The following is a 554488-nucleotide window of genomic DNA, read 5'->3' on the forward strand; positions in this document are numbered from 1 at the left end:
TCTTTTTGCTTCTCTCAGTCTCTGTCTCCCCGCCCCCTCCCCACCGGGTCTCTCGCTGTTTTCGACTCAGGATCTCCTTCCTCTCCTTTCTTTGCCTCATTCGCCCCCGCCCCACGCCGCATCCGGCCCATTTCACGATTCCGGAGGAATCTCCCCGCAGCTGCTTGGCCCCGCCCCAGACCCCGCCCCTCCCGGCGACTTTCTCCCATTGGCCTCTTCGTACGTCGCCGGCTCTGCCATTGGCTGAGCCTACGTCCTCCGCCCGCCCCCGCCGTCGGCCCCTCGTCGGGCCTTTCCGCGCGGGCGGGGACGGAGCGGGGAGGAGCCGCGGGGCGGGGCGATGGGGGCGGGGCCGAGCTCCCCGCCCCGCCCCGCCCGTCCAGTCCCTTCTCAGTCCTCCCGCGCGAGTCCCGCGGCCGCCGCAACGGCCCCTCGGGAGCGGCCTTACGGAGCCTCGACGGTCGGACCGACGGACAGGACCCGGAGAGTAGGTGAGCGAGCGATGCCGCGGCGCTCCGCACCTCGGGGGCCGTCTGGACGTCCTGTCTGTGTCGCCCCCATGCCCCTGCTCCTCCTGTCTGTATTCCTGCCTCTGTTTCTTCCTTTCCTTCGGTGTCCCTGTCACTCTGACTGTGTGGGGTGTAGGGGGAGGCAGACTGGGTGAACTGCGCTCCCTACCGTGGGGCTGTGCTCTGAGTCCAGCGTCCCCTCACCCGCATGGGGACTCTGATGGACTCTGCCCCTTTCACAGTGCAGGGTGCCAGGCGCTAGGGCCAGATTCCAGAGTCGGGAGGGCATTCCAGTGGTGGACAGCCTGGCCAAAGGTGTGACGATGGGCATGCGTGCGGCTTCTGACTGGTCCAGGCAGCTGGAAGAGTCATGGCCAGGCCCACCCAGACTGGCCACCTGGGAGCTCCTCAGTGCCCTGAAGCTTTGGCCTCAGTTTTGTCAGCTGTGAATTGGGACTGTAGCTGCCAAGGTAATTGGCGGGTGACCTGACCCATATCCGCACGCATCACCGCCTCCTCTATCCTGGGGGCGTTCTCCTGGAGGAGGGACAGTCGCAGCTGTAAACAGGGCTCCGAGGTTGCTTCCTGAGCATACCTGAGCCCAGCTTGGGGAGCTGAATGCCCGGGAGGGGGGGCACAGTGGGGTGAGGGCAGTTCAGCCTAGTGGTCGTAGGGTCTAGACCTTGGAATCAGAGGGATAGGTTCCCGCTCTGCCACTCACCTTTGTATCAGAAACCAGTGATTGGATTCTCTGAGCCTCAGTTTCCTGTCTGTAAAGTGGGAAGGACCACAGTTCCCTGGGGGAGAGGGCTGCTTCCAGGATTAAATGCAGGAATGTGTCTCCTCCTGGCCCTCCCTCTCTCCCCTTCACTCATTCGCTCTGCTCCAGCCTGACCAACCTCCACGTTCCTCCAACACGCCAGACGGGGCCCTGCCCCGGGGTCTCTGCCCGGGCTGTTCCTTCACGGCTGTGCCGGGTCCGTGGGCACCAATTTTAAAACATAACAAGTTGCCTAGATGGGCTGGGCCAGGGGACTGCCAGGCAAGGGCTAGGCAGCTGGGAGGAGCCTAGAGGGGCCCGCCCAGGGACGCCGTACCTATGGAAACCGGAACAAAGCCCCAGCCACACAAACACCTGGGCTGTGCTTTTCCCACTCGACAGGCCTGGTGGTCTGGGATGCTGGTGGTGGGTGAGTGCCCACGCCCCTGGGGTGGGGGGGGGGGAGTGCTCGAGGGGGGGCTTGAACCCTGCTCTGATGAAGGCGGGAGGTCCTTAAGCCAGTAGATGAGTCAGACAGGTGCAGATTGGAGGCCCCGTGATGTCCCCTCTGGCTGTGTGGCCTTGGGCAGGTCAGACGCCCCTCTGAACCTGTTTCCTCATCTGAGGCCTGGGGAGGAGAGGGGCCTTTCGTTGCTTGGTGATCCCATGTGGTGGGGTTTCAGAGGCTTCAGTGCCCCTGTCTGTCCCATGGGGCCAGGAGGGGGTGCCTGAGGACACAGCTCCAGCTGCCGTGGCGGAAAGGTCCCCGCCCAGAGGCAGATGCTGAATAATGACTGGAGGTTGTCCGGGTGCCGCCCCAGGGGTTAGAGACCTAGAGGTGGGGTCCTAGAGATGGACAGGCCAGGACCAGGCACCGGGGCGCCTCCCCTGGGCCCCCCACCACGAGATAACTCCCTGGGATCCCCCGCCTGAGCTTTCCTGGGAGCTCCTCTGGCTGAGCCCTTGGGATCTCCTAAGGCCCCATTCTCCGGGCCTCGATTTCCACTGCTAGCCAGTGGGGTAGTGGAATTTGAGGAGCATTTACCTGGGGGAGCCCCCCTCTAGAGGGGCTCGTGCTGTGCTGCTATGGGACCTTGGGCTGCCTCTGTCTCTCTCTGTGGGCCTTAGTTTCCCTGGCTGGACAGTGAGGACCTCATATGAGCTCCTGGACTTTACCCCTCCCTGGTGCTGGGAGGTCATTTATTCATTCGACAGGTTCTGAACACCTGCTGTGAGCCACAGCCTGGTGCAGGGCGCCGAGGACCCAGCACCGACCAAGGCCGAGCCAGTGCCCTCCCTCGCTTGGCTCTCAGATCAGACTTGGGGGATATGGGTGTTCATCCATCCAGAAATATCCTCATGCTTAATTGTAACTGCATGAAGATGACAGAGAGACAGACGGGCGGGATGTGGAAGTCAGTTTAGGTGGGGGATGCGGGAGGGACTCCTGACGAGGTGACGTGTGAGCTGAGGCCTGAACGGCAAGAAAGAAACAGGCACGTGGAGGCCTGGTGGGAAGGGCATTCCAGTCAGAGGACGCAACCCATGCAAAGGCCCTGGGGCAGGGCCAGGCCTGGAGTTCTGGAGGAATAGTGAGGAGGCCCAGGAGCACAGTGAGTGAGGGGAGGAGGGAGGAGGGGAGGGCAGCGAGGGGATGGAGTTGGAGGCAGGTCCCGAGCGGTCTTGTGGGCAAAGGGGACAACTTGGACTTTTACCCTGGCAGAAGACTGGGTCCTGACTCAGGTGCTCACGGGCGCCCCCCGGTGGCTGCTGCAGGGACGCCTGATGGGGAGTTGTGAGAGCAGGATCCCGGGGAGGGGGGGCCCTGGGCCCAGGGGCCCAGCTCAGGCTGTGAAGAGGGGAGGCGGGGCTGCGTCCACATTCCTGCCACAGGACCCTGAAGCCTCCTCCACTTGCTGCTAAACACCTGCTTGGCCCGGGCCCCAGCCCGGCCTGGCCTTTCCTGCAGAGGGTGGGCCGTGGTCTCCCGACGCTCTTGCTTGGCCCCCAAGCTCTGCTTCAGCGGAAATCGGGCTCCCGCTGCCGCCAGCAGGTGGCCAAACCCCGCCCGTCCTTGGGGAGGCCACTCGAGGGCTCTGGAGAACCCACTTTGAAAACCGTGGGTGCCCCCAGGCCCCTCAGACCAGAGATTCCTTTCTTCCTCTTGCCTTACTTAAAACGGGCACGGAGTGTGAGGTCCGAGCGATGGTTGGTCAGAGCCCGACGCACTGGGTGCCCTCGTGTTGGCAGCGGGTATCGTGCGGGAACAGGGACGGCGGGGGCATTTGCTGCTGTGGACAGAGGCCTGGGGCCCCCGAGGCCACCGTGGGCCACCGCAGCCAGGGCTCGGAGACGCGGGGTGGAGTGGCGGCCTGGCCCTGCTGAGCTGGCTCATGAATTATTAACACCCTTTGTGTGGGACATAAAGAATTCATGTGGTGGGGCCAGGGTGCCCGTGGACCAGGGGCCTGCGGCAGCTGGCTCGTCCCAGCCCGCGGGAGTCACTTGCCACCCGGTCAGGAATTTCACGGTCGGGTTGTTAAACACAGCCCTTATGAAAGACGACAGACTGTGACCCTACAGTTCAATACATTATGTTTTAATAATGTTTATTCTAACGGAGGTGTAGAATATTATTTGGCCATAAAAAGGAGCGAGGCGCCCACCCCCGCCCCCCCGCGGACGGGCCCCGAACACATGACGCTCAGGGAGGGAACCGGTCACGAGAGGCCACACGGGGCGTGAGTCCGCGTGTGTGAAACGTCCAGAACAGGCTCCTCCACGGACAGGAAGGGGTTTCGTGGGGGCCAGGGATGGGGGGGTGACTGCTGATGGGGATGGGGCTTCTATTTAGGGTGATGGAATGTTCTGGAATTAGTGGTGATGGTTCCACAACTCTATGAAGGTATCAAAGCCGCTGAGTTTTACACTTTATTTTTTTTTTAAGTTAATTTATTTATTTTGAGAGAGAGAAAACAAGCAGGGGGTGGGGCGGGGAGGCGTCTGGGTGGCTCAGTCGGTTGAGCGTCCGACTTCGGCTCAGGTCATGATCTCACAGTTCGTGGGTTCAAGCCCCGCGTCGGGCTCTGTGCTGACAGCTCGGAGCCTGGAGCCTGCTTCGGATGCTGTGTCTCCCTCTCTGCCCCTCTCCCGCTGGCTCTCTCTCTCTCTCTCTCTCTCTCTCTCAAAAATAAATGTAAAAAAAATGAAAAAGAAAACAAGCAGGGGAGGGGCAGAGAGAGGGAGAGACAGAGAATCCCAAGCAGGCTCCACACTGTCATTGCAGAGCCCGACGTGGGGCTCGATCCCACGAACTGTGAGATCGCCACCTGAGCCGAAATCAAGAGGTGGTAGCTTCCCTTACTGAACCACCCGGGTGCCCCTCACTTGTACACTCTAACAGGGCGAAGTTTGGGGCCCCTGGCTGGTTCAGTCCGCAGAGCGCGTGACTCTTGATCTTGGGGTCGTGAGTCTGAGCCCCATGTTGGGTGTAGAGATTACTAAAAAAAATAAATAAACCTCAAAAACTAAAGGGCGGATTTTATGGGATGTGAATCGTATGTTGATAAAACTTACAAAAAGCAAAGTCATAAATAGTCATAAATCGTAACTTTCTAATTATTCTCCCGTCTCTTACTATAATCTGCGCTCTTGCAGCCACGTTTATCTGCCGTATGTGTTTGGGGGAAATGGTGAGCCCCCACATTCGCTCACGTCCAGTCGGAAGCTTGAAATTGGCCACGGTGGGGAAATTTACACCGCGGAAATTGGCAACTACCACAGATCGGGGTGTGATTTATTGTTCTGTCGGTCGTCTAGACCCGGGGTTGGCAAACTTTTTCCACGAAGGGCCCAGTAGTAAGTGTTTTCTGCTTCTTACGCTGCTGGGTCGCGTCCCGTGTATTCGCGGCTGCCGTTAGAGCGTGAAGACAGCCATAGGGAGCAGGGGAGCCCGTGGCTGCAGCCCTGTGCCAATAAAACTTTATTGATACAAACAGGCGGTGGTTTGCCTTGGTTTGCCGCCTCCCGGTCTGACTCGAGAAAGCGGCACCGAACAAACCGTCGATGAGGAAAATTAAACTTAAGAGAGTGTCCCATCTGCGGCTGTGTCCTTGTGGGTAGCACCAAAGCCCCGAGCAGGCAGTCTCCTCCCCCTGTCGGAAAACGACCCGTCGGATTCGGCCTGGAACTTGCTCTCCCTGCTGATGGATGCGCGGAGCCCTCGTCCTCCCTGTTTCACGTTCGTCTGGCTTGTTCACCCGTGCCGGCCCCGCACGTGTTTGCCAAGCACGCCCCTGGTTTCGCTGCCGAAACCAGTTGGGCAAAACCCATCGGGAGCATTTGGTGAGACTCGATCGGCTCCGCCGAGCCGGTAGAGTTTACTGTGTTTGCAAATCGTGGGGCGCATGTCCTTCATGTGGGGAGAAACATATGGGGGCACGTTTGTTTCTTCTGGAAAGCTGCTAACGGTTACGAAGCTTTCAGCGCGCGGCGAATGGGATGTCGCCTTCGCGGGGCACCTGTGGGGCAGTGAGGACTCCGGAAAGTTGGATCTCCTGCCCTGGGGCATCCCTGTCCCCCCCGCCCCCCACCTCCACATCCCTGTCGTCCCCCCGCCCAGGGTGTCCAACCAGAAACGTGTGGGGGCTGAGGGGCCCCCCCGCAGTGGGACTGTGCCCTGGGCATGTGTGGGTGGGTTGTAGCAAGCCCAGGTTGGACGGGGGACACCAGGGGTGAATGGTTTGCCACGTCAGGGAGAGCCTCTCGGAGCGGGGGGGGGGGGGGGGTTCTCGAGGCTGAGAAGGCCCCCTACCCCCAACCCCGGAGGCGCCGCACACGCAGGGGCGGCGAGGGCATGGGCGAGGCTGAACCGACTGAGCCCCGGGGAGACTGGTGGACGGGGTCGTGGCCCGAGCGAGGGGGAGGTTGGCCCGGCTCCTGAGTCTGGGAACCGAGGGGGTCAGACAGAACAGGGGCCACTGGGGGGGACGGGTGTGTGCCCAGCACCTGCCCAGGGAGGCTCAGGTACAGTCCTGCCTCCGACCTTTGCGTCTGCAGGTTCAAGGTCGGCGTCGGTGGCCAGAGTGCAGGGCGTTTGGAGTGTCCATACTGGGGACGAGGGCAAAGCTTGGAGTCCAGAAGACAAAGTGGGGTTGGCAGAGGACTGGGCTCTAGAGTGCCGGGGCAGGGCAAGAGTGAACAGAGCCGAGGACTCTGTACCTGGACACCCATTTCATAGATAGGAAAGCTGCCCCCAAGGGCATGGGGCCTGTGTGGAGTCCCAGTGGGGAGGGGTCGGGGCTGTGGGAGGACCTGGACGGTGGCCTTCACTCTCCTCGCTGCTCCTCTAACACACCAGGCACAGTCCTGCCCCAGGGCCTTTGCACTAGCTATGTCCTCTGCCTGGCTCACCTTTCCCCCAGACCTTGTCCTTCCAGGTCCCAGTTCCAGCAGCTCCACCTCTAGAGAGGCTTTCCTGACTACCCTGGCCAAGGTCACCTGCTGTCCCTGGCTGTTACCACCCCCCTTGGCCCCTCTCTCTCTCTGAAATTACCCTGTTTGTTTTGTGTTCACTGGGTTCTGGTGTCTCTGCCTTCTGGCAAAGGAGATGCCTCTTGGGGGCCTTTTTGGAAATTTGGAGGGCTTTCTTTTTGCTTGTGATGATAACAGGATGTTCTGGCACTGGGGGGGGGGGGCAGGGACCAGAGACACGAGGCAGCCAGCCACGTGCCTGGAGCAGCCCCCGGGCCCCCACTTCCTAACGTTCTACCAAAACCATAAACCACTGAGTGAGGTTTTGCACGGTTTTATTTTATTTTTTAACTTAAAAAATTTTTTTTAAGTTTATTTATTTTGAGAGAGAGAGAGAGAGAGAGGACGACTGGGGGAGGGGCAGAGAGAAGGAGAGAGAGAATCCCAAGCAGGTGCCACTCTGCTATCGTGCAGCCTGACTTGGAGCTCGATGTCACAAACCGTGAGATCGTGACCTGGGCCGAAACCGAGAGTTGGATGCTTAACCGACTGAGCCAGCCAGGCGCCTGGTGGGGGCGCTCTCTGGTGGGAATTTGTAGCTACAAGGTCCCCGCGACGCCCCCTATGCCAACCTGTAAGAGACGCTCTGTCCTCAAGTGCGGGGGCCTGACCTTGCCAGGAGGGAATCCTTGTCGATCAGCCACGTATCCCCGGGGGCCCGCCGTGTGCCTGGCAAGGTGGAAGTGATTTACGGATCTCAACTCGTGCCACCCTTTTATTTGTGCCACAATATGGGCCAAATCCTGATAAATTTATTTAACATTTAAAAAATGAGGCCTAAAGTGTATACAGGAAGGGGCACAGAGGTGTAAAATATATACACTTAATATATATATATATATATATATATATATATATATATATATATATATATAGGAAGTGTTTGGCTTGAGAAGATGTAATCCTCATATAAAATTCACTGCTTTAAAGTGTTCAACTTCCAGAATATTCCCTCTCCCCCAAATGAAGCCCCATCCCCATCAGCCATCACCCCCTCCCCAGCCCCTGACAACCACGAGCCCCCTTCCCGTCCCTGGACGAGCCCGTTCTGGGCGTTTCACACCCGCGCACTCACAGCCCGTGTGGCCTCTTGTGTCGGGTCCCCTCCCTGAGCGGCGAGTGTTCGGGTCCGTCCGCGGGCGCCTCGCTCCTGCTCGCGGCCCGAGTGACGTTCCAGTGCAATATTCCAGCACCCTGCGGACACGCCCTGTTTGTCCCTTCACCCGCTGACGGCCACTCGGGCCGACGCCACTCCTTGGCCACGTGAACCGCGCTGCCGTGCGGCGTGCGCGGTCTGCATGGCCCTGCGTTCCCACGTCTGCTGGGCAGATGCCTGGGAGCGGAATTGCTGGGTCGTGGGGGTAAGTCTGTGGGTGTTTGAGGAGCTGCCGGAAAACCGGTTTACACAGCAGCTGCCCCGTTTCCCACTCCCACCAGCCGTGTCCGAGGGCCGTGGTGTCTCCGCACCCTTGCTGACCCTTGCCGTTGTCCGTTGCTGCGACGGCCGCCATCCTGGCGGGGAGGTGGGGGGTGGGGGGTGTGTGGGGGGGTGAAGTCATCGTGATTTCCCTACTGGCCAGTGATGCTGAGCATCTTTTCAGCTGCTGGCTGGCCATTTATGGATCTTCTCTGGAGAGAGGTTAGAGGGTGTGTGTGTGTGTGTGTGTGTGTGTGTGTGTGATCGAGATCTAATTCACATAAACATAAAACTTACCCTTTCAAAGTGTGCACCTTTATCACCATCTGTTTCATAGCCTTATTTATGTCAAAAAGATTTTATTTTTAAGTAATCTCTACACCCAAGGTGGGGCTCGAACTCACGACCCCAAGATCAAGAGTCGCACGCTCTCCCGACTGAGCCAGCTGGGTGCCCCCTCCCAAAGTATTTTGTGAGTGACAAGGTGGCTTGGCTCTAGAGGGCTGGAGTCCCCCGGAAGGCAGGGACGGGAGCTCTTTTGGTCATTCCAGTAAACCCAGTGCCTGGGACACAGTTGGTGCTCCATAAATGCTCATACAGTGACCGAGTGAATGGTCCAGCCATGCCCTTGATCCTTTAGCAGGCTTTTTCAGCTTTGAGGACAGTGGGGTGCCCTGGCATTTGGTGATCAGGGACTGTGGACCCTTGACCGTCTGGTCCCCGAGCCCCTCGGCAGTCCCTGGGAAGCCCCTGCCCCAGAAGGGCTGATGTGGCCGTCTGGCCGCCTCCTGGCTTGCCCGCCCTCAGACCTGGGTGAGTGCACAGGAAGGAAGGAAGGCCGGGGTCTATTTTAGTCTGTGGCCCGCTCCCCCGGGACAGTAGTCATCTCCCTGTCTGGCTGCGTGGATGGGGGGTTCCTGGCAGAACAATGGCTCGGGGATGGGGGGGTCACGCAGCTGGGCTGGCCCAGGTGTCAGCGGGTCTGGGGACTGGCCGGAGGGGTTAGGGGTGTGGAAGCCGAGAGGGAGGCTCCCTTTTCCTTCTGGGCTCAGGAGGGAGGTCCTGCTGAGGGCCCAGCTCCCCTCCCGGCACATCCCACCTCAGGACTTGGCAGATTGGAGAGCCAAGGCCCAGAGACGGATGGAATCCTCCCGAGGGTCACACAGCGACTGAGATAGGCCGCAAGACCAGGGCTCCAGGGCACTTAGGGTCAGGTACCTTGGCCTCATCCCTGGACCCAGGGAAAGGCCTTTTCCTCTCCGAGCCTCAGTTTGTTCATCTGTAAGCTGGGGAGACCGGACTCAAGACCTTGGGGTTTCTTCTCGTTTGCGTTCGCGGACGTCCTTTCCCTCATGCATTCAATGAACGCTTGCGGGGTGCCCGCTGTGTACCAGGCCCCGGGCTGACTGCTGGAGGCACAGTGTGGACAAGGGAGACCCAGTCCCGGCCTGCACCGTCAGGCCAGGGAGATGAGCAGTGAAACCGAAGCGTGCGAGGCCAAAATGGAGCACGCCAGGGCGCCACGGGAGCCGCCAGGCACCTGGCCCAGCCTGGGACATCCAGGAAGCCTTCCAGGAGGAGGTGACTGTGACGCTGAGATTTGGATGAGCAGTTTACAGGATGAGTAATAGGGAGAGGAGGGGCCCCGGTAGAGGGAACAGGACAGAACATTCTAGAGAAACGGATGGGAGGCATCGGGGAGGCACGGGCACCCCTTGTGCCAAGCTGCTCTTTTTCCAGAGAATCTGACAGAGAAGTAGGTGTGTGCATTCAGGGAGCTTGAATGGCGGAATTCTAGGCCATGGCATCCAGCTTCTGGCCCAAGGGAAGCTTGCAGCTTGGCGGGGGGGGGGGGGGGGGGGGGCATTGGATTGACCACAACCTTCTGCCCTAGGACAGAGTTAGTTCTATCTTCCCCATTTTACAGATGGGGAAACTGAGGCACGGGGCGGTTATGTTGCTTGGCTAAGCGGTCAGGCCCTGGGGGGCTGGATCTGTGGCTGACACAGCTCCCGGCGCCTGAGAAACTCGGGTGATTTGCAGGCGTCAAGCAGGGAAGGCGGAGGAAGTTAGGCAAGCAGAGGCGGGCGGTCAAGGGTATTGCTGTGTGGCCTTGGGGCAGTGGCTCAGGCTCTCTGAGCCTGTGTCATTTCTTCAACAAACTGGCAGCCAGCCTAATACCCGGCGGATATGAGGAAACGGTCACACGCTGCCGGCTCAGGGCCTGCCCCGTGGTGCTGAGTCAGCAGCACCCCTGCTCTGGCCCAGGCCCGCGTAGCCCCGGGCTCAGGTGACTGGTGTGGGGGGCAGGGAAGGCGGTCCAGTACTCGCCGTGGCCTCCCTGACCTCTGAGGGCAGCGCAGGCGGAGGGGACTTCTCCCGGGGTGTGAGCTCGCACAAAGATGGTCTTTGTGGGGGCTCCGGGCTGAGTGGGCACCCACGGGGCATTCCTGGTCCGGCTGGCCTGGGGCGGGGGTGGGGGTGGCTTCGACCAGGGCCTGGGGCGATGGGTGAGGGCCGGAGGTGGCTCTCAGGCTCGCCTCATTCATTTTTCTGGAGTCTCCAAGGGCACAGCAGGTAAGGAATCAGGCCCCTTCCCTCCCCCGTGGGCTGGGGTGGCAAGGGACGGTTGCGGAGTGAAGCCCGGGGCAGGGGCGGAGCAGTGATGGGGGACGGAGGGGCACTGTGTGGCCGTGCCTCACCGCGGGTTTGTTCGGGGATGGCTTCCTAGAGGAGACAGTATCGAAGCGGAGCTGAGGGATGAAACTTCGAGAAGAGGCCGGGGCTCAGGGGCCAGGGCTTTGGGGGGTGAATAGGAGTTTACCGGCAAAGATGCCGGGATCTGAATGGGGTGTGGGGCTTGGTCCTGGGACCCGTGTCCTCAGAAGAAAAGGGTCCATGCCCAGATGTGCAGCTTAGGAAGATTCTGGCACTATAGGAAGGAGGCGGCTGGAGGGAGGCTCCAGAGCTTGGGGAATCCAGAAGTCTGACATGGAGGCAGGTCCCTGTTCACCGAGGGCTGGACTGCCACGCCCCTTGCCACTGTCCCAGCCCAGGAAGGGTGGGAGCTGTCACAGGTCAGTGTTTCCATATCACAGGTGGTGTCGTTGGAGCAATGTTTCTAGAAACCTCGCTCGTGACCCCCCCAGGCCCCACAGCCCAGGATGCTGCCCACGCCGGAGGCGGGCCTCGGGCCCTCTGCTGTAAACGCACAGGGCCAGTAAGGCTGCGGGATTGGGAACAACTGGGCTCCGCCACTCTGAACAGCCGGGGCCTGGGACCCCGTCTCACTGCACTGCAGGATGGGGGCGGGACCTCCGGGGCTTGGAATCCACCTGTCGCAACGCACCGTGAGGTCCTCCTCAACCCCGCGGCAAGGCTGGTGGGGGGCCCGCAAGCGGTGGCCTTCAGAACATCCTGCCCAGATGTCACCGTCATGCCTCAACTCTGTTGAGTGGACACCCTCCTTCCTTTTTTTTTTTTTATTATTTTTATTTTTTAGAGAGTGGGGAAAGGGTGTGAGAGAGAGAGAGTATCTTCCTGCGCTAGGCACGGAGCCTCGGGTGGGGCTCGATCCCCCGACCCCGAGACCATGACCTGAGCCCAAACGAAGAGTCACTCAACCGACCGTGCCACCCAGGTGCCCCGAGCATCAGAGTCTTGAGCTCAAGCCCCGCCTTGGGCACAGAGCTTCCTTAAACGGAGAAACAAAACGGCCCCGGCAGTGCCCCTCCACCCGCTTTCTCACCTGTCGCTTCCTCCGGGAGGCCTGCCTGTGCCCGGCAGCTCTGGGAGCCCACGCCGTGGCATCGCGTGGCTCCCGGTCGCGCCCGACGTGCCCCCGCCCTGCACCCAGTCGTGTGCCTCGCAGTGGGCTCGTGGGTTGGCGGGCTCGGGCCCATTTCACAGACTGGGATGACGCGGTAGCACCCCACAGGGGCCCTCCGGGAAGGCCCCCGGAAGTCGACGGGCCGCGGGGACTGACGACCCTCTGCCTCTCCCCCTGGCAGGGCGGATGGACACGTTCAGCACCAAGAGCCTGGCCCTGCAGGCGCAGAAGAAGCTGCTGGGCAAGATGGCGTCCAAGGCCACGGTGGCCGTGTTCATCGACGACGCGAGCGGCGAGGTGCTGGACGAGCTGTACCGCGCCACCAAGGAGTTCACCCGCAGCCGCAAGGAGGCCCAGAGGATGGTCAAGAACCTGGTCAAGGTGGCCGTGAAGCTGGGCGTCCTGCTCCGCGGCGGCCAGCTGGGCGGCGAGGAGCTGGCGCTGCTGCAGCGCTTCCGCCAGGGGGCGCGCCGCCTCGCCATGACGGCCGTCAGCTTCCACCAGGTGGACTTCACCTTCGACCGGCGCGTGCTGGCCGCCGGCCTGCACGAGTGCCGGGACCTGCTGCACCAGGCCGTGGGCGCGCACCTGACCGCCAAGTCCCACGGCCGCATCAACCACGTCTTCGGCCACTTGGCCGACTGCGACTTCCTGGCCGCGCTCTACGGCCCCACCGAGCCCTACCGCTCGCACCTGCGCCGGATCTGCGAGGGCCTCACCCGGATGCTGGACGAGGACAGCATATGACCTCCGGCCCGGGGTTTCCTGAGGGGGGAGGGGGGGTGGGGCTCGTTCTGGAACCTCTTTTCTCCCGCCCGATTCTGGCCAAATCCCCGGGACAGGCGCCCGTCCCCCCCGAGAGGATGCTGATCCGCTGGAGGCAGCGGTTTTAAGGACTCTGGTCGCCTCTCCTCCCGCACCGCCTCAACAGCAGAAGAGCTCAGCCTGCGGGGGCGCGGCCTCCCCACGCACCCCGAGGCTGCTGCCCACCCAGGCCTGCCTGACCTGACCCCCCAGCACCCCCACACTCCCTCGATGCTTCTGAAGGCTGGCACCTGCCACCTCGTCATGTTAACGATGTTGCCTGTTCCTTCCGACAGGGTCGTGGTGAACGGGAAGAAAGGGAGTGTTGTGGGGGTGAGCTGCAGCTCCCCAAATTCTTTGGTTGAAGTTCTAGCCCCCAGAACCTCTGCGCCCTTGTTTGGAAATAGGGTCCTCGCGGATGGAATCAGTTGAGGTCACGCTGGAGTGGGGGTGGGCCCCTGATGCAGCATGACTGGTGTCCTCGTAAGGGGACATTCAGACAGAGAAGGCCGTGTGAAGGTGGGGGCAGACTCTGGATGGCTGGGTCTACCAGCCAGGACTGCCAGCAGCCTCCAGAAGCTGGGAGAGCCGCCTGAACGGCCTTCGGAAGGAACCGGCCCAAGGGACACCTTGACTGCAGACTCCCGCCTCCGCCTCCAGGGCTAGGAGGGCACAGATTCCCGCTCTTGCCCTGGGGGTCGCGCGCAGGCAGCCAGGAGAGCGCTGGGGGGGGGCCGTGGGCGAGGATGCCTCCATTTGGTCGGGATCGCTGCCCTGACTCCCACGCGGGAGGGGACGGAGCGTGCCCCTTGCTCGGGGCTCAAGGGGAAAGCCATCGGAGATGCGCGCCCGTTTAAAACTGGTTATTTCACTTGTGGTTGGCGGCAGGTGTTTTCCCAAGACCTCCGAGAGCAAAGCTCAGCCAATTTTGGCTTTGGCGACACCCCCGGAAGACGCGCCACTCTCACCTCGGGGCACAGATGGGCACGTGGGGTGTGGGGGTGAATCTGTGACTTCTGTGTGTCGGAAGGGGACTCGCGTTTTAACAGGCCGCAGAACGCTCTACAGGCCGGCCCCCTGACGCGCCGGGAAGGTTACTCTGGGCGCCCGCGGGGAGGAGGAAAATGACGTCCCGTGACCGTTTTTTGCAGAGCCAGGTCTGTTGGGCGAAGCCTTCACACGGGAGGCCTGCAGGCCTTTTTAGGCCAGAAGATGGGTTTGGTTGACTCCGTCCATCGTTCGAGACGTTTGGCATTAGTTAAAAACAAGGAAGTTACACGTACCAATCTAGGTTTGGAATTTTCTCGAAAACTTGGCCTGAGCCTGCACTGCCTGCTGGTGAGGCCGCATGGGCGCGGCCCCCCTGGCCTGCCACAGTCCCCACCTGGCCCTTTCGCCCACCCTCCCCCGACCCCGGCCTGCTGCAACGGCCCACAAGACATTACAGCCCCAGATGCAGGGTGGCCTTTCTGTGGTTTTTCCCTGAAAAAGCCCAAGGTCTCTTGCCCAAGAGCCACTGTTCCCACCTCTGCCCCAGCCCTCGAAGGCAAACCTGTCCTCCCATCTTCCGTCGGGAGACACTTCACGTTCAAGAAGGAACGCGCATTCTGAGTACCCGAGAAGCCCCCCATGAGAGCCTTTGTCCTCGGCTTTGCACGCGGACTCCATCAACCAACGTGCATAACGCTTCGTACTTGGGCCCTGCTGGGCTGTCCACCCTGCCTTGACTCTTTCCATAAATCTGAGATTTAATTTAGAAAAACCAAAGAGCACGACACGGCTCTCTAAATAAAAGCACCCATCTCCGGTCAGCATTATGTGCAACTGGCGACTGAATCACTGGGGCTGACCGCTTTCTCCTGTCCTCCCGGGGCTCGGGGCTTTTGCCTTTCAAGTCGAGCTTGCGTGTAACGTCACCCGCCCGTGGGCCTCGCTGACGGGTTCCCTTTCCGCTCCAGCGGGCACCGGGACAGACCAGCGGGCCCGCACAGCTTGGCCTGTATGGCTCGGTCGGGTTCGGCCCCTCATCACGACCACAGCCCCTGGGGCCAGCGTGGCGTCCTTTGCGGGTTTGCCCGAAAGCTACAAGGGGATGCCCCCACGTGGCTGGCGGGGGCGAGGAGGAGCCAGTTTGTGTCCAGATGTCCTGCCGCGTCCCGGGGCTCTGCGTCCTTGAGGACGCCCAGGGATTCAGACGTGCTCGGTGGTTCTGGGCCGACCGTGGAAGCATCCGTCCCTCCTGCCGGGGTCCAGCCCACGTGACCCTCAGCGGCCCCGGGGGCCGTGTCCCTTCTGCCGGTTTCCAGCTGCCTTGTTTCTGCAGGAGGCCCCGGACAGCCATCCACCTCCGGGGGCCTGTTGAGATTCACTTGATTTTTCAGTCCATCGAGCCTCACAGCCAGGAGTGGCAGAGGCTCCCGGCCCTCACCGGGGTCCCTGTGACACCCACAGGTCCCTGTGCTTACCAGACCTCAAAGCCCATCCATTCTTGGGTCAAGTGGGCCCCCCGAAGTCCCCCTTTGTCATTTATTCTGGAAACAGCCGTTGTTCACGCGCCCACACCGAGCTCTGAAATTGCTCCTGACACAGGTGCCCGCCGCGGGTGTAGACGGGGTGACGGTCCTACCCCACCTCCTGTAGGTGTGCGCTCTTGGGCGGGAGCCCCAACACCCGCCTCTTCTCTGGCAACTGGGGTCACCGCAGCGCCCCGTTGCTCAGGTCGGCACGAGGGAGGCCAGCCCACGAGGTGCGTCTCGTTAGCAAGGCTCCGATTCACAGCCCGGCGGACCAAAGCCCAGAGTTTCGCGGTTTCTCTTCCCCTCGTGTGCTCACGAGAGGACACGGTGAGAGGGCAGGCTGACGGGCAAGCTGGGGGTCACACTCCCAGGCCCACTGCTGGGAGGACCAGGGCCCTCCTGAGTGGCTGGGACACTTGGGGGTTTTATTTATGTTTGCCTGTGGGTGTTTGTCCCCGCTGATGTTGTAAGTCGCCATGCCGCCATCCAAGAGATTAGCTGAGCCAACCACCCTGGAGCCCTCGGCCCCCGTGGGCCCGGCGCTTCTGCGGGCAATGCGGAGAGGGCAGGCGCCCGGGCCGACGCAGGTCTCCGGCAAGGCAGGGGCGTGCCGGCACCCGGGCCCTGCCCCGTCCCTGGGCCCCCAGCCCCGAGCGCCCAGACAGGCAGCCCCTACTGCCCGTCGCCAGGTCTGGGTGGTAGCTCTTCGATCGTCTTATTTATTTAAATACGAAAGAACACTTCATTTCCTCCCAGGTAGTCTGGAAGAAGGTCCCCCAGGGAAACTGCAAGAAAGCGGCAGGCTTGGAGGCAGGGCGGCAGGATCGCTCTTCCAGGGAGGGACCTGGAGCCTGGCCGGATCCACAGGGAGGCGCGCACTGGTTTCAGAAAAGCCGGGAGTCCCCCTGGGAGTCCCCCACCGAGTGCCTCAGTCAGTGCCTCTTTCGGTAAGAGACGGGCAGTGGGTCCCAGACCCGTGCTCCACGCTCAGAGGACGTCGACCGACAGTCGCCCCCCCCCCCAGAAGACCAGTAACGCGCCAGCTCTCCCAGGGCCCAGCTCCCTCGGCGGGGATGGGGAAGAGCCACCCTTGCCGGGGGCTCCCGGTCACAGCTCACTGCGGGATGCCTTGGCCACAATCACCAGCTTGGACAGCTCGGCCTTGAACGCCCCGGGCCGGTGGGACACTGCAAGAGAAGAAGCGTTGGGGTGAGACGCTCCGGGCCCTGGGCCAGGCCCGGGCGCCGTCCCCACAGTGGACCCGACACGGAAAGGCCAGGCCTGAAGTCTACTGGCTGAGGGACACAGGGGAGGCTGTCCTGAGGGCAGCAGAAGCCCCTGGAAAGCTCAGCGTGGGAAGAGCCGAGGTCATCCTGTAAAAATGGATGGTGGCCGAGCTGCATCACCTCCCGTTTGCACTGGCAACCCCACCTCCTTTGTCCTTGACCGCTACAGTCCCACACCTCCAAGGACCTGCAGGTAGGACAGGGCTCCTTCCAGACCCAAGGCCCCTCATGCCCCAAACCTCCGCTCACTGCACCGCCCTCCTCCATCCCTATGCCTGGTGACTCCCACAATCACGGGGGTCCTTCACCTTATCTTTGCTGTCCCTCAGGACCCTCAGGGCTCCCCGCCACATGGCCCCACTCCCGTGTCCATCGTCCTAACCGCTCGCCCTCCCCGGAGCCCTGGCTGTGGAGCTTCCCACCCCTCCTCCTGCCCAGCACCCGCCCCGCAGAGCCCAACACGGCTCAGGACACCAGGGGCTCCCCGACCTCAGAGGTAACCCCGCCTCCCCGTGACACACGGGGCAGGCAGCAACCTCGATGCCTCGCGGACACCTTCTGCGTGAAAAGCACAGGAACTCTTCCTCGTCACAGAGCCCGGGACGGCCAGGCTGTGCGGGTGTCACAGGACCCCTTGCTGTGGAGCGACCCCGAGTGTCCCCAAGGGCCACAGGGCTCCGAGCAGACTCTCGCGCCCTCCGTTCTCTAGCAGGGACTGACTGGCCAAGCGTGGCCTGCGCCATGAGCTCAGGGCGGCTTCTACATTTTAAACAACTTTAACAAGAACCGACAGGAAAATGGTATTTTAGGGATAGGCAGTTCACGCTTCTGTGTTCGTACAATAAAGTTTTATTAGAACGCAGCCACGCCTAATCAGTGACCTGTGGCGCCTGACGGATCGCCTTTGCCCTCTCAGAGGCTGTCTGCCCCACGAGGCCGAAAATAACTAGTGGCCCTTTCGGGCAACAGTCCGCAGACGCTGGGCTATAAGCTGGGGCGCTGAGGGGTAGCCTCCCCCCCCCCCGTGTACCTGGGGCCTATCTGCACCAAACATCCCTTGTTTTTTTTTTTTTTTTTTTATTTAAGTGTTTTTTAAAAACTTATTTATTTTGAGAGAGAGGGAGCAGGTGGGGGAGAGGCAAAGAGAGACAGAATCCCAAGCAGACCCCTCGCTGTCCACGCAGAGCTCCACAAGGGGCTCACACCCACAAAGCGGGAGATCATGCCCTGGGCCGGAACCGAGAGCCGCTCGCTTAACCGACTGCGCCCCACCCAGGGGCCCCCAACAATCATCCTTTCATACCTGCTGTTTTGGTCACTTCAAATTCCTCGTTTTTCAGGGGGACGTCGCTTTCTCTTTCAAACGCAGCTTTGGACTGAAAAAGAACCCGTGGAAGCTTTTCTAATCAGGAAAGAACACGATCCGGTCTGCTTCCCAGAGCAGCACAGGCTAAAGCCACCTGCTTTCACCAAAGGGGCGCCTGACGCTTTTCTAAGCACGAAAGAAAATCCAGAGGAGCCGGTGGTTAATCCACTTAAGAGATTGTCAACCGGCTTAAAACGTCACGCCTTTGCTGCAAATCCTCGGAGGAAGGTTATTTCCTTCATTTTTTCCCTTCAGTTAACGTATGGAAAGGACGCAAACACAGCAGCCTCTCGACTGTAATTTTTAAACGTCAGACTTGTGTCTCAAGTCAGCTAAACATGGGTTTTAAAGCAAGACAGGACCCCAGAGAGCAATTCGATCAGCGGCGTGTCTGTCTGCCCCAGTTCTGCAATCAGGCCCTCGAGAGTGGGAAGGTATTTGGTCGGTGTGATCAAAGTCCATCGGGAGCCGACTTTAAGAAAAGGAGATTATCCTCAATGACCCCGGGTGGGCCTTCAGAGCAGGACCGAGGTCCCTGCAGAAGTCCCTACAGTGCCAGCCGCCTCCCCCGCCCCCCCCCCCGCCCCCCTCGAGCCGGCCTGGCCTGCAGGCTTTGCAAGGGCCTTGCCAGTTCCTGGCAACAGATCTCTTCATGCCTGTCCCTCCTGGTTCCCCTTCTTGGACCAATAAAGTGGTTTTCCAACTGTTTCTGACCCAAATGCAGAAGGGGGGACCAGGGGAGGGGCTCTGCAGTGTGGCCGGCCCCTGGTGGGGGCAGTGGGGCTCAGGAGCGTGGCAGAAGGGGCTGCCCGGGCCATGAACGGCAGGTCACGGGAGCCGAGGCACGTGGGGCCCTCCCCCACCCCTGTGAGCACACCGCCTGTGCTGCTGCCCTTGCCGTCCCTGCCCGTGTCCCCAGGGCTGAGCATCCAGGACTTTGAGAGTGGGCCCCTCCCCTCTGGCTTCCTGTTGGCCTGGCCAGCAGCGGGGCACTGGCCAGAGACTGGCAGGTGGTAGGAGAGGGAGGCCAGGTGTCCTGCCCCGCCCACCGGGTCTCTAGGGGTCTCCGGGCCCAGTGCCGTCTCCCTGACACGTCCGGGTCCAGAGTCTGCGAGGCGTCCCGTGTCCTCCCGGGTTACAGAATCTCCCCCTGGGGGCTTGAGGTCTGTCTCCTCACTCCACCCGCCTCCCCACCCCTGCCGGTGGTCTGAAAGGAGCAGTCTGCGATGGCACGAACCGCGGCAGCCACCCCCGCACGCGCGGCCTGTACTCACGTAGGCCATGCCGTACTCGATCTCCGCGCCCCGCACCTCCGCCTTGAACTGCGTGAAGTACAGGTAGGACTTGCCCTGGGGCCTGCGAAAGAGGGGCAGGCAAGAGAGTCAACCTTTCCTCTTTGCTAGAACATTCGTCCGGCTCATTTACTGACAGGTCTGTTTCTCCTTCTGGGCCCCAGCTGTGCTAGGATGGGAAGCCTTATGCTCATTCACTGAATGCTTTGTCATCGGGGGCCAAAGGCATTTCCAGGCATTGTGCTGGGGACCAAGAAATGGCAACATCCCCGGCGGCGAGGAGTACAGGAGTTAACTAGGCAGGGGAGGGAGACAGCTGCCCTGGGCGGAGGGCAAAGGTCCCGGGGAGGGTGCAAATGGGGGCATGCGAAGGACCACAAGGGCAGCACGGCCAGAGCAGCGAGGGGCTGAGAGGGGCCGGCAGCACGTGCCGTGTGAAGAGCCCCCCTGGGGGCGCACCAGGAGGGTAGGTGGGGGGGGGGTCCAGGGGGCCTCCCAGATTCTCTAAGCCCTGGTGGCTGCCAGGGCCTGATCGGTCAGTGTCCGGAACCGGGAGGCCAGCCCAGGTAGGCGTGACCTCTTGCTGAGCGGGTGGCCCTGCGGCCAGCAGGTCCTTGGGCACCTAGAGGGCTGGTGCTCACACCCCCTGGTGCCGGGCGGTGATCTGCAGACAGACGGACGCCCCGGGGCCCCTTGCCCCAGGGACGCTTCTGAGGCCAGGGGGCTGTGGACGGGGTCTCCTCTCAGCAGGGCCTGACTAGGACGCTGGGCTCCTGGCCCCTGGGGCCTCTGCCTGTTGCCAACAGGGGCCAGTGCAGAGCGTGGGGGAGAAGATCCCCGACTCTGCTGGCAGGCACCTGCTGTCCGTAAAGCACCAGGCAGGGGACTGTGAGGTGGCGCCTATGAGCGAATTAAAACACCCCATGTCTTTTCATGGCTGTTGCTGCCACAACCCAAGTATCTCCTGTCTGTGGATCTGTCCCCCTGTGCTCACCCCAGCCCCCTGAGGGGGGCACCCCGGCCCGGACTTCCGTGTCTCCCCCAAAGGGCCTGCACTGTGCCAGACCCACAACCAGTGCTTGAGAAGTCGGTTCCAGGCCACAGGGCCCAGGGGAGCAGGGACATGATGCGACACAGCCCCAGCGCCCTACCCCCCACTGGGCTGAGCACCCCCGTTCCTGTCCCTTCTTGGGCTGTGGCTCGCTCGTGGTGTTCCAGGACTGCAAAGCCTGGGCGGGGGACGGAGGGTAACGATGGGGGGGGAGCCCCACCCCTCCCCTGGGGCTGCTTTCCTCCCCCCTCCCCTCTTGGCCTCAGTGTCAATGCGCTTGCCTGGGGCGCCCTCCCCGCCCCACCGACCCCCCGCACAGTGGCACACCCCCTCTCCGATCTGTACCTGTGTGACGTCTGCCCCCCGCCTGTGCGCCCTCTGGGGTGTAGGACCCTGTCTTCCCAGCACCCCAGGCGAGCACCCACAGCAGACTCAGCGAGGCGCCACCCCGGGACCTCTGACTTACCTCCAGATGGTGCAGGTGAAGTGCTGGTGGTCTTTGCTGGTCCCCAGACTCATCTGCCACTTCTGGGGAGAGAAAGATACAGGTCGGCCCCGGGCCCGCGGCCTCCCTGCTCACGGCACACTCTGTGGGTTTCGGGTTCAGCTCTGGTTCTGCAAAGTGAGCGAACCTTCCCTGGGCCAGCCGGCTGGAGCCTGGCTCAGGGGCGGTGAGGCCATAACGGTGGGGACGTGCCCTCACACGTTCGTCCAAACCCACAGGAGCGGGACCAAGCGTGAACCCCAGTGTCCGCTACGGGCCGGGACTCACGATGACGCGGGAGGGCGGGTTCGGCGACTCTAACAGATGTCCCCTCTGGTGGCGGCCGTCATTGACAGGGGAGGCCGTGCATGGGGGGCCTGGGGGAGGGGTGGTTATCAAAATCTGTGCCTTCTGCCCACTTTGGCTGTGAATCTGAAACTTCCCTGAAAAATAAAGCCTATCAAGAAAACTAAAAGGCAACAGAGTATATTCATGCTCGTTGAATGACCACAACGTCCTCAGCGCAAATGCCAAGACTGTGATACTCATGGTTACGCAGAGGACGTGGGTGGGGCCTGGACAATGGAAGGCACCAGAAAGCTTTTTTATGTGTTTTTCTTTTTCAATGACGTGGAGGTGTTAGCTTTCTAGAAATCCACTTAAAGGGGCGCCTGGGTGGCTCCGTCGGTTGAGTGGCCGACTTCGGCTCAGGTCTCGATCTCGAGGTCCGTGAGTTCGAGCCCCGCGGTCAGCACAGAGCCTGCCGCCTCCTTCGGATTCTGTGTCTCCCTCTCTCTCTGCCCCTCTTCTGTCTCTGTCTCTCAAAAATAAACGCTAAAAAAAATTTTCTTTTAAATCAAAAACGTTGTGATTCCCAAATACACCGCTACCAGTTTCTTCTGGATTTCACGGCCCCTGAAAACCCGGCGAATGGAAACAGACAACCATGGCCGGTTCTGGGCTGCCTGCGGCATCTGTGGATTTTGCTAGTAAAATGCGAGTTTACAGTCCCCTCCCGGGACTAATAATACACACCGAGTACTGGCATTCCTGATTTAAAGTTAGAGCGTCTTCATTAAGGAGAGCAAGGCCGTGTTTAGGTTAATTATAATGGGAGTAAATGGTCATCTAGATGCCGCTTGCCTGCAGCGTGGAGGTGGGGACCGATTATTCTGGCGGGACGGCTGCAGGCCATACCCGCAGACTCAGATTTTTTTTCCTCCCTGTTTAAAATTAGCACCTGTCCAGGGGCGCCCGGGTGGCTCGGTCGGTTGCGCGCCTGACTCTTGATTTAGGTTCAGGTCAAGATCCCAGGGTTGTGGGATTGAGCCCCGCACTGGGTTCCGCACTGAACATGCAGCCTGCTTAAGGTTCTCCCTCTCTTCCTCTCCCACTGTGCCCTTCCCCTGATCATGCCCTCACTCTGTCTAAAATTAATTAAAAACTGAAAAAAACTTTTAAAAGCACCTGTCCATGGCCCCAAGGCCTCTGAGCACCTGGAAATGGTTTTATGCTGTGAGACAGAGGTTTGCCACGGCTCTGAAAAGGTTCTTGAAAATGAGGCAAACATTTATTATTATTATTTTTTTAATGTTTATTTATTTTTGAGACAGAGAGAGACAGAGCATGAACGGGGGAGGGCCAGAGAGAGAGGGAGACACAGAATCGGAAACAGGCTCCAGGCTCCGAGCCATCAGCCCAGAGCCTGACGCGGGGCTCGAACTCACGGACCGCGAGATCGTGACCTGAGCCGAAGTCGGACGCTCAACCGACTGAGCCACCCAGGCGCCCCTCCATAATGTTTTGACACTCCTTTATTTAAAAAAAAAATTTTTTTTATGTTTATTTTAGAGAGAGAGAGAGAGCATGAGCAGTGAGGGGTCAGAGAGAGAGGGAGACACAGAATCGGAAGCAGGCTCCAGGCTCCGAGCCATCAGCCCAGAGCCCGACGCGGGGCTCGAACTCACGGACGCGAGATCGTGACCTGAGCTGAAGTCGGACGCTTAACCGACTGAGCCACCCAGGCGCCCCGAGGCAAACATTTAAACATGGTTTGAAGGGGCGCCTGGGTGGCGCAGTCGGTTAAGCGTCCGACTTCAGCCAGGTCACGATCTCGCGGTCCGTGAGTTCGAGCCCCGCGTCAGGCTCTGGGCTGATGGCTCGGAGCCTGGAGCCTGTTTCGGATTCTGTGTCTCCCTCTCTCTCTGCCCCTCCCCCGTTCATGCTCTGTCTCTCTCTGTCCCAAAAATAAATAAAAAACGTTGAAAAAAAAAATTAAAAAAAAAAACAAAACATGGTTTGAAAAACTGAACGCCAACCCAATTTAAAACCAAGAGCTTCTAAGCAGCAGGGTCAACTGTGAGTGACCTTGTGGTTACATGAACTTGGCTGTGGTCTCGTGGCTGACACGGTGGGCAGCTGGTAAGGCTCCGGCTCTGGCGTCAGACGCCCGTGAGTGTGTGTTCTGGGACAGCCTGGGCCCCTGGGACCTTGTCTGTGCAGCTAGGGGAACCGGGCACAGAAGTGGCTGGGTGTGACAGAGGACGCCTAAGTGGCAGCTGCTAGCACATTTTATTAGGACACACACGACAGATGGGACACGACAGAGCCCAACGCCTCCAGTTGTGTGTCCCCCCACCCCATCAAGGTACAGACCAGTTCTGTCTCCCCGAATTCCCCGGCCCCTTCCCTCTGCACTTAACCCCTCCCCGCGAAATCCTGGTAACCGCGGACCTCATCTCCCGTCTCAGAGCTGGGCCTTTACAAAACCGTCCTCCGAGAGGAATCGGGCAGTAGGCAGGTCTTGTGTATGTTTCCACTCAGCACGCGGCCCCGGACGCTCACCCACGCTGCTGCGGGCGACCACAGGTCACTTGTTCAGTGGCTTCGTTGGGCAATATTTCCGTACCGGACCTTTCGCTTTTCTAAAGCAAACAAGTCTGTGTTTTCCAGCACGTTCCCAGGTGTGCATCCCATCACCACGACCTAGTTCCGGAACATTCCGCCTCCCCGGAAAAGAACCCCATCTCCCTCGGCAGTCACCCCTCCCCCGCGCGCGCACGTTGCCTGTTCTGGACGTTTCACATAAGTCGAATCATATACTCTGGGGCCTCTCGTGTCTGGTTCCTTCCCTGGGCGGCGTGTGTTCAGGGTCCGTCACGGGGCAGCGGGTGTGGGCGCCTCCTCACTGCTGTCCGCGGGTTAGGGTTAGGACACTCGGGCTGTTTCCCTCGTTGGCCATTCTGAATCCCGCTGCTGGGACGGTCGTGCACGTTACCAGCGGGCAGACCCCTAGCAGTGGAAGTGCCGGGCTACAGGGCAAGCGTACGTTTGACTTGGTAAGAAATGGCCACTCTGCATCCCCACCGGCCACGGCCAAGCGCTCCAGCTGCCGGGCCTCCTGGCGGGCACGGAGAGATGAGGAGCCACCGAGCGCCCCGTCGGGCTCCCACAGCGCCACCCGCCCCGGCAGCCGGCTACCTGTGATCTCGGTCACAGTTCCAGACGGGTGCTCCTGGAACGAGTCCGCACCACAGCGCACCTGCTTTTCTTAGGTGGTTTCCTCCAGGATGAGCCTGGATGAACGAAATCCTCCTCCAAGATGAACGAAAGCAGCCCAGTGCTGGAATTCCAGTTTGTGACGCAACGGCTACTTCAAGACAAGGCTGCAGCCTACAGTCACCCCAGCCGGCGCGACTGAACTTGGCTCTCCCTCCCCCAGTGCTGTAGCTCTGAGAGTTTCGTCGGTGGCGGGTGTGCGTGTGTGTGTGTGTGTGTGTGTGCGCTCTTTTCCAAGTTGCTGGTGTTTCCTGCACAGAGCAGTGGTTAGGGGTGTATGCCCTGGGGACCTCGGTCACTTCCCAGCTGGGGGACCCCGGGCCTCTGTGTCCTCGTGTGTGAAACTAGGTCATGGCAGAACAGTATGGCCGCCTGGGGCCGTGGAGAGGAAGAAATGAGACGTGTGCACGGCTCAGCACAGCGCATGGCACCCGATAAACGGCCACAGTAGGGCGACACAATGCCACAGACTGTTCTGGAAGGAGAGCAGGCTTTCCCCAAAGTCCGGTCGATTGGGAGCAAAGCACAATCAGGGATACAGGGAGATGCTGTTTACTGGTTTTTACAGGGACGATGAATTCTTCCCTTTTTCTTCTAATTCTAACGATTTTGAGAAAGTCTGTTTGCGCCTCTTCCCGAACCCTTGAAGCTCTCCCTCCTGAATAAACCAGTACCTCATTCTCGGAGTTCTTCTTTGTACTGGTGCGTCCGTTCCTGGCTGTTTCGTAGTCTGTGGCCGCGGGCATTATTTCCTGGGGCTGCCGTAACGAAGTATCACAAACCTCCTCCCTTACAGCCGCCACGCTGTATTCCCTCCCAGGTCTGGAGGCCAGAAGTCCAAACCAAGGTGTCGCCGCCAGGCTGCCACGGAAGGCAAACAAAATGACCCTGACAGAGGCTCCCGGGGACAGAGCCGCACCTCACGTGCCTCTTCGCATCCAGACTTTTGTTCACTGTGTGGCATTATAGGGGGAAACCTGCCATCATTAGTGAACTGGAGTATGTTCTTTTATGGGTGACGCAAGAACAGTTCAAAGGCTCTAGGGAAGGATCCTTCCCGCCTCTTCTGGTTTCTGGTGGCTCCAGGTGTCCCTTGGCTTGTGGCCGCGTCCCTCCATCTCTGCCCCTGTCTTTACTTGGCCTTTTCCTCTGAGTGTCTTCTCCTCTTCTATCAAATCTCCCCGGAGTGTCTCTTGTAAGAGTTATTGTCATTGGATTCAGGGTCCACTGGGATCACCCAGCACGATCTCCTCGTTGCACAGTCCTTAACTTATGCCTGCAGATATATATTTTTTTTCTTCTAAATAAGGTTAGGGGCGCCTGGGTGGCTCAGTCGGTTAAGCGTCCGACTTTGGCTCAGGTCATGATCTCACCGTTCGTGGGTTCGTGCCCCGCGTCGGGCTGGGTGCTGACGGCTCGGAGCCTGGAGCCTGCTTCGGATCCTGTGCCTCCCTCTCCCTCCGCCCCTCCCCTGCTCACATTCTGTCTCTGTCCATCTTTCAAAAGTAAAATACACGTTAAAAAAACCAATGAAAATAAATACGTAAGTAAGGTTAAAGTCACAGGTTCCAGGGATTAGGAAGCGACCGTGGCTTCTGGGGGAGCACCGTTCAGCTCACTACCCTTGTGTGACCCCAAGTACACTGCCCCCTAAGCAGCTCTCGGTCCCCGACACAAGCCGGGTATGGTGGGCCCTACTCCGCGTCTCCCAAGACCGGACACAAGGTGTCAGCGAAATGTACTCCCACCTGAGGCTTGGACTCCCCTTCCAACTCTTGCCAACGTGCTTGGGGCAGAGCTCAGTTCCTGCGGCTGGAAGACTGACACCCGGCCGCCAGCCAGGAGTTGCCATCCGCTCCCAGAGGCCATCTGCGCTCCTTGCCTCGCGCTCCCCCCCCGCAGCCAGCAAGGGTGAATCACATCCTTCTTATGTTTCGAATCTTATTTCCTCTCCGGCCACCGGCCGCCGGAGAAAACCGCCACCACGAAATGGGGACCTCAGTCGTACGTGGCGAGGAACTGGGCTCCGCCGACAACTCGGAGGAGGCTGGAGATGAGAGCTGGCCGGCTGCCGCCTTGATTTTGGCTTTATGAAGCGCCCGGCCGCGCTGACCACGGCTTCTAACCTTATCAGAACCGGGAGACAGTAAATGGGGGTTGTTTTAAGCTGCTAAATTTATCATGATTGGTCATGCACCACGGAAGGCAAACAAAACGCCCCTGACAGAGGCTCCCGGGGACAGAGCCGCACCTCACGTGCCTCTTCGCATCCAGACTTTTGTTCACTGTGTGGCATTATAGGGGGAAACCTGCCATCGTTAGTGAACTGGAGTATGTTCTTTTATGGGTGACGCAAGAACAGTTCCACGAGTGTGAGTTAATGTGGGTGTGACCCAGCTCTATTGTTCCCTGGAGAGCATTTCTCCACGACAACGGATGCCGCCATACAAAACTACGTGGAATTGGGAACAACTCACCTCGTTGGTCCCTCCTTGAGAAGCGTAGGTGAACGTGCATGTATATTTGTCCTGGAGACAAATTGAAGACGGAAAAAAGTTTGTTAGGAAGCGCTTACGGCGGATGTCCTTCCGAGATCCAAAATCCAGAAGATCTGGCTCTTGGGGCACGTGGGTGGCTCAGTCGGTTGAGCGTCCTACTTTAGCTTGGGTCATGATCTCGCAGTTTGTGAGTTCGAGCCCTGCGTCGGGCTTGCTCCTGCCAGCGCAGAGCCCGTTGTGGATCCCCTGTCCTCCTCTCTCTCTCTCTCTCTCTCTCTCTGCCCCTCCCCCCCAACTCATGCTCTCTCAAAAGTAAATAAACATTTAAAAAATACTAATTCCTAACAAAATAATACTAATAAATAAAATTAAAAAAATAAATAACATCCGGCTTTTGAACATCTGCACTAAGGAAAGGAGGTAGAGCCCGATTCTTGGCTGATGTGCCTGGAGGCCAGCCCCACAGGGCCTCCCAGTGTCTACAGACCTAGAACTCCCCTGCCTGTCTCCCTGCTAGTGAGCTCCTAAGTCAGGACAAATAGCCCACGTGGCTTCTGGGGGAGGGAGAACAGGAAGGGGGAAGTCCCCCACCCCCCAAGCACCCACCCATCTGGGGACTCTGGAAGCAGGGGCACCAGGAGGCCCTTCTCTGCTCTGCTGTGGGCCTCAGACAAGTGAAAACTTTGCTGAGTCTGTTTTCCTCATCTGTGAAACGGTCCTAGCAAATAAAGCACTTGGGGCGACATCTGGCTATGAGGAAGTAGTATGTCGCAGCTAGTGACACCTGTAACAGACAGGGAAAATGAAGATGGGAGGGGAAGGGCTTCTCCAAGGAGCTAGGGGCAGCGCTGGGCTAGCCCCAGCCTTGCTGAGTGACGGCTAAGGAGGGCCTGGCCTCCCACCTCGGTGAAAGGGTTGAAGGACATCCTTCTCCTGGTGCAATGGAGAAGGGGCAACGTCTGTCCACCTCCTCCGCAGTCAGAGCCGCAGCGAGGCTGACCCTCTGCAGGGCCTGGAGGTGAAGAACCCCCCGGCCTCCTCTCCCCCCACTTCTGGGCCGGCTCTGCCCTCCAATGGCCGGGGACTCGGCCGGTCTGGGAGTTAGGGCTGCTTGCCCACGCGAGGCACGCGAGAGGAAACAGGGACCGAGGCTAGTGACCCACCCCCTCCAAGTCGCCAGACCCCAGGAAGTCCCGCTCCGCGTAAATTCAGCCCTATCTCCGGGATGACCGCACCCCCAGAGTCCCTTCCCAAGCCAGGCCCCGCCCCTGACGGTCCAGGCCCCCTTCTCAGGACCCGCCCCCACCGGCGCCACCGCTCAAGCCCCCGGGGCGGCGGCGATACGTACCCCCGGGCCCACGTTCTGGGAGAAAGAGTGCACGACGCCGCCAGGTCGCACGTCGAACGCCACCGTCGTGGGCTCGGACACCGCCTCCCCCGGCCTCAACGCCACAGCCGCCAGGAGCAACGCAGCCCACCAGCTCGCGCCTTCGCCGTTCCTCCTTTTGCTGGGCGCCGCCATGTTGGGATCGGATCCGCAGGGCAGGGTGGCGACGGGACGCGGCAAGGGACACGTGGGGCGACCTCTGGAGGCCACGTCGGCGGCGGCGTGGGCACGTGACCAGGCGCGCCCCGCCCCTTCCCTGGCTCTGGCCGCCATGTTTGGGCGGGGCTTAGGCTTCCGGGGGGGAGTGGCCATAGACTGCCTTCCTGCCTCCATTCCTAGCCTTGCGACTGACCCTACAGCTCTCCCAGTTCGTGCATGTAGACGGAATGAGGGAAATGGACGATGGCCATTGGGTAAATACCTTGTAATTGTTGCAGCCAAGATCCCTGGGTGGATCTGAAGTTCAATAACGGGAAACCTCATTTAGAATGGAATGGGGGGGCCGGCAGGGAAAGCTCTGCACCCTAGGACTTCTGGTCAATTGCAGGCCCAACAGGAAGTCCAGCGCCTCGCAAGTCCACAGTGTGTTAGCCACTACTGCGCAGGCCCAGCAAGAGGAAGTTTTTCCCTTGCCCCACAACAGCGCAGCCAATGAGAGGCAGCCACAGCGCAACCAATGAGAGGCAGCCACAGCCCAGCCAATGAGAGGCAGCCACAGCCCAGCCAATGAGAGGCAGCCACAGCCCAGCCAATGAGAAGCCACCACCCCTGGCAGGTAGGGCAGCGGACTTTTTGTTTAGAAGAGGCCCTTGCAAGTTCCTCTTTCTTCTGTAAGATAATATCCCTCTCCCTTGTTCTGCAGCTTTCCCAATGGTTTTGCCGTCCTTAGTTTGCCTGTCCCAGGTTGCAGTGCTCTGCCATTCCTGTTTTTAGTGGTAAAATAACTGTCAGTTTTATTTTTTAAGGTTAACAGATCTAACAATTAGTGGGGGAAAAGATGAGAAACAGGTTATTTCTGTGGCCTCAAAGTACTTTCCCCCAAGATAGTTATTCGTTATAAAGGGAAAAATAGTAATTTTACAACGAAGACACGTCTTTAGCCCAGTGATCTAAGTTAAGGGCGCCAATGAGGCCGCAACGCGGAGCCGCTCACAGGATGAACCGAGAAGGGCATTTTCAGTGGCGCCTCTAGCCTTCCTGCCCCACATGCATGACTTCAATCTAATTATAAGCAAATGTCAGACAGAATGCGGAGCTGAGGGCCATTCCACAAGGTAACTGGGCAGTACTCCTAAAAAAAAAAAAAAAAAAAAAAAAAAAAAGGCTGAGGAACCATCACAGGATGGGGAGACCAGGACAACAAAACACGATGCGGGCTCCTGGATTGGCTCCTTGTCTTAGTTCAGTCTGTTCTAACAAACACACCGCAGTCTGGCGGCCTATAAAGAAACACATGCTTATCTCTCAGGGTTCTGGAGGCCGGACGTTCAAGATCAAGGCAACGGTAGATTTGGCGTCAGGTGAGGCCCACCTCCTGGTTCGGAGGCAGCTCAGTGCTCATATTCTCCGGGTCCTCGGTCCTCCCAGGGCGCAAGGGGCAGGGCGCTCTCTGGGGCGTCTCTTGTGGGGGCGCTCATCCCATCCCGGGGGCTCCACCCTCTTGACCTAACCTCCTCCCGGAGGCCCCACCTCCTGACACCGTCACCCTGGGCATCAGCTTTCACCATAGGAATTTGGGAGGGACCGGTTCGTGCATAACAATCCTGGACCAGAGATTGTTACACATTACATAACAGGATTGTATTGATGCTCATTTCCTGATGGAACCATGGTTACCTAAGATGTTCACATGAGGGGAAGCTGGGTGGAGGGCATCTAGGAACTCGGTACTGTTTCTGCAACTTTTTTGTCAGCCTAACGTTTTTTCAGAATAAACTAAAAAGCAAACAGTCCCTCTCTCATGGGGTTGTCAGGATAATTAACTGAGAACAACATGCAGGTGACATTTTTTACAAGGACTCTGAATCGTAGCTTTTCCCCCCAATTTTTTTGGTCACACATGGCTTGAGTTTCCGAGGAAGCACCACAATGGTGAGGGCCAGAGGGTCCAGGATTAAACTTGTTTCCCTGGTCCTTCCTGACTTGAGAGAACAGAATCCAGAAAGAAAATCTCACAGGTTGCCCCTAAGCTGAGCTCGAGTGCAAACTTTCGGGGCCTCAAGAGGGTGAAGGCCATTTTCAGGGAATGGGCAGCCTGGCCTGACTTGGGATACCTGTTTGCTTGAAGAAATCTCTTTCTCCTTGCAGCTGCCTGCTCTGGACCCCTTAAAAGGAAATCGGCTCCAGAAACCAGATGATCACAGTCTTGCTGTGTTTCACAGAGCATGTTCCGGTTCCGTTGATGTCTTCCCCGTTACCTCCCCTGCTGTGTTTGACCTTCGGCCCCTCACTGTGAAGGATTCAGTTAGCGGCCATGTGCCGTTGCTAGCAAGATACTTCAACTGTGTGCTGTTTGAGTCTCCTACCGAAGAGAGGTAGGTTGGCGTGTGCGTGTTTTTCCTTTTTGCCTAAAAAACAAAACAAAACAAAAAACCACATACTGGAGAGATTGAAAGAAAAAATAAACATCATTCCAGAGATCCTGCTTTTTAATCATGACATGAACTCTGGCAGTCCTTAAGGACACCATTTGATGACACAAATGTCAGTGAACATCCCTCTCTCTGCTCAGGACACCATAAATGCGGTGGGTGTGGACATAACAGGGATGCACGGAGGAGCTCCTTTCTGGAGAACAAACAGTTTAGTATTATGATTGGGGTGTTGGTTACAGGAATCCATGCGGGCGACAGAAAGGAAAAGACACACACACATACACGCTCTCACCAGCCAGCACATGTAAAAGCTGATAAAATCCAAATCAGGAATAGAGTCTAGTTAATTGCACTGCCCTCGTGTCAGTTTCCTGATTTTGACAATGGCCGAGGGTTAGGTAAGATGTGAGCTGGATGGAGGGCACCTGGGATTCTCTGTACTATTTTCACAACTTCCTGTGTGTCCAGAGTTAAAATTCTTGTGTGTCTTTGTTTTCTGTTTGTGTTGAAACACGACAAACCTGTTAGGCAAATGACAAACCGGGAAAGAGCTCCAGCCAGCAGGACACGGGCTTTTGTGTCCATCACGTGTGGGTTCCCGCCAGTTAGGGAAGACAGGACCTTTTCCAGCAGGAAAGCAAGCCAGCCCGGGCACAGGCAACCTCAGACAGTACCGGGCACCCTCCCGCTGACGGATCCCCTGCCAGTGGTGGAGGAGAGTGGCCCACGTATCAGCCTGGAAGAAACAGGTGCCTCTCCCTGCCACCTCCGCGACGGAGACTTTCGGCCAGTGGACACTTGTCCTCTTGTAGTTGCCCTTCACCCATCCTTCCTTCCTGTTGGCACCCCACTGACACTTCCGGGCTTCACTGTCAGGGTAGGAACGTGACTGACTAGAGTTTGGCCAATGGATGCTGTCTCACGACAATCTTGAGTACTGACTGTGGGAGGCAGGGGTAGGAATTTCCGACGAAGAGTTCCTGCTTTGAGACAAATGCAGGTTTCCAGCTGTCAAGGCTCCTGGAGCCCGCCCAGTGTCCTTTCCCACCGGTTCTGTCATTCTGTGACTTGTGACCAGTCCCCTCCTTGACTTTAAGTGAAAGACTACTTATTCCCAAGACTGATTTTTTAAAACATTCACTGGCGGAGCTTCCTATCTGCAAAACACATGGAGATCGACAACACGGTTCAGTTTGCAACATGGATGACAAGGGACTGATTTCCTTCATATATAAAGAGTGTCCACAAATCGTTGAGGCCAACAGATCAAAAGAAAGGTGGGCAAATGGTCACTGGTAAACAAGTATCTTAAAACATGAAAATGTTGCCGCAGGTATAATCACAGTGAGATGCCACACCTCACTGGCAAAGATAAAAAAAATAATTGATCACAGGTGGTACTGGTGAAGAAATGGAGACACAGGCGTACTTCACCCTTGTTGGAAAAGTTTACATTGAGGTGTTCTCTTTGGAAGGCAATTCGGCAGTGCTCGGTGAAACTAACATCGAATATGCCTTTGGGTAGTTCTAGGAAGTTACCCCTATAAACTCAAACATATGCCCAAAATGTGTACAAGACTGTGAACAGTTATCACTTATACTGGGGGCTGGCCAACCACAGCCTGGGGGTTAAATCTGGTCAGCTGCCTGGTTTTGTAAAGAAGGTTTTATTGGCACGCAGCCAAACGCACACATTTACATATTGTCTGTGGCTGCTTTGGGGCCAGGAGAGCAGAGTGGTTGTACCGGTCTGGCCTGCAAAGCCGAAAATATTTACTCTCTGGCCTTTTACAGAGGAAGTCTGTTGACCCCTGATTTATGCGGATTCAAAAAGCCCCGAATAACCTGTTCTCTCCTTGATAGGTGCCTGGCAAAATAGATTATGGCACATTCATAAGCAGGAATAGAATACAGATATTGAAAAATAGAGACTGGGATGTGGTTCCCTGTCTGGAGCGAAGGCATCTTTCCTCTATATATGCTTTTGCACTCAAGTTTTATTATATTTTTTAAGCCATTAAAAATAAAAGCGGAGCTTCCCAAAGTATGGAGAGGGTGAAGGCGCAAGGAGAGGTCGTCCTGCTGTTAGGAACTCATGTACCAGAGTGCCACCTGCTCAGGCAGTCTCCGGTCTCCCTGGGTCAGGGCTGCTGGGTCGGACGTGAGAGGGGAGCGGCCTGCCCTCCTTGGTCGGCATTTCCCGACGCCCCAACCACGGAGTCAAGCCTCTGGACAGACACAGGCACCAAAGGAAGTGGAGGCAGCCAGGGCAGAGTGACCGCCAGGAGCACTTGCGCCTTGGCTTACGCTGTGGCCCTGAGGAAGCCCGTGGGCTGGAGCAGGCCGGCCGTGACATCCTGGGCTGGGTCCCTAGGCGACTTGCGGTGGCTGCATCAGGACCCGGGGGCCGTCCTCGACGGGACCAGCCTGATGGGGGCGGGGCACCCTCCAGCCCGGGCAGCTCGCGGCTCGGTCGCCTCCCGGGACCCGCCCAGGCAGAGGCACAGCCGTCGGCGGCCCCGCGGCTGGGAAGGAACCTTAGGCAGGTGGCAGCGCTTCCGTCCGGAATTGTTTAATGAGTCTACTTCTTACACGCATAATTATAAAAGAATAAGAATCGACAAAAATATTTTCTTTCCATAATATGTAGAGGTGGTTCGTTTCCGGTGGGGGTTTTCGTTTGTGTGTGTGGTTTTTGTTTTGTTTTTTTGCTTCTTTTGTTTTCCTTTTCGCCCGCCCCCGGCAGGAGTCTTGGCGGGGAGGGGAGGGGAGGGGAGGGGGAAGGCGAACCCTGAGGCGGGGACGGCTCCGTCCCAAGCCCGGAGCCCCCCGGTCTGCGCGCGCTTCAGAGCCGGGCAGGAGGCTCCCCGCTCCGGGCCGGGAGAGGACGGGGCTGGCGGCGGACCCCATCCCCGGTTTAGGCACCCTCTGCTCTGCTCGGTCTCTTAAATAGTCGTCAGAAGCGCCCCCCCAACAACAGAACGCGACATGAAGTGGGCGGGGCTGGAGGGCAAGGCAGTCGCATGCTTCGGTGGCGGCCGGCGCGCTGCGGGGCGGGGCCGGGGACCGCGTGGGGAGGCCCCGCGACGGAGGCCCGGTCCCCCCAGGGTCTTCGCCCCCCTCCACACCCCCCGCCCCGTGCCCGGCGGAGTCGGGGCTCCCGGGCAGCGTGGGGAGGAGGGGATGGCCTGAGGACGCGCCTCTGGGGCGCGGGCCTCATCTCGCCGTCCTGGCCACCGAGAAGCAGCAGGCAAAACAGCCAGGAGCATTAAAACAATGATAAAAGGCGCGGGGGCGGCGAAGGCGGAGGCCCCGGGGCGGGGCTGGCCGGCGGGGGCGGCGGGAGGAGGCGCCGAGCGGAGGGGCCTTCGGGGGCCAGTCGGCCCCTCCCGCCGGCTCCCCCTGCGGGGGCGGCGGCGGCGGCGGCGGCGGCGAAGCCACTTGTGCTCTGAATGTGCAGGCCCCAGGGCGCGGGGCTCAGAGGTACTCCTGTAGAAAGTGCAGCAGCGTGACTTCATAGTGCTCGCCGGACTCGGGGCAGCGGATGCTGTGTCTCTCGTTGGGGTAGATCTGGGGGGACAGAGAAGGCGGGGCTGGTGGCACGGAGGGACTCTGCCCCAGGTGCTGACCCACCCCGGCATCCTGTGTTCCCCGCTCCCGCCCTGGGCTCCTGGGGGGTCGTGGAGAGGAAAGAGCAGGTACGCTGGGCTCACGGACCTGGGTTCCAATCCCCGTCCGCCACCCTCGTGCTGTGCAACCCTGGGCCCCTGCCGAGCTCACTGACGGCAGCCCCACCCCCAAAATAAACCGGATGAAGGGCCTTTCTTTGCAGGTCCTTTCAAGGGCTCGCCAAGCTCCAGGCTCCACCCGCCTAGGAGCTGCCCCCCAAACCTGGGGACACAGAGGGGCGCTGCAGCAGGTCTCAGGGACACTTGCTGCTGTCCACTGGGGCCACTTCGACTTCACCGGAAGGCCACATTAGGACTGCACGTGCCGAGGCCCCCAGGACAGGCGTCCCGCCCCAGGCTTTGTCTTACCACCCGAGGGGGCATTATCCCCACAGGGGGGCAGTGACATGTTGGTGCCAAGGGCCACACCTAAGGAATCACCCGGTCCTTGAGACCTGGTGGAGCTGACATCCAGGCCCTAGGGTGGACGGCGACAGGCCTTCGGGCCTTGCTTCCGACCACGAAATGAGGGCCCTGGCACTCGAACAGGCCTCAGACCTTGGGGATTCACGGGACAGCTTTGAAACCTGCTCCAGACTCTCCCAAAGTACCCAACCCTGGTCTCAAGTGGGACAGGGCTGGCTGGTATCAGGGCCGGGGGCCCATTCTTCACCTCTTCCTGCCAGCAAGGCAAGTTTGTGAACTGTTCTTTCCTCTCCAGGCCCATGGCCACTGGCCCAGCTCACTACCCTAGAATATGTCCAAGTGCCCAGGGGTCTCCCCTCCTCCTCCCTTGCCTTCTTTAATCCATCCCTCGATGAAGCCCGACTCTGATCACACTGTCCCCAGCTCAGAGCTCCGCAAGGACCTGCCAGCCTGACATCAAGACCTGCCTCCCCAGTCCCGTTGCCCCTACGTCCTCCCAGGCCTCACTCCTTCCACACTTTGGGCACCAGCACTGCCTGTGACAGACCCTTCACACCAGCCTGGGTCCTGGCTGCCTGGTCACTTCTTCCTCCTCTTGGCTGAGGGCAGGGAGAGGGGTCTGTGCATTCCCCGCTGTGCCCCGGGCCTGGCCTGGGACAAGTGTGATGTGTGAACAAGGAGGGCCTGGGGCCACCAGGCTCCCAGCCAACTGTGAAACAAAAGGGGGGTGCGTTCCACCTCCTTCACAAGCTGCCAGGCTCCCATCCCCAGTGGAGTGTCTCAGCTCGCCTCCAGCTTCTCCCGGGGAGGCAGGGGTACAGGACTACGGGCCCACCTGGGTGCTCAACGCTCTCCCGAGAGAACCCATTTGGCCCTCGAAGCCTCACCTACGGCCACACACGGAAGCCATCCCAGCCACCCGGCTCAGGGTCTCACGCTCAAAAAGGATGTGTGAGGGGGCACCTGGGCGGCTCAGTCAGTTAAGCGTCCACCTTTGATTTCCACTTGGGTCATGATTTTACAGTCGTGAGATCAAGCCCCGCACCGGGCTCCTCGCTGACGGTGAAGCCTGCTTGAGATTCTCTCTCTCCCCCATCCCTTCCCTGCTTGTGTGTACGTGTGTGTTCACTCTCTCTCTCTCAAAAAAAAAAAAAAAGACAGTTGAGGTTTCATCCTGGCCCTGCCTCACCCTGATGTGCAGCTGCCTCTGGTCTGTTTGTGAGGCGTGTGTGCGGCTGGGGGGGCCTCCCAAGAGTGAGCCCTGCCTACCCTCCGGCCCTGTCTGGAAAGGCATGCCCAGCCACAGGTCCCTATGGCCCGTCCCCACTGCCCTATGGCCCTCAGTTTCCCCATCTGTTGAACTGGCAACACGGCACTCCCCGAGGACAGGGCGCATGGAGGCATCTGGGGGTGGCAGCCTGTGATAAAATCTGTCCCTCTCACCTCCCCAACTCCTCCTGAGTCTACCAGGCCTCCCACTCGCTCAGCCGGCCCCTTTCCTGCTGGGACAACGGGCTATGGCTCACGTCCCTCTGGTTCCCATGGGCCCCTGTCCACAAGGCAGCCAGAGGCTGGTCACTCCGGAAGCTGGCTGACACCTCTCCTCACCCTTTGATCAAAATCCAGCCGAGGCCCCGCCTCCACCACTGAAGCCCCGCCCCTCACCTCCAACCCCCGGCCCCTTATAAGCCGGGGAAGCCTGCTGCCCCAAACCCCACCCCTCGCCAGAGGGGCCGCCCTCTGCCCCGCCTTGGCCCCAACGCCTCTCCTGCTCCCTCCATCCACCCCGGTCTTTTGCCCCTGCGCTGCTGTCTCTGACAGCGTCCTGAGCCTGATGTCTGCCCACCGCCCCCACCGCCCCCACCGCCCCCCAGGCTGAATCCCATCCCTACTCTCTAGCACCCTCAAGTGTCCCCTCCTGGGGGAGCGCTTCTCTGAGCCCAGTCACATACAGATGCTTTCAGCACCCTGTACCGTTTCTCAGTTCCAGATAAAATGGCGTGTGAGCGAGGATTTTCAGAACACCAGCCTCTCTCCACCAGGCTGGGCTGGGGTGGGTCTGGCCTGTCCCCTCGGCGTGCCCGGCACGGAGGGCAGCGTGGCCCCGGGCACCATCAGTGATCAGCAGTGATTGCTGAATGGACACGGGGCCTGGGGAAGGTTGGAGGAGGCCATTTGGGGGGAGGGGCCACCCACCTGGAGCTGGTAAGGTTTTCCGGCCCGGATCAGCTGGGAGACGAGGAAGTTTGTGTGGAAAAAGTGCACGTTCTCATCCAGGAAGCCGTGCAGGATCAGCAGGCGGTTGGGCCTGGAAGACAAGGCTGAGTGAGGGTCTGGTGGGACCCTCTTCACACACTCGGCCCCAGGGGCGGCCAGGAGAGCGCGAGGACACCGGGGGCACAGGTGGGTCTGGAGACTCCCTCGCCTCCTTCCAGGCAAGGAGGGGCGCGGGTGTGTGGGCTCTCCGTGTGGGATGGCCTGAGCTACGGGGAAGTTTTTAGAGCAGTGCTGCCCCACGGCGCTGTGGGACGATGGAATGTTCTAGACCTGCCCTACCGAATGCGGTTATCACAGTCATCACCACATGTGGCTCCCGAGCACTTAAAATGTGGCAAGAGTGGCCAAGGAACAGTAGTTTGTTGGCTTGTTTCTTTAAGTGGATTTTTAAAACTAACTTATTGAAGTGAAGTTCACATAACCTAAAAATACCTCATTTTAAACTGAACGATTTAGGGGCATTTGGCGCATTCCCAGCGTTGTGTGACTGCCACCTGCATCCAGTTCTGGCAAAGGCCCCCCCCTCCCCCCCGCCCCAACCCGGGCCTCCCACAACCACCAATCTGCCTCGATGGAGTTACTCGTTCGGTGGCTGTGCACAAACGCGAGCTTAAATTCAGGGGCCACATACGGCTCCCGGCTTCCGTACTGGGCGGCACAGGCCCAGAGCACTGGGGTTCCAGCTTGGCTGTCCCCAGGGAGCCCGGACCACACTCCAGACCGAGGAGAGCAGCCTCACCGGGACAGGGGGCCCGGTGGGGTCAGCCTGCTTGGAGTGCCCGGCACTAAGGCGTGGGCCCAGGGCAGCCGTTCGCCAGACAGAGCCACGCCAGAAGGTGGCGACACAGTTCCTTCCTTCAGAGAAAGGCCACTAGCAAAGCGTGACTCGGTGCGTCTAAGCCGGTCCCACGGACCCACGTGGACCGTGTCCTGAACCACCGCACGTCAAGTCCCACAGAACAGAGACCGATCAGGTTCAAGACCGACCGATGGCCCCACAGCGGGACACGTGCTTGGGGAGGGAGGGAGGCCCGCGTGTGCAAGGCAGTGGGACTCTAGGGCCTTCTTTCCATCGTTCTGAGGGTAGGGCCGAGGCCTCCTCCCTCCAAGAGCACCCGGGTGCCCACCTGCCTCAGTAGGCAGCAAGCAGGGAGGCCCTCAAGGGGGCGGGAGGCGCCAATGCGGGAGGCACCGTGGACACCCAGCTTCGTGGAGGACCGGCCTGGGGCGGCCTCCCGGACACAGAAACGGCAGGGGCCGGGGAGGGGTGGTGGGAGAGAAAGTGGGGTGGGGGGGCCCTTGGTGACCCAGAAGGCGGGAGCGGGCGGGGCCTTACTCATTGGGCAGCTTCTCCACGTGCAGAGCCACAGATCCCGCCTCGTAGCCGAGCTGGTTGTTCTCCGGGACGTCCATGTAGCGCTCAGTGTAGCCGGTGTCGTAGGCCATCCAGACTGTGACCGGGGCGCCCGCGATGGCCACCTGAGGGCCACAGTGGACAGAGTGGGGTTGGAGAGACAGAGAGGGGCGGGGGGAGGGAGAGGGAGAGAAGAGAGAGAGAGGAGAGGAGAGGAGAGACACACACACACGCACAGGTCAGGTCTCGGGAGCCCTCGCTCGCCTGCCGGCTGTCCCGGGGCCTCCCCCGCAGGACGTGAGGAACGGGCATGCACGGGGGGACTGGCGGGGGGGGGGGGGCCCTCAGACCGTGCGCCCCCGTGGATCGTGGATCGAGCGCCGTCGAGGGAGGGCGGGTGAGCTGAACGAGTACGTTCAGGCCGGGATCGGCCCCTCCCCGGTCCCACCGCCTTCCTGCCTCCTCCTCCTCCTCATCGCCGCCCCGCGGTGCCCTGTCAGCGCCGCCGGCCTGGGGGCCCCTCCCCCGACGCTCTTCACACCATGCCCCACCTCTGCCCATCCGAGGCCGGGGTCCCGGGCTCAGCCTCCCACAGAGAGCTGCCGGTGGGGTTTTGTGCAGCCGGATGCCATCCTGGGGTCAGCAGTGGCGGGCAATGAGGAGGGGGGCTCGGCCCCACGGGGCTGCTGCGGGGAGAAACAGCCACGTGGCAAGGCCCCTGCCGAGATGCCTCTCCGGGGGGGGCGGGTTCCGAGGGGCACGGGAGGGTGCCAGCAAACGGGGGCGGGGGGGGACGGTGCGGGACCCACCTTGAACACCTGGGGCTTATGGATCAGCCCCATGAGCGAGAGGAAGCCTCCGTACGACCACCCGTGGATGGCAACCCGGCTCAGGTCGACGAAGCCGTACTTCTCGGCCACGAACTGCAAGCCCTCGACCTGGTCCTCGATCTCCACCTGGCCCTGAGGGATGAGGCCGGGCACCTCTCAGAGGACTCCTTCCGCACGTGCACCCTGCCGTCCCGCCTCCGTCCCTTGTGGACCAGAAACGGGTCTCTGGAAGCTGCCCCTGTCTCCAGCCAGACCCTGTTCGAGCCTGCTCTCCGGGGTGGCGGCCAGACGGGCCCGGCGCCAGCCCTGCCCTGCCTCTTCCTGGCTGGCTCCGAGAAAGTCACGTGCGTTCTCTGGGCCTCTGTCTCCTAATCCCTAAAACAGGATGTCGGCACGATGGGGCCCCTTTCACAGTGGGCACAAAGAGGAAACGGGACGCCGAGTGTCCTGCACTCAGAGGCTGCCACCTGCTAAGGGCTCGGCGAACATCACCTTCATCATCTCCATCACCATCACCGCCACCGCCATCACCATCAGAACCGCTTGCATAGCCACCAGCCCCCGGCTGGCCCAGCCCTTGGGACGTCCTGCCGACGGGGCCTATGCTGAGGTGTCTGGCTCACCCGGGCCTCAGGCACCAGGTGGGACGGGCGCATACCTGTCTCCCGTGGGGTGCCGCTCAAAGGGGAGCACCAAAGTGCACATCTTCCTTGGCTCCGAAAGGTTGCCCTGCTTATTCCTGGCATCCCAGCCGGGCCTGCCCTCAGGGAGGGGCTCCGGGGCCGCCCCCACACCCCAGGGCTCCCCTCACCACGCAGAAAGGCCCGGAGAGGCCGTGAAGACATGTTACCATTTGGTTTTTCAGGGCTCCTTCGAACCGAAGCCCCCGCTGACACGAGCCCCTGCCATCGATCACGACCACGGCGTAGCCCAGGGATGCCAGCGTGTTGAGCCGCAAATACTTGATGCCTTTGAAGGAGTTGTTTACCAGCTGCACCTGCGAGGGGAAGGCGAGGAGGGGCCATGGAGCTCCGGACGAGTGGAGAGGCACCCAGTGCGTGACACCAAGCGGGAGGGGCCGGGTGGGCCAGAGGCCGGTGGGCCAGGGCCAGGGGGTCTCACAGCCTCATCGAGGCTCCTGCACTTCACTGTGAAGGCTGAGACGGCCCCGGAAGGGTTCTAGCCACGGGGGAGCGGGTCAGACGGGCCCACTCTGCCCCAAGCCCATGCTCAGGAAAACAGAAGGGAAAGCCCCGCTCAGGCTCCCTCCTCGGCCAGGGCCTCTCCCGCTGGCCTTCCCTGGAATGACTCCCTGATTTCTTGAGCCACAGTCTGCCCTCTTTCTACCCCGCAGTCACCTCTAACAAAACAGACGAGAGCTGTCGCACCAGACAGCTGTGTTCCCTGAGTCACTTGACTTCATCCAGTTCCTCATTTTGGCCCTACTGATGTCCGGAGCCTTATCGGTCTCCGTCATGGGGGGCCATGTCAGGGGCCGCAGGGTGTTGACTGACCCAGGCCCCCACCCCCAGCTGTGATGACTACAAATGTCCCTAGCCATCGCCAAGTATCCCCTGGGGGACGGAACACCCCCGGGTGAGAACTGCTGTCTTAGATGGACCCCAATTCCAACCCGGCCACCTGGGTTGTCTTGTCTCCTTGCTGGAGAACTGGGCCCAGGGCCACCTCTGTCCCCAAGCTGGTGACCAGGGGCGAGAGGGGGTCACTGCTGGGCAGGTGGGCCAGAAGGACACATGGGTGTTAGCGGGGTTTCCCAGAGGGACATGGGAACATCAGCAGGCGAAAGGGGAAGGGGGCTGCACGGGAGGGTGGGGTGGACAGAGACCCAAGGATCCCGTGTAGTCACTGGGGACGGGGCCTCCGTGCGCTAACCCTTCTTTGGCCTGGCTGGTGCCCAGGTCCCGGCGCGAAGGAAGGGGGGGTGTGGGGAGCAGGGCCGGCACCCACCTGGGGGCCTCCATACACAAAGAGGACAGTGGGGTGCTTCTTTCCTGGCTGCACGGCGTGTGGCTTGTAGATCATGCCGTAGAGCCGCACGTCCGACCGCGTGTGGAAATGGAAGATTTCGGGGGGCACGTAATCCGGGGGGCAGCCTGCAGAGACACAGCGGCTGTGGCTTCTCGGGCCGGGGGCGCCCGCGAAGCACTCTGGCCGAACCCCACACTCCGCCGGCCGGCCCTCAGCTGCAGAGAGGGCGCCTTCTGTGATTCCTGACAGTTTAAATCACAATCCGAGGGCCCGGGGGGACTCTGGTCCTGGCAGTGTGCCCGGGTACAGCCCCCTGACACCCGCTCCTCTGACCTCCTGTGGGGGTGTCAACGCCACCCCTGGGATCTGAGTAGCAGCGAGTTTTAATCGTCTGCTTCTCTGACTTTCACCTTTGGTTTTGCAAAGCAACACTGGTTTTCCAATCATGACAGTGAGGCAAAATCTTTGAAGCTTATCTCGCAAGTTTATTTAGGTGGTAGATAGAGGAAGGCGATTTAAAAAGAAAAACGAGTCAACTGTAAGGTAGGTTGGGGGCTGGCAACTGCTCCGTGTAAAGGGTCAGCTGGTAAGTATTCTCGTCTCCGTGTCTTAACTACACAGCTGTGCTGTTGCGGCCCTAACGTGGTACCTAAGGGACCGGGAGCAGCCAGACCTGGCCCCCAGGCCACGGCGCGCCGACTTCTCATAGAGACGGTCTACAAACATGGCAAGATCGGGAGTTTCGGGACATGGTGCCTCGGTCCACCCGCCTGCAAGCCCGGGGCCGGGACACCTGACTTCCCACTGCTGTCCCCACTGCTGTGCCGTGTGTCCCGGTAGGCCCCGTCCTCCCCTGGGTGTCCCCGTCGGTGAAACTGGGGCCAGAGTCCCTGCTCTGTCACGTCCGTGGTGATGTGGGGCGCGTCACGGACCGAGCTGGTCCCAGAGCGTGACGATGTAACAAGATGCTTTCCAGCCCACAAACACCAGGGATTCTCATTACCTAGAACGTTCTGGAAATCTAGCAGACGGCAGCTCTGGGGTCAGGCAAGGGTGTCTTTTTTAGCGAGTGATTCCCGTGTGCCAGGCGAGGTACGGAATATTAAGGCCTTCTTCCCAGGGACCGCCTGCCATCGTGCCATTTCATAGAGAAGGGACACATCTCAGGGAGCCTGACCGCCTTGCCTAGGATTCCGCGGCCAGCATTGGGCTCCGGGGCCACCCCGCGGGCTCCCGGGCAAACCGCAAGATGCCTCGTGTCCCCCGAGGCCGTGCTCGCGCCCCCGCCCCCGCCTCCACCACACACAAAGCCATCGGGACGTGCGCCCCGGGCAGGTGCCCTCGGAGACAGCTGCCCACGGGTGAGGACGCCCCGCACGGGGCCTGCCCGTGTGTGGCAGCCGGTCGTGAGCGGAATCTGCACCCTGTGCCGTGTCCTCCCGAACTGTGGCACAGAAATGAGACGCTGTCCAGGTGGCAGGCCCCACGGGACAGGCAGGGCCACCGGTAATGCCCAATGGAGAGCTCTCAGGGCTCCGGGGAGGGGCCAGCAGGCAAGACCCTGGGCCCCTCGTGGCCTCGAGGCTGCCGGGACGGCCCCCTCTCATCGGTGTTACTTGAGAGGGTGGCATCCCATTTCACAGATGGGCAAGCCGAGGCTCCTGGCGGGCGTGGGGGCCCCGGTCAAGGTCCCCAGGGATGTGGGGCTACTCACTGGCCGCCTCCATCATGCTGGCCCAGAACCGGGGCTGCTTGTGCAGAGGGTCGTCGTCGGGGCCGCTCAGCTTATAGACGTGCACGCAGGGTGGCGTGCCCACGCTGCTGTAGTGGCTGATGAACATGTCGAAGTTCTGTAGGCGGGACGGGGCGCTGAGCACCGCACGACACCAGCGTCCTTCCCCGCCCCCCGTCACCCACCAACCTATCTGCTGTCTTTGCCCTGGGTGCTCACTTGTTTAAGCTTCAAACTCCTCTGCCCCCGCGAGAGGGGCGCTATTACCGGCACCCCCATTTCACAGGTAAGCAAACTGAGGCCAAGAGGAGTCGGTCCTCTGGCCAGGGGCACACCCCCACCCTACCCCCCATGGTAACTGATGGACCCAGGGTCGCACCCGGATCCTTCCGATGCCAGAGCGTGCTCACGTCGCTGGCTCTACAGCCGGCAAACCGCCAAACGCTTGCCCTGGACTGGAAGTAGCCCCGTGCACGTTCACGGCCTGACTTTCTAGAACGTTCCCACAGGCTAAGGGGGTGGGGCAGGAATGCTGCCATCTAGCATGCCGGGGGAGTGCCCACCTGGCTGACTTTCTAGAACGTTCCCACAGGCTAAGGCGGGGGGGGGGGGGGGGGGGCAAGAATGGTGCCCTCAGGCGCGTCGGGGGAGTGCCCACCTGGCTCATGGAGCAGCTGTGGGAGAAGCCGGGTGTGGTGAGGCGCACGATCTCGCCCGCCGACTCATAGCTGACCACGTAGAGGTGGTGCTCCAGGGGCGTGTCCTTCGTACCTTGGAAGTACACCAGCTTCGTCTCCTCGTTGACCCAGATCTGTGGGGACACAGGGGCTCCTCGTGAAGCAGCCCCAGGCCGGACCCTGAACTTCCCCAGGCCTTTGCTCCCGCGGTGGCTGGGGGAGGGGGCCGATGCCCGGCGGAGAGACCCAGGCTCTTCTCCCTGCCCCCACAGGGAGGGCCCAGAGTTCCGGGGATGGGAGACTCGCCCTCTCCCCAGTTTCTTTAGCCCACCAGCTGGAGAAGAACTTTCTAGGAGAGAAGCGCCTCTCGGACCTGGTGGGGCAGGAGCGGACAGCGACCTCGCTAAGCTCGCCGGGTGTCCTCTGGGAGGACTTGAAGTCGGAATGCCAACCCCAGACCGAGACGCAGAAGCAGAGGGCACAGGGCCTGGGACAGGGGCTGAGGGAGGGGCTGGCCTTGCCTGAGGGCCCCCCAGTCCCCAAGCCTGGTCCCCCAAGGGGTCAGCCCGCCCTTTGGACCCAGGTGCTCAGGGTTAAGAAGTGGGCCCCCCCCCGCCTGCTTCCTGGGTGAACCCCCATCAGACTCCAGCGTGACGTTGACATGGTGAAGCCTCCGGGGAAAGCAGGAAACAACCCCGCGACCTGGTAACACGGAGGCAAAACCCTTAAAAAAGTGTGTCCTCTGATGCAGCAAGTAGGTTCCCGGGAACTGTTCCAGAGGGCTCTGCTGTGTTCTTAATACTAAAAAAAGACAACGACTCGAACATCCCCGAGTACAGATCGCTTTCAAAATTATGGCACAGTGCTCCGTGGCCACGTAAAACCGTATTTTCTAAAACAAACAAAAAACAACAAAAAACACCCTGCGTAGCCCCTAAAACGATGTCCTGCGGAGCCGTGTGCAAACAGAAAAGAGCTGCCGGGGTTTCCACCGTGGTCGGTCGCCTCCCGGGGGAAGAGGTTACGGGGAGTCTGGGGTGAGGCAAGTGAGGGGATTCGCAAACGCAGCGTCACTCAGAACGGTTCAGTCCGCACAACAAACACGACGTATCCACTGTCGCCATCGTTTCGAGATAAACGCACGTTTTCTAGAAACAGAGGGTGTCGTTGGAAAACCCCCAGGCACCTGCAGTCATTCGCCGGTTTTGTCACAAGGGCCACGTGAGACGAGGCACACGAAGGGGGCGCTCGGGACCCTCCCAGGTCCGCAAACAGCACGGGCGGCACAGACCCTCCGGAGGGGACGCGAGAGGCCCTCCCTTCCCTTTGTAAGTCTTAAATGCTGCTGCGTCGTCGACCATACTTCAGTTAAAAATAACATCAGGTGCTGCCACGGCTTTTTTTTTTTTCCTTTTTTTAAATTTCTGGGTAAAAACCCAGGCGCGCAAACACCATAACGCCCCCAGCGGCAGAGGAAAGGGGGAGAATCCTGGCTGGTGGGTCCGCCAGACGCTGTGCCGGGGGCTTCCGGTTCAAGTCCCCTCGGGGGACATCCGGCGATGTCCGGGGACCTCTGTGGTTGTCACACCTGGGGCGGCTGGGGCTGGGGAGGCTGCTGATGCCCCACGGTGCTCGGGACGCCCCGCTGGGGGCAGAGACTCTGCTGTAAACGCGAGCAGACCAGAGCTCTCTGATGGTCCCATTTCACAGACGACGAACTGAGCGTTAGCTCCCGGCTGCTGAGAGGCAGGAGGCACCTCTTCGCGCGCATCGACCATAGCAGAGCAAACGAGGCAGCCTTTAACCTTCTGGCACCGGCCTTCCGACCTCGCCTCGCAAATCAGAGCGCGGTGTGAAATCTGACAGAATCAGGACCGCACGTACCACGTGGCGTCCCCACTGGCTTCCTTCCAACAACCCACAGGGACGTCCTTCCAAGTCAGTGGAGGGGTCCACGGTCGGGGGAGGGCATGCTCTAACCAACGCCCGTGTCTAAGGGACCTGGACCTATCCACGTCACTCCTCGCTTGCTCACTCAAGTGCCCACTAACCACCGCGGCTGCACGGACAGCCCTGTGAGGCACGCACGTGGGCTAACATCTCTCACGTCTGCTTTTGGTCCGGGAGGCACTTATGCTGGTGTGGAGAAGGGACACAGGAAGTCTGATTAAGAGCTCTCTCCACTGAAAGGCCCGGGTGGCTCAGTCGGTTGAGCATCCGACTTCGGCTCGGGTCATGATCTCGCGGTTCGTGGGTTCGAGCCCCGCGTCGGGCTCTGTGCTGACGGCATGGAGCCGGCCTCGGATTCTCTCCCTCTCTCTCCCTGCCCCTAACCCGCTCTTGCTTGCTCTCTCTCACTCTCAAACTAAATAAACTTATAAAAAAACTTAAAAATAAATAAAACGTAAAAGCTGGGGCACCTGGGTGGCCCAGTCAGTTGAGCGTCCGACTTCGACTCAGGTCACGATTTCACGGTTCATGAGTTCGAGCCCCGCGTCGGGCTCTGTGCTGACGGCTCGGAGCCTGGAGCCTGCTTCGGATTCTGCGTCTCCCTGTCTCTCTGCCCCTCCCCCACCTCTGTGTGCTCACGCACGCTCTCTTTCTCTCTCTCTCTCTCTGTCCCAAAAATAAAATAAAACAGTAAAACAAACACTAAAAAAAAAAAAAAAAGAAAGAGGTTTCTCCATAATATTTGGAATTTTGTAGAACTGGACCCAGGTGAAGATTTGGTCAGAGGCAAGTCCTGCCACGTCCTTACGATGGCCAGAAGCTGCAGGACAAGTGTCCCATAAGCTGCTCTCCCAGGGAGAGGTGGTCTCACGGAGCGGGGAAGGCTAACGGGGTGCCACAGGTGCACAGAGCAGCCCCCGATTCCCGGACCGGGGCTGTCCGGCTGGCCGGAAGCGGAGCCCCGCGGCCCGCGGGAGCCGTGGACGGAGCCGTGGACGGAGCCGGGCGGAGCAGAGCAGGAGGAGGACGCAGCCAGGAGGGAAGAGAGAAGCCACAGGCACACGGGGTGGGCAGGGCAGCTGAAGCGTGCGCACGCGTGTGTCTGTGCACGTGTGTGTGTACAAGCGTGCGTGCAGGGCGGGCGGGGAGGGTTGCAAAGAGATTCTGGTACCTTGGAGCCGTGCCTTGCCAAAACCTCCCACTCGCCGCTAGTCAGCGCGATCTCCTCCTTGATGGGGCACTTAAATTCATCTGCAAGTAAGGAGAGGAAGAGGTGAAAGGGGCCCAGGAAGCCGTGAAGGGGACGCAAAGGCACTGAGGCCAAACTCCACCGGAGCCCAGGCGGCCGGGGCCAGGAGGGAGGAGGGAGGCGAGGCCGAGCCAGCCGAGCCTGGGACACGGTAAGGTGCGGGGCCAGTGCAGGGTGCTGGCACCTCCCGGGGGAAACCAGACCTCTGCGTTTTTACCGGAAGCACCGATTTTAGAACCCGGCACGGGCCAAACCAGCAACTTCCGGACTCTCGGCCGGTGACCTCTCAGAATGTGTTAGGTTTTGGAGAACGAAGTCTTGATTAGAACGCTTGGGCTGAGCAAAGGCTCAGCTGAGATCCTATGACAGACCTTTGGGGTTTTTGTTGTTTTGGTAGATCTCACTTTTGAATTTCCATCAGGCAAATAACTACGGATGCTAGTAGGCACACATTACAAATTTATTAAGACGGTTTACGAGTGACGCGGTTTCATGCCGTGCCCGCCTGACAGAGGCCCGGCAGACATCGACTCCTGCTGCAGAGATCTGGGCCCAGAGATTGGTCACAGCTGGATCTGGGAGGGAGGGACGCTCCTCCCACGGTCCCCGCTCGCGGAGGCTGGACACGGCTGACTTTTCGCTCCTTCAGATCCTTACCGGAGCCCGTCCGGCGTCGGGCCTGCAGGGAGCGGGTGCAGGCCCGGGAGTGGAACCTCTCGTGGCCGCCGTTGGAGCCCCGCCCCTTGGGGAAGGACCCGGCGCACCCGCTGACGGCGGGCCATGCGCCGCCCTCCCGGCTGCCACGTCCTCTCAGCCTTCCGGGTTCAAGGCCACACTTCTCAGTGGAGGGGCTGCCCACCACACGTGCTCGGCCCTCTCTCGCGGGACCCTCTGCCGCGAAGGGACCCTCGCGCGGCCTGGACACACTGCCCCAGCCGGCGTCCCACTTCTGGCTGGCGCCCCAGGCTCCTGACCTTCCCTCCTCTTCCCCAGGCGCCCCGATGGCAACTTTCAAGAACTCATGCCTTCTGGTCCAAAGTGACCGAGGTCTCGCCTTCTCGGCTACCCAACGGCCGCCTAGCAGGCACGAGCCACGCGATGGTAAGCGCGAGCTGGGGACCAGGCGGGCCGCACGGGGTGGGAGGGAGAGCTGGCGTGCCCACTGCAAAGGCAGGAGGTCCCTGAGGGGCACCTGCCACGAGCTCCACCCAGCGACCACCACAGGCAGGAATGAGGCTGTTCCAAGCGAAGACTCCCGAGCTCACGTCAGGTGGTGGCGGCCAAGTCAGAGGGACACACGACGGGAAAGCTCAAGAGCAGTGAGCCACAGGAAGCCCGCCTTCGGGATGGCCTAGCCAGCCCATGCTGTGTTGCACCCCGAGTGACAGCAGTGACAGGTCCCCGAGACGGCAGTCACTCCTCTGTTGCCGTCTTACTCGAGTCCCATCAGTTCGAGGCTTCGCCTGTTCCTGACGCTCAGGCCACACGCTCTCAGGCCTCCATTCCCTGTGCGGGAGCTGACTCTACGCTGGGGGACACTGGGCGATGTCGGGGACATCTGGGGCTGTCACGAGGGGGGCTCCTGGCACTGAGTGGGCGGGGGGGGGGGGTCAGGGATGCTGCTCAGCCCCCAACAGAGCCTACGACGTCCCCGCTGAGGACCACCCGGCCCAGCGTCCGCAGTGGCCGGGGGTGGGGTGCCGGAGGGGCCCTGGCTGGCTCTCAGCCCACGCTGCTTCCCCACCCCGTCCCGAGGCCGAGACGCCATCTGCGTGAGGACCCCCGCATGCCCGCTGCGGGTATCCTTCTGCTCGCTGGGACTCCAGGCACGCAGACCTGCCCACACAGCATGTCCACTCCCGGGCACTCCGACGTGAACACATCCAAACCTCAACTGGACGTTTCTCTCCTAAATCTGTCCCTCCCACACTCTTTCTGTCTCACGCCGACACTCCAAAAACTTTCCGGTTTCTCTCTCAGACCCTACGTCCAATCCACCGGCAGACTGCTGACTCAGAGGTCAAAGTGCACCCAGAATCGAATCTGCCTGGGTTGGCCCAGCCTGCTGCCCTGACCCACCCTGGCTACACTCCACACAGCAACCCCAGGAACCGCTTAAACTGATGTGAGATCAGTGGTAAAAGCCCAAGTCCTCCCTGAGGCCCCCAAGGCCTGGTACAACGTGCCCTGGCCCCTCTCCTCCCTCTTCTCCTCCCTCCCTCCCTCCCCCAGCTCACTCTTCTCCAGCCACACGGGCCTCTTTGCTGTGTGTCCACCAGGCCAGGCAGCTACTGCCCCAGGACCTCTGCACAGGCTGTGCCCTCCACCTGGAATGACCTGTGTGGCTGCCTCGGCCACCTGTTCCGGGTCTCTGCGCATGACCCGTCGGCAGAGACGTCCCTCTGACCCCCCCCCCACCCCCCACCCCCGCTAGAAAGAAGGCCCCTCACTCTCTAACCTCCTGTCCCGCTGCACGTGCTCCCACACTCACCCCGAGGTATGGTCTTCAATTGTTTTTGGATGGCTGCCCACCCTCCTCCACTAGAGAGTTCCACAAGAGCAGGGATTTTCCTTTCTCTTTAGATTCATACCCCTGGCACCTAGAGCAGGGGTCGGCCGCTTTTCCCATAAGGGGCCAAACAGCACGTTTTCAGCGATGCAAGACATAGGTCACACTGCCGCCACCCTCCTCAACTCTGTCATCGCGGCAGGAGATCAGCCACAGACAGCCTGTAAATGAATGAGCGCGGCCGTGTGCCAATAAAACTTTATTTGCAAAAACGGGCAGTGGGCCGGATTTGATCTGTGGCCGTGGTGTGCCCGCCCCTGGTGTGAGAAGGGCCTGGCACGTGGTCGGCGCTGGGTACACGCTACCGACCGAGAACCCCTGCCAGACCGCCCCTGCCAGACCGCGAAAGACGTTCCAGAGAGGCTGGCTTTCTGACTCCTCCCAGCCCCGCCCCTTCGCGGACCGCTCACGCTCACGGGGCGGGGTCAGTCGGGCCTTGCTCACCTTCCCCGGGGCTGAAGGGCTCACTCCAGTCGTAGCCTCCGGGCTTTAGGATGGCGGTGACCTTGTACAAGTGGCAGAAGCCGGTCTTGCACTCGTTGGCACGGAGGAAGCAGAGCTCGCCCTCTCCCTCGGACTGGGGGAACGGGTAGAAGATGTCGTGAACCTGTCCGGGCAGAAGGCGGAACGTGCGTCAGGAGGCGGGCCGCCGCCGCGTGGCCAGGCGTCCGTCCGTCCGTCCGTGGGAGGCGAACTCGGCCTGCTGCCCCGCCCCCGCCCCGGCCCCAGCCCCGCCCAGCCGGGGATCTGGGGGCCCGGGCGGGGCGCAACACCCGGCGTCTCCCCACGCTTACGTTGATCCACACGTCGGTGACCTCCTCGTACACCACGTGCGGCTGGACATTCCTGGGCACCGCTCTGGCCAAGGCCACCCGCTCCTGCTCATCCTCGGTGGCGGGGATGAACAGGGCCGGGGGGAGGAGGACGAGCTGGAGCCGCTGCTGGGGCCGGTCCAGGAACATAGCCCAGGCACTGAGGGGGCGACAAGAGAGAGCGGCCGGAGGCCTCAGGGCCCAGCGGGGGAAGCCGGGTGACAGACGCCTCCCTTTCCGAACGCGTGGCGTCACAACCACCCTTCCTCTGGCGGCCTGGCCTACACTCGACCGAGTAACCCCGTAGCACACAAAGGCTTCTCGTTAGCACAGGCCCTCCGGAGAAGATGGGGGGGGGGGGGGGGGCGGCGACAGGACTCTAACTCAACCATTCTGGAAACATCGCGTGTCATTAGGACTCAGAGCAGCGTTTCGAAGACGTCTCATTCACTACCCTTTATTTCCTGTTTTGCTCTGAATGGACATTGTACTTTAGTGTGTGTGTGTGTGTTAAAAAATTGTTCATCCTGTCAAACAACCTGAGTCCTTAAGGACTTGGGATAGAGGCAGGCAAACGGCAACTTAAAAAAGACAAAATCCCGTTGGAGGTGGGGACACCTGGCTGGCTCAGTCGGTGGAGGGGCCGTGAATTCGAGCCCCGCGTTGGTGTAGGTATCGCTTAAAAATCACGTTTGGGAGCTACTCTATCATTATGTTCTGTCCTCAAAACAACTGTTTTGAAATAAAACTTCTCAAAACTGGGGGGAAAAAAGTTCTCTGTACCTTTTCTTTTTTAACGCTGATTTATTTTTGAGACAGAGCACAAGTGGGGGAGGGGCAGAGAGAGGAGACACCGAATCCGAAGCAGGCTCCAGGCTCCAGGCTCCAGGGTCGGAGCTGTCGGCACAAAGCGCGACACGGGGCTCGAACCCACAGGCCGCGAGATCATGACCTGAGCCGAAGTCGGATGCTTAACGGACTATAAGCCACCTAGGTGCCTTATGTTTTTGTTTTTTATTTTATTTTATTTTAATTTTATTTAAAAAACTTTTTTTAATGTTTATTTTTGACAGAGAGAGAGAGAGACAGAGACAAGCAGGGGAGGAGGAGCAGAGACAGGGAGACACAGAATCCCAAGCAGGCTCCAGGCTCCGAGCTGTCAGCACAGAGCCCGACACGGGGCTTGAACCCATGATGCTTAACCTCCTGAGCCATCCAGGTGCCCCTCTACCTTCCCCGACTGTAAACGGACAATGTGTTCTAAACGGAGATGTCGGTACCGTAAGTAGAGAAGCTGAGTCTCAACACGGAACGACAACAACTAAAACCAAAGAGCGATGCCACAGGGACAGGAGATTCCAGCCAGAGCCTGCCGCCCGCCAAAGGCCCGGCACCTCGGTCCAGGCTGCCTCTGTGATACAGGGGCCGGCAAGTGAATATTCCAGCCTCGTGCGCCACACAGTTCCTTTCGAAAGCAGCCCGTCAACCCCGCCAACGTGGCGTGAAAGCAGCTGCGGACGATCTGTACACCAGCAAGTGTGGCCCCGTGACCATAAAACTTTATTCCTGGACGCTGAAATGTGGATTTCATATCGTTTCCGTGTGTGAGGAGGTATTCTTCTTTGGATTTTCTGACTTCTAAGTGTTTAGAAAGCACGAAGGCCGCTCTTGGCTCGCGGGCCATACAGAAACTGACATCGGGCTGCCTGGCCTGCGTGCGGTGGCCCGGGGCCTGGCTCCAGAGACTTGCCCTTGATGTGGCCGCAGGGTCACGAGGTGAGTGACGAGGCAACACTCACTATTTGCCGTCCCGGGTCCACCCGGCCCTGGCGATGTACTCCACCCTGGGGAAGAGCGTGCTGAAGGGTTGTGCCAGCTCCTTCTCTTGGGTCGCCACGATCTAAGGGGAGAGCAGACTCAGGTCACACTTGGGCCCGACCACATGGTGCCTGGGAGGAGATGGCCGCTGCTGGGGGTGGGGTGGGGGGATACCGTGTCCCCCAAATCCCTATCTCGGGGTCCTGGCTCCCAGTGCCTCAGAAAGGGCCTTATTCGGAAGCGGGGCGGCTACAGTGTCATTAGTTAAGGTGGTGCTAGAATAGGGTAGCCCCCTTTCGTGAGGGGGATGTGAGGACTCAGCTGCCAGGCAGAGGACACCTTGTGACAGAAGGCAGGACGAGGCGAGGAGCGGGGCCGGGAACAGACCCCCTCACGGCCGCAGAAGGAGCCGGACTGCCCACACCTTGCTATCAGACGTTTAGGCTCCAGAGCCAGGAGGCAACATGCTTCTGTGGTCCGAGCCCCCGGCATGTGGGGCTCTGTCAGGACAGCCCGTTGGCAGGAAAGCGAGGGCTCTGGCCTGGGCTGTCACCACAGAGCCAGGCAGCCTTGGGCGACACAACGTCCAGCTGCCGCGGCTTCCCGGAGGCTAACGGGGCCGGCGCTCGGCGGTTCCGGAGGATGGGCCGAGAACCACGTTGCTGGCAGGGGCTCAGTGAAGCCACCTAACGTCAGGTCTGTGTAAGATCTGCCAGAACGTTCTGGTACGGAGTGTAGAAAGGAGGTTTTGGTCAGGGTCTGATCATTCCGAAACCAAAACCTAACCCCCGATCGTGAAAATAAGCACATTTTATCTTACGCCTTTTGGGAAACCTCACACAAAAAGTCATTCCAGCACAAACGTCCCAGAGCTTCCTCAGCTTGAGTACTCTGACCTCTGACCTGGGGGGGGGGTGGGAGGTGGTTTCCGTCTGACCTGGCATCCCCTCAGCCCTTCTCGGTTATAGCCTCTCCTGCCCTCCCGGCTGCGGGGTCCTGAGCGAGTGCTCCCGGGGTGATAAGGACGCTTGTTGTCGATACTGACCCCGGGGTGACAGAGAGAAGCGTCTGGAGCACTGACCATCCCGGCGAAGTTATAGGTGAGGACCTGCCCAAATGCCAGGGACGGGGAGTGGCCGGGGCGGAGCTCTAGTCCCCTGGACGACTACCCAACGGAGCTTTCTGCTCTGGAGACTGTTCTGGAAGCTCTTGTGGGACCTTCTGCTCAAGGGCCGCTCCTCAGCATCGCCTCCTCACACCCCAGGACCACCCAGAGGCAGATGAGGCTGGGCCACCACTCATTTTCGAGACCGAGGCGGGGTGACAGGGCGCTACGGAGGCAGTGCCTTTTCGGGTTCGCGTGCCCCTGGAAAGGGGGCAAGCGGCCTGCTGATGTCGCCCAACTGTCCCCCCATCTCCACCACCTACCCCGGCCCCACCCCTCCTCACCCAGCTCCCCCCCGGGCACCCTGGCCACGCTCACCTTGCCCTGACTATCGGTCTGAAACTCGGCCAGCTTCAGGGCGATCTTGGGATTCTTGCTGCCTGCAGAAATGAAAGGGAGGTGAGGCCGGCAGGTGTCGCCCGTGAGGGCCGAGAGCAGGTGACTGGGGTGGAGGTTGTGGGGTGATGCCCTAGGAAGGTGACAAAGCCAGCGTGGGAGGGAGGGGCAGGAAGGGACCAGGTATCCAAAGGTCTCTCCGTGGGCACGTCAACGCTCTGGTCCGGGCACAAAGTCCCTCGGGCAGGCCTTTCTGACTCTGGCCCTGGACCTTGTTCCGTGACAACCGTCTTTACCATTTAAGAACGCAGGCCAGACCCCGTGCTGGGTGGGAAGGCGGGTCGTGGGGGGACAAACGTAAAGAACATGCCTCCCTGCCTTTGGAGAGCCTGAGAGTTGGTCGCAAAGACAGGGCACGTCCACAATAAGACCGTCAACGATGCGGACAGGTGACACGTGTCCCCCGTGCCTCAGCTGGGCCCCGAGCTGTCGGGAGGCACGTGGCTTACTGGCCGGGATGGCCAAATGGCACTCGCCACAGACAGGTGCGGGTCAGGCTCCAGCCCCACCTACGATCAGTCCCCACCGTGGCCTGCACGGTGCTCGCCCCGGGACGGGCAGCCCCTCCGAGGCTCAGCTTCCCACCCGTGCAGCGGGGCAGGAGGAGGGCCGACCTTTCCCACTTGCACCAGGGACTGGAAGTATCCCTGCAAGGCCCTGTCGGGTGGAGCACATAGTAGGCGCTTCCCACACGCTTCCCAGGGGACCAAAAACAGGCCGAACCCGGCCTGCAACGTATTTTCAATTAGCTCGCCAAGCATTTTTAAATAATTCGAGGAGCGTTTAAGAAGCAGGCGGTTTCTTGGAGCCATCTGGATTCCTGGCCTCCTCGAGAAACAGGGCAAACTCGAGCCTGCATTCTCACGGGGTGCCAAGGATCTGACGCGCCCTCGGATGGGGCCGCACCCCCAGGCCCCCCCCCTCTCGCACCGTCTCCCCGGGGCCCCGAGGTCACCGATAGTGGCACCGGCCCCGCTGCCGCTGTCGAGCCCGGCCTGCCCCTCTGGGTCCTGGTTGGTGCACGCCTGCCCTGCTGGGCAGCCCGGGGCACTGCCCAGTGCCCTCACCTGTCCTGGGGTATCGGTAGGAGTCCGTCTTCCTTTCTTCTAGCGCGGGAGAGGGCACGTGAATAATTTCCACCTCAGACTCGTCAACTTCCTCATACAGGATCCGCAGCGTCTTACAGCCTTCCGGACCTGGAAGGGGCAGGGGGAGCTGCTGGGGGCGCCAGGCGTCCCTGCTGTCACCCCACCTTCTGCCGCACAGAAAGGGGACCCAGCTCTACCACGGCAGGGCCCGGATAAGAGCCTGAGACCCCGGGCTAGAAGCCTGGCCCTGCTGTTTACTGTAACCGTTACATCTCATGCCAGGGCCTCAGTGTTCTCACCTGCGCCACGGGAAGAACTGAGCCGTTCCTAGGAGATGGCATGAGAGGTGGCCCTATGTGGTGTTATGGGGCCGAACTGAAATCCCGTGTGGGGAGCCCCCAGCACCTCAGAATGGGGCTGTAATTTGGGGACAGGGTGTTAGAGAGATGATGAGTTTGAGAGGAGGTCATCAGAGTGGCCCGATCCAATCTGACTGGTGTCCTCATTAACAAGACATGAGGGCACAGACACGCAGAGGGACGACCACGTGAGGACACGGGGAGAAGACGGCCGTCTGCACACCGAGGAGAGCGGCCCCAGGAGGAAGCAGCCCCGGGGACGCCTGATGGTCGACCTCCCGCCTCCGGGACCAGGACGGTAAATGCTTATTGTTGAGCCGCCGTGTCTGGGGGGCTTGCTTCTGGCGGCCCCAGGGAGTAACACGCGGGGCTCGGCTCAAGAAGGCTCGGGATAAGCATCGTGAGAAGTGCGTGAATCCCCGAGCGGTGGCCGCTTGGAAAGGAACGCGGCACGGGCAGTGCTGACCTCACGGGAGGGAGCCCACGGCTGCTGCTTCCTCCTGAGGCTGCCGAAAAGGGTCCCCATCTGCAGCGTCCTATGGCCCCACCGGAGACTCGCCCCAGATGGAGCAGGGGTGCCTCCAGAACCAGCGGCCCAGTCCCACCCGGTCTGCAGGGGGGGAGAGGGCACAGGAGGGGTGAGCCGCTGGCCTGAGGCCATACGGGGTGGGACTGGCCGCACCGCAGCCCGAACCCCTGCCTCAGACTTCTGCGTCCACCTGCCCCGCACGAAGGACTCCTGAGCCCCAGACCCCGACAGCCAGGAAGAATACTCTCGGGTTGCTGTGGCCGAGGAAAAGCGCCATCCCTTCACGCGAGACAGCACAGGAGGTGACCCCGGGTGTGGGGTCTGGGAGGGGGCTACCCCAGATGGCTGACGGCCACGGAGTTGGGGGGGGGGTCTTCCTCGAAGGGGTTTCTGAGCCGGCACCAGCACGCCAGAGAAAGGACCTCTGAGATCATCTAGACCAGCGGACCCCAACCAAGGGCCGTTCTGTGTGCCCAGGAGTCGGTCACCTGAGCTGGTCAGAGCCCGAGGAACACCTCAGGTCAGGGATGCTGTTCAACACCTCACAGTGCTCAGGACGGCCCCCAGCACAGAGGATGAGCCAGCCCCGAAGTCCAGAGTGCCGACGGGGAGAGATCCGGTTCGTGGCCAAGGACCCCATCTTACTGACCGGGACGCTTCAGGCCTGCAGACAGCCACAGGCTGAAAGAGCTGACCCCGGACCCTAGCTCCAGAGGCACGGGCCCCGGGGCTACACGCCGCACGGCAGCGCGCTGAGGAGCCCGGCCCAGGTGGAAGGAGAGGTCACGGCGCTGTCCCCTGTAACCTGCGACCCGGCCTGAGTCTCGGGCAGCACCAGGCAGCCTCAGGTGCCCCTCTGATGGGGCGACCCCTCCTGTTCCTGGGAGCCAACTTAAACATATCGTGCCGGCTTCTTTGTATCACAGGATTTAGTGTCTTGCTTCTGTTGATGGCAGGACCATAAAGTCTTCTTTCAAGTTAATTTAAGGACAAGGTGAGTTGAACTAGAGGCAAGAGCGAACAGGAGACGGGGCTCTGACGGCAGACGGCCGGAGCCCGGGGCCGGGACGTGAGCACCGCTGAAGCTCACAGGGGTACGAAGGCCACGGAGAAATCAATTAGCAGCACAAGAGGGTCTGATGCTACCGGCACGTTCCAGAAACAAGTCCCCCACCCAGAGCAGATGGATCTTGCTTGACCGAACACTGGAGGGGACAAGATACCCCCGCACTACGGGGACAAAGACACAGAGATACAAAAGGACCCACTGATCTGGCTTCTTCCACAAAGAGGAAATCCATCAAGATCGAAGCCGTGTGTAGCTTCCGCTCAGCTCTCTTATAGCTGGAATTTTCTCTGTGGCAGGATTCAGGATCCTCGGGCCTGCTGACATTTGGGGCTGGATCACTCCTTGTGGGAGAGAGCCGTCCTGGCCACTGTAGGGCGCAGAGCAGCACCCGTGGCTCCTGCCTGCTCGGTACCAGTAGCCACCCAGTCGTGACAACCACAGATGTCCCCAGACGTCACCTGGGGTCTCCTGGGAGCAGAATCGTCCCTGGCTAAGAGCCACTGAGAAACTCCCAGATCAGAAAGTGTATATAAAAATGTTCAGGGGCGCCTGGGTGGCTCAGTTGGTTAAGCGTCCGACTTCGGCTCAGGTCATGATCTCACGGTTCGTGGGTTCGAGCCCCGTGTCGGGCTCTGTGCTGACGTCTCAGAGCCTGGAGCCATTTCAGAGTCTGTGTCTCCCTGTGTCTCTGCCCCTTCCCTGCTTGCTCTCTGTCTCTATCTCAAAAATAATAAACATTAAAAAAATTTAAAAAGGGGCGCCTGGGTGGCTCAGTCGGTTAAGCGTCCGACTTCAGCTCAGGTCACGATCTCACGGTACGTGAGTTCGAGCCCCGCGTCGGGCTCTGGGCCGATGGCTCAGAGCCTGGAGCCTGCTTCCGATTCTGTGTCTCCCTCTCTCTCTGCCCCTCCCCCGTTCATGCTCTCTCTCTGTCTCAAAAATAAATAAACGTTAAAAAAAAAAAAAAATTTAAAAAAAAAAAAAAAATTTAAAAAAAAATGTTCGCCATAGCACCGTTTACAATAAAAAGCGAAACCCAAACCAAACACCGGCAACAGCCAAAGTGTCGGTAGGTGTGGAACCGGTTAAACACGCCGTGGCCCATCGTCACCCCAGGGACAGTTAGTCATCAGAGTCCTCTATGTCCTGACTGCAACCGACAGAAAGTTCGTACCCCCGAATTCAAATGTCAAATCCTACCCGGAGGCGCGGGTAGGGGGAGGTGGGGCCTCCGGGAGGGGATTAAGTCAGGAGGGCGGGAGCCCCGGGAATGAGACGAGCGTGTCCTCCCGACAGAGGCCCAGCGAACGCCCCGCCCTTCTGCCCTGTGAGCACGCGGGGAGAGGACAGTGGTCGTGAGCCAGGAGGCAGGTTCTCAACAGACGCCGTATCTGCTGGCGCCCCGGCCTCGGACGGCTCGCCCCCAGAACCCGGAGGAAAAGACGTCTGTTGTTCCCCAGCCCCCCGGGCCTGTGGGGTCCTGTCAGAGCGGCCTGAACGGCTTGCGACACGACTATCGACGCAAAAGGCTCTGCGGTTTGTTTCAAGCGAAAAGAGCCGAGGGCAGAGAAGCAGGCAGACCGTGGCTCCGCTACCAGAAGGGACGCGCGGGAAGCGCTTTGGCAAACGCGAGGGCGCCTACCCTCCCCGGAGGCGGCAGGGCACCACCAGTAGCCGGTGAAGCGGTCGAATTCTTCCTGGATGACGAAGGTGGCCACGCCCGCAGACCTGGGGTCATCGAGGACACTGGGTGAGCCTGGACAGGGAGAGAGCCGCACGCGGTGAGGAGCCCAGCGCACAGCCGGCCTCCGCCCCCAAGCGCCGCGCACACTCGAGGCTGAAACATCCCACGGCTGAGGGCGTCCGGAGCGCGGAGGGGTTGACCCGCAGCCCTGGCCCCTGCCGCGCAATGCCAGGAGCGTCCTTAAGCAGCCACCACAGCTAACGGTGTCTCCGGACGCGGCCGGCGTCCGTGCCGCCCGGGCTAAGCTTCAGGTTTAGGGAGAGAGCGCTGGGGCTGCGGGCAGGAAGGGCCGTGTGACCGGAGCCCCTGACTGGGGCAGAGCTCCACACGACATGCAGGAGAAGGAGGTCACTTCTGGGGAGCAGGGGGGTGAGGGAGAACTCAGGGAGCACGTGAGACCTGAGCCCGACTCGGAGGAGACGGACGGGAACTGGGCGGGGGGGGGGGAGGGTTCGCGTGAGCAGAGGCAGAACAAGGACCTGGTGGGGGGAGAGGCCACCCCGGCTGACTCACACAGAGAAAACTATGGACCAGGCAGCTGGACTCCCCGTGAGGCCGGGGCAGAGCCACGCAGGACACACGGGCGGGGGAACCGGGACAGCAGGGTCCGAGAAGGCGCCCGGTGGTCGGGGGTAACGGGAGTGGGAACGGGGGCCTTTCTGGGAGCTGCGCTGGGGGCCGGAGCGGCCGTCCACCCGAGCACCCACCCGGGACAGGAGCGCGGCCCCCTGCGTGGCCTCACCTCTATGGCAGAAGGTCAGCCGCCGCTCCTCGCCCGTCTCGATGTTGGCCACCCACAGGTCATTGTTGTTGATGAAGGAGAAGAAGGCGGGGTCGGCAGGGCAGATCTTGGGGTCCATGCGGGGCCCGGTGCACTGGGTCTTGATTTCCAGGGGCTTCATGGGGGACACCTGGGGACACAGAGGTCTGGCTCAGGGGGACGGGAGGTTGCCCGGCCACCCGCCCTGCCCCCAGCCAGTGACCAGGGCTCACCATGAAGCCGTTCTTGCCCCCGTCCCGACAGTGGAAGAGGCTGTTGCTGGCCTGGAAGAGGAAGAGGCCGCTCTCGCTGTGGAAGTCGTAGGAGGTGATGCCAAAGACCCCCAGGCGCTTCCGTTCCCGAAGGAGCTCTTCCTCCCGAGAGTAGACTCCGTGGTGGGGAGTGGCCTGGGGACACACACGGACGGGCCCGCGTCAGCAGCCAGAGAGAACTTTCTGCTGAGCACAGCTGTCCGGCGCAGCTCCCCAACCAGGAGGCCAGAGCGGCCCGAGCCCGGGGGCCATGAGGTGCCCAGGCGGGCTCGGCAACAGGGCTGGTGGACAGGCTCCGGGCTCACCCGAGGCTTCCTCCCCTCTGGGCCCGTCTCTGGGCTCGCCTGCGCCCACATCTGCCCAGAGGTCCTCTCTGAGGCAGACGGGGCTCTCCCCTAGCCCCCGGCACGGGCGGCTACCCAGGGTACTCTCCCCTGCTCCCCAGCGCCAATGCCGCAGACGCCCTCCCTCCTGCCCTGAGCACCATCCCATCCAACCAGAGCTTTGGGGGAACCCTCCCTCCACCACACGCCTCTGCTTTCTGCACGGGGCGGGGGAGCGGGGCAAATTCAGGACCACCTGGCCACCCAAACACCCAACCCGGAGGGGTCTGGGCGCGCGGCTGCCCCGAGGAGAACTCTGAACACGACGGGGCAACGTTCCCGGCAAGAAATGCGTTTTTGAAAAGCAGAACCCAGAGTGCAACGACCGCCCCCCGCCCCCCCCCGCCCCCTGCACGCCCCGCCTGGTGGGCCTGGGGCAGAAGTGAGGGCGGTCACACGGCTGTGGAGAAACACACGATGTCCCTCCGCCCAGCACCTCGTGCTGCCACGACCACAAAGAAATCAACACAAACCACGGCAAAAGGCACCCCCGTCCCTCGCCGGCCCTCTTCTCCCTAGGTGAGCCGACTTTGGATGCGGTTAAGTACTAGCCAAGTCTCCCCTGCAGGAACCAGGTTGGTTCCAAGTCTTTGTGAGGCGTGGAAAAGGAACTTCTGGTAAAGAGCGCTCATCAGGGCCCGCACTGGGGCTGGAGCACAGCGGGCAGGGGGGCCTGCACCTGTCTCCCTCGCCCTGGGTGGGGGTGGCGGGGTGGAGGGGGGCCCAGGGCAGCGCCAGCCGGAGCCCCGCAGCACGGGCTCACCTGGAAATGATCCAGCATCTGCTTCCAGGACAGGAGCAACAGAGCCTCCTTCCGGACCTTCCTGGGGATCTCGGAGTAGAGGAGGGAGTTCTCGCGGCTGCCATAAGGCATCCCTTGGGGAGAAGAGAGAAAAACCAGAATGGGTGACCTTGCCCAGGGCGAGGAGAGGGCCTGGGGCAAGGGCCGGCCTCAGCGGTGAAGCTGGCTCCCCTGGCTCCCCGCGGCTGGCTCCTCTCCGACCTCCCCCCGCCCCGGGCAGCCCTCCCCACAGATGCTCCGGCCCCAGGTTCGAGCCCATTAGCAACAGTAATGGGATCTTTCACATCGGAGAGGTTTGGACAGACGCCTTGTGCTAAGTTACCGAAGGACTAGCACGCAAGAGAACAAAAGGGGTCGGGGAAACCCAGCTCTCAACAGGCGAGGCTCGGGGCTCGGGTGTCTGTTCCCGTCAAAGGCTTCTGCGGAGGCCAAGGACCAATCCAGGGTCGGAGAAAGAGCAAACGTAGGAAGGGAGCCGGGGACCGTGCACCCCACCAGCACCCCTCCCCTCAGCTCCACTGGGCCCCCACCCACTCGACACCAGGAGTGCCTGGGTGGGGACAGCCACAGATGCCCCCAGATGCCCCCCACTGATCTAATCTGAGCCTGTCTGCAAGAGGACAGTAGCCGCCTGGTGAGGACTCCGTGTGGCCGAAACGAGCCGGACACAGAAGGCGCGTCACGCGGTGTCCCCGATGGGTCGCTCGGAGGGACGTGGGCTCTTCGCCAGTGAAGCCGCTGTTTCTCGTGTTCTTGCCTCTTGGCTGCGTCTTACTGTCAGAGGGGCGGTCGTGTTCTTAGTGGCAAACGAAGCAACAGCCTCTCTTCTAACCCGCAGCGTCTTCAAGTCAACGGATGACGGCAGGGCTGTTGTTAACGGGCTACAACGCCGGGCCCCTCTCGGTCCCGTGCCCTCCAGGGGGAAGACTCCACGTGGCGGGGGTGGCCTCTTCGGGGACCTCACGTACGCGCTCTCGCCTCTACGAGCGGGGGACGGGGAGGCCCCGCGCTCGGCGCCTCTGGGGCCAGAGCCCGACAGATAACGTCTGTTCTCGTCACGACTCTCTTTACGGGCAGCTGGTTCATGTGGCAATCCACGAGGGCTTTCCACTTCCGACGAACGTGGCACGGGAAGCTCAGTTAGCAACGGAAGAACGTATCTCAGGAGGAAAGGTTTCAAGGGCAACCTTAGGAAGCTCACGCTGAGAAAACGCAAAGGTGATGTAGACGTGCGCCTGGGCCACACCCACGGTTTCACGGCCAAGGCCCCTCGACACTGTGCCGTCTGCCTCTCATCCCCAGCTCGAGGCACAGGCGTGACGCCGCCCCCCACCCCCCGGGGCGTCCTTCCTTCTCAAGTTCATGTGACAGGTGGGGACAGACAGGTGGGGACAAGAATCTCACGGTGCATGACCCCATTTCCGTGCAACGTCCAGGACAGGCAACCCCAGAGAGACAGGAAGCAGACTCATGGTTGCCAGGAGCCGGGGGCGGGAGGGGAGCGAGAGCTAATGGGTCCAGAGTTTCTTTCTGGGGTGACGGAAACGTTCTGGAATTAGACGGTGGGGGTTGCACAATGCTGTGAGTGCGCTAAAAGCCAGAGGTGCCCACCTTTAGAAGGGCGAGTTTTAGGCTCTGTGGGTGACACCTCGTTAAGAAGAGCCGCGCGGGAGCCGCGTGGAGGGCTGGGAGGAAGCAGCCGGCAGCCCGAGCTCCGGACCCCTGTCCTCGGGGCTCAGCGGGAGAGCCAGAGGCTTCCCAACAGGAAGTCAACAGAACGGCCTTGCCAAGGACACCGGAGCCACCTCCTCCGCCCAGCGCATTAGTAAGTGACGGCACCAAATGGCACAGAGCAGCACATTCCCTGCGGCGCCCTGGCACCTGTGACGGTGATGTCACACGCTGGGCGTGTAAGCCCGGGGTCTGATTTCTGCTGCCCCTGCCCCTCCCCTGCCTCCCCCCTTGCCAGCTCCACCCCACCTCTGGGGACAGCACCCCAGCCCACAAAATCCACCGGGGTGGCAGGTGGCCCAGATGTGCACAAGCACCATCTTCGGGCACTGTGGCCTCAGGAGCCAGCGTGATGGGCATGTGACCCGCACTGGGCCCGGGCTCTCCTCAGGTCACGAGGACACAAGAGGCCCCCTCCCCCCGCGGAGGGACTCCCAGAGTGGTCACGGGCCCTGCGTCGTCCTCTGTCCTACAGGAGACGCCCACCTGCAGGGGGACGAGCCGACCAACCCCCGCGGAGCCGGAGAGGCTGCGGTCCGAGCCCTGGAACCCGACCGCCACCATCGTCGGCCCCGGAAGCCGGCACATTCCCTCCTCTGCTGATTTTCTTCGCGCCGGACCTCATCCGTCGTGTGCATCCGACAGAGCCCTCCCTGAGGCCCCGGTGACGGCGAGGCCGGCGCTCACTCAGGGGGGAGGGGCTCCCAGGGCAAGCACGCCGGCATGGCCCTCGGAGGCCCCTTCTGTTCCATCCACAAACACGGCTGGCTGCAGCGTTCCTGGGGCCAGACCAGCACAATGACCTATCACGAAAGTACTCGGGGGCTCCAGGGGGGCGTGCCCCAAGAACCTGGACACGAAGTGAGCTTCGGGGCACCCCGAAGGTACTGAGTGATGCAGACGGATGACCTCAAAGGTGAGCTACGTCACCCCAAAAGAGCAGGATGGCTCGGAGATGTCCGGGGAAGGTTCTGGGGTCTCCGCCAAGTCCACAGCCCTTGTCTAGGGCCGTCTGTCCCCTACCTGCCGTGGTGGCAGGCGTCCTACGGACTGCAGGGACCCACTCACCGCAGCCCCAGACACACGCACGGGCCGCAGACAAGACATCTGACCTACGTCGAACGGACCTAGTTCCCGCTCCCAGAAATTCCGAGAGCTCGTCCATCTGTGCGGGTGGCCGGAACCTGAGATGGGTCACCCTGGGCGCGTGGCGGTGGAAGGCAGGTGTCCAGTGGGGGCGGATGTGTGGAGCAGAGCGTGTGCGGTGCAGACGCCTGGGCCCCTCGCAGCTCCTGGTTCCCAGGGCCACGGCCTGAGGCCCGGGGTGGGGGCTCCCCGGCACACCCGAGTCCTTCCTGTGAGGTGCCCTTGGTGGTTCAAACCAGCTCAGGGGGTTTCCATCCCTTTCGGCAGCTCTGCGGTTGGCTGAACAGTGGCCCCCAAATGCCCAGGTCCTGATCCCCAGACCCTGTGAGTATGTCACCTTCTGCGGCAAGAGGGAACCTGCAGAGGGGATGCAGTTAAGGGTCTGGAGTTGGGGAGAAGCCTGGATTACCCGGGTGGGCCCTAAATGGAATCACGTGCCCTCATAAGGGAGACAGAGGCAGACCTCAGACACAAGGTAGAGGAGGAGGCCCTGTGCCCCGGCGGCCACACCTGAACTCGGAAGGGGCAAGGAACGGGTCCTCCCCCACAGCCTCTGCAGGAAGCGTGGCGCGGCCCGCGGACACCTTGACTTTGGCCCGGAGAGACGGAGTTCGGACTTCTGGTCTCCAGAACCGCGACAGAATACGTTTCTGTTTGTTTTAAGCCACTGAGTCAGCGGTGATTTGCGACAGCGGGAGCCCCACGAAACTCATACACGTATCCGGTCCAGGACGGCAGCCTGACCTTGAGGCGGCGAGGGCTGGAAAACCGAGCTGGGGGCCGCGGAACCACAGGGAAGAGAGAAGCAGCGGCCGCCACAGTCCACGTGTCCCGGCCACCTCTGACCCCGAGAGCCACGCCCCCTGATGAACGTCGCCCGAAGCACGCCCAATCCTCGTCTCTCCCAGGCCCGAGCTGGCATCCCTTCTCTGTAAAGGGCCACGCGGTGCAGATTTTCAGCGGCGGCGGGGGGCACACGGCTTCTGCCGCTCGGGAGCGGCCGCGGAGGGGACAGAGACGAATGGGGGCGGCTGAGGCCCAGCACAACCAGATCTCCAAAACACACGGCGGTCGCTTGCTGAGCTCTGTTCCCGATCCCTCCTCTTCCAACCCCGTGCTCACCAAACCACCAACGTGCTTTCCACACACGTCTGTCTCTACGAAGGGGTGCTGCACCGAGTCTGCGGAGGGCAGAGCCACCCGGCGTCCAGTCGCTGCCGTGGCTCTCGGCGGGGGTCAGCCGCAGGCAGAGGACGCCCCTCGCTGACCGGCGCGTGCCACCCCTCACGCCAACGCTGACCGAGGGCCCGGCCGGGGCCAGCATCGTCCCACAGGGGCCGTGGGTCCTTAGAGGACGGTCAGGCCCTGAACGTCGAGTCGAGGACCGAGGCTGAACACCTGCCCCGGGTCACCAATCGTGGGCCGTTGCTGCTTCCCCGGGGGCACGCCCGGCCCTGTTGCCGCAGGGGCCCCGCGAGACCTTCGGGCAAAGCAAGGCAACGTCCGCTTGCTCAGTAGACACTCGCCGCCCACCTGCCAGGAGCCAGGCCTGCGTGAGGCCCCACCGGTTCCCCCACAGGCCCTCCCGGGGCCGGCAGGGAACACAAGCCCACGAACGGCCGCCGGGGATGCAGACGGTGCTGCCCCCGAGACACGTGGCACAGAAGGAAGCGACGAGCAGGTAACGTGCTTATCCAGGCGTCTGGGGCGAGGACCGCGATCGTGTGACCAGCCGCTTGTGTCGTTTATCCCCGGGCGCACTCAAAGAGCCTTCCCACGCGTGGGCCCACGGCACGCACCCACGGGAGTTACTTGTGACTCCGACGGCCAGGAGCCGCTCACTGGCCCGGCCCGGCCCGGCCCGGCCCGGCCCAGGGGGCTGGGAAACGACTCAGGGGCAGGCCCAGCCGCCCTGGTTCTGGAGACGATCGCAGCGGCTCAGAGCCACATCCAAGGCCCAGCCACGGCACGGCTGCAACCCAACGGGGCAGGGCCGCCCTCTGCTCCACTCACCTGCACACCTGCCCCCCCCCCCCAACCTCCCCCCGCGGCACCCTTGCGCCAGACCTCTGCTGCAAACGGAAGTCACCGCGGTGGCACGGCCTCATGGGACATCTGCCCAGGGCCAGGCCCTTCTTTTTGGGCCTCCTAACCGATAGGACCGGCTGGGCCTGAGGGCGCCTGGAGGGCTTACCCAGGTAGTAGAGGCGGTGGGAGTGGGGGCCCGACTCATCTGTCTTCTGCACGAACTGGAAGTCGTGTGGAGCCTTGTTGACGATGAGGCCCGAGTTCTTGCGGCTGCCGTGGATGATGTTCCGGAGCCCGTCCCACGAGTGCTTCTGCACCTGGAAGCGGGAGGCCGGGTCCTCCGTCCCGACCGCGTCACCCCGCTCAGACGCTGGCGCCCCAGTGGCCATCCTCTCTGTCCCCTCAGAATTCAGCGACAAGCTGTAAGGGGGAGGGGACAGCGGGGAGACGATGAGAAGGGAGGATGACGCCCACGTGTCACTGACAAGCTGCCCCCTCGTCAGACGCTCCTGAACCCCCCCGACGAGCCCCCCTGCAACTGTCCCAGCCCCCCTGCAACTATCCCAGCCCCCCAAATATGTCCCAAATGCGTCGTTCTATTTCTTTCGAACACCACAAATGCTTCCGAGACCCAAGCCGCTGCCACCTGTGTGCCGAATGACCCCAACATCTCGCTAACGGACCCAACACATCCACCGCAGATCTGACCCCATCGCTTAAACGTCTTCCTTGATTTTCCACAGTCCTGGGGGTAAAAACCAGTCCCTGTCACGGCCTTCAAGGCTCTCTGTTCTCTGACCCCCGCCAGCCCCTCGAACCTCATCCCCTTTTTATCAGTTGCCCAGCCAAACTGGCCTTCCGTTGGCTCCTCAAACAGGCCAGACTCCTTCCCACCTTTGCACGTGCTTCCTTCTGCCTGAAACACTTTTCCCCTCTCTCTGCTTGACTAACGTCCAATCAGATCTCAGTGTAAGTATCTGTCGGGTCCTCAGAAACCTTCCATGACCATCTGTACCGAGGCTGGTCTCTCCATTAGGCGCGTCAGCGACTAATGTCCCCTGCCCTCAGAGCACTGGCACAAGGGCTGTCTGTTGATCACCTGTCCCGTTCATGGCAGTGGCCCCAGAACCTCAGGAGGCCCCTGGCTCCCAGGACGCATTCCACAGAGGGCCGTGTGGAATGATTATCTTGCATTAAGCCCTTGGGGAGACACGCTCGCTCACACGCAAAGAACTGAGCGTAAAGAATTAATCGGCACAGCTCGTCCCCCATGCCATCCAGCTTGGGGTCCAACGGGGGAAACTCGTGCCTCATGGGACAGGCTCAGAGAGACAAGCAGCTGTGCACAGACGGTGTGAGAACCCCAGCAGAGAGAACGGACGCCCCTCGGGACAGCCCCCCCCACCCCTCCCCCGCTCCCTGAGCAGCTGTGGCCGAGGCCCCGTCCCTCCCTTCTCTCCCCCTGGCTGTTTGGGCACATTTCTTGAGCAGACTGGACTAGCCAGGCAAATATTTGCTTTAGGGAAATCTAAACATAGCCACAGTGACCCGGTTCCGGAAGAGCCGGGCTCTCTAGCGAGGCCGCCAAGGTGAGCGGGGCGGCCTCCCTCTCCTCCGTGGGCATCGGCCGGCCTAAGGTCTCGCTGAATGCTGGGCCTCCTTGTGCTCTGGGATTAGCGGCTTTGCTCCGGGATTAGTGGCTTTGCTTTACAGGCAGAGCCCGGGCTTCACTGGTCAAAAGTGGGAGTTGTTGCTGCTACACAGGGACAGGGACAGGGACAGCCCAGGCCGAGGGCTTCAGAGAAGCACCAGGCAGAGCTGTGCCCACCTTCACACGGTGCCCTCCAATTCCCAGAAGGGCCTGCCCCTTCACAGCAAGACACCCCCCCCCGAGTCCCCATACGGGAGAAAGGACCCCTGTCTCCTCTGCTTCGAGGGGCAAGAGGAGACGCTTCTGAGCATGGCCTCTGTGGGCCGGTTTTCAGAGTTCCCTTTCCACCCCGACCCTGTATCAGACGAGGGACAGAAAAGCCTCCCTGACTCCATCCTACTGGACCCAGCCAGGACTCGGGGGGCACGGCAAGCAGGCGGTTCCTGCTCCCCAGCCACAAAGAGTGCCCTCGGTTCACAACTTCCTACGATGGCTTTGAAGACAGGGATCACAGGCCATCAGGGCTTTTGGGACCCTCGGGGCAAATGAACCCAAGCCAGAAAAGACGGGAGACCCAGTGAGGGTCACGTGCAGCATGTCCTGGCCCGCCCTCGTCCTCCCCCCCCCCCACCCCGCCCCCAGAGCTGTGGTTTACCTCCACGGGCGGCGCTGGGCATGAGCAGTGTCAGGCAGGGGCTGGGGCCAGGATGGGCGGAGCGCTCCGGAACCTACATGGCCCCGAGCGCTGCTGACAACCAGCCCAGAAAACCAGGCCAGGGGACTCCTCCGACCGGCCCAGCCCCCACCCCCACCCCACCCCACCCCCCCCCCCGCCGAAACTGCGGCCACCGTTCAGGCCTTGCGCACGGCAGCAAAACCGATCACAACCTCCAGGGTTCCCAAAGGGGACCCCATAAGCTGAGAGCCGGGCAGAAACGCTCACAGAATCATGTGGCTTATTTCCATAGCAAGGAACAATAAAAATGATCTTGCCTCCGATCACTGCAGAGAGCCCAAGGAGCAAAAATGTGATCCAGGAGATGAGAAATGAAATGAAACATCGGGAGAAACTTCTAGGAATCTTCTAGATGTGGCCAGGCGGTCTGAGCTCCCAGACAGGCCAAGGCTTGGTGCTATGACTTGGTCCTCCACTCACCTCTCTCTTCCCCAGAAGTGCAGAGAGACTGCAGAGGAGGCGGGGGAAGGGGAGGAACAGGTGACCAAGTGCCCCGCTTCCCATCCTAGGCCAACCTGAGCTCCTCCAGTCAAGGGTTTACACAGCTGGGGAAACGGAAGCGGATTCCAAGCCACTTGGGCCGGGTCCACCTACGCTTTCCTTCTGCCAGTCGGCAGGACGCCTCGCGGACCACGAGGCCACGGGCAGGCGGCTCGGGCCCTCCGGTGCCATCACCGTCAAGGCCCCACGGGAGGTCTGCGGCCCGCGAACTGGTGCTCCGAGAGCCAGGACCACCGCCCCGCGGGGCATCCGCCAGAGACCCAAGCGGGGCCCGTGACGAGGGCAGCGGGCAGAAGGAAGAGGGAACTGCGGATTCTCGGTGCCGGCCGCAGGTCTGGGAGCACTCGGCCAACCGCAGAGAGAGAAGGCGGGCAGGGAGGCAGGCGCCGGGGAGGTGAGGGGCGGGGGCCCGCCGTGCTCGGGGAGGAAATGCCTGAGTGGCCCCGTGGGGCGGGGGCTCCCGGGAAACAGCGGCCGTGCTCTGCCCTCCAAGGCCTGCCTCCGGCACCGTGCGGGCCTCCCACTGTCACGACCGGCCGGCGCAGACTCAGTTCGCAGCCCACGCCGTGGCCGCCCGGGACCTAACGCCCGTGAGAAGGGGCACTCGGGTCTCCGTCACCAGCCGACCTGCTGATGCATTTCCCCAGCGGACACCGGAGCCCGCGTCCGGGGAGCGAAGCAGACTGCTCAACGTCACCCCTGTCTTCCAGGAGCTCTTTAGTTCCCTTCCTGCCCGCCCGGTCGCTCCCACCGGCTAAAAGCAAACGAAGCCACGGGGGCTAGAAGCCCACTGGCCGGAGGGCTTCCTGTGGCCTCCGTCTCGTGCACGGCCCCAGACGTGAGACTCACCAAGTGCCCCGGGGCCTCACGTGGACAGTTATGATTACTCCTCACCGTGACCCTGACAGGTGAGTTCTGGGGCCAGCCCCATCTGGGAGGCTGCAAAGTAGGCTCAGAGGGATCAAATGACCCGCCCGATATCAGATATCACCCGAATCTGACGGACCCCGAACCCACATTCTAACCTCCGGACCAACGGTTCTCAGCCGGGCCGGATCCTGCCCCAGGGGACACCGGGTGATGTCTGGGGACATCTGTGGTTGTCACACAGGGGTGCTCCTAGCATCGAGGGGCTGGGGGCCAGGGGTCTGCTCCACCCCCCACGGCGCCCAGGACGCCCCCACAGAGAATGGCTTGGCCCCACGTGAGCAGTCCCGAGGCTGAGAAACCCTGCTCTCGCCTACATTGCCACCTCACGCAGAACAGCCAGAACAGAGTCCTGGGGCATCGCAGAAAGGTAGGGGGTGGCAGGGGGAGGCAGGGGTCTTTCCAGACCTAGGACATCATCGGAAATTTGGGAACCTCAACGACACCCCCACAGGTCAGGACTCCCGCGGCCACACCCCTTACCTTCTCCAACCTTCAGTGTGGTCGTGATCCAGGCGGAGCTTCTTAACCTTCCGCATTAACCACTCGGCTGACCTCAGGAGGGTGGGGGAGCCTGCGGGCAGAGAGACCCCCGGGCTGCAACCCCCAGCGGTCTGGGCGTGCCCGCTCTCGGCCCTCCTCGCCCGCCCACCGCTCTAGGCAGCCCTCCGCTCTAGGCAGCCCTCCGTTACTCCTCCGGGGACACCCAATGCCAAGGGCGTTCTGAAGAGGCTCTGCCCGGAAATTCGAGAGGGTGCCCGGCATTTGCCAGAAACCAGCAGCATCCTTTTTGTCGTGCAGTCCTCCCAAGGCGAGAAGTCCCCGAGAAGACGGCAGTCTTAAATGACGCCAAGGACGCCACCCCCGGTGCTCACCAGAAACCGAACAGTCCCAGGGTCCCCCCTGTGGCCACACTCTGATGGCCTTCCTGACCTCCCCTTCTCGCCCCTGACCGTGATCTCCAACCACGCTGGCCTTACTCTCCCCTACACACACCGACTCCTTCCCACCCCAGGGCCTTTGCGCTTGCCGGTCCCACGGCCCAGGGGCCCTTCCCTGCCTTCTGTGGGACTCGCCCCTCTTCTCCTTCACGCCCCGGTCTCACCTCTGCAGAGGTCCTTCCGGACCCCCAATCCAAAGTCACCGCTCTGTCACCCCCACACAGCATCCTGTCCTTCCATACAGAGCTAAGTCTGGGGTAGTGGCTCTCAAAGGGGAGGACTCTGCCCCCCCTCCCCAGAGAATGACTGGGGACAGCTGTGGTTGTCACAACTGGGGGTGCTCCTGGCACTGAGTGTGCCGAGGCAGAGAAACTCTGCATTCTTAATTTGGGGGGGGCAGTGGAGTAAGATCCTCAGGCCCACACGAGACACTCGAATAAATCCCTGATGGGTCAGACTGTACAAACCACGGTGACCCCAGCGTCTGTGAGTGACCTCCCCTCTCCCTCAGTTCACAAATGTAAATGGTGCAACGTCCCAGGACCTCAGGAGCCCAAATGATTATGGAATACAGAGTCTCTTCGGGGCCAACTGCATCTCGTCACCCAGCGGGTCTCAACCAGGGTCAACTGTGCCCCCACGAGCCATTTTTGGTCATCACGGCTGGGAGACGGGCCCCCGGCACGCAGACCGGAGGCTGCTAATCCAACCACAAAGCACAGGACGCTCGCCTCCACCCCCACTGCGAAGAGTGACGTGGCCCCAAACATCCCCAGTGCTGAGGCTGAGAACCCCTGCTCTGGGTGAGGGGACACCCTTCCCCGGGATGTCACTCCAGGGGGGCAGGCTTACACCCGTCCTGTTCCATGCCTGGCACACACAGGATTTTCGGTAGAGTTAATGAGTCCCGGTCCTCCCTTGAACGCTGTCTGAAGTCAAAGGGAGCCCTGCTTTGGTCAGTACCCGAACACCCTTGTGATGAGCCAGGCCCCAGGTGGCTGGGCGGGTGCCGAGAGGCTTCAAGGGGCCCCTGGGCGGCTCAGTCAGTTGAGCGTCCCACTTCGGCTCAGGTCACCATCTGGCAGCTCGAGAGTTCGAGCCCTGCGTCGGGCTCGCTGCTGTCCAGCCTGTCAGCGCAGAGCCCGCTTTGGATCCTTTGTCCCCCCCACCCCCCTGCCCTTCCCTCCCCCGCTTGCACTCTCCCAGAAATAAATATTTGAGAAAAAGAAAGCAGCGCCCGGTCACAGCACCGAGACCGTGGGCGAGCCCCGGCCTCACTCTTAGTCCTGCGGTGAAAAGAGGGGTCGCTGTGGTCAGAGAGATGGGTTCAAATCCTGACTCTACAACGTTCGGTCTCTGTGACCTTGAGAGACCACTCGACCTCTCGGTTAAGTCAAACTAGGTTGAGTGTAACCTCTCGGTTACATCGTGCTTCAGTTTCCGCAGCTGTGAGACGGGGGCCACGGTACCTGCGTGGAGGGCTGCTGTGACAACGACGTGCTCAAATAAAACACCAGGTGCGACGGAACCTACGTCACAGCCAATACTGTCACCTAGACAAGTTACATGACCATCGGGCGGGGGGCGGGATTGCACCGACGCCCCCCTAAGAGCCAGGATCCCCACCAAAGGCTGACTGAGGGCCAGGCGCTGGGCTCCCCGTGGGGAGGATGCAGCCACGCCCCCCCCCCCCCCAGCGGCCCCAGGGCAGTGACCCCGGAGTTGCAGAAAACCACTTCCTGCAGATGTCTATATCCTGGAGCACGCAAATGAATCCCGCCAGCCCACACGCCAGCCGCCACCTCACCCCGCGGCCCCCACCACTGACCTTCTAAAGGGTCCAGAAAGCCTCCATTCCAGCCGCAGGCGTGGGATACAGACCCTGATGGAACAAGCATGCCTTAGCGCAGCAGGTCAGCCTGGCCAAAACAGCCCGCTCTCCTTCCCCTCGAGAGTCCTGACCGCCCCCCCCCCCCCCAGCCCCATTCTCTCTACCTGGACAGAGCCTAGAGCCACCTCACCGCCCTGCAACGCCGCCTGCGTGCCCTGAACTGCACCGGGGAGGAAAGACCTCCCCCATCTGGCCCGATCCTCCCGGGAACCAGCCAGGGACTCGACCACAGTGCACACCTCCAGGGCTTCAGTCCAAGCTCCTGGAAAGCACGCTGGTCCTTGCCACTGAGGCAAGTGACTTCCTCCCGGTGGGGGGGTGGGGAGAACGACGGCGGCGGGGGAAAACGGAACCAGCGGGGCCCTTCTGACGGCTCGGCGGCAGCATGGATGGGGAAGTGTCAAGACCGGTGTACAGCCCGGTGGGAAGCAGGTGGGCGGCCGGACAGGGCCGGAAGGGAGGCTGAGAAGGGGCTGGAACCTGTGGGGGTGTGGATTAGGGGAAGCCAAGCGCCCGGGGAGGGGTGAGTGGGTGGGGGCAGGAAGCAGGTCCGGGAGGCGGCCTCTGCTCTCAGACGGGGAGCATGTGTTTGCATGGGGAGGGGAGCTCCAGGGCCTGCAGGGAAGGAGCGCCGTCGTGGGTGCGGCCGCTCCCGGAAGGGACCGGAGCCAGGTGGCTTGGGCAGCGACGGGACGAGAGGGGAGGCTGGGCCGAGCGAGGCTGAGAGGTGGCCCGGCCACCGGAGGAGGCAGAAGGGGAAGAAGGGCCGCGGAGGGCCCGGGGCGGAAGGGAAACCGAGGCGGGGGCCGCTAGAACCGGGAGTGCGGCCAAAGGCAGGGCCGGGGCGCGGGGAGGCCGGGGCGGAGGGCACCCGAGCGGCCGGCCAATGGCGCGTCCGGGGTCAGGGCTGAGGTGGGGCGGGTCAATGGCGGGCTCGGGGTCGCGGCCGAGGCGGGACGGGGCGCGCAGGCGCTGCTCACCGGGCTCGGGGGCAGGCGCGGAGCGGCGGCCGGGCTGCGAAGGGCGTCCCGGGGCCGGAGGCGCCTCACACTAGAGGCTCCATGCCGGGGACTGCGGCCCCGGAAGTGGCGGGCGCGGGGGACAGCGGCGGCGGCGGACACGGGGGAGCCGGTGGCTCGGGCCCCTTTGACCCGGAAGTTGAGCGGCCCAGGCGGCGGCCTACGATTGGCCGCCGCCCGGACGGTACCAAGGTGGCTGCGATCCCGGGGGGGGGGGGGGGGGGGACGCGCCCGCACAGTCCCTGGCGGCCAGAGGCTTGGAATTTCCCTCGGCAGCATCTTCCGGCGCGGGGAGCTGGAGGGGACACTGGAGAGGGGCGCCCCTGTGCGGTTTGGTATCGCCCAGCCCGGCCGATGGGACTTCTACTAATGGCTCTCGGAGAAAGCGGTGCTCGCCGGAGCGTTGGTGGTATAGTGGTTAGCATAGCTGCCTTCCAAGCAGTTGACCCGGGTTCGATTCCCGGCCAACGCAGGTGACGGTGTTATTTTTCATCCCCCCCACCCCCCCCATAGCCTGTTGAAACGTCCTTTATAAGAAAAAAAAACTGCCGAATTAAAGTTTTTCGTACCTCGAAATGACTTTAAAAGCGACGGAAGAAATTTAAAAACCTCGTCCCGGTGACCCTGGAGTAGGGTTTACCCGCCGTCTTACGCTGAGAAAACGCGTGTTTCCGCCCGGGATCGAACCGGGGACCTTTCGCGTGTGAGGCGAACGTGATAACCGCTACACTACGGAAACCGGCGAGAGGCGGCTTTTCTGGGACGCCTATACAGCCTGCTTTTGCGGGGATCCCCGCGCTTCCGGCCCGCGCCCCGCCAGCTCGCTGCCGCGGACGCCGAAGGGAGGAGGGGCCGGGGAGGGGGGCGCGGTTGGGGGGGGCGGTTCTCGGAGGAGCGCGCTTCCCCCTCCCCCGCCCCCCCCCCCCGCCCGAGTATCCTCAAGAAAATATTGAAACTTAACGTGTCTGACAATTCAATTCAAAACATTAAGAACTTCGTGGTAATGTTACTCTCCTGCGCTTAACGGAAACAAACACATCGATACTTTCAACATCTGCTTCTGCGGGAAGATTAACCAAGGAACAGCATGTGAGACACCCGTTGACGGGACGCACGTCGTTCCTTATGCCCCAGAGCCCCCTGGGGCCCAGCAGACCACTGTCACGGCCATGTATCATGAAGACCTATACTCCTTTCCTACTGCTGCTGGGACAAAGTGCCACAGACGGCGGCAGAGTCTGCGGGCAGCCTGGCCAGACTCAGACATGGTTCCGTCCACCGCCTCCTCCACTGAGCTGGAGGCAGCTCCTTCCTTCCAGATGCTCACCCGGAACCTGGGAGCTGCCCTGGCCTCTTTTCTCCCCCACCCACGTCCAATCACCCCGCACATCCGATTAGCGCTGCTTTCAAACGCGCCCCAAATCTGATCACTTCTTCCCCACCGGACGGCCATCACGCTGGTCCGCCCCATCGCCACAGTCCTGTACCTGTGCCCCTCTGCCCCCTGCCAAGCCTCCTTGCTCTCCCCGCCCCCCCCCCAGTCCGTCCTCCCCGCAGTGGCCACCAGAGGGTGCCCGTAAGCACCGAGTCAGGGCCCACCCTCCTCTCTCGGCAGCCCTCCAGGGCTCCCACCTCCCAGAGGCAGAAGCCCCATAATCCTCAAGGCCCCGCTGACCTGTGGCAGTCCCCTCCCTGCCCTCCTGTCTAACCTTTCTCACGCTCCCTCACTCCGCTCCAGCCAAACAGGCCTCCTCGCTGCTTGCGCCTCCAACTGCCAGGCAGAGCCCTGCCCCAGGACCTTTGCACGGGCTGTGACCTCTGGTTTCTCCCAGGTATTTTTTCCGGCTCCTTATCTCTCCTCCTGCGATTCTTGATTTCAATGTTACCTTCTCAGAGGAGGCCTCCCTGCGCTCCTCCCGCCTTGGCATCCACAAATTCAGTTTCCACCGTTGCACCGTGTTCTTTCAAAGGCTTATCAGTCTCTGAAACGATCCCATTTGTGGATTTGTTTTCTCGTCTCTCTTCGGTCTCCTCCCCTAGACTGCGGCCTCCTCCCCCAGTGCACAGTTTGCCTGTTTGCCTTCTGTTTCTTCAGTAACCGTTTCTTGAAATTACGGAGAGCTGGCCGGAGGAGAAAAGGCCTGGGCGCGGGAACGAAGCAATACAGGTGGGCTTCCTGGTGGAGGGGGAGTAGCTCAGAAAACATGTCTCCCTGTGAACCCCGTCAAGCCCTGAGAGCTCGTTCACCCGCCAAACGAAACAACAAAAACTCCCTTCAAAGGATTACTTGGGTCGTTCAAACGCACTCGGGGGCACTTGTTTGCCAGTGAGGACCTGCCAGCGATCCTGGGGGGTTGGGGGGGGGGGTCCACCATCTGAGAGAGGCGCCTTGGCTGAAAAGGACGATACCTCCGTCCCTCCAGCAGGTGTCAGCAGGAGCGCGACCACCGGGCGTCCTGCAGGGTCCCCGGCCTCCCCAACACCACCCCTCCCGCTGCCCACACCACCCTCCCTTCCAGCCCCGCTCTGAGCCCCAGACCTCAGCGTCTCAAAGTCAGACACTCCGCTCCCCCCAATATGCACCCCAGCACTTGCAAGAGTGTCCCTGTCCCCAAGCCGGCCGCCTCAGCAGATGGGATTGGTGGCCAATTGCTGGATTGTTCTAGCAGGTGGCTAGCCATTCTTGGAGTTGGAGGGAGGAAGCGGAAAGAGAAACGAGAGAAAGAAGGGAAGCGCACAGGGATTCAGTATTTCCAGGCTGGGAAATACCTGTTGCAAAGGCTAGCTGCCTCGGATCCCTTGGGGTGTCAGAGAATAACACGCATGGAGTAGCGGAATACGTGCTGGGAAACATTCTAAGGAGATGTCGCACTTCATTTATCTAAAAAAATGTTTACAAATGTTTTATTATTTATCTTTGGGACAGAGACAGAGCGCGAGCAGGGGAGGGGCAGAGAGAGAGAGGGAGACAGAATCCAAAGCAGGCTCCAGGCTTCTGAGCTGTCAGCACAGAGCCTGACGTGGGGCTCAAACTCACAAACCGTGAGATCATGACCTGAGCCAAGATCGGACGCTTAACCGACTGAGCCACCCAGGTGCCCCGGAAATGTCACTCTTTATTATTCATTTTTTTTATTTTTCTGTCTTTTCCCGGTTCATTTTTATTTGGGGGGGGGGAGTCTTTTTTTTTTTTTTTTTTTACTTTACATCCAAGTGAGTTAGCATATTGCGCAATAATGATTTCAGGAGTAGATCCCAGTGATTCGTCCCCTACATATGAGACACCCAGTGCTCACGCCAACAAGTGTCCTCCTCGATGCCCCTCATCCATGCAGCCCACCCCCCTGCCCACGACCCCTCCAGCAGCCCTCAGTTTGTTCTCCATATTTAAGAGTCTCTTATGTTTTGTCCTCCTCCCAGTTTTTATATTATTTTTTGTTTCCCTTCCCTGATGTTCATCTGTTCTTAAAGATGTTCATCTGTATCTTAAAGATGTTCATCTGTATCTTAAAGTCCTCATATGAGTGAAGTCATATGATATTTTCCTCTGATTTCGCTTAGCATAATCCCCTCCAGTTCCATCCACGTAGTTGCAAATGGCAAGACTGCATTCTTTTTGACTGCCGAGTAATACCCCATTGTGTATATAGACCACATTTTCTTTATCCATTCATCCGTCGATGGACATTTGGGCTCTTTCCGTACTTTGGCTATTGTCGATAGCGCTGCTATAAACACGGGGGTGCATGTGTCCCTTCGAAACAGCACCCCTGTGTCCCGTGGATAAATGCCTCTTAGTGCAATGGCTGGGTCGTAGGGTAGTTCTGTTTCTAATTTTTTGAGGAACCTCCATACTGTTTTCCAGAGTGGCTGCACCAGTTTGCATTCCCAGGAAATGTCACACTTTAAACTCACTTAGTCTACCCAATAATCCCATGATATGGGCACGATCAGCAGCAGCAGCCCCCTTTTAATGGTGAGGAAACCAAGGCACAGAGGGGTTAAGTAACTCGCCCAAGGTCACACAGCGTGTAGTAACGAGAGTTGAGATCTGAAGCCGGGTGGTCTGGCTCCAAAGTCCTTGGCACAAGACTAGGCTGCCTTCTCCACAGATGAAGTTCAAGGTAATCAACGTACCTAAAAAGAAAAGGAAAGAAAAGCCCATTGGCTCTGAACCAGCCATTAGAAGATCCGCCCTGGACCTTATCAGGGTCATGAGCATATTAAGACATAGTGGTCTGATGGGTTTTCAGGCCAAAGAACAGAAACAACCCAAATGTGCCCCCCACCCCCAGTTTGGCAGTGGATGGAGAGGGCAAGGGGAGTGTGTTGATAGACAGAGGCCCCCTCTGAGGCATTTCTCAGGGCTCCTGGGTGGCTCAGTGGGTTAAGCGTCCGACTCTTGATTTGGGCTCAGGTCATGATCTCACGGTTTGTGGGTTCGAGCCCCAAGTCAGGCTCTGTGTTGACAGTGTGGAGCCTGCTTGGGATTCTCCCTCTCCCCCCCCATCTCTCTCTCTCCCGCACCCCCCCCCCCACTCACTCTTAAGGTGCCAGGTCTTGAGCTAGGTGGTTGTTTTTTTTTTTTAACATTTATTTATTTTTGAGACAGAGAGAGACAGAGCATGAATGGGGAAGGGTCAGAGAGAGAGGGAGACACAGAATCCGAAACAGGCTCCAGGCTCTGAGCTGTCAGCACAGAGCCCGAGGCGGGGCTCGAACTCACACACCGCGAGATCGTGACCTGAGCCGAAGTCGGACGCTCCACCGACCGAGCCACCCAGGCGCCCCCAGAACTCACATTTCTAGACCTCTCCACAGTGAACCCAGCCAATAGAGAAATCGGTCACAAATGATGGCAAAGTAGGCGTGTTAGGGCTGCAGGAATGGGAAGGAAAGAGGCAGGAGCCCTGAGTGGCTGGCAAGGGGGAGTCTGGGTCATTGGCCTGCGTGAGCCGGTCCCCGCTGCCTCCTCCCTTCCCTCGCTGCCCCTCAACCCCCTCCATCTCGAGGCCACCGCATTGTTCGGGGATATTCTTAGCTCTGCACCATCAAAGCAGCACAGTCTGAAGGCTAAACGTAGGGAGAGATGGAACGTCAGAGGGGGAGCGATGGGGACACTTGTCTGTCTCCCCACACCCCCCCAACCCCCTCGAAGAGGCTGGAATTTCCCCAGGACTGGGTTTCTCGCTCATTCTCTCGTGGTTGTGGGTAGCCTGGCAAATTCGGCCTCGCCGTGCGGCATTGGGCACGTGGCTTTCTCTCCCTGAGCCTCAGCCTCCTCATCTGTGAAATGGGTATAACAGTGCTCTCTCCTGGAGGGTGATGGTGGGGGCGGATTATATAAACCAAGGGCAAGCCATGGAACTTGGCACACAGTAGGTGCTCCGTTCCCGGTTCCTCCCCTGCTCGGTCTCCGGGTCCAGCTCGCCGCTGGAGGGTCACGTAACAAATAAACAGCGCTGAGGCTCCAACAACCAAGTACGGCTCGTCCGCAGCCACTGACGATACTGGGCGAGCCGGGTCCTGCCCTGACCTCGGTTCGCTCATCTGAAAAATGGGGGTCACAACAGCACCCGCCTCCTGAGCGCTAAATAAATAGGCAGCGAGGGGCGCCTGGGGGGCTCAGTCGGTGAAGCGTCCGACTCCGGCTCAGGTCATGATCTCACGGCTCATGAGATCGAGCCCCACGTCGGGCTCTGTGCCGACAGCTCGGAGCCCGGAGCCCGCTTCGGATTCTGTGTCTCCCTCGCTCTCTTCCTCCTCCACTCCCGCTCTCTCTTTCAAAAATAAATAAACATTAAAAAAGTTTTCAAAAGATAAACAAAGGGGCCGCGATGCTGGGAAGGGCGTCCCCCATCGGGCAGCTGGCCCGAAACAGGCCCGTGGGTGGGGCTGAGGCCTTTCTCCTTCCCTCTTCTTCAGCCGGCCCCCTCCCCCACTGGCCTGTCCCCCTTCAGGCAGGGACACAAGGCCCCTGTCCGCTCTCCCCGCTTGCCGTGTCCACTCTTCCCCAGCACGGCCCATGTGCCTCAGCCTTTGCTCTGCCCACGGTATGCACAGCCCCGTGGTGTTCAGCAGAGACATTAATTCCACGAACGATCTGACTCCCTTCTAGAGATTTCTCTCCCGTGAGGAAGTAAGGCCCCACGTGCTCAAGAACCCAAGAACCCATTGCGATGGCCCCATACGGACTGCAAGGTCCCACAGTCTGGTTGTTACACACACACGCCCTGGGGCCAGGCGGCCTCCGCCTCGACACCCTCTGACTTGCTCTGCAACAACCGCTAAGCTACTGTCCCTCTCTGTGCTTCAGGTGCTCACTTGTGAAGCCTGGTTGGCAGGAAGGGTTTAATGAGTTAATCCTCATAAAAAGTAGGTTTGCCCAGCGTTAGTTTCGATCTGATGGGCAGCCTGACTGGGCCCTGCGAGCCCAGACGCCTGGTGGGGCCTCCCTACGTTCTCTCTGGAACTTTCCTGTCTGCTCCCCGGGCCCTGCCCTCGCCTCTGTGAACCGAGGAACCCTGCATGGAATTCTCTCCCCGCCCCCTTCCCGAGCCAGCCAGCTGTCTGCAGGACCCTGACCTGCCTGGAACGCCCCCCCCCCCAAAAAAAAACTGGGGTGCAGTAAAGAGAGAGGGAAAGGAAGGCAGGGCGATCAGAAGGAGGGATGGCACCGGTTGGTGTCTCCAGGACATTGGGGAGGGGGTCCGTTTGAGAGGGGACACAGGGGGACACCAGTTCCCGGGGGTCCAACGCTGCAAGCCGTCCCTGGATGGCAAAACTGAGGCAGGCCCGGCCTTTCCGCTCTTTCCTGCCCTCTGCTGGCAGGGGGAAGGGAGGCCCCTGGAGCCGAGAGGGGGGCTGGGCCAAGGGGAGGGGGCAACTGGGGGGGGGGGGGGCGGCCGAGACAAAGCAGGATGGGGGTCTGTCCGACAGCAGCCCGGCCTTAAGGACAGCGGGCTCCGCGCATTGGCATTGTCTCCGGAGCGGGCACAGGGCTGGGGGAGGGGGCGGTGCGCCCCCCCCCCACAATGGAGCCCCCCCCAAGCCAGCCAGGCTGGGGGAGCTGCGGCCCCGCCCACCTTGCGGCAGAGGGCGGGGCCGAGGGGGGGGTGGCTGAGCGCCAATGAATTCAGCTCCACCAAAGCCAATTAAAGCCTGCAGGGGGCCCAACGGGAGACCCGGAGGCAGGGGGGGAGGGGGCCTCCACGTGAGCCAGGCTGGGGGGGGGGGGGGCTTGGAGAGAGACCTGCGTGGGGGCATCGCAGGAGGGGTGAAGCGCTCCCTTCCCCGGGCTGTGCACACCAAAGTCCTGATTAGGAAGACGGAAGCCATCGAGCCCCAGGAGGGTGACAGGGCCCTGGGGCGTAAAACGTGGAGGGACAGCCTGGGAAGCACCCCCTCACCCCTGCCCTTTGCCCCCCACCCCGGAGAATGCTGAACAGCGGGCCGGATTTCCTTGGTCAACAGGGTCAGATGGTCCACCCCCTGGCCAGCCACCACTCAAGGGGTCCACTCCTTCGAGACCCTGGCAGGGAAAAGCAGGCCTTGCCTCCGGGAAGCCTTCCAGGAATGCTGCAGGCCCTTCTCTGGGGCCCTCCCCTCCTGTCTGTCCCCTCTCTGCCTCCTTGCCCCTGGGAACCTCCTCCCCCTCCCTGAGCCCCACCTCTGAGACTTCCTTCCCTTCTCTGAGCCACACTCAGACTCCCCCCCCCCCCACTCCACTCTCTGAGCCCCCTTTCCCTGTCTGAGCCCTTCTCTCTAAACCTTCCTCCTCCTCCGGAGACCCCTTAGCTCCCTGTCCCTGGGACCTGGGGCTTGAAGTCTCAGCTGGGCCTGGCTTGAGGGGCTCCAGGATTCTTGCCCAGCCAGGTTTCTGGGACGGGGGGAGGGGCCTTCCAATCACACACACACACACACACACACACACACCCCAGTTCTCAGCAGCAGAGCAGGGGGGCTGTGAGTCTACAGTCAATATTTTGGGGGTGACATGGGGCGGGGGCCGCAGTTTGAGACCACTCTGTGGCTGTCAGCCGTGGGGGGTACACCCGGGGATTCAGTGCGTAGAGGCGGGGAGCATGGCTTGTGACTGAGCGTGTGCGAGCCCACTCACAGGCCCACCGTCTACACACACACACACACACAGATGTGCGCGTGCACTTTTGCCCACAGGAGGGAAGCTAAGGAGACCCAGAGACAGAGACTCGATGACAAGAGACAGATTTGGGGAAGGGCTAGGAGCACACACCTGTGTAACAAGAAGCAGCCCTGGGAGCATTTAGAGGCCGGGCATTCCTGGAGCAGAGAACAGCAGGTGCAAAGGCCCTGAGGCAGAAACAAGCTGGTTGGTGGATAAAGAACCCAGGTGATGGGAATGGTGAGTGGTGAGGCCCAATGAGCAGTAGGGCCTGAGCCACTGGGTGGCACACAGGGCTAAAGAGGGCGAACTCTGGAGCCACACTGCCTGGCTTCCAGTTTAGCTGGCCAAGTTTGCCTTCCAGCAACCTGAATGCTCCATGCCTTATCTTCCCCACCTATATAACGGGTGGGAAAGAGTATCTGCTTCCGGGGCGCCTGGGGGGCTCAGTCGGTTAAGCTTCCAACTCTTGATTTCAGCTCAGGTCATGATCTCACGGTGTGTGAGTTCGAGCCCCGCGTCGGGCTCTGTGCTGACAGCTCGGAGCCTGGAGCCTGCTTCGGATTCTGTGTCTCCCTCCCTCTCTCTCTCTGCTCCTTGCCCTCTCACACTCTGTCTGGCTCCCCCTCTCTCTCTCTCTCTCAAAAATAAACATTAAAAAGTGCTAAAGTAAATAAAAATAAATAAATACAAAAGTTGTCCAGACAAACCGCCAAGGCAAAGACCGGCTTGGTTGCCAGGAGGCCCCGGGCATTTTGCGACCAAAGCAATTGGCCGCCTTCTCGTGGTTAAGTTTCAGGATCTGGATGGTTGTTCGTCTCATCTCAGCAAAACTCCGGGCTCCCCTAGTGGCCCCTGAACTTGGGCAGTCACGGCAGCGGCCGGTTTTAAATTCTGCCCAGAAAGAGTTAAGTTCTTCAAAAGAACCCTGTTCCCCAGGCCTTACCTGCAGAGACAGGCCTCAGAGCAGCAAAAGGGAACAGTGGCTTGGGGACCGGAAAGGCGCTGTCTCCAGGACCCAGATGTCCCCTCCTGGGAACACTCTATTATAACCATGCCTTTTAACTTCTGATGCTCTGCCATCTGGGGCCTTGCTGACCCTGGACGACGGCCCCTCCCAGCTCATTCCCAGAGATAGTAAACAACCTGTCCATCAGTAGGTTTTGCAAAGACAAACCAGCAGATCCAGAGCCCCCGCCCCCAACACCCCTTCCGTGGGGTTCTCACACTCAGGGTCGCTACCTCCTGCCCTGATCCCCTGGGGCTGGTGCCAGGGGGACTAGGGACGGGGACTAGGGACGGCTCCCAGGTCCCAGGGCACCTGGATGGCTCAGCTGGTTAAGCGTCCCGCTCTCGATTTCACGATCTCACGGTTCGTGGGTTCGAGCCCCGCGCCGGGCTCTGTGCGGACAGCTCGGAGCCCGGAGCCTGCTTCGGATTCGGTGTCTGTCCCTCCCCTGCTCATGCTTGCGTGCACTCTCTCCCTCTCAGAATAAATCAATAAACTCCAATCAAAAATACAACTTCTTTATTTTTTTCTCAAACTTTGGTAAAATACCCGTAAAACCTGTTTCTCGTCCTAACCGTTAGGAACGCCAGGCCACCGTTCCCACCGCCCGTCGCCAGACCCTTTTCACCCTGCCAAACGGAAACGGCGTCCCCGTGAAACACTAGCTCTCTGTTCCCACCCTCCCTCCAGCCAATGCACTGTATTTTGAGACACACGCACCTGCAAAATTTCTCCCACGCCTGTGTGCAACTGTGGTCCACAGGATGTCATTCTAGCATCCTTCAAAAGCCATCATCAGAATGTTCCCTAATGGGAACTGGCTAAGGCATTCCCTTTATGTAAAAGGATGGCAATACTGTATCGAATGTTTGAAACTTGCTAAGAGAGTAAACCTGAAAAGGTCTCATCACAGGGGGGGAGACTTTGTAGCGATGTGAGGGGAGGGATGTTGGTTAAATGGTGATCACTGTGGCAATACATAGGGATGTCTAATCATTACTTTGTACGCTGTGTATTAACACAATGTTATAATTTAATAATGTCTCAGTAAAACTGGGGGAGGGGCGCCTGGGTTCCTCGGTTGGATGGGCGGCAGACTTCGGCTCAGGTCATGATCTCACGGTTCATGGGTTCGAGCCCCACATCGGGCTCTGTGCTGACAGCTCAGAGCCTGGATCCTGCTTCCGATTCTGTATCTCTCTCTCTCTCTTCCCTCTCCCCCTCATACTCTCTCTCTCTCTCAAAAATAAACATTAAAAAATTTTTTTTAAAAAACTGGGGGAAAAAAGTAACAGAGAATACACAGACACCCACCCACACGTACAGAGCAAAAGCTCCATATTGGGCATAGAGCTTGCTTTAAATTTTTTTTTTAATTTTTTTCAGTTTATTTTGAGGGAGAGAGAGAATCCCAAGCAGGCTTCCTGCTGTTAGCGCAGAGCCCGACGCGGGGCTCGAACTCACAGACCGTGAGATCACGACCTGAGCTGAAGTTGGATGCTTAACCGACTGAGCCACCCAGGTGCCCCTCTTTTTTTTTTTTTTTTTTTTAATTTTTTTAAGTGCCCAATCACCCTGCCTAGCAAGAAGCCATTCTCCTCCCCACTTTACAGATGAGGAAACTGAGGCTCAGAGAGGGGCAGTGTCTTGCCCAGAGTCACAGACCAAGAGCGAGTCACGGGCAGGACTGGAGGCCAGGCTGATGTGACCCTGGTGACCGGGGGTGGGGGGGCTGGGGGGGCTGGGGGGTGGGGGGAGGGGCTCCTGGGTGGGTGCCCCACCCACAGAGGAGGGAGGGAGGGGCCTCTATTCCAGCTCAGCGCAAAAGGGACCCCCAAGGCCTTGGAGAGAAATGAAGAGGGAAATGGGAGGCAGAGGCTGGTCTCAAGGCCACATCCCTCCCCGGAGGAGCCCCACCCCTGCCCCCACCCCCAACATCCCCCCCCCACCCTGGGCCCACGCAGCCGCACACGCCCACAGGGGTAACTCGCGGGCCACGCTGGCACGCGGCCATAGGTACACATGCGTGTGCGCGTGCACACACACACAGGCCCCCGCGTGCACACTCCGCTTCTGATTCTTCTAAATCAAAGCTTCCGAGAGATTCTAGGTCAGGCAAGTGGCCTCCCTGCCTCCTCCTGGTAGGGCCTTCAGAGCACTAGTGTGAGAGTGTGTGTGTGTGTGTGTGTGTGTGTGTGTGAGAGAGAGAGAGAGGTGGGGGGCCAGAGATGGGGTAAAACCACACCAGAGAAGGACGGAAGCAGAGTCAGGGATGGGGCGGTGGGGAGATGGAGAGGACGGGAGGCCCTCCCTCCCTCCGGTCCCTGGCTGAGCCGGCCTCCTGCGTCAGTCCTCAAAATAGGCCCTTGAGATGAGGAATGTTTGACTGAATTTTCCAGAAGAGAAGGTGGAGGCTTGGAGAGGCCCAGCCCAACTCTTAGCGACGTGACTGGAGTCCCTTTGCAAATCAGAGGCTGGGGTCTGGACCATTAGCTCTGCTGGGTGGGAGTGTATCCCTCCTTTTTGCTTTCTTTTTTTTACTGTTAATTGCTTTTAATTTATTTATTTTTGAAAGCGAGAGACAGAGAGAGAGCAAGGGAGGGGCAGAGAGAGAGGGAGACCCAGAATCTGAAGCAGGCTCTACACTGTGAGCACAGAGCCCGACATGGGACTCGAACCCAGGAACCAGGAGATCATGACCTGAGCTGACGTCGGGGGCTTAACCGACTGGGCCACCCAGGCGCCCCCCGCTTTCTTTTAAATGGTTTCACCCAGGGGCGCCTGGGTGGCTCAGTCGGTTAAGCGTCCAACGTCGGCTGGGGTCATAATCTCACGGGTGGTGAGTTTGAGCCCCGCGTGGGGCTCCGTGCTGACGGCTCGGCACCTGCTTTGGACTCTCTCTCTCCCTCTCTGCCCCTCCCCTGCTCCCACTCTCTCTCCCAAAAATAACTAAATAAACATTAAAAACACCATAAACGGCTTCCCAGAAAGATCCAGATCCCCAGCTCCTCTGGAAGGAAATTAGCCGATGGGGCTGGACCCGCTGCAGGGACCCGGTGGGATGTCCCCAGACCCGCCTGGGCAGCAGAGGGGCGCCTGTGACCACGGGCATGTGTGGCTGCGGGTGACCGAGTGAGAATGTGGGGGCGGTGCTCTCGGAGGTGTGCGAGGGTGTGGGCAAGGGGGGCCCTGGTCCTGGGGTCTGGCCCCGCCTCCTCGCCCCTGCCAACCGCCCCAGGGCACTTTCCCAGGACAGTGGAGATACATCCCCCTCCATCCTACCCCCTCCCTCCTCCTCCCGCCCTCCCCTCTCTCCTCCCTCCTCCCTTCCCCTCTCCCAGCTCCCGGTGGGGAGAAGTGGCCTCAGGCTGCCATCAGCTCCAAAGGGCTTAAGTGGCCCACTTCCGGGACTGGCTGGCACCCTTCGAAGACACCATTAGGGTAATGAGCTCTCGGCCCCTCCCAGCCCCAGAGCTTGGCAACCACAAGAGGGGGTGTCCCGGGCTCACTGGGCGGCCTGCCTGCAAGGGGAGGGGGCAGGGAACCCGGGCGGAGAGCCCCAGAGATGCACACAGGGTCAGGTGGGGGCAGGGAGCCAGAGACGAGGCGGAAGAGACATGCAGAGAGCGAGAGACGGAGAGACAGAGGGAGACAGAGGAAACTGAGAGGGGAGACAGACCAGAGGTCACGTGAGGACGGGGAGGGAAATGAGAGCGGAAGGAAAGCAGGAGAGACCAAGGCTGGACAGAGAGCAGGACAGGCCGGGAGCCAGGGAGGAGGGAGAGACAAGTGGGGGGGGGGGGCGCAGTGGGAGGGGGAGATGAGAGAGAGAGAGAAGCTCACGCGCGGAACAAATGAGGTAGAAGACGCTGTCTTTTACAACCTAATCTTGGAAGCGACAGTCATCGCCTCTGTGTGACCGCATCTGTTGGTCACAGGGACCCAGCCTGACACAGAGAGGGACAAGTCTACCCCGCTGTAAACACCAGGAGGTGGGGGTCGTGGGGTCCGTGTTGGAGGCTGAACTGGACTTGAGTTCCCTGCTCCGAGGCACGGGCTCACCGGCATCTGTCACATAGTAGAGACGTGCTCATTTTCCAGGGCATCAGGGTCTCCTGTCCCGAGTCAGTTCTCCTGTCCCGAGTCAGGATCTGCACAAGGACACTGGCCCTCTTTAGGGATCTTTTGCTTACAAGGGAAAGCAACTCAACTCAAACTGCCTTGAAAAACAGATATAATGAGGGGGGGTGGGAGAGATGCTGGCTTGTGGACTGGGAAGCCAGGATTAAGCTGGCTTCAGACACGGCTGCCTCCAGGGGTTCAAACACGATCGTCGCCATCTTGCAACCCTCCACGCAGTCACCAGCTCCCCAGACCCACACCCTTCTCTCCTAGCAACTCGGGTGGACACAGAGAATCTTCCCTACCGGATCCAGCCAGAGTCCCGGTGAAGGATCAGATTGGCTCAGGGGGGATCACCGGCCTATCCCTGAATCAGTCACTGCGGCCGACATTTCTTGGCCCTTTTTGTCTTCCGGAAGCTTCTCTGGGTCTGAGGCGTTCTGGTATAGCATTTAAATGCACCCGGTTTGGGGCCACATTGCTTAGGATCAAATCTCCCCGTCTGCTGCTTCAGAGCTGTGGCTTCTTGGAAAATATACCTAACCTCTCTGTGCTCGGTTTCCTCGTCCGTCAAATGGAATTGCTTTGAGGATCACAGGAATTAAACCCTATCAGATTCTAGAAGGTTGCCGACATCCAGGAGCATTAGAGGTAGCCGGCCTTGGCCGATGTTCGGGTACTTTTTTTCTGGTGTGAGTTTCGTTGCTGGCGAACATCACCCTTCCCCCATCCCCTAAGTTCACCGTTGACGCTGTCCCCAAAAAAAGATGTCCGGTCATTTTCCCAGGCGGAATTGCCCTTCTCTGCTCCCCCCGAAGTCCCCTGGGAGCCACGGGAGCTGCTTTGACCAATTAAATGGGAGCTGAAGTGACACGTGCCCCCTCCGGACGGAAACTTCTACAGCCAGGGTACCAGTTGTCACATTGCCTCTTTCCTTCAGCTGCAGTGACCGGCAAATCGGAGGGGGCGGTGGCTCCACCAACCGGTACCTGTAGAAGGAGGACACAAGACATCCTCAGCCAAACCCCGACAGAGGGATGAACGCAAGCAGGAGATACATCTTGGGCCACTTTTGAGCCACAGAGATCTGGGGGATGTTTGTTACCGTGTATAACCTTCCCTAACTGATACACCCCTGGGTTTCTGACATCTCCTTGTCTCCACCACGGACACAACCAGAGATCTTGCATGACCTGGTCCAATGTGACGTAGTGTAACTGTTGGTACGTCTACATCTAGGACAACAGGAGTCATTTTTGTGCCCGTGACCTTGGCAACATCGGACACCGGGTTGAGGGCTTGGAAAAAAGCACTGTCCGTGCCACGATCTCCCCTGACGTCTGTACATCTCTCCATCCTTTCTCATAGCTGGCTCTTCCCGGACCAGCGACATTTTAAAGCTCTGCCTCTCAATCTTGCTAATGACTCAGCCCCCGTCCCTGCTGGACTCAGTTTACCTTGTGGTGGTTCAGATGTGGTTTCTTGAGGGCTATTCTGGCCCTGCCGTTCAGTGTGGCTCCAGTGTTACTGTCCTTTGCTTTGGTTGAGCTGGGAGCCTGATGTCACGGAAATTATGGTCTTTGAACAAGACTCTCTGCTCCATTCTGTGTAAAACAGTCACCCGTCCAGATTTCACCTTCCTTATTACATCGGTTAAGATTCTCTGGGTTGGGGCGCCTGGGTGGCTCAGTGGGTAGAGCATCTGACTTCGGCCCAGGTCACGATCTCGCGGTTTGTGGGTTCGAGCCCCGCGTCGGGCTCTGTGCTGATGGCTCAGAGCCTGGAGCCCGCTTCGGATTCTGTGTCTCCCTCTCTCTCTCTCGGCCCCTCCCCCGCTCACACTCTGTCTCTGTCTCTCTCAAAAATAAATAAAACATTAAAAAAAGAAGAAGAACAGAAACACAGCCTCTGCATGGAGCATGGCATGACTATGTGCTCCCTTACTTACTTAATGGCCTCCCGAGCTCAGCTGCAGGGGATTCTGGGAACTGTAGTTTCTAGGCTTCCGGCCCCCAGCAGTGAGGCAAGTAGAGGGAGAGAGGTCCCAGCCCGTCCACCTCCACACAAGACCCCAGACAAGTGGATGGGACCAGCTGAGACCTTCCAGCCCAGCTCAGCTGCCCTTTGACCGCAGCCGCACGAACGAGCCCAGGCAAGAGTCCCCCGGCCAAGCCGCAGAATCATGACAAATAAGAAATTGTTGTCGTTTAAGCCTTTGCATTTTGGAGGTGGTTTGTTACACAGCAACAGGTAACTGATACATTACTGGCTTGCCGAGAGAATGCCCTGGAATGGACTAACCAATCGGTCCTTTGAAGCGAGCAGACGATGGCTTCGTCGAGGAAGAAGATGCTTGGACAGCTTCTCTCTGTCTCGTCTCTCTTTCTCTCTCCCTCTGTCCCTGTCTCTCTGTCTCCCTCTGTTCTGCCTGGGCTCTGTCTCTCTGCCTCCCTGCCCCTTCCCTCTGCCCCTCTGTGTCTCTGCCTCTCTCCCTGCCCCCCTTTAAGCTTGGGACCCTGGGGTGGGGGGAGAACCCCGTTGAGGCAGGTGGTCTGACAACTGACACCCAGGGGATTAGCTGCTCTGCCCCTCCCTCCCCGCGCCCCAAGGGATTTGAGGCCTCTGCCTTTTTAACTCCACCTTGATCAAATTTCCTCCCCTTCGCCTGTGAAGTCCCACGCGCTCACCATTCACTCTGTACGCGGTCCCAGGCCCGCCACGTCCTCCCGGGTCGCCAGACGGCCACATGCCTGGTAACACCACTGCACCTGCCTGGGTCGCAGGATCTAAGCCTCCCACGCCACACCTCCCACCCCCGGCCCCGACACACACACACACACACACACACACACACACACACACGCACAGCACCCGGATGGCCACCCTCCACCTGGGAGACTCGGGGCACCAACCGTGTTCTCGGTGAAAATCCTACTTTAAAAAAAAATCACAGGTTAGCTGCTTACCATTCCCCCCCACTTTTTCTCCTGCTTGTCTTGAGGAGACACAAACATGTGTGAAATTCCTGTTGCTCACCCCCAGAGTCTTTTTTTTTTTTTTTAATGTTAATGTTTTTATTTATTTTTGAGACAGAGACAGAGCATGAGCAGGGGAGGGGCAGAGAGAGGGGGAGACACAGAATCCGAAGCAGGCTCCAGGTTCTGAGCTGTCAGCACAGAGCCCGACGTGGGGCTCGAACTCACGAGCCGTGAGATCATGACCTGAGCTGATGTCGGACGCTTAACCGACTGAGCCACCCAGGCGCCCCACCCCCAGAGTCTTTTAACCTTTGATTTTTTAAAACAATTATAGGCGCCACAGGAAGTAGCAAAAATAGGGCGGCCGTCCCTGGTACCCTGCCCCCAGCTTCCCCCCCTCGTAACATCTTGCAAAACTCTAGCACATTCTCTGAATCGGGGAACCGACTCTGGTAGGAGACTGTCAACCAGACCACGGGGTTTCGCTTCCCAGGTTTTTATTTTCAGCTCCCCTCGTGCACACACAGCGACATGTGTGGGTACACACTTCTGGGGCTGCTCAGGCGTGACCCAAGCCCGCGGGTCGCGCCCACAGCGCTGCGTGCACACGCACGCGCGAGCGGGTTCGAGTGCAGACGCAAACGCGCACAGTCACGCCCCCAGAGGCACAGGGGCACACGGCGAAGCACACACAGGCTTGTGCGGGGCCGCTCAGACGCGCGTGGGACTCCTGCGTCCACACCCAGCTTGGAACATCCGTGTAAAAGTCACACGTGAGCGTGCCGCTCGTGCACGCGCAGCCACATGCCTGCAATATGCATGCAGCCTTACACACACGTTCAGACGCCTACACAGAGATGCACACACACGCACGCACACACGCACGCGGCCTTGCGCATACGATAACCCATGCTGGAAAGATCCACACAGGGAATTATGATTAATATCATCAGCGCCCCCCCCCCTCCAAATCATACTGGTCACCATGGTTTCAGGAGGATGCTGTCTGCCTCCCTCCCCTCCCCATCTCTCTCTCTCTCTCTCTCTCTGTCTCTCGGTGTTTGAAGAACACATTTGCCGCCTTGGTGGCCGTTTTTCTGGCTTTGAATTTAATAGGTAGAGAAATGTATTCAAAGTTCTGGAAGGGAAGAGAAATAAAGCTGGACCGAGGCCCGCGAGTGGAGCCCTCACAGCCCCCTCTCCAGGCTGTGTGCTTGTTCGGGTGTCGGAGGAAGGGATCCCGCTGGCGGCTGGGGGTGGGGGGGACCTGGGGTGGCTCTCCCGGACCCCAAAGCAGGTGCTCAGGCCATTAGGCCCCCTGTTCCTCACTCTGCCTGTCCCTCTGTGGTACTTGTGAGTTTCTCCTTTAGCCCAGCCTCTCGGCCACTTCCCGCCTGACCTCTGACCCCTCCTCAGCGCCCCCTCCCCCGCCCCCCACTAACAGATACCTCAGTGCATCCAAACTTGAACTTGTGCTCCAGACCTTCTAAACCTCGCCCTCATCAAGCCTCACCACCACCTGTCCTGCCTCACAGGCCAGAATCTTGCGAGGCCCCCTTGACTCCTCCTCTGTTTCCAACCCCGGTCCCACCCCCACCCCCCCCACACACACACCCAGCTTGGTCTCAGCTGGCATCAGAATCAGGGTCCTTCCAGGGACATTTCCAACCAGGACCCTTGTCACTCGCTTTGCTCCACACGGGCCCGGTTGCAGCCAGTATGGGCCACCTTCCCTTGCATCCATCCCAGGGCCTTTGCACACGCTGTGCCCCCCTCCAGTAATGCTCTCCTGACTGCTTCTCTTAGCTGTGCCAATGCATTCTCCGGTCTCAGCTCGGACATCGCCTCCTCGGGGAAGCCCGCCCTGGTCACCTGTTACGTGCCTCACTGACGTCACGCTACACTTTTCCCCAGCTGCCTGTGTGAGGCAGTTTCCCCAGCCGCTTCCCGGTCTAGTGTCCGTCTCCCTCTCTCGATTCTAAACCCCACGTGGACAGGGATGTTTGTCTACCTTGTTCACTGCTCGTTTGGAACGATGCCTGGCACACAGCAGGTGCTTAATAAATACTTGCCGAGTGAACAAATGAATGAAGAGATGTCCAGCCATCGGGCCATGCCACCAATGGAAAACTGGGTCAGATGGGTCCAGGCTTTGGGGGTGATTCAAACACAAAAAAGAGGGGGATGGAGATGGTTTTACTCATTTTATTTTACTTTTTTAATTGTTTAATGTTTGTTTACTTTTTTTGAGAGAGACAGAGACAGAGACAGAGCCCGACGCGGGGCTCGAACTCACAGACCAGACATCATGATCTGAGCCGAAGCCAGACGCTTAAGCGACCGAGCCCCCCAGGTGCCCCCGTCTTACTCATTTTAAAGGGGGGGGGGTTGCGGTCAAGAACAGAGCGAGCTCCTCTTTTGCAAAAGTGAAATTCCGACTTCGACTCCAGTCATGATCTCTCGGTTCATGGGTTCGAGCCCCGCGCCGGGCCCTGTGCTGACTGCTCGGAGCCTGGAACCTGCTTCTGATGCTGTGTCTCCCCCTCCCTCTGCCCCTCCCCTGCTCTCTCTCTCCCCTCTCTCTCTCAAAAATGAATGTGCTAAAAACAATGTTTAAACAATTTTTTTAAATGCTTTAAATGAGCACATTTACAGACAGGACAATTCTGCCTCCACCAACTTGTACAAAGACGCGGTCCCAAAGAACTGGTTACCAAGTCGCTTCGCCCCCCAACGGCGAACAACCTAGATGTCCAATGAGGGGGTGCACGTCACTTATGCTGCGGGAGAGCTGAACCGGGAGAGCTAGCAGAGCAGAGAATTTCGAGGCAGGAGAAGATGTTTTCCGTCTACGAAGGGAAGCAACGTGCTGCACGATTCCCTTTTTGGTAAACACACGAAGGAGAGCAGATATATTAGGGACGAGTGGGGGAGGATGTTAGAAACTTCTGGCAACAACTCCCTGCCGTGGGGTGGTCGTGGGTGACTTTTATTTTCTTTGTGGTTTTCCCCCGGCTTTTGAATTATCTGCAGGGAACATGTGCTCGCTGAATAATGAAAAGACAACACGGCAGGTTATTTTGGAGAAGCGGAGACGAAATGCCGTGGCCAGGGGCGGGGTGTGGCTGTCCGGGGCTGAAGGTGGGTTACGCGTGTGGAGACCCGGCTCTGACTCCTTTCCGGTGACACAGACCAGGGTCCTTGCAGCCAAGAAGTGTCTCCAGACCCTCCCCCACCCCTGCACAGGCTCCCTGTGTCCCGGGTCCCCGAGCTGGCTGTCACAGGTGAGCTGGGACACTCTGCGAGGGACGAGAGCAACACAGGATTATCAGGTTCCATCTCCGTTGCCGGAGCCTCACTCCCAAGCTTTTCACCTGCCCGGGGGCCTCCCGACAGCTGCCCTGAGCAGAAACCTGAGCCCCTCTTCTCCCAGACCCACCGGGGGACACCCCAGATGAGCCGGGGTGGCGGTGCTCCGGGGGCCCTGTCTGGGCAGCAAGTGGCGTGTGTGAGCACAGCTTGGGGAATCTTGACCCCGTGCCAGCAGAGACCCGAGGCTCAAAGATGCTTAGAAAGTGACATCAGACTCGCTGGCCCCTCTCGGGCGTCAGCTGCGTCGATGCGGAGCGTTTTATCTCATTGTGGATGGCTCGCATCACCGTCGTTCTGTAAAATCACGTATCATACAGGGCGCCTGGGTGGCTCAGTCGGTTAAGCGTCCAACTTCAGCTCAGGTCATGATCTCACGGTGTGTGGGGTCGAGCCCCGCGTCGGGCTCTGTGCTGACAGCTCAGAACCCAGAGCCTGCTTCCGATTCTGTGTCTCCCTCTCTCTCTGCCCCTCCCCTGCTCTCTCTCTCTCTCTCTCAAAAAGAAATAAGCAAAACAAAAAAAAAAAAACAAAAAAAAATCCAGGTTGTCCCTTCTGTGTATAGGTCGGGGGTTCCAAAGACTCCCACCGAGGGTTGGATCATTTGCCAGCTCTCTGGTTCAAGAAAACCTCCCAAGGTTCAAGAAAAACCGTTTACTTACGAGACTACTGGCTTCGTATGAAAGGATACACTCAGCCACAGTCAGATGGAGGAGGCGCACAGAGCGAGGCACGGGGAAGGGTCCAGAGGTGCCACGCCCTCCCTCCAGCGTCCCCGAGCGCTCACCAACCCACCTCTCCAAACCCCAGACTTTAGGGAATTTACATGGAGACGTCATTATGTAGGCATGATTGATTAAATCATCGGTCATTGGCTGAAGACACTCATTTCACCCTTATTACTCTTATTAGTTAGGAAATTCCAAGGGCTTGAGCAGCTCGGTGCCCGGAACAGGGAGAAAGACGAAATGCACCTCGCTCTAGATCCAGATCTAGATCCATCTCATTGAAAATCACAATATCCCGGGGCACCTGGGTGGCTCAGGCGGTTGAGCGTCCGACTCTTGCTTTCGGCTCAGGCCAGGATCTCACGGTTACATGGGTTCGAGCCCCACATCGGGCTCTGTGCTTGGGATCCTCCCTCTCTCTCTGCCCCTCCCCAGCTCACACTCTCTCTGTCTCTCTCAAAACAAGCAAACAAACTCACCAAAAAAAAAAAAAAGAAATCACAATATCGTACCTCCCCAAGGAGCCCTCCCACCGGCTTTCCTCTCCGAATTTTTACCGCATAATCCTCTTGGCCTTCAATTCCAGCTGTGGGCGTATAACAGGAAGGAACCGAAGGTGGGGTCTTGTGGATAGCGGCCCTAAAGGTAGAGCAAAACCAAAGCGCCGATCAGAGACTAGACCCACAAGACGTGGTCTCTGTGCACGGTGGGAGAGCGTCTGGCTTTGAGAAGGAACGAAATGCTGACACCTGTCACCGCGCGGATGAACCCGGAGGTCACGGTGCGCGGTGAGAGGCGCCAGACGCAACAGGACAAATTCTGTAGGATCCCACTCACGGGGGGTCCCTAGAGGAGTCCCGGTCCACAGAGACAGAGAGCAGACGGTGGGGGCCAGGGCTGGGGCTGGGGGCGGGGAGTCCCTGCTTCATGGGGACCCAGATCCCTCTCTGCAAGTTGACCAAGTCCTGGAGCTCTGGGTCGCAACAGCGTGAACGTACTCAACGTTACTGAGCTACGCGCCTAAAATGATGAAGGTGGCAAAGTTCGCGTTCCATTTTCACCACAATAGACACAGTGCATCCGCGTCTCCCCTCCTCTGCACCTGTATCAGCTTCCAGAACAGTTGGAAAACTGTGAGAAGTCAACCCCCTGACCCAATCAAAGGAGGGACACGGACAGCGAGGCGAGGTTTTGGCCCACGTTCTTGCAAGAGCAGGTGTGCAGCAGACCATTTATCTCCCAGCGTGCTGGTCCCTCCCCTGGCTCCTCATTGGCTGAATACCGCAGAGGGTGCAGCCTTACCCAGAAGTCGCCTATGTCCACGTAAGGCAAAAAGTAGTCCGATTGGGACAAACGCACGATTCCGGAGCTGACCCAGAGACTTTCTTTCAGTCCCCGCTTGCTTCTTTGGCGCGTGCTCCTTGCAAACCCTGTGAAAACAAGCCTGAGACGCGGAGGGAGGGCAGGGAAGAACCAGGAAGTGAACCAGCCCTCTAGGGTCTGGGAGTCCCCTGGGGGGAGGGTCCGCCCACATCTCCACTGGGTTGTAATGCTGTTGTTAACTACACAGCGCAGCGCCTCTTGGGCATTTCTGAAAACGAATCGTCTCCCTTACTTCTCACAAAAACATTGACACATCTGGACAGATGGGAGCCTCCACCCGCCGTGGTGACCCCCCGGGGAACCCCCAGGCCCTCCAGCCCGCTTCCTCCTGCCCCGCAGCCGCTTTGGCATTCCCGGGGCCCAAAGCGCAAGCTCCCTCCTGCCTCCAGGAGTTGGGTCCCCGCCTGGGTTATCCTTCCACCAAGTTGCCAGATCTCTGGCTCATCGTCTCAGCCTAAATGCCTCTTCCTTCTTCAGAAAACCCTCCCTTGACCACTCCCGAACCTAAAGCAGCCCCTCTCCCCTAAGCCTCTGTCTTGTGCATTAGAAAGGACTTGCTTCTATTTTTTTTTTTAAATTTTTTTTAACGTTTATTTATTTTCGAGACAGAGAGAGACAGAGCATGAACGGGGGAGGGGCAGAGAGAGAGAGGGAGACACAGAATCGGAAGCAGGCTCCAGGCTCTGAGCTGTCCGCACAGAGCCCGACGCAGGGCTCGATCCCACGACCCTGGGATCATGACCTGAGCTGAAATCAAGAGTCGGACGCTCAACCGACTGAGCCACCCAGGTGCCCACCATTGTGAATGTACTTAAATGTATATACTAAACTGTACACTTAGTGACTCCGTATATATTTGCCATTTTATCCACGTAGGCATGTAACCAACATGAACCCACACAAAGTAATGAGCTGACATTTCAATGATTAGGTTATAAAAGAAACTGACTTCTATCTTGCTCGAGGGCTCTTGTCTCCTGGCCTTGGACAGTTTAATGAAGCAATCGGGGCGCCCGGGGGGGGGGGGGGGCTCAGTCCCTTGGGCATCTGACTTCCGCTCAGGTCATGATCCACAGTTTGTGAGTTCGAGCCCCTGGTCATGCTCTGTGCTGACAGCTCGGAGCCTGGAGCCTGCTTCGGATTCCGTGTCTCCGCCTCTCTCTCTCTCTGCCCCTCCCCGGCTCACGCTCTGTGTCTTTCTCGCTCTCGAAAATAAATAAACGTTTTTAAAAATTTACTGAAGCAACCCACCGTGTTGGGGACACCCACGTGGCCAAGACCTCAGGGCAGGCTCCCGCCAGCAGCCTTCCAAAACCTGAGTCCTGCTAACAACCCCTCCCCCCCCCCCCCCCCCCGAGTTTGGAAGTGGACCCTTCTCCGCTCAGACCTTCAGGTCTCACGTGGTGCAGCCTGAAAGGCTGTGAGGCACAGCACCCAGCTAAGCCCAACCTGAACTTCTGAATCACAGAAGCCATGAGATCATATAATTCAAGCCAGTATGTTTTGGGGTAATATATTAGGCGGCAATAGCTAGATTTATTACTATTATTACTATTAGAGTAAGTTTTATACAGTGAGGACGTGAGCTGTTGTAGACCTCCCTGCGGGTGGAGTCCCCTTCTCCCAGCTGGGTGCTGGTCCTAGTCTTAACCTCAGTTTCCTCATCTGTAAAATGGGGTCAGTATAGGAGGGTAATGAGGATGAAACGCAGGTAAAGCGGTTAGCTGGGGCCCCCGCACGCGGGGGTGGTCAGGTGCAGGGGCTCCTGGGATGAGGATAAGGATTGGGAACAGGGACTGTGTCCCTGACGCCTTGTCTTGCGTCACCCCCTGTCGGACATGCTGTGACACCTCGGTTGGAGGGGGGGGGGGGGTGTCACTACTGCTTGTTAAATGCAAGCTCTGTGCGTCTGTGTTGTCTGTCTGCCCCTGGAGTGGGGCCCGTGCGTGGTGGCTGCGCGTGCGCCCCCTGGCTCTCGGGATGTGACCACCCACGTGCATGTCCTCTCCGTGGGGGCCTGGGGCGACTGGGCAGGGGGGAGGGGGGAGGCCTGGGGCCCGGGGAGAGCGGGGGGAGGGAGGCAGCCAGCCTCGCTCTGCCGATCGCCCCCCCCCCCCCCCCCCCCCCCGTCCTCGCCTCCCGCCGAGTCTGGAGACCCTCGGCGCAGCCACTTCTCCGCGGCCCTCGGCGCAGAGGACACGCGGCGGGCGTTGCCCCGGCAACGCCGGGATGCCCAGCAACAAGTCCGCGCCCCGCGTCACGTGCCCGGCGCCGACCAATCCGGGGGCCCGCGCGGAAGCAGGTCAGCCCGGGCCAAAGTCCGCCTCCCGCCTCCTCCCTCCCGGGCGCGCAGCTCCGAGCTAATTACCGTAATTGCGGCGGGAGAGCTCCGCGGGGCCGGGGGCGCGGGGGCGCGGGGGCGCGGGGGCCGGGGCGGGGGGCTGGGCGGACCCCGAGTTGCTGGGCGCGGAGGGCGGACCTGCGGGACCCTCTCCGTCGCGCCTTCTCGAAGCCGCCGTCGGAGCGCTTATTAAGCGCCTACTGTGTACACCCGGTGTGGGCGGGGGTGGGGGGAGGACGGAGCGCTCGCAGTGGGGGCGGGGAACCCGAGCCTCCTCCAGGCGGGGTAAACTGGGTTTGGAGGCGTGAATCAGCTCGGTGGGTATGATTCTTAAGATTTGGGGTCTCAGAACTCTTGACTGTACTAAATTACACACACACACACACACACACACACACACACACACTCTGCCCTCCTTGGAGTCTCAGTTTCCTTTGCTACAAAAATACGGAAAGTGTAACTTTTGAAGGGAGCGTCCATCCAAGACTCAGCGCCGGGCAGACGGGGTTCCAAGCCAGTCTCTGCCATTTACCGCTGTGTGACTCTAGATGAATCCCTTAACCTCTCTGAGCCTCTGGTTTCCTGTCAGTTAAAATAACAAATGGGGGGGGGGGGGGCGCAGTATTTATTCGTGAGAGTTTTGGGTATTTATTGAGAGTATGTGTGTGAAGCATATGTTATGCAGTCAGTGGACAAGTTGTCATCATGGTCCAGCTTAATTATGAGCTGTGAGAACGTCCACGTGTCCTTTAAACGCTCTGAATTCAGTTTTGTTTTGTTTTGTTTTGTTTTTCGTAGATAAAATAAAGGGATTGGGCAGGAGGCCTCACGCTGAATTGGCTGCCGTCGGAGTCTGTTCATCACAGGGTGCTTTTGTTTTGGGAGTCTTTGTGTGGAAGGCTCCTGCGGGCATGTGAGTTGTTGATTCCTGGACTGGCTGATCCCTTCTGTCCCTTCTGGGTCCCTTCTGTTCGTTCTTTCTTTCATTCGCGAGCATTAATTGAGCACCTACTGTGGACTGAGCCCCGCTGTGGGTCCGAGCCCTCGTTCTCATTATGGAGAATGCAGGCTCCAAGAACCAGCTTTATCACTGGCCACAGGAAGTGGCCCAGGCTCTCAGTGGACAAGACCGTGCACCTGGCCTGCTCTCGGTTTCTGCAGCGCCCGTTCCCACCTCCGGGCCGTTGCACCTGCTGTTCCCTCGGCCTGGAAGTCTCTTCCCGCTGATTGGCTCTTTCTCGCCTTTCCCCTTCTCTGCACAGATGGCACCTCCTCGAAGGGGCCTCCCTGACACTCGCACATCTTATTCTCTGCCTCCTCTAGGCATGCACTCCCCTACACCACTGCTGTTGCTGGGAATTCTGTCCCCATCCCCTCCCCAGCCACTAGGAGGGAGAGTCAGAGGGAGGACAGTTGGGGGGAGGGTTGTAGGGGAAATTTTGTCCATACCAGTTCCTGAAGCATCTCAGAAAGCCCAGAAGGGAGGACGCTTTGTTCCTGCTATTCTTTCCAGGTTCTTCCAGGAGTCAGGGATGGAGTGGAACCCAGGCCTGCGGGGACGTGGCTTTCCTCCTTGACTCTGCAGCCCGAGAGCCACCTTTCAGAGGCTGGGGGCTGCTCCCACTCAGGACACAGACACCTGTCACGGGATGTGACTGCAAGCGGGGGTTCTGTTTTCCAGTGGCGGCTCTCTCCACTTCTTTGCTCTGTGAGCTCGGGCAGGTGTCTCAACCTCTCTGGGCCTGCTTCTGTCTCTGGAAATGGGGAACTGCACAGAGCTTGGAGGCCAGGGTAAGCATGAGACAGGAAGAAAGAGCCCACACTTGGTCGGCGCTCAATACCTGGTAACTGGAGCTGTTACTTCAACAGGAAAGGGGGTGATTGGAAGGACGTTGTGAAGGTCACAGAACCAACAGGAAAGCTAGAAAATTGATTTTGGAAACTGGCAGATGTCAAGGGGAACCATTCCGGGGGACAGCAGAATGGCGTAGGGGGAAATATCCAGCCCAGCCAGCCTGCCCCTCTGGGTGTGACCATAATCCGGCAATCGACCTGTGTTTGTCTCCCCGGCATGTTCCAAAGAGGGACAAAACTCCGTGTCCCGGGCTCCTGGAGGGACGTGACCACCTGAGAAGGAGTCCAGAAGATTCTGGAAGGCCCGAACCTGGTACTTACAGCATCATCTGAAAATATCTACCTGGTTTTTTTGTGGGCCACTGTGCTTGGTGCTAAAGCTGCAAGGGAATAAGAGAGAGCCAAAGAAAAATGCACAGGAGAGAGGGGTTCTAGTCCTGGCCGGATCCCTGACCTGCTTCGGGAGCTGGACAAAGTTGCTTTCCTCTCTGGGCCTCGTCAAGACGAGGGGTAGGGGGCGCCATAACAGGAAGACCTCCTTTCAGAGCCCTCCTCCACCGCCTATTAGCCTCGTGTCCTTGGCGAGAATCTCTCCACCTCCCTGAGCCTCAGTTTCCACATCTGCAAAATGGGGTGCAGTCAGTATGGTCCAGGGTGGGTACGACGAGCAAATGAGATCATTCATTCATTCTTTCATTCAATTACTAACAATTCTTGCCCTTCCCTGATATATGAAGCCCTTAGCATAGGAGCCCCTGACGCTTCAATTTTAGCTCACGTCGTGATCTCACGGTTCGTGGGCTCGAGCCCCGCGTCCGCCTCGGCGCTGACCGCGCTGAGCCTGCTGGGGATTCTCTCTCTTTCGCTCGCTGCCTGCCCCTCCCCCCACGCACATGTGTGTGCACACGCTCTCTCTCCCTCTCTCTCAAAAATAAATAAATTAAAAAATATATCCATTCAAAAAACTCTTAGCCGATAGCTGATGACAAAGAAAAGAGCCCCCACATCATCACGATGATTGTACACAAAGGGCATCCGTATGCACTCGTTACACATAAAATGTGTGTGGCGTTTGGCCCAAAGCAGATGCTCAGGAAACCCTAGTTTATATTATGTAACAATTCCAGACACACACTGCGAGATTCTTTCCTTTCGCAGAGGCTGAAGCGTTGAAGTGTGACTCTTGTTCAGGGGCTTGGGGACCGACCAGACCCGTGACCGACCGAGACCTTCATTAGGGATTCCCCGGTGGCCGCAGGTGGGGAGGGCAACCTGCGTGTGGTCCTGTTTGTGTGTTCCACTCCTTCTGGGTAAATGCCTCCGTGAATCTCCCCCTGCCAGGGCTTGCGGGTCAGGTTTCGGGGCCCCAGGCAGATGTTGTCCAGAGTAGCCCTGTTCCCTTAATCCTCGGGGCTCCAGAAATTGTCCTTAGAAGGGAGAACAACAGGCCACCATCTGTGCAGGTCTCAATTTGTAAATGCTCACGAGGGTGGCAGGAAAGAGGTCTCTATAGTAACGGCTGAGGAAGGGGCTGTGTGTGTGTGTGTGTGTGTGTGTGTGTGTGTATGTGTGTAAGGCAGAGGACAGGGAGGAAGGATCAGCCCCAAACCTTATTCTCAAGCCTTTTTTCCCACCGTGATGGGCTATTAATTAATACTCGCTGCTGCTTTATTATCCCAGGAGATAATTAGCTACTGTTCCGAACTGGAGTCTCATGGGGAACCTTTTCTAAAGCGATTCATTCACTTCTGCGTACCTACACCTGCCTTCCTCCTAGGACATGGGCAAATGCTGCAGACCCTGGGGACCCGGAGGGGAGAAAGTGGAACAAAGGCGACCCTCTATGAAGCTGAGCTTCCCGGCGAGATGGCAAGGGCAGAGCCCAAATTAGTGTGGACACAGCAAGTGATTTAAAAATGCCAGCTCGGATTATTCTGGAAGGCGGAATGGAGCCTCCTAAGGCGCCAGTGTGTTCGCAAGGGAAAGTCGCCACCTCTGTTTAAAAGGATCCGTCGGACCCGAAGGCAGGCAGAAAGGAGGAGAAGGAGGAGGGACTCCGCAACCAATTGGTCCTGGGGCCAAGCGTGCCAAGTCCAGAATCTTCTCCTGGCCTTTGCACACGCTGTTCTTTGTGTCAGGAAGTTGCTTCCTGCAACTTTGCCCAGCTCACTCCTCCTCAGCCTTAAGTCTCAATTTAGACCGCGGAGCCTCCTCCAGGAAGCCCTCCTTGATTCCCGCCCCCTCCTTCCTCAACCTGGATTGGAGCAGGTGACTGCGCTGGGTTCCTGCAGTGCCCAGACTCTCCTCCATCACAGCTTTGTTCATTCTGAGTTGTAATAGACTGGGACTATCTGCCTCTCCAATTAGACCTTGTGTTGAGGATTATGTCTTTTTCTCCTGCATATGCTAGTAAATGAAAGATAACAGGTTTGGGGGCACCTGGGTGGCTCAGTTGAGTGGCCGACTTGAGCTCGGGCCATGATCTCATGGTTCGTGGGATGGAGCCCCACCTCGGGCTCTGAGCTACCAGCATGGAGCCTGCTTGGGATTCTTGCTCTCTCCTCTCTCTCTGGCCCTCCCCTGCTCGCTCTCTCTCTCTCTCTCTCTCAAAATAAATAAACTTTAAAAAAAAGAAAACACGTTTTACAAGGTGTGTATAGAATGCTAGTTTATGCATAAAAACGGGAGAAGACACACTTATTAGGTGGCTAAAAAGCTGACCATGCCAAGAGCTTATGAAAACGTGGAGCTATTGGGACACCTCGTCTGCTGTTCACGGAAATGCAAAGTTATATGGCCACTCCGAAACATACACTTGGCGGTTTCTTAGAAAGTCAAACATACCCTTACTGTTCGACCCAGCCAACCCACTCCTAAGTATTTACCCTAGAGAAATGAAAACATACTGTCCACACAGACTCCTGTGCATGAATGTTTATAGCCCCTTTATTCATCATCTCCAAAAGCTAGAGATGTTCCTGAACCCAATGTCCCTGCACTGGTGGATAGACAAACCGAAGTCCATTCACATAATGGAATGCTACTCGGTAACAAGCAGGAGTTAATTCCTTATACTCGCAACAACAGGGGTGAGCGTTCAATGCATTATGCTGAGTGAAAGAAACCAGACACAGAGAGCTGCACACCGTGTAATTCCATTTAAACGCCGTTCTGGAAAAGACAAACTAGACTGATGGAGGTCAGATCCACGGTTCCCAGGGATTAGGGGAGTGGGGAGAGGAGAGACTACACAGGGGGCATGAGGGAACTTTTGGGGGTGGTGAAGCGGTTCTGTATCTTGACCGTGGCACGGGATACATGATTATGCATTTGCCAAAATGCCTAGAACTGGACATCTGAACACACGAATGTTACCACGCATCAGTTATACTTCAATATACCTGGCTTAAAAAAAACATAAAAAGAACTCTTGAAAAGATTTTTACTTTTTTTTTTTTTTTCAACGTTTTTTATTTATTTTTGGGACAGAGAGAGACAGAGCATGAACGGGGGAGGGGCAGAGAGAGAGGGAGACACAGAATCGGAAACAGGCTCCAGGCTCCGAGCCGTCAGCCCAGAGCCTGACGCGGGGCTCGAACTCACGGACCGCGAGATCGTGACCTGGCTGAAGTCGGACGCTTAACCGACTGCGCCACCCAGGCGCCCCTTGAAAAGATTTTTAAAAGGTGTGTGTGTGCAGGGGGAGAATGATGTATGAGCTTCCTTATGGATGAAGGATCTGGAAAGGGGCAGAGAAGACAACAGACGACTGACGAGAGCTTCGACCTTGCAGGTGGTCGACCAGGGTCCCCATCCCAGCTCCAGCCCCGTCTCACTGCGTTCTCTGGGCAGGTCTCTTTCCCTGTCTGAGCTTCCTGCCATGTCTGTAAAACCAGTCTTATCATATCCTCTCTGCAGCCTAGAAGAATTGGCAAGAGAATCTCAGAATCCTGGGTGTCAAGGCATCTCCTAGAGGCGTAAGGAGGACCCCAAATGATAGGGTGGGGAATGGTCAAGAGCATGAGTTTTAGAGCCAAGAGACAGGGCTGTGTTCAAATCCCAGCTTTGCTGCTTGCTTTCTAGGTGGCCCTGGGCTAGTCTTCTCTGAGTCTCAGTTTCCTCATCTGTAAAGTGGGGACAACAACTGTAGCTACATTATAGGGTTGCCCCAAGGCCTTATCAATACCTGGCATGCAGAGGGTTTGACATGGAGCCAGCAAGTTGCAGCCCTGGGCTCAAATAAACTGCTGCCATTTTTATAAATAAAGTTTTATTGGCACACAGTGACACCCATTCATTTCCATCTTCTCCAAGGCTGCCTTTGAGCTACGACAGCACAGTGGGGTAGCCACAAGAGACTGGCTGTCCTACAAAGCCAAAAATACTTACTTTCTGGCCCTCAAGAGAAATTCCTGCTCCAACCTTCCTGATCTATTATCTTCCTAGCCATCATTGCTGTGTGAGGCCACTTTGTTCCTTTATTTGTTTGCTTGCTTATCATCTGTCTTCTGCACTAAATGGAAGACAGAAATCACATCAGCTTGGTTCCCTGCTGGATTCCCACATAGCACATAGCAGGCATTAAAAAAAATAATTTTTTGCAGCGTGAATGAATTCATAAAGTAGGCTTGGGGGTGCGTACATCTGGCTATGTCTTTCCAGAATGGTGGAGGAGAAAGAGACTTAAGAAGTCCTCTAAACAAACTCTCGTTGTGAATAAGGGGGGCCAGACACGGTGTAGAGTGGACACCCGCAGGGAGGACAGTGAGGAAGCCTGATCCCAGGACTGAGAGGCGAATCCTAGGGTCGAAGAATCATCTTGTGACCCACCTCTCTGCGGTAAAGATGGGACACACAGGACGACGAAACGCCGTGCCCAATCCTGACTTGGATCCGAGCTTGGGAAGAAATGCGCTAAAATGCAGTCTCAGGAGATCGGTGAGGCAGGAACGTGGGTCGGGGTTAGACAGTAGCGTTGTAGCAGTTTTAACTTCTCGGTTGTGATCGTTACATTCGGGGTTAGTAGGAGACTGTCTTTGATCTTGGGGGGGGGGGTGTGCATGCTGAAGTATTTGGGAATGAAGGCGCAGTTGTGTTTGAAACCTACAGGACTGGGACAGATACAAAGATGGACGTAGAGAAATAAACAAAGAGAAAGCAAATGTGGCAACATGTTACCAATGCCTGGGTGAATCCAGTTAAAGACGATATGGAGGGGCGCCTGGGGGGCTCAGTTGGTTAAGCGTCCAACCAGCTCAGGTCATGATCTCTAGGTGTGCGGGTTCGAGCCCTGTGTCGGGCTCTGTCCAGACGGTTCAGAGCCTGGAGCCTGCCTCAGTTTCTGTGTCTTTCTCAAAAATAAATAAACTTAAAAAAAATTTTTTTTAAAAGATAACATGGAAGTTCATTGCACGATTCTTGCAACTTTCCTGTGGGTTGGAAAACAATTTTTTTTCCAAAATAAAAGAAAAGAGAGAGAAACAAATAAGGCAGCCGTCTCCAGGCTGCCTTCCCATCTATTCTTGTCCCTTCTGCGGCATGCTCCCTGGTGCTCCTTAGGAACTGTGAGGCCAGAACTGACCTCTGAGAAGGAAACAGATGTAGCAGTTTCGAGTGCTTCAGATGCACTCAGTGGAGTCCACACTTCACAGTGGACTTGTTGAGTATCTACTATGTGTCAGAATGATAGTTTCTGCACCCGCTTCCCATGGGTTTGACTGAACTTTTCCCCTGTGCGTCAGTGGAATTAACTCTGGGTTTGGGCATCTTTGTTGACAAGTGCTAGGTGCCTCATCTGATGCTCCTGGCTCCGTAGGTGATGTGCACACAGCTCATTTGTGAGTTCAGATTCCACAAAATGAGCAGCCCCTTTAGGGGACTTTCATACTGGGGAGAGCACAAGCTCCCCTGCTCACGCTCTGTGTCTCTCTGCCTCTCAATAATAAATAAATGTTTAACATTTTTAAAAATTTGATAAATTATTCATTGTTGACTTTTTACATACATTAATTTTGATTTCTTAGAACATTGCATTGAAACATTATTTACCTTGATTACTGAGGTGTGTGTGTGGGGAGGGTTGATTTTTTTTTTTTTTTTTTGTGCCTTCTTAAATTTGCACCTGAGGCAGGTGTCTTGCTTATCCTAGTCCTGGCTCACATGCGTTATTTCTAACATCCATCCACACCATACCACTAATTCCTCATCACAATGCTCTGAGAAGGTACTACCATTATCCCCATTTCACCGGTAAGGAAACTGAAGCACAGAGAGGTTCGACGGTGCCCAAAGTCCCAGCCAGAAGGAGAAAAGTCTGGATTTGTGTTTTTGACTCAGAGCCTGCTCAGTAAAGTAAAACAATAAATGAAGTTATGAGACGGGTTTTGAACTGAGGAATCAAAAGATCTAGTCTTGAGACCCACTTCTGCCCCAGGCTCTTCTGAGCCCTCCCTCCACTCCCACAGACCTCAGTTTCCCTATCTGGAGCTGAACTTAAATATTCTGAGCTTGCCCTGTTTTTTCCCCAACTCAGTTTACCAGTTTTCTCTCTTCTGGTCCAGCAATAGCACCAGCTGGAGATGGGGAGATGTAGGTACCATCCAGGGCTTTTGGGCCAAACTGGATGTGAGAGACCTAGGAGGGGGTTGGGCTGAGTAGTGGGGAGACCTTGAGGACCATAGTGAGTGCCCCCTCCCAACTCCAGAAAACCCCAACCCAGTTTTTGGGCAGATGCCAGACTTTTATTCTGAAACCGAGACCACAGCCTATGAGGTAATCTTTGGAGCTGCATTCCAGACGGAGTCCCATTGGCCGGCCGGTGAAGCCCCTCCTCGGGTTCCCGGTGCCCCGCCTTCCCCAAAGCCCATAAAAGTGCACGTCCTCGCCTTGGCAGCCACTGGTCACCTGCATCTGCCCACGAGATTGGAAGCAGGTGAGGCATACAGAGGCTGCCTGGTGGTGGTGGGGAGGGTGGTCTGAGGGACCAGGGACCCCGGGGATGGGGCTGGTTTGCAGATCAGCGCATGGATATCCTCCAAGAAAGTGACAAAGACGGCAAAGTTTGGCGGTCTGGGAAGCGGAGACCAACGGGGCTGACTACCTGGGAGGTAAGTCTGGGAAGAGCCACGAGGTGGGGAGCAGGTATGAGTTCTGGTTGCGACCTCTCCGTGTCTCCCCTACTATCATTCTGAAGCTCCCCGGGAAGAAAATAGGAAGGTAAAGAAATCTGGGGGAGGGGAAGAGTCAGAAGGACAGATAACAGAGGGGAGTGGGGGGAGCCAAGGGCAGAGCGGGAAGCAAGTCAAGTTTTCTTCAGCACGGAGGCTTTGGATAGCTCACCGACCACCACGGAAGGAAATTGCCATTTGTTTCAGCACCGAGACTCCGGACAGCGCCTCTCGGGGACCAGGAAGGGAACCGCGATCTGCTTCAGCACCAGGACTCCGGACAGCTCCCAGAGGCTTTCCGGGGCCGACTTAATTTCAGCACCAGGAAACCGGGCAGCTTCCCTGGTAACGGGGGAGCTCGCCCTTGCACCCTGATGGGGGAACAGAGGATGGTCTGACGCTTCTGGAGACCTGCCCCTCATTTAATGGACGTTTCGACGAATTCTTTTCTAGATCAGCAGGTGAAATGAACCCACATACACAAATCTGTAATTCCCTGTTAACAGGTGAGATGGCCAGTCAGTAGGACCGTAGGGGAACACGCGCCTGCCAAGATGACATTGCTGTGCTCTTTCCAGACTTCTGTGAGAAGCATTGTGCCAAGCGTTTTATGTACATTATATCACGCCATCTTTCATCCCTAGGACCTGGTTGTTATTGGGCCCAGGTGACACATGAGGAAACTGAGACCCAGAGATTGGCAGGGATGTAACTAGCCCAAGGGTGAATGAAGCTGTAAGTCAACCCCACCTCCGTCCAACTCCAAATTTCGTGTTCCTGACGTGCCTGGGTGGGAGTTGGGCCCTTGGGAATCAGATCCTGCCTCTCTCCAGGAGGGCCAGAAGAGGCACTGGAGAAGTAGGAAGCCCAGATGTTATGGCTTGGCTCAAGTGAGGGGTAGAAGCTGGGTGGGGGCTCCCAGGGGAGGGGCAGAGGGTGGCAAAGAAGACTGGAGCGGTTGTGGTCTAGTGCTGTGTGGAAGACTAGTGATTTTGTTGTTCTGATGTATTATGACAACAAGTCACAGCTTCCTCATAGCGTGGACTCCCGTCGGCCTCCGCCTGAGACGGACGAGCAAGTGTGGGGGACAGGGGATCATAGAGGATCACTTACATCCAGGGAGAGGACCAAGGATAAGGGAGGGAATAAAACAGGGACACGCACCCCAGGAGCATACAGCAACGTGCCTTATATGGTATTGGCCGTGTCGCTTGTACACCCCCACAGGCCGGGAATTACAAAACATCTGACTCAGAGCCCAGGGTCTTTAACCATCTTACTACACTTTCCTGATGGAAATCAATGAAGGAATGGCATGTGGAGCCCTCCCTAGACCATAGTTCTTTGGCGCCTTCTCAATAACATTTCGAGGAATGGTTTTTTCCTCCCCCATGCTGCCATCAGTTCCGTGGACCACTTACAGGACAAGGTAAACTTGTGCCTGGTAGGTGAGTTGTGGCCTCCATGAGGCTCACCCCCAATTCTCTCTGGCATCCTAATCAAGTCACAGACACCACAGCGAGCTCGAGCTCGTTGTAGCCTTAGAACCTTTGTCTTTGCGATTCCATCAACTTGGAAAACTCCGCCCCCTACAGCACCCCCACGGCTCACTCTACCCTCTTCGCCAAGCTTCGTGTCATCAAGGGAGGTTTTGCTGGTTGCCTCACCGCCCCCCCCCCCCATGTCAAGTCTATATTACGCATTCTCATAGACCTGGGATATCTTCTCTCCAGAACTTCTCTCCAATAACTTCAGTTATCTGTTTGCAGGACTGTCTCCCATTACACTGTGAGCCCCATGAAGGCAGACATTGTGTTTGTATCTTCACAGCTGTGTCCCTAGCACCCAGTTCAGGGCCTGGCACACAGCAGGTGCTCAATAAGCATTTGTTGGATCAGTAAAGGCACCAGAGAATAAACCAATACATCAATCAATAAATTAATCGATGGCTTCAGCACGCATACACAAAGATCCTGCTTCTCCTTGGTCTCCCCCAGAGACATACCATAGGGTGATGGTTGCTGCAGGTGTTTATTGGGGAGTGTAATTAAATTTGTGGACACTCAAGGGCCAGCCAGCCAACTAATAGCCCCAGGAGAGAGCCAGGCTCATTTAATTAGCAATTACGAAGCATTGATTCCTCATTAGCTCCGGCAACCCCTGTCTCCCTCTTCAGTCCCAGACAAATGAAATCTTTCTCTCTCCCAGGAGTACTGCCTCAGTGGGTCCATTAACAAGCAGAGAAACACGATTACTAAGACACCTAAATGCCAGAGGCGCTTCATGAATGGTGTGGGGAGAGGGGGTTCAATGTCTGGGTTAAGGCTAATTGTGAGATTATCTGGTATATTTAGAATCACCCTCTAGGTGCGGGAGAGCTTTTGGATAGGAAAAGACACCTGAATACTGTCCCCCCAATTAGGGACTCGATTGAAAGGAGAGATTCTGCCCTGGTAGTTCTGTGAATACCTTCTCCTGAGTGTTTCACACTCACTCCAAGTTAATCATTCCAAACTGAACGCCCAATCCACCCAGCCACCAGTATGCCCCTCCCTCCACGTCCCCATCAATGTGGCAGGGGGACACAGACACCCAGAGACCCTCCCCTCCTCATCCAGCAACCTCCATCCCTGTATCCTCCAAGGTAAGTCATTCTGGCTAAATCCACCTCTCCTCCAGCCCTCTGCCTCCACCATTGCCTGGTCATCTGTGGTCTCTTCCCTCCTTCCCCAACACGCACACAGCCAACTCATTCTCCACGTACATTAGGGGTCTTCTAAAGCGCAAATCTGATCAAGTCCCACTTTTGTCTTCAATCCTTCAAAGACTCCCATTGCCTGCAGGATAAAATTCAAATATCCTCACATAACTCACCTGGTCTGGCACCTGCTGAGAGTAATTGCACGTCATTTTCCTGCCAGCTACACCCAACAATTAGCCCACCCAGGACCACCTCTCCCTTGGATTCCCCAACGTTAACGTGAGGATGATTCTCCTGAGAAGCTCATAGAGAATGCAGATTCCCAGGACCCTCCCAGCTTCAATAAGCAGAGGTGAGGGAGACCCAGAAATCTGCATTTTGATCCGTTTCTCCACTGATGCTTAGGGAATTCTTCTTTTGATTAAAAAAGACCACCAACCTTTTATTTCTCCCAAAGATCTCTGGGGAGACACTTCAGCTAATCTCATCAGATTCACCTTCATACACCCTCATGCCAGCGACATGCTAAGTATTCAGTTGAGGTATAAATGCTGGTGTCCGAGCCCCTGTTACCTTCACCAGACACAAAATCACGGAGCCCATGTGCACCTATAAACATAAACCAGCACACAGAGTTGCTGTGGGCGTCTGAACTGAAGGTACAACCCACTGAGCTATCCTATTACATTTGATCTGTGCCCACTTATCTTCATTTGGGAATCCACGAGACAAGTGTAGTTTCTTGGGAAGGTGGTCCCAGAAAGTAGAAGTCAAGGGACCTGAGAATAAGGCAAAGAAGCAAGCAAGGCCAATCTACAAGAATGTGGTCCGGTAATGCTGATAGACTCAAACTAGCAGTGCTTAAATGAAATGGAAATAAATTTCCCCCCTTTGGCACAGCAATCCCATGCCTAGTTTTACATAGAAGAGAAACAAACATGTGTTTCCACAGAATGAATTTTACAGAAACAACCTCAACAGTTATAGTCATAATAGCCAAAAACTAACTGGTGAGTGGATAAACAAATTATGGTTATCCCACCATGGGCTACTCAGTGTGTGTGTGTGGGGGGAGGGGGGAGAAACAAACTAATGAGAGGCCCCCGGGTGGCTCAGTTGGTTAAGCATCTAAATCTCGATTCTGGCTCAGGTCATGATCTCACGGTCATGATCTCATGGCCATGGTCTCACGGTCATAAGATTGAGCCTCACATTGGGTTCAGCATGGAGCACAGAGCCTGCTGGGGATTCTCTCTCTCTCTCTCTCTCTCTCTCTCTCTCTCTCTCTCTGCCCCTCCCCTGCTTGTGCTCTCTCGCTCCCTCTCTCAAAATAAATAAACTTCAAAAAGAAAGAAACAAGCTTATGATACACGCGGAAGTATAGAGGACTAGAAAGTCATGCTGAACAAAATAAGTTTGCCCGGCTGGCTTAGTCGGAGGAGAGTGCAACTCTTGATCTCAGGCTCATGAGCTCAAGCCCCACATTGGGCATAGAGATTACTCAGAAGAAGGAGGAGGAGGAGGAGAGGGAGAGGGAGGAGGGGGAGAGGAGGAGGAACAGGAAGAGGAAGGAGAAGGAAGAGGAGGAGGAGGAGGAGGAGGAGGAGGAGGAGGAGGAGGAGGAAGGAGAAGCAGAAGTATTTGTAGGAGGATTGGGTGCCTCCAGGTGGGTAGGAATCCATTGGAAATGGGTCTGTGGAGCTGTCCGAGGTTCTGAAAAAGTTCTCTCTGTTGATTAGGGGAGTGACCATATGGGGGTATATACAATTGCCAAACATCTACCCACTTAATTAAATTCTGTGCATTTTACTATGTGAAAAAAAATCCAACTTATTCTTTTTATTTAAAAAAACCCATTTAATGCATTCATTTTATGTCCCATAACTGGGTGTATGCACTTCAGGGATGGTTTAGTGCCCATGATGGCAGGGCCCAGGCTCCTTCTGCATCATTGCTCTGCTACCCTTCGTGCATCGCGCTCACCCCCCGTGGTCCAAAATGATGCACCATGTATTGGAATATTGTTTATATTTTCTGAGGCCAGATGTGCTCAGCTTTAAATCGCGGGTTCTAACGCTGCGAGAAAGAGAGAACAGTTGCTGAGAACAGCCAACAATCTCTGCTACACGTATCTCAAACAGTTGGAAACCCACCCAGGTTGTTCACATTTTCCAAGCCAGTTTCCAACTGGGAATTCCTGTGAGCCTGTATCTCCAGGCTCACATTTCAAAAGAGAGTTATAAGCTCCTGGAGAGGGAAGGCATACGAATGGCTCACATAGCAGAGCTGCCTAAAAGACACGCCCATATCCTGGAGAGATAGACAAGGACAGAACAAATAAAACACGCGATCCAGTCGACAGCGGATGCAACACAGTTCCGAAGGCAAAAAGCAGCCACAGGAAAATGTAGAGTTTGAAATGTGGAATGAACCGCCTCAGAGACTCATGGGAAGCGTGTGGGACCCTGCCTTTGGAACACTATGTGGGCTGAAAATTAAAATCAGCCAGCTCTTGGTGCGAGCAAAAATTCTAGTTCTGTGGTGGGATTAGAGACCTCTCCATGGGTCAGTGGGGCAGAAAGGTGAAGAATGCTGAGTGGGGACATTGGGCAAGAGCGTTCCCTCCCAGCTCAGCTTCCCTATCTGCAAAAATAGTGACAATTGTGGCTATTTCTTCAGGCTGTTGCAGAGATCAGGGTGATTGTGTGAATGCATGGCGCCATGCCTGGTACATAGTAAATGCTCAAGAAATTACAACGAGGACATTGGCAACAGTGACAGATAAATAAGTGGGTAGTAGGAAGAAAAGTATAAAGGTGGATACATAACGGATTGACAGATGGAAAAGGAGAAGGAAGGGATTGAGAGAGGGACCCATTTCTGAGCCACAGGCCAGAGGCCCACGAGGTCCTTCCTCTTGAGCAGCTGATGAAATCCAACACCTGGACCACTTCCCTATCAGCTGTCGTGTTCAAGGGACACTGTGCACCTGCTTCGATTGCCCCAGGGCTGGGAGCCAGGCAACTAGGGACAGCCTCATTGTCCAGGAGCCCGGGAAGTTATTCAAACTAGCCTAGCCAATCCCAAGAAGTCCTGGAAACCTAGCGAACCCTACGCAGCTTGCTTACAGCTCCAGCTTGCTGTCCCCCGCCCCCCAGGGCACGCCCCGTATCCTTCTCTTATTTGGAACTCCAAGTGACAAGGTGTTCCGCACGTCTTCTCTGCAAGTGTCGCTGTGTTGTGATGTGCCACCAGAAAAAATCTTATACAACATGGGGCGCCTGGGTGGCTCAGTCGGTTGAGCATCCAACTTTGGCTCAGGTCATGATCTCACGGTCTGTGGGTTCGAGCCCCGAGTCGGCTCTGCGCTGACAGCTCGGAGCCTGGAGCCTGCTTCGGATTCTGTCTCTCTCTCTCTCTCTGCCCCTCCCCTGCTCATGCTCTGTCTCTCTCAAAAGTAAAACAAACATTACAATCTCATCAAACAAATGCACATAACATAAAATTTGCATTTTAACCATTTTTAAAGTAAAGTGGCAATTTAGTGACATTCAGTACATTCCCAGTGTTCTGCAATCATTACCACTACTTACTTCCAGAACATTCCATCACCCCCAGAAAGAACCCCATTCCGTTAAGCAGTCACTTCCCATGCTCCTTCTACACCCCGCCCCCCCCCCCAGCTCCACTAACCTGTATTAATTTGCCTACTCTGAATATTTCACATAAATACTATACTATGCTGTGTGGGCTGTTATGTTTGACTTCTCTCGGGGATAATAATGTTTCCATAATGTTGGACATGTTGCATAATGTTTCCAATATTCATCTACATTGTATCAAGAGTCAGAAAGTGCTTCTTTCCTTTTTATGGCCACATAATATTCCACTGCATGACCATACCACATTTCCTTTCTCCAGACACTGTTTTCATAGCTTTAGATGCACTACCTCGCATGAAGTGGTTACGACTGTCACACTCTGTTTTGTAGGACAAGAGGCCGAGGTCAGAGATGAGCAGGCTCCTGGGGCCCGCACAGCTAGTGGGGGACAGAGCCAGGATTTGAACGCGGGCAGTGTGCAGTCAGCGTCCGCATTTCAAGCCATTACCTTATGCTCCTCCCACAGCCTGGTACTCAGAGACAGTGTGGCGATTGTGACGTGTCCCTCTGTCATTTCCACGACATTTGCATGTCGAGATGCAAACAGAAGCCGACTTGTGGTCGCGCAGTGCATCGGCAGCAGTCAGGATGGCGAGGGCGGAGCTCAGACGCTGCATGGTCCAGGACTTGCCTTTCCTGTTGGTCCCAAGGGTGGCTGGGGGCCACCCCGGGGGAGAGTTGATTACGTCCCATCCAGTACCTTAATGGGTCCTTCAAAAGAGAGTGGCTTCGGTTTCCATGACGACAGGCAGGCAGCATCACAAGGAGATGGCTGAGCTTCCTCCCCTGACCCACATCTGGCTCTGGAATCTGTCCCCTTCCGTACCTGCCTTTCTGGATCCCAGGAGCCCAGCCTGTGCCCAGTGCTGACCAGAGAGGGCATCTGTGTGTGTGTGTGGGGGGGGGGGTCAGCGCTCACACCTGCTGGTTTGCTCTGCGCTCCTGCTCCTTGGCCCTGCCCCAGCCTGGTGAGGGACGGAGGGACAGAAGCAGCACATGGCCAGGCACAGGTGCAAAGAGACGCAGGAGGGACAGGGCACTAGGTCCTGTCCCCGGAGGGGGGGGGGGGGCACCATGCCACGCCCAGAGACGTTTAGCCAGCCAAGGAGGAGATGGAAAAAGCTGTCAGATGGAAACTGTTCACAGGGTTGGACAGGGCAAGATTTTTGTGGTTGCTTTTGTTTATTTTTGAGACAGAGAGAGACAGAGCACAAGCCAGGGAGGGGCAGAGAGAGAGAGGGAGACACAGAATCTCCAGGCTCCAAGCCCTCAGCACAGAGCCCGACGCGGGGCTCGAACTCACAAAACTGTGAGATCATGCCCTGAGCCGAAGTTGGACACTCAACTGACTGAGCCACCCAAGGGCCCCAAGACTTTTTTAGCTGACAGTGACCAGACAGGTCACAGAACATGCTCCTCAGGGCAGAGAAGAGAGGTTTTACAGACAGCAGGGAGGAAACAGTTGGAGAAAACACACACACACACACACACACACACACACACACACACAACACAACACAAACCATCCTTGTTTTTCAGCCCACCTGGTTCGGATCAGGGATAAAACCAGCCGTGGAGAGAAGGAAAGCATCAGCGGCTTGCGATCGCTCCTGACCTTCCAGGAGCACAGCTGTGAAGGGAGAGAAAGCCCTGGAATCCGCATGGCAAAGCCCGTAGGCTCATCCGTGTTAAATATCCCAATTTTGATCGTTGAACTGTGGCTCTGTAGGAGAAGTCCTTGTTCCAAGGGAACGCCCACCAAAGTGTTTAAGAGTAAAGTTAGTCAATGGGGCACCTGGGGGGGGGGGGGGGAGGGCTCAGACAGTTGAGAGTCCGAATCTTGGCTTCAGCTCAGGTCATGATTCCAGGGCTGTGAGATCGAGCCCGGGGCTGGGCTCTGAACGGAGCCTGCTTGGGAGTCTCTCTTTCTCTGCCCCTTCCCCGCACACGCGTGAGCTCTCTCTCTCTCTGTCTCTCTCTTTCTCCAGAAAAAAAAAAAAAGAGTAAAGGTGGTCAAGACCCCAACTTACTGACTCAAATGGCTCAGAAAACATATATGCGTTATGTGTGTATATATGTGTACAAATGCATTACATTTTATTCTATGTCATCTGAATTTATATTTTATATATCATGCGTTATTTTATATGTTTTATATAATTATGTAATGTATTACTTATAGCACCTTACCATATTTTGTTATAAATTATAATGTAGGGGCACCTGGGTGATGCGGTCAGTTAAATGTCCGATTCTCGGTTTCGGCTCAGGTCATGATCTCACGGTTTGTGGGTTCAAGCCCCGCGTTGGGCTCTGAGTGGAGCCTGCCTGGGACTCTCTCTCTGCCCCTCCCCCGCTCTCTCTCTCAAAATAAGTAAATACACTTTAAAATATAGAGCATAATATAAATATTATGTATCATATACTCCTATATAATAAATGTTATCTAAACAATAATCTACATAATTAGACCACATAGATAAAGGAAACATGATAACATGCAAACGACTGAGGAATCTGGGTAAAGGATAAGCAAAAACACTTTGCCTCTTCTCGCAACTTTTCTATAAGCTTGAAATTATAGCAAAACAAGAAGTTACAAGCCAGGCAGGGGTGGTTTAACTTTTGAAAAATCAGTCCGTGTCATTCGCGATATGGTCACCAAAAGCAAACTGCACGATCATCTCAATAAACGCAGAGAGAGCGCTTGACAAAATCCGACATCTATCCATTTTTTTTTTTTTTAAAGTCTGGGGATAAGGGTAATAGAAGGGAGTTTTCTTTTTTTTTTTTTTTTTTTTTTTTTTTTTTCCAACGTTTTTTATTTATTTTTTTTTTTTGGGACAGAGAGAGACAGAGCATGAACGGGGGAGGGGCAGAGAGAGAGGGAGACACAGAATCGGAAACAGGCTCCAGGCTCCGAGCCATCAGCCCAGAGCCCGACGCGGGGCTCGAACTCACAGACCGCGAGATCGTGACCTGGCTGAAGTCGGACGCTTAACCGACTGCGCCACCCAGGCGCCCCTGAAGGGAGTTTTCTTGACCCAACAAAGGACACCTATGAAACCCCACAGTGACCGGCACACTCCCATGATACAAGACTGGTTGCTTCCCTCCAAGACGGGGAACAGAACAGGTCTGTCGTAAAAAAAAAAAAAAAAAAAAAAAAAAAAAAACAGGTCTGTCGTAGCTACAGCAGTGAGGAAAGGAATCAAAAGCATTGATTTTGGAAGGAAGTGAAAAAAAAAAACACCTGTCTCTATTCGCGGATGATGTGATTGTGCAGTTTTAATATGCATAGTTTATTATATACCAATTATGCCTCCATAAAGCTGTTTTTTTTAACGTTTTATTTATTTTTGAGACAGAGAGAGACACAGCATGAACGGGGGAGGGGCAGAGAGAGAGGGAGACACAGAATCGGAAGCAGGCTCCAGGCTCTGAGCCATTAGCCCAGAGCCCGACGCGGGGCTCGAACTCGCGGACCGCGAGATCGTGACCTGAGCTGAAGCCGGACGCTTAACCGACTGAGCCACCCAGGCGCCCCAAAGCTGTTTTTTTTTTAATCACAGATACACAGAAACAGCTTGATGGTTCCTCAAAGAGTTAAAACATAGAATTAGCGTATAATCTGGCAATTCCACACCTAGATTTATACCCGAGAGAACTGAGGGGCTCCTGGGTGGCTCAGTTGGTTAAGCATCTGACTCTTGATATCAGCTCAGATCTTGATCTCAGGGTCTTGAGTTCAAGCCCTGCGTTGGGCTCCATGCTGGGCGTGAGGCCACTTAAAAAAAACAAAAAACAAAAAACATTGGAAACAGATTCAAACAAATTCTTATCATTGCAGCACTAGTCCTAACAGGCAAAAGGTGGAAACAACCCAAATGTTCATCAGCAGATGAGTGGAGAGACAAAATGTGGTCCATCCCTTCGCGGGAATATTTAGCCACAAAAATGCAGAAAGCACTCACACACGATACAATGTAGATACATCTTGGAAACGTGATGCTCAGGGAGAGAAGCCAGACACTTGGGGCGTGATTCCAGTTACACGAATTGTCCAGAAGAAGCGGGTCCAAAGAAGTTGGGTGGGGACCGTCTGTTGGGGATGGGGTTTCCTTTAGGGCCGATGGAAATATTTCGGAACTAGGCAGGAGTCGAGGTTACCCAGCACTTAGAATGGTCTAAATGCCGCCGAATCGTACATTTCAAGGTGGTTATTTTAATGTTTCATTAAACTTTTTTAATGTTTATTTACTTCTGGGAGAGAGACAGAGAGAGACAGAGCCTGAGCAGGGGAGGGGCAGAGAGAGAGGGAGACACAGAATCGGAAACAGGCTCCAGGCTCCCAGCTGTCAGCACAGAGCCCCATGTGGGGCTCGAACCCTCAAACCGTGAGATCATGACCTGCGCTGAAGTCTGACACTTAACGGACTGAGCCACCCAGGCTCCCCTTGAATGTGTCATTTATACACTTGAACATGGTTAATTTATTTCATTTGAAAGAAAATAACAGACACAACGCTTCTCTCTTGTTTGTTTTCCTAAGGAAGCGGATACACCTGCTACTCAGTAACATTCCTGCTAGAGGCTGGAGGAGGGCTGGAGGGTCGCTTCTGAAGACCCTCAACGAGAAAGAAAAAAAAAAAAATACATGAGACGCCACTGACGTCAATCGTCTCTGCTTGCAGAAGCTGTACGTAGAATCGTGCACCGCGGTCTCCAGTGGAGGACCCCTGCGTTGGAGATCTCCGCTACAACGCTGAGTTGCAGGCGTGGGGCGACTCAAGGAGGCACCGACTGGGTCGTGCCTGCCCTGTGGTCCTGGCTCTCGGTCTCTGCTCAAGCGTGTGGCTTAAAAACAGCCACAAACTTTGAATCTCCTTCCCTGGAGAGGGGGACGTCTGGCTCCCTCCCTCTGAAGAGGACCAGACTTAGTGAGTGCCTTCCAGCCAATAGAACGGGGGCCCGGGTGACACCAGAGTGTGACCCCCCAGGGTTGCGGGATACCCCCTACAGATGATCTCCAGATGGGGTCGCGCTGGGGCTTAGGCCTTCTACATACGGATTTTGGGACGAGGCAAGGCGGTCCACAGAAGTCACGGAGCTTGGGGGAGTTTGTTAAGCCAAAACAGACAACTAGAATGATGTGGGACTCCACTTTTTGTAACAGCTATCCCGGAAAATGCGTGTCTGCGAAACAAACAGCCCCCTACTTTCTCCTTCCCTCCCCAGCCAGGGGCTGTCTGTCCATCCCCCGGGCCCCTGCGTCCCTAACCACACAGCCGGACTTGAGTTATCGCCCTCGGCCAGACTCCGGGCCCTTGAGAATGGCGTTGGGCCGCTCGGTGCCGTACCCCCAGCCTCTAGCACATGACCCCACACACTGTAGGTACCCAGAACGTCAAGAACCGTGGCTGGAGGGGTGAACGGAGCGAAAGACTGCACTCGGCACAGATCTGTCTACTCCCCGCAAGGACACGTCCAGCCCGTTTCTTAGGAACTGAACCGTGGCGGGGTTCCCCCAGCGGGCAGGCAGGCAGCTCCCCGGGGAGGAGACCGACATAGTAAACGAACCCTTGGGCGACGCGTGACTTGGTTAGTAATCATAGACATGCAAACTAGAGGCCCAGTATCACTGCTGCCTCCCCGACCACCAGAGAGCACACAGGCTTGAAACAAATCATCTGTCTCAGATGTCACTGATTCTGTAGGTGAGGAAGTTGGGCGTGTCTGGGGGGGGAGGGGGGACTTCTGTTACCACGTGGGTGGTGGCAGCTCCCGGATGGCTGGGCTGGAAGGTCCAAGAGGCCTTTACTCTGCAGGGGACAGCTGGGAGCAGACGGCCAGAAGGCTGAGCCCTTCTGGGACGGTGGACGGGGGGGTCAGCTAGTGGCCTGCCCCGCACCATGATCTCCGGGTTGTTGACTTCCTTCATGGTGATGGGCAGCTCAAGAGAACTGGGGGGGGGGGGGGGGAGGCTTCCCCCCTTCTATGCCCTAGCCTCAGAAATCCCAGAACGACTTCCACTTTACTCTACAGGTCAAGCAGACATGTGACCACACACATTCAAGGGGAGGGGACATAGAGAACGGGAGAAGGGTCAGAGAATGTGGGGGCCGTGTTATAAAAGTGCCACAAACAGCTATTAAATAAGCAAAGAAGGAGGGGGGAGGGGGAGGAGGAGAGGAGAAGGAGGGGAAGGAGGAGGAAAAGGGGGATGAGGGGAAGGAGGAGGAAGAGGGGGAAGGAGAGGAGAAAGGGGAGGAGGAGGGGAGGAAGGAGAGGAGCAGGAGGAGGGGGAGGAGGAGGGGGAGGAGGAAGAAGGGGAGCAGGAGAAGGGGGAGGAGGAGGGGGAGGAGGAAGAAGGGGAGGAGGGGGAGGAGGAGGGGGAGGAGGAAGAAGGGGAGGAGGGGGAGGAGGAAGGGGAGGAGGGGAGGAGGGAGAGGAGCAGGAGGAGGGGGAGGAGGAGGGGGAGGAGGAAGAAGGGGAGGAGGGGGAGGAGGAAGGGGAGGAGGGGAGGAGGGAGAGGAGCAGGAGGAGGGGGAGGAGGAGGGGGAGGAGGAAGAAGGGGAGGAGGGGGAGGAGGGAGAGGAGCAAGAGGAGGGGGAGGAGGAGGGGAGGAGGAAGAAGGGGAGGAGGAGGAGGAGGGGGAGGACAAAGAAGGGGAGGAGGGGGAGGAGGTGGGAGAGGAGGAAGAAGGGGAGGGGGGAGGAGGAGGGGGAGGACGAAGAAGGGGAGGAGGGGGAGGAGGAGGAGGGAGAGGGAGACAGGACTCAGGAGCCCTGCTGGTATTTTTTTTTATTTTAACTTTATTTATTTTGAGAGAGTCAGAGCGTGAGTGGGGGAGGAGCAGAGAGAGGGCGCGAGAGGATCCCAAGCAGGCTCCGCGCTGCCAGCGCAGATCCAGACGCGGGGCCCGATCCCGCACCGCCACCCAGGCGCCCCATCTGCTGACGTTTTGACCTGTGACATCTAGGCTCCGGAAGCGTGGGAGGATCCGTCTCCGTTTAAGCCACCCCGTCGGGGACACTTCGCTGCCGCCTTGGCCTGTCCCGGCCGCGGTAGCGAAACGCCGCGAGCTGGCGGCCTCCGAACCGCAGATTCCTGTTTCCTCCGGGTGGGGAGGCTGGGGGCGCCGATGACCCCGGGTGCCCCCTTGCTTGGGGGACGGGCCCTGTGCTCGCCGCGTCCTGACGCGGAGGAAGGGGACAGGGCGCTCGCTCTGGCTCTCGGGGCCTCTCTCTCTCTCTCTCTCTCTCTCTCTCTCTCTCGGGGGGCTCCACCCTCTGACCTGATCCCCTCCCGGAGGCCCCACCTCCTAAAACCGTTGCCTTTTGCGGGTTAGGATTTCAGCGTCCGGGCGGGAGGCATGCAGCCGGTAACCCAGTAACGGGCAAGGGGGGGTAGTTACTTCCATCATTTCTCACCCCCTCCCCCCAGCCCCCAGCCGAGGTTTGGCGCCCCCTAGCGGTCGCCTGGCCTCTGGGCCAACTGGGCGCGTCCGGAGCGCGGCCGCGCAGGTGGCCACCGCGTGGGGCGCTAGGAAGCCCCGCCCCGCGCCCCTGGCCGACCTCCCCGGGTGCGGCCCGACGTTTGTCCCGCGCCGGGACGGACCGGAAGCGGGACAGCGGGCTCCCCGGAGGCGGAGGGGCTGGGGAGGGGGCGGTCGCCTGGCCCCGGGCCACGGTCCCGGCCGAATGGCGGCCCCTCCCCCACCCTGTCTTCTCGCGCTGCCTCCCAACTCGGAGCGAAAGAGGAGGAGGTGGACGGCGCCGGCACCGGGGCGATCTCGGCCGCCATTCTCAGGCAGGGTGGCGCTGTGCTGCCTGGAACGCTTCCTTTGTCCACTCGACATCATATATGGAGCGCCTGCTGTATGCCAGGCCCTGTCGAGCAAACGCAGAGCACCGAGCACCCGCAGGCAAACATCGCGGCTCGTCCCAGCCCGCGTGGCGAGCGCAGACCGAGAATAATGGCTTCAATATATAAATTCTAGAGTAGATTTGGATGCAAGGTGACATGTGACAGAGCAGAGTCAGGGGGCCTTGGGGGGAGGGGTGGCTGACAGAGGGAGACGGAGCGCGAGCAGGGGAGGGGCCGAGAGAGAGGGGGACACGGAATCCGAAGCAGGCTCCGGGCTCTGAGCTGTCGGCACAGAGCCGGACGCGGGGCTCGATCTCACGAACCTCGAGAGCATGACCTGAGCCGAGGTTGGACGCTTAACCCGACCGAGCCACCCAGGCGCCCCTGCGCGGTAGCTCATTTTAATCACGAGTCCGTTTCTGCAGTGAAGGAACTCCCACCGGGATGGTTTCCCGCTTGGGGGAGTGGAGTCGCAGAACAGGAAATTGGGAAGAAATGGGTAGGGTCACCGGGTCACGGTCAGGGTCGGGGAGGATTTCCACCCTGCCCACGCGGTAGGCACGAATCACCCCGAGGGCCCGGCTGAAAGCAGTAAGTAGGAGAGTAAGGGGGATGTGATGCGTGTTCTGTATTCATCACCTTTGGTTTTTGTTGTTGTTGTTGTTGTTGTTTTTCATGATTTGTTAACTTTTAGGCACCTAGAATTTAATTTCAATACTGGCGGGGTTTAACATCTAGTTATCAAAAATGCTGAAAATTTGACAATCAACTCTTGGAAGGCAGTACCCCCGGGGGCAGGGTCCCGCTCAGCCAGGAGAGAAGACTGAGGTCCTCACACACCATCGAAATCAAAAGTCTCAAAAGTCCTGTGGGCGTGTCCCTACTCTGCCCTAGGGCAAGAGACCTGGTTCCCCAAATCTCTCCACTGCCAGGCCTAAATCCTGTTCTCGGTCTTCCTTCTGGAGGGTAGATGCATCCAGGGTCAGTTCAAGCCACTTTATGGATCCCTCCCCTTCCCCCCCCCCCCCCCAATTCCTCTGCTGTCTTGACTTATCTGTTACCCCTAATCTCATGCAAACTTCAGCCCTTCCTCCCCTGGTCCCTGGCTCTCCCCTAAGAGTGGACCAGTTAGGATGATGCACCCCCACTGTGGGTCAGAAAATCCAGAATTATAGTGGCTTCCAGAAGATAGTATCTGCAGCGTGGGCGAGACAACCAAACACAAAAGGCCACACGGTGCATGATTCCATTTATGCAAAATGTCCAGAACAGGCAAATCCACAGACAGGAAGTGGGTTAGGACCTCCTGCCACCTGCCACCACATGGATGGCCCCGGAGGCCACTGTGGGCAGGGACAGAAGCCAGACACAGAAGGACACATCCCTGCGTGACCCCAGGCACAGGGGGGTCCCCAGAGGAGTCCCGTCCACAGAGACAGAGAGCAGATGGTGGGAGCCAGGGGTGGGGAGTCCGTGCTTCATGGGGACAGAGTCTCAGTTTGGGGAGATGGAAAGTTCTGGAGACGGGTGGCGGGGACGGCTGCCCGACTATGTGTGTGCCTGACGCCTCTGAGCTGTGCACTTGGAGACGGTCAAAAGGCTGATTTTATGTTATGTATATCTTACCCCAATCAAAAAAATAATTAAAGAAAACGCAGAAATGTTTGGCCACAAATATGTAGCTAGTGGGGGTTTTAATAGCAGGGGATTGGTTATCTACATACATCATAGCACAATTCCCCACAACGGAATACTACACTATCCCGAAAATACTGCTGGGAAAATCTGTCATTTGAATATCAGCTCTTTCAGACCGTCCTGTTCATTTTCATACCCCTGATGTCCAGAGAGGTACCTGGCACCTAGTGGGCACCCAATATATACCCACCAGCGGGAGACTGTGCATGTAAAATGTGGCACCTGTTGAATGAATGGTAAAATATTCAAGCTATAATGCTAAGGGCACAAGAGGAGGTATGTAACACCTGTAATTTCTTGGTCCCTCAAATGACCACTTTTCCATGTTTTATCGACTCAGGAAACAGAAAGAAATACTGAACTATATCTAACTTAAAGCCATGGGTATGTGTAGCATGGTGGGGGGTGTTTTTTTGGTGGTTTTTTTTTGGGGGGGGAGGGGTGTTTGTTTCTATTTTTATGTTTCCCCCTGGAGAGCGTTATTACATCGAAGGAAGGGACGCCTGGGTGGCTCAGTCGGTTAAGCGTCCAACTCTGGACCTCAGCTCAGGTCTTGATCTCAGGGTCCTGGGTTCAAGCCCCATGTTGGACTCCGTGCTGGGCATGAAGCCCACTTTAAGGACAAAAAAAAGGTGTCATTCTCAACACCTAATGGCACTCAAGGATGAAAGAAATTCAGACATATGCACAGAACAGGATATATAAGAGACCCGTTTGTAGGTCAGGGCACCCGGCTGGCTCAGCCGGGAGAGCTTGGGAGCGCGTGTAAACTCTTGATCTCAGGGTTGTGGGTTCGAACCCTACGTTGGGTGTGAAAATTATTTCAGATCTTTTTTTAAATTTTTTATTTTTCTTTTTTTTTAAGGTGTATTTATTTATTTATTTAGCGAGAACATGAGCAGGGGAGGGGCAGAGAGAGAGAGAGATTGAGAGAGAGAGAGAGAGAGAGAGAGAGAATCCCGAGCAGGCACCACAATGTCAGTGCAGAGCCCGATGCGGGGCTCGATCTCACGAGCCACGAGATCATGACCTGAGCCAATACCAATAGTGGGACGCTTAACCAACTGAGCCGCGCAGCGACCCCCCCCCCCCTTTTTTTTTAAAGGAATGTCTGTAGGTCACTCGCAGTTTTGTTTCTGGCGAGGGGATATGGTGCGGAGTTTTCAGCTTTCCTGACTTTTATTTTTTACCCTGTAGAGAATGTATAACGTTTGTGCAACAAGAAAGACTGTAGAAACTACGTACAGCCGAGGACATAAACGATATCACAATTTGCTGGACCCTACGTTGCTGTGACTAAAGGTCCAGGCCCTGTCTGGAGCCACCGGGCCTGGGTTCGAACCCCTATCCCACCACTCGTGAGCCCAGGGGCCTTCGTAACTGCCTTTGCCTCTGGTCCCCGCGTTCGAAACAAACCCCACCCAGCCTGTGTGAGGGGTTCTGTCCTCACCTTTCCTTCCTCGGGCCTCTCGTTTTTCCCCCTCCTTTAGCGCAGCAATCTAGAAATTCCACTAACAGGCCCCAAATCTCAGGAAGCCATTTTGGAGCGCGCTATGCACCGAACATTCGTGTCCCCCGAATCCCCACGGCGAGGCCCCATCCCAGGTGGGATGGCTCTGGGCGGTGGTGCCTTTCCGCGGCGATCGGAGTCAGATGAAGTCACGAGGGTGGGGCCTCCGCGGTGGGATTAGCGCCCTTGTCAGGGGACAAAGAGACTGGAACCGTCTCTCCTCCACGTGGGCACCCAGCGAGAAGGCGGCATCTCCAAACCAGGAAAAGGGCCCTCCTGGAACCCAGCCGCCCTGGCATCCGAGTCTCCCAAGTGCTAGCCTCCCAAACTGTGGGAAATAAATGTTTTGTCCTTGTAGCCACCGCGATGGTTTATTTTATGTGCCAACCTGCCGGGGCTACCAGATGCCGAGAGAGCAGGTAATACGCTCACCTGCTCTGCGAGTGTCTGTGAGGGTGTCTCTGGAAGAGACTAGCATTTGTGTCAGTAGATGTTAGAGTAAGCAAGATGGCCTCACCGATAAGGGTGGGCCTCATCTAATCTGTTGAGGGTCTGGATAGACCAAAAAGGTGGATGGGTGCCTGGGGGCGGGGGTGGGGGGTGGTGGGGCTCTGTCGGTTAAGGTTAAGCACCTGACTCTTTCTTGGCTTGGGCTCAGGTCATGATGTCGCGGTTCGTGGGTTCGAGCCCTGTATCGGGTTCCATGCTGACAGCACAGAACCTGCTTGGGACTCTCTCTTCCCTCTCTCCCTCTCCCCTGCTCACGTGTGCTTGCTCTCTCTTTCTCTCTCAAAATAAATAAACTTAAAAAAAGAAAAAAAAAAAAGGTGGAGGGACGGAGAATTTGCTCTCCCTGCCGGAGCTGGGATGCCCATGTCTCCTGGTCTTGGGAATCGGAGCTCTCTCCTGATCCTCGGGCCTTCGGGCTCGGACTGGCTTTCCTGTGTCTGCAGTTGGCAGATGGCCCATCAGAGGACTTCCTGGCCTCCGTAATTCCGTGAGCCAATTCCGTGTGTAGCCTTGGGTTCTCTTTCTCTGGGAGCCCTAACACGGCCACCCCGTCTGTGGTATTTGTTATAGCAGCCCGAGCTGACTCAGACAGTCTTTTCCCGAAGATTCCTGGAGAACGTCAGTGGTGCCAGGGAGGGCATCCGGGGAGCGCCACCGGGTCAAGGGCTCACACAGGAGGACTCGGGAGTCTCACCCGCAGAGGGTCCAAGAGGTGGCCAAGTGAAGGTGTGGAACAGTGTTGCAAGAAGCGGGAACAGTACCTGTACAAGTTTGGAGGTGTGAGAGAACCCTCTGCGTTTCTGGAACACTCCCGAGTCCGCCCACATCCTTCATCTTTCCCACGTTCTCAATAACCCTGGGGGCAGGCGGCAGCAAAGGGCAGGCGGGAGCGTGTTGGGGGTCAGGGTCTGGCTTCGGGGGGTGCGGTTCACGCTTCGCAAGTGTGGACCTATGTGTGCAGTCACCCGGGCCCCCAGGCTCAGAAGGACCCCACGTTTGGTTTGAGGCTCTGCTGTCACCACCGGGAGGGAAATTCTTAATCAGTTTGAGCCCAGGGAGGCCACATTTTCATTTCGCACGGGGTCCTGCCAATGACGTAGCTCCCTTTCCCCGGGTTCAAATCCCGACCCTGCCATTTACTTGCCCCGTGTCCTTGGGCGAGTGGCCGAAATTCTCGAAGCCCCGAACCCCAGAGGTATTACTCAGAGGGATCTTTAAGACCTAGGTCCGACGACCAAGGGCTTAGGCGGTCTAAGTCAAGTGTAGATTTTGTATTCGGGGTGTCGAGTGTTGGAGGAAGCAACGTTAAGTGTTCAATCGTGTATTAATGAGGGAGTAAATAAATGTATGCGTGCACACGAACGACTGAGAAGCGAGCTGAGCGCGGGACACCCGCCCTTAGGGCCACACGCGTACCCCCCCCCCCCCCCGCCCCCCGCGTCCCTTACCGTCCTAGGCGCCGCCAGCCTCCCCGCCTCTCCCGAGCGCCCCCTGCCGGCCAGCGGCTCCGCCACGCCACATCCAGATCACACCGGGCCGTTTGGCCGGCTTAGACCTCGTTCTCGCTCCCGATTGGCTCCGAGTCGCTCGCGATGCCTCTCGGGCAATGTAGTCTCTCGGCCCGCGCCCGCGTTTCCTGTGGGCCGGAGCGCGGAGAGAGCCACAGGAAGTACGTAGTCAGACTTGCCCGGGTTCCCAGAAGTCATGGGGATAGCATTGCGCGACGGGAATTGTAGTCCACGCCCGGCCAGGTTCCGCCTCAACCCTCTGCGCTCGGAACCACAATCCCCACCATGCACCGTGCTCCCAGGTCCCCTCTGCTGGCCCGCGTCCTCCTAGGAGCGGTAGTCTTGACCCTCTACGTCCCTCGTCTGTCTTGAGGGGGAGGCCGGCTCCCAGGACTACATTTCCCTGCGCGCCCCCCCCCCCGAGCCCGCGGAGCGCCGGGACGCGGCAGCCATTTTGTTCCGCCGGAGAAGCCCCTAAGATGGCGGCGGGGGAGACGGTGAAGGTTGCCGCCCGCCCCTCCGGGCGTTAGCCCGCGCCCTCCGCGTCCCCCGGCGGCCGGCCCATGGCCTGGCGGAAGCCCGCGCCATGGACCTCCGCACCGCCGTGTACAACGCCGCCCGCGACGGCAAGCTGCAGCTGCTTCAGAAGCTGCTCAGCGGCCGGAGCCGGGAGGAGCTGGACGAGCTGACGGGTGAGGTGGCCGGCGGGGGGACGCCGCTGCTCATCGCCGCCCGCTACGGCCACCTGGACGTGGTCGAGTACCTGGTGGACCGGTGCGGCGCGAGCGTGGAGGCGGGCGGCTCGGTGCACTTCGACGGCGAGACCATCGAGGGCGCGCCGCCGCTGTGGGCCGCCTCGGCCGCCGGCCACCTGGACGTGGTGCGCAGCCTGCTGCGCCGCGGGGCGTCGGTGAACCGCACGACGCGCACCAACTCGACGCCGCTGCGCGCCGCCTGCTTCGACGGGCACCTGGAGGTGGTGCGCTACCTGGTGGGCGAGCACCAGGCCGACCTGGAGGTGGCCAACCGGCACGGCCACACGTGCCTCATGATCTCCTGTTACAAGGGCCACCGCGAGATCGCCCGCTACCTGCTGGAGCAGGGCGCCCAAGTGAACCGGCGCAGCGCCAAGGGCAACACGGCCCTGCACGACTGCGCCGAGTCCGGCAGCCTGGAGATCCTGCAGCTGCTGCTCGGCTGCCACGCCCGCATGGAGCGCGACGGCTACGGCATGACCCCGCTGCTGGCGGCCAGCGTCACGGGCCACACCAACATCGTGGAGTACCTCATCCAGGAGCAGCCTGCTGGGGAGGGGGGCCCCTCCGCCGGCCCGGCATGCGTGCCGCCCCCGGGGCCCCGCGGCCGCAGCTCCCCCCCGGAGGACGCGCTCGGTGACGCGTACGAGAGCTGCTGCCCCACGAGCCGGGAGGCCGCCGTGGAAGCCCTCGAGTTGCTGGGAGCCACCTACGTGGATAAGAAGCGGGACCTGCTCGGGGCCCTGAAGCACTGGAGACGGGCCATGGAGCTGCGGCACCAGGGCGGCGCGTATCTGCCCAAACCGGAGCCCCCGCAGCTGGTGCTGGCCTATGACTATTCCCGGGAGGTGACCACCACCGAGGAGCTGGAAGCGCTCATAACCGACCCGGATGAGATGCGCACGCAGGCCCTGTTGGTCCGGGAGCGCATCCTGGGGCCGGCCCACCCGGACACGTCCTACTACATCCGCTACCGGGGGGCGGTGTACGCCGACTCGGGCAATTTCGAGCGCTGCATCCGCTTGTGGAAGTACGCCCTGGACATGCAGCAGAACAACCTGGAGCCCCTGAGCCCCATGACCGCCAGCAGCTTCCTCTCCTTCGCCGAACTCTTCTCCTACGTGCTCCAGGACCGCGCGGCCAAGGGCAGCCCGGGCGCGCAGATCGGCTTTGCGGACCTCATGGGCGTGCTCTGCAAAGGAGTGCGGGAGGTGGAGCGGGCCCTGCAGCTGCCCAAGGAGCCCGGGGACTCGGCCCAGTTCACCAAGGCCTTGGCCATCATCCTCCACCTGCTGTACCTGCTGGAGAAGGTGGAGTGCACGCCGGACCAGGAGCACCTGAAGCACCAGACCGTGTACCGGCTGCTGAAGTGCGCCCCCCGGGGCAAGAACGGCTTCACCCCTCTGCACATGGCGGTGGACAAGGACACCACGAACGTCGGCCGCTACCCGGTGGGCCGGTTCCCCTCTCCCCAGGTGGTCAAGGTGCTGCTTGACTGCGGGGCGGACCCAGACAGCCGGGACTTTGACAACAACACCCCGCTGCACATAGCGGCCCAGAACAACTGCCCCGGGATCATGAACGCCCTGATCGAAGCGGGCGCCCACATGGATGCCACCAATGCCTTCAAGAAGACCGCCTACGAGCTGCTGGATGAAAAGCTGCTGGCCAAGAGCACCATTCAGCCCTTCAACTACGTGACCCTGCAGTGCCTTGCGGCCCGCGCCCTGGACAAAAACAAGATCCCCTACAAGGGCTTCATCCCCGAGGAGCTGGAGGCTTTCATCGAGCTGCACTGACGGGGTCCTGAGAGCCGAGAAACCACCGGGAAGAGTGGGGCCCACGCTCGTCGCCCCGCCTCCCCCCTCCCCCGAGCCCTTAGGCAGCGGGAGACAGAAGGGCTCTCCAGGCTCCGGAGCCCCTGTCCCCTCCGCTCTGCGGAGAGGGGAAAGGAATCAGCAAGTCGTTGGTGCTCGAAGCCGTCCGGCATCAGGCGCTCGAGGAACTGGCTCCGCCTGTCTTTGATCGGGGGAGGTTGCATCCCATCTGCCCGGGTCTCGGAGGACTTTTGCCTTCTTGCCTCGAGGCAGAGGGATCGAAGCTTTTGCCTTCTTTTCCGAGAACCGGGAAGAAGCTGAGGATCGGGTCCCTGCTTTTACGGCCCCCCCCCCCGCGGCCGAGTGCAGGGTGAGGACGGGGGAGGGGGGCGCTCCCAGGCGGCGGGTCGGAGAAGCAGGCCGGCTCTCAGTTCTGCAGCCCGCCCGCGCCCTGCCCCCTGCCCCCTGCCCCCTGCCCCCTGCCCTCACCACGGGCCGTGGGCAGGGCTCCCTGCCCGGGCGGCCTGCCCCTCGCATGGCTTTCGTTGGTGTGGTGTTGCGTTTCTTAGTGAGCGGGCAGGTTACAGGCGTGGCGCGGGAGGCCAGAAGTTGTGCTGCCGTGTTTTTTCTTTTCCTGAGAATTTTTGGTCACACGGGATGAGCGGATGTCACACAGGGAGGTTGTGGCCGTGGCCGAGGCGGCGAGGCTGTCTACCAGGGGTGAGCTCGGCGGCGTGGAGGATTTGGTGGCGGTCCCTAAAGCGAGGCGACCGTCCATTTTCTAGAACTTGCCTGCTTGCCTTCTACTTGGGCCTCCCCCAACTTTCCACTCAAGTCACAGAGAGGGGCGTTTTCCAAGCGCGGATCGGGCCGGGCGCCGAAGGAGCTGGCGGGGCCGTCACTCCCCGACCCGGCAAGGACCCGCACGGTCGGAGCGGATCGGGGGCTCGGTTTCTGAGTCCCAGGAAGCGCGGTCGCCTCAGCCTCCCGGGCCCCGCGCGCATGCGCAGTGTGGCTGTGCGCAGCCCCGCGGCTCTAGGCTTTTTTTTTTTTTTTTTTTTTTTTGTAGCTGCTTGGAAGCCTGAACGCAGGTGTTCCTGAGCCAGGTCCCCACTCGCTGTTAACTGAGCTGGAGGAGGCGGCGAATGTCCACAAGTTGCCAGTGAGGTGATGAGAAATCTCGGATTCCCACCACTCAGGGCGCGCATGCGCCAAGCGCAGCGGTGCCGCCCACGCCCCCCGGCAGCGGCGGGCCGGTGGCGGTGAGCGGTGGCAGGTGGCAGAGGACGAAGCGGCCTCCCGGGCTCAGGAGGCGGGGTCCCGCCTGGAGAGGGTCTCTCCCCCCCCCCCCCCCCCCCCAGCCTCGTCTCGCAGCTGCACGGAGGCCTCGAGAAGCCACGAGAAGCCACAGCGGGCCCCCGGGCCCCGTTTGCATTTGCAGTGTTAGTTAGGACGTTATTTATTGGCAAGGCCGGGTTTTACCTTCCGTCGAGGCGGGAAAGTGTCCCTGTCCCTTCAAAGCACGGAATAAAGCAATGAGGCAGTTTAAATCGTGCGTCTCCGCGCTGGTGCCCGAGTCATTTAAAAGGCAGCCGTGGGGGGACGCGGGTGGTGGGGGGATGGACGGCTCCCTCCCGGGGTGGGCGGGGAGAGGGTGCCGCCCAGCGCAAAGGTCGTGGTGTGGGGGCTCGCAGAGCCCAGCCCCCGGGCCACCATCTCACGGGGGCAGTTTCTGTCTGTGTCCTGGGACCTTGTGTGGGATTTCCCTGGGAAGTGGCGTGTTTCTGCCCGTGGAAAAGGAGGGAAACCGCTGACTTCTCCCAAACCCCAGCTTTGCGGTAGGGAAGGCTCCAAAGAGGTGGCTTGGCCCTCCCGGAAGGCGAGGGAGGGCTGGGGCAGCGGGGGAGCGCCCAAGAGGCCGAACTCGGTAGCTCTGCGGTTCCGGTCCGGTCGGGGAGGAAAATCTGGTCCCTCTTCTTTCTCCTGCCGGTTCCCTCGTGTAGTTGCAGTTCTCCGTACGGTAGCACAGTGAGAGCACTGCTCCCTGGTCTGGCGCGCTGAGTAGGTCCCGCTGCCCCCTGTGCGCCAGGCACGGTGCAGGCCCCCTCGGGTCAGGATTGCACCGGCCGGATCGAGGCTGATTATTCCGTGTCGTCCCCTCGCACGACAGTGGGGAAGGCCAGGCTGCTTCTCCCGCTCCTGGTTTCACGGGGGTCCGACCACTAACAGCACCCGCTCGGCTGTAATGGGAACACACGGTGGCCTGGGAGGAGTGGGTGTTGAATCAGCAGGTGCTCCAGAGTAGTCTCGGGACACAACACCCGCCCAAGCATTTATTGGGCCCTTGCTGGATGCCAGGCACCATTCCACGTGCTTCCATGGGCCACCTGAATCGCTGCTCACAGCAGCCCTGTAAACTAGGTGTGTTTTTTTGTGTGTGTCTTTTTTACATTTATTTTTGAGAGAGAGAGAGAGAGAGAGAGAAGAAGAAGAAGAAGAAGCAGGGGAGGGGCAGAGAGAGGGAGACACAGAATCCTAAGCAGCTCCAAGCTCTGCGCTGACAGCACAGAGCCTGACACGGGACTTGAACCCATGGACCGCGAGATCATGACCTGAGCCGAAGCCGGAAGCTTAACCGACTGAGCCACCCAGGCCTCCTGAAGTAGGTGTTCTTCTTGCCGTTTTGCAAGTGGGGGAAACCGGCCACTGGGGTGTGAGAAGACTCGCCCCAGAGGAAAGCTGATCGGGGCTAAACACTTTCTTTCCGAGCTCAGACCTGAGAAGTGCGACTTTCGCCCCCAGGCCACGGAGGCCATCTTAAAAACGGCCCGGCCCAGCTCGGGTGTCAGGTGACAGGTGATCCCGCTGCTCCAAAGGGTTGCAGACGATGTGGTTCGGGTTCCGGGGGCTGGGGGGAGGGGGTCCCCAGGTGGCAGGCGGGGGAGTGCAGGCCGGGGTCCCAGCTTCCCTGGCTCCGGCCGGTCTCGGGGGGCCTAGGGGTGAGGTGAGCTCATCGCTGCTTCCCCTGTCAGCTTGTGAGGGTTATAGGGGGAGCCCACGTCCCCAGTAGGCCGAGTGAAGGTGGGTTGTGTAAAGTGGGAGAGAGAGCAGGCTGCCTGAAGCCGCTCAGCCGGCGGGAGGTGTTAAGTCACTGGCAGGGGGTGGGGGCAACTGTCCAGGCCCCGTGTCCGGGAGCTCAGGACTGAGGCTGAAGCCCAAGGTCGAGAAAGCACGCGGCGCCCCCACCAGTGGGAGCCGCTGCCTGCCTCCACGAAGCCGAATTTGGCACCTCAGTTCTGCTCATTGCTGGGTGCTCGGTGCTCGGTACTCGCCTATCAGACCTTCCGGAGCCCCGTGGCTGTGTGGGGTCACTGCCGTGGCCTCGGCGCCCACGTGTCAAGGGAGCAGGTGAGTTCACACAGGGGTGTCTCTTGCCTCTGGGACTACAGCTCCTCCCCAGACACTTGGGCCACACTCGTCGCCCCGCCCCCCCCCCAGGATTCCAGGGGTGTCATCCGAGCAGTGTTTACAGGGAGGGGAGCAGAGCGTCCCAGCCTCAGGTTAAAGATAGCACGGGTCGGAATCACATCACAGCCTGGAAAGGGGAGGTGACCCTCCCTGGGACTGCTGGCACAGCAGGGTGCTAACTGCGTGTCCCTGGAGAAGGGGGTGTGGAGTCCCGAGTTAGGTTTGGTGTCGCCCCATGTGTTAGGCAAGACCCAGCCCAAATGTGGGCACTCCTGGGGAGGGACCCCGGCACCTTTGCCCTCCGTGGGCTGTGGAAGAGACTCTGAACATCGGTGTTGAGTGGGACATTTGAGCTCCAGTGCAGCCTCCCCCTGCCCTGGGCCTTAATGCCCTCGATCAAAAGCTCCTCAAGCAGTAAGTTTGATGGGATGGATGTCCCCTCCTCCACGCAGCCCTCCCAGATTGTTGAAAGCCTCTCAGCCGTCCACCTCCCGCTGTGCGTTTCCTTCTCAGCCCACACGTATAACTTAACCCCTGAGATGACCCCTATTTGCTTCCTTATTTGTTCCTGTGTCCCCTTCCCTAGAACGTCGACCACACCAGCTCGTCCCCTGTTGTGTCCCCAGTGCCTAGAAGAGGGGCTGACACCCGGTAGTTTGTTGCACGAATAAAGGAATTCACAGGGAGGCCCATGTGGCCCGATGGGGTGAGGGAGGAAGCTGCTGGGGGGCCCGGGGGGAGCACAGGCAGGTGGTTGGCGGCCCGCAGCCAGGGCGCTGGGCAGCCACTGCGGTTTCGAGCCAAGGGGAGATGCCGCCCGACGGCAGCCTGCAGGCCCCTGGCTGCAGCTGCAGAACAGGCTGGGGGAGGGGGGTGCTGACATAGAGGGCGCACGGTGCCCCTGGCGCTTTCATACCGCAGGTGGTGCGACGGAGCGCTTGCCACAGAGGCGTCAGGCCCCCAAGGTCGAGGGACCTACTGTGCCCTTCGCAGGAGGGGCACGCCAGCCCCTGGCCCAGGGCCCCACCGTAGGAAGCTGGAAAGTCAACCCAGAGCACGTGGAAATCAGTGAGGCAGAAATGCACAAATGAGGGCTCCCGGAGTGAGGGGCCTGCGAGTCTGGGTCCCGAGGCCGCGAGGTCGAGCCCCACGTTGGGTGTCGAGATTCCTGACCTTAAGAAAACTTCTAAAAAAGTTTTTGATGCACAACAGAGAAAAACCAGTGAACCCCAAAGCTGGTCCTTTTATTTATTTATTTTTTTAAGTTTACTTTGAGAGAGAGAAGTGGGGGGGAGGGGCAGAGAGAGAGAGAGAGAGAGAGCATCCCAAGCAGGCTCGGTGCTGTCAGAGCAAAGCCCTGCAACGGGCCTCGAACCCCCCGAAGCCTGAGATGGAGGCCTGAGCCCAAGTCAGGTGCTTAACCCACTGAGCCACCCAGGTGCCCCTGGTTCTTTTAAAAGTTAAATAAAATTGATGCTTCTGCTGAGCACCGAGCATAGAACTGTTCGGTCACTGTACTGTGTCCCTGAAACTAACAGAACACTGTACTAACTGTGCTGGGATTAAAATAAAAACTTAATTAAGAAACTTAAAAAAAAAATACTTCGGGGCGCCTGGGTGGCTCAGTCGGTTGGGTGACCGACTCCGACTCCGGTCACGATCTCGCGGTGGTGAGTTCGGGCCCCGCATCCGGCTCTGACAGCTCGGAGCCTGGATCCTGCTTCGGATTCTGTGTCTCCTTCTCTCTCTGCCCCTCCCCCACTTGTGCTCTCACTCTCTCAAAAATCAATAACTGTAAAAAAAAAAAAATTCTTTTAAATAAAAACATATTAAGAAACAGGTTAAATAAAATTGAATGAAACGTGTGTGGTGGGGGTGGTTCTGGTTTCCGACCGCGGCCACGTGACCTTGGCAACATCACCGGCCCCTCCCCGAGTCTCAGTTTCCTCATCTGTAAGATGGGGTTGGCAGGAGCCGCTGCCTGCTAGCATCGCAGGAAGGAGTAAACGGGTTTGTCTGTGACAACATCCCGGCGCATCATAAGTGCGCAAAGAGCTGTGTGGTTACAGGGCGCCTGCTGTGTGCACGCTCGTTTATACATCTGAGGCACAGATGAATTGGGAAAGCTTTCAAATCTTTTCTTGAACGTGCCTTAGGGGACAAAGCATAGCGAGCCTCCCCTCCCCCGCCACGACATGTGAGTTTACAGATGTTCGTACCGAAAATGACCCCGAGTTTTAAAATAAAGACGAGTTTGTTACAATTTGTAACCGAGATGAAATTCACCATTCCAAAGCGTACATACAGTTCAGTGGCTTTCACTGTAGTCACAAGGTTGTGCAACCATCACCGCGATCCAATTCCAGAAATAAAAAAGGGAGCTGGGGGGTAATGTTAAAGCCTGTTTAAAGAAAAATACTAAATGACTCGACAAATAGAAAAGACCTTCAAGAAGAGGGCAGATGGCCAGCAAAGAACCTGCGGGACAGGAGACAGGTGAGCAAGGGGGATGGGCGGGCTGATGCCAGAGCCCGTCAGATCCCACGTGACAGAGGGGCTCCGACACAGCGACCCGCAGGGGATGGGGCGGGCATGTGGCGCCAGGCCGGCCTGCCAACCTCCAGTGCCCAGGTCCCCGCAGAGGAGGGGCGTGGGGTTCGCAGGGCGGGGACAGGCAGAGAGCCCGATAAGAGGTCTGAGGGCCCCCCGGGGGAGCGTCAGGGAAGACAGGAGATGGGGCCAGCCCCCCAACCCCCACCCCCAGAGGTCAGGAAGCTCCTTTTCTTGGGAAGAGTACAATTTTTTTTTTTAACTTCCCTTGGAAATTGGAAACCCTGGGCACCTCCCAGGGCTATAAAAAGGCCAGATGCACTGACCAAGTTAAAAATAAAAGGTCCGCGCCCAGAGGCACTGGGGGTGGGAGGGGGCACTGTGCGGGTCAGGCTGGGGTGGGCCGGCCTTGTTGCTGGGTGACTTAATGCAGGTGTCTGCCCTCTCTGGGCTCTGGTCCCCAACAGCCTTAGACTGAACAATTTCCAAAGGCCCAGTTACTGAGGATGTTTATACAGCTGCTATTGTTATTTACGGAGGCGATAAGCGAGGAAAGGGGCGTGGCGGCATGACCTGAACTTGGCACTCTCTGGGGTCTCTGGGGCCTCTCTTCAGGAGGAATGCTCTTCGGTTCCAGGCAGGGGAGAACCCGGAATCACTGTCCCATGGCGACCCCTGGTGGCGCAGAACGCTCACTGCAGCGCTTTCTGGATTTCACACCCCCCCCCCCCCCCCAATAAACGCAGGATCCTGTTCTGGGGGGAAGGGGGCGCCACATACAGGACACAGGTTCTGTATTCAGGTCGATCACACTGGCTCCTCCCCATCCTTCGGAGTCTTTGCATGGACTGTACCCTCCGCCTGCAGTAGCCTTTCCTTCTTGGAATGCCTCCTCCAAGAAGCCTCCCATGACCGCCCCCAACCCCAAGGCCCCCACAGTGGCCTCTGCGTCCCCCGTCACACCCAGGACCACCCCGGCTGCAACCACCTAGTGGCGTGTCTGTCTTCCCCACAGAGCCGTGAGCCCCGTGGGGAACATGGAACAAAGAGATTGGTTGCAAGATAGAAAGGTTGGCACATTCGTTCAGATTCATGTATTGAGCCTCTGCTGTGTGCCAGCTACTGGGGTCCAGCAGGGAACTCGCCAGATAAAATTCCCATCCTCCTGGGGAAGGCGGGTGAGAAACCAGGTGTTCAATGAATAAGTGACATTATTACTATTATTAGTCTAAAAACGCTGAGCATTAGGGAACAATAGAGCAGTGTGGGGGAGGATGGGGGCATCTGGTGGATGTGGTTGTAAATTATTTTAAATGGGAGGCTCAGAGAAGCTTGCCCTGGGAGGATGGCATTTGAGCAAATATCTGGAGGAGGTGAGCGAGGAGCTATGTAGACGTTTGAAGGAAGGGCATTTCAAGCAGCGGGAACAGCCCACGTGAAGGTCCTGGGGCAGGACCACACCTGGCGGGTCGAGGCCCATGTGGCTCGCACAGACTAGGCTAGGGGGAAAGACGGAGGAGGGGACAGCAGGTCGTGCAGAGCCTTGGGGGCCCGCGGGGAGGACTTCGGCTCCCCGCCCCCCCCCCCCCCAAAGAGGTGGGAGCCCTGAAGGGCTGCGTCACAGGAGGTGCTCACAGGCGCCCTCTGGTGGGACAGTCAAAATGCGCTGGAGACGCAGGGGATGTGCAAGATTCAAACTCAAAGCCCCTCAAGTTCTGCCCAGGCCCAGTGGCAGCCACGCATGCGCTGTGTGACACTGGGCAATGCATTGCCCTCTCTGGGCCCAGGGAGCGGGAGAAATTTGTACAAGATCTAACCATCTCGGAAAGACACCGTTCCAAGCAGGGACACCGCTAAGAACCTCCGAAAATAAATCATCTGTTATTGATTCATGTTTCACAGTTTTTATTTAAAAACATTTTTTAACGTTTCTTCTTCTTCTTTTTTTTTTTTTTTTTTTTTTCCTGAGAGACCGAGCACGAGCAGAGGAGGGACAGAGAGAGGGAGACACAGAATCCGAAACAGGCTCCAGGCTCTGAGCTGTCAGCACAGAGTCCGATGCGGGGCTTGAACTCACCGTGAGATCATGACCTGAGCCAAAGTCGGACGCTTAACCGACGGAGCCACCCAGGCGCCCTCATATCTCACAGTTTTTAGAGAAGGGGAAATTTTCAAAAAATCCCCCTCTATTTTTCCTTGAGGCTGTTTGTTCTAGTGGGGACAGGGGTTTCCCAGGAAACACCCCAGACCTGGGGCCGCTGGGGGCACACTGGCCTTGGGACGGTGGCGGCCAGCAGGGGGCACCAGGGCGGCAGGACGTGTGGCTGAGCGCCCCCGCCCCGCTCTGGGGAACCTTGGCCATGGCCGCGCCTGTAGCCGCGGGCTTTTCTCGCCCCAGTACCTTTGTCCATGCGGTGCCCACTTCTACGAACTCTCTCCCCAACCCATGGCTCATTCCAACTCACGCCCCAGGTCTCAGCTTACTTCCTCCTTCCAGAAGCTTCTCTCAATCCCCCCAGGTTGCTCAACGGTCCCCTTTGGGCCTCCGGAACCCCCCACACCTCTCCATCGCAGGCCCCATCGCCCCGTAACGTCTCCGTCTGTGGCAGCGGACCACGAGCCTGGGAGAGCAGAACTGGGTCATCCTGCGTCACCTTGGGGGCATGGTGACCACTGAGTCACCACTGTGCCCAGAGGGCCTGCGCCCAGGAGGAACTCAGTAAATGTGGGTTGGATAAGCAGATGGATGAATCCACATCCTGCCCACTCAGTGCCCGGTGAACCCCTTGCGGGTGGGGAGCCGCGCCCCGCACAGACACGGTTGCCCGCGTTGTTGGTCAAAGGACTCACCGAGCAATGACTCTGTTCCACTTCCTGGGTTGGGTTCTGAAAACGCTACAGGGACCCAGACAGATCCACCCCGGTGCTCTCAGGGTATGCAGGGTGTGGCGGAGAAACCAGGAATTAAAAAGTAAAACAAGACTATTTCACAGATTAAAAAAAAAAAAAAAAAAAAATGGAGGCCATGAATGCACAGTGTGCACAACCTCCGTAGGGGCTAGAATCCAGCAGAGGGACACCTGGCTCCTTCTTCTGCCCCCAAAAGCTACTTTGCGTGCTGTGTGACCTTGGGTAAATGACTTCGCCTCTCTGGGCGTCAGTTTCCTCATCTGTAAATTGGGGCAGGGATAGTCTCCAGCCCCTGGGCTATTGGGAGGGCGAAACAAGTTCATGGGGCATGTAAAACCCTCAGCCCAGGGGTTTCAGAGTGATTGTCCTTTAAATATGCTGCCGTGACACAGGGACGTGGGAAGTGTTGGAGATCCAGACCCGAAGTCACCGGGACCACGGACGGATGGGGAAAATGAGGCCCAGAAAAGGGCTGTGATTTGTTCCGAGTCTCACAATTTCTCAGGGATTAATAGGGGTTCGTGCTCTGAACGTGCCCGCTTGTCCCTCCTCTGCCCCCAACGTGCGTCCAGCCCCCATGGTGGCCGGCCTCGCCAGGGTCTGTTGCCACCGCTCTGGTCGCAGGCTCGCTCACACGTGCACCCACCTCCCAGTCTGTCCTCCCCAGAGAAGCCACCAGAGGGCGCCTGTGAGCACTGGAGTCAGATTCCCACCCCACCCCACCCCCATCCTCTGCTTGCTAAGGGCCTCCAGGACTTCCGCCTTCCCGAGGGAAAAGCCCAAGTCCTCCCCCAGGCCCACAAAGCCGTGCATCCCCTCCCCTCCTCCTCTCCACCCTCTCTCCCCCTCGCTCACTCTGCTCCAGCCACAAGGCCTTCTCGCTGTTCCTCCAACATGCCAGGCAGGGCTCTACCCCAGGGCGTTTGCACGAGCTCTTTCCTCCTTCCAGAAAAATCACCTGGTCCTCAAACTCTTCTCATCCCGGCCAGCTCCTCTTTCTACAGGCCTTGGCTCTAACACGGGCTCCGTACGCCCCCACTGGCCACTCGGTCCAAAGTTTCCCCCCCGGGGACACTCCCATGTCACTGTTCATTTCTTCTGATGTCTCTTCACTTTCTGAAATTATCTCTGCCTCATTTGATGATTCATTCACTGCTCCCTCCCCTCTGATTCCGACTGCACGGATGTATTGGGTGCCCCTACTGCACTCCAATGCAGGCACACAGTAGGCACCCCATAAATGTCACTTGAATGAACCAAATGGCCTGTTCACTGCAGCTGTCCCATTATTTGCAGCTAGCTCCCGCGTCGATGGTTCGAAACAGTCTGTCCACGAACCCACGCCACCTTGCAGCGCCCTGGAAGCTGATTTCAGGGGCTCCTCCCCGGGTTTGACGTCAGTGCTATGAAGGCCCTGGCAAAATCTGAGTCAGCCACTAAAATAATAACTGATATGTGATGGCCTGGGTGAGTCAGCCAGGCCCGCCCTCCTGGGCCCCAAGAAAGGGGGAAAAGGCTCGCAAAGTTCATGTTTGCAGGAAGCAGTTGGGTGGGAGGGGCCAGCAGCTTCCTGGCTTAACCAGCTCAAATTTGCCTTTCCTTCCCTTGGAAATTACAATCTCCCCGCTCCTGACCTGTGTGACCTTGGGGACCAGAATTCACCTCTTGGAGCCTGTTTTTCTTCTCTGTAAAATGAGCCCAATGATGTAAGCCTGTACCCCGAGAGCGTTCAATTTTGGGGATTCAAAATAGGTTCAAGGCCGCCTGGCAGGCTCAGTCAGTGCAGCCTGTGACTCTTGATGTTGGGGTCCAGAGTTCCAGCCCCAGTCGGGCACAGAGAGTACTTTAAATAAATACCAATAGGGGCGCCTGGGAGGCTCAGTCGGTTAGGCGTCCAACTTCGGCTCAGGTCATGATCTCACGGTTCGTGGGTTCGAGCCCCACGTCGGGCTCTGTGCTGACAGCTCAGAGTCTGGAGCCTGTTTCAGATTCCGTGTCTCCCTCTCTCTCTGCCCCTCCCCTGTTCATGCTCTGTCTCTGTCTCAAAAATAAATAAACATTAAAAAAAATAAAATTAAAATAAATAAACAAATAAATACCAATAAAAAATAAAACAAAATACGTTGAGATCTGTAAAGCCTCCGGAATCCATAAATGTGAGTGCCCCACGAATGTTAATTCTATTCCTTCCCAAAGGTCTGTGACTCCGAAAAAGATTAGCCCCCTCCTCTCCGGGCCTGCCATTAATGAGCACTTACACTGCCCCTGGAGCGTCAGTGTGTCGCAAAGGATCTGCGGACAACCTTGAAACACTGGCATCATAAGCCCACTTCTCCGATGAGAGCATGAGGCTCCGCAAGCCCAAGGCTCTCGCCTAAGATCGCATGGTGGGATCTGAGCCCAGAATGGGGTAGTGGGGGGGCATCAAGGCAGGACCCCTCCCAGGCAAAAAAAAAAAAAAAAAGGGGGGGGGGGGGTTACAGCAATCAAGTAATAAATGTCCTGTGTCTTTTCTCTCCACATTCTGTGATACGGGAACCAAAACTTTCAGCAAAGCACACTGCCCAGCAGAAGACTACATTTCCCAACTTCCCTTGCAGCCAAAGGGACCACGTGACTAGGCTCTGCCCAATGAAATGAGAGAAGCAGCGCAACTTCCGGTCCCGGCGTCTCCCTTCCAATCCCCTTTTTGGGGGAACACTAGACGTCTCCGGGAGTGGCACGGCACTGGAGAAGCGTTCAATAAATATTTATTAAAGTCGAAACACACTTCCCACATCCCCCAGCCCACTCCCCGCCACCGCCAGCACCCGGGTGAGAATCCGCAAATGCCACCACCAACTCCGCGCCGCACCCCCCCCCCACCTCTTTGCGCGCCAGAAAGTCGCCGGGGCCCATTTTGCACGATTTCCTGAGACACGAAGGTCTCCCCCGCGATGTCCTGAAGGTTGCAGACGACGTCGCGCTCCTCCTCCCGCCCCGGGCACGGTGCGGGCGTCCCCAAGGCCGGGGTCACCGGTCACTCCGCGCCTTGCGTCTTGTCCTCGGGCGCCTGGGTCCCTCTCTGGTTCCACATGTGGTTGTTGAGGCCCAGCTGCACCATCTGCGCGTGGTGGATGATGAGGGGCTGCAGCCCCGGGCTCTGAGGGGGAGCCGGGGGCTGCGGGAAGGCGGGCGCGGGTGCCGGGGCGCCGGCCAGCCACGGGGGCGCGGGCGCCGGCGGCTGGTGGCCCGGCCAGGAGGGAAAGGGCGGGGGCGCTCCCAGGGGCCCCGGAGTCCCAAAGGGCATGTGGCTCCCGAAGGCCACCCGGAGCGCCTCCATCTGCGCCTGCCAGGCCGAGTGGCTCTGGAAATAGGCCGAGTAGGCGGCGTTCAGCGCCGAGACGCGCTGCCGCTCGCCCTCCAGCTGCTGGTGCTGCTCCTGCAGGGCGCGGACGTCCTGCTCCTTCCTCCAGTGGGCCCTGCGGGCTCGCAGCCTCTGCGGCTTGAAGGTGTTGGCCACCTTCTTGGCGAAGATATGGGAGCGCTCGTCCAGCCACACCAGGCTGGTGAGCAGGCTGCAGGTGTGCGGGCTGAGCTGCTCCCGCGAGCTCTCCAGGGGCAGGAAGGGGATCACGCAGTCCCGGCACTCGTGCCGCGTGAGGCTGTTCATCAGGGACTGGCCCGCCTGGTGCAGGCCCAGGTGGCAGTCGAAGTTGGGGGTCAGCAGCAGGAGGGTGAAGGCTGAGTGGTCGATGGCGTCCTGCAGGCAGCGCAGGTGGCCGCGCCCGGGCACCTGGAAATCCTCGCAGAAGGTGGCGCCATCGGGGACGCCCAGGCTCTCCAGCCTCTCTCGGACCCGCAGGGCAATGTCCTCGTCTGCCCCCGCGTGCAGGATCACAAAGTTGTAGAATTTCTGCTCTGGCTCCAGCTCGGGGGGCGGGGGGCACGGATTCCAGGCGGCGGGGCAAGCGGAAGGAGGGATGGATGGAGAAGGGCAGGGCGCGGAGGTCCTCGGGGCCGAGGGGGTGGGGGGGCATGGGGGGGTCCTCTGGGAAGCGGTATCTTCTACAGGGAGTGAGAGGGTCTGGTCCTTGTCAGGGCAAGTGGTTTTGGGGGGCAAGGGGAGAGATGCGGGGGCTGCCAGCGCGTGGCTGCACTCCACCGGGTAGCAGGTGCCGCTTTCCAGAGCTTTGGGGGCGTCGGGCTGGCCAGTGGGGCTTGCATCTGGGACCACCTCAGGAAGTCTAGGGCCCGGGCTGTCTGGTGGCATCTGGGGGCCGGCAGTCTCTCCGGATGAGGGGCCCTCCAAAGAGGGGCCCTCCGATGAGGGGCCAGCGGTCTCCCCCAGCAGGGGCCCGGCAGTCACCCCCGATGGAGGGCCGGCTGTGTCCCCAGGTGAAGGGTTGACAGCCTCCTCGGATGGTGGCCAGCTCACTTCCTCAGGCTCCTGGCAGCCTGTGGGGGCAGGTTCGGGCCCGGGGCCTGCCCGGGGCTCCTCACACAGCTTGCTGGGCACACGACAGCCGCGGTGCTGGCTGAGAAGAGGCATGGTGGGTGACTGGCTGATTTCCAGGTTGCTGGCGAGGGAGGCGGGGCTGCTGGTGGATCTCAGAGAACAGCCTCTGCTCCAGCCCGAAAGGCCCTCGATGGGCTTGGGCAGGCTGCGGGTGCCCGAGGGGGACACCGAGCATGGCGGGAGGCAGCCCCGATCGGAGCGAAGGGGCTGGAAGCTCCCACCGGGGGCCCGGATGACGCCCCAGCCGCACCGGTCCCGGGCCTCTCCCTGGAGCTCGGCCAGCCGGTGGTCGTCCCTGGAGCTGAACGTCTGGAGGGCTGTCTGGTAGGCCAGGTCCCGCATAGGGGCCAGGCACAGCTTCTCCTCGGCGAGCAGGTGGTACACCCGGGCAATGGCCCAGGACAAGTCTGGGGGCTCCTCCGGGACCTCGGCGCTGTCCACGCCGGCCCAGCGGCGGGCCACGAGCCGGGCCACTGCGTCCGCCCTCAGCGCCTCCAGGGAGATCCTGGCCTCCGTCTCCTGGCCCAGCTTCAGAAGCACCATGGCGTACAGGAGGTCCGCCCCTCGGCAGCCCTGGTGGACCGTCTTCAGCTTGTGCTTAAGGTACAAGAGCTTGTCCTGGCCTGCGGCACCTAGAATGTCGAAGGCGCCAGAGAGCGACGGGCCCGTGCAGGCCATGGGCACAGGTGGGTGCAGCCGCGGGCAGCAACACTGGAGGCTGGAGGCATGTTCCGCAGCCCCTGCCTTCCTGCATGCTGGGCGTCCCCCGACGTGCTCACCCCAATCCCACGGGGGGACCCTGGGGCCGACCTGTGGGGCGAGACAGACACCGTCAGAAAGGGGGCAGCTCCGGGGGGGGGGGGTCCAGACGCCCCCACCTGCCTGCCTTCAGCGCCAGCACCGCCTGCCAGGGTGACCTTGAGAAAGACGCGTCCCCTCCCCCGCCTCCATTTCCTCCTCTGCGACACGAGAGCCGCCGACACTTGCCTGGTGTCCCCCGAGAGGGCGACGCTACGATTTCCCCCACCCGCAAATGGCAAAATGTGTCCAGAGACATGAGGTCCCTTGCCCAAAGTCACACAGCCGGTGGGTCACGGAGCTGGGACTTGAAGCCACGAAACGTGGCTCCAGAGGCTGCGTGCGCAGCCGCAAAACTCCACTGCCTGTTGGGAATAATAATAAGCCCAGTGCTGGGATCGTTTCAGGGCATTGTGCTGCCACAGCCTTATGGAAAGTTCCGAGCCCTGATGCCTGGAAGTCAGCAGGCATCCCATACGTGTTCGCTAGGGAGGTAATCAGGCTCCCAGGTGGCCCCCAGGGACCCCCGTCCTGGCATCCACAGCCCAGGGCGGGGCTTCCAGCCGTAACCCAGAATCCACCTTTGTGACTGACAGACCTCGGCAAAAGTGACGGGCTGTCACCAGTGACAGAAAACACCAGCTTGGTCACTCTCTGGCACCCCGTCGGGGGTAAGGAAGCGAGGGCTCCCGCCATGAGCCACGTGAGGGGGGCGGCTTGGGCTCTCAGCAACTCCAGCCCCGGTCGAGCCTTCAGATGAGGCGGCCCCTGCCGACCGCTTGACCGTGACCTCATGAGAGACTCCAGCCGGAGGCCCCCACCTCACCTTCCTCCAGATTCCTGACACCCAGTCTCTCTCTGTGTGAGATGATAAGTGTTTGTTGTTTTTATTTATTTTTAAATATGTTCTCCTACCCCGTGGGTTGCCTTTTCACTTTTTATTCATGAGACAGAGGGCAAGCAGGGGAGTGGGGCAGAGGGAGAGAGAGAGAGAGGGAGGGAGAATCTCAAGCAGGCTCCACACTCAGCACAGAGCCCAAGACGGGGCTCGACCCTACGACCCTGGGACCACGACCTGAGCTGAAATCAAGAGTCGGGCACTCAACCCACTGAGCCACCCAGGCGCCCCAGTGTTTGGTGTTTTGAAACCAGGAGGTTCCGGGGTAATTTACGCAGCAGCGGCTGATATGGGCCGTGCTGATGAGACACTAGCCATTGCTGAGAGCCAGCTCCGCGCGTGACCGGGCTGCGGCTACTCGTCTTCTATTTCTCAAAAAGAAAGGAAAAAAACGCCAAGCCGGCTCCTTCCTCAGACCCTTGCCTGAGCGACACTGTTCCCGTCTTCAACTCTCAGGCCCAATGGCACCGTCTCGGGAGCCCTACACGTCCACACCCGCCCTTCCCAGGCTGTCTCGCCCACGTCACCTGCTCCCCCACAGTGCGTCACGGGTGGACGTGCCTTGTGCGTTAGACTTTTCGCACTTGACACCTGTCTCCTGACCCCGGGGCACCAGAGGAGGGGGCTGAGACTCTCGTGGCCCGGAGCAGGGACCTAACAAATACTTGTGGGATAAATGAATGAGTGAATGGGGCCAGAGCTCCTATGGTCCCAATGTTGTGGATGAAACCACGGGCACAGAAAAAGGCCTTTCCCAAGTCCGCACGACAGACGCTAGGGACACTGTTCCAAACCTCGGAACTTAGGCCACCGGCTGCTCAAAGCAGGTCATATTCAGATTTAGAAAAAAAAAATGCCACTTCAGATCATTCCAGGAGGCTGAGAACACTTGATATGCCTTTCAGCCTGGGCCGGGACCTACTGCCTGGTTCACGCTTGTGCCCACGATGACACCCCTAAGGGTACAGACGTCCTTCTCAACTAACAACAGTTCTGAGCCCTGCCCCCGGACCCTCAGCGATGTCTGAGGGTATCTGTGGGTGTCGCGACTACACAGAAAGGTATCGAGTAGGTAGGGTCAGGGATACTGCTCACCCCTCCTTGCCCGCGTGGTGCCCAGGATGCCCCCCCCACACACACACACAGAACGATCCAGACCCAATGTTGCAAGGTGCTGACATTGAGCGATCCTGGCACAGACCAAGAGCTGCTTCGTGAACCAACCCAGCCCCCTTTGCCGATAAATCACGGACCTCACTGCATAAACGATTCAGGATTTTTTTTTTTAAGTGCATTTTGAGTAGATACAGGCCATTCCGGGGCCCCAGGGCCAAGGTCAAAGACTCCAGAAAGGTTGGAGACGGCACGGGGAGAGCCAGCACTGGGGGCAGAGGTGCAAGGCGGACGGGACTGAGCCGACGCAGGGAGCAGGGCGGAAGAGAAGCGGGTGAGAAGGGTCAGGGGGGTGGAGGGGGCAGTGCTTGGGGGGAAGGATGTAGAGGCAGGTGGCTGTCTGGCTGTTTCAGAAATAGAAGCGGCCTGACATGCCGAAGTGCTGACTGGGGGGCGGGGGGCCGAGACAGCACAGACCCCCCAAAGGCCGCCGACTTCCTCGTGTGGAGGACAGACAACGCACAGGTGAGGGATGCTCACAGCATATCTATCAGCTGGGGACAAACGCCGTGGAGAAACGGCAGGCGGGAAGGAGGGTCTCGAACCCCATGAGTCAGGGGTGGGCGGTTGAAGTTTTAAACAACGTGAATCAAGAAGGCTTCAACGATGACCGAGATTTCATCAGGATGTAAAAATGGAGAGAGTGAGGGGCACCCGGGGGGCTCAGTCCGTTGAGCATCCGATTTCGGCTCAGGTCAGGATCTCGCGGTTCGTGGGTTCGAGCCCCCGCGTCGGGCTCTGTGCTGACAGCTCAGAGCCCGGAGGCTGCTTCGGATTCTGTGTCCCGCTCTCTCTCCGCCCCACCCCTGCTTGTGCTCTGTCTCTCTCTGTCTTTCAAAAATGAATAAACATAAAAAAAAAAAAAGGAGAGAGTGACCCATAGGGACATCTGAGGGAAGAGAGGTCCAGGAGGAGGGAACTACGTATGCAAAGGCCCTGGGGCAGGACCAGCCCAGCTTGATGGAGGAGCAGTGAGGAGGGAGAAGGCCCGCACGGCTGAGTGGGTGAGGGGGAGAGAGGGAGGAGGGGGAGGAGACCTGGCGGGGAGTCCGGAGGACTTGAACTTTCACACTGAGGGAGGCGGGACCAAAGAAGATGGAACCACCTTAGACCTGTGTAAATGTGGTGGCTGTGACTTAGGTGTGCCGCCACGAGGAAGAAGGACTCCGTGGGGCCACACTGGCTATTACTTCAAGGGAAGAAGCCGCAAAGGCAGAGTTTCAGGAAACTGCTAAGTTTTGTCAAGTGGGCAATCAATTCAAATATTTTAAAAACTTTTTAAATGTATATTTATTTTTGAGAGAGAGAGGGACACAGACAGAGTGCGAGCAAGGGTGGGGGGGGGGGCAGAGGGGAGAGGGAGACACAGAATCTGAAGCAGGCTCTGGGCTCCGAGCTGTCAGCACAGAGCCTGACGTGGGGCTCGAACCCACGAACCGTGAGATCATGGCCTGAGCCGAAGTCTGGCAATCAACCGGCTGAGCCATCTAGTGGGTCCCCTGAAGGCCACGGATCTTCCTGTTGTTCGTTAAACTTACCAGGCACAGTCCTGCCTCAGGACCTTTGCACCAGCTGCTCTCTCTGCCTGCAATACTGTTGCTGGGTATTCCCCCCCCCCCCCCCCAGCTCACTCCCTACCCTCCTGCAGATTTTTAAAATCAAGACTGGCTTGATGACGGAGGCGCCTGGCCGGCTCAGTCGGTAGTGTTCGACTCTTGATCTAGGGGTCGTGAGTTCAAGCCCGATGTTGGGCATAGAGATTAGTTTAAAAAAAGGAAAAAAAAAAAAAAAAAAAAAAAGGACCGCTCTCATGATACTGTGCGTAACTGCCCAGGCCAGAGGGCAGTTTATTTACTGAAACAAATAAAGTATTTCGGCCCCCAGCCATGCCCACTGATATACACACAGCGCGTGGCCGCCTTCCAACGACAGCCACGGAGTTGAGTGGCTGCAGAGGTGACCACGTCTCCCGCCTGCAGAGCTGAAAACACTCACTCTCTGGTCCTTTACAGAAGACGTTTGACAAGAAACCGGGATGTGATTTTGCACCCCCGCTCCTCAGAGGGGCAAACTCAACCAACGTGACCGGGCAGAACAGCTCATTGGCCCCAATATCTGTAACCTTTTATTTATGTATTTATTTTAATCTTTGTTTATTTTGGGAGAGAGAAACAGGGCACAAGCTGGGGAGGGGCAGAGAGAGAGGGAGACACAGAATCTGAAACAGGCTCCAGGCTCTGAGCTGTGGGCACAGAGCCCGACACGGGGCTCGAACTCACGGACCGTGAGATCACGACCTGAGCCGAAGTCAGACGCTCAACCGACTGAGCCCCCCGGGCGCCCTTCAGTGTCTGTAACCTTAAGACCAAAAGCCTCTCTCTCTCTCTCTCTCTCTCTCACCCACATAATCATCATGCAGCACGCAGGCTTCAATGGCCGTGACCGGCTGACCTGTGTCCCCCTGAAAAATCCGTGTGTTGGAGCCCCGACCCCCAGGACCGACTTGATTTCTGCTCAGGTCCTGACCTCACGGGCTCGTGAGTTCAAGCCCCGCCTGGGGCTCTGCGCGGACAGCGTGGCGCCTGCTTGGGCTTCTCCTTCTCTCTCTGCCCTTCTCCTGCTTGCTCTCTTTGTATCTTTCTCAAAAATAAATAAAAAATAAAAAAAATAAAATCGGCCTACGCACGTAGGTCAAATCTGTTTGAAATGATCAAGACCGCGGCTAGAAACACGGTCTGATCTGCCCCTTCCAAGGCCGTGAGTCACAGGTCGACTGTTCTCTGCGCTCGCCAAGGACTCCTGGGAGCAGCTGTGTTTATAACTTAAAAGGAAAAAACCAGATGCGCTGACATGCACCCTCCCATTTATTTGGGGTGGGGGGAGAGAGCCGGGGGGGGGGCAGCAGACAGGGTGGGGGGGACAGAAGATCCGAAGCAGGCTCTGTCCCAAAAGCACCGAGCCCGACGCGGGGCTCGAACCCACAGACTGCGAGATCATGACCTGAGCCGAAGTCAGGCGCTTAACGGACCGAACCGCCAGGCGCCCCGTTCCTCTTCCTCTTTTTAAAACATTTTTAACCACATCTGGCTCCTGGCCATCCCCTCCTCCCCGACTCTCCCGCAGTCTCTGAGGTCTCTTCACACACTGGACAAATCTTTCTCGAGCACCTCGTATTGGCTAAGGGCTGCTGTTGCAGCCCCAGACGGGCAGAGCTCACAGTCTAGTTGGAGGAGACCAATAATAAACCTGACCGTGACCCGCTGCAGAGCATGGAACGGGCGGCGAAGAAAACGCGCCAGGGTGCGGCAGTGAGGAACGCGGGAAAGGTTCCAGAAGCCTGAAGAGCAAGGGAGACCTCTGGAGGGAAATGACATGTCGGTGGAGACCTGAAGGAGGTAAGAGAACAACTCAGGTGACGATCTGGGGGAAGACAGTTTCAGGCAAAAGGAGCCGCAAGTGCAAAGGTCCGGGGGCAGGTCAGAGTCCAGCGTGTTGCAGGAATGGGGAGGCGGCCCGTGTGGCTGGCGCGGAGTGTGTGAGGGGGAGGGAAGGAAAGGGGGCGGGGTCCTGCAGGGCCTTGAACGCCACGGGGAGGACTTGGGCTTTTACCCTGAGGGAGATGGGAGCTCTGGGGGGGCCTGTGGGCAGAGGGGAGCAGGGCCTGACTCGGGGGCTCACAGGCGCCCTCCAGTGGCCGCTTCCGGAAGAACGGACTGTGGGAAGCAGGGAGAGGAGCCTGGGACCTGGGGGGAGGTGACCACTGGCCCAGCCCAGCAATGATGGGCGCTGGGCCAGGGGGGGGGGGTCTCAAGGAAGTGGGGGGAAATGGTTGGCTTTGTGGATAATTTGGAGAAAGGGAGAGGAGCAGGAGGAGGCAAGGAGGGTACCTGGGCTTTTGTCCTGAATATTCTAGACAATGAGGAGCTGCTTTGTGGTTAGGAGGGAGAAATCAGAGGTTATCTCAGTCACGACTCCTTGGATCAAGTCCTCCCTGTTCCCACCTCCCCCTTCCCTTCCCTGACCTCACCCCCCTCCACTCCCCCTTGCTCCCTCAGATCCAACCACACTGTTCCTTAAATATGCCAGACTGGATCCTGCCTCAGGGCCTTTGCACTAGCTGTTCCCTCAGCCCAGGACACCCTTCCCCAGGTAGCCACATGGCTGGCTCCCTTGCTGCCTTCAGATCTCGGCTCAAACGTCACTTCCTCATCAAGGTCACCCTTGGCCACCCTGCCTAAAACTGAAGCCCATTCCCCCACACCCCCTGCTTTGTCTTTCTCCTTACCTGACACGATAGATTTTACCTACTTTATTGCACAGGCACCACACCCTACCGGAGTGAGCACCCCTAAGACCGGGATGTGCGTTTGTCTTGTTACACAGCTGTACCTAGTGACTGGCACACAGTAGGCACTTAATACTGCCGGAAACAATCAACGAGTGGACAGAACAGCACCTGGCACACAGTAAGCGCTCAATAAATGTTTCCTGCTGACTCACTCCTCTCCCCAGCAAGACAAAAAGTCTAATCTGCTTTCCACCAGGACTGGCGCTTAGTAGAGGCACGACTCACTCCTTTTGGCTAATGAAGAAATGTTACAGGGGCGCCTGGGTGGCATCTTGATTTCGGCTCAGGTCATGATCTCACCGTTCCATGAGTTGGAGCCCCGCATCGGGCTCTGGAGCCTGCTTGGAATTCTGTCTCTCTTTGCCCCGCCCCCCTTCAAAGTAAATAAAATATTTTTTAAAAATTTATAGGGGCACCTGGGTGGCTCAGTCAGTTAAGCGTCCGACTTCAGCTCGGCTCATGATCTCACAGCTCTTGAGCTCGAGCCCCGTGTCAGGCTCTGTGCTGACAGCTCAGAGCCTGCTTCGGATTCTGTGTCTCCCTCTCTCTCTGCCCCACCCCCGCTTGTGCTCTGTCTCTCTCTCTCTCTCTCTCAAAAATGAATAAACGTTTAAAAAAATTATAAAAAAAAAAAAAAGAAATACGACAAGGCACGGAAGGCAAAACGTGTCTAGATTGCCTCTGAAAAATGTGCGGGAGACTGAAGGGGTATTTGTTCAACAAGTGTTTCCTGAGCATCTACTATGGACCAGACACTGAATTAAGCCCATGACAACCCTGTAAGTCAGGACTATTTTGACTGCCGAGTTACACACAAGAAAGAGAGGCACAGAGAGGTACAGCGGCTTGCCCTGGGTCACACGAGTGGAAAGTAGAGGGGCAGGGATTTAAACCAGGAAGCCTGGCTCCAGGGTTCCTGCCCTTACTCACGCAGCACCTACTATGTGCCGGCCCCTTGCCATGCCTGGATCTGAGGAATCCGCAAGCCAGGCCAGCGGAGAAGCTGCTGGAAATGCATTCTCTGCACTCGGCAAGCATCATCTCGCTTTGCTTATTTGTCCTGACGGAGGACTCCGGGAGGGCCCTGCTTTGCCCCTACTATGTGCCCAGCATCCTGAACCGGGTCTCCTGGCACGCGGCAGGTTGGTCATAAATGTGTGTTGAAGGATGAACACATGTCCCTATTCAGAGGAGGAGCCGGGCGCAGGCAGGTTTAGGGCCCACCCCCCCCCCCCGACACCCCCCCCCCCGACACAACCCCCCCCCAACCTCCAGCTTGCGTGGGTGTCCCCGGGGCGGCCCCTTCCCAACCTCCTACTTCAGCCACAGGGAAAGGGAAGAAAAGGACCCGTGCGTGAGGCTCTCTGGGGCCACCCAGATCAGAATGTTGCCAGCAGCCACGGTGGGGGGGGGGGGGGGGGGGGGCGACTTGCAGGGACTCGGAGGCGAGGGCCAACCAACCAACCCTGTCCCCCACGGGAAGGGGTGGGGGTGCGGGGGCCGAGCTGAGGGAAGCAGGCTCCTGCCGGGGAAGCGGGTTCCGGGAGCCCCTGGAAAAAGTGGTTTCAGGGCCCCCAAGGGGCTGGGGGCCAAGAGGCGAGCGGGAGAGGCGGGGCTTGCGGGGCTGGAAGAACAGGGACCGGGGAAGGGGGCTCCAAGCTCCCGGAGGAAATCAGAAACATGGGGTGGGGGGCTGGAGAGGAATGGGGGGGGGTTGGGGAGAGGTACCGGATGTTGGGGAGAAATCCGGGTTGGAGGACTGCTGGGTGTTGGGAGAAGTCCAGAAAGAGTTGGGGAGAGATCGGTGGCGTTGGGAAGGAATTGGGGTGCTGGGGAGGGATCCGGGAGGGGGGGGTGGACTTCGAGGTGTTGGAAAGGAATTCGGGGTGCTGGAAAGAGATCTGGGGTGCTGAGGAGCAATGGGGGGAGGTAAGGAGGAAGCAGGGGGTCGGGGAGGACCAGGGCCACCCGGGAGAGGAGCCGAGCGTTGAGGGGGACACCGAAGAAGGGGCGCGAGGGCGCCATGAGCTGGGGGGGGGGGGGGATGCAGCTGGTCGCGAACCCTGGGGAGGAGCCGCAGGCGTCGGGGGTGCCCTCCCCCGCCGACGCTAACCCCCTGGTTCCCCCCGCCACCTACCCGGGGTCCCGCTCCGTCCTCTGCGCGGGGGCTGGTGGCCCGGCGACGGGGCCCACGACTGGCGGAGCGCGGACGGCGCGCAGACGGCTCCACCCCTGGCCTCCGCCCGCCCCTTCCGCGTCCCGCAGGGAGCCTGGCAGGAAGGTGAGGTCACGCTTTCCCGCGGGACAGGGAAAGTCCCCGAGACACCCCGCAGCGAGGTCCCGCTCCCCCCCCCCCCCCCCCCCCCCGCTCGGGCTGCGGCCTTCGGCAAGTTTGGGCACCTCCCGGGCGCAGGCGCTGGGGACCACGAGAGGGACTGAGCCTGGCCCTCGGGGCGCCCACAGTCTGGGGAGAAAGTAACCACGGTTCACAAAAATGGATCATCTCGGCGAGTGGTAACGCTTTCCACTGCCGCAAACAGGGGTCTGGAGTGATATCGGCGGAGGCCTACCCGAAATCGGGCGGAAGGGGGGTCCTGGCCACCCTGGGGGTGGGGTTGGGGATCCCCGGGTGACTGGGAAAAGAGCAGCCAGATGGCCTTTCTAGAAGCTGCGGACACGGGACACGATATTTAAACATTCGTAAGGGGTCCTAGCCTTTTTGAGGGGGTCCCGGACCCAGCGCCCACATGTCCATTGGGCAGAGTTAAGATGTGGGACCATCGTACTCTCAGCCACTCCCCCCCCCCCGAAAATGTTTTCATTTCTTTTAAAATCAGAAAAACAAAAACAATGACTATAGTCCCATCCTGGGTCATAGTCGTCTTTAAACCAACACAGTTGCAAAATATAATTTTTGTTTATTTGCTTTAATGGACGAAGGGCCAATGGAAATCATAATGCCTCTGACCAGATTTCTTTGTCAGTGTGGAGACGCTCGGAGCCTCTTCTCAAAACACCATCGGTAGGTACATAAAACAAAGCACAAGAGGTTTACAAGGAGTGTTTTGCAAGTAAAAATATTCACGACAATGTTTTTAAAAAGCAACGTCGTGATCCATTATCACTAAATGGGTAAAGGAAATGTGGTTCGTCCACACACGGGAATATTATTCGGCATTAAAAAGGAAGGAAATCTGACACTACAAGGACCTTATGCTCAGTGAAACAAGCCGGACACAAAAGGACAAATCTTGTCTGATTCCACTCGTAGGAAGTCCCTAGAGGAGTTCAATTTATAGAAACAGGAAGTAGATGGTGGGAGCCACGGGCGGGTGGGGGGGGGGGGGAGAGTCAGTGTTTCATGGGGACAGAGGTTCAGTTTGGGAAGATGGAAAGTTCTGGAGATGGGGGTGGTTGCACAACGGCGTGAGCGTGCTTAATACCCCTGAGCTGTGCACCTAAGAGTGGCCAGATGGTAAATTTCATGTTAAGTCTATTTTACCACAATTTAAAAAAAAATTGTGTTTGGGGCGCCTGTGTTTGTGGCTCCGTTGGTTAAGCGCCCGACTTTGGCTCAGGTCATGATCTCACGGTGTGTGAGTTCGAGACTGGCCTCCGGCTCTGTGCTGACATCTCAGAGCCTGGAGCCTGATTGAGACTCTGTGTCTCCCTCTCTCTCTGCCCCTCCCCCGTTTGCGCACGCGCGCTCGCGCTGTGTGTGTGTGTGTGTGTGTGTGTGTGTGTGTGTGTGTGTCTCTCTCTCTCTCTCTCTCTCTCTCTCTGTCTCAAAAGTAAATAAACATTTAAAAATAAATTAAAAAAATAAAAAATTGTGTTTGGGGTGCCTGGGGGGGGGGTTCAGTCAGTTGAACCTCCTACTCTTGATTTCCTCTCAGTTCGTGATGCCAGCGTCATGGGATTGAGTCCCGAGTTGGGCTCCACGCTGAGCATGCAGACTGCTTAAGAGTCTGTCTGTCTGTCTGTCTGTCTCTCCCTCTACTCCTCTCCCCTGCTCCCACGCTCTCTCGCTCTCTGAAAAAAAAAAAAAAAAATTGTGTTGAATACTTGTAAGATAATCACTTTAAAACACTTTTGAAATAGAGCGCCACCGAAACACGCTTAGGGCTATACCTTTCTACTTACCCCCACATTAACTGACAAGATCCAATAACCCCAGTGAGTTTACAGTGGTGATGAGCGCGGTATTTCGAGTTGTTTGCGGCAATGCAATCTGATATGAAAATCTCTGTGGTTTTCTATTGGGGACAAAGGCGTAGCTCCTGCCGTTGCCTTCATTCATAATTGAGGAAATGGTGAATATCGGTTAAAGTCAGTGGAAATAAAGTTGTGAATTTTTTTTTCCGTGACTTCATGAATTCCGTCATGGGGTTCTAAAGAGGTCCGTGGACCCCAGGCCGAAGTTCGTGTAAAGAGTCATGGGAGGGGAATCAAATGGAAGTTATACGGATGCTATTTCCTCCCCACCTAGGGTGCCTTGCTTAGCGTGAGTCTCTGGCGGGGGAGGGATTTTATTGAGCACCTACTGTGTGCCAGGCATGTCTAGGCTCTGGGAATCCACTGGGGACGAAGGAAGAAGTCCCTACCTTTGGAGCTTCTGCAGCTAGAGGTGGAGAGGCCATTAAACCCATCTTCCATGCCTCTTGGGTCCCCCCCCCCCGACTCTTACCAATTTTTGGAGTTTCATTAGGTACCTGTCCCCACACCGAACACCTCTCGATGGTCATCTGATCCTTGCCTTAAAATAATCCTCCCAGATGGACTTGAATGTGCCCATTTTACAGGTGAGAGAACTGAGGCTCAGAGAGGGTAACCCAGGCTTCCAGGGGAAACCCTGAGCTGCAGATGCGTAAATCTGACCACCCACAGACCGGTACAGTTGCCCACCTCCCCTTTTCCATAAAAGAGGTGAGGTGCCCTGTGCCTATCCAATCTCTCTCCCTCCTGCTCTGGTGGGGGCGGGGCCCTCCACGGGGTGCCCATTCAGCTTTTCACTTTTGCACACACAGACACGTATCCATGAATGTGACATTTAATGCTCTTTGGTTTGCTTTTTAATTCCCACCGGCCAGAAGTGAGTAAACTTTGTTTTCCTGCTAAAGGGCCGGATACTAAACATTGTCAGTGTTACAGACCAGGCCAGACCGTCCAACAGTTTTCTGAGCCAGTGTAGGTAGCCCCACCTTGTTCCTTTTTATTCTAAAGGTTTTTTTTTAATGTTTTTATTTATTTTTGAAGGGGAGAGAGAGAGAGACAGAGCATGAGCGGGGGAGGAGCAGAGAGAGAGGGAGACACAGAATCCAAAGCAGGCTCCAGGCTCTGAGCTGTCAGCGCGGAGCCTGATGCGGGGCTCGAACCCACAAACTTTGAGATCATGCCCTGGGCCGAAGCCGGACGCTCAACCGACCGAGCGTGTTATGGTCTAACTAAACGTGACTGTAGTACAACTTACTGAGTCCCCAGGCATTGGACACGCAGTTTGTTTCCACTATTCCCGAAAAAAGGCATCGCAACCTTCTGTGGTGGTGGTTGTAAACCCTGTGCCGGGGCTGCCTTCGCAATGGGTTCAAATCCTTACTCTTACACTTTGTAGCTGTGGGATGGAGCCCAGGATGAACTCTCTGAAACGTGCCTCAGTTTCCCCCCCCCCCCTTGTAACCTGGAGATGCTTCGGGGACTTAGTGGACAGCGTTTCTCTAGGGAAGCTGTGGAGAAGGGGAACTTCTGAGACTTCTCCTCAGACGTGGAGAATATACATTTTCACTCTTACTAAATCCTGCACGACTGTTCTCCAAATTAAGGCTCCTGGTTCACACTCCCACCGGAAAGGGAAAGGGCTCATTTCCCCCCTCCCCCCACCACCACTGCATGTTACTTTCTCTTTCTTAATTTGTGTTGGAGGATAATTCATAGGCCCTAAAGCATGTGAATCTTAAACGGACAGCTCAGAGGACTTTTGCATGGGTACCCATTTCCTGCAGCCCACACCCAGATCAAGACGTGTGTCTACACGTCGCTTCCAACCCCTGGAATGCCCCCAAGCGCCGCGGGCAATCCTCCTCCGATCGCTGTCGCCATAGTTGAGTCTGTGTTCCGAAACGTCACCGAAGGGGACTCCGAGTATGGATCCTTTCGTGTCTGGTTTCTTTTGCTCAACACGGTGACTGTGAGCTTCACCTATGTTGCCGCACTCCACCTTAAAAATAAAACAGCCCAGGGGCGCCTGGGTGGCTCGGTCGGTTGAGCGTCCGACTTCGGCTCAGGTCATGATCTCACGGTCCGTGAGTTCGAGCCCCGCGTCGGGCTTTGTGCTGACAGCTCAGAGCCTGGAGCCTGTTTCTGATTCTGTGTCTCCCTCTCTCTGCCCCTCCCCCGTTCATGCTCTGTCTCTCTCTGTCTCAAAAATAAATAAACGTTAAAAAAAAATTTATAAAAATAAAAAATAAAAAAAATAAAAATAAAAATAAAACAGCCTGTTATTTTATCAGCAAAATGAGCTTATTCAGAATAGCGGAGGAATTGCAATTTGGGATGGGCAAGACAGGGCAAACCACAGCCCAGGCCGGAGAACGAAGGGGAGGACTATTGCTTTCTAGATAAAAAGGAGGGAGCCGGGAGGAGCTGCTCTGAAGCAAAGTCCCCCGCAGGAGAGGTAGCGCTCAGGCAGAGGATGGTTTCTCATTGGCTGAGTTATGGTGGCTTCTCATTGGCTGAATTATGGTGATTTCTCATTGGCTGACTTGTGGTGGTTTCTTATTGGCTGAGTTACAGTGGTTTTTCATTGGCTGGGCTGTTGCTGGTCGGGAGAAAATCTTCCTCCTGCCCCAAGTTTACGTGTGAGAGCTGAGCTCCCCCTTTCGGGGCTTCCTGACTCCATTCTAAATGAGGTTTCTCTTTATTTTCTTTTTTCTTTTTCTTTTTTTTTTTAATTTTTTAATGTTTTATTTATTTTTGAGACAGAGAGAGAGACAGAGCATGAGCAGGGGAGGGGCAGAGAGAGAGGGAGTCACAGAATCTGAAGCAGGCTCCAGGCTCTGAGCTGTCAGCACAGAGCCCGATGCGGGGCTCGAACTCACGAACTGTGAGATCATGACCTGAGCCGAAGTCGGATGCTCAACCGACTGAGCCACCCAGGCGCCCCTCTTTATTTTCTTTTTTTAAAAATAAGTGTTTCTTGATTTATTTTTAATATTTCAATCAGCCAATTTAAAGTATTTTTGATCTTTTAATCAATAAAGTAACCTCCACACCCAACGTGGGGCTTGAACTCACCGCGCCAAGATCAAAAGTCACCTTTCTTCACTAACTGAGCCAGCAAGGCGCTCCTTTATTAACTTTCATATTGTGAATATCAGTAATTTATCTTTGTTCTTTGCTGTATAGTATTTCACCTTTTTTCTGTAAAGCAATAGTCCTCCCTTTGTTCTCTGGACTTGACTGTGATTTGCCCTGTCTTGCACATCCCAAAGTGCAATTCCTCCGCTATTCTGAGTCTCTCCCAATTTATCTGCCTCTTCTCTTTTGGATGTAAACTTGGGTTGTTTCAGTTTGGGGCTATTAAGAATAAGGCAGGGTCACCTGGGTGGCTCAGTTGGCTTAGCGTCTGACTCCTGATCTCAGCTCAGGTCATGATCTCACAGTTCGTGAGTTCAGGCCTCAAGTCAGGCTCTGGGCTGACAGCACTGAGCCTGCCTGGGATTCTCCCTCTCCCTATCTGCCCCTCCCCTGCTTGCAATCTCTCTCTCTCTCTCTCAAAAATAAACATTAAGAATTTTTTTTTAATGTTTACTTTTGAGAGGGAGAGACAGAGCATGAGCGGGGAAGGGGCAGACAGAGAGGGAGCCACAGAATCTGAAGCAGGCTCCAGGCTCCGAGCTGTCAGCACAGAGCGGAACCAGTGAGATCGTGACCTGAGCTGAAGTCAGACACCCAACTGACTGAGCCACCCGGGCTCCTCAATTAACATTTTTAAAAAAGAGAATAAAGCAGCCATGAACGTTTGGGGGCCTTTGTGTGGACATGTGGTCACACTGAGCTTGGGTATAAACTCAGGAACAGGAGTGATAGAACACAGGGGAGATGCCCCAGATGGCTTTTTATTTATTTTTTATTTTTTTTAACGTTTTATTTTATTTTCGAGACAGAGAGAGACAGAGCATGAACAGGGGAGGGGCAGAGAGAGAGGGAGACACAGAATCTGAAACGGGCTCCAGGCTCTGAGCTGTCAGCACGGAGCCCGACACGGGGCTCGAACTCACGAACTGTGAGATTGTGACCTGAGCTGAAGTCGGACGTTCAACCGACTGAGCCACCCAGGCGCCCCGCTTTTTATTTTTAGAAATGACTTTTTATGTTTATTTTTTGAGAAAGAGCACGAGCTGGGGAGAGGCAGCGACAGAGGGAGAACGAGAGAGACCGAGAGAACTCCAAGCAGGCTCCACACCACCAGGGCAGAGCCTGACGTGGGGTTCCAACTCATGAGTGGTGAGATCATGACCCGAGCCAAAGTCGAGAGTCGGGTGCTCAACCCACGGGGCCACCCAGGCACCCCCCAAATGACTTTAATCTTTTTTGGGTTTTTTTAGAGAGCATAAGAGGGGAGGGGGAAGAAGACGGAGAGCGAGAGGGAGAGAATCTTAAGCAGGCTGCAGGCTCAGCACGGAGCCCGATGTCGGTTGATCCCATGACCCTGCATTCGGGACCTGAGCCAGAACAAAAAATTGGACATTCAGCCGACTGAGCCACCCAGGCTTTCTTAAGGGTTTGTAAACCTTTGTCCATAGGCCAGAGCCCCCAGGAGAAGGTGACGTTGTCCTGCCTTTGCATACAGGGTCATTTTAGTTCTCTAGTGGGGCTGGAGACCCTAAGTCCCTCTCCTCACGCATGTGTCTTGCTTGAGGACGGACGTTGGACCCGTCGCTCCAGCACCGATCATTCGCTTCCCCGCCCCCCCAAACCTGCTATCATCACCTTCTGCTGGACATGTGCCGACACCCTTAGGCCTAGTCTCCTAAGCGGGACTCAGTGATGTGTAAAGTTACTGCAGCAAAACACATCGCAGCTCTCAAGTACTGGGAGAAACGCTTCTAAGCAGTAAGACGTTAACAGGAAGGTCTCAAGCTCGCGCCTGGCAAGCTTCCCCTGTAAAGGGTCAGAGAGTGAATATTTTAGGCTTCGCGGGCCACAGAGGGTCTCTGTTGCTTATTTTTGTTTGCTTTAAAAATGTAAACTATGCTGGGGTGCCTGGCTGGCTCAGGGGGTAAGGCGCTGGGGTGCTCTTGGGGTCACGGGTTGGAGCCCCTTGTTGGGGGTAGAGCTTGCTTAGGTAATTAAAGAAAAATGCAAACTGTCCTTAGCTCATGGGCCGGGCCAGCACACAAGCAAACACCCGGCTCTTTGGATGGCGAGGGCTTGTGCTTTCGCTATAGTCACTTTGTACGGGGACTGCGTGTAGGAAGTATTCATTATTAAGTTTGAGAGGCCAGGGTTTCTGTTGTATCTAATTTAAAAAAATAAAAATAAATTTTTTTTTTTAACATTTATTCATGTTTGAGAGTGAGAGAGACAGAGCATGAGCGGGGGAAAGGCAGAGAGAGAGGGAGACACAGAATCCGAAACAGGCTCCAGGCTCTGAGCTGTCGGCACAGAGCCCGATGCGGGGCTCGAACTCACGAATCAAGAGATCATGACCTGAGCCAAAGTCGGACGCTCATCCGACTGAGCCACCCAGGCGCCCCCGTTGTGTCTAATTTTGAATTTGTACTTGCATGTTCTTTTTCTTGTATTGCCCCCAAACGTGTTTAACCTTCTTGAAAAATTGAGATACAATCGACATAGAGCACAGTATCCGTTTTAGGGGTAGAACGTAGGGATTTGGTACGTGTGTATATTGCAAAACGAGCACGAGAAGTTAACGTCTGCCGGAGCTACGATTTCTTTCTCGTGATGAGAAGCGTTCAGGTCTACTCTAAAAAAAGTGACAGGTTTTAGTGGCGCCTGGGTGGCTCGGTCTCCTAAGCGTCCCACACCGCAGCGCGCGGCCTGGCGGCGGTGGGGGAGGTGAAGGATCCTCCCGCCCTGCTCTTCTCCTGTCCCAGGGGCTGGACGAGAGCCCTGAGCCCCACTCCGGATCTGGCCCTGTCCTGTTCCCATCCTCGCGAGCAGAGCAGGGAAGCGGGCCGAGGCGGCCACCCGCGGACCCCGCGTCGCTCAGCTCCTGGGAACGCATGCGCGTGCGCACACAGCCTGTACTCAGCGGCAGGTGAGATTTATTAAGGCAACGGTGACACTCCAGGCACCCGCGAGCGGCCGGGCAGGCCCCAGGGCCCCCCGCCCCCCCCCCCGCCCGCTCCGGAATGGGTCTCAGCGGTTCTGCCTCCACCCCACACCCCAGAAGGGCCACGTTGCAAGCCAGAAGTCCAAGTCCGTTAGCTAAAGGCGGATATCCCGGGGCCTTGATGTGGCACAGGTGGGATGTAAGAAACCTAGCCTTTGTTTCTAAGAAGAAAAAATTTGGAGGGGGCCTGGGGGCCTCCTAGAAAAAAATCTGTTTCTGGAAACCTCCCCCTAATGACTGATGAAGGCAGGCAGTGCTTCCTCCGAGGCGGCAGAGGGCGCTCCCCGAGGTGGTAGCTGAGATGGGCCGGGGGGAAGGGAAGAAACACGTTCCAAGCGAGGCGAGGGGGCGAAGGGTCCAGCGCTCGTGCTGACCCCTCAGGGAAAGACTAGGTCCCTCGAGCCCCCTTCTGACTGTCCTATTTCTTCTCCTCTGGGGCCTTCTCAGCGACTCCCGGGGCAAAGGGTCCCACCAGCCACATGATGGGCGTGTTCTGGGCCACGTACTCAACCATGTGGTCAAGGGCCTCTCGGGCCTTGGCCACCTGCTCTCGGCTCTGCGTCAGGATAGTGCTGGACAGGTCCTGGAAGGAATGGACGCCAGAAAAGGTGGCCTGGAGGCCCTCCACCTGGTGGCGAGCCTGCTGAACCTGGTCCTTCACGTGGGAGGGCAGCCCCTGGATGCTGGACCCCAGCGAGGCGCAGGTGTTCTGCAGCTGCTGGGCAACGTCGCGGAACATGGTAAGCGTCTGGGACTCCACCTGCTGGGAAGGGGCCGACAGTCAGGACCATGTTTTGGGATCCAAAGCCCGGGGAGACAAAGTGGGGGTTCTCCTGCCCACCTTCCAGAAAACCTTTCCTTGGCGAGCCCGTCCAGCACGGTGGTTTGGGATACCAGCTCTATTTGAGTTTTGAACCATGTGACATAGACCCCAAAGTGAAAAAGAGGCACAGTCACTTCGGAAGACAGTCCGGTGGTCCCTCAAAACGTTAAGAGTTTCCACAGGACTAGCGATCCGTTCCATTTCTAGGTATCTCCCCAAGAGAAATGGAGACACGCGACCATACACGGGCTGGGGCTGGTCACAGGACGTTATCCACAGGAGGCAAAAGTGGAGACAGTCCAGAAGCCCATCAACTTGTAAACGGGTAAACAAAACCCACACGGGGGAACGTCACTGGGCCTCGAGCAGGAGCGAGGCGCCCACCCCTGCTGCCCCGCAGTCGGACCCTGAACACACGACCCTCAGGGAGGGAACCAGACACCGGAGGCCCCAGAGAATGTGAAACGGCCAGAAGAGGCTCATCCACAGACAGGAAGGGGGTTCGTGGGTGCTGGGGACAAAGAGCGTCTGCTGTATCTCAAGACGTTTTTCAGGTTTTTTTTAAGAGGACGTCTGGAAGAACTTTCCAGGCAGGAGCTGTGTGGTGGGGGAGACGGAAGTGTAAATGCGTGCATCGGGACCTTAACACCCCGCCCCCACCACAGGGCGGGGAAGAGAGCAGGCTGGGAGGCAGGACTTTGCCCCCAACCCGCCATCAGAGCGCTCGGGAGACTTGAACCTGACAGGGAGGTGCCGACCACAGTCAACACCCACATCTCGCGGTTGCCATGGTCAGCGGTGGGGGAGAAGGGAGAGGGAGGCGGAGGTAGGTGGTTTGGGTCTGAATGCTAACAATTTTGCACCTGCAGAGACAGCAGGTGATATCTTCACAAATGCCATTTTTGAACGGTTTACTATGTGCTTTATGTAGCAACTCAATTTCTTCTATAGACGGATGTAACTCACGGACCAGAAAATGCACCCTTTTAAGTATATAGTTCCGTGGTTGTTAGTACACGCACAAGGTTGTGCAACCACTGCCTCGAGCTCCAGAACGTTCCATCACCCACCAAAGAAGGCTCCTCCCCATGAAGTAGTCCATCCTGACCCCCTCCCCAAGCCTCTGACAGCCTTGAACCCCTTCCCGTCTGTGGATGAGCCTGTTCGGGGTGTTTCACACATGTGGACTCACACCCCGCGGGGCCTCTCGTGTCTGGTTCCCTCCCTGAGCGTCGGGTGTTCAGGGCCCGTCCATGGGGCGGCAGGTGTGGGCGCCTCACTCCTGCTCGCAGCTGAGTGACGCCCCCCATTCGTAGCGGACACATTGGCGCTGGGACACAGGAGAAGGGAAACACGCCAGGGTTTAGAGTTCAGCAGGTTGAGAGGCGTCACAAGTGTCCTGCAGTTCAAAGCAACACCCACACCTAAAGGAGGAAATCAAGGTGGGCTTCCTGGAAGAGGTGCCGTCACGTCCTAAAGGTGGTTAATGGCAGGAGAGGCTGTGGAAAGCCTTCCAGGCAGGTAGGTCCATCCGACAGAGGCGCGGAGAAGGAAGGAAGTCAGGGCCCTAAAGATCCCACAGGGACCCCACGCTGGTACCTCTGGTTTGGCTGGGTTCTCCTCGGTGCCCCGGAGCTCCTTCTGGTTCCAGCTGAGCCACATCTGGTGCAGTTTCTCCTGACCGTCCAGCAGCTTCTGATCGACTCCGTGCTTGACGGTTTCCATCTGGAGCAGGGGAGGGGAGAGAGAGAGAGTGAGAGGCTGCCTCCAGCCCCTGGCCAATGCTCGCATCCCAGGAGAGGCAGGAGTCCGGAGAGAGGCCCACAGAGTCGTCCTTTTATCCGGGAGCAGGTGGTCTGTGAAGGGGAGGAAAGCGGGACACTGTGCTCACGTATGCTCTCCCCGCTGTGGTTTCATCACCGACAGGGGCACATATGTGCCGCCTGCAAAGGGAGGGACCACACATTCCCTGCACCTCCTCCCATTTCGTCTGCTGCTCCTTGTAACTGGGCCCGGCCCCGAGACGGGCTCTAGCCAACAGAATGTAGCAGAGCCTTGGAAACTGTTTCAATGGAATGTTATTCAGCCTTAAAAAGTCAGGACGTCCTGCCGCCTGCCACCGCGTGGACGGACCCGGAGGCCACTGTGCGCGGTGACAGGAGCCGGACACAGAAGGACACGTCCTGCGTGACCCCAGGCACAGGGGGTCCCCAGAGGAGTCCCGTCCACCGAGTCAGAGAGTGGACGGTGGGAGCCGGGGGGGGGGGGTGGGGGGGAGTCCGTGCTTCATGGGGACAGAGTCTCGGTCTAGGGAGATGGAAAGTTCTGGAGACGGATGGCGGGGGCGGGTGCACGACAATGTGAGCGTGCCTGATGCCGCTGAGCTGTGCGCTTGGAAATGGTTAAGAGTGGCCAATCTTACCCCAATCAAAAATTGAAGAAAAAGAGGGGGGAGGGGCGCCTGGGTGGCTCAGTCACTTAAGCATCTGACTTCGGCTCAGGTCATCTCGCGGTTTGTGAGTTCAAGCCCCGCATCGGGCCCTGTGCTGCCGGCTCAGAGCCTGGAGCCAGCTTGGGAGTCTGTGTCTCTGTCCCTCTCTGTCCCTCCCCTGCTCATGCTCTCTCTCTCTCTCTCTCCCTTTCTCTCTCAAAAGTAAATAAACACTAAAAGAAAAAAAAAAATTTTAAATTAAAGAAAAAGGCTGGGGGGCGCCTGGGTGGCTCAGTCAGTTAAGCGTCCGACTCTTGATTTCAGCTCAGTTCGTGGCTCTGAGCTGACAGTGCAGAACCTGCTTGGGATTCTCTCTCTGCCCCTCCCCTCCTCTCTCTCTGCAGAAAAAGAAAAAATAAAAAAAGAGGGAGGAGCTAGCACTCAGTACAGGAAGCTCAGCAAAGAGCGAGAGAGAGAGAGAGAGAGAGAGAAAGAGAGAGAGAAATAGGAATTTAGCTCCTTAGAGAACAGATAGAAAAAAGCCTGGCAGGAAGGGGCAGGATGTGACCGCAAAGTGGCGGGGGGCGGGGGCTGGGGGGGGGGGGGGATGTGGGCAGAGCCCCCGGGGCAGGGGCGGGGCCTCACCAGGCTGAGCGCCTGTGCCAGCTGCAGCAGGGCCTCCTGGGCCCGCTGCCGGGTCAGCTGCAGTTTGCCCAGAGAGTGAGCGTAGGCCCGCTGGCGCAGCCGCTCCGAGAGGGAGCCCAGACGCACGAAGTAGCTCTGCTCCTGCCGCTGCTGCTGCACCGATGCGATGTCGAAGCCCTCCAGGGACGTGGCGAGGCGGGCTGCAGGGAGGAAGGAAGGAGAGGCGCCGTGAGGGCCGGGACCCGGCCGCGTGTACCGCTCGGGCTTCGGCGTGCGGCCCTCGGGCCTGCACGCACCTGCCCAAGTTGTGCCCCTCGCAAGCTGGGGAGCCTTGGAGCGAAGGGGGTCCCCCGCCTTGCTTTCCCCCATCTGCAAAATGGGCATGATGAGAACCGCAGTTCCCAAGATCAAGAGGCCTTGGAAGGGCACGAGGGTCTGCAAACCCCGGCCCTCGGGCCAAATACCACTTGTCCCTAGGAACAAAGTTTTATTGACACACGGTCACGCCCGTTCATTTACCTATCTTCTGTGCTAACAGACGTAAGTAGTTGCAACAGAGACTGACCCACGAAGCCAAACATATTTACCGATCTGGTTAAGAAAATGTTTACCACCCCCTGCTCTGAAGTGATTGTGCCACGCAGCCTCAGTTTCCCCTTCTGTAGGGCCACCCGAGTCAGAGCTGCCTGAATTGTGGAATCTGAACTACCTGCGTCAAAAAAGGCACACAAATGAGCATTTCGTGATTTTTGCTAGCGGTTTATAGCAGATGATTTGGCTTTCTGTTTTCAGTAAGTGATAATACCCGTCTTTCTAAAAGAACCTTGAAAAGCTGATTTAAAGAAGGGTGTTAAATAAATAGCACAGGGAGCACGAACACACGGCCAGGGTAACCCAACGGATGACCTCTGGTGGGGCAGGAAGAGCCTGATTAAGGGAGGTCCCCATTTTAGCCACGTATTTTTGCCGCTCCTTCGGGCCAGGCACTGTGCCGTCAACAAGAGACAGAAAGTAAAGGAAGGAAATCCCACAGGCTGCTGTTGACCCACAGCTCAATCAAGGTTAGCCTTCGACCGGGGGATTTCAGCGGTTTCTACAAACGCTAAACATTCCAGAAGAACACACTCTAACCCAGGGGTGGATCAACTTTTTTGGCACGGGGCCAGACGGTCAATGGCACTACTCAGCTCTCCAGCTGTCCTGCAGAAGGGCTCAGATAACTTGGACGCAGATGGGCGTGGCTGTGTGCCAATAAAACTTTATTTACAAATGCAGGTGGTGGGCCAGATGTGGAGTTGGGGGCAGTCTGATAGAGTCGGCTGGGGAGAATGTCATTTCATGACATTTCAAAAATGAACAGCAGGGGTGCCTGGGGGTGGGGGGGGGCGGGCTCAGTCGATTAAGCAGCTGACTCTTGATTTTGGCCCAGGTCATGATCTCACGGTTTGTGAGTTCAAGCCCCAAGCTGGGCTCTGCACTGACAGAGTGGGGTCTGCTTGGGATTCTCTCCCCCTCTCCCTCTGCACCCCCCCCCGACCTTAAAATAAACAAATATTAAAAAAAAAAAGAACAGCAAGCATACACGTGGGACACTCGGGCAGAGAAAACGACCCGCGTTTCAAGAAAAAGACCTTCCCATCCCCCCACCCAAGGCGGGTTGCAAAGACTAACCCACACTAGCAACATTCTGAACCTGCCCTACTGCAGTCCAGAACTTCTCCGTGGCCCCCAGGGGCCCTGGGGCGCTGCCCTTGTAAGTGAATGGGGCTCTGCTGTTTTAGGCCAGGATGTCTGGCAGGATCCCAGCACGTCTGAGCCAGCTGGCAGGGCCCTGTGGAGCTGGCAGGTGCCCTTGGCAGAGGGGAGGAGGAGAGGGACCAGCCCGCCTGAATCATCGAGTTTCTCCAGAAAGCCAACGACTACCACTTTGCACTGAGGATTCCCAGGGAGGATCACGGAGACGCAGAGCCAACTCGAGGAGGGTCTCCAACTGGCCAAAAGCAATGGGACAAGTGAAATGTTGCTAAAGCAAATGCGTAGGATTGGAATATGTCACGTAAGTCTGCGCGTTCCAACCAGCTAGCCCCGCGCTCTGTGTTTCCTCCGCGAGCTGTACCCAGGGTGATTAACACTGCAAAAGAGAACTTTCCCCAGGGAAGTTTCCCAGCTAACAGAGAAAGAAGAGACACTTAGAATAGTGACGTTTTGCAATTCCAATCGTCAACAGAGGTGCTAACCCACCAGGGAACCACATGGTTCCCTTTGCATGAATGTTGCACAACAGGTGAAGGAGGGCGTCTCACCTGGGAGGTGAGTCTGCCCCACAGGGGACGCTGGGTAGTGTCTGAGGACATCTGTCTCCGGCCAAAGTCGGATGGAGCACGGTGTCTAACCGACACGCAGCCCCATGGGCCCTCGCTGCCGTGGGCACCAGAGTCCGCATCGCGGTGTGGCAAAAGTCCTTCACGAATGTGCAAAGGATGAAAAACCAAAACACGAATGTCCAAAGGATGGCTGTCCCCAGAATGTGGGGACAGGACCACAAGAGGACTGTGGACCACAGATAAGACCGGCTGCTTTGTCTCAACAGTTTCATCCCCCGCTTGTCGGTCTTCATTCCTGCTCCCGCCTGGCCTAGCCCCCATCACGCCCCCAGGGACCAGCAGGGTACCCTCAGTCCTGCCCTGGATCCGCTGGGCTCCTGCTTTCACGGGCACCGCCCGCCCGTCCGTCCTCCCCGCAGCGGCCACCAGGGGGCGCCCGTGAGCACCCAATCAAGTTCCGCTTCCTCTGCCCACAGCCCGCCACGACTCCCACCTCCCCAGGGTAAAAGCCCAAGTCCTCCCCACGCCCCCAAAGGCCCTGCAGACCTGCCCTGTCCCCTCCCCTCCTCCCCCTCTCTCCCTCGCCCACTCTGCCTGTTTCTCTAACACACCAGGCAGGTCCTGCCCCAGGACCTTTGTTTTCTACACCTCTCTCTGCCCTGACAGCCATGCAGCTCCCTCCCTCCCTCCATTCACCGGTTCAGAAACACCTACCCCACCCTCCCCTTGGAATTCTCTCCTTTGACCTGACTTCCTTATACTTTATACTTTATACAGTGAGTTCCTTGAGGGCAGAATTCTGTGCACTGATGTATCCCCCCAGGACTTGAAAGACAGTCAGGAGGCAGGTGCTCAAGGAACATCTGAATGGACAGATAAATGCCTGGGGCGGGGGTGAGGGGAGTGACAGAGGAGAGTGATTTTACGCTTGGGTTTGAATGCCTACTGAGCACCAGGCCCCGTCCTAGACAAGGGGCACAGCAGTAAGACCAAGACAGAAGCGTCTGCTTCGTGGAAGTGATGAGAAGTGCCAGGCAGAAAAACCAAAGCCCAGTGAGGAGGGGGCGGGGGGCAGGTTTTAGGACACAGTATGGACGAGGGAGGCTGCAACTTTAGAGGCTTCACTTGGGAAGGTGGCATTGAAGCACAGAGCTGCAGGCAGAAAGGAACTACCCTTCCTGACGTCTAGGGGTTGGACGTTTCCAGTAGAGGGGATAGCTGGTGCAAGGGCCCTGGGGCGGAAGCATGGCCGGAGTGGAATGAGTGAGGGGAGGGGGGAGCCCTGAAAGGCTGTGGGCAGAGGTCAGCACCTGACTGCGGTGCTCACAGGGGCCCTCTGGTGGTTGCTTCAAAGAGAACAGACATCGGGGGCCAGGGTGGAGGCCACTGCCCTGGTCCAGGTGGCCGCAGATTCAAGGAGACACTGAGGGACACACCCTAGGTGGCCGCAAGGAGGGGGGAGGTCTGGGGAGGGGTCCGGGCCCCAGGGCCGCACTCACCCAGCTCAGCGTCCGTCATGGGCAGGTGGTTGTCCATCCATTCCTCGGACTTGCCCAGCATCGTGTCCACCCCGCTCAGCACCACCTGGCCCACCCGGGAGCCCATGACCGACTGGACGCCACTGGCCACCACAGACTTGGTGGCATCCACACCAGTCCGCACAGCGCCCCGGGTCACATCGACCGCCTCCGTCACTCGGGTGGCCACTGTATCCTTGGCGCTGGACACGGTGTTGGACACGGCTTCTCGGGCCCCCGAGACCTTGGACGAGACCAGCTCCTTGGTGTCTGCCAGAACCTGGAACACAGGCCGGCATCAGCACCCCCGTCCTCCCTTCATACCTGGGTCCCCCCACCCCTGCGCCCCAACCTCCGGGGAGGTTAAAGGGAGGACTGCCCCCTCCTGAGTGAACGCACAGGGGTCAACACTGAGTCTGGCAGGGAAGATCCTGAGCTCCAGAGCCTGGGTTGAATCCTGGTTTGATAGGTCCTAGCTGTGTGGCCTCAGGTAACTCATTCCACCTCTCTGTGCTTCTGTTTTTTCACCCACAGTGTTACGGGCCGCAGTGTGAACCCTAATCCCGAAGACCTCAGGATGTGACTATTTAAAGAGGTAATTAAGGGGGCGCCTGGATGGCTCAGTGAAGTGTCCGACTTCAGCTCAGGTCACGATCTCACAGTTTGTGGGTTTGAGCCTTGCGTTAGGCTCTGCACTGACAGCTCAGAGCTTGGAGCCTGCTTTGGTTTGTGTGTCTCTCTCTCTCTGTCTCTGTCTCTCTCTCTCATTCTCTCTCTGCCCCTCCCCCAGGCTTGTATATCCCTGGAGGAGAAGCGGGTCCAGCACGCGGTGGGCATTTGTGGATCAACGAGTGTTGATCTTCTTGAATCTAAACAGATCTATGTGCACAGAACTCTCGGGAAAGTTAACAACCAACCACTCCCACTCCCACTCTTTCAAGTTGGAATCCTGCCAGACACCTAGACCTCTCGTGTCCATGGGAATTAGTTGTTCTTGTTTTTGAGACAGAGTGCCAGTGGGGGAGGGGCAGAGAGAGAGGGAGACACAGAATCCCAAGCAGGGTCCGGGCTGTGAGCTGTCAGCACAGAGCCCAACATGGGGCTTGAACTCATGAGCCGTGAGGTCATGATCTGAGCTGAAGTTGAACGTTTAACCGACTGAGCCACCTAGGTCCCCAGAATTGGTTTCTTTTGGGTGGAGAAAGGTGCCCACGGGGGCGGTCACGTAGCTCATGCCGGCCCAAGTTCGAACCCCAGCTGTGACACCACCACATCCCATAGAAACGGGGAACGCTGCCATTTCCTGGTGTGTGTGTGTGTGTGTGTGTGTGTGTCTGTTAGGGGGTGACCTCATAGGGCCTGGAGTAGGGACAGCGCTGTGCCTCTAAGTCAAGAGCTGGGAGGGGCTCTGTTGGATGGCCTCGTAGAATGTCACCCTGAGCTCATCCCTTCTATAAACGGAAGGAATGTTGGCCTCATGTGGCACCAGCAGAAGGACACGAGTGCCCAGCCCTTAGGAGGTGGCTCATGGCAATATTTTTCCATTCTTCTGTGAACTGGGCAATTTCCACCTTCAATGCCCAGCCTGTTAATGGTCCCACACGGCAAAAGTGGAGACTGAGCGTCCACTACGTGCCAGGCTATATGATGGGCACCAGACAGAGCAAGAGGCAGTCTGTGCCCTTACGCCACTCGGGGACACGGAGCGGCAGCTAAAAAGCCGTTCAGATGGCGGCAAACTTACAAGCCAACGCAACTTGGACACGTGACCCACAATCGCCAAAAGGTGGAAGCCAGCCACTGACAGGTGAAAAAATAAACGTGGTGCATCTACACACTGGAATCTCGTCCGGCCTTAAAAAGACATCCTACCACCTGCCACCTGCCACCATGTGGATGGACCCGGAAGCCACTGTGCGCAGGGACAGAAGCCAGACACAGAAGGACACATCCTGCGTGACCCCACGCACAGGGGGTCCCCAGAGGAGTCCCGTCCACCGAGTCAGAGAGTGGATGGTGGCAGCCGGGGGTGGGGAGTCCGTGCTTGATGGGGACACCGTCTCGGTTTGGGGAGATGGAAAGTTCTGGAGACGGATGGCGACGGGGGGCAAGGGGAGCCGCAGGACAATGTGAGCGCGCTTGATGCCCCGGAGCTGTGCACTTAGAAACGGTTAAAGACAATACATTTCATGTCGTAAAAAAACTAAAGTACGCAAGTGCGCACAGCAGTGTTATTACAGCCAAGAAGCGGGAACGACCTACGTGTCCGTGGCGGAGGCAGGAATAAGCACTCGTCCACCGCGCACGCGCACGTCCACAAAGGAACGTGTCCACCGCGCATGCGCACGTCCCTCAGGCGCCTCCACCGCGCACGCGCACGTCCACAGATGAACGTGTCCACCGCGCACGCGCACGTCCCTCGGCCGCGAGCAGGAGCGAGGCGCCCACCCCCGCCGCCCCCGCGGGCGGACCCGAACCCACGCCGCTCAGAGAGGGAACCAGACACGAGAGGCCACACAGGTGTGTGAGTCCCCGTGTGCGACACGTCCAGAACGGGCTCATCCACGGACGGGAAGGGGGCTCGTGGGGGCCGGGGCGCTTGGCAGGAAGAATAACGGCTAAGGGACGTGAGGTTTCTGGGTGATGGAATGTTCTAAAATGGGTGGCGACCGTATTCACGGTGTGAATACGCCCGAACCACTGAACCGTGGGCTTTTAAAGGAGCTCGTTGTGCGGGTTGTGACTCAGAGCTCAGCAAAGCGGCGCGGGCGTGCCAGAACGATGCTGGCTGCTGGCCACCTGCAGCCATTTCCATTTAAAATTAGTGATTGAGTTTCTCAGCCACGCCGGCCAACGTCCCAAGGGCTCGGGAGCCACATACAGCTGGTGGTTTCCACACGGGACGCGGCGCAGAGAACGAACATGGACATCAGAGACGGTTCTGGACAGAGCTGAGCCAGAAGGACCTTCTTTAAGAGAGAAGGGAAGGCCTCTGAAGGGGTGGGATGAGAACGGAGGCCTGAGAGTCGGGTTCATGAAGAAGGAAGTGCACGTGCAAAGGTCCCGGGGTGGGACGGAGACGGAGGCGTTCACAGTATTTGCTTCCCCCCCATCCCCGGCTCTCCCCTGAATGAAAGTTCCACAAGGGCAAGCACTGTGTTTCTATCACCGTGTCCGGTGCCCGCGGGTACTGATGTCACTGAACCCTGAGTACGGAGGCTGGCGTGAGGCAAGGGAGGTGGGCAATGAGGGCAGGGGCGGGGGGACGGCGTGGGCCATAAGGACGGCCTCGGCTTTTGCCCCAGGCAGGGTGAGAGGCACAGCGGGGGGGGGGAGGGGGGGGGTTGAACAGAGCTGGGTGGTGTTCAGAGCATTCTTCCAGTGAGGGTGGTGGGGAGGAAGTGGTCGCGTGTGTCTGTTCTCGCTGAGATGGGACCCCACACTCAGTGCCCCGGGGGACCCCCCCCTCCCGGCTGAGCCCCCGCCCCCCCCCTGGGGCTCCCGATGGCGGAGGTCAGTTACCTTCTCCGTCTGCTGCTGCAAGATGGGCAGATTCTCCTCCAGCTTGTCCAGCCCCCTGTGGGCGTACTCACTGGCTGACGTGACTGCAAGAGACGGGGCGAGGCTGAAATCGAGACTGGGGCGCGGGCACGCCCCTCGGGGCCCGGGTGGGGCAGACCCCCCCCCCCGCCCGCCCCCAAACAGCCAAGAGGTAGGCTCCGTGCTCGCCGGGGCCTTGCTTACTCTGGGGCTCCAGCTTGGAGAGGATGGGCTGGGCCCCGCTGATGGCGGCCGCCGTGAGGGTCTTCACGCCTTTCTCGGCCGCGTCGCAGACGGTCTTGACGTGGGGGTGGCTCTCCTTGGTGGAGGCGTAGGCCGCCGACACCATGTTGCAGGTGGAGCTGATGAGGGGCATGCCGGCCACGCGGTCCACCACGCTCGGCTACGGGGACAGGCGACTCAGGGGGCCGGACCTGGGACTTGGGGTGCCCTGCAATTTCGAACTCCCTCCCGGCCAGGAAACGGCCCGGCCCGCGCTTGCTTTGTGGCCACGTGATTGCACCAGCCGGGGCCTGGGGGTTCCTTCCGCTCTGGGCTTCGTTTATCGTAGCCCCTCCCCCTCATCTGTTTGAACGTGCACTTGACACCCACTGTGGGCCAGTGACCAGAGACGAGAGCCCTGCGCGGCTGGGGTCGGCAAGCTACAGCCCGTGGGGGGCCCACACCTGATTTTCTTATTAAAAAAAATTTTTTTTTAATTTATTTTTGAGAGAGAGACCGAGAGACAGAGTGTGAGCAGGGGAGGAAGAGAGAGAGAGGGAGACATAGAATCCGAAGCAGGCTCCAGGGTCTGAGCCGTCAGCACAGAGCCTGACGCCCAGCTTGAACTCCCGAACCGCAAGATCATGACCTGAGCCCGAAATTGGATGCTTAACTGAGCCACCCAGGCGCCCTGTGATTTTCTTATTCTTGTCTGTTTTTTCCTAACAGCTCTATTGAAGTAATTCACACACCATTAATGCCACCATTTAAAAACGCAATTTAAATATTAAAAAAAAAAAAAAAACCAAGCACAATTCTGAGGGTTTTAGGGTTTTCACAAGGTCGTACAACCATAGCAGCTAATTCTAGAACTTTGTCATCACTCCCAGAATGGTCACTCCTTGTCCCCCCCCCCCCCCCAGCACCCAGGAATCTACTTCCTGTCTGTGGATGAGCCTGTTCTGGGCGTTTCACACATGTGGACTCCCACCCCGTGGGGCCTCTCCTGTCTGGTTCCCTTCCTGAGCATCGTGTGTTCAAGGTCCGTGCTCCATATGGTAGCATGTATCAGTGTTAGGGTTTTGTTTTGTTTTTTTTTTTTAATTTTTAAAAAAGTTTATTTTGAGAGAGAGAACATGAGTAGGAGAGGGGCAGAGGAGAGGGAGAGAGAGAATCCCAAGCAGGCTCCATCCACACTGTGATCACGAAGCCCATATGGGGCTTGAACCCACGAACTGTGAAATCATGACCTGAGCTGAAATCAAGAGTTGGACGCTTAACCGACTGGGCCACTAGGTGCCCCTCATCTTAACTATTTCTAAGTGCGCAGCTCAGTGGCGTCAAGCTCACGCACACTGTCATGCAGCCACCCCCAGCCATCCGTCTCCAGAACTTGTCCCCAAACTGAGGCTCTGTCCCCACGAAATATGGACTCCCTGCCTCCAGCCCCGGCTCCCACCGTCTACACTCTGTCTCTGTGACAGGACTCCTCTAGGGACCCCCGTGAGTGGGGTCACACAGGACATGGCCTTCTGCCTGGCTTCTGTCACTGTGCACAGCATCCCCCGGATCCATCCACATGGTGGCAGGTGTCTGTGCTCCATTCCTCTATGTGGCTGATATTCCATTGCCGGCTGGTTTTGTAAATAAAGTTTTATTGACACACAGCCACGCCCCTGTTCATTTACATATTGAATATGGCTGCTCTTAGCCTACGGGAGCAGAACTGAGTTGCTGGGACAGAGGCTCAGTTTCCGCACCCATAACATGGGGGCGGGCATCCATTCCTGTTCAGTAGGAGTTGCAAAGATCACTCGTGTGAAGATACCGGCAGGAGACTCACAGGCACCGTGTGAACTCGCGTTTGAACGCACTTAACCGCCAGTCCCGGGAGGTGGGGCACGTTATTCCATTTTACAGAAGGGTTAACTGGGGCACGGAGGGGTTGAGTAAGTCACCCAAGATCACAAAACCAGGCAGCGGCCACTCTGGGCCTTAGACCGTCTGCCTCCAGGATTTACCCACGAGGTCTCTTCAGGACTTAATCACCGATCTCCTGGGTGATCCAGCAACTCTGCTTTTAGGAATCTACCCCAGGGACAAGACACACGCATCCACACAAGACCCGCCCATGAAGGTTCACAGCATTCCTGACGGCCAAGTGGAAACAACCCAGATGTCCATGATTTGGTGAGTGGATTAAAGAGAAAAAAAAAAAAAAAAAAAAAGTATGGTATAAGGTAGGTTTTAAAAAATTCATGGTCTCAGGGCACCTGGCATGGGACTCTTGATCTTGGGGTCGTGAATTCGACCTCTGTGTTTGGAATAGAGTTTACTTAAAAAAAAAAAAAATCAGGGATGCCTGGGTGGCTCAGTGGGTTAAGCATCTGACTCTTGATTTTGGCTCAGGTCATGATCTCAACAGTTCGTGAGCTCGAGCCCCGAGTTGGGCTCTGTGCTGACGGCCCAGAGCCTGGAGCCTGCTTCGGATTCTGTGACTCCTTCTCTCTCTGCCCCTCCGCCTCTCACACACTCTGTCTCTCTCTCTCTCTCAAAAATAAATAAACATTAAAAAAAAAATTTTTTTTTAAAAGCAAGGAGGGCACCTGGGGCGGCTCAGTAGGTTAAGCGTCCGACTCGATTTCGGCTCAGGTCATGATCTCGAGGTTTGCGAGTTGGAGCCCGGTGACTAGCTCTGCACCTCCCCTGACCCCACCACACCCCCCCTCCACACACACACACACACACACACACAGTTTTTAAAGGAAGGAAATCGAAAAGACAAATCCTGCAGGATTTCCCTCATGAGGTACCTAACATAAAAGGTAATAGGTAAATTACCTTAAATTTACCATAAATTTACCATAAAAGGTAAATCTCAGTTTCCCTATTCTGGACATTGCAGAGTGAATTTATGAAAGTGAATTTATAAAATTCACTCTGCAATGTCCAGAATAGGGAAACTGAGATTAGTGGGGGCCAGGGGCTGGGGAGGAGGGCAAGGTAATGGGAATGACTGGTAACGGGGATGGCGTTTGCATCTGGGGTGAGGAAAAGCTTCCGGAACTAGATGGCGGTGGCGGTTTGCACATGGCCAATGTACTCAACGCCGCTGAAGCGCGCACAATTCACAGTATTTGCGTCGTTGTTATGTGTCGTTTTACCTCGGCTTCAAGAAAAGAACGAAGCACGGACGACCCACGATGTGGGTACGGCCCCCAAAACATGACGCTCAGGGGGAGAAGCCAGACACGAAGGGGTCTCAGATCGCAGGACTCCATTTATAGGGAATGCCCGGAACAGGCAAACCCAGGATGAGGGGCGATTCGGGGCGGAGCCCTGCTCTCCCCCAAGCCTCTGGGGTTTCCGGTTCTGCCCCCGCCCCCACCCGTGAGACACGTGTCCGGGGTGCACCCGCAGAAAGAGGTCTGTTGACCTCCACGTGCTACCAGCAGGCCCCGCCCCCCCCTCACCTGCTGTACCGGTTCTTCCGCTGTCACCGGGCTGCTGCTGACGGTGGCTTCTGTCCCGTCGCCAGACATTTCTCAGGAACAGGCACTGTGGCAGACGCACGGATCAGTCAGGGTACAGCGTGCCCTGTCCCTCCCCCCAGGAGGAAGTCCGGGTTCACATCTGCCCTGCGACCTCCCCCCCCCCCCCCCGTTTTTTAGAGCCCTGCCTCCCCGTCCTTCACCTGCACCCGCAGGTGGGCCCGCGCAGATGCTGGTGCCGGTTCAGCAGGGCTGGGTGGGGCCCCGAGTCTGCTTCTAAAAAGCTCTCAGGTGCTGCTGATGCAACTGTTTCCAGGGCCACGCCTTCAAGGCCAACGCCAAGGGTTCCACTTTATCAACACTTTGGGGAGGCACCTGGGGTGCAAAACCTCTGTGGACGGCAACTCGCCGATGGCTACCTGCTTTCAAGAGCCATCGTCCCCTTGACCCAGAGACCTGCAGGGGCTGGTCCCACACCTGCACTGCCACACGGGCAGAGATGTGTACCTGTTGTCGGCCACAACAAGACACTGGAAACAACCCGGTTTCCCAGCAGAAGGGGCCTTGAAAAGACGGGGCACAGCCCGGCTAGTGGCTACAGAGACCTTCAGGGACGAAAGGAGGGGGTGGGGCAGCAAAGATGTCTGCTGGCACAGAATCTCCAGACACAGGAAACTGTTAACAGTGGCCACCTTTCAGGGAAGATCAGGTGGCTGGGGCAGGCCTCTGACTTTGGAGCCAGGTAGGTAATATTACCAGTTCAAAAAAAAAAAAGCTAAGCATTAAAAAGCAAAAAAAAAAAAAAAAAAAAGATGGAGCCCCTCGGTGGCTCAGTCCTTTGAGCATCTGACTGTGGCTCAGGTCACGATCTCAGGGTTCATGGGATCTGTCAGCACAGAGCCCACTTCGGATCCTCTGTCCCCCCTTCTGTCACGCTCCCACTCGAGCTCTCTCAGAAATACACACACACACACACACACACACACACACACACAGCCCCTACTGCAGACCAAGTCAGGCTCCGGAGTGGCCAGGGAGGCTCCCCAGGTGACTCTCCTGCACACGTTTGCAGGGTACGACGGGAGCCACAGGTGCGCTCCGTTTTTCTGGCCAGGCGAGGGCAGGTGGGTGTCAGACCCAGATGGCAAGAGTCCCAGCTGTGCCCATGCTATACTTGGTTGAGCAAGGAGCCTCCTCTCCCTTGGCCTCAGCCCCCTCACCTGCGAAATGGCGCTAAAGGTAGAGCCTGCCTTCGAGGCTGGTTCTTCCGGTATTTCTGGGAGGAGCCTGTTGTGAACCCCTGACCTTGATTCTGAGTCTTTCCTTCTAGAGGAAGGGGGCCCGGCCACCCGGCCGCCACACTGCCCTGTCCCCCGGGCACAGTCCAGCGAACGGATGTCCCGAGAGCACCAGTTCTGGGGTCCAATTTGCACCTCGCTAGTGGTGGGAGCTTGGGAGAGCAGCACCCTCTGGCAGAGCCTTGCCTGCCCCATCTGTAAAATGGGGATAAGCGTTCCCAGCTCGGAGTCCCTGCAGATCGGCAGAGGGACTGCACATGTGGCGCTTAGCTCAGTGCCTAGCACGTAGTAGGTGGTCAATAAGCAGAACCATCTCACACACATGCGAAGCCAGTCAGGAAGGAGCTCCTGCTTGTTACCAAGGTCCCCAGCTGGGAAGTGGGGCCAGCAGGTAAACTTGCCCCTGGTGATCATCACGACTCCCATGATTTCCCCCACCTGCCCCGGAGCCTGAGCTCATCTGGGCACCTTGGAGGCCCATTCTCCCATTCCCTTTGCCCATCGATCCCTCCTGGCGCGGGTTTAACCAAGGGGCGGGGGGTGCATTGCAGATGTCAGCGCCCCCGGAAAGTCCCTGGGGTCTGCAACCTGTCTGCAGCCGGCTCCAGCCCCCAGAACAAGAGCTAGCTGAAACGCTGCAGTTGCGCAGACGTCCAGCCGCCAGGGCATGCTAAGATACAACTTCCAAAGTTCCCAGACACCGAGGCCCCAGGCCCGGCCCTTGGACTCAATCCTGACATAGGTCCCAAGGACTCAGATAATGGGTAGGCCTTCCCAGCCGCCTAGAGCAACCCATTGGCCACACCCACCCAAGGGGGGGGGCCGCCCGCGAGCTCCCCAGGGTCAGCTGGGCGACCAGAAACCGGGGTGTGGGAGGAGTTAAGCCCCCAGTTGGCAAATCCATTTGCTGGAAAGGGGGCTTTGCCAGGCAGAGAGACAGTCCCCTGGTTGGGGGCGGAGGGCGGGGCGGAGGAGGAGGGGTAGGGGCGCCCTAAAGCCCCGGGAGGGCCGATTTCCTGTGCAGGACAGGCTGCCGCTGCTCGCCTCTAAACTGCGTTTGCAAAGCAAGCACAGTTTTTGTTTTTGCTTTTGTTTAGAGAGGATGTGTTTTATAATGGGGACTTTACCGCCCCCCGCCCCCGCCTTAATACTGCCAATTCTAGGGGCTCTTTCTGCCTCCCCCTAAAAAAGTCTCAGGAACTGAGAGGAGAGAGTTTGAAAGTCTGACTGTTCCAGAAATTAGGTTTTTTTTGAGTGGGGGGTGGGGGGTGGGGCACTGAAAGAGACAAGAAAGCTCAGCCAGGGCTGGAGACCCCTCCCCAGGCCGAAGAGAGCAGCCGAGTCCCCAGGAAGGTCCTCCCCTCTCCTTCCTCCCCTGGGACGCCCCGGGACTCGGCGGACCTCGCCCCCCGCCTCCATGGGGCCCCCCGCCTCTCACCGCGGTCAGCGGGACGTGCAGGGCGCGACAGCCAGCTCGGAAACGGTCTGGGGCTGACCCCCTGGGGAGGCTTTTATACTCAAGGGGGCGGGCGCTCGGGAGTGACGGGCCCGAGGGCCAATCGTATCGGGAGGCTGCCCGCCGTCAGGCCTCAGCCCCGCTCGGTCCGGGACGTTGGAGCCACAAGTGAAGTCCAGGAAGGTCCGGACTTCTGCTGGACGCGCGCGCGATCCGCCCTCTGTCTGAGTCGGGCGACCCTTGGAAGACGCCTGATCCAGCAAAGGGCGCCCCTCCCGACCTCGGGATCCTATGAACTCGGCGCAGGGAGGTGCGATCCGGGTTCTGGGATTCCCCCGCCCCCCCAGTCCCTCCTTTTCTCCAGGGGCGGTGAGAACCCCAGAGGTCTTTGCCTGATGCCGCGTCGCGTCAGGAACCGAGTCCCAACCCTGAGAAGGTGATGGAGCCAAGCTCGACCCAACAATGTGAACAGAGCCTTCGCCACATAGGTGAACAGATCAAGAGTGCCTTCTGCCGGTCTTGACCTGCATGGTACCACTTAATCCTCCCAAACGGTTCCTTTATCATCCCCATTTTACAGATGAGAAAACTGAGGCCCAGAGACGGTCGGTCAAGGGTAGTGCAGGGATCAACTTCCAGATCTCTGACTCCTGGATCAACCCCTCCCTAAAGCAGCAACCACTTGGATTTGTTTGCATCCCACCCCCGCCCCCCCAATCATTTATCCTCTTGGTCTATAAACCAAAGTCTCAAACTCAGGTGGTCCCAAGGGCCAGAAGGAAGTAAGTGGCTCCGCTAAAGCGTGGGCAGCCTGGCAGAGAGTGGCCCTATGGGACACCCACCCAGAGATTCCCACATCCACCAAGATTTTAGACTAAAGAAAGTGCTCTGCCTTTTATGAAAACCACTGGACCACACAAAACCCAACCGGGGCTGTGTTCACCTCAGGAGCCACAAGTTTGCTACATTACGTGGGGTGGGGTGGGGTCTCTGAAGCCCCAGAAGGAACAAGAAAACAAATTGGTATCTGTGACTGTGGTTTTTCCGACAGTGACCACACTAGCACCAGGCGGTAGAGCTTTCTGAGACGCTGGGAATGCTCTGGAATTCTGTGGCATTCAATATGGTGGCCACCGGCGCCATATGGCTTTTGCACATCAGGAAACTGAATGTTCGCATCTAAGTAACCAAGTGCAGCTAGTCAGATTCTCAAGTGAGTCTGAGACACCGCGAGGATTAAGGCAACCAGCCACAACAGCTACACGTTTCACCTCGGCTGCTGGCCTTTTTTTCCTACCCGTTCGCGTTCCTACTCATTCACTCAGCCATTTTTCTGGAGCTGCTGTGCTGGGCGTTGGGGACAGTGAGTAAAACAGATCCCAGCCTTGTGGTACTCACCACCCAGTGGCAGAGATAGACAATAAACGAGAAATGAGTGAAATACATAGTAGGTCGGGGGGGGGGGGGTGTTACTGAGAAAAGCAAAGGACTGAAGATGGGAGAACGGGGGTGTGATTTTTAGTAAGGTGGTCAAGGGAGGCCTCCCAGATTGGCCTCTTAATGCAGAAGCGAGGGAGAAAAGGAGAGACCCCCCCCCCCCCCAGAGATCCGGGAAAACAGCACGTTCAAAGGCCCTAAGGCAGACCATGTTGGTAAGTTGGAGGCCCCGCCAGGAAGTTGATGAGGGGGTAATGGAGGATAAGAGTCCTGGGATGGATAAAGCTCAGAGAGGTTAAGTGAGTTGTCTAAGGTCACACAGCTCAAGAGTCACTGGGAGTAATGTCTGGTAGCACAACTTTTGAAGGAAAGGAGAACAGCCATGCCCACCTTCTTCCCTAGTGTTGTGCTCAACCCCCACGTTCAGCTCTCCGCCAGTGCAATCCGGGGCGTTGGCCATTGCGCATGTGCGTATGTGGGTGGGGGAGGGGACCGCACCACCAGCAGCAGCTACACGACCAGAGGCTTAGTGCTCGCTTTTCGGCACCACTGCCTCCTCCTCCTGGAAGTCTTCCTGCCCACCTCCTCAGTCTCCCCCAGGCGAAAGCTCCCGGACAAAATAGAGGATGTCCACTTCAATTTGAACTTCTGTTCAACCAGGAATACATTTGGGGGGGGGGGGGGGGAGGATAAGTATATCCTGTGCACTATTTGGGATATACTCAGCGTTCAAAAATGATTCCTTGCTGACCGGAAATTCAAACTGAGCTGGGCATCCTTTTTATTTTTCTGTTTTTGTTTTGGCTAAATCCGACAACTCTACCCCCAAACTCACATCCCTCTCTCTGCCCCAGCCACATCCTCCCTCTGTCACCTCCTGGCCTGGGTGGGCTCCTTGAGGGCAACACCTGTCCAGGATTATTCCCAGGGTGGGAGGTGAGAAACATACTGTTTTCTGAACTATTTTATTACATTATTCAAAGGCCTGCTTTAAATTTCCCCCATTTTCTGGATGAGGAAGCTGAGGGTCAAAGAGGTGATGTTCCAGGTCGAAAAACCAGAAATGGGTAGTCGGAATTTGTCTGAGATCTCAATGTACCCTCCTCCTCCTCCTCCTCCTCCTCCTCCCGGCTTCCCCTTCCTCTTCTCCAGGCACACTTTCCAGTGGAAAAGCTCTGAAAACTCCCATTCTTTTGCGCCGAGCCTAGAGGAAGGAGAGACAGACCAGCGTTGCGTCACTAGGTGGCGCTGCTGGTCCCAGATTGGTCTCTGCTTGGCCCAGGTGTCCCCTCCATCCACAGTCTGACCCTTCCCTCCTTCCATCCATCCATCCATCCATCCATTTATCAAGCATCTCTTATTATGTGTGAGCCAGGTCAGGCCTGGCTGCGAGGACCTAGTGATTCACTGCATATTCAGTCATTCAGCAAACAATTATTAAGCACCTGCTGTGTACCAGACTCGTGCTCTGCAGCCCTGGGGATTCAGCCTCTACCACCTTCAAGGCACTTATAACCCAGTAAGGAGACACTTGCCAGGGACTAGAAGGGCTGCATTCAGATTTTCACAGCACTGGGGCGCTTGAGTGGTGCGGTGGGTTAAGCGTCTAACTCTTGATTTCCGCTCAGGTCTTGATCTCGCGGTTCATGAGTTTGAGCCCCATCCGCATCGGGCTTTGCACTGACAGCGCAGATGCTGCTTGGGATTCTCTCTCTCCCTCTCTCTCTCTCTGCCCCTCCCTCCCCTGCTCACGCTTTCTTTCTCTCTCTCTCAAAATAAATAAACTTAAAAAAAAAAAAAAACACTTTCACAGCCCTAAGGCACTTTGGGGTCCCTCCCTCCATGAAAAAAATATTGCAAATGACCTTTTACAACTGCACTGGTATTGCATTCATTCTTTTCTCCTGATTTTTAAGATAAGTTGAAAAGAACCATTTCCACGGGCCCTTAAAAGTGTCATGGGTCCTGGGTCTCCTGGGTCTGATGAGTAAGTTGGCTCTGGTGCCCAAGGGTAAAAAATAGAGGCGATTGGGCCGCGTTGGAGCTACACAGGCACAGTGGAGCCCAGAGGAGGGCTGGACCCAGGCTGTGGGTGGTCCTGGGAAGCCTCCAGGAGGGTAATGTCTAGGCCGAGTCCTGAGAGAGAGGAATCAGCGTCAGGCAGGTGAAGGCACTGGACAGGTATTCCAGGCACAGGGAACAGAGAGTGTGAAGGTGCAGAGCGAGAGGCTGGAGGGTAGAATGTGGTGGGGGCAGGGTGTCAGCGAAGAGAGACCAAGTCCGACATTTCGGTCAGGGCCAGGCTGATAGGAGCCCTGAGGACATCGGGGAGCCACAGAAGGTTCTGAAGCATGGTCAGCAAGGGCGGGTGGGAGGGAGCACTGGAAACTGTCTTGGGCCGCCTTATGGATAAAGGAAATCAGGAAGGGGAAAATGAGCTCACCTGCTTGAGGGAAGTCTTACAGAAAAGGTGGAAGTCATAGAAAGGAGGAAAGGGCAATACAGGAGGACATTCCAGGCACCGTGATGAATTACTCATTCAGGAAGTGTGTATTAAACACCTCTTGTGTGCTTTGCTGAACAGCGGTGAAACAGAAAACGGCCGTCCGGATGAGGTGTACTCCGGGCAACAGGAATACCTGTGCAAAGGTCCTGGGGCAGCACTGGACTGCCGTGTTGGAAGAAGGGCGAAGAGGCCCGCCCAAGTGGCCAGAGCAGAGCAATCCAGGGGGGGAGAGAGGGAGGGGACGAGGCAGGTAGGCTAGGGGAGGACCTGGGCTTACACCCCGGTGGGGTGGGGAGAGGCGGAGGTGGGAGCCCTGGAGGGCTGTGGGCGGAGAAGAGGGGCACCTGACTCAGGTGGGGGCATAGCTGGGGTCTTGAACAAGCAGGAAGCTTTTGGGCAACCACGGCTCCTTCTGGGAGAGGGGGCTGGGAACCAGGAGTAGGGGTTGCTTGGAGCCCTGCTGAGGAAGGGGCTTCATCAAGCAGAAGCTTTTGGCCTTTATCGTTGAAACGGGGGATTGAGAGGAGGGAGGCCCTGTTTAGGTCTCTGGGGAGGGGGGTGGAGTCTTCAAGAGGCAGAGAAAGGCAGGGGTGAGGGCAGGGCAGGCGGGAGCTGATGGCCCATGACCAGGCCTGCAGGGAGGGTGGGGGTAGGTGGGAGAGACCACGGCAGGGAGTGGACAGGCCATGGTTCAGAAGGTGAAGTTGACTCGCGCCTGTGGCGAGGGACCCAGGGAGGCGGAGGCCACCTAGGCCCTCCCCGGGGCTGGGACCAGCGGAGGAACGAGTTTGGGAGGGCGTTGGCGAGTTTAGTTTTGCCTCTTTGAGAGCCCGTGGGTTGCAGATTTATCGAGTAAAATTACAGGATACCCAGTTAAATGTGAATTCCAGATACACAATGAAGAGTTTTTAGCATAAGTATGACCCCAATATCGTAAGGGACCTACTCATGCTAAGAAATGTTAGTTTCGCTGCGCGTCCTGTATTTTTCCTGGGAGCCACACCCCAGCCGAGCAGACCTGCCTACGTCTTCCCCAGCGACGCCAGTGGCTGGACAGTCTGACCAACTGTGGCCCGATGGCCAGAAGGCAAGGTTTTGTCTCCTTGTGCCGGCTCGCCGCGGGAAACCGGGGGTCTTTTAACATGCAGGCCCTGGCCTGTCCCCGCCCCCCCCCCCCCTCATGGCGCCAGCTGCCCGCGGTCCCCTGCACGGAGGTACGGGCTTGGGGGGAGGGGAGCAGCTCTGAGACCCACTGTCCCCTGGGCCGGCCCCTCCCGGGCCGGTCAGGTCCCACTGGGCACCGCCAGCCCCAGAATGCCAGGCCGGGGGTCCCGGCAGAGGGAAGGGCTCCGTGTGGCCTCTTTCCACCCAGCTCTGGTGGCCCGTCCAGCTCAGAGCCAGACATCTGAGGCCCCCTGGCCTTTCTGTGAAGTCCTGCAGGCAGAGCGGGCTGACTTCCTCGTCAGAATGTGCCGGAAGGACAGAGGCCTAGGGGCGGTTGACCAGGAACTAGATCCCTCAGGGCCGCAGCCACCCCCTGCTGCCCCTACACTGAGTGGCCTTGTCTGGGGTGGCCAGGCCCAGCAGCTCAGGGCCTGGCCCGCCAAGCGTCAGCTGCCAGGATGTGCCAGTCACGTTGGTGGGGAAAGAACACCCCGTTCTTGGCTCTCCCGGCTGCCCCTTTGTTCACAGGCAGAGGTGGGGGGCTGTTGTCCTGGCAACCGGCCCCTTCCCCCTCGAACAGTCCCTTGAGGTGAGGAGTGGAGGCACCTGGGATCTGGGGGTGCCGGCCAGAGAGGGTCTCCTGTCACCCAGGATGGCAAAAGAACACCCCCCCCCGCCAGCCGGCCCTGCCCGCTCAGGGCTCACGTGTCCTGGACGCGGGGGAGGCCAGGTCACCCCCTTGGGATCGGAATGCCGGAGGTGGCAGCAGCAGGGGGGAGGACATTCCCAGCGGGGCAGGCTCCGTGGTGGCAGCTGCTGGGCCCCGCCTGTCCTATGTCCCCTGAGTTGGAGGCGGCAGCTGGTGCAGCGGCTTGGGTTCCTGGGGGGTAGGGGGGTGTTATTTTGGGGGTGGGGGCGAAGGAACGTGAGAAGCACCTCCCCCCGGGGCAGGAAGTGGGGTGGTCCCAGCTGTGTTCTCCCGTTGGCCCACCTGTCCCAGTGGGTACCACAGGCCACCGCACAGGAAGTGTTCCCAACGCCCGCCTGTGTGGTCTCCTGAATCTGGGGCCCAGAGGGGAGGCAGCCGACGGCGGCGGCGGGGAGGGGGCAGGAGCCCCGCCGCCATTGTGCGTCAGAATCTTCCAGAAGCCCCCAGCTGCGGTGACAAAAGTATCCGGGGGGGTGAGTGCTTACTTTGGCCGACGCGTTTATAGACGTAGGCTGTTTGATCCTGCATCTTTGGGAAGGAGGGACGAATGATGAACTCGAGTTTTACAGGTGGGGATACTGCGGCTCAGAGACGGAAGTGACTCAGCCAAGGTCACACAGCATATAAATAGCAGAGCTGGGAGTCTCATTAGCATTGACTCTATCAGATACACTAACTACACATAGACTTCAGACCCTGTAACGCGGACAGGGGTTTTGCCACCTGGGGCAATGCTGCCTTCAGAACTCTCGGGGATTCTGACTCCACTTGGGGTGTCTGGAGACATTTGGAGTTGTTCCTACTCGGGGTGCTCCCGGCGTGGAGGGGGTGGGGCCAGGGATGCCGCCCAGCCCCCACGGTCCCCAGGGAAGCCCGCACAGAGAGTGGTCCAGCCCCACACGTCAAGTTGTGCCACGGTGAGCGATGACAGTTCACATTTAAAAGCCGTCATGGCGAGCATCAGTAGTCACATTATTTTAAGTGTAATCATTCCTTACAGATTGTACAGATGAGAAAGCCCACGTCCGGAGAGCCTGTGGCTCAGACTCCCAGCCCTGCTCGGGCACCGCCGTTCCTGGCTGCTTCCATGATGCCCTGTAAGCTTTACGGGAAAGGGCGCTGGTGCCCAGGGGAGATGTAAATGAGGACTCACACCCGCAGCCCCCAGGACGGGCTCAGACCACCCTGGGCCATCTCGGCTTGGCCACTCACTGATGCTGAGGGCCGCTGGCCGGCCGGTCACCTGCCTCGGCTCTGCATCTCTGAGATGCGTCCCTTCCTCCTTAGCCGACGCGCTGCTGAGCGGTGGTTAGGGGATCTCATCCTGGTTTTGTGAGCCTGGGCGCCCCCCTGCCCTTCTCTGAGCCTCTGCTGCCTGGTCGGTGAAATGGGGGCAGTGACGACCCTTGATGGCTGTTGTCCTGATTCACAGATGATGGAGAGGATTCAGCGAGGCGGTCCACAGCTCGGCTTGGTGCCTGGGGCACAGTGAGGACCATGTAAAGCTTGGGTATTATAGGGGCGCCTGGGGGGTTCAGTGGGTTGGGCGTCCAACTTCGGCTCAGGTCGTGATCTCAAAGTTCATGGGTTTGAGCCCCGCGTCAGGCTCTGTGCTGATAGCTTGGAGCCTGCTTCGGATTCTGTGTCTCCCTCGCTCTCTGCCCCTCCCCTGCTCATTCTCTGTCTCTCTCTGTCTCAAAAATAAATAAACACTAAAAAAAAAAAAAAAAAAAAAAAAAAGACTTGAGTATTATTATTTAAAATTTTTAACGTTTATTTTATTTTTGAGAGAGAGAGACAAAGTGTGAGCGGGGGCAAGGCAGAGAGAGAGGGAGACACAGAATCCGAAGCAGGCTCCAGGCTCTGAGCTGTCAGCACAGAGCCCGATGCGGGGCTTGAACCCATGGAGCGTGAGATCGGGACCCAAGCTGAAGTCAGACGTTTAACCGACTGAGCCACCCAGGTGTCCCATTATTTTTAAGTGGGCTTCATGCCCCGTGCAAAACCCAGCACGGGGATCGAACTCACAAGCCCGAGATCAAGACCTGAGCTGAGATCAAAAGTTGGACCCTCAACTGACTGAGCCACCCAGGTGCCCCTTGGGCATTGTTTTTATTACAAAAAATTCAATGGTAGTAAAATACACACAACATAAAATTTACTGTAATTTATCCTAGCCATTTTAAGTGCACAGCTCGTGCACAGCTCAGTGGCATTAAGTGTATTCACACTATTGTGCAACCATCCCCCACCATATGTCCCCAGAACTTTCTCATCTCCCCAAACTGAGACTCTGTCCCCATGAAACACTGACTCCCTGCCCCCTGCCCCACCCCTGGCTCCCACCGTCTACTCTCTGTCTCTGTGGACTGGGCTCCTCTAGGGACCCCCGTGAGTGGGATCATGCAGGATTTGTCCTTTTTTGAAATTAAAAAAAAAATTTATCTTTGAGAGAGAGAGAGAGAGAACGCGCGTATGCAAGTGAGAGAGGGACAGAGAGAGAATCCCAAACAGGCTCTGTGCCTTTATCACAGAGTCCGGCTCAGGGCTCGAACTCACAAACCTCGAGATCATGCCCGGAGCTGAAATCAAGAGTCGGACGCTTAACTGACTGAGCCACCCAGGCGCCCCAGGACTTGTCCTTTTTGATTGACCTACTTCACCTAGCATGACGTTCTCCGTGTTTATTGATGGTGCATCATGTATCAGGATTTCCTTTCTCTTTAAGCTGAGTAATATTCCATTGTATGAATGGACCACATCTGTTTATCAGTTCATCCATCGGTGGACCCCCCCAGCTGCTGTACCAGGGTGTGATCATGGAAAGAGGAAGAGTCTAGAAGGATATTCAAGGTGGACCCAATGGGATTGGTCAAGCGATTGGTTGAGGAATGTGTTGGGTTTTTTTTTTTAATTTTTTTTAATGTTTATTTATTTTTGAGACAGAGAGAGACAGAGCATGAATGGGGGAGGGGCAGAGAGAGAGGGAGACACAGAATCGGAAGCAGGCTCCAGGCTCTGAGCCGTCAGCCCAGAGCCCGACGCGGGGCTCGAACTCACAGACCGCGAGATCGTGACCTGAGCTGAAGTCGGACGCTCAACCAACTGAGCCACCCAGGCGCCCCAAGGAATGTGGTTTTTAAAAATACGCCCAAAGGGATGCCTGGCTGGCTCAGGCTGTAGAGCATGTGACTCGACTCTCCCTCTCCAGGTCATGAGTTCAGGTCCCATGTCGGGTGTAGAGTTTAAAGTAAAAAAAAAAAAAAAAAAAAAGCAAACAAAAAACATCTACAAATGTTTGCTTTTTTTAAGTTTATTTATTTATTTTGAGAAAGTGGGAGAGAGAATCCCAAGCAGGCTCCACACTGTCAGCATGGAGCCCGACTTGGGATTCAGACTCACAAACCGTGAGATCATGACCTGAGCTGAAATAGAGTCAGGCACTTAGCCAACTGAGCCACCCAAGCGCCCCTCCATAATGTTTTGACACTCCTTTATTTAAAAAAAAAAATTTTGGGGGGCGCCTGGGTGGCTCAGTCGGTTAAGCGTCCGACTTCGGCTCAGGTCATGATCTCTCGGTCCGTGAGTTCGAGCCCCGCGTCGGGCTCTGTGCTGACTGCTCAGAGCCTGGAGCCTGTTTCGGATTCTGTGTCTCCCTCTCTCTCTGACCCTCCCCCATTCATGCTCTGTCTCTCTCTGTCTCAAAAATAAATAAATGTTAAAAAAAAAATTTTTTTTATGTTTATTTTTGAGAGAGAGAGAGAACATGAGCAGTGAGGGGTCAGAGAGAGAGGGAGACACAGAATCGGAAGCAGGCTCCAGGCTCGGAGCTGTCAGCACAGAGCCCGACGCGGGGCTCGAACTCACGAACTGCGAGATCATCACCTGAGCCGAAATCGGACGCTTAACCGACTGAGCCCCCCAGGCACCCCGACACTCCTTTGCAAAGGTGGAGCCTAATTCTCTTCCCTGTGAGTGTGGGCTGGACCGAGTGAGTTGTTTCTTACAAACAAAATATGGCAGAAGCGATCGTGTCCAACACTCTGAGACTCGGTCACAAAAGTCACCGTGGCCTCCCTGCTCTCTCAGATCACTCGCTCTGGAGGAAGCCAGCTGCCGTGTTTCGAGAACACCCAAGGAGCCCAGGTGGCGAGGAACTGAAGCCTCCAGCCAAGAGCCATGTGGGCGGGGCTTCTCCAGTCATCACAATTCCGTGTTGAGAGGCTGTCTCTCTGCCTGCCGTGTGGACAATGGAGGAAACGGCAGAGGTGAACGTACGCCCCCTTGGGAAGCAGCCACTGCAGTCATCCACGTAAGCACTGATGGTGGCCTGGGTTCGGGTGGTGGCAGGGGAGATGGAGAGAAGTGGACAGGTTAACAGAGCTGCCGAGGAAGTAAAACAAACAGAATTTGGGAGAATAAGCGACTCAGGTAACTTCACTGTCGTGGGAGCTGAGGAGTGAACCGGTGGTGCAGGGTGGGGAGAAGGTGACGTGACCGGTTTGGCTGTGGCCGCATTGAGTCCATGCCCCCCAAATGTCCAAAGGCCTCCATAAATATAGCTACTCGTATGATAAGAGTAGACTAGGGGCGCCTGGGCGGCTCAGTCGGTGGAGCGGCCGACCTCGGCTCAGGTCACGATCTCACGGGTTTGTGAGTTTGAACCCTGCATCAGGCTCTGTGCTGACACAGCGCGGAGCCTGCCTCTGATTCTCTGTCCCCACGCCCCCTGCACCTCCCCTGCTTGTGCTCTCTCTCTCTCTCAAAAACTGAACATTACAAAAATAATCAGAGTAGCAGACGCGGAGAAATCCTAGGGTACACCAGTGGCTGGAATAAGCAAATTTCAACTTGTTATGTACTTATTGTTATTTGTTGTTTATTCAATAAAGTTTTATTCCTTGCGTTTGCACCAATCAAGCGCGAATCAAGTGTCCTGGGGCAGCTCCCCTCCAAACACTCCTCTGCAAGCAGCTGGCAAAAGGGGAGAGAGAGAGCAAGGTTCCTATGGCAAGTTTGTAGCGTGGATCTGGCCCTGAAGTGACTTCCGTCGCTTAACCAGATCAGTCACAGGGCCATTGGCCATGATCATCTTACCTCCCATTGGCCAGGCCAATCACGTGGCCACACCTAACTGCAAGGGATACTGGGAAATGTAGTCCAGCCATGTGCCCAGGAGGAAGTAGGAAACCCTGATGGAAAATGAGCCAGTCCTTGCCAGGGTCTTATTATTGTCCCCATCATTTCTGTTATTATTTGCACTTATCGTCTGCAGAAATGACCCTTGACGGTCACCCATATTTCAGGACCCGAGGAGGGTGAGAGGTGCTGCCTGGTATGTCTGGAAGGCTTCCTGAAAGAGGAGGTATGGATGATGTGGCTTTGAAGAAGACAGAAGCCAAAGATCTGAGAAGTGGGAGAAGAGTAAGAATCTGGCGTGACATCAGGGAAGTCGTTCCTTCGTTCCTGGCCGCGCGGAGCCTGGTGGGCCAGGGTGAGTGCCAAGGGGACCCAATGGACCGAAGTGCCTGATTTGTGTTCAGAGTCTCCTGGTTGCTTGAGGAAGCAGATTGCCAGATAAGATACAGGACACCCAGTTAAACCGGAATATCAGATAAACAACGCATGATTTTTTTTAAGCCTAAGTATATCCCAAATACGGCAAGGGGACGTACTTATGCTAAAATATTACTGTCCTTCTGGAATTCAAATTTAACGAGGCATCCTGGACTTTTATTTGCAGGGAGGACAGAATGTAGGGGAGGTCAGGTGCTGGTGACTGATGGTCATGGATGTGACATGGGCCCGATGTGCAGGCCGTATGCCCGGAGGACTTTGACGTCTGCCCTGAGAGGGGTAGCCCTGGGAGGCTGTGAGTGTAGGAGGGACAGGCCCTGACTTGGGTAAGGGGCCCTCAGACCCAACCCCGGGACTTGGCAGCCACCTGCCCCCATGGATTTCCCCGGCCTAGGGCCTTTCCCCTTCAGCAGGGCTGACATCTGGGGCCAGATCATTCTTTTTTTTTTTTTTTTTTTAAGTTTTAATTTAAATTTCACTTAGTTAACATACAGTGTGATATGAGTTTCAGGTGCACAGGATAGTGATTCCACACTCTTGTACATCACCCAGTGCTCATCACGACAAGTGCACTCCTTCGTCCCCATCACCTATCTCACCCATCCCCCCACCCCTACCCCCTGGTAAACAGCAGTTTGTTCTCTGTAGTTAAGAGTCTGTTGGGGCCAGATTTTCTTGATTGTGGGGGCAACCCCGTTCACTAGGGATGTCGAGCCGCATTCCTGACCCCCGCCCACTCAACGCCGGGAGCACTCGTAGTCATGACAACCACAAATGCCCCCAGACCTCGCCCAGTGTCCCCTGGGGGCAGAGCCATGCTGGGTGAGACTCACTGGGTTAGGGGATTCCATGGACCTCCAGGAGACTCTGCATCCCATAATCATCTGACCTACTGAGGTCCTGGGATACCGCACACATTTATATACACGCATCAAGGGGCACCTGGGTGGCCCAGTCGGTTAAGTGTCCAACGCTTGGTTTCAGCCCAGGTCATGATCTCGTGGTTCGTGGGTTCGAGCCCCGCATTGGGCTCTGTGCTGACGGTGAGGAGCGTGCTTGGGACTCTGTCTCCCTCTCTCTCTGCTCCTCCCCTGCTCTCTCTCTCTCTTTCTCTGTCAATAAATAAATAAATTAATAAGTAAACATTTAAATACACACAACAAGCGGGAGGGAGAGAGGAGGTAACTCACAAACACTGGAGGGGTCACCCTGATTTGCACCGCCTGACCCATCGGGGATTTGTTCTGGTGTCCAATTTTATGCCCAAATGATGAACGCAAGGTTTCTCCCCCTTGGCACTGTGGACCGTTGGGGCTGGGTCATCCTCGGGGGTGAGGCCATCCTGGGCATTGCAGGACAGCGAGCCACATCTCTGGCCCCCACTCCCCCCCGCCATGCTCGGAGTAGCCCCTGTTCCCCTCCGTGGGGACAGCCCTTACGACTGCACGTCGCCGGTATGCCCAGAGGGCTGAACCACCCCGGCCGCGGACCCCAGGTCTAGGCACTGTAAGAGCCCAGCAAGGAAATGGGTCTGGAGCGCCAACCGGGGCGGGGACGACTGCCAGGTCTTGTCCCTTCCCCTGGTCTTCTCCCGGCCATCGGGGAAAGCGATACCTAAGTGGCTGCGGTGTGAGAAGGAGGTTCAGGCATGTCCCCCCCCCCCCATCCACCGTGACTCATCTGAAGCCTGTCTTACGAGGCAAAGAAAGGGCTGCTCATACCGTCCAATAAAACTTTTAATATTTAGAAGTTTGGGCGCTTAATTCTGGCACTCCTGGCTCACGGGTAACGCTGCCCCCTCCAGCGGCTGGCAGCCGGCGGTATCCACGGGCGCGCCGGTGACGATGATGGGAACCTTGGCCTTCACACAGGTCAGGGACCACGGCAGATGGACCGTGCTGACCAGCTCGTAGCGGGTGCTCATGATCTCGCCGTCCCGGGTGCTGCTGCTCACGGACAGCACCTGCGGGAGGTTGAGGGTGCTGACGATCTTGGTGGCGTCGAAGGGCGCGATCTGGGTGTTGGCCTCCTGCCGGAGCAGCTCGCTGCTGTCCTCCCGCGACCGCCGCTCCGCCTTGGGGGTGAAGCCCTCGTAGCGCACGTGGGCGTAGAGGGCGAAGACGACCGTCTTGATGCTCTTGCCGCTGTGGTTGCTGATCTCCGTGGTGAAGACAATTCCCTCCCCCGGTGCGAAGGTGTTCTTTTCCATCTGGATCTGAAGGCAGATGGTACCCTGCATGCAGCAATTGTACGAGACTTTCTTCTCAGCCTCCACGAACAGAGGGCTCTGCAACTGGGGAGGATGGGCAACCGTGAGGGGTCACGGCCACGGGACCCCCTCGCCTGCCTAACGTTCCTCCACCATAGCTCCTGCAAGCCTGGAGCCGCTGGGACTCTCCTAAGCAGGAGGCCCCGAGGTAGGATCGGGAGCCTTGGGGATTTAGCAGCCAAAAGCCTGGCATGGCCTCCCAGCTTCCTTTACTCAATTCCCTTTGCCTTTCTGACTATCAGTTTCCTCCTCTGCAAAAGAAGCCTTTGAAATCCACAAGACCCTGGTTTACCCCCACCTCCATTGCTTACTTGCTGTGTGACCCTGAGTAAGTGGCTTGACTTCTCTGGACCTTGGATTCTTTCTTTCTTCCTTCCTTCTTTCTTTTTTTTTTTTTTTTTGTTTATTTATTTTTGAGAGGGAGAGAAGACAGAGCGTGAGCAGGGGAGGAGCAGAGAGAGAGGGAGACACAGAATCGGAAGCAGGCTCCAGGTTCCGAGCTGTCAGCACAGAGCCCGACGCGGGGCTCGAACCCATGAACTGTGACAGCATGACCTGAGCTGAAGTCGGACACTTAACCGACTGAGCCACCCAGGAGCCCCACTTTGTTTCTTCTTTTAATGTTTACTTATTTTTGAGAGAGAGAGAGAGAGAGAGAGAGCACGCACATGTGAGCAGGGGAGGGGCAGACAGAGAGGGGGACAGAGGATCCCAAGCAGTCTCCGTGCTGACCGCAGAGAGCCCGATGGGGGCTCGAAGTCACAAACCGTGAGATCATGACCTGAGCTGAGGCAGGTGCTCAACCACCTGAGCCACCCAGTCGCCCCTGGTCATTGGATTTCTAGAAGACAGGAGATGTCTTGCCAGAGACCTAGGGTTTACCCAGGTAGTTCAGACTTTAGGAGAAAATATTCCGGGCTCTGAATTACGAAAAGAAAACTGTAGAGTTGAAATTATGTAACGTGTTTCAATAAGCCATTCTATCAACTTAGCTGCTGGGTTGCAGATAAAGTCACACATTATATTTACCGAGTGGCTTGGGTGACGTTTTACTTTTTATTTGTGAACAATACTCTAAAGGATTCAACGTGATGTGCGGTGGGCTTAGAATAATCGCTCTCCACTTTTGCTGGCTTCCGGTATCTTCTTGCAGAGGAACTTGATACTTTTACAAGTGTGTGTGTGTGTGTGTGTGTGTGTGTGTGTGTGTGTGTGTGTTCCCCTTCAGCATACCAAAAAGAGAGAGAGGAAAAAAATCGTGCAAAAAAACCTTGCAAACGCCCCTCCGACTCCCCATTAGTGACATCGAGTTGGTCACTTGAAGCTGGCTCTGATGGGAGTATTTTCACCAGGGAAGTTGGTAAACATTACACATCAGGGCTGCCCCCGCCCCCAGAGCCTAGCACCCCGCTGCCGCGTTCCCACAACCTGCTTCATCAGCGTTTACAAATTCTCCTGATTTGTTCCAGATCGCTGCTCATTTAAGGAATAAAATATCAGGGGGCACTTGGGTGGCTCAGTCAGTTGAGCACCTGACCCTTGATTTCGGCTCAGCTCACGATTTCACGGTTTGTGGGTTCGTGCCCCGTGTTGGGCTCCGTGCTGAGTGTGGGGCCTCCTTGGAACTCTCTCTCTCTCTCTCTCTCTCTCTCTCTCTCTCTCCTGCTTGAGTACACACTCTTTTTCTCTCAAAATAAATTAACAAACTTAAAAAAAATTTTTTTTAACGTTTATTTATGTTTGAGACAGGGAGAGACAGAGCATGAACGGGGGAGGGTCAGAGAAAGAGGGAAACACAGAATCCGAAATAGGCTCCAGGCTCTGAGCTGTCAGCACAGAGCCCGACGCGGGGCTCGAACTCATGGACCGCGAGATCATGACCTGAGCCGAAGTCGGCCGCTTAACCGACTGAACCCCCCAAGCGCCCCTAAATTAACAAACTTAAACAATAAAAAATTTAAAAATATATCAGTGTCACACAACTATGTGAATGTATTTGATACCAATGGTTAAGTGGTAAATTTTATGTATATTTTACCACAATTTAAAACAAAAAAAATGGGGCGCCTGGGTGGCTCAGTCGGTTAAGCGGCCGACTTCGGCTCAGGTCATGATCTCACGGTCCGTGGGTTCGAGCCCCGGGTCGGGCTCTGTGCGGACAGCTCGGAGCCTGGAGCCTGCTTCGGATTCTGTGTCTCCCTCTCTCTCTGCCCCTCCCCCATTCATGCTCTGTCTCTCTCTGTCTCAAAAATAAATTAACGTTAAAAAAAATTAAAAAAATAAAATAAAATAAAACAAAAAAAAATGGGGCGCCTGGGTGGCTCCGTCAGTTAAGTGTCTGACTCTTGATTTTGGCTTGGGTCCTGATCTCATGGTTCCTGAGTTCGGGCCCCGCATCGGGCTCCACACTGACAGTGTCTCTCTCAAGGTAAACAAATAAACTCCAATAAATAAAATAACAAATAAAACCAAGCTCTAGTTGAGGCCCCCATGGGCCCCTCTCCAATGCTGTCCTCCCACCCCTGGCCCTCTTCATCCTGAAATGGGGGGTTTATCATATCAGTGGATATTTATTTATTTATTTATCTTAATTTTTTAAAACATTTATTCATTTTTGAGAGAGAGAAACAGTGTGAGTGGGGGAAGGGCAGAGACAGAAAGCGCTGAAGTCGGGCACTTAACTGACCAAGCTACCCAGGCGCCCCATATCTGCAGATTAAAAAAAAAAAACTCAGACACAGAACACCCCACAAAGCAAATATGCAACTGTGAATTAATATCAAGTCAACTCGCCTGTAACCTCCCTCCAAGAAGAAGAAGGAATTTGCTAGTTTTCCCCCAAAGTCCCTCACGCTTGCCCAGGCGGCAACCCCACCTGCCAAGGGCAATACCCTGAATTTCACGGTGATCAATTTGTTGTACCTACACATTTGTTCTCCTACGACATACACGGAGGGACCTACACCAGATTATTGTCTCAGAAAAAAGTGTGTAAAGAATGACATAGCGGGGGGCGCCTGGGTGGCTCAGTCGGTTAAGCGGCCGAGTTCAGCTCAGGTCACGATCTCGCGGTCTGTGAGTTCGAGCCCCGCGTCAGGCTCTGTGCTGACCGCTCAGAGCCTGGAGCCTGTTTCGGATTCTGTGTCTCCCTCTCTCTCTGACCCTCCCCCGTTCATGCTCTGTCTCTCTCTGTCTCAAAAATAAATAAATGTTTAAAAAAAAAAAAAAAGAATCACATAGCAGGGCGCCTGGGCAGTTCAACCGGTTAAGTGCCCAGCTCTTGGTTTCAGCCCAGGTCATGATTTCACAGTTCATGAGTTCAAGGCCCGCACTGGGCTCTGCGCTGAGAGCACACAGCCTGCTTGGGATTCTCTCCCTCCCTCTCCCCTGCGTTCTCTCTTTCCCTCTCTCTCTCTCTCTCTCTCTCTGTCTCAAAAATAAATAAATAAACTTAAAAAATATTTTTTTAGAAAGAATAATGTAACAAGCACAAATGTGTCTTCTAACCAGTGGAAGAAAGGAAATGTTACTGATTTGACTGAAATTGGGTGACTTCTGGGTGCTTTGCCCCATTTTCCCCTCTCCTTCTTTTCCGGACTGGCATCTGTCATTCTCGTATGAAGTTTTCTTTTCTTTTTTTTCTTCTCTTCTCTTCTCTTCTATTTTTTTTAGGCAGGCTTCATACCCAGCACGGGGCTTGAACTCACGACCCTGAAATCAAGACCTGAGCTGATACCAAGAGTCAGATGCTCAACCAACCGAGCCACCCAGGTGCCCCTCATGTCAACTTTCATATTACGTAGAAATGCATCTGCTTGTGGGAGAAGCATACAATCCTGTTTTACATAGTTTAATGCTTTCAATAAATCAAGCTGTCCACGTTTTCCAGCAACTGGCTTTTCTAGCTCAGCATTCTGGGCTCGAGATGCATTTGTATCGACACACCTGTTGTTCTGGTTTGTTTTCACCATGGCCACTGAGCTTGTCGCAAAATAGTTTATAGTTTATTTCTTCAGGCAGCCCCCCTCTACAAGATGGATGTTTACATAGTTTCTATGTGTTAGATGTCATAAAAGGGCTAGAAGGAACATCCAGACATCCGGACGACATTTCTTCCTGGACTTAACACAGGAGAGTTGCTCTCCGCCACAAGCTGGCAAACGTTTTCCGTAAAGGAAACTGGTAACAAATATTTTAGGCTTTGCGGGCCACGTACAGTATCTGTCATATATACTTTCTTCTTCTTTTGTTTTTTAAACCATGACTCATGGTTAAATCGTAGATTTCAGGGGCGCCTGGCTGGCTCCTTTGGAAGAGCATGTCACAAGCACATAGATGTTAATATCGAGACAGAGAACACAACCTGTGTTTGCATCTACGTCTAGGTCTGTGAAAGAGAAATCGTGTCATGAACTAACACTTATCCATGGCACATGCCTGCTGGTACTTTCTGTTTCACTCGATTCTATTTACTGTATTCGTTTAAAAATGTTCGTCACAGGGGCGCCCGGGTGGCTCAGTCGGTTGAGCGTCCGACTTCAGCTCAGGTCGTGATCTCTCGGCTCATGAGTTCGAGCCCCGCCTCGGGCTCTGTGCGGACAGCTCGGAGCCTGGAGCCTGCTTCGGATTCTGTGTCTCCCTCTCGCTCTGCCCCTCCCCCGCTCACCCTCTGTCTCTGTCTCTCAAAAATAAATGAAACTGTTAAAAAATTGAAAAAAATATATATTCATTGCAACCTTCTGAATTCATTTTCCTGTTATGCTTAGTGGACTTACTTTATTCTATTATTTTGCTTCATATAAAAACAAAATTTATAAAACATTAGCTGGTCGTAACCCACCAAATTAATTTTTTTTCTGGTAAACTCTGGAGTCTACCTATTCAAAGCTATTATATTCTGTCCAACACATTGATGTTGTAAAAACAAAGCTTGTTGCAACCGACCACATTTATAGTTTCTGACCTATTTTATTCTATTCTTTAGTATATATTTGAGGGTTTTTTTTTTAATTTTTTGAGAGAGAGAGAGCAGGCAGGGGAGGGGCAGAGAGGGAAACAATCCCAAGCAGGCTCCTCGCTGTCAGTGAAGAGCGCGATGTGGGGCTCAAACTCACGAACTGTGAGATCATGACCTGAGCCGAAATCAAGAGTCAGACACTTAACCCACCGAGCCACCGAGGCGCCCTTATTCTTTCATTAAAAAAAAAACTAATTGCCACCCACCAACCATATTTTCTTCATTTCCTATTCTACTTATTCTCTGTTCTGTTTTCTTCTTCTATTTAAAACACACACACACACACACACACACACACACACACACACACACAATGTTTGCAACCCCCAAAATTGGCTTTTTTCTAATACTTTCCATTTTGGCCTTATGTATTCTTGCCTTTTATACAAATGAACTGGCATCCCATTAAATTGATTTTCCAACCCATGAATGGGCATGATCTGAGGTTTGGAAAACACTGGTCCAGATAGGATTGCTTTCCCTTGGAGACCTAGGGCTGACCCCTGACCCCAGGTGACCTCACCTCTACCCTCAGCCTCTGACCCCCTGCCTCCTCCCCCCTCTCCTCCCCCCTCTCCTCCAGGAGGCTAATTGCAGGCAGTTTTATTCTAAATCCCTCCAGTCATTCATTCGAAAATTCCTCGCATGCGTTAGAACCCTGCAGGTGTTAAGGAACTGGCTGCCCTAACTCAAGGCCAAGCCTGTAATTCTGGCCTGTGGCTGAGAGAGGGGCCAAGAAATACCAACGATGGCCCAGTGGCCTCCCACGCTAGGTCAGGCAGGGTGGCCAAAGCCCTCTGATATCCAATAATGTTGAGGGTACAAACCCCACATTGGATTTCCCGGATCTGGGAGTGTCTTAGAGCCCCACATTCCTTTGGCATAGGTGAGCCTCTGGGGGTGGGGGGTGGGGGGATTCATCCAACCAGTATTTGTTTGCATCGATTTAGTGCCAAGTTCAAGGAAAACCCGTAGCAGTTAAGACAAGCCTAGTCCCAGGGCGCCTGGCTGGCTCAGTCAGAGGAGCGTGTGCCTCTTGGGATTGTGGGTCCGAGCCCCAGGTTGGGTGTAGAGATTACTTAAATTAAAAAAAAAAAACTTAAAAAACCTAAAAAAGAAGTAAGACCAGCCCAGTCCCTGCTCTGGTTGGGGCGGGGGGGGGGGGGGGGGAAACGAACGCATAACTGGCACATTGAAAATGAACCAGGTCATTTCCGATGAGGCTGTGGTGGGATGCAAAATGGCGGGGGGTGGGGGGCAGGAGTGAAGGAGAGGTGGGGCGGGGGCTAAGCTTAGAGTCAGTGGTTAGGAAATGTCTCTGGGACAAGTTCCTTTTCCAAACGGTACTGACTCCTGGAAGAGGCAACGGGGTCCCATCTTTCAAGACTCTTAAAGGTACAAAGAGTGGAGAGGAGGTGAAGAGATCAGAGCCCTCCAGCCTGGCTAAAGGGAATGGGAAAACAGGGCAGCCACTGTGGAAAAACAGGCTGGCGGTTCCTCAAATGTTAAACAGACTCGTCATCTGACCCAGCAATGCCCCTCGAGGTATCAGGCCAAGAGAAACATGCAAAACTTTGTAGACCTGTGCAGTACCTCGACTCTATGCAGCCGAGAGGTGGAGGAGACAACCCAAGTATCCATCAGTGCAGGAATGGATACATAAAATCGGGTCCCATCGGTGCCCTGGAATATTATTCAGCCATGAAAAAGGATACATCACAGACGGAGCGGGCACAAAGGCGAGCGGGTGGGAGGGAGATAGCTGACACACAAAGGCTCCGTACCCTACGATTCCATTTTCATGGAACGTCCAGCACTGGCAAACCCAGGGAGAGAGGAAGCGGATCGATTCGTGGTTGCCAGGGGCTGGGGGAGGGGATGTGGGGAGTTTGAGGGGTGACAGCTAAGGGATGTAAGATTTCATTCTGGGGTGAATAGAACGTGCTAAAATCGACAGAGGGGCCGGCTGCACGACTTTGTGAACACACTAAAAGTCATTGACTTTGCGCACTGGAGGAGGGCGATTATAAAGTATGGGAAGTGTATCTCAATAAAGCGGTTTTGTTTCGTTTTTTTTTAAGTGGAAGGGGAAAATGTCTGCTCCTCCCCCCTCCCCAGCTCCCCTCCCAGGGGGGCCGTGGCTGTTTTGTCAGTTTCTCTGGCCTCCTTCCGGAGAGTCGTTTGCTACACCTGCAAGGAAGTACATTTCACGCTCTCACCACTGGGCAGGCAGCCGCGGGGCTCGGGGTTCTGAGCTTCGCAGCGCTCACGCCACCCCGTGACTGACACGTCCTTGTCCGGTCTTTGTTTCTCTTTAACTTTTCGGTGGAGTATACCTTGGACAGCACCCTGCCGGTTTCATTCTCCTAGCAATGAGCATTTAGGCTGATTCCAATTTTTTTTTTTTTTTGCCGCCAGAACATTGCTGTAGGAGGTCACGTCACGCGTGAAAGAATATCAGTAGGAGAAATTTCTAGAAGGGAAGTGGCTGGGACAAAGTGCATGTTCACTTTCATTTGGATAGATGCAGCTAAAGTGCCCTCTGTTGGGGTTGCGACAGTCTATTCAGTGACTACGTGGCCTCGGAACAGAGATCCGAAGGATGAGGAGGAAGGAGAGGAAGATCATATCATAGTGTTCCAGGCGGAAGGCACAGCCCGTGCAAAGGCCCTGGGGCAGGCCCAGGCCTGGAGTGTTGGCCGAACATTGAGGAGGCCCATTTGGCTGGAGCAGAGGGAGCAAAGGGGAGGGAGGGCAGAGGGGAGGGCAGGGCGGGGATGGGGCAGGTCACTCAGGGCCTTGTGGGCAGCGGGGACTTTGGCCTTTACCCTGAATGAGATGGGAGACGGGGAGGGCCGTGGGCAGAGGAAGGTCATCACCTGACTGCCTCTGGCTGCTCTGAGGGCAGACTGGGGTCAAGAATCTGCCTGTACCTGGTTGAGCCCCATCACTGCTCACTGCACCAGAGTGGTAACCTCTGCCCCGGTGCCCCAGCTCCTGCCCTCACCCTGCCCCCTCTTGTCTATCCTCCCCAAAGCAGCTGAAGGGAATGAAATGACGACCCTCTGCCCACCAGGGCTCCCACCTCCATCAGAGGTGGGCCTTGTGCCCCAGGGCCTTTGCACGGACTGCTCCCTCTGCCCGGAACCCTCTACCCCAGATGTCCACATGGCTTTCCCCCTCTTCTCTTTCAATTCTCTGCTAAAATGTCACCTCCTCAAAAAGGCCTCCCTTGACCAGTCTGGTTAAGACAGTACTGAGTAGTCAGAAAAACCCAGTATTTTCATATCCTCAAAACGCATGTGTGATAACTCCCTTTGCTGCTATGATCTTGATTTTAGATCTTCCCACTTACTGGGCACCTCCTGGGTGTGCAGACTTTGTGCTGAACACTCTGGGGTCTTCATAGGCACCCATCAAGGGAAGTAGTTTTCTTCTTCTCATTGCGCAGGTCAGGACAGTCAAGTCAAGGCTCCGGGAGCCGGGGTGTTTTGTTTTGTTCTGTTTTGTTTTTTAATATTTATTTTTGAGAGAGAGAGAGGGACAGACAGAGAGCGAGTGGGGGAGGGGTGGAGAAAGAGAGAGAGAGAGAGAGAGAGAGAGAGAGAGGGAGAATCCTAAGCAGGCTCTGCTCTGTCAGTGCAGAGCCCAAGGCAGAGCCTGAACTCACAAACATGCGTGATCGTGACCTGCGCTGAAATCAAGAGTCAGCTGCTCAACCGATTCCCCCCCCTCCCCCCCCCCGCCGGGGGGGGGGCCCCCTGGGAGGTGTTAATTGCCCAAGGCCACCCAGCTAATAGCATATCTGTCAACGGAGTCACAGGCTGGGTCTGACCCAGCACCAACATTTCCAAAGGGAAGGCCAGAGGAGGGCCATAGTTCGCTCAGGGTGACACAGGGGGCAGACAGTCAAGCGGCCTTGGGCTCAGGCCTGATCATCCCAGGGCTGGTCTACCCCTCCAAGCATCTACCCTTCCTGAGACCCTCCAGGACCATCGCAAGAGGTTGGCTGGGCCACAGGTGACTCTTGTCACACGCATAAGAATACTGGAGACGGAGGCTGGGACAAGATTCTGGGGCACATTCTCCAACCTGCGCCGGGCACTGTGGGAAGTTCGGGATTTACATGAAACATGAAATGGAGGTGGGGGGGGGGGGCGGGCTCTGGGATTCCTACCTGGATCTCGAAAACTAAAACGCCAGCCATCTGAGCCACCATGATCTGATAAGAGTCCCCAGGGAAGTCACTTGGCCCAACGTCACTCCACCCACCTTGACTTCTACCTTGACTTCTCTGCACCTGGCCCTCCAGGAACCATCTAGAAAACCTCCTTTGCTTAGCCAGACCAACATCATCACATGGCCTTTCCTTTTCCAGGCCCGGAGGCCACCCCCTTCCATGCCTCTTTTTGTGGGGGGCACCATCTCTGCTGTCTGAGGGCTCAAAGACCCTGGAGAGTCACCGAGCATCCAGGCACCTCTTCCAGCCGTGGGCCACAGGGAGGTCTCTGCTTAGTCTTGACTTGTTGCAGGGTCAAGGGCATTGGGGACCACTCGTTCTCTGTAGGGGGCGTCCAGGGCACTGGGGGGTATTGAACAGCTGCCCTGGCCCTATCTACTCGATGCCAGTAGCTCCCCTCCCCCCAGCTGTGACAGCCACAAACGTCCCTGGACACCGCCCAGTGCCCCCTGGGGAGGCAGAATTGTCCGGGTTGAGAGCCCCGGCCTTGCGCCTGCCCTGGTTTCTGATTCACCTTTTGTGAACTTGCCTTTTCCTTCTTCCTGGTGGGGGCCACCTCTGTCCCCTGCCTTCCCACCTCCCCCTGCCTCCCGTGAGCTTTGAGGACAGGTCTGACCCCTGCTCCTCTCCTACCACTACCTGCAGTGCGTTTTCTTGATGGAAGTCTGAAGTCCCTTGAATCGACAAGTACGTTCTCTTCTTCGCTAGAACGTGCTCCCGACCCATGCAGGAGGCTTGCACGAAGTAGGAGACGTGGCCAATTTTGCTGGCGAAGGTAGAAGGAAGCCTGGGAGGTAAGTTGAAATGGAAGTCAAAGGTGTGGCTGCCTGCACTTAACCAATTATCTGAAAGCAAAACACACCAATGCCATCAGAAGGTTCTAGAATCTTTGTTTTTTTTTTTTTCCTCCCCCCACTTTTTATTTATTATTTTGGCAAGGGCTTTGTCCTGGGCCTGGCCCGCCCATCCCTGAGCTAGGCTGAGCTCTGTGCTTTTAGGGCTCTGCATGGTCAACAGATCTCAGGCCTAGGCCTCAGCCGGGCTGGAGGGGGATGGCCCCGGGCGGGTGATGTGGCTGGGGTGGTCACCCCAAGCTATCCACAGGGATGTGATCACCGCTACTCTGGATCTGCAAAATTGGAGGTCCCACCCTCAGACACGCATTCATTCATTTATTCATTCATTCATTCAACAAACACGTCTTGAGCGCCTACTTGCACCCCCAGTACCGGGCACAACCCTGTGCCTAGAAGGCGCTCGATAAATGTTTGTGAAATAAATGAGTGAATCCACTGAAGGCTTGAGCTCATGCTTTGGGGGCAGGAATGCTGGGCAATCAGAAAGGCTGGCATCTGATGCTGGGGGAGGTCTGGGTGGGGACCGTTTGCTCGCAAAAAGTAACACTTATGACGCCCTTCCTGTGTGCCCCACGCTAGTCTAAGCCCTTCGTATACCATTAGGTCACTAAGTCCTCAAAACAATCTTATGAGGCAAGACTTTCTGGCTCCCATTTTCCAGATAGGTTAACTGAGACACGGAGAGGCAACACGGCTGCTGGCCAGTAAGGCCTGGCATGGGGCCGTTCCTGCCCCAGAACCTTCTTTTTCCTTTTTTTTTTTATTTATTATTTATTTTTTTTTTTTAAATTTTTTTTTTTTAACGTTTATTTATTTTTGAGACAGAGAGAGACAGAGCATGAATGGGGGAGGGTCAGAGAGAGGGAGACACAGAATTTGAAACAGGCTCCAGGCTCTGAGCTGTCAGCACAGAGCCCGACGTGGGGCTCGAACTCACGGACCATGAGATCATGACCTGAGCCGAAGTCGGCCGCTCAACCTGACTGAGCCACCCAGGCGCCCCTTCTTTTTCCTTTTTTTAATTAAAAAAATGTTTTTAATGTTTGTTTATTTTTTGAGAGAAGTAGAGTGTGAGCAGGGGAGGGGCAGAGAGAGAGAAAGAGAGAGCGAGACACAGAATCTAAAGCAGGCTCCAGGCTCTGAGCTGTCAGCGCAGAGGCCGATGCAGGGCTCGAACCCACGAACCGCAAGGTCGTGACCTGAGCTGAGCTGAAGTCGGACGCTTAACTGACCGAGCCATCCAGGCGCCCGCCCCTACCATTCTGACCCCTAGAAATCTGCACAGCTGGTGTCCCTCCCATCGCTCAGTAGTCACCTCTTTGAAGGGACCTCCGTGACCTCCCCATCTAAAACTTTTAAAATTCTAGAATGAAACTTTGTCTAGCTGAGCATTGGCCAAGAGTTGTGGAACACCCGGGAACACCCCCGTGAACACATTTTGGAAAGGACATGTAGCTCCAGGGCAGCTCAGCCTCCCTGGTGTCTGTCCAGACTTTGGATCTGAACCTCGTGGAGTCGGGGCCGAGTTATTCTTTCCCTAGAATGTCTTCCCTGCCCCTCTCTCTTTCCCGGTGGCCATAGGACTCCTTATCTTTGTCTCCTCGGAGTTCACTGCTAGAGGGAGATTTATCTGTAAAATCACAAGAAAGATTTTTTACTGGCCTCCCAAAGTGGTCACGGGGCTAAGGACAGCATTTTCCAGGGGAACTACTTTGATAGTTCATTTCGAATATCTGGGTCCTGCTCAGCTCTTCCTGTCTTGTTATTTTCGTGTTGTGAGTATCTGATGGTCATTGTTATACATAGCCTCCCTCCTGGGGAGGAACTAGGCCTCTGCCCCTGTCTGGTATCCCTGGGGGTTTGTTGATCAACTAACACATGTGTTTACTTTCCAGACCCAGCTTCCTATCATGGCTAGAGTTGGCTGCTGCCTTCGTCCTTACCCTCTACTGGGAATGTCTTCGTCTTGTGCACATAGTCGGCCTTGTTGTTGCAAATAACATCCCTGCTATAATCACGGGATGCCCCGATTTCTTCATTCCACTCCACGTAACCCCTTCCCACGAGCTCCACCTTCACTACGGGGTCCACCAGGGTGCTGTTCAGTATTAGAACCACCTGCCCTTCTATGCTGGAGCCGGCCGGGTAGACCACATCCTTGGGCAACACTAATTCGATCGACTTCACCACAGACATGGGGGGTTGGGGTGGTGGAGGAACATCCTCCCCCCTCCCCCATGACACTGAGAGTCCTGGTTCCTTTGCCGCGGCGAGGTCACCTGTCTGTGACATCATCCAGCCAGGGTTCTGGGAAGGGGCCTCCAGTGGCCAGGAGGAGAGACGAGGCTGTTGTTCGGGGGGGGGCGGGACGGCTTGGGAATTCCAAAGTCCTCACTGGTTGGGGAAACGACAACCTGACCACGTTTTCCTAGGAAATAACAAATGAATACGCAAAAACAGCCACAGACCCTAACACTCCTGCCACACTGGGAACGCCTGTCATCGTGCCAGGAGGCCAGAGGCCTGGGTGGGAAGAGTTCTCGCAACACTCCGGTAAGGTAGGCATCATGAGCTCTGCTTAGAGATGGAGAGGAACGAGGAACGAGCCCCAAGGGATGTTCTGCTCTGTCAGATGGCCCCCATGTGCGGTACGCGCGCTTCTCAGGGTTCATACGCTGGTTAGGCTCACCCGCTTCCATTGTCATTTTAATGGCTAGTTACACCAGTCAGAAAAAAAATTATGGATATGGCCAGGGTATGAAGTCTGGTGTGTCCCGAGCGAAGATGCTTAGAGTGTCGTGTGCTCCACTTTGCATGAACACCCTCTCACTCATCTGACACTTCCCTTTACACCCGTGTCTCCCCCATCGAATGGGAAAGTCCCTCCAGGGCGGGAGGAACCTTGTGCCCACCCACGTCGGCTTGGCTCCAGGCCTGGTTCAGACAAGAGGGGTGTCAGTAAAAGTTTGTCGAGCGACTTAATGACCTTCAAGAATATATGATTTTGCAAAAAAGGAGACCGAGGCCTTGTGCCCCCCTAGCGGTTTTCTTGGTGCCTGATCTGCGCGTGGGCTGATGCCTAAGTGGGAGGGCCGCTGGAGCACGAGAGGTGTCAGGAAATGTCCATTCTGCAGACTCCGGCAGGCCTCATTCATTGTCTTTGCTGTGTCTTGCTTTATTTTACACGATGTCTTCTGTAGACATGGCCGTCTTGTCTCCTAAGCGGTTTGTAAGCTCTTGGAGACGCTTGGCTAAAATCAAGGTGTTCTGGGATTCTGGGGGAGACTCTTGCCATATTCCTTGCCTGATGACCTCATCATTCCAACCTCTCCTTCCCCGGTCACTTCTCCTCTGACTTGGCCCTTCTGCCACTCTCTTTCACTTATTAGGACCCTTGCGATGATTTGGGGCCAGCCTGCTCAATCTAGGATAATCTCCCTCACCTAAAGACCTTTAATGTAACTTAATCTGCAAACTTCCTTTTGGCATGGAAGCTACCGTATTCACAGGCTCCAGGGATATCTTTGTGGGGGACATGATTCTGTCTGCCACCTGGGGACATAACAGCAGAAGGGACTCTGCTCACTGGCTTCCCATGTCGCTCAAGACACGAAGACCAAAGTCCTCCTGGTGGCCCTTGAGGCCCCAGGTGACACCTCTCTGACCTCATCCCCTCTCTGCCCAGCTACGCTGGCCTCTTGGCTACGCTCCCCCCCACATTTCTAAGCCTTTTCCCGCCTCTGAGCTTGGCCATGCCTCCTCGACCCATCTGTCCTTGGTTTCTATCTCAGATCGCAGCTCAAATGTCATCTGTTCAGAGAGGCCACCTCTCCACCTCAACTGGAATGTCCTCCCTGCCCACTCCCACATGCCTCTCCAGCCACTGTCCTGGCTTTGCTGCAAATAGAATCTGAAATGATTAGCTTGCTTTATTTATTTATTTATTTATTTGTTGCCTGTCTCTCCAGACAAGAATTTACCCGTCTGGAGACCACCAACGGGGGTCGGCCTTGCCCATTGTTGGGCCCCCCAGCTCTGAACACCGTGTCCAGGCGCTTTGTAGGTGCCCAGCATGGGTCACTGTGTGCCCGCCAAGACTGGCCAGAGCAGAGCAAGCAGGGCGGAGGGGGCAGGGCAGTCCTGCCCGCCTGGACAGCCGGAGAAGGCGGGAAAACGAGGCGGGAAAACCCAGCAAACAAGCCCTGCGGGTGGGGAGCTCCAGCAGGCCCTGACGCCAGGAAATAGAGCTTGGGGCGATCAGGCTGGCCATCGGGGTGCAGGCGGTCTCCAGAGGGGCCCCAACATCCCACTGCGGTGTTTAAACACTGATTCCGGCCTTCCTTGCCCTACTGTCAGCGAGTGCCCGTGCCCGGGGAGACGGGCTGTGGGAAAGGAATTAAAAGGTCAGGGGGTCTTTACCCGGGGTCCCTCCCTAGGGCCCCCGAGGGACGCACGTAGTTAGGGGGGCCCAGCTCCCGCCACCGGGCCGGGTTGCACACTGGGCGCGCCCAGCAGAGCGCGCAGGGCTGGGCGGGGCCGTGGCCGGCTGGGCGGAGTGGGGCTGGATCGGGGAGGGGGCGCCCCCCACCCCCTTTCTCGCTTCCCGCCACTGCAGCGGCCAATCACCAGGCAGGCGCCCGCCCCTGGCGCGGCCTCCCGCGGCCCCGCAACTCCCAAACGCCGAGTTTTCGCGGGAAAAAAAATCAGAGCAGCTGGCAGCGCGGCGGGCAGTGGTGGCCGTCCAGGGCGCTCCGGGTTACAGGCAGGTCGGCGCGGGGTCCGGGGCCACACACGCGTCTCCATCGCCATCCCCAGCCGGGCCAGGCGCGCAAGCAGGAGAGCGGATCGGGGCGGCCGGAGAGGTGAGCCTCCGGACGGATCGGGGTGCCAGCCCGGGCCGGGGGGTGGGGGGAAGGGCTCGGTGCACCGGGCGCGGAGACTTTGGAAAACTTTCCCGAGCGGCCCGGGGACGTGCGGCCAGCACGGGCGCACGCGTGCCCCGCGGCGTGGCTGCTGTGCACGCCGTCTCGGGCTCTGCCCCCGCCCCGCCGGCCCTCGGGAGTCGTCCTTGGCAGCCCGGGCGCTGCCCGGGGCGAGGGGAACGTCCCCAGAGCCCCGCGGGGGTCGCGCCCGCTGGGTGGGGGAGGGCCTGGTGAGCCGCAGGGGAGGATGTCAGGCTCCGCGCCTGCGCGCGGGGCGCCCCGCGATTCAATTGTCGCGCCCGAGCCCGATTTCGCGCGCCCTTAGTTCCCCGGGCGCGCCTGGGCCAATGGGGAGCGAGCGGGGCGGGGCAGCCGGGCGCGGCGGAGCCAATGAGCGAGGCGGCTCAAGTGAAGGGGGGCGGGACTTGGCGCGCGGGGCCCCTCGGCCGGTCCCGGCGGTGGGGGTGGGCGTGGGCTAGTTGGCGTGGCCCGAGCGGACGGGCGGGAGAATAAGAGAGGCTCCGAGTCCGTGGGTCGGAGTGCCGGGAGCGCGAGACTGCCGGCGGGGCCGCGGTGGGGCCGAGGTGAGTCGCGCGGCGCGCGCGGGGGCGGCCGGGACGGGGCGGCCGGTTGCCATGGCCACCGCGGGGCCGGCCGCGTCGCGCGCACGCGCGCGGGGGGGGGGGCGCGCGCGCCAGGGGTCGGGGGCTCGGGGGTTTGGGCGTGGGGGGGATCGTCCCCCTTGGGTCACACTTAGTTGAGTTACTGGGACTTCTGAAGTTCCAACCCGCGCCGGACTTTTGGGTTTTCCCCTTGCGTCAGTATTAATTCAGAGAATGAATGAATGAATGAATGAACGAACGAACGAACGAAGAAATAAACGAACGAACCTGGCCCCTCACCGTTCGGCCGTGTCCTCCTTCCTCCTCTGGACATGATTGTCTTCCCTCTGTGAAAGGCGGAGTGGGTTGGAGTGAGTGGTCCGAGACGCCGATTGCCTTCCCCTAATTGACTCTCCCTCCTCGCCTCTCCGCCCTTGCTGGTCATTAATGCATTCATTCCTTCACTTCTTCTGCCGGGCCCTGGTCAGCTGTGGCTAGTTCGGGGGCTCACGCGCCGGGAGGGCGTTCGAGGAGTTTCCTAGTGTCCTCAGGGTGGACAAAGGCCAAGGTGACCTGAGAATGGCACGGTCTGGCGGTGGCAGCAGCAACGGAACTGACCTAGGGGTCCCGCTCTCTCCCCCTCAGCACCAGCAGACGCCATGTGGATCCAGGTTCGCACCATGGACGGCAAGGTGGCCCACACCGTGGACTCTCTGTCCAGGCTGACCAAGGTGGAGGAGCTGAGGAGGAAGATCCAGGGGCTGTTCCGCGTGGAGCCAGGCCTGCAGAGGCTTTTCTACAGGGGCAAGCAGGTAAACCCGCCCCGCCGGCTGCCGCCCGCCCAGCACCTTTGTTCTTGCCTGGTCCAGGCGTAGTACATATACTCTCCCCGCCCCTCGTCCGGTCCCGCTTCACGTCTCCACAGAAACCTCAAATGCCTGAGCCAGGAACAAAGGCTCCACTCGCAGATCGACAGACCGGGCAGGAAGCTGGCACTCCAGTCCGTAGCGTTTGGGCTTTTAACTCTGCCTGCCCGGTTTTTTGAAGCTCCCCTCCCAACGATTTCTAGAGAAAGAAGTTGGAGGTGGCCAATGGGGGACGCGTGAATTTCGAGGAAGAGCCTCGAATCGCTTACTCAGACACTGGGATGGAAGGGAGCAGGTTTTTTCTTTGAAACACACGCTGCTGGCCCACGGCCTGTACCTGTTTAGAGTTTGACCCCACAGAATCTGTTTTCTGGAAATTTGGATCAGCTTGTTCAGAGTCCGGAGATGGCGGTTGCTCGCCAGGAATTTCCGCCGCTCTGGGCCCGCTGTGCCGAGCGAGCGGGACGTTGTGCTTTCCACGGGTCTGCGGGCCCCGCTTTTCCGTCTCTTTTCTTCTCGCTCTCTCCCTGGGCCCCTGGTGGCGTTTAAAATGGCCACCTTTGCTTTCCCAGCTGCCCACACTTGGGACGCTTTCTCCAGGGGCGGCAGGGGGGTTTCCGTTTTTGTCGCTATCTCTGGGGAGATGGCACGTCCCGTGAGTGGGATTTCCCTGGGCGTGGGATAAGCTAGCACGCCAGCAAGCGCCAGTCCCGTCTGCAGGGGCCATCCCAGAGTTGGGTGCGCGGTAGGGACAGCCGTGTAGCGACTGTACCGGATTAAAAGTCTTCAGTCGGGGTGCGCGTGCCTGACTTTGTTGTCGCGTTTGAAGTGGGTACTGCCGCCATCTGGTGTCTCGATTGAGAAATCAACAGTGCGCCTGGCCCGCCAGGAGTTTCAGGGGCTGGGAGGATCCAGCGTGCTTAACACGAAATGAGACCAGATGACTAATTTCTTGGGCTGGTGGTGCCCTTGGGAGACCCTTCACCTCCTTCCTGCGACAGGCAGGATGACTTCAATGTCCTAAGAACCTGAGTGAGCCCGCCCTGCCTGGGGAGGGGAAGCCGGTCCCGCGAACTGGGGGCTTTGACTGTTCGGTCGCCTGCGACTTCGAAAAAAGGCAGGGCTGTGAGTAACCTCTGCCGAGGTGCTGTCTTCCGCCTCCAACAACGGCTCATTTCTGTGGCATCCAGGCTGACTTCTATTAGCCACTCAGTCTCTTCGTGGAGCGGAGTTTCTGAGAACCTCCGAAACAGGTCACAGTGTAATTCAGAGGTGGGCTGGATCCTGTCCTCTCAAGTTTGAATGGCTGTGAGCTTCTCCCAGGTGGCGCATGTCACAGTTGTTACATTTCAAACCTGCAGAAAAGTCACAAGAGCCATGAACACCTAAGCACCCACCCCTGGGCCTTCCCACGGATGCTTCTCTGCATTTGCGTCTCCGTATTCGCGTCATTGCAGTTTGCTCTGCCCTCCTCTCTGTCCGCCAAGCCGCTGTATGTTTTGGAACTCATTTGAAACTAAGTTGCAGACGCTAGTTCACGCTCTCTCTAAATAGTTGAGCTCGCCCGTCATTAGAGTTCAGTATCAGTTTGTGTGTGGTTGTGTGTGTGTGTGTGTGTGTGTGTTTTTTAAGGTGGCATTTGTACATAGTGAGATAGACGCACCAAAAGCAGACGGACCCTTTGCAGTTTTGACAAATGTCTACGCCCATGTAATCAAACCCCCATCACCCTTCATTCGTAATGTGATATCTGATCCACACAGAAGTCCTTACAACTCCTGTGTAAGTTATAAAGCGGGATGCTAACACGAACACCTGCGGGCGTTAGACACGTATGTTGTACCTTTAATTTTCAGGATGTCAGCGATGAGAGACGGGCCCCACTCGGCAGCTTTGTGAGGGAATGTGTCGTCACTTCTGGCTTCCGGATAAGGAAGCCGAGCCTGGAGCGTGATGCAACTTCCCCAAGGATGCAGGGCGAGGCCCTGGCCTGGCTGCCGGGAGGTGTGGACAGCGACGGGGTGGGGGGGGTGGGGAGGACGGGGACAAAGGCCTATATAGCAGCACCTCAGTGAGTCAAGTCTGCAAACAGACCAAGCTAACAGGTGATAGAAAGCCGCACAGTTTCCAGTGGGGGCAAGAGTGCTGTTTTCACAGAATGTTCTAGAGTCTTTGTAATCCTTCCTCGCACCCCCCCCCCCAAAAAAAGAAACATGTAGTAGTCCAAGGGCTGCAGTGAGGTTGATTGAGTCGATAAAGCAGAACCTAGCTGAGTCTTTCTCCAGGATATGGGAGGGTTTCGTGGCCGGGTTGTTTAGGCTGAATAGGTTGGCGGTTATGTCGCTTGATTGGCGGAAATGCAAGAAGGCGGAATGGGGGCAGGGACTCGGGCGGCAGGCCCAGCCTGGGCAAGGGCGAGAGGCATCTGGCGCCCTTTTTTTTTTTTTTTTTTTTTTTTGGCTGCCCATGAAAATGACAATGGCTGTCCTTCGTGGTGACTTGAGCTCAGGTGCAGTGCTGTGCTCTTCACATAATCTCCCCACGTTCCCTGCCCAAGGAAGTGGCTGTCGTGCGGCCTGGTGAGAAAGCAGGGTGGTCATGGCCAGGTCCGGCCGGTTAGGGGTAAAGGTGCAACGAATCCGTGGGCTCTGGGTTTCTTGGCCTTGCTGACGCCGGCGGGGGGGTGGGGGGGGGCCTGCTCGTTCCCTGCATTTGCCGCCACTTGGGAAGTACTGATTTAGTAGATAATTTACTTTAGGAAAACAGCTAAATCGGCCTCGCGGGCCTCAAAAGCTGTGCTAAGGACAGTCTGAAGGATCAGTCTGAGTGGCGCCCTGAGAACGGCCTTGCGAGGGTCATTCGTGTCCCCGCACCCCACCAGCTCAAATTGGCTCTTCCTGAACGCTGTCCCCGATTTCCTGAAGGGCAGAGTCGCTGTCCCCGATTTCCTGAAGGGCAGAGTCCCTTCAGGCTGTTCGAGGCAGGGTCCCCCCCCTCCCCCCAGCTCCCAGCTGGAGGGCATTCCCGCTAAGCCGGGTCAGCAAACCCCTTATGTAAATATTTGTCCCTGTGAGGACTGCTCACCCCTGCCCTTGGAGATAGTATGCAAATGAATGGGCGTGTCTCAGGAGGAGCCCAATAAAACTTTATTTACAAAAACAGGTGCAGGCTAGACTGTCACACTGGCTGTAGCCTGCCAGTTACACCCCTTCCCGCCTCCATTCGGGGTCCAGGGTTCCTGTCGGGAACAGCATTGCCGCGGAATGTACTAGAACAGGTCCCCTAGGACACCGTGTTGCAGAGAGGTTTTCCCGGGCAGGGGTGCGCAAACTGTGTGGTCTCAGGAGTCCCTTGGACCCTGTTGAAGGCCCCACGGAGCTACTGGTGATGAGGAGGGGTCGTGCGTGGCCTTGAGGTGCTCACCTGCTGTCCTTGCTCTCCCCGCTGAACCGGGGAGCCCTGTCCCCTCTGCCGCATCTGGGCTCCGGCTTCACGTGTTTTCTTCTCTCCCATCTCTGTCCGTGTGTCCTGTCCGCATGTCGGGTTGCTGCAGAGCCTGGAGGCCAAGCAGGGCAGGTGAGGGGCCAGGGCTGCGCCCCCGGGAAGGGCTGCAGAGCAGTTTCCTGCTTCCTCCCTCTCCCAGCTCACCCACAGGCCCTGTCAGTGCTCCCTTCCCTCCTCCAGCTGTGGGTCCCTCCCTCCTGGTGTGAGGCTCAAGGCCCACGGTAAGCCCCTTCTGGCGTCTGTCGCCCCCACGTCTCGCTGAAATGGCTGCTCCGAGCAGACTGAAGAACCACATCTTGTCAACCCTGGGGCGTGTATTTCCTGGCCTCTCGTGCCTCTGGGCAGCACCCTGCACCCTGAAGAGTAGCCCTCGAGATTGTCACGAGGGGGCAGAGAGTGGGCAGCAGTGGTAGGCGTGGCAAGTTTTTAATCCCGGTTTCCAACGGGAACCAGCGTGTTTAGATGTCAAATCGTGTACGTGTTTATTTCGCCCTCGCACGGCATGCGCGGCCGAAAATTCCAAATGTCCAGGAGGCATACTTGGACTGAAAAAGAAAGACGGGGGGCCTGGGTGGCTTGGCTGGGTGTCCGAGTCTTGTTGGCTTAGGTCCTGCTCTCACGGTTGTGGGATCGAGCCCCAAGTTAGGCTCTGTGCTGTCAGTGTGGAGCCTGCTTGAGATTCTCTCTCTCTCCCTCTCAGCCTCTTTGTCCTGCTTGCTTTTGCTCTCTGTCCCTCCAAAAAAAGAGAGACAGACAGACAGACAGACATAAATACTGTGGGTACTTTTGCCTAGACCTGAATTGTCACTTATGGAGTTATCGGCCCCAAACCACGTATACATGTTCCAGAATAGGCAGTTCGAGGGATTTTTCAGCGCAGAGTTTGGTTCTACGAGATGTTAACTTCAAGTTTAATTTTAACGTTAGGACTGCTACCATGAGGTGCAGATCACCTGTCGTTCGGCTTTTGTACTTTTTATTCATGCCATTAGCCTCCGCTGGAACTTTAGGATCCCCCTTTTTTTTTCTTTTTTTCAGATTTTATTTTTAAGTAATCTCTATATCCAGCGTGGGGCTCAAACTCACAACCCTGAGATCAAGAGTCACACGCTCCACCCACTGAGCTGGCCAGAGGCTCTGGAATTTTAGGATCTTGAAAACGAATCCAAACGTGGAATGTTCCAGCACCTGATGCCGAACACGTTGTCATGAGGCAGGCCTGGGCCCAGCCTCTCTGCCCCATGGTTCCTGAACAGAACGTTTGTGCACAGCTTTGGGCAGGCAAGGTGGAGGGAGAGGGGCACACAACACATACCTTCTCTTACAGCAAATAATTGTGCAAGCTTCCTGCGGACTGCGGGGGCCCTGCTGGAAGGTTCCAGAAGTGGCCTCAGGAAGCAGCCAGACCGGCTTGTGAATTATGCGCTTTGCCACCTCCCGCCCGCAGCCTGAATGCCCCTTTCCCTGTCCTATTTGTGCCTCTGTGTCCTTGCTCCTGCACGGTCAGGGCTTCCTGACCTCTTGTGGACCCTAGGGGCCCGGTTGTGCTCTCCCTGGTTCCAGCTCTCTCCCACCGGCTCTCCCTTGTCCGGAGCCCAGCATGAGGCTTGATCTCATGGCTGTGAGGACATGACCTGGATCTTAGGTTCTCTGCACCATTAAAAGGAAGGTTCAGAGATTTCTAGTACACCCCGCCTCCCACGTACACCCCCCCCCCCCCCCAGCTGTTGGCATCCCCGCTAGGGTGGCATGGCTGTTACGTTCAACGCACGGGTGACGTTAGGGTTCTTTCCTGGCGTGCGTTCTGCGGGTTTGGACACGTGTGGCGATACGTACCCGCCACTGTGGATCGGAGGGGCCTCGCTGCCCTGAAACTGAACTTGGTGCCACGCCTGCTCAGTCCCTCCTCCCCCAGCCCCTGCTGTCTCCGTGGCTTTGCCTTTTCCACAGTGTCCCAGAGCTGGAATCATACAGTACCTGCCTTTCTTGGACTCCTTTTCTCCCTTAAAAAAAACCCACAAATGATTAAATGACAGCTTTATTGAGATGTGATTCACATACCACACCTTTCACCCCCTAAAGTGCACAGTCTGGTGCTTTTGACTCTGTTTTCACAGCATGGTGCGTCCATCACCACAGTCAAGGTTAGAACGTTCCATCACCCCAGACAGAAGCCCCATCCTTGGGGTGACTGGGTGGCTCCGTCGGTTAGGCATTCGACTTCCGCTCAGGTCATGATCTCACGGTTTGTGGGTTCGAGCCCCGCGTCGGGCTCTGTGCTGATAGTTCAGAGCCTGGAGCCTGCTTCGGATTCTGTCTCCCTCTCTCTGCCCCTCCCCCCCTCATTCTCGTTCTTTCTCTCAAAAATAAAAAACCTCCAAAAAAAAAAAAAAGCAGCCCCATCCCTACTAGCTGTCACTCCCTCCCCCCTCCCCTGGCACCCAGGAGTCCCCTTCCTGTCCCTGGAGGAGCCTGTTCTGGGCTCACACCCCGTGTGGACTCTCGTGTCTGGTTCCCTCTCTGAGCATCAGGTGTTCAGGGTCTGTCCGCGTGGCAGCGGGTGTGGGCGCCTCGCTCCTGCTCAGGCCGAGTGACGTGTTCGTGCACGGCAGATGCGTTGTGTGTGTATCCCCCCCTCCCCCCCCCCACCCCCGGTTGATGGACGCTGGGTTGTTTCCGCCCTTAGGCTGCTGTGAGCCTGGCTGCTGTGCATATGGGTGTGCGGGTTGACCAGTCTGGTCTCTTCCTTCCCATCTGTGTCCCCTCTACCCATTGTCCTGTGCTGGCCCTGTGATGGAGGGCCGGCATCATGTCTCCCCGACCCTGGCCTTCCCGTGGCACGTGGGCAGGGCTGGGCACATCGGAGGCTGCACCCTCGTGCCAGGTGAACAGGTGGGGGGGACGGGGGAGCGGGGTCGCGGAATTCCCTGTGGCCGTAGGCGAGCGTTAATGTGTTCAGGTGCATTCTTCCGGGGGAGCGGGGTGATCAGTCGTCAGATTCTCCGGCCCGTGACCAGTAAAGAAAAGACTAGCAGCCAGTGCAGCAGAGGCTTTGGACCCTGAGCCGCGCTTTGGTGTGAAACATTGCCCGCCGCCTGGCCTTGGAACCACCACTTCCGGTATATCGGGAAGGAAGGAAAGTCGATTCGTATCTGCTGTCCTTTCTCTTCTTCTTCTTTAGGACACTGCCTCTGAACCAGCGAGTTCTGCCCTCAGGGGACGGTGGGCGGTGTCTAGGGACGTCTGTGGTTGGCAGGGAGCGTGTGGGGTCGGGACTGCCGCTCCCCCGTGGTGCCCAGGAGGGTCCTGCAGGGAACAGTCCGGCCCCATGTGTCCGCAGTGCAGAAACCTGCCTTGGGGCATCGGGATAGACCTAGATGCACCGAGGGTCCTTGCTGGGAGCTGGTGGAGCGCCCCGGGACAGTTTCTAGCAAAAGACAACTCCTTGGCCTTTTGAGCCACCGGGATGCGGCTCAGAAGGTAAAACTCCTTCACGCGCCCTTGCCAGGACGCGCCCAGGGTGGCCCACGGGAGTTGGCTGGCAGGGAGGGTTTGCTAGCAGGGACTCCGGTGGGCAGAGGGGCCGAGCGAGAGCCAGAGCCTCCAAAGGGACTGGTGACTGTTGGGTGTGTGCATCGGTGCATCTAGGACGGGGGGACACGGGGGCTGGGTCGCTCCCTGTTGTGGGGGCCTCCCCGGCCCCGCCCGCTCATGCTGGGAGCACCCCGGTTGTGACGACCGAAACGATCCCAGGTCTCGTCGAGTGTCCCCTGGGGACAGGATCACCCTGAGCGAGACCCCCTTGGTTAGGGGCTTCCATTCACCCCCAGGAGTCTCTGCGTTCTGTAACATCCTGACCTTCTGATGTCCTGGGACGCTGCACACATTTAAATACACACGCCAAGTGGAGGGAGAGAGGGGGTGACTCGCAGACACCGGGGCTCACCCTGCTTTGGACCGTGTGACCCTGCAGGGAGTGGCTGTGCTGCCCAGTGTGGGCAGGGACTGCGCTCCCATTTTTTCCCCTAAGTAACTAGCGCGGAGTTTCTCTGCCTTCACACCATAGACATTTTTGAGCCAGGGAACCTCACCCAGCGTTCCCTGGAGGGCAGAATCGCCCTCTGTTTAGAACCGGTGATAAAGTGATAAAAGTTACGAAAGACAGAATATTAAGAAAACCTCCCCGGGGCTCCTGGGTGGCTCAGGCGGTTAACCGTCCGACTCGTGATTTCAGCTCAGGGCGTGATCTCACGGTTCGTGAGTTCGAGCCCCGCGTTGGGCTCTGCGCTGATGGTCCAGAGCCTGCTTGGGAGTCTCTCTCTCTCCTCTCTCCCTGCCTCTCTCCGGCTCCCTCTCTCATAATAAATAAACGTTCAGAAAAAAAGAAAACCTCTCCTGACATGGGAGGTTATGCTGTGTGTTCACAGAACGTTTGCCGTATGACACAGGGAATATCTTTGGAGGCGTAAGGGCCCCGAGGGAAGGGGTGACAGCGTGCACCCCCCGGGAGTTGATAGGTCGTGTCATCCCGTAATCTCAGCCAGATCCTGGCCTCCACGAGGGCAGGTGTGGTACTGTGCTCGTGGCGGAGTCCTGCCTGGCACCCGGAGGGCGAGGGCAGGTGTCTGGCGGGCCAGTGACCTTGGCCTCGGTGTCTCTGCAGATGGAGGACGGCCACACTCTCTTCGACTATGACGTCCGCCTGAACGACACCATCCAGCTCCTGGTCCGCCAAAGCTTGGTGCTCCCCCCCAGCAGCAGCAAGGAGAAGGACTCTGAACTGTCAGATACCGATTCTGGCTGCTGCCTGGGCCAGAGCGAGTCGGACAAGTCCTCCAACAGCGGCGAGGCGGCCTCGGAGGCAGACGGGAAGGCGGGCTTAGCGGATGAAGACGCGTGGGACGAGACGGAGCTGGGTCTGTACAAGGTGGGTCTCGAGCAGGAGGTTTGGGGCTGAGTGTGCTCCCCGCCCCCCGCCCGGCCAGTCTCTCCGCCCCCAGGCCGCCGGGCTGCCTGCCCCCCTGCCCCTCCATCGTCCCTGGCTTCCCAGGTGCCCACCTGCGGTCCCAGGAGGGCGGGCAGGCTGCTCATTCCCTGGGCGGGGCCCCCGGTCCTGCCGGGAAAATCGCCAGCGGGTGGGCTCCTGGAGCATCCCTGTGGGAACAGAATATTCCAGCATTCCCTTGTGATCCTGCGTGGTGAGTGTTGTGTCCGGGTTGTGCGGGGGTCTTCTGTGCCCTTCCCGGGGGCCGTGAAACCCCTGAATTCGCTGTCACCCTTGAGGTCAGCCAGCGTCACATAAAGATCTGGGTTCCCAGCTTATCTCGAGAGACGGGCGTTCTGGCCTCCCCGGGGCTGCAGAGCAGAGGCGATTCTGCCCCCAGGGGACACTTGGCGACACCTGGGGACGTCTGTGGCTGTCCCCGCTCCGGGTGCTCCTGGCATCGACGGGCGGGGGGCCGGGGATGCTGCTCAGTCCCCGACAGCACCTGGGACTCCCCCGCCCGGAGGGCGACCGGGCCCCAATGTCGGTGGTGCCGCAGCCAAGGAATCCTGTTGTGGGCACTTGGGTCTGATCCCGGTCCCGAAGTCCCGGGTGCCCGAGAGCCCGCGGCGTCTGTGGTCAGCGTTGCCGATCGGACCAGTGTCCTCGGTTTCTCGCCCCTGGCAGGTCAACGAGTATGTGGATGCTCGGGACACGAACATGGGGGCGTGGTTCGAGGCACAGGTTGTCAGGGTGACCAGGAAGGTACCTTCCCAAGACGAGCCCTGCAGCTCTACCTCCAGTGTGACGCCCGAAGACGACATCATTTACCACGTCAAATATGACGAGTGAGTGGCACCGAGGGTGGCTGGGCCGGGGCGTTGGCTCCGTGTACGTGGGGCCTGGAGGTTGGCACCGCCCACGCCAGCAAACCACACAGGAGGCCACCCCTCGAGGAGCCACGTCTCGGGGACCCACAGCCAGGCGGACCCCCTCCTCCTCGGGTCATCTAGTTGGAAAGGTGCCCCGCCCACCCCGCTTCCTGTTTTATTCTGTTCATGCCTTGTGTCGCCACTGCATGAACTGGCTCCCGAGTCTCTCGTCTGTCCCTCACTGGAGTGCACAAGTACTTAGTGAGCGCTTACTGTGTGCGAGGCACGGGGAGTCCCCGTCTGTCACGGAGAGGACCTCGGATGTGCTCCTCGGGTGTCTTGAGTGGCCGTCACAAGACCGCACAGGCTGGACGGCTACATGTCACAGTTCTGGAGGCTGCAGATCCCAGATCACGGGGCTGGCAGGGTCTTCCTGGCTTTTGGTTGGCCGCCTTCCCACTGTGTCCTCAGGCGGCCGGTCCTTTGTGGGGCCAAGAGAGAGCCCTGGTGTCTCCTTCTCGAAGGACTCCAGTCCCGTCAGACTAGAGCCCCACCTTTATGACCTCTCTTAACGCTGCTCCCCCCACTGGAGACCCCATCTCCACGTGCAGTCACATCAGGGCTTAGGGCTCCGACCTGGGGACTTTGGGGGACATGTCTCCTTCCGTAACAGAGGGCGTGCGTACCTCCCCAGGGAGTTTACATTCCGGGGGGGGTGTAGGGGCCCCATCGGCTTCCCTGCCGGTTTCTGGCACATCCTCCCTTCACTCTGCAAAATTCACTGGAAGAGTTGGATGAAGGAGTCCGTCCCTGCAGGACCCGCGGCCTCTCGGAGGGGGTTACACACTGCGGCCTTCGGGCCGCGTCCCCAGCCCTATGCCACCCGGATTTGTGAAGAAAGCTTTATCAGAGCACATCAACGCCCGTTTGTTTATATATTGCCTGTGGCTGTTTTGCTTGTATAGAGTTGGGTAGTTATAAACCTTAGAATATTCACTGTCTGACCCTCGGGGAAAGTTCGGCAACCCTCGTTCTCGAACGTTTGCTGGAGAAAATGAGGCGCTGCGGGCAGTCGTGATAGATCTAGGGATTCCCCTTCAGCCGAGGTGTAACCTCGTTGTTGGTAGAATGTTTCCTTCAGCCCAATTACTTGATGCCTTATTCGAGGCTGCTAGAATATTCTTGCACGTTTGGAATAATGAATTCCTATTGTAACGAGGTAAGCCCGCTCCATGAACCGCTCCCGGTAGAGGCACGGGGAGGCAGGCAGCAGTGTTTTGCCTCCACAGATGTCCTCTGCAGTAAGCCCTGGGGCGGGGGGTGCTGCCCCAACAAAGAACGTGGCACTGCTGAGTGGCTTCTAGTAACAGAAGTTGGTGCTGTCCTCGCCCTGGACTCCAGAAGTCCACGATCAAAACCACGGGGCCGGCCGGGCGGCGCTCCCTCCGGAGGCTCTAGGGAAGGATCCCTCTTGGCTTCTTAGAGCTTCTGGTGGCGGCTCGCAGTCCTTGGCCTGTGTCCGCGTCTCTCCAGTCTTTGGCTCTGTCTTCACGCGTCACTCTCCTGTCTGTCAAAGTTCCTCTTCTTGTTGTTTTGTTTTTTTCTTTTTTTTTACTGTTTATTTATTTTTGAGAGAAAGAGACAGAATGCGAGCGGGGCAGGGGCAGAGAGAGAGGGAGACGCAGAATCCGAAACAGGCTCCAGGCTGAGAGCTGTCAGCACAGAGCCTGACGCGGGGGTCGAACCCACGAACGTGAGATCGTGACCTGAGCGGAAGTCGGATGCTTAACCGACGGAGCCACCCAGGTGCCCCTGTTTTTACCTTTTTAATGTTTTATTTAGTTTTGAGAGAGACAGGGAGACAGAGCGTGAGCAGGGGAGGGGCAGACAGAGAGACGGAGAGAGACAGGGAGAGAGAGGGAGACACAAAATCCCAGGCAGGCTCTAGGCTCTGAGCTGTCAGCACAGAGCTTGACACGGGGTTCGAACTCAAAAGTCACAAGATCAGGACCTGAGCCCAAGTTGGTTGCTTAACTGACAGCCATCCGGGTGCCCTCCCCCCTCCTTTTTTAAATGTTTGTTTATTTTTGAGAGAGAGAGAAAAACAGGAGCAGGGAGAGAGGGAGACACAGAATCCAAACGAGGCTCTGGGCTCCTAGCTGCCAGCACAGAGCCCGACGCGGGGCTCGAACCCACAAACCGTGAGATCGTGACCTGAGCCGAAGTCGCATGCTTACCTGACTGAGCCACCCAGGCGCCCTATTTTTTTTTTTTTCTTAATTTTAAATGTTTATTTTTGAGGAGATGGGGGAAGTTGGGCAGAGAGAGAGGGAGACACAGAATCCAAAGCAGTCTCCAGGCTGAGAGCTGTCAGCACAGAGCCCGACGCAGGGGTCGAACCCACGAACGTGAGATCATGACCTGAGCCAAAGTTGGTCGCTTAACTGAGCCACCCAGGCGCCCCGTGTTGTATTTCCTGTTCTTAATAAGCACGCCGGTCATTGCATTTAGGATCCCCCCCCACCGTGTTGACCTCCTCTTAACTTGATGACATCTGCAGAGACCCTATTTCCAAGTGAGCTCTCCTTCCCAGGTACCAGGGATTAGTACTCCCAACATGTCTTTTTGGGGGACACACAGTTGAACCCACAGCACCTTCTGTAATCGGGGTGTGTCTTCTCTGGCTGTGTATTTTCCATACCCGCCAAGGAGATTGTTGGGGAGGGGACTTCACAGGCCACCGTGATCAACGTGACCCAAACGCACGCTGGCACAGCCTTTTCTGCGTCGGCTTCTATCTCCTGCCCGGGGAGTGAAGTCGGGTGTTCCCCCCGGCATCTGAGCATGGGGTTTTCCTCCTAGCTACCCGGAGAACGGAGTGGTCCAGATGAGTCCCCGCGACGTGCGGGCCCGTGCCCGAACCATTCTGCAGTGGCAGGAGATAGAGGTCGGCCAGGTGGTCATGCTCAACTATAACCCCGACAACCCCAAGGAGCGTGGCTTCTGGTACGATGCGGAAATCCTGCGCAAGCGTGAGACGCGGACGGCACGGGAGCTGTATGCCAACGTCAGGCTCGGGTGAGTGAGACGCCGGGCCCTGCGGCTGTCCGGCCGGCGCCGTCTGGGGGAGGCCCTCGGCCTCTGCCACTCGCTCACTCGGGGGACCATCTCCGAGCCCCGGGCCCCGACAGTGGAGATTTCAAGTTGCCTTTCTCTCTTTTTTGTGCTGTTTTGCGTTTGGTGAATAGTCATAATCTCAAATGGGTCAAAGTCCGGACGGTACCGAAGGAGTATTCTCCCTTCTTCTCTTTCCCTTGGTCACCCGCTTGTCCTTTCTGGAGACCTGTCTTCTTGTGACCTGCCAGGGATATTCTGCGCATAAGCAGGCATAGACACGCACAGAAGCAAAGCACACGTAGGGATGTACTCCACATCAGGGCTCGGCAAACTGCAGTCCGCAGACCAGATCCGGCCCTCTGCCTGTTTTGGCAAATCAAAGTTTTTTATTTTTTTTATTTTTTTTATTTTTTTTAACGTTTATTTATTTTTGAGACAGAGAGAGACAGAGCATGAACGGGGGAGGGGCAGAGAGAGAGGGAGACACAGAATCGGAAGCAGGCTCCAGGCTCCGAGCCATCAGCCCAGAGCCCGACGCGGGGCTCGAACTCGCGGACCGCGAGATCGTGACCTGAGCTGAAGTCGGACGCTTAACCGACCGAGCCACCCAGGCACCCCATTGGCAAATAAAGTTTTATTGGCACACAGCCACGCCCATCTCTTCAACGGTTATCTGTGGCTGCTTTGGTGTCACAAGGGCAGAGTTGATTAGTTGGGAAAGAGAGTGTGTGGCCTGCAAAGCCAAAAATAGTTACCGTCTGGCCCTTTGCAGGAAGTGTGTGCCAAGCCCTACTCTACCTTGCCTCTGTGTGTGTGTGTGTGTGTGTGTGTGTGTGTGTGTGTGTGTGTATGTGAGAGAGAGAGAGAGAGAGAGAGAGAGAGAGAGAGAAAATATATATAACAGAAAACTTACTATGTTAAGCCTTCCCAAGCACACAGCTCAGGGGCATCAAACATACTTACACTGTTGTGTAGCTACTCCCACCATCTGTCTCCAGAACTTTCCATCTCCCCAAATTGAGACTCTGTCCCCATGAAACACTGACTGCCTGCCCCCTGCCCCACCCCTGGGTCCCACCATCTACTCTTTGTCTCTGTGGACAGGACTCTTCTTGGGACCTCCAGTGAGTGGGGTCACATAGGACGTGTCCTTCTGTGTCTGGCTTCTGTCACTGCGCACAGTGTCCTCCGGGTCCATCCACGTTGTAGCAGGTGTCAGGATTTCCTTCTTGTGGTTGAATAATATTCCATCATATGTATTATGTATACGTACACAAGTATTTGGGTAACAGTGTCCTAAGCACAGGTACAACAAGTGCAAAGGTCCTGGGGCAGGGCCATCCCTGGCACATTTGTAGTCTGAGGAGAAAGCCAGTGGGGTGGACTGGAGGGAAAGAAGGTGGGAGGAACCAAGACCGTGGGAGCCTCCAAGCATCATGGAGACGTACGGATCTGGTGTTCATTGTCTGTCGCGGCCAGCCATTGGAGCGTTTAAGCCCAGGAGCCACACGCTTTGGCCTACAGTTAAGAATCCTAGCTCTGGTGGCCGAGAGGGGAACGGACTGTAGGGGGCAGTGTGGGAGCAGGGACACCAGGGCAGAGGCTGATGCTGGCATTTAGGAGCAAGGTCCTGGGGCTCAGGCCAGGCTGCAGCTATGTCATTGCTAGCAAAGAACCAGTGTGTTATTTCATTGCTGGTCTCTATTTTCTTGTTTCCTTGTTTTTAATGTTTGTTTTTGAGAGAGAAAGAGGGAGAGGGAGCATGAGCAGGGGAGGGGCAGAGAGAGAGGCAGACACAGAATCAGAAGCAGGTTCCAGGCTCTGAGCTGCGAGCACAGAGCCTGACGTGGGGCTTGAACCCACCCCAGATCATGACCTGAGCCGAAGTCGGGCGCTTAACCGACTGAGCCACCCGGGCGGCCCTGTGTTTTCTTGTTTTCAATGTCATTGATTTCTGCTTTCATCTTTTAAATTTGCTCCCTTCTTGTTTCTTTGGGTTCTCTTCCTTTTCTAGTTTCTTGAGGTAACAACTTACACTATTGATCTGAGCCGTTTTCTTTCCTAACATCAGCACTCAGTGCTATACGTTTCCCTCTGAGCACTGCCTTAACTGCTTTCCACATATTTTGCTATGTTGTATTTTTTCTTTTTCTTCACCGTTCAATTTTTTTTTTTTTTTCCTTTGAGACTCTCCCTTTGGCTCCTGGCTCCTTTAGAAGTATTGAGTTTCATTCGCAGGTATTCAGAGACTTTTGAGCTGTCCTTCTGTTGCTGATTTCTAACTGGACTTTATTGTGGTCAGAGAACATACTCTGTGTGATTTCACTTCCAAATATGTTGAGGTTTGTTTTATGGCCCCTGCTAGGGAGGGTCTAACTTGGTGAATATTCTGGGGTTCCTTAAAAAAAAGTATATTCTGTTGGTGGGCAGAATGTCCTGCTTGACTCTGTGAGAGTCTGTTCTCTGCTGGTGCTCACTACTGATCCTTGCTGCTTGTCTGTCTGGTTCTCCGTCAGGTGCCCCGTGCGGCCCTGCGGCCAGAAGGCCCGAAGGCCTGCTCTCGCTGTGGGGCGCGTCTGCCTCTCTTGCACAGTTGGGAGGCTCTTGTCTGCTGCACACACCTTTAGGGCAGTTCCGTCCTCCTGGTCAAAGATCTTTCCGTTGTGTTAGTTTTCCTGGCTCCGCGGGGAGGGTATGATATACCAGCTTGGCTTTTCCAAGTTACCATTTGCATGCTGTGTCCTTTTCTTCCCTTTGACTTTCCAACCGATGTGGTTGAATTGGAAGCGACGTTCCCATACACAGGATACAACTGGGTTGTTTTTTAATCCACTTGCCATCTTGCCTCTTAATTGGCACGTTTAGACCGTTCAGGGTTCTGATAATCATGCTGTGCTGGGACTTTGTTCCCCCTTTGTTTCCTCCGTTGCCCGTGGGTCACTTAAAACGTGTTACAGGATTTCTGTGCAGATTTGCGTGTGGTCTCCCGAGTGTATCGCTGCGCGTGGTTTTCCTAGTGGTTTCTCTGGATTTCACTGTAAACACGTGACATACTGGTGGTCACTTTTGCCACTTGGGGTGAAGAGTAGAAACCTGTCTTCGTTTCTGTCCCTTCATAGTCCCGGAGAAGCGGACAGCGTCAGGATCTGTGTTTCAGTCCTGCCCTATGGCCTTGAGGACGCGCACGGAGGCTAATCTGTCGTATGTGCCCACACTTGTGCCCTTTCTGTTTTTCTCTCCTCCTTGTGCTCCTCAGATGCCTTCCTGTATAATTTCCTACCTGTCGGAGGAACTTCCTTCGCCTTCCTGCAAGGGCGTGTCCACTAGCAATGGATTCTTGTTACTTTCCTTCCTCTGACAATGCCCCTGCCCCCAGCGTAGTGAGGTAATGCCCAGGCGTTGAGCCGTCGCATCCATGCGTCTCTTGCGGGTTATTTCCGTAAGGTGACTCTTCCTAAGAAACTTAGTTGTAATAGTATCATCACGACGCAAAGAAGAATCGCAATTTTTTTTCACTTTTTAACTGATGCACGTTAAGTGGCCTCTATGCCTAATGCGGGGCTCGAGCCCACGACCCCAAGATCGAGGGTCACATGCTCCACCGCCTGAGCCAGCCCGGCGCCCCGGTCCTAATTTCTTAGTAACGTGTTCCGTCGTTGGTTCGTCTTCCAATTATCTCACTTTTTTTTCCTCAGCCATCCGTTTGGTCGGGATCTGTGTAACGTGCACGGGCTTCAGTTAGGTTCCCATATATCGTTCAAGCTGCTGTTCCCTTTCAGTCTCCGGTCCTTTGCTGTCCCCCTTTCCTGACCGGGCTCTCTGTTGCAGAAGCCGGGTTGTTTGTGCCAAAGCATCCCCGCAGCGGGGTTTTGCCTTGCGCACCTCCCAGCGCCGCCTCCTACGCGCCCTTTCCCCCGGGCTTCCTGTGAACTGGTGGGACGACCTGGGCCTATGTGGCCCAGGGCCGTGGCTGTGGCCACTCGTGCTGTCGAGCACCAAAACGTGGCCAGCACGAGCTGAGCCGTGCCGGGAGGGTGAGACGCACACTGGGCGTCAGGACTTTGTGCTGGAAAAGAACACCAAGTAGCTCGTTAACGGTGCCGTAACGGTCCTCCCGGGTTGAAATAATATTCTGTGTACGTTGGGTTACATGGAACGCATTCCCATCAATTCCGTTGCTTTTAAAAAAAAATTTTTTTTTTAACATTTATTCGTTTTTTGGGAGACAGAGAGAGACAGTACGAGCAGGGGAAGGACAGAGAGAGAGGGAGACACAGAATCCGAAGCAGCTCCAGGCTCCGATCTGTCAGCACAGAGCCTGACGTGGGGCTCGAACCCACAGATAGAGAGATCATGCTCTGAACCAAAGTCAGATGCTCAACCGACTGAGCCACCCAGGCGCCCCTTGCTTTTTTTCTCGTTTTTAATGTTTATTTATTTTTGAGAGAGAGACAGAGCATGAGTGGGGGAGGGGCGGAGAGAGGGAGACAGAATCCAAAGCAGACTCCAGCTCTGAGCTGTCGGCATGGAGCCCAATGTGGGGCTTGAACTCGTGAACCACGAGATCATGACCTGAGCTGAAGTTGGACGCTCAACCAACTGAGCCACCAAGATGCCCCCAGTTCGTTGTTGTTGTTGTTGTTGTTGTTTAAAGCTTATATATTTATTATTTTGAGAGAAAGAGTGCAAGTGGGGGAGGGGCAGAGAGAGAGGGAGAGAGAGAATCCCAAGCAGGCTCTGTACTCTCAGCACAGAGCTGGATGCAGGGCTTAAACTCATGAACCACAGGCTCCTGACCTGAGCCAAAGTCAGATGCTTAACCAATTGAGCTACCCAGGCACCCCGAGTTCCATCCGTTTTTACTTTTCCAGGATGGTTGTTAGCAAACGTAGAATTCCACAGGTGGCCCATGTTGGTGACCACATTCGGTTGCCGTTGGGGACGTTGTTGATGGAGTTGTTGGATTGATGCCTGGAGGTCATTGTTTTCTTTTAAATGTCTGTTTCATTTTGAGCTTGGAGCCTGATGTTTGATCTCAAAAACACCGTGAGATTATGACATGAGCTGGAATCAAGACTGGGACGCTTGGGGGCGCCTGGGTGGCTCAACTGGCTGAGCATCTGACTTTGGTTCAGGGCATGATCTCACAGCTTGTGGGTTCGAGCCCCGCCTCGGGCTCTGTGCTGACAGCTCAGAGCCTGGAGCCCGCTTCGGATTCTGTGTCTCCCTCTCTCTCTGCCCCTCCCCTGCTCCTGCTCTGTCCCTGGAAAAAAAAAAAAAAAAAAAGAGCCAGACACTTAACTAAAGCACCCTGGCGCCCCTTACTGGGGGTCCCTTTAAGCTATCAGAGTTTTCCTAGTCTGAGATCAGGAAATTGAATCAGACTTTACCTGTAGGTTTTGTATGTGGGGCCTAACTCGATCGGTCTTGCCTGCCGCAAGGTTAGACATTATTTGCTCAGACTCATCACGTGATGAAACCCCGGTGTGTGTGTCGTTTCCATCTGGTTTCTGAGCCGGCAGGACTTGAGCTGGCGAGGGGAGGAGCTCCGTGGACGCTCGCGGCCCCCGCGGCCCCAGTAGCATTGGGACCAGAGCTGCCCGTGCACTCTGCGAGCCGCCGCGTTAGGTGGCAGGGTCCCCACCGAGGCCCCCGGGACCGGTCTCGCTAACGGCTTCCGCCTCACAGGGACGATTCTCTCAATGACTGTCGGATCATCTTCGTGGACGAGGTGTTCAAGATCGAGCGCCCGGGCGAGGGGAGCCCCGTGGTGGAAAACCCGATGAGAAGTGAGTTCGGGCCCCGCCCCACCGCGTGTTCCGCGTCGGGCGTGGGGTGGGGTGGGGGGGCACCTCCCGTCCCCACCGTGCCCGGCCGGCGCCGCCCGCGCTGAGCCCGCCGTCCCGTGCGCAGGGAAGAGCGGGCCCTCGTGCAGGCACTGCAGAGACGACGAGAACAAGGCCTGCCGCGTGTGCGCCTGCCACCTGTGCGGGGGCAAGCAGGACCCGGACAAGCAGCTCATGTGCGACGAGTGCGACATGGCCTTCCACACCTACTGCCTGCGCCCGCCCCTCAGCAGCATCCCCAAGGAGGACGAGTGGTGAGCGGGCGGGCCGGGGCTGGCGGGGGGGGGGGGGGGCGTCACGGCACGTCTGGAGCGCGGCCTCTCGGCCACCGCGCTCGCGTCGACGTGGACGGGGCGGTGGCGACGGGCTCGGCTCCGGGCCGGGGACCCCCCCCCCCCCCCAACCTGTTCAGGCTCGGTGCCGCCGCTCCTCGTGGCTGTCGTTCGCACACCTTGCCCTCGCCGGGGTGGGGAAACCGAGTCTGCGGCCGCGAGCAGGTGCCCGTCGAGCGTCCCCGCGTGTGTCCCGTATCCCAGCCGGGTTTGCCCTCGTCGTCGGGAGGCCCCGGGAATTCCCGTGGGAGAGGGACAAGCGTCTGCCGTCCAGTAGAACGTTCCGGGGCGAGGGGAACGTTCCGCCCTGCCCTGCCCTGCCCTGCCCGGTGGGGTCGCTCGCCACGCGTGAGCCGTGAGCGGGGCTTCTCGTTTATCGCGCCGGCATCGAAATGGAAACGCCCCCCCTCCCCCAGCGCAGGATGGCAGGGAGTCGCGGAGCCCGTGTGTCCGCGGTGTGGGGCCCGAGGGAGGGGCCGGGCGCGGGCCGGAGGTGACGCCCCTGCCGTCGCAGGTATTGCCCCGAGTGTCGGAACGACGCCAGCGAGGTGGTGCTGGCCGGGGAGAAGCTGAAAGAGAGCAAGAAGAAGGCGAAGATGGCATCGGCCACGTCCTCCTCCCAGCGGGACTGGGGCAAGGTGAGGCGGCCCCGCCCCCGCCCCCCGCCCCCTCGCCCCGCCCCTCGCCCCGCCCCTCGCCCCGCCCCCTGCCGCCCTTCCTGGCCCGCCAGCGCTCAAACTGCTCTTGCCTCTGTTTCCGGACGGACAGGGCATGGCGTGCGTGGGCCGTACCAAGGAGTGCACCATCGTCCCGTCCAACCACTACGGACCCATCCCGGGGATCCCCGTGGGCACCATGTGGAGGTTCAGAGTCCAGGTACCCCCGACTTCCTGGGCTCTGGGGCCTCAGAGGCCCCCGCCCCTGGGCGAGGGCCACCCCGAGGGAAGGCGGCAGGGCTGGGCTTCAGGCCGGTTCCTTCCAGGGTGTGGCTCAGACTCGGGGTGTCTGGGGGAGAGGCTCTCCTAACAGGGGTGATGACGCCTTTGGCAGAAGAGTCCGGCCGCTGGCTTTGAAAGTGGGAGGGAGCCAGGGTGGTGGGGTTGAGCGTCTCTGTCGCGGCCAGTCCCGAGGGCGCCATTTATTTCTTGGTGATCGTTGTAGGTTAGCGAGTCAGGGGTCCATCGACCTCACGTGGCAGGCATCCACGGCCGGAGCAACGACGGGGCTTACTCCCTGGTCCTGGCCGGGGGATACGAGGATGACGTGGTGAGTGGGGGGGAGATGGTCTGGAGTCATAAAACAAAACTGTGGGAAATGCACATAAACTTCATCATCGTCACCATCTCTAAGCGCACAGCTCAGCGGCATCAGGCACACACATGCTCTTCTACGGCCGCCCCTGCCGTCTGTCTCCAGATCCTTCCATGTCCCAATCTGGGACTCTGTCCCCATGAAGCACGGACTCCCCCCGCCGGCTCCTGCCATCCATCCACTCTCTGAGTCTGTGGATGGGACTCCTCTGGGGACCCCTTATGCGTGGGGTCACGCGGGACGTGTCCTTCTCCGTCCGGCTCCTGTCACTGCGCACGGTGTCCTCCGGGTCCGTCCACGCGGTGGCAGGCGGCAGGACGTCCTTCCTTCCTGAGGCTGGGTCATGTTCCGGCGTGTGGATGGACACACTGTTAATCCTTCATCCGCCAACGGACGCTGGGGTTGTTTGCACGTTTAGCTGTTGTGGACCGTGCTTCCCTGAGCGTGGGTGTGCAAACACCTTCTCAAGGCCCCGTTTTCAATTCTTTGGGGCCTAGACCCAGTAGTGGGACCTGCCGCTTCGTATGGCAGTTTTGTTTTTAACTTTTCAAGGAACCTTCGTACCCTTTTCCATCGTGGCTGTGCCAGTTTGCGTTCTTACTCGTCCCTCACGGCGTCCCGATTTGTCCACGTCCCTGTCTGCACTCGTCACGTTCTGTGTCTCTGTTGACATCCTAACGGGCGGGTGTGGGTTTGTTTTCGGTGGAGTCTGTGCTCCTGTGTGTGGAGGGCTCAGCCTGTCCTTCTCTGTTTCAGGACCACGGGAATTCTTTCACGTACACGGGCAGCGGTGGTCGAGATCTTTCTGGCAACAAGAGGACCGCGGAGCAGTCTTGTGATCAGAAGCTCACGAACACCAACAGGTCTGCCGAAGCGGGTTTTCTTACTTCTTCGCCAGCCGTGCCTCCGCCTCGTCCTGTGGCAGCTGCACAGGGGTGGGGTTGGTTCTGTTTTGGGGTGTCCTGTCCAGGAAGTTAGCGTCCCATTAAGAGTGCGGTGGAGGGGGCGCCTGGGTGGCTCAGTGGGTTAAGCGTCCAACCTCAACTCGGGTCATGATCTCGCGGTTCGTGAGTTGTAGCCCCGCCTCAGTCGGGCTCTGTGCTGTCAGCACAGAGCCTGCTTCGGGTCCTGTCTCACTCTCTCTCTGCCTCTCCCCTGCTCACGTGTGCTCTCTCTCTTTCTCTCTCAAAAGTAAACAAACATTAAAAAAAGTCTGCCATTTAAAAAAAAGAAAAAGTGGTAGAACGTAGGGATGACGAACATCCGTTTTTTTTACCTTCCTTTTGCTAAAGTCTTTCAGATGTGTTAAAGCAAACTTTTTCCCTAAAAGGCCAGATGATAGATATTTTTGGCTTTGTGGGCCGCATGGTCTCTGTTGTAACCATCCAGTGCTGCCATCGTGGCACAAAAGCAGCCTCAGAGCCCATGTAAATGAATGAGCATGGTTGTGTTTCAGCAAAACTTTATTTGCAAAACTGAGTGGCGGGCCAGTGATTGCCGACCCCGCACTGTAGATTGGCAACGGATTTTATAAGCACAAAAAGCATCTTGAAACCGAGAAAATGACAAGAGATGCTATGACCTAAATGTTACACGTTGCATCAATAAAACCCATATGTAGAATGAAAAGGCAGATGACTATTTGGGGGACAAGTCTGCTACGGACATGGTATGTGATGGTTGTGTTCTCGTATATAAAGAGCTGTTGCAGATCAATAAGAAAAGCTAATAGGGAATCGCAAAAGACAGGTCGTTCACAAAGGAAACGCACATCCTTAATGACCACGAAAGCTTACTCCGTGTTGGTAATCAGAGAATACAGATTGAAGTGATGGTAAACTATTTTTTTCCCCTGTAAAATTGGCCAAAACCTCTAAAATGTTGAGAAATGTCAAGACCAAGACTAGTGTTCCACCGTTGGTAGAAATACAGATGCGGGGGCGCCTGGGTGGCTCTGTTGGTTAAGCATCTGACTCTGGCTCAGGTCATGGTCTCAGGGTTCGTGAGTTCGAGCCCCATACTGGGTGAACTTAAGCCCTGCTTTGGGATTCTCCTTCCCTCCCTCTCTCTCTGTCTCTCTCTCTGCCCCTCGCTCACTTGCGCTCTCTCAAAAATAAAAGAAAAAAGAAACACAGGTGGGTGCCACCTTCTGGGAAAGGTATCTTATATGTATAGAGAGCCTTGAAAACATTCCTATCCGTGACCCCGTGATTCTGCTTTGGAAGTGTGTTTGTGAGACACGAGAGCATGAAAATCTTATGTGTGGTGACCTGTGTATATTTTTAAGATTTTATTTTTAAAGTTTATTTTTTGGGGAGAGAGAGCATGCGTGCGTGCATGAGTGGGGACGGGGTGGAGAGGGGGAGACAGAACTCCAAGCAGGCTCCGTGATGTCAGTGCAGAGCCCGACGTGGGGCTTGAATTCACGAACCGCAAGATCATGACCTAAGCCGAAATCAGGAGTCAGATACCTAGCCGACTGAGCCCCTCCCCTCCCCCCCGCACTTCTATACGTAGTGATACTTATTCATGCCGTTGTCTAAAATCGCAGAATTCAGGGGGCCTGGGTGGCTCATTCGGTGAAGCGTCCGTCTTCAGCTCAGGTCACGATCTCGAGGTTGGTGGGTTCGAGCCCCGAGTCGGGCTCTGCGCTGGTGATGCAGAGCCTGCTGGGGATCCTCTCTGTCCTTCCCCTGCTCGTGCGCTTTCTCCCCCTCTCCCCCCCCTCTCAGATAAATAAACTTAAGTAAATAAACAAAATCGCAGAACAAGTAACTAAATACGGCGGGGGGGGGGGGGGGGGGTGCTTTGTTACACAGTTATTTGTCTAGTGGAGTATCTTAGTTTCAGTGGCTGTTGGGGGCCCGTGTTCAGGAAAGCCTGGACAGTGTGGGGACTGCCCTGAGCTCACTTTCGGGATGAGAGCTGGACCCACGCCTCTGTAGTCATCCTCAGGAAGCGTGTGTCCACAGCAGCTCGTCTCTCCTTCTGAGCCACGAAGACGCTGCCGGTCGTCCGTGCTGAGCCTGACCCCCGGTCCGCCTGTCCCGGGGCCTCCGTGCCCCTCGGTGGGACGGGCCTCCCAGCCCCGCGTGGCTTCGCACACCTCCGCGTGGTGTGTTCGTGTCCTGCGCCTCCTCCTGTCATAAAACACCACAAGCGGGTGGTTCGTAAAACAACAGGAATTCGTTCTTGCGTAATTCTGGAGCCCAAACCCTGAAATCCCGGGGTCGGCAGGGCCGTGCTTCCTGTGAAGCCTGTGGGGGAGCATCCCCCCCCCCCCCCTGCCCCGGCCTCTTCCAGCTGCTGGCAGCCGCTGGCGGTCTCTGGTGTCCCGTGGCTTGTGGGTGCGTCCCTCCAGCCTTTGCCTCCTTCACGTGGGCTTCTCCCCCGGGTGCTGTGCCTCCGTTCCTTTTTCCTTTTTTTTTTTTTTTAACTAATGTTTTTAAAGCTCTTAAAACTTATTTTGAGAGAGACAGCAAGCGGGGGAGGGGCGGAGAGACAGAGAGAGACCGAATCCCAAGTGGGGCTCTGCACGCTCAGCCCAGAGCCGGACCCGGGGCTCGACCTCGCGAACCATGAGATCATTCATGGCCTGAGCCGAGACCAAGAGTCGGATGCTGAACCGACTGAGCCACCCAGACAACCCCCCCCCCCCGCCCCCGTACCCTTTTCCCACAAGGACAGTCAGGGCCACACTGATCTCTTTTGAACCTGACCCCCATCTGCCACACCCTCTTTCCAGAGAAGGTCAGGCCTGCGCCCTAGCGGCGAGAGCATGAGCCTCTCTTTCATGGGGACACCGGCCGGCCTCTCCCTCACGGGGCCTCGCTCTCCCCACAGGGCGCTGGCCCTGAACTGCAGCGCCCCCATCAACGACCGCAAAGGGGCCGAGGCCAAGGACTGGCGGTCGGGGAAGCCGGTGCGGGTCGTGCGGAACGTCAAGGGTCGGAAGCACAGCAAGTACGCCCCCGCCGAGGGCAACCGGTACGACGGCATCTACAAGGTGAGCGGCCCTGCCTGCCCCCGCCGGCCCCGCGCGGCCCCAGACCCCACACGGTGCTGACGCGGCCGCGCTGCCCGCAGGTCGTGCGGTACTGGCCGGAGAAGGGCAAGTCCGGCTTCCTGGTGTGGCGCTACCTGCTCCGGCGGGACGACGCGGAACCCGGTCCCTGGACGAAGGAGGGGAAGGACCGGATCAAGAAGCTGGGGCTGACCATGCAGGTGCGTCCGGGCCGGGCCTGCCGTCTCTCGCCTGGGAGCCCCGCTCTGGACTCCTCTGGCCTAATGCCTGCGGAGCCAGGAGCTGCCCCGCGATGCGCCTCGTCTTCCCGGCCGGTCGCTGGGGATCGGGGCAGAGCCTGCCTCAGGGAGCTTCGGGCAGCGAGGGCCCGGCCAGTGGGGGCCTGCCTTCCCGGCCGGAAGCTCCCCCAGGTTCCTGTGATCTTAAATGACTTCCGGGCACCTGGTTGCCCCTCGCGGGCTGTACCCTTGGGATCGTTCAGCCCGTGGATTTTGGGGGTGGGCGGGTGGTGTTTGTGTTCGTGGTTCGAGGGTGGAGGACCACACTTCCTTGTGAGAGCCGTGTTCCGGGAGGGGTTCGTGTGAAATCCGCGCGGAATCCGGTTTCCTCCTTTTCGCCAGGCTCCACGGCGCCCCCAGGCAAACCCACAAAACCCGTGTGACGTGGGGAGGGGTACGCCCTCCGAGCACTCGCTCACCTCCGCCCAGCAGCCGGGGCGCCCACCTCCCGATCCCATCTCCCAGGGCTCACCCGGTGCGGGGCACGCCTTTGCTGCACCATAATTATGGCTTTTCTGTTCGTTATGGCGAGTCTCTACAGCTGATAAGTCGGTGTGGGACTATTTAAGGAATCTTAATTGCCACTGAGAATCAGATGCCCCCCCGCCCTCCGCCGAGGGTCACCAAAGAGTCGTCTTCTGAACGTGATGTTTGTACCTCGGAGAATTTCAGAGGCTAAGGAACGGGAGAGGGAAACAGCCAGGGGACGGGAACACCCGCTCCCGGAATATTCACGACTTAACGATTGCGTTCCTAAAGAAGCTTGTCGATCTCTTGATGAAACCCCAGAAAGTCCCACAGGACTGTAGGTGCCTCGGAGATGGGGTTCTAACTCAGTAATGCCTGTCAGACCCCAGAGGAGCCCCAGACTCCTCTAAATTGGGTTGGCGAGCAAGGGCCTTGAGGCCACTTCTTTGTAAATGAAGTTCTCCCGGGGCGCCCCCTTTCGTTCCGGGGCCTCAGCGGGGCTCCGAAGGCAGAAATCCTGCCTGGCGCCTGGGGAGGGGAGGAGTTTGCCCACCTCTGAATGAAACAGGGTTGCCTGGGTGGCTCAGCTGGCCGAGCGTCCAACTTCTGTTCGGGTCTTTATCCCATGGTTCTTGGGTTCGAGCCCTGTGTCCTCAGTGCGGAGCCTGCTTTGAATCCTCCCTTGCTCTGCCCCTCCCCCGCTTGCTCGTGTGCTCTCTCTCTTTGTCCCTCTCCCACTTGCTTGCACGCTCTCTCTCTCTCTCTCTCTCTCTCTCAAAAAGAAATAAACATTTAACAAAAGTAAATCGCGAGGGTGATAATTAGACTCTCATTTGCTGGAGCTGCTGTGCAGCGTTTTCCAGGCGTCCCCTCGTTCGACCGCTTCCCCTCCACCCCGTCAGGGCCACGCTGCTCCCTCCGCCCTCTTATTCCCGAGAAGTTGGACAGTTGGCGGTGCATTTGCCCGAGGCTCCCTGGAGGCTGAGCCGGGAGAGGGAGTCCGAGGCTTGGAGGCCAGAGCGGGGACCGGGGACGGAATGTCGATGGGGTGAGGTGGCAGAAAGGACGCCGGCCGAGGTGGCCCCCGGTCCGCGGACCCCGTGCTGCTCACCGCCCGACTTGACCCTTTGCAGTACCCGGAAGGCTACCTGGAGGCCCGGGCCAGGAGGGAGAAGGAGAAGGAGAACAGCAAGAGGGAGGCCAAGGAGGAGGACGAGGACGAGGACGAGGACGAGGAGGGGGGCTTCACCTCCCCCAAGAAGGGCAAGGGCAAGCGGAAGTGCAAGTCCGGAGGTAGGTGTCTCTGCGGGCGGCGCCCACGTGCGCGCTCGGCCGCCCGCCCTCACCCACTCCGCTCTGTCCCAGCAGGGGGCAAGACCGGCGCTGGGTCCCCGCGAGGGACACCTAAGAAAAGCAAGGTGGAGCCCTATAGCCTCACGGCCCAGCAGAGCAGCCTCATCAAGGAGGACGAGAACAACACTAAGCTGTGGAGCGAGATCCTGAAGTCGCTCAAAGACGGGCCGGTGAGCGCCCCCCCGCCCCCCACCCTCCCACTCGCCCGGCCTGGGCGGCCTCTCCCCTCACCCTTGATTACGTGACGGGTAGAGATAGTTCAGCATCATCACCACGTTCAGCGCACGGCTCAGCGGCCTCAGGCACACGCACGCTGTCGTGCAGCCGCCCCCGCCACCCGTCTCCAGAACTTTCCATCTCCCCAGACTGAGCCTCTGTTCCCGTGAAGTGCTGACTCGCCCGCCCCCCCCAGCCCCGGCTCCCACCATCTACTCTCTGTCTCTGTGGACGGGATTCCTCTAGGGACCCCCTGTGCGTGCGGTCACGTGGGACGTTCTTTCTGTGTCTGGCTTCTGTCCCTGCACATAGCAGTGCAAAGCAAATACGCCCCCGCCGAGGGGGCACGTCCCCAGCTTTCCCCTCTCGGGCATAGTCCCAGGCGCCGGATCGTCAGGTCAGTCTGTGCTCAGCTTTCTAAGGAACCGCCAAACCAGGCCCGTCTGTTTTCGGTCCTCCTGCTCTGAGTGCAGCAAATGACACGGACGGGTCACTGAAAGCGAGCAGCCCGGTGGCCCCCGACCGCGGCCTGTGCCTCGCTCTCCAGAGTCCTTTATGTACGCTCAGGGCCTGCCTGTTGACTCTGATGTCCTCTTTTCGTTTGTCGTGCTTTTTTGAGTTTCTTTGTTTGGGGAGAGAGCGAGCGAGCAGAGGAAGGACAGGGAGACCGTGAAAGAGAGAATCCCACGCAGGCTCCACGCTGTCGGTGCAGAGCTCGATGTGGGGGTTGAGCTCACGAACCGTGGGATTGTGAGCAGGAGCCAGGTGTTTCACCGACTGAGCCACCCCGGCTCTTGGTCCCGGTCATCCTGTCTCGGGGCCTTCGCCCTCACGGTCCCTCGGCCGCGAGGACCTTCCCCCGAAGTGCTCCTGCTCAGGACTCCTGCGGCGGCCGTGACGAATGACCACGGAGTTGGGAGCTCGTAGCAACACAAACCCTCATTCTCTCGCAGTTCTGGAGGGCAGAAGCCCGGATGAGTGCCTAGGGGCCAAAGCCAGGTGCGGGCAGGGCCGGCTCCTTCCAGAAGCTCCAGGGCCGGACCCATTTCCCGTGCTTCCCCGGCGTCTGCAAATGCCGCGTCCTTGGGCCCCACACGTCGCTCCGGGCCCCGCCTCCCTCTCACAGGGACCCTTGTGATGACGTGGGGCCACCTGGATAACTCAGGGCAGTGTCCCGTCTCAGCGTCCCTAACCCCGTCTGCAAAGTCCCATTAGCTTCACGAGGTGACACCACAAGTCCCGGGATTCAGATGTGGCGTCTTGGGGGCCGTGACCCAGCCGGCCGTGTGTCGTCCTCCCGGTCGCCTTTCTCCTTGCAGCGTCCCGGGGCAGCCCCTCCCCGGCTGCCCGCCGCCCTCCCAGCTCTGCTGCGGCGTCCCGGCCCCGCCTGTCCCATCTTTGGTCCCCCTCCCCCGGCCTCTGAGCTCCACGTTGACAGGCCTTGTTCTGCGGCCCCCAGCGGTGGACCCCGACGCCCAAGCAGCCGCTGACGAGCCCACCCCGGACTCGGGGCCTCTCGGGGCCGCTGTTTTCTTGTGTTAACCGGGGGCGGGCAACAGGTGCCTCCGCCCTGGGTGGGCGTGCCGGTCAGAGGTGGGCTCGGCTCACACGCTCTCCTTCCTCCAGTTCCAGAAGTTCCTGAGTAAAGTGGAGGAGACGTTCCAGTGCATTTGCTGCCAAGAGCTGGTGTTTCGCCCCATCACGACCGTGTGCCAGCACAACGTGTGCAAGGTGAGAGGGGCGGCCGCGGGCCAGGCCGGAAGCTGCTGAAGGGACTGCCCCGCACCTGCTGCCACCCCCTGGCACGGGGGCTTTGCTGCCACGTGCTCCAGGCCCCCAGGCTGCCCGGGGCCTGGTCGTGGCTGTCCAGGTGGCCTCCTGGCCTTTGTCCCGGGCTGCCGTCACCCCCCTGCCCTGCACCTCATCCTCCCGTGCCTCCGGCGTGCTGCAGAGTAAAACTGGGGACCTAGGCTGCCGCTGCCCACCTCCCTGTGGCCTGAAGCCATAGGGGCCCTGTGCCTGTCTCTCCAGCAGGCCCTCGCCTGCCTGCCTTGGGAGTGTTCTCTGGTCCCCCCTCCCCTGGAACATTCTCCCCCAACCCCCACCATGGCTGTGGGTCCGGGGCGGGAAGGGCGGGCAGGAGGGAGGGCTTCCTAGTGGAGGCAGCATCCCAGGTAGGCAGAGCGGCAGGGGCAGGAGCCTGGACGGGCAGGCAGCGGGGGCCTCGAGGGGACGAGGGGTGGGAGGTGGGGGGTGGGAGGTGGGAGGTGGGCCCGGAGGGTAGTCCGTCTTAGGAGGGTGGGCGGGAGGGGAGCCTGGGAGGGGCGGAGACAGGGTGGGCGGGGGCGTCCCGGGCACTGTGGGGGAGGGGGGGACTACCGGCATCCCTGGCCCCGCCCACTCGGTTCCCCGAGGCACCCCCAGTCCTGACAGCCACAGCTGTCCCCGACACCACCCAGCTTCCCCCGGAGGCAGAGTCGCTCGGTGGGGTGGGTCGTTCTGCCGCGTCTTCTGGTGAGAGTCGGTTGGTAGGGACTTCAGTGCGGCGCGGGCAGGCAGTTTGAGAACAGGCTGTCCCCGCCTCCCGAGCATCCTGCCCTGGCTGTCTGAGTTGCCGGCCTCCTTTCTCGCCTTGGGGCCGTCTCTGTGCAGGCCTCAGTGTTAGCCGTCACGCCAGGGGAGGGGCTCAGACCGCCAAGCAGTGTGGCGGGTCAGGCCCTTCGCTTTTCCATCCTTGGGCCCCGCTGTCCTGCCTCGTGGCCCGATCGGTGCCTTCAGCTGTGTGGCCGGGGAGAGATGCCCCGTGTGTCCCAAGCAAGGCTCTGCCCCTCCCAGCTGTGTGGCCTTGGAGAGCCACCCGGCCACTCTGAGCCTCAGTTGACTCGGTGCAAAGGAATGGAGTGACACCTTCAGACTCCAGGTGACAGGTGCTGTGCTCCAGGTCAGGCCACAGAGAAGGAGCGGATGGTGGGGGGGTCTGGCCGCGAGCCTCGCCGTGGAGCCGGCGTGGGTGCCGTGGATGGACGGGCTGCTGGCACGTGGGTCTGTCCCCGCTGGTGATCCCTGGCAAGAACCTCAGCCTCGAGGGGTGGGGGGGAGGGGTGCTACAGGAAGGCGGCCTTGGCCCCCACGTCCTAGCATCTGATTTTGGTTTGTTTTGTTTTCTTTGACGTCTATTCATTTTTGAGCGAGAGAGAGTGCGCGTGAGTAAGTGGGGGAGAGGCAGAGAGGGGGGAGACCCCGGATCCAACGTGGGCTCGATGATGGGGCTTGAACTTACAAACCGTGAGACTTTGACCTGAGCCACAAAGTCAGTCCACCGACTGAGCCACCCAGGTGCCCTGACTTTGGTTTTACTTGATTAAAAAATTATCTTATTGTCGTAAAATGCCCACAATGTAAAACTTGCCTTATTCACCATCTCTAAGCGCACATCTCTCTGACATCAGGCACACCCACGCTGTCGTGCAGCCACCCCCACCCTCCATCTCCAGAACTTTCCGCCTCCCCAGACTGAGACCCTGCCCCCAGGAAGCACGGACTCCCTGCCCCCTGCCCCTCCCCTGGCTCCCACCATCCGCTCTCTGTCCCTGTGGACGGGACTCCTCTGGGGACCCCCTGTGCGTGGGGTCACGCGGGACGTGTCCTTCTGTGTCCGGCTCCTGTCACTGCGCACGGTGTCCTCCGGGTCCGTCCACGCGGTGGCAGGCGACAGGACGTCCCTCCTCCCTGAGGCTGGATGATATCCCAGCGTGTGTATGGACGCTTGGGGTGTTTCCATCTCGTGGCCGTCGTGAACAACGCAGCAGTCCACAGCCAGAATTTTGAGCGTGGACCCGAATCTGAGTCGTGTTTTTCGTCCCCGGAATCGGGGCCGTAGACCTTACTGGCAAGGATGCGGGAGTTTTGCGACTAAGACGGGAAGCCACAGGCTGCGCGCGGCGGTCGGATGTGCCGTGGCACCAGCAGGCCTTCTCCTGTGTCGAGTGTGTCCTTTCCCCCAGGCGCCCGACGCCATCCATCAGGGGTGCACGCCCACCGGTGCTCGCGTCCCTGTGTGCGAGGTCCCGGCCGGGTGCCTGGCGGCTCCGCTTGTGAGAGCGGGCGGCCGGCTCTCCCGGGCTGGTCCGCTGCTCCGCTCTCCCCACCCGGCTTCCTTCTCCAGCGGTCGCTCGGTTGAGAATCGAGTTGGAACCCAGACGGAAATCTGGCTCGGGGCCAGAGATCCTTCCTTCCCTTCCTCCCTGTCTCCCCACCAGCACACGTTTATGGAGCACGTACTACACGTGGGGGTCCTGTGCTTGGTGCTGGTGGGGACTGTCTGGTCCGTGTCCCACGAGGACATTCGTGGAAGAGGATTCCCGGAAGGTGGAAGGTGCCATTTTAAGACGGGGGGTGGGGGGGAGGGTCTGGCTTCAGCTCAGGTCCTGATCTCACGTTCGTGAGTTTGAGCCCAGCATCGGGCTCAGTGCTGACCGTGCAGAGCCCGCTTCGGATCCTGTCTCCCCCTCTCTGCCCGCCCCCTGCCCCCGCCAGCTTGTGCTCTCTCAAAAAAAAAAAAAAAGGTAGGGTGAGGGCCGCTTCTGACATTCGAGGGTCATCAAGGAAGGGCCCTCTGAGGAGGCGGCCCGAGCCGAGGCGTGGGTGCCAGGAGAGCCAGAGGACAGAGCTGAGGGGCAGCGCGACCTCAGTACCGAGGCCTGGAGGCCGGGACGAGCTTGGAGTCCGTGAGGAGCCCCGGGGAGGCCAGGCTAGAGGTAGAAAGCGAGACCGACGGTCAGGAGGGGCCTCCGGACCCCGTGAGACGTCGGTAATTGTCTCTGGCTCCGTCCTGGGGACGCGGGCGGCTGGCTCGGACGGTGCCGCTCACCCCCCTCTGTCTTGCAGGATTGCCTGGACAGATCCTTCCGGGCGCAGGTGTTCAGCTGCCCGGCCTGCCGCTACGACCTGGGCCGGAGCTATGCCATGCAGGTGAACCAGCCGCTACAGGCCATCCTCAACCAGCTCTTCCCCGGCTACGGCAGCGGGCGGTGATCCTCAAACGCTTCTCGCCGGTAGTGTTTTTTTGGAAAAAAAAAAAAAAAAAAAAAAAAAAAAAAACGTGTCACAGGGGTCTTGGCCCCCTCTTTTGTTTTTAGTGGGCTTAACTTAAACAGGTAGCTTTTCCTCCACTCCCTAAAAAGCCTCGTCTTCCTGGTTTTGTTTGGTTTTGTTTTGTTTTGTTTTGTTTTGTTTTAACCGACACATTTCCCGGAGTTTGTATTACGGCTCGAAGAAAGAAGGAAAGAAAGTTGGACTTCTCAGTGTTGTGTTTTGGTTTTAGAAAAATACAAAGCCTGCAGTTTATCAGCAGAACAACAAACACAAACAATTTTTTCCGAAGATGGAATTCAAAACGCCTTGGCGCGAAGGCTGCTCGTGTTCCCGGCGCCGCCGAGCCAGAAGGCGCCCGGCCGCCCAGAACAGTCTTTTTCAAGGTGCGTGGCTTCGGCCTCCGAAGTTGAAAGCGAGCGCATCTCCCTGACCGCGCGTCCTGCCGCCTAGAAGCCAGCAAGGCAGCGCCTGCTGGCGGCCCGGGGGTGGCCGGCCCCGCGTCACCCACAGGGAGGATGACAAGAAGCGAGGAGCCCCCTCCGGCCCCGAAGCCATCCCCCAAGTTTGCTTTCACGTGGCAGCCGCCCCACGCAGAGCCCTCCTCCCCGGGGTGAGCGGACAGGAGTCGCCCCGAAGCCGCCGCCCCCGGACCTGGGCGCGGGGCTGGGCGGGCGGCCGAGTGCCCGCTGTCTCGTCTGCCGCGCCACGGAAGCGGACGTTCGAAGCCATGTTCAAGTGCCTTTGGGTCTTTTCTTCTGTTGGAAACGTGGGGCTCTCTTTTTAGCACTGAATTGTTGAAAATGCCAACCAGATCCCAAAACTGTGGTTAACCTGTTCTTCCCGATAGCGGGTGAGTGTTTGGGGGAGATTTCTTTTTTGTCCATCCTTTCCACTGAATTTTCAACTCCCCGATCGAGAATTCTAAGAGGGAATTTTTTTTAAGTACTTTTTTTCTGAATGAAATTTTTTTGTAGTTATTGTATATGTACCAAGAAAACTATAACTTAGGGTTTGGTTGTGTTTCTGGTTTTGTTTTGTTTTGTTTTCTTTTTTGGTTTTGTATTTTTTTTGGAATGATTTGTTAATTTTTCTAACTTTACCAAAGTTTGCAGCTTTTACCTCAATAGAACAGGAATATTTTAAATCCCATAACTGCAGACAAACTGGAGTGGTATCGTTTTAAAAAGTCTTTCTTTTTTCCTTATTATTAGGTTGTTAATGTATTAGGAAGAAACCGCGAAATCCTGTGTAGGCTTTTTCTAAACAGTTCAATATTCTTTGTCCAAATTTTAGATTCTTGGAATAAACGCCTTTTACAGATGCATTGGGTTGTGTCTTCTGTCGGCGGATGGTTTTGTGGTCTGCCAGGCGGGGACCTCTTCGGTTCCCCATATTTCGCGTTCTGTTCACGAAAGCCCCAGGAAGACAGGCCTGGCAGGTGGCATCTGTCCCCTCCAGAGGAGAGGACGGACCGACGACAAGGCGGTGTGCCGTGATTGGGCTGGGACTTTTACAGGGCCCGCCAGCCCGAGCCGAGGGGCCGCATCCAGCCTTCCGGCTTGGAAGCAGGGCTCACTTCCTGCTCCCCAAGGTCAGTGGTACTGTTCCCGTTTACGTGTGAGGAAACGGACAGCCACCCCCTCCGTTAGGAGCTCGGCCTGAAGTCACACGATCCTAGAGAGGTCTCTGCGGGCCAGGGGGCTACTGACGGCCTGACACGCTCTCTTGTCTCCAGCAGAAGTTGGAGGTCAAGATGGTGACGGGTTAACCATCCACTGCAGGGAAGGGCGCAGCTGCCCCGTTTGGTCCTCGTTTGGTCCTCGCGATGCATCACGCGTGCCCTCGAAAGCATGCTGGGTGGGGGCGGGGCAGAGAGCTAAAGGGGCCGGGCTGCCTCGCGGGGCGAGGGGAATGTTCTAGGTTTGCTGATGGTTGTGCTCCTCTGCGGAAATACTCCAGTCCTTCGAGTTGTAACACTTGGCATGCGTCATTTTCGTGGTGTGTCAAATGTCAAGTGTGAACGCGCAGAGGAAGTGCCCCAGACGTGCCCCAGGCCGGCCCCCCAGCCCCCAGGGGCAGAGCACACGGAGGTGGGTTCGTGGTCGAGACTGTTGGCTTTTTGGACGTTTCTCTCATTTTAAAAGTCACGAACAACGTCTCTTGTTAAAAATTAGCGAAACCCAGGAAACTGTGGAAATGCTGGGCAGAAGCGATCACAATATTAGGCGTATTTCTTTCCTGGTTTGCTTTGGTTTTTATGGTTATGTAACCGCTTTATCGAGATACGCTTCGCGTTGCCCTCAGGTTCACCCGTTTAGAGTGTACAGTTAACTCGTTTTTAATATGTTCAGAGTCCCGCGACCATCACCTTTAGTTCCGGAACATTCTCACCCTAAAAAGGAATCCCATCCCCCTCTCCCGGCCCCCACGAGCCCCCTTCCCGTCCGTGGATGAGCCTGTTCGGGACGTTTCACACGTGTGAACTCCCACCCCACGTGGCTTCTCGTGTCTGGTTCCCCCGCTGAGCGTCGTGCTTTCGGGGGTCTTCACATGGGAACACGTGTCACTGTTTCACTCCTTTTAAAGGCTGAATAATATTCCACTATACGGATTAACCACCCGTTTAAATCCACCCGGTTGACTTTGTTGTGATCTTTTTTTAAGTTTTTTATTCACCTTGAGAGAAAGTTTACGTGAAAGCGAGGGGAGGGGCGGAGAGAGGAGAGAGAGAATCCCAAGCAGGCCTTGCATCGCTGTCAGCAAAAGCCTGACTCGGGCTCGAACCCATGAATGATGAGACCATGGCCTGAGCTGAGATGAAGAGTCAGACGTTTAACTGACTGCCCCCACCGGGTTGACTTCATTTTTCCTAATGTTTTTTTCTCAGTTTATTTATTTTGAGAGAGCGAGAGAGAGAGAGAGAGAGAGAGAGAATCCCAGGCAGGCTCCGAGCTGTCAGCACAGAGCCCGATGTTGGGGCTCAAACCCACGAACCGCGAGATCATGACCTGAGCGGAAACGGAGTCCGATGCTTAACGGACCGGGCCACCCAGGCATCCCTCGTTGAGTTTTTTTTTTTTTTTTTTTTTTTTTTTTTTAACGTTTATTTATTTTTGAGACAGAGAGAGCATGAATGGGGGAGGGGCAGAGAGAGAGGGAGACACAGAATCGGAAGCAGGCTCCAGGCTCTGAGCCATCAGCCCAGAGCCCGACGCGGGGCTCGAACTCACGGACCGCGAGATCGTGACCCGGGCTGAAGTCGGACGCTCAACCGACTGAGCCACCCAGGCGCCCCCCTCGTTGAGTTTTTAACGTAAACCTCCCTTCTTTTATTCTACTCTGGGTTATAAAATTGGCTCGTGATCCCTTTGGAACATTTGAAAACTGGATATATGCGGAAAAAAAAAAGTCAAAAGACCTACTGCCTTGTGCCGGTTTTCTCTTCATTTCTGTTCATTTCCCGAGTTACCACTCTGTCTAGCACCTTAGGAAACGAACAGATGTGAGCGGTGGTCCGGCGTGTGCATATTCGTGTGCGTGTTCAAAAATGTGAAATCTACACGGATGTCCAGTGATACATACTTGGAGTGAAATGGAACGTTGGGATTCCTCCTCTGCATGTACTTCTAAAAAGGAATTTTTTTTTTTTTGTTTTAAACACAAAGGCGATGCCTTTCCAACCATCTCCACTTATGCATTAGACTGGCCTGTGTGTGGGAGGGGAGTCCCAGCCCTGTACCTTGCCCTTTTGGGGAAGATGAAGACCAGTTAGAAATGAGCCCCCTCCAGGGCCACCTGGGTGGCTCAGTCGGTCAGGTGTCTGACTCTTGGTTTTGGCTCAGGTCACGATCTTCCGGTTCATGGGTTTGAGCCCCACGTGACGCTCCATGCTGCGGAGCCTGCTTGGGATTCTGTCTCCCTCTCTCTCAGCCCCTCCGGGGCTGGTGCAGAAGGCCCCCTGGCCTGTTCAGGGAGAGATCCGGGGTGGCTCCCAGTAGCAGCCTTTCCTGAGATTCGCACCTGTCTGCAAAGACTTGGAGAAAACCCAGGTGATTTATCCCCATGCGAATTTGTCCCTTCGAAAATTCTGAGTGTTTCCTTCCTACTTTGCACAGGACACTTTTTTAATTAAATGGCAACGATTATGCTTTTTTCCTAACCTTTTGTTATGCAAACTTTCAAACAAAGTTATGGTGAACCCTAGAATATTCCTCCCATCTGGATTCTACAATCGTTCAGATTTTTACATAATAGGTGGTGTTTTAAAGTCTCCCTACACAAGATGAGAAAGTTGGCAACCTATTTAGGTGCTCTAATTAAAAAAAAAAAAAAAGGATTTCAGAGTCCGTGAAATCCAAACACCTGGTATTTACGGTCTTAGAGGAAAAACTTGGAAGTAGAATAAGGGGGGGGGGTGGTGAGTGGGGGGGATCCCCTCCATTATTGCATCGTGGATGCCGTGTTGCCATGATCAAATGCATTTGTCTTTCCCACTGGTTAGGGAGTTCCTTGGGGGCAGTTACTACTTGGCATCTTTAAAATTAAATTTAAACTACACGAGGAATGTATGAATATAGTCCCATGAGAATTGAAAACCTCCCTGAACAGATTCACATCCCCACGGACCACTCTTTTTAGCAGTGCGGATCTATCCCCTCTCCAAAGGTTTCCTTTTCTCCATTTCAGGGCGGCCTTTCTGTGTGCCTTGACACGGATGCGTGCCCTTAGAAACCACACCACACTGGTCTCTGTGTTTGTGTCCATAACGTCGGTTGCTGGATACAGAGTTCTGGGCCATTCTGCGGCTTGCTCACCAGCGTGTGTAGGGGATGGCTCCAGGGCTGGGCATGTAGACCCACCTCTTGTTAAACTGCTACACGGTTGAAAGTCCTGTAGAGCGCCCTGTGCCCTAAGTTCCCTAAGTTACCTGCCTAGTTCTGGTGTAGAGCACCGCCTTGGAAACGGCTGCACCCTGCGCTGCAGCCTGTAACCGCTGAAGGCGTTGCATGAAGTACCTGACCTCCCGGGGTCCAGGGTGGATAATATTTACAATGTTACTGGAGAAACTCCTGCGGCTGATCTGCATGCCTGCCTGCGGCCCGGTGCGCGCCCCACTGCTGTCTACTGCGCAAGTGGTAACAGCGATGACAGTGGTAAACCCACTCATGAGAAGCCACCCACGCAAGCCCTTTGTGTGTCTGGTCCCACTCGATTCTTGCAACATCCCTGGAGGAGGGGCAGGCGGTGGAGGGAGCTGTTACCGTCGTTAGCGACTTCACAGGGGTAACCGAGGCCCAGAGAGGTCCCAGTGAGGCGTGGAGCCCGGCGGACCTTCGAACCTTGGTGTTAGGGACTGTCTTGTGTTAGGGAACTCGGGGAAGCGCACCTAACTACCCCGAGGGCCTTGCAGGTTTGCAAAGGTTTGTTGATTGTGATGGAAATAAGTTTGGCTTTTGGGGGGGGCAGGGGAGGGGCGCTTGCTGCCTGACTTTATATTTCTCCAGTTCTTTTGTTAAATGGATTGCACCGGAGCTGTCTCCCCCCTCGGGATTTAAAGGAGTGGGAAACTCTGCGCCCAAGTTCCGGCCGCGAGTCTCGAACCCCGTCGCCGTGCCACCCCGGCCTGGTGCTGATGTTGTGCTAGGTCTCACGTACTCAGTTGCAGCCTGATAACCGGGGCGGGGCCCGGGCCCTGATTGGCATTCGCCTCAGCCAGTCCGCGCCTCGGGCTCACCCCGCAAGCCAATGCTCACTTGCCCCGGTGCGGTCGTTGGGCGGTCCCCGAGGCGCCCTTGTCAATCCGAGGCCCAGCCACCGTCGGGTTGGTGGCTGCTCCCTTGACTGGCGTGCGCCGCTTCCAATGAAAACGGAGCCGGTCAGCGGGCACGTGGGTGGGCGCCGGCGTGTCCCGTTCGGCCAGCCAATGGGGAGACGAGGCCAGGGCCTGCACCCGCCCAATCGAGGCGCGCGGGGGGCGGGTCGTGCGATGTTGATGGGCCCGGCGGAGGGGAGGGGCGGAGCTGTCAGCGACAGCCAATGGGCGCGCGGGCGTGGGCTCGGGGCCCAATGGCAGCCAGGGCGGAGCTGGCGCGCGGCCTCATAAGCCCCGCCCGGGGCGCTCGCGGAGGGCTCGGCCGCCAGCGACCGAGCGGGGCCCGGCCCGAGCGGGGCCTGGGGGTGCGACGCCGAGGGCGGGGGAGCGCGCGCCGCTGCTCCGGACCGGGCCGCGCGCGCCGCCTCAGGTGAGCCCGCGGGGAGGCGGCCGCCGCGTCGGAGCTCGGGCCCCGCCGCAGCCGCCGCCGCAGCCGCCGCCGCCGCCGCCGCCCCCGCGCCGCGCCCCGGGCTGCGGGCGGGCGCCCGGGACTCGAGGCCCAGGCCTCGGGCGCGGCCTGCTCGGGCCGCGGCCGCCGCGCTTTGTCCCGGCCCGCGAGGCGGTTGGGGGCGTTAACCGCCCGGCCCGGGGTGGGGGGGCGCCCGGCGGGGCCTCGGGCGGGGGCGGCCGCGGCCGGACAATGGCGGGCCCGGGGGCGGGAGGCGGGGGCGTCCGGGCCGGGGCCGGGGGCGCGCGGGGGCTGGGCCGGGGCGTCCCCGCCGGCCCTGCACAAAAGATGACAGCGTGGGTGGCCCGGCCCGGCCCGGCCCTGCCCGGCTGGGCCCCTCTTTATTATTCACAACAATCCTGATAATTAAACAAAATGAGGAGAGAGGCCGAGACGGAGAGCTCGCGAGCGCCGGCGCTCCCAGGCCCCGGCCAGCGCCCGCCTGCGCGTCCGCCGCTCTGCGCGCCCCGGTGGGGCCGCCGGGGCGCTGCCCGGTGGCGCCCCCCGCCGTGGCCGTCGCTGCCCCCCACCCCCGCCCCGAGGCAGCCCGCCGCGCCGTCGCGGCTTCCACACCTGCCCCCGAAGAGAGGCGTGCAGTCTGGATTTTTTAAATTAAAAAACCGTGCCCACTTGGTATGCACCTCGCGGCTTCCGGACGCGTCCCCTCAGTGCCTCCCCCTCCGAGCCCCGTCGTCGTCCCGAAGACCCCCGTCTCTGTAGAGATAGATTGTGGAGTCGCTCCCCGCGGCGACCCCGTTGGGCCGTCCCATGTCGTCCCTTCCCCGTGGGAGCTGGGGCTCGGCTTCGTTCTGGAAGGGACCAGCCCCGGCCCGGCAGCGTGCGAGGGCCTGGGTGTGCGCGCGGTGGGCGCGATGACACCGGGCGCCGTGGGGTGCGTGTCCACCTGGGCGCGGTGGAAGGCTTTCCGCGAGATTGTTCTGCCCCCCTCTGGGGGTGCGGGAGGCCTGGACTGCGCTCTGGTGTGTCCCCGTCTGTTTGGTTGGGGGAGGAGGCTTTTGTTTTCCTAATTCGGGTGCACCTGGGGAACTGTTTCCCGAGTTAGGAAACTAGCGGGACGGTGGTTCTGTTCCACGGGGTCCAGTAATCCTGTAACACGCGCGGGGTGTGTTCTTTTCCGTGTGTTTCTGCCGGTGGCATTTGTTCAGCAAGCTCCCTTGGGTCCCATTGGGTGCTGGCTCTGCCTTGGGGTCTGAGGATACCGGGATTGCATTTAAGGCTTGGGTGCCCTGCCCCACGGCTCTGCACAACCATTTACGTGGCTGTCTCCAGGCGGCAGAAAGCCCCTAAGACGGGCTCATTAGACGACTCTACGGGCTTTTATCGGTGCCATCCGAGAGCTAATGACTCCCCTAATTCTCAAATAATAGCTTCCTTCTGAGGCTTGGGAGGGATTGTCAAGTCGCTGGTCAGCCTTTTCTTGCCACCTCTGGGAGAGCCGTGGATGGCCTCTCTCCTCCCTGCAGTTTGTTTTCTGGAACCCTGAAGGACGGAGTGGGAAAGTCGCGGAGTCAACTTGTGATTGTCTGAGTCGAGGGTTTCTGAAACTCGCCGGCCCTCTTTCCGTGTTTCTGATTGGATGCTTGGCCAACCCCGGTGTTCTTCCACTTGTGCTGGGGGACACCGTGCCGGTCGGACTGCCCTGCCCTGGGGGACGTCGCCGCTGGGGAGCAAAGGGGGTGGCGGGGGTGCGGTTGCACACAGGCGCCCAGGTGTTGTGGCGGATGCACGCGGGCGCTGTGTCCGTCCCCGCCGGTGAGCTGTGTGTCCATTCGCGTGAGCGTGTAGCCATTGACCTGAAATAGGTGCACAGGGGTCTCGGTCGATTGATTTTCTCGCGTTTTCGAATCCTTTCCTCTTTGCGGGTGGGCTGCTGAGGAAATGTTGACTACTGGGCTTGAAAGGTGTTGCTGATGGGTCACGAAGGACCCGCCCGGCCTTTGTTGTAGTTTCCCTGTCCCTGTGCCACCCTGCAGGAGTCCTCTGGGCTCTGGGGTGGACAGCGACCCCCCCCCCCCCGCCCCCCACTATGCCCCTTTCCCCCACCCTGGCGACTCTGTACTTGGTCCTGCATTTCGTTTGGCCGCCTTCTCTGCTGGTTTCTCGCCCCTGCCCTCCAGTGCCCCACCCCCTTCCCCCGGAGGGGCTCGGCCATCTGTTCCTGGGTTCTATCTGACACCTGTGACAGTGGGCACGTTTGAGCGCTGGAGCAGGTTATGGAGAATTCCTAACTTCAGGGGGCCTCGGTGTTAGCGGGGGAAGGGACATCCCTTCCCCATCCCTGGGGCCTGATTCAGGGAACAGGCAGCACCAGGGGATGCGTGCTGACGGACCCGGGCGCTGGCTAACGGGCCTTTCTGGGTGGCTTTTTTCCCCGGGATCTGGAAGCGTGTGCAGTTCAGAGCTGTGTGTGTGTGACCTTGGGCCAGTCGCTTGCTCAAGAACCAAGCTGGGGGGGGGGGGCGGGGGGTGGAGAACAAATGAACTCCTGGCAGAGGGCACGACTGGGAGGGCCCCGCAAACCCCCTCGGTCCCCACCATGCCTCACCCGCAGCCTGGGCCGGCCAGGGTTCCTGGTTCTGCCCCAGAGACTTGCCCCCGGGGCTGCTCTGTGGGGCCTCAGTGCCCCAGCTCCTTCCTGCCCCGCCCCCCGTGCCTCTGCTTCTGGCTGAGGGTGCTGGGCAGCGGAGGAGAGGGCCGAACCGGGACCCCGTTCTGACCTGCTGTTCTTGGCGGTGTCTCTGGATTCCTGTCCCCAGAGAGGCTTCCGAGTCTGAGGGACCTGGGTTCAAATCCCTCCTCTGGAGTAAGTCACTTTCCTTCCCTGGGCCTTGCATTTCTCATCTGTAAAATGGGTACAGCGAGAGCCCCCCGTAGGTCATTGTGGGGATCAGAGGAGATGAGAGGGACTGAGTGTCTCGTGTGGCACCAGGAGCTCTGAGCGGGACTGGGTTGACTGCTGCTGCAACCATCTGCTTCTTTCCGGGGCTCCCTCTGCCTGTCACCGTTCCGCTGGATTGTTCTCCATGGGACCGTCCTGGGCACCGTAGGGGGCTGAGCAGCATCCCTGGCCCCACCCACTTGATGTCAGGAGCCACCCCCAGTGTGACAACCACAGATGTCCCCTGGGGCACGCAGTCACCCTGAGAGCCTGTCACTTAGCCTTTAACCCTGATATTTGGTTATGACCCCGATCTGCCTCAAGTTCTGGTTTCCTTTGTCCCCCTCCTCCCCTCCGTTCTTGAATAGGGAGGGGCCCGTGTTTGTAGCCGGTGCCGCCGGCCGTTCGCAGCCTGGCTGTCCGGGTCCTTCCCGACTGTCGCGCTGGCCTTCCCAGCCCGTAGCTTCCGCTCCAGGAGAGGCGCACACCCCCAGACTCCCCCAGGCCCCCCCACCGCCATGGTGCAGGGATCTTCAAGGGCTGTTCCCGTCACGAGTCCCCCTGGGCACCCTGCCCAGGCTTTCACCTCTCCTGCTCCCCCCAGCCCCCCGCCATACCCCTTCCCGTCACTTTGCTTAACAGTTCTCTCTGAGTCGACTTGAAGGTGACTCACGTCCTTAATCTCGCCTCCTCCTGAACAGAAACGTCCCCAAAGTCGTGGGTCTGTTAATAAGCTGGTTGCACATCTGCAACAAAATGGATTTAACGACGACATTAACAGGAAAAGTTTGTGTCACGCCATTAGCAAGGGCGGGGTGGATTGAGGAATTGATTTTGTTGTTGGATGAATTGGATTTTGAGGGTCTGGTTGGTTAGAGAGGGTATCCCTGGCATCTGGTCTGTCACTTTTCAGTCTTGTTCCCTCAGGGAGCTTTTGGAGACTGTAAAAACGGTCTTCCTCTCCTCAGAACCCTCTGGTGGCTTCCTGTTGTCCCTGGAAAAAATTCGAGACCCTTTCCCGTGGCCTCCCTTCTCTGTCCTCTGTGATCTGTCCTTTCTCCCCGCCCTCCTCCTCCCCCTCCCCCTCCCCCTCCCGTGCCTGCTCCCTCAGTCCTAACCAGCTTCCCTGCCTCAGGGCCTTTGCACTTGCTGTCCCTGCACTCTTCTAGCCAGCTGGCTCCTTGTCATTCAGGTCTCTGCTCAGAGGCCGTCCCTGAGCACACTGCCTAAACTCACCCCTGCGACCACCCTCTCTCCCCACCCTGCCTTTTCATCTTTGCATTTAGCCCTGCTGTAAATACATATTAAGCTGTTTATGTGTTTATGGTCCATCTCATTCAGAGGACAGAAGCTCCTTTTGTGAAGGGTCAGAGAGTAGATAGTGTTGGCTTTACAGGCCAGTCTCTGTCCCCACTGCTCTGCCATCGTAGCACGAAAGTATGGAAATAAACGAGTGTGTCTGTTTTCCAATAAAACTTTATTCATGGTCACAGAATTGTGAATTTCACATACTTTTTGCATGTGATGAACTATTTTTCTTTTGATTTTGTTTTTCTCACCTAATCATTTAAAAATGTCAAAACCATTCTTCGCTCGGAGGCTGTGCAGAAACAGGTAGTGAGCGGGGCTTGAGCTCTGGGCTGTGGTTTGGGGACACCTGCACCAGGGTGTGAGGTCCACGCTATAGAAATGACATCTGTCTTGGCTGCCGCGTGTCTCCCTAGCACCTAGGGCAGCCTGGCACACGGTGGGTGTTCAGTGAACGCTCTTTTGTTGAATGAATGAATTTCTATCTTTTTTACATCGAAGCACTCTAGATTAAAAGAAGGGGGGGTCCTGGTTTGTTTCAAGGGAAATTAACACTGCTGGAAATACAGAAATACAGAAAATGTTATGATTTCATCCACCAAAACAACCCCAAAATGAAGGAAGAAAAAAAAGTAGCTGTGAACAGGGGCAAATACTTTGCTATTTGTGATGCCTGACCTTCTCATGCTCCCCCCTTTTGTACTGTACCCCGGAAGATTGGGAAGAAATATTCTCAGAAGATTGGGAAGGAGTCCTCTCGGCCTAAGGAGTTTGTTTTGGTCTAGCAGAGGCTGAGGGTTTAAAAGGAAGACGCGTTTCCCAATCACTTTGTTTTGTAAGCATCTGACCCATTCTCTTTACCCACCAGCGCCTGCGTCGGAAGGGGCGGTGGAGTCCTGGGAGGTGGTTTTGTGTTTTTGTTTTTTGTTTTTTATTTATTTTAATTTTTATTTAAAAATTTTTTGATTGTTTTTGAGAAGGAGAGAGAGAGAGACAGAGACAGAGACAGAATCCGAAGCAGGATCCAGGCCCTGAGCTGTCAGCACAGAGCCTGACGCGGGGCTCGAACCCATGAACTGTGAGATCGTGACCTGAGCCGAAGTCGGAGGCTCAACCGACCGAGCCACCTAGGCGCCTTATGTTTTTGTTTTTTAAAGTTTTTATTTATTTTTGAGAGCGAGCCCAAGGCGGGGAGAGGCAGAGACAGGGGGACAGAGGATCCAAAGCAGGCTCCGTGCTGGCAGCAGAGGGCCCGATGAACTGTGAGATCGTGACCTGAGACGACGTTGGCTGCGTAACCGACTGAGCCACCCAGTCACCAGCCGCAGGGTCTCCACGGGGACTCGCTGAAGAGGTGGCTTTCACGGGTGTGGACGCTGAGCTTTGTGGGGCTAGTGGACAGCCAGGTGGCTGCCAGATGGCACGTGTCGGGTGCGGGACTGCGCCTGGCAGCATTTTTTCTGCCTTTCTCTTCGACCACGGCTGCTGGGTGTGCAGAGTGGCTGACGTGTGACTCCCGAGCCAAGGACGTCTTTGGTGTCTCAGATCTGGTAGCTTCCCAGGACCGTTCTGACTTGTCAAGAGAGCGTACCGTTAATTTACAGTCATGCCTTCTTTAGTTGATGGAAGTAAACAATCCGGAGAGGGTTACTCAGAGCTTCTTGGCTTTCCAAAGTTGCCTGTCTTTTTTTTTTTTTTTTTTCTTTTCCCTCTGCCTGTCCGTTTCTCCCTTCTTTCGTTCCGTCCCCTCTTTCCTTGCCCTGCGTCGGCAGTTCTGGTGAATGCGAGGGCGCTGGGGGAAAGTGAGGGCATTGCCGGACAGGGTGTGTGAAGCCACCTTGGCCCCACGGCCGGCCGGCCGTGCCTTTTAGCAGCAGAGGAGCGCAAAGCTGTCCTGCGGCTCTGGGCTGTGACTCCAGGGGGTGGCGGCCTCGAGTGCTTTTGCTCGGTGGACAAAGAGCGAGTAGTCAGAAAGCAAGCCCCCCGGTGGGTCCCCAGGTACAGAGCAGAACAAGGACTAACGTAGCATTTGGCCCCGGTTGCCGGCCCGTGATCCCAGTTGCGTTTCTCAGATGGGCCTGTACGGCGAGTGGCGAAGAGGGGATCTCTGGGCGGGGCGGTCCAGACTCTCGCCCCAGATGGTGGCACCTTCCGGGCAGGTAGGGGCGGAGGTGGGCCCGCCTTTGTGGCTTCGTGGCCGCTCGCTCTGGGCTCCAGGGGGAGGACGTGGACAGAGACGACGCGTGTAAGACGAGCTGGCGGTGCGTCTGGAGATGTGCTTTGTGCGGAACAAGCCAGGGGCCGGATCCCCGAGGCCCCGTTTGACCGAGAGCCAGCCTGCAGCCACCGGCAGGCGCCGTGACGGTGTGACGACAGGGGTGGGCCCGGGATCCCCGGCCCCTAAGCGGGGTTGGAGATGGGCCGCACGCCCCGGCGTTTCTGCGCAGCCCGGACGGCGGCCCGGGAGCCGGCTGGCGCGGTCTCCACTTGGGCACCCGAATGAGCGCGACCCTGGCCGGGCGGCCTGACCGGAAGATTCCGTCGTTTTGCCGCTGGCCCCTTCGAATCAGATACCCGCTGTCCACCCTCCCCCCCCCCCCCCGCCCCTGTTTCTGTCAAAATCCCGTCTATCAGCGTCGGCCCTCGGCACAGTGGGCTTCCTATCTCAGGTCGGCGGGCTGCATGGATCTGATTATCTTGGTCACGAGTTGAGAGGATTGCTCGTGTCTCGCTTGCGTGTGAGTAAAGCCCCTGGAATTTAAACTCTTGATTCGCCGCGTTATTCCAAGTCCTCCTCCCCGAGGAAGAGTAGGGAGTCAGGAGAGGCTAGTTCAGCTGACCCCTTCTGGAAGAGAAGGCGTCCCGTTCTCACTGCCTTCCTGGGCGGCCGCGTGTGGAAGCCACAGAGCGGTCTCGGCCGCTCCCGTCTGCCGTGTCCTGCTTGCACCAGAGGCAGGCCCCCCCCCCCCCCCGCCTCCGGCCCGGCAGTGTCGTTCATTGGGAAACTGGCCACTCCGCGCAGGGAGCGCCTCTCGCTGGGCCCCGCAGAAGGGAGCGTGGGTGCTTGGACGGACGGACGGACGGAGCTCGCCCGCCGCTGAGAGAGCTGCGGCCGCTGGGCGCTGTCGGGTCGAGGCCGACGGTCACGGTGGCCTCCGTGACGCGTCCCGCGGCCTCTGCAAATGCCCAAGCCGTGCGGTCTGCCGACCTCGAGGCGAAGGTACGAAACCGAGAGTCACAGAAGGCCTCTCACCCCTGGCTCCTGGCCTGCTGACCAGTGGCTCGCGTTCACGGTCCCGGCCAGGCCGCGGCTTTGCGCTGGAAACCCGGCCACGGGGGCCCTGGCTCCATCTGAGGGCGTCTGCCGGTGTCCGTTGAGTGTGACAGTATCGTCAACCCCGCTTGGGCCCGGCCGGGTGTTCGTGGCGGCCGGATGAGCAGCGTCTCCTGCCCACAGGGGTCGTGGCGCGCGGCGGAAGGCAGAGGGGCCGGGGGGCTGGGGGGCCGGGGCTGCCAAGATAACATGCAAACCGGGCCAGTGGAAGCACGGGGCAGGGGCAGCGTCTGCTGGCTTGGGTGGTGGCCAGGGTGGTGACAGAAGAGTCACCACGTGAGCTGAGCCTTGTCCTCGTGGGTGACGGCGAGCCGGCAGGCAAGGAATGGGGTGGGGGGGGGGGGGCGCTGGGGGCCGTGGCCTGGCGGGCCTGTAGGGAGAAGAGCACGGGGGAGGCAGGGAAGCCTGAGTCTCTCGGGTGTGTTTGCCCGAAGTTCCGAGGGGCTAAGAGAAAGGGGGGGCGGTCAGCTCTGCCCTCAGGGATCTTAGAGTCTAAGACCAGAGCCGTTCAGGTCACCAGGGAGGGCCAGGGGACAGCTCCCCAGCAACTGGCTCTGGTGTGATGCCCAGACCCTGAATTTGTAGAGCAGCCCCTCGTAAAGTACTCCTGCCCCGTGGTGCTTTTTAAAAATATCTACAACATGGGGCGCCTGGGTGGCGCAGTCGGTTAAGCGTCCGACTTCAGCCAGGTCACGATCTCACGGTCCGTGAGTTCGAGCCCCGCGTCAGGCTCTGGGCTGATGGCCCGGAGCCTGGAGCCTGTTTCCGATTCTGTGTCTCCCTCTCTCTCTGCCCCTCCCCCGTTCATGCTGTGTCTCTCTCTGTCCCAAAAATAAATAAATAAAAAAAAAAACGTTGAAAAAAAAAAAAAATATCTACAACATACGTGATAAATACGTATATACGTATTTCAGGTAGACTCCGTGCCCAGTGTGGGGCTCAAACTCACGACCCCAAGACCAAGAGTTGCGTGTTTTACCAACCGAGCCAGCCAGGTGCCCCTTAAATATATTTTTGTGGAGATAGTCACATGCCGTAACATTCTCCCTTTTCAGCGGACAGTTCGTTGGCTTTAGAGCATTTATAGAGCCGCGTGGCCATCACAACCAGCAAATTCCAGAACGTTATTATCATCTCTAAAGGAAACACGGTGCCTATTAAATAGTCACTTCCCCCTGCCTCCCAGCCCCCCTGGGCAGCCACAAACCCCCATCCTGTCTGTGGATGTGTCCGTTCTGAGCGTTTTACATAAATGGAATCATACAAAATGTGACCTTTTGTGTCTGGTTCTCTCACTGAGCATCTGTGTGGGGACACTTGGCCTGTGGGTCTGGGGATAGGTTTGGAGGATGAGAGAGTTCTAGAACATCAGGCGTGCTGACCCAGCTCACCCGGAGGAGGTGCTCAGGCTGCCCTTTGCGTGCATGGTTCCAGACTCCTGTCCTCCGTGATGAGTCTTCACCTGTCTGCCCTCTTCCTCCAGCCCAAGCCGGCCCAGGGGGTCCCCTGCGGGACCTCTGTGTGCAGAGCAGGGCCTCCCTGCGTCTGCCGCACAGAGCCGTGTGGCCCTGGCCCCCACCACCCTGGCTTGTCCGTATCCTGTGTTCTGTGGGATCACCTCCTGGTCGGTAGGACTGGGACCTCCCTGCCTGGAACCCTCCATGGCCTGAGTCAGGAACGGGTGTCCTGGTTCCTGCTGACGCGGTTGGCCGTGCGTCGTCCAGGGCCTGAGTGGGCCTCCTGGAGAGCTTCCTTTATTTATTTTTTAAAGGTTTATTTACTTATTTTTGAGATAGAGCACAGGCTGGGGAGGGGCAGAGAGAGAGGGAGACACAGAATCCGAAGCAGGCTCTAGGCCCCGAGCTGTCAGCACAGAGCCCGACGCGGGGCTTGAACCCATGGACCGTGAGATCATGACCTGGGCTGAAGTCGGGCGCTCAACCGACTGAGCCACCCAGGCGCCCCCGGCCAGTGCCTTTTAAAAGTGAGCTGCCTCCTTGGGCCGCTTCCCTTTCCCGGACTGCCTGGCCCCAGCCCTGCCGGGGGTGGGAGTTGTCTCCTAGACGGCAGTCGCTGGGTTTGGAGCGTCCCCGCAGACCTCACAGAGCCCCGTGAAGCCCACCGGCTATGGAGTTGCAAGCGGGCCACGGCTCCTGCCCGGGTGTCCCCTACCCCGCGTGGTTAAAGAGGTAAGCGATGCATCTGGGCAGATCAGGGAGGGCTGAGGGCCACGAGGGGTGTGCCGACAGCCCCGCCTCCCCCCGCGTGCTCGGCCGGCGTCTTCCCTGTGGGCACAGGACACGTGCCCGTGTGTGGGTGACTTTCCGTCCCTCTGGCAGAGGATACGGATGAGCCGGGGTGTCTCGAGTGCAGCGCTCGTGGGAAGACGCCCCACGGGTCCACGCATGGACGCTAACCGAATGTCTGGTGACACAGTTGGTCCCCCGCCTCGTGCCGTATGCAGAAACTAACTCGGAAGGGACCGGTGACCTAAATGTGGGAGCTGAGGCTACGACACCCTTAGCAGGAAACAGGGACGCAGACGCCTTTCCTAAGGGAGTGCCGGCAGGTAAAGACAAAAGCAAGCCCCTTGTGTAACTGGAGTTTTTCTCGTAGCCACAGTAGAAGGTAAAAAAAGCAGATGAAATTCATTTGATTAATGTATTTCTGCTGAACCTGACGTCCCCCGAATGTTAACGTTTCAGCCTGTAATCGCTATCAAAACAGTCACCGAGTTGTCTTACGCTCCTTTGGTTTTTGTTTTGTTGGTACTGAGTCTCCAACATGCTTTGTGTATTTCACACTCCATGCTGTCCCCCCCCCCCCCCCCCCCCCCCGCCCCAGGCCGGTCCTTGGGGAGGGACCCCAGGCCCTGGATGGGCTGAGCCGGCCGTGGGGGTGCCTGGAGCTTAGCGGAGACTGGCCCCTTCCATCCGCCTCCCGTTCCTGCCCCCCTTCCTGGGCCATCAGAATTTCTGGAGCTATCCGCCTCTAGCTGGAGACACGAGACAGATCCAACACAAACCAGCTCTGGCCACCGAGGGGCGAGAGGGGAGGGCGTTGACCCACTGCAGGCGGGGTGCGGTCAAGGGAGAGGCCTTGGGGGAGAGTCCAGGGGAGGTCCTGAGCCTTTCACGGAGGTAGGATTCAAGCCAGCATTTGGAGGAGGAGGAGGTCAGGACAGCCTGCCTCGGGGAGGGCAGGGGCTGACCCCCGGAGGGCCCTGTATTGGGGTGCCGTGGGGAAGTGGAAAAAGCTGAAGTCCCCGCCTGCGGTGCTGCCCCTCCCTCTGGGGTGTTGGGCTCCAGGGCCGGGGTCCCGATCCCACCCGTGCACCTTGCAATACGTTTCATCTTTGACGGGAGCGTCGAACCTCGTACCAGCTGTGAAGGCTGCTGAGTCCTGGAGGCTACGCCCGGGGCTGTGCGTTTGCGGCATGGATGCTGGCCATGCTGGGGGGCTGTGAACTTAGAGCTCGAGACGTTTCCGGGAAGGAGTTGCAGGAACTTGGAATGCTTCTTTGGCCGTGGGAAAACCCGGGAGAGAGACCCGTGTACGAGTATGGCTTGGAAATAGCCTTCCCCAGCTGCAGCCGGTCTTAAATGGCCCGAGGTCTCGAGGCAGGATGGCCGAGGGGGACGGACGGCTGGAGGCTTGTTCCCCGTGCCCCTGAGCTCCTACCTCTGGTTTCCGTCTCTGCCCTTATCTCCAAAACGGGGATGACAGGGAAAGTCTCCGCTTCCAGGGAGCTGAGAGGCGCGCAGTCAATACGTGAAAATCCATTAGGGAAATAGTTCCCACCCCAGGGGCCGCTGTGCTCCCAGGGGATGCTGGGTGGCACCTGGTGACTTCCGTGGTCATCGTGAGTGGGGGTGCTCTTGACATCCGGGATGCTGCTCAGTGTCCCACAGTGCCGAGGACGGCCCCAAATGTCCCGATTTCAGGCACACCTGGTCCAGGGTGAGAATTCAGCGGATCACAGTGACAGTTTTTGTCTGGGCTTCTGCTGCTGTCTTTCCTTGCCGTGAATCAAGGTGTTGGAACAGAAGTTTCTTTTTTTAAAAGTGTGTTTATTTTTGAGACAGAGACAGAGTGGGAGCAGGAGTGGGGAGGGCCAGAGAGACAGGGAGACACAGAATCGGAAGCGGGCTCCCGGCTCCGAGCTGTCAGCACAGAGCCCGACGCGGGGCTCGAACTCGTGAATCGCGAGATCGTGACCTGAGCCGAAGTCGGACGCTTAACCGACTGAGTCCCCCAGACGCCCCTGTTACAGGGGTTTCTAAAGCTACTTTCCATTGCAGAATAGCCCGTGGTTTTTACACCTCTGTTCTGTATTTGTGCTGGGAAAGAAGTTAAGAAACAATCGAGGTTATTCGAAGGCACCTTGAAAACCGGTTTGCTTTTCCTCCCTCTGGAGCTTCTTTATTTGAATGGGGCAGGTGGGAGGGTTTGGCCAGGGCTTTACGGACCAGGAAGCATGGGCGCTGTTCCCCGGGGAGGCTGGACCCGAGTCAGCCAGGCCAGAACTCGCAGTCCCGTGGCCTGTTCCACATGCCTCATTGGGTTTTCTCCTCCGGTGAACCTGGGGTTTTGTGAACTTGCCGCCTGGAGAACCGGTGTCCTGGGCCGGCTGGTGCCGCTCGGGCCTGCGGGCGGGTTCGGGGTGAGCCTGTGGCTTTTGCAGACCAGCTCTGAGCGTGAAAAGCCCTGCGTGAGGTATTGTGCCCCTCGGCCGCCCTGGCTCAGGCGTCCTTGGTGCGGCCACTGTGACACCCGCTTCCGGGAGCTGCCGCCTCGGGGTTCCAGCACCTGCTCCTTGAAGTCCCAGCTCTCTGCGTGTTAATTAACTTGGCCTTCAGCCGGAAGGAGGTCTGGAGACTTTGGGGTCAGCCAAGTCACGATGGCTGCTTCCCTCACGAGCCTCCTGGACGGGTCTTCGTCACCAGCGTAACTTACCCTCACGATGTAAAAATCGGCAGTGCCGATGAGACGAAACCAAACCAGGAAAGGCCTTCTGCGTTCCTGTGAGCATCTCACGTGTGTTCGGTCAGTGTGGACTTGGCGAGGGTCCGTCTGTGTGCTCCTGGGGTCCAGCGGTCGGTCGGTTTGGGGGCGATGGGACGTGCTCCTTGCCCTGAGGGCCGATGCGGTAGCTGGGGAGGCAAGGATCCCTGGCTGGGGACTGGCCACGTGGCCCTGTGACCGGCAGGCCGGGGTCCTGTCACACAGCCTGATTGCCCGGGAGGCCTGGAGCTCAGCGTGGTCGGGATGGGGCGAGGGCCTGGCCCCCCGGCGCCGGGGAGACGGGAGGTCGGAGTGGGCGCTCCAGAGGACGGGGCTGCCCCAGGCCCCTGGGCTGCTCGGGTGAACCGGGCCTGATAGAGCCCCGCGCTCCCCCTCGCCGGCGAGAGCGCCAGTGGGGCCTGCCGGGGGTTCTCTGGAAACTGCCAGAACCCTCGGCTCTTTGCCTCCGTGTGTCTGCGTTTGGGATTTCCACCCCGGATGCGGAACAGCCCCGAGACATCAAAGGCTCCCCGGCTCTGACTGGTGCCTTAAATGCTGGCCTTGCGCCCTGAGGTGCACACACTCCCTTGCTTGGCCCTCCGGTGAGGGCCTTGCTGGCCTGGACAGGGGTGGGGGTGGGGGGCCGGGCAGGGCTCCCGGAGCTGCCTCCACGTACAGGGGCTCGGGAAGACCTCTCTGGGGGATTTTTGGGGGGATCAGCAGCTCGTCCTCACGACTTGGTTTGAGTGTGGACCCCAGCTCCCAAATCTGCTCTGCCACTGACCTGGGGCGAACAGCACGGCCTCTCTGGGCCTCGGCAGCCTCGCAGGCTCCCCTCACGAGGGGACGGCAAGCCGCAAACGGGGCGATGTCCGTTAATAAGCGCTTGGGGGCGCCTGGGGGGCTCAGTGGGTTAAGCGTCCAGCTCTTGGTTTCGGCTCAGGGCATGATCTCGCAGTCGTGGGTTTGAATCCCACATCGGGCTCTGCGCTGATGGCACAGGGCCTGCTTGGGATTCTCTCTCTGCCCTCTCTGTCTCTCCCCCCAGCTAGTGTTCTCTCTCTCAAAAATAATCATTCAAAAAAAAAAAAAAAAAAAATGCTTGGCACAGGGCCTCTTATCCCTGGCCGCCAAGTGGGAACTTCGGGGTTTACGACCGGCAGACTCGACCAGCCCCCACTTTGTGGAAGAAAACAGTCTCACCGCAGCCCTGCTGGCCTGGGAGCCTATCATTAGACATCTCCAAGCTTAAGGTGCCAGGCGAGGTGCTAAGGAGCCCCTGGGTGCTGAAGTGAGGGAGCCCTGTGACCGGGAAAACAAGGGGTGGACAGGAATCCTCTCCCAGGAGATGACACTTGGGCAGAGATCTGAATGACGAGGAGGCGCCAACCACGAGGACACCTGGAACAGGAAGTTCCAAGCGGAAGAACAAACAGTACGTGCAAAGGCCCTGAGGCGGAGATGAGCTTGGCACGTTTGCAGATCGGGAGGCATCCCGTGTAGCCGGAACGTGATGAGCTGGCGGGAGACCAGTAAGGCTGGGGTTCGCAGAGGCCAGAGCGAGTGGCTCTGTCGCTTAGGCTGCGGTGAGCCGGACCCCGTTCCAGGCAGGGAGAAGCCTGGGGAGGTGATGATGAAATAAGAGATTCATGTGCTTGCAGAGACCCCTTTGGTGGTGGGAGTACAAACTGGGGGCTGTCTTCGGCTGTCATCCAGGCCGGTCATGACGGCGGCTCAGAAGAAGGTGGTCTGGGCTGGGGGCCAGCACCCAGCCCAGACTGGACTGGACTTGGGGGATTGTATGTGTGGGAAGGACGAGCCAGCGCTGACTCCCAGGTTGGAACGGCTGGTTTCAAACCCGGGCCCCACCACTCCTCCCAGCTCTGTGACCTGGGGCAAGTTGCTCAACTTCTCTGAGCCCCCTCTTCCTTACTGGCGATGGACGATGCTAGGTCGACAACCGGAGAGCGTTGTCGTGATGGGAGAAGTTGGAACGTGGGCGACTGGCACGGTTCTCCGCGAGGGGGCCTGTCTCTGGATGCCGGGCCCAGTGTGGAAGGTACCGGGGGATGCTCGTTCTTGCTTCTCCCAGGACGGCCGGGCAAGGTGGGGCCATGTCAACTCACCCTGTTGGTTGTGTCAGCCAGTCTTCCTTTCCTTTACTCTTCTCCTTGTTTTTGTTTGTTTGTTTGTTTGTGTATTTATTGGGGGAGGGGGGACGGGCAGAGAGACAGGGAGAGAGAATCCCAAGCAGGCTCCGTGCTGTCTGTGCAGAGCCCAGCACGGGGCTCGGGCTCACAAACCGTGAGGTCCTGACCTGAGCCCACACCGTCGCTTAACCCGCCGAGCCACCCAGGCGTCCCAGTTGTTCTCCCTTTTAAATGTTCTTGTTTAAGAGTCGGGACCTTGGTGTCGGAGCCGATCGTTTTCACCGGGAAGCGAGGACTTCGAAATCTGGTCTCCTGAGGATCTGCCGGAATCCCTGATCTCAGCCGTTCAGCTTTCCGCTCTGGAATGAGGCCTTGGGGTGGGTCGGTCCCCGCGGGACTTCGCGGCAGCTGAAGGAGAAATTCCGTATGGGAAGCAAGCTCCTGGCGCCGGGCAGGGCTCAGTTTTAGAGATTGTGCTTTTAGGCAAATCTGAGATGCTGTCTGGAATGCTGTCATCATTCCAGGTGGCACTCGCACCGCCCCCTGTCTCGTTAGGGTCTGTGATGGGAAGACACCGGGGCAGCCCTGGTCGCCTCTCTGGCCGTTGTCGCGGGGTGCATAGGAGACCAGAGGGCCTGCGGTCTTGATGGGAACGTTTGAAGGGGGCTTGTGAGTCTGGATGGTTCCGCTTATTCGTTTTTTGTAAGCTTTTTATCATGGAGAGTTGGAGCACACGCAGAGGGAGACAGGATAGGGTGAAGAACCTGCGTGCACCCATCACCCAGCCCCCAAAGCCTCAGTCCGCATAACGGTCTACCCTTCCTCGCATCCGCGGTGAAATACCCCCCACGTTACCTTTTTAAACTCTGTGTTGTCCGAGAATTGCAGACTCCTAAGAAGTTGCAGAAATAGTACAAAGAGGTCCCGTGTGCTCCTCACCCGTCTTCCCCCAGTGGTGACGTCTTACGTAACCGCAGTCCGCCATCGAGGCTGGGAGATTGACATTGGCACAGAGCATCGCCGGCCTTCCCGGGAATCCTTGCGCTCACCTGCTGGTGTGTCTTTGTGACGTCGCCCGCGTGGGTTTGCGTCACCCCCCCTCGCACTCGAGACGCGCAGCTGTCCCGTCAACACGGGCGAGTTTCCTTGTGCTTCCCCCTCAGGGTGACCGGCCGCTCCCGCCCCCAGGTCCCCGCAACCACTCCGTTCTCTATAATCTAGTCATTTTGAGGATGTTACGGAATCAGACACCACGCGTAGCCTTCGGGGATTGGCTTCGTTCACTTGTAGTCCCTCCATCTAGTTTGTCGCCCGTATCAGTCGCTCTTGGCTTTTTATTGCTCGGTATCCTTGCGTCATTTTATAATCCTCTGTGCTTCTATAAGGTGCATATGGTAGTGTCTCGCATTCCTGATTTTAGCAGTCTGAATCTTTCCTCCCTTTTTTTCTTTGATCGGTCTACCTAGGGACTTATTAGTTTTGTTGATCTTTTCCTGGAAACGACTCTTGCTTCGGTTGGTTTTCTTTTATTCTGTTAATGTCTGCTCTGGTCTTTATTATTTCCCTCTTATTGATTGCCTTGGATTTAGTTTGCTCTCTCTCCAGTGCCTGCGGGTAGAAGTTTAGATTATTGATTTGCGAGCTGTCTTCTTTCAACATAGGCAGCTGTGAAGTCCCTCTAAGTGTTGCTTCGCCGCATCCCGTAAGTTTTGGTTTATCGTGACTTAATTTTCATTAACCTCAAAGTGTTTTCTAGTTTTGCTTGTGATTTCTTCTCTTACCGATTGGTTATTTCACAGTATGATTTTTAGGGGGGGCCTGGGTGGCTCAGTCGGTTAAGCATCTGACTTTGGATCAGGTCATGATCTCTCAGTCTGGGAGTTCAAGCCCCATGTCGGGATCTGTGCTGACAGCTCAGAGCCTGCTTAAGATTCTGTCTCCTGCTCTGCCCCCCCCCTCACCCCCCTCCCCCCATTCATGCTCTCTCTTGTCTCTCTTAAATAAACTTGGGGCACCTGGGTGGCTCAGTCAGTTAAGCATCCGACTTCGGGTCAGGTCATGATCTCACGGTTCATGGGTTCGAGTCCCACGCCAGGCTCTGTGCTGACAGCTCAGAGCCTGGAGCCTGCTTTTGATTCTGTGTCTTCTCCCCCTCTCTGCCTCTCCTCTGCTCATGATCTGTGTCTCTTTCTCTCAAACATTAAAAAATTTTTTTTTAAATAAACAGGCTTAAAAAAAAGCATGCTTTTAAGTTTCCACATATTTGTAAATCCCCAAATTTCCTTCCGTTACTGATTTCTAATTTTTCTTGTGGTCAGAGAACCTACTTTGTATGATTTGAAATTCCTGTTAATTTAATGAGGCTTGTTTTATAGCCTAACATATGGTCTGTCCTGGAGGATGATTCCCATGTACTGAGAAGAAGGTCTGTTTTACTGCTCTTAGGTGGGGTTCTCTCCACACGTCTGTTGGTTTGGAGTGTTGCTCAAGGGTTTTCTTTCTTTGTTGTTTCTGCCTGGTGGTTGTATCCATCGTTGATAGTGGGGTATTGCTGTCTCCAGCTACTGTTAATTGAATTTTCTGTTTCTCCCTTTTTTTCCATCAGTTTTCGCTTCGTGTACTTTGGGTCTGATTAGTAGATGCATGTAAGTTTGTAATTGTTATATTGTTATAAAATGTTCATCTCTAACATTTTTGTTTTAAAGCCTGTTTTGGGGGATATTAGTGCAGCCACTCCGGTTTCCTTATAGTTGTTATTTTATTTTCCGTCCTTTTACGTGCAACCTACTAGTATCTTCGCATCTAAAGAGCGTCTTCTATAGACGGCATCTAGTTGGGTCTTTTTTTTTTTTTTTTAAGTTTTAATCTAAATCCCAGTTAGTTAGCATCCAGTGTAATATTGGTTTTAGGCTCAGAATTTAGTGATTCGACCCTTCTGTACACCAACCACCACCTGGGGTTCATCACAACAGATGCGCCCCTTAATCCCCATAATCTGGGAACCCATCCCCCTCCCCCCTCTGGTGACCGGCAGCTTGTCCTCTGTAGTTAAGAGTCTGTGTTGGTTTGCCGCTCTCTTTTTTTTTTTTGCCCCCTTTGCTCATTTGTTTTGTTTCTTAAGTTCCACATATGGGTGAGATCATAGGGTATTTGTCTTTCTCTGACTGACCTATCTCCCTTAGCATAATCCACTCTAGCTCCAATGTTGTTGCCAGATTTTATTATTTTTTATGACCAAGTACTATTCCATTGCGTGCCTGTCCCACATGTTTGCCCGTTCATCAGTTGACAGATGCTTGGGCTGTTTCCGTAGTTTGGTTGTCGTAGCTAATGCTGCGATAAACATCGGGGTGCACGTGCCCCTTTGAATTAGCATTTTTGTTTTCTTGAGACACAGAATCTGAAGCAGGGTCCAGACTCTGAGCGGTCAGCACAGAGCCCGACGTGGGGCTCGAACTCACGGACCGTGACATCAGGACCTGAGCCAAAGTCAGACGCTTAACCAACTGAGCCACCCAGGCGTCCCTCTTGTGTTTTTGATTTTAGCCATTCTGACAGGCGTGAGGTGGTATCTCATTGTGGTTTTGATTGGTATTTCCCTGATGATGAGTGATGTTGAGCACTTTTTTAAGGTGTCTGTTCGCCATCTGGATGTCTTTCTTTGGAGAAGTGTCTGTTCATGCCTTCCGCCCGTTTTTTAGTTTGGTTTCATTGTTTGGGTGTTGAGTTTAATAAATTCGTTATAGATTTTGGATACTAACCCTTTATCTGATATGTCATTTGCAAATACCTTCTCCCATTCTGTCCGTTGCCTTTTAGTTTTGCTGATTGTTTCCTTTGCTGTGAAGATGCCTTTATATCTCGACGAGGCCCCAAATAGTTCATTTTTGCTTTTGTTTGCCTTGCCTCTGGAGACGTGTTGAGTAAGAAGTTGCTGCGGCCAAAGTCAAAGAGATTTTTGCCTGTTTTCTCCTCTAGGATTTTGATGGTTTCCCGCCTCACACTTAGGTCTTTTACCCATTTTGAATTTATTTTTGTATGTGCTGTAAGAAAGTGGTCCAGGTTCATTCTTCTGCGTGTTGCTGTCCAGTTTTCCCCACACCATTTGTTGAAGAGACTGTCTTTTTTCCATTGGCTGTTCTTTTCTGCCTTGTCGAAGATTGGTCGGCCATGTGTTTGCGGGTCTATTTCTGGGTTCTCTGTTCTGTTCCGCTGATCCATTGTTTCATGCCAGGACCATACTGTTTTGATTACTACAGCTTTGTACTCTTATTTGAAGTCCAGAAAGGTGATGCCTCCAGCTTAGCTTTGCTTTGTCAGGGTTGCTTTGGCTATTCGGGGTCTTTTGTGGTCCCGTATAAATTCTAGGGTTGTTTATTCTAGCTCTGTGAAGAACGCCGGTGGTGTTTTGATAGGGCTTGCAGTGAATGCGTAGATGGCTTTGGGTAGTATTGACATTTTAACAACATTTATTCTTCCAACCCATGAGCGTGGGATGTCTTTCCATTTCTGTTGCGTCGTCTTCAGTTTCTTTCCTCAGCGTTTTATAGTTTTCAGAGTACAGGTCTTTTACCTGTCGGTTGGTTGGTTGGTTGGGTTTCCTCCTACGTATCTTACGGTTTTTGGTACAATTGTAAATGGGATTTACTGCTTAATTCCTCTTCCTGCGGCTTCATCATTGGTGTATAGAAATGCAACAGATTTCTGTACGTTGATTTTGCATCCTGTGACCTTGCTGAACTCATGTGTCAGTTCTGGCAGCTTTTTGGTGGAGCCTTTCAGGTTTTCTGTAGAGCGTCGTGTCCTCTGCTGCTAGTGTGAGTTTGACTTCTTCCTTGCGGATTTGGATGTGTCTTCTCTCTTTTTGTTGTCTGATTGCTGAGGCTTGGGCCTCTAGAGCTGCGTTGAATCACAGCGATGAGAGTGGACATCCCTGTCTCGTTCCTGACCGTAGGACGGTGTCTGTTTATTGGAACCGTTTAATCCGTCCACATTCGTTCATTCATTCATCTCTCTGTCGTCTTTTTTTAAAACTATCTTTTTTTTAAAGTTTATTTATTTTGAGAGAGAGAGAGAGAAAGCGTGAGCAGGGAGGGGCAGAGAGAGAGGGAGAGAGGGAATCCCAAGCAGGCTTCTTGTTCTCAGCACAGAGCCTGATGCGGGGCTCGATCTCCCGAACCGTGACATGACCTGAGCCTACCTTGTCAGACATTCGACTGGCTGAGCCACCCAGGCGTCCCCTCTGTTTTATTTTTTTATTTTTTTATTTTTTATTTTTTTAATTTTTTTTATATTTATTTATTTTTGAGACCGAGAGAGACAGAGCATGAACAGGGGAGGGGCAGAGAGAGAGGGAGACACAGAATCTGAAAAGGGCTCCAGGCTCTGAGCTGTCAGCACAGAGCCCGACGCGGGGCTCGAACTCGCGGACCGTGAGATCATGACCTGAGCCGAAGTCGGCCGCTTAACCGACTGAGCCACCCAAGCGCCCCTATCTATCTGTTTTTAAAGTAGGCTCCCCGCCCAACGTGGGGCTTGAGTTCACAACCCCGAGATTAAGAGCCACACGCCCTCCTGACTGAGCCCGCCGGGCGCCCCTAGTCCATCCACGTTTAATGTCATTATCGATCTGGTTGGAGTTCCGTCTGTTACTTTCCTTTTGTTTTCTGTCTCGTCTTTGGTTCCTCTCCTTTACTGCCTTCTTTGGCGTGAAGTGAATGTTTTCCAGTGTGATGTTTTAATGCCCAGAACGGTTTTTCTCACTTTATGTTTTGAAGTATGTTCCACTGTTGGCTGTCGCTCTTCTCAGATACGTCTTATCAGAATTCCCGGTAGGATTTGAAGCAAATTGATGCTGATTTCTTTCGCACTGAGCTTCCTTAGGATTAAGCTCACTCGGTCAGTGAAAGAGCCCGGGGGGCTCAGGGGCGCTCCTGTGCCCGTCCGTCTGCCTGCGTGGTGTCCGTCGTTTGTCCGTTCCTCCTCGCCCTCGGTGAACCGAGCGTGACAGAGCCCTCGCGGGACCGTCGCACGGGAAAGTGTCCGCGAGGTCCTGCCCCCTCCGGCCCGGGCTTGGGAGGCCCCGACGCTGTGTCATCACCCTCTCTGTGGTTTTGGCCTCTTCTCCGTTGCCCCGTCCAAGCTGACTGGTTTGTGGCTCTGATGCTGTCGCAGGGTTCCAGATCTGGGTCACGAGTCACTCCCACTCGCAGGCAGGCAGGCAGGCAGGCAGGCAGGCAGGTCTTGGGTGTAAGGCAGGCCCGGCGGTGAACCCGGAGACCGGCCTGCGGCAGGCGACGCGGGCGGTCCCAGCGTTCTGGATACATTCGGGCGAGGCTCCGAAGTGGTGGGCGAGCTCCGATGTGTTCATTTTCCAGGGTGCTGGGTTTTTTAAACGGCACCTTTATGAGGTAGAATTCCCGGGCCGTCCGCTCACCCTTTGAAAGCGCGTAATTCCGAGGCGCCTGGGGGGCTCAGTCGGTTAGGTCTCCGGCTCTTGGTGTGGCCTCAGAACACGGTCTTACGGTTTGCGGGTTCGAGCCCCGTATCAGGCTCTGCGCTGCCGCTGCGGAGCCTGCCTGGGATGCTGTCTCTCCCCCTTCTCAAGGCTCGTCCCCTGCTCTCTCTCTCTGCCTCTCTCGAAAGAAAGAAACTTACACAAAAAGTAAATCGACAGAATGTGTATTTTTGGGAGAGAGAGTGAGCGTGCGCGAGCCGGGGAGGCGCAGAGAGAGAGGGGACGGAGAGGCCGACGCAGGCTCTGTGCTGGCAGCAGAGAGCCCGACGCGGGGCTCGAACTCACAAACCGCGAGATCATGACCTGAGCCGAAGCGGGACACTTCCCTGACCGAGCCACCCCGGCGCCCCAGGCTCGCGGTACTTTAAATGGGAATTAGGTAGAGCGGGCACTCTCGTGGTTTTGCTGAAGGCTTGCTCCCAGGACGTTGGTTCTTGTCTCCCTGGATGGACCAGCCGGTTGAGCTGCTGGCGGGCGGGGTCCTCTGGGTCCCCGGCACAGCTCTCCACGTGGGCACCAGGTACGCTTCGGTCTTCTAAAGGTCCGCGAAAGTATTCCCACTGGAGGCACAAGTCTGGGTGGAGTACGAGTTCCCCCGGATCCTACCAGCCTGGATCTTGGCCCCGCGTCTCCGGGTCATTGCCGTGTCCGGTGGACCGTGTCTTTCCGTTTCCCTGACCGCATGTGCCTTCGTTTTCGTTGGGGCGTGTGTGCTTTTCTCCTTGGATTCCCTGGATTCTCTTCTCTTTAAGCGTCACTGCAGTGAACGTCCTGGCTGCTGGTTCTTTGAGGCGGGCTTGTGAGTGCGGACGCCTTTTATATCTGGAGGTGGGTTGCTCGTTTGTCCCCAGGGAGGCGGTCTGGGTTGGTGCTCCCACGGCGGCTGGAGGTTCTCGTCATACGGACGGCGCAGCCCCAGCTTCCGTCTGTCCTTGTCATCTGTCACCTCCCAGTCGCCTCTTTTTTGAATTGCCGGTTCATAGCCGCTGCCTACCTGTTAAACCGGCACGCTTGTGTTTTTTCTCGACTCACAACGGGAGTTCTCAAACCGTTTGGTATCTTTGAACCGGGCCATTCTCGGGTGGGGTGGGGAGGGGGTGTCCCGGGCACCGTGGGGTCTGAGCAGCGTTCCTGGCCCCACCCGCTGGATGCCAGGAGCCCCCCAGTGTGGCAGCCGCAGATGTCCCCAGATGCCGTCTGGGGGCAGGATCGCCTCCGGTTGAGAAAAGCATCTTATAATAACCTTCCGTGCATTAGGGCTGTTAGCACCCTTTTGTGTCACACATTTTTTTTTTGTTTTTTTTCTCAGTTTCCCATTTATCTTTCAGCTTTATTTTTGATGTGTTGGTACATAGAATCTTTGCAAGTTTATTGCCAGATTTGTCTTTTCCTCTAAAGTTCCTGGTCTTGTGACCTGCTTGGAGAGGTCTCCCCCTCCCCCCGCCCCTCACTAAGATCATAAAAACGTTGGCCAGCGTCTCCCTCCTTGGACTCTTGGGACGTTCACGAAGGCCCGCAGTCTGGAGGCTACGGGGCAGGGGAGCGCTGGGGCTTTCACGCGTCTCCCTGCTGGTGGGCTCGGCCCCCCTTGTGCTTGCGGCGTGGCCTCAGACGAGTCACTCCGCCGCCCCGTGCCTCAGTTTCCTCCTCCGTGAAATGGGCTGCGGTCTCAGTGCCCGCTTCCCGGGGTCGGGGCCGGTCAGACGTGCCAGGCGTTTAGAGCCGTGCCGGCACCGGGGTTAACTGTGCCCTCTGTGTCGGCCCTTCCCCCCTGCTGTCATCTCACCCCACCGTGGGCTCCGAGGGACGGCCCAGAGCGGACTCCAGAAAGAGGGTGGGGCTCGGGGAGGCCGGCGAACCTGTCCAGACTCACCGGGGCCGGAAGGGAGGAGCAGGGCCTCTCTGGGCACGTAACTCGTGTACCTGCGCGTGGCCCAGCCCCGGCCCCGCCTACTGCCCACGCACAGTCACAGGGCACGTTTGTGGAGACCTAGGAAGACTGTTTGGTTAATGATTATGGTTTTAAGTGGTGACTTACCGAACACCCGAGACCTCTGCGTGTGAACAAAGAAAGGGCTGGTGTTCTGAGCCTCTGCGAGGCCTGTCTGGCTGTGCAGGGAGCTCGCTCGGGGGTCCCCGAGGAAGCTGGCATCCGGCCCTCTCTCTGCGTGGCTCCGGCCCCTTGCCCGTGGCCGTGGGCCAGGGGGACAGGTGGCCTTGGCCCGCGCTGCTTCCCGGACCCCGTGGAGCCGAGTGGAGATGTAGGGTGGGCTGGCAGACCCCGTGTTTGCTCCTGATGGGCCAGGCAGGTGCAGCCGAGTCCCTGGCTCTCCCAGCTCCAGGCCTCCTGCCCAAGCACTGCCGCCTGTGGTTACTTTTCCAACCCGAGGCTTCCTCTTTAATTTTTGCAGTGAACGCTTTTAGAGGCAGATTTTCAGATTGACGGAAAAGTTGCGAGAATAACACAAAGAATTCCGGGATGCGTTTCTCCCTGTTCCCCGAGTGTGAACGTTTCACTCGTCTGCTCTGTTCCTCCTCTCTCTCTCTCTCCCTCTCTCTCCCTCTCTCTCTCCCTCTCTCTCTCTCTCTCTCTCTCTCCCCCCCTCTCCCTCCCTCCCTCTCTCTCTCCCTCTCTCTCTGCACTTTCCCTGAGCTGTTTCAGAGAGATGCCCCTTTGCCTCGAAATGCTTCCGTGTTCAGTTCTTCCAGACAAGACAATCTGTCTTCCCGACAACTTGTCAAAATCAGGAAGTTAATTCTCGAAATTCTCAAGAGAGAGTCTGGGATCCCACACCGTGTTCAGTTGTCAGACCGGTTTTGTTTCCTTTAACCTGGAACCGTTCCTGAGTGTGTTTGGAGTTCATGACTTTGACCTTTGGGAGAAGACAGGCTGGTTATCCCGTGGGATGTCCCTCCATGTGGGTTTGTCTGACGCCTCCTCCCCGTTACGTACTTTGGGCAGGAACATCCCAGAAGTGGCCTTCTGTCCTTCGCCGTACGTTGTATCCGGAGGCCCCTGGGGTCAGTTTGTTCCATGCCTGGTGATACTCGCCTCCATCTCTGGGGTGAGGAGGGATCTCTGTCCTAAAGTCACCACTCTTCCAGTTCGCACTTAGTAAGTTTCTTGCGCGGAGATCGTCTGAGACCATGTGGACGCCTCTCCTCAGCGTCCACTGTCGGTCTCAGCGGCCCTCGTTGACTCTGGCCAAAGGAGGATCGATTCCATCATTCCCTTTGCATTCGTTGATTGGTTTTCCGCCGTGAGGACAAGCTGTCTCCTCTTCCCCGTGTGTTTGTTTATATCCGTGTGGACTCACGGATTCTTACCTGAATCAGTAGGTTACGACCCGGTGCCGTCGTTATGTTTCTGGTTGCCCCAGCGGTCCCAATTTATCCAGGGGAAGAGCCCCTCGAGGCGGCTCGTTGTGTCCTCTGGGATGTCCTCACCGTTCCGTGCGTGCTTCCTAACTTTGGGACACGGTGGGTGTCCCAGGCCCGTCCTGTGCTCTCCCTGCCCCTCCTCTGGGGTCGACCACTTCTCCAGGGAGCCTTGTTCTTCTTGTGGACAGTGCCGTTTAGAAACCAAGACCTGGGTGTTTACTGTGCTCATTGTCAATGGGGTGTCTGTGCTTCTAGGCCCTCTCGTTGGCCAGAGCTGGGAATAATTACGCGTGTGCGTGTATTGGCATTCCTATGATATGTACGTGTATATCACACACACGGACCTTTCTGCTTCTGGCATACGCACATATCCACGCCGGTGCCCGGGGGTTCACGTTGAGATTTCCAGGCCCAGTGCCCCCCGACAGGCTCCTTGCTGTCTTCTGTGTTCCTATGTTATAACCCCCTCTCTGTCAGCAAGAACTCGGCCTCATCACCAGCTGTAAAAGCAGCCTGTGGAGTAGAAGTTAATAATTTGTTGGATCTTTTATTTCCAAGGCATATGGTTGCAAAATTGTGGTTTTTTGAAAAATGTTTATTTGTTTATTTTGAGAGGGAGAGAGAGAGAGCACGAGTGGGGAGGGTCAGAGAGAGAGAGGGAGAGAGAGAAAATCCCAAGCAGGCTCTTCACCGTCAGCACAGAGCCTGACGCGGGGCACGAACCCACGAACCGCGAGATTATGACCTGAGCTGAAGTCGGACACTTAACCCACTGAGCCACCCAGGCGCCCCTTAAATTTTTTTTTTTAATGTTTATTTTTGAGAAAGAGAGAGACAGACAGACAGACAGACATAGTGCAAGCGAGGGAGGGGCAGAGAGAGAGGGAGACACAGAATCCGAAGCAGGCTCCAGGCTCCGAGCTGTCAGCACAGAGCCAGACGTGGGGCTCAAACCCACGGACCGCGAGATCGTGACCTGAGCCGAAACCAATAGTTGGACGTTTAACTGACTGAACCATCCAGGTGCCCCCAAAATTGTGTTTAAAAGTGGCCTGGGTTAGTTCTTCCTTTTTTCTTTACTGTGGTTATCTTATTTACCTGAAATCTGGCTTGTTTTATTTGTTTCTGTGTGTATTTGTAGAGAATTCCTCCCCCTCCCCAACTCTTGTTGATTTCATTCATTCATTCACTCATTCATTCATCCAGGAGGCGGGACATTAGCAGGACTGTGCAGAAAGACGTCTGGAGACAGATGTCACCCCTCCTTGCAGGGAATGATCTCAGTCTCCGGCTTATCCTTTCACTGCCCCTCAAAAGAGCAGACGTGTGTGTCGTCTCCTATCCCCACCTTTTTCACGTTAAGTGTGACATAGGAAACTTGAACTCCGCGCTTTTCACCGAAGGGCGTATCCTGGAAGCCTCTTCACCTGGCCATGGCGACGTCCTCTTCTGCGCATCAGCCTCCCCTGTGTCTGGGCGTTTAGGTTGTTTCCAGTGTCTTACAGTTGTAAACGGCGCTGCAGCGAAAGCCCTGGCGTATAGGTACTTTTGTATTCGCGGGAGAGCATCTTCGGGGTGAATTTCTAGCAGCGAGATCGCGGGGCCAGAAGTGAAGCGTAGATGCGTTTCGTCAGCTTCTGCCCAGTTCGCTTCCAGAGGGTGGTGTGGGTTTACTCCCATCGGCCCTGTGGGATGACAGGTCTGGTCCCCCCAGCCTTACCAGCAGGATGTGCTGTGTGGTTTCAATTAGCATTTCGGGAATGATGAGGGAGGCTGAACAGTATTTAATATGTCAGAGACCGTTTTTACATCTTTTCCGTGAACTGCCTGTTCATACTTTTAACCCCTTTTTAAAATGTTTTGAATTTTTATTTATTTATTTTTAATGTTTGTTTATTTCTGAGACAGAAGGAGACAGAGCATGAGTGGGGGAGGGGCAGAGAGAGAGGGAGACACAGAATCGGAAGCAGGCTCCAGGCTCCAAGCTGTCAGCACAGAGCCCGACATGAGTCTCGAACTCATAAACTGTGAGATCATGTCCGAGCCGAAGTCGGACGTTCAACCAGCTGAGCCACCCAGGTGTACCTTTTCCACCCCTTTTTAAATGGGATTTCTTGCTTTTCCTCCCTTGTAAAACTCTCATGTACATTAGGGAGGTTAGCCATGTGTCCTTTGTGGTATTTTTATAAATGTTTGTTCTGAGTTTCATCAGTTGTATTTTGACTTTTTATTTTTTTTATTAAAAAAATTTTTTTTAATGTTTATTTATTTTTGAGAGAGAGAGACAGAGCGTGAGCAGGGGAGGGGCAGAGAGAGAGGGAGACACAGAACTTGAAGCAGGCTCCAGGCTCCCAGCTGTCAGCACAGAGCCTGACACGGGGCTTGAACTCACAAACCGTGAGATCATGACCTGAGCCAAAGTTGGACGCTTAACTGACTGAGTCCCTCAGGTGCCCCTTTTTAATTAAAAAAAAAAATTTTTTTTTAATGTTTATTTTTGAGAGAGACAGAGATGAAATGTGAGTGGGTTAGGGGCACAGAGAGAGCATGCGTTTTGACTTTTTAATGGGGGTTTTTTGTTTTTGTTTATTTGCCCTGAAGCAGTATGTGTGTTTTGAAATAATTTTTGATGTAGTAGAGTTTATGGATCTTTCTTTTTCTATCGTGTCTGGATTTGGAGTCCTAATTGGAAAGCCTTTTCGGTGCTGAGTTGGAGGGGGACTCAGCGTGTTTTTTTCCGGCGCTCGTGTGGTCACCTGCTTTTCGTGCAGACCCCTCATCCATTGGGATGTACGGTCTGACTGCCTTTTCCGAAAGGGCTGCCCGGTTGACCCAGCACCGTTGATTGAAAGTGCATCGTTACCCAGTGCTTCGAGATGTTACTCTTGTCTCCCTCCCTGATCTGTGGCCCCTAGCCGCCCGGAGGAGGTCACCGTTGAGAGAGACACGTACGAGCACGCTCGCTCCTTTCCAACATGTGAAGTGCGTGCCGTGGGTCCCGCAGAACAGGGCCGATCACCTCCAGGCATCTCACAGCGCGGGACACCAGGCCAGAAACTTCCCAGGCCCTGGCGCTCCCTCAGAAGTCTGTATTTAGCAACCCCCCCCCCCCCCCCCCCAGGTGCCAAGGTGTTGGCCACCTTTCATGCTCCAGACCCTGCAGAGGAGGGTCCTGTAGAGGCGTCTGGGCGGACGGGGAGGCCGTGTGTCCTGAACGTAAAGGCAGCTGGCTGGTAGGAGGTGGGCGTTTTCTAAAAAAGAGGTGTGGCCAGGTTCCCCTTCAGAGACACCCCGCGCGGCCACGGGGAGCACAGGTCGGTGAGGGTGTCTTGCCACCCCACGTGTCACCAGATCTGCCCGCTTTCCCCGAGGGAGCCTCTGGTTTCCTTTTTTTAAAGTTTATTTTGAGAGAGAGCGAGAGCGCATGGGAGAGGGGCACCTTATTTAAGCCCCCACAACTGCACGAGCAGGGCATTAACATGGTGACCCCACTTTACAGATGAGGAAACTGAGGCCCAGTTAGTAGGAACTTGCCCCAGCTCACGTGACTGGAGCTTGACCCAGGCCTCTGGAGCCTGTGGTTGTCCCCACGACACCACCATGCTCTCCAGGGAGAAAGTTCGTGAAAACAGAGGACATAGTGTGAAAAGTGTCATCATCTCAGGAACAGGCCCCGACTGCCCTGTTATCACTTTCTCTGGGGTTTTGGCCTCCTTTTTCCTCCCTTGCCCTGTGGCTGTGGTGTTGGTGTCGCATCTAGAAACCATTGCCTAATCCGTGGTCACAAAGATTAATTCATGTGTTGTCTTCTAAGCGTTTTATAGATTGAGCTCTTGCGTTTAGATCTAGGATCCATTTTGAGGTGAGTTTTGCATGTGGTGTGAGGTAGGGGTTCACCTTCATTCTTTCTCGCACGGGTGTCCAGTTGTTGAAAAGACTGTTCTTTCCCCTTCGAATGGTCTTGCAGCTCCCGGAAAATCAGCTGGCTTTACAAGTGCAGATTTATTTCCAGGGGCGGCTGGGTGGCTCAGTCGGTTGAGTGTCCGACTCCCGACGGCTCAGGTCATGATCTCGCGGTTTATGCGATCAGGCCCCCATCGGGCTCTGGGCTGACCGCCTGGAGCCTGCTTTGGATCCTCTGTCCCCCTCTCTCTCTGCCCCTCCCCTGCTCATGCTCAAGCACTCTCTCTCTTTCACAAAATAAACAATTAAGACACAAGTGTGGATTTATTTCTGGACTGTCGATCTCTTGTGTCGATTTCTGTGTCCGTCCTCGTGCTGGTGCCACACTGTCTAGTTTACTGTAAGTTTTGTCATCCTGAGTCGTGTCTGCTGTTGGGGGTGGGCATTAAGGAAGGTAATGTGGTTCTTACGTCTCCACGTAACGAGACCAGACCCTTCTTCGTCGGGATCCACACGGCCTGGGGCGCCCGCCACGTCCCTGACTGAGCCCTCACGACGTTCCACAGTTGGGTTTCAGTGTCCCTCAGGATATGGAGGGTTTGGCGCGAGGCCGTGAGTAAGAGGGTCTTTGGCCAGTATGGGAAGATCGATGAGACGTGTCGCTTCCTGGCCTCTTGCAGACAGGAAGGATCTGAAACTTGGGTTCGGCAGGCTGGGTCTTCCGTGGGTCCTGAAACTAGATTGCAGTGTGGCGTCAGCTTGCTTTTCTTCGCTTATCGGTCTGGATCTTTTTACAGCCGCTCTCTTCTTCCAGCTAAAACCTGCTGTGCAGCGAGCTTCAGAGGACAGAGGTAAAGGTTGGCTTTTTTTTTTTTTTTTTTTTTTTTGAGTTCTTATTTGGAAACAATTTTAGATGGATTGAAATGTTACAAAGACAGCCTCTGAGAGTTCTCGGGTACTTTTCAGCCACCTCCCCGCAGCTAGCATGGAACATAAGTGCAGAAGAACCCAAACGACGCAGGCAGCGCAGAGCAAGAGTATTTACCAAACCACAGCCTTTATTTGGATTCCGCCAGCTGTCACACGCGTGTCCCCGTTCTGCCCCAGAGCCCCACCCGGGACCCTGTGTTGCGTTTAGCCATCACACCTCCGGCTCTCCGGGGCTGGGACCGTTTCCGTCTTTGCTGATCTCTTGTGACCTCGATGCTTTTGGAGAACGCTGGTCGGGGATCCTGCGGGACGTCCCTCAACTTGCCTCGTGCCCGGTGTTCTCTGGGGTTCGGATGCAGGTCACGCGGTGTGGGACAGGCTGAGCTCTCTCTGCCGCCAGCCGCTGTGTCTCTTTGCCGGTGGGTGACGTCAGCCCCCCATCCCGCGGTTATGGTGGTGCCGCCGCCGGGGAGTCTGCAGGGAAAGGTGCCGCTTTTCCCTTCGGGACTTGGAGACTGTGCAGATGCCTTCTTTCCTCTCACACCTGTGCCCGTCCGTCGCAGCACCTGCTGGGCATCTCCCTGCGCTGGTTTTTCGTGTGACTTCGTATTACTCTGGCTGCTTCTCCATCTGTGAATTGGAATTCTTTGGTGGAAGAGGGCGGCCGCTTCCGCCTCATTTATGGTATGTTTTGAATTTTGCGCCAGTGAAGATTTAGGAGCATTTATTCTGTCCTGCGCGTTGTAAGTCCGGCACCGTCACCATTTTGTCGCCTCAGTTGCCCTTGGCTTTGGCCATCGGGCGCTCCTCGACTGGGGTCCTGTGTCCTTCCTTCGTGACCACACCCTCTAGGGAGGGTTGCCTTCCTTCCTGCTCCTTCGAGGTGCTCGAGATGCTCGAGATGCTCTCTCGGCTCACCTTGTATATTTCCTGCCTCCGCCCCGGAATAGGACACCTCTCCACGTTGGAGAAGGGTATTTGAGAACGGTGAGCTGGGTGTCGGGGGGTGTCGGGGCCTCTCCTGTCAGTCGACAGAGCTCGGATATGGGAATCCGAACCCACGCGTGCCTCCGTGCGCGCCTGTGTTTATTTCTGTGTCCATCTGTCTGTGTATGTACGTTGTTCAGAAGGCCGGAGTTCATACTGATCTGACGATAGTGTGTTCAGGCCGGTGGACCTTCTGAGGCTTTGGGGGTCTCCCTGCCTTGTGAGGGGCACGAATAGCCCCTGTAGGCTTGGGTGGAGAGCAGGGGATGCCAGCCCCTCTTGAGGGCCACCTGGGGCTTGTGGCCGTGGACGAGCCAGCAGAGTTGGGCATCCGGTCCTCCTGGTCAGGTAGCTGAATGAGTAGGTGAGGGCTCCCTTCCCATCTGGCCCGGAGGCTGCCCAGTCAGCGCTCTGCCTCTCAAAACCCGGGCCCAGCTCCAGGGCACGAATGGGCAGTGTGGTCTGGTGTGGGCCAGCCCTCCAGACCTACCCTGAGGGTCAGCCCTGGACAGCTGAGAGCTGGTAGGACCAGGGGACTCAGGGGTTCCTTACCCAGCCAAGGAGGGGGTTCCCCAGAGAGGCCACCAGGTGGTGGCAGTCCCTAATGCCTCAGCCTTGAGGTGCAGCTGGCTCTTTCCCTGTTTCCTGCTGCTTCCTGGCCCCGCCTGCCTGCCCTTTGCGGGGGGGGGGGGGGGGGGGGGGGGGTGAAGCGAACACCACCCAGCCTGCTGCTTCAACCTCTGCGTGCCCGCGGTCAGAGTAACGGCCTCTTCCAGTGGTCAGATTGTGCCTTTTTAAAGGAGGGATGGTCAGACGGTGCCTTTTACGGACATCGATGTCTGATGTCTCAGGTCGCCACTGCAGGCTCTTACCTTGTTGCAACCGGACTCCCCTCCCGGGTTCTATTCTTAGCGCCCCAGATTTCCCGGGGCCCACAGTGAGGTCAGCGGCTGGGCCGGGCCAGCCTGGGCCACAGGAAGCATCAAACCCAGCCTGCCTTCCCCGGGCCTGTTTTGTTTTTCTTTAAAAACGTTACTTAGACTTTATTTTTTTAAAGCATCTTGCTGGGACAGAGAAATTGAGAGTGCTCCCTGCACCCCACACGGTCTCCCCACTGGGACCTCCTCTCAGGCTGGAGCATTTGTTGCAGTTAATGAACCAATGTTGATACATTCTTAGTAAGTCAAGGCCGCACTCTGTTCAGCTCCATGCTCCGTGACGGTTTCGAGAGGCCCGGGCAGGGGTTTTCTAGAAGGCCCTTCCTTGGGTGCGTCTGCGGCTTTTCTCATGGTGAGACTGGGGCGATGGGTTTAGGGAGGAGGACCCCCCGAGTGAAGCGCCCTCTGCGGCTTTTCTCATGGTGAGACTGGGGCGATGGGTTTAGGGAGGAGGACCCCCCGAGTGAAGCGCCCTCCCCCTGACACCAGCCCGGGGGTGCGTGCTGTCACCGCGGTGTTGGCCTTGGTCCCCCGGCTGAGGTGGGCCGTCCGGTGTCTCCACTGTAAGCTCACTCTGTTCCCTGTTCCCATGCTGTCCTGTTTGGGAGGCTGTCACTGTGCCCAGCCCACGCTTCAGGGCCCTGAGGCCAGGCTCTGGCATCCCAGCACCTCCAGGGTGGCTGCTGGCCAGCCGTGCGGGGGGGGGGTGGGGGGGGAGGGGACGCGGCCCCCGAAGGAGCAGTGGAGGCGGGTGGGCCTGGCCCCTTGGTCACTGTGGACATGGGTCAGGGTGGGCAGAGGCTGTCTTTGGTCTGTGGCCACAGAACTGGGGCCTGACCCCGGCCTCCCAGCTCGGGGGTCAGTGCCGTTGTCCCCCGGAGCAGGAGGGTAGTGGGACCCATGGTCTTGGTGGCCCGGCAGCGCTGGTTCTGTCCAGCTGAGAACCACGGGCCCTGTTGGTCTCTGCCTTTCAGACCACGTGCTGGTGGGTGTGGCCCATGCCCAGCGTGGGAACAGCCCGTGCAGAGACCGTCACGAGCGAGGAGGGAGACACGTGATCCCCTCGACACAGGAGCAAAAAAGCCCGAGGCCAGCAGCTCGCGGCCTAGAGTCCGCTCGGTCAGTGGAAGTGAAGAGATCTCTCCACGCCCCTGAAATGCGGGAAATGCACACAGAAGCCACCGTGTGGGTGTCCCTGTGCCGCTGTAACGGGGAACCACGCTTAGTGACTGAAAACCGCGCACACCGATGCCCCCGATCGGGAGGCCAGGACGCCGACACGGGTTTCACGGGGCTGCCGCCGAGGCGTGGGCAGGGCCGGCTCCGTCCGGTGGCTCCGGCGGGAGTCCGTTCTTTGCCTGTGCGGCTTCGAGGGGCACCACCTTCCTCCTTCCCAGTGTGACGGTGCGGCCTCTGCTTCTCTTGTCTCGTCGCCTTCTCTGACCCTCCTGTTCCGCCCGTGACCCAGGGTCATCTTCCCGCCTGAAGGTCCTTAACCTGCAGAGTCCCCTCTGCTGCGGAAGGGAGTGCGGCCTCAGGTTGCAGGGATGAGGGCTTGAGGGCGTGGACATCCCGGGGGCTGCGCTCTGCCAGCCACACCTCCAGGGAGGGGTCCTCAGACTTGAGCCTTGCCTCCGGCAGGTGCTAGCGGGGCTGTGGAGGGGGAGGCAGCTGCGCGGGGGGCGCAGGCGCCGGCCGGGGAGGCCTCGGGAGTTTATTTACCTTGCCCAGAAGAGGGGCGCAGCCCGAGGTCGGGCAGTCCCACAGCTTGACGCTTTCAACCCGGGGGTCTGACCTGGGAAGAGACCCTGTGATCTGTTTAATGGGGTCGTGCTCAGGAATTTAAAAAACCCGACAAAAATAAGAGAAAACGTGGGAGCATCCGGGAGAGCCGATAGCCCGGGTTGTCCAAGGTGCCGGGGCTACACCGAAGGTTGGGAGTCTTGTCCTGTGTCCACTCCATGGTGTTGGGGTATCTCTGTGCCCAGCGGTGCATTCACTGGCTCGGACCCTGCCCTGCCCTCCGTGGGATCTTGGCCCTGTACAGCCCCTGCCCTGTCCTCTGCCTGTGCTCTCCGCCTGCCGGGGGTGTCATCGGGGGTCGCCAGACATACGTGTTATCCCTGTGACTCTCCTCCTTGGAGGGGTGCCTTTCTGACTGGGGGGCTTTGGAGGAGGCAGAACTTCTTACAAACCTCTGAGGAGCTGCCGGAACCTTAAGGTTTCCAGAAGCTCCTTTGGTTTGATTTGATTGTCTCATGGAGCCCTCACTTCCTCAGCTACTGATTTTTAGGGGCTGAGCCTAAAACGGGCAGTTGTTGCAGGACTTCAATGGGGAAAGTGCTTATAGCTATGATTTTACTGTTCTTGCAAATTGGCAAGGATTTGGAAATGTCCGGGTAAAGGCAGTATCCTCGGGCTACACGCAGCTGTTAGGAGTAGAGTCTGGAATTGAGATTTAGGCACGCAATCCGTTTAGCTCATCGTGCTTTTATTTTGTGCACCGTAGGAACCATCACCCTTGCCGGGACCTGATAGAAACCCCTGCCAGCTACGGGGCGCCTGTCCTCCGCGGCCTTGGCTCTCCAGTACGACCGGGACTCTGAAGTAAGTGCTCGGGCCCCAGGCCCGGGTGGCCACAGGAGAGCGAGGCACTGAAGGCCGCGGCTCCCCCCGGGGCAGCCCGTCAGGCCCGCACGCACGCTGCTGGGAGAAGGCGGCTGCTGTTGGGCCCTGAGTTCAGGGGTGTCCGGGGCCCGGGAGCCTTTGCACAGAGGAGCCCAGAACCCTCGGGGTGGCTCTGGTGGCCGCTCCTCCTCTAGTGCGGCGCTCCCGTTCGCGCTCCCGTCCTTCGGCGTCGGAGTGACAGTGCTGCGCCTCGCCATGGTGCATTTCGGGGGACACGGGCATCGCCCCGCTTGAGCTGCCCCATCTGCGTCGTGTGGATCAGGACCTGGCTCATCCAGGGGCACGTTCACCCGAAAGCACGCCCTGCAGGAAATGGTGACCAGTCACAGTGGAGAAGCGGGGGGGGGGCTCTAAAAATGGAGAATTACTTTAAAATACCTTTTTTTAATGTTTGTTTTTTTTGGCGGGGGGGAAGGACAGAGAGAAAAGGAGAGAGAGAATCTGTGCTGTCCGTGCAGAGGCCCGACGTGGAGCTCAAACTCCCCAACCGCGAGATCACGCCCTGAGCTGAAATCGAGAGTCGGGCGCCTAACTGACCGAGCCACCCGGGTGCCCCTTAAAATGCCGTTTTTAGAAAAAACTGTTTCTTTATTTATTTTGAGAGAGAGTGTGCACATACCTACATGTGCGAGAGACAGAGGGAGGGAGAGAATCCCAAGCGGGCTCCTCACTGTCAGCACAGAGCCTGACATGGGGCTCGATCCCACAAACTGTGAGCTCATGAGCTGAACCGACATCAATGGTCAGATGCCTAACGACAGAGCTACCCAGGTGCCCCTTTAAAATACTTTTGGCTCTTTTATACCTAGGTGGCTCCGTCGGTTACCTGTCCAATATCGACACAGGTCACGATCTCGCCGTTTGTGGGTTCGAGCCCCACCTCGGGCTCTGTGCCGACAGCCCGGAGCCTGGAGCCTGCTTCCGATTCTGTGTCTCCCTCTCTCTCTGCCCCTCCCCCACTCACACTCTCGGTCTGTCTGTCTCTCTCCTCCCCCTCCCTCAAAAACACATAAACATTAAAAAATTACGAATACAATACGATAAAAATACCTTGAAAAGAATCGCATTGCCCAGCTGCTGCGGGTGTTCACTCTGGGCATTCTGCCTCCTCCTGTACTTTCCTAATAAACCCGGGACGGAGGGTTTTAAAGAGGTGGCCTCAGACGGTGGGCCAATGGTGGGCTCGTAAGAGATCAAACAACCTCATCACCTCCTGGCTCACATCTACAGAGCGGGTGTGGCCCGTGAGGGGTGACCGGCGGCAGGGGGTTGGCCAGTGTGGGGCGAACAGTCCTGTGTGCTCCTGGCCATCCCACGGTGGCTTTCCCTGGTGCCCCGAGAACGGCTACCTCGTGTTCAGTGTTGGGCTCCAAGGCCGTGTAGCTAATTGGGCCAAGCGTGGGCCGGAGTGTGGCTTTTTCTGCTCTGTCGTGATTTGGGAAATCAGGGAGGTGGGCAGTGGAACTCAGGTCCCCCGTAGGAGAGGTGGAGAAAAGGTTTTGTTGCTTAAGGGGTAGGCTTGAGCCATCTGGCGGTGGGGTCAGCTAACTGGTCAGTGGAACGATCTGGCCCTCTGCCTGTTTTTGCAAGTAAAGTTTTATCGGCACACAGAGTGCGGCGTGCCTGGACAGATCGCCTCTGTCGGCTCGAGCCCGAGAATAGAGAGTCAAGCTCGAGAATGTAGGTGCGAATATTTACCGTGTGATCCTGTACAGAAAAGGTGTGTCGGCCTTGGTCTGGGTTAGTTTGTCGCTTGCCGGGGCCCGATGGGCCAGGCCTTCGTGGACGGGTTCGGAAACGATCTGCTCTGTGTCTCCGAAGGCGTTGCTTTTACCTTTAAAGCTTGTGCTTTGTCGGAAGACGGCCAGATCTCCAAAACGTGGCCATCTCTTTGTACCCAGCTCAGTGTGGCATGTTCTGTGTGCGTACCTCGTTCTGTGCGGTTAGATTAACCTTTAGTGGTCCCTCGCTGCGGTCATCCTGACCTGCCTTCTCCCTTGGTCAGCCCATTTTGTAGCTGAAGAAACTGAGCGCCACGACTGAAAAGGGCCTCTGGCGGAGGGGGAGACATGAACTTAGACTCCTGGTTCCTTCTTCCAAAAGGCCTGGGGCGTTCAGGGAGATTAGAATCCTTGAGAGAAAGCAGACCGGTTCCCTGTGGTCTGGCAGGTCCATTCGTCCCTAGGGAGACGGAATTCGCATACCGTAACAGTCACCCTTTAAAGTGTACGATACGGTGATTTTTATTTAAATTTTTAAATTTTAGTATATATTTGTAAATGTTACTTACTTTTGAGAGAGAGCACAAGTGGGGGAGTGGCTGAGAGAAGGGGCGACTCAGAGTCCGAAGCAGGCTCCAGGCTCCGAGCCGTCAGCACAGAGCCTGACGCGGGGCTCGAACCCATGAGGCCTGAGATCGTGACCTGAGCAGAAGTCAGACACTTAACCGCCTGAGCCACCCAGGCGCCCCAGTACAGTGATTTTTTAGTACGTATGCAGAGCTATGCAACCATCTGATTCTAGGGCGTTTTATCCCCCCAGAAAGAAACCCCTCCTATAACGTAAACCCGTATGTGAAGCAGTCACTGTCCCTCCCCCTCCCCCGGCCCCCACGAGCCCCCTTCCTGTCCCCGGATGGGCCCGTTCTGGACGTCTCACCCACGCGGACTCACACCCCGCGTGGCCTCTCGTGTCTGGTTCCCTCCCTGAGCGTCGCGTGTTCGGGGTCCGTCCTTGGGGCAGCGGGGGTGGGCGCCTCGCTCCGGCTCCTGGCTGATCGCGTCCCCACGCGTGGGGGACACACCGTGTGTAGCTGTTCATCAGTCGATGGGTATTTTGGTTCTTTCCCCTTTGGGGGTGTGACGAACGATGCTGCTATGAACGTTCACTACAGGATTCTGTGCCGACGTGTGTTTTGTTCTTCTTGGGTGGACACCGGCCGTGGGGTTGCTGGGTCACGTGGTCCCAGCCCTTGCATCACCTTTTCAGTTACTGCCACGCTGTGTTCCACAGTGGCCGTGCCACTTCCCATCCCCCCCCCCCCCCCCCCCCCCCAGCCGTGCGCGAGAGCTCCTCTCGGGACAGCCGCCGCCGTACCCGGGCCCGCTAGCGCCACCGTGAACTTGCGGGCCGAGGTTGTCGGTGGGGGTCGCCTGCACGGCCCCCGCCGCTGGCTGTCCCTGGGGATCTTAACCCTGCGGCGTTAGGGCGGCTCTTCCTGCTCCGTGGCCCGGGCCGCTGTCCACGTCTGCTTAGGTTCGGGGACGACAGAGCCTGCGGACCACGGTTGGTAGCCCGGTCCCGTTTCCGACGTTCTAGAAACTGTGCTCCTGTCTGGGTGAACATAGGCGGATGTGCTGGTCTTCCCGAGATGTGCCCCACAGCAGAAAGCGCCCAGGTTGGAGGGACGCGGGGACTGTTTCTTTCTTTGCACGATGGACTTTTCACACGGCGCCTGAGTGGTGCCTCCCGAAGGCGCACACGGCCCGCTCGCGGGAGCCTGGCAGTGTGTGTGCTCCCCCGCGTGGTAAGAGGGACTTGCTTGGCACACGGGGTTACCTGAGGCCCCCGAGATGGGAGATGTTACTGGATTATATGGGGTCTCGGTGCCAACACAAGGGTCGTTGTACGAGGGGGGCCGGAGGGCCGGAGGCAGAGCCGTGGGCAGACCCCGTGCCGCTGGCTGTGAGGGCGGAGGACGGGCCGCCGGCCAGGGATGCGCTGCCCCTGGAAGCCGGAAAAGGCAGGGGACTCCAGAGGGGACGGCCCGGCCTCCTGGCGTCCTGCCTCTGGGAGGCGCTCTGCCTGCTCGGTCCCCTTCTGTCTCTGTGGCCATCTCGGACGGGCCGGTTCTGTGGCACCGAGGCCGATCGAGTCTGGCATCCTCTGTGGAGTCCGTGTCGTCCCGGGCTGTGCCCGGCACTTCTGCCCGCTGTCCGCCCTGGTCAGCCGTCCTCCTGGGCCCCGTGCTCCCGCCGGCCAGTGCTCTCCCGCTGCTTGGAGGCCCTCACGCAGAGCCCTCCCCACGTGTGGTGCCGTGGGCCCGAGGGCAAGGCAGGGTGAGGGTTCTGTGACACGGGGGTCGGCCGGGTCCCCAGCTTGCGGGCTCTGTGAGGTCGGGGATCGTGCCCGTGCCTCGCGGAGAACCTGGGGCCTAGTTGACGCTCCCCGAGGAGGAGGAGGAGGATGTGGAGGACTTTCTAGTCTCTCTTCCTTGCCGGACCCTGACCACACGCACAGGCACCTGGCCCTCTCTGCAGCTGCTTGTGGGACACAGTGACACAGCACCGGGCCCACACGGGGGACCAGATGAGGGGGGTTGAGGGGGCTCTTGTGTCACCTCTGCGGTAGGTTCCCCCTTGAGTCCTGGTGACGCAGAGGCCCCTCCTGGGGCGCGATCCCGCTCCAGGGCCTGACTGCCGTCGCCCCCTTTCGGGAGCTGTCCTCTGCCAGCAGGAGCCTTGCCGAGGTGGGGGCAGGCTGGCTGGGGGTCACTGGGCGTTTCATCCGATGGCCAGACCTCCTGGCCCAGAGCCTGGCAGGAGCAGGTAGAGGTGAGGGGTTGGGGGGAGAGAGGCCCCTTTGGGGCAGGGGATGGGCCTCCCTGAGAAGGACTGGGGTTCCCAGGGAACTTTCAGACATCATGTTCATGGAGCCCCAGCTACTTCCCAAGACAAGGGTAGTTAAGTATTTCTCAAGGTTGTATTTCCTCTCAGTTAACCTTCATCGTAAGGTCACATTTGCTCAGAGGGCGTACTTTCGGGCATGTTACATATCAGAACCTCAGAGGTGCAGATTCCCCCCATCCACATCCTGGAAAACGTCCGCCATCCGGCCTCATAATCCGTTAGGGTCAGTCTCTGAGCCCTTCAGTCAGAAAACCTGAGGCTGCGTCCTGGGCCGGAGCAATCCTCTCCCCTCTGGTTCCGGTTTGCGGATTGCGCGCTGGCTGTGGGGGCCCCACCCCTCAGGTGTCTGTTCCCACTCTGCGGGGAGGCTGCCGGGGCTCAGTGCGCCCCTCTATCAGGATCCAGGGGGCTTCTGTCCTGGGGCTGGATCCAGATGTGGGACAGCCTTCTGCTCCTGACCAGGTGGCAGCTGGGGCGGGGCGGGGGGGCGGGGGGGGCCAGGCCGTGTAGGGCCCGTGGTGGCCGAGGACTCCTCGGGGTCGGCCGGTGTCTCCCCCCACAGCTCACGAGTCCCTGAGTTTAAAGACCCCCGGGTGGGGTGCCAGGCCTTCTCCGGGCCCAGGTGACCGTGACTCAGAGAATGGCCCCGACCCAAACAGGCAGCCCCGGGCAGCCCCGCCCAACGTCGCCCTCTTGCGACACATCCCTGGGCTGACGAAGCTTGTTCCTCTTCCGGGTGTGGGGAGGGGCTACCTGGGGTTGCCCCCGACAGCCGGGCGCTGCCCTTAAAATACTGCGATCATTGGTCCCGGGTGGCCGGGAGGGCATCAGGCCAGGAAGGCCCGCGGCATGCGGGGAAAGACGTTAATAACTTGACGGAGATAAACTTCATGTACTCGGAATTCGCCCATGGGAGCGTGTGTCCCCACGATGGTCGGCATAGGTGCCTCTCTGCTCTGGGCCTCGCAGTGAGGACACTCTCCTTTCTGTGACAGGTCAGGCGGGTCGCAGCCAGGGAACCCACCAGGAGGCTCGGGGCCGCCCTTCCTGTTAGGGGAAAGAACCCAGTGCACAGCCCAGCTGCCTGTGGCTTCAGGGTGTCGCCCTGTCTCTGCACAGGTGGCGGGGCCTGGCTCGGGTCTGGGGGGACCCCTGGGACGGGAGGCGGGCGCCCCCTGCCTGCTGAGCGTGCGGCCAGAGGTCGGGCTGCGCTTGGACGGGCGGAGGGGACGGGGGTTCCAGGGTGCCCCTCCTGTGAGGCGGCCGTGGCTCCCACAGCCCAGGGAGCCTCACGGGGGGTGGGGGTGTCACACGAGTGGAAATCCTGAGGGATTCGCGGTGACTTGATTCTCTCCCACGCCTGGGAGGCCACACTTCTGGGTGAGTCTCACAGGCAGAAATCAAGGCGTCGGCAGGTAGCTCCTTCTGGAGACGTCGGGGCAGAAGTGATTCTCTTTCCTGTTTTTTAAAAACTTATTTTAACGTATTTTAATTAATTAATTAATTTTTAAGGGAACGATTCTTTTTTTTTTTTCTTTTTTTAACGAAAATACTTGCTGTCAAATTGCTTTCCATACAGCGACACCCAGGGCTCATCCCAACGGGTGCCCGCCTCCGTGCCCACCACCCACTTTGCCCTCCCCCCACCCCCATCAACCCCCATCAACCCTCGGTTCTCTGTATTTAAGAGTCTCTTACGGTTTGCCTCCCTCCCTCTCTGTTTGTACCTATTTTTTCCCCTCCCCCCCCCCCCCCCCCCCCCGCCATGGTCTTCTGTCAAGTTTCTCAAGATCCACATAGGAGTGAAAACATCCGGTATCTGTCCTTTCCGGACCGACTTATCTCACTCAGCATAATACCCTCCGGTTCCATCCACGTTGCTGCACATGGCCGGATTTCACTCTTTCTCATTTGCCAAGTCGTATTCCGTCGTATCTGTAAACCACATCTTCTTTATCCGTTCGTCAGTTGATGGACATTTAGGCTCTTTGCATAATCTGGCTATTGTTGAAAGCGCTGCTATAAACTTTAATTTTTCTTGAGATTATTTATTTTTGAGAGAGGGGGAGAGACAGAGTGTGAGCAGGGGAGGGGCAGAGAGAGAGGGAGACACAGAATCCGAGGCAGGCTCCGGGCCCCGAGCTGTCAGCACAGAGCCTGACGTGGGGCTTGAACTCACGGACTGTGAGATCATGACCTGAGCCGAAGTCGGACGCTTAACCCACTGAGCCACGCAGACACCCACCGCCCCCCCCCCCCGCCCCCTCCCGGGAAGTGATCTTGATCTTGTTCAGCTTCAGAGGACTGGGTGCTTTCCCTGGCGCGGGCCCTTCTTTGGATCCATGCAGCCTCTGCCCCTGCATTGTCTCTTCTCTCATGAGGATCCAGGATCATCCCCAGGTCAGGCTCTGTAGTGTCCCTTTTGTGGTGGAAGGGGCCACAGTCCTGGGTCCCGGGGACTAGGACGTGGCCGTCTGGGGGGTATTCTGCTGCCCACCACAATCTTACCCACACCTCTCCCACCTGCCCCCCCCACCCCACCTTCTGCCGGCCGGGCCGGTGGTCTTCCCTGCCCTTGGCTCCTCCTTCCCCACCCTTGCCTCTGCCCTTGAAATCATCCAGCCCCCTCGACTCTACTGTTGTCCCTGGCTCTGCCTTGTCTGCCGGCTTCCACGCTGGCCCCCTGCAGCCGGGCCTGACTGTAGTGCCTGTCGGGCCCAGGACGAAGTGAGACCCTTAGGCCTCTCGGTCTAAAATGGAAGAACTTCGGGCACTTGGGTGGCTCAGTCAGTTAAGCGTCTGACTCTCGATCTCAGCTCGGGTCACCATCTCACCGTTTATGAGTTTGAGCCCCACATCGGGCTGATGGTGGCAGGGCCGGCTTGGGATTCTCTCTCTTCCTCTCTCTCTCTGACCCTGCCCTGCTCGCGCTCTCTCTCTCTCTCTCTCTCTCTCTCTCTCTCAATAAGTAAACTTTAAAAAAATGTAAAATGGAATAATTTCAAGTGGGCAACGGCCGAGTGTTAAACCCGGGCCAGGGGTGACTGCCCGGGTCTTGAGCCCACGAGGCCGGCCTTGGCTGTAGTCCATTTCCCACGGCCAGAGAGGGCTTTCTCAGGATGTTACTGGGGTCTTTAACCCCTTAGTGCCCTTGCCCTAAACTCCCAGGGGCTTCCCGGTCAACCCAGTATAGCACGCGCCCCGTCACGTGGCCCTCCCGGCTCGCCGTCCACTCACCTTTTCCCCGCCATCGCCAAGATTCTTCCCTCTGCCTGGAATTTTCTCTCGCCCCTGACCTCCGTGTGATTTGCACCCTGACCGAATTGGACATTGGGTTTTGGCCAAACAGACCCCCGCCTCGCGGTGCTGTCCTGTCACACGCTGGCTTTGTCTTCGGAGTCCTCGCTCACCACTCTGTGCTGTTGTCTGTCTGTCCCCGACTCGGCCACTTCCAGCTCCAGGACCTAAAACCACCTGTTCCCCGGTCGGCCAAGGGGGATGCCTGGTGCCCGGGCCCCAGCGGCAGGCGGGCGGCCCCGGGCCACGTCCGTGGGGGCCGTACAGAGTGAGTGGAGACTCACACGTGACAGCTTCGTGTCTTTGGAGCCGATGAGCGTGAGAAGTTTTGCGTGGTTTTGTAAGCATGGAAGGGAAAGATCCCCTCCCTGCCCCGCGTCCCCCAGAGGAACGGCCTTCCGCGTCCCGGCACGGGAGACCGGGACAAGGGGGTCCCCATCGAAGGGCGTGCCCGGCCGCGGCCCAGGCCAGCAAGGCAGGCGTGTGAGCCCTGACGGGAAACAGCGTGAGAAGGGCCCGGCGGGCAGCGAGCGGTCGCGCTCGCCACGCCCGTTTGATTTTAACAAAGCCTCTTGAAGTGTCACCGACATCATGACCGCACCCCCAGACGAACCGCTGTTCCCTCGTGCCGCCTGCCATCCAGCCCTTGTCCGGATTTCCGCACTGGTCCCCGGACGTCTTCCCGAAGCCTGCCTCCTCCGTCACGGCACGCCGACGTCTCTGAGCCCGTTGCAGTGGTTTGTCCAAGGGCAGAACTTTCCTCCCCTTTCCTTCTTGCCACCCTCCGCTCGCCTCTACTTTATTTTTAGTGGGGGGTAGTAACAGCCTTATTGAGCCGTAATTCACACATAAAGCGCGCCCGCTTAGAGCATACAGTTCCATGGTTTCTACCGTATTCACAGAGTTGTGTGACCATCACCATGCCACAATAATTCCAGAACATTCCGTCGCCCCAGAAAAGAAGCCCCATCCCCATCAACAGTCACCCCACCCCCTCCACGGGCCCCCGAAACCCATTAATCTGCTCCCTGTCCGCGGAGGAGCCTGTTCTGGACGTTTCACGCACGTGGACCCACACCCCGCGTGGCCTCTGGTGTCCGGTTCCCTCCCTGAGCGTCGTGTGTTCGGGGTCCGTCCGCGGAGCACTGGGTGCTCTGGGACGTGCTGCGCGCGGTGGACACGTTGTGCGTATCTGTGCAACGGTCAGCGGACACTTGTGTGGTTCCCACCTTCTGGCCATCGTGAGTAGCGCTGCTCCGAACACGGGTGTGTGAGTTTTTGCGTGGACACACGTTTTCCCGTCCCCTGGGCGTACGTCTACGAGCAGAATTGCTGGGTCACCTGGGAAATTCTGCGTGTCACTTGCTGAAAAACCGCCGGACTTTTCCACGGCGGCTGCCCCGCTTTCCGTCCCCGCCAGCCGTGTGTCGGAGTTCTGCTTTGCCCACCCCCTTGCCAACACTTGTCATCGTCCGTCCTTTTTCTCACGGCCGTCCTGGTGGGGGGGTAGCATTCTCGCTGAGGTTTTGCTCTACGTTTCCCTGATGGCTAATCATGCTGAGCAGCGTTTCATGGGATCGTTGGCCGTGCATGCGTTTTCTTTGAAGAAATGTCCTTTGTGCGCTTTTTTACTGGGCTCTGTCTTTTTCTTATTACATCGTCAGCGTGCCTGCTTTTCGGCTTGGCGCCGACTTGTAAAGAGTCCACCGCTCTTTCTGGACCGTTCTGCAAGTTCCCTCAGGGTGGTCCTTCCCCCCTCCCCTCCCCCCCCCCCCCCCCCCCCCCGGCCCATGTTTCCAATAAACTGGAAGGTTGGCCCAGGGCTGCTGTTCGGTGAGATTCCTTTTCCGTTTCGTAAGTACGTACACGTACGATTTTTATTTGCCTGCCTTCAAAGAACGTGTCAAGGGTATGGAGTGTTGGGATTAGAGACCGTTTTAATTTTCCTCTTTCTGTTTACCTACTCAAAACCTTCATTTCGAAAGGCACAAATAAGACAGAAGAAAAGTCACACAGAATCCACTGCCGAGCTGAATCGAGAGGACAGCGGTGGTTGGAGTAGAGCGTGCCGAAAACCCGCCTGCCGTCTTGCCATCCGCTTTTTCCGCCTCCTGGACGGGAAGCTCATCTCTGCGTCGTGATTTCCGAAGTGTGAGGGAGCTCGTGCGGGCAGGACCCGAGGCGGCCCCCGCTCTGCCCGGGGCAGGCCGGTCGCGGCGAGATGGCGGTCGTTAGAGGCGGTCGCGGCGAGATGGCGGCGAGATGACCGCCCGGTGTCCTCTCCCACCGTCGGGGCCGGCTGGCGGAAGGGGCCGGAGGCGGCCTCCGCTGGAGGGGACACAGCTGGTGGTGACCGGTGCGCCCACCCCCGCAGGCCACTCGTGAGCTGGCCCGGCAGGAAGAGGAGCTGCCGGCCAGCACCGGCCAAGCCACCAGCGGGAGCTGTCGGGTGTGGGGACCCGGGCCCTGCCACCTTCCTGCGTGCGGCCTCGGTGAACGACGAAAAACGAGTTTAGTGTGTGGAGCGGAGGGGTCACCCACGTCCGTCACGAAGGGCAGGGCTGGGGACTGTTGGGTGCTAATGTGGCCGCTGGCAGCCAGCCTGGGCACTGTCCACGGCGGGCTGGGGGCTCAGGACCCACAGCCGTGGCCGGGTGGTCGTGTCCAGCGGGGGGCGGGGTCGCTCATCCCTACAAGCTGGGTGGTCAGCGGGATCCCCAGGGACTCACCGCGCCACGCGGTGGGGGTGGCAGGGCGTGGGGTGAGGGGGTGGCAGGGTGGTGGGAGACGGGTGGGGGGCGGCAGGGTAGGGGGTGGCCTGTGGGCTGAGGGCAGACAAAGGCCCATGAGCCTCAGCTGCAGCCTGTCCTCGTGGTGTTAGAGCTGGTGTCTCGGGTGAGGTCCCCGCACAGGGCGGTCTCCTCAGTCTCCCGTTCTGCGGCCCCCTGCAAAGCTCAGTCCGTGCCGACGTTCCAAGAGGGTCCGGTCAGGGTCTCCCCAACCCCCGCCCCAGGGCCACGGGCTCCCGCAGGACAGACACAACCTGTGCTTCTGTGCAGCAACAGAAGTTGTAAGTGTAAGCGAGCCCTGCACCGTGGCCTCTGGGCTGGAGGGGAGAGGGCGGGGGGTTGGGTGGGGATTCGGCTCCCAGGCCCTGGCTGCGGGCGACGGGGCTGGGTTGGGGTCGCGTGCCGCTCAGTCCCGTGCTGCTCAGTCCCCGGGATGGGGCTGGTCAGGGCTCCAGGGGGCGGTCTCCTGGGCGGGCAGCCCGGCTGTGGCCGGAACCTATAGCTGCCCTGGAGGAAGGTTGGTGACAACCCCTCTCCCTTTATACAGCCGCATTTTCATGGTGGTTCCCTGTGATCCCACCCAGGACGGCTGTCACCTATTGTCACAGGTGTCTGTGGCCTGCCATGCACACTTGAGCTTTGTGGCCGCCCCTCAGGGAAAAGCTTTGGACCTTGCTATGCACACGGGGCGACAGTGATGACCTCCGTTCCCCCCCACCCCCCCTCCGCCCGGCACGTGACAGGACCCTCAGGGGCCTGGAAGGGGTGCTCAGGGCCCCAGAACCTGCCCAGCCGGTTCCGATGGCCGAGCAGAGATTCCTGGGCTCGTGCTGCCCTCTAGTGCCTGCGGAGGGGAGTGCCTTTGGGGAGGCTGCGTCGCGTCCTTCCAGGACCGGCGGGCTTCCTGCCCCTCTTTTTCATTGCCCCCCTTACGTGGGGGGGGTCTGGCTAATTGCTTTCCAAGTTCTCAGGTCTGTGTGCACTTGGGTTCCGACCTTTCTCAGATCCTGGAGGGAGGCTGGTCTTTGTCCCTCGAGTTTGGAGAACTTAATCTGACAATAGGGACCCTTCCCCCGAGCCTGTCACCAAGCCCCTCCCTGCTTGGGATGGGCCACCGACTGCCTCGCTGGGTCCCCTTAACCCCTGGAACGCTCGCTCGAGTGTTCCGTGCGCCGCTCACAGCGGGGCCGCCCGGGGGAGGGGTTCTCCTGCTGGCTGGGGGGTGCACACCGTGAAGGGCACACCCACACACGGCCTCACTCACCTCCGAGGGCCTCTGCCGCGGCTCCCGCGGGCGCGGGTATCGGCTCCGAGGTAGACGCGTCGATTCGAAGCTGATGCTGGCGAACCTGGATCCAAAATCCCCCAGAAGGGCAGCCTTGCTTTCTCGGGGCCCTTGCTTTGAAATTAGTGCTCTGGCCGCCAGTGGTGCGTTGGCTTTGAGAACTAGGGCGCCTCTGTTTTTAATTAGTTGAAGTCATTTTGATTTTTTGTGCCAGTGCGGAGATGGAGTCTGTTCCCAGGCTCCTCTCTGGCCCTGGCCTAGCTGCGCGGGCCCTGCCTTTGTCTTCCCGGGGCCGCGGTATCTTTAGCGTGTTGGGAACCGTGGCGGCACTGACACGCTCACGCTCTCTCGTCCTTCCCTCGCAGGTGTGACGGTCCCTCAGCTGCAGCCATGGGGTCTGAGGATCACGGGGCCCAGAACCCGAGCTGTAAAATCATGACGTTCCGCCCGACCATGGAAGAATTCAAGGACTTCAACAAATACGTGGCCTACATCGAGTCCCAGGGAGCCCACCGGGCGGGCCTGGCCAAGGTGGGTGACGCCCTGGGCCCGGTGCCGCTTTCCACCAGCCTCGACCCCGTGTGTGCCCCGCGGCCCCGGGTCTGGCGTGACCGTGTCCGGGGGCGGCGGGCACCCATTCGTGGGTTTGCGGGGCCGCTCTGACCTCATTTTCAGCCGACGTTACGGAGTTCTTCCTGTGGGCCCGGAGTCACAAATGAGTTCCGCGGCCCCTGTCCCTGGGGGACCCGGTGGTGGGGACGAGCCCCGGGGGCGGTGGTGCTTGGCCGAGGGCGGGCGGCGAGAGCCGGCGCCGGGCGCCGCGTCCCTTTCCGCGGCAGGTCACACCTGCGCGCACGTACGTGTGTGGGCGTGCGTGACAGCAAACACACGAGGACGGTCTGCGTTGTGTTTTTACCATAAAAACCATGGTTTCTTCGTGTTCGTGTCACCCGGTAGTTTGGAGGATTTGTAACCAGTCTGCCTGGAGTTCTCGTCGCTGCCCGTACGACTGCCTCTCCACCTAGGACACCTGCTGCTCTGTTCTTGCAACCCAGGGGCCTGTAAACCTTCTCCACAAAGAGCCAGGCGGTGGGGCAGCCTTGTGGGGGGGGGGGGGGCAGTCTCTGTCCCATCACCCGGCTCTGTCACCTTGGGAACCTGTAAACCGAGAGGCGTGGCCACGTGCCAGTAAAAACGGTACTTGGGGGCACTGAAACGGGAAGGCCGTGGAATTTTCACTTGTCCTGAAATCTTCTTCTTTTGTTATTTTTTCCATTTAAAAGTGAAGAAAACCCAACAAGAAACGGTCAGCATTCTTGATTCTCGGGCTGTGCGAAAGCAGGCGGCGGGCGGGATTTGGCCCAGGGTGTGCTGCCCCCTGGCGGCGGCGAGGAGAGTGATGCCTTCGCCTTCCCGCCCCTGCCTGGTTCTGGGTGGCTTTGTTGCGAGTGTCGGTCCCTCTCGTGGTGAGGGTCGCGCCTTTGATCCCAGCCTAAGGACGCGCGGAGGGCAGCGGGCTCGCTGCGTCTCCTTCCGGCCCTCCTTCTTGATTTTGTTCATCGTACGGGAGACGGTGTGGACACGGCGTTTCCTCCGCGTTGGGGACCCGAGCCCCTGCTGTCCCGTTAGCTTCGCTTCTCCCTGTAGCCTCCTTCAGCCGGAAACCCCGGGTCCTGGGTTCTTTCAGGTCCCGGGGCCTTCTGCCCAGCGGCCACCGTCAGGGGACGGTTTCTTGCCTGCTCTGCCCCATCGAGGCGCCCCGGGCGGTGGGCGTGGGCCTCCTCTGCCTTGCCCCTGTCCTTGGCCTACATGTGCTTTCCTGGGAGGGCAGCCCTTCTGGTTCACGGTGTCCCTCGTGCTGGGAGGCGTGGCGAGGTGCCGTCCGGCCCAGCTCTGCCCGGAGCCCCGTCAGGCCTCCGCGGCTGTCATCTCTGCTTGTTCCTTCTGCCTCACTGTCTCGGGCTCCGCCTTCCTGGCTGGCCCCCTGGCCTGGATACTTCCTGAGCTTTCTGTGCCTGGTGCCATGGCGGCTGCGGGCTCTGTGTCCGCCGTGTGGACCGTGTGTGCGCCTCTGCCTTCCTTCGCTCTTGACTTCTCGGCCCCTGAGCTTCCCCTTTGTGCCCTGGTACCCCGGGACCCTGTGGTAAGCTCACGTACCGGTCGAGTCCGTTTTTGCTGATTTAGACGGAAGGAAACTGTTGGGACCGGATGTTTTGCGAGGCAGCTGTTTCTCGAGTCTGTTTTCCCTCTGCCTTCTGCGTTCCACGCTCCTTTCAGGGAGTCCGTTTGCTGCTTTCTCTGACCGGTGGTCACCTACGTGTGTGGGGAGGTGAGGGCCGCGTGGGGCGGGCCCGGGCACGTCCTGAGAGACGGCGGCAGTCGCGCCCTCCACACGTGCACACGCGCCCCTGCTGCCTGCCTGCCTGCCAGGGACCGCGTCCCTCAGGGGCCTCCCTGCCACTCCGTGGGGACAGGCAGGGACAAGGAAGCGTCCTTGGGCAACCCCTGCTTCTTTCACAGGGGGGCCCTACCTAGGCTCTCAGGGCTGCTGGCTTTTTGTTGTTGTTGTTGTTTTTTAATGTCCATTTATTTTATTTTTGAGATAGAGTGTGATCCAGGGAGGGTCAGAGAGAGAAAGAGAGAATCCCAAGCAGGCTCACACGATCAGCACAGAGCCCGACGTGGGGCTCGAACTCACGATCCGTGAGATCATGACGTGAGCTGAAATCAAGAGTCGGGTGCTTAACCGACTGAGCCCCCCGGGCACCCGAGTTGGCCGCTGGCCTCTTTGGAGAAGGGACCTGGTGTCCTCCTGGCCCGAGAGCGTTCTGCTGATGCCCGTGTCCCCTCACCCTGGTCGCATTGGCCTTGACTGCCCTTCTTAGTTGTCCGTGTGGGGTGCCGGGACGTTTCTGTTTCATCAGAGCTGTATCTGTCTCTCCCGCAAGGCTCGGTAGGGCCCGGGGGAACGGGCTGGGGGTGTACATTCAGTAGATACAGCTGGAGCCCGGGCCCGGGACCAGAAGAGGCTCTGGGACTGTCAGGGTGCCCCTGTCACGTTCCCTGGCTGCTCTCTGCTCTGGGGCCAGTGCCCAGCTGGGCCCCTGCCCTCTCAGGCCAGCGCTGGGCCTCCCCGGGCTCCTTGGGGAGCGCGGGGCGGGGGGGACCAGGGCGGGGCATGGTGTCAGGTCCTGTGGGAGGGGGCAGGGGCTTCCACGCTCGGGCGAACCCCTGGGGACTGTCCCTACGGTCCGGTGGCTCCTCCACCCAGGCCCGCAGCCTGCGAAATGGCTCTGGGAACACGAGGGGTCGGGACAGAGGCCGGCCCCTCATTTCGTTTCCTCTTATGGGGGCTCCCCCTGCCGCGCGCCTTCTGGCCCAGCTGCCCAGACACCCTGAGCCACCCTGAGCCACCCTGGCACTGCCTCGTTCACCTGGGGAGCGTGGCCTTTCTGTCCCTCTCGGCCTCGGCTGCGGCTCGGCCTCAGGAGCTTCGAGGAGGGGTCTGTCCGCTGGCCCGCCAGGCACCGAGGGGAGGAGCCAGGGTGCTCCCGTTTGGCCCACGATACCCGTGAGCGGTTGTGCACCCGGGAGCCTCCTTTCAGACCCTGGTCTCACAGAGATTTGAGGACGTCAGGCCACAGCATGTTGGGCCCGCTCCGTCACGTGCCTTTTCCAGAACCTTCTTAGTGTGTGGCCAGGCCGGTGTAGCTCATGAGGGTCCGAAGCATCCCTCTCTGGTTTCCTGATGTTTTCCACGGCAGTCGAAAATTTGGGAGTGATGCGTTTGGTTCATTTTAATTTTTTTTTTTACATTCATTTATTTTTGGTAGAGAGAGACAGAGCACAAGTGGGGGTGGGGGGCAGAGAGAGAGCGGGACACACAGAATCGGAAGCAGGCTCCAGGCTCCAGGCTCCGAGCTGTCAGCACAGAGCCCAACACGGGGCCCGAACCCACGAACCGCGAGATCGTGACCTGAGCCAAAGTTGGACCCCTAACCGACTGAGCCACCCAGGCGCCCCGCGTTTGGTTCATTTTAGAGCCTTAATTGACGGACCGGCTTCCTCCAAAGGAACTGAGTGGGTAGACTCCCCAGTTCCCCGCGGTGAACATATTTTGGACCAGATCCAGGGCCCTTTTCCCGCAGGAGGAAGTCCAGGCTTCTTTATAAGAGGGGGCGCAACCTCCACGGTTCAAGAGCCACTCAGGCTCACAGCCCTTCGTCCCAGGACCCGTTCTCGGGGAGAGCGTCTCGGGTGCCCCAACCACAGGCTCTTTCGTTTGTATTTGTGGCATTTCCAGCCTCCAGCGTGTTAGCTGCTCGTTATCACCTGACTCGTCTGATTTTTCACTTGAAATCTAAGAAAACCATGGACTGGCAGGCTGAGCCCCACACCCCGTTGTCATGAGGCCTCACACCAGACATGGGCACCCAGGGCACTTACCGCAACTCTGGGCACAGAGTAGGAGGGGGGACGTCCCCAGAAAAGGCCTCGATTGAGCAGCCGTGTCCCCATTTAATGAAAATCAGGGTTCCCGGCTTGGGCACTGCTGACCTCAAGGTGGGTTATTCCCTCTGGGCACTCCCGGGGCCTAAGCAGCACCCCGCATCCATGCCAGGAGATCATGACGGCCATGGGTGTCCCCAGAAATCGCCCAATGTCACTTGGGGGCAGGATCCCCCTGGGTGGGACCCATTGCCCTCTTCTAATGGCTGTTGTTATTTACTCTTGGTCTGTCAATAAATCCAGCAGTGCGGACGGTGGAGGTGAGCCTTTCTGTTGTTAATAGGTGACTGGAGAGTAAGTGTTTTTGTTGCCAAGCAAAACGTTTTCTAACACCGATGTGTATAGGGGAGTCCTTGGGGATGGTGAATGAACTGCAGCCGTTCTGGAAGCCGTCCGCAAACTCAGCATCGGTGTCGCGATGGTCCTCCCTGGCCCTCAGCTGGGTGAGGCTCGGGCCTCCCCAGAGGTCTTGGCTGGCGCGCTGAAGGCAGGTTGGTTTAGTTCTTTTCCCAGAGCTGTTGGGTGGCCTGCTGGGTGCCTGGGAAGGAGATTTGTCGCTTACGAACACCTGCCCAGGACAGGGGCCTTCACAGAAGTGCGCCTGGCACCCAGGAGGCCCCTGCCCGGCCCGGAGGCCTCACCCGGCCCAGGAGGGGTAGGAGGAGGGCCGGGAGCAAGCTCAGCAGAGACCTGGCCCCCCTTCTGCCTAGGGCGACACTTCCCACAGCCCTCGTGTCCCTCCTGGAGAGGGGCAGCGAGGGCTTGGCCCAGAGCTGCAGTGCGTGTGCTTTTCCTGAGGTGGCCCTCCCAGGTCTCGTCCCCCCGGATTTGTGTCATCGTCACCCTCCTGCCTTTGGCGCCTCACTCACTCTTCTGTGTCTTTGCACGTGGGCCTTGTCGCCTCTCTCCAGTCTCCTTGTGTCTTCCGGGGTCCTGGCCCGGCTGGTCCTGAGCTGCAGGGGGCCTGACGGGCAGTGTCGGGAGGCCGGGGCCGTGGTGCCCGAGGCCCCGCACAGACCACCTGGGAGTTTGATGAAGCGCATAGAAGGTTCCAGGTGCCCTGAGGCGTGCGGCCCGGACACGCCCCCAGGGGGCCGCCGCTGGTCTCCGGGGCAGGGCCCTGCGTCCTCGGCCCGCGTCCGAGGCGCCGCTGAGTCGCCCCTCTCCGTCTTGCAGATCATCCCCCCAAAGGAGTGGAAGCCGAGGCAGACGTACGATGACATCGACGACGTGGTCATCCCGGCCCCCATCCAGCAGGTGGTGACGGGCCAGTCGGGCCTCTTCACACAGTACAACATCCAGAAGAAGGCCATGACGGTCGGGGAGTACCGCCGCCTGGCCAACAGCGAGAAGTACGCGGCTGGGGCTGAGGCCGCTGTGGGGACGGGCCCCGACGCCCGGCCTCCGAGGGGGAGCCACACACCTTGAGGGGCCTCCGTGGCCCCGTCCACGGCACACGCACGCACACCTGCACTGCGTCCCCTCCCTCGCTCCCTGCTCCTTTGTGCGTTTCCGTTTCCGAGGGCGGTCTCTCTGCTCCCAAGCCCGAGCGCCCCTCGAGGGCAGGGCGGCGGCCGCCTCCTCCTGCGGCCCCCACACAGCGCCCGCCTCTCGGCCTGGCCTCGTAATTGCAGAGTTGAGGATCGAGAGGACCCTCCGAGCCCCTGCTGTCCCGTCCCGGGTGGCTGGCGGGGCGGACGGGGGGGGGGGGGGGGGGGGGGGGGCGGCGTCCCAGGCGGGGCAGCCCCACCCCTTACGCGCTCAGCCTCCCGCGGCCACGGGGCCGTGTTCTCCGCCCTGGGGATGGGGGTGGCCCCACGGGCCGCGTTCAGCGCGCTGCTCCTCCCACAGGTATTGCACCCCGCGGCACCAGGACTTCGACGATCTGGAGCGCAAGTACTGGAAGAACCTCACCTTCGTCTCCCCCATCTACGGGGCCGACATCAGCGGCTCCCTGTACGATGACGTGAGTACCGGGGCCCCCGAGAGGCTCCGGGGGCGTGACGGACGCTGTGAACTGTGCAGGGAAAGGCGCACGCGTGGGACTCGATCTTGAAACGTGGGTGCTAAGACGCCCCGGCAGGCTCGGCTGGGCTTTCTGTCCGGGCTCCGTGCACGTCTACGTGCCAAGTCTTTGGGGGGCGGGGGCGGGGGGAGGAAAGGAGGAATGCAGCCGCGTTCTGATTTGCAGAATCTTTCCTACGAAATCATCAGCCCCTCCTGCCCTGATCGGGCGCCCTGTCCCTGCAGCTGGACCAAAGCAGCCCCGTCACAAAGTGGTCTTCCGGAGGCCACACGGGGCATTTTCTTCCTTCTGCCAGGGGCCTCCTAATCCCCAGTTACTCTCGTGGTTTTCCTCTTGAATTCCTAGTGCTCCGTCATCCGGGAAACCTGGGGATGTTCCAGCCCCCGTGCTGGGCTGGGAGGACCCTGGGGGTGCCTGGGGCAATGGAGGGGCCTCTGCTGGCTCCTCAGCCCTCGGACCTGATGCTGGCCTTGCCCGTCCAGGGGTGTAGACCAGGCATTGGTGGAGACGTGGTGCAGAGGCCCTGCACAGATGCTGCTGTTCAGCACGCGGGGGTTTGAGTGGGACCCACCCTTTTCTAGGGGACGGTTTATTAACACTTAGGGACCTCCGGCAACCCTGGGAAGGATCTACTGGGGTTGATGTCCAAGCTCCTGAGGCTGACTCTCTCCTGGGTGTGCTCTGCCCTGGGGTTCTGCCCTGGGTGGCCCCTCAGCTGCCATCTCTGCCCCCCGCCCCAGATCGTCACTGTGAAGGTCCCTTCTTGCTGGAACACACTTTATCCGCTCAGCCGTGCTCCTCGTGAGGGCAGCTGGGGGTGCCCCTGAGATCTGGGCTGGGGTCCCAGCTGGCGTGGGTGGGAATAAAGCCCCCTCCTGAGAAGGGCCAGGACCCCCCCCCACCCCGCCCCCGAACCCATCAGGACAGGCCGTGACTTGTGGTTCCCAAGAGGTGTGACTGTTGGGTGGGTCCCAGCAGTCTGCCCACCTTGGGGAGCCTGTCTGACCTGTGGCCCGCTGGCCTTCCAGCTAGAGGGTCCCACTGTGCAGCGTGGGTGGGTCTGCTCTCCCAAGCTGGGCACCAAGGGCGTGTCAGGCTCGAAGTGAGCTCACCCCTGGGAACCTGAGGGAGAGGCCCTCGCCCTGGGAGGTCAGGGACCGAGCTTGCTCCTGGTCCTGGTTCCCCCTTCTTGGACCTCGGTTTCCCACATCCAGCGGCTGGTCCTGTGGCAAGGGGGTCCTGGACAAGGAGGGTCCCTCTCCCTGGGACCCTGAGCTCATCCACTTGGCCCGGACCCCAGAGCATTGGCAAGCTTGTGAGGCCACGTGGCCGGGCCTGAGGGCAGAGTTGCGTGCACCCTTGGGTGTGGCGAGGGCCAGACGACGGGGATCCCAGGGGCCCTGTGGGGCACACACACGTTTAAAAAAACTTATCGTTATTATTTTTTACATTTGCATCCAAGTTACTTAGTATATAGCGCAATAACGGTTTCAGGAGTAGAATCCCGTGATTCGTCCTCTACGTGTAACGCCCAGTGCTCATGCCAACAAGCGTCTTCCTTAATGCCCCTCACCCATTTAGCCCATCCCCCTGCCCACCACCCCTCCAGCAGCCCTCAGTTCTGTATATTTAAGAGTCTCTTATGTTTTGTCCCCCTCCCTGTTTTAATATTATTTTTGCTTCCTTTGCCTTAGGCTTGTCTGTTGGGTATCTTATATTCCTTATATGAGCGAGGTCACATGATATTTGTGTTTCTCTGACTAATTTTACTTAGCATGATACTCTCTGGTTGCATCCACATTGTTGCAAATGGCAAGAATTCATTCTTTTTGATTGCTGAGTAGTATTCCATTCTGTGTGTGTGTGTGTGTGTGTGTGTGTGTGTGTGTGTGTGTGTGTGTACCACGTCTTCTTTGTCCGTTCATCCATCGATGGACATTTGGGCTCTTTGTTTGGCTGTTGTTGATGTTTATAAACATGGGGAGCATGTCCCTTCGAAACAGCACACCTGTGTCCCGTGAGTAAATGCCTCGTAGTGCGATTGCTGGGTCGTAGGGTAGTTCTATTTTTAGTTTTTTGAGGAACCTCCAGGCTGGTTTCCAGAGTGGCCGCACCAGCTGGCATTGCCACCAACAATGCAAAAGCGACCCTCTCACCGCATCCTCGCCAGCATCTGTTGTTGCCTGAGTTGTTGATTTTAGCCATTTTTGCAGGTGTGAGGTGGTATCTCATTGTGGTTTTGATTGTATTTCCCTGATGAGTGACATTGAGCGTTTTTTCACGTGTGTGTTCACAATTTGGATGTCTTCTTTGGAGAAGTGTCTATTCTCAGCACAGCTTTCACCTCCCGTGATTTTTTTAAAAAATATTTTTAATGTTTGTTTATTTTTGAGAGAGAGAGAGAGAGAGAGACACAGACCGAGTACAAGTGGAAAGGGGCAGAGAGAGAGGGAGACACAGAATCCGAAGCAGGCTCCAGGCTCTGAGCTGTCAGCACAGAGCCCGGTGTGGGGCTCGAACCCACCAACCGTGAGATCATGACCTGAGCTGAAGTCAGACGCTCAACCAACTGAGCCGCTCAGGCGCCCCGTCGCCTCCCATGATTAACGCACAGCTCAGTATGGAATCCGGAGAAAGTCCTGCCTGACTGCCTGGCCTGGGGCCGGTGTCTCAGGGGGGTTGCAGACCCTGGGGCGGGTTTAGGGCCGACCGCTGGCGCTCGGGCCCTCTGCGGGGCCACGCCGTGGCCTCCCTGTGCTGCCGCCGGCGTCTGGGGGCGGCCGGGGCCCGGGGGTGGCTGGCCACCAACCGCACGCTCAACCGCGTGCGGGTCGCCCGCAGGACGTGGCCCAGTGGAACATCGGGAGCCTGCGGACCATCCTGGACATGGTGGAGCGCGAGTGCGGCACCATCATCGAGGGCGTCAACACCCCCTACCTGTACTTCGGCATGTGGAAGACCACCTTCGCCTGGCACACGGAGGACATGGACCTTTACAGCATCAACTACCTGCACTTCGGGGAGCCCAAGTCCTGGTGAGCGTCCGCGGCGGCCGGGGCCGCGGGAGGGGCTGCGGATCGGCTCGTCCGGGGCACACGGGGTGGGGGTGCCTTTGGACGACCCCTCGGGGACACGGCTGGGCCCGTGGCCGGGCAGGCGGAAGCTGAGGGGCGTCTGGCCCTGTTGGCTCCAGGGACAGTCTCGGTTGGTGACGAGGGGATGTGTGTCCCCAGAAACGAGCTTCCTGCCCCCCACCCCCCCCCAGAGCCTGTGGTTTGCTACCCGTGGAGACCATGGGGGTGGCATCCGCGAAGTGTCTGCTGTGCTGGGGGCTCTCCCTGGGGCCGCGGGCCTGGGGTGGGCGGCTGTGAGCACTGAGCCTCCCCTGGCCTCCCCACAGCGGCTCCAGGCCCCCTGCGGTCAGGGGCGCGGTGCACCCACTGGTTTGCCGGGCTGGTGTGGGCGTGCGCCCCGTGGGCCACTCTGTGAGCCGTGGGCCCTGCAGGCTGGGCCGAATATCCAGCGCGACCCGTGTTCCGGAATCTCCGAGCCGAGCGCCCCCTTCGCACCCAGCCTCTGCTGCAGGACAGCCGGAGCCGCCTTCTGTGCAAGGCTGTCTTTGTTCACTGCTGTTTCCAGCAGAGATTTCTGAGCCGGGGCTTTACACCTCCCTGCCTCTTCCCAGCTGTCTCAGAAGGTTCTGTTATTCTGTTACAGTAATCATCACAGCTCAGAAGGAGCTGGGGGCGGAGGGGGGGGGAGCCCCCCCCCGGGGAGCCCCCCCCCCCCCCGGAGCAGAGCGTGGCACCTCCGGAGCTCAGCTGAGTGCTTTTGTGTGTGGAGACGGCAGGGGTGGGAGGGGGGGTGCACAGCCTGGCTGGGGACCCAGGCAGACCCTGGCCGAGGTACCCCTTAACTTGGTGTCCCAGCTGACAGCTGGGCCCTGAGCGGCTGGGCCCGTGCCCAGAGGCATGGGGGGAGGCCACCCCCGGTCCTTTTAAGTGTCAGGGACGCCCCGGAGCCCTTGCCAAGGCGGGTGGGCGCAGGCGCTCTGAGCAGAAGGCTCAGACTCCGGCAGGAGGCCCCAGGGGGGAAGCCAGGCCTCCCGGTCCAGGTGTTGGCCGTGTGACCACCCTCTCCTGACCTCTGATGCTGGCACGGTGGAACCCCGGCCCTGCTGTCCGGCCGTGGGCTCCTGCCCCGACAGGGAAGGATGAGGAAGCGTTAGGGCTGAACGTGGCCTGGGCTCTGTGTGGGTTTCCCGGGGCGGCTGTAACCGATGACCGCTAGGAGCTTATCACGACACACGTGTGTTCTCTGACACTTTTGGAGGCCAGGAGTATGACCCTGGTCTCACCGGGCTACACCCAGGCGTACGCAGGGCAGTTCCCACCCCCGTGCCCCAGGGAGGCCCGTCTCCCGCCTCTGCCGGCTTCTGGTGGCACCGATCCCTGGCCCCGCAGCCCCTCCTCTGTCCTCACGGCCAGCAGCGTGGGGTCTGCCCGCCTGTCTGCCTCCGTCCCGTGAGGACTCGTGAGGACGCTGGCCCCCTGGGAACGCAGGGTCACCCCCGCCTCTGGGGCCTCGACTTAATCCCGTCTGCCGACTCCCTGTCCTGTGTGAGGCCACGTGCGCGCAGCTGTGGTGATTAAGGCGTGGACATCTTCGGGCCACGGGCCCTCTGACCTGTGCCTCGTGCTGCATTGTGTTACGTCGGGGATTTGCTGGGATCCTGTGACAACTCCACGGGCTTCTTGTTTTCCATCCATTTATCTCTGTGGCATTCCGTGGCTTCGAATCCGAATCCGCTGTTGAGCATTGCAGCCTCTAGCTGGGAGGCGGTTACCCTTCAGGGAAAACTTGCAGAGAGATGGGTGGGGTTGGTGATGTCCATTTCGCAAAGGCCCGGATCTCACACCCCGCGTGGTCCTGAGCGTGTTAGTGGAGGCGTTTCCTGGAGGGCGGCGTCACCCCTGGGCTGCCCAGGGGGTTACCTCGTCTCCCCCCCCCCCAAATTCCCCCCCCCCCGTGGAGGCCCCGGCCCAGGCCCCCCTGTGGAGAGGGGCTGCGCTCTGCCCCCACCGGCGTGGGGCGTGAGGTGCTCCTTCCCCAGAGCCTCTGCCCGGCAGCCGGCGTCCTCCGCGTGGGCCGTGGCAGGCTGAGTGCAGACGAGCCGCCTTCTGGCTCCCGTACAGATCCGCAGGCTGGGGCTGTGTGCGCGTGTACGTGTGTGTGTTCGCATGTGAGTGTGAGGGTGTGCGAGTGGTGTTTGTGAGCGTGCGTACGTGTACGTGGAAGTGTATCTGTGTTTGTACGTACGTGTTTGTGTGTGAAGGTACACGAGCATACGTGCGCGTGAGCATGGGTGTGTACGTGCGTGTGCATGAGTTCCGTGTGTGAGCGTGTGTACGTGTAAGTGTGCGGTCGTGCATTTGTGGCGTATGAGTGTGTGTGTGCCGCGGCCCGGCTCGCTGACACGATGGTTCCTGGTGCTGCCGGGGGTGGGGGGGGGGGGGGGGGCGTCTCAGTCCTGACCCCGCGTGGCTCCCCCAAGCGCCACTAGATGGCGCCCCCACCCTTCCGCACTGGCTGCCGCTTCCCGCCGTGGAAATTTCCCAGGTTCTTTCATCCTTTTTATGGACTCCCGGCCCTGAGCGCCCCAGAGGCCCCCTGGGACCAGCAGCAGGAGGAGAGCGAGGACTGCGGGGTGGGCAGTGGGAATGCTCAGCCCCCCAGCAGACGCCTGGGTTTTGGCCCGGGGCTACTAGCGAGAGGGATCAGAAAGGGAGAAAAAAGCCCTTAAAGCCCAGAACGAAACCAATAAAAAAGGAGCCACTGCTGAGTCCTGGCACGAGCTGGCCAGAGGCAGGTTGAGCGCTGAGCCGTGGCCCTGCCTGAGGATGGGGTGGCCTTGCCTGACGTGGGGCGAAGCGTGGGGTGGGCGGCGCGGGTCACAGGGCGGTTGACTTGGGAAGTGGCCGGGGGAGCCCAGGGAGGCGGCTGGGCCGGGCCAGTCTCGAGAGGCGGGGGCTGGCTTCGAGGGAGACGAGGGGGCTCCGTGAGCTGTCTGTGGGTGGGAGCCGGCCCTGGAATATGGAGGGTAGCAGCCCCCGGCCGATGGGCAGCTGACAGGCAGGACTGACGGACACCCGGCCCTGCACGCTCGCCCCCTGTCTCTAGCGGCTTGGTGTTCTCCAGGCCACAGCCCAGCATTCCATCCCCTGCTGTCCACCCCCCTCCCAACCCCTCCCCGCCCCGTTTCCACCCCTTCGCCACAACCCAGTCCTGACAGCCCTAGGCAGCAGTCTGCGAGGCAGGCATTGGGCACAGCAGGAGTTTATCTCAGGGAAAGAATGTTCTGGAAGGCAGCTTGACCTTGGTCTTGGTTCTGGTCCTGAAGGCGGATAGGTTGCACGTGAAGGTCCCTCATGCTGACTAGGGGTGGCTGGCGGGCCGTGTGGGAGCCGGCTCCCGCGCCCCGTCCTCTGCCAAGCTCCCTGCTCCCCCAGCCGGGGCAGCTCTGCTCAGTCACCATGCTGGCAGCCTTCCCGCCCTCCCCCCAAGACCAGGGTGCCGGCCCCAGATGCCGGCAGGGCGCCCCACACTCATACCAGCTACGTCTGCCGCTGCATCTCCCTGCCAGATGGGGGACCCCGTGAGGGCAGGGCCCTCTGTCTCCTCTGGGTCCCCAGCCCCCAGCCGGAGCCTGGCACAGAGAGGGGGCCCGGTGCTGGGGCCACAGTGGCCCCTTAGCCTGTTGGGAGTGCGGCACCGCTCCCGTGGGAACCGGCCTTCCCGGCGAGATTCCTCTAGGCCACCCCAGACACCAGCCCGGGGGGTGGGCGCCGTGCGTCTGGTCCCCAGGCTGGTGGTCACGGAGCTCATCGGCCCCCAGGAGGGCGGCGCCCCTGCCCGGAGCTCGAGGGTGGTGGGGAGTGGGGGGCGGGGGCTGCTCCCTGGCACGTGGCTCCCAAGCACCCGTCTCCCTGATTGAGCCGCCCCGCTCGCGTCAGCAGCAGCTTAATTGCAACCGTTCCCGAGGATCCCGGTGGCATCTCTTGTAAGTGTCGCCGTCCTCAGGTTTACGGCGTCTTATGAGGCCTTTCTGGGTCTGTTGCTACTTCAGTAGTGATTTGTGGGTCACAGCGGCGGGAGCAGCGTGGTGTCGGTAAAAGCACGGAATTGCTTCAAAAGGCCGGCATCAGGTAGCGCCGTCAGGCAGAGGGCTGAGAACATCCGCCGCGTTCGAGTGCTTCAAAACCCCTTTTGAGTTGGGATTTAAATAGACCCGGCACTTGCAACCCCCTCCCGCCCGCCGGCCTCCCCGGGGCCCGGTCAGTCAGCGAGGCCAGGAGGGGCGGGCACGGGCCCGCGGGGGACGGCTGGGCCATTCGGCCCCGATTCGGGTGGCGCGGCCCGTGCCCGGGTGGTGGGGCGGCCCGGGGGCTCGGTGTCCAGAGAGGGGAGCCGGACGCCTGCCCTGGACCCGGGCCTTCCCGGAGCCCCTGGTGGCCGTTTAGCTGGAGGTGACGTCCCACGGCCTGTCCCGGGGCCCCTGCACCAGATGGGCCCCCGCAGCCATTCCCTGAATCATCTGGCCCCCGTGGGTCCCGAGGCTCGTCAGCCTGCGGGTGGGGCCCTGTGATACACCCAGCTGGCCCGTTTCTGTTTCGCAGATGCAGGCCCGCGCAGGGCACAGCACTGCCTCCCGCCGCTCCCCTGGGCCCGTGGGGCGGGGTGGGGGGGGGGGGGAGTAGGTGGAGGATGTGCCTCCCAGAGGCCTACTCAGGGCCCCTGGGCGGGGACAGCTAGGTTGGCCCCAGTGTTTGGGCCCCGACCCACCGTGGCCTTCAGGCCCGTGACTCAGCAGCCTCCCCCGAGGGCGGGGCGCTGCCGCAGTTTCCCCGCCGCTTCCCCAGCGCCTCCCTCCTGCTCTCTTTGCCTGGGATGCGGTCTTTCGGGTCGTCCTCACGCGCCCCGGCGGGGAGCACGCGTCCTCAGAGCCGCACGCGTGTCGCGTTCACGCACGTCTGCACACGCACGTGCTGTGTGCACACGTGTTCTCTCGTGCACGTGTACGCGCGCCCGTGCGGGCTCCCTGCCCCGGGGGCTGGGGAGAGGGTCCCTCGGATTGTGCTCCCGCAAAGGGCACGGAGCCCCGCTGGCTCACGCAGGGCCCCGGGTGCGACGAGTGGATCCTTCTAAGTAGCGTGTGGGGAGGGAGTCGGGGCGGGGGGCACCGGGCGCGCTGAGAACTTTTCCTGTGGAGCAGCTGCCCCTAGAGTTTTCCTCTGGGATTTTCCCTCAGGGAGGTTTCTCAGGAGAGGGACTGGGCAGCTCGCCTTCTGCCACGGGGAAGCTTGGGTCCCAGCGGGCACGGCTGTGGCTGCCCGCGTGCGCATTCGTGCGTGAGTGTGTGCGCGTGTCTGCGTTTGAGGACACGTGCTCCCTGCACGAGGGGGCACAAGGGAGGGGAGGGCATTGTGGGCGCGGGTGCGGGTCGGCTTCCACGTTACCTGCTCTGTGGCTGCAGCTTGGGTGAGAGGCGGGGCGGAGGTGCTGGGTCCCGGGTTGGTGGCTCTGTTGCCCAGGGAGGCGGGGCAAGGCTCTTGGGGGGAAGGGGGCCGCTGGGCTGCTCCCTTGCCCTCTGGCTGTGTGCCTCCCTGCCTCCCTCCCGGCTGTCCCCGGACCTGGCTGCAGGTGGCGCTCCTGGACCACGGTGCCCGGCCAGTGCGCCCCCTGCCTGGTCCCCAGGGAGCGGGACTGGGAAGTTGGGGGCGTGGGGTGGTTGACGGAGCCTCAGGAAGCTGCGTGGGCAGCAGCCTTGGTGGCCGGTGGTGGAGAGCGCCGGCATCGGGCGGGGGGGGGGGGGGGCGACTGGAGGGGCCTTAGAGACTTCATGGCTTCTGAGAGCCTGGCTCAGCGGGGACCGGGGGGTCCCCGTTTCCTGACTCAGGTGCAGCCCTCATCCGGCAACAGGAGTAACTCCTCCCAGCCGCCTGGCTCTGGCCCACGAGAGGCTCCGTGGTGGCAGGGAGGGCTCGGCCTGCCGCCAACGTGGATGGAAATCGGTAGGAGCCTGACGGCTTCACAGATTGGTTTTAATAACTCAGCTTCCCAACGCTGTGTCCTGTCACCCGGACACGTAGCAGAAGTGAAATAGATGCTCTCCATCCCCCCTCCCTCACCCCGGGCCAAACCCCCATTTGGGCATCTGGGGACAGAGGTCCCCCCCAGCCCCCCCGCTGCCCCGGGCAGCTCAGTGTGACCACGGTGTGCGGCAGGGCAGGGGGTGGGAGCGGGGGAGGGGGGGCTGGATGGAAAAGAGCCACCAGGATGCCGGAAGGAAGGCAGCTCTGTCTGTGCCTTGTTAGCAGCAGGGGAGCCCGCCAGGCTCCTCTTTCCCTAGCCCCGGGTCCCGCGTGTGTGAGAGTGACAGAAACAGCCACAGAAGGAGGGTTTTAGAGCAGGGAGGTCCCCCTAGAGCAGATCCCCACCGAGGCTGGAGGCGTCAGAGCCCCGTTGATGAAAAGGTAATAGACGAGGTGGCGGGCGGGTCCCTGAGCGCGTCAGCACGCGGGGTGGGGAGCGGCTGCCCCCCCAGCATGCCTAAATCTGATGCAGCGCGGCCCCGGGCCTGCAGCCGGAGTCCGTCCGTGGCCCACACGGCCTTGCCCCAAACAGGCCACTGGGGAAGTTTCACGACGGGGCCCCCTTCTGCCAGAAGGTGGCTGCTGTCCCAGGTGGCCGAGTGAGGCCCCGAGAGTGCTGAGTGGGACCAACTGAGGCCCATCTTCCCGGCCCGTGGGTTCTGGGTCAGAACCTCTGCTGCCTCTCGCTGGGCTTGCCGCGGCCCTCAGCTTCCCTATTGGAGGCACGGGGCCTTGGGCAGGCGGGGAGAGCCTTCTTGGTCCCCCTTCTGGAAGCTCCTCCTTGAATGGTGACCACGACCAGGGCAACAGCACTGATTGCCCTTCGTTCCGTTTGTGCCTGAGCCATGTGCCCTCTGTGTCCTTGCACAATGCACGCGCGTGTGCTCGGCTTCAGAGGCGAAAGTCCCACCTCCCGGACCCCCCCCCCCCCCCCCCGAGTGGGCAGCCTGCCGTGTCCGGTCACCCTAGGGCGTGCAGATGTGTGTGCGTGTGGCCGGAGGACCTGGCGCCCCGGGAGGTCACTAAGGGCCACCTCACCCACAGCCACGGGGAGGGGGGTCTCGGCTGGAGCCTGGCATCAGGCCGCCCTCAAGGCGTTGGGATCGGTGGTTTGGCCCCGTGACCAGGAGGGCCTGTGCGAGGGAGAGCTTGTGGGAGGAGAGCCGTGTTGGGCCCCGCCTGGGTCCCCGCCCCGTCGTTAGGGAGCCCTTGGCCCCGCTCGGTCAGAACCACGCTTTCATCCGCGACGCCGCCGGCCCAGGCTTTCTGTTCGCCCGGGTGTGCGGCGAACCTAAAACCGAGAGCTGATCTCGGCGTCGGCACGTTGACCCCTGAGGCCGCGGAGAGCCGTGCGTCTCAAGCCCGGGCGCCTGGTGGCGTCGGGCTGCGAGGACAGGAGCGCGCCGTTGGCGACCACAGCGAGTACCGGGGGCGCTTCTGGAGGGGTTTGCCCGGCGTGGCGCAGCGCACTGCGACCCCCACGGCGCGGCGTTTGTCCGACTCGCTTCCTCCTCGCAGCCTCACTCGCCCCGAAGCCTCACGGCCTGTCGCGGCTCCGGCAGCACCTGACAGCGTGTCGCTCGGGCTGGACCAGGGGACGCGGGAGGCCCGGCGCGTTTCGGGGCGCCCACCCGGGGGCTGCGCTCGGCCCCTGCGTCTCGCGGCACGCCGGCGGGGACGGGCACGGTCGGCGTTGCGCACGGATCGCGCGGTGATTTTAACGTCGCGCGAAGCAGGGGAGGGTCGGCCTTCCGCGAAGGAAAAATCTCGCCACACGCTCCTCGAAAAGCCGGTGAGAGCGAGAGAGCGAGCGGGGGCTCTGCCGGTTCCGCGGGCGGCCTGACGCATCACGAGCCCCTGGGCAGCGGGCGACGTTGCGGAATGGGGCCCCTGGTGGGGGCGGCGGGAGCCCCCCTCCCCCCCCCACCTCCCCACCCCCATCCCTCCCCTCCCCCCCCAATCCCCCCCCCCCCCCCCCCCCCCCCCGCCCCTGGGCGAACGTGCCACTGCGGGGCGCTTTCTGCCTGTTTTCCTCTTTCGGTGGCATGTTTTGTTAGAAAAAGACTTCAGCTTTTAGAGCCGTTCCGGTTTTATGGAGACACCGAGGAGAAAGTCCAGGCGCTCCCCCCCCCGCCCCGCGCTGTTCCCCCGCTGGGACCTCCCGTCAGGCCGGAGCATCGGTCACGGTTAATGGACCAACGTTGATCCGTTCTTCATAAGTAAAGCCCACGCTTAGGTCCTAGGCGTCCCAGGTGCCCACGTGACGTGGACTCGGCCGTCTCCTTGGGCTCCTCTGGGCTGTGGAGGCTTCTCCGACTTCCCTCGGTTTTGATGCCCTGTGACAGTTTCGAGGAGGCCCCGGGCAGGGTTTTCTAGAAGGCCCTTCCTTGGGTGTGGCTGCGGCTTTTCTCGTAGTGAGACTGGGGCGATGGGTTTAGGGAGGAGGACCCCCCGAGTGAAGCGCCCTCCCCCTGACACCACCCCGGGGGTGCGTGCTGTCACCGCGGCGTTGGCCTTGGTCCCCCGGCTGAGGTGGGCCCTCCGGTGTCTCCCGTGTAAGTGCCCTCCCTTCCCTGTTCCCATGCCGTCCTATCTGAAGTGTACTCTTGGAAGGAAGGAAGGAAGGAGGGACGGAGGGAGGGCGGAAGTTTCCAATATCGGAAAAGGGAATGGGGGGGCGTCTGGGCGGCTCGGTTGGTTGGGCGGCCGACTTCAGCTCGGGTCGTGATCTCGCCGCCAGTGAGTTCGAGCCCCGCGTCAGGCTCTGTGCTGGCGGCTCGGAGCCTGGAGCTGCTTGGGATTCTGTGTCTCCCTCTCTCTGTGATCCTCCCCTGCCCACGCTCTGTCTCCCGCTGTCTCTCAGCAATAAATAAACGTTAAAAAACAATTAAAAAAAAAAAGGGAAGAGTGAGCGGAACAGCCTCGTGCCCCGTGCACACAGTGGACGGACGTGAGCATCCACTCGTGTCGGGGGGTTTTCGTCTCTCTTCTCCCTCCTTCCCTCAAGTCGAGGTGGCTTTGGTTTGCTGCTGCTGCACGAGTGGGCTCGTGGCCTGCACTGATTTGCTCCCGGTTCTGTAGGTTCTGTGGGCCAGCTGGGTCCTCGGTTCAAGGTCACAGAGGCTGGAGTCCTTGCCGGCTGCTAGCTCTGGGCTGTCGGCATCTAGAGGTCACTCAGAACTTGCCATGTGTCCCCCCCCCCCCCACCCCCGGCCCCCATCTTCAGGCTAGCATGGGATCCTCTCCTGAAGAAGGGCCCTGCCCCTTGTGAGGGCTCACCTGCTTAGGTCAGGCCCACCCGAGGTAATCTCCCTATTTTAGGGTGTCCTGATGTGGGACCTTAATTAGAACAGCAAAAATCTGGCACACTAGGACCAAGGGCAGTTAATTGCAAGCGGGGGCCGGAAGACTCAGGGGCATCTGAGAACCGCGTCTGCCATAAAGAATTTGTTGTGAAATATAACGCGGTACAAAAGCGTGCAAAATGTGTATGCGCCCCGAAGATACGTATTTACGTGCCGTGTACCGCATGACTGTGCGGCCTGCCCCTGTGTAACCTCCCCCCCACTGCCCACCCCCTACCCCACCCTTTGCACCCCCTCCCCCCCCCCCCCAAGAGCTGATGACTGCCCTCAGGACTGTCCTCCTCCTGGCCTGACGGGTCCTTTCCCTACGTGTGCCTGTGGCCCCGGGCAGCGTGCCGAGTGTTGGCTGGATTTGAACTCCACACAGATGGACTGACTTGTCCTTGTGTTTGTGCTCGGGGTTTGTGAGGAAGACACCCCCGTTACGTGAACCGGTGGCTTGTTCGTTTTTATCTGCTGGGGGACTCCGCCTCCACCTGTCTGTCCGTCCGTCCATCGGTTCACTGTCGACGGGCGTTGGGGCCGTCTCCGCCCTGGCCAGCTGCACCCGCCGCGTTAGCGTTGTTACCTGATGCCTGGGCACGGTGTCCGTGACTGCACACGAGGACGTCCTGAGACATCCCGACGGCAGTGGCCGTGGGCGATGCTCCCCGTGTGCCAGGCTGCGCTCCGAGAGCCTGCCCGTCTTGCTGCAGCCCTGAGCCGCCCTCCTCGCGGGTGAGGCCCAGGCTGGCCGGGCCCCAGCTCGGGGCTGCGGAGCTCCCAGAGGGAGGGGCTGTGGCCGAGCCCCCTTTCCTCACCGCTGCTCCCCTCGCCCCTCAGAGCGTCTCCCTGAGAATCGGGAGGGGTGGCGGGTTCTGGGAGCAGGTGGCCGGGCGGTCGCTCGGCCTCGGGGACAGGGTGTGTCCCGGGTGGCGGAGGTGGCCTGGACCTGAAGGTGCGGGAGGGGAAGGACTCTGACGGAGCCCCCAGCACTGTCACCGAATCAACCTGAGCCGAAGTGGAAGCTGTCGGGTTCCCGTGGGAGGCGGAGACAGGATGGCGGGGACCCGGGCCGGCCGACGCGTGGCTTCCGCAGAGGTCACGCAGGTGTCCGGGTGGGGCGTGAGGGTGTGGGGGGTGTATTCCAGAAACGTCGATGGGCGGCCACAGGATGCCACGGCTTCTCCCGTCTCACTGGCTGGCGCCTGGTCACGTGGCTGCACTTTCGGCCGGGAAGCCTGAGAAACATCGTCCAGGTCCCTGTCGGGGGTGGGGGGGTGGTCCGGGGGGGGGGGGTGGTCTGGGGGAGGGGGGCGGGGAAGGGAGAGGGCTAGATGAGTCAGTTCACGTCCTCACCGAGTGCCCACTCTGGGTCCAGCATGAACCCGGGATCGACGCCACCCGTCAGGACAGGAGCTGATGGCGTGGCCCCACGCCCCCAGAGCAGGGCCAGGCGAGGTGGTGGCAGGAGGTCCGCAAGCCTGAGGGCTGAGGCCCGTAGGAAGAGACGGAGCCTGGCAGCCCGTGGAGAGGGCCCCGCTGGAGGGCGGGCTGGCGGGCGGGCGGCCGGGCCAGGGGCGTGGGGCTGGAGGGCGGGCGGGCGAGAGGGTTCGTCCAGGCAGCCACATCCCAGCAAGGTTCCTCTGGCCCAGAGGATGCATCGGCTGGGGGGCGGGCCCAGGCCGCGACGTGGGGGCTTTGGGCCGGCAGGTGTCCCTGCTGGGTGTCCCCGTCTTCTGTCTGCCGGCCGCTCGAGGGCCCAGACGTCGCTGGCCTGTCCCACGTCCCCACGGGCTCGGTCTGGCAGGAGCAGATGGGCCTTCACTCACTTCAGAGTCTTGTGTTCAGAGTCGCAAACAGCCGCGGCCGGCTTGTGCTGAGGGAGGCGGGATTTCTGCCGTAGGCGGCCCGAGTTCCGGCTCCCGGGCCGGAGCGCCAGGTGAGTCCCCTCTCTGCCCACCACTCCAAGAAACCGTGGCTTCTTCTCTTCAAAACGTCGAGCCCACTGAGCCTGTGACTGTGGGCGGGGTCCCCTCCCCCCACCGGGGCGGGAGTGGGGGACGGCCTTCCTGGCCAGGAGTCGCTTTCCCCGCCTGTTAGCTAGACGAGCCATCAGAGATTCGGGGTCTGCACACAGGGGCTGGTTTCCATGGCAAATTTCTATCATGCCAGCAGGGTTGCAGTGGGCAGATTTCAGCTCCTCTGCAAGGGAGATTCCTGCAAATCTGCGGGCAAGGAGAGAGAGAGAGTCTTTGTCAACTTTGCTCAAAACTCCGGCTAGGAGCGTGCTCCCCCTTCCCGGCACGGCAGCAGGAGGTGGGGGGCTCAGGGCCCCCTGTGGCCCGTCCTGCCGTCGCCAGGGGCCCCGCCGTCTGCGGGTGTGTGTGCGAGGAAGGCACACACGTCCAGGGCGTCGGAAATCACTTCGACAGACCTCAGCCTCCCCGCGTTGATGATGTCCCGGCTGCTCGCGGCCCGTGGAGAGAGCCAGACTCCCAGCCACCTTCCCAGGTCCGACCCAGCTTGTCGCCGTGTCCCGGGCTCGTGCCGGTACGGGGCCGGGGCGGCCGACATCGGCCTCATTCCCCTCGGCCGCGTCCCTCCGCGTCCTGTCCTTGTTCCCTCGCTTCAAACCGCCCGTGTGCAAACACCAGCGCGTCGGGGGGGCCTCCCCGCTGCGGACGCGCCTCCGGCCGGAGGAGTTTGGGGGCCGTGGGTGTGGGTGCAGCGGGAGGCCACCTCCGGCTCGGCTCGCTTTACGAGCGGACGTTCAGAGCGGTGCTCCGAGGGGGAGCCGGGGGTGCTCCGCGTTGGCCCCGCGTCCCCGCACCTCAGTCTCCCTTCTGGGCTCCACTCTCCGGCCTGCCGTTCAGAGCCTCACCTGAGAAGCGCCCCCCCCCCCCCCCTTTAAAACATCAAAAACACACACGTGCCTTGGCAGTTTCAGCCCGTCATATGACAAAAATAATTCCCGGGTCTAAAACGAACCGGGGCTTGGGATCAGATGCCTCCACTTCAGCATTTAACGGCAGGCTCGACACCACTCGCCTCGGAAGTCGGTTCCCTGGTTAACACGGGCTGGCCGTGTGTGAGCCGGCCGGGGTCTCGGCTTCCCTGGCTCCCCCGGGGTGGGCTGGGAGCATCTGGGGGCCCACGGCCCCGGGAGAGGCCTCGGCGAGCCCTCCCGCCTGCAGCACACCCTTGTCTCCCGCATGGGCGCCGCGGGCATCCCATCGGAGACGCCCTGTTTTCTCTGTCTATCTCCTGCATGCGTCTCAATAAAAACGTCATTATTTGAAATCCTTGACACTGCTCGCGCCAGGTACCGAATTCCATCGCCTTTTGTCCCGTAAAAAGATCCATTAAAGATAAACCACCGTGACTCAATGAGGTTCTTTCCTGGGAACAAGCCACCCTGGTCCTCTGCCGATCCTATCTCCCCGGCACGTGTTTGTGCTCGTCGTACAAAGGGGCTGCAGCGCCAGGACAAACGAGGGAGGCTGCCTCGCTGCCGAACGAGGCTCCTTGGAAGTCGAGATGGGACTTCTGGACAGCTCCAGCCGCTCGCTCAGGGAGGGGCTGCGCAGTCCGGGCTGAGCTCCCTGGTGCAGCGGAGACCAGCCGGGGCTGCACGAGAGCCCCCCCGGGCCCGGAGCCCCCGCTCAGGGGCTGCTCAGGGGCTTGCACGTGTACCCTTTCTGTCCTGAGTGTCCGGGACAGGGTCCTCGTGCCCCTCCGTCCCTGCATCAGCCCCCTGCAATCAGTGTCCCCGTCCAGGTAGCCTGGGCTGCTACCAGGGCTTCTCCCTCCCATCCTAGCAGGCACGGGGACCCCAGGCTATCCGTCCCTAAAGGCCCTTTGCACGTCTTCTGCCTGCTTTAAGGGCAAGTCTGTCTGCCCAGTGCTTTTTTTTTTTTAATTTTTTTTAAAATTTTTTTAAATATTTATTTTTGAGAGACAGAGTGAGACAAAGTGAGACTGGGGGAGGGGCAGACAGAGAGAGGGAGACACGGGATTGCAAACAGACTCCAGGCTCTGAGCTGTCAGCACAGAGCCCGATGTGGGGCTTGAACTCACAAGCTGTGAGATCATGACCTGAGCCGAAGTCGGACGCTCAACCGACTGAGCCACCCAGGCGCCCCGTGCCGAGTGCCTTTTCTAACGTCTTTTATTTCTCTAGACTGATGTGTGGGGTGACCCCTGCCATCTGGCGTGACTATTTTTTTTTTAATTAATTAATTTATTTTGAGCGAGAGAGAGAGAGAGCGCGCGCGCGAGAGGGAGCGAGTGAGCAGGGGAGGGGAGGAACAGACAGAGGGAGAGAGAGAACCCACGCAGGCTCCACGCTGTCGGCACAGAGCCCGACGTGGGGCTCGATCCCACGAACCGTGAGATCGTGACCTGAGCCGAAACCAGGAGTCGGACGCTTAGCTGACTGAGCCTCCCGGGTGCCCCTGGCGTGACTATTATTAATGCTGTTTTCACATTCCAACCATCACGATAAGGCCACCTTGCTCCCACCCGGCGTAGCGACCCCGCCACCCCGGTGTCGCGAAGTCAGTCGGTGCTGTCAGACCACAGCGTGGTCTCTTACCTCGTTTACTGAGGGACTAGCTCGCGGGTGAGGGAGCATCCTGATGGGTGTTTGTGGCTCTCCTGCCCCGGACGGAGGCTGCGCGCGGTCCCGTTACCCCGCAGCGCCAGCTTCGCGGAGATGTGCTTCGGCTCCCCTGGGTCAGACTCTGCGAGTCCGTCAGTGGTGAGCACTCCCCCGGGTTTGCGTTCAACCTCCTCCGTGGCGGGGAGCTCCTGCCTCGGGACCACAGACCAGGGGCAGGGTGTACCTGGTGGGTTTCACGACGTGCTGCGAATGCCTTTCTGGTGCGGAGGACGGCTGGCTGTCCTCACGCTGAGCGTTCATTCTGCTCCCTGGCTGGACCGCCTCACTCCGTTGTTCACCAGCTGCTCTCCGCTCTCCCAAGGAGAAGACCGTGTTGTTTCAGAGAAAAGTTTGTCTCTTGCCTTCCGTTTACTGTCCTTGCGTCTTTTTCTTGACCTACGGCATTGGCTGGCGTCTGCTGTGGGAACGGACAACTTGCCCTTTCCGGAATGCCTCTCCTGCCTCATCGTGCACTGTGACCATGGGGAGGTCCCTCTTAATCCTAGCTGGCTAAGAGCTTTAATACTGAATGCTTTGGAATTTTATGTAGATTTTTACTTGTTGGGCTGTTTTTGCAAGCCTTGGGGTAAAGGGTTAGTCTCATAATACACTTCTGTGTCTGATTTTCTAATATTTTACCTAGGACTTGACAGCTATGTGACACCGGCCTATCCTTTTCCTGTGTGTCTTTGTCCTGTGTCGGTGACTGCATTCCCCATTCATTCTTTCTATTGAAAATATGCCGGATTCATAGGAGGAGTTCCGTGCCATCTGAACTTCTTGTCTGCTTGGTAACCATAAGTGTAGGTGGGCACTGGCCCTTTAGTGTGGAAGTTTTGTGAGGCTCTCAGTAAAGCTGTCAGGGCCTGGTGCCTTTTCCGGAGGTGGTATCTGTGGGTTTCTGGTTCCTCTGAGATGGGCTCATCTTACCCTGTTGGATGCTTTGGTTCTGGGCCCAGAAGACCCTGAAGAGCCAAATGCATCTGTGGTCCGGAGCCCAGAAACTGGGGCAGGGACTGGGACTCACCACTCCCATGTCCACAGGGCTGGGGCATTGTTAATAGCTGTATCGAGGCATAACTTACGTGCCACACGTGACATACTAGACACAGAAGTCACCTGATGCGCTTGGACATCAGGTGAGGGGTGACCACCATGACTGTGTTTGTCTGGGCCCTCCTGCTCCACTAACCAGCTCAAAGGCGGTGCCCCGTTGGCCGGGAGGCTTGTGGGGAAGCCCGTTCTGTGACCGGGTCGTTCTGCTCAGCCTGCCCAGAGCGCGGGGCGGTATACTGGACCTGCCCAGCCAACGCGTGGCCAGAGAGGGCGCGGGCTGTGGGCCAAGACGGGCCTTTGTGTTTGAGGACGGCAGTAATGATGGCTTTTCCATGCGCCCAGCACGCGGGGCCCTAGCAGGGCTGCTGGCATTTGGAGCCGCCGTGGCCTCCGGGGCTTGTGTGGACGGCTTGCTCGTGCCAGGTGGCCTCCGACTTGACACACGGTCTCAGCACTTCCAGTGGCCCCTGCCTTCTTGTTTCTGTTTCCATAATTATGGCATGTTAAACGGCCAGGGGCCTGTCTCCCCAGGCCTTGTGCACACACTGTGAAATTAACTTCCTCACCCTCCAACACGCGTCAGGCCAAGCTGACATTTCCAAAGGGCTCCTGGCTGGACCCCTGCTCTGGGCACACGTTCTTCAACAGAGAGGGAGGAGGGTGGGGAGATGAGCTTTCTCGTCACGGCACCTAATTGCCGGGAGCCTCGCGCAGTGGAAGCTGTCAGGCTGGGTGCTCGTCACCGGCAGAGTCACCAGAGTCTTGGGGAAGAAAGAAAGCATCACAGCGTCGCATGTCCCGACTCCAGAGCCAGACGGCTGCGGACAGCACGGGGCCCCCAGCAGGTGCTGAGGGGCCTGGAGGGAAGGGCGGCTGTGGACTTGAGAGCCTCGGGCCCAGTGAGCTGTTTATCCTTGCAGGAGAGCATGCTGGGAGTTGCCTCATTACCATGGAAATGCTGCCCTCCTGGCAATGGACCCCTGTCCACCTGTAACAGACCCCGCGGCCTGGGGCAGCCGGCGCGTTCGAGGAGACGAGGGGTGGCTGGCGGGCGGGCGCAGGCGCTCACCTCTCTGGCCGGAGGGGCCTGCACGGCCCAGAGCCCTGCTACTCGTCTTCATCGTAACTAATGGCTCCCGAACAGGTCCCCGCTCTCCAAGACAGTCTGTGTTCCTCTTCGTGACACGCTCGTTTAATTTTTAACTCACGAGGCATTTGCTTATTTATTTTCATTGTTCTTGATAATAATTCTAAGCCATTAGAGGGGAAAATTATATTCAAAAATGCTGTTTCACACTTTATTTGTTTGATGATTTAGAGCGATAGAAAATAGCACATTTGCTGGCTTTTATAGTCTGATAATTATTCACATCCATCAAGCCATTCCAGGGGAATAAACAAAACACCAAGAAAATGACACTATTAATAGCATCCTCCGCGGCGGACAGGAAGACTTTCCCGGGCCGGTGAGTCAGTAAAATGCAAGCGGCTTGTCCCTGGGCCGGCCGGCGGGCCTGCCCGCGGAGGACACGTTGCCTTTTAATTGCCCAGCTCCGTCCGGCCCCGAGAGGTGCCTGGCTGCCGGGCGGAGGCCTCTGCCCGCCCCAGCACCCCCGACCTGCCCAGTGTCACAAGCCCTGGAGTGTCTTTATCAGGCCCACGGAGTCTGTCGTGACCTGTGCCGGCAGAAGCCTCCTGACGTCTGGGGCCGTGCGGTGTCCCGCCTTGGACCCGGCCTGGCCTCAGTGGGGCTGGCAAGACATCCTGTCCTCTGGCCTCACCGTCAGAACAAGAGCACTGAGCCGCGCGCTGCCCCTCTCCGGCACGCGTGTTCCTGACCCCCCTGTAGACAGGTCAGATCCTCCCCAACACCAGGCTGTGGGTCCTGGAGGTGACTGCTCACCGCCCTGGACCCAGCCCCGTGGGCAGGTTTGTGGGTTTCAGCTTGGCCTTTTGGGGCGGCCGTGATTGACGGGGGTGCGTTGTCCACAAGCACCTCAAAGGGTAAACGGAGGACCAGGAAACCCCGGGAAGGCTGGGGGACGCCCGCCTTCCCAGAGTGACCCATCCCGTCCCTCCTCGGACCCGGGCATCGCTTCCTTCTGAAACTCGCTCTCTGGACGTCGGGTTGCCCCTCACCATCGTGCCTGAAGTGTGTTCCTTCTGTTTGGTCGGTTGTTTGAACCGCGAAACAGCGGGACTGTCATGGCCTTTCAACCGTCGCACATCACGCGTCTTCCCTCCTCACCTGGGGGCCCAGTTCCCGGGGCCCTGGTCTCTCCCGCGTGCCTTTTTCCTAGTCTAGAAATGTCTTCTTTTCCCACCGAAGCCCCTGATGTTTGCAGACGGCTGCCTCTCCGAAAAGGGCGTCTGGCAGACGAGGCCTGAATTCGGCCTTCTCGGTAATTCCGCGGCATTAAGCCCGGAGTTATGGAGCCTGTCGAGTCCTGCTGCAGGGTCACCTGGGGCGGTTGCCAGGGATACCGCTCTGACAGCACCGACTTTTCCGTGACTTTCCGGTTTAGTGTTGTCCGGGAGGACTTTGTGGGGAAGGTTCCAGAGCAGAGAGAGTGTGTGGAGGGGGTAGGGCTGGGGAAACACGGAGATAAAAACACCCTGTGGGACACTGTGGAGAAAGTTCCAGACGCCTGCCTGGCCGACCTCAGGTGCAGGACTCACCGTGGGCCCGAGGCTCGGCCAACGCCCCCCTCAGGCCCACGGCAGCTGCCAGACCGTCCCAGGCAAACGGGGGCTGCGGCCAGAGGCGCCCGAGCGACCTCACGCGGGCCGCCGTACCTCCTGCGGCCTTCCCCGGGGCTCCCCTGGCCCCCGCACTCCCCGTGTCTGGTTCTGCTCGCCGGGCCCCAGTCGGCTCGCCCCCTCCCACCTCACTGGGTTCTGGGGATTGCTCTGCCCCCATCTTTGATCCCGGCTTCTCCAGATTCTTCCACCATGACAGGTGTGCCCCTGGGCCTTGCACCCTCCAGGCCCTACAGCTGGCCACCCGGACTGGACTGGGCCCGGGGAGGCTGTCTTTCTGAGGACACCGTGCAGGAACACTTTGCCACCGGGCGACGGGCCGCCGCGTCCAGAGACTGGCCACTGGGCTTGCAGGCCAGCAGAGTGGATTGCTGTTGGCCGTGAAGTTTGACCTTGTGATGGGGACGGAGGTCCTGGGGAGCGAGACAAATTGCCCCCATGTTGGTGACCAATAAAACCGACTCTGTTTTATGGCCCCGAGAACTCGCTCGCTAATGGCCAGACAGATGCTCCTGCCTCGGGGGTTAGCGAGCAAACACGCTCAACCCAGATAGCTGTGTTTCTTCCCTCCTCCTTTCCTTCCCAGAGCCGGGCCGAGGGGCAGCGATGCCCCCACACGTGGCCGTGACGAGGGTGACGCGGCTCTGCTCTGGGGGCCCCGTGGGGCCTGGGGGCTTCCCTCCGGGGACACGTGACAGTTGCTGTTGGGAGGCCAGGTCTGTAGCCAGCTCACCTGGGCCCCCACCGTGGAGGGCTCCCCAGGGCGCTGGCATGGAGAGAGGGCTCCGGGGGACCCTGCCGCCCACAGTGCCGGGATTCTCCCGGCCGTCGGAAGGCCCCAGTGTGTTTTAACAGACGCGCACCCGCCCCTCACTCAGAGCCGTGTGTCGTAAAGCACCCACACCCCAGTTCTCGTCTCCCCTCAAAATCTGAGGCTTGCGTCTTGCCGAGCCCCTGAGGGTGGGCGGGGGGGGCGCATCGCTGGCGCCGGGGCTTCTCAGCACGTTGAAGCTGTCGTGCGTTGTTCCAGGCGGCGGGAGGGCAGCTCTCCCTTGGCCACTGGAGTCCAGAAGTCCCCGAGGCTGTCGGCTTCCCGTCCGCCAGTCCTTTCTAATCCCCCCAGGGGCTGCGCTTCTCAGTGCTCAGCCCAGCGTCTTGCGGTCTGTACTTTCCGATAACAGAGGAGCCACGTTCCAATGTATTAAACTTTTAACATCCACCAGATTCAATTAATCTTATCTTTACAACTCCCAATTACAGGCGGTAATTAAGTGAAAGCAGCATTGTAGACTGGGGATATTGCATTAATCATCACAGCCTTGGAGTCATAAATTAGTTCCTCCCGTCCTCCGGCAAGTTCCCAGAAGGACTGGAATGTTTCATTTCCTTGTTTGGGGGGGACGTTAATCCCACAAAGGTGCTTTGGATTGGGATTAACTTTTCTCATCTTTATGTACGTGATACGAGGCTGTTTGAAAAAGGGTCGCCTCATCTTTGTCCAGACCGTGGAAAGTTCTCCAGCAGCAGCAGAATTGCAGGTCCTGTGCTGTCTCTGCAAGGGCCGTGCGCCCTGCCCAGAAATTGATTATTTCTGTCCGTCGGATCAGAGACGACGTAATCTCCTACCCCCGCCCCCTTTTGTTTTATTAAAAACCAATAGTAAACGTCTCGGCCGGAGTGGACGTAGCCCGCCACAGAGTCCGGGCCGGCTTCTGTGTCCTGTGTTGTTCCCATCCTGCGTCCCCCACAGCCGACTCGTTCTAGAACGTGAGGCGTGCCGACGCAGCGTCTCTCCCCTCGGCGCTGTGGACACGGGGCGGGTTGTTGTCCCCAGGGCGTCCCGGGCACTGGGCGCGCTGAGTGGGATCCCTGGCCCCCCCCCACACTCAATGCTAGGACCCCCCCCCCCCAGTGTGACAACCACAGATGTCCCCAGACGCGGCCCTGTGACCCCTGGGGGCGGGGTCGCCACTGTCCTGGGGACTCATGGGCTCCCCGCCGCCTCCTCCTCCGCGGGACAGACAGACGGCCTGTGCTCAGCACTTTTGTGGAAGGACCGACATCCCGGTTCTGCCTGCCTCTGTTGAACGCGGAGCTTTTCGTCTTGCCGGGGTGGCCAGGGTGCTGTGTCAGCTGGGGCGGGCTCCTCGCACCCCCGCTGGCCCCCCCCCCCCCCCCCGTGGCCGCTGCCTGCCGGGAACGGGTCCCAGGCGGGCCCCCCGCGCCAGCCTCCGCACACAGCATAAGCGGGTGTCACTCTCGTTTCATCTGTTGGCAAACTTGCACCTCACGTCTTTCTTGTTTATGACGGGGACTCAGTAATCTTTCAAACGTAGAACGTGTGAACCTGAAACTTACCGAGTGGTGACAAACGGAGTCTCGTTCCTGAAGCTTCTTCCCCGTCGGCTCCTGGTCCCGGGGCTGGGGGAGCGGGAGGCAGGGAGGCGACAGAGGGAGGCTGGGGGCCTTCCTGTTCCCCCCTCAGGCCCCCTGCTTGCTTTCTCGTGTTCCGCTCTCTGAGCCTCGTGGAGGCTTTGGTGGCTCTGACCAGTGCCGGCGTGGGGCGGGTGCCGTCACCGCCGTGGAGGGGCCCTCCCGCCCCACCCCTCCTCACTTCTGTGTGGGTCCCTCCGCCGGCACCCTCCCTGCTGCCCTTCACCCTTCTCACCGCGCCCGGTTCTGCTCTGTGCGCGGCCCGCGTGTCTCCCCGAGGCCGTGGCCACAGCCCCGGGCCCCTCAAACGCGTGGTGGCCCGTGACCTCGCCTCTGACGTGCCTCCCTTCTCTCGTAGGTACGCCATCCCACCGGAGCACGGCAAGCGCCTGGAGCGGCTGGCCATCGGTAGGTGTCTGCGCCCGCGGGCGGGGACCTGGGCCGAGGGCGGGGCTGGGGGCTGGCCCCGGCGTCTCGGGTCGCGCTCCTTGTGTGAGTGTCCGTCTCTGGGGGGGCTGGCGTGCTATAAGGTGTCCCTGTCTGGTTTTCCATTCCCTTTCCCTCTCGTGACCACAGACCCTGCTCTGGGGTTTGTCGCTCTGTGAGTGACGCGCAGATGCCATTGCCCGGAGCGCTCTTTCCCGGCGTGTTAGCACAGAGCTGCGGGACGTGACTGCAGGCTCCCGCCGGCCAGGGAGGGCGGCCGTGGTCTTTCGTCCCCCCCGGCGCCTGGCACTACATCACGCCCTCCTCTGGGCCTTCGGGTCTGTGTTCAGTCTGGAAAGCGAGACGTCCAGTTAGGAGCCCCTGCCCTGTGCCCCGCAGCCGCATGGTGACCGTGAGGGTGTCCGCCTGCGTGTGCTGGCCTGGGCCCGAGGGGGCCTCCTGGGAGGACGGGATTTGTCACAGTGAGTCCCCGGCTGTGTCCAGAGAGAGGGCACTGACGCCTCGGGGTAAAGGCAGGCCCTCGGGACACGGGATCCTTGGAGACAAGCCAGACACCGGGCTGGGTGACGCTGAGGCCCCCGGCCACTGCGACAAAGGGGCTGGTGAGGTTTCTCGCTGCTCCCCGTCACGGCGCCCTGCTCTGTTCTGACGTCGGGTGGCCCTGAGTGCCTCCGAGGACGTTAACAGACCCCGTTGGCCCAAAGCGTCTGGGCCTCGCCGGCAGGCAGCACCCGGTAGTCGGGGCGGGTGGAGTGATGGCCCTGTGGTTCGGGAGCCCCCTCGGGACAGCGCGGGGCCGTCCCTCTGGGTGGCTGTGGCAGCAGCCTGCCCGCCCTCCCCTGGCAGCCAGGGGAATCTTCCAGAGGCCATCGCTCAGCATTGGCGCAGCCTCCCCAACTTCCTGCTGGGTCCTTTGACCCCTCCTCTTGCCTCCCTCAGAGAGTGCCCGCCACCCTCTTCCCCTGCCCCGTTTGGCTCGGGAGACGGAAACGGTCGCTGTTTCCGAGAACTTCTGCGAACTGGCCGCACCCTGAGCCGCACGTCTGTTCAGCAAACGCCTGCTGCACGGTTTCCCCCGAGGACGAGGACACGGGGAGGCTTGTCCCGGGAGTGAGGCCGGCCCCGCGGCCGAGCGTGCAGCCAGGCCCGCGTTTCCGTTGCAGACCCGGACCCGGCCTTCCCGGGCTGGAGCCTGCTGTCGGGAACACGCTTGTCACCCTCGAAATGCCAGTCACCGCCCTGGCAAAGAGCGGTTCCTCTTCCTCCTTAACGTCTCAGGTGACCCCCAAATGGAAGTGCTTTCCCCGCGCACTGTTTGAAACATGAGTTGGAAACACAAATACTAATTGGAAAATACAAGTCAAAAAACGTCTTTCTCGTTTTCCTCTGCTGTTCCTGTTGTGACACCTCACTCCCGAGTCGGTGGCTCCAAGAAGCACGAACCTGGAATTGCTCTACAACAGCCCTAGTTAAACGCACACACTTGACTCCCTCACGTTTGGGGCTCAGGGGTCCGTCTGGCCCGGGTCTCGGGCTTGGGCTGCCCGGGCTCCTGCCTCCAGAGACTCCGGCTTCATCCTGTGTCCCTGTCTGCGGTCACGTGCTCCCCCCTCTGCCTCCCTCCCGTGGAGACCCCGTGGTGACCCGGGGGTCGCCCCCGTCCTGGGCTCCCGCACTTAATCCCGTCCGTGGAGCCCCTGCCACGCGGAAGGCAACGCACTCACAGGTACTGGGGAGCAGGACGTAGACATCTCGGGGGGCCACCGTGGGGCCTCCCACGCCTACACAGCCACGGAAGAAGCCGCCACGGAGTGATCCGCACGGGCGGCCTCCGGTGCCCACAGCCCGGCCCGGTTTTCCGCTGGATTCTGCAGTCGTGCCCGACCCCTTCTTCCTCTCTGTGCCTTTTCCACTAGACAAGTTTTGGGTGATCTGAACGCCCCCCAGAAAAGCTAGACACGGGATCCTGTGGGACCGTGGCCACTCTCCCTGGAGCCCGGCCGGCCCCCCACGTCCTTCTCGCGCCGGGGCCCTGCTGCCCGGGAACCTGTCTCGGGGCGTGCGGGAGGCACAGTGGCTGGGACAGGTCGGCCAGGAGCCGGAGGCCTCTGGGAGCCTCCCCACGTTGCTTTGTGACCGGTGTGGACTGGTCTGGCCTGGGGGGAGGGCTGGCTTCGCGCTTCCCCTGCGCCCCTCCGCAGAGGGAGGGCGGGAGGGGTTCTAGGGCAAGTGAGTCACTGCCCTCCTCGGTGTCCCTTCCAAACTTTTTCGGGGGCACGCGTCGCAGACTCCATTATTGAGATGGATGGAATGAGTTTGCGATGAATATGGAAAATGAATAGCCGAGCTCCAAATGGGCTCGCTGGGAGAGTCGTGGAGCCCACGGAGAGAGCGTTAATGTGTTGGCGCGTTATTGGTGCTAATCACTTAAAATGTGCGCCTTTATTAGAGCTTTAATGAGAGCCACTTAAACTGTGCATTAAAAAGAACTGCAGAGAGGCCGCGGGCCGGGCGGCAGGGGCCATAACTCTAATTGGAACGCTTTTAGCACAGAGCAAAGTTGCTGGATTCAGTAATCCCCCCAGCACTTTCCAGAACCTGGCAGTCGTGTCCTGGCCGGCGGGCGCCCCACCCCCCACCCCCGGCACCGTGACTCTGTCACTTGGAAGCCCTCCTGCCCCGGCAGGTGTGTGTGGGTGGTGGGGGTGGGGCCGAGCGCTGGCTCACAGCAGGCACGCACGTGGGCGTGTGCCCTCTTTGGCGACCCATGGGGATGTGCGCTGGCCTGGAGGCTGGGCGCCCGAGGTCTGGGTCGGCTCCCGGCAGGATCCCTGGGGGGGCCCGGCTGTGCCTGGGGGACAGTCCCGGAGGGAGCGGGACCTCGAGAGCCCGTCCTGCACCTCACCGAGACTGTGCCGTCTCTCGGTCGTGGTTTGGGTGAGAGGCCCGGGACCTTTGCGTGGGATCCCGGGGCCGGCTTTTCTTTAACTGCTAGTCCTACGTGTCATTGATTTGGGCCTACTGGTGACCTGGAAATGTCTCCGAACTGTGTTAAACACGGTTTCTGAGCAAGGAGAACTGATGGTCTGACTTCTGTACGTTTACAAACGTCGCTCTATGTGTTTTTAAGTTTCTTTATTTCGAGAAGGGGTTGGAGGGGCCGAGAGAGAAGGAGAGAGAGAGTCCCCAGCAGGCTTCGCTGTCGGCACGGAGCCTGACGCGGGGCTCACACTAATAAACCGGGAGATCGTGGCCTGAGCGGAAACCAAGAGTCGTCGGGTGGTGAACCGACTGAGCCGCCCAGGCGCCCCTGCACACGTTGTTTTAAACCGGTTGTGTGGCATTCTGGGAGACAGAAAGCGTCCCCGGGCGTGAACTCAGACCCCCTCGTGTGTCACAGACGGTCAGGGGTGGACGCAGCCGCAGGCCGGGTCGGGTTGTTCGGCTCTTTTCCCGCCAGACTGAGGGCCTCAGAGGGCCAGTCGACAGCTGGAACCTCTGTCTCCTCGCCTGCTGTGGGGACCGTGTGTGCGAAGAGCCCAGGCAGAGCCCGTGCCCGCGCTGAGGCCTTCCTTCCTCTTTGTCCGTGACTTGCTTGTGGGGGGGGCACGGCCCGTGACTTCCGGTGTGAGCGCGTCCTTCCCGCGTCCCATCTCCCCGGCTACACCAACGCGCTGGCTGAGCGACTGCGCCCGTGCGATGCAGCACGGGTTTTATTTGGGGGGTGCTCAGGGGGGAGGCCCGCACCCCATCTGTGACTTGGGGTGCACTGTGTTGCACAGCTGGCCCATCCTGGGCTCTGGGCTCGCTGACTGGGGGTCTGAGGAGCTGCCTTCCCGGCCACCAGCAGAGCACGTGGCTTTGCGACGAGGTCCTGTGCGTTTCATTCCCTCAGAGCCGGGAGCACCCCCCCCCCCCCGCCCCCCGCCCCGTGCCTGATTGGGGGAAGGCGCCGCCCACAGAGAGGCCTTCCCAGCGCCACCCGTCAGGCTGACACCCATCTTTTCTGCTCTAGGGTTCTTCCCCGGGAGCTCCCAGGGCTGTGACGCCTTCCTGCGGCACAAGATGACCCTCATCTCGCCCATCATCCTCAAGAAGTACGGGATCCCGTTCAGCCGGGTACGTAGGTGCTGCTGGGGCTGTGGCCCAGGGAACCACCAACGTCCTGGGAAACTGGCTTCTCACCCCTCGAGAAGGTTCTAGAACACTGGCAAGCCAGAGGAGAGTGGGTTGGCTGGGCTGGGCTGTGGTGGGGGGTGAGGCTAGAAGAGGGGGGCGTCGAGTGGGGCCTCGCCTTGCCTCCCAGCCCCTCGCAGACCCAGTCCCTTGTCTGGTGGGGCTGGCAGCTGCCAGCAGGGCCCTGCAGGGTCAGGGTGGCAGGGGAGGGGCGGCTCCTGCCAGCTTCCCAGGAAGCCCCCGGAGAACCGGGCAGGCCTCTCCACGCCCCCAGACGCCCCAACTTGGCCCCGATCTCTGGCCCCACCCCGTGGCCCACTGCAGACATCCTTTGAGAGAAGATGTACCTGTTTGGAAATGATCTATCTGGCTCTCCGCAGCACAAAGACTGTGAACTCATTCAATTTACTGCTCCAGGGGCCGCTCTGCTCTTCCGGGGAAAGCCTGTGATGCATGAAGCCTGAGGCTGGGGAATCTGGGTGGCTGGCGGGGACCCTGAGGGGGAGGGGAGGGGTGGGGGAAGGGGGAGGCTGGGCCTTTGTCCGGGGCTCTGCCCGGGGGTGGGGCGTTTCCCCACAGACAGGCCTCGTGGACAGGATCTGACGGGATCGGCCAGGCCCGGCTCCTCGAGGGGGACGTGCCTGCAACCTTCCGGGCAGCCTCTGGGCTGGGCACCGAGGGCCAGCCGGAGAGGAAGAGGCTCCCGAGGGTCTGATTCCTGAAGGCCTCCCTAGGAGAGCGTTTGTCAGGCGCGGGGGCAAGTTGCGCGATCGGGACCCTCGCGCTGCATTCTTGCCGCGAGTGTCAGCGAGTCGGAAATCGCTTCTGACGTTTCAATCAAACCGCCTGCAGCCGTAGTGCTCAGATCGGGGATTCGCTCTCACTGTCGGCTCGTCCATCAGACAGCGGGACGTTCTGCTGTGAGAGACACAGGGCTTCCGTGCCTTCCGCTCCTCCCCTCCTGGTTCCAGCGCCCCGGCTGCCAGGAGAACAGACACAGCCTTGCTGGCGGAAGTGAGAAGGGTGTGCTTTCCCGCGGTCTGTGGAGAACGTCCTCCCGGGCGCCGCTTCCTAGAGGGAGATGCCGGTCGGAGGGGTGGGCCGGCGGGGGCACCCTCCGTCTCCCGCGTCGCTGCCCACGTGGGCACTGCACTTTGTGTACGGAAGGCGGGGCCGCTGGCCTCAGAGGCCCCGCTCCCCTCACCCCTGCCCGGCCATCTGCGGGGCCTGCGGGGCGAAGGCCGCGGCCGGGCCAGCAGGGAGCGGCGTCGGGCTCCAGATGAATGCCCCGTCTGGGTCCTCATCTGAATTCCTGGCAGCCCTGGGGGAGGGAGTGCCTCCCGCCCTGCGCTTATAAGTCTTCGTAATGGTATTTACTTCTGGAAGAAAAAGCAGATCAATAGCAGAGCTTTTTAATAATTAAAAGTGTGTATTTCTGTAATCTGCCACGGACTTCCTCATTTATTCTGCGAGAGCTCGAGGAAGCAGCTGAATTCAGGCTTTCTCCATGACTGGCGTCTGGGGCTGGCATTCCCTTCACGGCTTGCATCCATCATCCCAAGTGCCTTCTAATTATCGTCGGGATAACGTTGACGGCTGTGACATGGAGGACAGACACTGCGGGCTCGAGATGGAGCCACCAGGATGTAGAGTTGGGTGACAGGAACATAATTTCCTTGCCGTCCTCACGGAGCGCATCTGTTCTGGGCCTTGGTCTGTGGAGGGGTCGGCAGGGAGAGCGGGCTCTAAAGTCTGCCCGAGGCACCTCCCGGCACCGGGCTCCCAGAGCCCCGCCTCCCAGGGACCCTGTAGTGAACCCCCCCCCGCCCAATGGGGCTCCCACCAGCCTGTGCCAGGCCCCATGCCTCCTGCTGGAGGGAGGGAGGAGAGCAGGCGAGGAGGCTTGGAGGAAGAGGGGGATGGTGCCGTCCAAGGTCAGCTCAAAAACGAGAAGAAAATCAGTAATCACATTCTAAAAGAAAAAAACAAATTCTACATTATAATTTTATTTGCAACCCGTTTCACGGCGATCCTGTGACAGGAGCCAGCCCAGAGAATCCTTGCTGTGGACGGGGGTTGCTGGGGCCCTGGGGACCCTGGGTGTTCTCTCTCCGCCCCCGTCTCCCGCCGCGTGTGTGCTCCATCCCCCACACGCCTGTCACTTGGACAGGAATTTAAAAATATAACTTAATGCACACTGACTTCCCTTGATTGGTGCAATTCATTACTCGAAAAGAAAAATATCTTCGTGTTCTTAAGGACTGGCTCTTCTCCAGGCTGTGTCGGCTTGGATTGATTTTTGACGCTGTGGTTGGCTTCTGGAAGTCTCCCGCCCCCCATCTCCCGCCTGCCCCCACCCCCTCAGGGTTCGCCTTCTTCTGGGCTACTTAAACGAATCCAGAAAGTTTTACTATTCGTCTCTCTGGAGGAATAAATAAAGATTAGCAAGCTTGAGCACTCCTCCAAAGCCACAGTAGAAAGATGAACAGCTGGGTAAGTGGGGGCAGAAGGAGACACTTTGCAGAAGGGGACAGACGCACCCGTCCACCTCGGGGAGAGGCGACCGGAGCCGGGAGATACGGCGGCCCACCCGCAGGCGCGGCAAGAACCCGCACTCCCACCGCCGGCAGCAGGGACGCAGAACGGGCGGCCGCTGCAGAAAACCCGCCGGGCAGCTGCCTGGGAACCTCCACCTCCTGCCCCCCGGAGACCCCGCAGGAACACAAGCACACGTCTGTCCGTCCGTCCATGTGCGCAGCCTGGAGCACAGCGCCCCCTGCAGCCGTACTCGCCAGAGCCCCGCACCAGAAACAGCCCAGCAAGGGGAGCCGATGAGCAGACAGTGACGCGGCCACACGATGGAATGCCCTTGGGGACCGGGAGGGGTCCGCGGGCCTCGAAGACGCACCGAGGACAGAATCAGACACAGGAGCGCAGCCCGAGCGAGGCCGTTGAATGAAACCCTAGAAAGAGCCGTACCCCCCGGTAACAGAGGCACATCTCCCAGGTTGGGGATCGCGGGCGGCAGGGGGCTGCCCGGCATGGTCCGTTCCTGTTTGGGGCGCTGGTTACTCAGAACTCCAGACGACCTGTAACCGCTTGGACTCTACATTGTCCCTCCCTCGCCGCCAGCCTCGGTCTCCACATCCGTGGATTGGGCCACCAGCCCCGCCTGTCGTGTTCCGGGACAGTGAGAGAGAATAGTACTCACGGAGTGGGGCCAGGGGTGCGGCTGCAGCCCCCACCTTTTTCCTCCAGGCCTGGGAGTGGAGGTTCCAGAAGCCTGTCTGGGCTCATTGTGGGCCCTCTCCCCCGTCACTCACACCCAGCTCCTTGGTTTGGGGTCTGTTTGAGAGATAGGATCAGACCATTGGAATGGTCTAGAAACGTCAGCTCATGTGACAGAGTTCCGACCTTGACATTGTGTCCTTACGACATGCTTATAACGTGTTATATAACGTGTTTCTCACTGGGAAGGAGCCACCTCCCCGGGTATGAGGGACGGACCCTGTCTTATGACGGCCAGAAGACTCGGGTCATTTTCCAGGAATGTTTTTATGTGTGCAGCTGGACGTTTTTTCCTCACAAGGGCTAGAAAGACCCTGTACTTTGAGGACGCCCTGTCCTGTGCTCGAAGGGTTCTGTGGCTGCGGCCAGTGCTGTCTGCACCTGCTCACCAGCCCCCGATGCTGTATCAGGACGTGGACGGCAGACGGGACACGGCCACCTACCTCCAGACCGGGAGACCCCTTCCCTCCCTGCAGCCGAGAGCGCCCAGACGCCTAGCATTGAATAGCCCCGTGTGTCTAGAGGGTGTCTTTTTTTTTTAAGACTATTTATTTATTTAGAGAGAGAGTGCTAGTGGGGGAGGGGCAGAGAGAGAGGGAGGGAGAAAGAACCCCAGGCAGGCTCCACGCTGTCAGCACAGAGCCCAGCACGGGGCTCGATCCCACGGACCTTGAGATCGTGACCTGAGCTGAAACCAAGAGTCGGACACTCAACCGACTGAGCCCCCCAGGCGTCCGCCCCACAAAAAACAGAGCGCCTGTCACCTTGGGGTACGTCACCCTGGGCTCCGGTGCGCGGCGGGCCACGGCAGAGCTTTCCTCCTGGCCACGGCCACGCCTGCTGTATAAACCGTGTGGGAGACCGGCTGGAGCCCGTGCCGTGGGGGCTACCCTCCACCGGGCAGACCTCCGCTCGCTCCTGACGTCGGGGCCCCCTGGCGCTTGCCGGGAAGCCCTTGATCCCACGTGCCCCTGCCGTACTTGGCGGTGGCTCCTGGTGGCCTTTGCCACCAGCCTGGCCTCTGGGCCAGCGTTGCTTCTGGTAGGTGAGCCGAGCAGCGAATGCCAGTCCTGACTCGGCCTCGCCCCTCAGCTGCTGGCTCCCCACTCACCTGTCCCTTTCCCCCCTCAGATCACGCAGGAGGCCGGGGAGTTCATGATCACGTTCCCCTACGGCTACCACGCCGGGTTCAATCACGGGTTCAACTGCGCGGAATCCACCAACTTCGCCACCCTGCGGTGGATCGATTACGGCAAGGTGGCCACTCAGGTAAGTGCCCGCGGGCCCCGTGACCGGGTCCACGTGGGGGTCGCCCCCCTCAGCCCGCCGCCTCGGACCGGGACCCCTGCAGCCTCCGTTTCTCCTCGGCGGGGGCCTGGCCTCTCCATCCGGGTCTGTTTCCGGGGTCCTCCGGGAGCCCCTCCGCAGCACGTTCCTCGCCTGGCACGGACGGGGAAGCGGCAGGGGGCGGGCGGGGGGGGGTGTCCGCCTGGAGCCTGGGACCTGTGGCCGAGGGCTTTCCCTCCTGGCAGACTCTACTGTCTGGGCCCGAGGACTTCCTGGTGGTCTGGGCTGTGCATGGAGGTCACCGGGGGACAGGAACACCCCTCTGATTCTCCTCCCGGGAATTTCCTGCTCTGTTCTAAGAGGGCCGGTTACTGGCCGACGGATTTGACATCTGAGCTGAGTTCTTGTTCCCAAATGCCCCTGGCGTGCCTGTGTGGTTTTGATGGGCAGCTCGAAGGGTGGCAGGTTCCTGGGAGCTGCTGGGCACAGGGTGGGCTCGTGTCTCCCTCCCTCCCTCCCTCCCTCCACTCGCTCCCTTGGCTCCCTCTGGAGCCCAAGACGGCTCTGGGGGCCTGGCGACGGGATGTACACATCCCAGACCCCTAGTCCGGACCCCTAGTTAGTGGGGGGTTGGAGCCTAGGAGGCAGCAAGGAGGGGCTGGCGGTGGGCGCACAGCTGCTTGGACCAAGGGCCTTCCTCCCAGGACTGCCACCCAGGCCCGAGGCCCCTGTCCCGGCCTCAGCACAAGATGGCAGTCTTCCCGTCAGGCTGGGCTCGGGCTTTGGCCCAGGGTTTTGGCCCCTCCGGCCTCTGCCCACTGCAGACGGACCCGGTTACTCGTGGCTCCCTAGGGCTGGGGGCACCCGGCACAGGAGAGCCCCCTCCGGCGAGGCCAATGCGGCGTGAAAATGGGGTACCTCCCGCCGGGCTCCCAAGTGGGAGCCTGGGGGCTCCTCCGAGGAATTGCTTTTGGCTGCTTCCGAGTCAGGGCCCAGGACCAGGGCAGACGGTGCGTTTCCCACCAGATCCAGAAGTGGGGGACCCGGTGGTGAGGAGTGCGTGGCGGCTGGCCGCGTGTGGGTGTCGTGGCCGCGAGCTGAGAGTGTAACACGCACGCTGTCCGAGGTTCCGCGTAACAAGGGACGTGAAATGTTGCCCAGGTACTCGGTAGTGCTGCTTATGGAGGCTGTGTTTCTAGATAGATTGGGTGAAACGAAATGTTGAAGTGAACGTCACCTGTTCCTTTTTACCGTTTGACCGTGGAGACCGAGACCAGACAAACGAAGATCGCACAGGTGGCTGGCGTTCTGTTTCTGGCGGGCAGCTCGGGCCTAGACGAACGGGCTAACCTTTATGCTTCTAACTACCCGTGTCTCTAGCTCCACTGTTGGAGTGCGGTTTAGAAAAGGACGCGGGCTTTGTCGGAAGGAGGCTGGAGAGGCGCTCTGGGGGCTTAAGTGTCGGGATTTTTAGCGGTGGGGGAGGGTGTCTCTGGCAGAGACGCTGGCTTCGCTCAAAGAGGAGACGTGTAAAGGAGCCATCGGACGTCCCGTGTGGGGGTGTGGTTCCGCGTGGACGACCGCAGGCCGCTGCGGGTGGTGAGAGGAAGCTCGGAGAATTCCAGGGGCCCGTGCGCCGAGCCCCCGCCGCGGCGTGAGCCGCAATTGAGTCGGGAGGTCTGGACGAGATCGCAGGCTTGTCCTGGAGGTGCTGTCAGAGCCGAAGCCGCAGTGGGGCCGGCAGGGACTGCCCGGATATTAAAAGCAATCTTGGGTTCGGCCGTGTGTTCACAAACAAGTGACATTTGGGAAGTGTTGGGCCTCCACGCTTACATTGCCGGGCGGCGTAGCGTGAAATTACCGAACAAGTGGAGCGCGGTGCTCCGCGCAAGCCGGGGTTCGGGCGGGCGGCCGGGCCCCGTGCCGGGCTCCCTCGCGGGGCCACCCCAGCTGCCCGGTCCTGTGGCGGGAAGGCGGGGGGGGGGGGGGGGGGGGGGGGTCCGCCGGGAGCGGCCCTTGGCCGTGGCGCGGCAGGCCCTGCGGTCCGGGACATCAGCTCCCGGCCAGGGGATGGGGGCAGCAGTTTCGGCCTCCTGCAAGCCTCGCGGCCCCGTAAAGGGTCCAGTCCAGGCAGGAGAGGCGGCTGGCCGTACGGATGACCGCCGAGGCATGTCCGAGGCAGGACCTGGGAGGGGCAGGGAGGTTGTTCGGGTCGGATGGTTCTCGGGGACCCGCTGCGTCCTTAGCCACACTTTAGGGAATGGAGAGTGGGGCTGGGGGAGGATTCTAGCATAATTTTCCTCAGCCAGGGCTTCTCCCTGCCGGCCTGAGCTGCCCACCCCCATCTCTGCTTGGGCCAGTTCCTTCCAACACCTTCCTCAGACCCCAGGGAGAAGCGTTCCCATTTTCCAGATTTTAGAGACTTCTAACTCGGTTCTCAGGTTGTTCCTTTTCTCCCAGGCTCCCTCCGTGCTGGTGCACGAGAAGCCCAGCTCTCGGGCTTGGCTGGCCTCGGTCAATGTCAGGAATTCATGTGCTTTCTCCTTCTAGAAGAGGGGTCTGCAAACCCGGGCCCACAGGCCAAATTTGGCAGGCTGTTTTTGTGTGGTCTGCAACCTGAGAACGGTTTTTACATTTTTCTAGAGAGTCGTGAAAAAAAAAAAAAAAAAAACAACCAAAAACAGTCGCAAGAAGAATATACAGCACACCAGTTCGATGAAACCCAGATTTACGGTTTATAAATAAAGTTTTATTGGCACCCAGCCACGCCCGTTCGTTGACACGCTGTCTCTGGCTGCTTCCGTCTGTGACGGGGAGTTGGGCAGTTGTGACCGAGACCACCTGGCCTGCAGAACTGAAGGCCGTCGCCTCCTGGCCGTTGAAGAGGAGTGAGCTGTCCCTGGTCTCGAGGATCGATGGTGCGGGCGGGCCCTAGCCTTTCCTGCCAGCACCGGCTCCGGCCGGTCAGGGCTGACCCGTTGCCTCCTGCGCCCTTTCCCAGCCCCCAGGGTCTCTGGCGTCAGAGGGGCTCCCCTCTCAAGCAGGCTGGCGTCTCGGCCCTGAGCTCCGCACCCAGCACCGCGGCGGCTGCCTCGAGAGCTTCTGGATGGGCCGGGGAGGGGGCTGGTGGGCACGGGGAGATGTCCTCCGGAAGAGCGTCACTGACCGGACCTCCCGCGGCAGAGCAGGAGGCCGAGGCCTCGGGTGCTGGTCGGCCCCCGCGGGCCAGACGGGCTCCCAGGTTCCTCCGGGCGGGAAAACCCCAGAGGAAGCCCAGGCTTTGCAGCCTCTTGCCAGAGAGCTCTAGGAGGGAGCTCCCCCGGGCCTCGCGGCCAAGGTCCGCTCTCTGGCCTGGTCGTCAGTTGGTAGTACTCACGCTGAAGCACCCCCGCTCCCCCCTGCCCACCCGTCGGAAGGTTGAGCTGCCCTGGGTCCAGCTTCGAGTCGACGTGGTGTTTCGGTGTCTGCATCCTCCGTGCTCTTCCTTCCTGAGCCGCTTGGCTGGCGCTAACGTTTTCCACCCATCGGCCTCCAGGAGGAGAGCGGCGAGGGCTGCCGGGGACCCTCCCGGGCCCGCGCTGTGGGGGGACGGGCAGGAAGACGCCGCCTGCCTCTCTGTCCCACCCTCCTGCCAGTTTGTGGATCGCGCAGCCCCGTCACCGAGGCCCCTCGCTCCCCTGGCTTCCCGTCTCACCGGCGCGGGACGGGGCCTCCTTCTGGGCCGGAGGGTAGAGGGGGACGGCCCCCACCCACTGCGCTGCCAGCAACGAGCGGCCAGGGTTTTGTGTAATTAAGGAGAACGCAGCTGGGGGGCCAAGGTGAGCGGAGACCGCTGAGCCCCTAAGGGTCAGGGCCGGGACTCCAAGGAGGGAGCAGCGATGACAGGGACAGGGTTGGGGGGACTTCCTGCCCGCTCCACCCGCCCCGGCGAGGCGGAAGGACGGGCCGGGCACTCTGAGGGAAACATTCGTAACCCCGCTCTATGGATGGATGGGCGGGGTGGGGGCGGGGGTTGCCCAAACGTTGCTAGATGTTAGCTCGACGTGGCGGAGTTCGGGTCCCTCGAAAACGTACGCTCTCAACGTGTTTCTTTTCTTTCTTTCTTTCTTCCTTTTTTTTTTTTTTTTTTACAACTTTTTTTTTTGGAAAAACCAGCGTAGCTTTCCAGGGGAGGGGGGAGTGGTCTTGCCTTTCCTGGGTGCTTCCTCCGTCAATGCCCTGCAGCCGCTGGAGGGGAAAGGTTGGGCTGTTTGTCATCGTGTTCCTGGTGGTGCTCTTGGTTTGTTTCATAAACGGGAATTAGAAACCAAACTGGGTCGCTCTCTCCCCTGCCAGACCCGAAACAAGGGGAGCGTGGACAGGTACGTGCCAGACTCAGCATCCTGAGCACCGCTGTGCTGAGGGTCCCGGAGGGAGCTGCACCTACAGGGAGAGGGTGACAGGTGGGCGGGGGGCCCCGGGGACCCCAGGACACTACGGGGCCTGCGCGCGGAGTGAGTGTGGGGCCTGTCCCCCACACCCCCCACCCCCACCCTTCCCGGGTCACACGCAGCCCTTGCCGCGTTTGTTTTGAGCCCTGCCCTTCCTCGGCCGGACCCCTCCTCGGAGGTAGCACTGTCTCCCCTTTCCTTCCGTCTCTCTTCTTTTCTGTCTCCATCTCCAGCTTTACCGATGGCACCACCCTGCCTCAAGGTGACTCTGAACCTCGCGACCGCGCGAGGACCAGAGAGGTGAAGTGACTTGGCCAAGGTCACGGCAGCGATAGGGCCGGGCCCAGAACGCCCGCTCCCTTCCCGTCTCCCTCCCCCTCTGGGAGGCGTGCGCCTGTTGAGGGACCCCCTCCCCACCCGAGGGCGTCTGTACAGGCTGATGGCCTCCTCCTGGCTGGGGTCCGGGGCTCGGCGGGGGCGGCAGAGTCGCCTCCCGAGGCCTGTGCTCCATTTCTAAGGACGGAATTCCCTGGGCACGTGCTCAGACGGGCAGGCTTTGTAGTGGGATTGCTGTCGGGGGAGATCAGAGGGGTGTGCGAGCTTCACTCGGAGAAGATAAACACGCCCGCACCAGCCCTTCTAGGCCTGAGCTCGAATTAGCCCCACGGGGCCGCACGCCACGTTGGATTAGCTCAGCGCGGCCCTGACTGCCCCCTCAGTGGGCGGCACTGGGCGAGGCCTGGCAAGGGGCTCTCTCCCCCACTGAGGTTGTGCCGGCATCGCAGACCGCCCCACGAGGCAGGTGCACAAGTTGACTTCAGATGAAACAGAGCGAGAGAGATTTAGAACCCGTTCTGAACGGCCCGGAGCCTGGGTGAGCTGAACTGGGTCTCTGCCAGCTGTCTGGGCCGCCCGCCTGCCGAGAGCTCAGCTTCCCCGGGAACTGTCGGCTCCCCCCAGAAGCATCTAGCGGGGGAGCGGCTTCTGTGGAGTGTGGAAGAGGGGAGAGGGCCCCCGGGCCCCCCAGATGCACTGCATCCAGGGGGAGGGGCCTCTTCTGAAGCCCCGGCCGGGGACCCACCTTGCGTAGATCGGGTGCCTTGTGTGTGGGGAGCGTGCCGTCCGCCGCAGCGATCATCCAGGAGCCCGAGGGGAGGTGGCAGGAGGCAGGGCCGGGGCGAGGGTGGGGGCGTGAGGAAGAGGGCCGGAGTGGGCGGCCGCGACCCGCCCGGGCTGGAGGTGGGGCCGGGCACCTGCCCTTCTGCGCCTTGCTGCCCCTGTGACTTATGGCCCCAGACAGGCAGGTGCGCGGGGCTCGCGGAAAAGTGCTGTGTGAGATACGTTTTTCCCTCGCTCTTTCCCCGGGGCTTCCTGTCACTCTCTCGTCTTCCCGGTGCAGAAGTGCTGGGTGTTAGAGTCACGCGGTAGCTCGGGACGGCCCCCAGGCCTCTCGGTCGTCTCTCGTCGCGTCTCGGATTCGACCGCGTATGGTGTCCTCTGTGGCCTTTGTCAGTGTGGTGGGAGCGTTCTGGGGAAGCCTGCCTGGCACTGAGCGCCCAGCCTGTTAGTATCATCGTGTCGGTCGTTGGCATTAGCAGGCCGGGATGGGAGACGCGAGGGCCCGGGCTGCAGACAGACAGGAAGACTCTCCGGGCCGTCCTGGTGGGCCAAGGTCACCCAGCTGGGCCCCAGAGAGGACAGCGACAGGTGAGGTTTCCTTTATAGAGAAAGGGGAGGAGGTGTGCCCTGAAGCCCTGGCCTCGCCGGGGCCGCGTTGGGCTGGGTCCAAGGCCAGCGACCTTGCCGGCCCGGCTGGCTGTGGGGCGTGCGGGAAGCAGCCCCCGGTCGAGGACCGAGGGGAGCCCCGGGAGCCGTGCACCTAATTGTTTTGTTTATGAAGCGCTTCTGAGAGCTTCCAGTGGGTTTCCTAATGAACTGGTTTGTTATGTCTCTCGCTGCAGCGCTGGTAATTACATCAGAAACAGGGGGCCGCGGCGTCTGTGAGCCATCGCGAGCAGATGTGGGCTCCGTGGCTGGGTTTCTGCCCCCGTCGGTGGGCGTTTAACGCTTTGTGGGCCCGAGTGCTCTGGAAGGTGTGTGCCTGGCTGGGCAGAGGGCAGAAGGCGGAGGCAGCGTGTGGGTTCGGGCACCCGACTCTGCAGGGACGGGGAGCCGTCGGCCGGAAGACGGGCCCTCGCTGGCCCGGCCTCACCACCTGGGGTTTGCTGCTTCTGAGGGTGCCCCGTCCTCGTGCATGCCAGGGACCGTGCGGGCCGCTGGTCTGTCTGTGGCCGTTGGCTGCTGACCCGCCCGCTGGGCCCTGGCGAAGCTCCGCCCCAGTTCCTGACATCAGGAGGCCTGGGAGCTGGTGCCACTCCTGCTCCTGTGGCAGGAAAGTGCGAGGGTCCCCGTGCACGCATGCTGTTCGGGTGGATGATTTCATCGAACCGTGTTTAATAATTTTCCCGTCTAGGCCGGCAGCGCGTCCTCTCTGTCCCGTTTGGCTCTTTCACACGAGTGGACTCTAATGTCTATTCAATTTTTCAGAAGAGGTGGCCTCCGATTAAAGCTCAGTGCTATTTAAATTGGGGGAAACGCGGCAAACGGGACTCGGCGGGCCCTGAGGCAGCCTGGCCGCATTACTGTCTCGTGCACTCCGGTCGTTTCCAGGGCCGCCCGGGGGTCCTGGGGCAGCCCCGGCCCAGACCGCCCACCGCTGGAGCCCCAACAAGGCGCCCGGCGTTCTTCTCGTTGCTGGCGGCCCTGCCGTGACACGGCCGCCTTTTCTGTGGCCGCGGCCGTGCCACGGGGGGCCCGGCACAGATCAGAGCGTGAGGCGGGCCAGGGATGCTGGGAGCGAATGGGGCAGCTGGGGGGCCAGAGGAGCTGGGGTCATAACGCAGGCCCTCCCCTGAGGCTACCAGCCCTGTCGGCCTGGGGCGGGACCCTCGGGTCCGAATGGAGCGTGTGCAGCCCTGCGAGCCTTCGCCAAGTGCCCCCCCAGGCCCTCTCCCGCCCGACTTCCGCCAGCATGGTCTTCCCGCCCAGCGGGGAGGTCCTCAGGGGACCTGGGCGCCTGCTGGCCTCGTGCCCTGGCCGTGGCAGCCTCAGCCCCCATTTCCCCTCCTCTGCGAAACGGACGTTCCCGTATTCGTGTGGTGGTGGCTTTGGTCTCACGTGTTGTCAGGGGCGTCCATCCCCGCAGGTGACCCTCTTTACTTCCGTGACCTCCCTGCTACCTGGGGACGAGCCGAAACGTTCTGTGGTGGGAGGGCCAGGAGGGGAGTGCTGAGCGGTTGATTTAAATCAGAATCTGCATCGGGGCGCCTGGGTGGCTCCATCGGTTGGGCGTCCGACTTTGCCTCAGGTCATGATCTCGCCGTTTGTGAGTTCAAGCCCCGGGTTGGGCTCTGTGCTGACAGCTCGGAGCCTGGAGCCTGCTTTGGATTCTGTGTCTTCCTCTCTTTCTCTGCCCCTCCCCTGCTCGTTCTCTGTCTCTCTGTGTCTCAAAAATAAAGACACATTAAAAATCAGTCAGAATCCGCCTCTGAAAGAACGTGGACTTGCACACACGTGGGGTGAGAGCCAGACGAGAAGAGTGGGATCACATCCCGTCCTCCAGAAACACGGAGGTGGTTTCCGCTAGCAGACTCAGCTGAGGGAAGTGAACTTCACGGTCACTCACGCTGTAATCCCATTAGTTTAGTACGTGGGGGATTCTTTTTTTTTGTAAGGGGCCGATTCTGGGGTTTTTTAGCGTTTACTTATTTTTGAGAGAGAGAGAGACAGAGACAGAGCAGGCGAGGGGTAGAGAATCCTAAGCAGACTCCAGGCTCCGAGCTGTCAGCCCAGAGCCTGACGCGGGGCTCAAACTCCAGAGCCGTGAGATCGTGACCTGAGCTAAAGTCGACGCTTAACCGACGGAGCCCCCCAGACACCCATGGAGAAGATTGGAAACAACCTGGACACGGCAGGTCCCCGGCCCTTCCGATTGCAGGCATTCAGGGCCCCGCGTCCGTCGGGAGCGGTCAAGCTCCGCGCACGAGTTTTGTGTCTTTGCTCCCGGTGGAGCCCTCGGAAGCAGCGTTGGGAGGTCGCGTCTGGAGCCCGGCCCATGGAGACCTGCGACGCGTGGCCCAGGCTTAGAGGCGGAGGGGGGTGCAGACCCCGGGGCTCACGCAGGCCAGGAGCCACAGTGGCTTTGAGGTCCCTGAGGACAGGCTGCGGAGGCGTGTGGCGGGGCCGCTGGTGGAGTCAGCACGGGAGAGAGCTCTCCTTTTGCAAAAACTGCGTCCGAGGAAGGTCTCGCTTTTGGTGGTTTTTTTGTCGCACTTTACAAAAGCACAGCGGTTTGCTTGCTTTCAGTCATTTTGCGCGGGATCGGTGTGGCTGGTGAAGGGTGAGTCCTCGGATGGTGGGAACAGAGCACCGGGCCTAGGACTCAGATGCAGAGAAACAGTTGGGCGGCCCGGCTCCTGCCAGATGAGCTCCTGCCAGATGAGCGGCGCGGGGAGGGGCTGGAGGAGTAGGCGGGGGTCTCGTTCCAGGAGCGGAAATGCGCCGACTGCTCTGGCAGCCCCGGGCCGGGGGCCCTGCATGCGTCAGCTCGTCTAACACCCCTGCGGCGCGCGGCCGGCCTCCCCCCAGAAGGGTTTGCTGTAATGACATTGTGCCCCCTCCCCGTCTCTGTGGCCCAGACGTGGCGCCAGCCTCCCGAGGAAGAGGTAGGGGTGTACTTCTGGGCCTGCGGGCTGACGCTTTCTCTACAGTTAGCAAAATGCTTGCGGAGGAGACCCTGCACCCGGCCGTACACACTCCAGCGCGCTCCCTAGCTGGATGTGTCCTTGGCGGTGATGGGGAGCGGTGGGGGTGGGGGGGCCTATGTGGCGCCCAGTCCCAGAGGAGCCACGGGTCGCTGGCCGCCTGCCACCTGCTGACTCAGACCTGAGCCCGCCCTCCCACGTGGCCGGGCAGCATTCTGTGCGCTCTGGCGAAGGCCGTCGGGAGGGCCACGTCGTGAGATCCTCTAAGTCGTGTCGGGCGTTAACGTTCATTCCCGTGAAAAGGTTGAGTTTACTCCGCTTTACGGCCCAGAGAGGGAGACCCGGAGTCGAGGTTGTAGAGCTCGGTTATCATCAGGGTCTCGTGTTGGTGGTGGTTCTGGGAGTCCCTGCCGCCACGTGCGCTGAGTGCCAGGGGCCTGTGCCCCGTCCTCCCCCGCCCACACGGCCCGAGCCGAGTGCTGCTGGGCCCCGAGGGCCACCCGCGCTGAGCCTGACGATATGCCAGTTTCTATTTTGTCACGCTCTGGAGAGAAGAAGCCTGTTCGGCCCCGCTTGTGGCCCCTGCTCTGATAAGCAGCGGCAGACCTCCTCCCTGTCCTGTTTTCTCATTTTCCTCGGACCCCGCAGCAGATCCTGGGAGACCTACGCGTGAACGTCGGGCTGTTTGATGTGTCAGGCTTCCAGCCTGGGGTGACAGCCTCCCTGCTCCCGGCTCGGTGCTCAGATTAGGCCCGGGGCCCCTAAACTCCACGGTCGTGACTCTTGTCATTTGTCATCTGGAAGTGACAAGAGTGCTTCTCGTTGAGCCTCTGGCTGGTGCTCTCAAGATCCCCGGCCTTCTGTGACAGAAGTCATCCCCTGGGGGTGACAGAGGCCTGTGCTTATGGGACAGAAGGCTCCATGTCGGGGGGCACTGTGTCTGGGGACCAGCTGGGGCCCTGGCTGGGCTCCTGCTGCCCCCAGCCCTCCTGCCTTCTCTCTCTCCTCTCCCCCCACCCTCTCCCCTCCCCCACCGGTGCTCTCGGGGACCCTGGCGAGATGTCCGTGAGACTCAGTCCCCGGGTGGGTGCAGAGGCATCGCGGCCTGGCCCTCCCCCAGGGTGCTTATGTGGAGGGTCCGGACGAGGAGAGGGCACAGTAGGTGAGTGCTCCCAGCGACCAGGGAGGGTGGATGGGGCCCTGCTGTGCCCTCTGTGCAGCTGTCTCCTCACGCGTTTTTATCCCCGCCCCATCGTAGCCAGAGCTGCTGAGGGCAGGTACCAGCGTGCGGCGACACTGACTACTTCGTCCCTTTAGCTCAGAGCACACGGTAGTCCGCACGCAGGAGACGGGGCTCTCTCTGAGCTGCGAGTCTGAGACCCTTTTGCTCTGGGTTCTTCTGATGGCTTCCATTGCAGATTCGAACCTTGGTGCCTCTCTTTTTAAACATGCTAAAGCCTTAGGAAGTTAAAGGCCCGTAAAGCACGGGCCCACACCGGGTCAGCTGTTCTGAAGGCTGCAGGCGGCTTTCCGCCAGCCCCGGGGTGACCGGTGACGGGAGTCCCTTGGGGAAGCCACTCCCACGACTTGGGCCTCGTGTGATGTTTCTGCTGGTAGGTGTGGTACCTTGGGACTGATTCGGGAACAAAACCCCATCCACACGCCCACCACCCCAGAGGAGAGGAGAGAGACCCGCCCTGACGGTCTCTGCCTCTCATTTTCTGCCGTTTGTCTGTACTAGGCGGGGACTCAGAGCCCCCGGACAGCACGGGGCAGGTTCTGTCAGGCCCTCCGAGGCCCTTTCGGGCTCTGGCGGGTATGTTTCCCCGGTTGAATGGCCAGCTCGGGCGGCAGATATGGAGGGCAGGGGGCCCAGAAAAGACGGAGCCTGAGGCCAGGCCTCTGCGCACCAGGCTCCGGGCGCTTCCTGGCACCCGGCGAGAGCTGGATTCCGGAAGCAGATGGAAGGGGGTGTGCAGCCTGCTCTCCTCAGTATGAAGACCAGGACCGCAGTAAGTCCTCACAAGGACGTCTGTCTTGGTCAGCTCGAGCTGCTGTAATGAAGTACCGTGGGCGAGGTGGGGGGTGGGGGGTGGGGGGTTATAAACAGTGGGAACGGGTTCCCCACACTTGGGGAGACTGGACGTCTGAGACCAGGGACCAGCGGGGCTGGGCTCGGGTGAGAGCCGTCTGGCAGAGTGTGGACGGCTGCCTTCTCGCCGGACCCTCGCGTGGAGGAGGCGGGGACAGGACGGGGCGGGGAGTAGGGGACTCCGTTTCACTGTGGTTACCTGCTAACGTCCCCGTCTCTGCTTGCAGTCGTGTTAGGGGTTGGGGCTTCAACACGGGAACTTGGGGCGGGGGGGACACAACTCCGTCCATAGCACGGAGTCTGTGGTGGCTCCCCCGCGGGTCGTTCGGCCTCAGGCTACCCTATAAAGATCGCTCTGCCCCCTGCATCAAGGGACGGCACGCTTTCTGTAAAGGACCCGATCGTGAATACGAACCCACACGGTCTGTGTGGGACGGCCCCACTCGGCCGTCGGAGCGCCCGCACAGCCGTGGCCGTGGCCGCGTGCCAGGAAAACTTCATTCACGCACAGGTGGGGGGCTGCGTTTGCCCACCCTCGACTTAAGGGACACTCCTGCCCAATAAAGAGATTTAGGAAACTAAGCAGCTTGGTCGGCGGGTCGTTGGGCCCCACGGTTGAAAGGGCCCGGTAGGTGTTCGACGAACGTCCTTGGCTTGTTCTGAAGCCAACTTGGCTTGTTTTTGGTCGCGATGGCGGCTTCGGTGTACTTGGGATTGCACGTAGCGTAACTCTTGAGCTGACGGTTCTCTCCTGAGGTTGGTTCTGCCACGTAAATGGTGTCCTGGCCCGACGGGCGGACCTATCTCGTTGCCCAGGACTGTTGACCAGCCTGCTTACGGTTCTGGAGTCGAGACCGGCTCTGTCTGGATTTCTCACTTCCTTGGGTGAGATCCCTCGGGGGTAGGGGGCGGGGCTGGCGGCTGCTGTCCCCACCAGCCTGGCCTTGGTCGGGGCAGGCTGGGCAGGCCTGTCCTGGTTTTGCGAGGGGGGAGGTGGGCGCTGTCTCTCCTCTGCTGTCGTTTCGCAGCGCGCGTGTTGCCTGCGTTGCGGGAGGACCACCGCACGTACCGCGTGAATTAGCTACAACCCGGCTCTGGGAGGCAGGCTGTCGGGCCCCTCTCGATGTGAGGCGTCGTCGGGGAACCAGGTTCCGCCCGCGGGTATGGGCGGTGTCCACCCTGCCCCGGCCCACACTGTGCCTCTTGGCTGCCCGCGGGCCGACGGAGGGTATGAGGGCACAGGCCGAAGCCACGGGTGCCGGGGCCAGCGCGGGGCAGGGAGCCCAGGATCGGGGCGAGGCGCGGCAGCCTGTGCGTGGACGGGAGGCCGACCCCAAGGCAGGCAGGTCCAGGATGGGGACCTGCAGGTCAGGCAGCTGTCCGGGAACAGACCGTTGGTGGAGGCTGGCAGTGGGCGGGACCCCGTGCCACAGTGAGTCTCTCCCCGCCTCCCCCACCCCAATTCCCGCCTCTTGCCTTCGCTTCCTCCTCGGATCCCAGATGGCCCCGCCTGGCGCTGATGCAATCCCCAGCCACCCTGCCTTGGCTGATCAGGGCAGGGCAGGTGCCACTCGGCGTGCTAGTGACTGAGCCCCGCTCCACGCAGAGCCCCTCCACGCCCAGTTCTGGGGGCTGAGGGCTGTGGGCCCTGACCGTGGTACGGGAGGCCCTGGGGCGGGGGACCCAGAGGGGGCCCCTCAGACCTCCTCCCCCGCATCGGCGCCCCATTTCTCATCGGAAATTAATGACGCGGCCAGCCCGTGACAGCCGTGTGACAGCAAGCACGCTCTCTCTGTCGCCGGCGCCGACGGGGGCCGCTAACTTGGGGGGCTGATGCGAGAGCAGCGGAGACCGTCAGCTTGAGTGACTCCAGCAGATCCTTGAAAACGCGTGTCCCAGAGGGTTTGGGGGCGGGATGGGGGCCGGAGGGGGAGAACGGAAACAAATAGGGCCGTTTGCTCCGGGCCTCCCGCCCCGGGCCCTGCTCGGAGGCTGCCCGAAGCTCCTGCCCCAGCCCCCTCGTGGGTCACCCCGGCAACGCCGAGCCTCTGCGCGGGCTCCCCGCTGGCCACAACGAAACAGCGGTGTGTGATGGTCCCACGGGGGCCGTCGGGGGGCTGGCACGTTCAGCCCCAGGAAGTCGCTTGTGAGGAAGAGCTGAGGTCCCGTCGTTGGCCTTAGCAGCCTCGTCTCCCTGTGTGGTGGGCCGACAGGAGCCCGTGGGTCCGTGGCACCTGCTCCCGAGCCCGGCTGGTCCGCCGTGGAGGTGACGTGGCCGTGTCCTGAATCCCAGCGGCTGTCATCCCCTCCCTGGGTCCCGCTGCTTGCTCCCCGGATGCCCGTCTGCTCTGCGCTCCGCCCCCGCCGGTGACCAGCCCCACCGTGGCCAGAAGCGGGCCGGACTCCAGGCCGCCAGGCAGTGCTCCGTGGAGCACATCCACGTGTCCCCCTCCGTGCTGCACACAGGTGCTTTTTTTAATTACTTAAGGAGAAGCGATTGCAAAGCCACTCGATACAAATCCCTTAAGCTGCTGCTGATGGTGACTCTGGGGAGGCTGTGCCGGGCCAGGAATCCGAAACACGGGCACCATCTGTGCTCCCGCCACTGCGAAGCCAAATTATACCGCCAGCCCTTCCCTCCTGCACAATTTTTCATGAAATGAATCGCGTTTGCTGGGAATCGCTTGTCCACAAATAGTCCCTCCTGCTCAGCGTGGCGAGGTTATCGCTGTCCCCGAGTCCGAGCTCCCGGTTCCAGCCCCGGGAGGAGTGGGGGTGGGGCCTGGGTCCGCAGGAGATTCCTCTGGAAGTTTCCCGAAGCCCCTCCTGCAGCCCCATGGCGCCCACCTCAGATCGGGGGTCCTCCACGTTCCCTGCTTCCGGGGCAGATGGAGGACCCTTGGAAGGGGAGGCAGTTAGCTCTCTTCCTTCTCGCCGTCGTTTCCGTAAGCGGCGGTGACGGTGACACGGTAGTAAAGGGAGGGCGAGACGTGTGTTTAAAACGGAAATAGGTTTTAAGCCAGTTTCGGAAACGGGCTTTTCCTAAGCCCGTTCATTTGACAGGGGGGCAGAAAGGGGCAGGAGTTCAGAGTCCGAGCCACAGGGGCTGCGGTGGATGTGCAGGTGTCCCTGGGCACGTATGTCCCCGAAGGGTGGCTGCAAGCGCAGCACCCCAGGGTCACGTCCCCCCCCCCCCCCCCACTCCCCGAGGTCCCCTAGGCTGCCTGCTGCGGGGGCCGGTTCATCTTCCAGAGTCTAGACCAGCCGGCCGCACACCAGGGCCTGTGCCACACCCGGCCCTTCGCCTGTTTTCCTAAATCAAGTTTTATTGGTGTGCAGCCACCCCTGTTCACTTACGTGCTCATCTGTGACGCGCCTGAGCTCCAGCAGCAGAGTTGAGAGGTTGTGGCGGAGACGGGGCAGCCCACAAAGCTGAAGATGCTCACTGCCTGGCCCTCTGCCAGCTCTGCCCTAGGCCAGTGTCCCCTCTGTTTCTCTCCCTTGTGGCAGTAGGATGATTTTCCAGCCCCGTCTCGGTCTCATCCCGCAGGTAAGTAGGAGACCAGGGCTGCCCGGGTTCCTCCTCTGCTGACTGAGGAGGGTCATCGGCTCACTGGGCAGAGCCCAGCTTCCAGAATCTTCGGCTGGCTTTTCTGGCCCATGACTCCCCGAGGTGTTAAGTGTCCCCGGGACACCTGCGTGCCTCCCGCACGGTGCCCAGCCCCGGGGCTTACGCTGTGACCTGGAGGAGGGAGAGGCTCCAGGAGCATGTGGCCCGTGGGAGTCGTTCAGGGCCCAAGAGGGACGGGTCTAGACAGCAGGGGAGGGGGCAAAAGGGACGCCATTTCAGCCTGTCTTTGCCACACTCGTTTGCCCCAGCGGTCGAAGCTCCCGGACACAAAGGAGCCTCCGGCCCAGGCAGCGTTCCTCCAGGCCGCCCGGCACACCGTGCCAGCCCCCTTCCTCAGCCGGTGCTCTGTGTCCGAGTTCTCGCCACCCCGGGGCCGGCGGCTGAGCCTCCGGGTCCTGGCTTCCTCTCCCCAAACCCACGAGGCAGGGATCGGGACCGGCCCGTGTGCGTCCTTGGGCACGTCCTTGGGCACCCTGTACCTGCTCGGAACCACTTGTGTTTCCTTTTTCGCTCTCGGCCTTTTGGGGCTGACCGCTCTTCCCTCTTCCTTCCTGACCTTTGGAGTTGCTGCTGTTACGAAGCATTTCTTGTGCATTTTTACCCACTTGGGGGCTCGTGCGTCCGACAGGAGGGAGATTTTGCTTAAAGCCGGCACCCGGGCGGCCGGAAAGTGGACCCCCGTGGCCTCGGGCTCCTGAGCTGCGTCTCTACGCCTGCTGACCCCCGAGGCCCCCACAAAGGGTCTGCTGTCCTGTCCCTGGACCGTGTGCTGGGCGGTGGCTGTGACCCCACGGGGGCGGGCCAGGGGCTCGCGCTGGAGGGCACGGCTTCCTCCCGGGACAGAAAGCTACCATCTCGCGTCTGAAGGTAGCCGTTCGGGAGAGGAGAGGGCCCGGGCCGTGGTCACCCGCCTGTGTTCAGCTCGCTGGCCACGGGCTCAGCGGGTCTCCCCTCCCCGCCCCCCAACAGTGCACGTGCCGGAAGGACATGGTCAAGATCTCCATGGACGTCTTCGTGCGCATCCTGCAGCCGGAGCGGTATGAGCTGTGGAAGCAAGGCAAGGACCTCACGGTGCTGGACCACACCCGGCCCACAGCCCTGAGCAGCCCCGAGCTGAGCACCTGGAGCGCCTCCCGGGCCTCACTCAAGGCCAAGCTCCTGCGCAGGTGAGTCACCCGGCGGCCCCCGAGCCGCTGCACCTGCCTGGCTCTGGTGATGGCCGTCAGTGAGTCCCGCTCTCACTCTTCACCGGGCTGCTGGCCGCAGGCTGTCCCCGACCTCCCTTCTCCCCTCCTCCCTCCCTTCTCCCCTCCTCCCTCCCTTCTCCCCTCCTCCCTCCCTTCTCCCCTCCTCCCTCCCTTCTCCCCTCCTCCCTCCCTTCTCCCCTCCTCCCTCCCTTCTCCCCTCCTCCCTCCCTTCTCCCCTCCTCCCTCCCTTCTCCCCTCCTCCCTCCCTTCTCCCCTCCCCTCTTTCTCACCTCCCCCTCTTCCCTTCCCCCCTCCTCCTCTTACCTCCCTCCTCCTCTCCTCCCTCCCCTCTCCCGTCCTCCCTCCCTCCTCCCTCCCCTCTCCCGTCCTCCCTCCCTCCTCCCTCCCCTCTCCCGCCCTCCCTCCCTTCTCCCCTCCTCCCTCCCTTCTCCCCTCCTCCCTCCCTTCTCCCCTCCTCCCTTCCTCCCCTCCCCTCTTTCTCGCCTCCCCCTCTTCCCTTCCCCCTCCTCCTCCTCTCCTCCCTCCTCCTCTCCTCCCTCCTTTCCCCTCCCCTCCTCCCTTCCTCCTCCCCTCCTCCCTCCTCTCCCCTCCTCCTCCCCCCTCCTCCTCCCCCCTCCCCACTCCCGTCTTCTCCCCCTCTTCCCCATCTCCGCCTTTCTCCCCCACCTCCCCCCTCCTTTCCTTTTCCTTCCAACCCCCCTCTTGCCCTCCTCCTCCTGTTTCTTCTCCAGGTGTTTCTCTGGCCTCCACTTCCCCAAACACAGCCGATGGGCCTCGGGGCAGGTGGCGTCAGTGTGGTCGGGGTCTCGGGTTCCCTCCAACCCCTCGTTCTCCAGCTCCCTGGAGGCCAGCCCTTTGGCCCTTGGGCCGCACAGTTTCCGCTCTGGGAGGACGCGTGCGGTCTGTCACCCTCCTGACAGTCCTGGGCGCGAGAGCCCTGTTTCTGCGCATGGGCGCTGCGCGGGTCCCTTCTCGGCAGCTCGCGGCGGCCGGGCTTTTTGCGTCTGTGGGTGCTCATTTGGCCCTTGCCAAAACGTGCTGTTTGGATTCGCGATTACAGCCGTGACTGCAGAGTTCTTTGCACCCCTCTTGGGCTCAGGGGGCCCCCCTCTACCGCGTGGACCCTTCCAGGACAGGGTAGTCGCTGCCCGGCCCGTTGCCCGGCATCGGGTGGGGGAGGACAGGACAAGACGACAGCGCCCTCCTGGCGTGTCGCCGAGGCCGTAGGGGCGCGGGGGGCAGGTCTGGGCTGAGGTGGAAATCAGCGTGGTGCCAGGAACCAGAGACAGCCAGCCGCAGGGCCCGGAACGTCGGTCCGTTTGCTTTCTGTGGGAGCACCCGGGCTCCCCGGGTCTGAGCGTTCACAGACAGCGTTTCGCCGGATTCCTTCTTGGTGCCTGCGGACCAGTCAGCAAATTCTTGCTGGGCCCCCGGCTGTGAGCCGGGACCTCGCGGTGAAGGGCCAGCCGGTCTCTCAGGGCCACTCGACTCCGCGAAAGCCGCTGTAGACGATAGACACTCGATACACAAATACACAAGCGAGCCTGGTGTGTCCGGGGAAAGCTTTATCGACGGACGGACGCTGAGGTTGGAATTCCGTATCATTTTCACCTGCCACAAAGTATCATATCACTGTGCTCTGAAGTTACTTCACCCTCAGCGGCACCAAACTAGGGGGCTGGCGGATCTGTGCCTCGAGCAAGGCTTTTCCAGTGCAGCCACTTGGTCCCTTCTGGCTTGATCTTGACCTGGCTGGCAGCGGACTGTGTCTCCCCGGGGCCTGGCCGCTGAGCGCTTGGGAGGCTGGGCCACATCCTTCCTTCGGGGAGCCCCGTCGCTGGCACTCCCACACTCTGTGGGGACGTCCTGGGAACTATTTCTGGGGAAAACCATCCTGGCCGGGTGGCCGTGCCGGTCCACAACCTGCCCCCGACCGGGCTGTCCTTGTTTCCACGTGTCCGTCTGTGAAACCGCGAATCTTGGGCAGACTCAGCCTCCCTGCGTGTCTCCCCCACCCCGGGGCCCCTCTCTCTGAGAATGTTCCGGCAGCTCCTGACAGCCCTTGGGAAGGTGAGACTCCCTTTTCCGATTTCTTTTGTTGTCCGTCCTTTTGATTTCTGGCCGGCGTCAGGCTCTCCCCACTCTCCGCGGTTCTTTGCCAAGAGCAGCTTCTTGCTGAGGCCGCCCCCAGGCCAGACGTGCATTTGCATAATGGCTGATTGATTGTGGCTCCGGCTAATTGGTCAACAGAGCGGATTGCCGGCAAAGAGGCAGCGCGGCCAGGAACGGAGTGGCATCAGAGGCTGTCGGAAGAGCCTGCCCGGGAAGAGGGACCACGGGCTGCCAGCCCAGAACCTTCCGTGCCAGAGGAAGCGCCCTGCAGCCCCGCTGCCTCGGCCGCCGCCTCACCCTCCTGGCCCCCTTGTCGGCCCCCGTGTCGTGTCGTGCACACACTGTTCCTTTCTGGAGTGTTCCTGCCTTGCGCCTCTCCCTTCCTCTCTGCCGACCGGACCGGGGGAGCTGTTTTACTCCTGCAGGGAGACTGAGTAACAAATTAGTCGTGATCCCAAGGATATAGTTGTCTTTAAAGCCTTTAAACATGGAAAACACAGCTGATTCCCTTCTCTTTCTTCAAAGTCACGGGTTGAGGGGGCCGTTCTCCAGAAAGGCTGACTGGGGACCCAAGGCCAAGCTGGATGCCGCTGTGCTCGGCCCGAGTTCAGTGACACTTAGAGTCCCGTGTGACTCTCTCCCGGCCACTGGTGCCCTGCCCCGACCCGCTGTGCCGGCCCCCCTGAGCCCCGGCCGGGATGGCACCCCCTGAACACCCTCCGGCCCAAGCCAGGGGCGATGCCAGCCCTGTCCCCACACCAGAGCCCCTCCCCTTAACACTGGGGACTCTGGGGGCCAGGTCACTCTCTGGGGGAGGACACATCCTGAGGTTAAGGAGCACCCCCGACCCAGCAGCACCCCCGGTTGTGACAACCACAGGTGCCCCCAGACACCATCTGGGGCCCCTGCCCAAGGGTGTGGTGCGGGGGGGCCCCTCTCCCGCCCGCTGCCCCCTCCATCCCGCGAGTGCCCACGCGGCTTCTCCGCCTCCTCTGGCACCTGCCGCTTGTCCGTGGTCCTTGCTCAGACGGGCTCAGCCGGGCCGCCGCCCCCTAGGGCTTCAGCCTTCCGGGTAGCACCCTCACACCGCACCCCAGATGTCTCCAGGCAGAAGCCAGGTGTTGGCCTCTCCGGGACAGTGATGTGGGCCTCTCTTGTCACCCTCCTGTGGGTTAATCTTCCACACCAAACAGGTGCCGCAGGCCTGCCTGTCTCGGGACGTGGAGTGCTGGAGGGAAAGGGGGAGAGTGTCTTGGGGCCAGGCGGTGGGGAGAAGGACTTTGGGCACAGAGCTCGCAGCCCCCTGTGCCCAGACGCAGCAGCCGTGCTGGCCCCGGGGGCCTTGCCGTGGCCTGAGTGTCCTCTGTGGAGGTAGAGACCCTGGTCGGCGGCCGGTCCTGTGAGAGCTGGCGCCTTGGGTGCTCTGGGCCCCTCTGTTGACCAGACCAGGAGCCCTTCACCTGGCCTGCTGCACGGGCGGGGGTCCAAGAGGAGCCCCCCACCCCCCCTCTCCTGCCGTCAGCGATCCCAAGAACCTGCTTCCGTATTGAAAATATTAGTGTAGGTATTTGGACTTGGTCCCAGTATTCAGTTCGTAGGAACCCACGGCAGACGCCCAGTCAGGCCTGGCCGGTAAATTCGTGTTCTCCTCCACCCTCTCCTGAAACCACCGCCGGGAGCCCAGAGGAGTGACTGAGAACGGCAGAGGGAGGGCAGCGGCTGAGCAGTGCCCACAGACTTTGGCAGGAAGGAAAGGGTGGGCAAGCGGGCCCGCCTTCGTGGCGCTCTCTGGAACGGCCGGGGAGAGACGCCGGGGACTCCGGTGGGCTGGAGGCTGAGTGTGAGGCGTCGCGGGGCTCGGGTTGAGATTCGGCAGAAGGTGGCGTGCGAGTCGGCCTCTCCAGTGAGAGACGAGAGCGGTGAGCCGCCAGCCACCTGACCCTCCCGGGCGCCACTGCAGGCAAGGAGGAGCCCGCAGCTCAGGAAGACCTGGCTCCAGGCGGGCGGGCAGACGGACGGACTGAGAGGCGAGCCGGGAGTCAGCTTGAGGAGTCTCCCAGAGCCGAGGGGTCGAGCGGAGGACGGGGCATCGGACAGCAGAGGCTCCCTGAGCAGCTCCGGCCTCTGCCAGGAGCTTTGGGCAGAGAGAAAAGAACATTGCCTGGCACCCAAGCGTTGCGTTCGCAGAGTTCCAAGTCGGGCACAGAGGACAAGAATGACCCACGCTATGCACACGTCACTATGCAGCTTCACAGCTCTGGGTTAAAGAGAAGGTCCCAGAAGCTTCTGGAAGGAACAGCCAGGCCCACATAAAGAACAAGAGACCCTAAAGACATTGGACTTTGCACCCATGATGCTACGAGCCAACACACGAAGGAGCAAGGCCTTCAAAAATCAGAAGGGAAACAATTTCCAACCGGAAAGTACGTACCCAGCCGGGGCGCCCGGGTGGCTCAGTCGGTTGAGTGTCTAACTCTTGATATCGGCTCAGGTCACGATGTCGCGGTTCGTGATGTCAAGCCCCACGTCGGGCGCTGCTCTGCCAGTGAGGAGCCTGCTTGGGATTCTCTCTCTGCCCCTCCCCTACTCGTGCTTTCTCTCGAAAAAACAAAACAAAACCTAGCAAAATTACCAACTCAATATGCAAGGGGATAAAGATCTTTCTAGATCTCTAAAGCCTCAATTTCCTTTCTTACTGAGGAAGCTCCTGGAGGATATACTCCAACTAAACAAGGGCGTCAACCAAGAAGGTCGTCAGATCGAGGGACCTGGATCCCACCCAGGCAAGTCCAAGGCAGTCTCAAGGGGACAGGCCCCCAGGTGTCACCGAGGAGTGTGGGACACCCTGCGTCAGAGGCCACACCAGGAGCTTGGGGGTCGCCTGGAAAGCCAAGCATCTGGGACGGGCCGATGACCGACTCTAGGAGGGGCGAGCAAAGAATACGACGCAGGCAGCTGCGTCGCTCGTGGATGGACGCTGTCTACAGAGTCAGAAAGACGGAAGGGAGGCTTTCCACCGCGTGGCACGTGGCGGCAGGATGGCCACACCCCGCGTGACTGCTGGCAGGCAGCGTGGCCGTGCAGGCAGCGGTAGGGGAGAAACCGCTCGAAGCAGGGAAGGCGGCCCATCTGGGGATCTGGCCCGGGGGGCGCTGCGACGGCCGCACTGCGTGACTCGGTGCCCGCTGGCTCCGCCCGGCTGCCACCAGTTCTCCCAGCTGACGTTTTCACAAAGCAGGGCTGTCTTTGCACGCCGAACTTCAGCTCGCTTTTCCTAGTCCGCCGCAGAGGGTGGCCTTCTGCCTCTGCCCGTCTGCCTGGTGCCACCCGTCCTGGGGGTCTCCACACTAGCAAAGGCCCAGTGGTGCTTGGGGGCTGGGGGCGCCCAGGGCTCTGAGTCCAGGATGCTCTGGGGGCCCAGGAAGGTCTAGGCTCCCTGGCACAGACAGGACCACCCCCCGGTCCGCCCTGGGAGTGGCCGGAGGCATCGGGAGTGGCCTCTGGTTCCGGGGTCGGGTGGGGGGTGGGTAGGAGGGGAGCCGAGGAGCCGGGCAGCTGCAGGAAACCGAGGCCAGGTGAGTTGACAGTGGGAGGACACCCTCCCGCTGGCTGCTGCCTGGGGCCAGCGTGGGGGTTCGCCTGTGGGCCCCCTGCCCTGCGGTGTCCTCAGGCCTGGAGAGAAGCCCCTCCTCCGGAGGCAGCTGGTGACAAGAACCAGCTGGGCCGTGCTGCTGTCCTGGGGCTTGGGCCCGTCTCTCCCAGAGTCGCTCCGCCCGGAGGCCCCAGGGGCTCTGTGGCGGTAGAGTGCGTTCTCCTCCCCCCTCCCCCCCGCCCCGGCCCCCTGGCTCCCGCGCCCCCTCCTGCCTGGCTCCTTGCCCGCGTGTCCTCCCGCCCACCCCACCCCGCACCCCCCGCAGCGCCCCGTGCACGCCATGATGTGTGTGATGCCATGCCTCCGCCCATGACGCCCCCTCCCCCGGAATGCTCCCTGCTCCCCGCCTTTGGTCATCGGAGTGGCTCATGTGCGAACATCACCCGGGGCCTGTCAGCCTGGCATCGCCTGGGGCTCTCGAGCGAGGCAGCCGAGCAGTGGGAAGGACCAGGGCAGTCAGCATTAGGGGACAGTCAGGAGAGGCCCTCCCCCCCCCCCCCCCCCGGCCGCAGGCGCGGGGCGAGGTGGCGAGGCAGCTGTCAGGAGCCCGTGTCCTGGGACAGCGGGGCGGTGGTGGGCACCCCCTGGGTGGGAGGTGGGGGTCCTGGCATCGGGAGCCCTCAAGGCTTCCCCGGGCCCCCTCCCGGCCCCAGTCAGGTAGCCCTGCTTTGCTGGGTGACCTCTTGATCCTTGGAGGTGTGACCACTACAGGGACCCCCCCCCCCCAGCCATAGGACCCCGTGTCCAAACCGACCTCACTGGGGCCAGACCGAGAGCCCCTGGGGGACGGGAAGCCGCAGCCATACCCTCCCGTCGGCATTGCTGACAGTGAGGGGGAAGAAAGGCTCGGAGGCGATGAGGCCTTGAGTCTGAGACCCCGTAGGGCTGTCCCCTCGACCCCTGCAGGACGCCGGTGACCCGCCCGGTGCGGGCTTCTCCACGCCCCAGCCTCTGCCTCTGCTCCTGGGCCCGTCACACGCCTTGGTGTCAGCCTAAAAGCCACTTCTCTCCCCTCCTTGCAAAGTCCCCAGAGCTGGACAGGGAGGCCCTGGCCTCTGACGTGGTGGCCCACCCACCCTGGTCACCATCTTTTTTACCTTTATAACCGATTCTGTCTGGTTTGCACTGAGAAGCCAGAGCTAAGCCTCAGGCGACTTCTCACTCGGGGCCGAGGGCCGCCCCCAGAGAGCTGTGTCCCCGAGCGAGGCTGGGCCCTGCCCCGGGGGCCAGCTGGGGACAGGCGAGCAGGGACCTCTGCAGCTCCTTCGAGTGAGGGGCACAGAGCAGGGGGACGGGGACGGCCAGGTGCCCGAGGCCAGGCCCTTAGATGAGGCATCCGGGGAGTCAGCACAGGTGCTAGAGAAAAACTCCCTGACGTTTACATTCTAGACAAATTAGTCTGAAAGAAAACAGACACTGGAGAAAGACTGAGGAGGACAGAAAGGCCAGTCTAGAAAGGAAGAAAGAGCAGACCAGGAGGCCGGGGCCGCCGTAAGTGCACCTGTCCCTGTGTGCAGGCATCTCCACCCGCCACCCTGCCTCCGCCCCCCCCACAGCGGCTCTGCCCCAGCCCCTGCCATCCCCCCACCCGGTCATCAGCACCCGCTCCGCCCCACGTGGTCCCCAGGCCTGTGCCCCTCCACCTCCCCTGCCCCCCACCACCCCCCCCTTCCCGGTCATCAGCACCCGCTCTGCCCCACACGGCCCCCCGGGCCTGGCCCCCCACCTGCCCCCTGAGCCAGCTCTGCTGGCCCCGTGACGGCCCCTGGGATGCCGTCCGGGGCTCCGTTCTGCCGGCTGGGTGGTGGGGCGGCTCAGACGGGGCTCCTCCCTGTCACTTGGCCTCCTGGCTGATGACTGTCCCTCCCCAGGTCCCACCGGAAACGGAGCCAGCCCAAGAAGCCCAAGCCGGAAGACCCCAAGTCCCCAGGGGAGGGGGCCGCTGGGGCCGCCCTCCTAGAGGAGGCTGGCGGCTTGAAGGAGGAGACCTCACAGGAGGCCGACCCCGAGGAGGAAGAGGAGGAGCCCCAGCCGACGCCACCGCAGGGCCGGGAGGCCGAGGCCGCAGAAGGTCAGTTGTGGCCGAGGGTCTCCTTCCTGAGCCTCGGCTGGTGGAGAAGCCAGCATCCGCTGTGCCTGCAGAGTCCCTGCTCTTGAGGGTCCGGTTCAGTTGCCCAGTTGGCAGTGGGGGGGGGGGGCGGGGTCTCACAGAAACGTACACTCAGGGGGGCTCTCCAGCCTCAGTTCGATTTGCGAGGGCCCGGCCTCATCACCCCAGCACCTCCGGATGCCATCCCTGGGTACCAGCCGGGGAGACACGGGCACTCGGCCCATAACGGACGTGTTCTCTGTCCCTCAAGTCAGAGGGCAGCTTGCCGTTTGCGGCCAGACACGCGTGCCTGTGCGCAGCAGGTTCGGACCCTCGCCCGGCCAGCTGGCTTCCGACGTGAGGGTGCACCCGGGGCTGTGCTGGGGAGGGGTCCCGGAAACGTGCCCCGTACACCATCCGAGGCCCTTTTGGCGTGGAGTGGTGACATGTGAGCGCTTTAAAGGTCCCCCACCCCGCTGTCGTCAGTGCTGCTGCTTTGTGGCTGTTTTCGTTCGCCCGCTGACGGCTTTCGCTGCCCACCTATGCGCCCGTCGCAGGTGCTCCCCGGGTACGAAGGAAGGGCCGGGCCGGGCTGGATGGCGGACCCCCCTGGGTTGGGTGGGGGGCACACCTCAGACATGCGGTGTCCCTCCTGGTGGCTGGCCGTTCGGCCCGTCTCGCACGCTCACCGGCATGCCGCGTGGCTCGTGTCAGAGATGACGTGACATCCAAGGGGGCTGCCCCGGGGCGCAGCCTGGGGCCTGGACGAGGGGCTGCTCGGCAGACAGGCCACGGCAGCCCCGCGCGCCCCGCGTGCACACAGGCTGGTGGTCAGGGCTCCGGTTGGAGAGCACCTGTGTGACCGGAGTTTGTCCGGTGAGGCCCTGCAGGAGCATCTCAGACAGCCTGGCACAGCTTTCGAGGTTCACGGTCAAGCGCGGGGGGTCTAGACGGCCCAGAAGGGCGGGGCGGGGCGAGGACAGGCGTCCCGACTAGAGGAGGACGACTTCGCCGCTGCCGGCGTGGGCACGGTCGCCTGCACGGAAGCGGGTCGGCGGCTGAGCCGTAGGGCTGGCCAGGCTTTGGGCGAGCGGGAGAGAGGTGATTCTCGAGAAGACGCTGCTCAGGATGACAGCAGCCGCCTCGCGTTGGCTCCTTGGAGGAAACCTGGCGGCAAATACGAGGCCTTTTCTGAAAAGTCAGAGACTGTTTAAAAAACCAGAAGAACCTCCACGTGACCGCAGCGACGTGCGTCCGGGGAGCTCCCCGATGCGACGACACGGTTTCCTCCAAACGCCACGCAGGCTCTCGCGGCCCCTTCAGGGTCCCCTCAGGGTTTCCGGGTGCCCCCCAAGTACAGACGGAGGGAGAGGGGCCGGCAGAGGTCAGGCTGCCCGATCGGACGGGACGGGAGCGAGGACACCCCCCTCGGCCGTGCAGGTGGCAGAAGGGAAGGCCACCGCTCCCGGCCCCAGGAGCAACTCTCAGACGTCGCTCGGGTGTCACACACTGCGTCCCGTTTAATTCAAGTTCGGAGAACACGCCAAGCCGGATGGCGCGTTGTCCACGGAGAACGTGAGCCCGCCGACGCTGCCGGAACGAAGCACCCCGGAAGCCAGAAGGCCGAGTTCGGGGTGTGGGCAGAGCCGGCTCCTTCTGAGGCTGTGAGGGAGAGTCTGTTCCGGGCCCCGCCCCGTGGCCGGTGGCCGCCGCCTTCTGGTCCTCCTGCCCTTCTCCCCGTCTGGGTCTCTGTGGGCGCGTCTCTGTCCACACCTCCCCCTCTGGGAGGAGACTGGTGGTGTGGGATCAGGGCCCGCCCTGACGCACCTCGTCTTGCGCCGTCTGCAGCGACCGTTCCAAGCAAGGACGCGTTCTGACGTTCCGGGGCCAGCCAGGGCTAGGACCTCACAGCGGGAACGCGGGAGCCGGTTTGGCCCATAACGGGAAGAAAGCAAGGCTGAAACCAGCGGGGAAACAGAGCACCTGGCTGCCCCAAGGGGCTCCCTGCCGGTGGGCCCCCCGGGGTACATGGGTATCACCAGCAGGGGGTCCTCTAGGCCCTGCACCCCCGTCACGCGTGCGCGGCGACCGAACAAACGCTCGTGACTGAGTACCCGTCCCATGAGAGGTGGCCGGTGGCCAGAGGCTGAGCCGTGTTGGGCAGATGAAGATTTCTCAGACGTGGGCTCTGGGGTTCACATCTGACCCTGGAGGCCGTGGGTCTGCAGGGAGAGTGAGAGGGGAGCCAGGAATACGGCCGGTTTGGGGTTCCGCCCGAGGAGTTGGGAGACTGGGTGGGGTGTCCCTGGCGGGGTTGGCAAGGGCCGGAGCAGTCAGTGGTCTGTCCCCAGCTGGGCGGGCCATGCTCTGCAGTCTGGGCCTGGGCAGGCGGTGTGGGTGTCCTCCCAGGGTTGCGCCCTGGGGCGGGCTGGGTTCTGGGCAGAGCACGCGGGTGGGAGGAGACAGAGGCGGGGATTCGGGACCCTGGGCCCGCCCTTGTTCTGCCTCCGGCTGTCCCCCCTTGGTGTGCCTGGGTCCTCACTCACCGGCAGGGCCCTCGGGGGTTGAACGAGAGACACCCTGCCAGATGCCAGTGCGTGGGGACGAGCTGCCTGTGGGGTTTGGTGGTAAGGAACTGGGTTTTAGCTTGAAGTGGCTTTTTGCCTGAGTGGAGATGGCTTTCCCGGGTCCAGCTGGGGCTGGATGGGGGGCTCCTTGGCCGAGCAGTTCAGAGGGTCAGGAGAGACCAGGGTTCCAGTGGGGCCTCCTGGGAAGAGTCAAAGCTGCCTCCGCGTCCGCTGGTCTGTCTCCTCCCTCCAGAGCAGACGCAAGGGGCCGTTGGCCTGAGGCTGGATGGGGGGCTTTGGGGGAGGGGGACAGATGTACTCACGCACCTGCGACTTGAGACGGTTTACCCAAATGCTTAGCGAGGGAATAAGGACGGTCTTCTTCATTTAGTTAATTTCAGACAGATCTTTGTCCTAACCTGGGATCACGTGAAGACAACTGTATCCCACCCAATCCCACCGCCTGGGGTCTCACTGGCTCTGGGCCGCTCCTGCCCAGTCCCATCCCGGTGACACCTGGGGCCTTGGCCTCCCTCGGTCTTGAGATGCCAAGAGATGCCCCGTCAAGTCCGCTTTCCCCGTGAGTCTCCGGCTCTTCCCTGGCTTTCCTGTTCTGAGACGGCTGCTGCCTAAAGCAGGGGCTCTGGGGTCCTCTGGGGGTAACTCGTGGAATCCCCAGCCCAACCGTGGGCCACGTCGAAGGGCCGTGCAGCCTCCTTCCAGCGTCTGCTGCCTCTTCCCCACTCCTTCCCTGGGACCCCATCAGCTTCCCGGGATGCACGGACCCCAGGAAGGGGGGTGGTGTTTGCTCACCTCCCCCCCCCCCCCCCAGTTCCAGATGCACCATCCGTGCTCCCTGCCAGGGCCGGGAGGAGGGAGGATCTGGTAGGGGGTGGCCGCTTTGGAGAGGAAGCCGCCCCTCTGGGGTGCTGGACGTGGCCGCCATGGCCGAGAGCCCTGTGCCTCAGTCAGAGGCGTCCTGTGAGACGTCCCCCGAGCCCTTGGAGCAGAAAACTCTGAACGCGTTGAATAAGCAAGTGCTCACAGTCGGGGGTGATGGCAAACGCACGTCGTCGGAAGAGTGGAAGATCTTAAAGTGCTTTCCAGACTTCCTTTAATATCCAAGCTTAATGTCCCCATGAGCTGTAAGTGCTGGGGCTCGTGCTGTTCGCCAGCAGTGGGGATTTTGCTTTGGGTTTGCGGAGGGAGAACAGTGAACGCTGTCACTCACACACCGCGTCCTGGGGGAGGCGGAGGGCAGGAGAGGAGGGGGCCCTGCGCACTCCGGACGGGCGGGATTCAGTGTCCCCGGGAGGAAGCCTCCTCAGGGCTGGGAGGGGCCGGGACAGGCGGTGCAGGAAGAGCCTCGCCCTGTGGGGCCAGGACCCCCAGGTCCCGAGCGCGAGCGAGGTAGGAAGGCAGCCCGTGTCCGCCCCGGTTGGCTGGGCCATCAGGGGCTCCCTCCTCCTGGAGGGTCATGGTCATCTCAGGGGAGCTCGCCCCGCCTGTGGCTAGTTAGTATGGCCGCTGTGCCTTCTCACAGCGGGGGCGGCGCCTGTCCCACCATCGAGCTGTCCCTCCTCCCGGGTACAGCGTGCCCCGAGGGACCCTACCCTGAGGGCCAGGCTGGCTCTAGACCCCGGGGCCTGGCCTCTCAGGGCCTCACAGCCCAGGGGCTCGGGCAGCGGGCAGCGCTGCTGAGCTTAGGGGCCCAGACCCTCCGGGAACTCTGGCGCGCTCCGCTTGGGGAACTTCGGTGCCCCAGCCGTGAGCTCCCCAACCAGGCAGGCCTTTCAGATCTGAAGGTGGGGGGTTCTTGGCTGTGACTTACCGTGGCACGTGAGGTGCTGGGACGTCCTCAGCTTGGGGTGGTGGTGGGGGGTGGTCCCTGCCATTCTCGAGGGAGGGGACGGGCTCACATGCGGGGGAGATCCCTGGCCAGGACCCTCAGCCCCGCCCCTGTGACTGTCCCCTGCTCCGTGTCAGGGTTCCCTCAGGCCCAGGCAGGTGAGGGGCTTGACACGGTCCCCCCGGCAAGGACAGAGCCCTGAGCACCCACGTGTCCTTCCTGGCCACAGGCTCGTCCCCTGGGTGTGTCCCCACTCAGTTTCCTAGAGCCTGCAAGATGGGAAGAGGCCCGGTGTGTTCTTCTTGGACAGTAAGGGCCTCTTGCTTGACAGTAAAGAGACAGTAAGTGGGTCCCACTGTCCTCCGGCTGGGGAGAACTCGGCTGGGTTTCCGTTCGGTAGGTTTGCACCGTCAGGGTGGGAGTGTCGCGCTTCCTTAGAGAACAGAGCCGTTTATCAGAAAGCGCGTCTTCCACAAGGAGGACAGCCTCGTCGCCCTTTCTGTAGATCAGCAGAAGCAGCAGGGCCGGTGCAGCCCCGACCTGCCTCGCCGCTCGCCCCTGGGGCCCTGGGTCACCCCCCGCCAAGTGTGTCCCTGCCCCCGGCACGTCCCCTCCTCTGCGTCTCCCCACCCCTGCCACGGCTTCCCCACGTCTGTCCCTGCTCGGGCTCCCCCCCCCAGCCACGTGGCTTGCCCCCCACGCCTCTCCCCCACCCCCCGACGTCTCTTCCCCACCTCGAGCCTCTTCCCTCCCACACTGTCTCTCCACCTCCTCTCCCTGCACCTCCACGTTTCCCACCCCCCCCCCCAGCCTCCACCCCAGACGCTTCTCTCCCACCTCCACGGGCGACCTTTCATAGCCATCCAAGCCCCGCGTCTGTAGGGGAGAAATGGTTTTGTCTGCAGAGCAGAGAACGTCTATTATGTGCTTTCCTCAGCCAGATAACTATTCATGAGGCGCAGGCAGGAGGGGGGCCTCGGGAGCAGTCGGGGCTCCTGCAGGGGGGGCGGTGGCACGGGGAGGGGGAGGAGTCCCACGGAGGCCCTCGGAGTGCTCAGGCCTCGGGCCATCCCTGCATCCAGGGCAGGACTGTGGCCTGCAGATGGGGAGCAGTGGGGAGGAGAGGGGAGGAGAGGGGAGGGGGCCTGGCCTGGAGCCTCCACTGCTCCCAGAGGCCGTGGGGTGTTGGTGGGGGGGCGAGTCGGCAGTTTGGCTCCGTCCCAGCAGTTGGGGCTGGCTGTCTGCAGGATGGGACGCCCATGCTTGCCGGCTTCCTGGGTCGGCACAGGTCAAGGGTGACGTGAAATACCCTCCCCTTGGGAGCCTCACCTCTTTCAAGGTCACGTAGATGGGTTTCTGCGGCAAGAGGTGAAACGGGGCCCTGTCGCAAACCAGAACGCAGGTGCTTCACCTTGGTGGCTGCTTTCTTGGAGAGGGAGGGAGCCCTGGCCCCCGGCGTATCCTTATTTTCCCCAGGGCCGGTTCAGGGAGACCCAGACCGTAGGTACCCTCAGCAGGGCGACCAGCTCCTCCCGGGTTCCCCAGGAGGCCCTCGGGCCTAGGCAGGCCAGGCAGCCTCTGCCGTCACTGCTCCTGTGACATCTTGCCCCTGGGGACCTGGGACATGCAGACGAGGGCCTGAGCGAGTGTGCCCATTCTCCATTGGGGCAGGCAAGGCCCGGGGGTTCCAGGGCTCACTGTGCTGTGGGCTCCGTGCTCCAGTGGGCCACCAGGCTGGTTATGTCCTTGAGGGCAGGGGTCCCCGATGCCTCATCCTGAGCACGGCGGGCCTCACGGGGGTCACGACCTACAGAGTTCCCTGTGGCTTCCACGACTGTGATCTCAGACTCACACGTACGTTCTGGCACCAGGAGGGCAGCAGCTGGCCCGGGTCGCACGGGGCTGAAACGAGGCAGAGCTGGCCCCTGCCCGGGTCTCCGGGGGAGAGTGTGTTTGTTCCCCGCCTCTCCCCGTTTCTGGAGGCACCGCATCCTTGGCTTGGGGCCCCTCCTCCATCATCAAAGCCAGCGGGCCAGGGTGTCTTTGACCCTTCTTCCGCGGGTCCCTCTGCCTCCGGCCACAGCTGGGAAAGATCCTGGGCTTCTAAGGATCCCTGTTAGTACGCTGGGCCCATCCAGACCTTGTCCTGCGATCGTTAACCCCTCCGCAGTCTCCCGCCACGTCAGGCTCCACATTCGCAGGACGCGGGCATCTTTGGGGACCGTGATTCCACCAGACATCCGTTCAGTTTTCTCTGATGTGCTGGCCCCCGGTTAAAACACCACTGAAGACACCCCTGGCCTGCCTCCCGCCCTGCCACCTGCCGGAGATCCCCCAGCACCGGCCCTCGGGGGTGGCCCTCCAGGCCCAGCAGGCTCTCCAGTTCTGCTCAAGCGACCACTTTTCACGGTTTGGGGTTTGAGGTTTCGCTTTAAAACAGATTCCACAGGACGTATGCTTTACGTGTAGAAATCTACAAAACCTGGGTACTGCCTTGCGTCCGTCCCGCTCCTTGATGACATTTGGAGCAGTCCCCCACCCCCACCCCGCTTTGCAAGAGTCCGAACCACAATGTGGCTCTTCTCTGGGGGACTCGCAGGAGGGTGTGTGGCTGCTGGCCTTGGCACCGACCTGTCTTTTCCTCTTTCCCCACAGAAGACGGAAGGGGCAAGCTGCGGCCAGCCAAGGCCAAGAGCGACAGGAAGAAAAAGAGCTATGGTCCCCTGCACCCCCACCACGCCCTCTTGCCCCAGCTGCCGCCGCCCCCACCCGCCCAGTTCCCCGCCGAGGAGGCACCCAGGCTGCCACCCCTGCTGGAGTCCCCAGCGCTGGCCCCGGGCCCCGCGCCAGCCGAGGAGAACCCCCCCCCACCGCCTCTCAACGTCGTGCCCCCCGAGGCACCTGGCGAGGAGCCAGAGGTGAAGCCACGCCCCATCATCCCCATGCTGTATGTGATGCCGCGGCCCAGCACGCTGTGTGACAAGGGCCGCGTGTCCTGCCAGCAGGCCTTTGAGCACTTTGCCCAGAGGGGCCCCACCTGGAAGGAACAGGCGGCCCCCATGGAGCTGACAGGTCCCGAGGAGGATAGCAGAGCCGGCGAGGTGCAGGTAGGAGGGTGTCCGCGGAGGTCCCTGGGGCTCCCACCTGCCCGGTGCTCCCACCACGGCCCTGCTCGCCTGAACCAGCCCCCTCGGTGCATCCCAGAGGAACCACGGTAGCTCCCGGCCAGCCCTTCCTGGGGCCTTGATCCCACGGCTGGGGACTCCGGCCTGCTGCGGAAGCCAGGCCGTCCCCTCTGCCCTGGGAGGCCGGGCTCTGCTCTGGGTGTCAGAGCCATGCCCTCCCCAGATGCTTCTTGTTCTGCGTTTCAGGCACCGTCCACATTTTCCAAATTGAAGATGGAAATCAAGAAAAGCAGACGCCACCCCCTGGGCAAGCCACCCACCCGCTCCCCGCTGACCGTGGTCAAGCAGGAGGCCTCGAGTGACGAGGGTGAGCGAGGACGCCTGTTCCCCCGGTGGCCCGTGCCCTGGCCTCCCTCCGCTGCCTGCCCCACCACCGACCGAGGTCGGGCCCCCAGACCCCCACCCCTGCACGGAATGTTGGACTGAGTAGCCCCCGCTCCTCCTGCAGTGCCCCCCACAGTCCGGCCTGACCACCCCAAGGCCTTGCCACCACCCCCGTTCGCTGTTTCCCACCTTGGGGTGCGCGCTTTGTGCCGGGGCCAGGGCCTGAAACGCACAACGTGGCCTAGGAGGGGCAGGGCGCAGGTCCTGGGGCTCCAACCACAGCCCACACTTAACGTTTCTATAACTCAGTCTCCCCATCTGTAAACTGAGGGCTGCCGGCCCCGTGGGGCATTCTGCCGGGAAGGCGCACGGAGCCAGTGCCCACGGAGCGTGCCCGTGGTGCTGAGCCCGTGGCGGGTGCTGGGAATGCCGAGGCTGGGTTACTGCTGATGTGGCGCGTTTTGCCTGTGGTTTTACTGAGCCGCACACCTGCTCTCGTGAGAGCCGAGCAGGTGCTGTTCCTGCCAGAGGCTCCTTCCCCCAGGCCTGGGGGGGCTGTCCCCGCCCCTGCCCCCGCTCCCGTGGCCTGTGCAGCCCCCAGGTGGGCAAGGACCGTGCCTCTGGAACATTTGCAGAGCAGGCCAGCAAGCGAGCAAGCGGGACTTGGCCCCGCGTCGGCCGCACCCCCCCCCCCCCCCATGTCGGGGGTTGAGAAATGACTCTGCCGTTAGGGTTAGGGCTGTGCCCGTAGGAGCAGTGCCACGCCGACGTCAGGGTGGGGGGAGCGGGGGGGGCAGCTGTCCCCAGAGTCACACCATGACCTGTCCTGTGGCCAGGCCACTGTAGGGAGATTGGAACAAACCTGGGGAGCCAAGAGCCAAGAGCCAGGGTTGAGGCCTCCGGCAGAAATCCCGCTAAGCCAGGTTTTCATCCTCAGTGTCGGCCTTTTTTTATGTGGAATTTGTGCCCAGTCGTCTGGGCGGCTCCTTCCGTTTCCCCATCTGATCTGAGGGCCGGGGGGAGGAGGGGCTCTGGAAGCACCTGGGACCGCAGGGCCAGGGCCCCCAAGGGCAAGGGAAGCTCACAGGGGGGCCAGACGTGGCCTTACTGTCCGAAAGACTGTAGCGTCACCTTTCCAGAAAGTGCCTCCAAGGCCTCCCCCACCAGCCCTTCTGGCGCTTTCTTGTGAGACCGTCTGGGCCTGGGCTCTTTGGCGACAGAAGGAGGCCAGCAGCTCTCGTCACCGGCGGGGTGCCTGGGCCTGCTTGGGGTCTCCGTGTCCCCAGGCAGAGCAGTCTTGGCCCGTGAGTCAGGCCCAGCCCCCCCACCCCCCGCCCCGGGCCGTAGGAGACTCACAAGTGCATCTTGGGGGTCTGCACTGACCTCCTCCTCACTCTCATTGAGGCTCGAGGCCCAGGCCCAGACCTCCAGGCTCCTGTCTGCGTTCTCTTCCCACCATGCCTTGCCGGCCCAGCTGTTGTGAGGTTTGGGGCCTGGGGAATGAGCACCCGCTTCTCGGGGAGGGCTCCTGTGGAGCATCGGGGGGCTCAGCCCTGGGTCCCCAGGAAGCGAGGCAGTGGGCCATGGGGCGGGGGGGATTGGGGCGTGGCTGGCTGCTAGCGAGAGCAGAGCAGGCGTGACAGGTGACAGGCGAGGTGGGAGGGACGGCTGTTTGCAGCCTCCGTCTTGGTAGTGGCACGGGGTCACCGGAGCGGGGGAGTGACGCCACTCTTCCTCGGTCCCCCCCGCGTGCCTCTCTCGGTGCGGCTGAGCTCGGGGAGTCCGCGCCAGACCCGCCAAGGCCGCCAAGGAAGTGGGGGCCGGTCACCCCCGGGGCTCCCCGCAGCGAAGTGCCCGCAGGGTGGGGACGGGTTCCTCTGGGCCTCCAGCCATGCCCAGGTTTCTCTCCGTCCCCTCCCGCCCTCCTGTTTTCCTCTAGAAGCCTTCCCTTTCTCCGGGGAGGAGGACATGAGTGGCCCCGAGGCCTTGAGGTCTTTGCTCTCCCTGCAGTGGAAGAACAAGGCTGCCGGTTTCCAGGCCGAGAGGAAGTTCAACGCGGCGGCCGCCCTGACCGAGCCCTACTGTGCCATCTGCACTCTCTTCTACCCTTACACCCAGGTGAGGGAGCTCCGGGGAGGGTGGTGGAGACCAAGGGGCCGCTGGCTGTGGGAGCAGTTTGGAGCCGCCCGGCGGGCGGCCCAGGGGGGTGCGGGACAGCCGCCGAGGGAGCGGCAGAAGCTGTCGGCATTTGGGGCCGCGTGAAGCCCTTGGAAAGGCTGCGGGGAGAAGGGGGGAGCCCGGCCTCTGAGCTTTACCAGAGAGTGACTGATCGACGGCACAAAAACGGGGCAGCCGGTGGAGGGAGCGGGGCCTGGCAGGGGGGCGTGCGGGTGGCCATCAGCAGGTGGCCGGCCTCAGCTGTCCCTCAGGGGCCAGGGGCGGCACGGAGCCGGGCCCTGACCGGTCAGGCCTCTGAGCCGAGAGGCCGAGAGGCAGGACACCCCGTGTCACCCAGCAGGGCTGTGAGGAGCCCCAGGCGGTCTCCACTGAGCCCGACGCTCCTGTCCTACACTCACTCCTGGCTGGGCCCCGCTCTGTCCTGTATTTCCCAGCCATCGGCCACCCGGCCCTGCCCTGTTTGCTGCTTCACCGCTGTTTCTCCCCGTGGCCCCTCCCCCACACCCTGACCTGCCTTCCAGCTCTTTCCTCCCTCAACAGCCCTGGCAGGAGCCCTGCCCGAGGCCGTGGCACACGTTCTGGAGGCCACTCTAGCCACGGGCTCCCTGGCCGGAAGCTCCACCAGCCTCTGCATGGGGCGCGCACGGCCTTCCTCTGCTGTGACATCTGTCCCCTGCCGTGCGCACAGCTGACCCCCGAGGTCTCTCCCACCCGCCCACCTACCCGGCCCCCTGCCTTGCCAGACAGGTTTCTGTTCATCCCTGAGTCTGCTGAGCTGCTTCCTCTTTCCTAAGCCCTCCTGCACCTGCTGTCCCCGGGCACCCCGCACCCCAGGCTCACCCGCCCTCGCTCCCACTCTCTGTGTTCATCGGCCCCTGGACTGGGAGTCCCTGGAGGGTGGGACCCGGGCCGAGTTGACTTTGGGTCCCTGGCTCCTGGCCTGGCACCCATCGCTTCCCTTGAGTCAGCCGGGCTACCCGAGCTCTGGGCCCCGGGCCCAGGGCAGCGCACTTGTCTTAAGGGCCCTGCGGCCCAGCGCTGCCCGGGGCGCTGTTTCTACACAGATTCAGTGTTTGCAGAACTTGACATAGACAACTTCTCCAGGCGCGTCCCTCTTAACGCCGCTGGTTGTCGGGGCGCTGGGGACTCTGCAGTCCAGTAGCTATCGTTCATTGTGCCCACGGTTCCGGTCAGAGCCCTTGTAGATGGGGGCCGGGGCTAGCTTGTCTCACGAGGGTGAGGAAAGCCTGTGCCAGGCACGGTGCCTCCAGCGGGGCTCCTCCCTCCCAGGTCAGGAGCAGTGCAGAGTCCTGCTACTCCTGAGACCGGCTGGGGGCTGCCGGGCCGGGGTGCCACAGACAGGGTGTTTTCGTAACAGTCTGTTCATGGGACGGGATCTGGGCTACAGCCTTTACGGGACATATGTCAGAAGTAGGGGGAACACCTCACAGAGGTTCAGTCACAGGGCCATGTGGACAGACAGAGCAGGCGTGAAGGGCTGGAGGCCGCCGGTCTTGCGGGTGGGCTAGGCTCCCAAGCGTAAGTGAGCAGAAATCTGAAGGTTCCTGGCAGCAGGAATGGCGCTCGCAAAGGCCCTGGGGCAGGATGGTGTTGGAGGCAGAGCCCGGGGGCTGGTTAGAGTAGAGGAGTCGAGGGGCAGCTGGGGTGGGGAGTGAGGGTGGCAGGACAGTGTCTTATGACCCTGACTTGGGAGGGTTTTCTGTGGGGGCAGGACAGGGACTCACTGTGTTTGAGGAGGATCTCTTGAGGGCTCTTGCCTCAGGGTCGAGGGCTGGCGGGGGGGGGGGGGGGGCAGGGCAGCTTCCGGGGGACAGTGAGAAGCAGCCCGCGGGGTGTCTGGAGGACGAGGCCACGAGAGGCGGGGGCACGGGGCAGAGTCGGGGAGGGCCACGGCGCCCGGCCCGGTGTGCTGCCCCGTGTGGGCTCCCCGCTGAAGGCGGCGACCTATTCCTGCAGTCCCTACAGACCGAGAAGGAGGCTCCCCAGGCCTCTCTCGGGGAGGGTCCCTCGGTGGCTCCCCCTTCCAAAAGTGGCCAGAAGACACGGCCGTTGATCCCCGAGATGTGCTTCACGTCCGGCGGTGAGAACACGGAGCCCCTTCCCGCCAACTCCTACATCGGCGACGACGGGACCAGCCTGCTGATCGCCTGCGCCAAGTGCTGCCTGCAGGTTCATGCCAGTGAGTCCTGGGCCCGGACGCCGGCCCGTGGGAGGACAGCTGTGGCACCTGTGGCTTGGGCCCCCCCACCCCCACCCGGTTAGGTCTGCGGAGCCAGCGGGCCCCCTTCCTCTGGGCTGCCGTCTTGGGCCTTCCGCACGACCTGGCGTCACGGGGCGGCCTCCCCCCTGGCCAGTTCGGACGGTTCCACCGAGGCCTGAGATCTACAGATGGTCCAGGGGATCTGATCTGTCCCTGCCGTCGGTGACCGGCCCCCCTCCCGAACCCTGAGGGCCCGACTCAGCCCGAGACAAGAAAATGGGTGTGTGCCCCTTTCTCCGGTGTTAGGGGCAGCAAACGCGAGCCCGAGCTCCCGGCAAGGGAAGGAAGCTTTTCCGGAGCTGTTTCATTTCAGGGCCTGCCCTGCGGAGTCCTGCCCAGAGCTCGTTTTGTCTCCTGCTAGGAGCATAGGCCCAGGCTGAGCCCGCCCTCTGGAGGGGCCTGAGTCTAGCTTCCGGGACAAGCCTGGGAGGCGGAAGGCCCAGCATAACCCCCGAGACCAGGCACTGGAGGGAGGTGGGGCCCCCTCTTCCTCCAGGAGGAATACTTTGCTGTCCCTCAGAGCCTCTGTGGGGACACAGCAGAACACTACAGTTCTGTGGCCTGGTGGCTGAGGTCCCCTGGTACTGCCGGATGGCGACCCCGGGGGTAGGGCAGAAGAGCCCTCGCTCTGGGGCGTGACCTCTTGACTCCACCACCCCCACCCCCCCGCCCCCGCCCCTGCTGCCTGCCCGTTTCTAAACCAGGGCCAAGGTCCTAAGCGAACCATCTGGGTAACCCAGAGCCTCCCAACTTCTGCTTCCTGAGTAGTGATTTTGCCTGAACACAGGGCCCGGCCCGCCCCGCTCTGCCGTCTGGACTCTGGCATCCACGAGGCCCACTTTGCGTGGCGTACAACTGCTTGGTCACTTTTCAGGCTTCCCAGCCTCCCCTGGCCTGCAGAGCCTGGGCCTTTTAGATGTGACTGGAGACTGGAGACAGCGAGGGCCGCTCTCGGCTGAGCAGCCCCAGCAGGGGGCCTCGCTCTCCTTTCCCCTACTTGTTTCAAACAAGCCATTTCTAGACCGTCCCGCTGTGCGCAGTGGCCTGGTTTCAGGAGGGAGGGTGGGGAGAGCAATTGCCCTAAATGCCGCTGCCGAATTCCAGAAGGCCCCATCAGCTGCAGCGGGCGTCCTGGCGACAGATGCCGCCCGGCTCAGCGGTCCCCCCACCCTCGCTTGTTTGCAGGTTGCTACGGCATCCGCCCTGAGCTGGTCAACGAGGGCTGGACGTGTTCCCGGTGCACGGCCCACGCCTGGACTGCGGTAACTCACCCCCGCGGCTGGGTGGTGCTCTGAAAGCCGCGAGGCCTGTGGGACCCGGCCCGGCCTGATCCCCAGGGTGACCTTGGGCGGCCTAGTCAGTTGGGGACCCGGCCCCGGCCTGATCCCCAGGGTGACCTTGGGTGGCCTAGTCAGTCGGAAACATCAGGACTGCGGGCAGGGGTGGGACCGGCCCCAGGGCGGCGAGGTGGTGGCCCTGCCCCCTCACCACCTCACCACCGGGCTGTCTGGTTCCCGCAGGAGTGCTGCCTTTGTAACCTCCGGGGTGGAGCCCTGCAGATGACCACCGACCGCAGGTGGGTGGCCGGGGGCTCCCCCTGGGGGTGGGGGGCCGGGAGGACCGAGCGTGCCCAGACTGCCCCTGAAGATCCTGTAAGCCCCGACCGGCCGGTGGCCACGCGGGGCGCAGGGGTGGGCGGTGGTCGTGCCAGCAGGGGCGGATCGCCTGTGCGCCCTGACGCCAGCCTCCCCGCAACCAGGTGGATCCACGTGATCTGTGCCATCGCGGTCCCCGAAGTGCGCTTCCTGAACGTGATGGAGCGCCACCCTGTGGACATCAGCGCCATCCCCGAGCAGCGGTGGAAGCTGGTACGTCCCCTGGGGTCCTGGCCCTGTGGGCGCAGGGGGCGCAGACGCCCATTGCAGTTTGGCCAAACCTGTTTGCTCTTAAAGGCGCAGCAGGCCCCTGGCTTCTGCGGTCTGTGTGCAGAGACGCGGTCTCTGCACAATCTAGCAGCCCTGTGCTTGCCGTCCCGCACAAGGGGGCGCCGCACAGCCTGCCCCCGTCTCCTCCGATTACTTCCCTCGGGCTCTGCGCCCCTGACAGACTGTCCAGTGCACGGTCTGGCGGTGCGGGCGGCTCCCTTGTCCTCCAGGACTGAGCTTCGCGCACCGAACGTACACGCCCCCCCTCCCCTACCCCGGCCACCACCGCTCTGCTGTCCGCCTGTCAGAGTTTGCGAGTGGGGTCACGCAGGACGTGTCCTGTGTCCGCTTTCTGTCACCGAGCACAGTGTTCTCCAGGTCTGTCTGTGTGGCTGCAGATGGCAGGGTTTGCCTCTCTCTGTGGCTACGTCACATCCCCGCAGTGCATCCTCCATTAACGGGCACCTGGGCTGTTTCTGGGTCACGGCCATGGCCCTGAACACGGGGGTGCAGATACCCCTCTGAAATCACGTGTTCAGTGCTCTTGGGTAAATACCCCTGTAGTGGAATTTACGGGATCGTATGGTGGCTGTATTTTTTTTTTTTTTAATGTTTTAAGTAATGTCTACACCCAGCGTGGGGGTCAAACACAACAACCCCACGCAGGGAGTCAGATGCCCTACTGACTGAGCCGGCCAGGCACCCCTGGCGGTTCTATTTTTAATGAAAAAAAATTTTTTTCTTAGTTATATTTTTTCAATGTTTACTTATTTTTGAGAGAGCGTGTGGGAGGGGCAGAGAAGGAGGGAGACAGACTCTGAAGCGGGTTCCACGCTCCGAGCTGTCGGCACAGAGCCCGAGGCGGGGCTCGAACTCACGAACCGTGAGATCCTGACCTGAGCCGAAGTCGGACGCTTAAGAGACTGAGCCCCTCAGCATCCCCTACTTCTAATTGTTTGAGGAGCCTCCATACTGTCTTCCACGGCAGCTGCCCCGGTTTGCGTTCCCACCAGCAGCGCACGAGGGCTCCCTTCCCTCCGCCTGCGCGCCTACACTCACCCGTTCGGTAGGAGCCATTGGAACAGGCGTGAGCTGGGATCTCGTGGTTTTGATTTGCGTTTCCCTGACGATGAGTGACGTGGAGCGCCTTTGCACGTACCTGTTGGCCATCCGGACGTCCGCTCTGGAAAAATACCTATTCGGGTCCTTTGCTCATTTTTGAATCGGATTGCTGTTTTGCTACCGAGTTGCAGGAATCCCGTAACTAGGCCCCTCTTGACGCGCGTCGCGCTTTCCATCGCCATCCTCCGCTGTCCTCCGGTGGACTGTGGCCTCGAGGGGCTCACGCCTCCTCTGCGCACCGATGAGGACGGTCGCCCCTGGGGGAGCCTGTGGGGCAGCGGACGGAGCGGGACGATGAGCAGGCCACCGGCCAGCCCTGTGACTAGACAGGTCGCTGACCTCTCTGTACCTCAGCTTTCCCCTCCGTCGGCTGGGCCGCCCGTGGCCTCCTGTGTGGTGAGCGTTCACGGGGCCTGACTGTGCGTAAGCTCCCGCCGTCAGGCTCATCGTGGCCGTGAGTTCGCGGGCGGCTTCGCCGGGGACCCGTGTGGCCCACCCCGGAATGCAGGCGGGCAGAAGGCAGAGGAAGCGGGCTCTGGGCCTGCCGGGGGGGTCCTGTGGGGCCACCCGGCCGGGTTGACGGGGCAGCAGGAGGGAGCCCGTGTGGGAGGGCGGGGGCCTTGGTCACGGAGCCAGCACTGCCCCCACCCGAGTCCCGACAGGTGATTAGGAAAGGGCCGGGTGGCCGCAGGGGGCTCCTCCGGGAAGGCGGGTATAAAAGGCTTCATTATTCAGGGGACGTGACGGTGCCGTGCTTGGCGCCCGTGATAGATCCTCCCTCCCAGACGCTTTATGGATCATCTGACATTTCCAGCTTGCAGCCTCTTCATTACCAGTACTTGTAACGATGAATTAAAAATCCTTCTACATGAGGCTCACTTGTACTGCCTAATGGAGCCTCGTGAGGAAGCCGGCAGCTAACTCCTGCTTGTCCAGCCACCCGCCCGCCTTCCCAGGGCCACGTGCTGGCCGCGGGCTCGGGGATGGTCACTCCTGGTCATCTGTCCATCTGTCTGTCCCTATGACTCCCTGGCCTCTGGCCCCGGGCACTGGGGCTGCCCTGGCTCGTGGGGGCGGGCCCCATGCCTACGGGGGCCTGAGCCCAGACCCCCTCCCGGGCTCGCCAGGTTTGCGCCCATGCTCACCCCCGTCACCAGGCTGGGATGGGACCTGGAGGGACTTCGCGGTCCGGTGGAGACTCCAAGCGAGTCAGCTTGTGATCAGCTACGGGGGTGGTACAGGCGTGGCTGGTGGGGGGCGGGCGGTTTGAGCCGGCTCTGCCCTCTCATCACCCCTGCTTTGAGGGGAGGCGCTGACGTCTGGCGGTGCTGGTGCCGGAGGGAGGGTGGGCCTTTGCCAGAGCAGGTTGGCGGGTGGGCGTGAGGGGCAGGTTGAGCACAGGGGACTTGGTACGGGGCGATGGGGGGCGTCTGCAGGCAAGAGCAGACTCCACGGCCAGCGTCACGCCCGTCGGTGACCCCGGCTGCCCCAGACCACCGCTGTGCACGATGTCCGCCCTCCCTGCACCCCCTCCGTACAGCCTCCACCCAGGGAGACCCAGACGCCCAGCACCGGAGGCTCCGACAAATAGTGCGGTGGGGGCCTGGCCTGCATTCTCTGCGACGCGGGAGCTCGGGATGAGGGCCCCGCCACCCACGGGCTGAAACGGGTTGTGCTGTGCCAGCCCAGCTGTTGGGTCCTCCTGGGCCTCCGCCGGCAGGTGGGGGCCTGGCTCCCTGCGCCTTCCACCCCTGCGGAGGAGGCCCAGTCCTGGAGGGTTAACGCGCCCCCGCCTGTGGTTGTGCGCCCGGCCCCGCGGGCTGGCGGGATTAGGTATTGACAGTTTAATAATGAGATCTCATTGCCATCGATCGGCGGTGGGCGTGCTCCTGCTGTGCCCTGTGCTGCGCGGCTTATCTGGCCTTTGAACACGGTTTACAGAGCGATAAAGGCCCACTTAGTAAGTGTAGGAAATGCTCACAGTGGCCGCCCTCGGGGCGGGGAGGGGGCAGGGCCGGCCTGCGGGGGCGGACCCTCCTGGGGAAGAGCCTCCGGGAGGAGGAGGGGGCGGCTCCACAGTGCCTTATACTCAAAATTAAGGTAAAATTCCCCATTTTAAAGTACAGTTGAGTGACTTTTAGTACGGTCACGGATTGAGGCAATCATCACCATGATCTGGTTCCAGAACATTCCACCTCCCCAGAAAGAAACCCGTCCCCATAAGCTGTCAACCCACCCACCCCCCGGCCCCCACGAGCCCCCTTCCCGTCCGTGGATGAGCCTGTTGTGGACGTTCCGCTCGCGTGGCCTCATATCCCGCGTGGCCTCTCGTGTCTGCTTCCCTCCCTGCGCGTCGTGTGTTCGGGGTCCGTCCGCGGGGCGGCGGGGGTGGGCGCCTCGCTCCTGCTCCGGCCGAGGGACGTGCGCGTGCGTGTGTCCCAGGCAGCTATGCAGAGACAGTGGGGGGAGGAGAATCCGCAAGTGCTTCTGGAGGAAAAGCCACTGGCTGGGTCTGGGGGGGGCTCCACCCACCACGGCCAAGACCCCTGGCCACGCAGAGTTCTGCGGGCTTTTCCCACAATGCTTCCCCCAACAAACGCCAGCCCCCGGGGGCTGCTGAGTTCCTGGCCCGGGGCTGGGGTGGGGGGTGGGGGTCGCTCCCGGGAGACAGCCCCGGGGGTCCCGGAAAGGGCCTCGTAGCCCCATGTCCTCGGCCTGTGTCCCCCCAGAAGTGCGTGTACTGCCGGAAGCGGATGAAGAAGGTGTCAGGAGCCTGCATTCAGTGCTCCTGTGAGCACTGTTCCACCTCCTTCCACGTGACCTGCGCCCACGCCGCCGGGGTCCTCATGGAGCCTGACGACTGGCCCTACGTTGTCTCCATCACCTGCTTCAAGCACAAGTCAGGGGGCCACACCGTGAGTGCCCCGCCCGCCCCCTCCCGCCCCCACCCCCGGCCGGCCGCCTGCGCGCCGACAAGGCCCTGTCCCCGCCGCCCCCAGGTCCAGTTCCTGAGGGCCGTGTCCTTGGGCCAGATGGTCATCACCAAGAACCGCAACGGGCTCTATTACCGCTGCCGGGTCATCGGCACCAGCACGCAGACCTTCTACGAAGTCAACTTCGACGACGGGTCCTACAGCGACAACCTCTACCCGGAGAGCATTACCGTGAGCGGGGCTGTCCTCGGGAAGCCGGGGAGGGGGGAGGGCGGAGGGGGGAAGGGGGAGCACGTGGGGGGGGGGGCTGTCCTCGGGAAGCCCGCTAGGCCCCTGCGGTGCTCCCCTGGCCCCACCACCGCAGGAGGGCTCCCCGGGTTGTGCAGACGCTGGCTGAGCGGGAAGCAGTCAGTTCCAGAGTCGGCCGCCTGTGCTCACGCACTTGCTGGGAGAGTTCAGGCCCGGAACGCCACTCCCCTCCTGTGCACACACTCGAGGGCCGGGGCAGATGACAGTGGGAGGCGTGGGAGGCGCTGAAGCCCCACTTGCCGCCCCCTTCCTCCCTTGCAGAGTAGGGACTGTGTCCGGCTGGGACCCCCACCCGAGGGGGAGTTTGTGGAGCTTCGGTGGGCGGATGGCAACATGTACAAGGCCAGGTTCATTTCCTCGGTGACGAGCCACGTCTATCAGGTGAGCCGGCCCCTGCTTCGCCAGGGCAGGGACGGAGCCACGGATGGGCCGTGGCCAGCTCCCGCTGGGGACATAAATTGCTCAGGGTTTCTTAGGCCTTTAAGCGGGGAGGGGTCTCCGCTTGTCCGATATTTTCCCCCCAAGTTGTCTTTCTGACTCCACATGTCTGGTACGCCATACAGACATAAAATTTACTGTTTTAAGCATTTTTTAGCATACAGTCCCACGCCCCACATTTTTTTTTAATCGCGGTGGTTGTGAGTTTCTTTCCGTGATTGTGGAAGGGAAGTTATTCAGCAGCTTGAAATCTTAGAAGAAGATCACCCATGTGCCAGCCACCAAAGTCGACGGCCGCTCGTCCTTGGCTGTTTTGCTTTCTCTCGCGTCCGCCAGCCCCTGGATCTCTCCGTGGCACACCCCTCGCCCCTCCCTCTCTGGGTGCTCCTACTTGAGGAGTGGGGGCGGGGAGGCCGCCAGGGCAGGGCTGGCCAGCGGGGCGCCGCTGAGAACCGCCTCCCTTTGCAGGTGGAGTTCGAGGACGGGTCCCAGCTGATGGTGAAGCGCGGGGACATCTTCACCCTGGACGAGGAGCTCCCCAAGAGGGTCCGGTCACGGCTGGTAAGTGGCAGAACAGGGTGGGGACGTGGCCCCCAGAAGCCGTTAGTGGTCCTTGTGGAAGCAGCCTGTCCAAATGGCCTTGACCTCCCCCTCGTCCTTAGTCGCAGGGCTGGAACAGCCCAGCCAGGAGGAGGTGAATCTGGGGGGGGGGGGGGGGGGGGCATTGTGCTCGGTGCACAGCGGCCACAGGCCGCCTGAACACAAAACCTGAGCTCAGAGCTGCTCCAAAGCTCATCCCTTTTCAAAGGGAACAATGAGTCCCAGAAGCGAGGGATGGTGACGGGGCTTTTTCTCCCGGGCCCTTTGCATTTGTGTTTCTCCCGTCTTTAATGCCAAGGCAAGGTTTTGACGAGCAGGGGGCTGTGGCCATCGGTGAATGAGCTCAAAGTAAGAGCTGGTGTGGGTCTCACGGCCGACCTGACCCCAGGATCCCTCCGGGAAGCACAGGGGGCCCAGACGGAGCCCAGCCACCCAGCCACCCTCTGGGAGGACAGCCCAGGCTCTGGCCCTGGGGCCCGTGACTAGGGGGGCCTGGATGGCTCGCACACGGGATCGGGGGCTCACGCAGAGGCAGGAACGCTGGGCAGCCGTCCCTGGCGACCGGTGTCACTCCCAGAAGGTCACCGGTTGAGGGACCGTGCCTGGAGGCCGCGGGCATGTGCTTCAGCCGGGTGCCCGCACGGAGCCCCCCGAGGGGCTGCTGTGACGAGGCATCTTGGGATTTTCAACCACAGACGTCATCTGTCATGGTCCTGAGGCCAACGTGTGGGCTCAGATTTGGTGGCTGGGGACAGCAGCCTCCAGGTCACAGACGCCTCCCTTCTGGTGGCAGGAGGGAGAGGGAGAGCTCCCGTGGGCCTCTTTGTTTATGGGCCCCGATCCCATTCACACGGCCTCCTCCCGATACCGTCACCGTAGGGGTCAGGCTCCCACAGACGGATTTGGGGGCGCCCCGCTGCCACGCTAACCCCCGTGCCGTCTGGTCTCCCGCAGTCGCTCAGCACGGGGGCACCTCAGGAGAACACCTTCTCGGGAGAGGAGGTGAAGGCCGCCAAGCGCCCGCGGGTGGGCACCCCACGCGCCCCCGAGGACTCAGGACGGAACCCGGACTACCTAGCGTTCATGGAGAGCCTCTTGCGGGCGCAGTGCCGGCCCGGGGCCCCCTTCTAGGACAGCCGGCCACCCGGCGACCCCTCGGCCCAGCAAGGCAGGCGGCGGCCGGCCCTGGCGTTTGCTTGCTGTGAATTCCTGTCCTCGCCTCCCCGGCCCCCGAGAGGCTACCTCTGCGCGGCCGCCCCCGCTCTGCGGCGACAGGAGCCAGCAGGACGCCGGCACGCGGCCCCCGGACTCAGGGAGCAGGGCCACGCGGGCTCTGGGGGGGCCGGCCGGGGACTCGCGCCACCCCCACGACTCAGATTCGTAAACCATGTAAGCTCTTCTCGAAAAGGTGCTACTGCTTTGCCTGCCTCCTGAGCAGCCTTGGAGGTTGTGACTTCTGTACATACGTGACCTTTGTGAGGCTCTTTCTAGAAATACCTGTTGTTTAAAAAAACACGAGGAAAAAAAGGAAAACAAAGAAAAGGAAAAAAAATCCCCAAAGTTGTTTTCTAGATTTGTGGCTTTAAACACGAAACAAAACAAAACACAAACGTTCTTTTTTTTCCAGAACCAAGATACGCTGAGGGAGATAAAAGCATCTCGGGTTTTTTGTTGGCTTGTTGGTTTGTTGGTCATTGTTTTAAAACCTCGCTTGTCTGCGCACCAGCGGCAGGGAGGTGCCCCGCATGCGGGGAGGCCCGGTGGCACCTGGGAGGCCAGGCAGGGTGCCGGTGACAGGGTGACGGGCGTCGGCCCGTCCCTCCTCTCTCCGGGACTTGGCGAAGGTCTGGGCGGCCGGCCCTGCCTGCTCCCTCCGGGGGCGACCACCAGCTGCAGGGGTCACAGAGCCCCCTTCCGGTCCACGCGCGCCTTCACGAAATAAACACGCTCTCTCCTGGTTTGTTCCCTCTCCTGCTTCTTCCCCTCGTGACTGCACTGCCGGCCGGGGGCCTCCGCTGTTTGCAAAAGGCTCCATGTCCCCAGAGCGTCCCCCTCCCGGCCGTGTGCGTGGCCGGGCGTCTGTTCACCGACAAGCGTGGGTGACATCCGTGGCTGTCTGGGGAGGGAGGATGTGAAACCAGCCAGCTCTCCTCCCCCCCCCCCACCCCCACCCCCACCCCGTGGCCCCAGGCCCTGGCCGCCGCCCCACCGGCGCAGGGGTGCCTGCCTTGGACCCCGAGGGGCCAATGGCGTCCGCGTCTTGCTTGGGAGACGTGGGTCTGTGCGTCTGGGGGACGCTGATGTCAGCACGGAGGAACCGGGGTTTCCGAGGCGAGCTTGTGAGGGGCTTTGGGCCCCCGCCCACCTGCCCCCGGGAGCCTGGCCCACCGCGGCGGCCCCTGCCGTCCTGCCCAGGGATTGCCGGCAGAATCTGCTCGTGTAAAAAAAAAAAAAAAAAAATTAAAAAGAGTGTTCTGCTGGTTGCCAGGCCAGAAAGAACTATATAAGGAGAACAGAAAAGATGTAAATGAGCCGAGAACCTTGCGTTTCGTTGGTGGGGGCGGGGGGCAGGTGCCCTGGAGGGGGCGGGGGCGGGAGGTGCCGCGGGGAGCCCGCCGGATGTGGGGGTCCCCCTCTGCATGCGGCAGCCCCGCGGGGCGCCGGCACTGTGTTCATATGTAGTTTGAAAATGCTATTTATATTGTAAAGGGAACAGGAGGAAGGGGGCTGGCCCTCGGGCGGAGGGGTGGGCCAGACCCAGGCGGGGTCTCTCTAGGTCTGGGTCTGGGTCTGGGGCGACGTGCAGACAGGCCGCGGCTCCGCGAAGGGGAAACGCACATTTCCCCACCAACGTATACCCGTGTCTATGTACAAAAACGAAAAACAAAGCCACCCGCCCTGATTTTGCTCCCACCCAAGATTAAGGATGCGCTGTATTTTTGCCTAATTTCCCCTGCCTCTAGGTTCATAATGAATTAAAGGCTCGTGAGCACTGCGAAACAGAGCTCCCTGGCTGGCGGTGTCTTCATTTCGGGGTGGGGGGCGGGCCCCCAGGAGGGTGGGGGGGCGGCCTGGCCCCTCGTTCCCGCTCCGGGCTTCCTGGTGGAGGGTGGTTCTTCCCGGCCGACGTCTGGCCGCGGCTTGCGTCCCCCCACACCCCTTCCTAGAGTCTGTCGGGCTCCACTCACAGGCAGGCTGGTGGCAGCGGTGGCTGAGGCAGCAGGCTCCCCCCACCCCCCCCCGAAGGACAACTCTGGGGGCGCCTGGGTGGCTCAGTCAGTGTCGATCTCAGCTCAGGTCATGATCTCACAGTTCATGAGACCGAGCCCCGCACTGGGGCTCTGTGCCGACAGCGCGAAGCCTGGAGCCTGCTTCGGATTCGGTCTCCCTCTCTCTCTGTCCTTGTCCCACTCACGCTCTCTCTCAAAAATAAACAAACTTAAAGAAAGGTTTAAAAAACAAAAAAATTCTGTCTTTGACCCCTTGTTTGTCTGGGGCCAGTGGCCACCTTCTCCCACTGCCCTCGTGATCAGGACCCAGTTCCAGTGACGTCTGAGCCAAGGAGGGTGCCACGCTGTGGGGTCTCCCAGGCCTGGCAGGAGGCTGGGCCCCCAGGCTTTGTGAATGTGCCACGAATCCAACAGGTCCTGGGGGGGCGGGGTGGCACCAAGGCAGCAGGTCGGACCCCCGCCTTGGTGGAGCCAACAGGACTGGGCGGGGCAGCCGGTAAGTACGGCTCACCCGGTGAGGTAGAAAGAGCAGGGGAAAGGGAGTCTTGAAGGAGGATAGAGTGCCAGAGGGCATGGTCCGTGCAAAGGCCCCGGGGCAGGACCTGGCCTGGCATATGGGAGGAGCGGTGAGGGGGCCTGTGTGGCTGGGACAGAGTGAGCGAGGTGGGGTGGGGCGGGACGGGAGGACAGGGAGGGGACGGGGCAGGTCGTGCACAGCCTTGTGGGCCTCCGGAGGACCTGGGCTTTGACCCCAGGGAGGTGGGACCCTAGAGGGCTGTGGGCAGAGGAGGCGGGACCTGCCTCTGGTGCTCATGGGCGCCCTCTGGTGGCCGCTCTGCGGAGGCCGGGCTGCGGGGGTGGATGAGGGCAGGAGCCTGCAGACCGGGGCTGACGGGACTCGCTGAGCATCTGGAAGGTGGTTTGGCCACAGGCTGGGGTGAGGCAGGCCAGGGGCAGGGAGAGCAGCTTGGACTTACGGGGAGCTGGACACACGGGCCTGGGAGCGGGGAGGGGGGCCCTTGGGAGAGACCGGCGTGCAGGTGACATGTTTACGGGACACTCGAGACGGGGACCTGGGACTGGACCCCCCTCCCCAGGAGCTGGTGCAGGGCTGGGGACGAACCGCCAGCGACGTGGGGGACCCCAAATGGGGTGCTCGGTTTTTCCTCCCCGGCAAAGGGGGTCCTCGCGAGGTGGTGGCGTCCTGGACAGCGAGTTCCTTTGATAAAGTCACCTGCCACCGCCACCTTCACCCCACTTCTCGGATCCTCCTTTTTGGGGAGCCCCTGCCCCCAGCCAGGACTCCGTTTCCCCACCTGTTCCAGGGGCCTCTGTCTGTCCTCAGCCCCGAGGAGGGGGCCGCGGACCCAGGCGGTCTGGCTGCAGAGGGCCCGCCGTTTGCACCCCTCAGGTGAACGGCCGTGCCCAGCCGGTGGGGGTGCCCGGTGCCCGGGCCCCGGGTGCTGGGCCGGGCCCCGGAGAGAAGCCCGAGGAGAAGGGAAAGACAGTTGCTGGTTCTCTGGGGTTTAGGGCTCAGGAACGCGGGGGGGGGGGGGGGGGGTATGGGGGGGCACAAATACAGAGGGTCGGCTGGTGGCCACAGCGACCTCTCAGAGCAGATGTCTGGGAGGTGACGTTTCAGGGATCTGAGCCCTCTTGGGGCGCCTGGGTGGCTCGGTTGGTTGAGCATCCGACTTCCGCTCAGGTCATGATCTCACGTCTGTGGGTTCAAGCCCTGCATAGGGCTCTGTGCCGACAGCCTGCTTCCAATTCTGCGTCTCCTCTCTCTGTGCCCTCCCCCGCTCCGGGTCTGTCTCTCAAAAAATACAAATGTTAAAAAAAAAAAAAAAAGGATCTGAGCCCTCAAGGGACAGCCTATCAGAAAGACTGGGGACAGGTGCCCGGCGTGTGAGTATATAGTCCTGGGACGGGCCTCTGCCACCCATGGCCCTCGAGCCAAATCTGGCCTTCCGCTTTTGTCTTTTGTCAATAAAGTTTTATTGGCACAGGCCACGCCCATCCGGTTAGTTGTTACCTATGGTGGCTTTTGCCCTCCAGGGGCCGAGCTCACCCTGCCTGCAAAGACAGACGCGCTCGGTATCGGGCCCCTTACGGAGACCTCTGGTGAGCCGGAGGCCGCAGTCCCCACGCCCCCGCTGTGCCTGCATGTCCCCTGGTTCTCCCGTGGGGCCAGCCCTCGGGCCCCAGGCCCCTCTTGTCTCTCAAAGGCTCCCAGTTAGGCCGCCTGCACCGTTCGCACCCCACCCCCTCCGGAAGTGGAAAGAGAGACTTTGACCGAAGGCCCCTCCGCTCAGGGCGTCACTTCCGCTCCGGCCATGATGTCACGGTTTGTGGGTTCAAGCCCCGCGTCAGGCTTCTGTGCTGACAACGTGGAACCTGCTCGGGAAGTCTCCCTCTCCCTCTCATCCTGCCCTTGCACCCCCGCGCGCGCGCTCTCTCAAAATAATCTTTAAAAAATAAAAAATAATAATAAACAAAGAAACACAGCACCCAAGGTGTGCGTGGGATGTAGTGTATTTGGAAGTAATTTCTGTGGCACCGGCCCGTCTCGGTGGCCCCTACTGGCCCCTGGACACTTCGGCTCTGTTGTCCCCAAATCGCATCGGCCTGTGACCGTCAGCCTGGGCTTCAGGGCCCACCTGCATAACCCACGATGCTGTCCTCGTCTCAAGACCCTTAACCGCATCTGCGAGGACACTTTTTCCAAATGAGGTCAGAGGCACCGGAAAGTGGGGCGTGGGCATGCATCTGGGGGGCCCCGGTCAAGCCGTTCCAGCGTCCTTTCCCCCCCACAGACCGAGTGACCCCTGCCTGGTCTCATGACTGTCCCCCTACTTGACTGTGGGCCCCATGCGTGTAAGGACAGGGTCTCGGTCCCCTTTGCAGCACCACGCTGGCCCCAGGGCCTGGAGGCCGGATCTTTGAGTCCCGGTGCGGGTCGATGGGCTCCAGACAGCCTCGGGGGCTGGTTCCCTCCAGGGGCCGTGGGGAAAGGGTCTCAAGAGACGAGGGAAGGGAGAGACTAGCCGGGTGAGGGGCGACCTCTCGGGGCACGCCCTTCAGAAGAGCTGTGATTCTCCTGTCACCTTCCGATGTCACACAAATGGTAGCTGATGAAAAGGATCACGCAGGAAGCCAGCTGGGCTACAAATGGGGCTTTGAAACGAGTGTTTTGACTGGATACGGCGAGGCCCAAACCAAAATTACCTCGTGACACTAGGACGCTCTAGTTAGAAAAAGCCGTGTCCCCACGGCCTAGCCATCCTGGAGCTATTTTGTGTAAATACGGAGGGTTGAACACTTGCGTAAATTAAAGAAAAAATTTTTATTTGTTTATTTTTGAGAGAGAGAGAGAGAGCGAGCACAAGCAGGGGAGGGGCAGAGAGGAGGAGAGAGGGAATCCCAAGCGGGCTCGGCGCCATCAGCACAGACCCCAATGCAAGGCTCGAACTCACGAACCGTGAGATCATGACCTGAGCCCAAATCGAGAGTTGGATGCCCAACTGACGGAGCCACCCAGGCGCCCGAGGCCTTGGGCTTCTACCCCAGGGAGGTGGGAGCCCTGGAGGGCTATGGGCGGGACCTGACTCAGGTGCTCACAGGCACCCTCTGGTGGCCGCTGCGGGGAGGACGGACTGTGGGGGCGGGGGCGGGAGCCTGGGACCAGGGAGGCGGGGACTGCGCTGTTCCCGGCTGGGGATGACGGAGAGGACCAGGCGGAAGCAGAGAAGAGTTGTTGGGGGTTAGCACCTTGGACGTCCCCGCTGACCCTGAAAAGGGGCCCTGCGGGTGGAGCAGGGGAGCGAATGCCTGGCTGGAGGGGGGTCCACAGTCTCAGACACAGAATTCCCCTGTTCTTCGGTGAAAAGCAATACTCCCTTACAGGGGTGGACTGTGATTTCAATAAATCAGTCCCCTGTGGTTGGACACTACGATTGTTTCCAGTTTTTCCCAGTTAGGGACCATGCTACAGCCAGGCCACGTTTGCGTGTCTCCTCTCTTGAATGCATTCCTTTAAAAAGAGTGGGGGTGGGGGGGTGGGGGGGGGCACCTGGGTGGCTCAGTCGGTTGGGCGTCTGACTTCGGGTCAGGTCATGGCTCAGGTCATGATCTCAGGGTTCGGGAGTTCGAGCCCCGCATTGGGCTCTGTGTTGACGGCTCAGAACCCGGAGCCTGCTTCCGATTCTGCGTCTCCCTCTCTCTCTGCCCCTCCCCAACTCATACTCTCTCTGTCTCTCTCTCTCTCTCTCTAAATTAAATAAACATTTGGGGCGCCTGGGTGGCTCAGCCAGTTGGGCGTCCGACTTCAGCTCAGGTCACGATCTCGCGGTCCGTGAGTTCGAGCCCCGCATCAGGCTCTGTGCTGATGGCTCAGAGCCCAGAGCCTGCTTCCGATTCTGCGTCTCCCTCTCTCTCTGCCCCTTCCCTGCTTGTCTCTGTCTCTCTGTCTCTCAAAAATAATAAACATTATAAAAAAAAAAAAAAAAGAGCGGGTGGGGGATCGCTGGCTGGAAGCATCTGTGAAATTACTTTTAATTCCTTCAGCCAGGTGACCCCCTCAGACCCATGCGCCCCGCCGTGTGATGTGGGAGAACGCCACCTCCCAGCCCTCCCGACGGAAGCTGTGCCCCGGCCGTGGTCTTTGTCGACGGGATAGGTGAAAAGTGGCATCTGACCATGCCTCCACGTCCCTTCCCCTCCCGATGAGTCAGGCCGAGCATCCTTTCACACGATGAAAAAGCTTTTTGTCAGAACTGTCTTGAAACGTGTTATTTCAAAAAGTCCCCAGTGACCGTTCCCATCACCGAGAGGGTTGATCTGATGTTCAATCTCTCTCCACGCTGTATCCGTCCAGCTCAGCGTCACTCGCCGAGCCCTGGGTCGGGGGCCACACCCAGGGCGACTCTCCTCTCATTTGATTCCGTGAAATTAGAAAACCCAAGCCCATAATTAGTGTGCGGTGACCGTGGTGGCAAGTGACTGGTGCTGGGCACCGGCTCCAACCAGGACCCGGAAAATGCAGGGACGGCCCGTCAAACACCTTTCTTGCTCTCCCCCCCCGCAGGCTGGACCGGTGAACCTTCCCACGGGGGGGGGGGGGGGCAGCCACGCACCCCGCACCCCGACTTTGGTCCCGCTGACTTGCAGAGAATCCCCCATTTGGGTCTGCTGAGCATTTGGACACCATCTCACTTTATTTTTCATTTTTTTAATGTTTATTTGTTTTTGAGAGTGAGCCCGAGCCAGGGAGGGGCGGAGAGAGAGAGAGACAGAGAGAGGAGGGAGAGAGCTCCACGGAGCCCAGGAACCGTCAGATGCCAGATCGTGACCTGAGCCAAAGGACACTGTTTGAAAACACAAGCCCTGGGGCGCCAGAGTCGCTCATTCGGTTAAATGTCCGACTCCGGCTCAGGTCATGATCTCAGGGTTTGTGGGTTCGAGCCCCGCGTCGGGCTCTGTGCTGACAGCTCGGAGCCTGGAGCCTGTTTCGGATTCTGTGTCTCCCCCTCTCTCTGCCCCTCCCCCGCTCACGCTCTGTTTCTGTCTCTCAAAAATAAATAACTGTTAACAAAATTTTAAATAAAAATAAAACCTATGCCCTGATGGGTCACCCGTCTGTGCCCCCAACCAGAAAAGAAAACCCTCGGGTATCACTGAGGGTCAGACGGCTGGTGAGGGAGCCGATTTTCCAACAGCTCAGTCTCCCAAAGAGCCCCGGACTTGTTCCCGGGGCTGGGGTTGTCGGCCCCAAAGGGATGGCCCCGGGACACCCGAGGGGCCCAACCCGCCCCACGCCCCGCCTCTGAATGTCGGCGGCCGTGGACGTGGCTGGAGCACCCGCTGCCGCCACAAGGAAACGTTCTCTCCCAAGTCGTCTTCCAGACACGCGGGGGAGCGCAAATCCTCCAGCGGGCAAAGCGCGGGGTCTTTGTGGCTCAGCCGAAGACGGGGCCACGGCCATCGCGCTCATCATTTCCTTCCTCACTGTGCCCCCACGAGGAGGAAAGTCGCCCGCACAGGCCTGTTGACCGCGCGGAACTTGTGGCCGACGAGTGTCCCCCTCCCCCACCCTGTCTTTGTGTAGCCAGTGGCGCCTCCTGGCTGTCACCGGAGGGCGCTGCTCACGCTCGCGGCGTATTTCCAGGTCGCGGTATTTCCCTTCCGATTGTCAGCACGTCTTTTTACACCTCGATGAACCACTTTTGAGCCACTGATTCGTTGTTGTTGTTTTTTAAGCTTTTCCGTAACATACAGATACGTACATGTAAGTGAATAATGACCTGGTGAATTTCGACAGTTGGGACACCTGTGTGATCAGCCCCCAGATCACGAAGCGGAACACGCCCACTGCCCCCAGGAAGCTCCCCCACGAGGGTCCTCCGGGTCACTGCGCCCCAAGAGGGTGCCCGCGTCCCACCCCTGTTCATCGCCCCAGATGCGCGTTGCCTGTTTTGGATTTTATATAGATCTGGAATCTCGCAGGATATCATTCTCTTTGTGTCTGGCCTCTTCTACTCAAAACTGTATCTGTGAGATTCATTTGTATTGTGTCTATCGGGATGCAGTGTTTCCTTTTTAATTTTGCATGAAAATCTGCGGGTTTTGCATGTTCTAGCGTATTAATAAACCATGATGCATCTATCCAATTCTACAGTTGCTGGGCATCTGGGTTGTTTCTATTTAGGGCGTCATGAATAGTGCTGAGAACCTTCTCCAACAGGTGCAAGCATTTCTGCTGGGTGCAGACCCAGGAAGGGGACAGCTGAGGTGCACCCGTTGCACATTTTTACGAGTAGCATGACACAGAACTACCCGTGAGAAAGGCTACTCCAGGGACTGTGAGGGACAAAGAGCCAAAAAAGCAATGAGAGGTACTTGTCCGCATGTACTGGCCAATGATGCCTTTGAGGCACAGGCGTAGTCTTTAAGGGAAAATCTCACGAGATTCTTGGGAAATGTGAGCTAGACCCCCCGTTTCAATTTTGTAAAGTCGTCTTGTCGCGTCTTCCTCGGAAGCAACCCACCAACCCGGAGCCCACACTCGGAATAACGTGGCTTCTGCGTCCTAACTCCTCAGCCCGGCTCGGCCACTCAGGTGCGTCAGGCCCGACCTGAATGTTCCTTCTACAAGGACGGTTCTCCTGACCCTGGGCCAGAAGGAAGCCCTTCCTCTCCGTGTTCCCATTCCAGCTTTGGATAGATGGTCGTCGTGTCTTCACCCCCCGGGTGAGACATCGCAGAGGGCAGCTCGGGGCCTGGCCTGCGGCCAGTATTACAGGCTGACTAGGTTAGCAGTCGACAATCACTCTTGGAAGACTTACCATTCAGCAAGGTCCTTTGTGTGGCTTTTCTTCCGTGATCTTTGCGACAACCTTACGAGCACATTCTCATTTTATACAGACGAGGATGTGGAAGCACAGAGAGGTGAAGTAATTCGCCCAAGGTCACACAGCAAGCAAGGGGCAGGGCTGGGATTTGCATCCCGGATACCTGGGCCCGGAGCCCACATTTTCGGCCCCTTCGGCTGCGGTGCAAGTTGTAACCTGATGACAACTGCAGGAGGTGGGGACTGGGGGTCTACCTCATTCCGTTAGGGCTCCAGTGACCGACTACCACAGACAGGGCGGCTTACAAACAGTGCCCGTGTGTCTCTCACAGTTCTGGAGGCTCTAAGTCCAAGATCGAGGTTCTGCGTCTGGCGAGAGCTGCTTCCTGGTCCATAGTCACCTGTCTCTCGCTGTGTCCTCACCAAGCAGCAGGACTGCGGGAGCCCCCCGGGGTCTCTTCTATAAAAGCATCGACCCCCTTCACGGGGGCCGCACGCTTATGACCTAGTCGCCCCCCAGTCGCTCCCTCCTTCCCACCCCATCACCCCTGAGGTAGGATTGAAGGTATGAACTTGGGGAGGGAGGACACGCAAGGCAGTCCACGGCGGAGATCTGTGGTTCGTGTGCCCAAGAAGTCATTTGCTCGTAGCTGTTTTCGTGAACCTCCTTTTTCACTTAACCTGACGGCGTGGACGTTTTCCATATCATTAAATATTCATGCCCCACATGTTAGTAACCATCTAATATTATAAATGTTTTTATTTAGCCGTAATTGATATTCCATTAACGTACACGAAAGCTCCATAGGGTTGGCAAATAACATACCCCTGCCCCCTGAAATAAATAACTGCCACCTGAATTCGGGGCGCCTGGGGGGGGGGGCTCAGTCAAAGTCCTACTTTTGGTTTCGGCTCAGGTCGTGATCTCGCGGTCTGCGGGTTCGAGCCCGCGTCGGGCTCTGTGCTGACGGCCGGGAGCCTGCTTGGGATTCTCTCTCCCTCCCTCTCTCTCTGCCCCTCCCCCACTCGCCCTGTCCCTCCCCAAATAAATAAATAAACTGAAAAAAAAAATATTTCCCTCCTTCCAGAATATTCCCCCGGCAGCCCTCCATGCTCAGAGGCAACCACTGATCTCTTCTCTGTCCCCGTAGACTGGGGTGGCCTCTTCTAGAACTTTCTGTAAACGGAACCAGGCAGAACGCTCCATGCATTTGCGATTCACCGAGGCTGTGGCGAGTTGCCCACGCGCATTCCTTTTGCATCGCTAGGTAGCATCCCGCCCCGTGGCTGGGCCACGGTCCACGTGGAACGCTCACCGGTTGGCGACATTTGGCAATCACGCGTGAAGTGTCTGCGAACTCCCTCACACCTGAGCGTATTTGTGGACGTTCTATGAGACTCTGCCCTTGGGGTTCGCTCTCACGGAAACTTCTCCCGCCTGGGGACACTCAAGGCGGTTTCCGGCGTGGGGTGCTGGAATGCCAAAGAATGTTGCGGTGACCGTCCTCGCACCCGATTGTAGAGCAGAGAAGGAACGATGCGTGGGGTTGGGGGTGCGGCAGGGGCGCTAATGGCCACCAGGGTGGCCGGAGGCAGGTGAGCAACGGCTCACGGAGGGGTTGGTGTTTTCTGGAAGATCGCTAGGGAGCACTAGGGGGATGCTGAGCCAGGAAAGGTAGGATTGGCCCAGGGTGCGTTGCAGGGACAGGTCAGGAGACCCCTGTGTTATCTCCTGAAGGGCCATCGCGACGGAACAGAAGACCGGACCGCGGGCCGCTCTCGAACTCTTGCCTCGGCCGGAGTCAGTGCCGTGACCATCTGATAATGCAATCTGTTCGGAACAGCTGCCTGGTGACAAGTATAATAAAGCGTATTAATGAGGCCATTATTACTCCCTAATTAAAAGCTAATAACTAAGAGTTAATTGCCTTTAAAAGATGAAGCAAGGCTGGGCTGGGATTTATCTCTGTTTGCCTTTGCGTGCCTGGATAGGCTGATATTTGGGAACTAATTAATTGAATCAAATCTTAAGAAAACTAATAATGTCCTCATGCCGTTTGGGCCGTGAATTAAAAGGTGTCTCAGCGCCTTCATCTGGAGTCCTGTGCCCTCGGATCCTGCACTGGGGAGCCTGGGAGCTGGGCGAGGGCGAGGCGGGCGTCTGGGGGCGCCTGCTCGTCCTTGGCCGGTGGGGGCCCGGGTGTCCCCGAGTCAGGCTGCCCAGAGCTGCCCAGACACCAGACGGCCCAGCCAGGCCCCCGACCGGCTTCCACTGCTATTAATAATTATTGTTACCTTTGGCGTTGACCTCGCTGAGGACTCCCAAGAAATTGCAAAACACTCGTACAGAGAACCCCCAGTAATTGTATTTTACAGACGTCGTGCCTCACGGAAACCAGGAAATCCGCACAAACACAGTCACTCGGGCACGAGCCTCTCGCGACTTCACCAGGGAGTCTTTCTCAAGACTTTTTAAATGCACATATATACAATTTTCTTTTAATTTCTTGCCCCGGTGCTCATAAGGTTCAAACTTTGGGTCATTCAACCATACGATAGGTATTTAATGGTGTCCCCTCTGCCCTTCCTGTGCTGGTGGAAACCGGGGCTTCAGGCTTGGCTTTTAGGGAGCCCCCAGCCCGGGAGGAGATACAGTCGGAACCTCACCCCCCTCGCCCTATGGGGCCGGAGCCGGGGGTGCCAAGGGGACTGGAGTGGGGCCCCCAGAACGCTGCTTGGAGGAAGCCGCTGCCAGAGCCGGGCTCTGGAGGACGAGAACAAGTTGTCTGGGTAGAAATGGCGACAGGTACGAAGGCACCGTGTTGCAAGGCGGGGTGGGGAGCCCAGAGCTGGAAGGCAGCAGGGGTTCAGCGGGACCTTGCACTGGGGGTTAAGAGGACGCCCTCAGCGGAGAGCCACAGGGGGCCGTCTAAATCGCAGAGCTGGCAGAGCCCCTCGGCTGCTCAATCACCTTCCGCGGCTCCCCATTGCCCCCAGGATAAAGTTCAAACCATGATGGGCACTGCTTACAAAGGCGGTGGGCATCTGGTCCCTGAGACCTTCGGCCCTTGATTTTCTGCCTTTGGTGCGTCTATAGTTACGGTAACTATTGATAGGTAAGGACGCACCGCTGTCCCTTTGTCCACTGCTTCCTGGCTGTTTTGTAGATCTGATCTCCTTTGCTGCTTGGCGCGTTTTGGTGTCTTGGGTATCGGTGTGTCTTAGACTGCTTCGTCCTGTTCTTTTGCAAAATTACTATCGGTTTTTCCTTTGTGGTTACCATGAAGCATCCATAAAGTACCCTAAAATTATAACACCCTATTTTTTGAGAGACAGAGAGAGAGAGAGAGAGAGAACATGAGCAGGGGAGGGGCAGAGAGAGGAGGAGATGCAGAATCCGAAACAGGCTCCAGGCTCCGAGCTGTCGGCACAGAGCCCGACGCGGGGCTCGAACTCACGGACCGGGAGATCGTGCCCTGAGCCGCCGCTTAATCGACCGAGCCCGCCAGGTGCCCCTTTCTCGCGATACTTTGAACGGGGCCGCCCGGTGCCCTCCCGGCCTGAGGGCTTGCTGCTGAGACATCCACCTGTGGTCTGATGGGGGCTCTCTTGGGGCGGGGAGCCCCGGCCTGAGCTGCGGGGTCGGAGGGGACCGCCGGCTTGCTTTGCTTCCGGCGGCGGGACGGGCACCGCCGCGGCCGGGCTCCCCCTTCGGGTGGGACTGGGGGCTTTGCAGCGGCTCCCGTGGGGGGAGGGGCGGTCTGCGCGAGCAGCCTCGCAGGTGCTCCCGGTCAGGCTCCCTGGCCCGGTGGCAGGTGGGCTCAAGTGTGCGCGCCGGGGCTCGGGCCAGGCTCCGGGGCCGTGGGGTCCTCCCCCCCGGAAGGCCCGGCTCAGACCGCTGCCTGGCGGCGGCCTCGGAGGGGAGCAGGCTGCTGGTGGGGACTCCTGCTGGTCTGGCAGGCGGGAGCAGGTAGGAACTCGGTGGCACCACGCGGGCCCCGGCTGGCGCGACACCCCCCTCCCCCCCACCCCCACCCCGTCCCTCCCCGGGCACAAGCTTGCTGCCAGGGGTCAAGCCCCAGACACTCCCCTGCACACCCCGCGGTGCGAGACCAGAGCGGGAGTTCCCAAGGAGCGCCCCCCAACGCTGGGGGAGCCCGGTGCCCGCCCTGGACTTCCTGGCACCCCCTCGCCCCCCCCCCTCCCAGCCCACCCGAGCAGAGGGGGCTTCAGGAGAGACCCCTGGAGCGGGGCTGCGCCGGCTCCCTCCGTCCCTCTGCTTCGGCCTCACCCCTGCGTTCTAGAATTTTCTCGCTGCTGTCTGGTCCCCCAAATCGTTAGTTGCTGTTCTCGTGAGGGAGCCAAGTCAGCCATGGCCTACGTGGCCGTCTCGGTGACTTCGCTTCCTGATTCTCCGCTTTTCGGTTTGTTTTTTTTTTAAGTGTATTTATTTACTTGGAGAGAAACAGCGTGAGCGGGGGAGGGGCAGAGAGGGAGAGAGAATCCCAAGCAGACGCTGAGCTGTCAACACAGAGCCTGACACGGGGCTCGGGCCCACGAACCGTGAGATCACCACCCGAGCCCACACCGCCACTTAACCCACAGAGCAGCCAGGTGCCCCTGATTCCCCGCTTTTATCCTCCAGGCCCAGTGGCCTGGGGGTGCCCACCCCCACTTCCTCCAGGCCTGGGTGTTTCTTCTCCCTCTGCCCACGGACACCAGGGCCCTGGGCTCTCAGTTTGGATGTCACCTGCTCTAGGAAGACTTCCTACTCCCTGATTGCGCTGGTGAGCTTCCTGCCAGGGACATCCGTGTCCGGTGCCCGGCTCCCCATGGGTTGGTGTTTGAGGGCGCCCGGGTCGGCTGAGCATCTTCGAGCATTCACAAGGGGAGGGAGATGTCCTTGTGGACGGGGGGCGACATCCAGAAAGGGCTCGGGAGGACCGGCCCAAGCCAAGTCCCGCAGTCAGGACTGGCCAGCGTCAGGCTCAGTGGACTTCAGCCTCTCTCTCTCTCTCTCTCTCTGTCTCTTTTTTTTTTTTTTTTTTTTTTAATCTTGAACGGATTCTAGAATTCTGGGAAGTTGCAAAGACCGTACAGAGAGCAACTCTGGGCATCCCTTGGCTTCTTCCCACGGCTTAGCTCCCACCCAAGGGTCAGCAGGGAATCCGCGGGGAAATTGATGTGGCTACAATGTGTCCAACATTGACGTGGCTACAATGTGTCCGATTCCGTGCAATTCATCACAGGCGCAGAGTCTGGATGCCAGAATCAGAACTGCTGCTGTTTCTTTTATAGTCACTGCAGCCCCTGACCTCTTGTCCACCTCTGTCGTTTGCTCCTTTCAAGACGGGTGTATGACCGGGAGTCGTACGCTGGGCTGCGCTTCGCGATTGGCTTCTTCTGCTCAAAGGCACGCCCTTGCCGATTCATCTGAGGCTTGTGCCTCTCGGTGGTTCGCTTGTTTTCCTTGCTGAGTAGTATTCCGGGGCCCACAGTGTAACTATTCGCCACCGGCGGCTTTTGCCTGTCGTGAATCAAGCTGCCACGGACAGGCAGGTCCAGGTTTTTGCATGGACGCAAGCTTTCATTTCCCTGGGATAAATGCCCGGGAGAACAAATTGGCGGGTTGTAGGGTCAGCGTTCAGTGTTTTAAGAAACTGCCAAGCTGGTTCCCAGAGGGGCTGTAGCGTTTTACGTTCCCACCAGCAAAGCGCGACGCGGGGTTTCTCTGTATTCAGAGCATCTTTGAACTCCCTTCAGGATGGTCCTGGAAACCCCACATCCCCGACTCTTGGGGGAGGGTTTTCCTGGGCCTCCTTTGGAAGAGGAGAAAACGAGGGCTGGTGATTCGGTGTCAGGAGATTGCCTTAGACTTCTTTCTCCCTGGAGTGTGCAATGTACTGGATATTTGCATGCCCTCCCCCCCCGCCCCCCGACTGTGCCGGGACCCTGATCTCGAGATTCCAGCCTCCAGAACCGTTGGAAAGAAATTTCTGTCGTTAAGCCGCCCAGGCGGCGGCGTTTGGTTATGGAATGGGAGCCAACGACGACAGGTTGGGGAGCGCCCAGCTCTGCGTGCCAACCCCTCCCAAGCGCACGGGGCCCGGGATGCCACGAGCCACCAGACAGAAAACGCACACGAGTCAGGCGCCAGAATTTGAAGCGATCGCTGGAGAGGGGTTGAGGGGCTTTAGACTAAAACACAAACTGTGCACTTTGCTTCATTTGATGGCAGACTGTTTGTGGCAGTCTTGGCATGGTTTTGGCCCCCAAATTGCACGCCAGGCTGACGCCTACCCTGCTCTGCGCTTTGATTCTGCAGCGCTGAGAGTCACAGGGGCATTTCTGGGGGAGGGGGGGGGGGAGGGGGAATGGCATTCTTTCTCCAGGAGTCTCTTAATCCCTTGCTAATCAGATCGTTCTCCTTGGGCTTTTCAACTCTTGATTTTGAAATAACAATAGACTTCCAGGAAGCCGTAAAAATAGTACACGGAGCCTCCCCGCCCCCCCCCCCCCCCCCCCAGCGGTGACCTGTTAGGTGGCTGTGGGCCATGCCAGGTGTCAGTCTGGATGGCCAGAACTGCTCTGTCCCTGCTTCTGTCCGCTTATGGTAACCCCACCTCCCCTCCCCTGTCCTCGGCAAACCAAATCTTCTCTTGGCCTCCAGGGTTTTGTCATTTTGCGGATGTCGTGCCCGGGAAGGCAGACCGCGTGCGACCCCCCCCCCCCCCCCCCGCCCCGAGATCCCCTGTCTCCACCCCGCCTGGCTGCTGCGTATATCGGGGAGTTTTCTCCTCGTGGTGGCCGACTGATATTCCCGGTTTTGCTTTGCCAGCGTGTCCAACCATTCAGCCATCAAAGGACATTTTGCTCTTGGCCGCAGCATTTGGCCGTTACGAGTGTCGGTGCGGGCTTTTTTGCACGAACGTATGTTTTCATGTCTGGGGGATAAATGCCCAGAAACCTATCCGTCGGGGGGCCACATACAGCAGCTACGCGGTTAGTGTCGGGAAAAACTGCTGATCCGGCTTCCTGAGCGGCTGTACCATTGATGTCCCCGCCAGTAACCAGTCTTTCCGCCTCTGCCCCAGCTTTGGGGTGGTGACGCCTTTTTGGTCTTGCTCTTCTAAGAGTGCAAAGCGGTGCATCGCCGTGGGCGTCGTTTGCGTTTCCGTGGCGGCTGATGGCGCTGAACATCCCTTCAGTGGTTGACATGAGATCATAATCTTGCGGAAAAATGATCGAGGCTTGGGGCGCCCGGCTGGCTGGCTCAGTCGTGCGGCTCTTGGTCTTGGGGACGTGAGTTCGAGCCCCACGTTGGGTGTGGGGCCCAAACACACACACACACACACACACACACACACACACACACAGTCAATACACTGAGGCTTCCCATACGGCAATGAGCATAGATCTTCAGCAACGTCCATATATATTTACATGCGCACAGAGCATTGTGACCACCCCGCAGGCATGGCCGGCCCCCAGAAGCTTCTCTTGTGTCCCCCGCTCCTTTTCCCCTTCTGGCAGCAACCGGTCAGCTGATATGAGAGGAGACTGATTACCATGGATTCTCCAGGTAGGTGCGAGGTCATCACCAGGATTCTTAAAAGTGGAAAAAGTGGGCAGAGAGACAGAGAGAGAGAGATGTGATTTGAGAGGCGCTCCATCCATCCCTGCAGGCTCTAAAGATGCAGAAAGGGGCCACAGGCTGAGGAGCTTCTAGAACCTGGAGGCGGTAAGGGTGGATCCTCCAGGAGGAACAAGCAAGTGCCAGAGACACCCGGATCGTCGCCCGTGAGAGCCGTGTGACAAGGGCTGACCTCCAGAACCGTGAGAGAAGAAATCTGGGCTGTTTATTTTTATTTATTTATTTATTGTAAATGTTTATTTATTTTTGAGACAGAGAGAGACTGAGCATGAACGGGGGAGGGACAGAGAGAGAGGGAGACACAGAATCCGAAACGGGCTTCAGGCTCTGAGCTGCCAGCACAGAGCCCGACGCGGGGCTCGAACCCACGGACCGCGAGATCGTGACCTGAGCCGAAGTCGGACGCTTAACCGACGGAGCCCCCCGGGCGCCCCGAATGGATCTTTTAAGACATAAATCTGATCACATGTCTCAGTTGCTAGTCTGTCAGCTTCAGGAGGGTAAGGAACTTGCTCAGATTTAATCACTGTTGAATGTTGAGTGCCAGGTACACAGTAGGTGCTCAATAGGTGATTGTCGAATGAGTGACCAAATGGCTTCCCGCTGTTACAGCAGAGATTACGGCAGGCCCGCCCAAAAGCCATTCTCCCTCTCTTGTCACAGAGTCCTGGTTTCATGTGGGGGACATTGCACCTTTTAATTACGTGCAGCTTAAAGACTACATTTCCCAGCCTCCTTTGCAACTAGATCTTATGATTACCTTCTGGCCAGTGAGATCCTAGCAGAGGTTTCCTGTGGGATTTCTAGGGAGGTGTTTTGTTTTGTTAAAGAAGCTGATTCAGATGGAAACTGCATCATTTTGTCCCTCCCTGCCCTGCTCCTGGAATGCAGGCAAGATGGCTGGGGCTCTGGCAGCCGCTTTGGACTCTGCAGTGACTCTGAGACAGGTAGAGAGAGGAGCAGCAGCCTGGGACACTGATGGCTATGAATGTGCTAACCAGGCCAGAATTGCTCACCTTTGGATGCCTTGCTTATCTTGTTGGAGCCACTGATACTTTTGCTGTGTATCCTGGTTTGAGGTCCCCAGAAGGAGACCTTGAAACAAGGATTTTGGGGCAAGTAGTTAATGTGGGAGGTGATGCCAGGAAGCCCTGGGACGGGGTGGAGAATTGAGACAGGAAAGGAAGGGAGGCCAATGCATAGTGCGCTCAAGGGCAAGTGTCACCTGCGGGTAAATGGGGCTCAAGTCCCCCCCCCCCCCCAGACCACGTAGCACACAACCTGAGTCGTCCCACCCAAAGGGCATCTTTGTGAGTGAGAGGTGAACTTTGGGGGGGCCCGTGTATCTCCAGCACCCCTGGCTCACCCCGCACAGGGCTGACCTTGCCCCTGCAGCCAGAGCCAATCTCGTGAGCAGAGCTGGGGACTTCCAGTTAGCCTTTGGGGTGTTCAGATGAGCGGGAGGGTGTGGCTGGGGTGTGAACTGTATCTACCGACTTCCAGGGCTGCCCCCTGCTCCGGGGACAGTCTCCTTAGTGTGAGTCCCCAAGTCCCACATCCCTTTCTCCCACCTCTTGGGCCTTGCTCCTCACTACGCTCCCTCTCCCCACGCCCCCCCCCCCAACTTCTACTCCTCTATTGGGTCTTTTGCATGACACCTCCTCCAGGAAGGCCCCCCTGATGCCCCCATCCAGCTTGAGCTCCCTGTTCCAGATTTCCACACCTTCTCGTGCTTGCCTTTGGGGAAATTCTCACGGCCATATCACACAGTTACTTGTAGATGATTTAGGGTTTGTCTCCCGTGCCCGCTCCCCCAAAAGGTGCCGCGCCGTACCTGGGGTCCTCCGCCCGGGACAGGGCATACAGTAGGTGCTCGATATTTACAAGGCAACTCCTGTCTGCCAGGGGAAGGATGTGTGGTTCGGATTTGGCACTCCTGGCACCCTCTCCTGCCGCCACCACGGTCCCCCTGGGGGCCCTTTGGCCCTTTACTCCAGAACTCCCATAATTGAAAGCAAATGTTCCCTCCAGAAGTTTACCATATCTGTGTTCATCTTCTGTGTGGGCTAATTTTATTAAAGTTCCCCAAAGAGAGAATTGTAAATTCATTAGCGTGCATCTTGGACCAGACCCTCCTGTACGCCGGGTAAAAAAAAAAAAAGATTAGAAGTCAGCTGGGCCCGGTGATAATGAAGGAGAAGATGCTCAAACATAATTCTTAATTAAACCGTAATGAGATAAGAAATTGTCGCCGGCTTGTGGGCCTGGCCCAAGTCCTCTGTGTTCTCGGCCTAACGCTGTGATTTATGATTCTCTCCCCTCATTGATGTAATTAGTTTTTCTTCCCTCTTAAAAAATCCTAAACATTTAGATTATACATATATATATGTATATATGTGAACAAATATATATATATGAAATACAGTCACACGTGTAGGGCTGTTTGGGGTCTGCCTCCTGGTCCCTGAGCTCTGTGACCACCATGGGCTTGTATCTCCTGGGATAATTCGGTAGCAGGTGACAGACCGCCTCTAGCTGCCTTGCAGGGGATGGAATTTGACGGCAGGATAAGAAGGGGCAAATGGAAGTGACAGGACAGTGAGGTTTGTCATATGGCTTCCTGTTATCTCCGCCCCCCCCCCCCCCGCCCCCACCGCATGTTACTTGCTTTAGTTTCAAAGTGCGTGGAGAGGGGGTGACCCAGCCTAAACCCATCACTGCACCTTGGCACGGGATGGTGGGGAGGACCAGTCCCTTCACGGAAAGAGGGCATCATGACACCCCAAAAGCACAGGCAGGGAGAGCCTCTGTGGAAGAGCGCCAGGTGAGGTCGTGCATGGGGGGGTTGGGCCCCCGATGATGGCTGCAGGGGTTACGGCCGGCTGTTTGAAGACGAAGGGGTGTAGGGGGGGTCTGGGACCCCAGCCAGGACGTCTCCTGCCCTGGAGCCGGGTGCACGGCGCTCAGCTGTCCACGCCGCCACGATGATCGCAGTAATCGAAACCGCAAATATTTGACGGGCCCTTTTTAATGCACCTGACGCCGGGGTCGACCACTGTATCAGTCGGTTATTGCTGTGTAACAAATGATACCCAAACTCGCCAGCCGGAGAAAACCACATTTATCGCACTGTTTCTCTAGGCCCCGGGCTCCGGGTGCAGCTTGGGTGGGTCCCCTGCTGGAGGGTCTCGCGGGCACTCATGAGGTTGTGGCTCGGGGCCGAGGCCTCATCTGACGGCTCAGCTGGAAAAGAATCTTCCTCAAGCCCCCTTCCCGTCCGTGGATGAGCCTGTTCCGGACGTTTCACGCACGCGGACTCACACGGATGTGGCCTCTCCTGTCTGGTTCCCTCCCTGAGCGTCGTGTGTTCGCGATCCATCTACAGGGCAGCGGGCGTGGGCGCCTCGCTCCTGCTGGCGGCCGAATCGTGTCCCAGCGTGTGGACGGGCCACGTGTTTTATCCATTCGGCGTAGATGGACTTTTGGGTCCTGCACTTTGGCTGCCAGAACCTTTGGGCGGACACCCGGGCCCGGAGCCATGGGGTCCCGTGACAGCCCCGGGTCCCCAAGCGGCCCGTTCAGTGCCCTCCCCAGCGGTGCTGGAGGGCTCGGGCTCCCCCACGCGCTCTCGTCACCTGTGACCACACAGAGCCACCGCAGCGACCCGGGTGGGGGCTCCCGGGGCGGAAGGGAGGGGGTTAAGCCAATGCGATCGTCCCAGGACAGCAGGGTTGGCCATTCAGGACGCTCATTCAGCCGGAGCCCGTTGCTAAAAGGACCGGGCAGAGGGGAGGCCGTGCCGCGCTGGGGAGCAAAGCCCCGAAAGCAGCGGCCTCCCGCCTTCCCGGGTCCAGCGGGCTCTCCGTCTGGGGGGCTGCGGAGGGTGGGGAGCAGCTCGGGCTGCGGCCGCTCATTGTTTTGTCCTCATTGAGATGCAAAGAGAAAATTAGAATTCACCCGCTTCCTTTCCCCTTTCTTCTGGATTTTAATGAATTCAGCAGTTACAGGCTGAGCAGGGAGGAAAAAAAAGAAAAAAGGCTTTTGAGGTGTTTTTTTTTTTAAAAAAAGGACAATGTTCGTTTCAAGGCTGGTCCTCGCTGTTCATCATCATTCAGCAGGACGTTCCCCCAGCGCTCAGTGGTCTGGGAAGCTCCCGGCCGGTCCGCCGCAACTCACTTATTTCGATTCACAAGGAGACTTCATAGAGCCACAGACAGTGTCACCTGTGTCCGTGACAGATCATCACGGAAATCGGCGTGTGGGAGGATGTGTGTGCAAAACACCCATCTGGTAAAGGGCTGTTACCGCACGTGTGCAGGTAGCTCTTAACCTTAAGCTCACATGAGGCTCAACGCGCAAAAGCTAGAAGCTTTCCCGCCAAGAGCAAGAATGGCCACTCCTGCTGTCTCCGCTCAACATCATCCTGGAAGCCATAGCCGGAGCAGTTCGGCAAGAGAAAGAGAGAAAAGGCGTCTGAATGGGAAAGAGGGAAGAAAAATTGTCCGTGTGTGCAGAGAGCGGTCGTATTTCTATACGCTAACGGTGAACTACTCAAAAAAGGAAATTAAGGAACCGTCCCATTTACAATGGCATCAGAAAGAATAAAATATAGGAGGGGCGCCTGGGTGGCTCAGTCGGTTACACGTCCGACTTCAGCTCAGGCGGTGATCTCACAGTTCGTGGGTTCGAGCCCCACGTCGGACTCTGGGCCGACAGCTCCGAGCCCGGAGCCTGCTTGGGATTCTGTGTCTCCCCCTCTCTCTGCCCCTCCCCCTGCTGATACTCTGTCTCTGTCTCTCACTCTCAAAAATAAATAAACATTAAAAAAAAAAAAAGAAAGAATAAAACACAGGAATAAACGTAGCCAAGGGGGTGAAAAATCCGTCCCCTGAAAAGTATAAAGCACCCGGAAAAGACGCCAAAGCCACAGATAAATGGAAAGACATTCTGTGCCTTGTGGACTGGAAGACAGAATATCGTCAAAATGTCCCCATCACCCAAAGCGATCTCTAGACTCAGTGTGATCTCTGTACACATGCCCGTGGCATTTTTTTTTTTTTTTGTCTTTTGCAGAAGTAGAAAAAAAACAAATCCTTAACTCTGTATGGAACCACACAAGACCCCGAATAACCACAGGAATGTTGAAGGAGAACAAAGCCAGAGTCATGACACTTGCTGATTTCAAAGTATACCTCAGAGCTACGGTGATCAGAACAGTATGGTACTCGCAAAAAACAGGGACACGCGTCAGTGGAACAGACCAGAGAGCCCAGAAACTGGCCCACGCTTCTACGATCAGCGGAGCTTTGACAGGAGTGCTAAGCCCACACAGTGGGGGAACGAGGGTCTCTTCCATAAATGGTCTTGGGAAAACCGGACAGCCCTGAGCAAAACAGTGGAATCCGATCCTTATCTTACCCCCCACACAAAAATCAACCCCAAATAGATTAAAGATCTAGGTGTGAATGCCTGAAATCGTAAAATACTAGAAGAGAACAGGGAAAAAGTTTCGTGACATTGGCCGGGCAATTTTTTTCTTTTTTTTCCCCAACACGACGCCAAGAACACAGACAACAAAAGGAAAAAGAGGCAGAAGCGATCACGTCAAACTAAAAGGATCCTGAGCAGCAAAGGAAACCGGCAACAGAGTGAGGTCATAACATAGAGAATGAGAGAAAATATTTGCAAAGAACACATCTGATAAGGGGGTCATCTCCAAAATATATAAGGGACTCCTACAACCCAGTAGCAACAACAACAAAAAAACAAATAACCCCATTTTATTTCCATATTTTAAAAAATTTGAGGTTTATTCATTTTTCAGAGAGAGCGAGCGTGAGGCGGGAGGGGCAGAGAGAGGGAGACACAGAATCGGAAGCAGGCTCCAGGCTCCGAGCTGTCGGTGCAGAGCCCGTCACGGGGCTCGAACCCACGAACCGCGAGACCATGACCCAGCCGAAGTCGGACTCTTAACCGACTGAGCCACGCAGGGGCCCCTGAAATTGATCTCAAAGAAATATCCGCGTCCCCGTGTTCATCCACAATAGCCAAGCTATGGACACAACCTAGGTGTCAGATATGTATATATCTGCAACGGAATGTTATTCAGCCTCGAGAAAGAGGGAAATCCTGTCATTGGGGGTCACGTGGAGGGACCTGGAACACATTATGCTGCAGGAAATAAGCCAAACACAGAAAGACCAAAACTGCATGGTACTCACTTATATGTGGAATCTAAAAAAAGTCAAACTCCTAAAAGCAGAGAGTAGAATGGTGCTTGCCAGGGATTTGGGGGGGGGGGCGGGGAGCAGGGGTGACAGGGAGGAGCCCCTGAGACGCTGGTGAAAGAATACAAACCTTTGGTTACCCGCATGAGTATATCCTGGAGATCTAGCGCCCTAGATGCTGTTGGAGAGCTGAAATTTGCTAAGATTTCACCAGGGGGCGCTGGCGGGGCTCAGTCGGTTGAGCGTCCGACCCTTGATAGCGGCTCAAGGTCACGATCTCCCGGGTCGTGGGCTCAAACCCCGGGGGCTTGTGGGAAATCTGTACTTCCTACTCACCTTTACGGTGAACCTAAAACAGCTGTAAAAATAAAAGTTCGATCATTTAAAATATATTTAGGGAATAATTACATTAATAAAAGTTTGCCTACCTAGGGACTTGAACCTCGGGCCTGATATCCTTTTTTTTTTTTTTTTTTTTTAAGTTGATTTACTTATTTCGAGAGAGCAAGAGTGAGTTGGGCAAGAGAGAGAGAGGAAATCCCAAGCAGGTTCCGTGCTGTCGGCACAGAGCCCCACGCGGGGCTCGAACCCATGAACCGCGAGGTCGTGACCTGAGCCGAGGTGAGACGCTTAGCCTCTGAGCCACCCAGGCGCCCCTCTGGGAGGCCTCTTCAACACCCTCCCGTCTGTGTGCCGTGGCCCCTGTGTTCTACCTGGCAAAACAGAATAGAAATTCCGTTTCTGGGTGTGTTTGCCCCGCTCAGCAACACGCCCCATGAAGGCCGGGGGGCGGTGGTGGTGTTGGCACGTCTTGTCCACTCTTGACCCTCTCGTCGGTCCCCGGACACAAGGCTTGTTTGATATTTGAGCGCCGTGGGGCCGGGAGGCCCGGGTTCAAATCCTGGCCCTGCCCTCTTCTGGCTGGGTGATCTTTGGTGAGTTGCTTAACCCCTCTGTGCCTCTGTTTTCGCATCTGCAAAATGGGTGTTTACAGTAGCGTATCAGAGCGGTGTGAAATAGTACAATTACCACGCAATAAGCGGGAGTCGTCTTTGGGGACAGGGCTGGGGCTTCCGGGGGACTTGGCAAGATTTCACAGCATCTTTGTTCTTCTGGGCTGCTGCTAAGTCTCTAGGAGGCAGTCGTGGCTGGAAAAGGCCTTCCTTCCTTCCTTCCTTCCTTTTTTTTTTTTTTTTTTAATTCATTTGTAGTCACATGATCACCCTGCAAATGCATTTTCCATCACGAAGTCAGAGATCTTACTGCAAAAACCAAAGTCCGGGTGCACCCAGCATTCGCCCTGGCCTCCTCCTTGGCCTCTGCGCGGGGCTGGGTTGCGGCAGCCTTTCCGTGGTCAGCACCAACGACCTTGTCACGTTGTGGGTCCTGATGCTGCGGGCGGGCCACCTGGACCCCGTGGGCCCGGGCTCCTTCCACGGTGTGATACGCGGGGCCTCTGGGCGCGGGTGGGGCTGGCTCGCGACCCACGTGGGGCCTCTCAGTGCGGGTGGGGCTTGCTGGTGGCACGGCCGGGACCCAGGGGACGGTGTCCTGAGGAGAAGCTTCCAACAGGCGAATGTCTCGTAAACCAGGTGAAAGCTAATGGCATGTCACGACCTCGCCTGGGGGATCCCTCGGCACCACTCGCCCCGAATCCTGCAGGTACAGACAGTCACGAGCCCACCCAGATCTGAGGGGGAGGGGACAGGGACTCCACCTCCCCGCTGGAGCCACGGCAAACAGCGTGTGGTCCTCGTGGAAACGGCCATACCGCAGCACAGGTGTCCTCCCAGTGCATCCGTGTCGCTGCCCGATCTCATTTCTCCTGGGGATCTAAAATCACATATGTATCCTCGAGAAAAGATCTAGCGTTTTCTTTTCGATGTGGAGACATTTTTTAATGTCTTTGTTGAGAGAGACTGTGTGCACACACACACACACACACACACACACACACACACACACAGAAGCACACACGAGCGGGGAAGAGGCAGAGAGAGGATCCCACACTCATCAGGGAGCCGACCAGGGGCTTGATCCTGTGAGATCGGGACCTGACCCCAAGTCAAGAGTCAGACACTCAACCGAACTGAGCCACCCAGGGCCCCGGACGTGGGTATATTTATAATCCTTATTATTTTCTTTTTTCTTGTTGTGTCAAAATACACGTAACGTAAAATGTACCATCATAACCGCTTCTAAGCACACAGCTCAGGGCAGCAAGTGTGTTCACCTTGCTGCGTAGCCGGCCCCGCTGCGACGTCCAGAACTCTGTTCTTGCAGATCTGAAACCCTGAACCTGCTCAACACTGACACCCCAGTCTCCCCTCCTCCCAGGCCCCAGCAGCCACCATTATGATCCGGGATCTTTTTTATTTACAACTTCTCATCGGCTATTGCTGTTGTTACAACTAGCCAATGACCGTAAAAGAATTACCCTAACTTAAAGCAAAATTTTTTTAAGTTTATTTTGAGAGAGGCAGAGACAGCATGAGTGGGGGAGGGGCAGGGAGAGAAGGAGAGAGAGAGAATCCCAAGTAGTCTCTGCACTGTCAGCACAGAACCCCACGTGGGGCTTGAACTCATGAAACCTCAAGATCACGACCTGAGCTGAAACCAAGAGTGGGACGCTTAACCGATGGAGTCACCCAGGCACCTCAGACTTTTAAGTGGACACTCAAATGGTCAGTTAATCTACAACAAAGGAGACACAAGCCTACAGTGGGGGAAAAGACAGTCTCTTCAACAAATGGAGTTGGGAAAACCAGACCACGTTCTTACCCCATACGCAAAAATAAACTCAAAAGTGGGTTAAAGACTTGAATGTAATACCTGAAACCATCAAACTCCTTGAAGAAAATATAGTCATTAAGCTCTCTGACATGGGTCTTCACAATATTTTTCTGAATCTTTCTCCTTGGGTAAGGGAAACAAAAGCAAAAACAAAGACTCAATTAAACTAAAAAGCTTCTGCACAGCAAAAGAAACCACTGACAAAATGAAAAGGCAACCAAGTGCATGGGAGAGAGATAGTTGTAAATAATATATCTGATAAGGGGTTGATATGCAAAATATATAAAGTACTCCTACAACTTAACAACAATAACAAAACTAAACAACCCTATTAAAAAATGGGCAAAAGACATGAATCGGCACTTTTCCAAAGAAAACATCCAGATGGGCTAACAGACACATGAGAGATGGTCAACATCACTCATCATCAGGGAAATACAAACCCAAACCACAAAACCACCTCACACCTGTCAGAGTGGCTAAAATCAACAACACAAGAAACAACAGGTGTTGGCGTGGATGTGGAGAAATGGGAACCTCTTGCATTGTCGGTGGGAATGCAAACTGGTGCAGCCTCCATAGAAAGCAGTATGGGGGCTCCTAAAAAACTAAAAATAGAACTACCCTATGATCGGGGTGGGGGGGGCACCTGGGTGCCTCAGTTGGTTGAGCATCTGACTTCGGTTCAGGTCATGATCTCACGGTTCATGGTTTCAAGCCCCGCATCAGGCTCTGTGCTGATGGCTCCGAGCTTGGAGCCTGCTTCGGATTCTGTGCCTCCCTCTCTCTCTGCCTCTCCCCTGCTCACACTCTCTCTCTCAAAAATAAATAAACATTAAAAAAAAAAAGAACTACCCTATGAATCAGGAATCCCATTTCTCAGTGTTTATCTGAGGACAACAAAAACACTAATTCAAAAAGGTACATTCACCCCTATAGTCATTGCAGCATTATTTACAACAGCCACTAAGCGTCCAGTGATAAGGAATGGATAAGGAAGGTGTGGTGTGTGTCTACACAGACTATGACTCAGCCATTAAAGGGAATGAAGTCTTGGCATTTGTGACAACATGGATGGAGCAAGGGGGTATTATGCTAAGTGAAAAGGGTCAGAGAGACAAATACTATGTGATGTCGCTCATATGGGGACTCTAAAAAAAAATAAAAGGGGCCCTCTCTGTCCCTCAGAGGGGAGGGGGTGGGGGCGATGGGTGAAGTACGTGAGGATAATCAAGGGGTACAGACTTCCAGTTATACAATAAATAAGTCACAGGGGTATAACGTACAGCATAAGGAATAGAGTCAGTGGTACTGTAATAACTTTACATCGTGGTAGATGGTGATTAGACCTATCATGGTGATTATTTCATAAGGTATAAAAGAATCATTATCACGTACATCTGAAGCTAATTTAATATTGTAAATTAATTATAATTCAATAAAAATTATAACTATTTATTTTGGAATAGTTTTACACTCCCAAGTAAATTGCTAAAATAGTAGAGAGTTCCACGGGGCGCCTGGGTGGCTCAGTAGGCTAAATGTCTGACTTCGGTTGAGGTCATGATCTCCCGGTTCATGGGTTCGAGCCCCACGTCGGGGTCTGTGCTGACAGCTCGGAGCCTGGAGCCTGCTTGGGATTCTGGGTCTCCCTCTCTCTCTCTGCCCCTTGCCTGCTCACGCTCTGTCTCTCTCTCTCAAAAATAAATAAACGTTAAAAAAAAATAAAAAAATAAAATAGAGAGTTCTTGTGTATTCTTAACTCAGCCTCTTCCTCATGGCCCAGTGCATTGGTGAAATCAGGAAATTGACATTGATACAGTGCCAGTAACTAATCTACAGACGTTATTCAATTTTTTTAACTTTTAAAAAACGTTCACTCATTTTTGACAGTGAGAGTGAGCAGGGGAGGGGCGGGGAGAGAGGAGACAGAGGCTCCAAAGTAGGCTCTGTGCCAACAGCAGAGAGCCAGATGCAGGGATCAAACTCACGAACCATGAGATCATGACCTGAGCCGAAGGTGAACGCTTAGCTGACTGAGCCACCCAGGCGCCCCCCGACTTTATTCAAATTGAAGCAGTTTGCCTCTCGTGTCCTTTTTTCTGGTCCAGAATCCAACCTAGAACTACAAGATGCGTCTTGCCGTCACACTTCCGCAGTTTCCTCTGGTCTGTGATAGGTTCTCATTTCTTGATGTTTTACAGTCGCAACACCGTCAAGGCTACTGGTTGGTTGTTTTGTAGCAACTCCATCACCTCGAGTCTGCCTGGTGTTCACTCATGATTCGACTGAGGTGGTGCCTTTGGGGACAAGAATATCATGGAAGTGATCCCGGGGCCTTCCGTCTCAGTGCAGTGAACCATGCGGTGTGTGGTGTCGATGGGTCTGGTCGCTAGGGGGCGTTGACTTTGATCGCTTGGTTAAGGTCTTGGTCGACAGGCTTCCCCGATGTTAAGTTCTTTTCCCTTTGTAATTAAAAAGCATCTTGTGTGAAGATACTTTGAGACTCTGCAAATATGCTGTTTTACATCCATCTTTTTTTTTTTTTTACCTACTAACTTTATTATTATTTTCATTATTAAGATCCTCTCTTCTTTTCTGAAGCATCTATCACATAGCTGACTTATACGAGGTAGTACTCGTACACATCCTAGTGCTACAAAACAATGACTTAAAAAAATCCCGTCTTTCAAGCAAGTACTTGCAAACTAAAGGGAGAAGCCTAACTGGTTACACCCACAGGTTAGAGAAGAGCCTGTGAATTCTGCCTGACTTTGCATGGAGAGTAAGAGGCGGATTCAAATGCCAAGTGTGGGAGTGTGGCAGACCTCTCTTTTTATGTGGAGAATTACTTTTCTTCTGGGCTGTGAGCATGTGGTCATAAAGGTCTAAAAGTGACTGTGCCGAGCAGCTGATAAGAAATCGGATCAGAGCTCTCTGCGGCTGGAAGTGTTCTTAGTTGAGCTGCCCCAACTTCAGAAATAAGCCAATGACTTTCGTTTTAACGTTTATTTGTGTATTTTGAGCGAGAACACAAGTAGGGGAGGGACAGAGAGAGAGGAGAGAATCCCAAGCAGGCTCTGTGCTGACAGCAGGGCTCGAACCCACGGACTGTGAGATCACCACCTGAGCCAAAATCAAGAGTTGGATGCTCAAGTGAATGAGCCACCCAGGTACCCCGCCAATGACTTTTTATGATGGCTTCATAATTGGTATTTTTTTGGATTTCCTTATTGCCTGTAACACAGTTTAAGGTGATTCTTCTGAGTTGTCTAGGTAGGCAATCCTATCTTTGGCAATATTAAAAACTTTGTCTTTTTCAAATTTGTACCTCATTTCTTGTTCTTGTCTTATTACATTGGCTGGTGTCACCAGAATTACATGAAATAATTGTTCTGATAATGGATATTCGTTGTCTCGTTTCTGAATACAATGGGCACGTTTCTAAATTAGGGATTGACAAATTGTGACCTGTGGGCCAAAACCAGCCCACCACCTGTTTTTGTAAATAACATTTTATTGGAACACAGCCATGGCCATTCGGTTTGTCTGTGACAGTTTGAGTGCCATGGCAGCCCAGCTGACTAGTTGTAACAGAGTCCTTTTAGTCTGTAAAGTCTAAAATATTTATATGTGGTTCTTCGAAGAAAAAAGTTTGCCAACTTCGCTTCTGAAATTTCAACGTTATCGAATTAATTTATCAAGTTAGAGAAGTTTATCTGTAAACATCTAATGCTTGGGTAATATTTCTCCCTCTTCCTATGGATATATTATATTTTTTATTTTATAATTCCTCATACATAGAAGTGATTTAATAGCGTGTTCTTTACACCTAACTTAAAAAGCAAAACACTACACATAGTTGAATGTACCTACGTACCCTTTGCTGAATGCGTTCCCCTTCATCTTGCCCAAAGGGAGCACTTCCCCTGAATTTGTTTAAAATTTATTTATTTTTATTTTTTGAAGACAGAGTGAGAGCAGGGGAGAGGGGCAGAGGGAGAAAGAGAGAGAATCCTAAGTAGGCTCCACACTCAGTCCTGAGCCCAATGCGCGGCTTGATCCCATGACCCTGGGATCACGACCTAAGCCCAAATCAAGAATTGGATGCTCAAATGACTGAGCCACCCAGGCACGCCTACCCTGAATTTGTTTATAGATGAGTTTTTCTAAGAGCTTCATAGTCGTAGCTCTTACATTTAGGTCTCTGAGCCATTTTAAGTTAAGTTTTGGATATGGTGTGAGGTTGGGGTCCAATAGTTCTTTTGCATGTAGATTTCCCATCGTCCCAGCACCATTTGTCAAAGACTGTTCGTTCACTGAATGGTCTGGACACCCTTGTCAAAAATCAATTCGTCATAGATGTATGGGTTTTCTGGATTCTCGACTGCATTCCATTGATTTATAGGTCTATCCCTATGCCAGCATCACAGTATTTTGCTTAGTGTAAGTTTTGAAATCAGGAAATGTGAGTCCTCCAACTTTATTGTTCTATTTCAAGATTGTTTTGTCTATTCTGTTTTATTCTGCTGTATGTCAAGATTTTTTTGGTGTATCCTTTGCAATTCCAAAAGAGATTGAGAATTGAGTTTGTCATTTCTGCAAAAAAGATCTTTGGGATTTTTATAGGGATTGCATTGCATCGGTAGATTGCTTTGGGTAGTGTTGCCACAGAGATGAGTTTTTATATATTTGCTGGCATGTGTTTATCCCGAATACGTATTTGCTTTATGTGTGTTAAAATGTACCAGGTTTAAGAAAATTAAAATGTTCCATGTTGGGGTGGCCTGGGTGGCTTAGGGAGTTAAACATCTGACTTCGACTCAGGTCATGATCTTGTGATTCAAGACTTCAAACCCTACATCGGGCCCTCTGCTGTCAGCGCAGAGCCTGTTTTGGATCCTCTGTCTCCCTCTCTCTCTGCCCCTCTCCCACTCGCACACATTCTCTTTCAAAAATAAACATTAAAACAAATTTTTTAAAGGTTCCATATTAGTTAATGTAATGAAATTCTTGCAGCCTGTTTTGCTCAGAGTGATTCTTTAATTTTTTAATATTTATTTTTGAGACAGAGAGAGAGAGAGAGAGAGAGTGCGCGCGCGAGTGGGGGGATGGGCAGAGACGGAGACACAGAATCCGAAGCCGCCTCCAGGCTCCGAGCCGTCAGCAAAGAGCCCGACCTGGGGGCTCGAACTCACGAGCTGTGAGATCATGACCTGAGCCGAAGTCAGACGCTCAACCGACTGAGCCACCCAGGCGTCCCTGTAGTTCCCCACTCATTAATTTCTGATTTTCTTAGTATTTTCCCTAGACTTTCCTTGGGTTTGTTCTCTTTTTTTTTGTAGATGATCAAGGTGAAATCTTAACGAGTTTATTTTGTTATTTTCCTCACATTTATAGCAAGGCTACCTATTTCCCTCTGAATACGTCCTTGCTTATTTCATTTATATTCAGTGACCTCCCTCCACCCCGCAAATGCACGTTAAGACTTAAAATTGATCGCCGGGTACGTTTTTGGTTTTTATTTGCAACGGTCTCGTCATCCAGCGCTGAACACCTTGTAGTATACGTGCGACTGAACTCCTGTTTAACGCTTCCATCTACGTGGCCTTGAGGAACCACGAATCCACGCTGATTTCTAAATTCTGTTGCGTCGTGGGTAGCGAGTGAAGTCTGAACGCGGAGCTCGCCTTTATCCCGACACACGGTCCGGTTGCGTGATGGCTCTCCCTGTTCGCCCAGAATGGGCCTTTTCTATTTGTTGGGCACAAAGTCCCGTCGTACGTATGCAGTTGACCGCGTTTGCCACTGCGCTCCTGATCTCAGGATCCTTCCTGTTTTGCCAGCTCGGTCTTTTCCTTTGCCGAGTTAGGTTCAGTCTCCTGCACGGCCGTGGTTTGATCCGTTTCTCCTCACGGGTGTTTTTGCTTTCAACGTTGTAACGTGATGTCGTTCGGGACAAAGGGTGTACTTAGGGTCTTTGAACTCCCCGGAGCGCTTTGGTCCCCAAGTCCTTGGTGATGGGCTCTGTTCTAGGCCCCGCCCCTTCCCGCCTGGGGGTGAGGCCGGCCGTGGGCAGGTGGAACGCAGATGCCTCGAACGCCCTCACGAGGGCTCTGGGACACGGGCAAAGTCACGTCCGGGCTCCACTGTGTATTATCAGTGTGATCTTGGGTAAGAGACCCGACCTGTTTGCGCCTCAGTTCCCTCATCTGCCCACCGGCGCGTCGTTGGAAGGCTTAGACGATGCGGCACGAGCCGAAGCATACAGTAAGCGCTCAATGAATGGGGCTGAGGTCATGCTGTCCTGCTGTAGGGCCAGGGCGCCTGGAGATGCTGTCTCTGGTCACGTCTGTGGGTTTGAGGCAATTCCTTACGTGTCCTCAGTTTCCACGGAGCCTTTGGAACAGTGCTACCAGCACCAATAAGCAGGAGCATCTCAAGGATTGAGCCCCAGCGCTGAGGGTCACACAGGTTATCTTTCCCTGGAGACCCTCCTTGTCCTGTTTCCGGTTCGGAGGGAAAGGTACACCCTGTTTAGAGGGTTCGGGAGACCAAAGAAGGAAAACAGCTGCTTCCTCAGAGGGGTGGGTTTTGAGGGCAGGATTCTCTGCGCAGAGCAGTCTTGGTCAAGTCCCGAACGATTCAGGCACGACCAGGCTTGGGTCAGAATCTGCCGGTTCCGTCCGTCTTTGTCCCACAGTCTGTTACTAAGAAGATCCCTTCCCCCCTACTTGTCATCTGGGCTCAGGAACTCTGACGTGGTCCTGCTTCTTCCTAATCTTTCTCCCTTCACTGTCCGCGCCCCCCCCCCCCCCATCCCACAGTGGGACAAGGGAGACCCACACACCAGCTCACCGCCTCCGCCGGCGCCCCTGACGCGTTTCACAAGGAAAGAGAAGCGAGCCTCCATCTGTAGTGATTTCCACCTTCCTGGTTACTCTCTTTTCTTGATTGTTGTACTTAGCTCAGATTTATCTAACTTCTGGGGTTTTCAAAGGTTTTCGTTCGGTTGATGCAAAACGATAACCTCGGGGGGCACCTGGGTGGCTCAGTCGGTTGAGCACCAGAGATGGGCTCAGGCCATGATCTCACGGTTTGTGGGTTCGAGCCCCGCGTCGGGCTCTGTGCTGACCGCTGGGAGCCTGGGGCCTGCTTCCGATTCTGTCTCCTCCCCCTCCCCCCTCCCCCCCCCCCCCCCCCCCCCCGCTCCTCCCCTGCTCATGCTCTCTCTTTCAAAAGATTTTTTTTTTTTTTTTTTTTTTCAACGTTTTGTATTTTTATTTTTGGGACAGAGAGAGACAGAGCATGAACGGGGGAGGGGCAGAGAGAGAGGGAGACACAGAATCGGAAACAGGCTCCAGGCTCCGAGCCATCAGCCCAGAGCCTGACGCGGGGCTCGAACTCACGGACCGCGAGATCGTGACCTGGCTGAAGTCGGACGCTTAACCGACTGCGCCACCCAGGCGCCCCTCTCTTTCAAAAGATATTAAAAAAAAAACCAAAAAACCTCGAAACCGTCCAGAAGTTAAATCTTTTTAGCTTGCTTTCTTTTTTACCGACATTTATTCTTTTTTAGTTATTTGAATCGAAAGCTTGGTTCAGGTCTTTCTCATTTTCAACATGTTCCAGGCTGTACACGTTGCTCTGGGTCTCCCTCTGTCTGCGTCTGACAGGTTACATGATGTCACCTACTATCCCAATTGCTGTTTCAAAAGCTTTGTAAGTTTCATGTCGATTCCTTCCTTAACCTGTGCCTTGCTTAGAAATGTGCTTTACGTTTTTTTACTTTCCATTTCTTTTTTTTACCGTAAGCCCTTCTTAAGGGAGGCTAACACCCCTTGAGGCCAACATCTGGTTATCTACTTGTTTCTTGGGATTTGTGAAGATCTCCACTGCTGATCTGTAGAAATGTTCTGCGTGTGTCTGAGAAGCCTGGGGGTGGGGGATATAGGGTCTGATAAATCTGTTTGACTAAGCTTGTTAATGGCGTTACTTCCAGCTACTTTATAGACTTTCTGACTCCTGGATCTGATGGTTTCTCAAACGGGTGACCCTACCCTTTCCTAGGCTGGGCCCCTGCCCCAAGGCCACCCTTCTTGTCCCTGGAGCTCCTCTGTGACCACGGGAGGGATCGTTCAACCCACCCCCCGGCACCCCTGCCAGAGGAGGAAGGCTCGGGCACACCCTGCAGCCCCCAGCGTCTGACCAGCTCAGCGTATGGATCCACTCACTGGGTGGCCCATGGCGTGGGGAGAACAGTGGCTCCAACCCCGTGCTTCCCTCCACGGACTCCGCTCCGTCAGGGGAGGGCAGCATGGCGTGGCCTTTGGCGGGGCACGAGTCCCAGCTCTGCTTTAAACCCACTGTGTGACTTGCAGGCGGCACCTGTCCCTCTCTGAGCCTCTGTTTCCCCATCTGTAAACTGGGCTGATGACTGCCCTGTCAGAGCTGGCCCGGCCCCTCTGGTTCTGGGTTCTCAGATCCCAGTACGGCCCTTTAGACACCGTGTGACCTTGGACGAGCAACACGACCTCTCCGGGCCACATTCTTGAGCAGACTGTTTACGCGACGGAAGGAGTACAGACCAGCTCTCCGGGCACCCGCCTGCCCCAGGGACGGGACGGGATGGACGGGGTTAGGACAAAGACTCCACCACCGGCCGGGGTCAGACGATCTTCCTTTAATACAAAGTCGATATATCTACATACGCAGAGGTGGGAAAACCACCCAGCTGCTTCCGTTTGAATAAACAGTGTTGAAAGCGACGGCAGACCCACTCTTATACAAAGAGAAAAACTCACTTTCTCGGGGGTGGGGGGGATCCCAGTCTTCCGCCCCGTAGTTCCAGAGGGAAAGGGTCCCTGATCCGCGCAGAACATGGTCTCTCTCTCTCTCCCAGAAGAAGTGGGACCCCCCCCCTGTTTTGTCCAGTCCCCCCTCCACAAGGGCGGGAGACGGCTGGGGCTCAGGCGGCGGGGTGGGGGGGTTGCTGCCCTCTCCTCGGAGGCAGCACCCACCCCGGTGGGTTTGAACCTGACGCTGGTGGGCCGGAGTCCCCCTGCTGCCCCACCCTCAGAACGGTCCTTGATATGTTTCAGAATTAAAAAAAGAAAGAAAAGAAAAAAAAAGAAAAATGCAAAAAAAGGGAAGAAACCAGGAGCAAAAGAGCCTTCTGTTCTTAAGTGGGGCCCACCTTCCGACGGCAGGAGAAGGAAGCCAGGCGGCCCTGGGGGCTGGCTGACCGACCCCGCACGCGCAGGCCTGGGAACACAGCCGTCGCTCGAGAACGTTCTCTACGGTGAAAAAATAGACTGTCTGTGAACGGAACAGGAATACGCAAAGTTCTTCTTTTTAAATTTGTTGACTGGTAAGTCTTTTTTTTTTCTGTTTGTTTCTTCTTTAAAAAAAAATGAAAAAAAAAATACACTATTTAAAAAAAGAAATGTCACTGGATACAGTTACACTGAGTTGGAAAAGAAAGCTGAATCCTGAGCCCCTTGCCCAGTGGGACCCCCCACCCCCCACACCAGGCTGCAGGGCAGGAGGGCTCTCCGGGGGCGGGGGGAGGGGCGGGGTAGGACCGGGGCTCGAGCTGGCCGCCCTGCCCGCCTCCGGTTCCGGGGAGAACCCCTGTTGGCTCACCGCCCCCCCACCCCCCCCACCCCCCCACCCCCCCACCCCGGAATCTCTCGGTTCAGAATCGGAAGGAAATGAGGAATGTGACAGTAGCCGGAGGCGGTGGCCGGGCCGGCGAGGCTGCGGGGGGCCGCATCGTTCCTGGAGGCCGAGCGGAAACGTGGCCGCTGCCCGCTCCTGCCCTGGCGGCCGGGGGTCCAGGTCTCCGGGGGCCCACCCGGCAGGGGCAGAGGCATCCAGGCCGGTGGCACGGGGCCAGCGGCGACCATGGCGTTAGGTTGCATAGTGGTCAAAGCTTCCGAGGTACTCCAGCGCGGCCTGGTAACAGAACTGGTACTCGTCCTGCGGGAGGGAGGGAACCGCGGCTCAGGTCGGCGCCTCTGCACCTCCTTAGCCTGCCGGGGCTCCCCGCTGCCCTCGGGAGCAAGGCGGGCGCCCGGCTCCTGCAGCAGGGGCAAGTCGCACCTCTGCACGGTGGCGGAGGCTGGGCGCCGTCCCCGCACTCCCTCCCCCCCGCTGCAACAGTGCCCTCGGGGCTGGGAGTCCCACTCCAGCACTGTCTCCCGAGCGACGGGACGGTCTTGAGGAACGCGGTCGCAGGGAAGTCCCTTCTAGCTCTGGGCCTCGCTTTCCCCATCTGGGGAGCAGGGGGACTTCGGGGGCCGTGGCCTGTGTCGGGGCCTGGCTGAGCCATGAACGTGCTGTGACTTGGGGAGCTGCCCCACGCCCTGGGCTGCTCCCCGGCTCTGGATTTCGGTCTATCCTCGTGTCAAAAGGGCCGACTAATCCCCTTCCGGCCCCAAACAGGTGCCGAGGACCTTCCCAGATGACCCAGGATGCAAGGTGACCGCCCCCATCTCCCAGAACAGGAACCTGAGGCCCGCCCGCCGCCCTCACCTCTGTCTGCACCATGGCCGGCCTCTGGGTTCGCAGCATCTTCACGGTCTGGAAAATGTCCACGACGCCCTCGTACCGCATGCGCTCTAGCACGATGCTGAGTGTGATGAACACACCCGTCCTGCCCACGCCGGCGCTGTTGGGGGGGAGGGGGAGGGCACAGCCGGTCAGGGGCCCGCGCGCGCGCGCGCGCGAGCGAACCCCGTGTGACCGCCCGATGCCTCAGGGACGCAGACAGCCCCAGCGGGACCGCCTGGGTGGGGCTCGAGGCTGCGCTCGCTGGGCCTCAGTTTCCCCAGCCGGGCTCACCTGCAGTGGACGGAGATTGGGCCGTCCTGGCCGAACTGTTCCTTGGTCTTGTGCACTTGGCCGATGAAGTCGATGAAGCCCTCCCCCGACTTCGGGACGCCCTGTTCCGGCCAGTCCGTGAACTGGAACTGCCGCACGGTCCGGGACTGCCCGTCCTGCAACGGAGGGGGTCCGACCGCGCCGCTCAGGTCGGCAGCGGTCACGGCTGGCTTCCCGCCCGGGGCCCCGGCCTCCGGCCCCGCCTTCCGTCACCGGCCAACGCCACCCTCCAGCAGCCCCCTCGTCCAGTGCTGCCATCTCACGAGCCGCCACCCAGAGCTCCTGTGTCCCCTCCCGTCCAGCGGGAGCCCCACGCCACGCCGTCGCCTTTTGCTTTCATCCTTCACCACCCACGGCTGCCACCCTCGCCGCATCCAGCAACACCATCCACTGATTCTCCGGGCCCCGCCCCGAGCGCCGCGACCAACCGCGCTGTTCGCTGTTCGTTCATCAGCCTTCGCCACCCGCTGGCAACGTCTCGACTGACCCGCCCCTTCGTCCCAGCCAATCCCCGCCCCCTCCCACCCCTACCCGCGTGACGCCCCGTCGCCCCTCCCCACTGCGGTGGGACCACCCCGTCCCCGCCGCTCGCTCGCAGCCCACGGCCCCGCACCCTGTGTCACGTCTCCCCCACCCTGCTTTCAGCGCTGCGACACAGAGCTCCACAGACTGCTGCTTCCAGGGGACACCCCGCTCGCTCCCTCTCGCACGGCCCCTTGGGCCTTGTTCCCTAGGGAGCAGCGCGGCACACGCTCGACTGTGGGACCCGCACGGGACACAGCCCTCTCTTCCCCCTTGTGGTGGTACGAGTGACCGTTCAGCTCGAGGACCCGCTCTTCCTCCTCCCAACCCCCAATGCTTACTCCTACCCCCGGGCCTTTGCTTCTACCCCCAACTAGGGAAGCCTTCTCCACCTCACGAGGTGGTGCTGAGCAGAGTCCGGCCCGGGGTCCCAGGCCCTCCCAGCCACCCCTCCCCATACTCACCCGGGCGTCTGTGACCTTGAACTCCCGCAGGATATACTGAGGCATGTTGTATTCCGCCATCGGATCCACCACGAAGTACTGGTAGCGGGCGGAGCGCTCGGCAGGCCAGTACTGGTGACATTTTTCCTGTTGAGAAGGCGGGCGGCGGTCGGCTCGGGCCCCACCCCTGCTCCCTGGCCCCACCCTCGCCCCGCCCCCGGCCCCGCCCCAGCCGCGCCCCGGCTCCCGTGGCCCCGCCCCACCAGCGGCCCCGCCCCGCTCACCCTGCCCATCTCCCGCAGCTTGGTCAGCATCACCACGATGGTGGAGTTGTTCTCCCACAGCGCACGCCAGAAATCCTCCGTGGTCTCCGCCAGCGGCCCCTGCGTCGCGATGTAGGCCTTCTGCTGCCTGCGGTGTGCGGGTGGGGGGCATGTGAGATGCAGTGCCCGCCCCTGCCACGCCCCTGCCGACTCAGGACCCACCGGTCACTGGGCCGTCTCCCCGTCTGTCTCGTTCGGTCCTCTCCGTGAGCCCGTTGCGCACCCGGGGAAACCGCCAGCCTCGGGAGCTGCATCACCTCCCAGAGGCTGCCGGGCCTCCCCCGACCTCCCCCACCTCGTCAGGTGCCCGGAAACTCCTTCCGGGTGTCTGCACAGGTTGTTTCCTGTCACCCTCCAGCCTCTGAACAGGCGTTCGTTCCCCGGGCTGGGCAGTGGGTGGCGTCCAGCAGCATCCCTGGCCTCCACCCACTCCCATTAGGACCAGCATGTCCCCAGGCACTGCTCGGTTTTCCCTGGGCGGCAGAACCGCCCAGGTTGAAAACCAGCGACGGGAGAGGACAGAGGGAGACAGCAGCCATCGGTTAAATACCCAGCTAAAGAGCCCCTCCCCCTCGGCCGCGCCTGCCTGTGTCCAGCTCCGTTTCCCCTGTGAGGCTGGAGGCCCCTTGGGGGCGGGGCGAAGGCGAGGTACCTGTAGCCGTCGATGAAGCTGGCGTTGATGTAGTCGGAGCCCTCCACGCCACGGATAGGCTGCAGGCAGACCCGTGTGCTCTCATAGGGCATGATGTTCACCAGGCGGTTCTTGAACTTGTTACAAGGCAGATTGGCACTGATGAAGCGGGATGTGTGGGCTTTGGAGTTGGCCAGCCGCTGCGGAGACCGGGAGGCCCGGGGTCACCGGCGGGGCGGCCTCCGGCCCCCGGGGCCGGGCAGGGCTGTGTGTTTTCCCAGCCGGAGCGCCAACGGCGGCCCCGATCCCGATCTCGCCGCCCCCGCCGCCCCTGCCGGCGTCCCGCCTCCCAACCTTGAACTCGAGCTCCATGCCGGTGACGTGCTCGCCGGGCTCCACCTGGGCCAGCTTCTGGATATAGGCGTAGAGGCTGCGGGCGGGCACCTCCGTGTTGCCGCAGCCCACGGCCTCCAGCAGGGCCTCGTGGATGAAGCTGTACTGGTCCTCGGTCTGCACCATATAGTTGCGCTGGGACCGCATGAGGGTCACGTGGCCGTACACGTCCACCGTCTTCTCCGGCTTGATCCGCTCCAGCATGGCGTCGATGACGATGAAGCAGCCCGTGCGGCCCACGCCGGCGCTGCGGGGACACGCGTCGCGGTCAGGGGCCCCCGAGGGAGGGCCGGGGGCGGGGGGCGGGGGGGCGGGCAGGGGTACCTGCAGTGCACGACCACGGGGCCCGCGTCTGGCGGGTTGCAGGCCTTCACCCTCCGCAGGAAAGCCAGGAATGGCGTCGGGTACTCGGGCACCCCGTGGTCCGGCCACGCCGTGAACTGGAACTGCCGTACCTCGCGTTTCTCGCTGGAGCCGTTCTGGGGGCCACGGGGACACTGCCCGTCACCGTGGCCCACGACGCACGAGCCGAGGCGGCCAGCTTCGCGCCCCGCCTCTCCCCCCAAACCCACCCCCGGATCTTGGTGGGGGGCAGCTCCCTCCTCCCAGGTGCTCTGGCCAGAACTCAGAGGAGGAGTGGCCCTTGACCCAGTGGCACCCCCCCCCCCCCACCCCGCATCCAACACAGGACCCCAGACTGGTGGCTCTGCCTCCGTCTATACTCCCTGGTCCAGTCCCTTCTGCCCTGGTCCCGCCGCTCCAATCCTCACCGCCCTAGTCTGTCCTCCCCGTAGTAGCCCCCAGAGAGCACTTGTGAGCACCTGAATCAGGTTGGCCCTCCTCTGCCTACCACCCTCCAGGGCTCCCATCCACCTTGGGGTGAGAGACCAAGTCCTCCCCAAGGCTCTGTATTCTCTGCCGGGTCCCCTCCCGGCCCTCCCCTCCTCGGTCACTCTGCCACAGCCATGATATAAGGCCTTCTCACTGGTGGTTCATCATGCCAGGCATGATCCTGCCCCAGGACCTTTGCACAGGCTGAGCCTCTGCCAGGAATGCGGTTTTCCCAGACCTCATGGCTCCCTTCCTCACCATCTCCAGGTCTCCCGACAGATACTTTATTTTTCTCCTTCTGTGTGTTAAGATTTCTTACTTGACATATTTGTTGTCAGTGCCTTGTCAACTAGACTTACGCTCTGAAAGAGCAAGACAGTTTGTCTGTCTTGGTCCTTGGGGTGTCTCAGCACCCAAATCAAGCCCTGACATACCACGTGTGCTTAGTTTTGACAGAAGACCTGGCTGGAGTCTGGGGAACGTTGGGGTACCAGTAGCACCTCCACTCCCCATAATAACAATTAAAAAATGCCCTCCAGATGGCAAACTGTCCCAGTTGAGAACAACTGATATAGAGAGACACATGGAACCATGTAACTGACAGCAGCCATCAGTTAAATACATGTCTAAAGATTCCCTCTGCCCCAGTCCTGACTACCCCAGCTGGCAGAGACTTTCTAGCTTTGTTTTCCACCCATCACAGGCCTAGACTGTGCGAGGCCAGAGGGCAAGGAGACAACAGGTTCATTGCTAAGTTGGGTTCTGCTGGTTTTGTCCTTCTGGTGTGGCTGGAGAGGAGAGGTGCCCTCCTCTGAGCCTCAGTTTCCCCATCTACGAAGTGGGCTACAAGACCATGTGGTCAGCCTGGGCCGACATGCCTGGTTTTCTGTGTCTCTTGGGGAGCTCCCAGGGCAGAAGCTGGGGCCTCCAGTCTTCCTCTTCCGCCCCCACCACCCCCTCCCACAGCCCCAGCCCCAGCCCGGGTCCTACCTTGTGCAAAGAGAAGGTCCGAACGCAGAACGTGGCCAGCTCGATGGTGTCGAGCAGCGTCACCTGGATGAAGCCATACGTCTCCGTGCCCCGGTTGGGCCAGTACTGATCACACTTGACCTGTGGAAGGCAAGAGAACGGAGGTGAGCATGGGCGGGGGTTGGCCGGGGGCTCGGGGGCCGCAGGGTCCAGCCTCACCCGTGATTTCTCCTCTAGCCGCGTCATCATGACGATGGTAGCTGAGCGCTGTTCCCACACCATGCGCCAGAAGTCGCCGAAGGTCTCGGGCAGCGGCCCCTGTGTGGCAATGTATGCGTTCTGCCTCCGGTAGCCGTCCACATAGTTGGCGTTGATGTAATCGCTACCCACAATGCCTACAGCCCGGGGAGAAGCCAGAGATCAACAGGGGTGCTGTCGTCTCCTACGCTGGTTCTCTCTGGCCCACCGCTTCCTGCAAGTCCTCCTAGACTGCCCCAAGCTCTCCCCAAAGAAACCACGGAGCATGAATTTTGTGGTTTCTCCTCCTGAGCGCTACAACCACTGGGGGCCAGCTTTCTCTGTGGCGGGGCTGTTCTGTGCATCGCGGGGTCGGAGCGGCGTCTCTGGTCCACCCTCGAAACGCTCCTAGCTCCCTCTCCCCCAGCATGTGAATGCTTCCTGGGCATTGAGAACAACTGACACAGAGGGACGTGTGGAAACCGATTACGGACAGCAGCCATCAGTTAAGTACGTATCCAAAACACCCGGGTGGCTTCTGGCTGGAGCCATGACCAGAATCAGGCTTCAGCTTCCCCCTCCGTGTCCTGGCTCGTCCACACTTCACAACGGGCAAGGGCGGGACGGGGCCCAGGCCGCTACCTTCGATGGGCTGCAGGATGACGCGGGAGTGGTCGTATGCGATGACGTTGGCGTAGCGGTTTTTGGGCTTGTTCACCTCCAGGTTGGAATGTTCCCACGTGAACTGCTGGCCTGGATCAATGGACTGCAGGGGAAGGGGAGGTGGGGGGCGTCAGGACGGGCGCTGGGGGGGGCGGGGGGGCGGGGGGGGCAGGAGGCGGGGCTAGCTCACCTCATACTCCTGGGAGAGCTTGAGGCTGTCGTTGGCCTTGAGGCGGTCCGTGTGCTCTGCCATGTCTGCGATGGGGATCGGGGGGTGGCTAAGCATGCCTGGGGGGAGAGCAGACCCCGTGGTGCGGGCCGGTCACTTGGGAGCCGGCCCGGGGACCGGGGGGCGGGGGGCGGGGGGCTCTACAGTGTGAGTGTGCAATGCACGAGCCGCGGTTAGAGGGAGTGGCGGGGGAGGGGAGGGCTCAGGTCGGCCCACGCCGGGGCCAGGACCCCCGGCCTGGGGGTCTGTCTGCAGGTGGAGCGTTCGAGGAGCAGCTCCAGCCGAGTCTGACAACCCCGGCTGACGCCGTCCACCCATCTCAGTGCTCCCAACCCAGCTGGGGACGCAGGGGCTGGGGAAGGGTCGCCCTGGAGGACCTCAAGCTCCCGGAGCCTCATGGCAACAAGCGGGCAAGTGACACAGAAATGGAAGAAGCAGACGGGGCTGGCCAGGCCTTTGGAGAGACACTGTTCCCCAGGGCAGGGGCCGGAGACGCCACCCCTTTCTGAGATCAGATCCTTCTGGGATCAGAAGGACTACAACGTCTTCTGCCGGGCAGAGCTGGGGAACTGGGGAGCAGGGGGCAGTGTGTGTGTGTGTGTGTGTGTGTCTGTGTGTGCGCTCGGGGGTCCCCATCTGTCTGTGCAGCTGCTTGGAGCAGGTGCGGTGAGCCCCTGACCTCCGGGGGCTCATTTCCTCATCTGGCACATGGAATGGTGACCCTTCGGCAGGAGGGGTTGCTGGAGGGAACGGGGCGGGGGCCTGGCTCTTTCTCCCCAGTGTCTGCGTCTGCACGACCCCTCTCCTCTCCTGGGGCCCGGCAGGCCGAGCTACAGGCCGGGACAGACGTAAAAGACTGCCAGGCGGGCTTACGTACAGCTGCTGCCCTGGGCGCTCCCCAAGAGCCCTTATCTAAGGAGCGAGGGCCGTTTGCCCAGTGGATCCCCCTGCCTGTCACGCCGGAGGACCCCCCCCCCCCCCCAGACACACAGTCACAACCAGCAACCTACGGGCCCAACGGACCAGACCCCCGACTCCCTTGAGAAGCCAGCACAGGACAGGTGGACAGAGATGAAAACAAACGGGGGTGTGGGGGTGCGCGAAAGGAAGCTGAGAACAGAGAGACACAGGAACTAACTTTCAAAGTGAAACCCCGGCTCCCTGAGGGGGCTGCTGAGGCCTGAATCTGCAGAAACAGCAAACAATAAATAAATGAAAACACGCAGGGGCCCCGCCTCCCCCCATCCCCCGCTGGACGCACGCACAATGGCCAGCCAACAGACGCAAAGGGCAGAGCAAACTGAAACGACGAGGGACGCACGCTGCCCGGGCCCCGACCCGAGAACCTGCAGCAGCTGCCGTGTACCCCCTCTGACTGGACTTCAGCCGGTCCTGGCTCTTAGCCGTGACCTCGGGAAGATTCTGAGGCCCTAGGCTCTTTTAACGCATCCCCCCAGACCAACCTGGCCTTGGCGCCCGTTAGGGTCAGCAGAGACTTTAGATGAGTGGCAGGATGGTGAGGGAGGAGCTTGGGGGCAGGGGAAGGACATATGGGCCCATGCCGTGAGCTTTAAGAACAGCAGCCATCAGTTAAATACGTGTGTTAAAAATTAACATCTGGAGGGAAATGGAAAAACCGATGTAACCCAGTCCAGACACAGAAGAAGAAAAGTGGTACGTGAGAGGTGCCGCAGGAGACCCTTCACGATCCCTTATGCAGGACTGCAGCCATCAGTTACACTTTGTCTTAGCCAAAGGGCTGAGCAGTGACTGCAGCCATCAGTTGAATACAGATGTCTAAAATCTCCTTTTGGTCGGAAACAGTTAATACGAGACAGGAGGCCGACAGGAAGCAGAGACTGGGTGCGCATAGATGGTGGATGTAATCATGCTGTGAGCCCAGAAGGAGAACAGCAGCCATTGGTTAAATTAAAAACCCCTTATGTGGTGAGAAGCAGCCGGCATGAGCCCAGTAAGAGGGAAAAGATGAGAAAGTATGTGGGTCACTGCACGTAAAGACGATCGAGGACAAGACCCTGGTTCGTTCAGTCTCCCCGAGGCACGGCAGGCGACTTTAGCTCGCTCCCGTGACTCTACAGGGAACCATCAGGAGGCGGGGCCGCACACAGGAGCCAGGCAGGGCAGGGGGGGGGGGGGGGAGGCACCATCGCTGTATCTCGCCACGGGGACATCCCACGGGAGGATGGGCAAAGGCCACGGAAAAACCCGAACACCCACCACTGAGGGGCCCGGAGACCAGAAGTGGGGACGGAAGCATGGCCCTTTCTGCCAGAAGAAAGGAGGGGGTTTCGGTCGGTTTGAGTTTGAGGTGTCCTTTCTGCTCCCAGGGACGACCCCGACCGCCAACGGAAGGCAGCGTTTTGTTTTTAAAAGCCTCACTCGGCTGTCATGGGAACCGGCCTGTGGAATCTCCAAGCTGGGGTCCACGCGGGAAGGTGGGCAGCGGGCGCTTAACTGCGCCGGAGGGCGCAGCAGGGGCAGAGGAGGGGCCGCCGAGCGCCAAGGCGGCTGCTTCCTCCTCCGCTCTGCTACGGCCCCCGGCGGTGAGGATCCCGGCGCCTGCGGGAGGCACGTACCTGGGGTCTGGAAGTTAATGCGTCTCATTTCCACGGGGTCCTTGGGGTGGTGGGGGGCGAGGTCAGCGTTGTTCAGGAGGCATTTGGTGCGGGGCTCTGAGTCCTTGCGTTTACTTCGAGGGAGCAAGCAGAGGAGCCCGTGAGCGTGCCAGCGTGTGCCCAGCGTGCCCAGAGACGCACACGTACGCGTGTGAACACAGGGGCTGTGAGCGACCCAGCCGGGAGGAAAGGGACCGTGCACACGTGGGACTGGGGTTCCCGGGACCGCGCGCAGCCTGCCGGCACAGCCGAGGGTCCCCTCGCCCCACGGGCACGGTGCCACCCCGTTCCTCCTCCTCAGCGCTTGCCCTACGTCTCCTTAGGATGGGGCCAACCCTTACCTGTCGGGCTTGCTGCTCCCGAAAGCACACGCGGGTGAGGAGGAGGGAAAAGAAGACAGGTGAGGCCATGCTGGCCAAAAGGGGCCTGTTCGGGGACGCTGGGTGGCTTGCTTAACCCCTCAGAGCCTTGGTCTCCTCCGGAAAACGGGGCTAATGCTTCCTGCTCGGGTCCCCGCCACGAAAAGGAACGTCCCAGCCTTCCCTTTCCAAGCTGAGACGTGTCCTGTGTGGCCACTACACTCACTGTCCTTGTGAGACTAGGCAGAGGCGGCCTCCACCCCAAATCGTCCCGCTGAGCGGAGCTTGGACCTTAAGAGGAACCGAATCACGAGCCCGCTGTGAACCCCGGCCCTTCCCCAGGCTGTGTGACTTTGACCAGGTGGCTTAACCTCTCTGGGCCGGAGTTTTCTCGTTTCTGTATCTTCTACGAGAGAACCCTTCCCTGGACCTTCCGGACCCGCCTTCCTCTTCCAGGAAGCCCTCCCTCCTATCAAGCGGGCAGTGCGAGGGGCTCACTTCTTGTAGAGCAAGATGGCGATAACAATGCAGATGATGAAGACCACAGCCAACACGGGCCCAATCACCCAGATGAGGCCCTCCTCGCCGTCCACGATGGGCTGGGGGTCCGGGTTGTCCAGCTGGAAGGGATCTGAGAAGGGGCTGGCCGCAAACGTCTGCAGGAACAGGGCGCGAGGGGCCTCCGTCAGTGCCCGTCCCGCGCCTCGTGGCCAGGTGGGTGGTCCTCAAACACAAACCTGTCTCCCTCCCCTACTCTAAAGCCTCTGGTGGCTCCCGAGGACCCGTGACCCCGGGGACACCCCCCCCCCCCCCCCCCCCCCCCACCGCCTGGCCCTTGCCAATCTTTGCTCTCTCCCCTTCCCCCCTGCTCTGCTTCAGCCCGGATCACAGAAGGCCGGGAGGATGGGGGTCTGGCTCGGAGGCCAGCGCCCTGGGGGCTGAGGTCGCTTCGGGGCCTGCCCGCTCAGAGGGCGAGGCTGGACGCAGGCAGGCACCACTCGGGACTCACCGGCTCGCTCTTCTGCAGCACCGCAAGCACGAAGAGGACGTATCGGTGACCGGGCTCCAGGCCCCTGTTGTCAAAGCCGCCGTACTGCTTCTGGTCGCCCGGGTGGAAGGTGGGTGGCAGCACCGAGAAGCGGGCCGCGATGTAGGGGCGGGGCGCCTCCAGCTGGCGGGAGTGCCGCAGGCTGCGCCTCTGCAGCCGTGAGATGTCCTGGATGAGCTGCGGGAACAGAGGCGCGGGTGGCTCAGAGCCCGGCCGGCAGCGCCTGGGCACACAAGAGGCAGGACGGGCCTGGGCCCCGGGCCCTCACCTCCTCCAGGTCCATGTCTTCTGGGCTACCCAGAGGGGCCAGGAACTGGCCACCGCGAGACTTACGCAACGGCACCATCACAATGAAGTAACTCCTGTCGGGAGAAGGAGGATCGGGGGTGCGTCCGAGGGATGCCTTGGTTGGAGGTGGATGGGGGAGCCCCTGCTCTCTGCGTCTTCCCTCCTGCTACTCCCCTGGAGCCCCAGCCATACAGGACTAGGTCCTGACTCAAGCCTCCAGGCTTTTGAAGGGGTGGTTCCTTCTGCCTCGAAAGCCTACTCCGGTTCTGTTTCTTAAACTCCTACACATCCTTCAAAGCCCCAGCTTCCACACCCACAACGTCCCCGGAGTCCTTAATTCTCCTCTGCTTCCCAAGCTGAGCCCTCCTCTCCCCGTTGGGAACCCTCAACCCCGGTTGGATCTCATTCCTGGTATCCGGAATGGCGGAGGAGAAAACACAAGGCCGCCTTTAGCGACGGTGCCCGTGAGAGGTACCAGGGCAACCACGCGAGATGGGGGCTGCTGTGACTCGCGTTTTATAGACACGCGAGGACACCAAAGCACAGAGAGGTCGAGCGCCTGGCCCCGGTCACAAAGCTGGCTAATGGGGGTGGGAGGAATGTTTCGGGGCACTGGGGTGGTTTGGATCATACTGGACAGGCACGGGGCTCTGGCCGTCGGGCAGATACACCATGATGAAGCCGTCAGAGTCGGGCTTGGGGGCCACGCTGGGCTTGGCACTGAGCAGGTTGAAGGCGGTCCAGGCAGTGACCGTCTGCTGAAGGCCACCCAGGCTGCTGCCTCGGTTGGTCAACACAAAGTTGTAGAAGGTGTTGGGCTTCAGGTGCGTGATGAGCTTTTTGGTGGTACGGCCATCCACGTCCAGCGTGAGCCCGTTGTATTGGATCTGTGGGCCAAGGCTAGCTCAGCGGGGGCCTGGGGTGAGCCCCTGACCCTGGCTGAGCCTTGATCCCAGACTGAGCCATAATCCCAGCTGAACCCCAACTCTGAGCACCGATCCCAGAAGCAGCCTCAACCCTGGACTAAGCCCTGACCCTAGACAGACCCTCAATCCCAACTGAGTCCCAGCCCCGACCGAGCCCTAATCCCAATCCTGACTGAACCTCGACCCCAGGCTAAAACTCAGTGCTAGACAGATCCTCAATCCCAGCTGAGCCCTGACCCCAGACTGAGCCTCAATCCTAGCAGAGTCCCCACCCTTGTTAACCCCTAACCTCAGATTGAGCCTGATCCCAGACTGAGCCTCAATCCCTCAACGCCAGCTGAGCCCTGACCCCAGACTGAGTTCCCGTCCCAGGTTAAGTGCTGACCACGGACCGGGTCTCAACGCCAGCTGAGCCCTGGTCCCAAGACGAGCCCAGCTTCTGAGCCTCAGTCCTCGCACTCGCCTGATCTCAGCCCCGAGTCCAGCTGAACCCCCAGCCTGGTCCAAGCCGCGACTCAAGACCGACGGCCAGCCCTGGCCAAGCCCCAGCCCCTAGCCTGGGCCGCCTGTTGCCGGGGCGGGGGGCGGGGGGGAGGGGTGAGCACCTTGTAAGGTGTGGGTGAGTTATAGTTGTCAGGAAACTCCCAGCTGAGCAGGACCGACGTCTTCATGATCATCTTCACCTTGAAGTTCTTGGGCGAGACTGTGCGGGGCAGCAGCCAAGTGGGAGAGAGCAGAGGAGAGGCCCCGTGAGTGTGGGGAGGGGTGGGGCGGGGCGGGGCGGTGGGGCGGGGCGGGGTGGGGCGGCCCAGGCGCTCCCTGCCATCCGCTGTGCCTGTGCCCGTGGCCTTCCTGCCTGGCCCTGCCTGGCCCTGTCCCAAGTCCCTGCCGGGGAAGACGGCGCGGCTGCAAGAGAGAAGGAGGGGCGGAGGGGGGAGGGGAGGGGGGGAGCGGGGGTGGGGGTGGGGGGGCGGTGGGGGCGCTGGTCCCACCTTTGCCAACGCCGGAGCCTCGGGGTCCGGACTCGCCTTGAGCGTCCACGAGGAAGCAGAAAAGTGACCACTTACCTGGGCGGGGGGAGAGGGAGGGGGCTGGGGTGGGGGTGGGCACGAGGCCCGGTCCGGCTCTGGTGCGGGGATCGCCGCGCGCCTACCTTGGTCCCGCAGGAACGTCCGGTAGCGGACGGGGGGGCTGTAGGGGCCGGGGCCCTGGCGCGTGTGGGCCCGAACTTGGAGGTCATAAGCCGTGTCGGGCTTGAGGCCCTGCAGCGTGAGCACGTTCTCGGCGCCCGGCTCGGCCACTGCCGGCAGCTCGGTCTCTCGGGCGGGGCCCAAGGCCCCGGCCTCCCGCACGGCCACCGTGTACTTGACGATGGCCCCGTTGCGCTCGGCGGGCACGGGCGGCAGCCACCGGAGCAGGACGGTGCCGGCCGAGGCGTTGCCGGCCGCCTCGAGGATCTGCGGGTGGCCGCGGGGCGCGTCCTCGGGGATGCTCAGGGCCTCGGCCGCCTCCTCGCCCAGGCCTCCTCGGCTGCGGGCCGCCAGCCGGAACACGTACGTGGCCCCCTTATGCACACCCGGCGCCGTGTAGTGGTCCTCGGTGGGCGGGAACTCCAGCGTGGCCAGGGGGGAGTCCTCTCGGCCGAACTGCAGACGGTAGCCCAGCACCTGGTCCTCAGCGGTGCCGGCCGGGGGCTCCCAGTGTGCCAGCAGGCTGCCCTCGGGGGTCTGCTGCACCGACAGGGTGGGGCGGCCCAGCACTGCGGGGAGACAGGGCGAGCGTCAGGGCCACAGGGCCATCCCGGCCTGGGAGCAAGGGCATAGGGCCGCCGAGGGTGGCAGCGGAAACGGTGTTCCGGGCAAGGGAAGCAGCCTGTGCAAAGGCCCTGGGGCGGCACTGTGCCGGGCGAGTGGGAGGGCGGGCGAGGAGGCAGGGGACTCGGGGGACCTGATGCGGGAAAACATCTACAGATGTCAGAAGACGCCCTCGGACGCTTCTCTTTTCTTTTCGTTAGGAAGTGAGTCATCTTGTGCCTCACTGATCTGCCCCTTGCCTCCTGCTGGCACAGGATTAACACCCATGGGACACAGCAATGTCCACGACCCTGCCCTTGCCCCGTGGTTCTCGCAAGCAACGCGCCAAGGTCCTGCTAAGTCCTGCGGTAGAGATGCTCTACAAAGAAAACCAACCCTGAGGTGCCTGGCTGGCTCAGGAGGTTAAGCATCTGACTCTTGGTTTCAGCTCAGGTCATGATCTCACGGTTTGTGGGCCGGAGCCCCGCGTCAGGCTCCCACAGCTGGCAGCGGGAACCCTGCTTGGGATTCTCTCTCTCTCTCTCTCTCTCTCTCTCTCTCTGTCTCTCTCTCCCCCTCCCTCCCTCCCTCTCCCTCTCCCTCTGTCCCTCTCCCGCTTGCGCGGTCTCTGTCTCTCTCAAAATAAACAAATAAACTTTAAAAATCTTCAATAAAACCAGGCTTCTTCCCTGCAGGACTTATCAGGACCTTTTGGGAACTGTGCTCTGAGCAGCCACAGCATGTGTAGTGGGTTCTGTGGTGCAACGTCCCTGAGAGAAGAGGAAACGATCAGGGGAGGCTGCTTGGAAGGGGTAACGAGGGTGCTGGACACAGAAGGATACAGAGACCAGGCAGACGGAGGGAACCAACCGCATGGGCAAGGATTGGCAGGAGCGTGGGGAGGGGTTGTCCCGCGGGCCAGGAACATCAAGCTATGTGGGCAGAGGGAGGGTGGGTGCGGGATGCGTGGGGGAGGCCTCGGGACCCGTCACTCCTGAAACACAACCAACTTGTCCCCCACCCCACACCTTTGCCCGGGCTGTGCCTTCCGCCCAGAACCCTCTCCCCTTACACGGCTGCCTCTCCCTCGTCAGCGTTGGCTGGGGTAAAAACAGTCCCTCGGGACAGGTGGTAGGGGCCTGGAGGGGCCGGAGGGGGAAACTGAGGCAGGGCTGCACGGAGAAGAGGCGTCGCAGGCAGCGGGGACGATGGGCACGGTAACTTTCAACCACAACCCACTCGGGGCCATCACCGCTGTGACGGGGGCAGCACGGGGGTGCTGGGGGTGCCCGGAGGGAGCCCTGGACCGAGGCTGTGGCACGGGGGGCGGGGTGGGGAGGGCTTCCCGAGGAGGGGCGGGCGAATCAAAGACCTAAGGACGGGGAGCAAGCAGCTGGCCCGGAGAAGGGTATCCAGGCAGAAGGAACAGCCCCGGAGAAGCCCGGACGGGACAGAGGCCTGGTAACGGCTTCCACCTTTCCGGAGCTAAGCGGGCAGGGAAGCCAGGGATTAGGACGTGGCAGGGCCGGACGCCCTCCCGGGGAGCCCCCGCACCTTGGCTCTCTGTCCCCGCTGCCCAGCGCACGAGCTCAAGGACTCCGCGGGACGGTCTGGGGGCGGGGGGCCCGTGCAGGGGTCTCGTACCTGCTCCCTTGGTCACCACCACCTTGGGTTTGCTGCGAGCACCGTCGCCTTTCATGGTGTAGGCGGCTACCGTGATGGAGTAGGCGGTCTCGGGCTGCAGGTTTGTGATGACCATCTCCTGCGGGCAGGGACGGGGAGGGGTCGGCGACACAGTCGGGGCTGAGAGCAGCCCTGCCCATCCCCCGCCCTCCCCAGGCTGGGGTCAAGCAAGGCAGGCGGTGGGGGGGGGGGGGGGCCCGGTCCGCGGGCAGAGGCGTGCATCCGAGCGCATGCACACCCCCCGACACGTCACACGTCCGTGCTAAAACGGGCACACGCAGCCCGGCACCCCGTCGTCTTCCACCCGGACGGGCGCGGTCACCCGGGGCTCCCACCCTTGCCGCCCCGCCCTCCGTCCTGGCCCCCCCGGCCCCGCAGCGGCCACCAGAGGGCACCTGCGAGCACCCACCCTCCTCCCACCTCCCTGGGGCAGAGGGGCTACAGGTTGATGAGGCACCCCGCTCTCATAGGGAGCCTGGAGGTGACACGGTGGGGCAGTATTTACGTCACAGAAGTGGGGACAAGCTACAAATCAGGACTGTCCCCCCTCCCCCGCCCTGCCCCCGAGAGCTGATGAGTAAACCTCTGTATCACTGTCGATACCCTGCCCCAGCCAGACTTCTAACGAGACGCATACCGTTGACCCTTGGACAACATGGGGGGGAGGGGCGCTGACCAGCCCCCCCCCCCCCCCCCGCCTCCCGCCCTGTGCAGCCAAAAATCTGCACACAACTTCTGACTCCCCCAAAACTCGACTACAATCAGCCCCCTGTTGGCTAGAAGAAGGCTTACAGGTAACATACTCGATTTCACGCATCCTGTATGCTTTTTTTCTTTTAAAGTTTATCTATTTTGAGCGAGAGCGAGTGTGTACAAGCGGGGGAGGGCCAGGGAGAGAGGGAGGGAGAGAGAATCCCAAGCAGGCTCTGCACTGACAGCACAGAGCCCGACGCGGGGCTCGAACTCACAAACCGCGAGTTCACGACCTGAGCCGAAGTCGGACGCTTAACCGACTGAGCCACCCAGGCGCCCCATACACCTTATATGTTATATGTACCAGATGTTGTATATATTTTTAATGTTAATTTTTGAGAGAGCGCGTGCACTCATGCGCATAAGCGGGGGAAGGGCAGAGAGAGGGAGACACAGAATCGGAAGCAGGTTCCAGGCTCTGAGCTGTCAGCACAGAGCCCGACGCGGGGATCGAACCCACGAACCGTGAGATCATGACCTGAGCCGAAGTCAGATGCTTAACCGACTCAGCCACTCAGGTGCCCCGTTCTACACTGTATCCTTAGAGTAAAGCAGTTAAAGAAGAGACAGAAGATCTGAGGAAGGGAAAATACGTTTATGGTGCTGTAGTGTGTTCGTAAAAAAAAAAAAACGTAACCCAAAAACAAAACAAAAACCCCACATTCTGCATAAAAGTGAAGCTCTACAGTCCAAACCCGCGTCGTTCAAGGGTCAAGTGTATTCACGGCCCTCTCCTGCACTGGACTGTGACCACCAGGGGGGCGGGCTCAGGTCGGTCTCGGTCCCCTCCACACCTGCAGCAGCCCCTGGCTACACGGGATCTACATACAGTAGGTGCTCGGTAAATGCTTCTCTGGCAAACGTCGGAGCCCTCCAACCCGCACACGTATCTGCGTCCACCCTCACGCGGCTGCACGTGTGCCCACGTCCCCACGCATGCACACTCACAGACACGGTCCAGCATGCCAGGGAGCTGTGGGGCGGCCCTGGGTCAGGGGCACGAGGAGGGGGACAGGGATGCACGGAGAGAGGGTCTCCTGCCCCTGAGCCCCACATTCACCCCCTCCCGGGGTGTTGGTGCGTGGGAGGGGCTGGGCCAAAACCCCGGTGGGAACTCCCCGCCCCTCCCTTCCCTGGGGGGTGGGACGGGTATCAATTGAACATCAGGCTTGGGGCTCTCCTAAGAGCCCGCGCCTCTGTGTCAGGGCTTCTAGAAAGACAGACGGAGGAGAGAAGGCATAGCAATGCCAACCGGCCCAGGGCCTCCTGAGAAAGCCCGGAGGGGTGGAAAGGGTACTGCAGGCCTCCTTTCCTGCCCTGGGCCCACTGACCCTCTGGCCACTCAAGGGCCCCGATCAAGTGGACACTTTGGCCACAGAGAGAAACTTCGAGGTCAGAGAAGACCGGGAAGGGTGATAAAAGGGTCAGGCTGGGTTGGAGAGAGAGGCCCAGTCTGGATCTGCCAGGCCTGGGTCCAACCGGGGAGGCTGTGGGGTGCAGGGGTGGGTCGGGGCTGCAGGAACAGCTCGAGCCACAGGGAGCAGCGCTGCGGGCTGGACGGGCAGGGGAGCCCGGTCCTAGGGGCCATCCAGGCAAGAGGGCTGACATATATAACCTGTGGGTCACGTCCTGTGCCCTGCGTCCGGGACTCCTGCGGGGTTCCTGTGCCCATTTGCCTGACTTCAAAACCGAGGCTGCCAGCTCCAAGAGGTAACCAGTAGGCATCTGGGGCCCAGGGGGGGAAGACCCTCTTACCAGGGAAGTGCAGGGGAGGGGAGGTGGGGACGGGGTCACGTCACTGCACGGCCCGCGGGAGAACACTGCAATGGCCGAGCAGGGGTGCTACTTACGTATTCGGCTGTGTCATCTGTCTCCCACTGAGCGTGGGAGGAGGCGGCAGGGGAGAGAGGAGTAGGTGAGCAGGTGGCCAGAGAGAGAGACAGAAGCAGCAGCGAGAAGGCAGGAACGCAGGGTCTGGGGGCCGCCCCGCCCACCCGGCGCCCCGCCCGCCCCGGCCCCGCCCCGGCGCCCCGCCCACCTGGGCATCGGCCAGCATGACGTCCTTGATGCGCGGCGGCCCGCGGGCCTCGGCGCCCTCCATGCGTACGTAGTGGACCTGGTAGCCGCGGATCTGGCCGTGCTGCCGGCCGGGCGCGGGCGAGCGCCACAGCACGCGGATGGCCGTGGCGTTGAGCGCCTCCGCCTCCACCTTCCGCGGCGGCGCGCTGGGCACTGGCGGGGGCAGGGGAGGGGCGGGCAGGGCCGTTACTGGGGCGCCCGGCCCTGCCCCGGGCAGCACCGCTGCCCCGTGCCAGGGAGCCAAGTGGCTGCCGGTTAGCTGGGATGGTCTGAGCGCTCACCACCAACGGGGGAGGGCGTGTGCCCCACTTACAGGTGGGCAGCCGAGGGCCCCCCCCCAGAGCCTAAGCCCCCTGCCCAGGGCCACACGACTCGAGCGGGCCCCGCACGCTCCGTTCCCCGGGCTTCACCCACACTGCCTCGTCCATCCTAACAGGACCCTTCGAGGCAGGGGCTCTTATTCCCATTTTACAGATGGGAACTGGGGCCTCGATCGCAGGGTGAGGAAGAGGCAAAGCCGGGGCCCGAACCCAGGCAGTCCGGCTGCCCGTTCCCGTGCGAACCAGTATGCAGCTAGCCCCACACGAGAGCCCTCCCCACCTGACGGGGGGGGGGGGGGGGGCGGAGGGGGGCTGCGGGCCCCACCTTTCAGGCAGGCCAGGGCCGGGAAGGCAAGCCCGACTCCCGACGCCCAGGAGCCGCCGTCTTACTGGACTGGCTGTTTGCTTCAGGTCCCCCCCCGGCGCCCCGGCTTCTACCGGCGGACCCCAGACCGGAGCCTCACCCCACCCCGCGGCCGCGAACTTTCTAGCTAGAAGTCGGCCACGGCAGGAACGTCTGCACCACGGGGCTCGGCCGTGGCTACAGATCGGTGTCCGTGCCCCAGGAGCCGGCCGCATCCCCGGCACGCCACCGCCGACCCACTTGCCCGCGGGGACGGCTCAGCCCGAGGGAACTGCCGATCCCGGCTCGTCCCCGGAGCCTAAAAGCTAGGTTTCCGGGGCCAGGGAGCATCGCGAGCTTGCGGTGAGCAGGCACCGCTTCCACGCTTTGCCAGCGCCGGACCAAAGTGCGGGGCTGCCACGCTCCCCTTCCCAGGCACGGGGCTCGGGGCGAAAATACTGCCCGGAGGGGCCGGGGTCGGACGATCCCGGGAGCGAGGAGCCCGGGATTCCTCGGGACGGCTCTCGGTCTCACGCCTGCCCCTCGACACCGTGGCTGCTACCTTCTGACCGCCAGCCAGCCCCGGCTGCGCCGAGGCGGAGGGGGGGTGGGCCGGGGTGGGTGCTCACCGTCCTCGTCGGTGCGGATGACCACGGGCGAGCTCTCGGGCCCTGGTCCCACCTCTGTGTGAGCGACCGTCGTGATGCGATACTCCGTCCACTTGTCCAGCGCCTCCAGCAGGATCTGAGTGGCGGTCGGGGGAATGCCGTTCACCTCCTTGGGTTGCGGATCCTCCGAGCCCAGCGGTCGGTAGCGGACGCTATAGCTCACCAGGGCCCCGTTGTGCGTTTCCGGCGGCGGCGGGCGCCAACTTACCAAAATGGCCGTGGAGCGCGTGCTGACGCATTTAACGTCTTGAGGGGGGGCTGACGGTTCTATTGGAGGGGGGAGAACGTGGGGGCGGGGAGGGGAGGCGGGATGGGCGGGGGGAGGGGGGCGGGGAAACAAAAGATGGGAAAGAGAAAATAAAACAGAAGATGATAACAAACAAAACAGAACTAAACCAAAGAGAAGTCGAACCCAGAAGAGGCGGGTGTCAACCAAAGGTGAGATGGACGGGTGGGGGGAGGGGAGGGGCCGGGAGGGCTGGCCAAGAACGCTGCGCTCAGCACCGCCGCCGCCCGGGCGCGCAGGCGGCCCTGGGGAGGGGGCGGCCACAGTCCCCGGGGAGCGCGCGTGTGTGTGTGTGCGCGCGCGCGCGCGCGTGTGGCTAGGTGTGCGCAGACCCGCAAGAAAAGCCCCGGTCGCGAAGCACCCGTCACACACGGGGCAGGTGCCAGGGCGGCACGGGACGGCCGTAGAAGCATCTATTTATTGAACACCTGCTACGCGCCAAGCACCGGGCCAAGGGCGCCACGGGGTAACGGTAGAGGTACTTAGCGAACACCTACTGTGTGCCAGGGGGATAGCACGGTCAGTGTAGAAGCAGGACGGGTCCCATCTGTTGGGCACCCACTGTGTGCTAGGCAGTGTGAAGCGCTTCACAGGTTTGGGGCACCTGGGTAGCTCGGTCGCTTAAGCATCCGAGTCTCGACTTGGGCTCAGGTCACAGTCTCACAGTTCGTGGGTCTGAGCCTCGCGGCAGGCTCTGCGCTGACCGTGCGGAGGCCGCTTGGGATTCCCTGTCTCTCCGCCCCCTGCTTCTAGCTCTCAAAACAGGTAAACTTAAAACAGAAAAGCTGGTTTTGTTGTTTTTTAAAGAGCGTCGTAGGTTAACGGCAAAAACACCTACGTGGCGGACACCAGTTTGAATCGGGGGCTCCGGAGGCCACCCAAGGGCTGGCTCCCACTAGGACCGCCCTCTCGGCCTCACTGAAGACAAAACAGCGCCCACGTCTGAGCACCTACTGTGTGCCAGTGAGCATGCCGAGGGCTCTGGAGAGTAATAGCACGAGGGCCTGCTCGCTGGACACCCCTTCCTTGTGCTGGCACCAGGCTCGGGGCCTCACAGGGCGCACAGCCCAAATTAGGCAACTACTGCATGCCAAGGTCGTGACGGACGACAGCTCTTCTGCGTGGAGCCCCTACTGTGTACCTGGCACCACACGACGTCCTTCACAGATCAACGGCAGATCTCATTTACTCGGCACCTACTATGGGCTGGGCATCCTAACCACCCTCTAAACATAAAAATAGACCATTATGTGGCACCTACTACGTGCCAGGCACCGGGCTGGGGGCTTCATCGGATAACAGTGCTAGTCCCCACATAATGAGCTCCTACTATGTGCCAGGCACCGGGCTGGGGCTTCATCGGATAACAGTACTAGCCCCCACATACTAAATACCTACTACGTGCCAGGCACCGGGCTGGGGCTTCATCAGATAACAGGACTAGCCCCCACATACTGAGCACCTACTACGTGCCAGGCACCGGGCTGGGGCTTCATCGGATAACAGTACTAGCCCCCACATACTAAATACCTACTACGTGCCAGGCACCGGGCTGGGGGCTTCATCGGATAACAGTACTAGTCCCCACATACTGAGCACCTACTACGTGCCAGGCACCGGGCTGGGGCTTCATCGGATAACAGTACTAGCCCCCACATACTAAATACCTACTATGTGCCAGGCACCGGGCTGGGGGCTTCATCGGATAACAGTACTAGTCCCCACATACTGAGCACCTACTACGTGCCAGGCACCGGGCTGGGGCTTCATCGGATAACAGTACTAGCCCCAACATACTAAATACCTACTACGTGCCAGGCACCGGGCTGGGGCTTCATCGGATAACAGTACTAGTCCCCACATACTGAGCATCTCCTACGTGCCAGGCACCGGGCTGGGGGCTTCATCGGATAACAGTACTAGTCCCCACATACTGAGCACCTACTACGTGCCAGGCACCGGGCTGGGGGCTTCATCGGATAACAGTACTAGTCCCCACATACTGAGCACCTACTACGTGCCAGGCACCGGGCTGGGGGCTTCATCAGGTAACAGTAGTACTCCCCACATACTAAACACCTACTATGTGCCAGGCACTGGGCTGGGGGCTTCATCAGATAACAGTACTAGTCCCCACATAATGAGCACCTACTACGTGCCAGGCACCGGGCTGGGGGCGTCATCAGATTAACAGTACTAGTCCCTTCATACTGAGCACCTACTGTGCGCCAGGCACCGGGCTGGGGGCTTCATCGGATAATAGTACTAGTCCCCACATAATGAGCACCTACTACGTACCAGGCACTGGGGCTGGGGGCTTTATCGGATAACAGTGCTAGTCCCCACATACTGAGCACCTACTATGTGCCAGGCACCGGGCTGGGGGCTTCATCGGGTAACAGTACTAGTCCCCACATACTAAACACCTACTATGTGCCAGGCACCGGGCTGGGGGCTTCATCAGATAACAGTACTAGTCCCCACATAATGAGCACCTACTACGTGCCAGGCACCGGGCTGGGACCTTCATCGGATAACAGTACTAGTCGCCATGTAATGAGTACCTACTATGTGCCAGGCACCAGGCTCAGGGCTTTATCAGATAACAGTACTAGCCCCACATACTAAGCACCTACTACGTGCCAGGCACTGGGCTGGGGACTTTATCAGAAAACAATACTAGTCCCTACATAATGAGTACCTACTACGTGCCAGGCACTGGGCTGGGGCTTTATCAGATTAACAGTACTAGTCCCCACATAATAAGTACCTACTATGCGCCAGGCACCGGGCTGGGGCTTCATCAGATAACATGATTAGCCCCCACATACTGAGCACTTACTACATGCCAGGCACCGGGCTGGGGGCGTCATCAGATAACAGTACTAGTCCCCACATACTGAGCACCTACTACGTGCCAGGCACCGGGCTGGGGACTTTATCCGAAAACAGTACTAGTCCCCACATAATGAGCACCTACTACGTGCCAGGCACTGGGCTGGGGGCTTTATCGGATAACAGTACTAGTCCCCACATACTAAGCACCTACTACGAGCCAGGCACCGGGTTGGGGACTTTATCAGATAACAGTACTAGTCCCTACATACTAAATACCTACTACGTGCCAGGCACCGGGCTGGAGGCTTCATTGGGTAACAGTACTAGCCCCCACATACTAAACACCTACTACGTGCCAGGCACTGTGCTCGGGACTTTATCAGAAAGCAGTACTAGTCCCCACATACTGAGCACCTACTACGTGCCAGGCACCGGGCTGGGGCCTTCATCAAATAACAGTACTAGTCCCCACAAAATGAGCACCTACTATGTGCCAGGCACTGGGCTGGGGGCTACATCAGGTAACAGTACTAGTCCCCACATACTAAGCACCTACTCCGTGCGAGGCACCAGGCTGGGGGCTTCATCAGATTAACAGTACTAGTCCCTACATAATGAGTACCTACTACGTGCCAGGCAGCAGGCTGGGGGCTTCATAAGATAACAGTACTAGTCCCCACATAACAAGTACCTACTATGTGCCAGGCACCAGGCTGGGGGCTTCATCAGATAACAGTACTAGTTCCCACATACTAAGCACCTACTATGTGCCAGGCACCGGGCTGGGGGCTTCATCGGATAACAGTACTAGTGCCCACATAAAGATTACCTACTTTGCCCCAGGCACCGGGCTCAGGACTTTATCAGATAACAGTACTACTCCCCACATAATGAGCACCTACTATGTGCCAGGCACTGGGGGCTTCATCAGGTAACAGTGCTAGTCCCCACATACTAAGCACCTACTACGTGCCAGGCACTGGGCTGGGGACTTTATCAGAAAACAATACTAGCCCCCACATAATAAGTACCTACTATGTGCCAGGCACCGGGCTGGGGCTTCATCGGATAACAGTATTAGCCCCCACATACTGAGCACCTACTACGTGGCAGGCACCAGGTTGGGGGCTTCATCAGATTAACAGTACTAGTCCCCACATAATGAGTACCTACTATGTGCCAGGCACCGGGCTGGGGCTTCATCAGATAACAGTACTAGTCCCCACATACTGAGCACCTACTACGTGCCAGGCATCAGGCTGGGGGCTTCATCAGAAAACAGTACTAGTCCCCACACAGTAAGCACCTACTACGTGCCAGGCACCGGGCTGAGGGCTTCATCAGATATCAGTACTAGTCCCCACATACTAAGCACGCACTACGTGCCAGGCACCGGGCTGGGGGCTTTATCGGATAACAGTATTAGTCCTCACATAATGAGCACCTACTATGTGCCAGGCACCGGGCTGGGGGCTTCATCAGATAACAGTACTAGTCCCCACGTAATGAGTACCTACAATGTGCCAGGCACCGGGCTCAGGGCTTTATCAGATAATAGTACTAGTCCCCACATAATGAGCACCTACCATGTGTCAGGCACTGGGCTGGGGACTTTATCAGATAACAGTATTAGTCCCCACATAATGAGCACCTACTACGTGCCAGGCACCGGGCTGGGGGCTTCATCGGATAACAGTACTAGTCCCCACATACTGAGCACCTACTACGTGCCAGGCACCGGGCTGGGGCTTCATCGGATAACAGTATTAGTCCCCACATAATGAGCACCTACTACGTGCCAGGCACCGGGCTGGGGGCTTCATCGGATAACAGTACTAGTCCCCACATACTGAGCACCTACTACGTGCCAGGCACCGGGCTGGGGCTTCATCGGAAAACAGTACTAGCCCCAACATACTAAATACCTACTACGTGCCAGGCACCGGGCTGGGGCTTCATCGGATAACAGTACTAGTCCCCACATACTGAGCATCTCCTACGTGCCAGGCACCGGGCTGGGGGCTTCATCGGATAACAGTACTAGTCCCCACATACTAAACACCTACTACGTGCCAGGCAACGGGCTGGGGGCTTCATCGGATAACAGTACTAGTCCCCACATACTGAGCACCTACTACGTGCCAGGCACCGGGCTGGGGGCTTCATCAGGTAACAGTAGTACTCCCCACATACTAAACACCTACTATGTGCCAGGCACTGGGCTGGGGGCTTCATCAGATAACAGTACTAGTCCCCACATAATGAGCACCTACTACGTGCCAGGCACCGGGCTGGGGCCTTCATCAAATAACAGTACTAGTCCCCACGTAATGAGTACCTACTATGTGCCAGGCACCGGGCTCAGGGCTTTATCAGATAACAGTACTAGTCCCCCACATACTAAGCACCTACTACGTGCCAGGCACCGGGCTGGGGGCGTCATCAGTAACAGTACTAGTCCCACATACTGAGCACCTACTACGTGCCAGGCACCGGGCTGGGGGCGTCATCAGATTAACAGTACTAGTCCCTTCATACTGAGCACCTACTGTGCGCCAGGCACCGGGCTGGGGGCTTCATCGGATAATAGTACTAGTCCCCACATAATGAGCACCTACTACGTGCCAGGCACTGGGGCTGGGGGCTTTATCGGATAACAGTGCTAGTCCCCACATACTGAGCACCTACTATGTGCCAGGCACCGGGCTGGGGGCTTCATCGGGTAACAGTACTAGTCCCCACATACTAAACACCTACTATGTGCCAGGCACCGGGCTGGGGGCTTCATCAGATAACAGTACTAGTCCCCACATAATGAGCACCTACTACATGCCAGGCACCGGGCTGGAGGCTTCATCGGATAACAGTACTAGCCCCCACATACTGAGCACCTACTACGTGCCAGGCACCGGGCTGGAGGCTTCATCGGATAACAGTACTAGTCCCCGCATACTAAGCACCTACTACGTGCCAGGCACTGGGCTGGGGACTTTATAAAAAAACAGTACTAGTCCCCACATAATGAGCACCTACTACGTGCCAAGCACTGGGCTGGAGGCTTTACTGAAAAGCACAGCAAGAGTTCCCAGCTACTAAACACCTACGATGTAAAAGGCACTGTATTCCGGGCCTTGTAGAACATGAATAGTTCTCACTTCTTAAGCACCTACTGTGTGCCAGGTGCTGTGCTAAGGGCCTTATACATAAATCGGAGCAGTTTTTCCTTCTCGAGCACCTCCTGTGTGCACACAGTGTCAAAGGCTCTGCAGGTAACGACTTCACGTTTTGAGCAGAACCTGCGGACCCCAAACCCCATGCTAGGTCCTGTCAGACTGACAACGGTTCCTATCTGAGCATATGCGCCCAGAGCAAGGCCAGCCTCTTGGAAGAAAATGCCACTTATCGAGCACTTACTGTATGCCAGGCATTCTGCCAGGGGCTTCACGGAACAACGATCATGGGCCCCGTGTCTGGGGTTCCTACTGTGCAGGGGACACCAGGGTAAGCTTGTTGCAAATGACTAGCAGTTTCCATCTGGTGAGTGCCAATAAGGGGCCTCGCGCCATGACGATCTGTGTTTAGGTTTAAGAGAGCACTTATGAAGCACCTATTGTGTGCCAGGCAGTGTGCTAAGGGCTTTGCTAAGTAACAGTGATAGTTCCCACATATTAAGCACCTACTCTGTGTGTGTTACAGGCTTTCTGGAATAACACTAAGTCCCCACCTGTATCGTAGCGTATCTGCTACGAGACTGGGCTTAAGGCTGTTACTGATGTTAGACCTCACGGTCCGTGCGTCTTCTGGACACCGCACACCCTGAGCCCTTTATGCTCAAAATGTGCCCCCCTGATTAGCCATTCAATTCTCAAGACACTGTAAGTGGCTGAAGCGATCACCTCTCCAGCCTCAGGCCCTGCTCCAGGTGGGGAAACGGGTGTCCAAGCCCATCTGCCTGCTTTTCTATAATCACTTTTTTAATCTCCTGGCTGCCAGACCCCACCTACCCGGGGTGCCTTTCACAGATCACCTCCCACTTTACAGATGAGGAAACTGAGGCCCCAAGCCAGCAGGCTGCCTTCCCAAGGGCATGTGGTGAGAGCCGGTATTTGAACCCGGGCTCGGCCGTTGTCCAGGGGCTGTCTTGACTTGAGGACAGGGATTCGGACCTCAGCCTGTGTCCTTATCCACTCAGGCCAGTTGAGGACGGCTGGAGCCACCCTACCTCAACTGCCCGTGACTCCAGAATTCTCCTTGCCTAGAGGGAGGCCCAGAGAGGTCACTGGCTTTGCTTCACGGCAAGGCATATAGAACCCTACCATCATGGCAACCCTATTTGTTCACTGAGCACGCGTTTACAGGGTCGTGGTGGGGCTACCCGGTGATGAGAGACGTCCTCAAAGACATCAGGCTACGAGACGTCTCAGACGCCACTCCAGGGTCCACTAAAATGACCCTCCGGGCCCACTTAAAGTGAAATACCGGGGTTCCTTCCTCTGATACTTGGGGCCCTCTCCCCCATTTCTTGACCAGCCACCCCAACCAAAAGTGCCTGGGGGAATCAGGCAGGAGTGGAAAAACCAACCAAGGGATATGCCGGAAGGAATGGATTCGCTGAGAAGGGGGGGGGGGAGGAAAAATAAAACCAAAACCATAACAAAATAAGAAACAACGGTGATGGTGATGATGATGAGAAAAACCATAATAAAAGAAAGAAAGACGCCTTCCAGAAAAAACTCCCAGTCTGGTTACCTACCTTCCGCTCTTCAACTGCTAACTTATAAGACTTTCTTACGAGGGAGGGAGTGGCGGAGTGCCGAGCTACAAGGCCAGACCGAGCTCTGGGTGGGTCTCCGGACGCAAGCAGGCCCCCAGTGTGGGCACGCTGTGGTTCCGGACTGGCGCCGACGAGGCGGGAAGGTGAGACGGTGTGGGGAGACCCACGGCTGAGCGGTCTGGCCTCCACCTACCCTTGAGTTCAGCCTAAGAAGCCCGCAGTCCCCGGGGGGGACATGCCTGGCCCTGAGTCTCGCTGTCAGCTCTCTCGGGCCCCACCCGCCTCGGGGGGAGAAGTGGGGAGCCCCTTCTCCCCCGCTCCCTGTCCTGGGCCGCCCCGGAGTTTCGCGTGGCTGGGCCAAAGCCGCTCTCCTGACGACCACGGAGGCCGCCTCCTTCACAATCCGGCCCAACCTGCGTGATGTCTTGGGGGGGGTGGGGGTGACGGACCCACAGACAGGCTCTCGTGGGAGGTAGCTCCCGGGCCCCCATTTCTGGGGCAGGCGTGGCTCTCGGCCGCGGGGTGGAAAATTTGGGGGGGACCGTGGACCCTGTGCAGCCCAGAGCTGCCGGGGTATGCGGGGCACAGGCCGGGGGGCACGCAGGGTGGGCCGTTTTTGTGAACCTGCTTGAGACCAGCGCGTACTCACCTTCGTGGCACCTGTGCCGGTCTCTCACGTGGCCGCCCAAGCCACAGGACACCCTCACTGATCGCCTCACGCACAAACACGCCCAGACGCCTGTGAGCTGCGGAGCTCTCGGCTCGGCACGCGGGAGGGAGGAGGAGGGAAGGGGGCCGGGTGGGGGAGGGGGGCAGGGGTGCCGCGTCTCCGAGGCCCCTGGTCCGCAGCGGCTCGGACCCCCAGGCCCAAGCTGCTGTCACCCGCGACTGACCCGTGACCCCCCTGTGTGCACACATCCGGGGGGGGGGGGGGGGACTGGAAGGTCTGGACACGGAGGCTGCTTCCGGAACAAGGCCTGGGGTGGTGCTCTGCGACTGAGAAGGGGGAGGGGAGGGGAGGAGGGCCACGGCGGCGGAGGCCACGGCGGGCGAGGATGAGCGCGGAGGAGGGGCAGAGGGAGAAGGGGAGGCAGACGGACAGCGGGATCTGGGGCCTGTCCAGGCCCTGAGCTCCGAGCAGGCCAGGAGGGAGGGGGCAGGGACCCCAGCGGGGCCCAGAGCCAGCTGCCGGCTGCAGAGTTCTGGCCAAAAGGCGACCACGGCAAAGAGCCCCAGGGACTCAAGAGCTCCTGGAGCCCGCACCCCCTGCCCTCCTGCTCCTGCCCCTGGCAATGGGGGGCCTGGTCTGGGGGGCAGGGCCATCTGGGGAGGCGTCTGGTCTCTGGGCGCCGGGCTCTCCGGGAACGACGGGGTGTGGGCGGGGACAGCCTCACAGGGCCCTCCAGAGCACCGACCTAGGGGGGAACCTCGTCCCCCAGGGCGACGGACACAGCGGGGCGCGCGGCAACCGCCGGCGCCGCGTGGGGGCGCACGCGCGAGGCCAGGCGCCCCCCCCACCCGCTGCGGCGTCCCGGCCAAGGTCAGCGTGGGCGGGTGGGGGCGGGGCCCCGCAGAGAAGGGCGGGGTCCGCGAGACACCTACTGGACTGGAGCGTGCGCTGTCGCACCACGGAGGTGAAGGCGCCCAGGCCCTGCGGAGACCGCGCTGCCAGGCGGAAGGCGTACTCCGTGTTGGGCTTGAGGTCGTCCACCACGAACGCTGTGGCCGGGTCGAAGGTCCTCCCCACCTGGGGGCGGTGGCGGGCGGAGACAAAGAGACAGAGACACGGAGATTGTGAAAGAGACACAAGGCCAGCAGAGACCGAGGAATAGAGACGTCGATGAATCAGAGAGCAGAGCAGAAAGTAGGGCAGAGGGAAGGAGGAGGAAGAGGGGCGCAGCGGCATCCACGGAGGCGGGGGGGCGAGAGCGGAGGAAGAGCGACATCGAGTCGGCGAGACCCGAGGGCGCCGCGCCCGGCCCTCTCCCGCCGGTGCCCAGTACCTCTCTGCCGTGGTCGCCTTCCCGGAACAGGAGCTCGTATTTGATGATGCTCTCCTGCCGTGGGGGGCTCCATGACAGCCCGATGCTCGTCTCCGACTTGGCCTCCGCCCTGAAGTTCATGGGCTGGCCGGGCACTGCAGGGAGGGGAGAGGGTAGGAGGGGAAAGGGGGGGGGGGGGTTGGTGGGTGACTGGGGAAGGGTCCACTCCATAGGGTGCCCAACCCGCCAGGTGTCCCCAGGCTCCCAAAAAGGGCCCCGTGATGCTCAGCACCGCCCCGAAGGAAAGGCTGCTCTCGATCGTGTTCTGGATGCTTCTGGAATGTTCTCCACTGTTACTTATTTTCCCAGGAGCTCCCTGACAATTTCAATTTCCCCACAAAAAACCTCAAACACAAAAACAAAACCGAACCAAAAAAACCCTCCTTTTCAAATCACGCCGGTGCTCTCTTTGCTTCCCCTACATTAAATGGCAGAGAAATCGTGGGGACGTTTCGAAACACGGCCCCTCGTCCTGTGTCCGCTCTGTAACAGCAGTTCCAATGCTCCCGTCCCTGCACTTGGACAGCTGCTGGGTCTTTCTGGACTTGAGGTCCTGAAACCTGGGCCCGTAAGGAAAGGACCAGAAACCCGCGGACAGCTGGGGCCCCAGACACCTGGATGCCCCACCCCCACCCTGCCCGGTGGGTGGCCTGGGCGGGCAGGCCGCCAGCCGCTGCCTTTGAGCTCATGCGTTTCCCCTTTACAGTTTCAATCTCTCCGAGGACAACGGAGAACGGCAGTTCTCCAACTCAGACACGGCCGCCGGGACCTGTCTGGATGTCCGATCACAGCCCCGGGGCCTCGCCAAATCCAATCTCCCGAGAGAAGAGAGAAACGGGGGCTTTCTGGGACGACCTCCTGCTTTGAGACGCCAGCGCGAAAACACCCGAAAGCACCCCGCGCCGCGGTGAATAAACCAGCTGCGGGCCTCCGGGCAACATCAGCCAGCCAGCTGCGCGCTGCGGGGACACAGGACCCCGGCCCCTAATCCCGCTGTCCCCCCCCCGCCCCACCCCCACCCCCGCAGAGGCCACGCCTCCCCCAGGCCCCTCACCTCCCTGCTGCGTCTTGACCTGGATGGGGTCCGAGAGGGGCCCGTCGCCCACGGAGGTGAAGGCCAGCACGCGCACAGTGTAGGTCTCGTCCTCCAGCAGGCTGCCCACGGTGGTCAGCAGACTATCATCCACATTGTGTTTCTGCCAGTTGCCCACGGGGTGCTCAGGCTCCATGGTGTAATAGATCCGGTAGCCCCGGATCAGGCCGTTGGGCTCCACGGGCTCTTCCCACTGGATGATCATGGTGGTGGCGCTCAGCATGCGGGCCTGCACGTTCCGCGGGGCGCTGGCCGGGGCCTGTTCGCCCGTGCGGGTGACCACCGACTCACTGGGGGGCCCCTGGCCGATGGAGTTGACGGCCGACACCCAGATCTCGTACTCCGAGTTGGGGCTCAGGCCCCCGATGCTGTAACGCGTCGTGGTGATGTCCTCCTTGATCTGGTACGGCCCGTCTTGGCTCTTGGATTTATATTCGATGACATAGTAGGACACGGGGTCTGGATTGCCGGAGTCCCACGTGATGGTGATGCTGGTGGCTGTGTTCTCAGTCACCACAGGCGTCCCCGGGGCTTTGGGGAGAGCTGTGGGTGGCAGCCACGGTCACAGGTCAGGCACCCTGGCTGCGGAGCCCGAAGGCCCTCGCTGCGCCTTGACTTCCTCGCCAACGACCCCCGGGGCCCGGTGACCCCCGTTCCCACCATCTATAGGAGGGTTCGGCAAACTATGGCCCGAGGACCAGCAGCTGCTTTTATAAATAAAGTTTTATTAGAATACAGCCGCGCCTACGTATCACAGCCGGCTCCTTTCGCGCGACAGGGGCAGGGCTGGGGGGGGGGGGGTGGCTGCAGCAGAGACCACGTGGCCCGTAAAGCTGAAAATGCTGACTTAAAAAAAAAAAAAATTTACTCTTGAAGAAAAACATTGACTTTTGAAATTGCTGGTGCCCGGTCTCCGTGGTTTACTCTGCTCAGCCACGCTGTCTGTTCCCACAGCACACCTGCTGTTCCCTGTACCTGAAATGCTCCAACCCCAGAGGGCCACACGGCCAGCTGTTTCTCGTTCCTTAAAGCTTCCCGCACCACCCAGGCCACAGGCACCCTCGCCCAGTGCTTAGCAGAGGCCGGAGTTTTGTTCACGATTGTACGCTCCTAGCACCTAGATGATCGTGCCTTTCTCTCCCACTCGTCCCAAGTTCTTACACCACACGGGCCCCAGGAGAGGCTCACTCGCTCAGCAAGATGACCAACAAACCAGCCGATGCTCATGTTTTCCATGGCCCTAGGACAGGGCTTGGCAAACTCCGCCTCCAAAGGGCCACACAGTAACTATTTGAGCTTTGCAGGCCGGGTTGAGCCGACTCAGCTCTGCCGGAGAGCTGCCACCGACAAGGCATGGATGACTGGGTGTGGTTATGTGCCAATAAAACTTTATTTATAAAAAACAAGGGGAGGGCCAGATTCAGCCCGCAGGCTGTAGTTTGCTGGCCCCTGTTCTAGAGCTAGAAAACGATTTGGGGGCACCTTCCTCTGAACCTCATCACAAACTTGAGCCATCAGGAGACCCCCGCGGTCCCCTGTCCCAGCTCCAGCTCTCTGAGTCTGCACAGGCTGTTTGCTTTTCTTAGAAACACTCTTCAACTTCTTTGGCTCATTCCTGTTCAACTTTTAATCTTTCTCTGACCTAACTTTTTTGGGGGGCCGGGGTGGGGGGTGAGACCCTCGACTCTGGGGGGTCTGAACAGGGCCACACGGTCCCCATCACAGTCTTGATCAATTGTATCCTGGCTGTCTGGCTACCTGGGCGTGTCACACGTCGGGGTCTCTGCTCGGCACAAGACCCTGCCTCAGTCCGCGGGGCCAGGCCCAGGATAATGGAAAACCGATAGACGTCCATTCACAAAACAAGCGTCCCCTTCCCAGCCGCGAATGACCAAAGCCGGAATGGTAACTCAGAGGCTCTCTACCTGGACCCCTGACCTGTGCCCGGGGCCCAGGGATGACCTCGGCCTCCCTGTGCCCCATGGGCCACACTTACATTTCACTGTGATCTGGGCCACAGCCTCGATGACACCCAGGCTGGACATGGCCACGCACGTGTAGTTGGCCGAGTCCTTGACGTCTGTGAGTTCCAGCACATTCCGCCCCACGGGCATGTCGTCTTCGGGCGTCAGGTCCTCGGCCCCCTGCATCCACTTGACGTACGGCATGGGCGAGCCCACGGCCACGCAGGTGATGTTCACGTTGCCGCCTGGCATGATCTCGTGGCTCATGGGCAAAATGGAGAATCGCGGGGCCACGCGGCGGACTGGGGGTGGGCGGCGGGCGGGTGGGAGCGAGATGCACAGGGTGGGGGGTGGGGAGACGGGATGCAGGGGGGAAAAGAAAGAAAAGCAGGAAGAAAGAAAGAAAGAAAGAAAGAAGGAAGGAAGGAAAGAAAGAAAGAAAAAAAGGAAAAAAAAAGCGGAAAACAATTTAAATATAAACAAGGCTGTTCCCTTCCCCCCAGCTGAAGTTGTTTTTTTTTTTTCTTCCAAATGAAAAGAAAAGAAAAAAACCAAATTAAAAAAGCAAATTCCAACACAAAGAAACCAAAAACTTCAAAGGAAGGTACTCCACAAACAATATATAGAGAGATATATCGATATATAATAAAAGAGACACAAAGCATTATTCCATAGCAACAGGGTTTCAGAGACCAGAGTGGCTGGTCACAGCACAGTTACGAACACAAAAATTTATCAGCTGTTTCTCATCTTTGCTGACAGACGTGGCTTCGGGGAGCAGCCCCTCCACCCGCTCCCCCAAGCGGGGAGCTGCGGAACATTCAGGCTGCAGGTGGCGGGGGCTCTGAGGACGTCGGGGAGCAGAGGGGTCACGGGAACCAGCGGTGCTGGAAGGCAGAGGGGGACGGGACCTCGGCCCCCCACCCTTGTCCCCTCCGGTGACTCGGGGGCCCTGCCCACTTCCCGGGGGGGGGGCCCTCAAGGAAAAGATGAGAAACTCTAATGAAATTTTTGTGGTTTTGGGGTATAGAAACCCTTCTAAAAGCTTCTGTCGGATCTGACAAGTTTCCATTGATAGATGCAGCTCTCAGAATCACAAACAGCATGCAAAATAGGTTGGTTGAGAGGACAGAGAGAGAGAGAGGAAGAGAGAGAGAGGAAGAGAGAGAGAGGAAGAGAGAGAGAGAGGCAGAAGGAGGGACAGAGAGGTGATGCAAGGAAGAAGCCTGGTTTCAGGGGCCTTCGGTGCACATTCGTGGGTGCCAGAGACGAGAGACAGGAGCCACGGGAGAGACAGAACAGGAAGAGAGAGGCCCAGAGAGAGGGGGGCAGAGACAGAGGAGGAGGGAGGAGGGGGCCCACTGCAATCTGCATATTAATTCTAGCGGATGTGACCCAATGTGACATGTCACATTGTCACATCACAGCCCTGGCAGAATAGGATATTAATAATAATAATAATAATAATAATAATAAAACGAGGGAATGAGCTTGAACGTTGAGAAAACAGGGACATGTTCTGTGCGTTTCTCAGCGGGGGAAGCGGGTGCAGCCTTCTGTCCCAACCTCGCGGACCGTGAAGGCGGCAGGAAGCATTTCGGGGGCTCCATTTTCGGAAGTTGGACGGGTTTCGGGGTGGGGGCGGGGGCGGGGCGCAGATGCTAGCGGGACGCCTGAACTTCCAGAAAGGCGTGGCTGCTCCCCAGGAGCCGTGTAACTAACTGCAGCCCGAAGGACTTGGGCTGGCCCAGCAGATGGTTCGAGCCAGGAAGAGGCCGTCCCTGGCTAAGAATCGCGGGACCTCCAGCCACGCGGGTGGGTCCCCAGCTTTGGGTAGGTCAAGGGGTCTCGTCTCGCACTAGAGAGAGGACAGACTGGAGGCTCGACAAGGCCACACGGGGGGGCCACGAAGTGACGTGTGGCACCCTGCCCCGCCTGATGTCACCTGCCGTCGGCAGGGGGTGGCTGGCAGGGGCCTGACTTGCCCTAACAGAGGAGGGGGCTCCGGGGGGAACCGGTTCCCGCTCTTCCAGCCCGGGGTTCCGAGCTGGAAGTCCCAACCCTTGCTCCCTGAATCCGGATGGAGGCAAAGAGGAGGCGGGAGCTCCGTGGGGGTGGGAGGCAGAGCAAAGCGGCGGCAGCCCTTCGGAAAAGGAAGCCCCACGAAAAGTCCAGTGTCACGTTGGAGACAGGATGGAGGCCGTAGAAGGTATCGCTGGAGGGGGGGAGTGGGGGGTAGGGGTGGGGGGAGACAGAGGGGCCATGCAGACGGACTGGGGGTGAGGGGCGGGGCGCTGAGATGGGGGGGCGGCTTTCTGGCAGGGCTGGGTGGAGGGTGGGGGGGGGGGGGGAGTCAGAGGGAGAACGGGGTCTGGCCAGCCAGCGGACGCGGTCCAGGCCAGCCGCCGGCATCCACAGCGAGGCACGAGCGGGATGCCCGACGCTGCGTTGTCATGGAAACAGAACATGATGGGGGATGAGTGTGGGGAGCTAATTAATCAAGGACAGAAAACGGCATCGACGTCCAAAGCAAAACCAGGAGAAACAAATGAAAGAACAAAGCGGAAAAAAGGGAAAAAAAAAAACAAAAAACAAACAACTCAAAAAACCTCAAAAAAACCCAAAAACAAAACCCAACTGAACAACAACAAAAAATCCCCTCGGAAACACAACCCCCAGAAGCAAGAAGGAAAAAAGAACAAAACAAAAACAAAAACACATGGAATGAGTGTGGGGCTGAAAATCGGGGTCTGAAAGGGAGGAGGGCTGTGGCTTTCCCAGGGAGGTGCCCCCCCGCCCCCAGCAGAACACAGGGCCTGGCCTGCCCGCCCAGCACCCAGGAGCCCCGGCTGAGGGTTCGAGGTGGCCACGGAGGTGAGATCCTCGCAGAGAAAGAACCTTCGGGGCAAACCAACCCAGCCCCACTTCTCGGGGACACCCTGGCCCTGGTCAGGGCTCAACGAACAGCCCTGATCACAGACTCGCTGACCACACAGCAAGGCAATCCCTCACGACCTCAGAACCTCCCAGAAAACCTCTCCAGGCGGAGGTGGGAGACGGTGACGTGGGTGAAAAAGCCCTGTGGTCTTGGGAAGGCCCCTCAACCTCCCAGAGCCTCGGTTTCTCCACCCATGAAATGGGGGCAATTGGGGACACCCCGAGGAGGCCATGAAGTTGACTGAGGCGTACCCCAGCACACACAAGGTACTCAGCCTGGGCGAGGGGCCTGCGAAGATCCCTTCCGGCCTTCCAGGGTGGGGGGTGGGGCAGGGAGGTCAACTAGATTCTCCACCTCAACAGGGTTTGGGATGGATTAGTTAAAAAGGAGACAGAATTTCTATCGAATGCCCATCTCATTTTATCCCTTCCAACTTTGTGTGGCAGATGAGACGAGGGACTGGAGGCTCAGAGAAGTGACAGGGCTAGCTGGAGGGCGCAAAGGAACTGGTGGGACCAGAGCTCCAAGCCAGGTATGCCTGGACCCTGCCTCTCAGGTCAAGCGGGTCTTGTCTCACCATGGCTAAGTGGTAAGACTTGCAGCCAGGTAGGTGTCTCTTCTTGGCACCTGGCTCTTTCAACTCATGTCTTTCCCTTCCGGGGGGCAGCAAAGAGGGCAAAAGTACCTCATCACCTATATATTCCAATCAAGTGAATAGTAACCAGTGGCCACCGGTTGAATACTACCCAGCAGCCATCATAATAAACATCCAGAAGCCATTAGTAAGACGCCCATATTGAAAGGGATTATGAGAACATCAAAGGGAGAAAGAGCCAGCTTTATGATTTAAAGGTTAAATATGAGCCAACTTTATCCCCGTGTAAGGCTCAATATCTTGCCCCAAAGACCCCATACACATCTCAACTTATCTTAAAATATCTCCCCGTGGGGAGCCTTGGAAGGTACCTCTGACGTTTTTCAAAAGCACGGACAAAGCATGCTATCTCCAACATGTAAAAGACCAGCTGTACGAGTCGTTCGTGGTAAGTCAGTCCATGCGGAAGGGCACTGGTCAGCAGTAGTCATGTCAGTGCTCACGATCCCGCACATGGCCAGCAGCCTTCAGTTAAATGGATCTGCCAAGATGCTATAAAGGCTGACGGTTGAGAACCTTTGCCTACGTGCTTTCTCATCTACCTCGTCTGCTTCTGAGGGTGTGCTGTGTAGGAAGAGGGCTGGTTTGCCACGAGTTTGGGGAGGATCGTGCCCACTGGCACTAGGTGGCTCAGAACCCCCTGGGGGGGGGGGGCCTCAGTAGGCCTCTGGGCAACCTCCCAGCCAGCAAGGGCGGGGTGGCTGACACTGTGTTCTGCCCAGTTTGGTGCGGACACCCACCCACGACATCTTTCCACCCCTGGCTGCGAGCTTGAGGTGCGGGTTAGAAAGTAACGTGGGTGCAGAGCCCACAGGACGGAGTGGCCCCGCGGGACCCCCGCCCCCAATTACCGACCTGAATGGAGGGTCCAGGCAGGTTATAAGGGGACCACACCAGCCTTGGTCCTCAGCATGCTCCAGCTGGCTCTCGTTTCCAGCTCTTCTCGTCACCGAGTAGCCGGGGGTCCCAGCGGGGGGGACCCGCATGGGTGAGGGGGTCAGGAGGGTGGGCGGTGGGGGGGTGGCGGGTTGGGGGGGGTGGGTCGCTTCAAACCCCGATTCACATGGAAAAACAACTCAAAAACCGTCAAAGCAACCGGGAGACGACCCCTCCCCCAGGCAGGAAGAGGCAGAAACTCAAAAACCAAAAGGGGGTGGGGGTGGGTTCAGGGGAGAAAGGGTGGGGAGGGGTGAGGGAAAACTCAAAAGTGAGGTGATCTGGTTGCAGCACTAGGTAGGGAACTCAACAGTGTCAGACATCTCAACGATTCGGCAAGCCGCAGCTCCAAGGGGGGGTGGGGGGTGGGGGGGGGGGAGAGCTCTGCCTGGCATTTTGGGGTCAGAGAAGCCACCGGGTTACTCCTCCAGACTCCAAAATGAGGGCGCGGGTGGGGAGGGTGGGGGGAGAGATGCCAAGAAGTTTTGCAGCCTCCACGGGTTTACTGAAGCTTAGATTACACCTGTCCGGGGAAGGGAGGGGGGTCCGAGTCTCATCGAGTCCAAAGCCGTTTCTCAGCCCCTCCGTGGAACCCCAGCCTGTGGCCCGGGGAGCGGGGGTGCTGCCCCGTGGCCTGCCTTGGGCGTCTTTCTGCTCCTGCCCCCTTTGCACAATCCTGCCTCCTCCCTCCCACCACCAGCTCCCTCCGCCATCGAGACAGCGTGCAAGGCCCGGAGGGACCTGGCTGGACCCCGGCCCACGGGCTGACCAGCGGCCTCGGCAAGTTGTTAAGCATTTTCAGCTGGATGTTTTGCTGTACTGCAGACATTGATTTTCCTTTTTTTGGTGGCCTCTCTCTCTCTGTCCCCACTTTTTTTTTTTTTTTTTTTAAATTTTTTTGTTTGGTTCTAGCAGAAAATGGGTTGACATCTTGCCAATTGAATGACTTCCTTGCCACCCCTCGCTGCGACCGCCAGAGACGCAGGGCTTTCCAGACGACAAGGTGTAATCTAATATTCCCCTCACCCCCCCCCCCGCCCCCCAACCGCCCAAACAGAGGAAACAGCGATGCAAAGGGTGTGAGGCAGGCAGCAGGCGAGAGGTTCGAGAGCTCAGTGTTCCTGCGGAACGCCCCCTCCCTGCCGCCCGCCAAGCCCAAACAGAGGAAGCCTGCCTCCCCACCCTGGCGCCCCTCTCCCCTGGGGATGAGGGTGGGATGAGAAGGGCTGGTCCTGTCGGGGTCAGGTCAGGGGCCTCGGGGGCAGGGTAGGGGGAGGCATGGCCAGGCGTGATCAGCAGGGACCAGGAAGCTCAACAACATGCCCCAACGGGAATCTTTCTGGAGATACGGGGATTTCAGGGGGCTTCCAGACCCAGTATCTGTATCTACTCCTGTTTCAGGGGGGCCGGGGGGGGGGGAAGATCCAGGAGGTAAGGACAACACCTAGGCGTCATATCCACCAATGACACGGCTTGGGGAAATTTAACTTGAAGAACAACCTGTCCCATAAAATTCCATGCTATGGTTTGATCTGCAAAGGCCTGGGGACGGGTCACAGAGTTCTGAGGAACAGGAGAAATCGGGGCAATCCAGACCCCCCGCGGGCACTGGGCATCGAGTCCTAGTTTCTCAGCTCAGCATTCGAGACCTGTCATTAAATGATCCCAGCCCCATCTGACTTCCTCCCAAACCCTAACGATACCCTGAGTCCCTGGAAGGTGAGCCGATCTTCCCCCAGAGGGCTCTCCCCGCAAGCTCTCACAACACCAGGAGGGTGGCACACCATTTAACTGGGTCCCGTGCACCGTGGGTTCGATGAATCTATGTTGTTGGGACCAAGTGCTAAAGCCGCCACCTTCAGCCACTGAGCGATCCCTTGAAGCCTGATGTTAAAGAGACAAGCAAGAAAATTCACAGCCAGAGGGAATGCCATCTGATCACCTCGCCGCCTTGTCAAAAACCTAAGCTGCGGCTCTCCCTAGGGGGCTTCTGGAAGGGGCACGCTGGCTGTATTAAAAAAAGAAAAGGCGGGGGCTTGGTTAGGATTTGGGCCTTTGTATCTCAGAGATCCATTTCAAGAGGAGAAGGACGTGGTCTGAACATCCCGCCCCCGGAACCACCGAGGGTCAGCAGAAGCGGGCTAACTAGGAATGGGAGTTAGGCCTGGGGGGACAGAATCCTTGCAGCTAGCTCTGCACTGGCAACAATGTAAAAGGAAAGGCACCGGTGAAAAATGACATCTGAGCACATGAACTGGCTTCTGCCCTACAAGTCGTTTCAAAGCGGTTTACCACGGCCGTCTTACCCAAACAGCGGATCTGTGAAGTAAGTACCTGGTGGGGCAAGTGGGGTCCCCAAGGAAGGAAAGGGACTTGCTCAGATCGCACTCGGGCATTTAATTAGCTCAATGGACTCTTCTGCCAACTACCGTGCGAGCCGGTGCAGGAAGGATCCTTCCGGTTCAGATCAATGGGACCCCAAGCGATCAGGTGACTGGCCCGAGGTCACACAGTCAGGGAGGGGCAGAGGCAGGCTTTGAATCCAGGCTGGCCGGAGCCCAAGACCCTCTGCCGCCCCTCGGTTTGAATTCACTGGGACCCAGGTTTGGCGGAGGTGCTGGGAGACCCGCTCCTCTGAGGGTCGGCCGGGTAGCTCTCGCACTGGGTTAAAAAGGAGACAGGAGAAACGAATCTCCTCTCACTGCATCTGAGGTCCTCTGGCCAACTTGGCCGTGGACTTCACAGTAAGTGAGAGTTTAGGGAAGGAAGGGGAGGGACGAGAGGGGAAAAACCGGTGACCCCAACAGGCTGGCCTCTTCTCTCAACTTCCACTTATGTTGTTGGGTAGGCAGCTGGGGGTGGGGGGGGCAGGGGCTAGAAATCTAAATCGAGTTTTTATTTGGGGCTGGAGTAGTGTTCTCAAGGGCTTGCCTTTCTTTAGGGAGGGAGCAGACAGGAGTGTGCATCTCTGAAGGTTTGCAGGAGTGAGAGAGACTGGGGGAGGCAGAGACAGAGAGAGAGAGAGAAAGAGAGAGAGAGAAAGAGAGAGAGGGAGATGCAGGCAGTGGGAGAGCAGGGGAGGCAGAGGGGGAGGGGGAGAGGCTATGTTCAAAGTTCCCCTGGGATTCTCCAGAATTCCACAGTTCTGATGCTCAGGTACTCAGAAAGTGACCGTGCTGTGTTGCTGGACAAGACGTCTGTGACTGGGCCCAGAGCCTGGGGGGGGGGGGGGGGGGGGGGAGGTGTGGAGGAAGCGGCCAACACCGCCTGGGAGGCGGAGGCATAGCACTGAAGGGGGGGATAAGCGGCCAAGTATTTCTTCCAAAGTCGGTCACGCTACTCTTGCCGACAGGCAGTTTTGTACTCGTGCCCAGCCAGGATGGGAACGTCATCACACAGCTGCCATTCTGAGCGCTGCCTACGTGCCAAGCGCGCGTCGCTTCGGGAGAACGCTCCAGTTTAAGGTAGCCACTCCTCACATTTGGACCGCCGCCACGTGGATCTGAAAATGCTGGCTGCCCATTTAGCTGTGCTTCAAATGCCTGCCTTCTGGGTTGTCTGGGAGAGCGGGGAGGTGGTCTCACGCCGAGGCAGAAAGACGGGAACGTGCCTGCTTCAGCCCCCTTCCGACATGGCTGCGGTGTGGGGCTGAGGGCGCCAGCTCTGGGTAAAAGGGGGCTGTCCAGCGAGGGCGGGCAAGCTGGGCTGCTCTCCTCACGCACCCCCAGCATCTGTCTATTATGCCACCTCCCTTGTGCCCCTTGAGCCCGGGCGGTCACTTTCTGCCCCAGCATCCCAGCTGTGGGACCCCGACCCGCCCTCCTGGATGGTAGCTGGGACAGGAACACTGGCTTTTAAATCACAATGCGTTTGGGGAACAACCACAGAACAGCTCAGCCCAAGAAACCGAAACCAAATAGCACGGAAACACGAGACAGAACCAAAGACGAAACGCTTCGGGGGAAGAAGGGGACGGGGCGAACGGGGATGGGAGGGGGAAAAAAAAACGAACGGATCGGTTTTTTCCCCCCCAAGAACAAAACAAAACCCAAATCATAGTAATAATACTTAAATAAAAGGAAAGAAAGAAAATACGAAGAAAACCAAAGGAGAAAGAAAACAGAACGGGAGACGAGAAACACTCCAACAGAAGGCGCTGGGAATTCACCAAACCGACAAGAGTGGCATGCAGAGAAATTTTTACATTCTCCCAGCATGCATCAGGCCCAAGTTACCATGACGACGAGGGGTGCAAAAAACTTAGCAACAACATTACCAACGGATGCATAGAGGCGACCACAATGCAAGCATCGCATGTGTGCGGCCGGCCCTAGGCCGGGCTGGGCGCGGCTGAGATTTTCGTGTCTTTCTGGGTTTTTGCTCTCGCTTGGCGGTTTTTTTGTTTTGTTTTGTTTTGTCCGCTTTGCGCTTACGATTCGTTACTCCGTCTTTTTCGTTTTGTCTATGTGTTTCCGTGTGCGTGTCTGTGTGTGCGCGCGCGCGGGTGCGTGTCTGTGTGCGTTTCGTGTGTGTGCGTGTCACGTTCGGAATGTAAAAATGTGGGTAAAGAAAGTAAAAAAGAAAAAAACACACCAACCTTCTCGAAGCTCTGAGGGATGTAAAGGGGGTTTGATGCAGAACACAATGACATGGGGAGGAGAGAAAAAATAGGGGAGATACAGAGAGTAAAAAGAGGACTTCTCAAGGCTAAAAGCTGCACGTTTGTTGTTTTTTCTTTAAACCAAAAAGAAAAATTAAAATTAAAAAATAAAAAAGAACAGCAATGAGACCTTTTTTCCTTTGCTCCATATATAAGATCTACATTTGTCCTCCACGATTCTTTTTCTTTTTTTCCTTTTTTTTTTTTTTTTTTTTTTTTAAATTCAATTCGGGAGCGTCTGAGACCCAGGCAGAGATTGGGAGGCTGGACCCCCAAAAGATCGGAGGCTCATGCTGGGGACCCCACCTCCAGGGGGCTGAGGACGCGGGGGTCCCCCTCCCTCGTCGCACCCTCGCTAGAGGCCGCCCCCCCCCGCCCCCCCCCCAGCCCCGCCCCATGCCTGTCGTCCACGCTGTCCTTAAACGCTGCCGGACTTACAAACCCCCATCCCAGGTGTTTGCAGAGAAATAAGCAGGTTAGACGAAGACCAGTCAGTTGGAGTCGTGGACGCGCAATACAACTCACCAGAGGTGCCGTGGCAGAGTGGGTCGGTGGGTCCCTGCCCACCCTCGCGCCCACGGCCCCGCTCCCGCCCCCCGCGCGGCCTCCTCCTCGGGGACAAGACGTAAACCCCCAGGAGCATAACCAAGGAGCTGCTTCGGGGCCAGTGGGGGGGCTGTGCCCGATGGGGACCAAGGTGGGGGGGAGGAGGGGGGAGCACCCAGCCTCCCGGCTGGAGAACGCCGGGCGCTTGGTGCCTCAATCGGGGGAAACCGAGGCCCGGAGAGGTGTGGGCGTGGCCACGCCTGCAGAGCCAATCGGGGCCGCCCCCGGGGTTTGAACGGGGGGGCCCTGTTTGCCGGCAGAAGCGGCTGTTTCTAGAAACCACGGATCGGATCAGAAACAGCCACCGGGAGGTGGGAAAGGGAGGACGGCAAACGGTGGAGGAGGAAGCGGGTTAAAATTTTCTGGAAGAACGGAAGAGAACCAGCGCGGGGATAAGAGGAGGGGCGGACGACAGAGGCCCCCGGGGACAAGGGGAGCACCCCCCCCCCACCCTGGCGCCTCTGAGGGCACCCCAAGGGGCCCAGGAGGAAGTCCGCGCGGCCTCCTTGGGTGGGGGCGGGGCGCTGGGGGCGGGGGGCGGGGCGTGCCGTGCCTGCCGTGGCCCTGGCCTCGGCCTCGCTCGGGCAGAAACGCGTCCTTCCCCGGGGCAACTAGGGGACAGAAGGGCACCAGGCTCTGGGACGGCCGCAGGTGCGGGGACCGGCGAGGGGGGCGGGGCCTCAGAGACCCCTCCCCGGCTCTCGGATGGAGGGCGCTGGGGAGGGGGTGGGCGCGGGGAGGGCGGGGTGTGAAGGGGGGGCTACGAGAGGCCACGGAGTCTGGAGAAGCAAAGCAAAGCACACAGCAGAGGGCAGGCACGATACACCACAGAAGCCGACTCGGGTGGGCGGGCAGGCGGGCGGGGCGGGGCAGAGGCCTCCAGGCTCCCCTGGCCCCGTGGGCCCGAGACCGACCCCCCGGCCCTGCCCCGTTCCCTCCTGCCTCCCCACCAGGTCCTGCCGCCCACAGGGTGTGCGTCACCGGCACGGGGGTGGGGGGGTGGGGTTCGCTGCCCGCCCCCCCCCCGTCTGACAGGTAAGGAAACTGAGGCCCAGAGAGGGATGCCCCCCTCACCCGAGGTCCTGCCGTGACCAGGGGGTACAGCGGTGGTGGTGGGGGCGGGGGCCCTCCTGCTCGGGTCTGCAGGGAACAGGGGAGCCCGGAGGCTGTGAGCCCAAGGAGGGAAGGGGAACAGGACAGGACGGGTCCCTGCCTTCGACCTGGAAACGGCGTTCCCTACCTCGCACGTAGAGGTTGGCAGGTGAGGAGTAGCGCACGCCAGCGCTGTTGGTGGCCACGCACTCGTATTTGCCTTGGTCCGTCTCCTCACTGCTCTCGATCTGCAGGGCCCCTGCGGGGAGAGGGGAGAAAGCCCGGCCAGTCAGGGCAGGCCCGGGCCTGGGCTGGGCGGGCCGTCCCAGAGCCCCCTCCGGCCCGTCTCTCCGTCTGTCTGGGCCAGAGAGGCAGACAAAAGACAGGAGTTAGCCTAGAAACCCTGGGGGGGGGGTGTGGGGGGGGGGGCCTCACCTGGCTCATCTCCCCCCACCCCGAGCCTAGCCCAACACCAGCCTGAACACACTGTGTTCTCCTGCAAACCTCCCCTTCTGTGAAAGCGGGCGGACGCGGGGCAGCGACCGCCCCGTCGAACTACGGAGCCGGGGAGGTCCGGGTCACGGAGGTGTCTTTGCAAAAGCGCGGAGTGAGGCGCTCCAGGCAGAGGGTGGGGGAGACTGAGCTGGCGTTCACAACCCACAGCAGTCGTCTGAAAGACCCTGGGGCCGAAGGGGCGGCCACAGGATATGTGCAAGTTCGGGAAGCTGCTGCTTGCTCTGCTGGTTCAGGCAGTGCCCATGAGTAAACAAACATAGGTCTGGGTTCCTCCAGTGTGTTTGAAATGGCAGGTCCCAAAGCCTGCGGCCATAAACACAGACAAGGCTGAACTTCTCTAAGATTCACTGGACTTTTAGGACTGGGTTGCCTCTCACATCAGCTAAGGGAAAGGATGTTGAGACTGATACACATCAAGTATGTTTGAAATCAGAAAGCCTCACTCAAAAGCCTCCCGTCCCCGAAACTAATTAAAAAGGAGCTTGAATCTTCCCCGCGGTTGGATTCCCCTAAATAAACCTCAGGAAGCCCGAATTCACCCGCCTGTTGTAAAACCGACAGGCGTGGATTCAGGACCCTGGTGCTGATGGGTAATGAAGCGAACTTCCTCAAGTGTGTTTGCATTTACGGTCCCAGACCCATGGCCGTCGTACGCGTGGGCTAGAACGGGAAACCTTTCAAGTGTCTGAAATCAGAGGTCTGAATGAAAAACCTAATGCCCACCAACTGAGGCTGCAACGCCACACGTGTGTTTGAAAATCGCCAGCCAGGATCAAAGAATCTGTTGGTTGTGAGTGAATAAAAGTTTAAAGAAGAAGCCAATTCTCAAGCATATATTGAACATCACAGGCCCAAACTAAAGGTCTTGATGCCTAGGAAGGTACGAAAATGCGGCTGATTTCCCCTATGTTTGAAACCACAGGCCCAGATCAAACACCTAGCTCCCCATCAATATATAAAAATGAACGCCAACGGCTCAGGAATATACGAAAGCCCGGGCCTCGATCAAACACTACAGTGCCCATGAGTAAATGAGAATGAGGCTAACGTTTCCCCCCGAGGATATCTGAAAACCCAAGTCTGGAACAAATGCTCATTGTCACAAGTGAATGAAGCTGCCCTAACATCTTCACGTTTAAAATCGCACACCTCAGTTAAAATAGCTGAACGCCCAGGAGTAAATAAGGACGAGGCAAAGGTTTCCACAAGTATGTTTGGAATCAAAGGCCTGGATCAAAGTTTCCGTTTTCATAACTAAACAAAACTGAGTGAACAGCCTGGACCCAAATGCTTCTCGGCCACGAGTGAATGAATGAAAGGCGAGAGAGTTATCTCCGGGTGCGTCTGGATCACAGGCATCAGCGTCCTTGGCACCAAGAGTCCAAAAATCCAGTCCAAGCTCCCCCAGAAGACCCCTCCGCCCAACCGTGTTCGTGGTTGTCTCACGGAAATGATGCGTGCCCACAAATCAGGACCCCAGATTAGTTTCTTTGGGCGCTGTGGATACAGAATCTTCTCCCATTTCACACTTCCTACTTTCCCCCAACCTCAAGCCTCTGGGGAGGCAGGCAGGCAGGTTACTGTGCAGGCCCAGAGAGGGCAGGGAGCCTACTCTAGGTCACACAGCATCTCGTGGCAAAGCGAGGACCAGACACTGACGCTTCCCTAGGGCTCCGACCCAGGCCCATTCTAGTCCGTTCTAGCCAGCACTTGGGGGTGGGGTGGGGGGCCTCTGAGACTGACGGTCTCTCTGCTCCCTCGGGCTGGACCCTCCGCTCAGAAGGAGCTGTGGAGCCAGAAAGCCCCCTCTGCGTGCTCGTTTTAGAGAAGGGAAGACTGAGGCTGAAGACAGACGAGGTCCGTGTACAGAGCAGCGATAAGAAACCGGCCCCCAGAGCTCTGGGGGAGGACACGGGAGGCACGGCCCCTTCCTGAGGAGACAGCCCCTTCCCTGCAGCCAGGTGGCCTGGAGGGGCCTCCGTGGCCACACTCGGCCCCACAGCCACACACAGCGACACAGACACAGAGACTGGACAGACACTGGGCAGGGCGGCAAGGGGTAGATACGTGGGAGGGGCCTGGGTGCAGCCCCCCGCGGAGCCTGAGGGGCTGGGTGGGCAGCGAGAGAGCGCGTGAGTGGGTGGAGGGGGTAAGGAAAGAGCCTCTTACCTCGGATCGGAGTGCTTTCTGTAAGGGAAGCAGAGAGAGTCAGGTGAATTTCAGAAGGTGGTCCTCGGGGGCCGGGGGGCCCCAGGGAGGCCAGGCAGGGCCACAAGCCAGGCCTGTCCACTCTGCCCCCAGGGGCGTGGGGGACTGAGCCAGCCCTGAGCCTCTGGACCCTGCAGGCCTTGCCAAGAAGTCGAGGCCAGGCTCCTAGGAGCAGAGCTGGATCTGAGGGCTTGTCAGTCAGGAAGACTTCCTGTAGGAGGTGGAAATCTCCTGAGTCTAGAAACCCCTCTAGACTGGTATTAAATGGGCTGGAGTCCCTACGGCCCAGGGAGGTCTACGGCCCGGCCTGGGCCCGCTGGCTGCCTTCCTTCTGGGCTCAGGCAGGGAGGTCACGGACCTCCCTTCCTTCTTTCCTTCTCAAGAGGGACAGGGAGCGAGGGGGGACTTGGGAATCTTGTTAGCGACAGGGGGAGAGGGGTTAGTGCCCCAGGGCTGGGCGTTAATAGAGCAAAGGGAAGGCATTTCAGACAGGCTGAGTAATGGGGACAGGGAAGGGCAGCGAAAGGGGACAGAGGGCAGAGGGAGGGCCCTACGGCCTCCTCAACTTCCAAAAGGAAAAGAGGAAAGGGCCATCGGCTTGTTCACCCGGGCGCAGGGGGCAGGCGCAACTCGGGACACACACACACACACACACACACACACACACACACACACAAGGCGGTCCTGGGCTAGAGTGTTACATTCTGGGCCACATCTTCCCAGGAGAGATCCAGCCGCCTTCCTGCTGGTGGACAGCTGATAACCCCAGAAACAAGGGGACCCCAGGCCGGGGCAGAGAGGCTCGCGGGACAGAACGCCGGCCCCTCCCACGTGGCACAGGCACACCGGCGGACAGACAGACGGGCCAACCGAAGCCCAGAGGGTGGGCTGGGTGCTTTGAACCCAGCGCCCCAGTCTCCTAGGCCTCTGGATGATCTCTTACAAGATCCTCAACCCGACGAGGCCCCTTTCTCCTCGCTACCTGGGAGCAAATGGAAATCAGCCTCGGGCTGATGGGGGTCCAGAGGCCAAACAGCGAGACCTCCCGGGACGGCCAAGCAGCCCACGGCCGCTATCGGAAGGGAAGGACAGACCTCGCAGGTATGAAAAGGTGGCTCTGCTTCTGACCCTGAGGAAGAGAAGGAACTTTCCCGGGCCAACATCAGTCACTCCCACGGTTGGTTCAGGGGAGTCAGGCTGGATGTTGGGAAAGGAAGTGCCTGGTGCCAGCCCGGCTAGAAAACTCCTCCTCCGTCCCCTGCCCGTGTCCCAGCTCCCAAAACTTCTGTCATTTCATCATTTTCCAGCCGTGTCAAGGCTGGGGGGCTGTGCGGTGCAAAAGCCCCCTGACCCTAGGATTCCCTTAATCTTCCCCTTAGCCTCCGATCTGGGGTCTGAACGGCCCCTTGTGGCCTTGTGGGGTTTTTTGTTTTTCCTCTTTTCCTTTTGGGCTCCTCTCTCTGCAACCCCCTGGAGCCTGATTGGGGAGGGCTGGGCGGCCGGTGGGGGACGGACAGATGGACGGGAGGGGGGGGGGAGGGTCGTTAGTAAACATGCCACGTGGAGCGGGTCACAGTTACTGTCACAGTGGCTGTTAGTCTGGGGGAGGAGAGGGGGCGGGGGAGGGGTGGGGACGACGAGGGCGCGTTAGTCGTTGACGCGGTGAAGAGACAGGACTTACCAAAGGTTTCTGAACGTTTACAACAGAGGGACAAGAAAAGAGAACAGGAACATTAATGGGCGCTCGGCGGACGCCTGAATCCTCTCCGGGGGCGGGGGGTGGGGGCGGGGCCGGGAGGGGAGGGGAGGGGAGGGGGGACTGATAATCAGATTTACTCGGATCAGTAAAGCAGCTTCTGTTCGCCGAGCACCTAGTACGTGCCAGGCACAGATGGACCCCTCGGAGGAGGAGGCCACCGGGCAGCGAGTGGGGGCGGTAGGAACAGCCAGGAGGCCTTCAGGCAGGGGTGGCTCAGGGCGGGCTCCTCAGGGGAAGGGGGGAGAGAAAGCGAAGAGGTGTGCCCCAGCGTGTGTCAGCACGGTGGACCGCAACACACGCGAGCGCACGCCCGCGGGCACGTCCCTACCTCGCGTCTGCACGCAGGCGGCCTAGGGGTGGGGCCTCGACGTGTGCAGGCGGGGACTCACCCAGCGTGCACGTGCCCGGGAGGGGCGGGAACGTGGGTGCACGAGCAGCCAAGATGCAGGGGGCAAGCCTCGCTCTGGGAGGGCGCGGGCGAGCCCACGCGCGGCTGGCGGGACCCGTGCTCGGTGTTGGCCCGCACTCGGGGTGGGGGGGTGGAGGTGGGGGTGGGGGGGCAGAAGCCGGTCAGGCCTGCGCCGGGGAGCCCAGACACGCACACGTGGACGCGTCACGAAGCAGGGGGACGAGTGACATGACACACACACGCCCACCCCCCCCACCCCCCCACCCCCGCCGCCCGAGACAGACAGACTCACAGATGGGGCACGTGGGTGCTATGCCGAGGCACAACCGTGGACTAGCCATCCCAAGGTGGCCGAGGCCCTGGGCTGGGCTGCCGGTCTGTGTCTCGTCCCCTCCTTACTGCTTCAGTCTTGGAGATGCTCTCTGCCTGTAGCTCTCTGTGGCTCCCCACTGCCTTACCTGTCTGAGGCCTCCAACGTCCTCCCGAGAGGCTCACGGCCTCAGCACTGGAAATACTCACTGGCCCTTGCCTTAGACACCTCCCCTCTCTCCTCTGGCCTGGCCGGACCCGTTCTAGCCTCACTGGACACGCCTACGCCTTCAGCAGAGAAGGCGCTCTCCCCCTCCCGCCTCCCGCGCCTCGCCATTATCTTGACGGTCCGTGCCCCGTGACGTACCCCGTGGCTAGGCACAGAGGGCGGCCATCCTCACCGCTCCCCGTGGCTCCCCACACCTCTGCCTGTCCGTCTCCCGTTAGTCCCCAGGGCTCGGGCCCCGGAGACGCTGCCCTCCCCCTACTGCCCTCTGTGGCTCCCGCGTCCTCCCAGCCACCTGTGCTCACCTGACCGCAGCTGCTTTATGCGCCCGTTGCTGGCGCTGGGGTCCACGGGCAAGAAATCCTTGAACCAGGTGATCTCGGGGTCGGGGTTACCGCTAGCAGCACAGAGCATCGTAGCCGTCCGCGTCCGCTCCACCACCTTCAGCTGGGGGCCCATGTCGATGTTGGGGAAACCGGGGGGCAGCTGGTCCTCTGAGGGCGGGGACAGGGGAAGAAAAGGGCGGGGACCCAGTTGCCGCCTGGCCGGGGGAGCTCCTGTGGCCCGTTTCCTCCTGTGCGATGTGGATCAGCCCCACACGACGGGGGGGGGGGGGGGGGGGGGGGGCACCAGGCCAGAGCTTCTCACCCGGGGCGAGTCTGGGGATGTCTGGGCATGTTCTGATCGCCACAGCTGGGGCGGGGACCAGGGATGTTTCTCGACACCCCATGATGCCCCTGCTGCCCCCACCCCCCCGCAAATGATCCAGCCCCGATGTCAGCACCGCTGACCCTGGGGGTACTTTACAGCATCCAGAGGGAGTTTTAAAAACGTAAACCGCGGGCGTCTGGGTGACTCAGTCTGTGAAGTGTCTGACTCTTGGTTTCAGCTCAGGTCACGATCTCGCGGTTGTGGGTTCGAGCCCCGCGTCGGGCTCTGGGCTGACAGCTCGGAGCCCGGAGCCCGCCTCGGGTTCTGTGTCCCCCTCTCTCTCTGCCCCTCCCCTGCTCCCGCTCTGTCCCTCTCTCTCTCTCTCAAAAATAAATAAACATTAAAAAATACATAAAAACATCAACCGAACCCCACCCCTCCCCTGCCACACGTCCACTGTGACCCAGGACCCTCGCCTCCCACTGCCCCACTGGTCTCGGCTGTCCCATTTTGAGCCTCCCTCACTCCAGAATATCTCAGTGACCGACTCTATGTATCGTCACGTATCTGTGTCACCGCTGTGTCCCCACTGCCCAGCGCAGGGCCTGGCACACAGTAGGCGCCCAATCAATGAGTGAACGGCTCAGTCCCAGCTGCCGTTAGCCTGGGAAAGTCACCACGCCTCCAGGTGTCAATGTCCCCGTTCCCTGGCCAAGGTCTAGTTTCTCTCCACGCTAAAGGGGGCAGGAGGGACACCAGGAGGAGAAAATGCCCCTCTCCCTGGAGACCCTCAGCCCCCAACGTCCAGTGACCGGCAGGTACGTGGCCGCGGGCTGAGGCGATGAGGCGGGCCGGCTAAGTGCCAGGCGGCCTTCGTCTGCGAGCCTGAAAATCAGAGCAGACTCTGTGGCCTGATTGAGCTGGGGTCCCGCCACGGAAGGGTGGCGGCTCGGGGACCTCCCCCTGCCTCCACCTGCTGTCCCACCTCGGTTCTCCCTCTCCAGCACCTGGGCTCCAGGCCCCTTGCGCTCTGACCTCTAACACCTCCAGCTCCGGTCTGGCCTGCCACCCACAACGGACACAGGACTCCCCAGGCCCAGGGACCAGGCTCCTCAGTGTGAATCGAAACAGCCACTAGTTGGGGCGCCTGGGTGGCGCAGTCGGTTAAGCGTCCGACTTCAGCCAGGTCACGATCTCGCGGTCTGTGAGTTCGAGCCCCGCGTCAGGCTCTGGGCTGATGGCTCGGAGCCTGGAGCCTGTTTCAGATTCTGTGTCTCCCTCTCTCTCTGCCCCTCCCCCGTTCATGCTCTGTCTCTCTCTGTCCCAAAAATAAATAAAAAACGTTGAAAAAAAAAAAAAATTAAAAAAAAAAGAAACAGCCACTAGCCCCGGTGTGGCCGAAACGAGCCCTCCCGCCACCCACAGTTCGTACGTCGGACCCCGAGCCCCCGGGACCCCAGAATGTGGTTATTTGGAGATCAGGTCTCTACGGGGGTGATTAAATTAGAATGAGGCCACTGGGGTGTGTCCTAATCCAATATGGTGTCCTTACAAGGAGACGTGATGACACAGGTGTGCGGAGGGACGACCCCCGTGGGGACACGGGGAGAAGACGCCGTCTGCACGCCGCGGAGAGCAGCCCCACGAGGGAGCAGCCCCGTCCTGATCTCAGACCTCCCGCCTCCAGGACCGGGAGAGAATACGTTAAGCCGCCCAGAGGGGGCGCTACGGCCCGTACTAGGAGGGGAGCTTTGGTGCCACCGGCCAGAGACCCCCAACCCCCAGCTCAGCATCTACGGTTTCCACAGGGCACATGCACCGGAGATGGAATGCAGCTACTCGCAATGGCAAAAGGCCGGAGACAACCTAAACATCCGTCAACTCATTCCGTACAGGCTGGGCCCCCCGCAGAACGCGATGCTGAAATTCGCAGACGTCACCTTACGGAGCCTCAGACGCGTTGCTCAGAGCGCAGGGATCAACGGGAAAGACGGTACAGGCCAAGGATCAAAAACTACAGCCCCCGGGGGCCAAATCCGGCCCCTTGCTCGCTTTTGTGAATAAAGTTTTATTGGCACACGGCCACGCCCATCTGCGTCCCCATCACCTACGGCGGCTTTCCAGCTGGGGCAGCGGAGCGGAGAAGTTGCGACAGAGAGCGTCTGGCCCGCAGAGTCCACGATATTTGGCCTCTGGCGTTTTACGGAGAACGCTTCCTGCCACCTGGACGTCGCTGCTATTTGTGTAAAGAGAAACGATGCACACGTATTTGCTTACGAATGCCCAGAAGGAGCAGAGGCCTGGTGAGCGCTCTGGGGGACGGGCCTGGGGGGCTGGGGAACAGGTTGGAAAAAAGCCCCCGTGGGGGAGAGGTCTGAGCCCCGGGGAAACGGTCAGGGGACAGGAAGCCAAGATGGGGCCAGGGAGAGGCAGGCAGGCGTAGCGCCGTCCCGTTCCTCCAGGGGGACAGGAAAGCGGTGGCCCGCGTCCAGCCGCGCGTGGAGGCCCGGCGGCCCCCGTCCCAAGTCCCGTCCACTGGGTAACCAGGCGCCGTGCAGGTATTTTCCTGTGCCCTCCTCAAAGATGGGAGCTATTTCACAGCGGGGGAAACTGAGGCTCGGACAGAAACATACCCGCCCCGGGTCCTACGGCCAGGACGCAGCAAGGCTCGGACTGGTACCCAGGCCTGCCTGAGCCCCGAGAAAACTGGGAGGGGCCGGCTGCAGAAGTCCCAACCCCCCAGACTGGACCCGTTCGAGTCTGAGGACGTGGCTGGACCCTGTCCAAGGTGGGTCAGGCCCGGTTTGTTCTTCCTGGGCCTGAGGCCTGAACCCCAAAGGTGGTTCTGACCGGCTCCCGGTGGCGTCACGGGAAGTTTAGGCCCAGACCACCGGGCCTCAATTCCTGGAGCTCAAAGCCGGCGTGCGCCCACCCGGGAAGCATCCACACCCCACGCGTGCTCACACGTGAGCCCTTCCCGCGAGCGTGCAGCCCTCGGGGGTCCCCGTGAGTGCGTGTGGGCGGCAGCCAGCAGGGTGGGGGGCAGGCGAGCGGGCGCCGGGGGAGGCTGGGCCGTCTGACGGCACCAGGAGCTCCTAATTAAACAAAAATGTTCGTCGCGTACCACGTTGCGCCCGATTCCTCGGAGTTTAATTAAAACAACAGCACGGGAGGCGTGAGCGGGGTCCACAATCAGATGGTGGGGGGAGGGAGGCGGGGAGAGCCGGGCCCAAGAGCCCAGACCTTCCCCGCTCAGCCGGGGGACCCTGCGGCTCGGGGCCCGGGCGGGGGACGCCCGGAGGACGGGCGCTCCTGGGTCAGAGGCCCCGGGGCTGGGCACCCGGCCCGGGCCCCGCGTCCTCCGGGCGGCCGGAGCGCGGAGCGCAGCCAAGGAGGCCTCGGTGGGGGGCGGGGAGAGCAGCCGGGTCTTTCCCAGACTCCCAGCGACTGGGCGGTTAATAGATTCACAGCGTGTCCTTTTAACTCTCCGAGCGCTTACAATGGAGGCTGGCACGGGACAGCGGGAGGCAGGCTGTTCCGTCTGTGCCCGGGAAAGGTCAGGGCAAGAATATCTATTGGGCAGAGGCGGGGCGGGCCGGGCAGACTCCCCGCCCCCCTCCCCCCCCCCAGACCTCCCCCTGCAGGGTCTCGGGACCCACGCGAAAGAAAGTACGGGGCGTCCTGTTAAACAGACGGTGGGGGCAGAGCCTTCTGAGGGAGGGGCTCCGTGCAGATGACCCCCAGGGTCTGACGCAAAGTGGCCCTGACCCCCGGGGTCCGCTGCCCTGGGTGATGCCAGAGAACGCCACCCCGGGTAGCCACCTCCCACCAAAGGGCTGCCTGTGGCTCACGCTTAAAGCTAGGAAAGGGCCAGGGTGTCCCTGTAGGCGACAGGCAGGACCCACCCACCCGAGGGGCACAGGGGGGCTGGTGGCAGCCGCCTGCTGAGCACCGGAGTGAGAAGAATGATGCCCGGTAACTGGTCAGCCAAGCGCTCCTTCCTGGTTCATTTAGCTACCCCTTGCGGCCAGCGTCATTTCCCTACTTGGGGGGTGAGGAAGTGCAGCTCAGAGGGGTTTATTAACTTGCCCGGGGCCACACAGCGCTAGAGGCTAAAACCACCTTGCAACAGAGCGGGCAGAAGAGAGAGGCTGGGGTGGGGGGTGGGGGGTGGGGCGAGGCTGTCTGAAGGAGGAGGCTTTTTGTAAGGAGACAGAGATTTCCTGGTGCCCCCAGCCCCCCCCCCCCCCCCCGAACGAGGCTTAGAAAACAGCCCAGCAAAGCAGGGTTCCCGAAGGATCTGTGTGAACGTATGGGAAGGGGGGGAGGGGTACCTGTTTGTGCCCGTCCATTCCTTTGGGGGAACCGCCCCTTACTGACCCTGCCTGGGTGGGCAGACACACCCCGGACTCCAGGGAGAACTCTGCCAAGCAGACTATCTGCTCCTCGGGGACGGTCATCTGACCCAAGCTGGGCCAGTGAGCAGTCATCCTGGGCCACCCCGTCCTCTCTTTGGGGTGGTGGCCCCGGAGCCTGGAGCGGATGGGGGGGAATCCCGAGGATACAGTCAATATGGAAGAAGACAAACCCAGAGGCAGAGGGAGGGTGAGGGCTAAGAACACCGGACGAGCTCCTGGATCTAGCTGAACCTGAAGCCGGCCACAGCGTGGCCATTTTAATGACACGGATCGACGAATTCCCTTTGTTACGTGAACCAGTTTGAGGTGGGCCAGGCTCTTGTAATCAGAGGGGCAAGACCGAGATGACGAACGGTGACCGCGCTAGTCCCTTAACACGGCTCTCCTGCAAAGGCTCAGTAAATCCCTCCCGCCAGGCTCTGGACCCCGGTGGTGTGACAGGCTGGGGAAGGGACATCACGGTGCCCCAAAGAGACAAATCCAAAGCAAGGCTTTCGATGCTTCTTCCTCTCAGGTTTGTCCCTCCCCGCCCCCCCCGCCCCCCCGCCGGGAGGCCAGTACCTCGGAGGACAGTGAGTTTCGCGTGGACCGTGACCTCCCCGACCGAGTTCTGTGCCACGCACTCGTACACGTTCTCATCCCGGGGTGTCCGCAGCGGCTGGATCCTCAGCACGGCCCCCGCACTCTGGTCAAACTCGATCGTCTGCCGCGGGCGAGGGGACAAAGGTGAGGCCGACGACCGGGCCGGGGGCCGGGCCTGCGTCCTCCACAGGCACCCTGTGCACAAGTGCGCCACGGGCAGAGACTGGGCCCGGGGACGTGCAGGAGGGCGTGTGGGCATGTGGGTGCGTGAGCGGCACAGGGGAGACCGTGCGACAGGCGCGTGAATCGTGCCGCGTGTGCAAGTGTGGCTGATCCTGTGCGTGAGACGAGACAGAGAGGGCGGGGCCTTGCCTGAGGCCACACAGCACACAGCCTGCAGGGCCGGCCGGCCTGGCGGGGTCCTCCCTGAGCCGGCAGGCGGGGACACACAGCCGGGGAGGGGGGACAGTTGCTCTGGCCACGGACGGCGGCCGCCCGTGTGACCCCTGGGAGACATTTCTGCGACGTCTGTGGCCGAGCTACGGCCGCCCCGCGTGCGGAGGGGGCTCTGCCGCCCGACTGTCTCCCCTCACCCCAGACTCACCTCAAAGCGTTGTGAATTGACCTTCTTGCCTTTCTTGTTCCAGGTCACCCGTGGCTTGGGGTCGCCCGTGGCCTGACACACGAAGGAGGCCACGCCCCCCGACACGCCGATCTGGTCCTTGGGTTCTTTGATGAACCTGGGGGGCTCTGGAGATACAGCGGGAAGAGGAGGGGTGTGGCGGGCCCAGGCAGGAGGCCAGGACCCCACGGGGCCACGCAGACGTGCCCTCTATCCCCGACCCAGCCACAAAGTACCACGTGGGCCCCGGGGAAGGGGAGGGAAAGGAGGAAGGCAGAGAAACGCTGAGACCGAACGCCCTCCCCACACCCACCCCCGAGACCACAGCCGCACACGCTCCCATGTGTGCCTGAGACACGGCAGATGGGGAGCCCTCCCCCAAGACTCTGAGGTCCTGAGACTTAGCACCGGGAGGCCCCCAGTGGCTCCCGGCCAAACCCTGGAGGGTCCTTGGCCCTAACGACTTGGAAGGAGGTGACTGGTCTGATCCCTGCTGGGACAGGTGGGGAAAGTGAGGCACCACCAAGGCATGTGAGGTCAGAGCCCGCATTTTCAACCCGGGGCTCCAGCCTCTCAGTCCCTGGGAGGCGTCCGTCCCAACAAGAGGGGTCAGCGCTGGGAGCAGAAGTTCAGAAAGGGCGGTCTGGTTTCCCGAGGCCCAAGATGCCGACAACCAGCACAGCAAGCACTTACTGGGCGCCTAGTGTATGCAGGGGGCTAGCTCCGCAACGTTTCACCCTCGGACAGCGCGGAGTGCCGGGGCCGCCACGGTCCCCACACGACAAAACTTTAGGCGCAGAGAAGCAAGGCCTTTGCTTCGACGCACGGCCAGCCGGCGGCCGAGCCGAGCCGTGAAACGGGCTGGCTCACAACTGATCTGACGGACTCAGTCTCCCCAGGAAGGTCTCAGGCGGGGGGCCTGCTGCGTCTTTAACCCCGTCCACAGCCTCAGCTCCGCCCCTTGGACACGTGACAGTGTCCGTGGAGGTACACGGCCATTACTTTCTTTCTTACTGACTTTTCACAGTAACCTCCAAACGGCCCAAAGGGACAACGGATTTCCTCTCCTAGCGATGCTACAATGTATCTCGTTCAACGAATTCAGTTATTCCCGAGGCTTTTCCCAACAGCTTCCAGGGCTGGACCGGCTGGCAAGGTCCCTCGGGAAACAACGTCCGTATCCAACCAAAGGGGACCGGCTGAACGTATGTATCCTGGGACCAGGGTGCGCCTCTCGCTACTAGGGAAGGAACAGCAAGGGACAGATGTTGTCGCGTGGGAAAAAGGACAGCGGATGTTCCTGTTTGCGTGAAAAGAAACATAAAAAGGGCCAAAGAGAAATGGGGCGGGGAAAGGGAGCCCGCGCGTGTGTAGATATGAGGGCCGCCCCAGGAGAGAAACCAGGCGGCTGGACACAGTGGGAGAAGCTCTTCTGACCTGCTACCTTTTTGAGATTTACAACTATTTAACGATAAATAGAAATGATTTTTTTTTTTATTTTTTAAAATGTTTATTTTTGAGGCGGGGGGTGGGGGGGGGACGGGGCATGAGTAGGGGAGGGACAGAGAGGGAGACACAGAATCCGGAGCAGGCTCCAGGCTCTGAGCTGTCAGCACAGAGCCCGACGCGGGGCTCGAACCCACGAACCGTGAGATCATGACCTAAGCTGAAGTTGGATGCTTAACCGACTGAGCCACCCAGACACCCCAAATAGAAATGATTTTTTAAGTTTACTTTTTATTCTGAGAGAGAGAGAGAGAGAGAGAGAGAGCGAGCACATACACGGGAGGGGCAGAGAGAAGGAGAGAGAATCCCGAGCCTGATGTGGGGCTCGAACTCATGAACTGTGAGATCAGGACTTGAATGGAAACCAAGAGTTGGACGTTTAACTGACCGAGCCTCCCAGGCGCCCCAGAAAGGATTTCTTAAGAAACAAGATTGTGAGGGGCCCCTGGGTGGCTCGGTCGGTTGGGCATCCGACTTTGGCTCAGGTCACGATCTCACTGTTCATGAGTTTGAGCCCCATGTCAGGCTCTGTGCTGTCAGCACAGAACCCCCTTCAGATCCTCTGTCCCCCTCTCTCTGCCCCTCCCCTGCTTGTACTCTCCCCAAAAACATGCATATTCTAAAAAAACGCAAGATTTGGATAAAAAGGTGAGCTGATACAAGAAAAATATTAAGGAAGCAAAAGGCTGGGGTCCGAGGAGGAGCAGACAAGGGGCCGCCTCAAGCTACGTACAGCAATCCCGGGTCCCTAAGCCTCCGAGATCAAAGGAAACAGCAGAGGCCCACGTGGGTTCGCCTGGAAAATTCTGGATGCCTGGAAGCCTGAAGCAGCTCAAGGAGGCCTCGGGAGCCCGGTCTTGGTGCCCACAGGCCCCGGCTTCTCCCACCCACGGCTCAGGCGAGGCTTTGAGCAAGGGGTGCCCATCCCAGTGGCCCGAGTGGCCTCGCCTCCCTTATTCAAAGCTCTGCTCCCCCTGATGTGACCGTGTGGGACTTTAGCGGCCATCTCTTGGAAACTGGCCGCCGTGTGCAGCCCCACGAAGCCGTGATTGTTCGTCATCTCGTGCTGATTCAGGGTTAAGAAGCTTCTGTGAGACGACACCACCCGGGTTTGAACCCGGGGTCCTTCTGTCCACAGGCACACGTCTTAGGCTCCTATCGCCTCCAGGCCGTGGGCCTGATTCAGATGTTTTGCTCCTTGCTGAGCCCGGGGCTGGGCCGGCCCCTCCCTGGCTCTGACGGCCTCGGCCGCCCCTCCTCCAAGCCTCGGGAACGGTGACTGGGGCCATATGCGTCCCCAGCCAGCGTCACGGAGGAAAGTCACTGTGGCCGGGGCAGGAATCTCACTTCTGGGGAAATCCTCTCTCGGGAGCCCCTGGAAGGAGGGGCAGAAGTGGGCTGCAGGAGGCATCCAGCTAGCCGTTGATGAGCCCGGACACGCTCCCCTAGGCCAGCACCTCCCCTGGGGAGGCTTCTCAGATTACCACGGGCTGGGTCAGGAGCTCCTCTGTGCACACGGCCGCCTGGGCGTCCCCCCTCACAGCCTCGACCACGCTGGGCCAAGATACCTGGTCCCGTGCCACTCGGCAGGGTGGGCACGGGGCCGCCCCCACTCCCCGGTGACCCTTGAGAAAATGGGGCTCTTGACCTGAGGCCCCCCTCTCTGCAGGGCAGACACCCTCCCAGGCTACCCCCAGGCGGCTCTGGGGTGACAGAAAGCCTGGAAGAGACCTGTCTGCTCGCCGCGCCCCCACGCGAACATTTCGTGTGGACGCCTGCAGTCTCCCGTTTGGACAAACCCTCCCCTCCTCCTCCTGGCAAAGGGGCCCCCCCGACACAAGAAAGGCACTCTGGGGTGCGGCCGTCCGTCCCGGGCCAGGGGACACCCAGCGTGATGCTTTCGCCGGGGACCCAGAGAGGCAAAACCAAGGCTCAGAAAGGGTGAGACCTGCTCGGGGTCACCCAGCTTGGGATGCACGAGAAGCTCCTGGGACCCCACCCGGGGCCCGTGCGGCCCGCGGCCCCTGGAAACAGCACCATCGACGAACGGGGAGGTGGGTCCTGGGGACCGAGAGCGCCTCGGTGTCTCCGTGTCACCCACGAGGAGACCTGAGGGTCAGGGGGGTGATACGAACAGCACGGAGGCTGCGTGGAACGCCCCGGCCCGAGTTCTGTGTTTCCAGCTCGGGTTCTGCAGAGCAGAAGCCGGACCAGAGCCAGAGACCCCACCCGCCGGGCCCCTCCAACCCGCCTGGGCCTGCCCCACGGCATCCTGGGAAGGCCCCGCAGGACCAGAAGCCCTTGCTGGGGCACAACTCGCTCCTCTTGGAGCCGGCTGGGGGCTCCCACTGCCCACGTGGGCCCTCTGTGGCCTGAGAGCCCCCACCCTCAGTGGCTCCCCGAGGACCGGGGCCATTCCCTGGAGCTGGCGGCACAGATCACGGTGCCTGTAGCCCCCCTCCCCCCCTGCGGGGTCCCAGAGGACAGAGCGCCTGTGAAGCAGACCCGCCTCCGGGGGGCAAGATGCCTCGGCCTCGGGGAGGAAGATCTGGGTCTGAGGGTCGGGCAGGAGCGACACCGCAAGTGACAGGGCAATAACGACCCAGGGCCCACCAACGGAGCGCCCCCTGAGCCAGCCTCAGCTGCCCACCTGGGTGACACTGTGCACCTGCTCCCTGGGACCAACGCAGTCACCTGGGCCCTGCCCTCACCCCGTCTGTGCTCCCTGCGGCGGCCACCAGAGGGCGCCCGTGAGCACCCGAGCCAGGTGCCGCCTTCCTCTGCCCGCAGCCCTCCAGGACTCCCACTCTCCCGGAGGAGAAGCCCCAAGTCCCCTCTGAGGCCCCCAAGGCGCTCCCCTCTTCCCTGTCTCCCGCTCGCTCACTCTACTCCAGCCACGCGGGCTTCCTCCAACATTCCTGGGTCCTGCCCCAGGGCCTTTGCACATACTGTTCCCTCTGCTTCGGACACTTCCCTCCCACCAGATGCCCACAGGGTGCACTTCTCAGCTCCCTTAGGTCTCTGCTCAGATGCCACCTCCTTCCCTGATGTTCCCCCATCCCTTTAAAATGCAGCCCCCACCCTTCCTCTCACACCCACATCCCCAGATGTCCACCATCCAACACACGCAGTGCTTCTCCCTCGCTAGGTGATGAGCTCCGGAAAGGGGTGGGACGTTTTTGTCCCGCGTCTAAACCAGTGCTCGGCACACAGTAGGTGCTTATGAGAAACACACCGAATGAGGGAGAGCAGAGATCTGCCGTGGGCACACGACAGAGCCAGGACGTGAACCCAGGCCAGGGTAGTCCCCAAATTCTGTGGCCCCCCTCAATCACAACGGGTCTCTGGCTCTGGCAGCCTCAGTTTCCCCAAGGCTGGCAAAAACCACCGCGGCAAGATGTCAAAGCAGTAACCACGTTATTTACTCAACTCGCGTAAGTAAAACTGGTAGTTCTCAGCTGGGGGCGAGGCATTCTTGCCTGGGGTCACCTGTGGTCGGCACAACTGGGGGTGGGGGTGGGGGGCTCCTGGCGGAGAGTGGGTGGGGCCAGGGATGCTGCTATACCCTCCCCCCCCCCCCAACAGTGCCCGGGACACCCGCCCCAGGGAACACGCTGACCCTGCATTAAATACATGAATGAGGGCCCCTGGGTGGCTCGGTCACAGGGCATCCGACTCTGGTTACAGCTCAGATCGTGACCTAACGCTTCATGGGATCGAGCCCCGCGTTGGGCTCCGTGCTGACAGCAGGGAGCCTGCGTGGGATTCTGTCTCCCTCTTTCTCCGCCCCTCCCCCACGTTCGTGATCTTTCTCGCTCTCTCTCAAAAATAAGTAAACGGACGAACAAACGAATGAATGAAATACTCAAACACCTAGCACCTTCGGCTTGCTGGAATGTTCCACTACTGGGAACAGAGCCCAGCGAGGCACAGGTCCGCGGCTGGAAGCTACTGGCCCGGGGGGGGGGGGGGGGCGGTGAGTGTGGTGTTGACAGTCAGGAAACCGGGGCTCTCACAAAACACAGCCTGGCCACCTCCTGGCCGTCACGGAACGTCACTGTGGCTCAGTTCCCCCATCTGTACGACGGGAACAGTGACAACAGCGTTCATCCCGTCAGGCTGCGGTGGCTGATCTGAATGCGTTCGGCATTTGCTAAAAAACAACACGAAAACAAGGAAAAGCACAAACAGACGCGGCAAGCGTGCGCGTCTCTGTGCTCGCCCGGCGGCAGTAATCACCGCGCCCGTGGTAACATGGGACCGTGGGCCTACTACGTGCCACGCAGCACACGGGGCCTTACTGTGCGTCCTTGCCAAAAGAATGCTGGGACGCGGACGTGTCTGAGTCTCGTTCGGGTGGAAACGGAGGCTGAGAGAGGTTGAGTCACCAGCCCGAGGTCACACAGCAGGTGACGGCAAAGTCAGGATTCGCACCCAGACTAACCGCAGATCCCTGCGTCCTTCCTGCTGCCCTGACAGATACCTCTAGGCCCCTGACGGTAGGTCGGGTCTTAGTGTCGGGCCCAGGGCTGACCCTCATTCTTTCCACATTACTGCCAATACCGGAGCCTCGCCCGCCCCCAGCGACACCAGCCCCTTTCTTCACCTCCAGGCCTTTCTACGTGCTCGCACCTTCACCAGTAACGCTCTTTCCACCAGCGAACTCCTACACACCCACAAAGCCCCAGCTCCAATGCCCCCTCTCCCAAGAAGCCTCCCCTGGCTCCACCTGTGGAAGGTCATGGAACCAGCATGCTCAGCTCTAAGCAGGCCAACTCTGTATTTAGCACCCGGCTCGGCACAGAGCCGATGACATCGTCGTTACCGGTATTGCTGTTTATGCCATCGTTATCACCGGCCTCCGAACCTCCCAGGACCGGGGTCCAGTGGGCGCTTCAGGCAGCCTCATTCGTGGAGCACAGAGGCCCCGGGGAGGAGGCGGGGACACACGTCCACTCGCAAACGTGTACACTCAGACGCCCGCACACCCGTAGGGGGCGCTTACCTTCTGCCGTGCAGCCTCCGACCAGCAGGACCACGAGGAGGCCCACGGGACCGACCACAGAGGCCACTCCGGGGCCCCAGGCAGGCACCATGCTTGGCAGCCGCCTGCGACCTCCGACCTCCGCCCTGGAGGGCGACGGCCCCCCCGGTCCCTCACGAAGAGGCCTCAGCGTCAGACGGGACAGCGTCTGCAGAGACAACGGAGGCGCCGTGAGAGGGGAGAGGGGCAATCCGGGGGGCCTTCGTGGCGGAGGGAGGAGAGGAGGGTCATGGGGTTGGGGGAAAGGGTTACGGGACAATGGCGGGGGGGTCGCGAGGCGCTGGGGAGGCAGAAGGAAGGTGCGTGTCCCCCCACATCCCCGCCCTGAAACCCACCCTCCGTGTGACGGTGTTAGGAAGCAGGGCCTTTGGTCACAAGGGTGGGGCCCTCGGGAACGGGATTAGCGCCTAGAAGAGACCCCAGAGGGCCCCCTCAGCCCCTCTGCCTCGTGAGCACGGGGCCACAGGACCCTTGATCTTGAACTCCCAGCCTCCAGAACCGTGAGACACACGGGGCTGCTGTTCGTAAGCCACGGGGCCTGTGGGATTTTGCGCGGCCGTCCCAGCGGCCTGAGACGGGCCCCCCCCGGCCGCTGGCTGAGTCCTGATCCCAGGTGAGCACCCCCCCCCCCCCGACGGAGCCCGGACCTCAGAGCCTCGCCGAGCCCCCAGGCAGGACCGAACACCAGTTTCCAGGCGCGCTCCGAGCACCGGCTCCTGCCCGCCCAGGCTGGGCCTCCGGAAAGATGAGGCCCCAGCTGGTGCTGCTGGCCGACTGGGCGCCCCACCTCGGCCCCGTTCAGCCCCCAGACAGATCGTCCCCCCACACACCTGCCGGCCCCTGCCCCCTGCCCTGTTCTAACGCCTCCGCGGCTCCCGCTGCCCCCAGAGGAAGCTGCTTCTGCTATGACTTCCTCTCACGGAGGCGCAGCCACACGGAGCTCAGTCCCGCCGGCGAGCCCTGGCCCTGCTGTGCCCTCTGCTGTCCCCCCACGGCTGCGTGACGGGTCTCAGCTCAGCTGTCACTTCCTCCAGAAGCTCCCCTCCCCACCCCCGCCGCCCGGTTCACATCCCACAGCCTCCCACGTGAGTAAGGCCGTCCTCCGCACCTTCACCCCAGGGTGCAAATCACACGCGAACGCGCATCGCTCAGAATCCGTTCCTCCCAGAATCTGAGCTCTTCCAGGGTGGAAGCGTCCCTGGTCACAAAGCCCCCTCCCCAGTCTTCTCCGCTTTGGCCAGAGCCAGGGCAGAGGGCCGGGGAGAGGCAGGGAGGGGCCCAAGGATGAGGCCCCGGTGGCCGGGTCGGCCCCACGCCCGCCCCGGGCCGTGCCCCGGGCGGGTCCGGGCCATGACCACAGGGATAGGTGCCACATAATGATGGGGCAAGTCCCTGTGATTCTGGCTCCCAAAATACCCAGCTGCGGTCGCCTCGCCCGGCCCCAGAGGGGCCCCAGGAGGAGGCCGGGCTGGTGGTGACCTGATCATGGCTCGGGGTCAGGGGTGGGGAAGCCAGGATGGGTGGGGGAGGGTCAGGGGGGCCCGCCCTGCACACACAGTCAGACCACACAGGGCGAAGGACGCCTGCACACGGGCCACAGACGGACCCCAGACACACGTGCGTTCGCACAGTCAGGCGACAGAGACGGGTCCGCGCGCGGAGTCGGGCAAATAACACCCGCACGCGGGCCACGAAACAGGCACAGAATCAGACCTCAGACGCACACACGCACAGGGTCGCGGGCGGGCCTTCGAACCGCGTGACAAGCGGGGTCAGATCCGGGCCAGCGGCACCCGCGCACCCCGGACCCAGACGTGTGCCCGCCGTCAACCAGACGGACGCGCAGACAGGCTCGCGGCCTCACCACAGACACACGGCAGGTGGGTAAAGAGAAGCCTAGGGCACAGCCCCGTCCCCTGTGCCCCCCGCCGTGGGCAAGAGGGGCCGAACAGGAAGGTGGGGGCCCCAGGTGGGGAAAAGCGCCCACAGCCAGCTGCCCACCGCTGGTCACGCCTGAGTGGGGGGGGGCCTCCGGCCCAGACAACATGGGTCAGCTGGGCGGGCCCTCGGAGAGCCTCTGGGGAAACTGAGGCCGCACAGAAAGCCTGCCCGGGGGAGGGGCGGGGGCTCAAACTCGGGGCTGCTAGGCCCACCACGGACCCCCGGGAGGGTGACCTCCTTCTCCCCCTATGCCTGCCCCCCCCCCCCCCCCGAATGCAGGCGTGGCGCAGAGGTCCCAGACGGGCCCCGTGCCCGGGAGGGGCTCCAGGAGCAGCCGCCTTCAGAACAGGGCGGCCCCTAATTACCCCCTGGCTCCCAGAGCCCCGGCCTCGCAGGGCCCACGCCTTCTCAACGTCTGGGCAGGACGGGGCTAATCCGGGCACGGGCGCCTCCAAATCTGCCCCGCCAGCCCGTGCAGGAGGGAGGGCGCAGCCCTGGGGGCGTCCAGGGCCCCGGACGGCACAGCAGGAAGGGGGGGTGGGAGGCGGGGAGGGGAGCGCCACACGCCCCACGGGAGGGACAAGGTTCCAGGCTCCCTCGGGCCCCCGTCCCCCCCCCCCCCCGAGGAACTTGCCACGAGGCGGGCCCCTGGCGCTGGCAGTGGGGTCTCCTGCAAGGGGTCGAGGAAAAATATCACCCAGTCCCATCAGTTCTGCCTTCAGACGCTAGCCCATCTCTGCTCACGTCTCACCCCTTCCTCCACCTCTACCCGGTCCAGCCCCATCCTCTCCCTGTCCTTCCCTCCTCCCTCATTCTGCTCCAGCCATGCGGGCCTCCTTACTGTTCCTCCAACATGCCGGGTATGGTCCTGCCCCAGGGCCTTTGCATGTGCTATGCCCGCTGCCCACATTTACTATCACTCGGCTGAAAATTAAAGGGCGAATGGGAACAGGGAGGGTGTCTCGGCACAAGGAACAGCACGAGGAAGGGCAAGAAACAGAACCCAGAGATCCTAGGAGAGGGAGGGGAGAGATTTGGGCAGAGAGGTAGGTACGGACTGGACCCACAGGGCATGAAGGAGCCCTTGGCAGCTCTGAGCTGGGAGGGACCTGGCCGGGTTGACACCTGACCGAGCCTCCTCCCTGCCCCTCTTGCGGTAAAGCACCCTGGGCCGCCAATCCTGCCCCTGTCAAGAAAAAGAAACTGAGGCAGGTGCACTGGGGCTGAATAAGGCGGCAACCCCAAGCTCCTGGAGATGGCGTGGCCGTTAACAAGGAAGCAGCCACCCGTGGGAGTCGCAGAAAATAACTCAGATGGCAAACGAGGCTGGGCTCTGGGGAGGGGGGGGAGGGAGGGAGGAGAACCCTGGGAGGGGCCCCGCCCACCGCGCCGGGCCATCAGCGAGAGCGGCCTCCGTGGCAGGGGCTGCCTGTCGGAGGCAGGTGCCCCCCCCCTTCACAGATGAGAAAACTGAGGCTCACGGAGGCGCGGGGACTCGCCCCAGGCCCCTGGGTGGGACCTTGGGTCCAGAGCCCACGTTTAAACACATGACCGTGTCCTTCCCTGGCCGCTGTGTGATCTGAGGAAAGCGGATGATCCTCTCTGGGCCCAGCACAGGCTTCCGGGCTGCCTCTGGGGGCTCCGAGGCCTAGATAACAGGGCGTGGGTAGATACCCATTCTGGCCGGTCACCAGGGTGCGGGTCACGAGATCCCGGAGCCGGCCTCGTGTACCCACGCAGAGCAGGGAGCATAAAGGGGCAATTATGACCCAGGCCTGGGCAGCAAACAGGCTCCGTGCCACATGCACGAGGCTGTCCCCTGAGGCTTGAGGACACCCCAGTGCCTCTCCCTGCCCCCACCTTAGGGTCTGCCCTGGCCGGGGGGGGGTGCTCACGGGCACAAGCGACCCGCCAGGGGATTTCCACGGCCCATGGCCCACGGCCAGGGGCAGCAGGTAAGGCTGGAAACCAGGGAAGAGTCCCCAGCTCTGCACAACCTCCCCCGCCCCTCTATCCCCTCCCTCCTGCGCCCGGAGACTTTCCTCCTACCCAGAATCCCTCTTCTGAGGCCTCAGAGACCCTCGAGGCAGGACCTGGGGTTCCAGGCTTCCTGGATCCCTGTGTCACCAAAGTGTTAAGGAGGGTCCAAACACCTCTGTAGTCACTGGTGGCCTCAAAGCGGGTCCAGCCAAGCCCCTCTCCCCCTTGGGGCCTCAATGTCCCCCACCTCACCCAAGAAAAGGGCTCAGGGCGGGGCGGGGAGGGCCCGCCCTGCCACCTTCCGAGAATGGGCTGAGACCAGCCAAGGGAGCCGCCTTTCATTAACCATCAAAACGCTCTGGGTGCTGTGTCCCCAGGGGTCCCCCGCAGCCAGGAGTGGACAGGAGGGGCGGATAGGGAGCCAAGCCCAGCCCCACAGGGAGGAATGGGCAATGGCAGCTGGGTGTCCCCACTGTGTGCTGAGCCCTCTTAAATGCTACCTGTGCGTCCTTCTGTTTGACAGATGAGGAAGTGAGCTCAGAGAGGGGCGGCTGTAAGGTGAGGGGCACACAGCACGGAGGCCGCCCGGCTGGGGGAAGATCGCAGGCCAGAGGCCAGCTCTCAGTCGACCTCCGAGGTGCCCCGGCTGCCAACTCCACCCTTAAGGGTGTGACGCTGGGCCCACCCTGCTGCCCCTTCCCACAGCCTACCACAGCCCCCAAGAGGCACTGGTCCGCCTCAGGCCTCTGGGCCTTTCGCAACACGGGCACCCTGACCCGGTACACCCTCCCCAAGCTGGCCCACCCGTGGACTCACCCTCCAGGGCACAGCCACAGATGTCCCCACCCCAGACTGAATCTTGACCCCTCCGGACTCCTCCCCCTATCCCAGGACCCTTCCTTAGCCCAGCCCTGACCCACCGCCCTGGGGCTGGGAGTGGCCGTGTCTGACTCTGTCCCTCCTCTGCTCTCAAACATTCCATGGCTCCCATCGATGTCCGTTAAAATCCAGACTCCGATCCTCAGCCTTCAGAACTGCTGACCCCATCATGTCGCATGCCCAGCGCCTTGCTGGGCCAGGCTGGTGCCCCTCGCCACTGCCCTCTGGCTCACACAGGGGTAGGAGTACATCCCAGTCCTACTACCCAACACACCCTTCCTAACCCCCATCAAACTCCAGCGTTCACACCCATCCTCAGGTCTCAACTGAGCTGCCGCCCCTTCCAGGAAGCCCTCCTGGGTGTCCCAGCCTGGATCAAGGGCCCCCTCGGGGCTACCCCCACACCATGTGTGTCCCCCCATCACAGGTCTGTCGTCCTCCAAGATGGCAGCCCCGTCTGCACCCTGGGAACGTGCCCGGCCACTTGGCACTTTACCCACATCATCCCTGTGGTCACATCCATTTCAGAGGGGGAAACCGAGGCCAGAGGGAGACATCACAGGAAGAAGAGGCTGACAAGGACACGGCCTCCAGCTGTAACTTACTCGCGTCTGCTCTGAGGGTTTGCTGCACACTTAAGGGTGGAGAGGAGGCTCAGGACAGGGCGGGCAGGACTTGGGTGGCTGGGACCCCTAGCCCCAAAGTCACACAGCAAGACCCTCTGGGTGGCTCACGGCTCTGAGAAGGAATCCTGGGAAGCAGGACGCTGGAGGGAACAAAAGGGGGTGCTGAGATATGAGTCTGGTGGGCAATGACGGGGGACAGAGGCGTGGAGCTTAGGGACAGGAGCAGGAAGTGGAAAAGTGGGAGCTGAGCCCCCCCCCCAGTTCATTAAAGCCCCCAACAAGGTACAGCCTTAACCTGAGATCTACAGACCCGAGGGGGTACAGGGACAAGTAAAGAGAGGAAAACTTTGTGAGTTTTTTGGGGGGACCCCAGTCCGGTTCCCAGCGGAGGGATGCAGAACCCCGATCAGGGCGCCCCTGGGCTGGCAGAAGGCCGCCCGGACCCTGGCTCCGCCCCCAGGAGGGTGGGGGAGGAGGTCGGGCTGGGGGCCAGGCGGGGGAGGGGACCCCGCGGAGCATAACGGTCCGGAATTTTCCTAAGTCCCAGCGACTGGCCTGAATTGGGGGCGGGGGGAGGGGCGCCAGGCAGCAGGGGGCTGAGCTGTCCCTGGAGGGTGGCTGGACCGGCCCGAGCAGAGCGGAGGTGGGGGAGAAAGCGGGGGTCACCCACCCCCCCTCCCGGGAGCCCGGAGAGGAGGCAAGGAGGGGAACAAAGCCCAGCGCAGCCCGGGCCTCGAGGCGGAAGGGGATCCGGGCGCACTCACCCCGCGGATCTCGGCTCGGAGATCGGGGCCCGGGCCCCCTCGGCTGGGCCCGCTGCCGCCCGTCCCTCGGTCCGCCCGGAGCGCGGCGCGCAGCGAGGACTCGGGAGAGGCCAAGGCCCCGCAAGCTCGGCCCGGGGGCGGGCCCGGGGGCGGGGACTGCAGGCGGGGCGGCCAGGGGGCGGGCCCAGGGAGGGGGCTCCGGAGCAGGGCGGGGCCCCCGCCGGAAGTAGGGCGGGGGGACTAGTGGGGAGCACCTTCAGGGGGCGGGGGGCAGCAGGAGGAGGCCTCCAAGGGGGTAACCGCGCTCCCCCAACGTGCACACGCACGAAGCGGTGCCCCAAGGGGCACAGCCCCAGATACCCCCCGCTTCGTAAGCCTGATCCCAGAGGGAGCCCCCGCCCCGCCCCCCCCCCTTCTCTGGCAGGCGCTGATCGTGGCCATGGCAACGGATGAAGGGGCTGGATGCGGGACGCGGCGGCAGAGGGCTCCCCAAACACAGCCAAACACAGGAGGTCGGGGAAGGGGCAGAAAGATGCCCTCCCAGGCTGGGCTGGAAGACAGAGGCCACGCCCCCTGCACTCCGAGCCCCCCCCCCCGAGGGTGGGGGAGGGGCGCGGGCAGAAGGCAGCTCCCCCCGCCCTCCCCTGCTGGGGTCCCGTAGGATGAGCGGGGGACACCAAGGCAGAGGCCCCCACGCCAGCCACAGCCCTGAGGAGGGGGCGGAGAGTGCGCACAGGGCCAGATTGGAAACAGATGGGGCCACCGAGCCAGGTCCCAGACACCCCGGGGGGGCGGGAGGGGTGAGGGGGGGGCGGGAGGAGGAGGGGCAGCCCCACGCGGGCAGCCAATCCGGGCCTGCGCTGCCGCCCCGTGCGGGTTTGAAAACTCCATCCGAGGGGCAGGGCATACAGAGGTCCCGCGGGCCCAGGGCGCTCGGGGAAGCGGTCAAGGGGGGCCGGGGACCCTGGCGGAGACCCAGGAGCCACCGCAGGGGGCCGGCTTCCCCATCTGCTCCGATCCCTGGTGAAAATGCTTCCCGTTCCTTTAGGAACGTGTATTGATTGGGCTCTTAGTGTATACCGTGCGCACACGTACGCGCTCCCGTTACCCGCACCATCACCCCGCTTTGCAAAGGGAGAAGAGGGAGAAAAGTTACTTGCTCGCGGTCGGGAGGAACAGGGAGTCGAACCAAGGTTTGGGTCCTGAGGCTGAGCCCTTACCCACAACGCTGCAGGAGGCCTAGAGCCCAAAAAGAACAAATCGCTAAAATGCTAAGCCCCCTCTAGAAGCTCACTGCCCAGTGGCGAGGAGGCTGGCAGCCCAGGGGAGACCCCGATCAAGTTCAGGGACAACCCCCTCCCCTGGTGGCCTTTCCACGCCCAGCTATGGCTGCCTTGGCCAGGGGTCCACCCCCCCACGGCTCCCCGGCATTGCTGCTGGGTGATCTGCCCGTTCGGCGCTCCGTGCCTCAGTTCCTCGCTCTGCGAAATGGAACATTTAACCCCACCTCCTCTGGCACTGGGGAGGCCCGTACTGGAGTCCCCAAAGTACCGAGCACACAGTAGGTGCTCTGCGAAGTGTGTGGCCGCAGACTGTTCACCTGCCCCCTTAGGTCCTACTGAGCTGACTCTTTGACATCGTCTCTCCCCCAGAGCCCGGACTCTGGGAGGCACACAGTAGGTGCTTTAGGAGGTGGGCCATCTGGCACTCCAGCATCACGCGGGGCATCCGGGAGGCACTCTGTGTCAACATGGGTGTGGAGTCCCCCCAGTTCAGCTGGGCACACAGTGGGCCCTCAGGAAATGCAACCGGGAGCACAGTAGGTGCTCTGTCCAGGCACGGGGCTCATGCAGACCTCGGTTTGAATCCAGGGACTCCCCACGCGATCTCCAGTAAGAACCCGTACCTCTCCGGGCCTCGGTTTCCCCATCTGTAACTTAAGCCAGCTGTCAGCACGCCCAAGGCTGTGTGACCCGGGGCAAACATGCGGGAGGACCCGCCACCCTCCTCCCCAACTGGCCCTGCCCCGCCTGGGCCTCCTGCCCACGTCCCCCCGGAGATGACCTCTTGCCTCCCTGCGATGGTGTGACCGCAGCGGGCTGGGAACACAGCCACCCCCCTGGTCAGGGTGGGGGGATCTGGGGCAGGAGTGAGGCCTGTACCTGGCCTCTCCCAGCAGAGGGGCCCATATCTGCACGGTGCCCCATTCACCCCTCATGGTGGCTCTGATCACTCCCTGTTAACTGCCTGGTACGGGTCCACCTCTCCCGCCAGACTGGGGCCTCAGAGGGCAGGCAGCGCTGGGGCTGCCTCTGCCTTGATCAGAGCACATGCCCAGCATGGGGCCTGAGGGCACACAGTAGGTGCTCAGCAAACATTTGCGTAAACAGTCAGGACCCTCCTCGCCCAGGAGAGGCCTCTCCAACCTTACTCTCCCCCCCCCAGAGGCCACACTCTATGGTGTCCTCGTGATGGATCCGTTTTCCCTCACGTTCTTTTTTGACACAAACACTTCTGAACACCAGGCCCAGGTGAGGCCCTGGGGACACACGGCAGTGGCGAAGACTGACAAAGATCCCTGCCCTTAGGGAGCCGACACTCCAGGGCAGGCAACAGATGGGAAACAGAAGAGGTAACAACCGCTGTGGGTCAGTTGGTGGTAAGTCCTCCAAAGATTTACAAAAAAAAAAAAAAAAAAAAAAAAAAAAACGTGTGTGGGGATATTCATGGCTGTGGGGTGTAGTATGAAAGAGGGGGCGTGGGGGGTAAGGTGGTGACATCTGAGCTAAGACCTGAAAGAGCTGAGAGAATATGAAGGAGACGTGGATGTTGGGGAGGAGCCCTCCAGGCTGGGGGCACAGCCGGTGCAAAGGCCCTGAGGCAGGACCTGGCTGGCATGGAGGAGGGGGAGTGAGGAGGTGTGTGTAGGTGAAGCAGAGTGAGCGAGGGGGACAGCGGGGGAGGGCTGAGAGAGGACGGGGAAGGTCCCAGGGGAGGCGTGAGCCCTGGAGGGATGTAGGCAGAGGGCAGGGGCGGACTGAGGTGCTCACAGGCGCCCTCTGGTGGCTGCTGCGGGGAGGACAGACTGGAGGTGGGGGCCGGGGCCGAGGGGACCGTCAGGGCTCAGACCAGCGATAAGGGGGCTGAACCAGGTGGAAACAGGGAGTCGGGGAGGAGGGGGCACATTCTGGACAGACCGAGAAGGTAGGGCCGGCCGGTTTTTCCCAAGGGCTGATGACAGCCCCTGGAAGGCTGGGACAGCCAGCTCCGGGCAGACCCTCCCGGCCGCGTGGCCCGGCCGGTGCCCTTGAGGGCCGACCCTGGGAGCCCCCTGAACGCGCAGTTGCCGTGTCCTCTGAATCCGCCCAGAAGGCAGCTGCCCTTGGGGAGGAGCGCGGGGCCCGATCACGTCAGCTCCCGCAGCTGGGACATTTGGGGGTAATTTTTTTCAAAATAACTTTCCTTCTAATTATAAAATAGGCGCGTGCAGCAGAAAATTAGGGAAAATCAGCATAAAGAAGAAAATAAGACTGGCTCCCAACCCACCCCTCGCCCGGAGAGACACCGCCAGCACGTGGTCGTGTTCATTCATTCCGTCCACAAACAAGTTATTGGGCACCTACTGTGTGCTGGGCTGAAGACACGGCCGGCGGGCCGGCCAGAGCCAGCTCCCCCGCCCCCCAGCCCCCCACCCCCGGGGGGTGGGGACGGGACACCCACAGAGACACGAACATTGTCCATAACATCATGCCTGGGCGGTTACGCAAGAGGCCAAAAAGAGAACAGGATTCACCGCGTGGCCCTGAGAGCGGGGAGAGGTCTGCAGGGGCCTCTGGGGCGGCCGGGATGAAGTAAGCCAATCAGACATACAAACACCTACGGGAACGGAGTTTCCGGCAGGAGGAGCAGCAAGTGCAAAGGTCCTGAGGTTGATTGCCTCCTCCCAGTCTCCTCCGGGCGCAAATGGGCACTTTTCCTTTCCGAGCGGGGATCAGTATTACGCGGCCAGTTGCCCACAGAGTTTAATTGGTCCCCGCTTGATCTCCATTAGAAGCGACGTTGAGAGACAGGGACAGCCACAGATGAGGCTGCGCCTCATCATTTCCTGCCGATAACCTCCCCCGGCAAAGGAGGACTCCGCTGGGAGGCCCTCAAAGCCTTTGAAACGCGTCCTGATAGGGCTGTGGGCAAACCTGCACCCTGGGCACGCGTGGGCAGGACCCCCAACCCTCCCCCGCCCCGCCCCGCCCCAAGCCGTCCCACATTCCTCACATTTGCGGCCAAAGTCCCTGGAAGTTTCATTGAGGGGCAGTCACCAAACTCCACGTCCTTTGCCTCCCGAGAAGGGACACTGGTCGGGCAGCTTTCTCTGTTCTCCTCTCCACCAGCTTGCCCCACGGCCCCTCCCACCCAGCGTGGCACTCACGACCCGGGGGCCCTGAGTGTGGACCGGCGAAAAGCCCACCTCGCCCACCTCACCTCAGGCTCCTGGCGCCGTGTCCGCCTGCCGGCTACACGGCAGGCAGACTGCCCACCACAGGCGCGCCCTGGCTCCCCGGCTGCCCTTCTCACCTGCTGGTTCCCCCGGGCCCCCCGCTTTCCTTTCCCTCTGGACAGATCCAGCACGGGCGCCTTCAGGTGTGGCTGGATCCAGCAACTCTGCTCCCTTTCTCAGCCGACGGCAGCCCCCTCCTTTCAAGTTTCCGTCCTCAATGTCTTGGGACTTCGTCCATCTTTCTCCATGCAGCCTTCCCGCCCTGCCCGGCGGGACCGGGGCGGTCACCCGGATCCCCCAGCTCCCGCCCTCATTCCCCGAAGCAGCTACCACGGGGCGCCCGTGAGCACCCGAGTCAGGTCCGGCCCTCCTGGGCGCACCAGCCCCCTGGCTGCTCCTCCAACCCACCGGGCCCAGCCCTGCCCCAGGGCCTTTGCACATGTTGTCTATGCCACCTGGAACATCTTCCCCGGATTTTCACGGCCGTTTCTTCCTCACCGTTCGGGTCTCCCTCAAACGTCACCTCCTCAGAGACGCCCTGACTAATCGCTGCAGCTCAGGCAGCCACCCTGTCACCGTTATCATACATCCTTCTATTTTTTTTTTTTTGTTTGTTTCTTCTTTCGACAACTTATTTTCATCCGAAAGAATCACCTGTTTACTATCGAGATCTCCGCTGTCCCACGTGGCTCGTTACGTTAAAAGTGGATAAAACTGAGCAAAATTTAAAATTCAGTTCACACTGGCCACGTTGCCAGCATGGCTGGGGGGGGAGGGGGGGTCAGATACAGCACATTTCTAGAGTCACAGAAAGTTCTGGGGGCCCCCGCAGGAGACTGAGGTCGGGGAGGCGGGAAGGGTGGGGGGTGGGGCCGTGTCAGTTCTGCTCACGGCTGCGTCCCAGGGCCTGGCACACAGGAGGTGCTCCGTAAATGCTTTCTAAGTGAACGACTGAACACACGAATGGCTTAAGCGACTTCGGGAAGCCCGGAGGGGCTGATTCGCGAGACGGGGCAGAGGCCGGAAGCCACCATCTGGGGCCACAAGCTGCGGTCTGACCCTGGGTCTCTACCTGGCTTGCAAACCAGCCGCCACATAAAGGACCGCTCCAGCCCCGAGGGCAGAAATGTGCCCACTGCTGCCCGAGCCGTAGCCAGCCTCCACTCTGCAGCTGACTCAGCTCTAGAAGGCGGTAGAAGGAGTACTCCCCATGCCAGGCCCGGTCCGGCCTGGCACCCCATCTCCCACCTTAAACCAGCCGCGGTTGGCTTCTTGGATCTGGCTGTGTCCTCTCTGCACTCGCCAGGTCCCCAGTGAGGACGTGCCTGGTGTCCCCCCCCCCCAAACCCTCCCCTCCTTCTGCCACATCCCCAAATCCCTCATTAAATCTCTCATTCAACTGGCTCATGCCTCTCCCTTAAACTAATTTACTTTAGGAACTCGGTAATGCCGGGCGCTAACTGCCAAGCCTTGAAAGTCGCCAGAAAAAAATTGTTACAATGAAAATATGTACCCGGTTCTCCCATTTTCCCTGGATACTGTTGCTAAAGCCAGCAGCCGGCATGGTTATAAAGAGACTGGCAGGTGTTGGTGTTAAAGATCACTCTGCACCCGACTGAGCTTTTCTCCTTGAACTGTTGCAAAATGAAAGGGGAGTCACTGCTGGTCTGTGCAGCTCCGCGAGGCCGGATGCCTCCTCCATCACAGACCGCCCCCAAACAGCCCCATCCTGTGGCTGTGTCCGCCCGCCTGCCTTGCCCTGTCCCCACAGTGCTCTGTGGTCTTGAACAGGTCCTTACCGGCCTCTGGGCCTCAGCTTTCCCACCTGTGCAGAGGACTGGCTGTTCTGATGCCTGGGGCCGATTTTTGTGGGTTCGGGGGCCTTTAAAGATCACAGAAACTGAGGCACAGGCCAGAGAGGTGTCTGGGGCCAAGGTGGGTGCAGCCCTCGAATGACCTCCCTTGGGAAGGAGGGAGTGACCCAGTCTCGGTCACTGCTACACCAGGTGCTATCCTGAGTCCGGGGATCACGGCAGACGACCTGCGAGGGTTCTCTTCCAGGCAGGGACAGGGACAAAAGGCAGCCATGCAAAGACGGGAGTAAAGAGGAAGTTCCGGGCAGAGGGAGGTTATGGGCATGTGCAAAGGCCCTGAGGTGGAAGCCGGTACACGGAGCTCTAGGGACTGAAGGGACTGGTACAGCGGGGAGACGGGATGACCGGGATACGGGGTGGGGCATGTCCTTTGAAGAATGAACATATCTGAGGGATGCACCATCAGCACACTCCCGTAACAACTCTCCTTTTGCACACGCACCTACATTTATAGAGCACCTCCTGTATACCCATGTACCAGGCTGAGCACAGGATGACCCAGGCGGCCCCTGCCCGACCTCAGGGAGTTCACCTATGGAGGAGGCAGGCTTCCAGGAGGAGGTGAAATGCTCGCTAAGCACTTAGGATGTGCCGAGCGCTCGGAACCGAGCCGGGCACGCGGTAGGTTGTCGCCGAGCGCGCTGGCTGTTACTCCTGCGCTGGGTGTGCAAGAAGCAGCTCACTGAACCCCCTCAGAGCCTGCTACTGTGATCCTCCCACTCTCCAGGTGGGGAAACTGAGGCACGGGACTGGGGCCCACTAATGACTGGAGGAGCTGGGACTTGAACCCCAGCTGCTTCCCAACTTCTCCGAACGACTTCTCCGGGCCTCAGTTTCCCCTCCCCAGCCCTTGCTCTCCTGCCGCACCTCTCCAGTCCCAGGGCCCCGGAATTCACAGCCTCTCTAACGGAGCCCATCTGGGGCTAAGCCGTCTACACTTGGGCAGGGGCTGGCTGCCACTTGGGAGGCGTAAGGACAGACCACTGGCTCCCAACGTAGTATCTTTATTATTAGTCGTTAATCATCGCCCAGCGGCTGCCTCGGGCAGGCGGTGCTCCCTGGGAGCAGTGATGGGAGGGCGCACAGGCGCGCAGAAGGTCACCAGCTCGGGCTCAGCGAGTGACTGGGGAGGTCTCGCCACCAGGCCTTTTGCACCCTCTGTCCATCCGCCAGGAACGCTCTTCTCCTGAACCCTCTCTGGCTCCCTCTCCCTCACCACCTCTGTTCAAGCAAGGCATTCCCAGACCCTTTCCGTAAAATTCTGCCTCACTCTGGCACTCCCCATCCCCTTTCCCTGAATTTTCTCTTTCCTAGAGCAATACACCAGCCCCTGACATCTGACGCGGGGTTTTTTTTTTTTTTTCCTTCTGTGCTTTGTTTATTCTCCCTCCCCAACTGGAGGGCTAGCTCGCAAGAGGGCAGGAAATTTGCTTTTTTTTAAAAATTCTTCCTGCCTGGAACACAGAGCAGCTGGCACACTGCAGACACATTTGTGGAAGGGAGGAAGGGAGAGTCCCTCTTCTCTGCCCCCAGAAGCCACCTCTGCTGCTGCTGGGTGCCGATCTCTGCGGATCTTTGCCACGAGGTCACGGAGCAGAGGTAACTCGAGAACCGAGTGAAACCGTATTATGTATCCTGTTTGTATCCTGTTTGTATCATTTCCCTGCCAGTCGCTCTTTCAAGTGACATGGTATCTAAGCAGCCCACATATCCCCAGACCCTCTGCTCGCCTGCTGTGCAATCCCCCCTCACAGGGCTGCGCCCCTGTATCCCCGTCCCCTGCTGAATCCCCCCCTCACAGGGCTGCGCCCCTCTATCCCCTGCTGATGGACCCTTAGGCTGGCTCCATTTTTCTCTCGACCTCACCCAATGCCGTGGTCAATGCGACTCACGCATCGATCAGTTGTCAATGCCTCCCGGGCCCCGCAGGGACCACCGTCTCCTTCTTGGCGCCCAGGGGGTCGGGGTGGGAAGGGGGCTGCGCGCTCCCTTTGGGCCTGCTCCCACCGCCTCTGGGAACTCATCTGACGGACACATCACAGCAAAAGACTTAACAGCAACCCGAGTCCGCCAGCGGGGGACTGGCTCCATACGTAACAGGGCAAGGAAGCAAAGAGTCATGTACAAGCTTAGCATCTCTTCGCATCATGAGATTAGTATCACAGCTGTGAAAAGAAATGGGGAAGCCAGATGTACAATTATGAAATTACTTGTAAGATGCTATATTTTTAAGTGGGGGGAGGGGGGGGAAAGACACCACCAAGGTACAGAACGGCCCGGAAAAGATGCTACCACGTGCTTAAACACAGGGATACACATCTACCCGCCCACTGAGCGCTCACAGATCTCTCTAGATAACCGTCCAAAATGGTAGCCGTGCCCAGCAGCGGGTGGCTGTTGACGTTAAAATGGGCTACAATGTATCGCTTCTCAGCCTTTTGGCTGAGATCAGGCGGAGAACGGAATACGAGGGGAAATTCAAGGCCTCAGGTAGGCTAGCCACATTTCAAACGCTCCCATTTCAACGGCACTGGCAGCCAGGGGCCGCCTTATTAGAGACCCAGGTACAGAGCGTTTCTATCAGCGCGCGGCGGAGGGACGCTGGACAGAGCCGAGGCAGCGCGGGGGCGGGGCAAACCTCAACCCACAGGCCAAACGGGGGCCCTCGGGCTGTTTGTATAAATAAAGCTTTATTGGCACACAGCCACACCCATTCACTCCCCTATTGAATCCCTCGGCCTTCGCAGAGACCTGCAACCTACAGAGCTCAAAGGCTTTACCCTCCGGACCTTTACAGGGAGTCTACTGACCCCTGTCCCGGAAGGAGGGTGGCCGCTTGCAGGGAAGGAGCGGGGAGGGGGAGGCACTGTCTCCACCGCGCATTCTTCCCTGTGCCCTCAACTGTGTGTCCCACGTGCACGGGTTCTCTGTCCAGAAAGATAAATGAAAAATGAGAGACGTTTCAAAGCGGCCGTGCTTCATTGGTCTTCCTGCTGGTGGCGCCCAGAGGGTCTGGTCCCCCACCCCCACCCCACCCCGCCGTCGCCTCTCTGGATATCACAACAGCTCCAGACATTTTTGCCAAGCGAATGGACAAGGAATGGGATCTTGTGGTTTTAATTTGCGTCTCCTGGGCAAGAGATGGGGAATCTTTAAAGACGGATAAACGCTTGCCTGCTCATCGGCCGGGAGCCCCCAGACTCTCAAACGGTAGCAGCCGTCTGGGTCACCCAAGCATCCCACGTGGGGCCATGCAAACAGTCGGAGCCCAATAAATGTGTGTTGAGCGGAGGAAGGACTAAGGGAAACCGGGCCCAGGGCCATGCTGCATCACAAGGCGATGACGGTGGGCACTGAGTGCCAAGCCAAGCATCCCCGAGGCAGTGCCCCCGATGGGACCAGTGCTGGTCTGGCGCCTGAGAAGTGCCAGCCCGACAGCCTTCCTGGGGGCCTGCCCTCAACGGTGGGGAGTATGGGTGGGGTGGGGGGGGGTCCCACAGCCACGGGGGGGGTGGGGGAAACCGTGGGCTCCAGGCCGGGAGAGGGATTATATATTCATCAGAATCTTAAACAAAAGCCCCACAGCCGCCTGTCAGCCAGGCTCTGGCTTTTATGGTAATCGGCGATGAATTACCCACAATGCCCGGCCAAGCGCAAGTGGTTCTTGGCCCAGATCCTAAACTAATTTTTATATGTTCGTGTGTATATAATTTCGCTTGCTCCCTCCCAATCCTCGCCCATCATTAGCGGGAGCGTGGGGGGGGGGGGCGGGGGCAGGGGCAGAGGAAACCCTGGGTGTAAAAGGGAGGAGGGCGCTCACCAAGACCCCCGTCCCTCGAGCCCGCCTGGCACCAGGCCCCGGGCGCGCGGAGGCGGGAGGTGAGTGCCAAGCTGGAGCCCGGGGGAGCCTGGAAACCACCAAGAACTTGAAGCTGGCAGCCCTGGGGGTGGGAAACGCAGAGGGAGAAGGGAAAGGAGCAAGATAGGAGGGCGCGTGGGCCCGCAAGTGGGGTCCGTGCCCGTGGGCAAGCGCCTCAACCTCGCTGGGCCCCCTTCGTCGTCTCCAACGGGAGGCCTCCAGCAAATTCCGCCACTTTTGACCCGCGAGCCCCCCTGGAGCTTGGTGCTGACGGCGCTCCAACCTCAGCCTTACCCGCCTCCTCCAGGAAGCCCGCTCCAACGCCTCCGGGAAGCAGCGGCCCCTCGGCCTTCTGGGAACTTTGGCGGGGGTAGCACAGGGGCCCCCACGCCTGCCCCCGCTGTCCTTGAGCGGATGCTCGGGCCAGAAAACTAGGAATCAGCTTGATCCCGGCTCAGCCCCCACCCTGCAGCCCCTGCTTCCCTCCACCCTCCTCTCCATCTGGTCCCGCCCCCTGTCACCCGCTCACCTGGACAAAGGCAGTCTCACTCCTCCTTGCCCCCCTCTCCGACCTTCACCCCCACCTCCGTCCCCCCCCCCACCGCGGCCACCAGAGGGCGCCCGTGAGCCCGAGTCCTGTCTGCCCTCGTCCGCCCACAGCGTTTCCAGGGTAAAAGCCCAAATACGCCAGGTGGTCCACAAGGCCCTGTACGACCTGCCCCCTGCCTGTCTCCCCCCTGCCCTCCCACCTCCCTCTCTCTCCCCTGAGCTCATTCTGCTTCAGCCACACGAGCCCCCCCCCCTCCCCCCCGGTTCCTCCCTCCCATGAACAGGCCTGGTCCCATCCCAGGGCCTTTGCAAAGGCTGTTCCCCCTAACCAGGAACACTTGTCCCCCAGAACCCCACACTGCTCACTCCCTCATCTCCCGCTGGTTTTACTGAAACGTCACCTCTTCAGGGAGGCCTGCCTTGATTCCACAGTTAAAATAACCCCTACTCATCATCTGCCTGCCCCCCCCCCCCCCGTGGCTTTATTTGTCTCACAAGCAAGGCATTCAGCAGGAACCTAGTTAAAAACTTTGTTTCTCGTCCTTCTCCCCGCGATTCTCCACGAGAGCAGGACTTTTCTCTTTTTTTTTTAATATTTACTTATTTTTAAGAGAGACAGAGAGAGGGAGACGGAGAGTCCCAAGCAGGCCCTGCGCAGGCAGCACAGAGCCCGAGGCGGGGCTCGAACTCCCGAGTGGCGAGCTCGTGCGTGACCCGAGCGGAAGCCAAGAGTCAGATGCTCAACCCGGGCTTTTAACTCTTGTCTGCTGCCCTCTGCTCCCAGCGCGTGGATCGGGGCCCAGCACACAGACCGTGTCCAACAAGTGCCCACCGGTGAATTTCCCCGAGAGACGCTCCTGTTGCTGTCAACGCTCCAAAGCCCTTCTCGGGGCGCGGGAGAAAAGTCGCAAGCCCCACGCCGTCCCCAAGGCACAAGTGTCTCCGCGGGGGCAGCCAAGGGAAGCCGACACCCCTTCCCGTCCCGCCTGGCCGTGCAGGGGGAGGCCGGCGTCTCCGTGCGGCCGACCGGGAGGGGCCCAGCCGAGGCTACGGGCTGCAGTCCGCACGGAACCTCAGAGTCGCGCCCGACGCCCGCGTGGGACCAGGCTCGGGCCGTGGCAACGGGGCAGCGGTGGACGGGTCTCTGTCCGCGCCAGGGGCGAAGCACGCGGCCCGGAAGAGGAGGCACCGGTCATCGGTTGGCGAAGGCGCGCAGCGTGGGGCCGTGGGCGCGGGGTGCGTGCAAAGCGGGGAGGAGAACCGGGGGCCTGTATCTGCCGCCCGAACAGTAGGGACAGCACTGGCGGGGGGCGCCTGGGCGGCTCGGTCGGCTAAGCGTCCGACGTCAGCTCGGGTCATGATCGCACGGCTCGCGAGTTCGAGCCCCGCGTCGGGCTGGCTGCATCAGCACGGAGCCTGCCCGGGATTCTCTCTCTCCCCCCCTCTCTCTCCGCCTCTCCCCTGCTCGTTTTCGCTCTCTCTCAAAACGAACAAACTTAAAGACAAGCAACAGTACTTGCTAACGTTTAAGACCCCACGCCGTGTGCCAGGCGTCGCTCAAAATGGTTCGCACGTTAACGCCGCGCCTAATTCTCTCCGTTTGGCAGAGGAGGAAACTGAGTCACGGAGGCGTCAGGCCACCCGCTCAAGGTCACAGGCTGGAGGTGGCGGAGGGGGATGTGGAATGACAAAGGCCGCCAGCGGCCAAGCCTAACACCCGGTACACAGTAGGTGCCCCATAAGTGCCACGAAGACGCCCGAGGACGAAGCAGACCGAGGCAGGGCCGTGCCCCGGTGGAGACAGCAGGGGGCACCAAGGAGTCAGTGGGACAACCGTGGGGAGAGGGGACCAGGCCTGAGCAATCCGTGCAAACGTGTAGGAAACTGGGCATCGGGGAGCGAGGCGCCTGGCTCGGAGGGGAACAATTGGCTGCCAATCTCATTTCCTCCGGTGGCAGAGCTGGGCAGGCCTGGCCGGGGTCCACGGCTGGCACGGGGCCAGGGTCGGCAGGGACCTCCCCACCTGTCACCCATGATGTGTTCATCAAGAGCGAGGACAGCGTCATAACCATCCGCGGCGGCCGGCAGGAGGGACGTGAGTGGGCGCCTCTCGGGCGGGGAGGGGAGAGCTGGCCCAAGGTCAGCGTGGCCTCTGGCAAGCCTGTTCTCTCTCCCCGCCTCGGCTGGACCTATCCACCACTGAACTTGTGGTTTAGGGGGAACCACGTGGCGGGAGGTCTGAGACCCTGGGTTTTAATGTGAATTCAAATCCCAGGCTCTGTTCCTTGCTTACTGGGTACAGTTAAGCAAGTCATTTCCCTTCTGTGAGCCTCAGGTTTCCCATCTGCGACATGCAGTGGCTGGGACAACCTTCCCAAGCCGTGCGCTTTAGGTTCAGAGCAAGGGGAGTCTGACCTGTGGCTCAGTCTCCTCCCGGCTGTGTGGCCTCAGGCAAGTGGCTTGAGCAACTTGGCTCCGCTTTTTTTTCACCTAAAGAAGAAGACACCTCGTTTGAGCGCCTGGATCAAGCCATGCCTGAAGCTCGGCTACTCTAACATCAGCCTTCTCGGTTACGAGAGCCGATCGGTTCACTGGCTTTCTTAACGCGTTGGATTTGACTTTCTCCTTTCAAGCTGCGGGCTCGCTGTCCACCTGATAACGGAGCCTCATCAGTTGTGAGGCTGAGCCGAGGCGAAGAGAGAAACCCTGAAGGTTATCCCCGCTCAACAGAACTTGTTGTCGGACTTCAGAAAGACCCAGACCTCTGGGCCTCCGGCCTTTCAGAATGCAGTCACCCCAAAGTGACGCCCACACGGCATCATCCAGATCAGGGACGGAGGGCAGCGCCTGTTTACTGAGCACCTATCACGTGCCCACTGGCTTGAATGCCTAGCATGGACCCATTAACCTGACATCTACCGTGACCTCTTGAGTGAGCGCCTGCTGTGGCCAGGCCCAGGGGGGACACTGTTACGTAAGGGGGAAGCGTCAGTGAAACATAAGACTCAGGTCCCGAACCCGGCTCTTCTGAATCGCCTTCCCCCCTGGCCTTGTCCAGCTGGGGGTTCGCACCCAGCACCGGTCTCTGCTTCCAAGCCCCACGGCCTCGCATCTTCCACGGGGTGACCGCCCTGGGGTTTGACCTCTGAGCGCCCGACACCCCTCCCTTGGCGGGCTCCTACCCACCCTCGCGGGCCCCGAACCCTGGGCTCTGTCGACCGACCCTCGGGGGGCTGCGGGGGTCAAGGCAGGAAGAGCCCCTCGGCCTGAAACTGCCCGGCACGCGGAGCAGGTGCGCAACAAATATCCCTGGTGGGAACAAACAGCAGAGTCCGATTCCACGGGAAAGGAGAATTCAGAGAGGGCAGGCGACAGCCGCCAGGTCACACAGCTGAGTAAGGGGTGAGGGCAGACTTTGAGTCCAGGCCTGACAGAGGCCGTTCACGCAGCTTGACAGCACTCACCGAGTATCTTCCCACAACCGGACGGGGCAGGGACCCCGGCCGGCGTCTCAGGTAAGAGAACTCAGACGCACACAAGCCTTTAAATGCGTGTGGCCGATCTATAAATTAGCAAAAGGCTGCCAAGGGCTCTGGAACCAGCTGCACCCCAGCCGGGCCCAGCAGAGTCGGCCGGGAAGGCCAGCCGGCCACCAGGCGTCACCTAGCTGTGTGATGCCGGGCAGATGCCCCGACCTCTCTGGGTCTCAGCGTTCCCACCCGTCGAACGGCTAGAAGCGTCCCTCACAGAGCTGTCGTAAAAATGAAACCCACGAAGTCTGCCTTCAGACTCTGCCCCAAATCTGCCTACTTGTCCCCGCCTGGTCCAGCAGCCGGACCCTCCCGCCTGAGCCACCTCAGACGTCACCCCTCCCAGCCCACCCTCCCGGCGGCCGCCTCCAGAGGGCGCCCGTGAGAAGCCGAGTCAGGTTTCCCCCCTCCTCTGCCCACAGCCCTCCAGGACTCCCACCTCTCTGGGGGGAAAAGCCCAAGTGTTCCCCGAGGTCTCCAAGGCCCTGTCCCCTCCCTGCTCTCCCCAGAGTTCACTCTGCTCCAGCCACACAGGCCCCCTGGCTGTTCCTCCAATACACCAGGCCTGGTCCTGCCTGCCCCAGGGCCTTTGCACAGACTGTGCCCTCTGCCAGACCGTTCTCCCCCCCACAGATCAACTTGGTTCCCTCCCTCACCTCCATCAGGGCTTTTTCACACTGTCACCTCTTCAGTGAAGCTGTCCCTACAACCCCGTTTAAAATGACAACCCTCATCCCTCACTCCCAAATCCCCTTTTCTCCTTGCTTTCTCTCCTCACCATCTAACACGACGAGTATTTTATTTGGCTCCTAGTGTCTTCCTGATCGGACCGTGAGTCCCACCCAGGCAGGTGCTTCCTCCCCTACTGGGTCCCGAAGAGAACCCAGCGGCCGGTAGGTGTCCCAGAAACTCGGCCAGGTGACCGGAGGACAGAGGTGTGAGGGAGGCAGCGGCCACCGCTGAACCAGCCGCCGAGCCTCCAGCGGAAGCTTCCACGCCTCCTCGCGGGCGGGGGCCCTTCCTGTCCCCGTGCGCGCGGGAGCCATCCCCGGACTCTGCCCCCTGCCCTTTCCTGAGCCGCCAGCCCCGGTCGGGGCCATCCGGCAGCCCGACACCTGCTGAACAAGGCAGGAAGCGGAGGCGGCCCCCACGGTGCCTGCGGCCCGGGCCGGGCACGTCCCTCCGGGCGTCATAATCCCTGCCCGGTGGGAGGCAGGGCCCGGAGGCTGAGCCAGGGCCTGGAAGCCAAACACACCGACAGACAGACTGGAGGAGCGTCTACCTCCCTCATCCTGTTCCCAGGCACAGCCAGCACTTGGAAGGCGCCCGACATTCAGTGGAAAAACGTACTATCTACAAGCGCGAGATGGCCCTCACTCTGAGCCCGGCCCTGCCCTAGGGTTTCTCCTTTGCTAACTCACCGGACCCCCCCGTCCCCTGCCAGGGACCCAGGGAGGGGAGGGTCTCCATTACCCCCATTTTACAGAGGAGGACACTGAGGCTGGGAGAAGCGAAGTCACAGCAAGGAAGCAGCAGCTGGGCCTCAAAGCCAGGCCATCTGGTCCTCGGGTCCGGTTGTTAGCCACGGTCTACGCGGTCTCAGTCAATGACAAGAATAAACATGGCAGGAAGGGGTCCGTGACGTCTCCAGAGCATTTGCTGTGTACTCGGCCGGGAGATGAGGGGAAACCGCGGGGGAGGTGCCTCTCCCAGCTGCCTCCTGACAGACAAGCCAGCGGGATGGGCCCATTTAAAGGATGAGGACAACTGAGTCCCTGAGGGGGGAAGTGATTTCCTCAAGGTTCCCGGGAGTGGCAGGTACACAGCTGGTGCCACATTCACACTCACCACACCCTCCCCTCCGCGGGGTGGCGGGCGTCATTTCAGAGGGACTGGATACCGCGAGGTGGGCTCACATCTCGAGAAAACCCACCGTGGGCTGGGCCCCGAGGGGATGCCCTCAGGCATCTCGTTTCCAGGTGGATAGACTGAGGCACAGAGAGATTCGGCCATCTGCCTAAGTCCCGCGACGCCCCCATTCCACAGGCGGGTAAAACCAAGGCCCCGAAAGGTCCCACCCTGTGACCAAACCCTGATAGGTCCCCTTTCCAAACACACACACACACACACACACACACACACACACACACACACAGGCTTCAAGGGAATGTCCCCAGGGCCACGCAGCACACAGCCTAAAGGGCGGGTGTCAGGGATGGGACACCGGCCCTGTGGATGGCTGGGCATCCTTAGGCATAAAAGGGAGGAAAAACACCGAGCACCAACATATTTTTAAAAATCCCACAGCAATAAGGAGGCCGGCCCGTCAGCACGGCGTCACCACCGTGGGCAGGCAGAGGAACCGAGGACGCGGCTATTTTAAAGGGGCTATTTCTGGAGGCGAGGTGAGAACGCGGGGGCGGGGGCGGGAGGAAGGATCAGGAGCTCCGCTGGGACCAACTTGCCAGTGAACCCAGCGACTCTGGGGGGCGGAGATGACAGGGGAGAGCTCGGGCCACCGCCATCGGCCTCCTGGGGAAGCCTCAGGCCTGCCTCCCTCGCCCCACCCCCCCCCCCGAACAGAGACCTGTTTACGCAACACCCGTGCGCTGAGCCCTACTGTGTGCTCACCGGCTGCTGTGGCCACCAGGGAGGAGACGGGCAAAAAAACCGCCTCCCCCCAGGAGCCCAGGCCAGAGCGGGAGGCAGATGATAAGATACATTCAGCAAGGAGCTCCCGTCAAAGCAGAGGGGGTCACGGGGGGAGATGGGCGGCAGAGGACAGGCCACGCTCTGCAAATGATAATTTTACCCATCGCCGTGCAGATAATAACGGGGAGGGCACAGAAGCCTCACTTAACAGGGAGCGGAGAAGAGGACTGTGTCTGGAGGCTCACGTACTACCCCTATTAGGACCAAGCTGGGCTGCGGGAGAGGCGTGATTTCTCTCCTATATAAAAGGAAGCTTCCAGGGTGGCCTTTCACGGCCAGGGGGCCCACCTCACAATGTTTGGGACCCAGGATCCTTCATTGGTTTGTTTCCCCATTCTCATCCATGATAGCTGCCTCCTGGGCCAAAATAGCTGCCTGGATGCCTACCATCACCTCTATATTCCAGCTGGTGGGGGGTTGGGGGGGGGAAGAAGGGAGCATGTGCTCCGCCCTTTGATGGCATTTCCAGGAAATTCCATTCATTTATCCCACTGGACAGATCCGAATCACGTAGCGCAGACAGCTGCAAGGTGTACTGGGAAGTGATTTGTTTGGTTTTTTCCCACCAGGTGGCCATGTGCCCAGATAAGTCATAGAGGAGTTCAACTGCCAAGGAGGGGAGGAGAAGGGATATGGAGAGACCCCCGAGGGGGTCAGCTCTCAGGTTTCAAACCGGTGCATCAGAATTCAGCCCCGGGGGGGGGGGGAAGAAGAGGGAGGTCCCAGGGCCAGCCGGCTGCCTCCAGGGCCTCCAAGCCGGGAGGATTTTCACTCACCCCTGGGTCTGCCTCCCCAGACTCCAAGGTGGGCAACAGCGGCCAGAAGCCCCCCAAAGGCAGGACCCCAACCCACGGTCCGTGCTCCGTGAACGCCAGGGCCCGAGGCACCTGCCTGCCCGGGGAGGCCGCCCGGCCAACCCATCTCCTTCTCCCCAGTAAACAACTGTCAGGGAAAATAAATAGTTTTTAATAGGCTCATTAATCGAATTCAGGGAGAAGGAACCTTCTCCCCAGGCCGCTGGGAAAGAAAACCCTGGATGCCACGGGGAAGTGCAAGCATCTTGGTCGGAAGGAAGGTGGGAGGGGACCCAGGCGCCCCGCGCGGCCGGGGGGGACCCCCCCCCCACACACACACACACACAGGTCTACCGCATTCGGGAACACTGACACAACCAGCAAGGGGGCCGCTCCGTCCCGGGCTCCCTCCAGCCTGCCGAAGGGTGAAGTCTCCTGTGGGTGCTAACGCGGCTTTAACGCCTCAGTAACCCTTGGCCTCTGCTCTAAGCCTGCAGCGGCAGCAAGATAATTTAACGTCAGGCGTTTTTGTTTTGCTTTGTTTTTTGGCTTTTTTGTTTTGTTTTGTTTTGTTTTGTTTTACTCTCACATTTATTTTTAAGGTTTCACCTACTTATGTCAAGGACGTATCAGGTTCCCGTTCACGAGAGTAAGACAAGTTTTCTCTTTTAAGCTTTAAAGAGAGAGAGGTTTAAAAAAAAACTATCAGGTCGTCAGGAGGACCAGGCAGCCGCAGCGAAAGGTACATATTACGACGGCGGGTGGCTGAAATTTGAGGGGTGCCGGGCAGAGCACTGGCCAGGGAGTCCGGGGGCCTCGTGCAAGGTCAGGACTGACCCCCCCAAGGCCTCCGAGGCCCATGGCCACGCTGGCGCGATGGGTTTCCCCACTGCGGCTCAGGGGGGTCCTGGGGTAGCCTCGTGCCCCCATCAGTCACAGGGTCAGTATGACAGGTGCCTTCGTCCGCCCCGGGCTGGCCACCGGCTCCCGCCAGCCGCCTCTGGGCCCTGCGGCGGGGAGGCTCCAGACATGGCTTGACACCCTCGGGAGAGGCCAGACGCGGACCCAAGCGCTTGCCAGCAGCCCCAAAGCTTTTGTTCCCCGAAGTTCTGTGTGCAGGTGCCCCGATTTGCTCCCACGAGCCATTAATCATCACCATACGGTTCCGGACGATGCCGGGAGCCGCTTCCCCGGGGGGCCCTCCACGCACCAGCACGTTCCAGACACGCTCAGCAGGGACCCTTCCAACCTCCCAAGAGACCGTCTCACTCCCATCTTATGGACGAGGAACCGAAAGCCCAGCAGGTGAATCCAGCGGCCCAGGGACACGCTGCTCACGGGGCCAAGCCAAGACCCGAATGCGGGTTCTAAAACGCCCAACACGGTCCCCCAACGAAAGCCCGGCCTGTTCCAGGGGGCTCCGTGGCAACTTCTCTGCCCGTCTGGCCAGACACGCAGAGTCTCAAAGGCACATCAGGGCTGGCTGAGTCTTAAAATCACCTGGCCCCACTACTAGGCACTTTGGGGGATCCCTGGCCTTTGGGCTTCTTACCTTCTCCCCAGGAAGGTAAGATAAGAAACCTCACAGACTGTTTCGGGGCTCCCTGGCCCCCTGACACCGATCCTCAGGACCCCTGGATCTCAACGGCCGCCCATGGCTGCTTCGGGGCCGGACATCTCAGACACGTAGAGACTCAGAGAGGGCAAGCAACTGGAGGGAGCCACACAGCACCTGCCCTGGGGACCTGCTCTCCTGGCCTCCCTGCCCGGGGAGCTGCTGACGCAGGGCCCTCCCCCACCACGACCTGCGCAATCTGGGCAATGGGACACGAGCGGGAGACGGCAGTGGCTCCCAAAAGCCAGGCGGGCTGGTCCAAGGAGAGCCCTGGTAGAGCTCCCACTCCGGAAGGGGCAGACAGACAGTATAAAACGACAACCGAAAAAGCAAACATGAGGCCGCTGGGGACACCGGCAGGAGACTTAAACCGAGGGCAGACCTTCCTGGTCTGCACAGGAGTGACGCCCCTGTTTGCCTGCGGCCCGACAGGCAGCCCCCACCCAGAAGGGGCTCCACTCCTTCCAGTGTCTCATCCCATGCCGTGCCTCAGTTTCCCCATCTGCAAGATGGGGCGACAGCTGCTACCTTCTAGGGCCACTCGAAGGATGCAAGGAGCAAACAGCAAAGCTGGAGGGAGGCCAGGTGCAGGGTGCGGGCTGCACAACAAGGGGACTCAACGCCTGTTGGGGCAGTTTCCCCTGTGCTGCGGTTGTCTGGGAAATCGTAGGCTGGGGGCTCTGTGCTCACCTGCCCTGATTGCTCGTGAAGTCGAGGGGCGGGAGGGCACAGCCACACAGCCCCTGTTGGTGCAACCCGGGTCCCCGCTGCGATATTAACACGACACCATTTCATCCCCGTGATACAGCAGGGCAAGACGCACCCCCCCCCCCCATTTTACGGATGAGAAAGTCAAGGCTCAGGGTGCAGGGAGTCACGGGTCGCCTCAGCCAGCTGGGAGGGACTGCGTGAGGATTCCAACTCAGAGTGTTCAGGCCTCCGTAAGCCGTTCCCGGTGAGGGCAGAGTCCAGGCTCCCGGGGCCAGGTGGAACGGAAGAAAAGAGGCCTGGACGGGGCGCCCCTCCGTGTTCCGGAGCCAGGAACCCCAGCCAGCCACGCTTTCCAGAATCCATACGTCAGGGGCAATTACCCGCTTCTGAAAATCAATTGGGCAAGTGGGGCCGGGACAGGTGTGCGGCGGGACCCCATCAGCAGTCCCAGCACGATGGTGTGAGCGTAGGAGGCTGGCGGTCGCGGGCACGCCAACGGCCGTCCTGCCTCGTTTCTCCCGCCGCCACAGGTCTTGGGCGTGAATCGCGGTTTCTGAACCTCAGCGTTATTGACAGCTAGGGCCAGATCATTCAGGGGGGCGTCTGGGCCCTGTGGGGGGGGGGGTGGGCTGAGCGGCATCCCTGGCCCCACGCACTCGGTGCCAGGAGCCCCCCACCCCCAGTGCTGACGATCACAGATGTCCCCAGACACGGCCCGGGATCCGTGGGTTACGAACGATAAAGCCTGCAAATGACACTGGTGACCAATGGCCCGGCCCCAGACCAGACAGGTATGTTCCGGAAAAGATGAGAGCGTGAGCCCCGGGTCCTGTGGCCAGAAGATAATTCACAGCTCTGCCCCACGGGACAAGCCGGCTCCCTCTCTGCACGGCATTTCATCTAAGTCAAGTTTATCATCATGACCGATATTAATATAATCAGAGCCAACGTGTATCGAGCGCGAACGCTGGCCCGGGCGGTCCTCAGCCCTCCCCCGCGAGTTATCTCGCCCGGGCCTCTCAACCCAGCCAGGTGGCGGTGACTCTGACCCCCGCATTGCCTCCCAGGAAACCGAGGCTGAGGCGTAGCAAACGAGGGTCGAGGTCACAACCGGCAAGTGGAGGTGTTTTAAGGAAAGGAATGGTCCAAGGATGCAAAATGTCACGTAAAATCGGGATTTCTGGTTTTTCTCAGAAGAACCAGGAGATCAGGCCGTGGAGACGTTTGGGGCCGGCGGGGCGGGGGCGGGGGCGGGGGGGGCCTGCCGGGTGCACGTCACCCAGAGGCATCACCTGCCCAGCCCTGATGGGCACTGGGGTTTGAGAAGGACATGCCTGACCCGCCTTCCTGCCTCAGTTTCCTGCTCCGGACTTGTGTGAGTCTGACAGTCAGATGTCCCTGCAGGCAGGTGTGGCTGGCTGTGTGTCCGGGGACAGCTCCTCTCCCTCTCTGGGCCTCGGCCGGACAGCTGTTTCACACGGTGTTTCCCCAGCTCCCAGGTCTCTGTTGGGAGTGACATTCACACCCCAGCTCTCGGGGACGTCCAGCAACCTCTGGCCACACTCGTTTAAAGGTCTTTTTCTTGCTTATTTATGTACTCAGTCTCCCCCATTAAACTGCAGGATCCAAGGAACACGGAACCTCGAGACTGCCTCGTTTACTGCCGTATCCCCAGAATGTAAATTTAATTTGCTTTTATTTGAAACAAACCAACAAAAAAGGACAAAGAAGGTACACAGGCCTTTCGGTCTGCGGGGCAGATTTTAGTTCCGACGTCCCTCGCGGAGATCTCAGAGCTGGAATTCGAACCCAGAGCCTGGCTCGGGAGCTCTCCAGCGGCCAGCATTGAACAACTACTCGCCGAATGCATGAACTCGTGAATGAATGAATGAATGAATGAATGCACGCTCTTGCACCCGAGCCTGCAAAGTGACCCCTTTCCAGGGCGGCCCTCAACGCCAAGACCTCTCCCTGGGCACTCGCTCAGACCCGCCACGGGCTTTGCAAGCCGAGGGGGGGGCAGGGGGCCACCACTTGGGGTCTCAGAGCCTCCCCAGGCAGCCGCCTGCCCTCCCCGCCTGCCTGGCCGGCCCTCCCGCGGCTCCGGTCCTGCCGCAGAGGTGGGGTGGCCTTGATTAGGCAGCCAGTGACGGGGAACGCCCCAGTTTGCAGGGACTGAGTCATCCTGACATGTCTCGCGTGCTGGACCCCATCGAGGGGCTGCTGGGGAGCCCCTGCCAGGCAGGTCTGGCCACGTGTCAACGCGTTGCTTTACACGTATTAACCCACCCGGTTCCCCCAACGACATCGCACGACGGGTACCAATTATCCTCCGCTGTAGAGAGGAGACAACGGCAAGACGGGACTCGAATAACCGGCCCCCGTCACGCAGCCAGAGCGGGGATGCGGGCCCCAGGGAGCCCCAGTCCCGCATCTGCGCTCTCACCCTCCGAGGAAGGAGCCCTAACGTCTCCCAGGTGCCCCAGCAGGTGGACCAGCATCACTTCTCTGACAACTGGGCAGAGCCGGCCGCCTGTCCCCGGGAGTTGAGGTTTCGGGTTCCAGCATCCGTTGGCCCTGGCAAAGATTCCTTGCTGTGTCAATCCTCCGTGCGACCTCAGGCCAGCGAAAGACCTTCCTGTGCCTCAGTTTCTCCCTCTGCAAAACGGGGCTCTGAGCACGAAAACTGCACTAACGGGGGGCGGGGGGGGGTGGGGAGGTTAAAGGCGACGAGGGCACTCCTGATAATGCTTGCTCAGCAAAGGGCCTGGAGCGGGAATCCGCTCCAAATCGGGCGGGGCGGCTATTATCATCCCCCCGACATCCCCTCATTTGCTGATCACGGGTTAATTATAAGCGGCATTAAATTATACACACACAGATGCGTCGACCTCGCTTCCCCAGAACCCCTGAATTACTACCCATGCGACAGCACGACAATAGAGCATCTTCCCAGCCCCTCTCCACGCAGCCTGCCTCCGTCCAAGGGTCCTGGGCCTCTGGGGCCGAGGCCGTGGTGCCACACGGGGTCCTGGTGTTGTAGGACCTACACAGCCAGCAAGGGTCCCCTCCGAGACCCGAGGGAGGTACTGTACCCGAAGCATCTCATGTCCCGGCTCGCCGCGAAGCGGGCTATGATCGTCCCGATTTTAGAGACGGAAGAAACAGAGAGAGGTCAACCAACCTGCAAGCCTGCACAGATCCAGCAGGACAGGGCGGGGGCACAAGTCAGGACCCCGAAGCCAGAGGCAGAACCTCATTTTGCAAGCGAGGAGGCTCCCGTACGGAGAGAGGTGAAGGGGCAGAGGCGAGGCCACACGCAGGGGGGGAGAGAGGAAGGAGGGAACCCGGCAGGAAAAGCTGGGATTTTCGGTTCCCCCGGTGGGACAGGAGACTCCCGGCCTTCCTAAGAGAGGCTAAGAGCAAAGATTTAAACAAACACACATAAAACTCAAAAGCCGCAAACACCACCCAGGGAGCTGGGGACAAAATGGGCCCCTTGAAAAAAAGACATTGGGGATTCAACCCCAGTGAAGGCAACGGAGAAGGAGCCACAATCCAGGAACCCAAGCTCCGAGACACCCCCCCCCCCCCCGCCCACACACACACACACACACACACACACACACACACACACACACACCCGAGGACACCCGGGTGTGAAAGGCAACACAATGCCAGACAAAAACCCGGTGTATTTTCAGTTACGGAACCCCTCTGGCCTGGATTCCAGGGACGGAAAAGGGGATTCTCGGGAGCCCAGAACAGCGCCCCCACCCCGCAAGCCCACCTCTGGCCCGGCCAGGCCCCCCCCCCCCCCGGAAGGGGCGGGGGACCAGCGTCTCGTCGGAGGAGGGTACGGAAAGGAGAGACAAAAATGTGGCAGTGCGAAAGTCGAGGCCCTGTCCATGAGTCACGCCCGCCCGCTCGTTAATTTTCGCCTTTGCAGAAGTGTAAGCCAATTGATTTTTCATATTCCCCACGCACAACCCCCCCCCCACGCTTCTGAAATATCAGCCAGAGACAAGACAGAAATAAATGGTACGTCGGGGTTCTTTTTTTTTTTTTCCTTTTTTTTTTCTTGAGTGTCTTTTCTTTCCTTAAAAAAAAAAAAAAAAACCCCATATACTACACTTGATGGCTTGGGCTTCGGGGAGGCTGGGTGCGGGTGGGGTTGGGGGAGGAACAACCTGGACCCCAGGGCTGAGACCCAGGCGTCTGGGCTTCCTGTGTAGCTCAGAGCTAGGGCGTCCCTGTCTCTGGGCCATCCCTCCTGCCCGTGACGGGGTAGCGTGCACTTGAACCTTAACCTTCTGCCAGCACCCCGTGCTCCCCACCCTGCGAGCCGAGCAGGCAGCTTTCTGGTGCCCGACCAAAGCCAGGGGAGGACAAGACAAAATTTTCCAAACGTGTGAAAAGCCCTGGAACCCTCATTCTCCCCCGGGGCAGGCAAAGGTGCGACACCTGTCCACGGCCCCGATCGGCACGGGGAATCCTGTGCAGGCAGGACCATGATGCCCTCATCTCGTCCCCTGCTTGTCCCCACCAGAGGCTGGGCCCACCCCGCCCGGCTGGCAGCTGGGGTGTCTCCCATTACCCGGGGAATCGCTTGCTGAGGGGAAGGACAGAGCAAGGGCGGTCTGAGCCACCTTCGCTGGAGAGGGGTGGCCTCCTCCTTGCAAATCCTGGGAAAGGGGGTGCCCGCCCATGGGAGGGGGTGCCGGGAGGCTGGCCTGGCTGCACAGGAGAGCTGGGGACCCTGGCATCTCAGCACGAGAGTCTCCCTCCAGAAGCACGAGACCTCTGGAGAGGGACCACAGACCGCCACTCGCCCACGGAGTCCACTCCACCTCAAGAACCTTCCGCGGGCTCCGAATGACTTCGCAAATGGGACTAATGCAGTGGAGGGCGGCGGGGGGGGGAGGGGGATCGCTCTCAGTTGAAAACATGAAGCTTTGTCAATTATCCCCCAAACCCGCCGGGTTTATAAATATCCACCTTTATTTTTAGGGTTTTCCTCCCAATCCCGAACCCTCTAAATGTCCCCCTGTCTCCCCCCCCCACCCCCCCCCCCCCCCCGCCCCACAAGCACGCGGTGGCTGTACTAGTCATGGGAAGCAGGTGAATGCAGGGCTTCTGTGAAAAAGCCACACTGTGCCTCGGAGCTGCATCGTCCCCACGCATCCCTTGCCCCTCGTCCCTCCCGGGCCACCTAACTGACCAATCACCAAAGCCACAGGTCTCCTGGCACCGGCCTCCAGGAAGCAGCAGCTGGAGGTGAGGGCTGTACTCCCAACACCTGTGACACGCTCCCCAGTGCCGACCCAGAAGGCAGGCGGGGAAACCGAGTCATGCCCCGAGTCATGCCCGGGAACCCCAGGCACAGCCCCAAGCTCCTCGCGGGGTGACCCAGAGAGAAAATAGATGGACGGCGAGGGCTCCAGAAATGCCCACCCAGATGCTATATCCCCGAGGTCCAGGGAGCTCCCCAGGGAGCTGCTCCCTCGCACCTGCTCCCCAACACCCCGGTCCAGAGCTACGGTCCCAGTGTTGGGAGAGAAATGCCTTAAGTCTCCACCTGTGACCCACGGACATTTCGTGAAGACGCCTGGAATCCCCTGGGAAGCAGAGAAACAAGAAAGGCGCTCAGAATCTCCGCTGGAGGGGACAGGGACAGAAGCACGGTCAACGCGCAATGACTTGTGCGGGCAGCAGACAGGTGCCTGGCTCTCAGGGACCCTCTCCCTGCACCGCCCCCCCCCCCCCCCGGAAGGGACCCAGGAAGAGGAGGGATCCCCCAGGGGCCCAGCCACCACCCCGGCAGCGTCCTCCAAGGCCATACCCGGCCACGCCAGAATGTCCGTCCCGTCTCCCGTCTCCCGTCTCCTGCGGGGGGTGGCGGGTGGGCCAGGCCACTGGCGTGACAGCACCAGCCCCGCTCACCCCCTGGGGGGGCCGATGTCATCGGCTGGGGTGGCAGGAATAGAAAAGCACATGAGCTCACCAGGCAGGCCGGGTCTCCCGCGACGATTTGTTTGCCTGAGCCCAATTATACCAACTCTCAAGGCAATCGACGGTGGCGGGTGGCATCCCCCAGGGGGCTGGGGGGGGCCCAGGCCCCAGGCAGAAGTGCACCGTCATGGTGAAGGTGCCCCCCCAGGCCCAGGGGATTGGGCAGGAGGATGCTTTCTGGAGAAGAACGGAGACACACACAGACAGCAAGGCAGCCAGAGATGCTGGGCGGAGGGCACTGCAGGGGGCAGGGGGCAGGGGGCAGGGGGCTCGGGGCGGAGACCCAGGACCAAGTGGGTGGGCTCTGGGGTGAGGGGGCGGTGAGCAGCCGCCCCCAGCCCCAGCTGCCTGCCTTCAGCAGCCAAAGTATCAGCTGGCAGAGGAAGAAGAGAGCTGAGGGACAGAAGGCGGGCGAGATTGGCAGGAGGAGGGGGGCACAAAGGAAGGGACCCTGGGAGGGGGAGGGGAGTTATGCAAATGGCAGAATCGACCGAATCCCTCGGCCATTAATAAAAGCTCCAGCAGCAGCAGCTGGTACCACACAAGAGTAGAGGCGCGGACTGGCTCTCTCTTCTCACGGGCAGAAGGCGGCACGGAGGGAGAAGCAGGGTGCCCCAAACAAAAGGGGCCCTTGCCCCCCGCGCCCCAGGAACAGCAGTGATGGGGGACATGGAGGGAAAGCTAGAACACAGGCGGCCAAAGTCTGAGCCGAGGCCGCTGGGGCCCAGAGCAGGCTGGTACCTGTCCTTGGGACTCTCGGGGACCCTCCAGCTTTGTCCCTGCTGCTTAGACTGTTAACACGCAACCTGGACAGCTAGGTTGGCCAGGCTAATTTTTCAGGGGGGTGGGGGATTGGCCAGTGATAGAAGGACCCCATGCTCAGAATGGGGACTCCCTCGGATTGAGGTGGGGGAAATGGGGAATCCCAGCTGAGTCTAGGGAGGGGAGGGGAGGGGAGGTGTCCCCCAGTTGGAGGCGCTGGGGAGGTTTGTTAATTTGGGAAATGAGGTCCCTAGGGGGTGACGAAATTTGATGAAGGGGCATTCTCAAAAGCGGCACAGGTACGGTACCACAGAAGAATGTGAAATAAGGGGAAGGGTCACTAAGAAGGAGGTTCCAGATTTGGGGGGGAGGGGGGATAGGAACTGTGGCTGGAAAAAAAAAATCCCAGTTTGCGGAAGGGTTCGCTGATTTGAGAATTCTGGAAAAAAAAAAAACAGCTGAAGGGGAGTTCTCCGATTTAGGGGGTTTTCATGGAGGAAAGTGTCCACGATTTACGGGGTGCTAAGGGGGATCCTAAATTTCGGAGAGATTTCCATAAGGAGCAATGAACTTGGCCGCAACCTGGCCGAAACCCCTGCGCCCAGGACTCCGGCACACTAACTCCGGGGGGGCTCTCCTGAGGGCACGCCCCCCCAGCCCCCCCTAACCCGGTTCCGACGGCTCCGCCCCCCCGGATGACGTCACCTCCCCTCCCCCCCCCCCCGCCGCCCCTAAGGGGGCTCCCGGGGCGCGCAAAACCCCCCCGGGCTGCTGGCTCCAGGGGCGGCTTCCCCTCTCCCGGGATCCCCAAGGGGCCCCTAGCGCCGCGGAGAAGTCGGGGACCGGTGCGCGCGCCCGTCCGTCTGTCTGCCAGAGTCCCTGGGGCTGGGGGCTGAGCCTCGCCCCGCCTGGGGGGGGGGTGCTGGGAGGGGGCGCCGGGGCCGCAGAAGGGTGGGGCAAGGCCAGGGTGTCGGAGGGGCGGCCCCCCTCCCCAGGGATCGACGAGGCCCGGAGGGCGCTAGGGTGAGACGGTGTTGAGTCGGAGGTCTCCAGGGGAGGGGGACTGGAGAGCGAGGGCGGCGGGCAGAGCAGCCGCCCTGGGCGCACCGGCCGGTCCGCCCTCGCTCCCAGCTGGAGCCACCCGTCCCGGGCTGGTCTCCGCTCGGGGCGCCCGCGAGCCCCCACCCCCACCCCCGGCACAGCGCCCCCTGCCTCCAGGACCCGCCCGGGGAGCCTGGCCGGGAGCCGCCGGGGCCAGCTCCCCCTCCGCACACACGCGCGTCCCCCCCTCCGCGCCTCTGCCCCGCCCGCAGCCCGGGGTGGTGCAGCCGGCGGCGCTGGGCAGCTTCCAACGCCGCGCTCCGGGCGATTCCGGCCCAGCCCCCTCCCCCGCCGCGGCGAAGCCCCCCAGCCCCGCCCGCGGAGCCCTCCCCGCGGCCCCTACCCGCCCCGGCCCAGCCCCTCGGGGGCATTGTTCGGACGCCGCTAGCCAGGCGCAGCGGCTGGGCGTGCAGCCGGCTGCAGCGGAGCATCCTCCGAGCACAATGGCCGTGCAGGCTTTCCCGGCACAAAGCCGGCGCGCTGCCCACTCCGCTGCCTCCGAGACCCCCCACTGGAGCGGCTGCAGGTTTTTTTGCGCTCGAATTCACGTTTCTTTCCCCCTTTACCTGGAGGCTGGCTGGGCTGGGCTCCCCCGGCTCTGCCCCGCTTCACATCCTGGCTGTTGCATGGGATTCGAGCGGAGCCCGAGCGCCAGCGGCTCCCGGCGTGCGCGCGCCGGCCGGGCTGCCGGGCGGGCGGCGCGAGGACACTCACTGCGGCTCGCGCTCCCCTCGCGCCGGATCGCGCGCCCCCCCAGCCGGTGACGTCATCCCTTCCGCCAGCGCCGCCGCCGCCGCCGCCGCCGCCGCCGGCCGGGGGCGGGGCCGGGGCGGGGCCGGCCCGCGCGCGTCACTGCGCAGCCGCGCGGCGGCCACGCCCCCCCGGCCAATGACACGGCGTGGGTTGGTCACGTGCCCCCGGGGCGTTTAAAGGTCCGCGAGAGCACGTGGGGCGCGGGGCGCTGGGTTACGCGGGACGCGTGGGCGGTGGCGTCAGCGCGAGGGACTCCTCGGGCCCCGGTTTCGCGTCCGAGACCCCCGGACGCTTGGCATCTAGGGCGTGGTGCCTGCCAGGCCCTGCTTGAAATGCCGCTGCGGCTCCCCCGGCACCCTTCGAACACATCCACGTTCGCACCCACTACCTGCCTGGGAATGTCCGCGCTCCAGCCCCCCGGCCAGCTCGCTACGGTTCCTCCCCCCTGCGCCCTCCTGAACCGGGGCCCTTGCCCCTGCTGTTCCTTCACCTGGAAGAGCGTTCCCCCGAGATCTTTTCCTTCTCCTTAGGATTTCTGCTCAAATGCCAGCTCCCGGGAAAAGCCCTCCCAGATCGCCGCCACCAGCCGCCCCACGCTCCGTTCCCTAATCCATCATTGTGGTTTAATTCTGGTCACACTAGGACGTGACTCCAAAGGGCCGAGGGAGCCCTGTGTATTGGCTGAATGGATGAGGGGGCATTTCCTACAGGGTGAGCGCGTTACAAACATCCCACCTAATTGCCATTCTCTGCTGCCCTGGAGTCAGAACGGAGCGCCATAGGGACCCCAGCTCAGACCGTGACTTGCCGTGTACGTCCCTGAGCCTCCGTTTTCCCACTTGCGAAATGGGTTTGCCCCTTTGGGTCTCAGTGTCCTGTCTGTGAACTGGGACAAAGTAGCCCCTGCTCATAAGACAGTGGAAGGATGAACAGTGGATAATGTGCTGCCTAGCCTGTAGTTGGTGCTAGAAAATGGGATGAGGGAAAAAAAAAAAGAAAAAAAGACACACCAAACAAGACACAAGTTTTGAACACCCTGAGAGCGTTTTATTTCTCCAAGGTATGTCTTTGGACAGGGCGTTGTGCCCACAAAAGGACACAAGTTTAGAATTTGGGGTTTTTTTCCTCCAAAATTGTCGATTCACTCATTCCAGGCCAAAGATGCAGATATAAACAAAAGGCATTAACCCCGGGAACAAAATGAGAAGGCGGAAGTCATAAATAGGAGAAGAGAGAGGAGAGAATGAATAATTAAACAAGGAACCTAAATTAAGCTCGGAGTTTCCCGACGGCCAGTGCAGCGGCCAGGTTTGCAGAGCCTATCTGGTTCTTCTTCCTAGCTGCATGACCCTGACCTAACCATTGACAATCTGGCCTTGGTTTCCTCATCCAAGCAATGGAGACCCAACCCCGTCTTGATGGATCAAACAGGATGGTCTGTGCACAAACGCTTAGCACGGTTCCTTATACACAGCAGGTGCTCAAGCCTTGCATGCCCCATGAAGGCAAAGTGAGAGGAGACTGCTGGCTCTGGAAGGCTGGATATGGCACGAGTCCCAGCCTTATCACCTATGAGGGGAGGGGACCTCGAACAAGTCCCTCAGCCTCGCTGTTCCCATCTGCAAAATGGGGCAACCTCGCTGTTCCCATCTGCAAAACGGGGCAACACCTCTACCTCTGAGAGTTCCTTTGTGAACAGCAAAGGGGTAAAATACAGTGCAGCATATGCCCCGGAAACCCACCCATTCAGGCCATCATCGATCTGTGTGCCATGCCACTCTAAGCATTGAGGACACAGGAGCAAACAAAACGAGCTAAAAAATTCCGACCTTCCAGGAGTTAACAGTGCAGGGAAGGAGATAGATAATATCTCACTCAGGGCCAAATCCCAAGTCCTACACGTGGTCCTGAATGACCGGGCCCCTGTCCCCTCCCTGCCCTCACCTCCTTGCTCACTCCACTCCGCCCACAGCTTCTCTTCATTGTTCCTGGCAAACATCAAAGGCCTTTGCAGTGGCTGTTCCCTCCGCCTCGGATGCGGATGCGTTTTCTCTTGCTCTTCCCAGGGTCAGATCCCCCTCATCCTTCCAATCTCCGAGAGACCCTCCCTGACCGTCCTGCTGAAGTTCATTTCCACCTCGGTGCCGGCTTATTTATTACAATTTGGAATGATTTTATCTTTTGGTCAGTTTGCTTGTTTTTATCTGTCTCCGCATGTTGGCTGTGCCTCCATTTGCCCATCTGTAAATGGGGCAGAGTAATCGTCTCCATCTCCTAGGGTTTGGGGGAGGGTTCAATGAGTTACAGCATGTCAAACACCCCCACGCCTAACCCAGAAGAGGTTCTTGACAAATGTGTCCCTTGTAAATGGGAAAAACAGGATAGCTAGCCGGGTGACCATAAAAATTTAATACAAGGAGAACAGAACAGTCTAGTCTGATATCGTCGCAGCCCCAGGAGTTTGACGAGTGTCAGAAAGGTGTTAAGGATTCACCAAACCAAGCCTTCCCGTAAGCCTAAGAGAACCCAGAGGGAATGTTCTCCTCAGGGGCGTGGCTTAAGCCTCAAAGCCTCAAAGTGGAAAACTCGGACTGGGAGGTGGGGCCTGGGGGGTTCTGGGTCCCTTTTGGGTCTGCTTGCCTGGCCAGCTGTGGGTGTGGCTCATTGTTTGTTGGGGGAAAAGTTCGGGAAGTGAACCTTTGCATCTTCTGCTGGAGGGTGGGGAAGGCCTCCTCCTCCCTTGCCAGCCCAGCCTCCGCCCCAGCGTCTTCCAGAACCTGGTAATTAGCTCCACTGTGCTTTGAAGGAGGCCATGGGAAGGGAACCACGGAACCGTCAGCCGTCCATTGCTGTATATAAACAGGACCCCTCACGCCAAGTTCAGGATTGTCTGCGCAGAACCCGGCCTTAAATCCCTGCAGGATTTGCCCCAATGGCAGCGATTTCACCATCATGAGACATTCCTTCCGATTAAACACTGTGCGCGGGGGCGCCTGGGTGGCTCAGTCGGTTAAGCGTTAAGCGTCCGACTTCGGCTCAGGCCACGATCTCGCGGTCCGTGAGTTCGAGCCCCGCGTCGGGCTCTGGGCTGATGGCTCGGAGCCTGGAGCCTGCTTCCGATTCTGTGTCTCCCTCTCTCTCTGCCCCTCCCCCGTTCATGCTCTGTCTCGCTCTGTCTCAAAAATAATAAATAAACGTTAAAAAAAAAATTAAACATTGTGCGCGCTCTCCCTTTGCAAATTCACCTCAAATGCCAAAGAGAAAGGGGGTGTATGGGGACACCCCATTTGCTGATGCCCTGCTCCTTACTGGGCTCCTCGTGGGGCTCCTTTGGGAGGGCGGGTCTGCTTGTTTACAACATGAGATAAGCATGAGGGCTCTGGAACCAGAGGAACGTAGGTTCGGATCCTGGCTGTGGCATTTGACAAAACTCACCATCTCTTCCTGATGAAACGCTCAAGGCGTGGGAGGGCACTGCGTCAACCGGACCAAGTGCATCTCTCCTTAACATCCTTAATGGTGCAAGACTGGACCTCTTCCCCTAAAGATCAAGAACAAGGCAAGGATGTCTGTGCTCACCATTCCTACTGAGCCTTGTCCTGGAACTTGTAAGTTGGCAATTAGGCAAGAAAATGAAATCAGAGACACCCAGCCTGGGAAGGAAGAAGTAAACCTACCTCTGTTTGCTCCTGACATCATTTTGTATAGAGAAAATCTTAAGGAACCCACTGAGAGAGTATTAGAGCCAGTAAACCAGGTCCTCGTGGCTGTGGGATCTAGGATCAGTATGTACAAAAGGCATCGTACTTCCTGTGCAGCGGCCACGAGCTAACAAGACAAGGTGAAGAAACCAATCCCATTTACAACTAATCAGAAAGAATAAGGCATACATTTACCAAAAGAGATGAGAAACTTACGCTACAAAAACAACAAAGTTTCACTGGCGGGGGCGGGGGGGGGGTGGATTAAAGAAAAGATAAATACATGGAAAAGTGGCTCGTTTGTGGCTGGGCTGGAAGACTTAACGTTGAAATGGCAACGTTCCCCAAATTGAACTACAGATTTGATCTCATCCCTTTCAGAATCCCAATTGGATTCTTTGCAGGATTTGACAATCTGATCCTAAAATTCACATGGGAATTCAAGGGACCCAGAATAACCGAACAATCTTGAGAAAGGACGCAGGTGGGGGGCCCACACTTCTCAATTTCCCAGTGGTATTACAAAGCTAGTCACTAAGACCCTGTGGTCCTGGCATAGGAACAGACATGTAGATCCACGGAATAGAATTGGGAGTTCGGTGGGGCGCCTGGGGGGCTCAGTCGGTTAAGCGTCTAACTTTGGCTCAGGTCAAGGTCTCACTGTTCGTGGGTTCGAGCCCCACGTCCGGCTCTGTGCTGACAGCTCAGAGCCTGGTGCCTGCTTCGGATTCTGTGTCTCCCTCTCTCTGCCCCTCCCCTGCTGGTGCTCTGTCTCTCTCAAAAATAAACATTAAAAAAAAAAAATTTAAAAAAAAAGAATTGGGAGCTCAGAATAAACATCTAGGGTCAACTGATTTTCAACAAGGGTGTCAATTCAGTGAGGGGAAGAATGGTCTTTTCAACAAGTGGTCCCGGGAAGGCTGCATATCCATACGCAAAAGTGTGAATTTGGACCCCTACCTCACACCATATATAAAAAATTCACTCAGAATGGATCGTAGACCTAAACATGAGAGCTAAAACTCTTGGGTGAAAACATAGGCACAGATCTTTTTTTTTTTTTAATACTTTTTTTTTTTTTTTGAGGGAGGGAGAGAGAGAGCGTGGGAACAGGGGAGGGAAAGAGAGAGGGTGACAGAGAGAATCCCAAGCAGGCTCTGCACTGTCAGCACAGAGCCCGACTCAGGGCTCAAACTCATGAACCATGAGCCCAAGACCTGAGCCGAAATCAAGAGTCAGATGCTTAACTGACTGAGCCACCCAGGCGCCCCTAGGCATGAGATCTTTGTGATCTCATTGAATGAATACACTTCATATGGGAGAATTGCATGGTGGGTAAATTGTATCTCAATAAATTGTCCTAAAACAATCTTGGCTGTGCCACCGCTGCGTTGTGTGACCTTGAACAAACCACCTGTGTCTCCTTTTTCAACCTCACTTTCTTTGCCTTGAAATCAGGTATATAACTGAAGCACCCTGACTTGGTCTTTTTGCAGAGGGGTCAATGGAGCCGTGACAGAGGGAGTTATTTGGAGGAGTGTAAAGAAATAATTGAATCCAAACACCCATGAGGAGGGAACGAGGTTGACTTAACCAGGTCCAACCGCGCCGGGGAGTAGTATACAGCTATGAAAAAGGATTTGGTAGGTAGCACGGAGCCATGGGGAATAATTGAATCCAAATACCCATGAGGAGGGAACGAGGTTGACTTAACCAGGTCCAACCCTGCCGGGGAGTAGTATACAGCTATGAAAAAGGATTTGGTAGGTAGCACGGAGCCATGGGGAAGGATCTCCAGGATAATTTGCTAGTGGCGAATGCAAGTGGAGAGCTTTGATTATCATGTTCTACTTTTTATCGAAGTTTTTAGCTTATTTTCCCATTATTTTAATATGGAGTGCATATATTTGCATGTTTATAAGCCCAGGTCAGCGCCACCATCCACATTAGACAAGGAGGACTGATGGGTCCTTCAGGTAATTCTTTCTTAAAGCGGCATGTTTCTTTGTGGTGACAGAGAGTTGTGCGTCTCAGTTGGGTTGGGGTCGCATGAAGCTGACTGTATGATAAAATGGTAAAGAATAATGCACACGGGGCACCTGGGGTCCTGATGTCACGGTTGGTGAGGTCGAGCCCTGCCTCAGGCTCTGCACTGACATTGAGGAGCCTGCTTGAGATTCTCTCTCTCTCTCTCTCTCTGCCCCTCCCCTGCTCAGTCGAATGCCCACTCCTCTATCTCAAAATTAATAAGCTTTAAACACACTCACACACAAGAACGAGGCCCGCAGGCACGCCTACATGTGAGTGCATGGAAACTTCAGAAATCTGAACGAGGTCGGTGGGCTGCAGAACGTCAGTTTCCTGACGGTGACCGTGTTCCATGATTTTGCCAGATGTGACCCTTGGGAGAAGCTGGGTGAGGGGCCTCTGTACTACTCTCGCAACTCTTTGTGAAGCTATGATCATTTCTGAAGAAAAACGTTTGTAAAGGAGCGTACTGAAAGGCTGAGCAGCACCTCGCGGTGTGTGTGTCCCGGGTGGGGGGGGTCTCCCGTGGCTGGGCGTGGGTGTGGCTTCCGCCGGTTGTGCCTGTCAACACTGCCTCCCTGGGGACCCGATGACGGTCTTCAGAACTGGCCTGTTATCTCCTACCGGCTGGTGCAGACAGGCCTCTTGTCTTACCTGTTCTCGGGGACACACTCCTGGGTTTTCCACTGGGGGGGTGCGGTGGGGGGGCTGTGCTAGACGTTGTATCCAGGGCCCAAGGGACACTCCCGGCCTCGCCGTCCAGACCCAGACGCGAGCCTCACCAAGCCAGAGTCCCCCACCCCCAATTTTAACACAGGCCCCAAGCTTGGCCACCTGGATGTTCGAGGGGAGGGGGGGCACACGGGGTGATTTTGGCGTCTTCACATCGAGCACGAAAATGCACAGAATCGCTGACTTCCAAAGCCGTTCGCTTCTATTTTCCTTCCAGGAGAAAGTCTTAGGTGGGTGCCGGGTGGCCCCCGAAAGCCCGCCTGCTCCCGTTTGCTGCCCGCCGTTCCCAGGAAGGAGAGCGCTGGGCTGGCTGGGAGTCCGTGCGGAGAAGGCGGGAGAACACAGGCCGGGGCTCCCAGGCCGGGGCTTCTCCGACGACGTGTGTTGATTTCGCCGCTGGCTTTTCCTTCCTCATCTCCGTCAACTTCAGCCTTAGGCGCCTTTGACTTGCTAGTCGAGCTCGCCTTTGTGGGCTCCTTCCGTTTGGACTCGCGCGCAGCCCTGGCTGGCGAGGGGCGACATAACGTGCCTTTTCAAGCACGACGTTTACACCGCCCCAGAAGCAGGCGAGTGGGTCGAAAGAAATTACGAAAGTAACCGGTGGTCAAGCGCTCCCGAGAGACTGCTGTTTGAGGAACACCGAAGGCCGATCCGGGCTGAATTATCTTGCTGAAAGTTGGCGATGCCCCAGGTAGTACGGGCCTTCCTGAGACCCATTTTGCAGATAAGGAGACTGAGGCTCCGGGACATCACGGGCTCAGGGACAGGACTGGGGCAAAGACCAGCCTGACTGCAGAAGCTGTGACCTTTGCTTCCCGGACCGTGTTCCCTCCGGGCTTTTCCCCCCACCCCGGCCTGTACCTCCTGCCAGTCTTGCCCTCTCTGTCCCTTTCTGCCCCGATTCCCGCCCTCCCGACCCTTCCAGCCCTCAGCCCTCGGCCTTACTTACGACTCACTTACTGAAGTCGCTATGAAAGCCGGGCTGGGGCCCTGGGATGGCTGGGGGGCCCATCAACCCGTCCACCCCACAGAGCCACGCACAAGGCGGGGCTTGCTGAACACCTGCTGCGTGGGACCTCCCCTCTGCAGGAAAAGGGTTAACTCCCTTCATTTGCATACCATGCCCAGGTGCATCTTGGGAATAGACTGCGGCGCCGCCGCGGTGGGGTGGGGGCTAGTCCTGAGGCACCCGGACAGGTACTTGAAGGGGGAGGGCTTTCTTCCGGGCACAGACGGGAGGCTCCGGGCTGGCGCATGTGGGCGGGATGAGGCACCGGTCACCCTTACCGCTGTGGGATGGGCCAGAGTGACATCCTCCTCCCCACGACAAGACACTCGGGGGAGGGGGGGCAGGCACTCGGAGGGGCGGTTCCGCCCCGGGGGGGTTAGGAGCGTGTCCTGAGCCCGTGCTTGGGCCCAGTGGCGCCTCCTGCCAAAAGGCAAGCAGAGGGGCAACCGGTGGCAAGTCTGCTCCACCTGCGAGGATCGCTGTCCCTGTCGCACGGCTGGCGTTTGGTTGACCTTCCTGGGGCGGTGCCCCGCGCCCAGTAGGCCCTTGGTGGACGTGATGGTGCCCAGTAGGCCCTTGGTGGACGTGATGGTGTCGTTAGCTCACCTCCCAGCGGACGCCGGGCTCCGGGCAGGAGCGGGGGGCGTGGCGCACGGTGGGCAGTCTCGCGGGGGGCTGCGCTTGGCCTTTCCCCCGCCCCCCCAGCTCCCACCCGGCCACGCGGCGAGTGGGATCGTCCTGGCAGCGGCGATGTCGCGCAGGATAAAACGGGAAGTGCTAAATAAATCCGCTCGCCTGCGTCCCAGTTACCCGCGCGGCTCCTCTCCCGGTGCCTGGCACTTCGGGGGCTCTTGAGGGGGGCGCTTTTCCTGTGCCCGAGGGACTCGAAGGCGCTGCAGCGTCGCAGGTGCGGCGCCTGGCCCTCCCCCCCCCCCAGCCTATGGCCACCGTCTTTGTCCCCCAATATTGTCATGACTTTCCTCGGAACACACACACACACACACACACACACACACACACACAACTGAAAGATTGGGACGTTCCGGAGCCGGGAGCCGGTGGCCCAGGGGAGGGGGGCAGGTGACAGACGCAAGACCTCAGGGACGTTTCATCTGACGGGCACCTGGCTGGGGGGGCGGGGGGGTGGGGACGGGGGCTGCGGGCTTCCCGTACAGCCGAGCAGCAGGAATCGTCTTCATGGAGTAAAACTGATGTTTTCTGCCCCTTTTACAGCAGAGCAAACCGAGGCTCGGAGGGGGCGGCGGTGCCCGGAGGCTCGCATCGCTTGGGAGACGCAGGGCTGGGCTTTGGGCCCCGCGGCCCCCGGAGCTCATGCCTTGATTCGTCCGTGCATCTGACAGATGCTTCCTGGGGGGCACCTACTGTGGGCCAGGCCCTGGGGACGCAGCAGGGGACACAACAGGCCACACCCCCTGGCCGACGTGTTACTAGGAGAGACAGACGTGGAAAAGGGCAGATAAAAGTACGGTGGGAAGTTCTCGGCCGGAGGGCGGGGCAGGAAAGGGGAAGGGTTTTAAACAGGGGGGTTAGGGAAGGTCTCGTTTTGATGGGTGAACGGAGGCCTGAAGGCAGTGGGTGAAGAACGTCCCAGGCTGTGGGCACAGCCACGCAAAGGTCCTGGGGCAGGGCAGGGCCAAGCATGTTGGAGGAGGAGGCCCTTGCGGCTGCAGCAGAGTGAGAGAGGGCAGGGGGGCCAGGGAAGGCCGCGCAGGGCTTTGGGGGCTTTTACCTCTTGCTTTGAGGAGGGCGGCCCCTGACCGAGCTGCTCACGGGCGCCCTCTGGCTGCTGAGGGGAGGACGACGGGGCCGGGGAGGGAGAGCGGGAGCCGGGGACCAGCGTGGCGGGGACTGCGCGGGCCCAGGTGCTGCCGCCTGCCCAGGACCCGGCCTGTGGGGTGTACCCGCCGGGGGGGGGAGGGGCGCCCCCAGCCCCCGAGTTCTCTGGCTCCCGCCGCTGATGCCCCAGGTTGAGGGGTTCGAGCCCCCATGACTGAGTGAAGGGGCGCCTACTCCATCCCGGAGCACTTGAGCAGGAGTCCCCAGAGGGCGGAGCTGGGGACACTGATGACATCGCCCCTAGAGGCCTGTCAGACGCTGCCGGCCACTCCCAGTGTGTTCCAGACCCCGCCAAGGCCCCAGTGACAACCACGGCCCCCCGCTGATGACCCGAGTTAGAGATGTCACCAGAAATAGCATTTTCTGAGCACTCCCTGTTCCAGATGCTGTTCCTGACGCTTCCCGGGGGCCCCTCGCAGCCCCGGGAGGGCTGTGCTGTTATGACCCCATTTTACAGGCAAGGCACAGACAGGTTGAGGGCCGGCGCAGGTCCACACAGCAGACCTGGAATTGGAAACCGGGTCTTGGTGACACTGAGTGGAACTGAGCCCAGGCGGCCCCGGGGTCACGGGTGGGGCCCCCTCTGCGCCCCGCACCACAGGCCCCCGGAAAGTCGAGGGGTGCGAGGAGGACAGTGTCAGCGGAAATCCCTCCCTGACATAGCCGGCCTTACACACCTCTAGCGATGGGACCCTCACTCCCTACATGGGAGAGTCACCTTCGTTTGGGGCATTGCTAAGAGTCATTTTCCTTTAATCTGGCCAGTCTACACCTTGTCCCTGGCCCTGGTCCTGCTGCCTGGAGGGTGCTCCGAAAGTCCCCCCTCCTCCCCAGCCCTTCCTCCCTTCCCCCCTTTCTCTCCTCCTCCAGGCAGCCCTTCTGATTTTCTTCTAAGGACCAGGATGGGAGACCAGATGAATCCCAGGTTTTGGAGTCACACGCTTGCCACCGGGCAGCTCTGTGGCCCCGGACAAGCCACGTCGTCTCTCTGAGCCTCAGTTTCCTCGCTATTAAAGACAGGCCGATATTCCCTGTCTTGGTTGCTCCCGCGGCCCCAGCAGCCAACTCGGGGCCCGGCAAACAGCAGGTGCTCAATAAACGTTCGTCAAATGAATGTTTTCCCCTTTCAATCGATGATTCCTCCCACGCCCCAAACCCGACCCTTCTCAAGAGCATCCTAGGGCTCCACAGAGCGACTCCCCGTCCCCAGGACCCACAAGGCCCAGCCAACCTCCCTCTGCCCTGTCTTCTTCTCCACCATGAGCTCCTTCCTGACTCACGGCCTTCGCACATGCCGTTCCCTCTGCCAGGAATGCTCTTCCCGAGCGCTCGGCTGTCCCTCCTCTGCCCGGTAGCTGAGAAGTCGGCCGTGGCCCTCCTGGCTTCCTGCCTCCTGGAACAGTTCGTGTTTAAATCATTAAGTGTGAGAGCTAATTGTGGAATTAACTGCGTAACATCTGTCTTCCCCTGCATCGTGCGAGCCACGAGGGCGGGACTTTTTAATCGGCTTGTTCACACTTGTGTCCCCAGCCCCTAGGGCTCCGCCTGACAGACATCGAGTACTCAATAAATACTTGGGAGTGAAAAAACTGAAACACACGTGTTATGCCCAGTTCCTCCGCCTTCTTACCCGCCCTCCGGTTTATCCAAGTTTTCTGAATTAAACACCCTCCCCTCCCGGTGAGGTTCCCAGCAGAGAACGTGGCACAGTCACCTCCCTATTTTTACACTCCATACTCCTGTTAATACAATCAAACTGTTCTCACTCCTCCCCCCACCCCCACCCTGCCCCGTTTCCTGCTTTTCTCATTCAGGAGACGAAAACGTTAAAATGTGTTGACGTAGTCGGAAGTGTTTTAAGCCTTTAGACAATTCAGGCCCGAGAATCAAGTGATGGCAGAGGAGCTAAAAAAAAAAAAAAAAAAATTCTTGTTTATTAGGAGAAAGAAAATGCCGTTTCAATGAGACCGAGGCTCGTTCACGCCGGAATATAAAGATAGACACTTCCTGTCCTCGACACGCAAACTTCACCCGCAGCTGTGGGCGCCAGGCCCCCGAGGGACGCTGGGGAAAGGTGGCCACAAAGAAAATGTAATTGCTGCGGAGTCAAAGCCCTACGTGTTCGCGGAGCCATGCCAAGACCGAATGAAGGTCGCAGAGGATGTGGGACGTTGTGGGAAGGGAATTGTCCTTGGTGCCCTCCCAGGAGGTCGGGAGGGCAGGGGCACAGCCCCCCACAGTCGGAAGGGGCCCTCACGTCCTGTCATCAGTTATGCACGGGGTCTTGTCTCCATCCACGGTCTTGCATGGCTGTTTATCGTCTGGTGAAAACCTGGGTGCTTACCTGCGTGAGCTTGGGCAGTCCACATGCCCTCCCTGTGCCTCAATTTCCCCATATGCCACATATGGATGATGTTTACTGTTGAAATTTTAATATTCGCTATGATTCCTTGCTGTTATTATTAGCTCTACTTAATTGTTTTATTGTTGCTTTGAAATTAAAAAAATTTTTTTTAATGTTTATTTATTTTTGAGAGACAGAGAGAGAGCATGAACAGGGGAGGAGCAGAGAGAGAAGGAGACACAGAACCCGAAGCGGGCTCCAGGCTCTGAGCTGTCGGCACAGAGCCCGACGCGGGGCTCGAACCCACGAACCGTGAGATCATGAATTGAGCTGAAGTGGCCGCTTAACCGACTGAGCCACCCAGGCGCCCCTACAGTTGCTTTTCTAATACCTTTTCTGGGGTGTCTGCCCAGCCCCTGACCTGTCGAACTGCCCCTGACCTGCTGCCCCAGGAAGACACTGCCCCCAGCCTTGTCCGCAGTGTCACCCCCACCCTCCTGTCTCAACAGATTGGAGCCCCAGCTGAGCCATTGGGATTATTTGCTCCGGGAGTTTAGAGAGAGCCTCCCAGACACTGCCGACCACACCCTGCCTTGCGGGAGGGACAAGCAAAGCGAGGCACAAAGACGACAATTGTTACCAAGGAATAAAAAGCACGGCGACACAACGGAGTTGGAGGTGTCAGGAGACTTTAGCCAGGGTGGCTGGGGGCGGGAGAGCTCTCTCAAGAGCTAAGAGATGCCATGGTGGGCACAGAGGACAGCAAGGACAAAAGTAGGACCGGGAGTTTGGATTTCATCCTTGGGGTAATGAAAAGAAACTGAAGGGATTTTTTTTTTTTTTTTTTTAAACAGGGAAAGGAATGCATTTTGTGACCTAAAAATTTGTCAGTCTGGAAGACGAAGGAGCAATGTTTCCTGGAAAGAGGAGTCAGCCTGTGTTTACCCCACAACTCCAACTACACACCTGCTCACTGATGGGAAGTTGCTCCTCGGGGGCTGTGTTGAGAGAGGTTCTGAGCCTGCGACCCGGTTCTGCAGTGGAAAGAGATGCGGCAGTCCATTAGTGATGCCTGGATTCTGTCTCCTGGGGAAAGAGTTCTGTCGTTGATTGGTGATGCCTGTCATGGCAGCTGCATTGCCCACGGCGGTGTGTGTGCTACGAGCGAAGGGGTACTTCTGCCCACAGAGAGGCCTTCACACCTTCCTGGAAAGGGCAACGGGATAGATTCTGGACTCAGACAGATCAGGGTTCAAGGGTTGGCCGGACGGCTTCTCCCTTGAGCCGACTTTAGGCAAGTTGCTTCCCTGTCACCGGATCGCATTCCCTCCTCTGCAGAGAAAGAACAGAGGTCTGGCCCTCGTGGAGTTGTTGTGCAGAACTGCACGAATCGGTCCGTGCGGCCCGCCCGGCCCGCCACGGGGCTCGGCTGTGGCTGACGTCGGCCTCCCCAGACCCCCCTTGCCGCAGCCCGGGGTCTGAGACCAAATCAGTTTCGTGTCCAGACCCAGCCCGGGGCTGGTTCCAACTCTGCCCTCCAGGCCTGGCAGATACCCTTGGCTGCACCTTGCACCTGGGTTCTGTCTCCAGAACTGCCAGAGCCTCGGCGGCCACCATCCGATGTCATGCCCCCACCTGGTGCAGGCACACATGAGACAAAGGGGGGCCCAGGGACAGATGGGCCTTGGACTCCACTGTGTGTGTGGGCGTAGGGGGGGGGCTCACACCTGGCCTCCGCTTGCTTCCCACCCCCCACCCTGGGCCAGCCAGGGAGGGTGCTCCCTGCCAACCTCAGTGGGGACTGTCCCTATCTACGCCTGACCGCCTCCCAGCTCCTGGCCTGCTGTCCCATCATCAGTGTTTATGTGTGCAGGTGGCCGGGACCACTATGCCGCCTCTGCTTTTTGGCACGGACTGGAGGGATCTTGGGGGGACTGTGAAGAGGGGGACCCCTCAGAAGCACCTTGCGGGAGCCTGACCCAGGGTGACTTGGGAAAGCAGTGCGTGTGGAGCTCGGGGGAGAGTTGGGACAACCGGGGGACCAGAAGGCGGGGGCGGCCTCTTCCAGCTCCCCGCCCCCACCCCCACCCCCCAGCCGGGGCCCCTTGACTCCCGCTCCCACCTGCCGCCTGGACTGTCTCCACTCAGCAGCCAGAGAGAACATTTCAGAGCTCAAAGCCTACGCTGCCCTGCTCTGCCTGGATCCATCTATGGCTGCCATCGTCTCCGAGACTTCACTGCCTAGGAGGCTCCCGCAGCCCCTGAGACATCCTCTTCCTCTTTGTTCCGCTCGCCTACCCTGTCTGGTCCTCTTTCCGTGCTAAGCTCTGAACTCCCCAAACTCGCTCCGTGTCCTCGCGTGGGCCATCTCTGGTCTCACCTCTAGACGTTTGCATACGCCGTTCCTTCTCCCCAAACGCTCTTCCTTCCCCTTCGTACCCGGCCGGCTCTTCAACCTTCAGGCCTCGGCTCCGATGCCGCCCCTCCACGGAAGCGCCCTCGATGCAGTTCCCCCCGGGGTGGGCCGGATGTCCTTGCCCGGGGCTCCCAACAGCTGCCCGTGGGTCTGCCGTCGGAGCTCTGATTGTCCCTCGTGTCCCCTGCTCGCACGGGCCGTCTCAGTGACGTTCACCTTGGAGCCGCTTCCCCGAGGGTCCCCCTGACTCAGACGCAGACCTGCGGCCGAGGGAAGCCGATGCTTTGTGGCAACTGAACCTGGGTCCGCCTGCCAGGCGTGGGTTCAGGTCCCGCTGTGGCGCCCACGTGCCGTGCGACTTCGCATCTGTGGTTCCAGCTCTCGCGGATTGTTTCCTCACCTGCAGGTAGGGCTTGTTCAGCGAACACCTGCGGAACGAATGAACGGATGAACGAGTGAGTGAACTGTACCCGTCAGCCTGTTCGACACACGGCAGCCAGGGTTTCCTTAGAACTTGACTCAGAAGGTCAAGTCACTCCTTCCCTTCCCTGCCCTCCCCTCTTCCCTCTCCCCCCCCCTCCGCCCCCGCCGCCTTGCTCATTCTGATCCGGCTACCCAAGCCTCCTCACTGCTCCTGCAACACGCCAGGCATGGTCCTGCCCCAGGACCTTTGCACGTGCTGTGTCAGCCTGACACAGTTTCCAAAAGTCTTGGCTGGACTCCCAGCTTCTTATCACTGAGCCCTCAGCCTACATGTCACCTCCACGGAGAAGCCTTCCTTGATCGCCCTGGGAACACGCCCAGTTGTTTTCCCGCCCGTATTCATTTCCTTCTTAGCTCCAACCCCGTGGTCGCTAAAAATCCCCGCGTTTGTCAGCGATCATCTTGCTGTTTAATACCCGTCTCTCCCGCGTCACCTCGGGCAAGTCCCTGCCTTCCTCTGCGCCTTAGTTTGTCGGTTTGTCAAAAGGGGTGGGGTATGAGCCACGAGACGGTGAGCCCACAGTTGGCCATCTTGTTCTGTGCTGTGTCCCAGCACCCAGAACAGCGCTCGGCACACGGTAGGTGCCCGGGGCGTAAAAGGATCCGTGGAGAACCCCCACCCCCACCCCTGCAAACTGCCAGCCTGCTTCCCCCACTAGTTTTCCCCTCCCCGCCACCCCCCCCCCCCATTCAGCCAGCCAGCGGACCCTCTGGGGCAGGGCAGAAGGGCTAGGCACTTCCGAACTTCCCAGGAGGACGAACACTAATTGAGCACTTACTGTGTACCTGGCCCCGTTCCAAGCCCTTTATCAGCCTCCACATTTACTTCTCCCACCGTCCTACGGGGTGAGAAATAATACGAACCCCATGTCCCAGGCGGGAAAACTGAGGCGCTAAGAGAAGGAATGCCTTCCGGAGGCGCAGGGCTGGAAAGGACGCGTGGAACAGTGTCCTCTGCAGAAAGCAGGAGGGAAAGTGCCGACGACGTAACTGTCCGTCCCCGGGGACCGGCTCCAACAGTCTGGCTTTCATACCCCCCAAAGCGTTGCCGGCAGGTGTTCCAGCAAAAACTTGTGCGCGCCTGTTCTGGGCGGCGGGATCTCCGGTCGCCCAAAGGTGGAGACGGCCCATTAAATGTCCATCGACAGATGACTGGATAAACACGACGCGGTCCATCCGGGCACTGGAATATTATTCATCCTTAAAAAGGAAGGGAATTCTGCCACCGGCCACCGCGGGGATGAACCCCAAAAATATCGTAAGTAAACTAAGCCAGACGCCCAGGGGGTCCCCAGAGGAGTCCCGTCCACAGAGACAGAGTGGACGGTGGGAGCCAGGGGTGGGGCAGGGGGCGGGGAGTCCGCGTTTCGTGGGGACAGAGTCTCGGTTCTGGGAGATGGAAAGTTCTGGAGGCGGGTGGGGGGGGGGTGGGGCTGCACGACAGTGTGCTTGTGCTTAACTGAGCTGCACCCTTAAAAATGGTTAAGGTAAAAAAAAAATAAATTAAAAAATAAAAATAAATTAAAAAAATGGTTAAGGTGGTGACTTTTATACGGTGTGTGTTTTAGCCCAATAAAGGAAAAAGAGCCTGGTTGATTCTCTCGGAGGGGCGGCGGGCAGTTGCGAAAAAGGAAGAATCCACTTACCAACAAGAGATTCTCTCGGGGCCCCTGGGCGGCTCTGTCGCTTAAGCCTCCGACTCTTGGTTTCAGCTCAGGTCGTGATCTCACGGTTCGTGGGATCGAGCCCCGCGTCAGGCTCTGCGCGGACAGCGTGGAGGCTGCTTGGGATTCTCTCTCTCCCTCTCTCTGCCCCTCCCCTGCGCGCGTGCACACACACACACACACACACACACACACGTGCTTGAAGAAAGCAGGTAGGGAAGGAAAATACACAGGCCCTTGTGCGTGCACACGCGGTCTTGAAGGGAACATAGAGGACCCGTAACAATGGCTGCCTCCGGGGATGGGTGCTGGGTGGCTGGGGCCAGGGTGGGGAGGGGAGGAGGATTGTTTTGGTTCACCCTGTGAGTTGGCTTTCGGAGTCTGAGAGGCAGAAAAGCATGACGGTAAAAAGCCCAGCTCTGCCTTTGACCAGCTGTGTGACTTTGGGCAAGTCACTTAACCTCTCTGTGCCTCGGTGTCCCCACCTACAAAACAGGAGTGGTGAGGGCTGTTCAGGTGAGGATAGAATGAATTAACACCAGGCAGGGGCTGAAAATAGAGCCTGGCACACGGCAGCTGCCACCCAAGCATTGCTCTTGACCTGTACACCCTGTTCCATCTTTACCAATCCAAACAAAACAATATCTAAGACTAAATTTTTTGAGCATTGAATGAATGGCGCGTGGGGAGCGCCTGGCACCCAGCCCACGGTCGGCATCTGCCATCTCCGACCTGGTGAGCTCACCCCTTCTCCTCCCTCCTCCTTCCCTCAGCCCCCAGGGACCCAGCCTCAGAGCAAGTGACGCAACTTGGGGAAACGGAGTCCCTCTGGCCACAGGCGCTCTTGCGACACCTTGCCTGCATGGGGTGTTGCAGGGGAGAGGGAGGGCTCTCCTCGCATTTTGTTCTCAGGGGAGGGTTGAAGGTGGGAATCAGCTCCCACTTGCCTTAATTAGCATCTTGAAGGAGCCGGTTGCTGCGGCCTGGGGTGGAGCCCTGCCCAGGGCGCCCCGGGAGGAACCCCATTCGCCCTGGCACCAGCGGCCCCGCCTGGCCTGCCCACTCAGCCTCTGGGCTCAGCTTCATCTGCGTTCTCCTCCAGACTTTCTTCTCGCCGTGGGCCCCTCTTCTCTTCTGTGAATTAGGGCTAATAAAAACGTCTCCTTTCTAGGGCTTTTGGAGTATCGTTGTGGTTATTAATTATGTCATTGGGAGAAAGTGGTTTTAAATATGACCCCACTTGTGATCCCCGAACTATTTCTATGCGTAGAAACATGTCTAAAGAACACACGCCACAATGTCAGCAGTGGTTATGTCTGCGAGCTTCAATATAAACAATAAGTATTGTAAATGTTTTTATCATCATTATTATATAATAACTTAAATAACACTTGTAATTTACTTATTAAATAACAACTTAATAATAATGCTTATTAAGCAGCTACTATGTGCTACGTGCTGTAGATGCTGAACTCATCTAGTCTGGAGGTGGGGTGTGATGGTGACCCCATTGTACAGACAAAGAAACCGAGGCTCAGAGAGAGGATCTGGCTTAAGGTCACACAGCATGGCAGGACAGAGCTGGGACGAGGCGCCTCTGCGAGGTACCCACTTCCCCGACGTATCCAATTCTGTCCCCTGCCCCCTGAAGGGATTTTTTTCAGCTGATGTGAATGCTGTGGGCCCCAAAACTTGAACCCCAGAACCGGTCCTTCAGAGAAGGGCTCAGTTGGAGGGAGCTCTGCCCAACCCTGAGCACAGCCCACAGCCAGGGGGCAGGAGGGGACAGCTTGGCTGGCTCTGATCCATTCAACAAACTCAGGGTGATGATGGTGGGCAAAGCAATGGGGGAGGGAAGCATGGAGGCAAACCTTAGCATTACTTTGAGGATCTCAGGAGAACAAGGGGGGGCAGGGGAGGGAGCAGGACAGGCCTGGAGGTTGAGCACAGCATAGGACCCAGCATGTGTAGACACTGAAGTGATGGGCGAAAGAATGGATGGATAAAAATGGACGGACAGATGGATGGATGGATGGTGGATGGATAAAAATGGACAGATGGATGGATGGATGGATGGAGGATGGATAGATGGGTGGATGAGTAGAGGGCTAGTGGGATGGATGAGTAGGTGGGTGGATGGATGGGTGGGTGAGTAGAGGGGTAGTGGGATGGATGGATGGGTGAATGGATGGATGGATGGATTGATGGATGGGTGAGTGGTTGGATGGGGGATGGATGGATGGATGGGTGGGTCAGTGGGTGAATCGGTAGGTGGATGGATAGATGGGTGGGTAGGTGGGTGAGTGGTTGGATGGGGGATGGATGGGTGGGTGAGTGGTTGGATGGGGATGATGGATGGATGGATGGGTGGGTGGGTGGGTGGATGGATGGGTGGGTGGGTGGGTGAGTGGGTGGATGTGTGGATGAGTAGAGGGGTAGTGGGATGGATGGATGGGTGAGTAGATGGATGGATGGGTGGATAGATGGATGGATGGATGTGTGAGTGGTTGGATGGGGGATGGATGGATGGATGGATGGGTGGGTCAGTGGGTGAATCGGTGGGTGGATGGATGGATGGGTGGGTAGGTGGGTGAGTGGTTGGATGGGGGATGGATGGGTGGGTGGGTGGGTCGGTGGGTGGGTGGATGGAAGGATGGATGGATGGATAGATGGGTGGATGAGTAGAGGGGTAGTGGGATGGATGGGTGGGTGGATGGATAGATGGATAAGTGATGGATAGAGAAGTTGTTAGATCGATGGGTGGGTTAATGGATGAGCAGATGGACAGAGAGGTAGTTGGATGGATAGGTGGATGGATAGATGGATGAGTGGATGGACAGAGAGGTAGTTGGATGGACGGGTGGGTGGACAGACAGCACTCCTAACTATAACGACAATAGCCAATGGTAGTACGTACCATTACCACATAGTATGTTCTGAGCACATGACCTCACCAAACCTCAGACTGATGCTTTCGCTCCAGAGTTGGGGCATCTGAGGGTCAAGGTTAGAGTCCTTCCTGCTGCTGTCCTGAGTCTGCCCTCGTCAAGGTGATCTCCCAGGGTCCAAACCCAGCAGTCGCTTGTCAGCCCCGTCCCACACTGACTCCCAGCAGCATCTCACCTCGCCAGTCCCTCCTCCTGGGAACTCTGTCCTCACTGGGCCCCTGGAGCCTGCCCCCACCTGGCTTCCTCCTGTCGTCTCTGATGGACCCCATCCATCTCTCTGCCAGCTTCTCACCTTTTCTGCTCAGTTTCTAAACCCAGGACGGCCCTTGGACATCTCTCTCCCTCCCCGGCCCCCTCGTCCATCCCCATGGGTTCAAATACCTTCTTCCATCATGGAACACCAGATTTACGTCTTCAGAGGGCATCTCTCCTCCCAACTCCAGACTCTAATTTCCAGCTGGCCCATTTATATCCTCCCGTGGGCCCCAACAACACGCGGAAGTCAAATCTCAACTCTGACCGCCCCCACCGGCTCTCCCCTCCCCCAGCCGCCCCATCTTGGCTGATGCCCATTCCACCCCGCCAGGTGCCCGGGGCAGACACCCTGGCATCGTCCTCAGCTCTCCTCGTTTCCCCACAGCCCACAACCAGTTCCTTAGAGAATTCCACGGATGCTACCTTCACAGTCTATCCAGAAAGTGCCCCCTCCGCCGCCCTCCTCCACATCGACTGGCCAAGCTCCAGAAACACCAGCCCAGCACCCTAGTCCCAGGCTCCCACGCTCGCCCCTGGCAATGGGCCCTCCCTGCGGGGAACACCAGAGGGCGCCTGTGGGCACCCGAGTCAGGTGCCGCCCTCCTTTGCCCGCAGACCTCCAGGGCTCTCCCCCCGCCCTGAGGTAAAAGCCCAAATCCTCCCCGCAGCCCCCAAGGGCCCGCACAACCTGCCCCGTCTCCCCCTCCCTCCTTCCCCCTCTGATCTCTCTGCTCCAGCCACACGGACCGCTTCACTGTTCCTCCAACACGCCAGGCGCAGTGCTGCCCCAGGGCCTTTGCACAGGCGGGTGCCCTCTGCCTTCCTCCCCACCACCTCCTTTGGTCTCTACTCAGACTCCACCTTCTCCCTGGGGCCTCCCCTGACCACCCTATTTAAGATTTACTCTGTTTGAAATCTCAGTGCTGAGCCCTTCCCCACAAATCTCATCCGCCTTTGCTGCTTGATTTCTCTCCCTGAGCCCTCACTGCCTCTGACCCGCCGTCTATTTTACGTGTTGACTTTTGAGCGTACGACGTCAGCTCTTGAAAGCGGAGATTTTCATTCTGTTCTGTTTACCATTTCCTCCCAGCACCTACGACAGCGTGTGACACGCAGTTAATATTTGTTGAATAATTAAAAACTTAAGGGAAGTCCCCATGCATTGAATACGCATCTACTGTTGACGTAGTGGGGAAGATTCGTCCAGGAAAAGAGAAAATGCAAGCAGAGACGGGTGGGGAAGCCCGTGACCAGCGTAGACCAGGCTTTCCTGACCTCAGCCCCAAAACGTGGCAGCAAAAGGGAAGCCCTGTCCACTCCTCCAGAGGGCTGGGGACTGAGACGCCTCTCCGTCCCAACGGGCCTGGACCGCCCCCCCCCAACCCCGGCCCTCGGCCTCTGCTCTCCCGCTCACCCCTCCCTCGGGCTTCTGACTTTGAGGAAATTTCTCTTCTGAGAACGTTCGCGGAAGCCTTTTGCACCCTGGGCCGGTGGCACGTGAGCCTGGGAAAAACACGGAAAGGTCAATGTCTATAATTGAATTTTCCCCGAGATAAAAATAGCATCTTTGTAATCGTTTAAATGGTGCTGAGGGAGGGAAGCAGGGAGGGAGCGCGAGAGAGCCAGCCGCATGCGGCTGACAAGTTCCAGGCTCTGGTCTCAGCCCACCTGAGCGCGGGCTGAGTGACCTTGGGCACGTCACCTGCCTGAGTGGCTTGGGCCGGCTTCTCCCCGTGTAAACTGGTGTGTGTGTGTGTGTGTGTGTGTGATTGTCCTAACAAGTAGCTCAACTGTCCCCGTTAGCGCTGGACACGTTAGCGCTGGAAGGTTCCTCATCACCCGCCCTCGCGTCTCCGCCACATGGACCGGGAGGGAGTGAGGCAGCCTCCCTCCCTCCGCTCCCAGGGGCCTCCCACCTGGAGCCCCTCCCTCCGCTCCCCTGTCCAGACCTCAGGTGCGCTGCTTGGGGGGAAGTCACTTCCCTACACCAAGCCTCGGTCCCCTCATCTGTCCAACTGACATCCTGGGCCCTTTGTCCATCATCAGGGCCACGTGTGGCAGCATTGGGTCCCGGGCTTGGCACGGGGTCATCTCCCGGAGGATGGGGCTCTGACTGGATGCGTGCACCTTCTTCTGGGCCCGCCTTCGAGCCTCTGCGTGAGCTGTGTCCCCTGCCTGGCAGCCCTCTCTTTCTTCCCCCCGCTTTGGGTGGATCCCTTCCCCTCTCTGGGACTCCGTTTTCCTGGGAAACGAACAAGGAACAACAGTGCTGAGCTCACAGTGTGACAGTTAAAGAAATAACGTACATGAGGCACAGTGCCTGGTACATAGTAGGCGCTCAATAAATGCTCCGCAAACAATATTATTGCTTTTTTAAAAATTTTTTAACATTTATTTATTATTAAGAGACAGAGAGAGACAGAGCGTGAGCATGGGGTGGGGGGGGGGTCGCAGAGAGAGAGGGAGACACAGAATCCGAAGCAGGCTCCAGGCTCTAAGCTGTCAGCACAGAGCCCGACGCGGGGCTTGAACCCACACACCCTGAGATCATGACCTGAGCTGAAGTCGGACGCTCAGCCGACTGAGCCACCCAGACCCCCCCCCCCAAACAATATTATTATCCTTGATCCTGGGGGACTGGAGGACCCACCAGCCGCAGAACAGACACAAGCCGAGGACTGATGAGCCACGGAAAGCACACGATTGCAAACTGCAAAGTCCCCGTGAAACGTCACCCAGCCAAGTCCGTCCCCTTCGAGGACAAAACGGATTCTTCTCCTTTTGCGGTGCCCCGTGAAGCAAGCTATTTACCCCTTCTAGGCCCCTGATTTGCCAGTTGTAACGGAGAGGAGTAGGCCAGGTGGTCCTGGAGGGCTGTTTGGTGAATCTTGACTTTCCACCAAGCTAGATGTGACAGCTGGAGACATTTTTGTTGGGGGGGGGGCAGCCCTTAAATCTCCGTTTGCATCCAAGGGACACCTGTTCTCAGGCCTGTCCCGATCATCTCACACCCAACTCAGGCATCGGAGAAAAAGGTCTTGCAACGTCAACACGCTGGGTTGGGGGAAAAAAAATAATAAATTTTTTTTTTTTAAGTAGGGTTCACACTTAGCACGGAGCCCAACTCGGGGCTCGAACTCACAACACCGAGCTCAAGACCTGGGGTGAGATGGAGAGTCAGACCCTTAACCCAATGAGCCCCCCCCAGGCGTCCCTGGGTTGAGAAATTCAGCAAGTGTTGATACACTGCTCGTGAACGAGCCCGACGGGTACCTTCTGAGCTCCTACTGTGTGCCAGGCTGCGCTGAGCGCCAGGGACAGCGCGGTGACCAAGATAGAAAACCCCCTGCCCTCATTTGAGTGATTCGTCCCATTGAATCTATGGCGAGGACCAGAAGGAAGCAGGTGCAGAGAGAGCACGTGTCCACATGCACTGAGAGAAGACAGGAAGGAAACCGGTGGGAGCAGGAACCGAGGTTATGGGGGACGGGGGGGGGGGGGGCGCGGATGTCCAAGGAGTGGGTGATCCGCATCAGAAGCGGATCCCGGAGCGCCCGGGCGGCTCAGTCGGTTAACGTCCGACTTCGGGTCAGGTCACGATCTCACAGTTCGTGGGTTCAAGCCTCACGTCCGGATCTCTGCTGTCAGAACGGATCCCCTGTTCCCCTCTCTCTCCCTGTCCCCCCCCCCGCCCCGATTCATTCTCTCTCAAAAATAAATACACATCGGGGCTCCTGGGTGGCTCAGTCGGTTGAGCAGCCGACTTCGGCTCAGGTCACGATCTCATGGTTCGTGGGTTCGAGCCCCGTGTCGGGCTCTGTGCCAACAGCTCAGAGCCTGGAGCCTGCTTCTGATTCTGTGTCTCCCTCTCTCTCTGCCCCTCCCCTGTTCATGCTCTGTCTCTCTCTGTCTCAAAAATAAATAAACGTTAAAAAAAATTAAAAAAAAAGTAAATACACATTGAAATAAATAAAATAAAAGGACGCAGGCCACCATCCGTCATTGTTCTGTTTTCGCGTGTGCGCAAATTTCCTCGACGCCAAGAGGTTTACGTAAAAATTTCCAATAAATTTACGAAGGAGGAGAAGGCGGCGCAGGCAGAGAAGAAAGAACTCCGCTGTCGTCATCTAATAAATCATTCCAGGACATTTTTCCCCAGGAAAGGTCTGTGGACGTGAACACGTATGAAGCTGCCAGGGTGTTATTTCCTGGCCTGTAATGGCAACACACCACACACCCCCTAAATGCTTAACAATAGAAGATCAATTTAAAAACCAGTGTGTGACCGTCAAATAAATTGCACTGTGGATAATCACATCGAAAACAGACCAAAAGGAAGCGGACCTAGACGCTGGCACTCGGGGGGCAGATGACAGCCGAGTTCTCTCCCTTCTTTTTAGCTCGCGGGGATCTTCGGAATTTTCTGCAGCGGGCAGATTTCCGTCTGTGGTCGAACAACATCAGTAGAGTCGTGTTTTCTGAAAGAAAGAGGAAAGAGGGAAACGGGGGGGAACCCCAAGAAAGCTGGGGGCGAGTTGAGGCATGAGCCTAACTCCATCGTTACTAACTGTGGCACTGCTAAGGGGGGACCTTGGTTTTCTCAGCTGTAAAATGGGGAGAAGACTTGTAAGGCCGCATGGGTTGGCGGTGAGGGTCAAGACTAGCCGTCGCGGGAAGCTGTCACCTCTTGTCTAGAGGCCACTCCTCCTCTGGCCTCCTGGACCCCCGTCTCTGTGCCGGGCAGACCCAGAAGTCACCAATGAAGCCTCTCTCCTCCTTGCTTGGATCTTTTTCCATTCAATGAGGCAGATAGGGTGGCATGGGCTCGCTTGGCAAATGAGGGAACTGAGGCATGGGGCCCCTGTCTGGGCCTTTCTGGGCCTGGGTCCCTGTGTTACCCAGCTACGGAGGAGCAGACCCAGGATTTGAACTCCTGCCGGTCTAGCGCCCGAGGCCTAACCGCTGTACCACCCGGCTCCCCCCCCCCCCACAATCGCCGTCCTCTCCCTGCCCTCCCCTCCTCCTCTCTCCCCCTCACTCACTCTCCTCCAGCCACGTGGGCCTCCTCCCTGTTACTCTAACATGCCAGGCACGGTCCTGCCCCAGGACCTTTGCACGGACTCCTCTTTCTGCCCGGAGTGCTTCCCCCTCCAGAGACCCTCCCGGGTCTCTCTCCTGGCTTCACTTTTCCAAACCATTTGCTATTTTCCACAACGATCACTGCCTTGGGTCCCCATCAGATTTGTTAGCAACCGCACCGGGATTTACCCACCGCTGCAAATTGCCAAGCCGACCACAGGACTTTGCGCCCGGCAGGTGCTCAATAAGAGCTGGTTGAATGAATAAGTGACTGAATCCCGGAAGAGGGACGGCCGTTCGCGCCCCATTCACACCTGGCCACAGCCCATCCCCCCCCATCCCTGGGCCTCGCGGGCCTCGCTGGGGCAGGTGCCGCGTGTAGCTGGCAGGGGCCGCATCTACCAACGCCAGGTGGAACCGCGGCGCAGTGACTCCCGTCCTCGATCGCAACCCCAGCGGAGCGGCTACACGGCTGTGCCCACCGGTGTGTCCCAGGATGTGCCTGCGGGGTTGCTGGGGGCACGTGACCCTCAGGGGGGAACACGGGGCATAAAGCAGGGAATGTGCACCTTACGGAAACAGAGGTGGCCGTTAAGTAAGAAGCCCAGGGGGGCCTCTGGGACACGGGTCATCGGGTTCTGACAGTGGGAGGCTGTCCGGCAAGCAGAGCTCAGGAGGACTGACCAGCTGTGGGGCGCTGGGTAAGGCGTGCTGTGCGAATTCTCCCATCAGACTCCCCCATTTGACAGATGGGGACACGGGGGGCACAGAGAGGTTAAGCCACTGGCCCGAGGTCACACAGCCAGCCTACGGCAGAATTGGGAATGAAACGCGAGTTCTCTGATGTTCCCGTCGGTGTTCTTACCCTCTCCGCCCCGTCTGTCCCTTTATTCCCTCGACGGGCACGTGCTGACCACCGTGTGCCAACCCTGTTGCAGACGTCAGAGAGCCCGCGGAGCACAGGACGGGTGATATTCCCGCCCTCCTGGAGCGGCGGGGAGCTGGGGAGACACAGAAATATCCAAGGGGACAAATGCTCAAAATGGTCATTTCCATTTTTTTTTTTTAACGTTTATCTATTTTTGAGAGACCGAGAGAGACGGAGAGTGAGCGGGGGAGGGACCGAGAGAGAGGGAGACACAGAATCGGAAGCAGGCTCCGGGCTCCGAGCCGTCAGCACAGAGCCCGCCGCGGGGCTTGAACCCACCGACCGCGAGAGCATGACCATGACCTGAGCCAGAGTTCGACACTTAACCGACTGAGCCCCCCAGGCGGTTCCAGAATGGTGATTTCAAACAGTGATCAGCGATGGGCAGAAGAGCAGGATGATGGGGGGGGGGGGGGTGGAGGGGATACAACTTTAGCCTGACGGATGGGGAGGGCCTCTCTGACCTGGGGACATCTGAGCTGAGACCTGAACAATGAGAAGGGGACAGCCATGGGAACCCGTGGAGGAAGGGTGTCCCGAGCAGGCGGAATAGTCCGTGCAAAGGTCCTGGGGCGGGACCCCACCTGGTGTGTGGCAGGGACAGCGAGGAGGCCCGCGTGGCTGGAGCAGAGCGAGCGAACGAGGCGGGGAGAGAGTGAGGAGGGGAGGGCAGGGAGGGGACAGGGCGGATCGTGCAGGGCCTTGGGGGCTGCTGGGAGGACGTGGGCTTTTCTCCTGAGGGAGTTGGGAGCCCTGGAGGGCTGTGGGCGGAGGAGGGCAGGACCCGATTTCGAAACAAGTGCTCCGCAAAAGAGCCGCACTTGGCCCGGCTGCTTCCTCTCCGAGGTCCCCGGCGTGTGGGCGACTGGGTGGGAAAAAGCCTGTGGTTTGATCGTTCAGCTTTTGTGCTGACGGCCGTCGGAGAGGGTGGCGGGCTCGTCCGGGTTCGCCCAGACCTTCCCCGGTTTCGGCGCCATCCGGGCTTTCACGGGCTGGGTGGGGGAGGGGAGGCCCCAGGCTGCTTCCAAACTGCACGACAGCAAAAGTGACCTCAGGCATTCCTGCCCAGGACGAAGGAAGGAAGCTCACAGCAAGCCCCGGTGGGAGAGGCAGCTCTTCTGGGGCTCTACAACCTTCTTTGGCTCCCGCTGCCCTCTGGAGCCAATCCTACCCCTTGCCCTGCAGCCCACGATCCCCTGCGTGACTTAGCTCCACCCCTCCTGAATCCCCCTCGGTATCCATCGTTGCTCCCGCTCCCAGACCTTCGAATACAGTTTTCCCTGCCCAGAGCATTCCCACTTAGGGCCCGGTGGCCGCCCTCGATAGACAAGCATCTGTTTGAGTTCGTGCTTTCGGTTATCTGGGGGGGATACGGCCTCACCGTTCTTTAAACACACGGCCCTGCCCCAGGGCCTTGGCACTGGCCACGGCCGACAGCCCCCAGCTCCACGTCTGCCCCACGGGTTGCAGGGCACGTGCTTAAGGGCAAATCCCCACCTGGGGGGTTATAAGGGCTGGGCTGGGACATCCCACCGGCCTCCTCCGCATTGTTCAGAGTCAGTAACGCTCACCTCGTTAGGTCCTCTCGCCTCGTGCGTCCTCTTCTGATGTTCTCTTCGTCCTCCACGCCGTCCCACGCTCGCCACGCCTGGGCTGGGGGCCTGGCACCTCGCACCCTCCGGGACTCGGCGGTGAGCGCCTCCTGGCAGGCCGCCCTGCCGCCGTTTGTCGTGCCAGCGGCCTTGGGTGCCGGCCTTTGTTCCCCCGGCCCCTGTCCACCCGCTGCGGCAGGCGCCACGGACGCCCCCATTTTACGGATGAGAAAAGACGGGGCTCGGAGAGGGTCTTCGGCTCTCGTGTGAGGCCCCGCAGGGAGATCCAAGTCCACGCAGCCGGACTCCGGTCCCCAAGGCCGCACCTCCTGGCTCTGAGCCTGGGACGCACGGTGGCATTTTGCTTTATTATTTCCCGGGCGCCCTGTTAATTGTCCAAAGCACGCGATTAGCACATCCTTTATATACGGCCCGATGTCTAATTGTCCAGACCGCGGAACCGGTGACTCAAAGCCTCCCTAATTGTCTTCTCTGCGCAATTAGTCCCTCGTTATATATGGCTCTGTGGTTGCCGGCCTCGCTTCTAATTGTCGGGACGCTGTAATCCACGCCTGCACTAGGGCGTCCTCCCTGCTCTGTGCGGTCAGAGCCACACGCGTCCCTGGGGTGGGGGCTGGCAGTGCTCAGAGGAGGAAAGCGGAACCCCTGCCCACAGGGGGGTCGCCGTCCAGCTGAGAGGGCAACGGGCGAAAGCGGGGTTCCCATCACGTTTGTGGGAGCCGCAGAGCCTCGGTGTAGAGCGGGGGGCACGGAGCAAGGGTGCCCTCTGCTGGAGGAGGGGCCCTAGAGGATGGGTCTTGCAGGACGCATAGGAGTTTGTGAGGCAGAAGGGAATTCTGAGCAGAAGGAACAGCACGCACGTAGGTGTGGGTGTTGCAAAGAGACGCCGGGCATCTGCACGGCGCGGGGCGGGGGGCTGAGAGTTACTGAAGTAGTCTGGCTGGGGTGTGGAATTAGGGCAGGGGGGGAACGTCGGGAGAGATTTAGGACGAGTTCGCCGAGAGAGAGAGAGCGAGCAGAGACCCGGAAGCAAGAGGCCCGCGTTGGTTGCTGTATCGGCCACCGAGCCGCGGGGGGACTTGTTACGTGGCATCGTCGCAGCCGCAGCTGACTGCTACAAGCCTCCGTCAACAGGGTCAGGACGCTCCGGGGTCAGGCTCCTGCCGGCCGCCGTGGAAGCTGAGCCCCATCGCGCCCCACACACCTGTCCCATCCGGAGGAGCTCCGCGCGGCCCCACCGGAAATCTCCAACTAGGCGGCCGCCGGCCTCCTGCAGCGGCTCCCTGAATTAAGAAACTCGAGGGGTTCCAATAGGTTCTGTGCTCAATTAGCCATGAAACTACCAGGGAAAACCTAGCTCGGGGCGGCGGCGGGGGGCGGGGGGAGGGGGGGGGGGAGAAGATCCGCAGCGATAGATCTCCGGGAGGGGGGAAAGAAAAGAAGATGCGGGAGCTCAGCAGCGGAATGTTCTATAAGAACCTTTTAAAAGCAAACACAGGAGACACGAGCAGTTTTTAAAATGACAGACAATACAATGGAAGATAATATATTTAAAACCCATATCAGTTGTTAACAGACCATAAAAATACAGCTACATTAATCTGAGCTGTCTGTCACGGGCCCTCAGAGCAGCTGTGTGATTTTATAGTTTCGCTCCTGGAGGTTTCCTTGACACTTTCACAAATACGTCTCAATTTATTTGGATAAGGACAATAGAAATATTGCACTTCTCCCCCTCCCCCCTCCCCCCCTCCCTCTTCTCGCTCTGCCACCTCTCCCCCAGACAGCGGGGAGATCCCCTCTGGAGCTGGCCGCGCAGACGTTGGTCTTTCCTGGGAGAAAAGTCTCGGTGGGTCTGGGGCCCCCGAACCTCGAGGCTGCGGGGAAAGGGGGGCCAGGTTGGTGCCTGGTATCGCCGTGTGTCCGCGGGCACATGGCCCGCCCTCTCGGAGGTCTAGTTGAAAAAGACCCCGTACGCGTCTGTTCCCCCCCCCCCCCCCGAGACCCCACACCCTCTCGGGGTCCCCTGTGCCCGACCGCCAACACCACCGTGGCTGCTGTTCCCTCCTAGTCCTCTGTGGCTCACACGGGTCCAACGGCTGGAGCCGCTCCACTCGTCTGCCGGGCACCCTCCTGCCTCAGGGCCTTTGCACTTGCTGCTCCGCTCTCTGGAATGTCCTCCCCCCACCCATTCTCCCTACAGCTGGCGCTTCTTCCTGCCTGAGCTCTCGATGCCACGCCCTCCGAAAGTCCCCCCCCCCCCCCCAAGAAGCTTCCCGGTCCTTCCCTTCACGTTCCGTCACGTTCTGGTGCCTTGCCAGCAGTTACCTGCTTAGAAAGTATCTTATTTACCCACGTGTTAATTTGACATGAAGCCTGAGGCCACCGAGGCCCGAGAGTTTTCTGGGTTTTGCTTTCCGGCGGGTTTCTCCGTCTGTTTCGGTCACTGCTATCTTCCGGGGGTGGGGGAGGGTAGTGCTTGGTACACAGTAGGTGCTCAATCCATCCCTGTCGAGGAAAGGAGTAAAAGGAGGCATGAGAAGCCCACCCCGGCAGGGGCAAGGGCTCGGACGTGCGGATCTGTGCTTGGAAACTGCGACCCCAAGCCCCTGGTGCAGGGCCCCCAGCTTCCTCCCCTTCCGGGGAGGGGTCACACCTGGTGACTCGAGCAGGACGGACACCACGGCCAGCGCCACCCTGGGCCCCCACGCGCCCCGCCCCTGTGGGAGCCGCAGACGGCCTTCCGGCCAAGAACGAGGGTCCCCGTCTCGGGTCCCGCCCTGCCCCGCCGCCTCCGCTTCCGAGGCGCCCCAGATGTCGCCGCAGCAGATGAGACCCGCCTGGTGCCGGGGGAGGCCCCGCACAGATGGGATGAAACATCTGGGCCGCATGTCGCCGGCAGCTGGTGGCAACCGGGAGGCTGCGAAACGCGCTGACGTCTCCAGGAGGTTGGGTGGCCCTGAGTCCCCTCCGGTCCCATCTGTCCGCGGCCAAAGCTTGCCTCTGGATTCCTCTGGGCCAGGGAGGAGAGGGCCCCAAACCCGCCCGGCACCCCTGGTTCCTCCGTCTCCCTCCCTCCTCACCCCTCCCAGACCCGGGGCTTTATCTCCAAATTATACTCCGAATCCAAGCACTTGGCTCCCCTCCACCGCCGCGGCCAGGCCGGGCCTCCAGCATCGCTCGCCTGGACTGGTGTAAGAGGGCTCCTTGGGTTTGGTCCCAGGGACCTCCCTGCCCCCCACCCCCCTCACTCAGCCTGCCTCTGCCACACCGGCCTCTCTGCTGTTCTCTGAACACACCAGCTACCGTCCTGCCCCAGGGCCTTTGCCCACGCTGTTCCCTCTGCCTGGAATGCTCTTCTCCCCACACCTCCCCAAGGCCAGCTCCTCCTCCAAGTCTCCGTTCAAATGTCACCTCCTCCCAGAAGCCCTCCGGACCTCCCTCGCATCGTTTTAATCTCTGTCTTAGTCTATCAGGGCCGTTGTAACAGAATTCCCCAGACCAAGTGGCTTATAAACACACATTTGCTTCTCGGTTTCGAAGGCTGCAAGTCCGTCTGGTGAGGACCTGCTCCCGGTTTGGAGGGACGGCCGTCTCCTCACTGTGTGCTCACCCAGAGGAAGGGGGGAGGGACCTCTCCGGAGTCTCCTTCAGAAGGGGACTTGGCTGCATTCATGGGGGGCTCCCAGCGGGCCCCCCCATACCATCACGCTGGGGAGTCGATTTCAGGCCACTGACGGCACAACATTCAGTCTACAGCAATGTCCACGTCCGCCCTGCCCCATGTCACCCTCTGCCCCAGCCACACGGGTCACCTTGCAAGACACCATCCTGGCGCCCGGACTTTGCTCTACCCGGCAGTTCCCTTTGCCTCCTATTTTGTGCCTGGCAGGCTCCTACTCCTCCTCTTACCCCATTTAACTATTTCTTTTTAATGTTGACTTATTTCTGGAGAAAAAGACAGAGTGTGAGCAGGGGCGGGGCAGAGAGAGAGAGGGAGACGCAGAATCCGAAACAGGCTCCAGGCTCCGAGCTGTCAGCACAGAGCCCGACGCGGGGCTCGAACTCACGGACCGCGAGATCGTGACCTGAGCCGAAGTCGGACGCTTAACCGACCGAGCCACCCAGGAGCCCCAATTATCTCCCCACTTAGCCCGGCCTCCTGATTTCCTCTCTGGGTTCCCTCTGACCCCAAGGACCTGAGCGGCTTTCTGTCCGGCTGAGCCTCTCTCTGCGTCCCGGGGCCCCTGGGACAGCTCTCCGCACACGAGCGGCTGTCATCAAATGTGCCCGCTCTGCCAGAACTCGTTCCTCCTCCCCAGCCTGCGTTTCCTTCCAGAATCTCCACGCCTCAGAGGCAGCTCGGCGGCAGCGTCTGTTTGGAAGGAACAGAGTGGCTGGGGGTCGGAGGGGACCATCTTGAAGCCGGGCTTGCGCGGTGGGCTCACCTCTTCAATGTGGCTTGTCAGTTTCTCTGGATGGTTCCACGCTCCCTGACGGACATCGTAGAAGGGTCTGGAACCCCCCGGGGCCACCCCGTGGCAGCGCCCGTCTCTCCCTCTGGCTGCCCAGCGTCCCAGCCCCTCCTGGCAGCTCCCGCTCAGCCCCAGACCCCCGCGCCCATTTCCAATGGCAGATGTCACCTTGGGACACTCAATCACGTGATCAGAAGCACCTGAGGAGCCTAGTGGTGAAAATTGTTGACCCCGGAGCCACAGGGCCCGAGTTCAAATCCCAGGCTGCCACTCGCAGTCATTCTGTGTGATCTCGGGCAAAGCACTTGACCCCTCTGGGCCTTGGTTTCCCCATCTCTAAAATGGGGCTATGGTACCTTTAACCTTGTCCTAAGGATGTAAGGACTTAACTCTGCATTTGTGTCGAAAATAGGGCCCACACATGGGAACCGCCCAGCGACTATTAGCCCCTCTGCTTCCTTTTTCAGACCCCCCCCCCCCCAACCCGGGCCCGGGGCCAGCCTGGTCTCACCTGCTCCAGACTACAGGGTCATGGCCTCCAGCCCCTGCTCTGTGGCAGCCATCACTGTTGGGAGAAGGTTCCAGAAGAAGAGGGAGAGGCTGCCTGGTGGTTCCTCTCAGCTCCACGTTTACAGAGCGAGCCCAGGGCATTTAACTTAAAAACAGAGATGGGGGGGGGGCATGGTGTGGGGGGGGTTAGGGGTTATTGGCTAAAGGTTCCGGCCCCACGCGGGGGGACGTGGACACTGTCAGCTGCCCCAGGAGTTAAAAGCCAAGATTCCACCCGCACGTCCAACTCCACGTGCGTGGGGGCCTGGAAACTGTTTCCATGACACCCAGGAGCCCGAGTCCCTTGAAGGGCCTGGTCCGAGGGTGAGGGTTTTGGGGGGGGTAGGGGGGTGTCGGGGAGGGCTTGCTCGGTAACCGTGGCAACGCCAACAGAGGCGGGAGGCCAGCCCGGCCGGCACGGAGGCGCCCGCACCCCGGATCCCAGCGCCGCCACGGCCCCTGGAGCGCAGACGCAGGCCCAGAGACGCCGGTCATCTGCCCCGGGTCGCCCACCCGATTTGGAAGCGGCACCGGGCGCTTGCCCACGTGAGGGTGGGGGGGGGGCGGGGAACACGAGAAGGGGCGGGGCCTCAGGAGGCCACGCGGAAACCTCCGGGGCTTGGCCCGGGCAATCCGGGAGGGCTTCCCGAAAGAGGTGGGCGTTGCCCAAACTTCAGCCCCACCTGTTCCGCGCTTTGTTTAGTGTTTGCCTTCCAGCTGCCTCACGTCCTCTCAAGTCCGTGTCTTTAAAAACACAGGCTCCGCCTCCCTCCTGGAAATGGAGAGCGGCTCGCACCTGTCGCAAATAGCAGGTGGGCGGCGAAAACACGCGGGATGGAAACAAAACGTGGTCGTTTCATCCAGCGAGGCGTCTGCGCAGCCGCCGCCGGCGGCACTTTGCTTACGAGGTGGAGGGGGCGAGGGGGAGGCCGGAAAGGGTTAAATCAGTCCCCCGGGGGGGGGAGGCTCAGTCCCCCGGGGGGGGAGGCTCCCCCCCCCCCCCCCCCCCCCCCGTGCATCATCAGAGGGAGTCAAAGAGGGCTGGGAACGGGAATTATGCGGTTTATTAAGTAATCCAGCGTCCCTGTGGGCCCCAGCATCCAGGGGATCTGACCCACCAGAGGATTTGGTTAGGTGGAAAGGATAGGCATGCGGGCAGAGGGCACAGTATAAGCAAAGGCTCAGGGCGGGGCAGCAAGAGGAGTGGGGGCAGCCCGGAGAGGCTTTGTCCCCAGGCCAGAAGACCCAGGGCCTCCTAGTCTTTCTGGTGTTTTCCAACAGGGGAGGGGAAAAAAGCGCATGAACTTTGCAAGGTCCGAGCGGGAGGGCGTCCTGGGGCTGTGGGTTCTGAAAGGCCAAGGGGTGGAGCTTTCTGGGAGCTGAAAGGGTTTATGTGGAAGGTGATTCCAGGAAGCAGGAAAAAGTGGGGGGAGGTGGAGATTGGCAGCGTAAGGAGCCAACAGGGGGGCACTGATGACCAGGAGGCTGTTGTGGGCATCCGGGGCTGACATTTTGGGGACCTCTGGTAGCCTGGGTAGAGCAAGCCTCAGAGCTGGCCCATGCGTATATTAAAGGCTCTGACAAGTTCTGCAGAAGAGATGCCTGCTGAACAATTTCCCAGATGAGCGTGAACATAAACTCTTTATCCACAGCAGTTTCCTGGACACGATTTTGGAGGCCTCTCATCATATCACTGCCCTCTCTTGGTCTCCTCTTGTATCCAGACTGCAACATGAGACAGAGAAAGGCCAAGAAAAGTAACAATGAAGTAAAAATTAACAGTCACAATTATTATTCCTACAAAAGCACATTTACTGGCTTATGTATCTGGAAAGTCCAAACTGTCTGCTTTCAGGCATGGCTGGATCCAGGAGCTGGAATGATGCTATTGATGCTACTTTAAACACACGCGCCTTTACTGTTGACATATAAATTTGCAAAAATGTATGTAACTCGATAGGTTTTGACACGTGTGTATTTGCGTGAAACCATCACCCAAATCAAGATGAGTACAGCACCCCCCAAACTCTCCTGATGCCCCCTTTATAATACCTTTCCAGCACATGAAGAAACCATAGCAGGACATGTACTTGGAGAGCATGAAGCCGGGTGGCTTGGTCGCGGCTCTGTTTCGTTGTGAGCAAATGGGCTTAAACACGTCTCAGCAAAACCAGCACGTGAACGGGTTCCGGCGACGGCAAAGTCCCCGGTTCCCAATTTCAGGCAAAGCTTGGATCCGCGAGTCGAGATGGTGTTGTCATTGGAAGTCGGTCACTTCCTGTGTCTCAGCTTCGCTTCTCCTCTGAGTGGGCTTCATTCACAGGTCAGGCATCCCATTCACGGGGTAAACAGAGACCCCAGGCTCCAAGCTTTTTTCTCTCCTTCCAGTCGACACCCCCGAGCAGAAACGGAATCCCGCCTCTTGGTCCCAGCAAAACCCGTGGCTGATTCTGATTGGCTGGACTCGGGTCACATGGCTGGCCCTGAACCAATCGCTGGGGCCGAGGGATGTGAGGTTTCCCCCCCCCCCCCCCCCCCCCCCCCCCGCTAACCTGCTTAGGGTCGGCCCAGAGTCAGAAGTATGAGGGTGTGGGGTCAGGCTGTGAGCGGGGGAGCAGGGATGTCCCCAAAGGCAGAGGCAATATTTGTCACCCCCAGGCGCCTGGACTGGCCCGAACAGCTAGGGTTTAAAACTTAGGCTCACCATAATGGGCTGTGTGACACTAGGAAAATGGCTTGCCTTCTGGAAGTCTGTTTCTCCATCCACAAAAAGAGATCGGTGGGTGACTGCGATGGGTCCCTCGAAACATGGAGCTGCGCCGTGTCTGGGGCGCCCAGGAGCCTGGGGAGGACGCCGCCTCCCTCCTGCCTCTGTTCCGTGGCCCCACGAACCACGGGCCCGGATCGCTGAGCGTTTATTTTTAAATTTTTTTTTTTTTTTTTTAACGTTTACTTATTTTTGAGACAGAGAGAGACAGAGCATGAACGGGGGAGGGGCAGAGACAGAGGGAGACACAGAATCGGAAACAGGCTCCAGGCTCTGAGCCATCAGCCCAGAGCCTGACGCGGGGCTCGAACTCACAGACCGTGAGATCATGACCTGAGCCGAAGTCGGACGCTTAACCGACTGAGCCACCCAGGTGCCCCTCGCTGAGCGTTTATTATGCGCCACACAGATACACAGCGGGGGCCGCCGCAGGGCTGGGAGTCGCGGCCCATTCGGGAGAAAAAATTCATAGGCAGCATAACCCACCTACACAGGCAATTTCAAAAACCCTGACTTGCTCCTTATCATATAAGGGAGAAATAAAAAGAACGCTCTTTGGTATAAAATTCTGTGCATTTCAACCTGTAAATGCGCCAGCACAATGGTGACAAAAGCCACCGCAAGGCCGGCCGAGGTAGCCCCCGCCTGGCTCACCTTCGTGTTTCTTTCCTGGACCAGGGCGGTGGCCCCGACGCTGGTCTCCAGTCCCTCCCTTCCCCCCACGGCTGTCATTCCCGCAGCGGCCACCAGAGGGCGCCCGTGAGCACCCGCGTCAGCTCCCGCCCTCCTCTGCCCACAGCCTTCCAGGGCTCCCCCCCCCCCCCCCCCACCCCGGGGTAGAAGCCCAAGTCCTCCCCGCGGCCCCCTAGGCCCGGCAGGACCTGCTCCTGTCCCCTCTGTGCCTCTCCTCCTCCCTCTCACCCAGTGGCTCACTGTGCTCCAGCCGCATGGGCCTCCTCTCCGTTCTTTCATCACACCCGGCCCGGTCCTGCCCCAGGGCCTTTGCACAGCCACACCCTCCACCTGGACAGCGCCCTTCCCAGATGTCCCCAGGCCTGATTTCTTCTCATCCTTCAGGTCTCAGCTCTAATGTCACGTGTCAGACCTCCTCCCTGTCCCCCCCGGACCCCCGCTAGATGCTCCCCCCCTTCATTATCGCATCCCTCCACTTTGCCTTCCCTGCCTGACGCTTTCTGATTTTTCTGTAATTCCCTTATTTCTTTGTTGTCTGACTCTCCCCCATGGTCTAGGAGCCCCGAGGGAGGAACTAGGACAGTGTCCAGAGCGTGACAGACATCCAGTCGACAAGTGTGCATTCCACAGTGCACCTTCTCGTACCCACTTTCTGGGTGAGGACGCTGAGGCACAAAGAGGTCATCTTGCCTGGAGTGAGAGCCAGGCCCGAGGCACTCGGGGACTAACGCTTAACTCTGAGGCTGAACCCCGGCTCCCTGGAGGCCCCAGACTGTGGGACGACCCAGGGAGGAGGGGCGAGCAGCGGAGAAGGAGTTAAACCTCCCCCCCCCCGCCCCACCCCCACCACTTGAGTCACCAGGCCTGGGTCACTTTGTGCCGAATTCACACATCCACACACGGTTTCTGGCTCCCTTGGCTCACCCGCCCCCCCAGGGGGAAGCGTATTCGTCTCCATGGCAACCGTGTTGTCTCCAGTGTGACTGGGGCTGAGTGACAGCCACGGGGGCCAGATGAAGTCGCTCGCCACCCACGCAGGAGAGACAGGCGCCGGCCCAGAAGTGCCAGCAGCAGGGAGGGACTCGGGGGTTCGCTTGAGCCACCAACAGGCAGGAGCTGCGGGGCGCGTCCCCCCCCGCTGGCTGCCGCCCGCCATCCCAGCTCGGAGCCTTTGCTGTCGGAGCGATTTAGCTGGTTCTGGGGGTTTCCAAGGGAGCTTAGATCTCAGATGCGTCAGCCCGTGTTTATAACTGTCACTCCCAGCGCCGGGCCTGGACTCCGGGAGGTGCTCCAGGCGTGTTGGAGGAGGAACGGGGAGAGGGAGGGGGGACGGAGTCATCGGCCAAAGCACTTTAGTTCTTACCTACCGCTGGGTATCTGCCAACAGTTCCCTTATCAGCCAGCCGCGTCCCTTATCAGTTAACCTTTTCACCGTCAGCTCTGTGGTTAGCGGCTCACCCCTCGGCCATCACCTTTCTCAGAAAAGGACCTTGCGCCTCAGACAGCGGGGCTCTTGCCCTGAGATCCCCTCCCGCAGGTGAGGGGCGGTTCTGAGACCGCAGGGAGTCGCCAGGGGCAAAAACCGTGGGCTTGGCTCTCAAGGAGGGATTCTCACACCTGTGCACCTGCCCCGAACCTGACTGGTCCGCCTTGGGCTGTAATGAGGTCCCCATCGCGGGAGGTAACCAAGGCGAGCTGTTGAACCGTGCCCAGGAGGCTGTGTGTGTGTGTGTGAGGGCGGGGGGGGGGGGGGACTGGAGTCGGAAAATTCCAAAACTCCCTTCCTTCTGACTCTAAGATGTGGTGCCGATGCTGAGGTGCCAAAGCCTGCACGCTGGAGGTCTCGGCCGTCATTCCAAGATCTTCTGATTAGTCGTGATTCACCGATTGCACAAACGTTTATTCACCAGGTGCTGCTGTGAGCTAGGTCCCGTTCTAGGAGCTGGGGACACAGCAGGGACCAAGACAACAATACCTGCCCCGTGGGACTGACAGTCTGGGTTGGAGGAGGCAAGAAACAGTTAAAGCAGTGGGGGGTGGGGCGCCTGGGTGGCTCAGTCGGTTAAGCGGCCGACTTCAGCTCAGGTCACGATCTCGCCGTCCGTGAGTTCGAGCCCCGCGTCGGGCTCTGTGCTGACAGCTCAGAGCCTGGAGCCTGTTTCAGATTCTGTGTCTCCCTCTCTCTCTGACCCTCCCCCGTTCATGCTCTGCCTCTCTCTGTCTCAAAAATAAATAAATGTTTAAAAAAAAAAAAAAAAGCAGTGGGTGGTGTCCCAGCAGGGAGACTGGCAAGGGGAAATGAGTAGGGAGGAGCGGTCTGGGACTGACTGCCGGGCGGGAGGGAGAGTCTAGCCAATAAGGTCTCACATGAGCCAAAACCCAAGACGATGAAGGAAGGAACCAGGTGAGCGAAGGAGGTTCCAGGCAGAGGCAACAGCAGGGGCAAAGGCCCTGGGGCAGGAACGAGCCTGGTGTGTTTGAAGCAGAGCGAGGAGATGATAAAGGAGGGTTGGAGGGGAGGGACATTGAAGAAGTTCCCGCTGAGAAACCGCTATCTGAGCTGAGGAGACGCGACCCACAAGAGCCAGGGATTTCCGGGCGGAGGGGACCAGCACATACAAGGGTCCTGGGGTAGGGGTGAGCTTGGAGAGGGGGAGAGCGGCACACACAAAGACTCCCTCACTGCTGGGTGCTATGGGTTGCATGGTGTGTCCCCCAAATTCATACGCTGAAGCCCTGACCCCCGAGACTCTAGAACGTGACCTCCTTTGGAAAAAGGGTCGTTGCAGATGTAATCAGTGCAGTTCAGGGGAGGTCACGCTGGAGGAGGACGGGTCCCCGACCCGATATGACTCCTGTCCCTACAAAAGGGGGAAATCGAGACGCAGCACGTGTATGGGGAGACTGCCCGGTGACCACGGAGACGGCCACCCACGAGCCACGGAACACGGTCGTCACACGAGACCAGCCCTACCAACGCCTCGGTCGTGGACTCACAGCTTCCAGAAAAGCGAGACAGTAACTTTCTGCTGTGTAAGCCATCCGGTTTACGGTCCTTTGTCACGGCAACCGCTGGAAACTAACACAGGGGACGGGCCAACGAGTGAACAAATGGCGGCCCTTGGGAAGTCGGGAACTGTGTTTGCCAAGCTCAACGTCTGCCCGCCTCGCCTCTGACCGGAGCCGCGCGATGCTGGGAACACCCAAGCCAGGGGGCCGAATCCCCAGCTGGTGTCTCCGGGAGGAAAGAGCCCAAGGTGCCCCGTGGTGCCCGGGCCCCTCTTCTGCCCCAAGACATCCTCCGCGGCCACCGCCCCCGGGGAAGTAGGGACTCACTGTCCTTCTTCCGGGTGAGGAACCTGAGGCTCAGAGAGGGCACGGGGAGGTAGATACCCCTACAAAGATGTCCCACGGAGCCCTGTGTCAGCCCCTCCCCTGCCTCTAGGGAGTAGGGGCAGGCACAGCGGGTGGCACCGAACAGGGCTGGTTGGCAGCGGTCCCGCCCCAGTCACCCCTTCTCACCACCGTCCACCTGAGGCTGACACCCTGCCACCAGCCCACCGCACACGACCCTGTTGAGCCACGCCCGGGCTCCCGGCCCGCAGCGCCCGACAGCACGAACGCACGGTGTCTCGAGCCGCTGAGTTTGGGAGCCACTTTTCCCCGGGAGAAGCTCACCAGTAGGGCGACCCCTTAGCAAGGCCACACGGTAGGAGGGGGTCAACTGGACCGTGAACAGCGGGGCTCCACAGAGACGGGTCCAACCCCTTGCTCTCAACGACGGCCAGCCGACCCCTCGCCCAGACTCACCGTGGGAGTAAGCACTTTGGATCACGACCCTCCGAGGTGCATGGCTGCAGGACGCCCTGGTTTGTTTGTAAGTTTTACTTAAACCCCAGGGTGTCCACGTACGGTGTGGTGTCAGTGATTCAGTATCTCCGTACAACACAACCCAGTGCTCATCACGAGTCCCCGTCACCCGTTTCACCCATCCCCCCCACCCCCACCCCAGGGACCAGCAGTTTGTTCTCTGTAGTCAAGAGTCTGTTTCTTGGTTTTTCTCTCTCTGTCTCTCTTTTCCCTTTGCTTCTTCAGAACCCACTTGTTTGAAAATTGCCTCACATTCTGTTTGCTTTCTTTCTGTTCCTTGAATTCACCAAGCTTTGTCCAACCTCAGGGCCTTTGCACTTGCTGTGCCCTCTTCCTGGAGCGCCCTCCCCGTGGCTTGCTCCCTCGCTTGCTCGAATGTCACCTCCTCAGAAAGGCCCTCCTGATTCCCCCTTCCCTAACTGAAGTCACCCCCCCACCCCAGTACATCATGTCATTTTGTTTTCTTTACACTCTTTATCATGGACTCCTGGGTGGCTCAGTCGGTTAAGCGTCCCACTTTGGTTCAAGTCACCATCTCACGGTTCGTGGGTTCGAGCCCCGCGTCGGGCTCTGTGCTGACATCTCGCAGCCTGGAGCCTGCTTCAGATCCTGTGTCTCCCTTCCTCTCCGCCCCTCCCCTGCTTGTGCTCTGTCTCACTCTCTCTCTGAAAAATAGGTAAACACTTAAAAAAAATTAGAATCTTTATCAGAAAGAATTTATTTCAGAAATTTTCTTTAAAAAGTTTTTTATCACGTGTGCGCTCCATAAAGGCAGGAACTTTCTGGCTTTTTCTTCAAAGTTTATTTATCTATCGAGAGAGAGAGAGAGAGAGAGAGAGGAAAAAAAGCACGAGCCAGGGAGGGGTGGGCAGACAGAGAGGAGAGAGAGAGAATCCCAAGCAGGCTCTGCGCTGAGCCTGACGCGGGGCTCGAACCCACGAACCGTGCGATCGTGACCTGAGCGGAAACCAAGAGTCGGACGCTTAACCGACTGAACTATACCGAGGCGCCCACGGAGGGGCGCTCGTCTGCTTGGGCCACTGCCGCGTCCCCGGCGCTCGGTCAGGCCCCCGGCGGATGTTCACGGGAGCCCCCTGGGGGCGAGCTGGGGCCTCGAATCTGCGCCTTCCCGGCTCTGAGCCTCAGCCCACCCTCCCCTCAAGGGGCAGCTACCCCTCCACACCGGGGCCGCCGACCGGGTGTGTGCGAACCAACGCCCAGGGCCGGGGCCACGGCCCCCGGGGGTGTCCTGCTCGCCCGGGGATGTGTCGCTGTCTGTGGTGCTGAAGGGCTGCGGCAAGACCACCTCCCGCGCCCGGCTTGTTACAGCTCCTTGGGAGGAAGTCTACACTGGACACAGGCCGGGCGGTGGGATCTGGATTTTCGGGAGCCCACCCAGTTCCTTCACAGAACTCCCTCCCGAGACCCAGTCTTGGCGGCGCCCGGTGGGAAGAGCCTCCCTTCCGGGGGACCCCGAGCTCTCCAGCCCGGTCCTGGCGCGAGCCTGGTGGCGTCGACCCGAGGGAGAATCCCACGTGGCGTCAATGATAAGGGTGACGGGTCCATCCGGCCTCTCTGTCTTTGTGTCTCTGTCTCTGTTTTTATCTCTCGTCTCTCCATATCCCTCTCTGTATCTTTTGGTGACTCTGTCTCTCTCTGTGTCTCTCCATCTCTGTTTCTCTTTCTGTCTCGCTGTCTCTTCCTGTCTCGTTCTCTCCTCCCAGACACCACCCTGAAAGTTCTAAGCTTTCGTGCCTCCCGCAAGGGACCCACCTCTCTCCGGCCACTCGACATGGGGGCAAAGTGAAGACCGTAGCGTCTCACCCTGCCTTCACACCTGCCATTCCAAGCAAAAGTGCATAAAGGGTCACCATGTCCTGCCCTGCTCTGCCTCTGCGCCTCCGCCCATGACCCCCAAGTCGCAGGCTCCCCGTCTGTACAGTGACATGATTGGTAGACGGGTTTTTAGCACCTCCCTGATTCTCAAGGGCCACTCCCTGCCGCCTGCCTAAAAAAAAAAATCTCAGTCCCCAAACACCTGGAAGCCGAACATGAGGTGTGTGAATAATTTATCTTGTGAGTCATTTTAATATTTTATAATAATTGTGATGAGCTGTTTGGTTTTATGGAGCTGTTTGCGTGTCATTAAGATACAGCCAGGGATGGGCCACGGCAGCATCTCGGAATCGGCCAAGGTGACATGTCCCCAGGGAGGTACCCAGCGGCAGCCGAGGGAAGAAGGCAGTCTCAAGCGATGGTGAGGGGACCAGGTACCGCTGGTGGCCCATGGGCTCTAGGTGACCAAGACTGTAGCTGTGAATCAGCTTCACCTTCTTGTTCTCACTCATCCGTTTCATCCAAGCATTTACTCGCTTGCACATGTAAACCGTCTGTTAGGGACGGAATGTTTACGCTCCCACGCCACCTACTAAATTCGTATGTTGAAGCCCCAATCCCCAAGGGGCACTTGGTCGGGGAGGCTTTCGGGGGTGGGGGCTAATCAAGAATAGATGAGATCTTGAGAATAAAGCCCAAGTAATAGGATTAGTGCTCTCCTAAGAAGGACACGGCTCTTTCCTCCATGCGAGGACGCGGTTAAGAAGTTGTCACAAGCCAGGAAGAGGGTCCTCACTGGGAACCAAATCTGCTGGCACCTTGACCTTAGACTTCCCAGTCTCCAAAAATGTCTGCTGTCACCACTCCGTGGTGTTTTGTTAGGGCTGCCAGAGCAGACTATGAGACTCTCTGAGGGTCCTTCATTGCCCTTAAATGAAGTTCAAACTCCCCATGATGGTCTAAAAGACACCCCCCCCCCCAATCCAGCCCCTCTGTGACTCTCCTGCCCTCACTTTCCCCCCTGCCCTCCACTCTGCTCCAACCACACTGGCCTCCCTGCTGCTCCTCCAACACACAAACACATTCCAACCTCAGGGCCTTTGCACTTGCAGTGCCCTCCTGCCAGCATGCTCCGCCCCAGCTCTTCCTGTGATGAACTCCTTCTCCTCCTTTAAGCCTCAGCTCACAGGCCGCCCCCTGGATCGCCCACTAGTGGGATCTGGAGGGGGGTGTGCAGCGGGAGGCTGCGCTCGGCAGGGAGTCCGTGTGGGCCAAGGCTTGGTGCCAAGAGAGCTGAGATGGAATCGGCTGAACGTAAGGATGTGCAGGTGGAGAGGCGGCTGGGTTTGGGAGGGCCAAGCTGGGGGAGAAGATGCCGGGAAGAAAGGCTAGGAGCTGGGCTGGAGAGGGCGTTGGCGATCAGGATCGGTAATTTGGGCTCCATCCTGGAGCAGCCCAATCCTAGCCGCAGTCACCGGGCCTGCTCTGATCTGGCTCCTTCCACGTCTCAGAGGGAGCCCCAAAGCAAGGGACAGACAAGCCCGCACTTCGCCCAGCAGCGAGCGGCCAGACTCTTCGGGAGCTCAGACGGCCGCCCTGGAGACGACGGAGCCCTGAGGGTGGACACTTTCCACTTGCCCATCCCCCTCCCCGGATCCGCACTGAAACTGGTCCCCACCCGGGCCTCTGCCCCGGGAGAGGCTCATCTGCATAGACAAAAGCCCACAGCCTCCCACTGGCCAATTCCTGTTGCGCTCAACCAATGGGAAGCAGCATTCCTGTTGCTTTCAACCAATGGGAAGCAGCATTAGGGGATCCGCTCGCGAGAGAAGAGACGGATGGATTTATTCCCCCGACTCCTCTGGGGCGCGACTGCTGAGCGGCTGAGCCCCTTCCAAGTGTGGGCTCCCACCGCGTTGTGCCGGTCACATTCCCCGTGCGCCCATGCAGACCCCCCTCCACCGTGGCTGCAGCCCCCAGGTGCTGCGCTATGCCATGACCTGCCCGCACCTCTGTTAAAAAAAAAAAAAAAAAAAAAAAAAAAAAAAAAAAGAAAGAAAGAAAGAAAGAAAAAGAAAAAGAAAAAGAAAAAGAAAAAGAAAAAAGTTCTTTATTCAATGTGTCCCTAGGGGCCCTGTTTGAGTGACTGTCCATTTTCTCCAGGACTGTGAATGATTCAGTTACCGTCAGTGTCTTGGCCCTTTTCTGTCAGGTTCAAGCATTGCATGACAAGCCATAGAGTTATTAGACATTATTAAACAATGCTCCCCTCCCCTCCCTTCCCTCCGGTACAATTGGAATCTTGGGACCCCAGCCTCGGAGTTAGAAGCCTGGAAACCACAGAAGTGCAGGAGGATGGGTCCCTTGTTAGAATTTGGACCGTAACATTCTCAGATAATGGGCCGCATTGCAGAGAGGGTCTAATCCACGCACACACACACACACACACACACACACACACACACAAAGAAAACAACCACCCACGCCCCATCTCCCATAGGTTGGAGCTCCCCAGGGAAAAGGCTGCCAAGCCACGGACTACACTTCCCAGACATCTTAGCTGTGGCGTGGTCACGTGACATGTTCTGGCCAATGGGACGTAGAAGTGGTGAACCCTATTCCTGACCCCGTTTCTTCTGCTGCTGTAGCAAATGACCACAAACCTAGTGGCTTACAACGACCCAAATTACTATCTGAGAATTCTGGAGGTTAGAAATATAAAACGCATCGGAAGGAATGCATTCTTTCTGAAGGCCGTAGGGGACAGCCTGTTTCCTTGCCTTTTCCAGCTTCAGAGGCTCCTCACATTCCTGGCTCAGGGTCCTGCATCACTCCCACCTCTACTCCTGACTTTGCCCTCTGACTTTCCAGGTTCTCATAAGGACCCTTGTGATGACATCGAACTTACCCAGATCATCTCCGCATCTCAAGACCCTTAATTTAATCACATCTGCAGAGTCTCTTTGCCATCTAACATAACATATTCACAGGTTCCGGGGCTTAGGACATGGACAGTCTTGAGGGGCCACTACGCAGCCGGCCAGAGTACTTTAAGAAGCGAGTATTTCTTTTCTATGCTGTCATTCCCATCGATGAGCTGCAGGAGGTGACCTCTGAAGCCTGGGAGAAGACAGCCTCACGAGACAGAAAGTCACAAATCCCACCAGCAATGCGTATGACTTCCAACTTCTCCACATCCTTGCCAACACTTGTTACTGTCTGTCTTTTTTTATGCTAGCCATGATCCTGGGCGTAGAGTGATTTCTCATTGTGCTTTTGATTTTTAAGTCTCTAATGACTAATGACAGTGTATCTTTCATGTGTTTATTTGCCATTTGTGTGCCTTCTCTGGGGAAAGGTCTATTCGGATCCCCTGCCTATTTTTAAGTTGGGTTGTCTTATTACTGAGTTACGAGTCCCTGCATATTCTAGATACAAGTCCCTTACCAGATACATAATTTGCAAATATTTTCTTCCATTCTGTACATTGTCTTTTTCACCTTTTTAAAAAAAGTTTATTTGTTGAGAAAGAGAGAGAGCGTGTGCACGCACATGCAAGTGGGGGAGGGGCAGAGAGAGAGGAGAGAGAGAGAGAATCCCACACAGGCTCTGCACTGTCAGCACGGACCCAGAGTTGGCGCTCAATCTCGCAAACTGTGAGATCATGACCTGAGCCGAAATCAAGAGTCAGATGCTAAACTGAATGAGCCCCCCCCATGCGTCCCCCACTATGTTTTTATAGTTTTAGCTTTCACATTCGGGTCTATGATCTATTTTGAGTTAATTTTTTGTGTGTGGTGTGAGGGAGGGGTCCAGCGTCATTCTTTTTCTGCGCGTGGATGTCCAGGGTCTCAACTCCATTTGCTGAAAAGATTACTCTTTCCTCCGCTGAGTTGCTTGGTCCTTTCTGACAATCAATCGACCACAAATGTGGTCAATATTCCCTGTTTGCTACCCTTGATCTGTATGCCTATCCTTCTGCCGGGAGGAGATCACCTTTATTACTCCAGATTTGCTGGACACACAGACAGTGGGATTTCCATATGATTTTGGGGGATTAGCTTGTCAACCTCTCTCTCTCTCTCTCTCTCTCTCTCTATATATATATATATATAGCTGAGATTTAATAAATATATATGTGTTTGTGTGCGTGTGTGCGTGTGTGTGTTAGCTGAGATTTGATAGGGGCTATGTTGAATCTATAGATCAATTTGAAAGTATTAAGAATAGCAACATCTTAAAAAAAACAATAGTACATCTTGTGGTAGGTACTGAACATGGAATAACTTCATTCTGATCTTTTCTTTCTTTCTTTTTGTAGAGAGAGCTAAAGAGCGAGTGCATACACATACACACACACGCGCGCGCGCACGCGAGTGGGGCAGGGGCGGGGCTGGGGGGGGGGGCAGAATCTTAACGAGGCGCCACGCCCAATGCGAGCCCATCACCAGCCTTGCTCTCACAACTGTGAGGTCATGACCTGAGCCAACAATCAAGAGCCGGATGCTTAACCGACGGAGCCCTCCAAGCATCCCTGGCCTTTCATTTTTTCTCCACAATATCTTGTAGTTCTCAGAGTATAAGTTTTGCTCTAAGAATTTACTCCTAAGAATTTTACTCTTTGATGCTATTTTACTCTTTGAAAGAAAATCGCTTTCTTAATTTTATTTTCAGAATAGTCACTCCTGACTTACATATAAATCTAATTGATGCTTGGGTACTGACTTTGCAACCTGGGGGTTTGCTGAGTTCACTTATTATCTCTCGGATTTGTGCGTGTGCATGTGTGTCCTTTAGGATTCCCTCTATATAAGACCATGCCATCTGCAAACAGAGATAGTTGTACTTCTTCCTTTCACCCTGAGTAGCTTTTCGTTCTTGCCCTTCCCCAACTGCCCTGGATAGAACCTTCAGTACAAGGTGGAGTGAGAGTGGACATCCTTGTCTGGCTCGTGAGCCTGGTGGGAAAGCATTCATCAAATATGATGTGAGCTGTGAGCTTTTTTTTTTTTTTTTTTTTAAATAGATGCTCTCTTTCGGGTTTAGGAAGTTCCTTTCTATTCCCTTCTATTTTTTGAGTGTTTGCCTCATGAAAAGGTGGTGGGTTTTGTCAAATGCTCTTTCCGCACCTGTTGAGAGGACAGTGTGCTTTTTGTCTTCTATTCAATGGGTATGCTATATTGAGTTCTATGAAGTTTCACACACACACGTATTCAGTCAGCTGGTTCGGATACAGAGCAAAACTTCTTCTTCCCCCAGCCCCCCGCACGTGGCCCCCTTGCTTGCCCTCATGCCTCCCCCCAACCCTAATTGTTGTTTGCCATCACTGCCGTTGGGTGTTTTTGAAAACGTCGTCGTATTAGTTTCCTACGGCTCCTGTAACAAATGACCGCAAATGTGGTGGCTGCACACAGCCCACGCTTAGTCTCTTAACAGTTCTGGAAGCCGGGAGTCTGAAAGCAGGCTAACCAGGCCCAAATGGGGGTGTCGGGAAGGCTCCACTCCCTTCCAGCTCACCTGGGGAACATGCTGTCCTGTTATGGGCTGAATTATGTCCCCGCCAAGATTCGCATGCTGAAGTCTTTTTTTTTTTTTCAATTAAAAAAACATGTTAATGTGTATTCATTTTTGAGAGAGACAGAGTACAAATGGGGGAGGGACAGAGAGAGACAATCCGAAGCAGGCTCTAGGCTCTGAGCCGTCAGCACAGAGCCCGACTCGGGGCTTGAACTCCCGAACCGCGAGATCGTGACCTGAGCCGAAGTCGGACGCTCAACTGACTGAGCCACCGGGCACCCCTGCAGAGAGGTCTTAACCCCAGCACCTCAAGATTGGGGTTGGGATTCTAAAGAGGCGATTAAGGCAAAATGAGGTCGTATAGGCGGG

The 554488-nt window shown here is 59.1% G+C and overlaps 10 protein-coding genes, 5 long non-coding RNA genes and 3 other non-coding genes across 61 annotated transcripts; 10 read left to right on the forward strand and 8 right to left on the reverse strand.

The window, feature by feature from the left end:
• Positions 1-357: 357 nt before the first annotated feature.
• Positions 358-14665, forward strand: TNFAIP8L1 (TNF alpha induced protein 8 like 1). 4 transcript variants are annotated; one of them, XM_078443571.2, is made up of 2 exons: positions 358-491; positions 12229-14665. In XM_078443571.2, exon 2 carries the CDS (start codon positions 12234-12236, stop codon positions 12792-12794), a length of 561 nt encoding a protein of 186 aa, XP_078299697.1. In that variant the 5' UTR covers positions 358-491; positions 12229-12233; the 3' UTR covers positions 12795-14665. The 4 variants fall into 4 exon arrangements, with proteins under 4 accessions (XP_078299697.1, XP_078299698.1, XP_078299699.1 ...); XM_078443572.2 differs by lacking the exon at positions 358-491 and adding an exon at positions 900-979; XM_078443573.2 differs by lacking the exon at positions 358-491 and adding an exon at positions 1553-1699.
• Positions 14666-16066: 1401 nt separating this feature from the next.
• On the reverse strand, positions 16067-28504 carry MYDGF (myeloid derived growth factor). The gene is made up of 6 exons (XM_078443570.2): positions 28251-28504; positions 26882-26932; positions 20829-20890; positions 19294-19375; positions 17957-18029; positions 16067-16554 (listed from the first exon to the last, which is right to left on the reverse strand). The coding sequence occupies exons 1-6, from the start codon at positions 28422-28424 to the stop codon at positions 16475-16477; spliced, it is 522 nt and encodes a 173-aa protein (XP_078299696.1). The 5' UTR covers positions 28425-28504; the 3' UTR covers positions 16067-16474.
• Positions 28505-28589: 85 nt separating this feature from the next.
• On the forward strand, positions 28590-49730 carry LOC132678034 (uncharacterized). The gene is made up of 5 exons (XR_014136102.1): positions 28590-29064; positions 30597-30823; positions 48029-48136; positions 49016-49532; positions 49619-49730. It is a non-coding gene; the product is annotated as an uncharacterized LOC132678034 (long non-coding RNA).
• DPP9 (dipeptidyl peptidase 9) lies at positions 33576-73902 on the reverse strand. Of its 6 annotated transcripts, XM_081791318.1 has the most exons (23): positions 73334-73900; positions 72291-72344; positions 70005-70095; positions 68351-68541; positions 65873-66126; positions 60763-60875; positions 59578-59751; positions 59327-59495; positions 58483-58596; positions 54863-54991; positions 53718-53779; positions 52216-52316; positions 50399-50576; positions 50049-50211; positions 46958-47037; positions 43818-43970; positions 43142-43277; positions 41407-41552; positions 40289-40435; positions 39418-39570; positions 38591-38733; positions 37174-37285; positions 33576-34453 (listed from the first exon to the last, which is right to left on the reverse strand). In XM_081791318.1, the coding sequence occupies exons 4-23, from the start codon at positions 68416-68418 to the stop codon at positions 34361-34363; spliced, it is 2688 nt and encodes an 895-aa protein (XP_081647444.1). In that variant the 5' UTR covers positions 68419-68541; positions 70005-70095; positions 72291-72344; positions 73334-73900; the 3' UTR covers positions 33576-34360. The 6 variants fall into 6 exon arrangements, with proteins under 6 accessions (XP_081647444.1, XP_078299691.1, XP_078299692.1 ...); XM_078443565.2 differs by lacking the exon at positions 68351-68541 and having other exon boundaries at positions 73334-73899; XM_081791322.1 differs by lacking the exons at positions 33576-34453; positions 37174-37285 and adding an exon at positions 39160-39291 and having other exon boundaries at positions 38621-38733; positions 73334-73902.
• On the forward strand, positions 46027-46111 carry TRNAR-UCG (transfer RNA arginine (anticodon UCG)). Its single transcript has one exon. It is a non-coding gene; the product is annotated as a tRNA-Arg (tRNA).
• On the forward strand, positions 73773-73844 carry TRNAG-UCC (transfer RNA glycine (anticodon UCC)). The gene has a single exon. It is a non-coding gene; the product is annotated as a tRNA-Gly (tRNA).
• A 136-nt stretch (positions 73903-74038) lies between the features above and the next one.
• TRNAV-CAC (transfer RNA valine (anticodon CAC)) lies at positions 74039-74111 on the reverse strand. Its single transcript has one exon. It is a non-coding gene; the product is annotated as a tRNA-Val (tRNA).
• A 52106-nt stretch (positions 74112-126217) lies between these two features.
• Positions 126218-130050, forward strand: FEM1A (fem-1 homolog A). The gene has a single exon (XM_060629923.3). The coding sequence runs from the start codon at positions 126510-126512 to the stop codon at positions 128475-128477; it is 1968 nt and encodes a 655-aa protein (XP_060485906.1). The 5' UTR covers positions 126218-126509; the 3' UTR covers positions 128478-130050.
• A 10106-nt stretch (positions 130051-140156) lies between these two features.
• Positions 140157-151382, reverse strand: TICAM1 (TIR domain containing adaptor molecule 1). The gene is made up of 2 exons (XM_081791326.1): positions 151276-151382; positions 140157-142731 (listed from the first exon to the last, which is right to left on the reverse strand). The coding sequence occupies exon 2, from the start codon at positions 142597-142599 to the stop codon at positions 140443-140445; it is 2157 nt and encodes a 718-aa protein (XP_081647452.1). The 5' UTR covers positions 142600-142731; positions 151276-151382; the 3' UTR covers positions 140157-140442.
• On the forward strand, positions 151309-157873 carry LOC145713140 (uncharacterized). Of its 2 annotated transcripts, none has more exons than XR_014136108.1 (3): positions 151309-151419; positions 152079-152160; positions 157742-157873. It is a non-coding gene; the product is annotated as an uncharacterized LOC145713140 (long non-coding RNA). The 2 variants fall into 2 exon arrangements; XR_014136107.1 differs by lacking the exon at positions 151309-151419 and adding an exon at positions 151447-151652.
• Positions 157874-158675: 802 nt separating this feature from the next.
• PLIN3 (perilipin 3) lies at positions 158676-177289 on the reverse strand. 2 transcript variants are annotated; one of them, XM_078443554.2, is made up of 8 exons: positions 177222-177289; positions 174468-174552; positions 170977-171175; positions 170755-170837; positions 167215-167512; positions 163392-163591; positions 161915-162040; positions 158676-160252 (listed from the first exon to the last, which is right to left on the reverse strand). In XM_078443554.2, exons 2-8 carry the CDS (start codon positions 174534-174536, stop codon positions 159911-159913), a joined length of 1317 nt encoding a protein of 438 aa, XP_078299680.2. In that variant the 5' UTR covers positions 174537-174552; positions 177222-177289; the 3' UTR covers positions 158676-159910. The 2 variants fall into 2 exon arrangements, with proteins under 2 accessions (XP_078299680.2, XP_078299679.2); XM_078443553.2 differs by having other exon boundaries at positions 158676-160255.
• LOC132677612 (uncharacterized) lies at positions 169434-189069 on the forward strand. Of its 2 annotated transcripts, XR_014136110.1 has the most exons (4): positions 169434-169752; positions 173079-173184; positions 187145-187367; positions 188362-189069. It is a non-coding gene; the product is annotated as an uncharacterized LOC132677612 (long non-coding RNA). The 2 variants fall into 2 exon arrangements; XR_013554354.2 differs by lacking the exon at positions 169434-169752 and having other exon boundaries at positions 171182-173184.
• Positions 189070-190350: 1281 nt separating this feature from the next.
• On the reverse strand, positions 190351-207189 carry ARRDC5 (arrestin domain containing 5). 5 transcript variants are annotated; one of them, XM_078443552.2, is made up of 3 exons: positions 206840-207189; positions 200798-201003; positions 190351-190925 (listed from the first exon to the last, which is right to left on the reverse strand). In XM_078443552.2, exons 1-3 carry the CDS (start codon positions 206994-206996, stop codon positions 190392-190394), a joined length of 897 nt encoding a protein of 298 aa, XP_078299678.1. In that variant the 5' UTR covers positions 206997-207189; the 3' UTR covers positions 190351-190391. The 5 variants fall into 5 exon arrangements, with proteins under 5 accessions (XP_078299678.1, XP_078299677.1, XP_078299676.1 ...); XM_078443551.2 differs by having other exon boundaries at positions 206828-207189; XM_078443550.2 differs by lacking the exon at positions 206840-207189 and adding an exon at positions 202959-203310 and having other exon boundaries at positions 190351-190847.
• UHRF1 (ubiquitin like with PHD and ring finger domains 1) lies at positions 203489-240128 on the forward strand. 4 transcript variants are annotated; one of them, XM_081791327.1, is made up of 16 exons: positions 203489-203573; positions 215573-215836; positions 216581-216741; positions 219628-219843; positions 225571-225671; positions 225796-225982; positions 226575-226698; positions 226829-226936; positions 227222-227326; positions 228128-228234; positions 231215-231377; positions 231458-231595; positions 233275-233434; positions 233507-233664; positions 235337-235441; positions 238598-240128. In XM_081791327.1, the coding sequence occupies exons 2-16, from the start codon at positions 215573-215575 to the stop codon at positions 238742-238744; spliced, it is 2244 nt and encodes a 747-aa protein (XP_081647453.1). In that variant the 5' UTR covers positions 203489-203573; the 3' UTR covers positions 238745-240128. The 4 variants fall into 4 exon arrangements, with proteins under 4 accessions (XP_081647453.1, XP_078299671.1, XP_078299672.1 ...); XM_078443545.2 differs by lacking the exon at positions 203489-203573 and adding an exon at positions 207199-207351; XM_078443546.2 differs by lacking the exon at positions 203489-203573 and adding an exon at positions 207199-207351 and having other exon boundaries at positions 233510-233664.
• A 4794-nt stretch (positions 240129-244922) lies between these two features.
• KDM4B (lysine demethylase 4B) lies at positions 244923-376995 on the forward strand. Of its 13 annotated transcripts, none has more exons than XM_078443558.2 (23): positions 244924-245046; positions 291528-291693; positions 296848-297023; positions 297523-297637; positions 300539-300732; positions 321464-321513; positions 325568-325671; positions 330148-330285; positions 346189-346385; positions 353581-353682; positions 354063-354262; positions 361352-361614; positions 361699-361803; positions 362068-362188; positions 364145-364323; positions 366361-366583; positions 367850-367926; positions 368185-368240; positions 368424-368532; positions 372441-372875; positions 373215-373334; positions 373860-373952; positions 374946-376995. In XM_078443558.2, exons 2-23 carry the CDS (start codon positions 291553-291555, stop codon positions 375120-375122), a joined length of 3375 nt encoding a protein of 1124 aa, XP_078299684.1. In that variant the 5' UTR covers positions 244924-245046; positions 291528-291552; the 3' UTR covers positions 375123-376995. The 13 variants fall into 13 exon arrangements, 11 of the variants coding, with proteins under 11 accessions (XP_078299684.1, XP_078299685.1, XP_060485920.1 ...); XM_078443559.2 differs by having other exon boundaries at positions 361702-361803; XM_078443557.2 differs by having other exon boundaries at positions 244925-245046; positions 361352-361803; positions 372441-372626; positions 372711-372875.
• LOC132678042 (uncharacterized) lies at positions 279298-282076 on the reverse strand. Of its 2 annotated transcripts, none has more exons than XR_014136147.1 (3): positions 281454-282076; positions 280862-281344; positions 279298-279466 (listed from the first exon to the last, which is right to left on the reverse strand). It is a non-coding gene; the product is annotated as an uncharacterized LOC132678042 (long non-coding RNA). The 2 variants fall into 2 exon arrangements; XR_009609463.3 differs by having other exon boundaries at positions 280214-281344.
• Positions 376996-409911: 32916 nt separating the features above from the next.
• Positions 409912-478695, reverse strand: PTPRS (protein tyrosine phosphatase receptor type S). 13 transcript variants are annotated; one of them, XM_078443532.2, is made up of 36 exons: positions 478589-478695; positions 472360-472546; positions 465831-465976; positions 465206-465347; positions 459881-460069; positions 456834-456851; positions 454297-454407; positions 443294-443563; positions 441259-441840; positions 440166-440299; positions 439765-439909; positions 430226-430531; positions 428893-429086; positions 428705-428731; positions 426063-426180; positions 423779-424384; positions 423231-423328; positions 422333-422586; positions 421680-421773; positions 421373-421588; positions 420862-421019; positions 420346-420357; positions 419966-420078; positions 418507-418554; positions 417330-417427; positions 417119-417242; positions 416459-416634; positions 416261-416380; positions 414764-414918; positions 414401-414686; positions 414068-414246; positions 413377-413503; positions 413114-413239; positions 412089-412243; positions 411780-411915; positions 409912-411224 (listed from the first exon to the last, which is right to left on the reverse strand). In XM_078443532.2, exons 2-36 carry the CDS (start codon positions 472448-472450, stop codon positions 411156-411158), a joined length of 5823 nt encoding a protein of 1940 aa, XP_078299658.1. In that variant the 5' UTR covers positions 472451-472546; positions 478589-478695; the 3' UTR covers positions 409912-411155. The 13 variants fall into 13 exon arrangements, with proteins under 13 accessions (XP_078299658.1, XP_078299660.1, XP_078299659.1 ...); XM_078443534.2 differs by lacking the exon at positions 456834-456851; XM_078443533.2 differs by lacking the exon at positions 420346-420357 and having other exon boundaries at positions 454285-454407.
• A 61438-nt stretch (positions 478696-540133) lies between these two features.
• On the forward strand, positions 540134-541383 carry LOC144614186 (uncharacterized). The gene is made up of 2 exons (XR_013551810.1): positions 540134-540248; positions 541089-541383. It is a non-coding gene; the product is annotated as an uncharacterized LOC144614186 (long non-coding RNA).
• The last annotated feature ends 13105 nt before the right edge of the window (positions 541384-554488 follow it).

Source organism: Panthera onca, chromosome A2, assembly GCF_046562875.1.
Source record: "Panthera onca isolate mPanOnc1 chromosome A2, mPanOnc1 haplotype 2, whole genome shotgun sequence".
Classification (NCBI taxonomy): Eukaryota; Metazoa; Chordata; class Mammalia; order Carnivora; family Felidae; genus Panthera; species Panthera onca.

Excerpts from the sequence above, each read along its gene's own strand:
- PLIN3 (XM_078443553.2), bottom strand. The coding sequence starts at position 174,536 with ATGTCTGGCGACGGGACAGAAGCCACCGTCAGCAGCAGCCCGGTGACA. Across the intron at positions 171,176-174,467 it reads CGGAAGAACCGGTACAGCAG|CCGAGCGTGGTGGACCGCGT; the intron begins GTGAGGGGGGGG and ends CTGTCCCCGTAG. Across the intron at positions 170,838-170,976 it reads CTCCAAGCTGGAGCCCCAGA|TCACGTCAGCCAGTGAGTAC; the intron begins GTAAGCAAGGCC and ends CGTCTCTTGCAG.
- TNFAIP8L1 (XM_078443573.2), top strand. The coding sequence starts at position 1,609 with ATGGAAACCGGAACAAAGCCCCAGCCACACAAACACCTGGGCTGTGCT. Across the intron at positions 1,700-12,228 it reads GTCTGGGATGCTGGTGGTGG|GGCGGATGGACACGTTCAGC; the intron begins GTGAGTGCCCAC and ends TCCCCCTGGCAG.
- ARRDC5 (XM_078443548.2), bottom strand. The coding sequence starts at position 203,310 with ATGATGTCACAGACAGGTGACCTCGCCGCGGCAAAGGAACCAGGACTC. Across the intron at positions 201,004-202,958 it reads GAAGACATTCCCAGTAGAGG|ATAATTGGTTAAGTGCAGGC; the intron begins GTAAGGACGAAG and ends TTTTGCTTTCAG. Across the intron at positions 190,926-200,797 it reads ATCAAGAAAACGCACTGCAG|TTGCAGAGCCCTCTGTTCGT; the intron begins GTAGTGGTAGGA and ends CATCCTCCCCAG.
- FEM1A (XM_060629923.3), top strand. The coding sequence starts at position 126,510 with ATGGACCTCCGCACCGCCGTGTACAACGCCGCCCGCGACGGCAAGCTG.
- UHRF1 (XM_078443545.2), top strand. The coding sequence starts at position 207,199 with ATGTGGATCCAGGTTCGCACCATGGACGGCAAGGTGGCCCACACCGTG. Across the intron at positions 219,844-225,570 it reads TATGCCAACGTCAGGCTCGG|GGACGATTCTCTCAATGACT; the intron begins GTGAGTGAGACG and ends TCCGCCTCACAG. Across the intron at positions 226,937-227,221 it reads TGTGGAGGTTCAGAGTCCAG|GTTAGCGAGTCAGGGGTCCA; the intron begins GTACCCCCGACT and ends TGATCGTTGTAG.
- TICAM1 (XM_081791326.1), bottom strand. The coding sequence starts at position 142,599 with ATGGCCTGCACGGGCCCGTCGCTCTCTGGCGCCTTCGACATTCTAGGT.
- MYDGF (XM_078443570.2), bottom strand. The coding sequence starts at position 28,424 with ATGGCGGCGCCCAGCAAAAGGAGGAACGGCGAAGGCGCGAGCTGGTGG. Across the intron at positions 26,933-28,250 it reads CCCAGAACGTGGGCCCGGGG|GACAAATATACATGCACGTT; the intron begins GTACGTATCGCC and ends ATTTGTCTCCAG. Across the intron at positions 18,030-19,293 it reads TCGAGTACGGCATGGCCTAC|TCCAAAGCTGCGTTTGAAAG; the intron begins GTGAGTACAGGC and ends GTTCTTTTTCAG.
- KDM4B (XM_060629937.3), top strand. The coding sequence starts at position 291,553 with ATGGGGTCTGAGGATCACGGGGCCCAGAACCCGAGCTGTAAAATCATG. Across the intron at positions 297,024-297,522 it reads CGCCTGGCCAACAGCGAGAA|GTATTGCACCCCGCGGCACC; the intron begins GTACGCGGCTGG and ends CTCCTCCCACAG. Across the intron at positions 297,638-300,538 it reads GCGGCTCCCTGTACGATGAC|GACGTGGCCCAGTGGAACAT; the intron begins GTGAGTACCGGG and ends GGTCGCCCGCAG.
- PTPRS (XM_078443532.2), bottom strand. The coding sequence starts at position 472,450 with ATGGTGCCTGCCTGGGGCCCCGGAGTGGCCTCTGTGGTCGGTCCCGTG. Across the intron at positions 428,732-428,892 it reads TCATGCTGGCCGATGCCCAG|TGGGAGACAGATGACACAGC; the intron begins GTGGGCGGGGCG and ends TCCCACGCTCAG. Across the intron at positions 421,774-422,332 it reads CAGAGCCCCGTGCCTGTCCA|GAGTTACTTCATTGTGATGG; the intron begins GTATGATCCAAA and ends TTCTCCCGACAG.
- DPP9 (XM_081791318.1), bottom strand. The coding sequence starts at position 68,418 with ATGTTTCATTTCATTTCTCATCTCCTGGATCACATTTTTGCTCCTTGG. Across the intron at positions 43,278-43,817 it reads ACAGCTGCTCCATGAGCCAG|AACTTCGACATGTTCATCAG; the intron begins GTGGGCACTCCC and ends TCCCGCCTACAG. Across the intron at positions 34,454-37,173 it reads GAAAACCTTACCAGCTCCAG|ATCTACCCCAACGAGAGACA; the intron begins GTGGGTGGCCCC and ends CTGTCCCCCCAG.